This window comes from Taudactylus pleione, unplaced genomic scaffold, assembly GCF_031769625.1.
Source record: "Taudactylus pleione unplaced genomic scaffold, aTauple2 ptg000085l, whole genome shotgun sequence".
Classification (NCBI taxonomy): Eukaryota; Metazoa; Chordata; class Amphibia; order Anura; family Myobatrachidae; genus Taudactylus; species Taudactylus pleione.
In genome coordinates this window covers 1026749-1572673 of record NW_028284487.1, presented here as the reverse complement: position 1 = coordinate 1572673, position 545925 = coordinate 1026749, and the positions used below count along the sequence as shown (strand labels likewise).

The window sequence follows — 545925 nt, the reverse complement described above, 5'->3', positions numbered from 1 at the left end:
AACAGTAATTTTTAATTATCCAATATGTTAGTGCTGCACTCAAACACAGGAGACTCTGCTTTCAAGAAACTGTTTGTGTCTCTCGATGCTTTGCTCATAGAAAAGCTACACCACCCTGTCCTGGAAGGTGCAAATTAACCGGCAAGTATGGACAACTGCTTGTATTGGGAGGCATGAATACTTCGCCACGTTCCAAAATAGTTTTCACACACTAAGATCTGCAGAGCACCCAGCTCTGCAGGCCATAGGATAAGCAGAAGACAAAACTTCATTACCCTGCATCAATTAACTTATAGGTCAACTGATACAATTTTGTTTAAATACACTTAAACTGCTTTATCAAGTACAATACCATACTAACACCTGCAAAATGTAATTTAGTTTGATAAGATCCACCAGGAATCCAGACCAAGGCAACAGGATATTTTCCTTACTTACAACTAAATAATGGATGGTAAGGTAAGTAATGTTAGTGTCTAATAACAAAACTGTAATGAATCTCTCCTATATATGTATAACTCCCCTAGAGTCACTCTAAGGAGGGCTTCTGCCTATAACAACCACCTGTTCCCATAGAGTACGACACACTCGCCGACACTTAGGATGCCGCCAGGTCTTAACCTCCAGACAGTAGAGGCTTGTACAAACCGGGAGTTGGCAAGGTAAAACTAGTAGTACAAAGTTAATATTGACCATAGAGCAGCCTGCAGCCGTGGACACAAGCAAGATAGAATGCACAATAATAAACAGGTAGCATGAATATCATCAATACTAAGTAATAATATCGCAGGGTAATTACCACACAGCAGCGTGCACTGCGGACAATAAGAATATGATTGCATATAAACTGCATAAAATAGTGGCAATCACAAACAACAGATATATTGCAAGATGGTATAGCAGTAAACAAAGATATACATGCAGCTGGCAGTATGGAATTATAGCATATAATGCAGAATGGGATAGCAATATATTAATCACTGTGTTTTGCAGAGTATAATAGCAGCAAGAGATATGTACATATATTACAGGATGTAATAGCAACTGTACACAATACGAATGGCTTGCAGAGTGGATTTGCAGCATAATGAATGTTCCAGGTATACTTGCATTCTGAATGTCGACATGTGATGACAGTCACTGAGCATCTTCCTTGATGCAGCTTCAATAACACCTTTTCAGCATACTATTCTGATTCAGATTATCAATATTTTTTATTTTTAGGAAGTTATTAATGCTCTCTAATATTGGACTAGTAGTTTTGATCAGTTTTTCTGAAAACCAAGCACACCCGAACTTAGGGGTTCCAAGTGAATACAAGTCCAGGCTTGCCAAGTTTGTATCTCAGAACAAGTCAAAACATAATTTTCCCAGAAAATGTTGCATCTCGCAAGTTTTGGATTGCATATGAGTCCCTTCGCGATCAGGTGTCATTTCACACAGAAGAATGTAGACAGACAGCATGGGCTAGTAAATGATGTTGTACCGACTATCTACTTAACTACAGATGTGTGGACAAGTGGTACTGGCCAAGCTAAACATTACATGACTGACAGCCTACAGTAGGCTGTCACAGTCATGTAATCTTTAGCTTGACCAGTACCACTTGTCCACACATCTGTAGTTGCATCACCAACAGCACCAGTACCTAACACACAATGCAAACTCATTCACATACAGACTACTCTATATCAGGGGTCTTCAAACTTGGCCCTCCAGCTGCTGTGGAACTACACATCCCAGCATGCACTGCCACCTTTTTGATATAACAGCATGCTAAAACTATGTGCAGTGCATGCTGGGATGTGTAGTTCCACAGCATCTGGAGGGCCAAGTTTGAAGACCCCTGCTCTATATCATTGGCTTCACTAGGAGGCATACCAGTGTCAAACTGATGGAAAAACTCAGGGATTATGTAAAAAACTGGTTTACTCCACTTGGACTCTCCTCAGGATTTGTAATTTCCGATAACACAAGTAACATTGTATGAGCATTATAACTGGATGTTTTAAAACACATACCATGTTTTGTGCACACAATAAACTTGGTGGCTCAGTATCTGTAAAAATCACAGGCACGTGCAGGACATGATGGTTGTGGTCCGAAAACTGTCTGGACATTTTTGGCATTCAGCAACCGTATGTAGAAGATTGCCGTGACTACAGCAACAGTATCATTTGCCATGCCACCAACTGAAGCAAGAGGTGTAATTCCAGGTGTAATTCATCCCTTGCTTTAATGACTGGAGGAACAGCAACAAGTCACCCAAACGTACACAACAAACCAAGGAGGGCCATTGTACCTTAGTCCAGCACACTGGAGAATAGTCTCCGTCTTATGCAAACTTCTGAAACCATTTGAAATTGTAACCAATGAAGTGAGTTCAGATACTGCCAGTCAGGTGATTACTGTAATGAAACTAGTGGAAAAGCAGCTAATGAAGGTGAATGAGGAGATGAAACAAAGCGATTCCACTAAGTATGTTAGACTTGTAGATCAAGTTCTTTATTCGCTTCGCCAGGAACAAAGGGTTTGCAAAATCTTGCTATTGGATTACTACATTTTTAAACCTTCCTGGATCCCAGGTTTAAGTCCTACATAATGTCTTCCTTTCCAACTGACAGATCTTAAGAGATGCAAAGAGCTGCTGGCAAGCAAGTTGTTGGCTCAAGTGGCAGATGACATGATGACGTCTCCTGCTTCAGTTTCTCCTGGAAATGCTGCTGCTAGGAAATACTGACCTTTTCCAAGAGGTGATGATGATGAGTCAACTCAGCACACCAGAGTAAATGACATCTGGTCAGGCTTAAAAGAATTGGCCACAATTATGGATACCTCTACTGTTACTCAATCTGATACATTAAGCATCAATAGAATAGTATTTTAATCACAATGTACAAACTAGCATCTTACACAGTGTCAGGATCTGTGATTTGTGTGGACTCGAAACAGGACCCAGTGTCAAACGCAGGATTTTGAAAGGGGTTTTTTCAAATCCTTGGTTACCGAACAATGTGCTGTGGCTGCAGCTCTAGTAAGATATTATATACTACTGCTATTGTGGTTATGATTTAAGCTGCTAGTCCTTGTAAGGGTTTCCAGGCAACCTCCGCTGCCTCTGCCCCCCTCTGTGTGTCTATGCTCCCCCTTATAACTATAACCTGTCACAGCACTACACACTCTAGAATTGCTTTATGCTAGAACAGGTAGACCAACAAGCATCAGGTCACCCTCCTAGAGTGGAGCAATGACAGGCTGGGCCAGTTCTCATTAAAAACAAAGAAAGTTGTGTGAGGAAACCAGCCCTAGTCTGTTAGCAAAGGATTGAAATCTCCATGCAAATAAACTCATTGAAGAGACTGCCAGCCCTATGTTGTACAGTGCTGGAGCACCACGCTCATCATCTCAATAATGATGACTGCAGTTTTAAAAGTAGAATAATAAAAAAATATGTAAAATGCAAGTGTATTCCAGCCCCCTTTAAAATAAGTAACATCTGGACCCCTGTTCTAATGTGTTAATAGCACCAGCCTTTTCAGCACAAGACAAATTTCCCTTGGGTAATAGCATTTGCAAAAACTGAGTGATGATGCCCCATGGAAAAGCAGTCCTGAGCTAAAGAACACATAGTAGGTTAACGTGATCAAAGTATAAAGTGTGTTGTGTCTTTGTTTTAGTTATATATTTATACTATATTGGTATAGTGATCTAGGGTTTTATGGACCCTGTAATCATTTTGGTGGGACCACTGAGGCAAAGCTGCCATACAGGGACCAGATTACCTGCAGCCCATAAAGGAAGAATCCCGGCACTTTTCAGCAAAGTACTTGTAATGTTGGGGAGGAGGGGAAATGCTTTTTCTTCCCATTTTCTATACTCACGCAGTAAATATTTATTTATTGAGCCTTCAGTCTTGTGCAGATAAGGCTGTAGCCACTGTTACAGGAGCTTGGGGTGAGGAAGGGAGGCATTCTGGGATTTTTTAAATGTATTTATATATTCATTCATTCAATACATTTTATATTGATTCCATCAAAAAACATTATGCCTGGAGAAGAAGTACCCATTGCAAACACGCCAATCAAACCCCCCTATCCAATGTTGCAAAAAAAAACAACCTGCATCTGAATTTGGATGTGAATACAGTACACGATTCTTAACACTGATTATTGATGATTTCTGTACTCTGCAACTGATATGATTGCAAAATCTTTAAAGTTGCAATTTCCTTTATTCTTGGGTTCAGATTTATGCTTTGTACATATACTACTGAACTTGGAACTACATCGGAAATAGCAAATGAACATGTGGTTTAACCAAAATTGGACTTTAATACCTCCCAGCTTAGACTGACCAGCTACTATCAGTATCAACCTTCATGTGTTGTCTGGCATTGTTCCCTTGTTATATATTCTGCTGATCTGAATATTTAGCCAGACCTTACATAAATAGATTAAAAGATCTTTTCTAAGCCCTAAAAGCCTGTCTGTAGAATCAACTCCCTGGCAGTACTACTGACATTAGGATAAATAGCGGGACAAACCGTTCACACTCCAGTGCTCCTGTTTAATGAGAAGTCCCTGGCTGCATTCCCCCTCAACCCTGTGTTGTAGGATACAGATCTTTGTTATGACGGTGCAGCCATCTGGACTGTTTCAGATCATGCACTAAGCAGGGTGATTTAACAAACCTTTCAGGTGCATTAGACAAAACATCCCATTCATTTTCATTCCTTCTCCTAGCCCCTCCTAGTACTTCATGTAAATGCTTTTCACGAGTTTTGGATAGCCAATAAGATTCGGTAAAAAGAACCGAACGGAACCGAGCCTGCACATCCCTTATAACCCAACATATTTCTTTGATACAAACTCAATGTAGTGTTGCCATTTTCGATACTCACACTGAGAATGTATATACTTATTAAATTATGCTTACACTCCATAACTGCTAAGTGCTGTTACCACACCTCAGCCTACTTACCTACTTTTGAAAAAGCATTTCAGGGAGATTATGAAAGCAACACCTAAGAGCGTGGCATTAAAGGGGACGTGTACTGATACATTTGGGAGACGTGCCACAAAACTGACTTACATCCAAATGTAAATGATCCCCAAAGTAGTAAGTTCTACCTTGTTGATGAAAACACACTGATACATTTTTGAAAATGCATGGAGCCATGGGGATCAGTGTACCTTATAACCAGTGCAGGGACATGATACTAATGATCCCATTTGAATGTATATATCTCTGTTTTTATATATAACAGCTTTATAATAGAGGTAAGGTACAATCAGGGAGATTGCTAGACTCCTCAGGGAATCAGGGGGATTGCTACTATTTCAGGGAGTCTACCTGACAAACAGGGAGTGTTGGCAAGTATGCACCTCAGAAATCTGTTTTATCAGCATTCAATCTATAAATGTTTTTGCATTATAATTGACTTATAGGTTGAATACTGTAAGGGGTATATTTACTAAACTGACAGTTTTTAGATGTGGAGTTGTTGCCCATAGCAACCAATCAGATTCTAGCTATTATATTGTAGAAGGTGCTAGATAAATGTTAAGTAGAATCTGATTGGTTGCTATGGGCAACATCTCCACTTCCTAAAACCTGCACCTTAGTAAATATACCCCTTAGAGGAATGTAATAGTGTCTGAGTTTGAAAAATTGCAGATTTCTTTGTTGATTTTGCTGCATGATTTCAAATGTTTTTTATCCTATAACATTACCACAAGGATTATTGTTGAGGTACGCACATTGCTATTAATCTCTTGTATATATCTTTTTAAAATAAACCAATTTTCTTTGTAGGTAAATCCGTTCTTGTGGCAACGTAAGAAACAATGAATACATTTTGTGATTTTGGGTGTGATTCACACAAGCGGCTGAGAAATTCAGTCCATCAAAAATGCAAAGACTCAGGAGGTGTCTTTAGGAAACAGACACCTCTTGGTACTTGTGTCCAGAGTCATTCCCTACCATCCAAGTGGGCATAGAGGGGGCGAGTGTAGCGAGCCACTGAGCCCGAAGTGTGGCGAGCGCAGCGAGCCCGCGAGGGGACAACTTTCTTCTTTATGGGGGTACACAAGTACCATTTAAAACATTCATTGGGTTCTCTCTGCAATGAGTCCGTAAAGTACACAAGTACCTACCTCTTTGCTGCATTTGTGATCCCAGCACTGCGACTGAGGAGCAGCCTGGAATCACCATTGCGACCATCAGCAACCAACACAACCTGCGCATGTGCAGTCCTCTAACAATGGCAGATGTGCGCTAACCTTCGGGCCCATTGTGTGAAATCAACAAGATCAGTGTCCAATTTGGCCATAAAGCTAAACTGTACATGGGATGAAGAATCATACCAGAAATACCTCTTCCTCTGTCACTGGGACCTGTACATATAGGGCCTGATTCAGCTTAGGACAGAATTGCAAAGCTGCACACAAGCAGCTTTCCAATTCCATCCTTGCAATTATGGTAATACAGCAGGAGGCATCACGCCTCCTGCATGCATTCCTTATCCGAGCTGCATTGTAACCTAACCCTCCTTTACCGCACCCTAACTCTAACCTTTCCCTGCAGCCTAATCCTCCATCCCACTGCAGACACACCCTACCCCTAGTGCCTAACCCGCCCCCTACCCCTAATACTTACATTCGGGATGCTGGCAGTCAGGATTCTGCTATCAGGATTCTAGTGCTGGTACTCTGAGCGCTGGCAGTACGACCGCCAGGATGTCAACTACATCCAACTTCTATTTATCTACTTAAAGCACTTATTATCCAGCAGCAGAGGACAGCATCTTCTGCTCTGTCCACACAACTTCAAAAATGGAAAATAGATACTTTTAAAACCATAGAAAATGCATTTTTCCTGCGCAAAGCTTCTGTTACTGCCAACCCGAGATGGCGATAGCAATAGAAGAACAGCCATCAGTACGTGTACATATCTGTGCTATTCTTTTTAAATGGCATTCCCCATGCTTTCTTTGGGGAAGCTTTCTCCAACCGTATCTATTTACTATAGGTGACCCATTTTGTTGTCTCACCCAATATTTGTTGAAATGTGGAGTGCGCTACTGTGCGGTCTCCATATTTTTCCTATAAGTGCATGTATTCTTCTGCGCATACGCGGCTCCATTTTGTCACTGTGCTAGAGCACTGCAGTGGAACATGGATGTGTTCTACTTAGAGACCCGGAGTATATCCATCCCTCACCCCTGTGTTTCTTCCACAGTGACACTACAGCCTCCCCCCATGTATCACTCCTACTTGTGTTTCAGAGACCAGCCACCCATGTATCACTCCTGCTCCCACCTGTGTCACAGAGTCCAGCCCCCCCAGGTATCACTTCAGCTTCCACCTGTGTCAGAGTACAGCCCCCAATGTATCACTTCTGCACCCACCTGTGTCACCAGGTACAGCCCCCCGTGTATCACTCCTGCTCTCACCTGTGTCACAGAGTCCAGCCCCCCCAGGTATCACTCCAGCTTCCACCTGTGTCACAGAGTACAGCCCCCCATGTATCACTTCTGCTCCCACCTGTGTCACAGGGTCCAGCCCACCCCATGTATCATTCCTGCTCCCATCTGTGTCACAGGGTCCAGCTCCCCCCAATGTATCACTCCTGCTCCCGCCTGTGTCAGTACAGCCCCCCATGTATCACTTCTGCTCCCACCTGGGTCACAGGGTCCAGTCCCCCCATGTATCACTCCTGCTCCCACCTGTGTCAGAGTCCAATCAGTGCCCCTTCCATTAACACCCATAATGCTTACCACGCTGGCTTCATTCTCCCTGTCTGTAAGGTTTCACTCATGCTGGGAGAAAGGGAAAGAATACAAACTACATGACACTATACAAATGTATTCAACAGTGTTTGAATATACTTGTAAAGTAGCAAATAGTTTGAAGACTGTCCCTTACTCTCAGCGAGCTCTCACAGGCAGGGAGATCAGATTACACATTGGCACTGCAGAGAGAAAGCTGACAGGAAGCTGCTCAGCTGTCATCCACCCTGGCGGCTCCTGTTAAGTTTTACAGCACCAAGCCGCCACTGCACCGTGCACCCCCCCACATGTGCACCCTGCACACACACACCCTGACCCCACACCCCATTTTCTGCAGGAGAAGCACCTACCTGAGCATCTGCTGCTCTCTGTGCTCATCGCATGGCTGACGGCTGCAGCCAACATCTACACTGAGCAGGCTGCGCTTTTCCTGATCTCGACAGCTTGCTCCTCCACACTTGAAAGAAGCACGACATGACGTCACGTTTGTGCCTTAAGACGGAAGCAAGAGCCAAGCAGTGCACCGTAAGGTGGCTGCTCGGCTTCCCATGGGGTTGCGGTAAGGGATGGCCATCGACCATCGCTGATTCATAATCGTCAATGGTTTATGGCCTATGTCGAATGCTTTTGCCATCGATAGGGGAGAACCAGATGGTTTTCCTCCATTGATGTCTAAGCATAACCAAATGTTTTTTTTACAAGTGCCAGGATACAGAGCATAGCCCCCGGCACCCACGAAGCCCCATCCCCATGGGCTAGTCAGTCAACAAACAGGGATGACCATCGGTTGGTGAAACCATCCGGATAATGGGGGGGGGGGTGGTGGAAGCTTTTGGACCTTTGGGTGGAGGGGGGGTTATGCAATCCAGTAAAATATTTTTTTAGCTGAGGAGGGTGGGGTTATCTAAATAAAAAATGTATATACTGTGTATATATATGTATATATATATATACTCCTGACGGCTTGTAAATAAGTTCACTATATCACGGCATGTGATATTTCAGTGCTCTTTTATTCAGCACTTTCGTCAGGTTTATAAACAAACATAACAATATTCCTACCTTAAGTAGTCTTCACCCACCATGTGAAAACACCATAAGCCGGAAACATCACCCGTCCAGCCGGCGCATGAGATGACGTCATCACCATGAATACAATAAACACTAAACAGATACGACAGACAAAACACATTGTATCACTATACTAATTGGCCATAAGGACATAACATAGAATAAAGCACAGATAATAGACAATTAACATTTTAGAATATATTCACATAAATATAACAGTATTCAACCATATTTAGAAAAAAAAATGTGTTATTAGTTATGCACATAATAATGCTCACTGCATAACCCATATACATATTGATAACCACAGGTATTACATAACTACAGGTATTAAATGAGAGAGAAGTCCAGTCCATACAGAATACAGTAGAACCTTTAAAGAAAATGGATTAGACCCAACTGATCATTTAGCCCCTTAGGAGCAAGAGTGCCAAGAAGGTGTATCCAACGGGTCTCACATTGGAGTAATTTTAAGGATCTATTGCCACCTCTAACAAGTGGTGCCACCTGGTGGATCATTCTAAGTGAAGTTAAAGGATGATGTGCTACACTAAAGTGGCGGGCCACCGATTGATCGCTACTGCCACTTAATAAAGCTGCGCTGACCTGTGGACTGCCACACGTTCTTTAAACATATGTTCGGTTTTACCCATGTATGACAGTCCACAGGGGCAGATAAGTTGGTATACAACAAATTTCGAGCTACAAGTTAAATGTTTACGGATATACAGGGTACGGCCTGAATGAGGATGCTGAAAAGTATCACCCGGGATCAAGTATTGGCAGGTGGTACATGTACACTTTATACAGCCTTTTTTAATACCTAGAAAATTTTTATTAGAATCGATTTTCTTGGTTACATCAGACTTCACCAAGATGTCCCTTAAATGTCTGCCCCTAGTGTAGCATGACATTAGTTTGGTATCACCTAGTCATAGCTCCGGATCGGACTGGACTATATGCCATAATTTTTTTTGATGTATTGTTAATTGCTCTACTAGTAGGATTAAAATGACACACCCAAGGGAGCATAGGTGATTGCTTTCTCTTAATAGTGGAGTCTAGAAGTTTGTTACGATCCATACTCACCACTCTGTTTAGCCTGCTCTAAAAGCCTGGGATGGTAGCCTCTTTCTCTAAATTTGTTGATCATATTATCCATCTGGCGTAAGGCCACAATAGAATCTGAAGTGATCCTTTTGATTCTTAATAGCTGAGAAAAAGGCAAGCCGCGCTTTAAAGGTTTGGGATGAAAACTGGTATATTGTAATATATTGTTCCTATCCGTCGGTTTAGAATATAGAGCTGTAGATAACATGCCATCGCACAATGTTATTTCTACATAAAGAAAATTAATGACTGCGTCACTAAAAGTATAAGTAAGTTTGATAGGATGTAATTTCTTATTATGATTATCGATGGTCTCAATAAGGCTTTTGTTAGTGCCTTTCCAAAAAAGCAAGATATCATCTATATATCTGCAATAAAATGCGATTTTCACAGCTATAGATGTATTACTAAAGAAAATGTAATCTTCAACTTCGAACATAAAAATGAAAAACCAGGACATTATGAAACCAGAAAACCATTTTTCCATAGAAAATTCCGTAAGAAAAGAGAGTTAGATACATCGAATGATTACACATCTACTGCTAGTGAATCTGAAGTATCACAAACTAATTTTGGACAAGATCGCCCTTTAGGAGTAATCACCAGGGAAAGAATTGCAGGTGGAGGAAGCGCCCGTATACCAGACAGTGTAGGCAATGGCAGAGGCAGAATCCGAGTGGGTCGCCCACTGAAGGGTCTGAGACTGTAGTGATTATGATCTAGTGATCTGATTATGAATTGAATAAATAGGAAGTGCAAGTATTATCAAAAGGATTCTCCTTCGTCCCCACTTGTAAGCAAGACCTATTACAGTGGGAAATTGAAAAATATCGCCTTGATAGGCAACTTAAGTTGAAAGAACACTTTGCCAAAACTACTCCTTTGATACCAACATTGGATACGGTGCCCACACAAATCTCTTAATTATTACCAAACTCTATGTTTGAACTTCAATCATATAATCCATCTATTCGTACCTTTATGAGATTATTACAAAAAGAAACAGATTTGAATATTTCACAAGTACCAAGAATTAAGAACAATTTGACAATTCAGGTAGCTAAAGCTTTGGATGTCTTGTCGAATAATAATAACTTGATTTTTAGACCAGCGGATAAGGGTGGAGCTTTGGTCAACCAAAATAATAATGACTATAAAGGGGAAATTGAGCGTCAGTTAATGGATATTGACACTTAAATCGATTACCACGTGATCCTACAACTGTTTTTAAGCAGGAACTAATCGATGTTCTAGAGGCAGCAGTACAAAAAGGAATGATTACTAACAAATTGAGGGATGCACCAATTCCATCTAACCCAATAGTTCCTTTATTATATACAATACCAAAAATTCACAAGTCCCTTAATAAACCGCCTGGACGAACTATTATTGCTGTTAAAAATTCATTATTTCAGCCTACTTCATTGTTTTTAGATTCTGTTTTCCAGCCATGTATTCAATGTAACCCAAGATTTTTTGCTTGATACCACTAACTTATTGAGGAAACTTAATGAGCTGTCTAAATTTGATGGTGAGATATTCTTGTGCGGTATTGATGTTCAGAGCCTGTATATGGTGATACCGCATGATATGGGTCTGGCAGGCGGCTAGACGGTATCTAGCGGGACATCACCAGTATCAGGGCCCTGATGTTGAGCTGTGTTCCCCAGTATCAGGGCCCTGATGTTGAGCTGTGTATTGAATTATTGAATATGGTTCTAATGAAAAATTTATTTTATTATGATGGCCTCTATTATTTGCAAGTCAAGGGCTGTGCAATGGGCTCGAGTGTAGCCCCTGCGTACTCGAACATTTTTATATTCGAAGTTGAAGATTATATTTTCTTTAGTAATACATCTATAGCTGTGAAAATCGCATTTTATTGCAGTTATCCTATCAAACTTACTTATACAATTAGTGACAGGGTCATTCATTTTCTTGATGTAGAAATAACATTATGCGATGGCATGTTATCTACAGCTCTATATTCTAAACCGACGGATAGGAACATTACAATATACCAGTTTTCATACCAAACCTTTAAAGTGTGGCTTGCCTTTTTCTCAGCTATTAAGAATCAAAATGATCACTTCGGATCCTATTGTGGCCTTACGCCAGATGGATACTATGATCAACAAATTTAGAGAAAGAGGCTACCATCCCAGGCTTTTAGAGCAGGCTAAACAGAGAGTGTTGAGTATGGATCGTAACAAACTTCTAGACTCCACTATTAAGAGAAAGCAATCACCTATTCTCCCTTGGGTGTGCCATTTTAATCCTACTAGTAGAGCAATTAAAAAATTATGGCATATAGCCCAGTCCGATCCGGAGCTACGACTAGGTGATACCAAACTAATATCAAGCTACACTAGGGGCAGAAATTTAAGGGACATCTTTGTGCAGTCTGATGTAACCAAGAAAATCGATTCTAATAAAAAATTTCTAGGTATTAATAAAGGCTGTATAAAGTGTATACCACCTGCCAATACTTGATCCCGGGTGACACTTTTCAGCATCCTCATTCAGGTCATACCCTGTATATCCGTAAACGTTTAACTTGTAGCTCGAAAATTTATTGTATACCAACTTATCTGCCCCTGTGGACTGTCATACATGGGTAAAACCGAACTTATGTTTAAAGAAGTATGGCAGTACCGGTGCTGACTGGGGATGCTGGTGGAGGAGGCTCTGTAACGTAGAGCATGTAGTGGTTAGATTACCGGAACTGAGACAGGCAGAACACTGGCAGTGGCACTATGAATGGAGCAGACAGCAAACAAATTCTCAAACTTGGTACTGCTACTGGAACACGTACCAAAAATGAGACAAAGGAGCACAGATAACTAGCACACAGACCATACCTCCAGGCTCGGCGACGGGGAGGGACTAGGGGCACAGCCGGACCCGAGATTCTAGGGGCCCCGGGGTGGCCAGAGACAAACCCAGCTGTAACAGCTGCCTGCTCTGCTACAGGCATGTATGGGCCCAGTCACTAGGGTCAAAATGTTTTGAATGGGCCAAGGGGTACGTTTGCATCACACACCCTGCACTCATTATAGATACACACATATTTACATGGATTCCTTCTTCAGCACAAGGATCAATTAATCCATATATAAAGCTCACCAAGGACCTGATTTAGAGTTTATGTCAATTTAGCAGCCCGTACCAACCAACATCAACATATGTTCTAAGAACTTTATTTAGGGTTGAATGCATTTTGCACTCCTAAAGTAATCTCTACTTTAGTCGCATGTCATGGATACAAATGCGTATACTTACGCCGCACGATAGCATAGAGATACGGTTATGAAGTGTCTTTAATAAATGTCAACAATGCATTTTCCATATAAATGTAATTAAGCTCAAAGAACTACATGTCCATGGACTACTGCTCTAATTTTCTTTCCTGCAAGAGCACAAATGGAGCTGACAAATAATAAATCCAAACAGATAGCGCAACTTCATGTACTATAGCGGCAACACTAATGAGTGAAGTATTGTCTGCTGGCGGGGTCAATGCACAGTCAATCAAAAACAGCTAGATAATGCTGCTGGTGGCATTAGTATCATCAAATATTTATAGGCCAGCCCTCCATTACCTGTAAAATATGTCTCATTAGAAAATACTTACATAAGAACACACATACATACTCCTCATAAGAACATACACACTTTCACGAAATGTCTGGAAGACTCCTGAATTTTTGGGGAGACCCAACAGACTCCTAGCAGAGTAGGTGGCCCTCCCACATTCCCCCACTTCCTAGTGAAATGGGCAGGACAGGGAGCTTAATGCTGCTATTCACATCTCCATGATGGGGAAGGGGGTAATATGATGTGATGAGGGGTGGGCCTAATGACATAAAACGCACAGCATCAAACCCATCAGCGGTCAGCTGCATCTCCCCTCTCATTAAGTGGCATTTCCAGGTGGCACATACTAACACTTCCTGTACTTACTTACACTCCACAGTTCTGTCTATACAGGCATAAAGCCTCACAAGTCAATTTATGATCAATTCAAAATCTGGATGCATTTAAGTGTGTGCAGTACGGGAACATGTATACATCCACTATAAAAATGTTTGTATACTTAGTACTAAATGAATTGGCCAGAGTTAAGATTAAGGCTGTGTACACACGTAAAGATTTTCTGTCCAACCATCCAACTAGTTGATTGGTTGGAATGAAAATCTGGTAACGTATGGGAGTGTCTGATGATCAGCAATTTGCTCCTAAATGCCAGAAAACAGATGAAAATGGTCGTCAGACAAGTTTGTTAAATGTTTGATCTAAACAATTTGTTCAAACAACAGTTTTTGTCCATTTTCCAGCATTTGGGAGCAAATTGCTAATTGTCATTTGCTTTCATACCTTACTAGATTTTCATTCCAACCAATCAACTAGTTGGATGGTTGGACAGAAAATCTTTACGTGTGTATGCAGCATTAGCGTTCAAGACAGCCTTTGAAAAAGTGGGTGCTGTGAAAAATGAATTGCAGTGGGAGGAAATTAATTAGTTAACATTGTAATGTCGATCAAAGAATGCAGACACTGTAACAATGTTATATAATGCATTTTAACCATGTCACCATTATAATTTGAACCATGGTTAAGCATGTTTAAAGTTATAATGCTGACATGGTTAAAATGCTTTAAATAACATTATTATCGTGTCAGCACTCACTGGTTGACATTCTGACTGACAGATCATACCGTGCTCACTGCTTCCACCCCCTCTCATCAGCATTTTTGTGTCATCATCATGTAAATAGGTCACAACATAAAGAAACATTACAATTGTCGATGCCCACACAGATAAAGATCATATTTTTGTATTGCATGTCAACATGTCATTAAAAACAAAACAGGGTTGGAAACCCTGACCACATTTCTGATTAGCTGTCTAAAAGCTTTTTACCATAGTACAATTTCACTATAAGGATGACAGGTAATTACTATCCACATCACTAAGTTCATGTTGTTACATTTTCACTGAAATGTATTGTCCTTCATAACACCCCTGCATCATTAGATCTGGGACAAAGGGCAAAATAACATACAGTAGCACTTGACCATTCCATTTTATAGTAAAATTAAATGATGAAAAGTATTTAATACCACTTTCAGACAGAAAATGGCAAAAAAAAACAGCTTTTACCTGGCATTTTGCGTGCCAGGTTTTTTGCCATTATCTGTCTGATACCCCTTTCACACAGGAAAATGAAAATCCTTGGTAATTCACTTTTACCCGGTAATTTTCTAAAAAACCCAGGTTTTTTTCCCGGTGTGAAAGGGTCAACTGGGGACTTTATTCCCGGATCTGCGACCCAGCAAAAAACCAGGGTCGGGGACCCGGGAATTTAGTCCTGGGATGACCCTCTCACACACGGAAAAATCCCAGGTTGTTTAGCAAATTACCGGGTAAAAGTGAACTACCCAGGATTTTTATATCCAGTGTGAAAGGGGTATAAGGTATTACAGGTGACACAATGCAGTGCTAATCGCTTCATCGGCCACCCTGACAGCTCACTACACTACCGATTTTCAGGAGCTTCCCAGCTGTTCCAGGAGAGTAGGCAGATATGACCACAGAGGATCCATGGAGGCTGACAGTGTGATATATATACAAAGAGACTGGATTACATATAAATAGACTGAGCATCTGATTCGGGTGTGATATGTATTACCGCATGATGGCCGGCGGTTCAATTCCTGACAGCAGCTGCCCGACCAAGGAGGAAATCCCGATCGTCCTAAAGGTAAGTATTTACTAACCTAACCTAACCCCCCCTTCCCCGCTGCCTAAACCTAAGTCCCCTGGGGGGGTGCATAACCCTAACCCTCCCTCTCCCTAGCCTAACCCTAACCTCCCGGGGGGTGCCTAACCCTAAGTCCCCCCCGGGGGCCCTAAACCTAACCCTCCCCCCCCTGCGGCTGTCCGCTGCGGCGCCCGGCATCCACTCGATCGGGATGCCGGGCGCCGGTCTCCCGACGTCGGGCAAATTACAGGCGTCTACATTTAGACGCCAGTCATTCGACCCTAGTCGGGATAAAGCAGTCTGGAAGTCGGCGGTCGGCATTTAGACTGTCGGGTTCCAGACTACATCCCTCTGATTCAGCACAGGACGGAATTGAAAAGCTGCATGTAAGCAGATTTGCAATTCCATCCTTGCAATTATGGTAATGCAGCAGGAGGCATCATGTCTCCTATATGCATTACTTATCTGAGCTATGTCCAAGGATGCAGCATCGGATAATCTGTGATAACAGTTACAACAAAGAGGCCATGAAATCTCTGTCAGCCGACGGAGATCCTGGCCTCTTCCCTACCCCCAACTGCGGCGACACGCCACCCCCTCCGCCCGAAAATGACAGCAGACTGTCAATCACTGACATGCTGCTGCCGCTCTGCATTTGATCACGCAGGACGTGTACTGCACATGTGCAGTATGGGTCCGGCGCCAGTGCGGATTCCAGACCATCGGGAATCTGTGTTCAGCAATGCACATACATGCACTGTTGAATAATACCCGTTTTACACCAAAGCTAAAACCTGAGTTATTGCAGGGTTAACTCGGTTAGCTCCTTGGTGTAAAACGAGACGGTTGGATTCCTGGGTGGAATGATCCGGCAATATAACCCAGGTTACTTGCAGGGTTTAACACGGGAATGACCTGTGAAATCCTGCAGTGTAAACTGCGCGATCTGGGTCGCGATGACCTGGAGTGCACCGCATGCCAGCCGATTGGCCGGCTGCAGTGGCGCTTGAAGATGACATGATGTCCAAGCGTCCACTTCAATGCCGGAAAAGGCGGGTTACTGCAGAACCGGCTCCGGTATGAACGGCGACGACTCGGGAATATCCTGGGTCGGCGCAGGCTAAATTCCGGGTCTGATCCGGTTTGGAAGCCTGGGCCTGATTCAGACCTGCTCGCTAGGCTGCGTTCGCATGTAGCCTGCCAATGTTTGCAATGTGTGCATGCTTATGCATCGCAGTGCACGTGTGCAAACCGGTCCATGTGATCGTGAAGTGATCAACCCGTGTTCAAAGACGCCTCGCTAGATTGAGTGACATGACAAGCCGTTTGTGGGTGGTGACGGGTTGGTCGATGGAACTAGGGATGTGCACGGGACCATTTCTGCCGGATTTGGATTTGGTTCTAATACGTCGTCCAGCTTTGGATTTGGATTTGCCAAACTGCGGTGACTGGCTTTGGATTTGGATTTGGATTTTTTTTACAAAAAAAAGCTAAAAACACATAAACTGGTCCTTTTGTTCTTCTTAGAGTATCATTAACCTCAATAACATTAATTTCCAGTCATTTATAGTCAATTTAGACCACCTCACAGCTTATAGTATTGTTTTCACCATTATTGGCCAAAGGTTGCAGTGAGCTGACTGGTTACTAAGCGACAAAGCAGCGGCACAATGACACAGACACCACAGTTTAAAGCACATCTATGAAACATTGCCACACAGCAGTGGCAGAAATGAAAAGTAGTGCACCCACCCAGTGGGGTACGGGAAGCAGAATCACAGTACTTGTTTACATAGTGGGCTACGGCCCAAGGAGTCACAGTGCACAATCTTATTCACATTACACCGCACATAGGGCCTGATTCACATTACACCATAAAGTAGTGTCTCTTGTTTATGTTACGACACACAGTAGTGCCCCTTTTACACAATGCCCACAGTAGTGACCCTTATACACAAAGGCCCTCATTCAGAGCCGTACGCTCTGAGCAGAGCGCACGCTCTGAATGAGGGCCGGGCTCCATTTTCATGGAGCGTCCTCCTGGACGCTCGTATAGCTGTGGGTCACCACCCACAGGCTATACGAGCGTGCATTTTGATAGCCGCGATGGTCGAGACCATCGCGACCATCGAAATTGCGAGCCGGAGCCTGCGGTTGAGGTTTTCAACCGCAAGCTCCGGAGTGATTTTGGCTCTATCAGAGCCAAAATCACTCCCACTGACATCACTAGTGATGTCAGTGGGCTGGCTTCTGACGGGAGGCGTTCCCGTGGGAACGCCCCCGTCAGGGAGGCACGCCCCCGGCACGCCCACCAAAGGGGGCGTGCTGTCAATCAACATTGACAGCACGCCCCCTTTGATCGGACACAACGAGCGAAGGACTTTCCTTCGCTCGTCGCGTCTGGCGCATGCGCACGACGGAGCTCCCTCCGTCGTGCGCATGCTCAGTGCATAACATCGACCCACTTGCGAGCGGACAGCCGCTCGCGAGTGGGTCTGAATCAGGCCCAAAGCCCACAGTAGTAATGCCCCTTATACAATGCCCACAGAAGTAGTGCCACTTATACAATGCCCCCAGCAGTGGTGTCCCTTACACAATGGCCCCAATAGTGGTGCCCCCTATGCAGTCCCCTTAGTAGTAGGGCCCCCTATGCAGTCCCCTTAGTAGTAGGGCCCCCTATGCAGTGCCCCCAGTAGTAGTATGCCCCCCAGTAGTATGCCCCCAGTAGTATGCCCTCAGTCGCAGTGCCCCCATTAGCAGGCCCCCAGTAGTAGTGCCCCTATTAGCAGGCCCCCAGTAGTAGTGCCCCCATTAGCATGCCCCAAGTAGTATGCCCCCAGTAGTAGTGCCCCCATTAACATGCCCCCAGTATTAGTGCCCCCATTAACATGCCCCCAGTAGTAGTGACCCCATTAACATGCCCCCAGTAGTGGTATGCTCTCCGTTAACATGCCCCCCATTAGCAGGCCATCAGTAGTAGTAGTATGCCCCCCCATAGCAGGCCCCCAGTAGTAGTATGCCCCCCCTTAGCAGGCCCCCAGTAGTAGTATGCCCCCACTTAGCAGGCCCCCAGTAGTAGTATACCCCCCATTAATGCCCCCTTACACACACACATAAAAAAAAAGACTTACCTGAATCCCCTCTCCCGCCGTCGTCCGCACTGCTCTTCTGTCACGCGCTGAGGAGGGAGCCGGAAGACGGAGCTCATGAGTTAGCTCCAACCGGCTCCCTCCGTGCAGCAGCCAATGAGAGTCTGTGTGACTCTCATTGGCTGCTATTACAAACACACAGCTGCCGCTGGTGGCTGTGTGTTTGATCTGTGTAGGGCAGACTGCTATCACTGCTGTCGGCCCTACATTAGAGGAGCCCTGATGTCGGATTCTCTCTCGAGAATCCGACATAAGGAGGCTACGGCTCGGCCTCGAACGGGGATCCGAGTGAGGCAGGAAACACCCGAACAGCGTTCGGGTGGACTCGGATCCCCAATGTTCGGAGTGGTTCGGATTCCACAGAATCCGAACCGCACATCTCTAATGGAAACGGGGCTGTGGTGGTGCGAATGCAGGTGTGTCTGTGCGTCTTAACGCCGTTTCAGAGGTGTGCATAATTTAGACACAGCGTCATAGTACAGGTCACATGGTTGAATTACACACTTAAGCACTTGCAGTGTTTGCTGTAGGATATGATCAGCCACAAGTGCTGCATATGGGTCAGATGTTACTCAATGTTACCGATTGTTGCATACACTTCCTGGAGATGATGTGTATCACTAAGGGAAAGTGGGCGTCTTAAGACAGGCGTGGGCGTGCTAATGCCTTGGATTTGCATACTTTGGCAGCTGATGGTTGCGTGCGAATGCATCTAGTGAGCGGGTCTGAGTCGGGCCCCTTGTACCAACCTCCGGGTCAGACCCGGAATTTAGATATAACGCGGAGAGCTGGATAATAGTGTACATAGGACTGAGACATAAGTACTGCTAAGTTTTGAAAATAGTTGCATTCTTAAAACTGAGATATATAATTACTGGAGAGCTGAAGCTATTCCTTTTCTGAGAATCGTCCAGATTGGCCTGCATGTACGAACGATCATAGATATCATTATTGTTCATGCGGGAACGCGCGTCATTGGTCGTTCACTGCATAATAATTAACGATATATCGTTGAACTATATCTTTATTGTTAATATCTTTCATAATTATCGTACCATGTGTACGCACCTTTACATCCTGGGGTACACATGGTATTCAACTATAAAGTATGGGCCTGATTCGGAGGTAGATGCATATGTTGCTGCTGCTGCATCATTGTAAGCAGCAGCTGTGTGTCAATATGCAAATGCCAAATTAGGTGTCTTGTGTAAATTACGACATCCTGTTGGCTTCTCTAATCAGCTGCCTGCGTCCAAAGACGCAGCATCAGATCACCATTGTGAACATTGCGGCATATATCGGACATCTGGATAACCCATAAGTTATTCAGAATGTCCTCTGCAAGCAAGGTGCCGAAAGCCAGTGAGTCTGCAATGGAAGATGCAGTTGCTGGCTTGGGGACACTCCTAAAATGCCAGTGACATACCTGCGTGTCAGACGCTACTCCCCATCACTGCACCCTAACAGCAACAGCCTGTCAGTCAGGATGTGGCTTCCCTCATACTGGGACCGGAGCCACAACAGCATCACAGGACATGCACACTGTGACTCTGGCCAGCCCCAGGCATAGGCAAAGTAGGCAAGTGCCTAGGGGCATGCCTTCCAAGGGAGTCAGTGTGATTTACCGCCAGCCCCATGGCCAGCGGTTCTAATCCCGGCAGCGACAGCCCGACAGAGGAGGAACTCCAGATCGTCCCTAAGGTAAGTACAAATAATCTAATTCTACCCCCTAACCTTAACCCTCCCTTAGGGATGCCTAACCCTAACCTCCCCACCAAGTACCTAACTCTAACTCCCCTTTAAGTGCCTAAACCTAACCCCCCCTTCACTGCAGCCTAACCCTAAGTCTCCTGGGGGGGTGCCTAACCTCCCCTCGAGGGTGCCTAACCCTAACCAACCCTTCCCCTAGCCTGTCATTTGACACTTGCCAGGATTAGACAGTCAGGAAGTGGGCAGTCGGCATTGCTTCCGCTGGCTTCCCGACTGCTTCCCCCTCCAAGCCTAGGGCCGGCTTAGCTTGGCAGTGGTGGGATTGGGCTGGGGTGGACTGCGCCGGCAGCTCTGCTCTGGCTGCCCTACCACAATGAGTGCTCTCAGCTCCGATCGGGTGGCAGCTCATACAGCCAGCGGGAGTGGGGAGCAGAGACAGTGGGGACAGCGGGCAGTAACAAAAATGGCTGCTGGAGGACGGCTGCTGCTCCGCTCCTCCTCCCATGGGCCTTTGCAGAGTCCAGCAGGCTCAGCCTGTCTGCAGGGAGACACACAGTGCCAAGTTAAGCATAGAGTGAGGAGTGCAAGCATGGCGGCTTCTACATCTGCAGGCTGAGGTGACAAGGTTACAGTTTAATTGCCCGGGTCTGTGCTGTGCAGGGGGTATGGTGAGGTTGGGGTGTAATAATGTGTAATGGGCATTACTGTGTGGCATTCTGTGTATAAGGGCACAACTAATATGGGGCATAATGTGTAAGGGGCATTACTGTGTGGCATTATATGTACAAGGTGCACAACTGTGTGGCGTAACATGTATATTGGGCACTATTGTGTGGTGTAATGTGAATAAGGACCAATACAGTGTGGTGTAGTGTGAATAAGGAGCAATAAGGTGTGGTGCAATGTGAATAACGGACACTACTGTAAACTTAATTCACTAAGATTCGAGATTGTCCCGATTTTCAAAGTGATTTATCTCGCTGGTACTTGCCAAAATTCGGGTGATTTAAACCCTTTTTTTTTACCAAGTTTACCAACAGGCGATTTGAGGCTAAACAAGTTTGCCGATGGTGAAGCAGAACGAGATATCTCTCCCGAGTAACTCGTTTTGCAGATTATTCACCCGAGATTGCAGTGTTTTCTCTCTGCAAATCTCTCCCGAGCTAGCAGCCAGCACATATCAGTGAGATATGCGCTTGCTGCTTGTGTATTAAGACTTGTAAAAAATAGATAAATGTTTTTTTTTTTAAATTACATGAGGTCCCCCCCCAAAACACTAACCAGCCTTGGGCTTGCCAGCCTGACCTGGTTCTTAATTTACAGGGAAAAAAATGTGTAGAGTTCCACTGTAAGTTACGAACCAGCACCAGGCAGCAGGGACAGAGCTGGTTTTAAATATACAGAGAAAAAAAATGAGGTTCCCCTGTATATTTAAAACCAGGTCTGGACCCTTTCTAATGGGGACTGATGCCACAGCCAGGGGTGTCCTTTCATCGGGCCCCCCAGCCGCAGCATCAGCCCTGACAGTTAGTCAGCCCAGGCCAGGGATCCCTGGGGAGTTGCTCCCCCCCAATAAAGGGGTCACCCTCTCCAGGGCACCCCTGGCCTAGGCTGATAGTCCGGGGCTATCCCTGTCACCCCTGGGAGGTGGGTGGTGGGTTGATTGACTATTTTTACACAATACACTAACACAATCAACCCACCACCCACCGCCCAGGGGTGGTGGGGATAACCTCGGGCTATCAGCCTAGGCCAGGAGTGCCCTGGAGAGGGTGACCCCTTTATTGGGGGGGTCCCCAACTCCCCAGGGATCCCTGGTCTGGGCTGACTAATGGTCAGGGCTGAAGCTGCAGCTGGGGGGCCCAGTGAAAGGGCACCCCTGGCTGTGGCATCAGTCCCCCCATTAGAAAGGGTCCAGGGCTGGTTTTAAATATACGGGGGATCTCACGTCAATTGTTTTTCTCTGTATATTTAAAACAAGCTCTGTCCCTGTTGCCTGTTGCTGGTTCGTAATTTACAGTGGAACCCTACACATTTTTTTTCCCTGTAAATTAAGAACCAGGACAAGCTGGCCACCCCGAGGCTGGTTAGTCTTTTGGGGGGGGACCTCACATAATTTTTTTTTACAAATTAAACCTATTTTAACCATTTACAGAAAGAAACATACACAAATCACAATGATTTGTGTATGTTTCTGACCGTCTCGCAGCTCAGGGGGTTGAGAGTTTGAAAAGTGATTTAGAGAGTTTGCTCCTATCTCTCCTGAGCTTGTCATCCTGATTTTTGGTAAATTTGAGAGATGTATGTTTTAGGTGAAAAGTACTTCCGATTTGGCCCAATGGTGATTTGATTTGAGATTGCTATCTCACCCGAGTTTTACGAGTGAGATGAGAGAAATCTCTCTCTAACTCACCCGACTTTACCTTTAGTAAATTTGCAAGCAGGAAAAAAAATCAATAAATCACCCGAGATGGTCATCTCGACCTATCTCGATTCTTAGTAAATGTACCCCTTATATTCAAGTTCTTTAAACTGAGCAAGCAAAATGCCATTGAAAGATGGACCACTCATTCATTTCATTTATTTTCCCAAACTCTGACTCAAGCTCTTAGGAGACTTTGGCCTAAATGTAATAGCGCCCAAACTTTTGACGCTCCAGGGATTTATGTGACTCTCCCCAGAATTTTAAAGTAACAATCATTTTAAAGGTTAAACCAAGCTGGTTTAGCCTTTAAAATGATTGTCACTTTTAAAATCGCATAAATCCCCACAGCATCGAAAGTTCGGAGGCTATTACATTTAGCCCCCTATCTTTTAAGAAAATATATTTATTCCATCCTTCCCTTACTGAGGTCTTCAGATAATGTCTTTGAGTGGTCTTTACAATCTGGGGGTCTTATGTTACATATCTTTTCTGGTGAGCATCATACAAACCCTAGCTTTATCCTTAAACACGTATACATTTATCTACTGTCACAAGATTGTTTTCTGGGATAAACACTTCCTGCATGCAGCAGCCAACCAGTATTACACCAGTCCAGGGCCTTGGTACAAGTATCCGCAGTTAGTTTTATTTGTTTAGCAAAATAAATAAAATCCTAAAAATAAATCCTGGCCTATCCGGCTCTAACTAAACAGAAGTCTTCTTCTCTAAAGGTGAGAGGACCTAATGTTCAACTCACACAAGCATTTAAATACAGCACTTACATAAAGCCATACCAGTGTCTCTCAACAGGTCTGTCAGCCTGCTCCCCAGGTAGTAAGAGAATGCTCAGTGAGCTGACACACCTTTTATGAGCATCTCAAAGGTGGTCTGGCAATCAAGGCTGCTCCTTACCTGGATAATTATAACACAGATGTTAAGAAACTGGGCATATATATACCTCCCATTAACAGTTCCCCAGTGCTTTTGTCACACTACTTATAGACATCAGACATAGCTATAAAATATTGATCCATTAAGAGATATTAGAGTTTGTCGGGGTAGAGCAAGAATTCATATATATTTTTTTTCAATTATTAGCATGAGATTATGCAGCCAGTACAATAGAGTTTTACTACACACCAAATTAACTTGAAGGGGAAAATTATTACAGATCAGGAGGCCACATAGAAATCTAATGATAGCTGGATTGGCCAATGAAGGTGGCTCTGGGGGCTGCCTATTGTGAGCTTCTGTAGTATGTTTCTCAGTGAGATGGTGTAAAAGTCTGGCTTGAACTCACATACATACTTCTAACTCACCAAACTCATTGTATACATTATGAACTGCCTACTCCTTCACTCTAAGGCAGGCTACTAATTCATCTCTATAATATACTGGACCCAGTGGCCAGTGTTCTCTCTATTGTGCAGTCATGTTGCTCCCTACTTTGATAAGTAGACGAGTGTGCTTTGCTCTCTTGCTGTTTTCTAGATTATTGTAGTGAGACCAAATTCACATTAGGGGGTAAATTTATTAACATTCGTGTTGGTCCCGATTTGCATTTTCGGGTGATAATATAAATTTTTTTCAAATCGGGAATTTACTATCATAAAAGTTGGGTGATTTCTTCATTTTTTCAGGTTGTAATCGGGTGGTTTAATGCCGCAAATACGTCCGATTTGAACAATAGAAATGATATCACCATCAGCTCAATTCGGAAGTACTTTTCACTTATTTCATACAAATCGGGAATTTACCATCATTCGTCTTGCTAAAGTCGGGCATTTTAGACTCAAATCGGGGACTCAATAGAAGTTTTAAATGCACCACCTCCTGAGCTGCGAGTTGTCATTCAACATACACAAATCAGTGTGATTTGTCCATGTTTCTGAATAGAAAATGTGTTTTGTAAGGGTTAATTTAAAAAACGTGAGGTCCCGCTCCAAAAGGCTAATCAGCCCCGGACTTGCCAGACTGTCCTGGTGCCTAAAATTACGGGGAACAAAACGTGGAGGGTTCCACCGTAAATTAGGTACCAACACCAGGCTGCAGGGCCAGTCCTGGTTTTAATTATAGGGAGGAAAAAATTGTGTAGGAGTCCTCCTATCATTAAAACCAGCACTGGACCCTTTCTAGCAGGGGCTAAAGCCACAGCCAGGGGAGCCCTTTCACCGAGCCCCCAGCCGCAGCATCAGTCCTGACCACTAGTCAGCCCAGGCCAGGGATCCCTGGGGAGATGGGGACCCCCCCAATAAAGGGGTCCCCCTCTTTGGGGTCCCCCTCTTTGGGGCACCCCTGGCCTAGGCTGATAGCCCGGGGCTATCCCCACCACCCTAGGGCGGTGGGTGGTGGGTTGATGGTGTATGTAGTGTGTAAAAAATACAAATATCAACATTGTCTTTACAGTGGAACTACAGGTCCCAGCAAGCCTCCCCCACATGCTGGTACTTGGAGAACCACAAGTACCAGCATGCGGGGCAGTAAAGGCCTGCTGGTACCTGTAGTTCACCTGTAAAGGAATGTGAAAAAAAAAAACACAACACACACAACGTAAAAGTACAGTTTTATTACATAGATACACATACTCACCTACATTATCAGGAGTGGTGGTCTTCTTAAAACAAAAAAATTAAAATCGCGATCCACGCAACACATAACAACCAGGATGGAATCGAATCTTAGTCAATTTTCCCCTAGGTGTACCTACAGTAGACTGAGCACATAGCAGTGCTGGAATATAAGGCTGTATCGTTATTCCTGCATCCTATGCTTACCTGTGTTTCAGACGTCAGTTTGTTAGGACCATTATTCTGATTACTGATTTTATACTATGCTTTCTATACCAACCAGCCAGCTAAAACTAGGAAAGCTTTTGAAAAAGAGACATTCTTGAAACACGTTAAGCGGACACTGGGAAATCTGCAGTCACTGTGTATTCTGCCATATACCATCATCCGGAGGTGCATTTTGGAGAATTTAGGACCTGTACCTGGGATGTTTCTATCTTTCTTCATAGATGCTAGCCTCTTTATCAAGATTCCTTGATAAAGAGACTGAGGGCCTGATTCAGAGCTGAACGCTCTGACCAGAGCGCTCGCTCTGAATCAGGGCCCTCCTACCTGTTTTAGGAGTGTCCTCATGGACGCTCGCATAGCTGTGGGTTACCACCCACAGCTTATGCGAGCGTCCATGATGATGGTCGTGATGGTCAACACCATTGCGACCATCGGGCTTGCGGCGGAGACCCTGCGGTAGTGTCTCGCTGCCGCAACCCCTGGAGTGATTTTGGCTCTATCAGAGCCAAAATCACTCCCACTGACATCACTAGTGATGTCAGTGGGGCCGGCTTCAGACGGAAGGCGTTCCCATGGGAACGCCTCCGTCTGGCAGCCACGCCCCCGGCACGCCCACCAAAGGGGGCGTGCTGTCAATCAACATCGGCTGTCGCAGTCCGGGTCTCACGCATGCGCACGACGGAGCTCCTCCTTCGTGCGCATGCGCAGTGGGGCAACATCGACCCGTTTGCGAGCATCCTTTGCTCGCGAACGGGTCTGTATGACCCCCTAAGTTCTCAAAACGCATTGGCCTGGAAGGTGACATTCTCGAGGGGACCCCTGCATTGCTGAACATTTCTGAGGTAGGTGTGGTGACTTGTTTATTCTTTTATTTTAGTTTGGGAACCGGACCCATTGGTTTCCACACCTCTTACCTCAGTCTGTCCTAGTACAGGTTCATCCCCCTGAGAATGTTTTATATGCTTTTAAAGTGTATTATCACCAGGGCCGAAACTAGGATATCTGTCACCCAGTGCAAGGCAGCAATTTTGCGCCCCCTCCCTTCCTGTACCTGAAGTTTGTCCTTGCTCCTCCATAAGGCAGTGCACTACTCAGGCGTCCCTGGTATAGTTACTTACATTAGTCCACACACCATAATGCCCATTACACATTATGCCACACACTGTAATGCCTATTACCAAAGTGCCACTTACATATTTGCCTGACACCATTTTATACCCCACAGTAAGGCTTCTAATTACTTTAAAATTACCTGCTCATTGTCAGGGGTTACATGCTCATTGCCATGGGGTTACATGCTCGTTGCCAGGGGGTTTCATGCTCGTTGCCATGGGGTTTATGCTCGTTGCCAGGGGGTTTATGCTCGTTGCTAGGTTTATGCTCGTTGCCAGGGGTTACATGCTTGTTACCAGGGGTTACATGCTCATTGCCAGGGGTTACACGCTCGTTGCCATGGGGTTTATGCTCGTTGCCATGAGGTTTATGCTTCTTGCCATGGGGTTTCATGCTTATTGCCAGTGGGGTTTATGCTCATTGCCAGGGGATTTCACGGGAGAAGATACAGCTTTCAGTATCTTCTCCTGGCAGCACCAGAGTCCATGCTAGTCCTCATGGAATTTGCTGAAAACGGCCATCCAAAAATGGCCACCACCAAGGAGGAGACAGACACTAGAAGGCCAGTAAAGACCTCTAGCATTTGTCTCCTCTTTGGGGGCAGCCAGTGCACGTGCACTTCTAGCCCCCCCCCTAGTTGCAGCCTTGTTATCACGTGTATGATGTCTTATGTTTGACACCATTTTATTTTGCTTTATTAAAATTTATTGCATGAAAAATCCAATTATCATTAAATACAATGGGAAGAATGAAAGATACCGTCATATGCAAGACACCATCAAAAGCTGTGTGTGTACTGGTACGCAATCTGTACTCTAGTACGATTATTGTCTATGGTAAAGATACCTTTATATACCATGCTCCGCTTCATATGAGCGTAAGTCCAGATGTGCACATACATCTTTCTGACAGACTTCATGTTAAAGATACTGTTATAGATACGTACCCACCTTTGATTTAGTGAGTTGGGGTACGCCTCATTCTGTTGTTCATCACTTTTTAAGTGAACTTTATGTAACAATAGTTAAAGAACCTACTACACATTGCTGTTATATATACTCCTCTCCTCTATGTACATCGAATTCTACATGCCGGAGAGAAAGAGAGGAAATTCAAAGGGGCAAAAATAAATGTTCAACATATTACGGATAAGTATATTTTATTTTTGTCTCTGCCTCACCATCCATTTATGTGACACGGCGAGCAGCGCCATCTTTCAATTCTTTACTTATCAGACCAGATACCATTTTAGATCTTCAGGGAAAGATCTTTTTGAAAGGGCTGCAGCTTACCCTATTGAAGCGCCAGAATGTTTCTCCTACATTCCTTCTATGGCACTGTCTGATTGACAGGCAGAGGCATTTAAGAGGCGGTGCGGGTGTGGGGTCAGCCGACATCCTGGAAACGGGGGCATGTCCGCCCCGTTTTCTGGGAGTGGCAAGCCCAGGGACTGCGCTGACCGACGCAGTGTCCTGGGCACGCAAGCCGGCCAGCCTGAGTAAGCTAAGGCTTACTCAGCTGGCTGGTGGCCTGGCACCGTCCACCATCACAACCATCGACCACCGATGGTCGTGATGGTGATCCCAGCCTGCGACCTCCATCGCAGTGCTGGGATTACAAATGTAGCAGGGGTTGTCATACACCTCCTGCTGTATTTGCATAATAGCAAGGACGTAATTGCAAAGCTGCCTGCCTTACAGCTTTGCAATTGTGATCCTTGCTGACTCACCCCCTTTATCTGCAAAAATATACCGCACACTTGTGAGTGTATATGTGCATTTTTAAGGAATTAAAGGTGTTTTTCATGCTATAATCCTTTATTTCTCTCATGTATGCCTTGATGTGGAGCTTCATTAAAGAGAAAACCTTCTGCTGGGAAAATTGACTAATAGAAGGAAAGGATTCATGATATGCCTGTTTAGCGTTTAGCCTCAAATACCAGTAAGGGAGCATCTATAGGGGAAAGGAAACCTATCCCCTCCTTCATTGCTCCTTTTTGGTGTTTGGGACCTGAGACACTAACATTTCTATCCCTACACAAAAAGGTGTTTTTTTATCTTATATGTCAAAACTAGAGCATAGTTGCCGACATTCAGCTCCCTCCTTCCGGGAGGGAGCTGAATGCCTGCACACAGTGGGGAGCGTGGCCGGGCACTGACTCTGATCGTGTTGCACGATCACATCACCGTGGCCCCGCCCCCTCTTCACAATTTCGAAAATAAAGGCATTGTGAAGCAGGGGGCGGAGCTACGATGACGCGATTTAGCGCTAATCGCGTCATCGCCCCCCCCCCTGCGGGGGGTTTCTAGCTGTAGTCGGGGTGGTGAAATGGCAGCCGGGGGGCTTGCCTGCCTTTCCGGGGGGTTGGGAGCGGCACCCGATATTCGGGAGGGTAGGCAAAGCCTGAACTAGAGGTGTGCAGGTTCGGTTTCCTGAAATCCAAACACACCCAAACTTAGGGGTTACAAGTCAAACTGAGCTGGGGGTCGGATCTTCCCACTTTGTTTGGATCTCAAAACGATGCAAAATGCCATCTTCCCGGCGTCGGATCTCGTATGTTTTGGATTGCATATTAAAACCCCTCCCTAGTGATCGGGTGTCATTTCACACTGGAGGCTAAAAAGGGAGACGGTGTGGTAATAGGTTACTGTGTAGGGCACTTTGTAGACAAAAATAAAACGATTAGAAGCACTGTTAGTCAGGGTCACTGCGTACTGTGGGCTGGCTGCAGCACTCTCTGAGGTACAAAACAAATTGCCATAGGAGTGCACTGCAGCACTGTGTTGTTGTTTGTAACTAAGAAAAAAGCCTACTAGGACACATTTTTCCCCCAAAAAATAAAAAGATTAGGAGCACTGTGTTTAATTGGCATGATAGAGGTACTGTGTGCTGCTGTAGTACTGTGAGGTACAAAAAATGTCATAGGAGTGGACTGCAGCACTGTGTTACTTAAAAAGCCTACTGGAGCATATTTTTATAAAACTAAAAAATTATTATAAGTATACCGTCATCATTACTATTAAGGCGCCACCCAGCTTATGTTAGGGGCACTGTGAGGCAGTTTGTTGTGTGTTCAGAAGGCACTGTTAAAAACTTGTGTCTTAAAAAATAAAATGTTATTATTAGGGTGCCATCCAGATTATACTAGGAGTGCTCTGAGGCAGTTTGTTGTGTTTTCAGGGCCTTAAGGTACTGTTATAAATTTTTAATAATATAAAACTTGTATTAAAAAAATATAACATCATTATTAAGGTGCCACTCAGCTTATACTAGGGGCACTGTGAGGCAGTTTGTTGTATGTTCAGCGCCTCCAGCACTGTTAAAAAATGTATTAATATAAAACATGTGTTGAAAAATATAACATTATTAGGGTGTCACACTTTTGCTAGGAACTCTGTGAGTCGATATGGATCAGTCAATAGAAGAGCAGGAGCAGGAACCCAGTACTAGTGCTGTGGCTGCTGTCAGCAGTCATGGTAGCACTTCAACATCTACTAAAGGTGTTCCAGAGAAATAAAGTTTAAAAAAGGGTACCTGAAATCTAAACAATATTGCACAATGTTAAAGAAAATATCATCCCTAATAATAAAGGGAAAAATTACTGCCAAAAAACATAGAATTGCCAACATGCCATACACCACACGCAATGGCAAGGAAAGGCTCAGGCCATGGCCTTCCTTTGCGATTGGTTTTTCTGCTACTGATGTTTCCTACACTAGAATGCCTAGGAAGCTTGGGCCAAACATAGTGAGGCATCTTCTGAAAACTCACATGCAACATCTTCTCACTCTGCACGTGTCACCTTTAAAACAGGCAAATCAGTTCACCAAAACAAAACTAAGGCTATAGAACAAAATATGTGTTAACAAACTTCACAAATCCTTAAAGAGAATCTAATGGCTTGATTCAGAGATGGACAGAATTGCAGAGCCGCACAAAAGCAACAGTGCAATTCCATCCATCTTAAATGCTAATGAAGAAGTAGGTATCTGTAGGAAACAGACACTTCATTGCTGCATCTGTTATCCCAGTTCTGCGACCAAGGTTGCAGCCTGGGATAACCATCGCAAAAATCACAACCATCGGTTGCTCCTTTGGCCAGGCTGCAGTAAATGAAGCTTACTGCAACTTGACCCAGTACTGGTAGCTGCAAGGCCAGAATATCTGCATCCACCGGCGCAGACCCTGGCCTCATCCCTCCTGGAAAATGGGTAACACGCCACTGTTTCTGGGAATGCAGGCCATCCTGCCCCCCCCCACTGCATCCCAGATGCTTCTGCCTGTCAATCAGGCAGAGACTTAAGGGAATTTCATCCGGTGTCACAAGCACAGACCACTTATCATCGGAGATGTGCGCTAAACATCGGGCTAGGGTACATCTCTGAATTAGGCCCTAAGTGTGTCCACAAGTGCTATGTGTGAGTCTGACATTTCTGACACTGTACTCTTAGTGAAGCCTCCTCCCACCATTTCTGCACATTTGCAAATGTGGAGATGAGCAGCCCAAGTAAAGATGGTGACATAGAAATTGAGGATGCTACTGTGGAAGTGCAACAGGGTGAGGGAGATTGATGCTGATGAGGATGTTGATTATGAGGATGTTGTTTGTGTCAAAGTAAGTCATCCACCAGTGGCAGCAGATCTCACACTTGATAAAAAGAATGCCATTGTCATGTTTGGGCAAAAGACCAAAAAAGTCACCTCTTTTGTAAGGAATTATTTTATCCAAATCCTGACAACATTTGTCAAGCCATCTATATAATTTCTGAAGCCAAATTAAGTAGAGGTAGGGACATTAACCATCTAGGAACTTCCTCCCTTTTCCATCATTTACAGCGAGTACATGCAAAGTTTTGAAAAAAGCTGCAAAATCTGGTAAAATAATAACAAACAGTCCAGCATCAGCCAGCTCCCAGCTTTCAGTTAGATCCTAGCACATGCGGTCTTCACCACCAACACCTTTATCATCAATCTCCTCATTAATGATCAGTGGTAGTCCTCCTGCATCTAATTTGCGAAGCCAAACTGATTCCTTCCCTATTCAGGATTCCCCAGAAGATTCCTTGCATGCTGGGGCTGCTGCTACTGGGGTGAATCTTTAGCCCAGAAGGGGACCACGAAGACTAGTTTTCAACAACAATTGACTGTGAAACAGTCCTTTGCAAGAGGAAGCAAGTAAGAAAGCAGCCGTCCAGTTGCACAATGGATCACTGAAGCCATGATGGCTATGCTAGCATTAGATACAATTTCCTCCATCAATTCATGTGGTTTTAGACAGTTAATTGAGGTCCTGTTTCCCCACTACCAAATTCCATCTCATATCCAAAAACAGCAATTTCTTGCCTTTACCAGGACTATAAAGAAAGACTAGTTCTCGGCCTAGAAAATGCCATTGCACTCACTATCCACTTGACAGATATATGGCAAAGCAGTACTGGTCAAACAAAAGATTACATGACTGTGACAGCACACTGGATCGGTGTATCACCTGCAGCAGCAGTATCTAACACACAAGGCCAGCTCATTCACAGACAGGTTACTCTCTGTATCACAATAGCACAGGGCACCGCAGGGCAGGGAGCGCTGTTTGGGCCTGTCAATTTTCATGTTTATTATCATTCTCACTTGTAGCTTCCTCTTCTTTTATCCCCAGCATCTCCTGGCTGCCCAGGAGTGCCCCTATCTCTTCCTTGGCCCTTCCCCATGAGGCCATGGCCCTTTTTCAGGTGCACTATCTTATGTCCCTATCTAAAAAAATGACCAGAGGTGGGGGGACACCAATGCTCTCTCTGGCACAGGGCACCAAAAAGTCTACTTACAGCTCTGATCACTGGCTTCACTAAAAGGATACCCAGTGTCAACCTGTTATAAAAACTCAGAGATCTTATAGTAGTGATTCCCTACCTTGGTCCTCAAGGCACACTAACAGTCCTGGTTTTAGTGATATCCATGCTTGAGCACAGATGTTTAAATCAAAATAACTGAGATACTAATTAAGTCACCTGTGCTCAAGTATGGTTATCTTAAAAACCTGAACTGTTAGTGTGCCTTGAGGACCATGGTTGAGAACCCCTGTCTTATAGCAAAATAGCTTATCCCGCTAGGAATCTCCTCAAAAGTTTTCATTTCCGATAATGCATGTAACATTGTGAGAGCATTAGAACTAGGTGAATTTGAACATGTCCCATGTTTTGCTCATACAATAAACTTGGTAGTTCCAAATTTTTTTTCTAAAATGAAAGGGGCATGCAGGAGATACTGTGGCCAGTAAAATTTCTGGACATTTTCGGCATTCAGCAATCGCATGTAGAAGATTGCAGCAGCTGCAAGAACAGTTCTATTTTGCCATGTCACCAACTGAAGCAAGAGGTTGTGACCAGGTGGAATTCCACATTTTATATGATTCAGCTAATGGAGGAACAGCAACAAGCCATCCAAACCTACACAACAAGCCATGACATAGGGAGAGGAGGTGGAATGTATCTTAGTCCAGCACACTAGAGAATACTCTCTGTTTTTTTGTAAACTACTGAAACCATTCGAAGTACTAACTAATGAAGTGAGGGCCCATTTCAGACCCGGACGCTAAGCCACGGATGCTCGCTACGGGCGATTGTAGCCCGTCTGCAAATGCATCACAGTGTGCGTGCGCAAGCCAGTCATCCCGAATGGGAATCGTGTGCTCATTGTACACAGACTGAGCGCTACTTTGAGTGACAGATAGTGCCGTTTGTGGGTGGTAACAGGGGAAGGTGCTTGTGAATGGGGGAGTGGTGGTGCAAATGCAGGGGTGTCTGGGCATCAAAACGCAGTTTAATGGGCATCCATAATTAGCATGGAGGCGTCATTCTACACGTCACTTGGTTGCATTTTAGTCTGCAGTGATCGCAGTGCTTGCGGTGGGGTATAGTCTATCTCAAGCGCTGCGAGCAGCTCCGATGGCTCTCGATGTTACAGATTAATCATCCACTTCCTGGAGATAACGTGTGCTAAGAAAGAAAAGTGGGCGTCATTACACTGGCGTATGCTCACTCTGCCGTCGCTCTCTAAGACAGAGAGGGCATCCTTAAGCCAGACAGTGCAATCGCGGAATTTGCATACCCGGCCCCTGACAGCAGCGAGAGAGCGCAGCTTAGCGTCTGGGTCTGAATGAGGCACTGAGTTCAGACACTGCAAAGAAAAAAAGTTTGAGAAATTGAAGGAGGAGATGATACAAAGTGATTCTGCTGTTGGACTTGTAGATCAAGTTCTTTATTCGATTCGCAAGGACCAAAGGGTTATAAAGATCTTGGATCACTGCAAACCATGCTTGATCCTAGGTTTAAGTCATTTGTATTATCTTTCTTTCCAACTGATATTGGCCCTCATTCAGAGGCAGTCGCAAGAAGCGATCGCTCTCTATGCATGAGGGTGGCCGCTTCTTTTTTTTAGTGCGGCCTCCTGGTAGCTAGCTAAGCTGTGCAGCTGTACAGCTAAGCGACCGACCAGGGTGATGGTCGCGATGGTCAAGACCATCACGACCATCGGGGCTTGCGACAAGACCCTAAGGTTGGGTCTCGGCAACCGCAAGCCCCAGGGAGCTTCCTGCTCTGATCAAGCAGGAAGCTCCCCACTGACATCACTGCTGATGTCAGTGCGGCATCCACAAAACGGTAAGCATTACATCTGGAGCGCCTCCGTTTGTGTAGCCGCCCCGCCTACAAAACGGGCCGAGCTGTCGATCAACATCGACAGCCGGCCATTTTGTAGTGAGCTCCGGAGCGAGAGAGTTTCTCTCTCGCTCCGGGGCTTGCACACGCGCAGTGCTCCCGGACCAAAGCATCGACCCGGTTGCGAGCATGCGCAGGACCAAAGCATCGACGCGGTTGCGAGCGTGCAGCACTTGCAACCGGGTCTGAATGAGGTCCATAGATCTTAAAAGATGCAAAGAGCTCCTTGCCAGCAAGAAAATAGCACATGATACAACATTGTCTCCTGCTTCAGATTATCCTGCCAATGCTGCTGCCAGGAAAAATTTTTTTACCTTTTCCAAGAGACCCACTGGGGTGTCGATGAAGAGGCAACTCAGCGCACCAAAGTGAAACACTATTTTGACATCTGGTCAGGCCACAATTATTGACACCTCTACTGTGATTCAATCTAATACACTAAGGGCCTTGACAATATTGAAATTGAACCTCTATATACCCCTGCCTGTACCTTCTAAAATCCTACCTATAAACCTCTAAGGATGACGCTTAATTTGCGTACGCAGTCATACAGTAAATAGAGACTCCAGACTTAGAACATGTGGTTCCAAAGCACAAAGTATTATTCAAGTAAAAAGTACAGTCAGTTACACGCTATTGATCCAGACACAATTAGACGCAAAGGAATTATACAGACCCCAAGTACAGTATACATACGCAGCGCTATCTGGTCCAGATTTTAGGCATCAGCAAGAAACCCAGTCGTCATTCAGCATTCAGCAAGAAGACTAAAGACCCAGTGTTTGAGCACACATGTTTATACCCCCCCAGAATAGACAGGACAATAGAGAAGTTTCTTGCTTATGCCATTGGTTCCCATGGGGGAAGCATCTGTTACAGAGCGTTTAACAGGCTGGTTCAAATAGACTCAACCCAGCCTCCAACAACTGGGGGTCTCTGCCCTCCAGCCCCCATGCAATCATTCTAACAGTTGTTCATATTATATACATTTTGTTGCTTGAAGTCTCTGCGGTCCATAAGTTGAGAATGCATGATGCGATCTCCACACCGATAATACCGGAATTCTGTTGAAAGAGTATGCATCAGTACGAACCCAAACACAGCTTTCTTAGCATGTATAAAACCTTAGTTATCAAATATCTTTATTTCACAGAATTTATACTAACTGAACCAACTTAAATCTTATACTCTAAAGCTTATTACACCTTTTATGTGGATATGTAATGTGTGAGTATGCATTGTGTGATGTAAAGACGCTAGTTAACTTGGGGCAGATGCGTGCGCATGAAGCTAACAACCAGCGTTTTCATACAGGATCTTATGCATTCACTAATATGCGATTAGTTACCAGCGCAATTGTGCGTATTAATGTGTGTATGAGGAATGGTGCACTTAAATCTCACTAAGTGAACATCTAGCAGTGTGACATGCTGAGCCTGATAGTTCCACATGCCCCCTCTCTCAGCAGCCCCCCCACCTTTCCCAGGCGCAAAAGAAAAACTCTTTATTCTCCCAGTCTCTTGTGTGGATGCAAATTAACCCAGCTACAAGATACAAACCTAAGGTAACACTCTAGTCTTTGAAGTCATTTCATTGCAGGAAGCTTGCTAATGTAAGGTGTGTATTCTAGCCGGACCACCCGGAGTGAGAGCAGACACTATCCAGGAAGCTTATCTACACAAGCTAGTTGTCACGTGGCCATTTGCTCTATTCAGCTAATGCAATCCAATTTTGACATACTGTAAAGCCATTTCTGAAATATATCCTTTATAATACGTAAAGTCATGAAATAGGCTTTTGGTGAATCGCCGTAACTTATGGCGATGGTCACAGATGCATTTGCATGATGCTAATAGTATTATCGCCACATGTACTAAAGTGTGAGTTTATCTAAAATGGTGCTTAGGCGGCCATTTCGCAAAATGGCGTCGCTGCGATTCAATTTTAAACTGATCTTGTCTAAGCCAATAATCCAGTTTCGACAGCCTGATTCAGACCCGCTCGCAAGTTGCGATCGCTTGCTTGCAGAAATGGGCCGGATATGTAAATTAAGCGCTCGCAATGCATTGCGTAAGGACACCCACTGTGTGTTAACGAGCTACGGCAAAGTGCGCTCGCAAGTGTCTGAAGACGCCCCCTTGCCACTCGCAACACACTTCATCTCCAGGAAATGTTTGATTAATCGGGACCATCATGAGGCATCGGAGCTGCTCGCAGCCCTTGGGGTTGCCTTAACTTGCCGCAAGGACAGCGATCAGTGCGGGCTGAAATACATACAGGTGATGTGTACAATGACGCTAATTTGCTAATTATTCATGCCCTTTAAATGCCGTTTTGGCGGGCAGACACGCCTGCGTTCGCAACACCACTCCCCCGTTCACATGCACCTTCTACTGTTATCACCCACAAAAGGCATTATATGTCACTCAAAACAGCGACCTGATAGTGGCTTACGAGCTACCAAAAGCAGATCGCAGTGAATGGCTTGCGCACGCGCACTGCGAATTATACGCATGCTCAGATGGGGGAAAATCGCTCAGAGCGAGCGATTGCCCCTTAGCGAGCGGGTCTGAATCAAGCCCTAAGCATCAATATGATGGTTGAGGATTATTTTAATGACAATGTACAAATGAGCATGTCACACAGGGCCTGACTCAGCAAGGGATGCAATAGAGAGAACACAGGCACTCGGTTGCTGCCTGTACATGCTAATCAACGCATGTGCACGGCAACCGCAGCATAAGATGCAGACATCCAGCACTACACAATGCCGCCAATCTCCCTTTACTCAATGCTCAATCAGTATGCCGTATAATGCAAACATAAGTAACACTGAGAACCATCGGACCCAGGCGCACAATAGAGGGTAACCTGACTTGGCGCAGGATTTTGCCCATTTCCTGCGTGCATCTAGTCATCAGGCACATATGCCGCACTTCCTGTCAATCAATATCAGAAGGGTCTGCGTACACACTGCGTGTAGTCTGTGTACCCTTACCCGATCGCACTGGCTAGTTTGCGCACATGCAGTGCAATGCATGTGCAGTGCAAAATCATCGTCCGAGTGCATGCGTTCGCTCCCTTGCCAGCCTTGCTGAATCAGGCCCCCAGTCTTTTATATTACTGGGAGGAAAAAAAGGATTGTTTGATGCCTCTTGTACAAACTAGCTTTGGTGTACTTAAGCTGGGAAAGGGGATCCTAGACTGTACACCCTGAATATATATAATGGTAGGTGCTACCTGTTGAGACTGTTAATTCAGACGCAAAAAAAAAGACAAATCACAGATGCACAACTCCAAATCACTAATTATATATATATAAATACATTTTGCAATACAATTTTTGCAATAAATAGACGATTTTACCATAATCATGGCCAAGGTTATGGGCCTACCCACCATATCCAGATAACCTCTGTAGGGTAGGTCCCTATCATACAGGGGTTAAAATCCAGGGTGCAGGATACCCCCAAACCAGCTCAGCCAAGCCACCCCAGGGTATCACTCTAATGAGAAAAGTGAAGTGAAAAGTAAGATATATAAGAGCAGCTACAGCTGCATGTATAGAGTAGAAATGTGAAATTACATATATAATAAACAAATAGTAAAAGTGCGGCTGACGGCCGGATGCTTACGAGCCCGAAGACGCCATCGCAGACGTGAGTAATGGCTGATCCCAGGCTGCATCCTGACAGTATCCCCTTCTTTTAGGGTGGACTTTGAACACCTAGATGGTTATTGGGAAACTTCTTATAAAAGACTTGACTGAGCTGAGGAGCAAAGACTTCAGAGGCATAGACCAAGGAGCATTCTTCAGGGGCGTAGCCCTTCCAATCAATCAAATATTGGAGCTGTCCGAGATGAAGACAAGAATCCAGAACTTCCTTAACCATAAATTCAACTCCACGCTGAGTATGAACCTGAAGAGTTTTGGGTGGGAATTGTTGATAACGATTTAAGATTAGAGGTCCAAGCAAAGAAACTTGAAAAGAATTGGATAATTTCAAATGTGGAGGTAGACTCAATAATAAAATCCATCGATAGGTGGGACCAGGGTCGGGTGGGAATATGTAAAGTCCGAAGAAGTCCTTGCATTTTCCTCAGAGGTGTTTTATGTTGAGTACACTGAGCACAGGAAGCAATGAATTTCATCACATCAGAAGACATTAAAGGCCACCAATAAGAATGCTGAAGAAGTTTAAAGGTCTTGAGAGCCCCAGAATGACCTGCAAACAAAGAAGTATGGGCCCAAGTTAACAGTTGCTTACGAAGACTGGGAGTAACAAAAATCTTCCCTGGAGGTGGAGAGATGAGATGAGTCTGAGCAAAGACCGTGGGTTGCAGAATAGGTTGTGTTTTAGAATCCTTTTCGTCCTCTTCATGGGATAAAAATTAATGAGATAAGGCATTTGCCTTTTTATTAAGGTTACCTGGCCAGAAGACAACCTTAAAGTCAGATTGGGAAAAGAAAAAGTGACCAACAAGCATGTCTGGGGTTGAACCTTTGTGCTGTTTTCAAATATAATACATATTTTATGACCTGAAATTAAGGATGAATTTTAGTTTGGCCCCCTCAAGAAGGTGTATCCACTGCTCTAAAGCCAATTTCATGGCCAGCAGCTCCTGATCCCCAATAATGTAATTGTTTTCTGCAGGAGAGAATTTTTTCGAGAAGAAACCACAGGGATGATTCCGGCCGTCTGTGGCCAATTGGGAAAGGACTGCTCCAACACCAACAGAAGATGCATCAACCTCTACAGTAAAAGGCTTTTCCAAATCAGGTTGATTCAAGATGGGGTGGAAGAAAAGCCTCCTTAAGAGCCTGAAATGCTCTTATAGCAGAGGGAGGCCAAAGTGCAGGGCTAGCTCCTTTTCTCATAAGAGTAGAAATAGGGAAGACAACAGTCAAGAAATTAAAAAATAAACCTCCAATAATAATTGGAGAACCCTAAAAATCATTGTATCCCTTATAACGTAATTGGTTCAGGCCAGTCCCGAATGGCATTCAATTTCCCTGGATCCATCTGCAGCAATTCTCTGGAGATTATATGACCAAGAAAATGCACTGAGGGCTTCTCAAATATACACTTGGAAGCTTTCCCATATAAGTGATGTTCCCTGAGGTGAGAGAGGACTTCTCTAAGCTGTTGACAGTGTGTGTGTGTGTGGGTCTTTCGAAAATATTAAAATATCATCCAAGTATACAACAACAAAAGAGTAAAGGATGTCTTTAAAGATCTCATTAACAAACCCTTGGAAGACTGCTAGGGTGTTACACAAGCCAAAAGGCATCACAAGATATTCAAAGTGTCCATCTCTGGTATTGAAAGCAGACTTCCATTCATCCCCTTAACGTATGCGGATGAGGTTATATGCACAACGTAGATCAAGCTTAGTAAAAAATAGAGGCCCACCGAGCTCTATCAAATAACTCCGAGATGAGAGGGTGCAGGTATCTGTTCTTAATCGTAATATCATTGAGACCTCTATAGTCAATGCAGGGCCTAAGACCACCATCTTCATTTTTCATTGAAAAAAAACACTGCACCGGCCGGGGAAGAGGATGGTCTAATAAACCCCTACTTAAAGTTCTCTTGAAAATAGTCAGACATGGCTGAAATCTCTGGTACTGAAAGATAGTATATATGCGACCTCTCAGAAAGATTTTCCCAGGGATTAAATCTATGCTACAATCCCGTTTGCAGTGAGGCAGCATCTGGTCTGCAGCTTTTTCACAAAAAACATCGGAAAAATCCACATAGGGTTCAGGAATAAGGGTTGAATTAGAGACAGATATCAGGCAGGCAGGAGTTACTGCTGTAGCTTTACAAACTGGAAGAGACTAGATAGGAGTTACCTTGGAAACACATCTATTTTGACACTGTGATCCCCATGCCATTATTTGCATAGAAGGCCAGTCAATAGTGGGGTTGTGAATCTTTAAACAGGGTAACCCAAGAACAATATCATGACTACTACTAGATAGGATGAAAAATTCCATCTCCTCTCGGTGTAGGGCGCCTATCTGAAAACGTACCGGGGCAGACTTCAAAGAGACGGTACCAGTTTGAAGAGTACTACCATCCACGCCAGAGAGGATTAAATTGTTTGGAAGGGAACTGACTGGGATTCTCAGTTTTTAGATGACAGAACTGGATAAAAAATTCCCAGCAGCTCCTGCGTCAATCAGAGCTAGAATGTCTTCGGAATGAGATCCCACTGAAAACACAACTGGTAACAGTGGATCAATGAAATGAGAGAGTTTGGACACAACCCCTAACCAAATCCCTCCTGGTACGATTAAGGTTTGCCGTTTCCCGACAACAACGGGCAAGACTTCAGGAAATGACCAGATTTAACACAATAAAGGCAAAGTTGATTGAGCATGTGATGACTCCGTTCAGTTGGGGTTAAACGAGCCTTGTTAACCTGCATGGGTTCATCTTGTTGAGGAGCAGATTGACATCGACTGGTGGTAACAATGGCAGATCGAACATGAGCCAAAACTTCACGTCCCCGATTAGCCTGCCTTTCCTGGTGTCATAGGTTGATCTCAATACACAAAGAGATGAGATTAGCAAGAGTTTCTGGCAAGTTCTGGGAAGCTAGATCATCCTTCATTCTTTCCAAAAGCCTGTGTAAGAAAGCTTCCTTGAGAGCGGCATCGTTCCATTACAGTTCAGACGCTATCGTCTGAAATGAGACTACATATTGATCCACTGAATGAGAACCCTGCCAGAGTTGCAGAAGATCAGAAGATGCTGAAATGGTCCATGTTCACCAAAAATTTAACGGCTTTAATGAACTCATCATAATTAGCAACCAATGGGTCAGCTCATTCCCACAGGGGTGAGATCCAATCCATGGCGGTTCTAGACAGTAGAGAGATAACAAGTGCAACCCTGGATCTGGAGGTGGGAAATTTCTGGGGTAAACATTCAAAATTGATCTTGCATTGGTTGACAAAACCCCTACAATTTTTTGTGGTACCGCCGAAGCGGTTGAAAGGAACCAATTGGAGGCGAGACTTAGACACACCAGGGACCACTAGAGGACTTGTGAGTCCGTGTTCAGGCAGACCAAAAACAGACAGAACTGAGAGAATGGAAGAAAGTTGGTTAGAGACTTCCTGGAGATGTCATCTCGTGTTGCTGGGTGGTCTCTTGTGCCTCCAAGTGAGAGAGAACACTCTGAAGGCCTCCATCACCCTGAGACCCAGCGGCTTCCATTTGGCCTGTACAAACTGTCACGCTGGGATGTATATAGGCTACAATTGCTGGAACTTGGACCGGTGGGCTAAGGGTAGCGGGTGAGCGGAAATGGGAAGGCATTATATACATCCTCTTCATACATCTCTCCCAGGTGTTGGCAATACCTACTCCAGGGTACGGAGTCTAGTCCACTCGATGGTGTTCACCATTGACCCCTCCAAGCGGGATGTGGGTTTTGCTGCACCAAGTGAACAGGTTGTGGCCCCTGAGGCAGGCACCTGGAGAAAACACAGAGATAGATATGAGAGGACTATATAAGCACTGATGAGCAAGGATGATGCTCCAAAGACTGATATGTGAGTTGCACTGGTAATCAGCACCTGGTATGGGATGTTGAATAGTGATGGTAATCAGGACTTGCTGAGTGACGATAGTAATTGATAGTTGGTATGAGATGCTGAGAGGCAATGGTAATCGATAGTTGGTATAAGATGCTGAGTGGCGATGGTAGTCAGCACTTGGTATAAGACACTGAGAATCGATGGTGATAGAAAGTTGGTATGAGATGCTGAGTGGCTATGGTAGCCAGCACTTGATATGAAACACTGGGAATCAATGGTAGTCAGCACTTGGTTTGAAACACTGAGAATCGATGGTAGTCAGCAGTTGGTATGAATAGCTGAACAGTGGTGGTAGTCACGAGGAGGGTTCACTGGGAAGGAACACTGCAGAGCACAGTGGAAACCACTATAGGAGCAAAAATGTATGGCAACTTCCTGCTGCAGGAAATGCCCTATAATGTAGCTGGTCATTGGCTAGAGACATTAGCTGACCGGCTGCAGAACTACCATAGGAGGATACTGATCAGATGACATAACCAACACCTCTGAGCAGCATGCCATCCCTCAGTCAGCTCAGCTTTTAGTTTGTGGGCAGCACTGCAGGGCTGACTTCTGTGGGACAGCAGAAATGGACATGGGAGCATCTTGTGGCACCAGACAGTACTGCAGTCAGCAGTGACAGTGACAGCAGTTCTCTATTTTTGGTCCGGCCGGCTCATAAGAGCCATCCTCTGGTCGGAGCTGTCGATAGAGTGTCTGCCGGTCAGTTCTGATAAGGGGGCTTTCTGGGTACTCAGAAACCACCCCCTACATGCACTACTGTAGTGCATATTCTAAGGTCATTAAATACTTCAACCCATTGGCTTATCATTCTATCACTAAAATAACCTTATTTTAATAACACTCACTTAAACTCTAAAGCTTCATTAGTTTCACAGTAGATCTGCCTCTGCCCCCTGCAATCAAACACAACCAACCAAGGACTGGCAACTTGATGAAACAACCCTGTAAACCACTGATTAGCAGTGACATGCGGTGAGGTCAATGGCTGGGGAGGCACACATGGGGGTGGGACTGAGTTCCGGGAGCCTGTCTCACCCCCTACTCACTGTAACTCTCCCCTCACTACACTGTGTCTATTGATTCTCCTACCTGCATCACAAACTGTGTATTATATTTGTATTATTCTAATAATTTTTTATCAAAACTCTGGAGCATGACATGGAGTATGATAGGGGAGGGAGTATGACAGGGGAGGCTCTGCCTACCCTGATCGGATGTCCCTGCTGATTAGACAAATAGTAATATAGTAGGTATCGGCAAGATTCTGGCGAGTCTGCCTGATTTTTTAAAGTGGGAATCCTTTAAAAGGCAAAAGCAGGTTGCTTTTGCCTTTTAAATCCTTGCTACTTTAAAAAATTCAGGCAGCCTATTCGGAATCTCGACAATGCCTGCATGTCACTGGTATTACATTTCCCCATTACACAGCTCTGTGCAATTTGAAATAAAAATTGAGTGCCTCAATTATTAGCATGGAGCCACATTTATACTACTGTAATGTCTGGTAACATACCTGATCAATATAACAAGCTAAGGGCAAACCATAGCACATGACAAAACTACAGCATAACCTGGACATATTAATCCTATGGGGGGGATTGGCATTAAACACACAATTAGAATTCATCATGTTTTGTTCAGACATTGCTACTACATAAAAATGCTTATAATTTTACGAATGCTTCTGTTATACACATTGTATAGGATTGGTCATAAGAACTTCCTTTTATAGGACTGCATACACCACGGTTACCGGGAATTCTAATAGACATGATAAGTTGCACATTCCAAGGATGCTTACTTAAGCTTCTCTGAAAAACAGTGGAGCAATCCAGGCAAGCTTCCGGGGTTATTAGTAAGCAGACTTACAGATGTAAATCTCATAAGGAGAATTGTATATTTGAAAGACTGTTAAACAAAAAAAAAGTTGGATTAAAAAATTAGTGGAAGGTCTGGCGGGTATTTTTGATAATGCAGAACACCTCTGATATGGAAAGAAGTTAGGAAAAGAGAGCAGGACAATAATCTGCAGATGAACTGTAGAGGAGTTGTTATTCAAAGCAATGGTCAGAGAGGAGGGAAGGTTGTCAGGAATAGCCAAGGGCATACACTGGTTATTAAGACTGCTGGTTCAAGGTAGCAAAGCACAATGGTCTAGCAGTTTGTGTAACTAACCGCCAGACTTATAAACCCCCATCCAGGGCTACCCATAGCGGGGGAAAGGTGGAAACATATTGGGGGCTCTGCGAAGCCCAACCATTTTTTTAAATGTCATTCTTTGACCATTTATGCACAGATCAGGGCCGAAACTAGGATTTTTGTCACCAGGGGCAAGACAGTAATTTGGCGCCCCCCCTGATGATGGCCTTTTCTGACATAAATTAAATATTCATCCATCTATAACTATATATAAAAATGTATATATATATATGAATATGGATATAGATATATATATATATATATACATATATCTATATATATATATATATATATATTTATATATATATAGATATACATATCTATATATATATATGTATATATATAGATAGATCTCATATATATACATACATATATATAATTATATATATATATATATATATAGCGCCAGGTCCCCTGTACAAACAAGTTTGTACATAAATATAGATCTATTGATATCTCTAGGATAGAGGTGACAGGGACTAAACAAAGTGGACACGAACAGGATAGAGATGACAGGACCAGGGTATATGTGACAGAACCAGGACAGAGCTGACAGGGAAAGTATAAAGGTGACAGAGACAGGAAAAAGGGACAGAGCCAGGACAGAAGTGACAGGGACCTGGATATAGGGGCCAGGATAGAGGTGACAGGGCCAAGATACAACAGACGGGACAGCATAGAGGGGTAACAGGGAAAGGAAAGAGGGGATAGAGCCAGGGCAGAGGTGACAGGGACAGGACAGAAGTTACAAGGCAGGAAATAGGGGACAGGACAGAGGTGACAGAACAAAGAGGGCAGGGTAGGACAGAGGTGAAAGGTCCAGGACAGGGGAGACAGCAACAGAACCAAGATAGGACAGTGCCAGGACTGAACCCCTCACCTTATTGGGCTCACTTGACACCTTCCCTCATCTCCTGTTTACTGGGCAAATATAACAACCCCTCACTTAGTGGTCATACTTAGCACCCCCTCACTTCCCCTGCTAGGCAAACTTAGCCCCTGGGCACACATAGCAACCCATCTCTCAATGGCCACATTAAGCACCCCCTCCCCTTCCATTGGTATACTTAACTCCCCACCCTCTCCTCCATACAGTGCACTTAGAAACCCCCTCCCTCTTCCTGAACAAACTTAGAACCCCTCCACCCTTGCCAGAAGACTTACCTCCATTATTCTTATTCTTATTATTCTCGGCGCACTGAGAGCCACCGGGTGCAGCTGGCCGCATCTCTGGAGTCCCGCTGCCTGGCTGCCACCCGCTATCCACTCAGCACCTCTGCAGTCACTGGCACTCCAACTCCCGCTGATATGCGCTTAATGTCAAGGCCCTTCCAGCTAGGCTTCCAACAGGGGAGGAATGTCACTGTTCAAGTGCAGTGCAGCGGAGAAGCGGGAAGCAAAGGATGGTGGAGTAAGGAAGGGAGGAGGAAGTTAAAACAGCAGGGGACTGTGTGAAGAGCCTCTCAGGCAGGCTCAGCCGCACTTCTCTGCAGCAGGCTGCCCGCTGCATGTAATACAGCTTGACAGGTGCAGCGGCAGTCTGCAGCATCAATGGACTCGGCAGCAGCTACAGGGATATCACCTCTCCACTCTGGCATCTCCATGTAGGGCAGGTTTGCTCTGGTCCTGCGCGGATGTGTATAGCAGGTTTGGAGGCCACGGAGGTGACCGCTCATGCCGCCCGCCCATAATTTTTGCACCGGGCATCGGCACCTCAGTAACCGGCACCCGGTGCATGCGCACCTCCAGCCCCCCCCCTAGTTGCGGCCCTGCACAGATACAGCAGTCACAGCCTCTTGTGATGCACACATGCAGCTCCGCCTACACCTATACCTTCCCTATTATCTTCCCCACAGGCCTGCCTATTACTGTTCATCTAGTAGGGTTCAGCCTAGGATCGGCCGTTGCTCACCTCTTCGCCTGCTTCCCCAGACTTCTCGTGCGGTCAGATGTCAGGTGCGGTGGCAGGTGACATGCTGAGGATTCTACCGTAGGTGCTGGTGGACTTCAATGGGTGGCCTTGTGTCTTGGGTATTGTGGTTCCCGTCATGGGCGCCACCATGACAGTCCTTCTCATGTAACAGTGCCTCCAACCAATGTTAGTATGGTCTGGGTCAGCTGACGCTGTCCTCCTATCAACTGCTACCTCTGGGTATATAACCGGCCCCAGAACACCAGGAAGTTGCCTGAGCAATGTTTGTCATTTCTAGTGCATACTAGTCGTGTCCTCGTTCCATGTTTCCTTGTGATTACCCTCGAGTCTTTGCAAGTGCCACTTCTCAGTGCAACAGTGCACCATACCACCTCTGCCTGTGTGCATCTCTCTTTTTCGCTCTTTTTTTCCTTCTGAAGAAACCGCCACCCTACAAGGCAGAGAAACGCGTAAAGGACCAGGGACTATTCCACCAATGTGCAGCTGCTCCGTATCATATTTACACTTGCCGTTTGTCCACCAGCCGGAGAACTCCAGTACCCTGCATGCTGCTTCACCAGCCAGAGGTCCGTATAAGTGGATATAATTCCTCTCTCAGTGGAGTTACGGCGCCGTGTGCTATCAGTACCTGACACCCAGAAATCAAAGCCTGACCCCTGGGAGCGGTAAGAGCAGATTACAAAAGACATTGCTCTTGGACTGAAATTAACATATACCGCACAAATCGGGTGAGTTAAAAACTGAGATTGAGGGCTTTACATGTAAAAACAAAACTGGAGACAAAAGAACTAACCTGGCAATAAGTATTGTGGAGACAAAAGGCTAAAGTGATAGAGATTTTGCAACAATTACTGTGCATCAGCTGCATAATAATTTTTTTGAAAAGGTGGATTTTTTATCTAAATTTTTAGTATTCTTTCATAGTTTTTTTATGTTTTGTACTAATATTAAGTTCACTTTTATAGTATTACATTGAGTGTATATGTGTATATATAGAAATTAAAATACTGAATACAATCTATGTATGCGCTCCTTGTTGATATAATCAGCCGGTAAATATTTAAGGGAGTAAAACAGGATTATTCAGTATGAGCTGCAGTCACACTCATTGTATACATTTTATGTAGAGATATATATTCTCAGAAATAATTTTACATTGTTTAAGCACCTGAATATTGATAATTGAATAGTTTCTATCATACCACCTCTGCCTGTGTGCAACTCCATGCCACTTCTCGGTGCAACAGTGCGTCATCACCTCTGCCTATGTGCCACTTCTCGGTGCAACAGTGCCTCATACCACCTCTGCCTGTGTGCATCTACAAGTGTCATCTCTCTGTGCAACTGTGCATCCTAACACCTCCACCAGAGTACCACACCAGGTGCCCCCTCTCAGTACAACTGTGTGTCAGAACGCTACTATCAGTGTGGATAATACCTTCTTCCAGTGCAACAGAGTGCTAAACATCTCAAACCTGTGGGTACATCCAGTATCATCTTTTGCCTTTTTAGTGCCTCTTCTGAGGCATATTCCTAGGGCCATAGTCTATGTGAGTCTCTATTCCCATGAGTTTTGGATTCCTGATTAAAGGACCGCGACCTGCCTGCTGGGTGCAGCTTAAACCCATATCCCGATTGGTAAGGGTCACTGGAGAACACCTCCCAGCAGGTTAGACTCCGCACCTTTAATCATGTCTCGTCGACGTCCAATTCCTGTGGATGAGGAGATACATTCAGGCCCCTCACCTCCGATTTGTCCCACAACCTTGGACCTCAGCTTTCAATACTCCAGTGGCAAGCGTGACATCACTGTACGGTCCAAGACAATGTAAATAACTTCCTCTTAGTTGTATTGGGATCACTTTTGTGTAGTGCATAGAAACATCCTGCAACGGCTATTGTTCACTTCAATGCATGTACAGTACTTCAGTGCACAGGTCAGTGTAATGTGTTTTCCAGGCTGTTATGCACAGAGCCGTAACTAGGCTTTTTGGTGCTCTGTGCCAGAGAGAGCATTGGCGCCCCTCCCCCATTTTATCAATAGAGACATAAGATAGTGCACCTTAAAAAGGGCCATGACCTCATGGGGAAGGGCCAGGGAAGAGAAAGGGGAGCCAGAAGATGCTGGGGATAAAAGAAGAGAAAGCTACAAGTGAGAATGACAGGAAAATTGACAGGCCCCAACAGCGCTCCCTGTCCTGCGGTGCCATGTGCCATGGCACAGGTCTCACCAACCTAGTTATGGCCCTGGTTATGTATCATGTGTTCTGGGCATCTTCCCATCAAAGGGTTATTGATATTTAATCTTCTCATAGTTTTCTCTTACAACTTTAGCCAATTGAATATAGTTGTCTGTTCTAATGGCAGGGGATCTGCAATTAAAGTTGATGTGTTTTGAGGACATACTTCTAATCCGCTGCTGCTCTCCGTTGCTCTTTACCATCATATTTCTGCAGCAGTTTTTTTTTCTTTGTAAATACTCTCTTAGGGGCTGATCCCGAGTTGGACGCATTCACATAAACCCTGTACCAGCCCCTCTACCTCACTGCTCCTTTTATTCCCTCTGTCCAAGCATTCTGCAGCCACTAGCACACCACTTACTTCCTTCTGCCAAATAACTGTCCTCTGTCCCCTTCCTCTGCCTTTCCTCCGGAGCCTGGCCCATACCTTCCATCAGATCCCTGTTATCTGCTCCCCGATCTTTCTCCTGAGCCCTGTCCGTGGGTCCTGCCTTCCTTCTTAGCCCCATCCCATGTACTCCCCCCTGCCTTCCTCCTGAGCCCTCCCTCCATTCATGCAACCTGCCTTCTCTCTGTCCCCGCATTGTGCATTTCACCAAGCCTTGCCCCCTGAGTTCCACAGATAGGAAGTGTCACTGTGTATTTGCTGGCTGCAACTTCCCAGTGACTGTTAAGTGAGCGGGGCCAGTGGCAGTAACTAGCAGCAGCAGTGGGAGGACATTTCTGTGTCTGGCAGCAGCAGGTAATGAGATTTCTTTCCTTACTGTTACTGTGCTGCTGGGGGGGGGGGCACCACATGTCACCTCACTGTGCTGCTGGGGGGTCTCCTGATGTCACCTCACTGTGCTGTTGGGGGACCCTGATGTAACTTTACTGTGCTGCTGAGGGTGACTCTGATGGGTGGGGGTGGGGGCCACAAATTATTGCCTTGGCCCATGTGACAGAAATCCTAGTTTCAGCCCTGATGTAGCCATCATTATTAGTATCTGAATCTCAGTCCCATCCTTGCTGTAAACTATCAGTCTAAAAAGGAGTTGGATTACTTTGTGACCAGTACAAAGATGCAACCAAATTTTAGAACACAATCAATGCTAGTGTGTGCTGGGGTGTTACTGGCTTTAGTGGTGTGTGTTACTGGCTTTAGTGGTGTGTTGGGGGTGGTGATGTTGGGGGGTGAGCGAGGTATATATGGAAAGGGGGGTTAGAAGAAGAAATAAGAAGGGGCATGTGGGATAGGGGATGGAGTGTAAGTGGTGGGTGTATGCAGGGCTATTTTTATAAAAAAAAAAGGTTCAGGGACTGTGGGCTGAGCTACTGGGGTGGAGCTATATAGAAACAACTATATATTTATAAATAAATATATACTGTATAGACACACACATATATATATATATATATATATATATATATATATATATATTGTGACATGAGCGGGATAGGGGTCCAACTCCTGGGCTAGGTGGACACCTCCTTACAAACAGCATCCAGGAAACAGCAGTAGTCATGGATTTTCATGCAAGCTGGTCGGCACCAGTTTTTATTGTGTGACACCAATAATCAAACAAACAAAACATAAAAATAAACCCTAGCCTGTCCGGGCTCTAACTAGACAGGTAACTCCCTCTCTACATGTGGCAGGGCCTTCTGCCTTACCATAAACATAGGGCCTGATTCAGACCCGCTCACGAGCGGGTCGATGTTAGGTCACTGCGCATGCGCACGCCGGAGCCGGCTCCAACATGCGCATGCGCGAGACCCGGCTAGCGGCGGACACTCCGTCGCTCCGGGTCTCGCACCAAAAGGGGGCGGCTGTCGATTTTGATCGACAGCTCACACCGTTTTGGAGGCGTGGCGTGGGGGTAGCTTCACAAACGGAGGCGTTCCCATGTGAACACCTGCCGTTTGTGGGCGGCCCCACTGACATCACCAGTGATGTCAGTGAGAGAGCTTCCGGCTCTATTAGAGCCAGAAGCTCTCTGGGGCTTGCGGCCACGAGACCCTACCACAAGGGTCTCGTCGCAAGCCCGATGGTCGTGATAGTCTTGACCTTCGCGACCATCATCCTGGCCGCTCGCAATAGCTGTGGCTGGTCACCCACAGCTATTGCAAACGGTCAGGAGGCCGCTCCAAAAAAAAAAGCGCCCTGATTCAGAGTGAGCACTCTTTCAGCGCGTCCGGCTCTGAATCAGGAATACCAGTGTCACAGTGTCTCAGACCAAAACCACAGTGTCTGTTCTCCCCAGGGTGTGTGAGACACTGCATCAAAACTCTACACAGCTCTTATGAGCCACTTCCAGGTGTAATCATTAATTAGCCTGCTCTCAGGCTGAAAAGCCCAACACCTGAAGCGGCCCTATGGATGGAGCCCTCCCTTCTCTCTCACACCCACACCCCCAAGACCCATTCTTCTGGCTTTTACTAAAAACCTACACTCAGATCTGTTTGTAAAACAGACTCTTCCTGGGGGTTAAAACACATATTACAGGAATCTGGGACACAAATACACACAATCCCTAACTTCTCCAGTGCTTCTATCACATATCCCCCCCTTTGTTTCGACCTATGGGTGGAACAACTGCAGTCCCCAAACAATGGACACGTGACAAAGCATCTGTATTGGCCAGCTGGCTTCCTGGCCTGTGTTCTACTGCAAATTTGAAATTTTGTAATGCCAAGAACCACCTTGTTATTAAGCTGTGGCTTTGTTAAACCTCTGCCAATGGTGTAACCAAGATACTTTACTTCTTCCATCCCTAGGCAATATTTCTTTGGGTTGGCTGTCAATCCTGCCTGTACTCTGGGCAAATGAGACTGCTAATCAGGACTATGAATGACTACCTCACCTAGACAAGCAGCAGCATACCATCTATGGGGTCTTAGAATTCTGTCCATCATCCTTTGGAAAGTAGCTGGTGCCCCACGTTACCCAAAGGGCAACATCTTATATTGGAGCAACCCTTCTGGTGTCAGAAAAGCTGTTTTTTCTTTGGCATTTTCAGTTAACGGCACTTGCCAACACTCTTTGGATAAGTCTAGCGTTGTTAAATACCTGGCTGTTCCTAACCTGTCAAATAGCTCATCCACCCTTGGCATTGGGTAGGCATTGAACTTTGACACACTGTTCAATTTTCGGAAATCATTGCCGAAGCATACACTCCAGTCAGGCTTTGGAATAAGCACAATGGGACTTGACCACTCACTATGCAATTTTTCAATTACACCCAGTTCCAACATTTGTTTAATTTCTTTAGACACTGATTCTTTTTGGGCTTCTGGTAACCTACAGGGCTTTAGGTTAATCTTAACCCCTGGGTCAGTGACTATGTCATGTTTAATGACTGTGGTTTTGCCCGGTACATCTGAGAACAAATCCCTATTTCTGCTAAGAAACCTCTTAATTTCCTGCTGTTGAACGGTCGACAGGGTTTTAGCTGTTGTCACTTCAGGAACCAAAGGCCCTAAGTTTGCTGGAGTGGCCGAGATGGCTGACTGAGCTGCTCTATCCTTAATAATACTTCCCATCTCCGTATTCTCTGGTTCACCAATCTCGCTAGAAAAAGGGAACTTCTCAGACGCGGAAGAAGCTTTCCCTGCTACTGCATCAGGAACCTTCTCAAATGGGTCGGGATTATTTACTTCGGTAACAAATCGGCTTTCCCACAACTTCCAGAAGTGAGCAAAGTCTCTCCTCAACATTATATCATACTTTAAGCCAGGCACCAAACCCAGAGAGACTATAGCGGAACCACACTGAGGACCTCATTCAGAGTCGGTCGAAGCGGCCGCACGGTCGTACGGGAAAAGGGGCCAGATATGCAAATGATGCACTCGCATGTTGCGTCCCTAAGTTCGGATCGTTAGCTGCCCGACCAAGGGGAGGAAGCGGCCGGAAGATAAAAAATACGCCCACTTCTCGTACACATTACACGTCATCTCCGGCCATATAAGGATTAATCAAGACCATCGGGCACCATCGGAACGTATATATATATTGTGATAGGATCACTGGTAAAGTGGTCTGTGGCAGGTACATTTGTCCCAGATTCCTGTCATTATGTGTTTTAAATCCCCAGGAGAAAGTCTGCAGTGTAGCAGGCTTGAGTTTCGGTTTTTTGAAAAGCCGGTTTGGGACCTGGGGGTTGTGGGTGAGAGGAGAGGGAGGGCTCCACCCACGGCCACTACAGGTTTTGGTTCGCGCAGCCTGGTAACAGGATTGTTAGTTTTCCACCTGAGAGTGGCCAATATAAGCCTAGTTTGTTTAGGGCTGATTGTCTCACCTGGGAGAGCAGACAGGGAGTTTGCTCAGAGACACTTGAAAACCTAACTGTGAGTGTTGTGCTGTGCCTTGGTTGATGGTGAGGGCATTAGGCCCTGCCAGGTTCTGGTAGTGAGGGAACTACCTGTGAAGTTAGTGCCCCGACAGGGCTAGGATTATTGTTTATGTTTTCTTTATGTTATTTCTGACATTGTACAATAAAGACTGGCGCCGACCAGCTTGTACTTGCATCCAGACTAGTGTGCTGCTTCCCTGCTGCTGTGTGTGTATGTAAGGAAGGAGTCCTCTACCCAGGAGAGGGACCCCCTAACCTAACTGTGTCACAATATGGTGGAGAATGCGGGCACCCACACACACTGAAGTTGCAGCGAGAGGAAAACTTTCCGTTTAAAAATTAAAGGGACAGACACCCAATTTGTGAGTGTGGAAATAACATTGTGTCCTTGAAGTCCCATAGAGGAGGCGTCAGCCAATGCTCAGAGAGGCAAGGTTCAGCTTCCAACCTACACCCCAGAACAAAATGGAGGAAATTATTAAGGCCTTGCTCCAAGCTACAGGAGCTCAGCAGGAGACGAACAAACTTCAGCAGGAGACGAACCAACTTCAGCAGGAATCTACCAGGGCTCAGCAGGAATCCACCAGGGTGCAACTGTTGGCCTTGGAGACAGCCCAGAGGCAACAACAGGTCGCCATCGAGGAAACCCGCCAGGCCTTAAGAGAGGTGGTACAGCACCTGGTCGCCCTGCCCAGAGATGTTACTACTGGTCCTCCCACCACCACTCACTCCGTACGAGCCAGTCACTTCCTCCAAAAGATGACTTCGGGCGATGATGTGGAGGCCTATCTCGCCGCATTTGAAAGAACGGCCGAAAGGGAGAGTTGGCCCAAGGAGCAGTGGGCAAGTCTGGTGGCACCTTTTTTGTCTGGGGAGCCACAAAAAGCATATTTCGACTTATGCCTGGCTGATGCCAAGGACTTTAAAAAACTAAAACAGGAGATCCTAACTCGCTTGGGAGTCACCACCTTTGTTCGTGCCCAACGGGTCCACCGCTGGGAGTTCCATATGGACAAGCCTCCACATTCACAGATGCATGACCTCGTCCATCTGTCCTCAAAATGGCTACAGCCCGAGACGCTGACGGGACCACAGATCGTGGAAAGGGTCGTGATGGACCGGTACCTGCGATCATTACCCGCGACTCTGCGCAAGTGGGTGAGCCATGCAGACCCTAAGACCGAGGACCAGTTGGTCGAGCTAGTGGAGAGGTACGTGGCGGCTGAGGAGCTGAGGAGTATGCCCCACCAAGCCCCGATGGTGCACCGGTGAACTCCCACAGACACTGGTAAGACTGTTCCAGGGGAGAATGGTGCTGGGCGGTGGGATGTACCTAAGACTGAGGGTGTAGAACCTGGAGACAGGCCTGCCAGGCCAGGAAGGTTCTTGCCCCGTAAACGACTAGACATTAATATGATTCAGTGTTTCCGGTGTGGTGACTTTGGCCATATTTCCGCTAATTATTCACTTACAACTGAACCTATGCAATGTGATACTGCTCATGTCTACCGCAGGGGGTCTTTCTTTGCACAGACAGCCTGTACGGCTGACCGGCAGGCTGAGACTGATAAGCACATGTGTGTACTCACTGTAGATGGCAACCGAGTAGAGGCACTGTTAGACTCTGGTAGCTTGGTGACACTTATAAAAGCTGAGCTGGTGAACCCCTTGAGGCATAAGGGGAAAACTGTTGATGTGACCTGCATACATGGGGATAATCGATATTATGTTACTGCCGAGGTGAACATCGAGACACCATGTGGCTCTGCTATAGTTTCTGTGGGTTTGGTGCCTGGTCTGATGTACGATGCAATATTGGGGAGAGACTTTGCTCACTTCTGGAAATTGTGGGAAAGCCGTTTTGTTCCAGAAGTGAACAACCCCGGTCCACTTGAGAAGGTTGTCGATATAGTGGAGGAGGGAGTTTCTTCTGAGTCAGAGTTATTCCCATTTTCTACTATGATTGGCGAACTAGAGAATGCGGAGCGTGACGGTGGCCCGCCAACTGATGTGCCTCCCATTGAGGTGGGAAGTGTTGTTGGGCCAGTTGATTGTCTGCCTGATTTAGAGGTCAGAAGAGAGGTCTTTGCCGTGGAGCAGTTGAAAGACCCTACTTTGGTAAAAGCCAGGAAGAATGTAAAGGTAGTTGATGGTAAACCCGTAGACCCTGATAGTCCTTTGTCCTATCCCCACATGGCAATGTGTCAGGATTTATCCTGCCCTGAGTGTCAGTATCATGCTCCCAGACCACGTTTTAAGGGACCACTAGTTCCATTGCCTATTATAGAGGTGCTGATAGTGAGAGAGCACCTGAAACAGGCTCAACAGGCACAGCAGAGGGTATACAACCGCAATGCTCAGTTACGCAGCTTTGCTCCTGGGGACAGAGTGTTAGTGTTGGTTCCCACGGTGGAAAATAAACTTTTGGCTAAATGGCAAGGGCCCTTTGAAATCTTAGAAAGAGCGGGACAGGTCAATTACAAAGTTTACCAGCCGGGGAAAAGAAAGCCGGGACAGGTATACCATATAAATGTGTTAAAGCCCTGGAAAGATAGAACGGTACCGTCGGCCGTCCGAGCCCCTCCAGTAAATCCAGGGCCCTTAGTTCCCGAAGTGACAGTGGCAAAAACCCTGTCGGCAATTCAACAACGAGAGGTCAAGGAGTTTCTGGTTAGAAATAGGGTGTTGTTCTCTGACTTACCTGGGGAAACCTCGGTCGTTAAACATGACATCATCACTGACCCAGGGGTTAAAGTTAATCTAAAGCCCTATAGGTTACCAGAAGCACCAAGAGCATCGGTGTCGAAAGAAATTAAAAATATGCTAGAGTTAGGGGTTATTGAAGTATCACATAGTGAATGGTCAAGTCCCATTGTGTTGATTCCAAAGCCCGACGGGAGTGTGCGTTTCTGCAATGACTTCCGAAAGTTGAACAGTGTTTCAAAATTCGATGCCTACCCGGTGCCACAGTGGAAAAGGAGGCATTGGCCATAAAGTGGGCGTTACAAACTTTTAAATTTTCAGTGGAACACAGGCCAGGGGCCCTGTTGTTTAAAGCAGACGCGTTGTCACGCGTTCATTGTTTGGGGGCTTCAGTTGTTCCGCCCCATAGGTCGAAACAAAGGGGGGGGGATATGTGATAGGATCACTGGTAAAGTGGTCTGTGGCAGGTACATTTGTCCCAGATTCCTGTCATTATGTGTTTTAAACCCCCAGGAGAAAGTCTGCAGTGTAGCAGGCTTGAGTTTCAGTTTTTTGAAAAGCCCGTTTGGGACCTGGGGGTTGTGGGTGAGAGGAGAGGGAGGGCTCCACCCACGGCCACTACAGGTTTTGGTTCTCGCAGCCTGGTAACAGGATTGTTAGTTTTCCACCTGAGAGTGGCCAATATAAGCCTAGTTTGTTTAGGGCTGATTGTCTCACCTGGGAGAGCAGACAGGGAGTTTGCTCAGAGACACTTGAAAACCTAACTGTGAGTGTTGTGCTGTGCCTTGGTTGATGGTGAGGGCATTAGGCCCTGCCAGGTTCTGGTAGTGAGGGAACTACCTGTGAAGTTAGTGCCCCGACAGGGCTAGGATTATTGTTTATGTTTTCTTTATGTTATTTCTGACATTGTACAATAAAGACTGGCGCCGACCAGCTTGTACTTGCATCCAGACTAGTGTGCTGCTTCCCTGCTGCTGTGTGTGTATGTAAGGAAGGAGTCCTCTACCCAGGAGAGGGACCCCCTAACCTAACTGTGTCACAATATGGTGGAGAATGCGGGCACCCACACACACTGAAGTTGCAGCGAGAGGAAAACTTTCCGTTTAAAAATTAAAGGGACAGACACCCAATTTGTGAGTGTGGAAATAACATTGTGTCCTTGAAGTCCCATAGAGGAGGCGTCAGCCAATGCTCAGAGAGGCAAGGTTCAGCTTCCAACCTACACCCCAGAACAAAATGGAGGAAATTATTAAGGCCTTGCTCCAAGCTACAGGAGCTCAGCAGGAGACGAACAAACTTCAGCAGGAGACGAACCAACTTCAACAGGAATCTACCAGGGCTCAGCAGGAATCCACCAGGGTGCAACTGTTGGCCTTGGAGACAGCCCAGAGGCAACAACAGGTCGCCATCGAGGAAACCCGCCAGGCCTTAAGAGAGGTGGTACAGCACCTGGTCGCCCTGCCCAGAGATGTTACTACTGGTCCTCCCACCACCACTCACTCCGTACGAGCCAGTCACTTCGTCCAAAAGATGACTTCGGGCGATGATGTGGAGGCCTATCTCGCCGCATTTGAAAGAACGGCCGAAAGGGAGAGTTGGCCCAAGGAGCAGTGGGCAAGTCTGGTGGCACCTTTTTTGTCTGGGGAGCCACAAAAAGCATATTTCGACTTATGCCTGGCTGATGCCAAGGACTTTAAAAAACTAAAACAGGAGATCCTAACTCGCTTGGGAGTCACCACCTTTGTTCGTGCCCAACGGGTCCACCGCTGGGAGTTCCATATGGACAAGCCTCCACATTCACAGATGCATGACCTCGTCCATCTGTCCTCAAAATGGCTACAGCCCGAGACGCTGACGGGACCACAGATCGTGGAAAGGGTCGTGATGGACCGGTACCTGCGATCATTACCCGCGACTCTGCGCAAGTGGGTGAGCCATGCAGACCCTAAGACCGAGGACCAGTTGGTCGAGCTAGTGGAGAGGTACGTGGCGGCTGAGGAGCTGAGGAGTATGCCCCACCAAGCCCCGATGGTGCACCGGTGAACTCCCACAGACACTGGTAAGACTGTTCCAGGGGAGAATGGTGCTGGGCGGTGGGATGTACCTAAGACTGAGGGTGTAGAACCTGGAGACAGGCCTGCCAGGCCAGGAAGGTTCTTGCCCCGTAAACGACTAGACATTAATATGATTCAGTGTTTCCGGTGTGGTGACTTTGGCCATATTTCCGCTAATTATTCACTTACAACTGAACCTATGCAATGTGATACTGCTCATGTCTACCGCAGGGGGTCTTTCTTTGCACAGACAGCCTGTACGGCTGACCGGCAGGCTGAGACTGATAAGCACATGTGTGTACTCACTGTAGATGGCAACCGAGTAGAGGCACTGTTAGACTCTGGTAGCTTGGTGACACTTATAAAAGCTGAGCTGGTGAACCCCTTGAGGCATAAGGGGAAAACTGTTGATGTGACCTGCATACATGGGGATAATCGATATTATGTTACTGCCGAGGTGAACATCGAGACACCATGTGGCTCTGCTATAGTTTCTGTGGGTTTGGTGCCTGGTCTGATGTACGATGCAATATTGGGGAGAGACTTTGCTCACTTCTGGAAATTGTGGGAAAGCCGTTTTGTTCCAGAAGTGAACAACCCCGGTCCACTTGAGAAGGTTGTCGATATAGTGGAGGAGGGAGTTTCTTCTGAGTCAGAGTTATTCCCATTTTCTACTATGATTGGCGAACTAGAGAATGCGGAGCGTGACGGTGGCCCGCCAACTGATGTGCCTCCCATTGAGGTGGGAAGTGTTGTTGGGCCAGTTGATTGTCTGCCTGATTTAGAGGTCAGAAGAGAGGTCTTTGCCGTGGAGCAGTTGAAAGACCCTACTTTGGTAAAAGCCAGGAAGAATGTAAAGGTAGTTGATGGTAAACCCGTAGACCCTGATAGTCCTTTGTCCTATCCCCACATGGCAATGTGTCAGGATTTATCCTGCCCTGAGTGTCAGTATCATGCTCCCAGACCACGTTTTAAGGGACCACTAGTTCCATTGCCTATTATAGAGGTGCTGATAGTGAGAGAGCACCTGAAACAGGCTCAACAGGCACAGCAGAGGGTATACAACCGCAATGCTCAGTTACGCAGCTTTGCTCCTGGGGACAGAGTGTTAGTGTTGGTTCCCACGGTGGAAAATAAACTTTTGGCTAAATGGCAAGGGCCCTTTGAAATCTTAGAAAGAGCGGGACAGGTCAATTACAAAGTTTACCAGCCGGGGAAAAGAAAGCCGGGACAGGTATACCATATAAATGTGTTAAAGCCCTGGAAAGATAGAACGGTACCGTCGGCCGTCCGAGCCCCTCCAGTAAATCCAGGGCCCTTAGTTCCCGAAGTGACAGTGGCAAAAACCCTGTCGGCAATTCAACAACGAGAGGTCAAGGAGTTTCTGGTTAGAAATAGGGTGTTGTTCTCTGACTTACCTGGGGAAACCTCGGTCGTTAAACATGACATCATCACTGACCCAGGGGTTAAAGTTAATCTAAAGCCCTATAGGTTACCAGAAGCACCAAGAGCATCGGTGTCGAAAGAAATTAAAAATATGCTAGAGTTAGGGGTTATTGAAGTATCACATAGTGAATGGTCAAGTCCCATTGTGTTGATTCCAAAGCCCGACGGGAGTGTGCGTTTCTGCAATGACTTCCGAAAGTTGAACAGTGTTTCAAAATTCGATGCCTACCCGGTGCCACAGTGGAAAAGGAGGCATTGGCCATAAAGTGGGCGTTACAAACTTTTAAATTTTCAGTGGAACACAGGCCAGGGGCCCTGTTGTTTAAAGCAGACGCGTTGTCACGCGTTCATTGTTTGGGGGCTTCAGTTGTTCCGCCCCATAGGTCGAAACAAAGGGGGGGGGATATGTGATAGGATCACTGGTAAAGTGGTCTGTGGCAGGTACATTTGTCCCAGATTCCTGTCATTATGTGTTTTAAATCCCCAGGAGAAAGTCTGCAGTGTAGCAGGCTTGAGTTTCAGTTTTTTGAAAAGCCGGTTTGGGACCTGGGGGTTGTGGGTGAGAGGAGAGGGAGGGCTCCACCCACGGCCACTACAGGTTTTGGTTCTCGCAGCCTGGTAACAGGATTGTTAGTTTTCCACCTGAGAGTGGCCAATATAAGCCTAGTTTGTTTAGGGCTGATTGTCTCACCTGGGAGAGCAGACAGGGAGTTTGCTCAGAGACACTTGAAAACCTAACTGTGAGTGTTGTGCTGTGCCTTGGTTGCTGGTGAGGGCATTAGGCCCTGCCAGGTTCTGGTAGTGAGGGAACTACCTGTGAAGTTAGTGCCCCGACAGGGCTAGGATTATTGTTTATGTTTTCTTTATGTTATTTCTGACATTGTACAATAAAGACTGGCGCCGACCAGCTTGTACTTGCATCCAGACTGGCGTGCTGCTTCCCTGCTGCTGTGTGTGTGTGTGTAAGGAAGGAGTCCTCTACCCAGGAGAGGGACCCCCTAACCTAACTGTGTCACAATATATATATATATATATATATATATACACAATACATATATATATACTGGGCCGCAATATATATATATATATATATATATATATATATATATATAGAGTAAATACATTTTGGAACAGGACATTACGTGACAGTTAATGAGAGGTTCAGGAACTCATTCAGACTCGCTTGCTAGATGCGTAAGCGGCAGGCGATCGCACGGCAAGGCATAAGCACGCCCACTATGTCTTGGTGTGCGATCACTTTGTGTATGCAGATGCCCACCAGCCTGTCTCTTAAGATGTCTACTAGCGCATGTCATCTCCAGGAAGTGTATGCAGCCATCGGTACATCGGATAACATCTGAAGCGAACGCAGCGCTTGACGTTGACTATACCCTTCCTCAAGCACTGAGATTACTTGAGTGTATAAACAGCCAGGTGACGTGTACAATGACGCTGCTTCTTATTTATGCTCACCTCTGAAACGGTGTTGGGAAGATCAGGCACGCCTGCGTTCGCACCTCCACTCCCCCGATTCTAGTGGCCTGCCCCTGTCACTTCCCACAAAAAGGCTTCTCCTGTCACTCACTCTGCTGGGCAGTCTATGTGCAACGAGCGAACGCATCCTGATCTTTAGCACTGGTTCGTGGACGTGCACCGCGATGCATACGCATGCGCAGAATGCGAATATCAGCCAGCTACGAATGTACGCTTCTTAGCATCCTGGGTCTGATTTAGGTCCAGAGGTCCTTATTCAGGTTGGATCGCATAGCCGGTCGATGTTTGTGCTCTGTGCATGCATCGCAGTGCGCATGCGCGAACCGGTCGCTGCAGTCGGGAAGCTGTGGCAGTGAGCAATCAGTCCAATTGCATAGTGATAGATGGCGACAGGAAGTATAGCAGTTTGTGAGGTAGGGTCAGGTCAAACACAACTGTGCGAATTGTTCCGATGTTACTTGATGTTACCGATGTTTTTGCTGACTTGCGGATGCATGTCATGGGATATGGGCGGCTTTATACAGTGATGGGCGTCTTGGTATAGTGCTTGCTCTTGCCGTGTTATTGCATTCATTAGCATATGTTAACAGCTAGCAGGTGCGTGCAAACGCAGCCATGCAATCAGTGCTGGATCAGGCCCTGAGTTCCTGCTTATTCCTCCTGAAAAATAGAACTGGCTGTATGCCATGGTGATAAATGACTAGACTGAGTTAGTGTCGTTGGTTAGATGAAGTTTTATCAACAGAGAGAGAAAAATATGTGGGAACTCACACACTCTTAACCGGTACTTAAATAACGTAATTCACAAGGGACTAGGGACCTCATTCAGAGGCGGTCGCACTGAGCGATTGGTCGCAGCGAGCGATGTTTTTTTCAACTGCGCATGCGTGTACATGGCAGTGCGCGTGCGTAAGCCTGTCTTTCCGACCGCAATCCTCTTGCTTGTTAGTCACTACGAGGTCGTAGCTGAGATTGACATTTCATGCCGTTTATGGGTGGTTACAGGGGAAGGTGCTTGTGAACGGGGGTGTGGTGGTGCGGACGCAGGCGTGGTTGACCTTAAAAAGGGCGTTTTAAGGGCGTGCATATATTACTGAGCGAGTCATCACACACGTCATCTCGTTGCAATAACGATGCTACTGCTCGCAGTGCTAAAGGTAGCCCAGGGTCTACCTTAAGCATTGTGAGTGCAGGCGATGGTTTCTGCCTCAACCGATGTCTGTAGGCAATTAACACTGTAACAGGTGTTAATCATGCTGACGTAGGTTGCCACCTGCGACCGACTCTGAATTAGGGCGTAGAGATAGGAGGTGTGCTTTCATTGTTGTGGGTGTTTCCGTGCTTACGATGTGCGTTGCGATTGAACGCTCGTTTTGCATATTCTCGATCACTTTGGGTGCTACCGATCGCTCCCGAGCGACCGCCTCTGAATGAGGTCCTAGTTGTCACCAGCCAATAACAACAGCACCATATATATGAACAAATGAAATGACATTTCTTCACCTAATTCACTCATTAACAAAAAATTAAAATTTCTCAGTGATTTTTAGAAAAAAAAATTGTCAGTGAAGTGGTTAGAGACACTTTTAAAAAAAACCTTCAAAATATGCCTCTAACGCCCACCTGCAATCTTAAACACACATGTCCCACTCATATAGCACCCCCATATACCTGTCCCACATAAATTAACCCATTTCCTGCACTTTGCATTTGTTCACCCCGAAAATGACTTGTCCATTTTGCCCAAAATAAGCTAATTGAAATATTATTTTTGCCTAATTAGTCATTAAGGAGGATCCCTAGTGGTTCTGAACCAAGTGACAATATTTTTACCTTGAAATAGGGATTTTCCCCAACTTTTTACCTGCTCACTAGGTGGTGAAAACTAATTTGCGAATACTGTCAAAATTCACACCTGCAAAAACTGCGGACTAATAGGATTATTGAATTTCCCCTTAGTGTCTTTTCTATTTCCACATAACCACATGAACAAATTTGAAATATATTTATACCTACACAAATTCATGCACAAACTCACACTTAAAAAATACTTCATATCTAATTCTAACATACAACAGACACCACCCACACAAACAGATACATACAAAGGGCAAAATTTACTAAGCAGTGGTTTCTAAACCCCGGTGGTTTGGTGGCGGTTTGATGGTGGATTCTGAACCCCGGGAGTTTGGTGGCGATTTTGCGGCGGTTTCTAAATGACAGCCCTGTTCTATTCTATTCTTAAATGTGTTTTGACGGCGGTTTTACAGTGGTTTTGGCCTTAGAAAATCTGCAGATAGCAAAACCGCCATCAAACCGCCAGGGTTTAGAACCCGCTGCTTAGTAAATTTTGCCCAAACACTCAAATTTAAGACCCTCCTCACAATTCCATCCCAGTCACCTCAAAGGACACCTCATAGACACCTTTGAAACCTCAGTCATCGACGACATTAACGAATCACTGCATAAACAAAAACAAGACATGCAAGCTCACAAACACAGAAAAATCTCCACTACAGGAAAATAAGACCATAATCATCAAGCCAACCAACAATGAGGGAGGGGGACATTGCCATCCTGAATACAATAAATTACATCACAGAATCCAAACAAATACTACAAGACCAAGACACATTTGAAAGACTGACCCCACTGAACTCTTCTACAAGCAACTGACAACGATACTACAGAAAGGACTCCAGGAGGTATTCTATCCAAACATGGACACAAAACACATAGTCATTACAGTTTTCTATTATTTTCTAAAGATACATAAGGACCACATCACAAGCAAAAAAGAATCCATAGACTTCCCATTCATCACACAATATAACAAAAACTCCCATCATATCAAAAAGATCATAACCAAACACATGGGAGTTGGAATGGGAGCAAGGGGGCGGCTCCCCCCCAAAAAAACATTTAAAAGTAGCTGCGGCCACAGACTGTCATGTCTCTAAAGCTTTATAGTAATAGGCTGCACAGCCCATGCACATGGAGGAGGAGGTGTAATGTGCCGTCTTTAAGTTAATACACCGCACATTACACTTCTTCCTCCATGCGATGCAGAGGATGTGCAGCCTATTACTATAAAACACAGGCCATGGTCGCTGCTTAGTTAAACGGAGAGGAGGGTAGTGGAGGAGAGGGGGAGGGAGTAAGGCACCGGAATGATTTTATGTTACCCCCCCCAACATAAAATTGTTCCAATGCCCCTGACCAGTATGTAGTCAGGAAGCTGGCTGCCAAATCCCGGCATGGAGCTAATGATAGGCGTCGAAATTCTGATGCCTATCATTATCCACCCGCCGAAATCCCGATGCCCGGCATACTGAAAGAAGGTAACCCGGGTGTTGGGACCTCTTAGCAGCAAGAGGGGGAGGGTTAGATTTAGGGACTCCCGGGTGGACTTAGGGTTAGGCACCCATCTGGGAGGGTTAGGTTTAGGGTGCAGGAAGGGGGGGTTAGGTTTAGTCTTCCCTGCAGGGAAGGTTAGGGTTAGGCACTAGGGGGAAGGTCAGGGTTATGCACCCCTAAGGGAGGGTTAGGGTTAGAGGGGGAAACGGGTAGGTATAGCCTATTTACCTCCGCTGTCGGGATCTTCACCCATTGGGCTGCCGCCATCGGATTTCAACCACCGGCCTCATGTCCGGCAGTTATACATACCGATTCCCCCTGACCAAACATTCTACTGAAGGACTAAAAGCTTGCAGGCATACTTCCTGACAAACCTATAATGAATTACAGAAAGGTAAAAGACATTAGGAGTAAATTAGTCAAATTAACCACACTGACAAAATACACACATATAATAGGTTTTTTTCTACTGTGGGACTGGCAGCAACTGCAAAACCTTACACTACAGGAGCAAAAAGAATTCTAAACCACACAAACAGGACACAGATACAACATCAGAGAGAATAACCTGCCACACCAGTAGTGTGCTCTTCTGCCTCACCTGCCCCTGTAAGATACAATATGTATAGTTGAGCACATCAGGAAGGGCATTGAGCAACAAACAGTACCTCAACATTTCAGAAAAACACCACAGAAAGACACCACAGCACTACAATAAACTATTAAGGTGGATGTTCCCCTCAAAACCATGGCGCCTCATGGCATGAATCTGGATAACAATGTCATGTCCAACATCACCAACTAACTCACACCTGTAGCCACCACCCCGACCCCCCAATTTCCAGATTCGAATTAATGGTATTTTATCGGACCCTGTGATTGTTGCGAATGGCACTTGCCAGGGATTCCCCTCATCTCCGCTGATTTTTGTTCTTTGCATGGTTGCCCTGGCGAGGGCGATTTGAGCCAATCCCAATATCACAGGCCTTAAAGTAGGTTCATGCGATTACAGACTTTCCCTCTTTGCAGATGACTTGTTAGCAGTGATTACAAACCCTGTTACCTCATTCCCTAATCTGCTACAGAAGTTTCATAATTTTGGCCAGCTCTCAAACTTTAAAATTAATTATGGTATATCTGTCGCCCTTAACATCTCCGCTTCGTAGGATACGGTTTCTGCCCTACATGCCTCTTTTCCTTTTCAATGGCATCTGTCTCTTATCAAATACCTAGGCATACTTCTTCCTAGACGTCTGAGTGACTTCTTTTCTCTTAATCATATTCCTCTGCTGTGCTCACTCCGGAAGGAATTGGATCAATGGCTCTTACAGCATTTTTCTTGGCTGGGAAAAATGAATATCATTAAAATGAATGTCCTTCCTAGGCTTTTATGTTTAATGCAAATTACTCTGATAGGACTTCCTCATCGCTTTCTCTTTGAAATGCAAACTCTCCTCTGTAAATTCATATGGGGGGGAGGAAACCTAGGTTTAAACATGTAATTCTTTGCCAACAAAAAAGTAATGGGGGGAAACAAGTCCCCATGATCTCTACCTACTACCATGCTGGATGACAGCAATGGGTAGAATTAGAATCCACATCCTCCAACCTTCACATGGGGATGCTGTCGTGGTGCTCTTAAATAGTGTGTTCATATCACCCAACCGTTGGGCCTACGCTGGAGACATGGAGGAAGTTACAAGGTAAAAGTGATATCTCTCCTACACCATCGCCTCTCACACCTTTTCTATACAATTGTCAATTTCCTCCTGGAGTTTCGAGGAAGGCTATTTCCATGTGGTCAGAGGCTGGGCTCACTAGGGTATGCCATATATTATTATTATTATCCTTTATATGGTGCCACAAGTGTTCCACTCCGCCTTATGAAGTACATAAACAAATAGGTTGACCAGCAACTTACAGTACAATACAATCTAGGACAAGTACATGGATAATATACATTGCTACATTACATGTTACAACCATAACACCCAGACATACTAAGTTTCAGAAATCGTTGGGACATCCAGGAAGAGTTAGCAGAGAGACAGTTAGAGATATGAGTGAGGAGAGAGGGGGAGAGGTCAGGGGAGGAAAGGTAACTCTGAGTATAATCAGCATAGAGATGATAATGGAGGTCAAATGAGCTGATGAGTTCATATAGTATATATAGAGGACATATAGTAGAGGTTCGAGAACAGAACCTTGGGGAATCCCTACTATAAGAGGCTGTGGCGGGGAAGAGGAGTCACGAGAGGAGTCATAGAAGGATCAACCAGAGAGGTAGGAGGACAGCCAGGAAAGAGCAGTGTCATATAGACCAAGGAAGTGAAGGATTTGCAGCAGGAGAGGGTGGTCCACAGTGTCAAAGGCAGCAGAGAAGTCAAGGAGAATGGTGAGTAGTGGCCCTTGGATTTGGCAGCATTTTGCTGATTTTTGTGAGGGCAGTTTCAGTGGAGTGGAGCGAACAGGAGGCAGACTGAAAAGGATCAAGGAGGGTGTGGGAGGAAAAAAGGTGGTAAGGCAATTGTAAACAATACGCTCAAGGAGCTTGGAGGCAAAAGGGAGGAGAAAGATGGGACGGTAGTTAGAGAGAGTGTTAGGATCAAGGGTAGGTTTTTTAAGAATGGGGGAGACAAGGGCATGTTTGAATTCAGAAGGGACAGTGCCAGATGAGAGGGAGAGATTGAGGAGGTGGGCAAGATGAGAACAGGCACAAGGAGAGAGGTAGTGGAGGAGACATGAAGAGATAGGGTCAAAGGGGGAGGTGGAAGGGGGGGCCAAATGAGGGCCATGACTTCTTCTCCAGATACAGGTGAGAAGGATAAAATAAATAAAAAATTGTAGAGGTTGCGCTCGTTCTAACACATATATGGGAGTGTGCTGGAAGGTTGCTGCTATGGGAATGTAGATATAAGTGGGGACATTACAAACCCCAAAAACATGGAGGAGGTCAACAGGAAGTTATTCCTAGCGCATGTATCTCCCTTTTATTTGTGGCATGTATTGTCTATTGTGATATATGTTTGTATACCGGTATTAAGAACCACCACAGATAATTTTAGGTAATATACTACATATTAAGATAATCTTATCATACCCTAGTAGGGTATTTTTGTATATCTATCCTCTTATACTTATCTATTATTGGTGTTCCATAGAGACAGTCATTGCTCTAATAACTTATTTTTTACTTTAGATTCTTACCCAAAACTGGAATCCTGAAAATTATTATCATTAATTTATTGGCTTATGTATATTTATTTTATGCTATCTCTATTGACTGATGCTATAAATTATAGAACATTGAACCACGTCTCAGGAGCAATATGCCAGTAGGTGTGTGCTGGGAATAGGTTCCAGGTGAGAAGAATGTCAGAGTCGGGAAAATGGATGGGATGGGGTGGTCCGGGAAAGGAGGAGGTGTAGAGCAGGGGACTGGTGGGATATGATGTTCTGACATATTGAATCAATTTTAGATTTAAAGTAGGTAGCAGAGAGTGAGGAGGGGAGGCAAGGAGGGGTGGGCAGAGGAGGGAGTTGAAGGTGGTGAAGAGATGCTGGGGATCTGAGGACTGGGAGGAGATGAGGTTCTTGAAATATGACTGTTTAGAGAGGGAAAGGGCAGCACTGTAGGATGAGAGCACATATTTGAAACAGAAAATCTGCCTTAGAGCATGATATATACTCTCTAAGGGTTGGTTTCTTTCCTTTCAGGAGCTCTGTTCTGCTACTTCTTTGGATGAACGATGTTCTTGGTTTTACCTTCAGCTTTTACACTTTATTTTGTCCCTTGGGGGACTCTTGGCTCTAGCTAGAGACCTGACCCCCTATAAGTTGTTATGTGCTTACATCAAAAGACCCCTACGCATATTGTCTCTGGAACTTATAAGATTTTACTACATTCTCAATTCTTTGCAAACCCTACTTTTGCAGATGCTTGGGATTGAGATTTATCACTAAAAGGAATACATGTTAACTGGGAAAAAGTGTTTAAGATTTCCAGTGCTTGTTCTTCTAGCTTAGAGGTATTGGAGACTCAATACAAAGTTTTAACTAGATGGTATCGTTGCCCGATAATCCTTCCCAAATTCTTCCCCTCTGTGTCTCCTCTCTGCTGACATTGTCATAAGGAGCCAGGTACGTTGATTCATATATGGTGGGATTGCTCCCTATTGCCCTGTTTTGTCAGAAAATTATAGCCTTGGCCTCAGAAAGATTAGGTTATTCAGTACCCCAGGGCCCTGATTTTTGGTTACTCTCTCGTTCTAAGATCCCGGTATCACAGTACAAAAAATCCCTTCTCAAGCATATTAACAACACTGCTAAGGCAGTCCTCCCTGTACACTGGCGTTCACACGTCCCCTCTTCAGTGTGGGAATGGTGTCAATGCCTTGATTTTACATGTCCATGGAAGATATTTTTTATTCAGCTCCCGAGAAGCACTCATAGTTTATAGCACTGTGGTGGTGTCTCTGGATTGAATTCAAATCTACTCCCTCATATGAGGCTTTTCTTCCATGAGGGTGACCTTTTGAGCTACCCCCCTAGAAATGAGTCCTTTCAATTTCACTTTTTGGTCTGGTTACGTCACCTGATTGTCTCTGGATTTGACCTCTTCCCTCTCCCCCTCCAAATTTCTTTATCTTCTTCTCCTTTCCTTTCCCTATTTTTTCTTTCTCTTTCTTTCTTTTAAATTTGAGAAATGTTTCTTGAAGTATTTGTTCTACTTGTTTCTATATAGTAATCTATATCTGTTTCTACACTAAGGGGTAAATTTACTAAAGTGAGAGTTTTTAGAAGTGGAGATGATGCCCATAGCAACCAATCAGTTTCTACTTAACATTTATCTAGCACCTTCTAGAAAATAATAGCTAGAATGTGATTGGTTGTTATGGGCAACATCTCCACTTCTAAAAACCAGCACTTTAGTAAATATACCCCTAAATGGTGTTTTTTCGATATGTGATGCCTTTATAAGTGTCGTCAAGTATTATATTATATTACTTGGTTTCATCTGTCTACTATTTTTGATTTCTGTAAACTTCATAAATAGTTTTGAAAATAAAGAATTTTATGGAAAAAAAATTGTAAAGGGGAGCGCTTATAAAAATATAAAAGTATAAAAATTCTAAGAATGTCAGAATGTGTCAATACGATTTAAAACCAATGGTAAAAAATAAGATAAAAGACAAAATACAAAGGCAATGCTGAAATGAAAAAATAAAAGTAAAAGGTTTGTGATGACCCCACCAATGTTTATAGCTCCTTAGCGTGTAGTTATGGAGCCAGACAGCGGGGGCTGTAAATGGATCATGCTTTGAGGGTGGTGTCACATGCTCGATGTATGGAGACACTGGGAGCCTCTATCTAACTAGCACTACACCTACCTTGGTCTCCTGGCAGCAGTCAATCTTCTCTCCTGGCAGCCTGGCAGCGGTGTTGTTCATCAGTTGTTCTGCAGCAATGAAAAAGATGCTTGTCTGGTCCATGAAGCACCACCTGTGGACTACTGAAGACTGGAAGCAGCTTGGGCAAACATGGTAGACAGAATAGCATACTATTGGAGATGTAGACTTTCTGGGGTCAAATATTTCTCCTTAACAAAATGGACAATCACAGTGATGCTGTGGAGCATGGAACTAATGTAGCTGTGAGGGCCACGTAAGGAGAAACATTTGTGTAAATATCACAGTAATGGAAAATATCTATGTCACCTGAATTTCTTTGTCTGGAGTTTTTTTATTATTATTATTATTATTATTATTATTATTACTCGGTGTGACAGAGTGGGTCTCTCCCAAATTCTGAGGAAAGGGTTAACCTCCAGTAGCCAGGGAGGAACCACGCCCTTACCTTAATTAAGACCAGCTAAGGTATAAAAACCTGGTAAGTTGAGTTAGTTAGTAGAAATGTGAGGGAGAGGTTGCACCTTCAGCAGCTCTCTCTATGCTGGACAATCTGAACCATGACTTATTTTTGTATCTCCTCCTGTTGTGAAGTCAAAACATGTGTTATGGTGCATACACACGGTCAGACTTGCTAGATGAACGATTTGAATGATGAACGATTTAACCAACGATTTCATGAACGATGAATGATGAACGGTTTTAAATGAATGAAATCATCCAAATCTGACTGCAAACACAGTAGATGTCAGACATCGTTATCTGACATACGGGTACGCGCATCGTTGGTCGATGCATGCCCTACATGTCAAAGATATGAACGATTTTTACAATCATTATCGTTCATATCTGATAAGAAATCTGACCGTGTGTATGCAGCATAAGTCAATGAAGTACAAAGTATAAGGCTGATTTAATGTCAAACCTGTTAAACATTTGGCACATGCTTCTAGTGAAACAATGTTGGGTATACTTACCTAACTGAGGTTGTGAGAGAGGCTGTGTGTTATGGAAAAGTGTCTCACCAGATAAGGCATGAAAACTTGGTTTGTAGAGTAGCCTGCGAGGAGGGCCGGATAACTTGGTTAGATGAGTTGCCTTCGAGGAGGGCCGGATTTCTTGGCTAGATGAGTTGCCTGCCAGGAGGGCAGGATTTCTTGGCTAGATGAGTTGCCTGCCAGGAGGGCAGGATTTTTTGGCTAGATGAGTTGCCTGCCAGGAGGGCAGGATTTCTTGGCTAGATGAGTTGCCTGCCGGGAGGGCAGGATTTCTTGGCTAGATGAGTTGCCTGCCAGGAGGGCAGGATTTCTTGGCTAGATGAGTTGCCTGCCAGGAGGGCAGGATTTCTTGGCTAGATGAGTTGCCTGCCAGGAGGGCAGTATTTCTTGGCTAGATGAGTTGCCTGCCAGGAGGGCAGGATTTATTGGCTAGATGAGTTGCCTGCCAGGAGGGCAGGATAACACAGGCTGAATATAGTTCAAGTGTAAATGTACAGTTTGATTACACATAGTAGGGCTGAGAAAACTGTAGCTGCTGATTATACAGAGGAAGCACGGACCCAAAGTCTTGGGCCTGCATACACTGAGCACAGCATGTGGATGGTGAATAGTTCAGGTGTAAATGTACAGTTTGATTACACACAGTAGGGCTGAGAAACTGTAGCTGCTGATTATACAGAGGAAGCACGGACCCAAAGGCTTGGGCCTGCATACACTGAGCACAGCATGTGGATGGTGAAAACAGACAACAAGCTAACAGCATTCAGAGTAAAGTGGAACAACAGTCTTGAATAATTGAGCTACCTGCTGAAGCCTGGAAGGCAGCGTGGAGGGAGATGGAGAGTGGTAAATAGAAGCAGCAGCTGAAGTGTAGGCAATCAGGGAGGATAGCTGGAACAACCAGACCGAGCTGTAGGAGGAAACTCTATAACCGGCGAGGTGGAATGAATCTGGAAGCTACAAATAGGAGGAGCAGCCAATCAGCAGCATATGGAGTATGAGTCACTCTCTGCAGCATCCCTGGTGCTTGGTAATCAGCGGAACCAGATTCTGAGTCAGTGTAGGTCCCGAGCCGGTGGGAAACAAGCCGATGCCACAGCTTGTGACAGTAACCCCCCCTTGACGCGGGGTTGAAGAACCCCCAGAGCCTGGTTTAAAGGGAAATTCCTGAAAAAACATCCTCTTCAACCTGGGAGCATGTAAGGCATCTTCTAGAATACAGGAACGTTCTTCCGGACCATAGCCCTTCCAATGGACCAGAAACTGCAACCGACCTCTAGATACTGTAGAATCCAGCACTTTCTCAACTACAAACTCCTGTTGACCGTGGACCACCACCGGAGCAGGCCTGAAAGAACTCCAGTTCCCAAACCTATCTGACTTATGGACTGGCTTTAATAAAGAGGCATGAAAAGTGTTGTTAATCTTTAACGAATTTGGTAGTTGGAGTTTGAAAGCAACTGGGTTAACTTGAGAAATAATCCGGAAAAGACCAATAAACCGAGGACCCAATTTGTGAGTGGGTTGCCGGAGTTTGATATATCTAGTGGACAGCCACACTAAGGACCTCATTCAGAGTCGGTTGAAGCGGCTGCACGGTCGTACGGGAAAAGGGTCCGGATATGTAAATGATTCCATCGCAAGTTGCGTCCCTAAGATCGGATCGGTATGCGGCCGACCAAGGGGAGGAAGCGGCCGGAAGACAAAAAAATATGCCCCCTTCTCGTATGCATTACACGTCATCTCCGGGCATATAGGGATTAATCGTGACCATCGAGAACCATCGGAACTGGTCGTAGAGCTTAAGGTTGACCATACTCTCTCTTAAGCTCTACGATCAAGTCAGTGTAAAAACCTCCCATGTCACATGTGCCATGATGCTACTTTGTTAATTAAGCACTCCCATAAACCGTATGCACTCCCATAAAACGCCGTTCGCATAATTAGGCACGCCTGCGTTCGGATCTCCACTCCCCCGTTTTCAAGCACCTTCCCCTGTTACCACCCACAAACACCTCAATCTGTCACTCAAACTACCGACCTGGCTGTGTTCAAGGAGAGAGAAATTTCTGATCGTAGCGGCTAGTTTGCACACGCGCATTGCGACCTTTACGCATGCGCAGTATAGCGAACATCGGTGGCGTACGACTGTGCGGCCGCTTCGACCGACTCTGAATAAGATCCTAAGTCCCCCCTTTTGAACGTGCAAGGCCTCCGATGTCTATCTGCCAATTTCTTAGAATGGAAGGATGCCTTGAGGAGATTATGATGCACCTTGGCCCAAATACCACGGAGTCTGGAAACAGTCCCTGCATCACAGGATCTAGAGAATGATAAATCAAATGAATTGGCCCGAGGATGTAGGCCCGTCACACAATAGAAGGGTGAAACTGAAGATGCAGAGTGACAGGAATTGTTAAAAGCAAATTCAGCCATGGGAAAATGAGACACCCAATCATTCTGGAATTTTGAGACATAACACCGTAAATATTGCTCCAGGGTTTGATTAGCACGTTCTGTCTGCCCATTAGACTGTGGGTGATATCCTGAAGACAAGCTGAGACTGATACCCAGTGCAGTGCAGAAACATCTCCAAAACCATGCAACAAATTGTGTCCCACGGTCGGAAACAATGTCACAGGGAAGACCATGCAAACGAAAAATATGTTCCAAGAAGATGACAGAAAGTTCTTTGGCAGATGGCAATTTGGGCAGAGGAATAAAGTGCGTCATTTTGCTAAAGCGGTCCACGATAGTCCAAATAACTGAACAGCCAGCAGAGCGAGGAAGGTCCACAATGAAGTCCATCACAATGTGTGTCCAGGGTCTTTTTGGTGTGGAAAGAGGAAGCAGTAATCCTGATGGTGGGGTACGAGGAGTCTTGTTACGAGCACAAACCTCACATGCCACAACAAACTCCCGAACGTCCAAAGCCAAAGACGGCCACCAAACCGCACGCGACATTAATTCAATGGTCTTATTGATGCCTGGATGTCCGAAAGCCCGTCTCACATGGAAGTCCTGTAGGACAGCTTTTCTCAAATTTACAGGAACAAACAGGCGATTGGACGGTCTACCAGAAGGCGAATCCTCTTGAAACACAGACAGATCCTCAGCCAAATTTCGAGATAAAGCCACCTGGATACAAGATCTGGGAATGATGGATTCTTTGATCACAGTATCCTGTTGGACAGGAGTGAAACTCCTGGACAATGCATCAGCCTTGATGTTAGTAGATCCGGGTCGAAAAGAAATGAGAAAATTAAATCTGGTAAAAAATAGTGCCCATCGTGCTTGCCTGGAGTTAAGCCTCTTGGCCGATTCAATGTATGCCAAATTTTTGTGGTCGGTGAGGACAGAGATCCGGTGTTTGGCTCCTTCAAGCCAATGTCTCCAATCCTCAAAAGCTAACTTAATGGCCAGCAGCTCCCTATTCCCAACGTCATAATTACACTTGGCTGAAGAAAATTTACGTGAAAAAAATGCACATGGATGGAGTTTGCCATCCAACGGATTATTCTGAGGGAGAATAGCTTCTGCCCCAATCTCAGAGGCGTCCACCTCAACCACAAAAGGCAGATCTGGATCTGGATGTTTGAGAACAGGGGCGCTGGTGAAAGCAAGTTTGAGATGTTCAAAGGCCCGAACTGCCTGACTAGGTCAGTTAGAAGCATCCGCACCTTTCTTGGTTAACTCTACTATGGGTGCAACAATGGAGGAAAACGAGCCAATAAATCTCCGATAGTAATTGGAAAAACCAAGGAAACGTTGAATGCCTTTCAATGTAGTAGGCTGAACCCAGTGCAATACTGCTTTAACCTTTCCAGGATCCATGGAGAAGTCATGAGTAGAAATAATATATCCAAGAAAAGATACTTGCTCCACATGAAACTCACACTTCTCCAACTTGGCAAATAACGAATTCTCTCTCAATTTAGATAGGACCTGACTGACATGCTGGACATGCTGGTGCATGGAGTACATGAGGATGTCATCGAGATAAACAACCACAAAAATGCCAAGAAACTCCCGGAGTACATCGTTGATAAAGTCTTGAAAGACTGCTGGAGCATTAGCCAATCCAAACGACATAACTAAATTTTCATAGTGCCCCGTATGCATATTGAAGGCGGTTTTCCATTCATCTCCGGTCTTGATCCAGATCAAATTATAAGCTCCACGGCAGGGGCGGATTGGGCCGCCGGGACACCGGGCTAGTTCCTGCTGGGCCGGTGCCTTTGGGGGCCGGCGCTGGCGGCCACTCATCCCTTCCTTCACTCACTAACTGACTGTCCTGCCTCCTCCTGGCCTCCGCAGCCCCGGCCACGCGATCGTTTATCCGGCAGTTGCACAGTGCACACAATTAATTTAAAAAAATGGCCGATGGACGGGGGAGCTGCCCAGCCGCAGCAGCTCCTCCCATAAGCCTGGGGCCGTCAATCATTACTGATGGCTCCGCCTCCAGCCCTTCCCGCAGCCCTGCTCCACACTGCATGGTGTGATCGATGTCTGTGAGGAGGCTGGAGGAGGGCTGCGGAAGAGCTGGAGGCGGAGCCGTCAGTAGTGATTGACGGCCCCAGGCTCAGGCTGCCAGCAAAGCAAGGTGCCAGGCTCAGGCTGCCAGACAGTACACAACGGCGAGCTGCTAAACATGAGGAGGGTGGAGGCAGGTGCTGGCTGCCTGCCTAATTTCTCTGTGCTCAGTGTGCTGTGTCACCAGGTAGGCACCAACATTATATACAACATGATAAATAAAGTTCACTCTAGTATGTATTATTTATATATATATATATCATATATATATGTATATATGATATATCATATATGGTGTATATATATTATATATCACATATATATATATATATATATATATATTTATATATATATATATCTATATATATTACATTTCATATATTATATGTATAAATGTATACTTAATTATATTTACTTTATATACATACATATACATATGTATATATCTATATGTGTGTGTGAATATATAAATATGTGTGTGTGTGTGTGTATATATGTTTAGAATCGGTATGGTAAGCCAGTGACTGAATAGCCACCGGCTGAAATCCTGACAGTGGCAGCCTGGCCCTTTAACCCCCTAACCCCTTTAACCCCCTAACCCTTCCTTGGTGGTGCCTAACCCTAATCTACCCAGGGGATGCCTAACCCTAACCTCCCCACCAGTAGTGCCTAACCCTAACCCTCCCGGGGTTGCCTAACCCTAACCTCCCCCCGAGTGGTGCCTAAACCTAGCCCCCCCTCCCCGGGGACTTTGCCGATACTTACCTGTCTAGATGATCGGGATTGCGGAGCATTGAGATGCCGGCGTCGGTATCCTGTTCAGTGTCGGGATATCAATGCCCTGCATTCCGTCCGCCGGCAATGTGACTGCATACCATAGATATATATATACATATATATATATATATATATGTAGTGTGCGAGTAATAACGGACAGCGCTCAGGGACTTACAAAATGTCTTATGACACACTGAGGGGTCTATGTATTAATAATTGCAGTACTGCCATGATTAATAATGTTCCTACTCGCCAGAAATATTTTCATTTTTAATGAAAATATCCTGGCTATGTATTACTGGGAACTTACAGGGACAGCGGTTGCAGTAACCGCTGTCCCCACGAGTTATTTCCCCGTCATTTTGGAGAAGTCTTCCACTGAAATGAAAGACTTTCCCGGGGGAAGCTGACGCTGCACATGCGCACAGCGTCAGCTTACGGGGCCGGACAGGGGCTGCGAGAGAGAGATATTGTAGAAAGATCTCTCTCCTGCCCCTGGAGACCCCATAGACAAACAGTAGTTTACACCATCTGAAGATGGTGTAAACTACCGGTGCTAAACTCCAAAAAGCAAAGCTTTTTGGAGTTTAATACATTCTGTAGGGGTCAGATCATAGGCCCTCATTCAGAGCCGTACGCTCTGAGCAGAGCGCACGCTCTGAATGAGGTCCGGGCTCCATTTTCATGGAGCGTCCTCCTGGACGCTCGTATAGCTGTGGGTCACCACCCACAGGCTATACGAGCGTGCATTGTGATGGTCGCGATGGTCGAGACCATCGCGACCATCGAATTTGCGAGCCGGAGCCTGCGGTTGAGGTTTTCAACCGCAAGCTCCGGAGTGATTTTGGCTCTATCAGAGCCAAAATCACTCCCACTGACATCACTAGTGATGTCAGTGGGCCGGCTTTTGACGGGAGGCGTTCCCGTGGGAACGCCCCCGTCAGGGAGGCACGCCCCTGGCACGCCCACCAAAGGGGGCGTGCTGTCAATCAACATTGACAGCACGCCCCCTTTGATCGGACACAACGAGCGAAGGACTTTCCTTCGCTCGTCGCGTCTGGCGCATGCGCACGACGGAGCTCCCTCCGTCGTGCGCATGCTCAGTCCATAACATCGACCCACTTGCGAGCGGACAGCCGCTCGCGAGTGGGTCTGAATCAGGCCCATAGTCCCCATTGATACTAATGGGGATTGCGATCTGAAGTGCTAATTAGCACTTTGCAGGAGATTTCTGTGAAATTTCCTGCATAATGATATTAGTACATAAGATCAATACATAAAATGATGCATAAACTGCAGCTTCCACATAATTTTATGTAAAAAAGGGCTTAATACATAGGCTCCTGAGTCTGTTGTGAATTTTGTAAGTCACTGAGTGCTGTCCGTTATTACTTGAACTACAGTACATACCACCAGCAAAAGACACCAGGGCAAGGTGCAGAGCTATTAGGAGTGCTGGTTAACACATAATTTTAGATATATAACCCATCCTACCCCTGTCCTCCGGATCATACCCTACCCCTTGGCCCCCTAGGCATACAGTACCACCCAGCCCAGGGGCATATACTACCCACCAAACCCCTCCCGGACCCAGGGATGTACACTGTTCACCCTATTTGTATTCTTATGTAGGCCAATATGTTTTTATTTTTTTCCTGTAGGGTCCAATGTGTTTTTTTTTTTACCTTAATGTGTTTTATTAATTTTTGTAGGGGTCAATGTGTCTTTTTTTTTTTGCTGGGACCAATGTGTTTTACTTTTTCTGTGGGGGCCACTGTGTTTTATTTTTTCCTGTGGGGGCCACTTGTGTTTTATTTTTTTTCCTATGGGGGCCAATGTGTTTTATTTCTGTTGGAGCCAATATATGTGTTTTTTCCTGTTAGAGCCAGTATGTTTTCTTTTTCTCTTGTGCATTGTTTTTCATCTGTGCCTGCATCTCAGTTACACCACACATGCACCCCGATGGTGTTCTTACAGACTTGCCGTAAGGATTCAGATGCATGCACCAAGAAATGTACTAGAAATATGTTTTGGGAGATTCCTGGGCAGTTACAGGGGGTTGGCTATGGAGACACTGAATTGCTCACATTGGAGGCTGCACTTAGATGGATGATCTGTTCCTACAGTAGCATAGGGCTGGTAAAAATTCCAGTGGTGCGACCGATGGTGTCTGTCACTGACAGTGGGCATCTAGACCATTGTAGCGGCATTCGCCTAAAGTCGCAGACTCAACTCAGTGTTCGCCCCAGAAAATTTTTCCAGCCGGGTGGCACCAAGAAGTAGCCGGGTGGGGGCCTTCGCAATAATAAAATGTTTTAAACCCTGACCTCATAATGATTGAAACTTGAAATAACATTTTATTTATTAATTCTCCTCTTCTTATTAGAGGCCCAGTTGTCTGATTATGAAAAAGCTGCAAAGTCTTTATGATCTGGTCCTTTTTATACAGCTCCCAGATACTGGGCCTGATTCAGACCCGCTCGCAAGCAGGTCGATGGTTGTGCATTGCGCACGCGCGGCGTGTGCAATGCGCATGCGCGGCATGCGCAATGTGCTTGCGCAAGCCCCGTAGCGAGAGAGAAATTCTCTTGCTCCGGTGCTCGCTACAAACGGGGCAGCTGTCGATGTTGATCGACAGCTCGCCCTGTTTTGTAGGCGTGGTGGTGGCTGGATAAACGAAGGAACTCCTGCCATTTGTGGGCGGCCCTACTGACATCACACGTGATGTCAGTAGTGAGCTTCGAGCTCTATTAGAGCAGGGAGCTCACTGGGGCTTGCGGAAGATGAGACCCTACCACAAGGGTCTCGTCACAAGCCCGATGGTCGCGACCATTATCTGACCGCTCGCAAAAGCTGTGGGTGGTCATCCACAGCTTAGCGAGCGGCCAGGAGGCCGGGTAAAAAAAACAAAACAGCTGCCCTGATTCAGAGCAAGCGCTCGCTTTTGTGAGCGCCTCTGAATCAGGCCCACTGTCCCCACTTGCAGGTTTCCAAAGAGCCGGGTGGTGCACCTGCAAAAAACAGCCTGGGGAGAACACTGCAACTGCAACAAAAGATGCAAGGACAGCTGCAACTGTGTCCAACTCAGAATCAGGAGGGATCCCGCCCCCCTCAGCAGACCCCGCCCCCATTAGGGTTGCTTCCATAAATTTCCCGGGCTGGTTTTCCATCCCAATCCACCCCTGCTCCACGGAGATCAATCTTGGAAAAAATGGAAGCTTGCCGGAGCTGATCAAAAAGTACCGAGATCAAGGGCAAAGGGTACGAGTTTTTGATGGTGATTTCGTTCAATGTCCTAAAGTCAATGCAAGGACGTAATGACCCATCCTTCTTCTGGACGAAGAAGAAACCAGCCCCAACCGGAGATTTAGAAGGACGGATGAATCCTTTAGCCAAGGCATCCGCAATATACTCCTCCATGACCTTATTATCAGGTATAGAAAGAGAATAGAGACGACCCTTGGGTAACTTGGCTCCTGGTAACAGCTGTATGGCGCAATCATACGAACGATGAGGTGGTAGAGAATTGGCCTTTGATTTAGAAAAAACATCTGCAAAAAGATGGTATTGTGCAGGAAGTCCTGGAAGAGACTCTAAGACAGCAGAGATAGCCGTCCGGATGGGTGTAAACAGCAATTTTGACACGCTGGACTCCATTTGACAATATCCCCCGTAATCCAATCAATGACGGAATTATGGGTCATTAACCATGGAAACCCCAAAATGACGGGAGCAAAAGGACACTGGAGTAGCAAAAAAGAAATCATCTCCGAATGCAAAATTCCAACTGAGAGACGAAGAGGTGGTGTCTTGAATTTGATAAGACCATTAGCCACCAGACCACCATCTAACCCAGAAATAGGAACCTCTTGAGGTAAAGGAACTGCAGCTAAACCTAAGGAATGAAAAAATGATAAGTCCATGAAGTTCCTAATAGCACCGCTGTCCACAAACGCCGATACGGAATGGACGGATTGCGACAGATGTACCACCGCAGGAACTAGCAACAAATTTTTTGAGGAAACAGATGCCAGGCCTAAATGTAACTCCTGTTTTACATTCAGACCCGATCTTTTACTGGCCTATGTGGGCAAGATTTCAGTGGATGATCTCTAGCTCCACAATATAGGCAGAGGCCTTGAGATCATCATCTTTGTCTCTCTCTGGGCGATAGCCGGAAAGCTCCCAGTTGCATGGGTTCCTCAGAGTCCTGCGCCAGCAGCCAGGAAGGTGACTGAGGCGACTGTACAGAAAGACTGCATTCTCGTTTGCGTTCTCGGAGGCGACGGTCAATACGGATGGCTGAAGAGATTAAGTCATCAAGGGACTCAGGTGATGGATGTTGGACCAAAATGTCAATGATGGCATCCGAAAGACCCAAGCGGAATTGGCTACGCAATGCTGGGTCGTTCCATCCTTAATCCACTGCCCATCTCCGAAACTCTGAGGCATAATCCTCTGCGGGATTCTTTCCCTGCCGAAGAGCCCGCAGCATGGATTCGGCCGAAGAACTACGGTCAGGATCTGCATATAATAATCCAAGAGCATTAAAAAAGGCATCTACTGATAAAAGCGCAGAATGTGTTGATGCGAGAACAAATGCCCAAGTCTGTGGATCTCCTTGTAAGAGTGAGATCACTAATCCTACCCGCTTAGTCTCGGATCCAGAAGATAAAGGTCGGAGACGAAAATAGAGTTTACAACTCTCACGGAAGTTCAGGAACTGAGTACGGTCTCCAGAAAACCTATCAGGGAGATTCATTTTAGGTTCCTTGGGAACGGCTCCAGGAGTGGATGCCCGAACATCCTCAAGAATGCTCCTGAACTTTTTGGGTAAGCACTTGGATCTGTGCGGCAAGGATTTGTGCAGGGTTTTGAGTCTGCTCCATAATGAAGGACACGGAACGCACAGACTTAAATACAAAGTTGGCCGGTTATAATGTTATGGAAAAGTGTCTCACCAGATAAGGCAGGAAAACTTGGTTTGTAGAGTAGCCTGCGAGGAGGGCCGGATAACTTGGTTAGACGAGTTGCCTGCCAGGAGGGCAGGATTTCTTGGCTAGATGAGTTGCCTGCCAGGAGGGCAGGATTTCTTGGCTAGATGAGTTGCCTGCCAGGGGGGCAGGATTTCTTGGCTAGATGAGTTGCCTGCCAGGAGGGCAGGATTTATTGGCTAGATGAGTTGCCTGCCAGGAGGGCAGGATAACACAGGCTGAAAATAGTTCAGGTGTAAATGTACAGTTTGATTACACACAGTAGGGCTGAGAAACTGTAGCTGCTGATTATACAGAGGAAGCACGGACCCAAAGGCTTGGGCCTGCATACACTGAGCACAGCATGTGGATGGTGAAAACAGACAGCAAGCTAACAGCATTCAGAGCAGAGTGGAACAACAGTCTGGAATAATTGAGCTACCTGCTGAAGCCTGGAAGGCAGCGTGGAGGGAGACAGAGAGTGGTAAATAGAAGCAGCAGCTGAAGTGTAGACAATTACGGAGGATAGCTGGAACAACCAGACCGAGCTGTAGGAGGAAACTCTATAACCGGCGAGGAGGAATGAATCTGGAAGCTACAAATAGGAGGAGCAGCCAATCAGCAGCATATGGAGTATGAATCACTCTCTGCAGCATCCACGGTGCTTGGTACTCAGCGGAACCAGATTCTGAGTCAGTGTAGGTCCCGAGCCAGTGGGAAACAAGCCGCTGCCACAGCTTGTGACACCGTGCACATTAGGGTCATGATTCAGCGGTGGATGCAGTGTCAATGTTTATGCAGTTGTTCAATGCATCATGCATACTGCGCATGTGTCAGGTTGCGGCCTGGGATCGGCCATTACTCATCTCAGCGCCGGCTTCCCTCTCGTGCGGTCAGATGCCAGGTGCGGTGATGAGTGACGCCCTGTGAATTATTCCTGGGGTCTGCTAGGACATGTGTTGCTCCATGATTTGGTTCCTGCGGTTACTGTCATGGATGCAGCCATAACAGTCTATATCACCTGATTAGCCCTTTACCCAATGGTAGCATTGGTTGCTGTCAGCTGACACCATCCTTCAATGGATCGCTACCTTAGGGTACTGTATGTAGCTGGGCTTCGGGCAACAGGAAGTTGCCTGAACAACTTTGCTACATCCAGTGATTACTTGCTGTTGCAGTGAAGTCTAGATGGCGACAGGAGGTTTAGCAGTTTGTGCAGTAGGGTCAGGTCAACCACAACTGTGCAGATGGTTCCAATGTTACTCAATGTTACCGATGTTTTTGCTGACTTGCGGATGCATGTCATGGGAAGTGGTCGGCTTTATACAGTGGTGGGCATCTTGGTATAGAGCTGCGGTTGCCGTGTGATTGCATTCATTAGCATATTTGCGCAGAAAGCGGGCTACGTGTACTGACTCCTAGTGCCATTCTCTTATACCAGTCCTGCGTCTGGATCACCAGCGTGTATACTCAGTACAAACATCCATGTACTGACTCCTAGTGCCATTCTCTTCTACCAGTCCTGCTTCTGAATCACCAGCGTGGGTACTCAGTACAAACATCTGTGCATTGACTCCTAGTGCCATTCTCCTGTTCAATTCCTGCATCTGGATCACCAGCGTGTGAACTCAGGCCCTGATTCAGAGCCGGACGCTAAGCTGTGGGTGACCACCCATCGGGCTTGCGACAAGACCCTTGTGGTAGGGTCTCATTCCCACAAGCCCCAGTGAGCTTCCTGCTCTAATAGAGTAGGAAGCTCACCACTGACATCATGAGTGATGTCAGTAGGACCACCCACAAACGGTTTGTCCAGCCACGCTCCTTCCCCGCCTACAATACGGGGGCGAGCTGTCGATCAACATCGTCAACCGCCCCGTTTGTAGTGAGCCCCGGAGCGAGTGAATTTCTCACTCGCTACGGGGCTTGCGCACATGCGCGGCACGCTCTGCGCATGCACAGTGCCCCACCATCGACCCGCTAGCGAGCGCATAGCGCTTGCGATTGGGTCTGAATCAGGCCCTGAGTACAAACATCCATGTACTGACTCCTAGTGCCATTCTCCTGTTTCATTCCTGTACCTGGATCACCAGCTTGTGTACTTAGTACAGCATCTGTGTACTGACTCCTAGTACCATTCTCCTGTACCAGTTCTGCATCTGGATCACCAGCGTGTGTCCTTAAAACGGCATCTGTGTACTGATTCCTGGAGCCATTCTCATTTTCTCTTATTCTCTTCCTACGTTTGTGTTCTTCCATTCCTACTTGTGCCTGATACCTAACCAAAGGGCCGCAATCTGCTTGCTGGGTGCAGCTTAAGATGCCTATCCACTAGACTGTTAAAATGAGCAATTGAATGATAATCGTTATCGTTCGATCGTTCGATGATCGTTGGATAATCTTTTGATAATCATTCATAAATCGTTTGCAAACGGTTTGCAAAAATGTCTAAAACAACTAGCGATGCGCACTCCCCATGGTCGTTTAGACATCTATCATCGTGCAAACATGCTGGACAACCTGATGATAACGTCAGGTTCAGCATGTTTGCAGATGATTGATGTGCCTACACTGAACGACTGCTCGTTCAGTGTAGGCACATCACAGACTGACAAACGGCTGCACGATTACAATGTCGTAATTGTGCAGTCTTTTGCCTGTCTTCCAGTGGATAGGCACCATTAACCCAAATCCCGATTGGAAAGGTCACTGGTGAACACCTCCCAGCAAGTTAGACTCTGCGCCTTTGGTCATGTCTAGCCAACATCCGGTACTGGTAGATGAGGAAGTCATATATCCAGGCCCCTCATCTCTAGTTCTTTCCTCAACCTAAGACCCCAACTTCTAAACACCCTTTGGAAGATCTACGAAGCCCAAATGTGACAGCATGCATCTGAGTTGGACGGCACATGAGTCCTAATTGTTAGCGCTGGTGGACGTAGAATGAATTTAGATGCAGAGAGAGACAATTTCAGTGTGCCGTCCTGGGCAGTAACAGGGGGGTGGCTAGCTAGATGCAGTTGCACTGATTCCGGCAGCCATGTTTCAATGGCCATTCTGTGCAACCATAGGGCTACTCTAATGTCCGATGGTGCGACCGATGTGCGTCTGATGTTACCAATGGTGCAACTTGTCATGTAAAGTCACGAATTAGCGATGCAGCCAGTGGGCGTCTCTATATGACTTCCATTGGCTGCACCATTAGCATAAAGACACAGTCACACTGCGTAGAAAAATGGCTGCATTAGCGTCCACCTCTGAATCAGGCTCTACATCCTTCTAGTATCTAACAAATAGTATTTGCTTAATTCCTCCCTTAAGTTGGGTACACACTGACAGATATATTGGTCGATCAATTGATCGGCCAATATATCTGCTGCCCGTCGGGCAGTGTGTACCCGCGATATGTCGGTGAACATCGTCGTTCACCAACATATCGCATTGGCTGTGCTGCACAGCCGATGGACAGATATGTCTGCAGACATATCTGTCCATCAGCAGGTGTGCAGACCGCCCGTACACACACAGCAGCAGCCGCAGGGAGGGGGCCGAGACACGCCCCCGACCCGGCTGCCGGGACCCGCGGCCTGACACAGATGATGGCCGTTCAGTGTGTATGAACAACCATCATCTGAAAATATATCCATATAGTGTGTACCCACCATAGGAAGCTGGATATTCAATTACATAGGCCACCTCTTGTGCCAGAAGCTGCCACCTCTCCTCAGACATTTACTTTTGATATCTGAGAAGCAATTTCTGCAGTACCCACTGTATTTATAGCTCAACACACTCTTAGCCATGGCTGGCATTTTCTGACTACTGAAGTTTTGCCATCTAGGTTACCCAAAATTCACTCCAAATGCACTTATAGCACAATTTATTGCTTGAAACTAGAGCACACTTCTCCTAATTTCTGCCAATTTGTCTTAAAAAAAATAGTCATCTGACCAACCCTAACTCACCCTCCTCTGCTACTTGCTGTCCTAAGGGAATGTCTGCCTCCTTCTTACTGCTACTACAATAGCCATTCTAACAAATACAAACAAATAGTACAGGAAAGAAAGAAAAATTAACATCAACTTACATTTACAACACTCACACACAAATAAAGCAGAAAACCACTAAAGCAAAAAAAAACAATGACCAATAAATTGTAAACAGACAAAAATGAACTAGCAAGGACAAGTCACAAGTCCCATCATTCATTAATCAATAGGTAACTTACAGCAATCCACTAATCGGTCCTATCCTCTCCCTGCACTCAGTGCAACCACCAACTCTAAAAAACCATGGCCCTGATTCAGAAGTGCTCGCTGCTGCAGGCATCATTTTTTTTTCTCCTGCCACTCGCAAAGCTGTGGGAGACCTCCCACAGCTAGCGCGAGCGACCTGGAGACCGTTGCGATTATCGTGACCATTGGCCTTGCGATAATACCCTGTGGTAGGGTCTAGGCTTCCGCAAGGCCGAGAGGACTTCCTGCTCTAATAGAGCAGGAAGTCCACTGCTGACATCAGTAGTGATGTCAGTAGGTCCTCCCACAAACGCCAGGCGTTCCTAAGGGAACGCCTGCGTTTGTCCAGCCACCCCCCCACCCGCCTACAAAACGGTGCGAGCTGTCAATCACCATCGACAGCCGCCCCTTCTTGAAGCGAGCCCCATAGCGACTGAAGTTCAGTCGCTTGGCAAGGCTTGCGCACGCCGGATGCGGCGCATGCGCAGTGGCCAAACATTGAGCCGCTTGCTCTGAATCAGGCCCCATATCAGCTAAAAGAACGCAGGGGACAGCCTTATATAGTGCTGCTTATATAGTGCTGCTTGGGTAGAAATCGATTTTGAGAAGTTTAAAACTAGCCAATCAGAAAAAGGCAAATGTAAAGCTAGCAGATTTACCTTAAACATGCATGTGGTTTGGAGGGTTTGGCATGTTTGAAAACATCACACATCGCTGCCCATTGCCAGAAATTTGAGTTTAAACCGTTATAAAATAAACCCTGGGTTTTGGAGGGCAAGATAAACATCTGCTTGATAAACTTACCCCTAGAATGACAATGGCACTAGCAAATCAGTCTGGTCTTTTTCATTTGTGAATGTTGGAGTGCATTTAAGGTAAACATATTATATACAACTCTTCAGTTATCTATAGGATAAAGTGATGATGTAAAGTAATTAACGAGTCTGCTTTGTTCCCTGTCTCCCACAACTATAAATAATTAATGCTGTTTACAGGAAATGTCAAGTAGTATTCTATAGGGAATAATCATTGTGAAATTTGGATATATTCAATTTCTTATTAAAAAAAAAAATCTACAAATTTGGGAATGCTTTGTGCTAACAAAATCTATAAGAGCTAATGTACTTACTGTATCATTTATGTGGTATAGAATATCTTTAGTTGCACAACTGTGCTGAGAGTTATCGGTTTATATCACAGACATATATCCAGACTCATTACCACATTCATTGCTGTATCATATTACGGGACACTGTAGGAATTTAGTGAATGGTGCTTGCACTTTTGAGTGTGCATGACCCAGAGAAATGAACATCTATGATAATGTGATTGTTAATACCACCTGATTTTCAGGATTATACATTGGGACTATACACTCTGGGCCTGATATTGAGATGGACGTAGCTCCTTTTACGGCTGTAAATGATGAGTTTTACCATAATGTGCAAGTGCAGATGGGAATTTATGCATTTTTGTGTACCTCCGCGTGATCTTTGTCATGGAGATGTCATAGGAGTGTTGTGGGAGTGTCATGGGAGTATTGTGAAAGTGTCCTGGGAGTATCGTGGGATTGTTGTGGGAGTGTCCTGGGAATGTTGTTGGAATATCATGGTATTTTTGTGGGAGTATAATGGGAGTGTCATGGGACTCTCATAGGAGTGTTGTGGGAGTGTCGTGGGACTCTCATAGGAGTGTTGTGGGAGTGTCGTGGGACTCTCATAGGAGTGTTGTGGGAGTGTCGTGGGACTCTCATAGGAGTGTTGTGGGAGTGTCGTGGGACTCTCATAGGAGTGTTGTGGGAGTGTCATGGGACTCTCATAGGAGTGTTGTGGTAGTGTCGTGGAAGTGTTTGCTTAAAAAAAAATACTTTTGCTGGGGATGGGGGTGCTGTGAGATAGAAAACATGAGAGCAAGGCAAACCATCAAATATGACACAGATTTATAGCACTCACACTTGTAGAATGGAAATTTTAAGTGAACGGCCAAGGACCTCCTTTTGCAAGCCTGCAATGTAGAATTGGAGAAATGTGGGACAATCTGTGGAATACAGGAGGAGAGGGAGACAAACAGAGGTAGACGGGAGGAATGGGGACAAACAGTGGAAGACAGGAGGAGAGGGGAAAAACAGAGGTAGACGGGAGGAATGGGGGACAAACAGTGGAAGACAGGAGGAGAGGGGAAAAACAGAGGTAGATGGGAGTAAAGGGGGGACAAACAGAGGTAGACAGGAGGAATGGTGGACAAACAGGTAGATGGGAGTAAAGGGGGAACAAACAGAGGTAGACAGAAGGAATGGGGGACGAACAGAGGGAGACAGGAGGAGAGGGTTGTCAGGTTTCGGCCTAGGATTGGCCGCTACTCACCACAGCGCTGACTTCCCCTGACTTCTTATATGGTCAGATGTCAGGTGCAGCGCTGAGTGATGCGCTGAGAATTAAGCCTTCGGTGCACTTGGACATCCATGTGCTGCTCCGTGACTTGGTTACCGAGGTTGTCATCATGGGCACAGCCATGACAGTCTTCATCACGTGGCTGACCCTTCGTCCAATAGTAGCATGATTATTGTCAACTGATGCTGTCCTCCAATGGACTGCTACCTTGGGATATATTACTGGGCTCTGGACAACAGGAAGTTGCCTGTACAATGTAATTTCTACTAGTGTTTGCTTGCCGTCACTTTGTTCCAAGTCCCCTTGCTATACTGCTCTCGAGTCATTTCTAGTCTGTCTCCTGTGCCAGTGGTGCATCTGGATACCTTGCCTGCGTACTCTGTACATCCTCCGGGTACTACCACAGTGTCACTCTCCGGTACCAGCGGTGTGTCTAATACCTTGCCCGCGTACTCTGTACATCCTCCGAGTACAACCACAGTGTCACTCTCCTGTGCCAGCGGTGCAACTGGATACCTTGCCCGCGTGCTCAGTACAACATCCGAGTACAGCTACAGTGTCACTCTCTTGTGCCAGCAGTGCATCTGATACCTTCCCCGCACACTCAGTACAATATCCAAGTACAGAATCTTGCTAGTGCTTCTTTCAAGAGTACACTCTCCTGGGCCTCACCAGTGTTATCTCCCTCCATTTCCCACCTGTATTGGATATCTGACCAAAGGGCCGCGACCTGCTTGCTGGGTGCAGTTTAAACCCATATCCCACACTGAAAGTCATGGTACTCATAAGATTGGCGCTCTATAAACAATACATATATTTTAATACATATTAATACATCCCTTCTGTTGGTAGTCAAGGACGACATGTATATCACAAACGATCCTTCCTCTTATTCTTCTCCACTCAGGAACAAGAAGGTCATGAAAAAGAAACAAAATATATATATATATATATATATATATATATATATGTGTAGTACAGTTTTTCTTCTGTATTAATAGAGAAGTTCAGTTGTATTCTCCTTATCCACCCTGAACACCGGTGAGTAATAATCAGCATACCATAACTCACACTTCTACATGTAGTACACACCGTATCAAGGTATCTTTATCACTAGAAAAAGACCGCCACAAGTGACCCAAGTATAGAATGATCCAAAGAGGTAAGTATGACGTCATTTTTCAACACATCATGGTTTCTTTAAACCTGCATATAAAATCCAAAGATAGAGGGCGTACCCTACTCACGATCAATGTGGTGCTTTTGAAGTGTATCAGGGTATCTTTGTATACTTTCTTATTAGTCACCACCAGGGCTGGCGCTATGCTTTGCTGCGCCCAGCGCCATCCTGTGTTGCCGCACCTTCCCTCCTCCGCTCCCTCCCCCTAAGCCTACATATTATCAATAGCACCGGGAGGGAGGGTGGGCATTTCTTGTGCCCGCCAGATTTCACGGCACTCCGGGCGACGGCCTGGCTTGCCCGTACCTAGAGCCGCTCCTGGTCACCACTAAAGATTCTCCCCTCAATATATGGTCGGAATAAAAGCAGGGGCTAGCTGGCAACTTTTAGCCTGGGGGGCAAATGCATGCAGGCAGCCCTGGCAGAGGAGTAGCATGTAGCCAGGGTGCACGAAGAATGTACGTGCTATGGCGCCCCCCCTCAAGTGTTCCAGGGAGGAGGCGGGTCCATATGGGATTAATGTAAAGTAAAATTAAAGATTAGGGACAGCCCCGGCATGGTGCCCATATGCAGTGCCCCCCTGTGCCCCAGGAGAGGACCCCCTTATGCAGGCCTCCAGTAGTGCCTCCAGTAGTGATCCCTCCTATGCAGTGCCCCTTATACAGTGCCCCCAGTAGTGGTCCCCCCTGTGCAGTGCCCCTTGTGCCCCCAGTAGTAAGCCCCTTATATAGTGCCCCCAGTAGTGGTACTCCCTATGTAGTGCTCCTTATATAGTGCCCCCAGTAGCAGTCCACACCCCATGCAGTGCCCCCAATAGAGGTAACCCTTATGCAGTGCCCCTTAAATAGTGGCCCCAGTTGTAGTCTCCCCCCTATGCAGTACCCCAGTGTTGCCCTTTTTATAGTGCCCCCAGCAGTGGTCCCTCGATGCAGTGCCCCCAGTGATAGTCCCCTGCCCCCTATGTAGTGCCCCTAGTAGTAGTCCCCTTCCCCTATGCAGTGCCCCTAGTAGTTGTCCCCACCCCTTGTAGTGCCCCAGTAGTAGTCCACCTTGTAGTAGTAGTCCCCCCCTTGTAGCGCCCCAGTAGTAGTCCCCCCCAGTTGTAGTCCCCCCCCTTGAAGTGCCCCCAGTTATAATCCCCAGTAGTGGTCCCCCCTTGTAGTGCCCCACCCCTGTAGTGCCCCCAGTAGTGATCTCCCCTTTGTAGTACCCCCAGTAGTGGTCTCCCTCTTGTAGTGCCCCCAGTAGTAGTCCCTCCCTCTTGTAGTGCCCCCAGTAGTGGTTCCCCCTTTGTAGTGCCCCCAGTAGTCCCCCCCTTGTAGTGCCCCCAGTAGTAGTAGTCCCCCTCTTGTATTGCCCCCATTAGTAGTAGTCCCCCCTGGCAGTGCCTCCAGTAGTGGTTGCCCCCTTGTGGTGCCCCCAGTAGTGGTCTCCCCCTTGTAGTGCCAGCCCCCCCCCCCCCCAGTAGACACACGTAGTACGTAGTAAAAAAAAAAAAAACAGTTACCTGAATCCCCGCTCCCGCCGTCGCCATCTGCTCCTGCGTTTATCCTTCCCGGGCCGGGCCACTCTGCATTATGGGAGAGACATCATATGACGTTATGACGCCTCTCCCATTGCCCACTGCGGGAGCCGGAAGATGGAGCAGCTCCTGCAGTGGGCGCAGCAGCAGCTAATGAGAGTCTGACAGACTCTCATTGGCTGCTGATCAAAACAAACACACAGCTGCCAGTGCCGGCGGCTGTGTGTTTGTCACTTGTGTAGCGCTGACCGAACTCCGTCAGGTCAGCGCTACACACGCGGTGCAGTCTGTGTCACAGTGACACAGACTGCCCGTGGCCAGCATGACGCTGCAGCCCGGGGGGGCACATGGCACCCTGCCCCCCGGCCCAGCCCGCCACTGAATAAAAGGAAGACCCGGGTAGATAATCTAAGCAAAAAACTTTATTTAAAAAAATCCCAAACAAAACGGGATATCCGAAAAAGTTAAATAAGACCACTATGGATCTAATATGAGTTACAACATTCAATAGGAACATAGACACATGAATAAAAAAGGAAGACAGTTCCTATCATAGATGAAAATAAAAAAAAAAATACAAAAATCAATCCATATTACCTAAATTCCAAATGAAGTAAAAAAAGGCTGTTCACACTCTTAGCTGGTCGATGCGTTTGGCCCTGATTGGGCCTTTATCTTTGAAATGTCCCCATTATGGGAATGAGCAGACCCACTAGTGTCCAATTATGAGAACTTTTTACATTATCTTTCAGAAAAGATGAAAGATGAGTTAGCCTCTCGGGATTTTCCAGAGTCCTTCTCCGAAGTAATCTCTCTGTGTATTAAGATTGAGTTACACCATAGAGAACAATTGACGAGTAGAGGACGAGAGGATAATTTTTGGGATCGGTTGTTATTAGATGCACGATCCTCTTATCCGGCAATGAGTAAAGAAGAACCTATGCAGGTTAATAAATCCCGGCTAACCACGGCTGAGCGAACCCATTTGTTCCAGAATAAGCTCTGCTTCTACTGTGCAGCTCCGGACCACATTCTCTAGAATCATCCTCTTCTTGAGGGAAACACGAGACCCTAACTGGTTCAGGGAGCGTCTACTTGGGAGTAGTGATCAAGCCATCCCATTTAATGGATAGTCTGTTATTGGTGTCCCTTTCCCACAAGTCGAGGACAAAAGAGTTGAAAGCCTTGGTGGATTCCAGAGCCGCCGGAAATTTTATTTCAGAATCCTTGGCACATACCCTGGGTATACCAGTCACTCCTTTACCCAGCAAACTGACCCTATCGGGGGTAGATGGCAACGTCATTCTGGGAGATTCCATTTCTTCTGTTACCCACCCGGTGTCCCTCCAAGTAGGATTCCTTCATCAAGAAATGTTAGAATACTTAGTCCTACCTAAAACCTCCTACGAATTAGTATTAGGTCTGCCTAGGGTCATAACCCTATGCTGAATTGGTCTAATATGCAAATCCTTGCTTGGGGTCCGGGCTGTTTTCATCAATGTCTGTCTCGTGTGCTTCCTGTGTGTATCCATCAAGTTTCTACTGTACCTGCTTTTAAGCCTCCTACTCCTGATCAAATGAAAGTCCTCCTAGATCCCCGTCTGCTTAACCACATCAGGATTTTTCTGACGTTTTTAATGAACAGGCTACCAACAAATTACCTCCTCATCGCTCTTGGGACTGTGGCATTGATCTCATTCCTGGGAAAATGCCACCTCGTGGCCGAATTTACCTTCTTTCGGTTCCGGAAACAGCAGCCATGTCTGACTACATTAAAGAAAACCTAGCCAAAGGGTTTATCAGACCATCCTCTTCTCCTGCTGGGGCTGGATTCTTCTTTGTTGAGAAGAAGGATGGGGGACTCAGACCCTGCATCTAATTACTATCAAGAACCGATACCCGCTGCCACTCATCTCGGAACTTTTTGACAAGGTTCGTGGAGCTCACTTTTTCACAAAATTGGATCTTCACGGGCCTACAACTTGATCTGCATCAAGGCAGGGGATGAGTGGAAAACAACATGCAACACCCAAGATTACCACTTTGAATACTTGGTAATGCCTTTTGGGTTATGTAATGCACCAGCGGTGTTCCAAGGTTACGTGAATTCAATTTTCAGGGAGGTCCTTTACAAGTTCATTGTGGTCTATCTAGAAGACATTTTAATTTTGTCCAAGGATCTGCAGCCACACCGATTTCATGTACGTGAGGTTTTATCCCATCTCCGTGACTACTGTCTGTATGGAAAGATTTCCAAATGTCTCTTTGAGCAATCCTTCATGCCATTTCTGGGGCACATCATCTCTGGAGATTCTCTAGACAAACTGAGTACCATCAGGGACTGGCCTAAACCTAACTCCCTGAAAGCTACCCAGCAATTCTTAGGGTTTTATAATTATTATAGACAATTTATTTCGAACTTCTCCACTCTGGTTGCTCCCATCACAGCTCTCACCAAGAAGGGAGCCAATCCTTCGCGTTGGCCCCCTTCGGCAGTAACGGCATTTAAAAATCTAAAAACAGCATTTTCCATGGCACCAATCCTTCGCCATCCACAACGTGAAAAGCCCTTCATTCTGGAAGTTGATGCCTCTTCGGTGGGGGTGGGAGTTGTGCTGTCTCAAACTGCTGAGGATGGGAAGACTCACCCATGTGGGTTCTTCTCACAACAATTTTCTACGGCTGAGAAAAATTATGCCATCGGTGACCAGGAGTTACTAACTGTGCGCTTGGCATTGGAAGAGTGGCAACACCTTCTGGAGGTTGCAAGATTCCCTGTCACCATCGTTACAGATCATAAAAATTTGGTTTACCACCAAACAGCTCATCGATTAAATGCCAGACAAGCTCATTGGTCCCTCCTCTTCTCTAGGTTTGACTTCAAGCTTCAGTTCCACCATGGAGCCCTGAATAATAAAGGTGATACCCTGTCTCGGTCTTTTCTATCTGCACAAGAGGAAGAGGATCAACCTCAAGTTCGCCCAATCCTGGACCCTCTTATCTTTGCTCCCACTCAACTCCTGTCTCCCCCACCAGGCAATATCTTTGTTGATCTACAACTGCGTAAAAGCTTACTGACATGGGACCCTTTCTCCCTTTTTTCTGGACATTCAGGCATTCTTAAGACTTACAAATTTTTGCAGCGATCTTACTGGTGGCATACCATGAAGAAAGACATTCGAGAGTTCATCATGTCCTGTGTCAAGTGTTCTCAGCATAAAATCACTTGCAATAAAGTTGTGGGCCTATTATGTCCTTTGCCTGTTCCAGTTGTTCCATGGACATACCTCTCTATGGATTTTATTTCAGAATTACCACAGTCCAAAGGACATAACACCATTTGGGTGGTTGTGGATCGACTCTCAAAGATGGCCCATATTATTCACCTAGTCAGTCTTTCTTCTGCTCCACAATATGCAAAGATATTTATCTGAGACATCTTCAGGCTATATGGTTTGCCTAAAGAGATAGTATCTGATCAAGGGGTACAATTCATAGCCAATTTTCGAAGAGCACTGTGTGCGTCCTGTGGAATTAAGTTAAAGTTCTTTTCCGCCTATCACCCACAAACAAATGGTCAAACAGTGACATTGAATCAAGAGCTGGAAACATTTATCAGACTTTTTGTATAATCTTCACAGGGTGACTGGCTTGATCTATTTCCTTGGGCAGAGTTTTTGCATAACTTCAGGTATCATTCTTCTTCTGATTCCACTCCATTTTTTGCAGTCTATAGTAGACATCCATGAGTGCCTGATTTTCAAGAATTACCATCCATGGAAGCTCATTTACGGACTTATAGAAAAATATTCATTTCCTTGAAGAAAGCCTCAAGTAGTTACAAAAAATTTGCTGATAAAAAAACATCTTGTGGTTCCCCTTCTAAGAGTTGGTTATCATCTAAGAACATTCGTTTAAAAGTGCCAAGCATGAAGTTCGCTACACGCTTCATTGGCCCATATCGCATTCTTAAGGTAATAAATCCTGTGGTGTATAAAATAGACCTTCCACCCCAACTGATCTCCAATACCTTCCATATCTCTCTGTTACATCCTTCGATTCTTAATCAATTTCAACATTCTTCACCTCAAATGCCTCAACTGCAAACTCAAGAGGGTGTCGTGTTTGAGACTGAGAGAATCTTTGATTCTTGACATTGATCTAATTGTCTTCAGTATCTTATTGTCTGGAAAGGATACAGACCTGAATAACAAGCATGGATTAAGGCCTCTGACATCCATGCTCCTCAACTTGTTTGAGCTTTTCACAAATGATTTCCTGATAAGCCTTGTGGGTGTCTGAGTCCACCATGAAAGGTGGGGTACTGTCAGGTTTCGGCCTAGGATCGGCTATTACTCACTACAGTGCCAACTTCCCCTGACTTCTCATGTGGTCAGACGTCAGGTCCGGCGGTGAGTGATGCACTGGGGATTATGCCTTAGGTGCACTTGGACATCCATGTGCTGCTCCATAACTTGGTTACCAAGGTTGCCATCATGGGCACAGCCATGACAGTCTTCATCACCTGACTAACCCTTCGTCCAATGGTAGCATGGTTGTTGTCAGCTGATGCTGTCCTCCAATGGACTGCTACCTTGGGATATATTACTGGGCTCTGGACAACAGGAAGTTGCCTGTACAATGTTGTTTCTACTAGTGTTTGCTTGCTGTCACTTCATTCCAGGTTCCCTTGCTATTCTGCTCTCGAGTCATTTCTAGTTACTCTCCTGTGCCAGTGGTGCGTCTGGATACCTTGCCCGCGTACTCTGCACATCTTCCGAGTACTACCAGTGTCACTCTCCAGTGCCAGCGGTGCGTCTGATACCTTGCCCGTGTACTCTGTATATCCTCCGAGTACAACCACAGTGTCACTCTCCTGTGCCAGTGGTGTATCTGGATACCTTTCCCGCGTACTCAGTACAACATCTGAGTACAACTACAGTGTCACTCAATAAGCACACATAAATATCATATTAGATATTCTGTAATTGTGTATGAAATAATTACCTTGTGGTGATCATATTTAATCATTAACAATGTATCCCCTATGGGTAAAATAGGCAGGTTTAGCAGTTAGTACATTCACTCCCTTTCTTCATTAATTCATTTATGTAGTAAACTATATGCAACCAACATACACATAAATTAGAATTTAAAACACTATAATGCTTCTAAAAAATGTAATTTGATAAATGTTGCAGATATATTATATACATACAGGACAGATATATTCTCAATATACTTTTGTTATATGGGAGTTTGTTTAATCTCTGTCTTTCTCTCAACCATAAATGCCAGCAATTCAGTATGATGTATTAGAAACAAATAATAGAAAATAAATAAATTACACATCTAGTCATGTATACAATGTTGCAGCCCCTGTCTCCTGTGATTATTATTTATATTTCATGGAAAAAACAATTGGTGAAAATACATGAACGCTGCTATGCATAAATGAGCTGGCAGCAAGAACCAAGGAGGTTCAAAAAGGACAGATAAATGGTTATGTACGGTGTGATGGTCTGGTTCCTTCTGCTTTCCTTCTGTGCCCTTGTATGGTGTTAGGCGGGCCCTGTTACTTAAAGTATTGCAGGAGCCGGATGCGCCATCAGGGAAAGTCGCGACCCTCCTGAAAGAGAAATGCCTGAATTGAAGAGAATCCATCTCAAAGGAGCCTGTCGCCTGCTGCAAACACTCTCCCCCTGCAGCGGGTAAGTGTCAGAGAGACAGTACGCACGTTTCACCACAGTCGGGCTTGTTCACCTGTCAGCCTGACAGCATGTGTCCAGGGTGTGCCTTTTAAATGATAAAGCACCAATCCCTGTGGGTTAACAGGTTTTAAACACATGTGATATCTATTAGCATGCTAATAGAGGACTGAATATGTTAATATAGCCTCATTGCATAGATAAAGGATCCTGTTCCCCTTTGCTATAAAGAAGCATATAGGAATGGCCTACTACATTTTTACTTAAAATATCTGTAGATATGCCTTGACAATTCAAATATGTTCACTGATTATGATAACTCTGAAAGATTTATATTGAAAGATTGTGGAAACTGTACCACTACCTCTGTGATATATCCAGGGCTGTAGCTAGGGTAGTGCGGCCGATGCCATCGCACAGGGCACCACAGGTCAGGGGGCGCTGTTTGGGCCTGTCAAATTTCTGTTTATTATCATTCTTGCTTGTAGCTTCCTCTCATTTAATCCCCAGCATCTCCTGGCCTCTCCTATCTCTTCCCTGGCTCTTCCGCATGAAGCATTCTTTTGGGTGCATTATGTCCCTTTGAAAAATGAGGGGGGCACCAATGCTCTTTCTGGCACAGGGCACCAAAAAGTCTAGTTACAGCTCTGGATATGTCTCCTAGAATGCAGTGCACAGAGGTCAGTAGGACCAGGGGGCCTTAGCATACATTGCACCTGGAGTATACCTACCTGATGCAGGCAATCAGATCTGCCTTCCTCCACTCCACCATCTTACCAGTGACATCTTCGGAATGATTGTGGTGCACAGTGAAAGCAAAGCCTTTGCTATCTTGTGCACAAGCGCCATCTTCTCGAATATCACTGGGGAAATAGTGACGTGGAGGATGGGGGACCCCAATGCTGGCACAAGGTAATAAGTGGAGGGAGAGCTGCTGTTTAGAGGAGGGGGCCCGCTGAACATGGGCCCACTCGGGCATGATCCCAGTGGTGATCAATGGCAGAGCTCTCATCAGAGCATCTTGTTGATACAGCCATGCTCCTACCATCTTCTAAAGTTCCACTTGTAGCCTTTGTCTTGCTGCCTTTTGACTATTGCTGCCCAGAGGAGTGGTGCACTCATATCTCCTGTCCTCTTCTGCCTTGATCCCTGGAGTGGTTGTGGCTACTACTCTGAGCTCCGTCACATTCATTGCCTGTTATAAGCTTGCCTCCTGCCCCCAAGATTTGCCACCTGCTTGTTGCTACCAAATTGGATCCTATGGGGCCCTGCCGACCCTGCAACTCAAATGTTGTTCTTTTAAGCTCAACTTAGTTGCTTTATAGGTGTAAGTCCCATGCTCAAATTGCAATTACTTTTGGTGCTCCTTAACACCTTCCACCTTTGCTGGCCAATTGCAGCCTTCTACCTCTATTTCTTATTTTCTGTGTGCCCCATGACTATTGGTTGAATCTCAAACTGTACCCTTGTAACTTTTGTCCTCCCTACACCTGCTCTCTTATTGCCTAATGGATCTTGCAGTCTTCCCCTTCCTATTGTGTATCACTCCCAGGCTTTTGACTCCAACTTTGGAATTCTTCATCCCAATCCCTCACAATCACCTGGATACCCATCATTTTAGCAAAGCATATTTTGCCATCCCAACTGTTTTCCTATTTATTTTTGCAACATAGCATTAGTGTCCATGCTGTTTTGTTTTGTTGTAATTAACAATGTATAAGTTTTAGTCTCAACATTATTTGTCATAGCTGCCACCTGGTGGTCAAGTGTATACTGACTCACCTTCCACTGCCCCACATTACTATCTCCATGTAGTGTCCTATGGACATATCCATTGGTAGTGGCACACTGGAGCATGAAGGGCCCACAGGAGAATGCAATAAAAGAGGCCCACAAAGGGGTGTGGCCAGTCACCAGAGGGGGTGTATCTATAAATCCGTCCTTGGTCTGGAACTCCCAACAACAATGCTTAACTGCTGCCGGTGCCCTCACAAAAAAGCATGTATACTGTAAAGGTGTGGCACTCATGGCATCTTAAAATGAAAACTCAGAGATAGGCTAGTGTAGATAGGTAGTAGTGAGTATGGACTGGTCAGGAGGGTAGTGCAGATAGGTAGTGGCGAGTATGGAGGGATCAGGGAGATAGTGCAGATAGGTATTGGTGAGAATGCCGGGGTCGGGAGGGTAGTGCAGATAGGTAGTGGTGAGTATGGAGGAGTCAGGGATGTAGTACAGATAGGTAGTGGTGAGTATGGAGAAGTCAGGTAGGTAGTGCAGAGAGATAGTGTTTGGTAAGGAGGGGTCAGGTAGGTAATGCAGAGAGATAGTGTTTGGTATGGAGGAGTCAGGTAGGTAATGCAGAGAGATAGTGTTTGGTATGGAGGAGTCAGGTAGGTAGTGCAGAGAGATAGTGTTTGGTAAGGAGGGGCCAGGGAGTAATGCAGAGAGATAGTGTTTGGTATGGAGGAGTCAGGTAGGTAATGCAGAGAGATAGTGTTTGGTATGGAGGAGTCAGGTAGCTAGTGCAGAGAGATAGTGTTTGGTAAGGAGGGGTCAGGTAGGTAGTGCAGAGAGATAGTGTTTGGTATGGAGGGGTCAGGTAGGTAATGCAGAGAGATAGTGTTTGGTATGGAGGAGTCAGGTAGGTAGTGCAGAGAGATAGTGTTTGGTATGGAGGAGTCAGGTAGGTAGTGCAGAGAGATAGTGTTTGGTAAGGAGGGGCCAGGGGGTAATGTAGAGAGATAGTGTTTGGTATGGAGGAGTCAGGTAGGTAATGCAGAGAGATAGTGTTTGGTATGGAGGAGTCAGGTAGCTAGTGCAGAGAGATAGTGTTTGGTAAGGAGGGGTCAGGTAGGTAGTGCAGAGAGATAGTGTTTGGTATGGAGGGGTCAGGTAGGTAATGCAGAGTGATAGGGCCAAATGTAATAGGGTGAGATAAGAAAATGTGAGAGTTTAGCAGTAACTCTCACACTTTTTAAACTCCCTCAATGTAATAGAGTCTAAGAACATACAAACTCGCATGTTTTTAGACGTAAAAAACTCTCACAATTTAAACTCTAATCCAGATGTTTCCCATTTTGAAGATAAAACTCGACCAATGTGAGAGATTACTGCTAAACTCTCACATTTTCTAAACTCTCACCCTATTACATTTTCCCCTTATTGTTTTATGCCATGCACCTGTTTTCTACTCTTGCTTTACCTATTTAAAGCAATTCACTCTTTATTCATATTATTTGATCTAGTGCTACCATCTATTGGTAACTAGATCTTCAGTCCAGCTTTACATACCTGCGTACCTGTGAATATCATTGTATATCCCAGTTTACCTTATCACTATGGAAAAAGGAGGGGTTGGGTTGCATATCATAGTCTTAAACATAATAATAGGTGCTACCAGTGGTGGTCTGGGCCGAGGGGCAGGGTGCCATCTGCCCCCCGGGCCGGTACAATTCTAGTGTGTCAGGGCCGGCAGGCACTGGCAGGCAGGCAGAGGATGCGATGCTACGGCTGCCATGCTGCTGCCCAGAGAGAGAGAGAGAGCCGATTCAAGTAACAGGGGCTAACATAAAATGGCTGCCCCCATATCAGGCTACAAAAAGATGGCCGCTGTCGATCAATGGGGAGCCAGGTTTCCCTACCCACAATTCCAATAGGCTGGAGAATGAAAAAGGGGGCGTGGCCTATCGGGGGAGTGGGAAGAGCCTAAAGAGGAGCTGAATAAGAATGATAAAATAAATGTTTTATCACACCAATGGAGGAGAGAGGGCAGAGATGAGGAGTGCCTGCTTCCTGTCTTCTACACCCATACCAGGTAAGTGAAGGGTGTCACAGTGGCATAAACTTTGTGTTGTTTTATTATTTAAAATATGCGTGTGCTGACTAAGTGTGACTGTATGTGTGTGTGGTGACTAAGTGTGACTGAGTGTGTGTGCTGACTAAGTGTGACTGTATGTGGTGCTGACTAAGTGTGACTGTGTGTGTGCTGACTAAGGGGGTCATTCAGACCCGCTCGTGAGCGGCAGTAAGCGGGTTGATGTTCCCCCACTGCGCATGCGCACGATGGAGGGAGCTCCGTCGTGCGCATGCGCGAGACCTGGCGAGCGACGGGCTCTCCATTGCTCCGGGTCTCGCACCAAAGGGGGCGTGCTGTCGAAGTTGATTGACAGCACGCTCCCTTTGGTGGGCGTGCCGGGGGCGTGCCTGCCAGACGGAGGCATTCCCATGGGAACGCCTACCGTCTGAAGCCGGGCCCACTGACATCACTAGTGATGTCAGTGGGAGTGATTTTGGCTCTGATAGAGCCAAAATCACTCCAGGGCTTGCGGAAGCGAGACCCTATCGCAGGGTCTCCGTCGCAAGCCCGATGGTCGTGATGGTCTTGACCATCGCGACCATCATCATGGACGCTCGCATAAGCTGTGGGTGGTAACCCACAGCTATGCGAGCGTCCATGAGGACGCTCCTAAAACAGGTAGGAGGGCCCTGATTCAGAGCAAGCACTCTGGTCAGAGCGTTAAGCTCTGAATCAGGCCCTAAGTGTGACTGTGTGTGTGCTGACTAAGGCCCTCATTCAGAGCCGTACGCTCTGAGCAGAGCGCACGCTCTGAATGAGGGCCGGCCTCCATGAAAATGGAGCGTCCTCCTGGACGATCGTATAGCTGTGGGGCACCACCCACAGGCTATACGAGCGTGCATTTTGATGGCCGCGATGGTCGTGACCATCGCGACCATCGAAACTGCGAGCCGGAGCCTGCGGTTGAGGTTTTCAACCGCAAGCTCCGGAGTGATTTTGGCTCTATCAGAGCCAAAATCACTCCCACTGACATCACTAGTGATGTCAGTGGGCCGGCTTCTGACGGGAGGCGTTCCCGTGGGAACGCCCCCGTCAGGGTGGCACGCCCCCGGCACGCCTACCAAAGGGGGCGTGCTGTCAATCAACATCGACAGCACGCCCCCTTTGATCAGACACAACGAGCGAAGGACTTTACTTCGCTCGTCGCGTCTGGCGCATGCGCACGACGGAGCTCCCTCCGTCGTGCGCATGCTCAGTCCAGAACATCGACCCACTTGCGAGCGGACAGCCGCTCGCGAGTGGGTCTGAATCAGGCCCTAAGTGTGACTGAGTGTGTGTGCTGACTAAGGGCCTGATTCAGACCCACTCACGAGCGGCTGTCCGCTCGCAAGTGGGTCGATGTTCTGGACTGAGCATGCGCACGACGGAGGGAGCTCCGTCGTGCGCATGCGCCAGACGCGACGAGCGAAGGAAAGTCCTTCGCTCATTGTGTCTGATCAAAGGGGGTGTGCTGTCGATGTTGATTGACAGCACGCCCCCTTTGGTAGGCGTGCCGGGGGCATGCCACCCTGACGGGGGCGTTCCCACGGGAACGCCTCCCATCAGAAGCCGGCCCACTGACATCACTAGTGATGTCAGTGGGAGTGATTTTGGCTCTGAAAACCTCAACCGCAGGCTCCGGCTCGCAGTTTCGATAGTCGCGATGGTCACGACCATCGCGGCCATCAAAATGCACGCTCGTATAGCCTGTGGGTGGTGACCCACAGCTATACGAGCGTCCAGGAGGACGCTCCATTTTCATGGAGGCCGGCCCTCATTCAGAGCGTGCGCTCTGCTCAGAACGTACGGCTCTGAATGAGGGCCTAAGTGTGATTGTATGTGTGTGTACTAATTGTGACTGTGTGTGTGTGCTGACTAAGTGTGACTGTATGTGTGTGCTGACTAAGGCCCTGATTCAGAGCCGGACGCTCTGACCAGAGCGCTCGCTCTGAATCAGGGCCCACCTCCATTAATATGGAGCGTCCTCCTGGACGCTCGTATAACTGTGGGTCACCACCCACAACATATACGAGCGTGCAGGATGATGGTCGCGATGGTCTTGACCATCGCGACCATCGAAACTGCGAGCAAAAGCCTGCGGTTGAGTTTTTCAACCGCAAGGCCAGGAGTGATTTTGGCTCTATCAGAGCCCAAATCACTCCCACTGACATCACTAGTGATGTCAGTGGGGCCGGCTTCAGACGGTAGGCGTTCCCTTGGGAACGCCTCCGTCTGGCAGGCACGCCCCCGGCACGCCCACCAAAGGGGGCGTGCTGTCAGTCAACATTGACAGCACGCCCCATTTGATGAGACACTCCGAGCGAAGGAAAGTCCTTCGCTCGTCGGGTCTCGCGTATGCGCACGACGGTGCTCCCTCCGTCGTGCGCATGCGCAGTGCGGACCATCGACCCACTTGCGAGCGGACAGCCACTCGCGAGTGGGTCTGAATGAGGGCCTAAGTGTGATTGTATGTGTGTGCTGACTAAGTGTGACTGTGTGTGTGTGCTAAGTGTGACTGTATGTGTGCTGACTAAGTGTGACTGTATGTGTGTGTGTGTGTGTGCTAAGTGTGACTGTGTGTGTGTGTGCTGACTAAGGGCCTGATTCAGACCCGCTCGCGAGCGCTGAGCGCTTGCAAGCGGGTTGATGTTGGCCCAGTGCGTATGCGCACGACGGAGCCAGCTCCGTCGTGCGTATGCGTGAGACCCGGATAGTGACGGGCAAGCCGTCGCTCCGGGTCTCGTACCAAAGGGGGCGTGCTGTCGATGGTGAGTGACAACACGCCCCCTTTGGAGGGCGTGCTGGGGGGATGGCTGTCCAGATGGAGGCGGGGCGCCGGGCCCACTGACATCACAAGTTATGTCAGTGGGAGTGCTTTCGGCTCTGATAGAGCCGAAAGCACTCCAGGGCTTGTGGCAACGAAACACTACCACAAGGGTCTCGTCGCAAGCCCGATGGTCGCGATGGTCTTGACCATTGCGACCATCTTCCTGGCCACTTGCTATAGCTGTGGGTGGTCACCCACAGCTATACGAGCGGCCAGGAGGGCGCTCTAAAAATTAAGAAGGACGACCCTGATTCAGAGCGAGCGCTCTGTCAGAGCGTCAGGCTCTGAATCAGGGCCTAAGTGTGACTGTGTGCGTGCTAAGTGTGACTGTATGTGTGCTGACTAAATGCGACTGTGTGTGTGTGTGTGTGCTAAGTGTGACTGTGTGTGTGCGTGTGCTGACTAAGGGTCTCATTCAGACCGGCTCGCAAGCGCTTGAGCGCTCGCAAGCGGGTCAATGTTGTGCCCTGTGCACGTGCAGAAGCCGCACTGCGCGTGCGCAAGCCCCGGAGCGAGAGAGAGATTCTCTCGCTCTGGGGCTCGCTACAAACAGGGCGGCTGTCGATGGTGATCGACAGCTCGCCCCATTTGGTATGCGGGCTGGGGTGGTGTCTGGCCAAACGGAGGTGTTCCCATGACAACGCCTGCCGTTTGGGGGCGGCCCCACTGATATCATGAATGATGTCAGTGGAGAGCTTCCGTGCGGCAGAAGAGACCCTACCTCAAGGGTCTCGTCGCAAGCCCCAATGGTCGCGATGGTCTTGACCATCAAAACCATCTCCTGGTCACTTGCTAAAGCTGTGGGTGGCAATAGTGCTCGCATTTTGTGAGCGGCTCTGAAAAAGGTCCTAAGTGTGACTGTGGGCCTGATTCAGAGCCGGTCGCTCTGACAGAGCGCTCTCTCTGAATCAGGGCTGGTCTTTTTTTTTTTAGAACGGCCTCCTGGTCGCTCGCATAGCTGTGGGTGACTACCCACAGCTATAGTGAGCGGCTAGGAAGATGGTCGTGATGGTCAAGACCATCGCGACCATTGGGCTTACGACGAGACACTTGTGGTAGGGTCTCGTTGCCGCAAGCCCCAGAGAGCTTTCGGCTCAAACAGAGCCGAAAGCTCTCCTACTGACATCACTTGTGATGTCAGTGGGGCCGCCCCCAGATGGTATGCATTCTCATGGGAACGCCTCCATCTGGGCAGCCACCCCCCTGGCCCGCCCACCAAAGGGGACGTGCTGTCACTCAACATTGACAGCACGCACCCTTTGGTACGAGACCCGGAGCGACGGATTGCCTGTCGCTATCCGGATCTCGCGCATGCACATGACAGAGCCTGCTCCGTCGTGCGCCTGCGCTCTGGGCCACCAGCGACCCGGCTGAGAGCACTCAGCGCTTGCAACTGGGTCTGAATCAGGCCCTGTGTGTGTATGTGTGTGCTGACTAAGTGTGACTGGGGGCCTCATTCAGAGGCGGTCGGAGGATGCAAGCGGTCGCTCAGAAACTGGGCGGCCACTTGCATCCTGACCGCCCACCTCTGTTGTGGTCGTTAGGCTGTGGGTTAACACCCACAGCTCTAACGACCGCTCGGGTGATGGTCGCGATGGACCATCGGGGCTTACGACGAGACCCTAGGGTAGGGTCTCACTTGTCGTAAGCCCCGGATAGCTTCTGGCTCTGTCTGAGCCGGAAGCTCTCCACTGACATCACTAGTGATGTCAATGGGGCCTCCCCCAAACGGCAGGCGTTCCCATGGGAACACCTCCGTTTGGGCTGCCACCCCCCTGGCCTGCCTTCCAAACGGGGCGAGCTGTCAATCAACATCGACTGCTCGCCCCCTTTGGATCGAGACCCGCTACGACCGGCGCTGTTGGTTGTATCGGGTCTCACACATGCGCACGATGGAGCCGGCGCCGTCGTGCGCATGCTCTGTGGGGGGCCATCGACCCTGTCCGAGCGCATTGGCGCTAACGACCGGGTCTGAATGACCCCCTTTATGTGTGTGTGACTAAGTGTGACTGTGTGCTGACTAAGTGTGACTGTGTGTGTATGTGTGTGTTGACTAACTGTGACTATATGTGTGCTGACTAAGGGTCTCATTCAGACCTGCTTGCAAGCGCTTGAGCAATGTTGTGCCATTGCACGTGCGCAAGCCCCGGAGCAAGGGAGAAATTTTCTCGCTCCGGGGCTCGCTACAAACGGGGCAGCTGTCAATGGTGATCGACAGCTCGCCCTGTTGATAGGTGGCTGGCCAAACAGAGGCGTTCCCATGCGAACGCCTGCCGTTTGGGGGCGGCCCACTGACATCACGAGTGATATCACGAGTGATGTCAGCGGTGAGCTTCCGGCTCTGTTAGAGCCGAAAGCTCTCTGGGGCTTGCGGCAGACGAGACCTTACCCCGACCATCGTGACCATCTCCTGGTCACTTGCTAAAGCTGTGGGTGGTAACCCACAGCTTAGCGAGCGGCCAGGAGGCAGTCGGAAAAAAAAATGCGGCCGCCCTCATTCAGAGTGTGACTGTATGTGTGTGTGTATTGACTAAGGGTCTCATTCAGACCCGCTCATGAGCGCTTTTTTCTCGCAAGCGGGTCGACGGTGCCTAAGTGCGCATGCGCACGACGGAGGGAGCTCCGTCATGCGTATGCGCGAGACCCGGCGAGCGACGGGGAAGCCGTCGCTCCAGGTCTCGCACCAAAGGGGGCGTGCTGTCAATGGTGAGTGACAGCACGCCCCCTTTGGTGGGCGTGCCGGGGGCGTGGCTGCCCAGACGGAGGCGTTCCCATGATAGAGACAAAATCACTCCAGGGCTTGCGGCCACGAGACCCTACCGCAAGGGTCTCGTCGCAAGCCCGATGGTCGCGATGGTCAAGACCATCGCGACCATCATCATGGGCGCTCGCATAAGCTGTGGGTAGTAACCCACATCTATGCGAGCGTCCAAGAGGCCGCACTAATAAAAATAAAAACGCCCTGATTCAGAGCGGGCGCTCGTTCAGAGTGTCCGGCTCTGAATCAGGCCTTAAGTGTGACTGTGTGCTGACTAAGTGTAACTGTGTGTGTGCTAAGTGTGACTGTGTGTGTTGAGTGAGTGTGTGCGATTGTGTATGTGTGTCTATAAGACTCTATATATATATATATATATATATATCACCAGAGACAGCGGCACTCAGGTCAATAACAGATCCACAAGACCAGGTTGATATACCAACCTGGTCTTGTGGATCTGTTATTGACCTGAGTGCCGCTGTCTCTGGTGATGTACATGGGATACCTCATATGGGGGTTGTTCCTAAACAGAGGGCACCGGGGATTGTTTAATATATTTATTTGGAGTGCCATCCGTTGGAACTTTTGTATATATATATATATATATATATATATATATATATATATATATAAAAATGTATATTTATAATCTGTGCGTGGTCGAAGTAGACATTTTGAAGTGGGGGTATGGAAATATCAGGGGGGGCTTTACTTAGGCAGAAAAATCCTGAGCCCCCTGATATTTCCATACCCCCATGTCCTCTTAAACACCGCACACATTCCCTCACAGTTACAGCACACCACACACCATAGCTCATAGCATACTTCACACCACAGCACACTGCCCACTTCACCCTGCTCTGCTCTGGTGAACGCGGTCGCTGTGCTCCCTTCCCTGGGCCCATCCCCAATCTTTCTCCTTGGTGGTACTGGCAATTTGGGATTCAGCGCCAGCTGTGAGCAAATGACAGCTCGCGGACTGCTAGCCAATTGGGCAGCCACGTGGCCGCTCCTGATTGGCTGCCGGTCCGTTAACTGTGATTGGCTCGCGGCCGGAGCCAAATTTAAACATGCAGCTGCTTGGTGACCGGCGCTGAGACAGTGATAATCCCAGCTCCGGCCTCCCCTGATTGGCTGCTGCTCCGCGAGCCATGATTGATTCGTTGTCGGAGATAAATTTAAACAAGCAGAGAGCAGCCGCTTGTTGACTGGCACTGGGACAGTCCCAGTGCCGGTCGGGTGCCGAAGTGAAGTGACGGCATGACATACCATTTCATACCCACACATTTCAAGCAATGTGTATATATATGTATATATATATATATATATATATATATATATATATACTTTTTTTTGTCACAAGGTGAAAAACAAGCACCCTATAGTGTAATTTATTCAATGTCATTGAAGTAAATAAAGGTAATTATGATGTGTACCATATAGGTTCAAAAATCAGGCATGTAGTAGTTTACTGTGGTACACACCCCCAACATTACTGTCATGCCCGTTTTTAAAATTGCACTCACCGGTAGAAAAGCAGGGCCACTTGCTCTGGTTTGCCCCCCAGGTTGAAAGTTGCCAGCCAGCCCCTGGGTGCTACCATGCTGACACCTGTAGTTCTACATCAGAAAAAAAGGGGGTAGATGCAGGTGCATACTAAAAGCACTAAGAATTCTAATGATCAAAATATTTATAATAAACTCCAACAATTATAGTACATGTTTGGCCACCTTTTTCTGCTTATCTTACTGTGCCAAGGTTGAATTATTTTCTGGTATCTTGCATCTCGTTACATGTTCACACACAAACTGCACTAGTTTGAATACTACCTCCTTCATCCCCTGACCCTTTCTACTCAACAGGGTCAAGTGCTAACTGCACTTGACCCTGTCCTAGCCCCAACATATTGCCTATCCACATGTCCAGCTGCATCAACTCAGGGGCTAGGCAATTCCAGGGGTTTTGCTTTGCCCCTTCCTAATTCAGAATTTGACCCTGCAGTCTATGTGCAAGCTTGTACTGATGTCTTTCTCACAGTCTTGTCACCTCAGCACCGTCATGTTTTCCTCAGAGTTGGGGGGGAGGCACTTGTCTGTCCTGGGTCTTTGTTCCTACAATGTGGGTTGGGGACACTGCAGTTAGATGATGCCTATGGCGTGTACCAGTATTTAAGCATTTTACATAACTAATGGGATGCTGAAATTGTGTACTCAAAATAAAAGATTGCTCATCACAGAACACATGATTTATCATTTAAACCCTCCCAGGTATTGTCACTTAATACTGGATACTAAGTTTTTGACTGGTCATTGTTTGGGTATTTAATGCTGTTTTTCACTGGTCTACTTTTCATCCTGATTCTACTGTCTGCTGTATAATTTGTATCCCTAAGCAGGGTAAAGATGCCAAAGTTTGTTCCAACTATTTTCCCATTTCCCTGCACACCAATCTGAAACTGTTTGCCAAGATTTTGGCCAACTGATTAAATGGGGTTCAGGTCTCTCTAATCAACCCTGATCAAGTGGGAATAATCCCTACTAGATAAGCTTCAGGCAACACAAGACATGCTATTGACTTATTTCCTTGCGGCCATTCAAGCACTGTACCATAACCCCTCCTCCCCGGTTATGATGAATGCTATTCAGTCTGGCAGATTTCTCCTGGAAAATGGGACGTGCCAAGGCTGTCCACTTTCACACCTACTCATTTCTTTATGTATCAAGCCCTCGGCAGCCAGAATAAGAGCCAACCAGAATATATCCAGTATAGCTTTGGGAACTCAAAATGTAAATGTTTTGCTTACATTGTCACACCCTCTTCTCTCTCTTCCTAATCTACAAATGAAGATGGATGCCTATGGTTCCTTATAAGGCTACAAAATGAATTACTCCAAAATGGGGGCTCTCGTCTTGTGTGTCCCACGTGCAGACCTGTCTGTCTTAAATTTAATTTTCAATGGAGACCCTGTTACATTCATTATGTGAGTATACCTCACCAAAACATATCCCTTTAATTCAAACTTCAGGACCTAAAATGTTGATCACTACAATATATTTATTGGTATGAGAGAATTAATACCATCAAGATGAACCTACTTACCAGCTTTTTGTACTTCTTTTAAACTCTCTTAATACCAGTCCCCCTCTCAGAGCTGTCTTACAGTATTATTACTGTGCTGCGTAGTTAAATAATGTAATTTCTTGGCATTTTAAACCTGGGTTTTAATGGTGGGTATCAATGTAGGAGTCTTTGTTTCTCAATGGCCAGATTGACAATATTTGTTGGCTTCTAAGACGTTGTAGGCTGGCCTCGGCGTATCTAGTCCCTTACTCTGCCCTTTGCTCTGGGATAAGGTTAATAAATTATTCAGTCTTGCACCCTCCCGATCCCCCCTCACCCTGCTGTGGAATCATTTTCTCTTTCCTACAGGTTACTCCAGGTTAAAGGAATCTAGCGCTCTAGATCTCTATTTCTTTATGTCGTAGGCATATTTTCCTCAGCGTCCTTTCAGGTGGTTGGCAATAGATTTTGCTTTCCTAGTATGTACTACACCAATATTGCCAAATACTGAGCTTTGTCCACTCCCAGATAAAGATGGCGAATGCTCCCGCAGTCAAGCTCTGAAAATATAATATTTTCGGAGCTTGATGAATACTGTCCCTATACTAGTCTATGGGGCAGCAGGCCATTCCGCAAGAGGAAGGTAAGTAGGAGATATCTGTGATATCTCCTGCTTTACCTTTTTGATGAATGGCCCAAACACTTTATTATTACAATTGCAGGTGAATGTGCATTTTCACCTGCTTTTGTGAAAATTAAGTGATGATGAATAGGCCCCTGGGTCTTTCTACCATACATGGTGAGGGACACAATTGAAGTCTTGCACATAGCAGCACATGAAACCAGCACAGGCAATACAAAGACAGTGAGGGCAAGCAAGGACAGTGGGCGCTCATTGAAGGGGTAACGGTGCTATACCACTAGCTGCTCTCTCGGGAAGTATCCTCACTTCCTTAGATGGTTAGAAACAGATAGATAAAGTGCTCTGTGGTAGTAGAGCAAGTAAGATTAATGCTTAAGATCTGACTAGATGTTAATGCCCGTGTAGATCTATATGGAATCACAGGCTGCATTCCGCAATGGGGGGGAAAGGAGGGACACAGGCTGCATTCAACAACAGGGAGAAAAGGAGGGGCACAGGCTGCATTCAACAACGGGGGGGAAGAGGCATAGGCTGCATTCAACAATGGGGGGAGGGAGAGGCACAGGCTGCATTCAACAACGGGGGGGAGGGAGAGGCACAGACTACATTCAACAACGGGGGGTGGGGAGGGAGAGGCACAGGCTGCATTCAACAACGGGGGGTAGGGAGAGGCACAGGCTGCATTCAACAACGGGGGAGGGAGAGGCACAGGCTGCATTCAACAATGGGGGGAGGGAGAGGCACAGACTGCATTCAACAACGGGGGGAGGGAGAGGCACAGACTGCATTCAACAACGGGGGGGAGCATAACGGTCATCATTTTATTTATTATCCTGTCTGTTTTGACCCCCAGACATGAGTGCAAAAAGGAAGAGCTATACCGTTGAATACAGGAAAGCAATTGTGGAGGACTCACAGGGAATGAATCTTTCAGCTTTCTGTAAAGAAAAGATGTTCGATCTCAGAAAATGGCGAGCGGAGTACAATAACTTCAGTCAACAGGTGGATGAGGGAAAAGCTAAGAAGCGCAGGTCTGGATCAGGTCGGCAACGCTTATATCCTGAGCCGGAAGACATCATTGGTGAATGGATTGCTGACAGAAGAGCAAAGGCGTTGGTTGTGCGCAGGGCTTATATTCAAGCATTTGCCCTTGCAATGGCACCACAGTTCGAAATGGTCCCAGAAGGATTCAAAGAATCACAACACTGGTTGGACGGTTACCTTCAGCGATATGAACTGTCTCTAAGAAGATCAACAACACTGGTTAAGCTGGAAGATGTTGAAGTTATTAAACGTGCACTTGCATTCAAGTCCTTTGTTGATGGGATGGACTTGCTATGGATGAAACTGCAGTGTTTATGGGTCAAGGATCTCAAACGACAGTTCATCACAGGGGTGCCACGTCAATTTACATTCCCACCACTGGCTACGAAAGTGTACGGGTTACCTGTGTTTTGGCAATTCGTCTGGATGGAAAGAAAGCCACACCTCTAATCATCAGTAAGGGCAAGAAAGATAAGTTTGAACGTGTTTCAGGCATTTACGTTCTTGAAACCGAAAAAGCCTGGTGCACACAAGCAGTTATGAGGAAGTGGCTGGATTTAATGCTGCCACTTGTTTTGCGAGGTGACCAAAGAGGTCTGCTAGTCTGGGATTCAGCCAGCACTCACCGCGCTAAAGACATGAAGAACTTCCTTGCAGAGAGAAGAATAGATCAAGTAATAATTCCCGCAGGAATGACTGCCTATCTCCAGACACTTGAAATTGCAATAAACAAGCCATTCAAGGACCATTTGCGCATGGAAGTCAATGACTACATTGAAAATAGAATGGAAAGAAATCAGCGTGGAAACTTTGTGGAAACTTTGTGAAGCCCCGTCTGCAAAAGGTCGTGACTTGGGTAAAGAAGTCATGGGATAAAATTACTGACAGCTGTGTCGCCAATACACTACGAGCAGGCTACCTGGACAAGACATGCTCATTTAAGGAGAGCTATATTGCTGGACATGACCGATTCAGTCCACTTCTTCTGCAGGAAATGGAGGTGCAAGAAATCCAGGCCGGAATTTGGGGTATGGACACTTATGATGATGTTGTTGAAGAAGATGACATGACCATTTTTGAATAAAGGTAGATTTTTTTGTTCACACTTACCTATTTATTGAAATTGCTGTCAATGTTAATTAAAATAAGCCCTACCCCGAAAATAAGCCCTATGGAGTTTTTTTTACCCCCCAAAAAAATAAGACAGTGGCCCTGATTCAGAGCCGGACGCTATTAGCGCTCGCTCGTTCAGAAAAAGGGGGTGGCTATTCAAATGAACAGTTCGCTCTTTGCGGTCTGTTGCCGCCTCTATGTCTGAACGAGCCAACAAAACATTTTTTGTAAAAAACGCCCCCTGGCCGCTCGCATCATACGTCATGTCCGCTATTTAATAGATTAATCGAGTACATCGAACAGCGTATGAACTGCTCGCTATTCTTGTGGTTGGTTTTTTCCTACCGCTATATATTGAGAGCAGTTCTGACTATAAAACAACCAAGTGACGTGGGCAATGACGCTGCTGTATTAATTATGCACACCCATAAAACGCCCCGTTTTGACCTTTAAGCACGCCTGCATTCTGAATTCCACTCCCCATTTTCAAGCACCTTCCCCTGTTACCACCCACATACGCCTCCTCCTGTCACTCAAAATAGCAGGCATTCACTATATAGCGAACAAACGATTTTCGGCCGCACTGACTGGTTTGCGCATGCGTATTACAAACCGTACACATGCGCAGATGTGCGAACATCGCTCGGAATGAGCGAACGGCCGCTTACGAGCGGCTCTGAATGAGACCCAGTGTCTTATTATCGGGGGAACATGGTAGTCAGATCTTAAGCATTAATCTTATTTACTCTACTAGTCCATTACTATAACAGAGATGTGACAGCTGCAATGAATATTATCGTCCCTCTGGGTATACGACCCCCGCATACCACACCGTCAAGCCCCTTGGTTTGACAATAGTGTTAGTGAACTCAAGAAAAGGAGGCGTAGACTTGAAAGACGATGGAGGAAGACTAACCTGGTAAAGGATAAGTTAACACTAAATATTAGAGAATATCAATCAATAATCACCCGTATGAAAACAGAGTTCCTTTCAAATGAGATCAAGGCAGCAAACAATAGCCCAGCTCAGCTTTTCCGTAGAGTGGAGATGCTTTGCAAACCAGCATGCCTGCAGCTTGATGAAACCCTCTCCCAGTCCACATGCAATGAGTTTGCTAAATTCTTTGCAGATAAAGTATCCTCCATCCGGGCTGGAATCCCCACAGTGCCACCAAAGGATTGCAAAACTACCAAGCCTGCAAAGGTAAGCCACCTGTCTCCCTGGAACAGCTTTGACATAATGGATGTAAAAGACATTGCCAAAATTATCAGAATGTTGCGACCCACCACCTGTGATCTGGACCCTGCCTCAACTAAGTTTCTCTTAGGGTGTATGGACATGATTGGCCCTGTAATTGCAAAAATAGTTCAATTCTCTTTGCAAACATGCATTTTTCCAGAACCACTAAAGGAAGCAATTGTTAGACCACTTCTTAAAAAACCTAATTTAGACCACGACTGCATGACCAACTATAGACCAGTGTCAAACCTTCCTTTTCTAGGAAAGGTCATTGAGAAAGTAGTGGCAATGCAACTGGAAACCCGCCTGTCTACCCACGATATTTATGATCCATTCCAGTCAGGATTCAGGAGAAGACATAGCACTGAAACAGTTCTGGTATGTGTGCTTAATGATCTTCTGATGGCAAGAGACAGAGGTGATTGTTCAATCTTAATCCTTCTGGATCTTTCAGCAGCATTTGATACTGTGGACCATGGGATTCTAATTGAGCGCCTGAAAAATTTCTGTGGACTGAATGGCATAGTCCTTAGCTGGTTCAAATAATTTCTGACCGGCAGGTCACAGAGAGTTTCTTCTGGAGTAAACTCTTCATCACCAGTGCCACTTCCATGCGGTGTCCCACAGGGTTCTATACTATCTCCCATGCATTTTGCAGTATACATGCTACCATTGGGTGAAATAATCAGACGTCATGGCCTGGTGTACCACTGCTATGCAGATGATACACAACTGTACCTGTCCTTTGCTCCAGGTACAAAGGACCCCATAACAACCCTAAATGGCTGCCTAGCTGAGCTTCAGGAGTGGATGAGTGCCTGTTGGCTGCGACTGAACCCTGATAAAACAGAGGTCCTTATGATAGGTCACAAGTCAGGGCTACAGCATAGCCAACCAACAGGACTTACGCTTGGGGGATCAGAATTACAAAACACTGAACATGTGCGGAATATTGTTGTTGTCCTGGATAGTGGCTTGACACTTAAATATCAGGTATCAGCCACAATCAAATCCTCATTCTTTCATCTGAGGAACATTGCCAGAATCAAGCACTTAATTCTCTCAGAAGATCTGCCTAATGTCATACATGCATTTATATCATCACGCCTAGACTACTGCAACGCCCTCTACCTTGGACTCCCAGCAAAAGAATTGCACCGCTTGCAGATGGTACAAAACGCAGCTGCCAGGCTATTAACCAACCAGCCCCGTTTCAGCCACATAACACCCACTCTCTACTCCCTTCACTGGCTGCCTGTCAGATGGCGAATTGTTTTCAAGATTGGATTACTAACTTACAAAGCCCTACATGACCATGGCCCAAGGTACCTAAAGCAGCTTCTGATTCCGTACCGTCCCACACGAGTACTGCCATCCGTTCACGAAGGGCTATTAACAGTACCTAGAATCTCCCGGAATTCATCTGGGGATCAAGCTTTCAGTTTTGGGTCTTCAACCTTATGGCACTCACTTACCCGCAGAGTTCGAGAGGCCTCCACTCTAGAATCCTTCAAAAAATAGACTCAAGACTCACCTATTCACCCAAGCATTTCACTAATGTCCCTTGTTTAAGCTTATTTTGTGTTTTGTACTGTAAAGGCAAATGTAAAGCACTTTGAGACAAAAGCGCTATATAAATAAAATTATTATTATTATGATTATTATTATTACTACCACAGAGCGCTTTATCTATCTGTTTCTAATACAAAGACAGTAGCAAATAAGGAGAATGAGGCAATCATATCATGTAAAGCAGGGATGGGGAACCTCAGGCCCGGGGGCCGTATAAGGCCCCCGGAATCATTTGGTCTGGACCTCTGAGCTTTTTTCTGCTAGCCTAATCTGTAAAGCAGAGTGCCTAGAATGGCACCCTGCAGCCAGAATCTATGCAGCAGTGCCGCCAGGAGCGTCCTTAGGATGCTTCAGAAGGTCACACCGCTACCCTTACAGCTCCCCGTAGCTTCCTCAGGATGCTCCAGGCATTGTGGTAATCACCGGCGATTGTGGCCCCATCATCGTGTGACATCACATGGACGCGGCGTGACCTGCACCGGGCCTGCAAATAATTTTATATATATCAAAATGGCCCTCGGCAGAAAAAAGGTTCCCCACCCCTGATATAAAAATCCAAGAACTGCAGGATAAAACCACAGTCACATATACACCCAGGGCAGGACTGGCCATCTGGCAGTTCTGGCGGATGCCAGAAGAGCCGATAACCAGATGGGCCGGTCCGGTCGTCAGAATGCGTAGCTGAGCAGATATGCCTCCCGATGCTCTGCTCACTGCTCAGCGGCAGTGCTTTGCTTGCAGTCACTCCAATTGTGTTTAAATTATAAAACACAATCGGAATGGCTAGCCTCGGCCGTCAGTCATATACAGCTGCACTGTTGTTGGCCAGGTTTCTTCTTTTGAACCGCCCATTGTGGGCGGAGTCACTTTCCTACAGCACTTCTGCTCTGGCAAGGGGAGGACGGAGTACCTCCATCAATTGTCTAAATCCCACTGCACCAATGGCGGATATCGGACACGTCTAACACCAACATAGCAGTCAAGGCCTCAGTTATACGTTTTGCTTCAGGATGACTGCTGTCGTACTTCATCCTCCTCACTAAGGACTGTTGGAGGGTCAATTGTTTAGTAAAGGTAGTGGTGTTCCTACTTTCTCTCTGGGATGATGAACGACTCCCAGCAACAGCAGCAGCGGCAGCAGTAGGCGTAGCAATGCAGGATCCTCCGGAGGAATCCCAGATAGGAGAGTCAGTCATGCCAGTGACATGGCCAGCAGGAATACTTCTGATCCTGACTAAGGAAGAAATTGACGAGGAGGGAGTTGACAGTGTGGTCTGCAGGCGCTTGGATACAACAGGATAACGGGATTTTAGGTGTCCCTGGACTGCATACGGTCTTAGCCAAAGTTTCTGAACTTGACAGTAACTTTTTATGAACGCGCTGCAGGTGCCGTATAAGGGAGGATGTTCCTAGGTGGTTAACGTCCCTACCCCTACTTATTTCACCTTTACATTTGGTACATATGGCACGACAGTTGTTGTCCGGATTTGGATAGAAATATTGCCAGACCAAAGAGGTGGAATGTTTGGTCTTCTGCCCAGGCATGACCGTGATGGGCTTTTTCATCCCACGGACAACAACTGTTTCCACCGGAGCCTGATTTAAACAAACCACATCACCATCAGAATCCTCCTCGCCAACTTCCTCCTCAGCGCCAGCTACACCAGTATCCTCATCCTGTTGTACTTCAACAGTGACATCTTCAATTTGTATATCAGCAAGTGGACTGTGGGGGCTCCTTTCAGCACTTGCAGGGGGCATGCAAATGTTGGAAAGAGCCACCTCTTCCCGTCCAGTGCTGGGAAGGTCAGGCATCGCAACCGCCACCACACTTGGACTCTCCTTGGGGATTTGTGATATCTTCTTAGAACGCACAGTTCTTCGCTGTGCTTTTGCCAGATTAACTTGTTTGATTTTTTTAGCGGGAGGAGGGCTTCCATCGTCAAGCTGAACCACTAGTCATGAACATAGGGAAAGACCTTAGCCGTTCCTTGCCACTCCGTGTCGTAAATGGCATATTGGCAAGTTTACGTTTCTCCTCAGATGATTTAAATGTTTTTTTTTAAGGTAATTTTCCTGAACTTTGTCATTTGGGATTGTATGTGCTCTCTACTATGACATTGGGCATCAGCCTTGGCAGACGACGTTGATGGCATGTTATCGTCTATGCCATGAATAGTGGCAGCAGCTTCAGCACTAGGAGGAAGTGGTTCTTGATCTTTCCCTATTTTATTTTTATCGGAGAAAGTTTGGTCCTCCATTTATGTTATGCTAAGGCGCACACAAACACAGAAAATAATTTTTTATTTTTGTTGGAGACTAGTGCACTTTGTGGGTTACACCACCCTTTAAGAAATGAACCAGCCGGCTCTTTACTTATGGGACACAGGCGCACGCTTGGTGCTGCTCCTTTGTTGATGCAGCTACAGTGCACACAATTCACAAAGACAGAAAAAAAGAATTTTTTATTTTTTGTGGAGTTACCCCACCCTTTGACACACAGATGCACGCTTGGCGCTGCTGCTTTGAGGATGCACGTACAATGCAGACAATTCACAAACACAGAAGAAAATGTTTTATTTTTGTTGGAGTGCACATTGGGGGTTACACCACCCTTTAACAGACGAGCCAGCCGGCCCTTTACTTATGACACAGGCGCACGCTTGGCGCTACTTTGTTGATGCACGTGCGGCTACTGCGCACACAATTCACAAACACAAAAAAATATATTTTTTTATTTTTTTTGGAGTGCACTTTGGGGGTTACAGCACCCTTTAACGGACAAGCCAGTCGGCCCTTTACTTATGGGACACAGGCGCACGCTTGGCACTGCTCCTTTGTTGATGCACATGCAGCCACAGTGCACACAATTCACAAACACAGGAAATCATTTTTTATTTTGTTTGGAGTGCACTTTGGGGGTTACACCACCCTTTAACAGACGAGCCAGCCGGCCCTTTACTTATGACACAGGCGCACGCTTGGCGCTACTTTGTTGATGCACGTGCGGCTACTGCGCACACAATTCACAAACACAAAAAAATATATTTTTTTATTTTTTTGGGAGTGCATTTGAGGTTTACAGCACCCTTTAATGGACAAGCCAGCCGGCCCTTTACATATGGGACACAGGCGCACGCTTGGCGCTGCCCCTTTGTTGATGCACGTGCAGCCGCAGTGCACACAATTCACAAACACAGAAAATAATTTTTTATTTTGTTTGGAATGCACTTTGGGGGTTACACCACCCTTTAACAGATGAGCCAGCTGGCCCTTTACTTATGACACAGGCGCACGCTTGGCGCTACTTTGTTGATGCACGTGCTGCTACTGCGCACACAATTCACAAACACAAAAAAATATATATTTTTATTTTTTTTGGAGTGCACTTTGGGGGTTACAGCACCCTTTAAGGGACAAGCCAGCCGGCCCTTTACTTATGGGACACAGGCGCACGCTTGGCGCTGCCCCTTTGTTGATGCACGTGCAGCCGCAGTGCACACAATTCACAAACACAGAAAAAATGTTTTTATTTTGTTTGGAGTGCACTTTGGGGGTTACACCACCCTTTAACAGACGAGCCAGCCGGCCCTTTACTTATGACACAAGCGCACGCTTGGCGCTACTTTGTTGATGCACGTGCGGCTACTGCGCACACAATTCACAAACACAAAAAAAAAAAATTGTAAAATTTTTTTTGGAGTGCACTTTGGGGGTTACAGCACCCTTTAAGGGACAGGCCAGGTGGCCCTTTACTTATGGGACACAGGCGCACGCTTGGTGCTGCCCCTTTGTTGATGCACGTGCAGCCGCAGTGCACACAATTCACAAACACAGAAAATCATTTTTTATTTTGTTTGGAGTGCACTTTGGGGGTTACACCACCCTTTAACAGACGAGCCAGCCGGCCCTTTACTTATGACACAGGCGCACGCTTGGCGCTACTTTGTTGATGCACGTGCGGCTACTGCGCACACAATTCACAAACACAAAAAAAATATATTTTTAAATTTTTTTTGGAGTGCACTTTGGGGGGTTACAGCACCCTTTAACGGACAAGCCAGCCGACCCTTTACTTATGGGACACAGGCGCACGCTTGGCGCTACTTTGTTGATGCACGTGCGGCCACAGTGCACACAATTCACAAACACAGAAAATAATGTTTTATTTTATTTGGAGTGCACTTTAGGGGTTACAGCACCCTTTAACGGTCAAGCCAGTCGGCCCTTTACAAATGACACAGGGGCACGCTTGGCGCTACTTTGTTGATAACCGTGCGGCCACAGGGCCTGATTCAGAGCTGAACACTCTGACCAGAGCGCTCGCTCTGAATCAGTGCCCTCCTCTATGAAAATGGAGCGGCCTCCTGGCCGCTCTCATAGCTGTGGGTGACCACCCACAGCATATGCGAGCGGCCAAAAAGATGCTCGCGATGGTCAAGACCATCGCGACCATCGGACTTGCGATGGAGACCCTGCAGTAGGGTCTCCCTGCCACAAAGCCCTGGAGTGATTTTGGCTCTATCAGAGCCAAAATCACTCCCACTGACATCACTAGTGATGTCAGTGGGGCCGGCTTCAGACAGTAGGCGTTCCCATGGGAACGCCTCCGTCTGGCAGGCACGCCCCCAGCACGCTCACCAAAGGGGGCGTGCTGTCAATCAACATCGACAGCACGCCCCCTTTGGTGCGAGACCCGGAGCGATGGAAAGCCCGTCGCTCCCCGGGTCTCGCGCATGCGCACGACGGAGCTCCCTCCGTCATGCGCATGCGCAGTGGGGAACATCAAACCCGCTTGCGAGTGTACTGCCACTCGCGAGCGGGTCTGAATGACCCCCACAGTGCACACAATTCACAAACACAGAAAATATTTTTTTATTTTGTTTGGAGTGCACTTTGGGGGTTACAGCACCTTTTAACGGTCAAGCCAGCCGGCCCTTTACTTATGACACAGGCGCACGCTTGCCCCTACTTTGTTGATGCACGTGTGGCTACTGCGTACACAATTCTCAAACACAGAAAAAAAAAATATATTATAATTATTTGGAGTGCACTTTGGGGGTTACAGCACCCTTTAACGGACGAGCCAGCCGGCCCTTTAGTTATGACACAGGCGCACGCTTGGCGCTACTTTGTTGATGCACGTGCGGCTACTGCGCACACAATTCACAAACACAAAAAAAAAAAATTGTAAAATTTTTTTTGGAGTGCACTTTGGGGGTTACAGCACCCTTTAACGGACAAGCCAGTCGGCCCTTTACTTATGGGACACAGGCGCACGCTTGGCACTGCTCCTTTGTTGATGCACATGCAGCCACAGTGCACACAATTCACAAACACAGGAAATCATTTTTTATTTTGTTTGGAGTGCACTTTGGGGGTTACACCACCCTTTAACAGACGAGCCAGCCGGCCCTTTACTTATGACACAGGCGCACGCTTGGCGCTACTTTGTTGATGCACGTGCGGCTACTGCGCACACAATTCACAAACACAAAAAAATATATTTTTTTATTTTTTTGGGAGTGCATTTGAGGTTTACAGCACCCTTTAATGGACAAGCCAGCCGGCCCTTTACATATGGGACACAGGCGCACGCTTGGCGCTGCCCCTTTGTTGATGCACGTGCAGCCGCAGTGCACACAATTCACAAACACAGAAAATAATTTTTTATTTTGTTTGGAATGCACTTTGGGGGTTACACCACCCTTTAACAGATGAGCCAGCTGGCCCTTTACTTATGACACAGGCGCACGCTTGGCGCTACTTTGTTGATGCACGTGCTGCTACTGCGCACACAATTCACAAACACAAAAAAATATATATTTTTATTTTTTTTGGAGTGCACTTTGGGGGTTACAGCACCCTTTAAGGGACAAGCCAGCCGGCCCTTTACTTATGGGACACAGGCGCACGCTTGGCGCTGCCCCTTTGTTGATGCACGTGCAGCCGCAGTGCACACAATTCACAAACACAGAAAAAAAATTTTTATTTTGTTTGGAGTGCACTTTGGGGGTTACACCACCCTTTAACAGACGAGCCAGCCGGCCCTTTACTTATGACACAAGCGCACGCTTGGCGCTACTTTGTTGATGCACGTGCGGCTACTGCGCACACAATTCACAAACACAAAAAAAAAAAATTGTAAAATTTTTTTTGGAGTGCACTTTGGGGGTTACAGCACCCTTTAAGGGACAGGCCAGGTGGCCCTTTACTTATGGGACACAGGCGCACGCTTGGTGCTGCCCCTTTGTTGATGCACGTGCAGCCGCAGTGCACACAATTCACAAACACAGAAAATCATTTTTTATTTTGTTTGGAGTGCACTTTGGGGGTTACACCACCCTTTAACAGACGAGCCAGCCGGCCCTTTACTTATGACACAGGCGCACGCTTGGCGCTACTTTGTTGATGCACGTGCGGCTACTGCGCACACAATTCACAAACACAAAAAAAATATATTTTTAAATTTTTTTTGGAGTGCACTTTGGGGGGTTACAGCACCCTTTAACGGACAAGCCAGCCGACCCTTTACTTATGGGACACAGGCGCACGCTTGGCGCTACTTTGTTGATGCACGTGCGGCCACAGTGCACACAATTCACAAACACAGAAAATAATGTTTTATTTTATTTGGAGTGCACTTTAGGGGTTACAGCACCCTTTAACGGTCAAGCCAGTCGGCCCTTTACAAATGACACAGGGGCACGCTTGGCGCTACTTTGTTGATAACCGTGCGGCCACAGGGCCTGATTCAGAGCTGAACACTCTGACCAGAGCGCTCGCTCTGAATCAGTGCCCTCCTCTATGAAAATGGAGCGGCCTCCTGGCCGCTCTCATAGCTGTGGGTGACCACCCACAGCATATGCGAGCGGCCAAAAAGATGCTCGCGATGGTCAAGACCATCGCGACCATCGGACTTGCGATGGAGACCCTGCAGTAGGGTCTCCCTGCCACAAAGCCCTGGAGTGATTTTGGCTCTATCAGAGCCAAAATCACTCCCACTGACATCACTAGTGATGTCAGTGGGGCCGGCTTCAGACAGTAGGCGTTCCCATGGGAACGCCTCCGTCTGGCAGGCACGCCCCCAGCACGCTCACCAAAGGGGGCGTGCTGTCAATCAACATCGACAGCACGCCCCCTTTGGTGCGAGACCCGGAGCGATGGAAAGCCCGTCGCTCCCCGGGTCTCGCGCATGCGCACGACGGAGCTCCCTCCGTCATGCGCATGCGCAGTGGGGAACATCAAACCCGCTTGCGAGTGTACTGCCACTCGCGAGCGGGTCTGAATGACCCCCACAGTGCACACAATTCACAAACACAGAAAATATTTTTTTATTTTGTTTGGAGTGCACTTTGGGGGTTACAGCACCTTTTAACGGTCAAGCCAGCCGGCCCTTTACTTATGACACAGGCGCACGCTTGCCCCTACTTTGTTGATGCACGTGTGGCTACTGCGTACACAATTCTCAAACACAGAAAAAAAAAATATATTATAATTATTTGGAGTGCACTTTGGGGGTTACAGCACCCTTTAACGGACGAGCCAGCCGGCCCTTTAGTTATGACACAGGCGCACGCTTGGCGCTACTTTGTTGATGCACGTGCGGCTACTGCGCACACAATTCACAAACACAGAAAAAATATTTATTTTTTTTGCACTTGGGGGGATCACCCCTGATGGACAGAGCACCCCCTGGACAACACTACAGCACCCCTTTAGGACTGGTACACTGCACAGGACTTTGGCATGGACACAGCCCCTATGGACAACTGACTGCACAATACAGTCCAGCCAGCCCCTATGGACTTTGGAGGAGTGGACACAGCCCCTATGGACAATAGCAGCACAGCACAACACAGCCAGCCCCTATGGACTTTGGAGGAGTGGACACAGCCCCTATGTACAACAGCAGCCTCTATGGACTTTGGAAGAGTGGACACAGCCCCTATGGACAACAGCAGCGCAGCACAGCACAACACTACACTACACTACACAGCCCAGCCAGCCCTAACTCCCACCCTCCCTCTTCACTGTCCACAGCTGAGTGAGAAAATGGCGCCAACGCGGGTACCTTATATAGAATCCAAAACCCGCAAGACCCAGAAGGCGGGATGATGACGTTTTGCCTCGATTTCAGATCTGAGTCAGGCGGGAAGAGTCGAGCCTGACTCGGATCGGACTCGGATCGGGGGGGCTCGGGGGGGTTTGGATTTCAGAAATCCGGACCCGCTTACCCCTAATATATATATATATATATATACTGTATATATCTATCAAAGAGCAAGAGGCAGGCACTCAGAGACTAATACCAGCAGTATACCCTACAACAGGGTGTTTATTAAGTCAAGATTTTGGGGATCGAGTCCCCTTCCTCAGGACAACATGACATGTTTAGACTAAATGCCAGGGCCTATTTTTAGTCCCAGTCCGGCCCTGTACACACCACTCATGCCCAGTAGGGATAATAACCAAGAACACTCAGGTAACAAAACAAGGGCAAAAAGGCACCATTCAAGCCTGCACTATGCCAACTCAAGCAAATATTAGGATTATAAGGCCATAGTGTCAACTTAAAAATTAATCATAATATAATGGATTCCAGTAACCCACTATGGAGGACACAGGGCCTGATTCAGATAGGTAGGCTAATGCAATTGCAGCTGCGATCCCGTATGCAGCTGCTATGCAAAAATATGCTATTGCTATAACCGGCTGGAAAAGTATTGTGACGCCCACCAGGGCCATCGCAAATCCAAGCAACTGCACACATATACACAGCCGCCATCGCAGTTCGTTCGATAATCGGCCATCTGAGCAGCCCTATGGTCGTGTAGAATGGCCACCTGAACTGAGACGTCACAACCACTTTATCTGCATACGGGATCACAGTTGTTGGCTCAGATACGCCCCGAAAATGGTCATGATACATGCATTTTCCTTAATCGACCACAAACGGTCCCTAAATGTCAATCATTTTGCAAAGAAATCCCCACTGCGAGCGGCATTGCTAAGGTACTTTGGCGCATGCGCAGTTGGACAATAATCACTCAACTGCATAAATGTCGGCATTGTGTACATATCTAAATGAGGCCCACGGATCATCTACAGTGAGATTCCATCAGAATGATAAGCATATCCAATTTAAGAAAATCAGAATGCCATAAGAAAGGACTAATCGCACCAATGGAGAAAGCCAAGCACCAGCTACGTAATCAAGCCACCAAATATCAACTACATTCTACAATAACTATAGTAGATACTGTAACTATATTATAAAAGTAAGGAAAGTAAACATAAGAAAAATAAAACCCCAATAATAACCTCGTACCCAGCCATTTTGCCATTCCCAATTATGGTATAACTGGATCCCTGACTGCCAGTTACAGAATTAAACAGCAAGCAATCAATACAGTACTGCTCGGAGACTAGCAAGGGAAAATATAAATGGGAAATATAGATATGCAAAAAAAAAAGGGGTAAATGATAGGATAAATGGGAACCAAACTGTCCAGACAAGAACACATACATTTTCACATGCACCTTGAGTACCTGTTGTAGGGTAACTTCAGATGTGGGAAAAACAAATGGTATGTAGTGAAAATAATTATGGAGTACAGTATGGTATCATTATACACAAATGCAAGAGGTATAAAAATACCAAAGTGGCGCTACCACGGGATGGAGTTCTTGACCCTGTTGCGAGCAGCTGTATAGAAAGGAGGATAGTCATTCCTCACAAGCAAATATAGAAACAAGAGTAGATATATACTGCGCTCTGCTAAACGGGGTACAGTTATTCATGTAATCAGTTTATTCCATGTAAATAGTAGCAACACACACATGGATGAATATACACAGTAAAATACCATACAATAAAAAATAATGATAAATTTAAAATTATATAAATATCACTTAGTTCCACTTTAGAAACAAAGTTCCATATATATATATATATATATATATGTTAGGGAGCCTTAAATATGTGTCCTTGTGGAATACACTCTTGATGTTAGGCTTGAGTCAGCATGTCATAATTTTAAACCACATCCAGTGTAAGTATTGGAAATCCTTAGGCAGTGCTAGCAAGATATAAAAATCCAAAGTACCTCAAATATAAATAATGGGTGTAGAGATATCTCTTATTACCATAATTCCCGTGTATCGGGTTCAGTCAGCTGGCGGCGTATGGAATTGCCTCTCCTGCCGTCACAGCCTGTATCTCGAATCCAGTTGGCGTATTTCTATAGGATTTCAATTCAGTCAGCTGGTGACATATGGGAACATCTCCTTGATCATCAGTATGTGTCCCAAATCCAGTTGGCTGATGATATAGATGATATGAGGTATAATAATCTTGCAGCACCAATCTTCCATAAGTTGGTAATGAAATGGACAGATAATGGCTTTATCAAAACCTTTTGATAAAGCTGTGGCTCCACACAGCGAAACGCGTTAAGGGACTGCCACTTATCTTTTCCACAAACCCAGAACAACGGGAGCCATTATCTGTCCATTTCATTACCAACTTATGGAAGATTGGCGCTGCAAGATTATTATACCTCATATCATCTATATCATCATACTGACGATCAAGGAGATGTTCCCATATGTCGCCAGCTGACTGAATTGGAATCGTATAGAAATACGCCAACTGGATTCGAGATACAGGCTGTGACAGCAGGAGAGGCAATTCCATACGCCGCCAGCTGACTGAACCCGATACACGGGAATTATGGTAATAAGAGATATCTCTATACCCATTATTTATATTTGAGGTACTTTGGATTTTTATATCTTGCTATCACTGCCTAAGGACTACCAAACTTACACTGGATGTGGTTTAAAATTATGACTTGCTGACTCAAGCCTAACATCAAGAGTGTATTCCACAAGGACACATATTTAAGGCTCCCTAACATATATATATCTGGGACTTTGTTTCTAAAGTGGAACTAAGTGATATTTATATCATTTTAAATTTATCATTATTTTTTATTGTATGGTATTTTATTGTGTATATTCATCCTTGTGTGTGTTGCTAATATTTACATGGAATAAATTGATTACCTGAATAACTGTACCCCGTTTAGCAGAGCGCAGTATATATCTACTCTGGTATCATTATACAGAATGTAGAAATGACAAACAGCAGACCATATGGTAAACTGGTAATAAGCAGGAAAACATAATATATTAAATAACGTTTATTCTGATGATACACATAGAAGGGAACATGTACCACTAACGAGTATTAGAACAATGATTATTCTAAAGGGGTCAATTTTTAGTATGGAGAATTGTCATGTCTCAAATCCATGCACTTTAACAAGGAAGATGCCCCCCAAGATGTATCATAAAAGTGAGTCTGTCCATTAGGAACCGTGCTCAACCGGGCCAGGAATGACTGGCCATACCGGGACTGGAGGTCTCAGAGACACAGTTTAACTTTAATGAACCGAGGCCAAGATATTTGCACCATTATACTTTAAGAGGCCTTTGAGTCTAGCCAAGCGCAGAACAGTATCACAATCTGTGAAATGTGGAAGTTTTGCTTGAAATGTCTGGCACCCTGGAAGCAAGAACCAGCTGCATATTAAGGCTGTGAAGATGTGCCTAGGTGTAAATAAATGTTTGCTTTTATTTGGAAAGTTAGGGTAATGAACTGGTCATTACAGGAGCAATTGTATTGTCTAATGTAGATAGACCATTTCCCACCTCACCTATACATTCCGACAACTTTTGTATATCTTGTCGAATCAGTGACAGATCTAACTACACCTTCCCAATTTAATCAGTCACCTGTTTTATTGATGAGTTAATAGCCTTCAGAAGTTGCTGGAGGGTAATGTCAGGCTCATCAGTTGGAGGACCAGAAGCTTGAAAAACATATCCTGTGGTGAAGTGGCCAAGAAAGAGAGATCAGAAGTAGTAGCTGGAGGGTTGCAGGAGAATCTTTAAAGCCTCACATCCACAAAAGCACACAAGTGCCTGCCCATCACAAATCTGGAGAAAGGCAATAGTGAAAAGCTTAGGGACACACTGATATGGCAGGTACAGGCAGCAGACCCCACAGGACAGGGGAGATGTACTAAGCCCTGGAAAGTGATAAACTGGAGAGTGTAAACTACCAGCCACTCAGCTCTAACTGACATATTACAGGCTGTGTTTGAAAAATGACAGTTAGGAGCTGATTGGTTGGTAGTTTATCATTCTCCTGTTTATCACTTTCCAGAGCTTAGTACATCTGCCCCATAGAGAGGCAGGGAGATGCACACACAACCAATAGCCCATCAGAGCAAAAGAAGGATCCCCGTACCCTGTGAGAGATGTCTGGCAGAGAGAGAGCAGATTGCATTGGACATACAGCTCACCAGTGGAGACACTTCACAGAGACAGGACCTGCCATCAACGGAAGTCGACTCACCAGCACCCGCCTCTGCAATTGGAGACTTCAATGGTAAACTGAGAGATCTGAAGACAGAAGGCCAATAAGCAGTACCATCTTAGGTACATAGGGTGGGGGAGGGGGGGCAGAGGAGAGTTTAGGCTGGAGAAAGAAGGGACCGCATACCACATTATGGGGTCTATTTACTAAGTAGTGTTAGGAGATAGAGTGAAAAGTGATAAGAAAGTGATAAGGTGCCAGCCAATCAGCTCCCAACTGTCACTTTTCAAACACAGTCTGTGAGATGGCAGTTGGGAGCTGATTGGCTGGCACCTTATCACTTTCTTATCACTTTTCACTCTGTCTCCTAACACTGTTTAGTAAATAGACCCCTATGGCACATAAGCAGTAATTGGCAGGCATCAGTATATCCAGGAGCTGAGTGGGCTACAACCTCTAAGATGGCACTGCAAAATGAAAATAGGGGCTCCTCAGAACCATAAGCCCAGGAGGGAAGGTAATATACCAAGTAGAAGATAAAGGCTAATTCCCCTGTAGTAGAATAGAGAAAGATAATCAGGCTGGAGAGTACTCAGACTTGTATCTTACTTCATGCCTATCCAGGAACGCCCCATGACTCAGTTCTTTATTGTAGAAATGTACCTACCCTCCCATGGTTGGAGTTTACTACACAACTTCCCTCCAGTCCCGTGCCCATCCCCCCTTTAGCTTATTTATTACAAATTTGTATTTTTAGGTTATAATGGTGCACCAATATGTTAGTTTGATTGGTAGGAAAATTAGAAAAAATATTGTTCTGAAACCTTAGATACATAGAAACATTTGACAGCAGATAAGAACAACTTGGCCCATCTAGTCTGCCCCTTTTTCTTAACCATTTGGTAACCTTAACCCCTTTATGATCCTTAGTCCTTTATAAAGATATTCCTGTGCCTATCCCAAGCATGTTTAAATTGCTCTACTCTCTTAGCCTCTACCACCTCTGATGGGAGGCGATTCCATTTATCCACTACTCTTTCCGTGAAGTCAATTTTCCTCAAATGTCCTTTGAACCTACCTCCCTCCAGTATCAGTGCATGTCCTCATGTTCCAACACTTATCTTCTTTTGAAGAATGTTTTCCACCTGTACCTTAAGACCCTTGTTATATTTGAAAGTTTCTATCATGTCTCCTCTTTCCCTTCTCTGCTACAAACTATACATATTATGATATTTTAGTTTTTCCTGGTAAATTTTGTGATGTAGGCCATTCACCATTATAGTTGTCCTTCTTTGTACAGTCTGTAATGTATTTATTTCCTTCTGGAGATATGGCCTCCAGCACCAAATACACTATTATGTTTTAGCTTCAATCTGCTTGTTCTGCTTGTTATTGTGTCACTGCTCTATATGATTGTTGTTCACATGTTATATTGTTGTGTTTCGTGTACAATTCAAACTTTGGGCTAGAAGGTAACAGAGTCCAGATTTGTAGTTACTGGCCTCCAAGTCATGGAATGTAATAGTCCGCAATTTGGAGACTGAGTGGCTGCCAGCAATGTGCGGTGGGTTATGATCCCACACATTGCTGGCATTCCGGTATCTTATCAGCATTTTTTTTATTAAGTAAATAAATAAAAGAAAAAAAAGTGTAGGATCACCCTCCCCCCATCCCCCCAAGGCTGGTGGCAATATAGCAGGGTGTTCCCCCCACCATACTGCCAACAAACACAAGGGTGGAGTCCGTTGGGAACCGGGGTCCACAAAATAATAGGAACAATCTGCCCTGTGCTGATAACTCTAGGGTTATTCTCTGCAACCCGTGGGCACTGGGTGAGGAGTTAATAAATGTTTTTTTCTTTTTAAATAAATACATATTTCATATTGTTTTTTGTACTGACATACTACTTGTCCCAGCTAGCCCTGTTATTTCCACTTTAACATTATTTAACATACAGTGCTAAGCAAGATAGCTGCAATTTCAGCTTTCTCATTGGCTGGTGGGACCTCTTTTGTTTTGCAAATTCTTATGGTGCATTTCTGGTGAGTTGCAAACCCACTGCCTATGACATCTGGTGACTTCTATTTATAACTTTATAAAAATAAGAATAGCAAATTGCGTCCAGTTGAGATTGGTGGGTTTCTGTTGACTTTGCATCTGGTCACATTCTATTACATATGGTGACTTGAAACTCACTAGAAAATCACAGAATTGTACCAGTTTTGCCAAATCAGAGGCTTTTACATTCCCTCCTTGGTGTACTGTTTGTGCCTTTTGTATCTTATGCTGAGTTGTTGAAACCAATGACTGCTGTGTTATATATGTTTCAGAATTGGTAAATTGAGAAATAAAAGTGTTAAGAAATTCAGTATAAAAAGATTTTCTGAATAAACCTAAATCTGGTCCAAAGTTCCCATCTTTTAAAATTGTCAAATATGTCCAGTTAGTGTCCTGTTAGTGGAAGCAGCTTTTACAGAGAGAAATGTACTGGATTTTTACTTCGGACATCATAGCCACAAAAACGTAAATATGAGAGTAATGCTGCATACACACGGAAAGATTATCTGTCCAACCAGCCAACTAGTTGATTGGTTGGAATGAAAATCTGGTAATGTATAGGAGTAACTGATGATCAGCAATTTGCTCCTAAATGCCAGAAAACAAATGAAAATGGTCGGTCAGACAAGTTTGTTAAATGTTTGATCCAAATAATTTGTTCAAACAACAGTTTTTGTCCATTTTCCGGCGTTTGGGAGCAAATTGCTGATTGTCAGTTACTCCCATACGTTACCAGATTTTCATTCCAACCAACCAACTAGTTGGCTGGTTGGACAGATAATCCTTAGATGTGTGACCAGCTTTAGAAAGTGCCCCCTTTTTAATATATTTCCATCTTCTCTGTTATAAATTCTTTGTTTGTCACTTTCTTTATACAGTATATGTTTTTGTATTATTTGATTGATACGAAACTATTTACATTTTGTTGTATGACTTTTATACTGTCTTTTTAATGTGGATTTACAATATTCATTTTAGATCAATATATACACTTTTATTTAGTTACAAATAGTGTTTTAAGAAAGGTTTTCAATTTATATTTGTACTTATACAAGGCATAATTTTCTAGATATTTATGTTTCTTCTACATGAGTTTGCAGAAAATTCCTTATTCACTAGATATTAGTGCCCATGTTTTTATTTAATTAAAATATATGTATGCATTTATTTTGGCTACTCTACTGGAAAAGCCAGATTTAGAGTTGCACACACATGGTCTGCAGATGTGATTGCCATGCAATCAGGGAAATAAATGCAGATGTCTGTGTGTATTCGGAGTTGCACACATCTATGCAACCACGCCACCCCCATCCATTCACTTGTGAAAGTAGCTGTCATCATGGGTGAATACAATAAGATAAAAAAAAGTAAATATGACAGAACCTGGCGCTGCTGTGTATAATAGCTTTCTATGTATTTACTCAAGTTCAACCACAACAGAACAAAATAAACAGTACAGAGAAATAGAGTGAGAAATACCCCTGACATAAAGTGCAAATGAACAAAAGGTAACTTATCTGAATAAGTAGATAATGGTTTTCCAAAGGAAGGCCCAATTTTTTTCATATATGTCATAAAAATAAACACAACCTAGCATAATACATTAGTTATCAGACACCCAATAGTGCAAATAGAGAGGCACAGTGGGCCTAATTCAGACCCGCTCGCGAGCGCTCGCAAGCGGGTTGATGATGCCCAAGTGCGCATGCGCACGACGGAGGCAGCTCCGTCGTGCGCATGCGCGAGACCTGAATAACGACGGCCAAGCCGTCGTTATGGGTCTTGCACCAAAGGGGGCGTGCTGTCGATGGTGATTGACAGCACGCCCCCTTTGGTGGGCGTGCCAGGGGCATGGCTGCCCAGACGGAGGCGTTCCCATGGGAACGCCTACCGTCTGGGGCCGGCCCCACTGACATCACTAGTGATGTCAGTGGGAGTGCTTTTGGCTCTGATAGAGCCAAAACACTCCAGGGCTTGTGGCAGCGAGACCCTACCGCAGGGTCTCGTCGCAAGCCCGATGGTCGCGATGGTCAAGCTGCTCACCCACAGCTATGCAAGCGGCCAGGAGGCCGCTCCAAAAAGGAGAAGGGACGGCCCTGATTCAGAGCGAGCGCTCTGTCAGAGCGTCCGCCTCTGAATCAGGGCCAGTGTTTATTAGATCTCCAATTATTGTAAGATAGAAATTCTCCTCTTCCCGAATAGTGGGAGCACCCCCATAACACTGCGCTTACTTGAATGCAATGAACAAACAGCAAAGCAGAGGGTCTATTCACGTGAATCTTTTATTTATTGTGTATTGCTCTTTATGTATAAGCGCCTGCATCCCAGAGCGATTGTTTCTGACTGACAAATTCAGTTTGTTTGTAAATGTTGGAAGTCTTTGTGTAATAATTGAAATTTAAGCTCAAATTTTCTTTTCCACCTCTTCTGCACCCTGCTTGCTCCCACCTCGCTCACCTCTTTAACTTCTCTCTTTCCACTGACACTGTTCCTTCCTCCTTTAAACTAGGGATGTGCAGGCTCGGTTCTACTCGGTTCCGTTCGGTTCTTTTTACCGGATCTTATTGGGTTTCAGCTGTCACGAGTTTTGGATAGCCAATAAGATTCGGTAAAAAGAACCGAACAGAACCGAGTAGAACCGAGCCTGCACATCCCTACTTTAAACACACCTTCATCACTACCATTCTAAAAAAAAATCCTCTTGGTACTGAATCTCTAACTACCACCCCATCTTTATCCTCCTATTTGTCTTTAAACCCTTTGCTCAATCTTCTTATGTTTGACCACTTTCTGTCCTCCAACTCCATCAATCCACTTCAATCTGCTTTCTATTGCCTTTACTCCTCTGTAACTGTCCTTACCATCTTCATTAATGAGCTTCTCTCCACTAAATCTGAGGATCACTTTTCCATTCTGATCCTCACTGACCTGTCAGTTGCCTTTGACACAGTTGACCAAACTTTCCTACTTCAAACCCTCCACTCTCTTTGCTCCATGACACCTGGTTGTCCTCATATCGTTCTAACTGTTCCTTCTCCGCCTCTAATTCTTATCTCCCTCTACCTGGTGGCATTTCAAAAAGTTCTGTTTTTGCTCCCTTGGAGAACTCCTCTCCTTAGGCTACAATACCATCTTCATGCTGATGATACTCAAAACTGCCTCTTCTCCCTTGTCCTCTCCTCCACGCTATCTCTTATCTCCCACTCTCTCTTTTCCATCTGTTCCTGATTGTTCCAGTTATTCTTAAAATCAACATGTCTAAAAAGGGCTTATTGTCTTAACCTTTGCGGGACAGCTTTTCTATTCCACTTCTCTCTGTTGACAACACTGTCCTTTTTCCTGTCCCTCAAGACCACTGCCTGGTGATCATCCCCCATACACTGCCTGGTGATCATTCTTCACATACCACAATCATGCTATCCCAATCTTCCACATCAATTATATTATTCATGCCCTTGTCACCCTTTGTACCCAGGGAACTAAGATGCAAAATTCTTCAAGAAATCCACGACCACAAAAAAGCAGGCCGCCCTGGAATTAGTAAAACACTTCAATCTCAATCTCATTGGTGGCCAAAGCTCTGCAAAGAAGTTGAAAGCTTTGTCCAGTCAAGCCCAGTCTGTGCATTTTACAGGAAACCTATTCCTAAGGCTCCTCTTGTTAGTGTTGATGGGCATACTGAATTCCAAATAGAAAATATTTTGGATTTACATTGGGTCAGAAATCAGCCCCAATATCTTGTCCACTAGAAGGGTTACAGCCCAGAAGAAAGGTCCTGTGCCATTAAAAGATCATGCTGAGAGACTAAGGAAATTGTTCCATAAGAATATCCTCTTAAGCCATCCTGTTGAGGGTTCAGTGACCGCTTCTCAAGGAGGGGGGTAATGTCATGTTTGCTGGTCTGCTGTCTGTGTGCCGGAGGTTGCTAAGCAATTATACTCACCCTGCTTTCTGAGCTGCTAATGAGGATTTCACATTGCAGCTGAATTCTCAGCTCCTGAAAGACTCATCACCTAGCAGCTGATCAGTCAACACTGTTTAATCACATGATTTTTGCCCAGCAGCTGGTCAGTCAAGACTTTCTGATGACATGTTTTCTACTCAGCTGATTGGCCCGGGTTCTACTTAAATACACTCATTACCATTATTGCCTTGCTGGTGTTATGTTTACCTAGGCTAGCTCCATTACCTTTGTTCCAAAAAGTGTGGTATACTTCTACTGCTTTAGACAGTGTGCTTGACCTTAACGGTAAAAAAAAAACATCCCGCACCATAGGTTCAGATGTTGAGGGGTCAATTTACTAAAGTGAGAGTTTTTAGAAGTGGAGATGTTGCCCATAGCAACCAATCAGATTCTAGCTACAGTATTATCTTCTAGAACAGGGGCGGCCAACCAGTCAGAGGCAAAGAGACAAAAAATATCTGTAGCCAAGTTAAAGAGCCGATAGCATGCACGCCGAAGGAGAAGCTAGAGCAATATAGAAAACATTGAAAAAGCCACGTTCACATAAAATACACAGAAACAAGCCAGATCCACATAAAATAAATTTTAAAACCACATCCACATAAAATACATATTGAAATCCAGAACCACATAAAATACATTGAGAAAGCCAGATCCACATAAAACACGTTTAAAAACGATATCCACATAAAATACTTTGAAAAAGCAAGATTCACATAATACACACTTCAGCTCCTCCATATGTCTCCAACCTCCTCCCTTGCCATTCCAGCCCACATTCATGTATCATTGCAGCCCCCTCCCCATGCCACTGCCCCTCATGTGTCACCCTAACCCACCCCCCTTCCCCGGAGTTATCTCAACAGCCCCAAAAAGCATGAGGCATTATCCCCCCAGCTCTAAGGCTGCCCCCCTCACTGGCTCTCAGACAGTAGCACCCATTATGCTGTGCCCCCTGTAGTTGTGCCCTATATGCAGTGCCTCCCTGTAGTAGTGCCCATTATGTGGTGCCCCCTGTAGTTGTGCCCCATATGCAGTGCCCCCCTGTAGTTGTGCCCGTTCTGCAATGCCCCCAGTAGTTGTGCACCTTATGCAATGCCCCCTGTAGCCGTGCCTATTATGCAATACCCCCAGTAGTTATGGTCTTTATGCAATGCCCCCTGTAGCTGTGCCCATTATGCAATGCCCCCAGTGTGCCCTTTCTACAATGCCCCCTGTAGTTGTGCCCATTAAGCAATGCCCCCAGTAGTTGTGCCCATTATGCAATGTCCCCAGTAGTTGTGCCCCTTCTGCAATGCCCCCTGTAGTTGTACCTTTTAAGCAATGCCCCCAGTAGTTGTGCCCCTTATGCAATGCCCCCTGTAGCAGTGCCCATTATGCAATGCCCCCAGTAGTTGTGCTCCTTCTGCAATACTCCCTGTAGTCGTGCCCCCTAAAGTAGTACCCCCAGTACTAGCTCTCCCTCCCCGGCCACACCCCTGTGAAGAAACTTACCTGTCTTCATGCTGGCACTGCTCCACACCATCAGAGCTCCTGAGTCCCGCTGTTGCTGCTGCTGCTACCACTGCCTGCTGGATCTAACTGTATCCAACACGCAGGCAGGCTCCTCAAATCATCATGACATCACCCGCGCATTGCATCACTGGGAACGCTGGCCTTCTGATCGCTTCAGAGGCCAGCATTCACAGTACCGGTGGGAGTCTGCCGAGCTGCATCGGAAAATCAAAAGAGACGCGGGTTGGCCACCCCTGTTCTAGAAGGTGCTAGTTAAATGTTAAGTAGAATCTGATTGGTTGCTATGGGCAACATCTCCACTTCTAAAAACTTAAACTGTACCCACTTTAGTAAATTTACCCCAGAGAGTGGGTGTCATAACACTTCCAGTTATTCCATTTCCTTTTCTGAATCTGAATATACATATTGTGAGATTTGTGCCCAGCTTGTGACATACTGAAAAAGTTCTCCCAGATAACCTCTGTCTGCATATGTCGAACTACCTATTGCGATCGGGACTGCGATCACAGAGGCTACGCAGACCCCTTGCAGATTAATTGAAAGGAAGCACCATTTGTTGGTGGTAACGGGGTGGTTGGGGAAACGCAGGTGTGCCGTTGCAGGGGCGTGCATGAATTATCCACTGCGTCTGAGATCTCATAGCGTGCATGGTTGTTAGCAATTCCTGAGTAAGATCAGAGCTTGTGCAAGTATGCATGAGGCTGCGATGGTGCTCAATTGTACCGATGATTTGGCTATTCTGCTAAGTATTACGGATTTGTGCAATGTAAAGTGGGCGTCCTTATGTAGTGCTGAGTTTGCATTGCGATCACAATGGATTAGCATTCTATTGCCGTTGAACTGCGTGCGTATGCAATATTGCGTTCCGTTTTAACTACTTGCCTAGTATTTCTGATTCTTGTATTGAAGTCAGCTAATGGTTGGAGTGAGCCTAGGCCACAAGACATATTTTTTTGTTTTGCCTTGATCCTGTTTGTGTCATTTTATTTTCTTTCAATTTGAATTGTTGCTGCTAATAGTTTATAACTATTTTTGGAAGTGTTTTATTTGAGTACTGGTTGTCATGTAAAATAGTCTGCTATGTCTCCTAAAAGATGGCTTCAATTTGTTAATATCAACACAGTATCATAGACATCAATGAGGCATCATCATTATTATAGTAGGCAGCTTCTCAGTTGATAAAATAATATATATAATCTTTCATTTTGTACATATAATTTAGTGTATGTAGTATTTGGCACTGCCTTAGTCTTGAATTCACATGTAGTGCCGTATATGTGTTGAAGCAGTTGCGTGAGATAAATACTTTACAGGTTATAATTAAAGATTATATGAGGCATTTTTCACCTGTTTTTTCAAGGGACAGCTTGGAGTTATGTGGCCTATATAGAGACAGCCTTTAATTATTTATTTGAGGACTGGCATTAAATGTGTTAGGTTTCTGGTTGAAATATAAATTGTGGCAAGCATTCTAAGATGGTTTCTTTCTGTTCTCACCTTGTTCCCCAGGAAATTGTAGTTTCTGTCAGAGTTCAAAGGTGGAACTAGAAGCTTCTTAATTAAAGAGCGGGACATAACTATTCTCAGCATTTGCTGCCAACAAGCAGATGGGTGTGCCCACAAAACAGGACCATGAAGTGGAGATTCTGGTTCTATGAGGATCTGCTTCAGTTTAAATGTATAGACACGGCACATCATGGTACTGAGAAGTGAAGGTAACTTGCGCCAATGAAAAAAGGGGAAACAGAGGTTAGGAGCATGCATTTGATCCCTCATCGTGACTACTGCATTTGGTAATGTGGATTAGGGGTGTGCACCGGCCACTTTTCGTGTTTTGTGTTTTGGTTTTGGATCTGGATCTTTCTTCGTGTTTTGGATCTGGATTGGTTTTGCCAAAACCACCCTTCCGTGTTTTGGGTTCTGGGTTTTGTGTTTTGGATCTGTATTTTTTTTTAAAAAAGCATAAAAACAGCTAAAATCACAGAATTTGTTGGTTTCTCTGCTCCTATGCTATTATTAACCTCAATAACCTTAATTTCCACTCATTTCCAGTCTATTCTGAACACCTCACACCTCACAATAGTGTTTTCATGTCCAAAAGGTTGCACCGAGGTAGCTGGATGACTATGCTAAGCGACACGAGTGGGCGGCACAAACACGTGACCCATCTAGGAGTGACACTGCAGTGGCAGACAGGATGGCAGTTAGAAAAACTAGGCCCCAAACTGTACATAATGCAAAGAAAAAAAAGAAGTGCAAGATGGAATTGTCCTTGGGCCCTCCCACCCACCCTTATGTTGTATAAACAGGACATGCACACTTTAACAAATCAATCATTTCAGCGCCAGGGTCTGCCACACAACTGTGGCTGAAATGATTGGTTCGTTTGGGCCCCCACAAAACAAGCTGGCAATTAATGTGTCCCTGCACAAACTGGCTCTACGGAGGCAAGATGTCATCCTCATCCTCCTCATCCACCGATTCCTCACCCTCTTCAGTGTGTACATCCTCATCCTCACAGAGTATTAATTCGTCCCTGCTGGAACCACAGGTCCCTCTGTACGTTCTGGAGGCTGGTCTCCCTGGAAGAGTTGATAATTCATTTTATGAACATCATCTTCTCCACATTTTGTGGAAGCAACCTCATACGCCTTTCGCTGACAAGGTTCCCGGCTGCACTAAACACTCTTTCGGAGTACACACTGGAGGGGGGGCAACTCAGGTAAAATAGAGCCAGTTTGTACAGGGACCTCCAAATTGCTTCTTTTTCCTGCCAGTACAGGTACGAACTGTCTGACATGCCTACTTGGATGCTGTCACCGATGTAATCCTTTAACAGACAGACGCACGCTTGTCGCTGCTGCTTTGAGGATTCAAGTGCGGCTACAGCCCACACAATTCACAAAGACAGAAAGAAAAAAAGAATATTTTTATTGTTTGTGGAGCACACTTTGAGGGTTACACCACCCTTTAACAGACAGACGCACGCTTGTCGCTGCTGCTTTGAGGATGCAAGTGCGGCTACAGCCCACACAATTCACAAAGACAGAAAAAAGAAGAAGAATATTTTAATTGTTTGTGTAGAACACTTTGAGGTGTCACCACCCTTTAACAGACAGACGCACGCTTGTCGCTGCTGCTTTAAGGATGCAGGTGCGGCTACAGCCCACACATTTCACAAAGACCGAAAAAAAAAGAACAATATTTTAATTGTTTGTGTAGAACACTTTGAGGTGTCACCACCCTTTAACAGACAGACGCACGCTTGTCGCTGCTGCTTTAAGGATGCAGGTGCGGCTACAGCCCACACAATTCACATAGACAGAAAAAAAAAGAACAATATTTTAATTGTTTCTGTAGCACACTTTGAGGGTGTCACCACCCTTTAACAGACAGACGCACGCTTGTCGCTGCTGCTTTGAGGATGCAAGTGTGGCTACATCGCACACAAGTCACAAACACATTAAAAAAATAGTTTTTTATTTTTTGGAACACTTTGAGAGTTACACCACCCTTTAACAGACAGACGCACGCTTGTCGCTGCTGCTTTAAGGATGCAGGTGCGGCTACAGCCCACACATTTCACAAAGACCGAAAAAAAAAGAACAATATTTTAATTGTTTGTGTAGAACACTTTGAGGGTGTCACCACCCTTTAACAGACAGACGCACGCTTGTCGCTGCTGCTTTAAGGATGCAGGTGCGGCTACAGCCCACACATTTCACAAAGACCAAAAAAAAAAGAACAATATTTTAATTGTTTGTGTAGCACACTTTGAGGGTGTCACCACCCTTTAACAGACAGACGCACGCTTGTCGCTGCTGCTTTGAGGATGCAGGTGGAATCTAGACGGGATTTGGAACCGAGGACACACTACCTCCATCAATTGTCTAAATCCCACTGCACTAATGTCGGATACCGGACGCACGTCTAACACCAACATAGCAGTCAAGGCCTCAGTTATACGTTTTGCTTCAGGATGACTGCTGTCGTACTTCATCCTCATCGCTAGGGACTGTTGGAGGGTCAATTGTTTAGTAAAAGTAGTGATGTTCCTACTTCCTCTCTGGGATGATGAACAACTCCCAGCAGCAGCAACAGCACTAGGAGGAAGAGGTTCTTGATCTTTCCCTATTTTATTTTTATCGGAGAAAGTTTGGTCCTCCATTTATGTTATATTGATATATATACGTGCGGCTAAAGCGCACACAAACACAGAAAATATTATTTTATTTTTGCTGGAGAGTAGTGCACTTTGTGGGTTACACCACCCTTTAAGAAATGAGCCAGCCGGCTCTTTACTTATGGGACACAGGCGCACGCTTGGCACTGCTCCTTTGTTGATGCACGTGCAGCCACAGTGCACACAATTCACAAACACAGAAAATATTTTTTTTTTTGGTTTGGACTGGAGTGTACTTTCGGGTGTTACAGCACCCTTAACGGTCAAGCCAGCCGGCCCTTTACTTATGACACAGGCGCACGCTTGGCACTACTTTGTTGATGCATGTGCGGCTACTGCGCACACAATTCACAAACACAGAAAATAATTTTTTTTTTGGTTTGGACTGGAGTGTACTTTGGGGGCTACAGCACCCTTTAACGGTCAAGCCAGCCGGCCCTTTACTTATGACACAGGCGCACGCTTGGCACTACTTTGTTGATGCACGTGCGGCTACTGCGCACACAATTCACAAACACAGAAAATAATTTTTTTTTTGGTTTGGACTGGAGTGTACTTTCGGGGGTTACAGCACCCTTAACGGTCAAGCCAGCCGGCCCTTTACTTATGACACAGGCGCACGCTTGGCACTACTTTGTTGATGCACGTGCGGCTACTGCGCACACAATTCACAAACACAGAAAATAATTTTTTTTTTGGTTTGGACTGGAGTGTACTTTCGGGGGTTACAGCACCCTTAACGGTCAAGCCAGCCGGCCCTTTACTTATGACACAGGCGCACGCTTGGCACTACTTTGTTGATGCACGTGCGGCTACTGCGCACACAATTCACAAACACAGAAAATAATTTTTTTTTGGGTTTGGACTGGAGTGTACTTTCGGGGGTTACAGCACCCTTAACGGTCAAGCCAGCCGGCCCTTTACTTATGACACAGGCGCACGCTTGGCACTACTTTGTTGATGCACTTGCGGCTACTGCGCACACAATTCACAAACACAGAAAATAATTTTTTTTTGGTTTGGACTGGAGTGTACTTTCGGGGGTTACAGCACCCTTTAACGGTCAAGCCAGCCGGCCCTTTACTTATGACACAGGCGCACGCTTGGCACTACTTTGTTGATGCACGTGCGGCTACTGCGCACACAATTCACAAATACAGAAAATATATTATTTTTTTAGCACTTGGGGGGAGCACCCCTGATGGACAGAGCACCCCCTGGACAACACTACAGCACTCCTTTAGGACTGGGACACTGCACAGGACTTTGGAGTGGACACAGCCCCTATGGAGAACTGACTGCACAACACAGTCCAGCCAGCCCCTATGGACTTTGAAGTAGTGGACACAGCCCCTATTAACAACAGCAGCACAGCACAACACAGCCAGCCCCTATGGACTTTGAAGTAGTGGACAACAGCAGCACTACACTACACTACACTACACAGCCCTAACTCCCACCCTCCCTCTTCACTGTCCACAGCCGAGTGAGAAAATGGCGCCGACGCGGGTACCTTATATAGGATCCAAAACCCGCGAGACTCGGAAGGCGGGATGATGACGTTTTGCCTCGATTTCAGATCCGAGTCAGGCGGGAAAAGTCGAGCCTGACTCGGATCGGACTCGGATCGGGGGGGCTCGGGGGGGTTCGGATTTCAGAAATCCGAACCCGCTCACCCCTAATGTGGATACACCTGGTTAATCGCTCTCATCCAAATCAAGCAGAATACTTAGGTCTGTTATCAGTACTTAGGTCTGAGATCTTGGGTGGATACATAATAGATAGATAGATAGATAGATAGATAGATAGATAGATAGATAGATAGATAGATAGATAGATAGATAGATAGAATATTAGAAAATATATTTTTCTGTTCTCCTTGTACTTGTAAATGTTATAGATTGTAGCAATGTGAATGTTTATTATATTGGTTAGTGGTGATCCCAATGTAAGCTCAGTTAGTCTCATTACTCTGTTAGTAGGGGGACCCCATGGTCATTCAGGGGGAGGCAGCCAAACTGTGCAAATAAGAAGCTAGTAATGGTGTGTTATGATACTGTATGCGGATGAAGTGGGTATGCCGGCAGACAGTGTGCCGGCTGTCGATATACTGCCACAGGAATCCCGCCACCTGGCAAAGTGCCGATGCCGCTATCCCGAAGGGGATCAGGATACCGGATTGGGCATCTCGACCACTGGTATCTTGAACAATGGATCCGGGTAAGTATGCGCGGTTAGCCCAGGGAAGGGGAGGTCGGTTTAGGAGGTCGGGGAAATTAGGGTTGGGCAACCCCTGGGGAGGGTTAGGCTGAGGGGAGGGGGGGGGTTACTAGAATCTGATTGGTTGCTATGGGCAACATTTCCACTACTAAAAACCTGCACTTTGTTAAATATACCCCTGAGTCTGATCTGGAAATAGCAGGTGGCAAATACATGTATACAGTGGTGCTTGAAAGTTTGTGAACCCTTCAGAATTTTCTATATTTCTGCTGAAATTTGGCCTAAAACTACCTCAGATTTTCACACAAGTCCTAAAAGTAGGTATAGAGAACCAAATCAAGCAAATTAAACAAAAATATTAGACGTGCTAATTTTTCTTATTGAGGAAAATTATCCAATATCACATATATGTGAGTGTCAAAAGTATGTGAACCTTTGCTTTCAGTATCTGGTATGACCCCCTTGTGCAGCAATAACTGCTTCTAAACGTTCCCGGTAATTGTTTATTAGTCCTGAACATCGGCTTGGAGGCATTTTACCCCATTTCTCCATACTAAACAGCTTCAACTCTGTTATGTTGATGGGTTTCCTCCCATAAACTGCTCGCTACAGGTCCTTCCACAACATTTCAATTAAATTAAGGTCAGGACTTTGACTTGGCAGTTCCAAAACTTTAAATTTATTCTTCTTTAACCATACTTTGGTCGAATGACTTGTGAGCTTTGGGTCGTTGCCTTGCTGCATGACCCATTCTCTTGAGATGCAGCTCATGGACAGATGTCCTGACATTTACCTTTAGAATATTCTGATATAGGGGGTCATTCAGACCCACTCGCGAGCGGCAGTACGCTCGCAAGTGGGTCGATGTTCCCCACTGCGCATGCGCACGACGGAGGGAGCTCCGTCGTGCGCATGCGCGAGACCCGGCGAGCGAAGGACTTTCCTTCGCTCGGAGTCTCGCATCAAAGGGGGCGTGCTGTCGATGTTGATTGACAGCACGCCCCCTTTGGTGGGCGTGCCGGGGCGTGCCTGCCAGACGGAGGCGTTCCTATGGGAACGCCTACCGTCTGCAGCCGGCCCCACTGACATCACTAGTGATGTCAGTGGGAGTGATTTTGGCTCTGATAGAGCCAAAATCACTCCAGGGCTTGCGGTTGAGAAACCCGACCACAGGGTTTCACTCGCAAGTCCGATGGACGCGATGGTCAAGACCATCGCGACCATCTTGTTGGACGCTCGTATATGCTATGGGTGGTGACCCACAGCTATACGAGCGTCCAGGAGGACGCTCCATTTTAATGGAGGTGGGCCCTGATTCAGAGCGAGCGCTCTGGTCAGAGCATCCAGCTCTGAATCAGGGCCATAATTCAGAATTCATTGTCCCATCAATGATGGCAAGTCTTCCTGGGCCAGATGCAGGAAAACAGGCCAAACCATGATACCAACATCACAGTGTTTCACAGATGGTATGAGGTTTTTATGCTGGAATGCAGTGTCTTTCTTTCTCCAAATATAACGCTTCTCATTTAAACCGAAAAGCTCTATTTTGGACTTATCTGTCCACAAAACATTGTTCCAATAGTCTTCTTGCTTGTCCAGTTGATCTTTAGCAAACTGCAGACGGAAAGCAATGTTTTTTTTGGAGAGCAGCAGCTTTCTTCTTGCAATCCTGCCATGCACACCATTGTTGTTCAGTGTCCTCCTGATGGTAGACTCATGAACATTAACATTAGGTAATGTGAGAAAGGCCTTCATTTGCTTAGAGGTTACCTTGGATTCCTTTGTGACCTTGCAAACGACAGATGTACATTGTTGCCGTGATGCGTGCGCACAGGCACACGCATCGCGGCATAACGCAACATTTGCCAGGCCGCAACTTGGCTCGGACGGCGTTCTCCCCATTGAAGTCTGTGGCATGCGCATGCGTATGCACGCACATGCCACAGATGCAGGCACACTAGTCGCACCATCCATGCCACGATGCGCTCGCATCACGGCATAGATGAGCATGGCTACATCTGTATTAGATGCCTTGCTTTTGGCATGATTTTTGTTGGTCGACCACTCCTGGGGAGGGTAACAATGGTCTGGAATTTCTTCCATTTGTATACAATCTGGCCGACTGTTGATTGGTGGAGTCCAAACTCTTCTTCTGAGGTTCTCCTTAGTTAATGGCATGATACACTTCCACAAACGTGTTGTGAACATCAGAGTTTGATAGATCCCTGTTCTTTTAAAAAGACAGGTTGTCCACTCACACCTGATTGTCATCCCATAGATTGAAAATACCTGACTCTAATATCACCTTCAAAATATTTGCTAAGTTTAAAGGTTCACATACTTTTGCCACTCACAGATATGTGATATTGGATAATTTTCCTCCCAAAAATATGACCATGTCTATTTTTTTGTCTCATTTGTTTGATTTGGTTCCCTTTATCTACTTTTAGGATTTGTGTGAAAATCTGAGGTAGTTTTAGGTCAAATTTCAGCAGAAATATAGAAAATTCTGAAGGGTTCACACAAACTTTCGAGCACCACTGTAATAGCCAGCAAGTTATGAAGTATAGTAGGCTTCCACCCCAATGTCTCCTCTGCCGTAGCAGCTGCAAGACCCTTTTTAGCAATGTCCGCAACTGACACAAGTGGAAATATAAAAAATGTTGGAGTCTTCTGGTGCAATTTAGCATGGAGTCCTGGAGGAAGTTATGTTTCTGTTATACTGTGCTTTGTGCATTTAGTCATCATCAGTTGCTGTTCCAGACCCTGCAAGCAAGATTCACTGCTTCTGGGGCAATGCTGGTTAGAAGAGGGGCACCTGTGCAGAGGCATAAGGATTTCAGGCTGTTGGAATGCAGCAGACAGAAGTTTGGGCACCTGCCCAGTGGCACTGATGCAGCTCTAATTTTCAATACATCTGGCACTATTTATTAATGCCTTACCTAATGTTAATTGTTATTTGATTGATCTTTATTCAGCTGTTACCCCCTGACTCTGAACCTGCAAGCTTTGCCTTTTTTATTGGATACCTGTGCTTCCAGCTCTTCTAACCGGACTTTTACTGGCCTCCTGTATATTGGATACCTGTGCTGCCATACCTTAGAACTGGACTATGACCTGCCTCTGCCTTACCCCTGCATATTGGATATCTGTGCTGCCAGACCTTTTAATCGAACTTTGACCCCTGGTTATTGGATACATTGTTGCCAGCGCTCTAACTGAACCTCACCTGCTATTGCCTTTATCATTATAAGGTTACCCGTATTAAACAGGAATTATTATCCTGCACTCAAGAAAGACTACATTCATCTGCTGTGCAGGACTGCTCTGTCATTTGCACAGTTCGTCCTCATCTGTGGTGGTAGTGTACGCTGCACACAAAACTTCAAGAGCAGGTGAAAGATTTTAGATATTGTTTGCAGATATAAATTCTCTTAAACCCATTCTGCACATCAGAATCCAGACTTGTATATTTAAACTAGGGATGTGCAGGCTCGGATAGGTTCGAGTTTGCACGTGGAGTTCGGATTTTTCCCTCCAAAAAAACGGAACTCAGAAAGAGGCAAAACGTCATCTTGCATGGATGAACATCATCATTCCTGGGTCCAGGAATGATGATGTTCATCCATGCAAGATGACGTTTTGCCTCTTTCTGAGTTCCGTTTTTTTGGAGGGAAAAATCCGAACTCCACGTGCAAACTCGAACCTATCCGAGCCTGCACATCCCTAATTTAAACTAAATCTATATGACACATTTTGCTATAATATTTGAGAAGTAATACTAAGCACATTTACATCTCATGCTGGTGTATACATTATAATACTGTTTTGGAAGAAGGCATACTTCTAGCTATAATAAAGCATTGCTCAAAGTGGGAATTTAGAGGTGGGGGTATGAAGATTGAATTCTCCCCCCCCCCTTTGGCACACATCACCCCATTGTACTTCTCCCCCCCCCACACACTTCTCCCTGCCTGCTCCCCTCTCACACCCTGCCCTTTTCACTAATTCCCTCTCTTCCCTCACCCCCTACAATTCTAACTGCCTGCTTCCCTCTGTCTGCCCCTCTCTCACACCCTTCCCTCTCTCTTAATTCCCACTGACCTGCGCTGCTGGAATGGAGCCTCCAGGGCCCAGGAGCATTGTGTCTTCTTGGTTTCAGCTACTCCTGCGCTGCTGTGAGCCAATGAGACGCTGCCACTTGGCAACGTCTCATTAGCTGGTAGCCCGCGAGTCCCGTGACTGGCTGGCGGCCAGCGCGTGCACACGGGACTCAATGCTCTGTCCCGGCTACATGCTACCGCCGCCGCCGATCGAGATGTGTCCCCTGCGGAACACATCTCTACACATTGCCGCCGCTGTTTCAGCACTGGGATCCTATACTGGATCACAGTACTGGTACATTCTCTCTTCTGCGGCTAAAATTAAGTGGGTACAGGAAGTCGCGGTATGTCATTTCGCCGTATACCGCCCCACTTCGACCACTGGTTGTAGGAGACAAGACAGCTTAATTCAAAACTGTATCAAAACAGTTGGGTAATCCACTACTAAGTAATTGCTTACTATTTAAAACCATTGCAAAATAATCATCAGCACTCACTCAGCATGATCCGGTGTACGAAGCGCAATATACACTTCCATCCTACATTCACCTGCATGTGGTCGTCAGCAACGTCGTCCCATCTGGTGTGCAGCACATCAGATGAGACGACGTCGCTGGTAATGCACATGAACGCCCAATTGAGCATAGACACTGAGCGGTATGGACAATGTATCATTCCGAACTATGGGCCTGATTCAGAGCCGACGCTCTTTGAGAGCGCTTGCTCTGAATCAGGGCGTCCCTGTTTTTTTTTTAAAAACAGCCTCCTGGCCGCTCACTAAGCAGTGGGTGACCACCCACAGCTTTAGCGAGTGGCCAAGTGATGGTCGCGATGGTCACGACCATCGGGGCTTGCGACGAGACCCTTGTGGTAGGGTCTTGTTCCCGCAAGCCCCAGTGAGCTTTCGGCTCTAATAGAGCCGGAAGCTCACCACCGACATCACTCGTGATGTCAGTGGGGCCGCCCCCAAATGGCAGGTGTTCCTTCGGGAACGCCTCCGTTTGGCCAGCCACCCCCCCCGCCCGCCTCCAAAATGGGGCAAACTGTCAATCAAAATTGACAGCCACCCAGCTTTGGTGCAAGACCCGTAGCAATGGAGCACCCGTCGCTGGCCGGCTCCGGCGTACGCAGTGGGGGACCATCGACTCGCTTGCGACTGCTGTGCGCTTGTGAGCGGTTCTGAATCAGGCCCTGTGTCTGAATTATATATCTCCATTATATCGTCTAATGTGTACCCCAACAAAAGTAATCAGTTGAATTTCTAATGCTACTGTATAGTAAGGATTACTGACTTTGTTGCTCGTGTTATACTTATTTAATAAAATCTCCTGCACAAAAATAAGAGATATGGTAAGAACTTACCTTTGTTATCTCTATTTCTACAAAGTCCATAGGGTTCCACAGGATATCTTGGGGTATTGGTGATGACGTCAGGCATCGGACACCACAGAGTTAAATTTTCATCCTCCCAGGATGCACTGGGGTCCCTCTGCTATACCCCGCCCCTGAGCCAAGGCATCTCAGTTTCGTTGGTGTCCGGCCAGGAGTCGGATCACTTGCAAGAGGCCCATCCTCTTCCATCCATAATTTTGGCGATGGAGCCGGGGGATATTATGGTGTCGCTAGATATTCAGGATGCTTACCTGCATATTCCCATTGTCTCAGCACACCAGCATTTCCTCAGGTTTGCAGTAGGAGACCAACACTTACAATTTCAGGCACTGCCCTTTGCTCTGGCCACAGCGCCTCGAGTGTTTACCAAAGTAATGGCAGTCATGGCAGCCCACCTGCAGATGCAGGGGGTCCGCTTGTTGCCCTATCTAGATGACCTTCTGCTGTTGGCACTGTCTCCAGAGATCCTGCAGTGCCATCTGCAATTGACTCTGTGTTGCAGGCTCACGGCTGGCTGATAAACTGGAAGAAGTTATCCCTTGTGCCATCACAGAGGATGCTCCAACTCAGAGCCCTGTTGGACTCCCAACATCACCGGCCACACCCCTGTGAAGAAACTTACCTGTCTTCATGCTGGCACCGCTCCACACCATCAGAGCTCCTGAGTCCCGCTGTTGCTGCTGCTGCTACCACTGCCTGCTGGATCTAACTGTATCCAACACGCAGGCAGGCTCCTCAAATCATCATGACATCACCCGCGCATTGCATCACTGGGAACGCTGGCCTTCTGATCGCTTCAGAGGCCAGCATTCACAGTACCGGTGGGAGTCTGCCGAGCTGTATCGGAAAATCAAAAGAGACGCGGGTTGGCCACCCCTGTTCTAGAAGGTGCTAGTTAAATGTTAAGTAGAATCTGATTGGTTGCTATGGGCAACATCTCCACTTCTAAAAACTTAAACTGTACCCACTTTAGTAAATTTACCCCAGAGAGTGGGTGTCATAACACTTCCAGTTATTCCATTTCCTTTTCTGAATCTGAATATACATATTGTGAGATTTGTGCCCAGCTTGTGACATACTGAAAAAGTTCTCCCAGATAACCTCTGTCTGCATATGTCGAACTACCTATTGCGATCGGGACTGCGATCACAGAGGCTACGCAGCCCCTTGCAGATTAATTGAAAGGAAGCACCATTTGTTGGTGGTAACGGGGTGGTTGGGGAAACGCAGGTGTGCCGTTGCAGGGGCGTGCATGAATTATCCACTGCGTCTGAGATCTCATAGCGTGCATGGTTGTTAGCAATTCCTGAGTAAGGTCAGAGCTTGTGCAAGTGTGCGTGAGGCTGCGATGGTGCTCAATTGTACCGATGATTTGGCTATTCTGCTAAGTATTACGGATTTGTGCAATGTAAAGTGGGCGTCCTTATGTAGTGCTGAGTTTGCATTGCGATCACAATGGATTAGCATTCTATTGCCGTTGAACTGCGTGCGTATGCAATATTGCGTTCCGTTTTAACTACTTGCCTAGTATTTCTGATTCTTGTATTGAAGTCAGCTAATGGTTGGAGTGAGCCTAGGCCACAAGACATATTTTTTTGTTTTGCCTTGATCCTGTTTGTGTCATTTTATTTTCTTTCAATTTGAATTGTTGCTGCTAATAGTTTATAATTATTTTTGGAAGTGTTTTATTTGAGTACTGGTTGTCATGTAAAATAGTCTGCTATGTCTCCTAAAAGATGGCTTCAATTTGTTAATATCAACACAGTATCATAGACATCAATGAGGCATCATCATTATTATAGTAGGCAGCTTCTCAGTTGATAAAATAATATATATAATCTTTCATTTTGTACATATAATTTAGTGTATGTAGTATTTGGCACTGCCTTAGTCTTGAATTCACATGTAGTGCCGTATATGTGTTGAAGCAGTTGCGTGAGATAAATACTTTACAGGTTATAATTAAAGATTATATGAGGCATTTTTCACCTGTTTTTTCAAGGGACAGCTTGGAGTTATGTGGCCTATATAGAGACAGCCTTTAATTATTTATTTGAGGACTGGCATTAAATGTGTTAGGTTTCTGGTTGAAATATAAATTGTGGCAAGCATTCTAAGATGGTTTCTTTCTGTTCTCACCTTGTTCCCCAGGAAATTGTAGTTTCTGTCAGAGTTCAAAGGTGGAACTAGAAGCTTCTTAATTAAAGAGCGGGACATAACTATTCTCAGCATTTGCTGCCAACAAGCAGATGGGTGTGCCCACAAAACAGGACCATGAAGTGGAGATTCTGGTTCTATGAGGATCTGCTTCAGTTTAAATGTATAGACACGGCACATCATGGTACTGAGAAGTGAAGGTAACTTGCGCCAATGAAAAAAGGGGAAACAGAGGTTAGGAGCATGCATTTGATCCCTCATCGTGACTACTGCATTTGGTAATGTGGATTAGGGGTGTGCACCGGCCACTTTTCGTGTTTTGGTTTTGGATCTGGATCTTTCTTCGTGTTTTGGATCTGGATTGGTTTTGCCAAAACCACCCTTCCGTGTTTTGGGTTCTGGGTTTTGTGTTTTGGATCTGTATTTTTTTTTAAAAAAGCATAAAAACAGCTAAAATCACAGAATTTGTTGGTTTCTCTGCTCCTATGCTATTATTAACCTCAATAACCTTAATTTCCACTCATTTCCAGTCTATTCTGAACACCTCACACCTCACAATAGTGTTTTCATGTCCAAAAGGTTGCACCGAGGTAGCTGGATGACTATGCTAAGCGACACGAGTGGGCGGCACAAACACGTGACCCATCTAGGAGTGACACTGCAGTGGCAGACAGGATGGCAGTTAGAAAAACTAGGCCCCAAACTGTACATAATGCAAAGAAAAAAAAGAAGTGCAAGATGGAATTGTCCTTGGGCCCTCCCACCCACCCTTATGTTGTATAAACAGGACATGCACACTTTAACAAATCAATCATTTCAGCGCCAGGGTCTGCCACACAACTGTGGCTGAAATGATTGGTTCGTTTGGGCCCCCACAAAACAAGCTGGCAATTAATGTGTCCCTGCACAAACTGGCTCTACGGAGGCAAGATGTCATCCTCATCCTCCTCATCCACCGATTCCTCACCCTCTTCAGTGTGTACATCCTCATCCTCACAGAGTATTAATTCGTCCCTGCTGGAACCACAGGTCCCTCTGTACGTTCTGGAGGCTGGTCTCCCTGGAAGAGTTGATAATTCATTTTATGAACATCATCTTCTCCACATTTTGTGGAAGCAACCTCCTACGCCTTTCGCTGACAAGGTTCCCGGCTGCACTAAACACTCTTTCGGAGTACACACTGGAGGGGGGGCAACTCAGGTAAAATAGAGCCAGTTTGTACAGGGACCTCCAAATTGCTTCTTTTTCCTGCCAGTACAGGTACGGACTGTCTGACATGCCTACTTGGATGCTGTCACCGATGTAATCCTTTAACAGACAGACGCACGCTTGTCGCTGCTGCTTTGAGGATTCAAGTGCGGCTACAGCCCACACAATTCACAAAGACAGAAAAAAAAAAAGAATATTTTTATTGTTTGTGGAGCACACTTTGAGGGTTACACCACCCTTTAACAGACAGACGCACGCTTGTCGCTGCTGCTTTGAGGATGCAAGTGCGGCTACAGCCCACACAATTCACAAAGACAGAAAAAAGAAGAAGAATATTTTAATTGTTTGTGTAGAACACTTTGAGGTGTCACCACCCTTTAACAGACAGACGCACGCTTGTCGCTGCTGCTTTAAGGATGCAGGTGCGGCTACAGCCCACACATTTCACAAAGACCGAAAAAAAAAGAACAATATTTTAATTGTTTGTGTAGAACACTTTGAGGTGTCACCACCCTTTAACAGACAGACGCACGCTTGTCGCTGCTGCTTTAAGGATGCAGGTGCGGCTACAGCCCACACAATTCACATAGACAGAAAAAAAAAGAACAATATTTTAATTGTTTCTGTAGCACACTTTGAGGGTGTCACCACCCTTTAACAGACAGACGCACGCTTGTCGCTGCTGCTTTGAGGATGCAAGTGTGGCTACATCGCACACAAGTCACAAACACATTAAAAAAATAGTTTTTTATTTTTTGGAACACTTTGAGAGTTACACCACCCTTTAACAGACAGACGCACGCTTGTCGCTGCTGCTTTAAGGATGCAGGTGCGGCTACAGCCCACACATTTCACAAAGACCGAAAAAAAAAGAACAATATTTTAATTGTTTGTGTAGAACACTTTGAGGGTGTCACCACCCTTTAACAGACAGACGCACGCTTGTCGCTGCTGCTTTAAGGATGCAGGTGCGGCTACAGCCCACACATTTCACAAAGACCAAAAAAAAAAGAACAATATTTTAATTGTTTGTGTAGCACACTTTGAGGGTGTCACCACCCTTTAACAGACAGACGCACGCTTGTCGCTGCTGCTTTAAGGATGCAGGTGCAGCTACAGCCCACACAATTCACAAAGACAGAAAAAAAAAGAACAATATTTTAATTGTTTGTGTAGCACACTTTGAGGGTGTCACCACCCTTTAACAGACAGACGCACGCTTGTCGCTGCTGCTTTGAGGATGCAGGTGGAATCTAGACGGGATTTGGAACCGAGGACACACTACCTCCATCAATTGTCTAAATCCCACTGCACTAATGTCGGATACCGGACGCACGTCTAACACCAACATAGCAGTCAAGGCCTCAGTTATACGTTTTGCTTCAGGATGACTGCTGTCGTACTTCATCCTCATCGCTAGGGACTGTTGGAGGGTCAATTGTTTAGTAAAAGTAGTGATGTTCCTACTTCCTCTCTGGGATGATGAACAACTCCCAGCAGCAGCAACAGCACTAGGAGGAAGAGGTTCTTGATCTTTCCCTATTTTATTTTTATCGGAGAAAGTTTGGTCCTCCATTTATGTTATATTGATATATATACGTGCGGCTAAAGCGCACACAAACACAGAAAATATTATTTTATTTTTGCTGGAGAGTAGTGCACTTTGTGGGTTACACCACCCTTTAAGAAATGAGCCAGCCGGCTCTTTACTTATGGGACACAGGCGCACGCTTGGCGCTGCTCCTTTGTTGATGCACGTGCAGCCACAGTGCACACAATTCACAAACACAGAAAATAATTTTTTTTTTGGTTTGGACTGGAGTGTACTTTCGGGGGTTACAGCACCCTTAACGGTCAAGCCAGCCGGCCCTTTACTTATGACACAGGCGCACGCTTGGCACTACTTTGTTGATGCACGTGCGGCTACTGCGCACACAATTCACAAACACAGAAAATAATTTTTTTTTTGGTTTGGACTGGAGTGTACTTTGGGGGTTACAGCACCCTTTAACGGTCAAGCCAGCCAGCCCTTTACTTATGACACAGGCGCACGCTTGGCACTACTTTGTTGATGCACGTGCGGCTACTGCGCACACAATTCACAAACACAGAAAATAATTTTTTTTTTGGTTTGGACTGGAGTGTACTTTCGGGGGTTACAGCACCCTTAACGGTCAAGCCAGCCGGCCCTTTACTTATGACACAGGCGCACGCTTGGCACTACTTTGTTGATGCACGTGCGGCTACTGCGCACACAATTCACAAACACAGAAAATATTTTTTTTTTTGGTTTGGACTGGAGTGTACTTTCGGGGGTTACAGCACCCTTAACGGTCAAGCCAGCCGGCCCTTTACTTATGACACAGGCGCACGCTTGGCACTACTTTGTTGATGCACGTGCGGCTACTGCGCACACAATTCACAAATACAGAAAATATATTATTTTTTTAGCACTTGGGGGGAGCACCCCTGATGGACAGAGCACCCCCTGGACAACACTACAGCACTCCTTTAGGACTGGGACACTGCACAGGACTTTGGAGTGGACACAGCCCCTATGGAGAACTGACTGCACAACACAGTCCAGCCAGCCCCTATGGACTTTGAAGTAGTGGACACAGCCCCTATTAACAACAGCAGCACAGCACAACACAGCCAGCCCCTATGGACTTTGAAGTAGTGGACAACAGCAGCACTACACTACACTACACTACACAGCCCTAACTCCCACCCTCCCTCTTCACTGTCCACAGCCGAGTGAGAAAATGGCGCCGACGCGGGTACCTTATATAGGATCCAAAACCCGCGAGACTCGGAAGGCGGGATGATGACGTTTTGCCTCGATTTCAGATCCGAGTCAGGCGGGAAAAGTCGAGCCTGACTCGGATCGGACTCGGAACGGGGGGGCTCGGGGGGGTTCGGATTTCAGAAATCCGAACCCGCTCACCCCTAATGTGGATACACCTGGTTAATCGCTCTCATCCAAATCAAGCAGAATACTTAGGTCTGTTATCAGTACTTAGGTCTGAGATCTTGGGTGGATACATAATAGATAGATAGATAGATAGATAGATAGATAGATAGATAGATAGATAGATAGATAGATAGATAGATAGATAGATAGAATATTAGAAAATATATTTTTCTGTTCTCCTTGTACTTGTAAATGTTATAGATTGTAGCAATGTGAATGTTTATTATATTGGTTAGTGGTGATCCCAATGTAAGCTCAGTTAGTCTCATTACTCTGTTAGTAGGGGGACCCCATGGTCATTCAGGGGGAGGCAGCCAAACTGTGCAAATAAGAAGCTAGTAATGGTGTGTTATGATACTGTATGCGGATGAAGTGGGTATGCCGGCAGACAGTGTGCCGGCTGTCGATATACTGCCACAGGAATCCCGCCACCTGGCAAAGTGCCGATGCCGCTATCCCGAAGGGGATCAGGATACCGGATTGGGCATCTCGACCACTGGTATCTTGAACAATGGATCCGGGTAAGTATGCGCGGTTAGCCCAGGGAAGGGGAGGTCGGTTTAGGAGGTCGGGGAAATTAGGGTTGGGCAACCCCTGGGGAGGGTTAGGCTGAGGGGAGGGGGTTACTAGAATCTGATTGGTTGCTATGGGCAACATTTCCACTACTAAAAACCTGCACTTTGTTAAATATACCCCTGAGTCTGATCTGGAAATAGCAGGTGGCAAATACATGTATACAGTGGTGCTTGAAAGTTTGTGAACCCTTCAGAATTTTCTATATTTCTGCTGAAATTTGGCCTAAAACTACCTCAGATTTTCACACAAGTCCTAAAAGTAGGTATAGAGAACCAAATCAAGCAAATTAAACAAAAATATTAGACGTGCTAATTTTTCTTATTGAGGAAAATTATCCAATATCACATATATGTGAGTGTCAAAAGTATGTGAACCTTTGCTTTCAGTATCTGGTATGACCCCCTTGTGCAGCAATAACTGCTTCTAAACGTTCCCGGTAATTGTTTATTAGTCCTGAACATCGGCTTGGAGGCATTTTACCCCATTTCTCCATACTAAACAGCTTCAACTCTGTTATGTTGATGGGTTTCCTCCCATAAACTGCTCGCTACAGGTCCTTCCACAACATTTCAATTAAATTAAGGTCAGGACTTTGACTTGGCAGTTCCAAAACTTTAAATTTATTCTTCTTTAACCATACTTTGGTCGAATGACTTGTGAGCTTTGGGTCGTTGCCTTGCTGCATGACCCATTCTCTTGAGATGCAGCTCATGGACAGATGTCCTGACATTTACCTTTAGAATATTCTGATATAGGGGGTCATTCAGACCCACTCGCGAGCGGCAGTACGCTCGCAAGTGGGTCGATGTTCCCCACTGCGCATGCGCACGACGGAGGGAGCTCCGTCGTGCGCATGCGCGAGACCCGGCGAGCGAAGGACTTTCCTTCGCTCGGAGTCTCGCATCAAAGGGGGCGTGCTGTCGATGTTGATTGACAGCACGCCCCCTTTGGTGGGCGTGCCGGGGGCGTGCCTGCCAGACGGAGGCGTTCCTATGGGAACGCCTACCGTCTGCAGCCGGCCCCACTGACATCACTAGTGATGTCAGTGGGAGTGATTTTGGCTCTGATAGAGCCAAAATCACTCCAGGGCTTGCGGTTGAGAAACCCGACCACAGGGTTTCACTCGCAAGTCCGATGGACGCGATGGTCAAGACCATCGCGACCATCTTGTTGGACGCTCGTATATGCTATGGGTGGTGACCCACAGCTATACGAGCGTCCAGGAGGACGCTCCATTTTAATGGAGGTGGGCCCTGATTCAGAGCGAGCGCTCTGGTCAGAGCATCCAGCTCTGAATCAGGGCCATAATTCAGAATTCATTGTCCCATCAATGATGGCAAGTCTTCCTGGGCCAGATGCAGGAAAACAGGCCAAACCATGATACCAACATCACAGTGTTTCACAGATGGTATGAGGTTTTTATGCTGGAATGCAGTGTCTTTCTTTCTCCAAATATAACGCTTCTCATTTAAACCGAAAAGCTCTATTTTGGACTTATCTGTCCACAAAACATTGGCCCTCATTCAGAGCCGCTCGTTAGCGGCAGTACGCTCGTTCCGAGCGATGTTTGCACATCTGCGCATGCGTACGGTTTTTAGTACGCATGCGCGAACCAGTCAGTGCGGCCGAAAATCGTTTGTACGCTATATAGCGAGTGCCTGCTATTTTGAGTGACAGAATGAGGCGTATGTGGGTGGTAACAGGGGAAGGTGCTTGAAAATGGGGAGTGGAGATCCGAACGCAGGCGTGCTTAAAGGTCAAAACGGGCGTTTTATGGGTGTGTATATTTAAAACAGCAGCGTCATTGACCACGTCACTTGGTTATTTTAGAGCCAGAACTGCTCGCAAATTTGTGGTAGCAAACACCAACCACAAGAATAGCGAGCAGTTCATACGCTGGTCGATGTACTCGATTAATCTAATAAATAGCGGACATGACGTAGGATGCGAGCGGCCAGGGGGCGTTTTTAACAAATAAACGAGCGTATGTTTTGCTCGCTCGTTCAGACTTAGAGGTGTGAACAGACTGCAATGTGCGTACGGATCATTTGAATAGCCACCCCTTGTTTTTAAACGAACGACCGCAAATAGCGAACGGCTCTGAATCAGGCCCATTGTTCCAATAGTCTTCTTGCTTGTCCAGTTGATCTTTAGCAAACTGCAGACGGAAAGCAATGTTTTTTTTGGAGAGCAGCAGCTTTCTTCTTGCAATCCTGCCATGCACACCATTGTTGTTCAGTGTCCTCCTGATGGTAGACTCATGAACATTAACATTAGGTAATGTGAGAAAGGCCTTCATTTGCTTAGAGGTTACCTTGGATTCCTTTGTGACCTTGCAAACGACAGATGTACATTGTTGCCGTGATGCGTGCGCACAGGCACACGCATCGCGGCATAACGCAACATTTGCCAGGCCGCAACTTGGCTCGGACGGCGTTCTCCCCATTGAAGTCTGTGGCATGCGCATGCGTATGCACGCACATGCCACAGATGCAGGCACACTAGTCGCACCATCCATGCCACGATGCGCTCGCATCACGGCATAGATGAGCATGGCTACATCTGTATTAGATGCCTTGCTTTTGGCATGATTTTTGTTGGTCGACCACTCCTGGGGAGGGTAACAATGGTCTGGAATTTCTTCCATTTGTATACAATCTGGCCGACTGTTGATTGGTGGAGTCCAAACTCTTCTTCTGAGGTTCTCCTTAGTTAATGGCATGATACACTTCCACAAACGTGTTGTGAACATCAGAGTTTGATAGATCCCTGTTCTTTTAAAAAGACAGGTTGTCCACTCACACCTGATTGTCATCCCATAGATTGAAAATACCTGACTCTAATATCACCTTCAAAATATTTGCTAAGTTTAAAGGTTCACATACTTTTGCCACTCACAGATATGTGATATTGGATAATTTTCCTCCCAAAAATATGACCATGTCTATTTTTTTGTCTCATTTGTTTGATTTGGTTCCCTTTATCTACTTTTAGGATTTGTGTGAAAATCTGAGGTAGTTTTAGGTCAAATTTCAGCAGAAATATAGAAAATTCTGAAGGGTTCACACAAACTTTCGAGCACCACTGTAATAGCCAGCAAGTTATGAAGTATAGTAGGCTTCCACCCCAATGTCTCCTCTGCCGTAGCAGCTGCAAGACCCTTTTTAGCAATGTCCGCAACTGACACAAGTGGAAATATAAAAAATGTTGGAGTCTTCTGGTGCAATTTAGCATGGAGTCCTGGAGGAAGTTATGTTTCTGTTATACTGTGCTTTGTGCATTTAGTCATCATCAGTTGCTGTTCCAGACCCTGCAAGCAAGATTCACTGCTTCTGGGGCAATGCTGGTTAGAAGAGGGGCACCTGTGCAGAGGCATAAGGATTTCAGGCTGTTGGAATGCAGCAGACAGAAGTTTGGGCACCTGCCCAGTGGCACTGATGCAGCTCTAATTTTCAATACATCTGGCACTATTTATTAATGCCTTACCTAATGTTAATTGTTATTTGATTGATCTTTATTCAGCTGTTACCCCCTGACTCTGAACCTGCAAGCTTTGCCTTTTTTATTGGATACCTGTGCTTCCAGCTCTTCTAACCGGACTTTTACTGGCCTCCTGTATATTGGATACCTGTGCTGCCATACCTTAGAACTGGACTATGACCTGCCTCTGCCTTACCCCTGCATATTGGATATCTGTGCTGCCAGACCTTTTAATCGAACTTTGACCCCTGGTTATTGGATACATTGTTGCCAGCGCTCTAACTGAACCTCACCTGCTATTGCCTTTATCATTATAAGGTTACCCGTATTAAACAGGAATTATTATCCTGCACTCAAGAAAGACTACATTCATCTGCTGTGCAGGACTGCTCTGTCATTTGCACAGTTAGTCCTCATCTGTGGTGGTAGTGTACGCTGCACACAAAACTTCAAGAGCAGGTGAAAGATTTTAGATATTGTTTGCAGATATAAATTCTCTTAAACCCATTCTGCACATCAGAATCCAGACTTGTATATTTAAACTAGGGATGTGCAGGCTCGGATAGGTTCGAGTTTGCACGTGGAGTTCGGATTTTTCCCTCCAAAAAAACGGAACTCAGAAAGAGGCTAAACGTCATCTTGCATGGACGAACATCATCATTCCTGCTTCCCTCTGTCTGCCCCTCTCTCACACCCTTCCCTCTCTCTTAATTCCCACTGACCTGCGCTGCTGGAATGGAGCCTCCAGGGCCCAGGAGCATTGTGTCTTCTTGGTTTCAGCTACTCCTGCGCTGCTGTGAGCCAATGAGACGCTGCCACTTGGCAACGTCTCATTAGCTGGTAGCCCGCGAGTCCCGTGACTGGCTGGCGGCCAGCGCGTGCACACGGGACTCAATGCTCTGTCCCGGCTACATGCTACCGCCGCCGCCGATCGAGATGTGTCCCCTGCGGAACACATCTCTACACATTGCCGCCGCTGTTTCAGCACTGGGATCCTATACTGGATCACAGTACTGGTACATTCTCTCTTCTGCGGCTAAAATTAAGTGGGTACAGGAAGTCGCGGTATGTCATTTCGCCGTATACCGCCCCACTTCGACCACTGGTTGTAGGAGACAAGACAGCTTAATTCAAAACTGTATCAAAACAGTTGGGTAATCCACTACTAAGTAATTGCTTACTATTTAAAACCATTGCAAAATAATCATCAGCACTCACTCAGCATGATCCGGTGTACGAAGCGCAATATACACTTCCATCCTACATTCACCTGCATGCGGTCGTCAGCAACGTCGTCCCATCTGGTGTGCAGCACATCAGATGAGACGACGTCGCTGGTAATGCACATGAACGCCCAATTGAGCATAGACACTGAGCGGTATGGACAATGTATCATTCCGAACTATGGGCCTGATTCAGAGCCGACGCTCTTTGAGAGCGCTTGCTCTGAATCAGGGCGTCCCTGTTTTTTTTTTAAAAACAGCCTCCTGGCCGCTCACTAAGCAGTGGGTGACCACCCACAGCTTTAGCGAGTGGCCAAGTGATGGTCGCGATGGTCACGACCATCGGGGCTTGCGACGAGACCCTTGTGGTAGGGTCTTGTTCCCGCAAGCCCCAGTGAGCTTTCGGCTCTAATAGAGCCGGAAGCTCACCACCGACATCACTCGTGATGTCAGTGGGGCCGCCCCCAAATGGCAGGTGTTCCTTCGGGAACGCCTCCGTTTGGCCAGCCACCCCCCCCGCCCGCCTCCAAAATGGGGCAAACTGTCAATCAAAATTGACAGCCACCCAGCTTTGGTGCAAGACCCGTAGCAATGGAGCACCCGTCGCTGGCCGGCTCCGGCGTACGCAGTGGGGGACCATCGACTCGCTTGCGACTGCTGTGCGCTTGTGAGCGGTTCTGAATCAGGCCCTGTGTCTGAATTTTATATTTCCATTATATCGTCTAATGTGTACCCCAACAAAAGTAATCAGTTGAATTTCTAATGCTACTGTATAGTAAGGATTACTGACTTTGTTGCTCGTGTTATACTTATTTAATAAAATCTCCTGCACAAAAATAAGAGATATGGTAAGAACTTACCTTTGTTATCTCTATTTCTACAAAGTCCATAGGGTTCCACAGGATATCTTGGGGTATTGGTGATGACGTCAGGCATCGGACACCACAGAGTTAAATTTTCATCCTCCCAGGATGCACTGGGGTCCCTCTGCTATACCCCGCCCCTGAGCCAAGGCATCTCAGTTTCGTTGGTGTCCGGCCAGGCGTCGGATCACTTGCAAGAGGCCCATCCTCTTCCATCCATAATTTTGGCGATGGAGCCGGGGGATATTATGGTGTCGCTAGATATTCAGGATGCTTACCTGCATATTCCCATTGTCTCAGCACACCAGCATTTCCTCAGGTTTGCAGTAGGAGACCAACACTTACAATTTCAGGCACTGCCCTTTGCTCTGGCCACAGCGCCTCGAGTGTTTACCAAAGTAATGGCAGTCATGGCAGCCCACCTGCAGATGCAGGGGGTCCGCTTGTTGCCCTATCTAGATGACCTTCTGCTGTTGGCACTGTCTCCAGAGATCCTGCAGTGCCATCTGCAATTGACTCTGTGTTGCAGGCTCACGGCTGGCTGATAAACTGGAAGAAGTTATCCCTTGTGCCATCACAGAGGATGCTCCAACTCAGAGCCCTGTTGGACTCCCAACATCAGAGTATCTTTGTGATGGAGGTAAAGATCTCTGCATTACAGGCAAAAGTACGCAGTTGCCTGCAGAGTCGCCGGATATCTATTCACTCTGCAATGAGGTTACTGGGTTCCATGGTGTCGATGTTCAACATCGTGGAGTTTGCCCAGTTTCACTCCAGACCTCTGCAGAAGTTGATCCTCTCCAGATGGAATGGGTTGCCCCACCGGATAAAGACACAGACAATGGTGCTGTCACCGGAGGTACATCTGTCGTTAGCCTGGTGGCTGCAGACTACTCACCTGAACAGGGGGCGTCCCTTTTGGATTGCGGACTGGGTCCTTCTGGCGACGGACACCAGTCTTCGAGGTTGGGGAGCAGTGTTGGGTTCACACTTCTTCCAGGGAAGGTGGACGCCAGCAGAATCAGTGCTTCCAATCGACATCGTGGAACTAAGGGCAGTATTCAAAGCTCTCCAACAAGCAAGACATGTCCTCCACGGAAAACCCGTGCAGGTGCAGTCGGATAATGCCTATGGATCCTGATGTAGAAATACATTAATTTCAACTTTATAGTGGCGAATCTCCTATAATTTTAACTCTGTTCCTCATGACAGTGAGTGACACATACTGGTGGTGTAACTTCAATACATTGAGGCATACAGCATCTAGCAATCCTACATTCCCTACATGCATACTTACTGATATGCAGAATGGCACTGAGAAGGTCACGTCAGTGAGGATAGCTGGGTAATGTTTAGCTTTTCACTGCAATTCCTGAGGGCAGGGACCATGCTAAACTTTCTCCTGCTTTTTGGCCACAATAAAGTAAAGTCCCCTGAGGCTTTGATATTCACACATGTACGATCCTGGACCAGTCCAACAGTCAGTATTGTCCTGAAGTAAGAGACTTCACAATACACCTGCGGATAAACATTCACAATACTGTGTACTCTCCACCCCTTACAAGCAATGGAGAGATGCACCTTCTGCCCTGGGACTCAGCTCACTTGCAGTTACCTTGAGATATGCGGCTCCTGCATGTCTGCTAAAGCAGGACACATGATTGCTGCCTTCATAAAGACATAACAATCAGAAGGCATATAACAGTATACACACAAAGGACATGTTTACACAATTGTAGCTCTGTATGCAACCTCACCTGGCAACATTTAAGAATTGTACAAAAAATAGAAACATATATGCATGGATAGGAGAACACAAGCAATGTTAAAATCAGTCTGGATAAGTAGAAGCTAACCAACTATTTCCAAGGACTTCACACTAAAATCTCATCACAACACCTCCCAACAGTCCCGTTAGATCAGATAAAAATGCTGATTCTTGGTACAATTGGGACAAACTACTAAAACTGTGATTGTCCTACCTAAAGATGTGTAGTTTTCCCTTGTTACTGATTTTACTGGGAGACAGCATCCTCAGCTCTTGACATTTTTTAACACCCCACATTTTACAATATAGGTACTTCCATGCAATTTTTCAATTTTGTTTTTTCTATAACGTGAGCCCTAAAAATCATCACAGTTTGTCTCAAACTGTGTTAATGTATTGCTGTCTTTGTTTGTCTTTTCACCTATCTGGTATATGTTGGAGCTTTATAAAGGAAAGAAATAATAATATATACTGCACATGACTGACTAGATGCAAATTTGACTCATTTCATATAAATTGAATATTGATCATTTGCAAGGCCTGACTATGGACCTCATTCAGAGTCTCTCGCTAGATGAAATCGCTCGCCCCCAGCGCATGCAAATTTGTCAAAGTGACGCCATGGGAAGCGATCGCTCGCCAAGGCATAAGCACCCCCACCATGTCTTAGCGAGCGGCCAGCGTATGCCCAATCGCACAGGCAGAGCCGCCCACCAGCACACGTCATCTCCAGGAAGTGTATTAAAACATTGGTACATCGAGGACAATCGGAAGCGATCGCAGCGCTTGTGGTTGCCTTACCCTACCGCAAGTACTGCGAGGACTTCAGTGTAAAAAATAGGCATGTGACTTGTACTACGACGCAGCATGTTAATTATGCACGCCTCTAAAACGGCATTGAAACACTCAGGCATGCCTGCGTTCGCACCTCCACTCCCCCGTTATTAGTGTCCTGCCCATGTTACCACCCACAAACGGCCTCTACTGTCACTCATTTCACTGGGATGTCTTTGCTGAGCGAGCGAGCGGCCTGCGATCACAGAGAGTAGTTCGCGCATGCGCACAACGAAGCATGCGCATGCGCGTACGCAAACCATCGGGCCGCTTGCAAGCGCATATGAGGTCCTATGTCCATGGCCCAAATCAAGGTTCCACTAATAGTTTGTTTTGAATCAATGAAACCAACGATCGCTTTATTTAATGTGGAACAAAGTTTGATGGGGCTAGAGACAGATATTATATTAGCAGACCAAAATATACTAAATTAAGTGGTAACATTTGAACAATTTTCTATGGTTACATGAACTCAAATAAATACAAATAAAAAGGGTTTACTAACAAAGCAATGTGAGAATCAAATTATTTCAGATTCACATTTCTAATTAAAAGTTATGCCATATAGCAAGCTTAAACAGGTATCATTCAATTGTACTCAACAACAAAAATGTGGAGTCATGCTCCATAAAAAACAATGAGACCTATTTGTTGGCAACTAAAATTTGGACCTTTTGTAGTGCTGCAGCTTTCCTTGTTTCCAATGCTAAAGGATGCTAGGAGAGAGTGAATAATACATCTACTAGTCCACAGGTTCTCAAACTCTGGGGGCGATTCAGACCCGGACGCTAAGCCGCGCTCTCTCGCAGCCGTCAGGGGACTGGTATGCAAATTCCGCTATCGCATTGTCTGGCTTAAGGGCGCCCTCTATGGTTTAGAGAGCAACGGCAGAGTGAGCACACGCCGGTATAAAGACGCCAACTTTCTTTCATAGCACTCGTCATCTCCAGGAAGTGTATGATTAATCAGAACCATCAAGAGGCATCGGAGCTGCACGCAGAGCTTGAGGTTGACCCTACCCCACCACAAGCACTACGAACACTGCAGACTGAAATACAACCAAGTGACGTGTACAATGACGCTCCAATGCTAATTTTGCACACCAATATAACTCAGTTTTGACGCCCAGCACCACTCCCCCGTTCACAAGCTCCTTCCCCTGTTACCACCCACAAATGGCACTATCTGTCATTCAAAGTAGCGCGCAGTCTGTGTTCAACAACCGCACGATTCCTGATCGCAATGACTGGCTTGTGCACGCCCGCTGCGACTTATACGCATGCGCAGACGGGCGACAATCACCCATAGCGAGCATTCGCGGCTTAGCGTCTGAGTCTGAATCAGGCCCTCTGTCCTCAGGACCCAAACTGTTAAGAGCAGTAAATAAGACAAATAATCTCCATTCACTGATACCTACTTTGATTCGCACGCAGCCAGACAATGACTCTGAATCAGGGCCCACCTCCATTAATATGGAGCGTCCTCCTGGACGCTCGTATAGTTGTGGGTCACCACCCACAGCATATACGAGCGTGCAGGATGATGTTCGTGATGGTTTTGACCATCGCGACCATCGAAACTGTGAGCAAAAGCCTGCGGTTGGGTTTTTCAACCGCAAGGCCAGGAGTGATTTTGGCTCTATCAGAGCCAAAATCACTCCCACTGACATCACTAGTGACGTCAGTGGGGCCGGCTTCAGACGGTAGGCGTTCCCTTGGTAACGCCTACGTCTGGCAGGCACGCCCCCGGCACGCCCACCAAAGGGGGCGTGCTGTCAGTCACCATCGACAGCACGCCCCCTTTGATGAGACACTCCGAGCGAAGGAAAGTCCTTCGCTCGTCGGGTCTCGCGCATGCGCACGACGGAGCTCCCTCCGTCGTGCACATGCGCAGTGGGGACCATCGAGCCACTTGCGAGCGGACAGCCGCTCGCGAGTGGGTCTAAATGAGGGCCAATGTTTGCATTTTGTGCATGCAAATAAGTCGGTAAGCGATCGCAGTGAGCACGCAGAGTCTACACACAGTGATTGACAGGAAGTGACTGTTTGAGGGTGGGGACGGGGGTGGTCAGAGAAACGCAGGTGTGTCTGTGCGTTTAAACGCCGTTACAGGGGTGTGCATAATTAAGCCCCAGTGACGGCATACACAGCCAGAGCACTACATGGTGACAGGAAGCATCGCAGGTTGTGAGGCATGTCAAGCTCAAGTTCAACTCTGGGTATGGGTCCGATGTTACTCGATGTTACCGATGTTTTCTCTGACTTGCAGATGCATGTCATGGGAAGTGGGCTATAGATTGTAAGCTTGCAAGCAGGGCCCCCTTACCTCTATGTCTGTCTGTTATTACCCTGTTTTGTTTTATAAATGTTTCCAATTGTAAAGCGCAACGGAATATGCTGCGCTATATAAGAAACTGTTAATAAATAAATAAGTGGGCGGCTTTATACAGTAATGGGCGCCTTGGTATAGTGCAGCGGTTGCCTTGCGATTGCATTCATTAGCATATTTTTGCAGCTAACGGTGCGTGCGAACGCAGCCTCGCGATCCATGCTGAATCAGGCCCAGAGCCCAGTGAACAACTTCAAAATGCTTTTCTAATCTATCACAACTGTTTTGATATTCTAAGAAGTTAAATTAGTTTTAATGTACCTCTTCTAGAACATATAAAACATTGTAGGGTATATTAGTTCTAGAATAAGAAAAAGTCATTTGTACATTCTTGTAGCTTTTTGTAAAATAAAAATAAAAATGTTTGTAGTTTTTTCTTTACTACTGTGGAAGGAATTATTTAATTACCTTTACATCTTCTTATAAAATGGGATTTCAATATACGTTTATTATTTTGCCTTTGCAATGTGCTATGCCTTTATAAAAATATTAATGATACTTAGGATATAAGTAATAGACCAGCATACATGCCATGTATAGAATAATAATAATAATAATAATAGCAGCAACAGCTTCCAATGAAAGGTGACAGCCATAATGTAAAGCATCAGAATATGTTGGAGCTATACAGTAAGCAAATGTTAGTACATAAATAACATAGCCTTTTCTCTCCTGTATTTCATTTTCTGCCTTATCTTCTCCCTCACTTTTTCTTCACCTCTTTTTATCTCCCCGTCTGTCTCTCCTCCCTCTCTCTCCTCCTCCATCCACACAACAGCCCTGCCCCCCTCCATCCTTTCTCTACAGAAGCTATGACATCTGATTCATTCAATCCCTCCCTCTCCCTCGCTCCATAAACAGCTCTGCCTGCACGTTTCAAATTCTATTCTTTTATTTTTTATTATCTTGCAAATCCTGATGTTGCAGCCCGGTCCATGTAGGATGTATCGCCCTGATTGCCTTCCCTCCTTTTTATAAGCTTTCTACAGGCTAAAGGTATGTTACATCCTATTATTCCAGCCATTCTTTGATTAAAATTACAGCCATTGGCCTTGCTCACATATGTAGGGTTCGCATTATTCTGTGCAATTAAAATAATGTTTGTCAGTTCCCCTGCCAGACTTCTCATGCCTGCAGTCCTTGGTGCTAAATATACATAGATACAGGTTGATGTTATTGACAGCTTACATTACAAAGCAGGACTGCTTTTGTGTGAGTGTGTTCATTCATGTATTATTGATGAAAAAACAATAGGGTATATTCTGGATTAGATATTCACCTCATTGTATCCTCCTGCTCTCCCAGCCCTGTTTAGCTGTCAAACATACAATGAATTACATTACCCTAACCCATGTTCTGTATATGGATGTATCTTTTGTTGTTAGAAGACCAATGTAGGGGAAATGCATTCCAGAAGCCGCATCATTTTGGTTTCAATTGTAGTTAGAATTCACTAATTAAACATGCATAACTTTAAATCAGTATTTACATGATACATTGTGGACTATGTTTGCTTATATATTTTAAATAAATATTTTTTATAAATCCTAGTCACCGAAGCTTATATTGTTTTTATTTTTAAGTGATTTGTCTGTTTTTTTAATTATGATAAATATTTGAACCTATGCAGTTATTTATATGCAGTAAGTGATTTGTGGATCTGAGTTACCTTTGGATTTGTTTATGCTTGTAGGATATATGATTCAATTTACCTGCTAAACTGTTTCATTTATTTGTAATTAAATCATAAATCATGTATCAAGATGTTCAATAAGTACAGTTAAAAAACATATACTATAACTTCATCAAGTTCTACCTTTGTAACACCAGTGGGCCAGTCTAGATGTTTGTTTACATTGTCTGATATGTATCTACATGTGGAATATTGCATGGGTTCTCCATCTAGGTGTAAGTAATCATTGTAGGGATTCTACCATCTGTGCTGTAGATATGCACATGTAATGTAGTGAGTGTATAGACACATGGCTGAGTGATGGGGGCCTCACGTTATAACATTATGGAATAACTGATCTATGTAATAATAATCCAATTAATCTGTGGAGGGAGGGGGAACCCAGCTGGTCTGGGACCCCACAAGCATCAAAAGGGTTTAAATTGTTGCATTTAATCTTATTTAGTTAATTCTGACTGGCTGCTTTTACTCCTATAAATCCTTCAAAGATTTACTAATTCTTACTGTTAACAGAATTATGTATAAAACCTAAATAAAGCGGATTTTAAGTTAATGTAACCTTTTTTGGTGATTCGGCTTACTCCGAATAAGTCTTATCATCTCTTGTTACATTATAAATAAAATAAAGAGCAGAAGCCCAGCCAATTCAGTAGTAAACTGTTAGATCTTGGAACCGCTTAAAACGTTTTCCAGCTATACTTGTATATGGTGGCAACTGTCTCCTTCAACTGCAATTCCAGGTCTGCTTCTTTCCTTCTCACAAGAATGTGCTGGTGCTTTGAAGTAAGACCAGATGACAGATGATAATGTCAATGACAATGCATTATGAGTGTCCTGGTTTCACTTCAGTAGGAAATGGGTGTAAACTAAGGTATCAAACTTGTTTCAGATATTATGAGGTAAGACTGTAGGCAGATAGAAGGAAAGGCAGTATTTCTTTAGAATCATTTGCTTTTTTTATCTTATATTTACGTTTTCTGGCAGAATGTTCAGCTATATCTCAAACAGCGCTGAATTATTGGAACTACATTTCTTGCAGTAATTTTTCTGCTGCCAATAGTATACTTGATTTGCAGAATAGTTTGCATCAATAATAAAATTAATGTATATTATATACATTTAGCAGTTATATATACTATATGGACAAAAGTATTTGGCCACACCTGCTAATTTTTGAAAAGAGGTGTTTCAATCAGACCCGTTGCCACAGGTGTATAAAATCAAACACCTAGCCATGCAGTCTCCATTGGTGGTACTGTGATAGGAAGTGTAGTACTGTGATAGGAAGTGTAGTACTGTGATAGGAAGTGTAGTACTGTGATAGGATGCCACCCTTGTAATAAGACGGTTTGTGAAATTTCATCCCTGCAGGATATTCCACGGTCAACTGTAAGTGATATTATTAGAGAGTGGAAGTGTTTAGGAACAACAGCAACTCAGCCTCGTAGCGGAAGACCAGGTAAAATCACAGAGCGGGGTCAACGACTGCTAAGGAACATGGGCGCAGATGTATGAAGCTCTGGAAAGTGATAAATTAGAGTGTGTAATAAACGACCACCTGCTCCCAACTGTCATGTTACAGGCTGTGTTTGAAAAATGACAGTTAGGCACTGATTGGTCGGTTGTCTATTGGGGCGTACACACTAGACGATATGCTCCCTGAGCAATATCGTCTAGTGTGTCCCCGGCAGGGTGTGCTCAATGTCGTTCATGACATTGAGCACACCCGCTGAACGATATCATTAACGATATCGTTCAGTGCCGGGCTCTCTCCCCCATTCCATAACATGCAGCAACCTGACGACATCATCAGGTTGGCCTGCATGTTAACCCGATGAACGATGATGACGAACGATCCGCGGGAATGCGCGTCGTCGTTATCGTTCTTTGTTTTTGTGTTAAAAATGGACGATAAAGTGGACGACTGAACGAAATCGATATCGTTATCATTCAGTCATCCACTTTAATCGCCCAGTGTGTACGCACCATATCACTCTCCACTTTATCTCTTCCTAGAGCTTTATACATCCTCCCCATGGTGCGTAAAGGTCAGCAACGCTCTGCTGATTCCATAGCTGGAGAGTTCCAAACTTCCACTGGCATTAATGTAAGCACAAAAACTGTGCGGTTGGAGCTTAATGGAATGGGTTTCTATGGCCGAGCAGCTACATGCAAGCCTCACATCACCAAGTCCAATGCCAAGCGTCAGATGGAGTGGTGTAAAACACACCGACACTGGATTGTGGATTAGTGGAAACGTGTTCTGCGGAGTGACGAATCACACTTCTCTATTTGGCAGTCAGATGGGCAAGTCTGGGTTTGACAGATGCCGGGAGAACGTTACCTGCCTGACTGCATTGTGCCAACTGTGAAGTTTGGTGGAGGAAGGATAATGATATGGGGTTGTTTTTCAGGGTGTATCTCCAGTAAAGGGCAATCTTAATACTTCAGCATACCAAGACATTTTGGACAATTCTATGCTTCCAAGTTTGTAGCAACAATTTGGTGAAGGCCCTTTTCTATTCCAACATGACTGTGCCCCAGCGCACAAAGCAAGGTCTATAAAGACATGGTTTGATGAGTTTGGTGTGGAAGAACTTGACTGGCCCACACAGAGCCCTGACCTCAACCCTATCGAGCACCTTTGGGATGAATTAGAACGGAGATTGCGAGCCAGGCCTTCTCATTCAACATCAGTGCCTGTCTCATTCAACATCAGTGCCTGACCTCATAAATGCTCTACAGAATGAATGGGCACAAATTCCCATAGAAACACCCCAAAATCTTGTGGAAAGCCTTCCAAGAAGAGAGGAAACTGTTTTAGTTGCAAAAGGGGGATAAACTCCATATTAAAGTATACCGGGTCTCATTCAGACCCGCTCGTGAGCGCAGGACGCTCGCAAGCGGGTCGATGGTACCCAAATGCGCATGCGCACAACGGAGGGAGCTCCGTCATGCGCATGCGCAAGACCCGGCAAGCCTACCATCTGGGTCCGGCCCCACTGACATCACTAGTGATGTCAGTGGGAGTGATTTTGGCTCTGATAGAGCCAAAATCACTCCGGGCTTGCGCAAGGGTCTCATCGCAAGTCCGATGGTCGCAATGGTCTTGACCATCGCGACCATCATTATGGACGCTCGCATAAGCTGTGGGTGGTAACCCACAGCTATGCGAGCATCCAAGAGGCCGCTCCAATATTAGGTAGGAGGGCCCTGATTCAGAGCGAGCGCTGTGGTCAGAGCGTCCGGCTCTGAATCAGGCCCTCTGTGTGTATTTGAATACAATGTCATTACAGTCCCTGTTTGTGTAATGGTCAGGCATCTGAATACTTTTGTCCATATTGATGACGACTACATCCCCCCCATAGAATAGGCAACTATGACTTCTGCTTGCACAGCATCTCATTTGTTTTGACTTGTGAACTCCTTTTACACTGGTGGGGAGTGGTGTAGGTACTTACTGAACCTGTTACTTGCTCTGGCCTTGGGTTTTCTCAGGTTAGTCCTCGCTTCTCCTTTCTCAGGTTCTGTATGGTCATGGTATTAAAGGGCCCCTGCACATCTATGTTTGATAACCAGTTTTGTACTTGTGGTGACACAGACCTAGTACTGTTGTCAAAACACAAATTTTAGGGTGGGCACACATGGGGTGAGTGCCACTGTGCACCGTGGCCAGAGCACACTGCTGCACTGTGTACAGTCCCATAGTCAGGGCAGGCCACTCTGTCCAGAATTGCTCTGGCACTGCTGTAAAAAAAACTATTCTGCTTGTCTCCAACCTCCACCAGCAGCAGCGTGGCAACAATTGCTGTGCTGTTGCTGGCAGTGGAGGCTGGAGACGTGTAGAATCCGTCCACCAGACAGCAGCGCTGGAACTGGGGATGGAAGAAGGAGATCACTGCCGACCGAGAGGAGACTCTGGAGCAGTGGCGTAACTAGGGCAGGGCGAGCGGGGTGCGTGCCCTGGGCGCCGCCGGCCACGGTACCGGCCCGCCCGCCCTAGTTAGCCAGTGTAGCGCCGACCGCAATGAGTACTACACATATACACAGGACCGGCGCTAGGCTTCCAGCGCCGGTCCTGTGCTGCACGCCTGAGCCCGTTCCCTCCCCCTGAGCGCTTGCCCAATAGCGCCAGGAGGCGGGCTCAGGCTGTGCATAACACACGCATCGCCACCAGCGCTGGCGGCAATGCGTGTGTTAAAGAGCAGCCAATGAGAGTCAGATAGACTCTCATTGACTGCTGCAGAACCCACTGCAAGAGCCGGACTTCCGTCCGGCTCCCGCAGTGGGTAATGGGACTGACGTCATGACGTCTGTCCCATAATGCTGAGCGCGCCAGCCCGGGCGGGAGCGGCGTCGCGAGCAGGACCAGGAGCAGAGATTCAGGTAAGTATATTTTTATATATATATATATATATATATATATATATTTATTTTTTTTTTAACCTATCTGCACAACGGGGACCTCTACTGGGGGAGGGGTGGCTACTTCTGGGGGGACCTCTACTGGGGGAGGGGTGGCTACTACTGGGGGGACCTCTACTGGGGGAGGGGTGGCTACTACTGGGGGGACCTGTACTGGGGGAGGGGTGGCTACTACTGGGGGCGCCATTAGGAGGACCTACTCTACTGGGGACTACTACTTGGGGGGAACTACCACTGGGGGCATTATAAAAAGGGCCTACTACTAGAGGCACTGCACTCGGGGGACCACTACTGGGGGCAATAATAAGAAGGGCCACTACAGGGGGCACTGGATAGGGGGGATCACTACAGGGTGCCTGCATAAGGGGACCACTACTGGGAAAACTGCATGGGGGGCGACTACTGCTGGGGGCACTATATAAAGGGGGGGGACTACTACTGGGGGCACCATATAAAGGGCACTGCATAAGGGGATACCGCTACTGGGCGCACTGCATTGTGGGGACTGCTACTGGGGGCACTGCATAAGGGGGAACACTACGTGGGGCACTGCATTTGGGGGGGCACTACTGGGGGTACTGAGTAAGGGGAACTAATTGGGGGCTGTATAAGGGGGACCACTACTGGGGATACTGTATAAGGGGCACTACTATGGGCCTGCATAAGAGGGACCACAACTGCATACTGGGGGTACTGTATAAGGGGTATATGGATAGGAATGTTCAGCGTGAAAATAAAGGGGTGTGTCATGTTAACACGCCCCATTTTTAAGTGACCACGCCCATTTTTTTTTTCGCGCACGCCTTCGGCGCTAGCACATCTCGGGATGTTAGGGGGGTGGGGCTCCCTTTTCAAATTTGCCCTGGGCTCCAAATACCCTAGTTACACCACTGCTCTGGAGTCTGCCCCCGCTGTAGATCGGACCTGTACTGCTGCTGCCGCCTCATGAGGTGAGGGGGCACACAAGCACAGCCAAGAGAGTGGTGCTTACAAAAGGGGGTGGGCCAGAGAAGTGGGGATGGGCCCCTCTGTGTTAAGTGCTCCTCAGGCCCCCGTAGGCTTAATCCGGCCAGGGTGAGCAGAGCAGACTTTCACATTCATTGGGGACTGTCCCTCTGCCTTTCTACCCATGTGCTTTAAAGGTACCAATGCTCTTTTACATCTATTCTGGTATCTTGTCCCTGTGATCTCTCAGCAGCCAAACTGGCAGTTTCTGATTGGAGCATCTATCCAGCATGCAAGTCAATGGTTTCGGTATCCACACAGCTCCACGCAGTGCCGCTGACATTCTTCCTTTTAATCTCAGACTAGATTGTCTCTCATTCCACTATAGTCACAATGCAGGTTAGTGCCTGAAGGGACTGGAACTGGAAATCCCCAAAGTCACAAACAATAACATTCCATCAGGATGGACAACACATCATCCACCACTTTCTTCCCTGTCCCAGGCATGAGATCAGGTACTTACACACCAATCCAACCAGGGACAGTACGTTCTAGGGTGACAGTCTCAATTAGGCTCAACTCCAGGAAGATTAAATAGCAGTCGACCAGGAAATAATTCAAATGAGATTCAAACAATTTAGGTAGCAGCATAAACTACTGTGGTCCCAATGATAGACATTCATCCAGTGTAAACATTTGTAACTTTACAACTTGTATATGACAAGCTAAAGAAACACTGAACACCAGCCCATCAGTACAAATGTATTGATGTTTGCAGAACACGTGGCCAACAGGGAGGCAGACCACAATGACTGTTGAACTCACTGGGTCCAGAAACTGAATTAAGATGGCATTACAGGCAATCGTCACAAACCTGTCCTTGGTATGATGCCCCTCCTTGGCAGTGCTCTGAAACTTACCACTCCCTTCACAAACTGTAATGGTTATATTTGTGAGAATGTGATTATGAGTGCGGTAAGGCACAAAGCTGATGTAAAGTACTCTCACTTGTGTATGTATGCCACATTACTTCTCCTCTCCTTTCAATAGGATAGAATGCTCCCTTTCTGGTAGGGCATACACAGCTGTTGCTTTGCCCCAGGACTGCTGATTGATTTCTACTGTGAATCAGGCAGGATCCAGAAGTATTTCTCTCTAGAAGAGTTGCAGGCAGAATTATTCCACTCATTTTACTTTTCTCTGTTATTTACTGGTGCAATATTAGATCAGACGTTTTTTTCTTGTACAACTCATGTGATGTCAGGACCCGAGACATATAATGGCTCTTGCTCATTAGATTGTGAGACCAAGTTCAGAGGAGACTCACTTATTTGTACCCTTTGTTGGTTTGGTTTCTGCACCCATCCAATCTCTTTGGCTCTTTTCCTCTTTTGGCTGCCTATATGTGCAGTGCATGCTCATGTCATCTTCCTCCTACACCTCCTCTCTGAGACCAGTTTACTCAACTACTGGGATGGACACACTGCTGTGAATTGAAGATCTACGCTGAGTCTGTGTTTCCAGCAGCTCATGCAGTTTGCCTCATCCCTGCCTTTTTCCTGCCATTCTGCAAGCAGAACTGTTCAGCAAATTGGGACCATACAGCCGTTCTTTGAAGGACAGTACGGCAGTCTCACAATCCAATTACTAGTTCATACCCAAAACAGTGGGTCCAGCAAATTCCATACAGGCCCAACAGTGAACATGCATTTTATCACACCACTGCCTCCAGACCTCTACTAGCTCCACTAGAGTGCAATGGCAGTGAGGTCTGTAAAGCTGTATAATAACTTGCTCTATTTTATTGTATTGCGTAATACAGCAGTTCTGCTGCTATTACCTCAGATAAATTAAAAAAACAGGATATAAGTCTTTATAGTGAAGCGGAATAAAAGACCTTACGGCAGATTTGGAAATCCTAGATTAGGATGTGCTATAGGAAAACCAAATTTTGATCTTTCTATCATTAAGGTAGTTTATTTTAATTGTCCTGGGATTGTCAAGTATGTGAAAAGACCACAAATAGACTGATAAAGAAAATCTGCTGAATCCTATTGGTGACCTCATGCTGTAATATCATAGGTAATATCTGGCAGTCACCCAGAATTGTCACAGGTAAGGGCTTAGATCAAGCATGATGCCCTATATTAATTTTATTGCAATAGTTTCTATCTTCAAGGGATATGCATAAATATCCTTTTGGAAGTTGATGAGATTGGTGTTTGTCATCTTCCAACCACTTTTACAGGCCCCATGTTGCCAGGATTTGTTCTGCTAGTTTGGTCTGAACAGCAACAGAGGCCCTGATTCAGAGCCGGACGCTCTGACAGAGCGCTCGCTCTGAATCAGGGCCGGCCCTCTTACTTTTTGGAGCGGCCTCCTGGCCGCTCGCATAGCTGTGGGTAACCACCCACAGTTATAGCGAGCGGCCAAAATGATGGTCGCGATGGTCAAGACCATCGCGACCATCGGGCTTGCGACGAGACCCTTGTGGTAGGGTCTCATCTGCCGCAAGCCCTGGAGTGCTTTTGGCTCTATCAGAGCCAAAAGCACTCCCACTGACATCACTAGTGATGTCAGTGGGGCCGGCCCCAGACGGTAGGCGTTCCCATGGGAACCACGCCCCCGGCTTGGCCGTCGTTATTTGGGTCTCGCGCATGCGCACGACGGAGCCGCCTCCGTCGTGCGCATGCGCAGTTGGGCAACATCGACCCGCTTGCGAGCGCTCGCGAACGGGTCTGAATCAGGCCGAGAGATTGTAACTGTCACACTGCAGGTCTCCTCTAGCACAGCCCTACAATCTATAATTATTGCTGTGGGGTGATAATGTTTTGAATAAGAAGGGTTTCTCACTGTGCCCCACAAAGTGAGAGGCAGATCAAAGTTATATGGTCTATGGTGATATAGGAGTGTCTAAGAAAAATAATATATTTTTAAAGGATTTACTGTTCCTTTATACTAAAAGCTGTCTGATTAAATCTCTGCCATATGTAAATACATCAGTCATTGGCATATCCAAATAGGTGCGAGTTTACCAATACTCTCGCACCTACAGGTGCAAGATTTTTAGTATCCAACTGGGTGCAGGGTTTTTATTTTTTATTTTTTTTTATGAGTGCCACCAGAGCAGGTCTAATATTCCCTTTAAATCCTTACTTTAAGGAAAAATTGTCTGGACTTTCTTCTGGTCCCCTGTGCCGTGACCCCCCTGTAATATGCGTGACCCCACGACCTCTTCCAGTGTGTGTTGAGTGTGACCTCAGTGTACTGTGCAGCCATTTACGTGAAGAAGTACGTGCAGCAGCCAGTCCGGGATGTAGAAAAGCAGCAGTCGGGCACAGTAGAGACCGGAGTAGCCGGGACAGGTCATTCCACCCCCCCCCAACGTACGATTTTGTCTGCCAAAAAAATTGTAACCAATGGGATACCGTGGGTATTGGAAGCACGCATACCCATGGTAATCCAAAATTAGTTGTTAGGTCCATGTAATTTGTTTGGTATACGCCCACAATATAAATGTCAATGCACAGTTGACAGTAGAAAATAGTTTATATTAGGCCTTGTAAAATGTACTAAACAGAATCATAGCTCTGTTTCCCTGTGAACCACATGAGTATTTGGCAGTCTTAGCATAAAACGGCTGGACCTCTGTTATGCATTCGGACACCCCTGCACCGATTAGAATGAAACTAACGTGATGTGGTCCAGTTGGATCCTGGCCAGGTTTTAGGGGGGTTATGGTCCCAGTCGGACCTCCCGCTGGTGTATGCTGGTATCCGGTCTAAAGTTCTACAGTAAAAAAGTAGACAATGGCCCTCATTCAGAGCCGCTCGTTAGCGGCAGTACGCTCGTTCCGAGCGATGTTTGCACATCTGCGCATGCGTACGGTTTTTAGTACGCATGCGCGAACCAGTCAGTGCGGCCGAAAATCGTTGGTACGCAATATAGCGAGGGCCTGCTATTTTGAGTGACAGAATGAGGCGTATGTGGGTGGTAACAGGGGAAGGTGCTTGAAAATGGGGAGTGGAGATCCGAACGCAGGCGTGCTTAAAGGTCAAAACGGGCGTTTTATGGGTGTGCATATTTAAAACAGCAGCGTCATTGACCACGTCACTGGGTTATTTTATAGCCAGAACTGCTCGCAAATTTGTGGTAGCAAACACCAACCACAAGAATAGCGAGCAGTTCATACGCTGGTCGATGTACTCGATTAATCTAATAAATAGCGGACATGACGTCGGATGCGAGCGGCCAGGGGGCGTTTTTAACAAATAAACGAGCGTATGTTTTGCTCGCTCATTCAGACTTAGAGGTGTGAACAGACTGCAATGTGCGTACGGATCATTTGAATAGCCACCCCTTGTTTTTAAACGAGCGACCACAAATAGCGAACGGCTCTGAATGAGGGCCAATGTCTTGATAGACACAAGATGTTAAACAGGCAATAGATCGACAGGGACAAAAGGTCGACACACTAAAGGTTGACATGTAAGCAGATCGACAGGTACAAGTGGTCGACATGCAAATGGTCGACATGAAATGGACAACACATTATTTTTTGTTTTGTTTAGTGTTAGGTACTTACCGGAGAGTTAGGGTTAGGTACTTACCCCAACGGTTAGGATTAGGCACTTACCCCAACGGTTAGGGTTCGCCACCAGGAGGGAGGGTTAGGGCTAGGCACTTACCGGAGGGTTAGGGTTAGACACTAGAAGGGACAGTTAGGGTCAGGCACGTACCCCGACGGTTAGGGTTAGGGTGAAGATTAGGATTATAAAAAAAAACATGTGTCGACCATTTTCATGTCGACCATATGCGTGTCAACATTTTGACCCCGTCGACCTTCTTACATGTCGATCTTTAGTGTGTCGACTTTTTGTCCTGTCAACCTTTTGTCCCTATAGACTTATTGCCTGTCTAACATCTTATGTCTATCTAGACATTGTCTACCTTTTTACGGTAGACCTTTCAATCCATAACCAGAACTTTGACCCGGGGAGCCTGTTCTGAGCCTTCCACTGGATGGATTTGTACGAAAACTTCACAGAGTGGTAACATTGGATCCCAGAAGACATTCTAGGGAGTTAGGTTCCAGTCAGACCTCCCGTTGGTGTACACTGGGCAGAACTTTGACCCAGGAAGCCTGTTCTGTGCTTTTCACTGCATGGATTTGGATGAAAATTTCACAGAGGGGAGACACTTGGTCTGGGATGCCTAATGTGGTTTTGGTCGGACCTCCCATAGGGGTCTGCTGAGCAGAACTTTGACCCGGGGACCCTGTTCTGCGCCTTCCACTAGATGGATTTGGACAACATACGTAAGAAACTTAATAACTTGAAGATTTAAACCCGGGCAACGCCAGGTACTTCAGCTAGTACTTTATTTTGAAAACAAAATATATTTGTTTGATGGGTGTTGATTTGCAAAATATTTATATTATTATGTTTTTCACTTTAAAAGCAGTACTGCTACTGATAAAACTACTCATAAAACAGCTATCAGAACAGCATAGGCATATTTATAATGGGTGCAGGGTGTGCAGGGCACATGGGCCCAAGGGTCCATGGTTTCTCCGCACCCCAAACCCTGCACCCATAGCTGGTCCCTCCTCCTCTGCAGCGCCATCTTCCCAGTGACATCTTCAGAAAGATGGGGCCACACAGTGAAAGCAAAGAATTTTGCATTGTGCCAGAGCCTTTGCTCTCTTGTGCATATACGCCATTTTCCCAAATATCACTGGGAAGATGGCGCTGCAGAAGGTTTGGAGCCCACTAAACTTTACCAGCTTTCAACACTTTGTGGGATATTTTGCTAAAAGCAGAAAACGGGGGTAAAATAGTAATAATTATTATATTACCATTATTTTCTTAGTTTCCACAAAGGTTTCTTAGTTCTGTAAATAAGCACCAACATAAAGGATAACATGAGTATAGAGTCAAAGGTGCCAAGAGGTGGGTGGGAGATGGTACTAAAACCATGGGCATAACTACCATAGGTGCAAGGGGTGCAGCAGCTATTGGGCTCATCTTCCCATCTTCCTTGTCAAAGTTACATGTGTTATATACATTTTTCACCATTGGGTGGTACATAGGGGCCCTTAAAAACTTTTGCTATGGGGCCTTCAATTACCCAGTTAAGCCCCTGACTAAGACCCAGACCCGGGCTTGATGGAGGAGCCTAGCAGGGGCCTGGGTCTGCTGCTCACTGCCCTCCCTTACCTGTCACAGGCAGCAGCCTGTGTCTCCCCAGCCTAACATCGACTGCTGTGTGCAATGCTGCAGTGAGACCAGGGAGGTTGATTAGCAGCAGTCTTCTCTGGCTGTGCGGGAGGGGAGCGATCACACTGATCTGCCCCCCACCTGGATTTGCCCCTGGTTGAGGGGCACAAGGTGCCCCCTGTGGAGTGCACAAATACTATTTGTTTACATTATTTTTTTGTAAGGAGGTATGGCCACGCCTCCTTACATTAGGTCATGCCCCCCGAAAGTACCAGGGCCCGGCAAAATTCTCTACAGCCCTGAATAATACTAAACAAGTTGTCATAGGGGCTGATTCACTACCGTACGCAACTGTGATTACGCACGCAATCGGGTGATTGTGTCGTTCTGCAAATGCATCGCAGTGCGGGAACCAGCCGCTGTCATTGGGACTGCGATTGCAGTGTCTATGCATATCCATCACAGAGTGATTGACAGGAAGTGCCGTTTGTGGGTGGTTACAGGGGGGTTGTTCTGCGAAACGCAATCATCCCAGTGCGCTTGCACGCCGTTGCAGGGGCGTGCATAAATTAGCCACTGTGATGGCCTATGCAGTCTGAGGTCACATAGCATGCATGGAAGTTAGCAATTTCTGAGTAAGGTCAGAACTTGTGCAAGTGTGTGTGAGGCTGCGATGGTACTCGATGTTACCGATGGTTTTGCAGTCTTGCTAACAGTATGTATGTGTGCTAAGTAAAGTGGGCGTCCCTGTGTAGTGCTGCAACAGGATGGCGATCGCAATGTATTAGCATACTATAGCAGTTGAACTGCGTGCGTAATCACAATTGCATACACAGTTGCGATCCGTAGTGAATAAGGCCCATAGATACATAATTACTACTTACAGATACAGAATTCCTAATTACATAATAAGACATGAGGAGAGAGAGCTGGGCTAGCAATAACTCACATTCCAAAAGGGCAGTGCAGTGACAAAGAGTGGAAGCGGGGAACAAAGCAGTGGGGTTCACAATTTGGAGAATAAAATGTGGTGTGGTAGGCTTCAGTAAAAAGGTGATCTCCTAGGGCATATATAAAGGCTGGAAGACTAAGCAAAAGTCTGATTGAGGGAGAGCACTCCAAGGATGGGAGCAGTGCAGGAAGAGAAGACCTGAAGGTGGGAGTGAGAGAAAGTGATCAGGGACAAGGAGAGGTTGTAGGTGTGTTAACATTAAAACGTAAAAGTGAATGGAGTACTTTGGAGTACATTTACATTTATTTTTGGAGAATACACCCCATTATCCCATATTATTTCATCTTGAGTCAGTGTCATCAATCTTTAGGACACACAACGGCTATTATTGAGTCATCATAAGAGAAATTTTGGTACAGATGGTGAAGACTGCAAATATTAGTTATTATTTTCCATGTAGTTTTTAAGCTTACCATAACAGTGAGACACTTAGGGGTGGACTTTATCAATGGATGAAAGTCCGTATTGTCAGTAACAATGGGCGTTTTCGGAGATAAGGATTTTTTTGTTTCGCCAATACATGAAAGGTTTAGGTCACCAATAACACTTCTACCACAGGCAATAAACTCCCGTCGGCATAACTCTATTTCTGTCGATGGTTTCCACATGACTTTGCATAGGGAAGTCTAACAAGTACCTGAACAATAGCTCTTCTGTCTCATTTTAGGATGACTGTCACATACAGCGCTCGCTGCCTGTGTGACGTGTGTAACAAAGGGTTAATAACAACAAAACCACCCAGTTAGTCTAAACACAATTATTATCCCTCTTTAACTTTATTTCCCACAGCTACCACTAAGATTTGATTTTAAAGCTAACACTATGTGGAAGCTATTACAATTAAAAGATTGCCTGAGCCCTTTACAATCAAAACTTAAAATAAATAGAGTTATTGTAAACCAAGCAATTTCTTGTATTTAATTTATTTAGAATTAAAATAATCAAGCTACAGTATATACCAAGTAAATTGTTATGACCACAAAGACATAACATTATTACATTGAATTTAATATGACAAAATAGTCACAATGCTTAAGGTATACAAAAAAGAAGATTAATATATGATATACAATATTATACAATATTAAAATGCAAACAGTTTCTTTACTTAGTAACAATAAAAAGGAATAATAACACAAAACTAATGCTGGGTACACACTGGCCGATATATTGGCCGATCAGTTGATCGGCTAATATATCGTGCCCCCATCGGCCAGTGTGTACAGACGATATGTCTGTGAACAACGTCGTTCACAGACATATCGCATTGGCTGTGCTGCACAGCCAATGAACAGATATGTCTACAAGACATATCTGTCCATCGGCAAGTGTGTACGGGCGATCCGCCGATTACCCGTACACAGGAGTGCAGAGAGAGGGGGGGAGCCGTGAGCGGGTACTACTTGCCCGGGTCTGCCACAGCTCCCCATCCACAGCAGCCCAGCACACGCTGCTGTGTGCTGGACTACACTGGGAGACTGTCCGAGGCTCCTAAAGCAGCAGCCCGAGCAGTCTCCTATGCCAAAGGGGAGCAATCATGCTGATCGCGCCCCCCATTGGCTCTGCGCCGGGCTGAGGGGCACACAGCGCACCCCTACCCATCGCCGCAAATGTTTTTTTTTAAGGGGGCATGGCCACACCTCCCTCGGTTAGGCCACGCCCATCTGTCAGGTGTGTACCCACCTTTCCACTCACGTTTATTTAGGTAATCCGCTGGGATGGGGACAGCAAGAATATGAAAAGTTCCTCAATTAATTACCAGTTATTTATATAGCGTACACATATTCTGCAGCATTTACAGAGAATATTTGACCATTCATATCAGTCATAAAGTTGCAAAGAAGCAGAAGAACAAAAAAGTATTTTCTGGTGCACTCTTAGAAGTATCTAATAAATCATTAAATAAAGTGAAATAATGAAAATATCATATTTAACCTTTATTGATTAACCTTTTTAAAAAAGGAGTGTGTATAACCGCTGTATTTTACATACCACACATCAACATAAAAGTGGGTATCTATAACTCTTCCCTATTAAATTACCAATGCAATGACAAATGAGTATAATAGGGAATGTGTTAAAGAGTGACAAATTTTCGCCACAAATAGAACTATAGAACTATTTCAATGTGATACATCCATAAATACATCCAGTAAACCTAACCACTGGGATGTGCATTTAATTATTTTATACCAATTTTTTTATTTTGTTATCCTAGGTAACAAGGAGTGAATCTTTAATACATAGGCAAATACAGGGGGGTTTCCGTCTGCCTGGAAACCCCCCTCCCCAGCCCACACCATGACTACAATAGAAAGAGTAATATAATAGAATTTTACAATGCTGCATGTTATTCTCACTATCACAAATGAAATAATGAGCACTACCTATGGATCTTTTAACATGTATCAGCTAGTAATAAATAACCTGTGCATCAACTAGGAGTTCTGGAAAACATTCACTGTATTGGATGTGCTGCTATAAAGGCCCAAAATGTACATATATATCCAGGGCAGTGCTAGGTTGCTCCCAGACTTGCTCTAATACTCTAGAATGGTGCCCACATCTAAAATAAAAACATTCAGCTTAGGCAGGATAGCCACACTGCCGCATTTAGGGGTCTATTTACTAAGCAGTGTTAGGAGACAGAGTGAAAAGTGATAAGAAAGTGATAAGGTGCCAGCCAATCAGCTCCCAACTGTCATCTCACAGGCTGTGTTTGAAAAATGACAGTTGGGAGCTGATTGGCTGGTACCTTTTCACTTTCTTAGCACTTTTCACTCTGTCTCCTAACATTGCTTAGTAAATAGACCCCTTAATGGCTTATTGTGATCGCTGGTCCTGTACATCCTGCAATTATGACACACAATACACTTTGTATGACACATATTAAAGCTGGTTAAGTGCTAATTATGCCCTCTTCATGTACTGGCCACACTTACTCTAAAATCAATCGTTTGGAAACCCCCCTCAAGAAATCCTGCGTTTGCCACTGTAATACACTCTTTTTTTAAAAAGGTTAATCAATAAAGGTTAAATATGATGTTTTCATTATTTCACTTTATTTAATGATTTATTGGATACTTCTAAGAGTGCACCAGAAAATACTTTTTTGTTCTTCTGCTTCTTTGCAACTTTATGATTGTGTCTTTCACAAATTTTGTCTGGTAGCACCACCAACTAAGTGTCTTACAATAATTATAACAGTTAAGACCAAGACGTTTTTTTTTTTAATCATTCGTCTTTATTATTAATAATTTTTCTATGTTACTAGTGCGGACTCCATTAAACCCTTTTTTTACATTCACATCAGTCCCTGCCCCAGTGGAGCTTACACTATATATTCCCTACCTACCACACATACACACTAGGGTTCATTTTTGATGGGAGCCAGTTAACCTACCAGTATATTTTTGGGGTGTGGGAGGAAACCGGAGTACCCGGAGGAAACCCACGCAAGCACAGGGAGAATATACAAACTCCACACAGTGAGGGCCATAGTGGAATTGAAGCCACAGCCTAAGTGCTGTGAGGCAGTAATTGCTAAACATTACACTTTGGGGTCACTCTAACACAGACAAAGACTGACAAGCTATATAGTCATTAACATTTATTTGTATAGCACCAGCATATTCAGTTGTGAATTACTGTTGAGAACATAGTAATAAAACAATTCTGGATATTAACAGACATACAGAGAGTTAAGAGTGCTCTGTTGGTAACCTTACAATCTATAAGGAAATAGGAAAATGCATGAGGTTAAGAGCTACATATTGCATTCTAGCCCAACCATATTGCAAGGATAAAAAGTGCTTAGTGGACTATATGATCCAATAACGCAGCAAAGATGGCCAGGGATCAGAGGGTTGTTTGATTATAGAAAGAGAACACATGTAAATTTTGTATGAAATCTGTAGAAGTGTGTTAATCAGATGGTTCTGGAACATAATGAACTTGTCTAAAGAGGTAAGTTTTCAGGGGAAAGTAATTTATAATGCTTATCAAACAAATGTCTTTCTGCCAACTGCTCCTCTTTATGTGATGTCACTCAAGGAAGCCCAATAATTGTCTATTTGGTTAATGACCAGGGATACTTTTGTTGTAAGACCATTTCTAGATATGAATTCTGTAAATTATTATATATTTTCTCAAGAATATAGCAGCGTCATATTATTGCATCACTAAACAGAGTATATATTTACAAAGTGATGCATACCCACACCCCACGACCTGGGGGTCACCATGGTGGTGGTGTTGGGGTCCTTCTATCCCCTGGTTACTCATACCAACCCATTCCCTCTGAACCATCCCTCACATTCTCTTCATTTGAAATCCATGCTATACGCCTCTTCCACCCAGTACACCTCCAAGTAGCTGTCATTTACCGTCCCCCTGGCCCTCCCTCCAAGTTCCTTGACAACTTTGCTTCCTGGCTCCCTCACTTTCTCTCCTCAGACCTTCCCTCCATTATCCTAGGTGACTTCAATATTCCAATTGATATCCCCACAGAATCCTCTGCCTCCAAACTCCTCTCCCTCACATCGTCACTTGGTCTCTCCCAATGGACCTCCTCACCCTCCCATGTGAGTGGCCATGTGCTTGACCTGGTCTTCACACACCGTTGTGATATTTCTGACCACCTCAATTCCCCATTCCCTCTTTCTGACCATCACCTTCTCTCTTTTAACCTGTCCCTCTCTCCTTCCCCTCCTCTACCTCCAAAAGCCTCCATTACTAAGCGTAACATTGACTCTATCGACACAGGTTCCTTTTCTTCCCTGCTTGACTCACTTCTCTCCCCTATCCTCTCTCTCTCCTGCCCTGAACAAGCCACCTCCCTATACAATGCCTCCCTTACTTCTGCTCTGGACTCTGTTGCCCCAGCGATCACTATTCACACTCGCAGATCTACTCCTCAACCCTGGCATTCCAAATGCACCAGATACCTGCAAAAGTATTCTCGAACTGCCGAGCGACAGTGGAGAAGATCACGCTCTAAGGCAGATTTTCTCCATTTCAAATTTATGCTCTCATCCTATAGTGCTGCGCTCTCCCTCTCTAAACAGTCATACTTTAAGAAACTCATCTCCTCTCAGTCCTCTAATCCCCAGCGTCTCTTCACTACTTTCAACTCCCTCCTTCGCCCACCACCTCCTCGTCTCCCCTCCTTGCTCACTGCCCTTGACTTTGCTACCTACTTTACATCTAAAATTGATGCCATACGTCAGGACATCATATCCAACCAGTCCCCCAGCTCTCCACCTCCTCCTTTCCCTAGTCACCCCTCCCCATCAACTTTACCAACTCTAACATCCTTCTCCCCTGTATCTGGAGAGGAAGTCATGGCCCTCATCCGGTCCTCCCCCCCTTCCACCTCCCCCCTTGATCCCATCCCCTCCCGCCTCCTCCGCTTCCTCTCTCTCTCAGCCTGCTCCCATCTTGCCCACCTCATTAACCTCTCCCTCTCATCAGGCACTGTTCCTTCTGCATTCAAACATGCCCTTGTCTCCCCCATTCTTAAAAAACCTACCCTTGATCCTAACCTTCTTTCTAACTACCGTCCCATCTCTCTCCTCCCCTTTGCCTCCAAACTCCTTGAGCGGATTGTCTACAACCACCTTACCACTTTTCTTTCCTCCCACTCCCTCCTTGACCCTTTTCAGTCTGGCTTCCGTTCTCTCCACTCCACTGAAACTGCCCTCACAAAGTCAGCAATGACCTCCTTGCTGCCAAATCCCAAGGCCACTACTCTCTTCTCATTCTCCTTGATCTCTCTGCTGCTTTTGACACTGTGGACCACCCTCTCCTGCTGAATATCCTTCACTCCCTTGGTCTACGTGAAACTGCCCTCTCCTGGCTGTCATCCTACCTCTCTGACCGATCTTTTTCAGTTTCCTCTCACGACTCCTCTTCCCCCCCACAGCCTCTTACAGTAGGTGTTCCCCAAGGTTCTGTTCTTGGTCCTCTCCTATTCTCCCTCTATACTTCCTCTCTAGGTGAACTCATCAGCTCTTTTGACCTCCATTATCATCTCTATGCTGATGATACTCAAATCTACCTTTCCTCCCCTGATCTCTCCCCCTCTCTTCTGATTCGTATCTCCAACTGTCTCTCTGCTGTCTCTTCCTGGATGTCCCAGCGATTTCTTAAACTTAATATGTCTAAGACAGAGCTAATCATCTTCCCACCCTCCCACATCACCTCACTTCCCACTATTTCTTTATCAATTGATGGAATAACTATCTCATCTAGTCCCAAGGTGCGCTGTCTTGGAGTTATCCTGGACTCATCCCTCTCCTTCAAACCACATATCCAGAACCTTTCACAGTCCTGTCGTTTCCATCTCAAAAATATTTCTAAGATCAGACCCTATCTCACCCAGGATGCTACTAAAACCCTCATACACTCACTGGTCATCTCCAGATTGGACTATTGTAACCTCCTCCTATCTGGCCTCCCCAAATCCCATCTCTCTCCTCTCCAGTCTATCCTTAATGCTGCTGCTCGGCTCATCTTCCTCTCCAAACATTCTGCATCTGCCTCCCCTCTCCTACAAGCCCTACACTGGCTCCCCTTCCCTTTCAGAGTCCAATTTAAGGTTCTCACGCTCGCTCACAAAGCCCTCACCCAATCTTCTCCCATATACATCGCTGATCTCATCTCCCTTCACGCTCCTCTCCGCCCTCTTCGCTCAACTAATGCACGCCGCCTTTCATGCCAGCTGATTACTTCCTCCCACTCCCGCCTCCAAGATTTTGCCCACACTGCTCCCCACCTCTGGAACTCTCTCCCACTCCGCATCAGACTCTCCACCTGTTTGCAATCCTTCAAACGGGCTCTCAAGACCCACTACTTCATCAAAGCCTTCCAGCTATCATTCTAACTCCTTGCTACATGCTCCTTCGTCCCCATCTGTGTCAACCCAGTTTGTCTTCCCCCACCTTTTTAGAATGTAAGCTCTCACGAGCAGGGCCCTCTACCCTCTTGTGCTTCTCCTTACTATAGTGTCATTTACTTCTTACTCACCACTAGGGCACCTAACACTTGGTTGCTTATGCTCTGTTGCTTATCTGGGTGATATGGTCACTAATGTAGCAATATATATTATCCATGTCCTGTATTGTATTGTTCTGTAAGTCACTTGTATACAATTTGTTTTTGTACTATGTAAGGCGCTGCGGAACACTTGTGGCGCCATATAAATAAATGATAATAATAATAATAATAATACTGGAAATTAGTATGAAATATGTATTATTTGGCCAACACTCAATTTTTATGGCTTTGTTATTAAGGTGATCTCCAAAGTTGATAAATATCAATGGCCTAGTTATACTATTATTAAAGATGTATGGACACCTAGTTGGGTAATTATTTATTAACAGTTATTTATATAACGCACACATATTTTTCACCTTAAGAGTATTATTTCTCTAAGCACCCAGGAGTCTGTGGATTGATTCTATGCACTAATAGAGGTGCTTAACATTATATTCTGAGACTACTCGGAGGTTACCATTTTATGCTGCCTGCTACTCTGAACTACTTTATGTTACTAATACCATCTAATCTATACTAACCCATTGCCGGGGTCTGCTATCACACTCACTGGTTACTAACACTTGTGCTAACTATGGAAATTTGCTCATGATCTCTACTTGTCCTATTTTTGTGACCCTAACCATTTTCCATTGGAAGCATGCTATATATTTTTCATTTCATATATATTTTTTAATCATATTGCTGCTTGGTCTCATTTAAATATTTATCTGTGTGCACACTAGATTTTTGACTGTAGACTCCTTTGAGCTCAATGTCTATCCTGTAGGAGAGATTGTTGTTATTTTCATTTTTGTATTTATATATTGAATATATGTATCTGTTTTAATATTTCTATTAAATATACATGTGTATCATTGCCGCAGCGCTCCCCGTTTTCTTTGTTTATATTCTTCTTTGGAGGAACCAGCTCCTCCGTATTTGGGTCAGCTGCAGCGGCACTGATACTTTTACTTTCTGCTCATTTTTGGTTGGATATACTTATTACTCTTAGCGCCTGGTATTTTCCCTTTTTTTTTGTTTTTTTGCACACATATTCCGCAGCGCTTTACAGAGAATATTTGGCCATTCACATCAGTCCCTGCCCCAGTGGAGCTTACACTCTATATTCCCTATCACATGCTCACACACATACACACTAGGGTTAATCTTGTGCACTGAGACGTCCACGTCCAGCATCTCACATTTGCCGCCTCCATGCAAAAGCAAATGAGAAACATCAGTCACACGTGGAACATCTGAGTAAGCCTATGCTTTCTTAGAAGGAGTGTCTCACCTACAAATCCGGGGCCTCTCCAGCTGCATATAAATTTGCAGAGGCTCACTGGGGCACCCCCAGAAAATGGTTCCAACACTCCTGTAGCCACCCCCCTTTGTTACCTTCCCCAAACGCTGACTACCTGTCACTCACTTTGCAAATAAATCCTCACTGTGACAGCCGTCTGAAACCACCACGTGTGCAATGTGGCTTTGGCACATGCACAGTAGCCAAAAATCGCTCCACTGCATCCAACATCAACACTGTGCCCACTTCTTAATTCGAGCCCTGAGGTTTTCCCTGTCCACATACTTACACCTTAATATAGTAATTTGGTGAATCAAGTATCCAGAACTGTAGGCAGCATATTAAAGGGTCCATTCATCATGTTAATTATCCTGGCTCGGGCAGCCCCCCAATAAGTGCGAGTAGCAGTGGAGGATACATATTCACTGGAGCAAATCAACATTGCTCTGGTGCGGAGACAGCTCATCCGAAAATCAGCTGTCTCCACAATCCCCTTCACTGCTGCTTTCGGACACTTAGTACTGCTGAGACGGACTCGGCAGTGCTAGTGCGCCTGTGTGAAGTGGGCCACTGAGTGGGTGTAACCCAGAGATTGGGAGTACATTACAAAATTCGTCACTCTACAAGAAATTATGGGAGAGTAGACAAGTATGATGAAACGCAAGTTTTCAACAGGAAAGATCACGTGTCTAGAGCTGAAAGGGGTTGAAATATCGGCGGCGGACGCCCGACGGATGAAGATCCTGACTGGGGCAGGTAAGTACCCTAACCCTCCCCTGTCCCCCTCTAACCCTAACCTTCCCTTAGTGGTGCCTAGCACTAACCTCCCCCCGGGGTTGCCTAACCCTAACACCCTCTTACCGCTTCCTAAACCTAACCCTCCTGGGGGGGTGCCTAACCCTAATCTCTCCCTGAGGGTGCCTAACCCTAACACTCCCCCCTATGGGGTGTTTTAACCTAATCTTCCCCCCAAACCTAACCCCGCTAGACTCCCTAATCCTAACCCTCCCCCCCGCGGCTAACGCTAAGGACGCCCCGGATTCACCTTCATTCGGGCTGGCATCCTTGGTGTTCTGGCGTCGGGATTAACATAGGTGTTGCCTATGTTAAATCCCTTGCCGGGATTGAGTCCAGCGGCCATGCTTCCTCCAGTCTCATAACTACATCCCGTCTATAGCACATATAACACATAATGCTTTGCAAACAGGTGAGAGTAGTAATATCATCACTAAATGTACACAATTGTTAATTTATTTATTACCAGTTATTTATATAGCGCACACATATTGTCCAGCGCTTTACAGAGAATATTTGACCATTTACATCAATCCTTGCCCCACTGGAGCTTACAATCCATATTAATGTAATAAACTGTCATTATTATCCCTTTAACAATATATTAAGATAAGCTTCTTCTCTTTAGAAAATAATTGTTTCAATCTGCACAGTAAAAGAATGACTCTACAAATTTAGAAGAATATATTGCGGTTAACTTTTCACCTTTACTAGAGGGTCATTGCTGTAATATGTATAACATGGTTTCAGGGAAATCTTCTTTGTCCCAAACCATGTTGCAATATGCTTCCTAATGCAGCAATTTGTTATGTGAATTTGCCTCTTCCAGTTTATTTTATATATTTTTGCCTTTACATTTTGTTGTTGTCCTTTGTGTGATCCCCATAGTCAGAGATAGTGACCAGATTCATGCTGTCTGTCAAGAATCGGTGGGGGGGCTCCTGCTTTCTTTTTGTCACTAAGTAACTCAGCAATGCAGACTGATGAGGTCCCTTCAGCTATATGTGACCTGCCAACCTCTGTCTGTCTGAGGCTTTGCCTAATTGGATTAATGAATGTGACAAGTTTATAAAGATAGTGGGATTTTCTTTGAGTACTCAATGCCATATCAGTGAGTGACTGATCAGCTAAGAAACAGCTACATTTAGACAGTAATCATTTTATCTTTAGATTGAACATATCATTGGAGATTATACGGTGATATGTATATTTCAAAATATTATGCAACTTTTGAATCCAGGATTATTGGTAGTATGTACAAATATTATGCAATTGTGTAAAAAAAAAAAATTCACCTGGTAGTGAGGCCAAATTTTGATCAATACACTTTCTGTTACTCTCTCGTTAAAACACCAGGCTGCCTGACTTTACACAGGTAAAGGTGCAAATCCACTACACGAGTGTAGAACGACTGTACGATTGCAACATCGTAATCGTTCATCATACTGTGCAGTGGATAATGTGCCCACAGTGAACGATATGTTATTCAGTGCAGGCACTCTCCCTCATCCCCGAACATGCACAACCTGACGATCTCTTCAGGTTGGGCAGTATGTTCTGGCGATGACAGCGGGAGCGTTCATCACTGGTCATTGCCGGCATAATTACTGCATGATTAATGAACGATAACGATGTTCATTTTAATCGTGTAGTGGATATGCACCTTTAGTTTTGAAACAGACACTGACTGCTTTGTCTCAAGACATGTGGGTGTATTACTACTGTCAGTCATAGTCTCCTCTGGCAAAGAGACTAGCCACCCATCTCTGGGGGACAATTCTTCACCTATTTACAAGAATTTCAGGATTGTGATAGCAGGAGATATTCATAGAAACTATTTATAATTATATAGTATATTGGCAGAACCTATGGTGTTGATAGGTGTCAGCGGTGTACGATGGAGGTCAGTCCACATGGCAGACAACTTAACCAGGCTTGTTGGTTTATTAACCAGCAGATACAGGGTAACACAGGGTTAATGCAAGCATGCACATATAACAGTAATACAGATCCAGCCAGGAGCTTTAGAGTTAATGGAGGTGGTGTACATAGACAGAGTAGCACACACCTGTATATACATATATTAGTGTCAGTGGCCCTTTAACATTGTAGTACCTCCAATTTACTGTATATAGCATAGTTCCTGGCACACAGCACAGTTTCTGATGTTCTGGGGAACAATCTCTTATTATGCAGGACAGGCTAAAAAGATGCGCAGAGATGCCGTGAACGTGCAGTAGCGCAGTTAGGACTCCCTTCCAATAAAGTAATGCATTTTTTTCTAATCAGAAGGTCCCAAAGCAATTAGTATGTTTTCAATGTTGTTATTAATTTTTTTACTATTTTTTGTAAGCAAATCGAACTTGAAACCCAACATCCACAGGCCTGGACTTGCCAGAGACAGCATTGGATGGCCCCTATTGGCCAGCCGTATTTCCCTTGGGACCCAACTGAGCCCAACCAAGGTCTTGGCAGCCCTGATGATATTTTATTAGTAATTTAGATCATTAATCATAACTACATACCTCCCAACTGTCCTGCTTTCCGGGGACTCTCCCGTTGTCCACCTGTCCACCCAGTGTCCCATGCAGACGAGGAAGGGGGTTGGAGGGTAGCACTTTCACTGCTGCTCTGCATAACAGGGCATCAGGTGAACAGATGTCAAGTGCACAGTGTGGGGGCAGCATCTCTGGGAGGGGATACGGTTACAATCCCGACAACCGGGATGCCGTCTGCCAGAACCCTGTCACCGGAATCCCGTTCGCCGAGACAACACCAGCACTGAAATCCCGACATGACTCAGGATACCGAGGCCGGGATCCTTTCAGACGGCATCCCGATCGTAAGGACACCGGGGACAGGTAAGTATCAGCTGTGGGAGGAGAGTTAGGTTTAGGCAGCCCAGGGGGACTTAGGGTTAGGCTGTGGGAGGGGGGAGGTTAGGGTTAGGCTTCAGGCAGGGGGGGTTAGGTTCAGGCACCAGCGGGGGGGTTTAGGGTTAGCCACTAAGGGGGAGGGTTATGTTTAGACACTTACCAGGAGGGTTAGGGTGCGGAGTAGGGAAGGTTAGTATGAGGGTGCAGGAAAGGAGGGTTAGGGGGTAAGTAGGACAGGGGAACATTACTTACCGTTCCCCTGTTGGGATTTGAACCATCGGGATGCCGCTGTCAGTGTACTGACAGCCAGCATCCCATCTATCGGTATTTCATACCGATTCCACTGGGAGTGCTGGGCATGTCCCCAGAGTGATAAAAATGGGGGCATGTCACGAGGCCTATAAAATTTTGGGAGGTATGTAATTATCTTATAATAATTGTTTTTAATTGAATAGGCTGATTACAGAGCACACGTGGGGGTAAATTTAAGTGCTTCACAAATTACCAGGAAGTAATTGTAAAGCTTCACGCCTCCTGCATGCATTACTTATCCGAGCTGCGTTGTACAATGCAACATCGGATAATCTGTGAGAACATCGGCCGGCTAAGTGACCCATAGGCTCAGCTTGCAAATACGCGGGATCCGTACTGCACATGCGCAGTACGGGTCAGACGCTTGCGCAGATTCCCGAACATCGGGAATCTGTGTTCACCAGTGCACTAGCGTGCATTGCTGAATCAGGCCCATTGTCAGCAGTTTTCAGCCCCAAACCACAGAAAGGTGAAAACTCAACCTTGTTAAATTATAATAATATAATATTTTAGATGATTGTCAGAGCCAAGAGAATGGAACTACTGATCCTTGAGGTGATCTTGTGTCTACAGGAATTGATGGAGGTACAGTGGTGCATGTAGGATGGTACAGGGGGGTACGGCGTACCATTAAGAAATTAGTGGCTGGTATGCCGTACTGACGTTGCACCGCTGGGCACTGAAGAGGAGCCAAGCTGTCCGCGAAGATGGAGCAGCAAACAGCATGAGGCTGAGCATCCTCATCATTCAGCAAGAGCTAAGTGTGGGCTGGGCAGGCTGGATATGAAGACACTGGCTGGGGAGGATGAAGGGGCCAGGTGAGATATATGGGGGGTAATGATGCTGAGAGACACAGAGGGTGAGGCTGAGACACAGAAGGGGAGTCTGAAAGACTGAGAATGAGGCTGAGAGACACAGAGTGAGGGAAAGGCTGAGATATACAGAGTAAGGGGGAGGCTGAGAGACACAATGTGAGGGGGAAGCTCAGGGACACAGGGTGAGGGGGAAGCTGAGGGACACAGAGGGGAGGCTGAGGAACACAGAAGGGTTAGGCTGAGAGACAATGTGGGAGTTGACACTGAGAGACATGGGGAAGGAGGCTGGAAAGACAGGAGGCTGGAGTGACAGGGCAGGATGCTGAAGAGACACAAGGGGACACTAGGCTGGAGACTTAAGGGGCCAAAAAGCTTAAGACACAAGGAAACAGAGGCTGGAGACACGGGGGCAGGAGGCTGGAGTGACAGGACAGGATGCTGAAGAGACACAAGGGGACAGGAGGCTGGAGACACGGGGGACAGAAGGATGGAAAGACAAGACAGGAGGCTGGAAAGGCAGGAGGCTGGAGTGATGGTGCAGGAGGCTGGAGTAATGGACGGGGCAGGTAGCTGGAAAGATGGATCAGTAGGCTCTAAAGACAGGAAGCTGTAGAGACACACAGGGCAGTAGGCTGAAGGGGATACAGGTGGCACGAGTCTGGTTGAACCTCTGGTGTATGATGATATTGGTTATACTCCAACACAAACAAGCATCTTCTGACTTATGTAATCTCTTACATGAACAGTAAATACTGACTGGACACTGGGCCTGATTCAGAGCCGGACGCTATTTGCGCTCGCTCGTTCAGAAAAAGGGGCCGGCTATTTAAATTGAGCGCTCGCTCTTTGCGGTCTGTTGACGCCTCTATGTCTGAGCGAGCGAACGAAATATGCGTTCGCTATTTTGTAAAGACGCCCCCTGGCCGCTCGCATCATACGTCATATCCGCTATTTATTTGATTAATCGAGTACATCGTAAGGCGTCTGAACTGCTCGCAGTGCTTGTGGTTGGATTTTCCTACCGCAATCATGCGAACAGTTCAGGCTAAGAAACAACCAAGTGACGTGGTCGATGACGCTGCTTTGTTAATTATGCACACCCTTAAAACGCCCATTTTGACCTTTTGGCACGCCTGCGTTCGGATCACCACTCCCCATTTTCAAGCACCTTCCCCTGTTACCACCCACAAACGCCTCATTCTGTCACTCAAATTAGCAGGCATTCCCTATTTTGCGAGCACACAATTTCTGACCGCAATGAATGGTTCGCGCATGCGTATTACAACCCATACGCATGCGCAGTTGTGCGAACATCGCTCGGAGCGAACGAGCGGCCGCTTACGAGCGGCTCTGAATCAGGCCCACTGTCTGCTCAGGGAGGTTTCAGTTTACTCAGAGGTTCCCTGTTGCAGAGAAACCTCCATATACTATAGGTAAGGTGTATTTGGAATGGAAAGGCGAGGCATGCTGACACGCCCCCGTTTTGAGTGGCCATGCCTCTTGTGACGCGTGGCCACGCCCATGTTTTGTGCGCGAGCCATCAGTGTGCTCACAGAGGGCCTGATTCAGACCCGCTCGCGAACGCTGAGCGCTCGCAAGCGGGTCGATGGTGCCCTAGTGCACATGCGCACAACAGAGGGAGCCAAAATCACTTCAGGGCTTGCGGTCACCAAGACCCTACCGCAGGGTCTCGTCGCAAGTCCGATGGTCGCGATGGTCTTGACCATCGCGACCATCATCATGGACGCTCGCATAAGCTGTGGGTGGTAACCCACAGCTATGCGAGCGTCCAGGAGGACGCTCCAAAAAAAACAAAAAAACGCCCTGATTCAGAGCGGGCGCTCGTTCAGAGCGTCCGGCTCTGAATCAGGCCCAGAGTTCCACTAAAGAATTTTCTCTACTTGCACCACTGTGTACATATCACTTCAGCTAATCCTAATCTTGTTTTCTCAACTAAATGGATAATTGCACATCATGTCATATATATAATAGATGTTTAGTAGGGTTATATTGTATCCTGAGGACCATGCAGAACTGATAGACATGACCGAAGCCATCCTAGCTATGCAGCGGTTGACGGTGATGTTTTTGGTACAGGATCATTTATATTTCTGAAACTCAAACATTAGGCATTGGACTTATTCATGCCAATGCATCTATTAGTCAAGTTATCAAATAATATGAATTTGTCTCAGGGACTATAATGGGGAATAAAATATATATTTGACAATTATTTCAAAAATTATTACATTGATTTAACCCATCCCCTTGTCTGCAAATACAAAACATATATTCCTAACTCACTGACACTTTTAACATACCCTTGTGTTCTATAATTTCTGTCTTCTTGTGCCGCTTCCTGCCACAAAACCACAGACAGAGCATTACATGCCCACCCCCATGCCTGACGGTTGGCATAGCTTTCTTGTCTGCAAATGTTTAACCTGTTTTTCTCCAAATGTATATTTTGTTGTGGTGACCAAAGAGTTACATAATATTTCATCATCCCACAGCACTTTGTTCCACTTTGTATTGTTTGAGGCTCCATAGCCATGGCCAGCAATGTACTGGATACTGGATTATGAGATATTGCAGGGAAAATATTAATAAAAAAGAAGGAACTGAAACAGTTAAATGGGACTTGAGATGGGCATAAGAAAGAGTTTGGCTAGAAGAGGGAAAAAGGCATATGATAGGGATTCTAGTGTAATTAATAGTACTCACCATGGGCTTGATTCAGAGTTGCACACGAGTCAGTGACAAGTGCAGCTGTATCGCATGCATAGAAATAAATGCAAATATTTTCCCATATGCAGAATAGCCTGCATCTATACAGCTGCACCTGTCATATAGTATCTGTCATCACTATGACTCACCAGGGCCGTAACTAGGGTGGTGCGACCATGGCACAGGGCACCACAGGGCAGGGGGCGCTGTTTGGGCCTGTCAGTTTTCCTGTCTATTATCATTCTCACTTGTAGCTTCCTCTTCTTTTATCCCCAGCATCTCCTGGCCTCCCCTATATCTTCCCTGGCCCTTCCCCATGAGGCCATGGTCCTTTTCCAGGTGCACTATCTTATGTCTCTATTTGAAAAAATGGGAGGGGGGGCGCCAATGCTCTTTCTGGCACAGGGCACCAAAAAGTCTAGTTACAGCTCTGGTACACACTAAACGATATCCTCACTGAGCGATATCGTTTAGTGTTTTCCCGGCAGTGGTGTGCTCGATGTCGTTAACGATATCGTTCAGTGCCGGCACCCTTCCTCATACCCGAACCTGCACAGGTTGGACTGCAGGCGATGAACAATGGTGTCAACGACTAGTGTTAGCGCGCATCGCTGGTCGTTGACGGCATACACACTGGCCGATATTATGAACGATAATGATATTGTTATCGTTCATTTTCTAATAATATCGGCTAGTGTGTACACGGCTTTAGTCTGCATTTGCATTGGCCCTATACAGTACCTGGCACATGTGAAATCAGACTTTATCTCTGCATAGCCTGCAATTTTGCCTACATGCCCACGGGGGTTTATCTAGGGGTCCAAGCGCCCCTGGCAACGTAATGGACTGGTGCCTCCCCTCACCCCATAGTTTCTGAAAACTTAAACTGTACAATAAATAAGTACTTATAATGTGACCCCAGCAAGTCTTCCCAGCCAGTCCCCGGGATTTGACAGTTGGGAAGCTGGCGGTCGGCATTTCGACCTTCGGCTTCCTGACTGCATCCCGTTTCTCCAGCTACCCCCATTCTGTCTCACAAGCCAGCCACCCGTATATACCATATATATATTAACAAAGTGGCACTCTCAGTCCGTTTTTAGTGAAAAAAATTCATACTTTACTGTATCAGTGCATCAACATTTCGGGGTCCAACTCCCGTCTTCCTGCCTATACCTTCTAATATCCTGCCTATAAACCTCTAAGGATGACGCTAATTTGCGTACGCAGTCATACAGTAAATAAAGACTCCAGACCTAGAACCTGTGGTTCTAAAGCACAAAGCATTATTCAAGTAAAAGTACAGCAGTTACACGCTATGATCCTCATATAATCTTAGCGCAAAGAGATTATACAGACCCAAGTACAATTATACATATGCAGCGCTCTCTGGTCCAGATGTTAGGCATCAGCAAGAAACCCCTCGTCAATCGGCATTCAGCACAAAGACTAGGAACCCAGGGTCAGCACACATATTTATACCCCCCACAAATAAACAACACAATAGGGAAGTTTGTTGCTAATACCATTGGTCCTAAAAGAGAGGGCATATGTTACAAGGCATTTAACAGGTTGATTCAAATAGACACAACCCAGCCTCTAACAACTGGGGGTCTCTGGTTTCCTGCCTCAGACATCATCCTAACAGTTGTTCATATAATGTACATTTTGTTGCTTGAAGTCTCTGCGGTCCATAAGTTGAGAATGCATGATGCGATCTCCACACCGATGGTACCGGAATACTGTTGAAAGAGTACGCATCAGTACAATACCAATCACGGCTTACTTATGTATAAAACCTTAGTTACCAAATAATCTTTATTTCACAGCATCTACGCTAAATGAACAAACTTAAATCTTATACTTTAAAGCTTATTAAACCTTTTATGTGAATATGTAATGTGTAAGTATGCGGGGTGTGATGTTAAGACGCTAGTTAACTTGGGGCAGATGCGTGCACATAAAGCTAATAAACAGCGTTTTCATACAGGATCTTATGCATTCGCTAATATGTGACAAATTAACAGCGCAATTATGAGTATTAATGTGTGTATGAGAAATGGTGCACTTAAATCTCACTTAAACTAAGTGAACACCTAGCAGTGTGGAATGCTGAGCATTATAGTTCCACATGCCCCCCTCTCTCAGCAGCTCCCACCCTTCCCAGGCTCAAAAGTATAGTCCTTTGTTCTCCCAGGTTCTTGTGTAAATGCAAATTAGCACAGCTACAAGACCCAAACCTCAGATAACACTCTTGGCTTTGAAGGTATTTTATTGTAGGAAGCCTGCTAATGTAAGGTGCTACAAACGACCCTCTTGCTGTATTCGAGCAGGGCCACCTGGAGTGAGAGCAGACGTTATGTCCAGGAAGCTTGTCTACACAGGCTAGTTGTCACATGGCCATTTGCTCTGTTTAGTTAATGCAATCCAATTTTGACATACTGTACAGCCATTTCTGAAATATATCCTTTAGGGGAATTATAATAATATACACTTTATCCACAGCACCCAAACTACGTAAAGTCATGAAATGGGCTTTTGATGAATCGCTGTAACTTATGGCGATGGTCACAGATGCAATCGCATGATACTAATAGTAATATTGCCACATGTACTAAAGTGTGAGTTTATCTAAAATGGCGCTTAGGCGGTCATTTGCAAAATGGCGTCTTGCGATCTCATTTCCAAGATGGCGTCTTGCGGCCAGTCGCAAGATGGTGTCGCTGCGTTTCAATTTTTAACTGATCTTGTCTCAGCCAATAATCCAGCTTCGACAGTCCACCCTTTGATAGCGAACAACATGCTATCACAATCTGATTTTAAAATATAATTTAGGCTTACATTTATATACTATTTAGTGTTATTATGGGATGGCACAAGGTGGTTCTTAATCCATCAATAATGTGTCTCTGAGTGGGGACATAAAACTACTATTATACGCACACTGCGGATCTTGGAAGATCATGTGAAAGGTGTGGGGATACACCAGTCCTATAAAGGCAGTCTTGAAGGGGAATTGAGACTTTACATTATCTGAGGTGTTTTTAAAAATAACATTTCAATAATACATTCTATGCATGTCTAAATATAATACAATAAATGATGGTATTTCCTAGTTCAGGGTTGTAATGCAGTTCTGTATTTACCTCGGTATTCATACTGACCACCATCATAATTTCGTTCTTTAGTTTTACTCTATTTTTACATTTTCCACACTTCAACACAATAGGAACACACCGGACACATATGTCAATTATTATTATGATGACAATTAGTATAAGGATTAAGAATTTGCCTATGCTGGCGATCACTTCCTGGACCCATTCCCCTAGACCTGAGAACCATTTCACTGGGTTCAGCCATGAAACCCATCCTTCTATCTTCTCCCATACTTCAGCCACTTGAAGCATTATGGCTCTTACGAAATTCCCATTTTAGCTGCAGAATTCCATCCATCTTCCGGTCTATCACCTCCTTAGGGTCGCCGGTATCATTGGTGACATAGGTGCAACATTTTACTCCAAATTGGGTGGCCAACATTACGCAATACCCTCCAGTAACAGCAGTTAAATAATTTAACACTAGCCTGTGTTGCACCAGTTCTTTCTTGTACGCTTGCAATTCTCTGCCTGTATACCTGAATGTGTCATCGTACATCTCGGTGATATTATCTATCAATTTAGCAAGTTCCTGAATATATCTAAAGTTTAATGTACCCCGAGCGATCCTGGTGGGATCCAATGTGACTAAAACTTGAAAGCCAGTTGTCTCACTAATTAACTGAGTGGGTTTGTGCACGTCACCAGGTATTATATTTAGTTTGCCTCTGTGTCCATATTGTGTGTGAAGATATGGTGACGGTGTGTTTTTATGTATACCAAGCATTTCAACATGTGTGAGGATCATAACTTCTGGGACTACTCTTCCCAGGTAACACAAACCTTCAGAACTCGGGGAGAGCCACTTATACGCTTTTCTTCCACATATAAAATATACATTATCAGGGAGAACATAAGGAATGGTATGCATCATTATCATTAAGCACATTTCCCTTGCAAACAATCCTATTTCTGAGTCTTCCATCTGGTACATGCAAGTTTCTGGCTGTATTATTTTAGCACAATAACCATCCGGCACCTTACCAATAATTTCTTTGGTGGAACTCAATGTATACCAATACCTAAAATGTTTTCCACTAGATTTAATTGAGCGTAACAGATCATGGTTTATGGACTCATTATCAGCTCTTTGTGAGAAGGTCATCGTCTAATTATTCCCCGTCACTTCCCAACTCCCGGGTTTATTGGAGTTGGTTATGTTTAAACACAAAAGTGATCTGTCTACTTGGAATTGATATAGTTTGAAATGAGGTGGTTGAATGAGAGAAATTTTCCATCCAATGTTTTCCCTTTTTGTAATTCTAAAATTTCAGTGATATTCAGCGGAAATGGCACCAACCCTACATTATGCTGTCCCTGTGGCATATGTGAACACACCCAGCAATCAGTTTGATTTAACACTTTGCCCTCCATGCTATGCTAATCCTCTAAAGGATATCTACCCCAGTACGGGTTATATTTAGGTTGGCACCGTTGGATACAGTTCTCATCAACTAGGGACCCACAAAGCTCACAAATACAGGAATCTTCAGACGATAAACCTCCACACCGTCCCCGAGTATCTGGAATGACAGCTCTCTTAACAATAACAGTACTAAGATTGGTCAGACACTCCCCTGATTGGCATTGCACTCCTCCTGACTCCACTCCATCAGCACTGCCATCAGCTCCCATTTCCTCAATCGGTCTCCCATCACAGAAACTGGATATTCCCGAACCGACCAGGATAGTGAACACTCTAAAAGAGAATATGAAAATGAACACAGCAGGCCCGTCCATTGTCACAACAAGACCTGCAAATTTCTCTTAGTTCAGGTATCTCACTACGACCTTTTCAATCCTCCCGGAACAAGCTCGCGAGCGACAGGTCCACGCTATCAGCCTGGTCTCCGACTTGTGTCTCCACCGGTTGATTGACCTTTTTGCAGTGAGTGGAATGGACCCAGGTATCTCTCTCAGCCAACTTCAAAAATGTAGTACTTGTCAGCAGCACCTGGTACGGACATTCCTACCGATCAGTCAAACAACCTGAACACAAGAAATTTCTGATCATAACATATTCTCCTGGTTCAACATCATGACAGTTCGTGTCAGGCATATCATGGGACAACAATTTCAGTTTCTGCTGCTGTTGCTTTAACTGCTTACTCATTGATATAAGATACTTTACAGTTACCTCGTTGTTACCCTTCAAGTCTTCCTGTGGACTTATAATCAAATGAGGTTGTCTACCGAACAGTATTTCAAATGGGGACAGATTTAGAGGGGGTCTAGGAGTGGTCCTTATGCTATGTAGGACCAAAGATAACGCTTCTGGCCATCCTAGTCCAGTCTCTGCCATGATTTTACTTAACTTATTTTTAATAGTCCCGTTCATCCTCTCTACCTTGGCACTGGCTTGCGGTCGGTATGGGGTGTGAAGTCGGCTATTAATGCCCATCAGCTTACACATATTTTGAAAAACATCACCTGTGGAATGAGTACCCCTATCACTCTCAATGATTTTAGGGATACCGTACCTGCATACAAATTCCTGAACTATTTTCTTGGCAGTAAACGCAGCAGTATTAGTGGCCGCTGGGTAAGCCTCAACCCAATTAGAAAATACATCAGTGCACACTAATACATACTTAAGATTCCTGCAGGGTGGTAATTAGATGAAATCAATTTGTATCACCTGGAAAGGTCCATCAGTCGGTGGAATGTGGGACGGTTCGGTAGGGATCGATTTCCCTATGTTCTTCCTCAAGCAGGTCAGACAGGACATTGGCCCTCATTCAGAGCCGTTCGCTATTTGCGGTCGTTCGTTTAAAAACAAGGGGTGGCTATTCAAATGATCCGTACGCACATTGCAGTCTGTTCACACCTCTAAGTCTGAACGAACGAGCAAAACATACGCTCGTTTATTTGTTAAAAATGCCCCCTGGCCGCTCGCACCATACGTCATGTCCGCTATTTATTAGATTAATCGAGTACATCGACCAGCGTATGAACTGCTCGCTATTCTTGTGGTTGGTGTTTGCTACCACAAATTTGCGAGCAGTTCTGGCTCTAAAATAACCCAGTGACGTGGTCATTGACGCTGCTGTTTTAAATATACACACCCATAAAACGCCCGTTTTGACCTTTAAGCACGCCTGCGTTCGGATCTCCACTCCCCATTTTCAAGCACCTTCCCCTGTTACCACCCACATACGCCTCATTCTGTCACTCAAAATAGCAGGCACTCGCTATATAGCGTACAAACGATTTTCGGCCGCACTGACTGGTTCGCGCATGCGCACTAAAAAGCGTACGCATGCGCAGATGTGCAAACATCGCTCGGAACGAGCGTACTGCCGCTAACGAGCGGCTCTGAATGAGGGCCATTGCTATCTTTTATGTTGTAAAGAAAAACCTGGTGCGCACCAGTATGCTCTCACCAACGTGCACATACCTTGTTTTCCCAGATGAGTCAGACCGTGTGCTGCCTCAGCCAGGCTGGGGTAATATGCCTTGGGTGCTACTGGTTTACCTTGTCCGTCCCTCCAGAGCCCGGAGGACTCTTGCCCACATCCCTTGGACTTCCAAATGGACTTTTCCTGAATTGAACACAAATTTTGCATCTCAATTAATTTCAGCATATCAATTGTTTGGAAAGACATAATTTTTTCAGTGGGAGAAAACATTTTTAACCCTGCTGCCCATTTTGCAGCTTCATCAGCTCTGTTGTTGCCCAGTGACACTGGATCATCCTCACATGTATGGGCTTTACATTTAATTACTGCCACCACTTTGGGCAGTTGGATTGCTTCTAAAAGATGTTTTATGTGTCGGGAATGTGCAACTGGTGTGCCTGCTGCTGTCATAAAATTTCTCAGACGCCATAGAGCACCAAAATCGTGCACCACCCCGAACGCGTACCTCGAGTCAGTGTAAATGTTAGCAGATTTGCCTGCTGCCAGTTCACACGCTCTAGTTAGTGCTACTAACTCTGCCACCTGGGCTGAGTGAGGAGGACCAAGAGGTTTAGCTTCTATGATGTCTGTGTCATTTACAACAGCATAACCTGTACATAATTCACCTGTGTCTGCTTGTCTATGACAACTCCCATCCGTATAAAAAGTTACATCCACATTCTCTAAAGGTTTGTCGTGTATGTCAGGTCTAGCAGTAAAGGTCTGATTCATATATTCCATACAATCGTGCGTATCATTATGTCCGCTGAACTCACCTCCCGCCAGCAACTCGCCTCCTTCCACCCTTTGTACATCATGTTGTACATATGGTAAATACGTTGCTGGATTCAGCGTGCTGCAACGTTTAACAGTGATGTTCGCGGTGCGATTAGAGCTAGTTCCCATTTGGTAAACCTAGCCGAAGAGACGTGTCTGGTTTGAGCTGAGTTCAACAGAGCGGATACAGCATGGGGAGTGTAGACAATCATATCATGACCCAATACTATGTCCTCACTTTTACTCACCAATAAAGCGGTAGCTGCTACACTTCTCAAACAAGTGGGGAGTGATCTTGCCACAGTGTCCAATTTGGCACTGTAGTATGCTACGGGCCTACTGGCATCACCATGTTTTTGTGTAAGGACACCTGCAGCACAACTATCTCGGCTTCCGTACAATACAAATCAAAAGGTTTTTCATAATCAGGTATTCTCAATGCAGGAGCTTTTGTCAGACTATCCTTAAGATTAAGAAAAGCCTGCTCTGTTTCCTCTGTGTGTATGACACGATCGGGCTTTGAGGAAGAGACTAATTAATGTAAAGGCAAGGCCAAAATAGAAAAACCTGGGATCCATATTCTACAGTATCCACACATTCCCAAGAAGGTACGAGTTTGCTGTTGATTCTGTGGCAGTGTCATGTTCTGTATGGCCTGGATTCTATCATTTGTAAGATGTCGTAACCCCTGGATTAGGCAGTGTCCCAAATATTTTAGTCTGGATTGGCACGGCTGTAGTTTGTCCTTAGCCACCTTGTGTCCTGTATGTGAGAGATGAAGCAACAAAAGTTTAGTATCATTCAAACATGACATAAATGAGTCAGAACATAGCAATAAATCATCCACATATTGAATTAGAACAGATCCATTGGCAGGTTGAAAAGATTGTAAACAGTCGTGCAATGCCTTGGAGAAGATACTGGGGCTGTCTATAAAACCTTGGGGTAACCGTGTCCATGTGTATTGTACACCTCTGTATGTAAATGCGAATAGATACTGACAGTCAGGGTGGAGAGGCACAGAGAAGAAAGCAGAACAGAGGTCAATGACAGTGAAATGGGTTGCATTTGGTGGGATCTGCATCAGGATGACAGCTGGATTTGGCACTACAGGGAATTGGCTCTCTACTACCTTATTAACACCTCTAAGGTCTTGGACCAGCCTATAACTCCTCCCACCACTCTTCTTCACTGGGAAGATGGGACTGTTGGCTACACTAGCTGTACAAACTAAAATTCCCTGTTGCAATAATCGCTCAATTATTGGAAAAACCCCTAATTCTACCTCCTGTTTTAGTGGGTACTGGGGAATTTTTGGAGCTTGCCTACCGCTTTTTACATTTACCATTACAGGGCTTACGTTTGCCATTAATCCAGTGTCCTGTCCATCCTTAGTCCAAAGGGAATCTGGAATTTGGGACAACATTTCATCTACCTGAGATGGATTTTCATTTAAACTTGTAGAGTGATACATTATCCTTTGGGGAGTGTCCAACATATCCCGCACCTCGTGTGCAACTCTCTCTGGGATATCTAAAAATACACCATCAGGGGAGCAATATATAACACATCCCATCTTACATAACAAGTCTCTACCCAGCAGGTTAGTAGGAGTCGCAGCAGCCAGAAGGAAAGGATGCCTGGTATGCAACGGCCCAATAGTAACCTCTGTGGACTTTGTTAAAGGATAATGTTCCACTTTACCTGTTACACCCATTGTTGGTACTGTCTCGTTGGTCACCTGTAAATTAACGGGAGATTTTATCACTGACCTGGTCGCCCCTGTGTCTACAAGAACTATCTGTAGACTACAGGTATGACCTGACCCCTAGCGTTGGCTACAATTTTCCAATAAAGCATTTACGGCCACAATTGGAGCTGGTGCCTGCTGGACATTTGCTGGTCTCTGTGCATATCCCTTATAGGGATGTCCAGGTCTTCCCTGATTTGGAGTTCCTACTCTTTTTACTGTACAGTTTCTACTTAAGTGTCCTGTTTGTTTACAATTAAAACATGTTCGTGGATCGGGTGAAGACACGTGTTGTTGTGAGGTTTGAGCAGAGGGTAAAGGTGGTGGATATGGGTAAGGATAGAGGGTAAGGGTATTGTGGGGGATATGAGGTTTGTGAGTAGTATGGGACCTGTGGTTGTATAGGGTTTGTGGAATAGAGCTGTGTTTGTTGTTGCCTGGGGTTAGTGAGGGTATATAACTGTTCAGGTGTAAGTGTGTGTGCAGATGCGAGTGTGTCTGTTGGCTGTGATGTTACCGTCATTCCCTCCAGAGCTTGTATACTGACAGCCATTAGTTTTTCGCTCTGGGTCTCTCTCTTCTTTGAGATGTTTTTATCATGTTCTATGGCAGATTCTATGAGGGTATCTATTGTGACTCCCCTCCAGCCAGGTTGTGAGGTCTGAACCCGAGTCTTTAAATTCTCTTTCAGACCGTCCATGAGTACTGTCACTATCATTCCCCTGTGGTGAGTGCAATCTTTAATATCTTCTAACCCAGTGTACTGGGTGATAGCATGCAGAGGCCGGTCGCAATAATCTTCTGCAGATTAACTCTTCTTTTGCTTAATGTTGAAAATTTAATTCCAGTTAACTACTACCGGAAAATATATACCCAATTGAGTTACAATGCGGGAAATGTTACCTTTTTTTACTTGGTCTGTTAAGAGAACGTCACCATCCAAAACACAATCCGTGATAAATTTTGTCACGTCGGTATTGCGTGGTAGACAGGCCCTTAACAGCACACGCCAATCTTTTTTAGTTGGCTCATGAGAACTACCCAAATTTCTCAAAAATCTTTGACATTTGACTAGTTCCTTTTTGGGATCGGGAAATCATTTATGATGGAATTTAGGCCCTCATTCAGAGCCGTTCGCTATTTGCGTTCGTTTGTTCAAAAACAAGGGGTGGCTATTCAAATGATCCGTTCGCACATTGCAGTCTGTTCACACCTCTAAGTCTGAACGAGCGAGCAAAACATACGCTCATTTATTTGTTACAAACGCCCCCTGGCCGCTCGCACGATACGTCATGTCCGCTATTTATTAGATTAATCGAGTACATCGAACAGGATATGAACTGCTCGCTATTCTTGTGGTTGGTTTTTTCAACCGCTATTTTGCGAGCAGTTCTGAGTTAAAAAAACCAAGTGACGTGGTCAATGACGCTGCTATATTAATTATGCACACCCATAAAACGCCCGTTTTGACCTTTAAGCACGCCTGCGTTCTGATCTCCACTCCCCGTTTTCAAGCACCTTCCCCTGTTACCACCCACATACGCCTCATTCTGTCACTCAAAATAGCAGGTACTCGCTATATTGCGTACAAACGATTTTCGCCCGCACTGACTGGTTCGCGCATGCGTACTAAAAACCGTACGCATGCGCAGATGTGCGAACATCGCTCGGAACGAGCGTACTGCCACTAGCGAGTGGCTCTGAATGAGGGCCTTAGTTCTGCTCTTGTCCAGGGACAATGCATTACTACTTCCCTCGTGGGCACTAAACCGTTCGCATCTGCATTTCCATTCGGAACGGTTATTGTCCGAATGGGATGCAGACCGGCAGCGCTGCTACCTTTGACCTTGTTACCTGGCTGGGGGTTTAATCTGCTGCTGCTACGTATGGTATTAAAAACTTCCTCTACGGGTGCAGATGGTGTTAGCACTTCCCTTGCTGTTACCGATGGAGATGGCAGCACCACTCGTGATTGTGGTGATGCAGCATCTATCATTTGCACAGCATGGGAAATAGCAGACATTACAATAGGCTCATCATCCACATCATAAACATTTTCTTTATGGTTGCTTAAGAGAGGGTACAAATTGCTTGTTACATTTTTATGGGTATTTTTGGTAACTGTACTTGCACCTCCATCCACATAAGGTGGGGGTGGTGAGCGTGAACTGCTGGCAATACTCTCCACAACGCTACCTTACTGCAGTGCGCGCCATTTTGCGGCTCGCCCGTATTGCAATTGAGCGTCGCAGATGTATTCTCTGGCAATGCGCTCGCAACGCTAGTTTGCGTCACTTGCACATTTTTAAGCCACGCGTCCCCTTCATTCTGCCACAACTTTAAACATTCATAATATTTGACCTTTTTCTCTCGGGAGCGCATCAGACTGATGTGATCTCGGACATTATCTAGTACATTTTTATCAAAACTACCAATTCTGGGAAATGGTCTAACATTCTTCATCGTCATTTTAAACCATACATCACAAAACCTTATCGCATAAGTACCGTACTTAGTATGCATAATACAACGGGCCGATCCAAACGGCGCTTCCATTAGCAGCACATCATTGTCTAACATCTCTATTGTTTGCGCGGCTCCCATTCTGAGACTAATCCTATGCTTTTCAATAAAGATTTAAACTGGTGAAAGACAATCAAGATACTTTCATTTACCTGTGGACGATTTAAACGGCAGCGCCCACACACCTGGATAAGAATTGAAAAAGGCAACTTCCACACCCGGATAAGATTTAGTAAGGCAACTTCCACACCTATGGAAGTTTAAGTAGGCTACTTCCACGCACCTCTCTACAACAAAGAGAACATGTACACCTGCTATTGTGTATAGAACGGTAAGCTGCTTACCGAGCGACTAGCACGTAGCCCTTAAAGGTCATACGGTACCTCTATCTGTAGGAAACAAGTTACCCCTACCAACAAATACTCACTGTTACACACTTTTTCCTGCGCAGAAAAATACAAGTTAACCCAGATATTGATAACAATTGAAAAATGTAAACCTCAACGGCTTTATTTAAACACGTGGCAGCACAACCGGAAGTACGTATACGCTATTGTGCGACCAGTCACATACACTATAATGCGACTACCACACAACCGTATGACAACTTTTTAGCTGCATACGCAAAAGTGCGTCTTTACTGTGCGCAAAACTGTGACTCAGCCGCGTGCTCAATACTGCGGCACCCCTTTAAACGTTAGGCTCTATCAACAAAGGAAAACAAACTTTTTCCTCTCTTGTCCCTGGATTCTAGTCAGCTTCCTTGGCTCACACGAAAACGGATAGCGATCTTTCAGCACAAAGCGGTTGCAGGTAAACCCTGCATGTGGCCACTCCACCCTTTGCTGAGATATCGATAACCGTATGTGCCGTGTGAGTAGGTAAGTGACTTCACTATGAGCCCCCAACTAAGGATACTGCCTTTGAACCTCTATATACCCCTGCCTATACCTTCTAATATCCTGCCTATAAACCTCTAAGGATGACGCTAATTTGCGTACGCAGTCATACAGTAAATAAAGACTCCAGACCTAGAACCTGTGGTTCTAAAGCACTAAGTATTATTCAAGTAAAAGTACAGCAGTTACACGCTATGATCCTCATATAATCTTAGTGCAAAGAGATTATACAGACCCAAGTACAATTATACATACGCAGCGCTCTCTGGTCCAGATGTTAGGCATCAGCAAGAAACCCCTCGTCAATCGGCATTCAGCACAAAGACTAGGAACCCAGGGTCAGAGCACACATATTTATACCCCCCACAAATAAACAACACAATAAAGAAGTTTGTTGCTAATGCCATTGGTCCTAAAGGAGAGGGCATATGTTACAAGGCATTTAACAGGTTGATTCAAATAGAGACAACCCAGCCTCTAACAACTGGGGGTCTCTGGTTTCCTGCCTCATACATCATCCTAACAGTTGTTCATATAATGTACATTTTGTTGCTTGAAGTCTCTGCGGTCCATAAGTTGAGAATGCATGATGCGATCTCCACACCGATGGTACCAGAATACTGTTGAAAGAGTACGCTTCAGTACAATACCAATCACGGCTTACTTATCATGTATAAAACCTTAGTTACCAAATAATCTTTATTTCACAGCATCTATGCTAAATGAACAAACTTAAATCTTATACTTTAAAGCTTATTAAACCTTTTATGTGAATATGTAATGTGTAAGTATGCGGGGTGTGATGTAAAGACGCTAGTTAACTTGGGGCAGATGCGTGTGCATAAAGCTAATAAACAGCGTTTTCATACAGGATCTTATGCATTCGCTAATATGTGACTAGTTAACAGAGCAATTGTGAGTATTAATGTGTGTATGAGAAATGGTGCACTTAAATCTCACTTAAACTAAGTGAACACCTAGCAGTGTGGAATGCTGAGCATTATAGTTCCACACTCCCCCCTCTCTCATCAGCCCCCACCCTTCCCAGGCTCAAAAGTACAGTCCTTTGTTCTCCCAGGTTCTTGTGTAAATGCAAATTAGCACAGCTACAAGACCCAAACTTCAGATAACACTCTTGGCTTTGAAGGTATTTTATTGTAGGAAGCCTGCTAATGTAAGGTGCTACAAACGACCCTCTTGCTGTATTCGAGCAGGGCCACCTGGAGTGAGAGCAGACGTTATGTCCAGGAAGCTTGTCTACACAGGCTAGTTGTCACGTGGCCATTTGCTCTGTTTAGCTAATGCAATCCAATTTTTACATACTGTACAGCCATTTCTGAAATATATCCTTTAGGGGAATTATAATAATATACACTTTATCCAGAGCACCCAAACTACGTAAAGTCATGAAATGGGCTTTTGATGAATCGCCGTAACTTATGGCGATGGTCACAGATGCAATCGCATGATACTAATAGTAATATCGCCACATGTACTAAAGTGTGAGTTTATCTAAAATGGCGCTTAGGCGGCCATTCGCAAAATGGCGTCTTGCGATCTCATTTCCAAGATGGCGTCTTGCGGCCAGTTGCAAGATGGTGTCGCTGCGATTCAATTTTAAACTGATCTTGTCTCAGCCAATAATCCAGCTTCGACAACTGATACAGTAAAGTATGAATTTTTTTCACTAAAAACGGACTGAGAGTGCCACTTTGTTATTTGGATTTATGTGGAGGGGTTCATAGCCCCAGGGTGAGCACCTCAGCAGGATATATTTTGCTCGTTTACTTATGAGTGCCGGTATTTTTGAAAGATATATATACATATATATATATATACAGTCAGGTCTATAAATATTGGGACATTGACAGAATTTTCATATTTTGTCCTCTATTCACCACCACAATGGCTTTGAAATGAAACAAACAAGATGTGATTTAACTGCAGACTTTCAGCTTTAATTTGAGGGTAATTATATCCAAATCATGTGAACGGAGTAGGAATGACAACGGTTTCTATATGTGCCTCCCACTTTTTAAGGGGCCAAAAGTAATGGGACAAACTAAACAATCCTAAATCTAACTTTGTTGCAAATCCTTTGCAGGCAATTACAGCCTGAAGTCTGGAATGCATAGACATCACCAGACGCTGGGTTTCATCCCTGGTGATGCTCTGCCCAGCCTCTACTGCAAATGTCTTCAGTTCCTGCTTGTTCTTGGGGCATTTTCCCTTCAGTTTTGTCTCAATCGGATTCAGTTTTGCTCAGTCGGATTCAGGTCAGGGGATTGACTTGGCCATTGCATAACATTCCACTTTTTAGCCTTAAAAAACTCTTTGGTTGCTTTTGCAGTATGCTTCGGGTCATTGTCCATCTGCACTGTGAAGCGCCGTCCAATGAGTTCTGAAGCATTTGACTGAATATGAGCATATAATATTGCCCGAAAACACTTCAGAATTCATTCTGCTTTTGTCAGCAGTCACATCATCAATAAATACAAAGGAACCAGTTCCATTGGCAGCCATACATGCCCACGCCATGACACTACCACCACCATGCTTCACTGATGAGGTGGTATGTTTTGGATCATGAGCAGTTCCTTTCCTTCTCCGTACTCTTCTCTTCCTATCACTCTGGTACAAGTTGATCTTTGTCTCATCTGTCCATAGGATGTTGTTCCAGAACTGTAATGGCTTTTTTAGATTTTGTTTGGCAAACTCTAATCTGGTCTTCCTGTTTTTGTGGCTCACCAATGGTTTGCATCTTGTGGTGAACCCTCTATATTCACTCTTGTGAAGTCTTCTCTTGATTGTTGACTTTGACACATATACATCTACCTCCTGGAGAGTGTTCTTGATTTGGCCAACTGTTCTGAAGGGGTTTTTCTTCACCAGGGAAATAATTCTTCTGTCATCCACCACAGTTGTTTTCCGTGGTCTTCCGGGTCTTTTGGTGTTGCTGAGCTCTCCGGTGCGTTCTTTCTTTTTAAGAATGTTCCAAACAGTTGATTTGGCCACACCTAATGTTTTTGCTATCTCTCTGATGGGTTTGTTTTGATTTTTTAGCCTAATGATGGCTTGCTTCACTGATAGTGACAGCTCTTTGGATCTCATATTGAGAGTCGACATCAACTGATTCCAAATGCAAATGTCACACCTAGAATCAACTCCAGACCTTTTACCTGCTTAATTGATAATGAAATAACGAGAGAATAGCCCACACCTGTCCATGAAATAGCTTTTGAGTTGATAGTCCCATTACTTTTGGCCCCTTAAAAAGTGGGAGGTACATATTGAAACCGTTGTAATTCCTACACCATTCACCCGATTTGGATGTAATTACCCTCAAATTAAATCTGAAAGTCTGCAGTTAAAGCACATCTTGTTTGTTTCATTTCAAAGCCATTGTGGTGGTGAATAGAGGCCAAAATCTGAAAATTCTGTCAATGTCCCAATATTTATGGACCTGACTGTATATATTGAATTTAAGTAACCCCGGGACACAGGCACTTCCACTACATGCCTAGAAGAAGACCCCACGTGGGTTGAAACGCGTTGGCCATTTCAACACAGCCATAGAGTGAGGACCTGAATATCTGCATCAGCGCAAAGTGTACAGCCACATTATTCGCCCGAGGACACGGAAGAACAGCACCACAGGGGAAGGAGAGGATCATCATCCAGCTGGCTAGGGGTAAGAGTGGACCCTGTTGAGTCCAGAGGAGGTGAGTTCCACACAGGAGGGGAAACGGTGTCTGGTTCACCGAGCCACTACCGTTTCTTCCCTCCTCTGTCACCGAGCGGCCGGTCCGGCGGTGTGCGCCAGAGACTGCCAGGTAGCCCGGGCGATCTCCGGCGTTATCCGCCTGAGACAGACACAGGTTGGAGCCACACCTCCCAGTGCACTCCAGACACAGTCCGTACTGCTCACCCCAGAAACATCTCCCTGATTCCCCATGACGACACACACACGTCCACAGCATCCATCAATACTACCAGCATTTTGACTCACATCATTGCCTCACTAAACTATATATGAGCTCAAGGGTTTTCCAGGCCTCACTCTTAGATTGATATATTCATTTGAACATTCTGTTGACTTTGAGCGTTTTGATTTATCCCCTTTTTGATTTATCCCCCTTTTTGGTTTTCATATTGATTATTGATTTGTGTATTTTGATTTTGATTTATTTTTGATTTGTTTCTGAGTTTATTGTGATTTTCTTTATACATGGTCCTACTCTTACTCTCAGTTATTTTTCACTTTTATTGTTGTTTGCCATACACTGGAGCCCATGTTCCAGTTCTTAGCAGGTTCAATACCATTTATTCATTTCTCGAGTGATCGCAGTATCACCCCACTGTATTCTTTGGTCTGTTTAGTTTTATCCCTTTTAAACCCCATATGTTAAGATTTGTATATTATTCATGCAGATCTGATTTTTGAGAAAAATTCTTTACGATACTTATCCACTGATTTATTTGTACACTTCTAGATGTTGTCTAGAGGACATATACTTACATTGGGTACACACCATCACCAATAGGGGTTTTAGAGCGCATTTTATCTTATTGGATCCACAATATTGATTTTATATATATATATATATATATATATATATATATATATGACAGTACGGAATGCACACAATACTGAAATGAATTAGTCCGGGTGCAAGGATACCAACAATTGTTATAGCCAGGTCCACATGAGACAATGATCCAGCACACCATTTAGAAAACAAGTTCCCAGAATTAAATGAAAAAGTACCATAAGGGTAAAATAAGCCATCTTATAAATGTATAAAAATACATAAAAATACTCAGCACAAATTATGCATATATTCAGGCCTGTAGCAGAGTGTGGGGAGCCATGCTCAAAAAACCCACTTGGTCCCGACAGCTGTTTCATGACACCTTCTTCGTGAGACTGTCATATATATATATATATATATATATATATATATATATATTTGCACTGGACTATCTAACATTAGTCACCCAGTCTGCACCCATGCCTTTTGCAAAGGCAGTGCGATGCCAGTAGTGAGGTCTCCATGAGTAGGAGTCCCTCCCGGGCTGCCTTCACGGAACTCAGCTCTAGCTTCTCACTGAATCTGCGGGCGCCGGACGGGTAGCAGCCGGCAGCATACCTTACCCTGTAGGTGACGTCACCTGGAGGAGACACTGAGACCCTATGCGGCGCGGGAAGGGCTTGTGAAGCCATTCACTGCGCCGCCATTTTCCCAGGTTTCCCTGACTGACCCCCTGCTCCTCCAGTAGGAGACGGGCAGGAGTGTGTGTGGTGGTGACCCGGCAGGGTTTAATGGGCGGGATTTTGCTCGGACAGGCTGTTTGAGGAAAAAAATGCTCCTTTCACCAGCGGTTTCTGAGGGAGCGGCCGGCCAATTTTCATTGGAAGAATTTCTAACCCTTGGCCGCGGGTGGAACAGCCGAATGGTGCCCCCCCTAGGGCGGCACCCCTGGCGAGTGCAATCCTGGCCAATAGGTAGATACGCCTCTACATTCCCATAACACGCCCTCACAATACACCCAATTACACCAGTGAAGATGTGACAGAAGTATGTACGACTTGGAATTGCTCTTAGTTGCCAATGCACAGTGATGGAGCAAGTGCAGTGCTATAAATCGTAAGATCTGTTCAAACGGACAATACGTTTAGCCCCCTGTAACTACGCGTATACTTATTTTGCAAGGTGAATGTGCAGAGTTTCACAACACAGAGTGTCTGGATAGCATTCTGGTAATTGCTTTTCCTGCCCTAGTCTGACAGAACAGGATACAAATCCCAGATGGGATAAACTGACAGGCATTATATGTGACCCTATAAACCATGCCACCTTATATGGTGGTGGAAAAAATGGCGTGATGTTCCTCTTAATTCCCAGGCAATATATATGGTGACATGGTTGTTTAAAAGAGGGTTTTCACTAGAGCCGTAATTACACTACCAAGCTGGATTTATAGTGTAAACATGAGTAAGCTGTTAAAGAAATAGCTAGTCTGATGTGCTAACAACACAACTGTGACCTAAGCTCCTTTTCAGTACTTTTATGCAGAGAGATACAGTAGATAGCGACACAGTGTTGAAATTTACATAGAGAAACAGTAATATTTAAAAAGTATATGGGAATATTGGGAATAGATACTGTATAATTAGATATTATAGAATAAGTATAATTTCCTTTAGTTGAAGCTGCAGCACATTGAATTGGGATATAGCTTTTTAAGTAAAGAAGCAGTACTATTTTGAGGGGGCCCATGTGCAGTCTTTATGTGAGCCCCCTCTCAGGCTGGCACATACATCGAGTAGACTTTGGCACTGTGACAGAGTCTACAGCTACTGAGAAATGGCTCTGGCACCATTTTCCTGGTGATTTCTGCAGCGTTGACGGAAAGGTAAGTATAGTTTATAGATACAGGGTGAGCAGTGATGGCTTCCCTGACGGTATCCGGTCTAAAAATCTACAGTAAAAAGGTAGACAATGGGGTAAATGTACTAAGATGGAAATTCTATTAAGAAGTGATGTTGCCCATAGCAACCAATCAGATTCTACTTCTCATTTATCTAGCACCTTCTAGAAGATAATACCTGGAATCTGATTGGTTGCTATGGGCAACATCACTTCTTAATAGAAATCCCATCTTAGTAAATTTACCCCAATGTCTTGATAGACACCAGATGTTAGACAGGCAATAGGTCGACAGGGACAAAAGGTCGACACGCTAAATGTCGACATGTAAGAAGGTCGGCAGGTACAAATAGTTGACGGGTTCAAAAGGTCGGCATGCAAATGGTCGATATTAAAATGGTTGACACATTATTATTATTTTGTTAGGGTTAGGCACTTACTGGAGGGTCAGGGTTAGGCACACCCCAACTGTTAGGGTTAGGCACACCCCAACGGCTAGGGTTAGGCACCAGGAGGGAGGTAACAATACTGGATCAGAACCTCTATATACCTCTGCCTGTACCTTCTAAAACCCTTCCTATAAACCTCTAAGGATGACGCTAATTTGCGTACGCAGTCATACCATAAGTAAAGACTTAGACGTGGAATCTGTGGTTCCAAAGCACAAGTGTTATTCAGGTAAAAGTTCAGACAGTTACAGCAATTGATCAAGACACAATTTAGGCGCAAAAGGAAAATTATACAGACCCAAGTACAGTATACATACGCAGGCGCTTCCGGACCCGGAGATAGGCATCAGCAAGAGACCCCTAGTAATACACCGTTCAGCATGAAGACTGAGAACCAGCGTTCGTGCACACATATTTATACCCCCCCAGAATAAACACAATAGGGAAGTTTGTTGCTGGTGTCATTGGTTCCCAGGGGAGAAGCATCTGTTACAGCACATTTAACAGGCTAGTTCAAATAGACTCTCCCTGCCTCTAACAGCTGGGGATCTTCCTCTTCACGCCCCCTGCAACATCCTAACAGTTGTTCCTAAAATATACATTTTGTTGCTTGTAGGCTCTGCGATCCATAACTCAAGAATGCATGATGCGATCTCCCCACCGATAACACCGGAATACTGTAAAAAGAGTACGCATCAGTACAACTCCAAATACGACTTGTTTAGCATGTATAATACCTTAGTTATCAAATATCTTTATTTCTCAGCATTTAAACTAACTGAACCAACTTAAATCATACACTTTAAAGCATATTGAACCTTATGTGTGAATATGTAATGTGTGGGTATTCAGGGTTTGATATAAGGACGCTAGTTAACTTGGGGCAGATGCGTGCGCATAAAGCTAATAAAACAGCGGTTTCATACAAAGTCCTATGCATTCGCTAATATCCGACTAGTTAACAGCGCAATTGTGTGTATTAATGTGTGTATGAGAAATGGTGAAAGATGCAAACGCATGGTGCTATTAGTATTATCGCCACATGTACTAAAATGTGAGTTTATCTAAAATGGCGCTTAGGCGGCCATTCGCAAAATGGCGTCTTGCGATCTCATTTTCAAGATGGCGTCTTGCGGCCATTCGCAAGATGGCGTCGCCGCGATTAAATTTTAAATTGAACTTGTCTCAGCCAATTATTCAGCTTCGACAGAGGGTTAGGGATAGGCACTTACCGGAGGGTTAGGCTCTATAAGGGATGGTTAGGTTCAGGCACCTACCCCGATGGTTAGGGGTGGGCACCAGGAGGGAGGGTGGTACAAATGGTTGACAGGGTCAAAAGGTCAACGTGAAAATAGCCGCCACGCAAATGGTCAACACATTATTTACATTTTTTATGGTTAGGCACTTACCGGAGGGTTAGGGTTAGGCACCCCGATGTTTAGGGTTAGGCACTTATGCATGATGACCTTTTTACCCTGTCGACCATTTGTACCTGTCGACCATCTTACACGTCTACATTTAGTGTGTCGACTATTGTCCCTGTCGACATTTTGTCCCTGTTGACCTATTGCCTGTCTAACATCTGGTGTCTATCTAGACATTGTCTATCTTTTTACTGTAGATCTTTCAATCCATAACCTTGACTCAGGGGCCTGTCTGCACTGGACACCCTGCACCTATTATAGATACACATCAATACACATCTGTAAAAAAAAAGGCATATGCAACTTGTGGTCCTCTACTGTTGTTGAACAACTAAGCCTTGTAAGTCAGACATGCTACAATCACAACAAAAGCAGTATCTTTGCTGTCTGAGCTCACTCTTACAGGAGCCTTGACCCTATTTAGCTAATACTTGACTACTCTCCCGCAATGGCCCGGGAGACTCCCAAAAATCGGGTGGCGCTCCTAGCCACCCAGAAAAATGGGCAAGTATCCCGTAGCCAGACGTCACCTGCCCCCAGCCAGACGGCAGGTGTTGCGATTCGTGGTGAATCGCGTCATAGCAACACCACCTGTGCTGATGATCTATGCATTGTACCACCATGCCCCCCACATCGCCTGCTATGTTGCGCCCCATGACGCCCCCTATGTTGCACCACCACCACCCCTTCCCCCCACACCTTTGCATCTTTCCCTGTTGTACTGACCTGGCTGCCTCCTCCCGAATGCTCCGAGATTTCTTCAAAAAGATGTTTTATCGGTATGCAGTCGGAAAGCCGGCGGACGTAATCCCGACAGCCGGCTTCCCGACTGCTTTATCCGGGAGAGGGTTAAATGACAGGCATCTAACTCTAGACACCTGTCATTTTACTGATGCCGGGACACCGGCGCCCGGCATCCCGATCGAAGTGATGCCGGGCGCCGCTGCGGACAGCCGCTGGGGGGAAGAGTTAGGTTTAGGGCTCCCGGGGGGGGACTTAGGGTTAGGCCCCCCCGGGAGTTTAGGGTTAGGCTAGGGAAGGGAGGGTTAGGGTTAGGCGCCCCGGGGGGGACTTAGGGTTAGGCACTCCCATGGGGGACTTAGGTTTAGGCTGCGGGGAAGGGGGGGTTAGGTTTAGACACTTAGAGGAGGGATTAGGGTTAGGCACTGAGGGGACGGTTAGGGTTAGGCACCCCTAAGGAGGGTTAGGGTTGGGGGGGGAGTTAGGCTAGTTAATACTTACCTTGGGACAATTGGGATTTTCAGCCATGTCGGCCAGCCGCTGTCGGGATTTGAACCGGCTGTAATTCTTACCGATTCCGTTTTATCACAAGACTCAATTTACATCATATTTAACAGCAATTTCTCTCATTTCCAATCTATTGAAAAACAAACCTTGGTGCAGGATGCATTTAGTATACATTTATAGGTTATGCCTCATTTTACATTCATACCCCTTTTACACCAGAGCTAAAACCCGGGTTATTGCAGGGTTAACCTGAGTAGCTACTTGGTGTAAAAGGGGACAGGGTTGGATTCCTGGGTCGAGTGACCCGGCAATCCAACCCAGGTAACTTGCAGGGTTTTACATGGGAATGACCCGTGAAACCCTGCAGTGTAAATGGCGAGATCCGTGTCACGATGACGTGAAGCGCGTCGCATGCCGGCCGATTGGCCGGCTTCAGTGGCGCTTGGAGATGACATCATCTCCAAGCGTCCACTTCCAGGCCTGAATAGCCGGGTTACTGCAGAACGGGCTCTGGTGTGAACGGCATCGACTCGGGAATATCCTGGGTCGGCGCCGGCTAAATTCCGGGTCTGATCCAGTTTGGAACCCTGTTCCAACATCCGGGTCAGACCCGGAATTTAGTTATAAAAGCGGTATCAGTGTGTGATAAGAGGGCTTGTCAACAAAATTTTGGCCTGAGCCCTCTAGTACCTTGGTATAGGTCAAAATTAACTCACCAAACACATTACAGAGCTTCCTCCTATACATCCCACACATTCCTATTGTTTTGATTGATGTCTTTTTTTTCACATGGAAAGTTTGTTTGTTACTAACAGAGCCTTGAATCCTTCTGGATAATAGTGCTACATAAATAAAATTATTATTAATAATATATAGGAGTCTATTTACTAAGCAGTGTTAGGAGACAGAGTGAAAAGTGATGTCAGTAATAAGGTGCCAGCCAATCAGCTTCCAACTGTCATCTCACAGGCTGTGTTTGAAAAATGGCAGTTGGGAGCTGATTGGCTGGCACCTTATCACTGACATCATTTTTCACTCTGTCTCCTAACACTGCTTAGTAAATAGACCCCCTAATTTTTTAAACTTTATGCATTAAAATGTCTTTGTATGGGAATGTAGTTATGAGACCAGCGGTCACAATGCCGCCGGTCTCAATTCCGATGCTGAAAGTCCGACACGGGACTTAAAATAAGTGTCAACTTACCAACGCCTATCTTAATCCCGACGCCGGAATCCAGGTCAGCCCGAACGAGATAAGTGACAATTACATTTTTAATGTAATTATGATCACCTATTATACAATTTTTCCCTCATGCTTTCTTATTGCAACCTCTTGACTTAATAACTTGTATTTCTTCTTTGGTGCGAGGATAGCATATACTGTATATGCACATGGGAGGTGTGGGAGCGGGATGTATGTGGCATCCTGACGTGCAGGATGCCGACGGTCCAAATACCGGCGCCAACACCCCGACAGGACAGGAACCCGGCACCAGTATCTTGGCCATCGGCATCCCGAAGGTAAGTATGGGGGTGTTAGGAGGAGGCAGATGATAGCACCACAACAGTCCTGGCCTCGTGGCCTAATGCAGCTAAATGTGCCATTACTACGTGGCAGCAGCAGGGAAATGCTGATGACGTGATTCATACACATTGAATCACATCATTACAGTCAGCCCGGCCCACTTCACTGGAGGGTTGTCAGCTGTCCAAGAGCCCAGGAGAAGGGAACTCAAGGACATTCCAATAGAGTAGGAACGTATGGCTACATTGGGATAGCTCAGTATAGTACTAGGCAGCCGTTGTAATATTACCCTATATTAGATAGACATTTAGGACTAAGGCTAGAGTTATAAAATGGGGTTATGATGTCACTTTATATTCGATACTGATCCAAAAATGTTATTTGAATCCGTCTGTGGTAGTTTTTTCTCATGAGGTGCCTTCTTCCATTATACAGAAACACACATCTATCTTGGTCTGTGATAACCTGTACTCAATAGTCTTACACAATTCCATATCACAAACAGTGGAAAGACAGCAGAATTAATGGGGAAAATAGCATAATGGTATCCTGGGCTTATTTCCAGGGCTGTGTGACAATCTCACTTATATAAACCTCAAGACATAAGGGAATGTAGAACAGCAACAGGTATCTGGCAGCAGAATTTCTAGAATGTTACACTGTTTATACTGTACAATTGCACAGTTTACCATTACACAGTAATGATTATATAGTAGAGAAATGTAAATTTACAAAGTTAGGAAACATACTCATCACTGCATAACATAAAGCAGTAATACGTGTCTAGCTCGCATGCTCCCTGTCACACAATGTTGAAAGTGCATGTTAAGTGTTGTAGTCACAAGGGCACTTGGTCAGAGCATGATAAAAAAAAGCTGTCAGACACAAATGATATTAGGGTCCAATCGTGTTTAATCAAAAGACAGGTTACTGTTTTCATGTGATAGAGCATACTAATATTTGCAGGGTGTGTACAAGGCTGCGTAGTTGCAGGCAGAGACGGATGAAGGCTTTTGGGGGACCCGGGTACTTAAGACATGGGGGAGGGGGGTGTACTAAACCTTGGAGAGAGATAAAGTTCAGAGAGATAAAGTAACAACTCATTCCTACCTGTCATTTTTCAAACACTGCTTGTAAAGTGACAGTTAGGAGCTGATTGGTTGGTACTTTTTTTCAATCCACTTTATCTCTCTACAAGGCTTAGTACATAGACCACTTTATCTCTCTTCACTTTATCACTCTCCAAGGCTTAGTGCATACACCCCAAAGTACGGTACAAACTAATCAATTCTTAACTGTCATTTTTCAATCACAGCCTGTAAAGTGACCGTTAGGAGCTGATTGGTTGGTACTTTATCTCTATCCACTTTATCGCTCTCCAAGGCTTAAAGTTATATTTACTAAGCCTTGGATGGAGATAAAGTGAACGGAGATAAAGTACCAGCCAATCAGCTCCTAACTGTTGTTTATCACTAACACTGATACATAACACACCTTATATACAACAATCATTATACACAGGTCACACCAATATCACACACCTGATGCACTGGTCGCCAGTATCACACACCAGATATACCAACCAACCACACAAACATCAAACACCTGATACACTGACCACTATATACAGGTCACTCCAATATCACACACCTGATACACCAATCACAATATACAGGTCTCACTAATATCATGCACATAATACACCAATCACAATTTGTAGGTCACACTAATTGTCACGATCAGGCTAGGGCAGTGGTTCCCAAACTTTTTCGAATCACGACGTCCTAGAGCATAAACATTTTTTTCACGGCACCCTGGGCCAAAAGTTTCTCATTGAGAAATTTAGCAAAAATGTAATGAAGTAAATTGTGCTTATATGTCACCCTTAGGTTCAGTTATGTGGTGGCTGACAGGGCTATGCTTATTTTTGTCCACATATTGTTTGATTTGCAGCCATTAGCACTGGTTTTGCCTATCACACTTACTAAAAATAATTTTATTTGGTACTGGACCAGCAACCCGAGGCACCCCTGCAACTGCCCTGAGGCACCCCAGGGTGCCACAGCACACCGTTTGGGAACCACTGGGCTAGGGTGTTTCTCCGCCACGGAGTTGGAAGATGTGGATCCAGCTTGAGGAAGGAACAGGAGGCGAGGGGCCTGGATCAGGGTCTTCCTCATCCACTAGTACCGGATGTTGGTGAGACCTGACCAAAGGCACGGAGTCTAGCTTACTGGGAGGTGTTCACCGGTGACCCCTCCAAGTGGGATTTGCGCTTAAGCTGCACCCAGTAAGCAGGTCATTGCCCTTTGGTCAGGTATCCGATACAAGTGGGAACAAATGAAAGAACACTATTACAGGGAAACATAGGGGATAGATATTGGATGTTTAGAATAAAGTGATGTACGGAATAGACACTTAGGGGCCTGTTCATCATCACTTAATTCGGGGGGTGCCTAACCCTAAGTCCCCCTGTGGGTGCCTAAACCTAACCCCCACCCCCTCCCCGCAGCTACAACCTAACTATCCCCAGCTTACCTCATTTGGGATGCTGCGCGTCGTGATTTTACCGTGGAGTTAAAGATAGGTGTCTGCATTTCAATGACTATCTTTAGTCCCGGGTCGGCCTTCCGCCATCGGGATGCCGCCGGTCGGCATCCTGGGCAGCGGTAAGTTAACCGCCTCCCCCATCACACACCTGATACACGTATCATTACCTGCCTACCCTCCCGCATTCTGCGGGAGCCTCCCGCTATGAGCTGGGAGCTCTCGCTACCCCGGAAAGAATGAAGAAACCCCCGGATTTTCATACTGCACAGTTTAACTGCATACTGCGCATGTACACGTCTGCTGTGGCGGGGACAGATCCCAGGCGTGAAGACGTCACAACGTGTAACATCATTTCATGTAATACGATGGGCCGGCCACCGCGGGATTGCAAGTAGCAGTGGCCGACTAGCCCTGCCTCTGTGACTTAAGCTGGACATACACTATACAATTATCTGTCAGATATCTGTCCAATCTGGCTGGTCGATCATATGGTCTTAAACACTGGAAAACGAATAAAGAAACAATTGTTCAAATTGGTAAAATTTGTGTGTTTTAACCAATTTGTCTGAACAACCATTTTTGTCTGTTTACCAATGTTTGTGATCAAATGGACGATTGTCATATGCTCCCATACATTGCCAGATTTTCATTCCAACCAGCCAGATTAGACAGATATCTGACAGATAATTGTATAGTGGATTCCCAGCTTTACTGTTATTAATTGAGTCACTGCCCTCCGAATCTGCATGATGGCAGCGGCGGTAGCGTCTCTCCTCCCCGGCAGCTGGCCCAAGCCCCTCCTGCCCACCATCTTATTAAAAATAAATGTAAGTAGAGAGCGTGCTGGGCAGGAGTATATATTTCCCACTGGCCGGTACACTGTGAAGGATTTGGGGCTGCGGCTATGAATCAGGCAGAGAACGGTCCCCAACCGCGATTGCAGCAGCCAAACAACATTCTCTGTCTGCCTCCCAGGGTCCTGCCATTTCCACAGTCCTCCTGACATGCAGCATTTCAGGGCCAGGCTGCTAGCATATAGAGTGGTGGATGGCGCTGGGCGCTGGCCATCCACCAATCACAGTGATAGGAGCATCTAAACGCTGATTGGTGGATAGCTATCCACCATTTAGTGAAAGCTGCAGTGCAAGCGGCCACATTGATTGGATGAGAGCCAGAATCAGAGAGAGATAGGAGGGAGGAGTCAGACCACAGCAGCAGCAGATTGATGGTGAGTACTGAGGTCTCATTTAAAATGTAATTTTAAATCAGATTTAAAGCACTTGTAACATGATTTTAATTGAGGGTGAAAGGGGATGTGTGGCAGGTAAGGGAAGGACACTGCTGGGACATGCTTTTAGTTGAGGGAGAAGGGGGGTTTGTCAGGTATGAGGGGGGACACTGCTGGGACATGCTATTAGTTGAGGGAGAAGGGGGGGTTGTCAGATATGAGGGAGGACACTGCTGTGACATGCAATTAGTTGGGGGGGTTGTCAGGTATGAGGGAGGACACTGCTGTGACATGCAATTAGTTGGGGGGGTTGTCAGGTATGAGGGAGGACACTGCTGGGACATGCTATTAGTTGGGGGGGTTGTCAGGTATGAGAGTGGGCACTGTTGGGACATGCTATTAGTTGAGGGAGAAGGGTTTGTCAGGTATGAGGGGGGAACACTGCTGGGACATGCTATTAGTTGGGGGGTTGTCAGGTATGAGGGGAGGGACACTGCTGGGACATGCTATTAGTTGGGGGGTTGTCAGGTATGAGGGGAGGGACACTGCTGGGACATGCTATTAGTTGAGGGAGAAGGGGGGTTGTCAGGTATTGGGGGGCACTGATGGGACATGCTATTAGTTGAGGGAGAAGGGGGGTTTGTTAGGTATGAGGGGGGAACACTGCTGGGACATGCTATTAGTTGGGGGGTTGTCAGGTATGAGGGGAGGGACACTGCTGGGACATGCTATTAGTTGAGGGAGAAGGGGGGTTGTCAGGTATGAGGGGAGGGGCACTGCTGGGACATGCTATTAGTTGAGGGAGAAGGGGTTGTTAGGTCTGGGGGCAGTTCTGTGATCTGTTTTTAATTGAGGGAGTTGTCAGGTTTGAGCTGATTGTAGAGTACATTGAGTAAGGAGGGGGTGATTGTGAGGACTAGGGTATGTTTCCAGTTGAAGGATGGGGTTTGTCAAGTGTGGGGTATGATCATAATTGAGGGAGGCTGATGTGGGGTCTGATTTCAAACTGAGTAGAAAGGGGATGTCAGATCTGGAAACTGATTTTTAATGAGATGGGGAGGGGGCATGTGTCAGGTTTGAGATTACCACAGTTCCAATGACTTAAGCTGGCCACACACTAGACCAACTTACATCCAACCATCCAACTAGTTGATTGGTTGGAATGAAAATCTGGTAAAGTATGAAAGCTAATGACAATCTGTAATTTGCTCCCAAATGCCAGAAAATGGACAAAAACTGTTGTTTGAACAAATAGTTTAGATCAAACATTTAACAAACTTGTCTGAACGACCTTTTTCATCTGTTTTCTTGCATTTAGGAGCAAATTGCTGATCATCATTTACACCAGATTTTCATTAAAAACCAATCAACTAGTTGGCTGGTTGGACAGATAATCTTTAGATGTGTGGCCAGCTTTAGGCGAGACTTCCATTCCCCAGGAACCCTTTTCATATGCTGTTATTCTGCTGACTTTGGGCAGTTACACACGGGTTACTGGTTGTGTAAAAACTGCTGTTAGATCACAGGTGTAAAGCTGGGTACACACTAGACGATTTTTAAAATTATTTTTCTGACAGATCAGGACGCCAAATTGTTCAACTCGTTTATGCACTATGCGCACTCCGCACTCCAGTGTCATCCTTCGCATCTTCAGATATGCGGTACATTCGTCAACTATTTCTCGCAAATCGTGCAGTGTGTACACTTTACCGGACAGCCAGGAAATATGTTAACTTTATATACTGTAGTTAACAATTTAAAGACCAAACAATGCAAGATATATTGTTTGGTCGTTTTGAAGATGGCTCAGTGTGTATGCACTATTGTTTGTCTCTCAGAACTCTCAGTTCAAGGGAAATTGGGAAGTCCATCACATTGTTTGCACATCGTTTAATGTGTACCCAGCTGTTTTTATTGTTGAGCACTTGAAGAAAACCAGAGCCACTTGCTTGTATGGGAGATACAGGCTTTTCGTCCACATATCAGACTATAGGCTTATATGATTTGATACCAGTTGATGTATATACTCAGGGCCGGATTAAGGCTTGCGGGGGTCCAAGGGCAAATGAGTTGTAGGGACCCCATCAATAAAATTGCCTCATGCAGCGACTACTATTCCCCTTAAGCCGGGTACACGCTAGACGATATGACGTTCAGTCCGACGGATTGGACAACATATCATCCACAACGGCAAGTGTGTACCCACTATGTCGCTGACATCGCCCGTTGGACCTGCAAGCAGGTCCAACGAGCAATATCATCAGTGGGGCCATGCTGTTGCACTGTCGCTTCCAACATGGGCACGTGTGTATGCACTTGCCAATGCCGGGACCCGCTGCACGAGACATTGCGCTGGGTACACATAATTTAATGTGTACCCAGCCTTACTTTCTCTGGACTCTCCACTGACTGGCAAAGTCGCAGCCTACTACATCATGTCCGTGACACTGCTGGGAACTGACTCCAGCAGCATAGCGGCCATGATCTAATATACTGCCAGGGAGAAATGCAGGATTTTGAGTGGGGAATATAAATATATAGATAGGATAGCTATATATAGAGATCATTTTATAGATAGATAGATAGATAGATAGATAGATAGATAGATAGATAGATATGAGATAGATAGATAGATTTATAGATAGGTAGATAGATAGATATGAGATAGATAGATATGAGATAGACAGACAGACAGATAGATAGATAGATAGATAGATAGAAAGATAGATAGATAGATAGATAGATAGATAGATAGATAGGAGAGGCCATTTGTGGGTGGTAACAGGGGCAGGGCAGTAGTAACGGGGGAGTGGAGATGCGAACGCAGGCGTGCCTGAGTTTCTTAACACCATTTCAGAGGCATGCATAATTAACAGGCAGCATCATAGTACACGTCACCTGGTTCAATTATACACTGAAGTGCTCGCAGTGCTTGTGGTAGGGTACAGTGAACCGTAAGCACTGCGGTCAGATCTGATAGAACCCGATGTACCGATGGTTGTATATACTTCCTGGAGATGACGTTCGCTAGTGGGAAGCTAAAGACAGGCTGGTGGGTGTCTATAAACACAAAGTGATCGCACGCCAAGACATAGTGGGCGTGCTTATGCCTTGCCGTGCGATCGCCTGCCTTCACGTCACTTAGCTGAATTTCCAAACGCTGGGAGCGAGCGGCTGCATCTAGCGACTGGGTCTGAATTATGGGCCTGATTCAGACCCACTCGCGAGCGGCTGTCCGCTCGCAAGTGGGTCGATGGTCTGCACTGAGCATGCGCACGACGGAGGGAGCTCCGTCGTGCGCATGCGCCAGACACGACGAGCGAAGGACTTTCCTTCGCTCGTTGTGTCCGATCAAAGGGGGCGTGCTGTCAATGTTGATTGACAGCACGCCCCCTTTGGTGGGCGTGCCGGGGGCGTGCCTCCCTGACGGGGGCGCCCCCACGGGAACGCCTCCCGTCAGAAGCCGGCCCACTGACATCACTAGTGATGTCAGTGGGAGTGATTTTGGCTCTGATAGAGCCAAAATCACTCCGGAGCTTGCGGTTGAAAACCTCAACCGCAGGCTCCGGCTCGCAATTTCGATGGTCGCGATGGTCACGACCATCGCGGCCATCAAAATGCACGCTCGTATAGCCTGTGGGTGGTGACCCACAGCTATACGAGCGTCCAGGAGGACGCTCCATGAAAATGGAGCCCGGCCCTCATTCAGAGCGTGCGCTCTGCTCAGAGCGTACGGCTCTGAATGAGGGCCTATGTCCTTAGGCACATGGTAATAGAGTCATAACTACCGTGGATCCCCTTGGCACAACATTCAGAGATGTACGCTAATCAGGGCCGGTTCTAGACCTTGTGGAGCTCAGGGCGAAAGTTCCCTTTGGTGCCCCCCCCCAAAATAAATCATGCAGAAATAAAAGAGGGTGTTTTTCTGCGTGCGTCTATGCTCCCGAATATGGGGTGTGGCTTTGTGACACGCTCCCTGTTCATCACTCTAGGAAACACGCCCAACAGAAAGTGGATGCACTGCTGCTCCATTTCCTCCCACGGCCGCTCCCGGAATGCCATGTGCAATGGCGTCATGCCTAGCACCACCGTCATTCTGTGAGACTGGGAGGGATTGGAACAGCAGCACAGTTTGTGAATATGGCGCTGCCAGAGTTTGTATGTCATGCCACACAGAGCCCATTCACATTATGCCACATAGTAGTACTCCGTATACACATTATGCCACAGTGTAGTTGTGCCCCTTATAACACATTATGCAATGCAGTAATGCCCCTTACACATTATGCCACACACAGTAATGTCCCTTACACAGTATGCTACACACAGTAATGCCCCTTACACAGTATCCAGCACACAGTAATGCCCCATAATCAGTATGCCACACACGGTAATGACCCTTACACATTATGCCGCACACAGTAATGCCCCTTACACATTATGCCGCACATGGTAATGCCCCTTACTTATGCTGCACATGCTAATGCCCCTTACTTATGCTGCACACAGTAATGCCCCTTACACATTATGCCGCAGACCGTAATGCCCCTTCACATTATGCCACATACGGTAATGCGCTTTACACATTTTGCCACAAATGGTAATGCCCCATGCACATGCCACACACAGTAATGTCCTTTATAACAAATTATGCCACACATAACAATGCCCTTTATAATACATTATGCCACACACAGTAATGCCCCTTACACAATATGCCACACAGAGTAATGTCCCTTACACAATATGTCACACAGAGTAATACCCCTTACACATTATGCCACACTGTAATGCCCTTTAAGAATTATGGCACACTCTAATGCCCCTTACAATGTGATATGACTGATCAGGTATACATAAATTTTCCACACAGTCTCTCAGCAGAGGCCAGAGATCAAAGTCAGGCACAGGCATGGCCAGGGGCTACAGCAGTAATCATAACCCAGCCTGTTGAACAACAAGCAGGAACTGGAGGGAGCTGATGAGTGAGTGGTGGTGCGAGTACCACACACGCTGCCACAACCAATGCCAAGCTGCTGCTACCTTCCGTGTCCCGGTGGGTTGCCTCTCCCCTGCACGCTCAGTGATGTCGTCTCGGACGCGCCAGGCATTCTGGCACTCCCACAATGCCACGGGGGTGCTGCACTGTGGGAGGTTAGTGGCGGCGCCGCGGTGGGCTCAGGTGGCGGGCATGCGCGAGCAGACACTGTTTAATTAGACAGAGCTGGCGGGGACACCTCAGCTGTGCCCTTCGGCTGCAGCGCCCCAGGCAATAGCCCTGCTTGCCTACCCCTAGAACTGCCACTGACGCTAATGCCACCACTGTTGCGAATTTGTAGCTGCAGCTCTGTGAAAATATGCAAATGTCGCAGCCACCAGTATTTGTATTTATTTGTATAGAGACCCCACTGGCAGCTTCACAAATCCAAGCGACTGCATACAAAGATAATTATCTGCAGATCAGTCGATTAGCAGAGTTCCTATGGTTACCCAGAATGGCTGCAGGAGCCATTTTTCCTGCGTACGGGATCGCAGTCACAGGTTAAAACATGTCCTGAAAAACACGCCTGCATTTAAGTTGCCACCCCCTGTTGCCGCCCACAAACAGACCCTGTCTGTCAATCACTTTGCGAATAAATCCTTACTGCGAGCGACAACGGTAATTAAAGTTGACGCATTCGCGCTGTGCGAGTCATATGCATGCACAGATCACAGATAATTGCTCAACTGCGTAAACATCGGTATTTCGTCCATCTCTGAATCAGACCCTTACTGTATAAATTGGAGACAAAAGGTAATGAAATACTGTATAATGAAAGAGATACAGCAGCCTGGGCACAGGGTATCGGTAGAATATAGGATGCCACACTTCATCTGAGGTCTGGATAAACAAAGTAGGAAAACCAAGCACCAGGTAGACATGAGTGGCTAGAAAGTCTAGTCAGATCCAGGCAAAGGGTCAGTGGTAGCTGACAATGAAAGAGGGTAGTCAGACCACACACAGGGCTGGTGGCTGAAGTAAATCAGGAAGAGTAAACAGATCCAGGTACAGAGTAGAGAGGGTAGTCAGATCCAGACACAGGGTCAGTGGCTGACAGCAATCACAGGGTAGTTAGATCCAGGTCAGGGTGGTTAGATACAATGTCAGTAACTAGCAGTAGGGCAGTCAGATATAGATACTGGGTCAATAGCTTGCAGCAGTCAGAGAGTGCAGTCAATTTCAGGTGTGACACCACACTAGGGACCTCATTCAGAGCTGCTCGCAAAATGCGAGCACTCACTCTGAATGAGGGCGGCCGCATCTAAAAAAAATGATCCGGCCTCCTGGCCGCTCGCTAGACTGTGGGTTACCACCCACAGCCTTAACGAGCGACCAGGATGGGGGGACCCTTGCGACGAGACCCTTGTAGTAGGGTCTCGTCTGCCGCAAGCCCCAGAGAGCTTTCGGCTCTAATAGAGCCGGAAGCTCTCACACTGACATCACTGGTGATGTCAGTGGGGCCGCCCACAAACGGCAAGCATTCGCTTGGGAATGCCTAAGTTTGTGAAATCACCCCCCCGCCATGCCTACAAAACGGGGCGATCTGTCGATCAACATCGACAGCTGCCCCTTTTGTAGTGAGCCCGGAGTGAGAGAATTTCTCTCTCGCTCCGGGGCTTGCACATGTGCAGTGCGGCTGCTGCACGTGCGCACAGCCAAACATCGACCAGCTTGCGAGCGCTCAGGCGCTTGCGAGCGGGTCTGAATGAGACCCTAGGTGAGTATGGACTCAGAGTAAATCACCCTTGTTCAGCATCTGTGGTCTTCTCCGATCCCTTGTCCAGTGGAGGCTCAACCTTGGAGAGGGCTGAATGTTTGAATGTGAGAGTTCCCCTTCCCCACAGACAGTAAAATTACACAACCAGAGCAGTAAGGATCTGTTTTTATTTCTCAGGAATGGTGTGCTGTAGATCTTAAAATGATGCTGCAAATCTTTTATATAAATCATTACAATCCCAATTATGTTTCTGCAAGAGTGATGTCATTTAAACACTTAACAGTTTAAAACTGGGTTGTCCTGAATTACACTTTTTCTCTAACGTTTGAATATTACTTTTTCTTGACAAGACAATGTTACCTAGACACAATACAATCAACATCAATACAAGTTATAATAATCATAAAAATTAAATCCGACAATATATATTGCAAGTTGCGCTTAAGTTGCGCTTACTCTCACTAGAAATATGTCGCTATATGTGTTGCAGCTGTGTTGGTGCACTTTCTTTCTATTTCTGGTTTGATACTTTGATTACAGATGTGTTGCAATGTTTCCACTGTTCCAAAAAAAACAGAGATTATAATTGAGGGTCAGAGTTCTGGAAACTGCTACATGTTAATAATGTTCGCCAAACTATTCACTGTACATGAACTTTGTAGTGTAGACTTACTGAATATAAACACTGACTAATAAAGCTGAATTTGAGGTAAAATAGTCTTTTCTTATACTTATGGCCACATTTAACAAGTTATAAGTGATTTATCACTCTTTTGTAATGATAAGCACCTTTCTGATAGCTATTAAGCCAGATACCTCAGTATGGCTAATTGTATTGAGCAGCGCTCAGCTGCTTTCTTCTGCCCATACAAACTGTATGGACTTTGTATTTAACGAGTGGTGTCTGAGACTTACCGCTCTTTGCAAAGAATCAAACTCTCCAGGTAATCCTGGCGTCCAGCTGCAACACCGAATGTCAATGTCCCGGCAGGTAGTCGGAATCCGGGACATTATCCACAATGCAGTGCTACAGCTCTGCTTCCTGGCCCTGCTCTCCACTCTAGTCCCCATAGAATGTGTTGCGATATGACGGTGAGCAACTCCATCTATATGGGCTTCTTGATGCAGAGTTCCCCTGAGAGGGATAAGACCCTGCCCCCCTATGGAAGTGATAGCTGAGTCCACTCAGACCACAAAGAAATAGATCTTAAGGATCTGTCTGAATCTGAATCTTTCATGAAAATAAACTTGAATCATGGACACGTTACCTAGTTACAAGCATGGCAAACCATTTTCAGGTATATGGTATTAGTCAAGGTATGGCCTAGTACTTGGAAAAAGTGGGCACTACAGCAAAAGGTATTAGCCCATATAGGAGAGGGTGCCAGAACCAAATTAGCATAATATAACAACAGGAAAAGAACATCACTCCAATATTATCAATTGTATAAACACTCAGGTTTATTTGCAGAACCAGCAAAGAAGGATTTATATAGCAGAGATAAGCAGTGATGGAATACCACTTACATGGTACATAGATCTGCATAAATCCACAATGTGAATGTACACATACAGTACAGTGTAGACTAGCATTCTGTGAAATACTGAAGTAAAAGCGCTATGCACAGATTGTATCACTGAAATGTTGCACTCCTGCTGCAAAAACTGACTTTCAAAAATTTCGGCAGGGATTTCATTCATCTCTAATTTTTCCCTGCACTTTAAATACTGTGTTGGCAGACATATTTCATACACTTATTATGTGTATCTGACATTTATATATCTGTGTGTATTATAAATGTACTAAAGTACATATAAAACATTTAATATGGCATATGTCAAAAAGTAAGTTTAATGCTCTGCCCTCAGAAATCATGTGCTTACATTTATAGTGTTTTGCCTACAATGGCCTGTTTGTAACATGATGAAAGGCTTGCAGGATCATTAGTAACAAAGTGCTACAGACACCTAAACGTCATCATACCACTTGCAGCCCTCCATCTTTCACTACCCAGCTGCTGTCTGCAGGGAACTAACCACAGGCCTGAACTTATTGTTTAAAAAAATGATAGTGGGAGATAGAATTTCATCCCCACCCCTAATATGTGGTGTAATCATCATACTCACTTTAAAGAAATGTGCACAGCATTAGAAGACCATGATACATGCAGCATTTCTCACAGCCAATCTAGTAACTTCAGAGTTTTTACTAATATATGCATGCCTTGGGATCCAAGTGCTGAGCAGATGGTACTGTCAGATTTGGCTGCAGACATGTGTAGGCATATTGGTCATTCTCCTGGTCACAACGCGTTTGGCCTCTGTCTGTGGGGCAGATGTACTAAGCTCTGGAAAGTGATAAACTGAGTGCTAAAACTAACAGCCAATCAGCTCCTAACTGTCATTTTTCAAACACAGCCTGCAACATGACAGTTAGGAGCCGTGTGGCTGGTAGTTCATCACTTTCCAGAGCTTAGTACATCTCCCCCTGTATCTTTTTTTTATTCTATTTTTTTTGCCAGTTGTTTTTTTTTTTTACTAGAAAAGCACAAATGAAAGAACCTTATAAATGATAATGGGCTCTATTTACTACAATCCGCATATTGAATGCAGATTGTAGTGTGATATTAACAATATCACAGGGATTTACTACAAATCCCTTGCAGGGACAGAGCTTACGATAAAGCTCTGCCCCTGCGAATCCCCTTCGGAGCCTTATCACGGTATTTTCGGAAAAAATACCGGTATTAAGTGCCCGCGCATCCGCGCCAACCGGTCGCCGCTGCTACCCTCCGGCGCTAAGCCCCACCCCCCGCGATCGTGGACCCCCCGCGACCCATTCCCCCCCCCCCCGCAACCCCCCTCTTCCTTAATTACACTTACCTGCATGCTCCAGGCCTCCGGTGATATTCTCCATTCCTCCGGTCAGGTGATCATGTGGGGCTGCTTGCTGGGACCTGTAGTTACACGGCAAAAGACAATATTTTTACTACTATCAATTGCACCACACTTTACATAATCAACCCTGCACCCACCGCTCCAGGGGTGCCAGGGATAGCCCCGGGCTATCAGCCTAGTAGGCCTGGGGTTCCCTGGAGAGGGGAACCCCTTTATTGGAGGGTCCCCAGGGATCCCCCGCCTGGGCTGACTAGCGGTCAGGGGTAAAGCTTTGGCTGGGAGTTCCAGTGAAATGGTTCCCCTGGCTGTGGCATTACCCCCGCCCCGCTAGAAACAGTTCAGTACTGGTTCTGGAATTTACAGGGGAACGATATGCATTTTTTCCCCTGTATTTCCAGAACCAGGACTGGCTCAGAGACCAGTGCTGGTTACATTAAATACAGGGGACCCCTACGTCTTTTGTCCTCTGTATTTTGGCAACCAGGACTCGTTCTGAATAGCCTGGTGCTGCAGTGGCAAACGCACGATTTCTAGAAGGGGGTTTCCAAATGCTTGATTTTAGAGTGAGTGTGACCAGACCATGAAGAGGGCAGAATTAGTACTTAACCACCTTTTATATATGCATCATACAAAGGGACTTGTGTGTCATAATCCCAGCATATACAGGACCAGCGATCACAGTAAGTCATTAGATGCGGCAGTAGGGCCATCCTGCCAGAGCTGAGCGTTTTTATTTTAGATGTGGGCACAATCACAGACTATTGGAGCAAGTCCAGGAGCCATGAGGAGCAGCAGAAGAATCTAGCACTGTCATGGACATATATGTACATTTTGGGCTCTATAGCAGTGCATCCCTAACAGTGCATGTTTTCCAGATCTCCTAGTTGGTGCACAGGTTATTTGTCACTGGCTGATACATGTTAAAAGATCCACAGGTGGTGCTAATTATTTCATTTGTGATACTGAGAAGAACCTGCAGCACTAGTAAGATTCTATTATATTACTATTTCTATTGTGATCATGGTGTGGGCTGGGGAGGGGGGTTTCCAGGCAGACGGAACCCCTCTCTGCGTTTGCCTATGTGCTGGTTGTGTTTAATACAGGGGACCCTTACGCCATTTGTCCCCTGTATTTAGCACAACCAGCACTGGGTCTCCAAAGCCCGGGGCTGGTTGTTGTTTTGGGAAGAGGGGCCTTGACGTTTTTTTTTTTATTTTTGCACAGGTTTTAATTTTTTTAAACACAGAAGCACGGACGGATCTCACTGATCTGTCCTTGTGTCTGTATCATTGACACACAGATGCATGCAGCACGGATCTCCCTGATCCGTCCTTGCATCTGTGTCATTGACCCACAGATGCATGTAGCACCGATCTCCCTGATCCGTGCGTGCATCTTTGTCCTCCATGACATCGTTCAGCATGCATACACACGGAAGGATGTCATGCAAATCGTGAACGACAGATCTTTCTGAATGTTGAAGAGATCAGCGACCACGACGAACGACCCGTGGGAGTGTGCATCGCATCGTTTTCATGCCCAGACACAGCACTTTTTTAACAATTTGGTTGCTATGTGCAAAAACCCGCACTTTAGTATATGTTCCCCTAAATGTCCATACTCACCATGTGCCAGCTGTCATTAATTCTCAAAAAAACACAACCAGGGCCGATGAACTAGTAACTCCTGTCCCATTTATCTACTGGACCCAAAGCCACCCTAGTTCTGTCATTTATTCTTATACTATTGTAATTTCAGAATAAATATGTACAGTAGCTTTAAAAAAAAAACTTTAAAACTAATATTTGTAACAAATTTCAAGCAAAACAAAGAAGGAAAACAAACCAACTACAACAAAAGGTAACTTCTGTAACAGAATCCAGGACTTGGATTAAGTGCTCAGTGGAACTCCTGTAGAATAGAAAAATAATAGATAACAATATATGCTTATTCACCTCCACAGCTCAATTACTTGCACTGGCAATAATGTAAAAGATATATACTCATATGAGAAGAGTCCCTGAATGACATGATGGCGGGCCCGGCTACCAACATCACTTATCTCAGTTGCCAAATCCAGGGTGATCCAGATTATGATAAATGCCAGTATCCACCTGAACGTCTAAGCAGTTATTGGCACAAATGTTGAGCAAAATAGATAATCCAACAATTGTGTCATGACAACAGACACAGCTTTTAAGGAAGGTGTGTTCTATACCTGCTGTGGCAGTGAAGTGCACCGGTGGTATCTATGTTCAGCAGCAGTAACTGATTTGTGAGTTGTGTTAGCTGCCTGTAACAGTTAACAAAAACCAAAAGAATAGCAAACCAGGGGCGGGATGCAGCAATGCAGATTTTGTGGTCAAACCTTCACAAATGAAGTTTTTGGAGGTTTGGCCGCTTACTGCATATTCACCAAACTCCAGAATGGCATACATTCTGGGGCTTGGATGCGGGAGGCAGCGCCATCTTTAGATGGTGTTGCCCAATAGAAGACTTTGGGCTTCTATTTGCAACGCCTCGAGAGGGAACCAATCAATCATATACCTCCCAGCACCCCCTGCAGCATGTGCAATGGGTCGCAGAATGCATTGCATTCAAAATTCGATATGTCATGCATCCCGCCCTATGTATTTTGTTTATTTGGAAAATAAAAAACAAAGGATTAAGGCAACGTGCTGCAGGGTACAGGAGTCATGAGAAGATCCAGGGAAGAGTGTCACAGCGCTCAGTATGTTCTGTATCACATAAAACCTGCACATTTATGGATGGAAATTTGGGTGATTACGAAAAATGTATTCAACTCTGCAATGCATTGTGAGGACCAGCATCCGGTCAAAAGGTCGACCATAACTACGTCGACATTCATAATGTAGACACCACAGTGTCGACAGCAGAACTGTCGTCATGTGAAATTTTGACATGCTGAGGCTGCCGACAATTAGGGTCAGGCCAGGAGGGTAAGGGTTAGGCTGCAGGGGGAGGTGGGGGTGGTTAGGGTTAGACACTGGGAGGAGGGTTAGGGATAAAAGGAGAAATACTCACCGGAACACTTCAGCATCGGAAGTGACTTTCACATGGCTGGCAGGTCCTGGGAGAAGACGCTGGAGCCATCACTACCACCAGGAGAAGGTTAGTAACCACAGGGCCACCAGGGGTGGTTTGTCGACAGTTAATAATGCAGACATATCATCATTGTAAACATGAATCATGAATGCCGACATGTTCAGTCAACAGTTCAACCATGTCAACATGCTGCATGTTGACAGTTCGACCGGGTCAACATTCTCATGTCGACCAGATGACTGTGGACATAATAACTGTTGACAAATCATACCACACCCGTGAGTGCCACCGGAGCGTCAACCATAGTGCCCAGGGGATTTGGTATTCTGTTGCAAGAGTGGAGCCTATTTTTCAAATATGACAGTAGTACATACTTGCCTACTTTTGTAAAAGCATTTCAGGGAGATTGTGAAAGTAGCACCTATGAGCGTGGCGGTAAAGTGGGCGTGTACTGCTACATCTTAGAGGCGTGCTATAATATAGACTTACATCCAAATGTAATACCCCTTTTCCACCCAAATTCCGGGTCTGACCCGGAGTTGGAACAGGGTTCCTGTCCGGATCAGACCCGGAATTTTGCCGGCGCCGACTCGGGATATTCCCGAGTTGGCGCCGCTCACGCCGGAGTCGGGTCTGCATAGACCCGGCTTTTCCGGCATGTAAGTGGTCGCTTGGATATGATGTCATCTCTGAGCGCCACTGAAGCCGGACCAATCGGCCGGCTTGCAGCGCACTCCAGCTCATCGTGACCCGGAGTACGCTGTTCTCACAGCAGGGTTTCACGGGCTACGCCCGTGTTACACCGTGCTATTTACCTGGGTTGGATTGCCGGGTCACTCGACCCGGCGATCCAACCCTCTCCCCTTTTACACCAGGGAGCTGCCCGAGTTAACCCTTCAATAACCCGGGTTTTAGCGCCGGTGTAAAAGGGGTAATAAGTAAGCAACAAAGCAGTTAGTAAGATCTACTTGTTGATGAAAACACACTGATACTTCTCAGAAAATACATGTAGCCAATACATGTAGGTCATTGTGCCTTATAACCAATGCAGGGAAATTATACTAATGATCCCATTTGAATGTATATATCTCTGTTTTTTCTTTTATATAACAGTGTCATAATGGGGGTAATGTGCAATCAGGGAGATTATTAGACTCTTCAGGGAGACAGGGAGTCTCCCTGACAATGAGGGAGAGTTGGCACGTATGCAGTAGTACCGTACATGTAAAACTGCACTACATGTTCTTTTACCCCATCTCTGTATGTAAATTGAAAAATATTATTCATTGCTACAATAAGTTACTAAAAGTTGTATGTGGCTGTTGCCGAGGTCCCAGAAAATGTATATTAATATCTGGGGAAAGGGGTAGAAATAATATGACATTTATATTATATTATATTATACCTTATTTTGCATATCTTATATGTAAGATTTTATTACTTTTATTTTTTTTTTCTTTCATTTAAACAGAACTATAAGCTGAAACTGTGCTTCCAGTTACACTCATGCTTTGGCCGCCTCGCATTTTCAGTACAGCTGAATGGGAACCTCCAGAGTGAATATTAGTGTCGCAATAAATGTGTTCTGTATAACAATAGTAAATATAATAGTCGTATCCCCGCAATGATTATACCAGCAGTGTTGCCATACATCCCCACTGCCATTCACTTGTCTTTCTTTGATAAGCTCTGCTGCCTTACACTGGACTCGGGACAGAGTTCAGTTCTATACAATCCAACAGCTGTTCCAGAGTGCAAGAAGTACATTGTATGTTAATATGAGCAGCTGCAGCAGGTGCTGCTGGGGCGTGTAATCACATATGGGGAGAGGGGGATGATGGTGTGGGAGGTGAATGCAAAATACATGCACAATTACTTGGAAGGAAAAATAGAAAAAGGGAGGGCTGATTGCTACAATTTCATTTGGGACATCACTAGAGGGCCCCATTACTCTCATTATTGATGACCAGCCTGCAGGACACAACGATATACATATATATATATATGTATATATAAACTTCCACTCTACACAGTTAAATGCAGCTGCATTTGACGCTGTGTTGAGTGGAAGTTATTTTGGAGTGCTGCCTACCCATATATTAATGTAGGAACTCCTAAACAGGCGGCACTCTGGCGTCTTAAGAAAATACACTGGACCATGCAACTGAAGTCAGACTTCAGTTGCGGGATCTAGTGTATTTTCTTAAGATGCCAGAGTGCCGCCTGTTTAGGGTTCTTATTAAAGTCAGAGGACTTATTACAGAGAATGATAACAGCCTGATTCAGAGGTTCACATAATGTTGATGCGATGCTGCACGTAAGCGGCTGCTGTTTTCAGTCTGCACATACATCCAAGTTGCACTGCGCATGCGTCCCAATGGTTACCACAAAAAGACGCAGATCAATGCAATTTGGGTGGGTGTTTCTGGGTGGTAACAGGGGAGGTGGCTAGCCAGTTGCAAGTCAGCCAAAGATACTGACCTTGGTAGCCATGTTCAGATGGTGAAATTGCACCTGCCATAGGGTAAGTGCAGTCTCTGATGTGCAACTTAATACATACATGCCTACCCTCCCGGTTTTCGCGGGAGGCTCCCGATTTTTTGGGTAACCCCCCGCACCCCCGGAAGGTAGACATTTCTACCGCATTCTGCCCACTTCCTAGTGAAGTGGGCAGAAATAGTAAAATTTCCGCGGCAATCGCGGGTGTCCATGCAGGGGGCGGGGCTTAATGACGCGATTCGTGTCATTTGACTCCACCCCCTATTTAAATTAAAGCCAATCGCGGGCATTTTACCGTGAGGGGGCAGGTCTTAATAAAGCTATTTGGCCCCACCCCCGTCGCAACCCACCTTCCTCTTCTCCCAGGGCTTCTCCCGGGAAAGAGACAGCAAAGGTAGGCAACTATGACTTAATATGGAGCCGGTGAGCACCTCAGAAGGATGCCAATTGGCCATGGCATTAGCATAAAGACGCACCTCCTCAGGTCCTATATGCAGGGGCATATTAATAGAGAAGGGGGCTCATGTGCATTCCCCGACCAGGGCCCCCTCCTCTCTCCCTGGCAGCTGGCAGCAGACTGACCGGTGACCGCAGCATCAGTAGATTCTGGGCACTAGTCTGATCTCCTCACTGCGCAAGCGCAAAATGCAGAGAAAATTTCCTGCCATTTGTGCATGGCTGAGACACCCGACGCGGGACCTCGGAGAGGTGAGTATTAGATACTATGGGTGTACACCCTGCACCTATTATAGATATGCCCCTGCCTATACACATTGTTTAATTGAGGTTTGTACGCAGTAGCACCAATTAACCTCAATAACATTTAGTAATTTCCAGTCAATTTTGACCACCTCACAGCTCACAATATTAACTAGGTCATAGGAGTTGGAATATGTTTATGGACTGATGACAGGGAATGGACGGAAGGAATGATTCGTTTTTAATTTATTTATTTTAATGGTTTGAGTGTTAAAAAAAATTATGAGGGAAGATCAATCCAGGATCAAGTTCTTCAGTTCCTAAAAGACATCTTTGATCTGGAAGAGGTTTTTTAATCTTTTATAATCTAATAGAAATGAGGTGGCCTTGCTTGTGGAGGTGCTGCTAGAACCTACTGTAAACAGACATTTACTTTGTAGTCAAGGAGGTTGTTAGGGATAATGGGACCAAGACTTGCTGTTTGCCTCAGAGGAAAGCAGCCTGTATTTCTCTGGCTGAACTAGAACTCCCAGCATCTGTGATGTTTCCTGGGCCTACTGGAAGTTATTTGTCAACAACAGGTGGCATGCTTCAGGTTACCTCAGCCTGCTTTACACACTGTATGTACCATGTAAATATGTATGTATGTGACCAATATATACAACTAATTTTTGTATTAAACGTATTTGCACTTTATTGCACACATCCTGGCAGGAAGATGCTCTGTGCTGCTGCTCATAGTTGAACCACCCCATCAATGCTGTCTGTGGCCATTACAATTTCTGGACATTCATAAACCATAAAATTAAAAATGTCATTCAGCAATGCCCCAAACAGTACATAACGCAAAGAAAAGAGATGCAAGATGGAATTATCCTTGGGCCCTCCCACCCACTCTTATGTTGTGCTGTGTTTCCCCGATAATAAGACACTGGCTTATTTTTTTTTTTGGTCCAAAAAACTCTATAGGGCTTATTTTTGGGGTAGGGCTTATTTTAAATAACATTGACAGCAATTTCAATAATTCAATACAATTCTTTAGTTACCTTTATTTTTTTTCCTCTTTTTCTCTCCTCTCCTCCGCAGCGCTGCTGTAATTGACGCTGCCAAGCACGCCAGCTGCCGTGCGCTCACTGTGAGAGAGTGAGACGCTGCAGCTGTGATTGTATGCCACTGTTAAATCTTTAACAGCGGCATCCATTTCATTCGGGGGGCGGAGCTGGGGGCATTTTAGTGTAGCGCAGGCAGGGTCCGGGCAAAATGGGGATTTGGTTAGGGCTTATTTTCGGGGTAGGGCTTATTTTGGACCGTTTTCCAAAAGTAAGGGAAGGGCTTATTTTCGGGGTAGGTCTTATTATCTGGGAAACACGGTATATATGAAACAGGACATTCACAGTTTAACAAACCAATCACTTCAGCAACAGGGACTGCCACTTGTGGCTGAAATGATTGGTTTGTTTGGGCCCTCACAAAACAAGCTGGCAATGTGCAGTGGACATTGGTGGCAATAATCCCATACACTAACTGGCTTTACAACATAGGTAAGATTAGATGTCGTCATCGTCATCATCCACATCAGTGTGTACATCCTCTTCTTCACACAATATGAATTTGTCTCCTCTGGAATCCACCATTACAAGCGCCTCTGTATTTTATTTACTTAATTGCTGGTAAAGGCCTACCTCGTGGAAGTTGTCATTCATTTTGATGAACATCATCTTTTCCACATTTTAGGGAAGTAAAGAATCACTGACAAGGTTCCCGGCTGCGCTGAAAACTCTTTCAGAGTACACACTGAAGGGTGGGCAACTTAAGTAAAGCAAGGCCAGTTTGTGTAAGGGACTCCAAATTGTCTCTTTCCTGCCAATAGTGAAATGGACTGTCTGACATGCCTAGTTGGATGCTATCCTTAAAATAATCATCCACCATTCTCTGAATGGTGACCGTATAAGACAAAGGACCTGATTCAGACCCGCTCACTAAGGTGCGATCGCTCGCTCTGAGTAATTTTTTGCCCACCTGCGCATGCATATAATTTGCAGTGCGCGTGCGCAAGCCAATCGCTGCGATCTGATTTTGGTTGCTCATAAACCACTATCAGGTCGCTGCTTTGAGTGTCAAATAGTGCCGTTTGTGGGAGGTAACAGGCGAAGGTGCTTGTCAAAGGGGGAGTGGATGTGCGAACGCAGGCGTGTCAGGCCGCCAAAACGCTGTTTAAAGAGCGTGCATAATTAGCAAAGTAGCGTCATTGTACATGTCACCTGCATGTATTTCATCCAGCATTGATCGCTGTGCTTGCAGCAGGTTAAGGCAACCCCAAGGGCTGCGAGCAGCTCCGATGGCTCACTATGGTCCTGATTAATCCTTAATTTCCCAGAGATGACGTGTGTTGCGAGTGGCAAGGGGGCGTCTTTATACACTTGCGAGCGCACTTTGCCGTAGCTTGCTAAAACATAGTGGGAGTCCTTACGCGACGCAGTGCGAGCACTTCATTTAATATCCAGCCCCTTTTTGCAAGCGAGTGACCGCAATTTGCGAGCGGGTCTGAATGAGCTCCAAAGTCCTGGTAGACATGTCACTAATTATAGGCAGTTCTTTTAGACCCAACCAGATGTCATTAGGTTTTGCTGACTGATCTGCATCACCAGCAGTGGGTCTCTTAGGAAAATTATTTTTCTTCCTGGCAGCCGCAGAAACTGGAGGAGATGCTGCCGTGTCACGTGCCACTTGAGCTGACAATTTTTTTACCAACAGCTCTTTACATCTCTTCAGATTTATGTCTGTCGGAAAGAAAGACACAAGGTACAGTATGACTTAAACCTAGGATAAAGTATGGTCGCCAAAATATAATGATCTGATTTCAAGAGATTGATGACCCTTGGATCCTGGCGAAGCAAATGAAGGGCTTGATCTACAAGTCCGACATACTTAGCGGAATCACTCCGTTTCAGCTCCTCCTTCAGTTTCTCCAGCTGCTTTTGCAAAAGTCTGATTAGGGGAATGACCTGACAAGCTGGCAGTGTCTGAACTAACTTCACATGTGGCAAGTTCAAAGGGTTTGAGAACATTGCACAACACAGAAATTATTCTCTACTGCACTTCACTAAGGTGCATTCCCACTCCTTTCCCTATGTCATAGGGCATTGTGTAGCCTTGGGTGGCCTTTTGCTGCTCCTCCATCCGCTGAAGCATATAGAGGGTAGAATTCTACCTAATTACTTGCTGGTCACGCAGTTGCTGAATGTTGAAAAAATGTCCCTAAATCTTTCGGGCCACTGAGAGCAACTCCTGCGTGCCCCTGTCATTTAAAAAAAAAAAAGTTGCACCTCCTAATTAATTGTGTGAACAAAACATGGGATGTGTTCGAATTTGCCCAGATGTAATGCTCGCACAATATTTGTGCATTATCAGAAATCACAAATCCCGAGGAGAGTCCAAGCAGGGTAAGCCATTTTGCAATGATATCCCTGAGTTCTCAGCGGTATGCCTCTTAGTGAAACCGATGATACACAGGGTAGCATGCCTCTGAATGAGCTGGCATTTGTTAGATGCTCCTGCTGCTGTTTGCACTGTTGGAGGCAATACACCTACCCAGTGGGCTGTCACAGTCATGTAATCTTTAGTTTGCCCAGTCCCGCTTGTCCACATATCTGTGGTTAAGTGGACAGTGGGCACACTGGGATTTCAGAGGAAACTAATAAGGTTTTTTTAAATGTCCTTGTACAGACTGGGAATTGCTGTTCCCATGAAGTGGAATCTAGAAGGGACATGGTAGTGGGGACACAGGACTTCAATTAACTGTCTAAAACCCACTGCATTAATGGCGGAAACTGGACGCACATCTAATACCAGCATAGTTGTTATGGCGTCAGTTATCCGCTGTGCAACTAGGTGACTGCTGTCATACTTGTTCCCCATTGCAAAGGATTGTTTGACAGTCAATTGTTTTGTTAAACTTCTAAAAGTAGTCTTCTTCCTGGTCCTCTTCTGGGATGACGTTCCACTCACAGCAGCAGCAGCAACAGGCGTAGCACTCAAGGATCCTTCTGAGGAATCATGGATAGGAGAGGAGTCAGTCATTGTTATGAAATTGGATGCAGGACTACTTACGATCATGATTGAGGATGTTGATAATGATGCAGGTGTTGGTGGTGGAGATTGCAGGTGCTGGGATATAACAGAGAGAAGGGAGCAGCTAGGTGACACTGGACTGATTGTTAAGTTTTCAGCCAAAGTTTCTGAATTTGAAAAACACTTTCAAATTTTATGAATGTGCTGCAAGTGTCGTAACAGGGAGGAGGTTCCTAGATAGTTAAGGTCCTTACCTCTACTCACTTTTGCTTGGCAAAGGTTACAGATGGCTTAACAACTGTTGTCCGGATTTGGGTGGAAATAATTCCACACATGAGAAGTGGATTTTTTTGTCTTTTGCCCCGACATGACAATGGGCTTTTTCATACCATGGGCAACAACTGTTGCCTGATTTACACAAACAACGTCCTCGGCATCAACATCCTCATCATCCTTGTTAGCGCCAACTACAGAAATATCATCCTCATCCTCCTGGTGCAATTCCACAGAAGCACCCTCGATTCTACGTCAGCATGTTGACTTGTGATGCTCATCCCCACATTTGCAGGGGGCACACAAATGGTGAAAGGTGGATCCTCTTCCAGTACAGTATTAGAAAGGTCAGGCCCACACATGGCAACCGTGGACACACTTTGACTCACCTCGGGGATTTGTGACTTTTCTGAGCACAAAGTTGGTTCATGTGCCTTAGCGATTTTAATTTTTTTTACATTTCTACAGGGAGAAGGGCTTACATCATCATAAGATGCAAAACCACCAGTCATAAATAAAGGCCAAGGCCTTATCCTTTCCTTGCCACTTCGTGTAGTAAATGGCATATTGCCAATTCTTTGTTTCTCTGCAGCTACCTTAGCTTTTAATTAATTTTTCCTTAACACTGTAAAACATTGCTTGTTTGATTTTGACTTAAGCCCTTGCGCATCAGCCTTCATAGATGACGTTGACGGTCTTGCATCGTCATCATGACTGCTGGCAGCAGCTTCAAGATTGGTATGCGGTTCCTGCTCTCTCTCATTTGATTGTCCTCCATATCAACAAACTTACACTGCGGTCTGACCAGCAGTGTCACCGAAGAATATTTTTTTTTGAAGAGCACCCCTAATTGACAGAGCACCGCCCCTGGACAACACAGCTCCCCTTTATGGACTGCAGCCCTAGCCTGATGGACTGGACAACAACACAGCAGCAGCCACAGTTAATTGACAGGACAAGTGACACAGCAGCTGCAGCACCCACTGAAGGAAGCCCTCCTTTATATACTGCAGCCTAAGCCCCTTTATGGACAACACCGCAGCAGCCTTCAGCCCAAGACCCCGACTGGACACACGCACACTGAATGACTGACAGTGACTGACTATACGTTTGCTAGCTTCTCTCTCCACAACCGGAGTGAAATTGGCGCCGATCGCGGAGACCTTTTTATAATCCAAAACTTGCGAGAATCCGATAGCAGCAGAATGACATTTTGCTTTGTTTTGAGATCCGAGTCACGTGGGAAACCTCGAGTCGCATTCGGATCACGGTCCGGATCTCAAAGTTCATGTGGAACCGGACCCGCTCATCTCTAATACATATTTAGGGGTGTATTAAGAGAGGAGGGGCCACTATGCTGCACGCTCTGTTCTGGCCTCCTCCTCTCTAGCCGGGGGCACACGGAGTAGACTTTGGCACTGCGCCAGAGTCTACTGCGCATGCGCAGGTCGCCAGGAAAATGGAGTGACAGAGATTTTTTGTCCAAGAAATTTTTTGAATGCGCCTCATATACAAATTGCTGGGAATATGGCCACCGCATAATTTTGCCCGTGATTTATGCTGACAATGCGAGACTCCAGAGAGGCAAGTATTAAAGAAAATGGATACATGGTGTGGGGTGTGAGCCTCCCTGGACCCAGGGGCCATGTGCACCCACTATAGATGTGCAACTGTACATACTGTAGTTATGGGCACATGAAATTGATATCAGCCATGTGATGACTTAGTGTGATATCTAGAGCAGAATGTTAAAGATCAAAGACAACGAATGTTATCTGCCAAAAATAACATTATATAATATACTAAATATACCCCACAGCTGTTCTAATGTTCATATTCAAAAATAAAAAAAGGGAATACTTCTTGTCAGAGATGAACAGTAACCTCCCAAAACCAAGGCAGGCAAAGCTATATGCATATCTGTCAGATTGTCTAACTGCTCTGATAATGGAATTATAATAATAGTTTATATCACAAGGTAAACATATTTGATTGTTATACTAAATATATCACAAGGTAAACATATTTGATTGTTATACTAAATATATCACAAGGTAAACATATTTGATTGTTATACTAAATATATCACAAGGTAAACATATTTGATTGTTATACTAAATATAGTAAGGCTACAACCATTTTAGGTAGCCATGTCCTCATATCTTCCTTTAACTCTCACTCCTTTTACAGATGAAATAATTGAAGAGTTGCTAATTAGGTCACATGGCAGGAAAAGCTAATTAGGGTAGTCAAAAATAGGATGTTAATTAGAGTGGAAATGAACAACTTGTGACAGCTGAGGTCATTGTCACACAGAGGCACAGGGGACATGTAGCTGCCTCCCCATGTACTTCTTGTTTCTTAATATATAGAATTTTGGGATTATTACTTCTGCTGAACATACAGACACCAGAACATGGAACTCTAGTGTAACGTTCTATCACACCGACATTGCAATACACAGAACTGTCCCTCTTCATGGCACTTAACTATCAGAATTAAAACTTCCCACCTCCTAACACACAGCCATCAGAATGCAAACCTTTATACACAGGCAACGCTATATACTGACCTTTCATTTTCTGCTAACAAGGGCCCTCATTCAGAGCCGTACGCTCTGAGCAGAGCGCACGCTCTGAATGAGGGCCGCCCTCCATAAAAATGGAGCGTCCTCCTGGACGCTCGTATAGCTGTGGGTCACCACCCACAGCCTATACGAGCGTGCAGTTTGATGGCCGCGATGGTCGTGACCATTGCGACCATCGAAACTGCGAGCCGGAGCCTGCGGTTGAGGTTTTCAACCGCAAGCCCCGGAGTGATTTTGGCTCTATCAGAGCCAAAATCACTCCCACTGACATCACTAGTGATGTCAGTGGGCCGGCTTCTGACGGGAGGCGTTCCCGTGGGAACGCCCCCGTCAGGGAGGCACGCCCACCAAAGGGGGTGTGCTGTCAATCAACATCGACAGCACGCCCCCTTTGATCAGACACAACGAGCGAAGGACTTTCCTTCGCTCGTCGCATCTGGCGCATTCGCACGACGGAGCTCCCTCCGTCGTGCGCATGCTCAGTGCAGAACATCGACCCACTTGCGAGCGGACAGCCGCTCGCGAGTGGGTCTGAATCAGGGCCAAAGACCTTTAATATTTTCATAACGCACAGCCACTGCGATATACACACCACTCACCTCCTCCTATTACTGACAAATTGAAATATTATTATTATTACTTGTATGTATATGATGCTACTAAGGTTCTACCATTTGTGCCTACTTTTGAAAACCAGTTACTTTCAGGGTGATAATAGCTGTTTAGAGAAGGTCCAGCATGCCATTGAGGAGGAGGTGTTATGCTCCGCCCAAAGGATGTGTCTAGAATCATATATGGGCGTATCTGTGCTTAAATGTTTGTTGCAAGACACTTCTATATAACATTAGTAAAAATATATTTTGGGAGCGCTCGCAAGCGGGTCGATGTTTAGGCCTTGCGCACGCGCAGAGGCCGCACTGCGCGAGCGCAAGCCCCGGAGCGACAGAGAAATTCTCTCGCTCCGGAGCTCACTAGAAAAGGGGCGGTTGTCGATGGTGATCGACAGCTCGACCCGTTTTGTAGGCATCAGCAGTGATGTCAGTGGGTAGCTTCCTGCTCGATCAGAGCAGGTAGCTCCCTGGGGCTTGCGTTTGCTGATACCCAACCTTAGGGTCTCGTCTTGACCATCGCGACCATCAACCTGGTCGTTCGCTAAAGCTGTGGGTGGTAGCCCACAGCTTAGCTAGCGACCAGGAGGCCGCACTTCTAAAACCAAGCGGCCACCCTCATTCAGAGTGACCGCTCGCATTTTGCGAGCGTCTCGGAATGAGGACCAATGTCCTGTTTACAACTATTCGCTGTAATATTTCTTCTCACTCAGCACAATATACATGATAAATGCGATGCCTATGCATTAACTTCCAAATGCAATTTGACCTTGTGTGAATTCATCCCCAAGCAGGAATTGTGATTGGGATCCTGACAGAATTTAAACAGGCTGCTTATTGTACTCTACAAATACAATGGGGAACAAGGGAACATAGTTGAGGAGTGCAGAGGCTGGGGATTAGCAGGACGGGTGGCAGGCTTCAATGAAGATATGAGTTTTAAGGTCACTTTTCTTGTAGACTGGATTGAGAGGTGGTAATCAAGGAGGAGAAGAGGCAGACACTGGTAGAACAAAGTGGGCGAAAGGGTGTGATTTGGAAATGGGGCAGGCAATGTATTGAGGCTGCGTTGTAAGAGGGCTTAATAGCGCCCTGTGCCAGCCTGCCAGGGGTGTATCTAGGGATCCGAGTGCCCCTGGCAATGTAATGGACTGGCGCCCCCTCCCCCCATAATTTCCAGTAGTAGTCCCCCCTATGCATTGCCCCCAGTAGTCCCCCCTATGCATTACCCCCAGTAGTAGTCCCAGTATGCAGTTCCCCCAGTAGTAGTCCCCCCTATACAGTGGCCCCAGTAGCAGCCACCACTCCCATACAGTGTCCCCAGTAGTAGTCCCCCCTATGCAGTGCTACCAGTAGTAGTCCCCACTATATAGTGCCTCCAGTAGCGGCCACCCCCTATACAGTGCCCCCTAGTAGCCACACTCCTCCCCCCCATGTGGTGTCCCCCCCAAAAAAAAACCCGGGAAAAAAAAAACTTACATAAATCCCAGCTCATAACGCGACCGCCGCTGTCCGCTCCTCCCAGCCCGCTCTCGCTCTGCACTATGGGATGGGAGAGACATCATTTACATCTCTCCCATCACCCGCTGCGGGGGGAGCTGGAAGGCGGAGCTCATGAGTGAGTTCCAGCCAGCACCCTCCATGGACGCAGCAGCCAATGAGAGTCTGTCTGACTCTCACTGGCTGGCTGCTGCTATAACAAACACACAGCCGCCGCTGTGTAGGGCAGACCACTCTCACTGCTGTCTGTCCTACACTTGTGGGTCCCGGGGGAGTACCAGAACACCTGGTACTAGTCCCGGCCTGATTCCAACTCTTGGCTGCTGGTGGCACTACCGGACGGCGCTCCGCTTTGGCCAGCGCCCCTGGCGAGTGCCATCCTGCCCAATGGGTAGATACGCCCCTGCAACCTGCCCCCTTAGTGCCTGGCCTCATGAAGTCGTCAGCCTGACATATATTCACGTCGCACAGACGGGGTGTGGCCGGTAGCAACGTTAATTGCATCGCTGATTGGAGCATCCTAAAGACACTGTAATTATTGCCACATATTGCAGGGTTCCTGCAAGGCATAGTTGCTTAACTTTGCTGTCTCTTCCCAGGGAGAAGCCCTGGGAGGAGAGGCAGGTAGGTGGCGACGGGGGGACGGGGCCTGCTGAATCGCTTCATTAAGACCTGCTCTCTCATGGTAAAATGTCCATGATTGGCTTCAATTTAAATAGGGGCAGAGCCAAATGATGCGAATAGCGTCATTAAGCCCCGCCCCCTGCAGGGACACCCGCGATCGCTGCGGAAATTCTCCTAATTCTGCCCACTTCACTAGGAAGTGGACAGAGGGCCTGATTCAGAGCCGGACGCAATTTGCGCTCGCTCGTTCAGAAAAAGGGGCCGGCTATTTAAATTGAGTGCTCGCTCTTTGCAGTCTGTTGACGCCTCTATGTCTGAGCGAGCGAACGAAACATGCGCTCGCTATTTTGTAAAGACGCCCCCTGACCGCTCGCATCATACGTCATCTCCGCTATTTATTAGATTAATCGAGTACATCGAAAGGCGTCTGAACTGCTCGCAGTGCTTGTGGTTGGATTTTCCTACCGCAATCATGCGAACAGTTCAGGCTAAGAAACAACCAAGTGACGTGGTCGATGACGCTGCTTTGTTAATTATGCACACCCTTAAAACGCCTGTTTTGACCGTTTGGCACGCCTGCGTTTGGATGTCCACTCCCCGTTTTCAAGCACCTTCCCCTGTTACCACCCACAAACGCCTCATCCTGTCACTCAAATTAGCAGGCACACGTTTTCCGACCGCACTGACTGGTTGGCGCATGCGCAGATGTGTGAACATCGCTCGGAGCGAACGAGTGGCCACTTACGAGCGGCTCTGAATCAGGCCCAGAATGCGGGAGAAATGCCTACCCTTCTGGGGGTGCGTGGGGTTACCCGAAAAATCGGGAGCCTCCCGCGAAAACCGGGAGGGTAGGCATGTATGCTGCAAGGAGCCTCTCAAGGATGCTCCGGTGGCACCACAGCAGTGGTCCTAGCTTCAGAGTGCCATTCCAGGCACCCTGCTTGCCAGAAGCAAGTGCCATGTGGCCGCAACAGTGCCACCCACAGATCCCTGCACTCTGTGTGGCGGCACCAGATGCACACCCCCAGTTAGGGCCCAGTATAGAAGGTACGAATAGTTGAGGGCTTTGTAGGTGAGAGTGAGAAGTTTGACTTTGATTCTGAGAGGGATAGGGAGCAAATTAAGTGACTAGCAGAAGGGGATAGCAGAGGTACAGTGATGAGTCAAATAAATTAGGCTGGCAGCAGAGTTAAGTATACACAGAGCTTTTATACATTTCTAATACACATCCATGAGCATATAGATCTCGATCCTCCTTCCTTCTAATGGGCAGTAAGCTATACAGACCACCTTCTCCTGACATACATACAAAGCAATATAGATGCCTCTCATCTCTACTTAGTACACAAATAATCCATGGCACAGACTAGTCTGCTCTTCTTTTAAATAGACATCAGTACACCTCGCCAGTCCCATTTATGGGGAAAAGTCACACAGAACCGATGCTCAGGCAGCAGGCTGCCTACTGTTTTCATCATCTAACCAGATTTATTTTTCTTATGTATGACTTCAAGTTTCAAAACATAATCATTTTCATATACTGGTAGAATAAACTTATTGATGCAGATAAAGATAATACGTGGGGGAGGTTGGGCATATGGTGGTCTATGATGTTAGTAGGAAAGCAGAAGAAGCACTAAGACAGTCAACAAATGTGAATAAATAATTTTTATTGCAATGAAATGGGGTTGCACCTAATTCTAGCGCACCTGAGTGAAAGCAGTCTAAAATACACAGGGTTCTATCACCAACACAGAACCAAGAACAACATAAATGAACAAGTGGGAATGGATATTGCGCTCATTTGTGCATGGGTGATCTTATTTTTGCAGATGGCAGCCTCTCTGATGCTTGCAGGGCCCTAGCAGTGAATGGAATTTTCCCTCTCTAGTAAAGTCGCATCCCTATGTGGATAATGAAGAGCTGAATCTGAAGATTATCCACATAGGGATGCGACTTTACTAGAGATGGAAATTTCCAATTTAATTCTGGGGCCACTGCAAGCGTCAGAGAGGCTGCCATCTGCAAAAATAAGATCACCCATGCACAAGTGAGCGCCATTGCCATATCCCTTCCCACTTGTTTGTTTAATATTTATTGAATGAGAACATAGAGGGGCATATTTAATTAGATGCAGGAGTTATTATGGGCCTTTAGCTCCTGGGTTAATCAATTATATCTCGCAGTAAGCCCCATATTCCACAGTAAGTCCCACAGCTAATGCGCAGTAAGGCATAGGTTCAGGGTTAAGTGTCTGGAGCTATGCCGTTACCACACTCAGGGCCTGATTCAGCAAGGAACGCACGCTAGCAGACACACGCACGCCTCCGCTGCGAGAATATGCTAATCAATGCATAAGCATGGAGGCTGCAAAATGCAGACGCCCAACACCATATTAAATTGCCTATTTCCCTTTACTCACAGCCTGATCAGTACGCAAGATAACGTAAACATCGGTAACATCGAGAACCATCGGACTCATACGCACAATCATGGTTGACCTGATTTGCCGCAGGATTTTGGCCGCTTCCTATGTACAGCTTACGGTATGGCTGCATATGCCGCTGCACTGCCTATAACGGCGTTATAACGCCTGCTTTCGCCTCTCCACCCCCCGTCACCACCCACAAACAGCACTTCCTGTCAATCAATTTTGGAAGGGTCTGTGTACACACTGCGTGTAGTCTGCATACCATAACCCGAGCGCACTGGTGGGTAGGCCCATAACCTTGGCCATGATTATGCTAAAAACCTCTATTTATTGCAAAATTGTATTGCAAAATTGTATTTATATATATATTTCGTAATTGGAGTTGTGCATCTGTGATTTTTCTTTTTGTGTCTGAATTAACAGTCTCAACAGGTAGCACATCCCATTATATATATTCAGGGTGTGCAGTCTTGGATCCCCTTTCCCATACAATCGCACTGGCTAGTTTGCGCACGTGCAGTATGCTGCTTACGCAGGCGCAGAGTATAAACATCGGCCAAGTGCGTGCGTTCTCTCCTTTGCATTCCTTGCTGAATCAGGGCCTCAGTACACCCGAGGTAGGCACTCTTAACGTGGATTTATGTTTGTACCCTCCAGAGATAAGAGCAGAAATCCACGTAAAGTGCACTCTCAGGGCGTATCGTGGGCAATAACTGAAGTGCTGCAGGCTCTTAACCTAGGAGCTAAAAGCCTGCGATACAGTACATCCTGTGGCTAATTGGATATGCCCCAAAAAACAACACATAGGTATAATATATTTATAAGGTGCCACAAATTTTTACAGCACTACAAGGCAAAGATACAAAACAGGGTAAACAAAATTAGACTGCTGCAGTGTATCTTGGGCTGGGGAGAGAGGCTGCTGCAGCGTATGCTGGGCTGGGGAGAGAGGCTGCTGCAGCGTATGCTGGGCTGGGGAGAGAGGCTGCTGCAGCAGGTGACACCGCGGGGAGGGACGCCACTGTGTGTGTGCATGTATGTATGTGATATTGTGCATGTGTTAGTGTGCATACTGTGTATATATGTGTTAGTGTTGGTATACTGCATACATGCTGACATTTCACTCCCTCCTTCCGGGAGGGAGCTGTCGGGCTTTCTCGGCAGGGGGGCAGGCCGCGGCGGAAAGGGGGTGTGGCCCGGCGGTGACGAGCATTTGGGGACGGAGCATGGGGTGTGGCATCGCGAACGCATCATCGCGGCTCCGCCTCCTCTTCACACCCCCAAAGCTTTGTGTGCAGAGTTAATATTATTAATATAGCATAATTAGTATTGTTCTTTACAGGTGGACTACAGATCCCAGCAAGCCTTCCCTGGCATGATGGCACTTGGTAAACCACAAACCCCGGCATGCCTGGACATTAAAAAATATTAAATAAAAGACAATACTCAGACATCGACTATTGTAATATATTACTGAAAAAAAAACAAAAAACGACACAGTAAAACTACCCCAGAAAGTGCTGAATAAAGTGCAGATGTGATCATAACAAATAAATAATATTTAAAACCTATCTGTGTTAATCGATTACATAAAATACAGGAAAATACATAGATAGGGGCTGATTTTGGGTTGGGAGCAAAGCACAAAGAATCAAGTATATTTGCACCGTTGTAAAATCATGTTGAACTGCAGGTGGAGCAGATGTAAAATGTGCAGAGAGATTTAGATTTGAAAGGGGCCTGTCCAAAATCATATCTAAATTGCAGTATAAAAATAAAGCTGTCCAGCATTTGTAGACTACATGCAAAAGCAGCCAGTACCCTGCATGCAAAAATAAAAATAATTGTATTGGCACTCCTTGCATTGGTACCTGGTTTGTTACAGTTACAAAGTTACTTACTTTCTTTGCTCCCAACTCTCATAATTATAATCAGCCCCAAAGGGGGGTTCCATTAGCCGTTGGGTCTACCCCGCAGCTAATTGATCTCGCTGCGTGGGGAAAAGCTACAGTATTCAATTAATTAGCTCCTGAGGCTGCAAGGAAAAATCCTGCCGCTGGTAACTAACGCGTGGGGTTCTCGTAGCTAGTTGAATCTCCCCCATAGTGCAGTATTTATGACAACTATAATTGAGAAATATAAAAGATTACAAGGGCTTCAAAAATAAAATGTAAAGCTTATCTTAAAATCTTTTGAAAATTCACCAGTCGGGAATGTAATGTTCAAAGTCCTCAGTTATTCAAAGCAGGAAACAGGAAATGAGAGCCTCTAATGGCAATCAATGTAAAAAAAAGCATAGTTCCTAACAAGGGCGTAACCAGTTATGGGGGCCCCATAGCACAATTTCCTCGGGGCCCCCATAGGTCTACCTATACAGTGCCCCTGTAGTTGTGCTCATTATTGAATGCCCCCTGTAGTCTTACCCATGATGCAATGCCCCCTGTAGTTGTGCCCATTATGCAATGCCCCCTGTATTAGAGCCCCTTATGCAATGCCCCTGTATTAAAGCCCCTTAATGCAGTGCTCCCAGTAGTGTCCCTTATACAGTGCCCCCAGTAGTACCCCTCTACAGTGCCCCCAGTAGTGCTCCTTAAACAGTGCTCATATGCCGTGCCCCCTGTAATGCCCCTATGCTGTGCCCCCCGGTAATGCCACTTATGCTGTGCCCCTGGTAATGCCCCTTATGCTGTGCCTCCGGTAATGCCCCTTATGCTGTGCCCCAGGTAATGCTGCTTATTATGCTGTGCCCCCTCTGCCGTGCAGTACTTACCTGTCTTCCTGCTTCTAACCCGATCCAGCAGGCATGCAGGCTCCACACATATCAGGTGATGCGAGTGACATCATCACGTCACTCGCACACCCACGCACTGCATCACTGGCGTCTGAAGCGATCAGAGGTGTCTTTAGTCTCTGATTGCTTCAGAGGCCAACGTTCCCAGTTGCACCAGCTACAGAGGGTGCAGGGGGACGCTTGCTGGGCTGGCGGGCCCCCTAAGCAGCCGGGCCCCATAGCAAGTGCACCCCCTGCACCCTCTGTAGTTACGCCACTGGTTCATAAGCATTTCATCACTTGGGGTAATTTACTAAAGGTCTATTTTGATCAAATAGTTTTTTTCACTGATTTTCTGGCGATTTTACAAGTCTGAAGTCTACTAAAGTCAAAACCAACTTAAAAACGACCCAAAAAGCCGACTTTTGACCAAAATCGAACATCGGTCCAACATCACTACTTTTACATAGCCAACTGAAAAATACCAGATTTACTAATGGTCGGTTTAATTAACCAGTGATCAGCCACAAAATCGATTGTCAAACCAATCAAAAAATAGACTAATAAGTGACAGGCATTTTTCACTTCTAAAACACTTTCTCTTAGATAGACCTTCATTATGATCCTTATAATAATAAGGGACCCAGCCATGTGGTGCACTGTGCCTGTAAGAATTATGCCAATTCAAGGCTATGCAAAACTGGGCACTTTTCTGTCGTATGCAAATCACTGTCACGATCCGTGGTACTGAAGTCTCCTTCTTACCTCTCTGGTGCCTATCTAGGTTGGCACAGAGGGTGCTCCGGGTCGCGTGCCACGCCCATATGGTGTCAGGATATGCACTTGGTGCTCCGCGGCCTTCTACTACAAGCAGGCTTCTCCAGGTTGTTGACATATAGGTCGCACGTTGGGTTCCCTTCCAGAATGGAGACATGAACGCAGCCATCTTGGACTCTGTCACATGACACTAAGGACCTCATTCAGAGGCGCTTGCAAAATGCGAGCGCTCGCTCTGAATGAGGGCGGCCACATCTATTTTCCGGCCCGGCCTCCTGGCCGTTCGCCAGGCTGTGGGTGACCACCCACAGCTTTAGCGAGCGGCCAGGTTGATGGTCAAGACCATCGCGACCATCGGGGCTTGCGACGAGACCCTTGTGGTAGTGTCTCATCTGCCGCAAGCCCCAGTGAGCTTTCGGCTCTATTAGAGCCGGAAGCTCACCACTGATCTCACGAGTGACGTCAGTGGGGCCGCCCCCAAACGGCAGGCGTTCCTTCGGGAACGCCTCCGTTTGGCAAGCCACCCCCCGCCCCGCCTACAAAACGGTGCAAGCTATCGATCACCATCGACAGCCGCCCCTTTTGTAGTAAGCCCCGGAGCAAGAGAATTTCTCTCTCGCTACGGGGCTTGCGCACATGCAGTGCGGCCGCTGTGCTTGCGCAGGGCCTCTACATCGACCCGCTTGCGAGCGCATCGGTGCTTGCGAGAGGGTCTGAATTAGACCCTAAGCTTCCACTCAGTGCACGGCCTGCTGAACTGCTGACTGCACTGTTCAATCATCCAGGATCCAGTCCTATAAATTCCTATCACTCTGTTACCAGTACAACGTCCCTACCTACTGAAGTTACAGCTCTAGTGCTGAGCTCCCTCAATTGCTGTTTCTGAAGGCGCAGTCCATCCTATGCGATTGTCTTCATCTTCTATCAAGACTACTTTATCATTTGCTTCAGTCAGGACTTGCCACTGGGAATTCCTCTCATATCATCTGCCGCAGTCTGAATTTGCTATTGGGTATTATTTCTCGGTTATCATCTGCTGGAGTCTGGAAATTATCATTGGTAATTAACATCAAATCATCATCGGTTCATACTGATCATCTCTGATAAAGTTTCACCATCGGTTCCTATCGATCATATCTAATAAAGTATCACCATTGGTTCCTACCGATCATCTCAAATAAAGTATCGCTATCGGTTCCTACCAAGTGTAATCATCGGTTCCTATCGATCATCTCTAATAAAGTGTCACCATCGGTTTCCACCGATCTTCAAATATCAAATCCTCATCAAAGCAATTATCATTCTTCAAACATCAGATCCTCATCAAATCCATTATCATTCTTCAAACATCGAATCCTCATCAAATCAATTATCATTCTTCAAACATCGGATCAACAACAAATCAAATATCAGTCTGCATTAATGGACATTCCATTAACTCTTATCAAGATGCTCAGGCTGCTCCAGGCATTGCTGTAATCACTGGCGATTGTGGCCCCGTCCCTGTGTGACATCACATGGAGGGGGTGTGGCTTGCACCGGGCCCGCAAATGATGTTATATATACCAAAATGGCCTTTGGCAGAAAAAAGGTTCCCCACCCATTTTAGAAGGTGCTGGATAAATGTTTATTAGAATCTGATTGGTTGCTATGGGTAACATCTCCATTTCTAAAAATCCACACTTTAGTAAATATACCCCTATATGTCCACCACAGTACTTTTACCGTTTTTCTTTATTGCAACTTCATATTACAAAAAGTAGGCAGCACGTTTGTACATACTTACATATCTAGGAAAGTGCTATTGTTTAGCACCTTTTCTTATAATTTGTTTAGGTACTGCATAAAAAAATTAGTGATATTGATGTTGGAATGTGACAAATATGACAAAAATTGCCCCAGCACATTGCAAAAAAAACTATAGTCTCCATGCGTTTTATCAATTGAACTTCCCCATTGGGGATCATATTTATAAAATAAATGTATATAAGTGTGTATATTGTAAAGAAAAATAAGTGATGGGCTATCTATAATATCTCCTTAATGTTCATCTAGCAGCTGTGACTATAGATGAATGGAGCAACCCCCCCCCCCCTCCGAAGCTCTCAGTGCCTTCTAGGGTCGGAGTAAGGCCCCCCGCTCACATGCACCCTAACACAATACTTCTGGTTTGCGGCCAGTGGAGACCTTAGCCAACATAAAGTATCCCTCTGGTGCGTAAATAAGTCCTTCAAGTTATTGTGAGAGACTTGACCAGCATTAGAGCTCTCCAGTTCTTACTTGAAACGGTCCCCGGGAACTGTGAGGTAAAGGACATGCATGGTAGAAGGGAATAGATTTAGGAGGGAGGATGGTATGCTTTGATGAACAGATGACTTTTGATTAAACGTTTGAAGCTTGCAAAACTAGGAGAGAGTCTGACTTGGCGAGGAAGTGAGTTCAAGTGGAGGGCAGCAGAATGGGAAATATGGTGGCAAGCAAGAGAGGTAACCAATGTGGCGTAAAAGGCGCCAAATGAAGGAAGAGGAAAGGAATTAGACTATGAACAGAATGAGATGAATGAATTTGGGCCAAATGATTGAGTGCAATGTAAGTGAGGGTCAGGAGTTTGAAGAGGATAGGGAGCCAGTGAAGCAAGTTGCAGAGGGGGGGTGGGGGCGGGGGCTACTAAATCAGTGGTTCAATAAGCAAATGAGACAGGGAGCAGCATTTATGATGGATTGAAGTGGGTTACTGTATGTGAGTAAGGGGGAGGACAGAGAAAATATGGTTGAGGTGGGAGATGATGAGTAAATGGATAAGGCTTTTGGTGGCAACAGTGATCAGAAGGGACCTGATCTTAGTGATATTGGAGATGGAAATGGCAAGACTGGGATATAGATTGAATGTGCGGGCTGAAGGATGGCACCCAAGCAGCGGACTTGGGGGACAGCCGGGGAGGGAGATGTCAACAAAGAGAGGGGGCATGGGCCTTGAAAGGGGGGTAGACAATAAATTCTGTTTGTAATTTGCTGTGTGTCTCCAAAAACGTATACACAGAGGCTAGCGTAGTAAAGATTCATTTATATACTTTTTAATATTCAACCATATTGCACTTAAAAGAATGAAAATAAACAGACTTGTCTGAATATCATTGGAGCCCTGAATGTGTTAAAGCTTGTGGCAGGCACCGTATCTCTCAGGGCCAATGCTTAGCAACGGTGTTGGGGTCATGTATGCAGTGCTGCTGCTTTTCCAGCCTTCCATCCAATGTTAGGCAACACTGAAGCTTCACTCTTCCTGGACCCTTAAGATGTTGCTGCTCGTTTCAGATTAGTCAACTGATTATGAGGTGTGCTGAACCTGTGAACTTGTGCAAACTTATTTGTTGTTACCTGGACTGCCTTTGGATTCAGCTTCAGTCTCCTGTTAACTGGACTTTACTCTTACTCACTGCCTATTCCTGACATCAACCAGATTCTGGACATTGCCATGTACCACTGCCAACTCTTGTACATTGTCTGATTTCAGTGCTTGGTGTATCCTTACAGATACCATGTAGCTACCTAATTATCTGTAAATCAATTTCACTCTGCAATATCCAGAGTTAGCAAATCCCTACTATCTGGAGCTTGATGATGTGGTTGCGTCCAATTACCTGTGAACATAGTGCTCTACGGGAAAGGTGCAAATCTCATGAAGAGGTTCTAGGGATCTCATTATCTAAACGGATATTGGCTCTGATTCAGACCCGGACGCAAGTGGGCGTACGTACGTTCAGCGTACGTAAAAAAATATTTAAATTCAAGCACTCGCTCGTATTTTCGTACGCAGATAAAAATCCGCCCCAAACTCAACAGACCCCTCCTCTAACTAACGAACGTGCCAAATAGCGAGCGTACATCCCCGAAATGGCTTGAAGGGAACGCACGCACAAGTACAAACCGGAAGTGGGCCTGTCCGATTCCGATTACCTGCTCGTTTATTCTGCCTACCTCCCTCAATCGTATCCTGCCAATCAATGTATCAATTAGCTTAATTGTTTTTTTTTTTTTCAACACAATGCAATAAACTTTAATCTTGTCCGTGTTTGTGTTTACCCGCAGAATACGTACGGCTTAAACATTCGCTTTTATTGGTCAAAATACATGTTAGCCCCAATTAAAAAATAGTTCTATTTGTTTGGATCCCCGCATATTTTCCGGGGTTCATTTCTTTATTTAAATTTGCTTACGCATGTCACTGCATCAAGCCTATCATAACTCTCAAGAGATTTCTGGCCCTGTCGAACACATGACTCATACACTAACCAATAGAATTGGTCCTGTTAATTTCCAAAATACATTAGCCAATCAAATTTTTTTTTGGTGCTTTATTAAAATTAATTTTTAAAAAATACACCATTGCCATCATGAGAGCCGCCGCGTTCACCAGGCGCGAGCTGCTGGTGCTCACGGAGGTGATGGACAGGCGGATCACCAGGCAGCCTCCACCCATCACAAATCGCAGAAAGCGTTCCGCATATGCGGAGGTACGTCGCCGCCTGCGCTCCTTCGGCTCACGCCGACATATCGGCCAGCTGGAGCGCAGGTGATCGGACCTGCACCGGCGGACGCCCCGCTTGCTGGCATGCTTTCGCATGCAGATCGCGGAAAGTAAGTTTTATGGGCTGTGGTTTTCATGTTTATCTTGTGGGCCCTAACTGCGTGTGCATGTTTTCATGTCTGTCCTATTTATTCATTGTACTCATATCTGCGTGTGCATGTTTTCATGTCTGTCCTATTTATTCATTGTACTCATATCTGCGTGTGCATGTTTTCATGTCTGTCCTATTTATTCATTGTACTCATATCTGCATGGCCATGTTTTCCTATTTGTGTTGTCTTAAAAAATTTTATTTTTTGGATTCATGTTGAAACTAACCACAATTTTTTTCACATCTTTTAGGGGCACAGCAAAGACTACGGCGTCATCGGCAGACAAGACGCCGGTCACGGCCCCTCTCGCCAACCCCCAATTCCTCAATTACCCCCTCCTCCCCAGACCCTGTGGCCGAGATTTCGGGGCTCCTTCCCCTCCAGCCCAATTCCCCCTCTCCTCCAACCGCCCCTCCTCCAAATACCCCCTCCCCGGATTCAGCCAACACCCTGCCCCTAGGTTTGGGGAATGTAGCCACCTCCGAGGAGGTCGAGGGAGTGGCTTCTCGCTCTGGCGTTTTGCAGAACGGTATGTTTTTGTTTTTTGTTTTTTGGCACCACAAACTGTTTGTATGTAATCATGTGTCGTCCCCTTTTTTGTGGGCTTTTTGTCGCCTTTTTGTTTTTTTTGGGGTTGTCTTTACCTGTTCCTGCTGATTTCACCATACACATATCACACCTGTGGGCATTTTTTTTTGGCCCTTGTATTTTTGGCCTACAACATTTTGGGGTGCTGGGTTTTATCCGTGTAATGATGTTTTTTTTCACAAGCTTTTAAGTTTTGGGTTGCTTGTTTTGTGTTGTTTTTGAATGTGGCTTCATTATTGATGTATTAATCCCCAAACTTTTGTCACCCACAGAGGAACAGAGGTGTCGGGCTGAAATATGTCAGTGTGTGGCCCGTATGCAAGAGCAAGTCACCGGGCTGCTGCAGGGCCTTGACCATCTGGCGGTCCTCCTTAGGAATTAGTTTATTTTTTATTTTTTTTACAAATTGTTTAAAAATAAATCCGTTATAATTAACGCTCTGTCTCATGCGTTTTTTGTAAATCAAAGATTCTTTACACTGACATAAGTAGACTCTTCAAGCAAGGATTGCCAATTATTCTCACTAAAGATTGTGTGTTGTATTTTGAAGGCAAACAGGCACAAGAAACACCTACCAGTACTAATGTCATTTTCCTTTTTTGGGGTGGGCAACATTATAGTTTACAACATTTTACAGGTTCCTATTTGGTGGGCAAGCTGCTTAGGCCGATCTTACGAAGCCAACTGATTGAACAGGATTCCTTGGTGTGTTGGTTTGTACCCCGAAAACATATTATTTTTAGCTCAAATATGGCGTTGCAATATGGGTTACATAATATATTCCACAAGTTTCCACATAAAGGTTTTTGAAGGGTAGCAGGAAGTAGTCATTGTGGGAGTGCCAAAGATTATGCAAACAAACAGAAGATGGGGAAAAAATTAATAAAAAAAAAGATGAACGCAAACAAACCGTAACACATTGGGTATAAACACTGTTGTTTGGTCAATAATTACCTAAAATATCTGGCCACCACATCATCGCGTATGGCCCCCCCACATAGTGACCTCCGACCAACCTCGGGGGGGCCATCCTCAGGTAAGGCATCCTCTGGCTGCATTGGGACACCACTCCTTATGGCGATGTTGTGAAATATCCCACACAGGACCACAATTTTCGAAACCATATCCGGCAAATACATGAGCTCGCCACCAGAGCGGTGGAGGCATCTGAATCGGCCTTTTAAAAGGCCGATACAGCGCTCCACCACTTGCCTGGTGGCTGTAAGTGCGGTATTAAACTCACTTTGTGGGCCTGGTGTGGGAGCCAAATAAGGAGTGAGCAGCCAGGGTATGCAAGGGTAGCCACTGTCTCCTGTGAAAAAGAATAGACAACATCAGGATCACTGTGTATCAAGCTTAACATTGTTATGTACTAATGGTCTCCACTTACCCAGAAGCCACGCATCACCAGCTTGTAGGTTGGTTAATTTGTGCCATATCCCTGATTGCCGGATGACGAAGGAGTCATGTGCACTTCCTGGTAATTTTGCATTCAGGGACAGGATCTGGAGGGAGGCATCACATACCTCCATTACATTCAGGGAGTGATAGTGTTTACGGTTGCGAAATATGGCCTCCAGCCGTGCTGGAGGCTGAAGTGGTATGTGAGTACCATCCACAACCCCTATGATGTGTGGGAAGCCAGCTATTTGGTAAAAATTGGCCTTGGCCACACTAAGGGCACCCATATCCAAAGGCATTTTAATAAAATGATGGAGGTGCTTGAAAAGTGCCTCCATCACTGCCCTCAGGATCCTGGAAAAGGAGGATTGTGAGATGCCCGCCACTATTCTCACCGTTGTTTGAAACGATCCTGAGGCACAGACATGTAACACCGCCATAAATTGCGTAAGTGGTGGTATTGCTGTAGGACTGTCAATTTGCCGCTCAAGATCACTTTCTATTAATGAGAGAGTGTCTATGATGATTTTGGGAGAAAGACGGTAGCGTCTTAAAACCTCATCATCGGGCATTCCAAAAAGGGTGACACGTGTTCGAAATATCTGGGGCCTTGCACGCCTACGATGCCTACACCTGGGACGAGATTGAGGTTGGTCGGCTTCCGGGAGCATGGCCAGAACAATCCGACCCAGATCAACCTGAAATGGCAAGATTTGAATGTAAGGCTTTTTACCCACCCCAAAATAAAATTAAAACAACTTAGCTTGATGATACCATCCATTGCTGCTTACATGCCGGGGTATTGTCATGATACGTCCAAACTGTAAATATTCCCAATATTAAAAAAAGTCTGTTTAGTCTGTGCATTTATGTTTGTAAATTTGGTGCAAGACAAAACATAAAATAGGCGAAACACACATTTGGCCAACGAGCAAAACGACATTGCACACAGTACGTCAAATTGGGGTCAAATGTAAGCAAAAAATGCTAAAGGGAATACACAAACAATTTTACAGGATGAATAAGCATTTAAAATTGTGCTAATTAGTTCGCAAATACAAGTCACTATACAAACAGATAAAAATGCGCTAATTAGTTCGCAAATACAAGTCACTATACAAACAGATAAAAATGCGCTAATTAGTTCGCAAATACAAGTCACTATACAAACAGATAAAAATGCGCTAATTAGTTCGCAAATACAAGTTAAAAAATGGACTTACCAAGAGCTAATATATAAGATTCCCGATCAAAAGGTCTTTGGGGCCGAGACAAATAAAAACCTAACAGAGATGAAATTAGGAAAAAAAACTTTAGAAAAATATGAAAAAGAAGGAGACACAAATTGAACCAAAGTTAGACTTCCCAAAACTTACCAAATCAAGAAACGAGGCCAAAAAAAACAACAACAAAAAAGCGTCCGGAAAATAAAAACGCAAATATAGCAAACAAAATAAACTCCCAACAACGCCAACTCCAAAATCCGCAAACAAGAAACTCCGACCAAGGTAACCTCCAACAATCCAAAAACGCCACCTCGACTCGAGACACACCAAGCCATAAATAGTGTTTAGTTTCCCGCACAAATTAAGGAGGGATCATAGGAACGCACAATCAATGATGCGGCCGCAAAATAAGGACGCATGTATAAATACGTCACGAAACACAATTAAAATTCTGGTGTATTTCTTGTTTGGAGCTCAGACATGGCTACAGACCAGGGAAACAATGGACAACAGTCAGGCGGTAAGTATTTCATGCATTTTGTCTCAATGATTAATTAGAAACATAATATTGGGCAAGTTGTGAAGTTGAGAATTCTGCATATTTACACAAATAGGTGAGGAGGATGACATGGAAGAGGCTGCTGGGCCCAGTATTCCGGGCAAAGCTGCCAAAAAGAAAAGGCAGCCACAATTCACAAGAAAGGAGATGGAGGTTTTGATTCAGAAGTGTGTGGACATCCTGCCACAGGCAGACAGGAATATGAGTGCAAGCCAGAAGTGGAGAATGTGGGAAGAGGTAGCCGTTGCTGTCAATAGGGTGGGTGATTATGTCCGTCTAGCCCGGGATGTCAAACGGCGGTAAGTAAACACTTGCCCCCCCTAAAAACAAACCCCATTTTAAACAAAAGGATAATGGTTCCAATTTTATCCCACAGATGGGCCGACTTCAAATATCGCCTAAAGCAAAAACTGGCGGACAGGGCTAGGCATGCAAGGGGGACAGGTGGGGGTCCCACCCCTGTGTCATTGGAGTTGACGGATTTAGAAGAGCTGGCACAGAGGTGTGTGCAGCCTGTGGAGGTGTTTGGCGTGTCCAACATGGATACGGACATGCCAGACTTTGCGGCTCCTCATGTTGTCCCAGGTAAATATTGTGATGTCACCAACTCTGAAATGTTATTGTGCCAATATGTAGATTCTAATGTGAGTCTTTTCTCATTTTTCCAACAGAGACACAGGCGGATGAGTCTGCTCCAGAGGGGAGCCTTGCCCGCAGAATTTCTGCTGGCTCTGCAGGGGAGGAACCAGTACATCCGGCTGAGGACCCTGCAGAAGCCAGTCCAGGGCAATCCCCCTCGCAGGCAGTGGCCCTCCTCACAGAACTCAATTTCAAATCGGATTTCCATACGGAGATTCTGCAGAGGATGGACGCCAGTCTGATACGGGTGGCTGAGGCCCTGGAGCAAAATGCTGCAGCCAACGTGACCATTGGTCAGGCCCTGGCGGAAAATACCAGGGCCAACATCCGCATCGCCAATGCCCTGGAGCAGCTCGTTCGCCAGCACATGGTGGAGCCGACCTCCCTTCCTGCCGGAACATCAGGATCCTCCACCTCTTGCACAACATCAGCCAATCCTCCAAATGTGCCTAGCCCTGTGCCTAGTCCAGAGGCCACAACATCTGCCTCTGGACAGGCCAGCCCGATGACATCCCGGACCCGGTCTGGCGCCCTCCCTCCCCCAGCCAAACGGGTGAAAAAACGGTGACAGCAATGGCTACTTTTCCCACACTCCTTCTGTGCTTGCCTCATATTCCTTTCTGGACAAAACTTCCCTCTCATTTCTTGTGAATTGTTTTTAATTTTGTGTTTTACGTTTCATAAATCTTTTATGTTGGCCCAATTATTTTAACTTTGGGAATGAACCCTGCAAAAAATCTTTTTCTACAATCTGTTTTTTATTTTAGTTTTTGTTTGAGCAATAAAATTTAAAAAAAAGTTTGAAACTGTATTCTCACATTATTGTCAAAATGGGTTACATTTAATCCTGGGCCAAAAGGCAAAAACGTGCAAAAACCACATTTTACATGAATTAAAAAAAAGGGCTCTTTAAGGAACGTTTAAAAATTTACATAACGATGCAAATTCACCAGGCCAAAAGAAAAAGGGAAAAACAAAAAAAACATGATGACATTATTGTTACAATAGGCCAAAACCAACAAATTGAGGCCAAAATAAACCCCCACAAATGTACGCAAATTGATTGTGTAATCCTGACATTAGTAGCTATGATTTCCACCTGCGTACGCTTTTGTGCTAACCCAAAAAACTGATTTCAAAACACATACCAAGCCGGTTTACAATCCAACACTAATTGCTGTTCTGACCACCCGCGATTAATCGCTGCAACATCGTGGAGTGCCGGGACGGAGGAGAAGGCCATCGCCAATGTGGTCGAGTGATCCAGACCCTAAGCTGTGCGAGCATTTTGAAGGGAAAGAGGATCATCCAGTGACGTATGAGTCGGTACGAACAAATTTTACGTTCGCATCTGCTAATGTATGTACGCCCCAAAAACGCCTCGCCAAGCCTGCGTTTTTCCATCTCCACCCCCGTCAACACCCAAAAACGCCCTGTTCTGTCAATCACATTTGACATGTCACTTCCTGTACGCTATTTTACGAACGAGTCAAAATAAGCTCGCAATCTGCCGTACGCACATGCGCAGTGTAACACCGACGCATGCGCGGTTAGTCAACATCGGAACGCAACGAGCGTACTGCTGTTAACGAGCGGCTCTGAATGAGGGCCATTGTCCTAACAGAATGTAAATAGATGTAGTCCTTTTGGCACCTATGGCAGCGCTAAGTGTCCCAGCTGTTACTACACAGAAATGTCACTTACCATTGGCTGTCTACTCCAGTGCCGGCTTCATCACCTCCAGCTGCGGAATATCTCGTTCTCATCAGTGTAGAAGCAGGTTTCAATAAAGTTTGTTTAAAGGAAAAAGTCACTGCTGCAGTTCAACGGGAGAGAGGTGAGATTACACAGTCTCTGCTCAGCTGCCTGACACCGCCAAGGGGTGATGTACCGATCACTCTCCTCGCCAGGTCTATTTTTAGTACACAGTGTGGTAGCCGTCTCCTGCTTCGCAGCGCTAGTAGGCAAAGCAGGAGGCTTTAAAATCACAGTAAGTGTACTAATAGTACATATACCCGATAGCAACGTGACTCATGAATGGTGATTCCGTTACTGACTTCAACAAATAGGTTATGTAAACGCAGCTAAGATAAGACTATGGCATTGTATATGGAGAGTAAGTCATAGAGCTCAGGGCCTGATTCAGACCCATTCACTAAGCTGTGAATGCACGCTATGGGCGATTATCGCATGTTTGCGCATGCGTATGCGTCAAAGTACGCATGCGCGAACCAGTCACTGACTGACAAGTGTCTGTATCTTAACCCTGACGGGATGCCTGCATTGGCATTCTGAACAGGGGATCCCGAGTGCAGGCATCCCGTTCCCCACATGTGACGAGATAAATAAATAAAATTTATTTATTTATTAACAGTTTCTTATATAGCGCAGCATATTCCGTTGCACTTTACAATTGTAAACATTAATAGGACAAAACTGGGTAATAACAGACAGATATATAGGTAGGAATGCCCTGCTCGCAAGCTAACAATCTATAGGGAAATAGGCATTGCTACACAAGGATAGGTGCTATATATTGCATTTTGGTCCAGCCAGAATGCACAGTTTCTATGCGAGCTAAATAATCCATTCACACCGGAATGACGGCCAAATGTCATGAGGATGTGAAAGAAAGACGATGTGTGAGGTTGTGTATTGGACTGTGAAGGGGATGTAATTAGATATGGAAGCTATGATGCTATGGGCGGTTCTGGGATCTGATAAGCTTGCCTGAAGAGGTGAGTTTTCAAGGATCGCTTGAAGGATTGGAGACTAGAGGAAAGTAGTATTGTGCGTGGTAAGGCATTCCATAGAGTGGGTGCAGCCCGAAGAAAGTCCTGTAACCGTGAGTGGGAGCAAGTAATGCGTGGGGATGAGAGACGCAGATCTTGTGCTGAGCGGAGAGGTCGGGTAGGGAGATATTTTGAGATGAGTGAAGAGATGTATGTTGGTGTGGTTTGGTTAATAGCCTTATGTGTAAGTAAGAGTATATTGTATTGAATACGGTAGAAAACCGGCAACCAATGGAGGGACTGACAGAGCGGGGCAGCAAACGATGAACGTTTGGCAAGGAAGATAAGCCTTGCAGCTGCACTCATAATTGATTGTAATGGTGATAGCCTGTTTTTGGGAAGACCAGTAAGGAGGCTATTGCAATAGTCAATGCGGGAAATAATAAGTGCATGGATTAGAGTTTTTGCAGTGTCTTATGTGAGATATGGTCGAATTTTGGATATGTTTTTTAGATGTATGTAACATGATTTTGAGACAGATTTAATGTGGGGAACAAAGGACAGTTCAGAGTCAAGGATGACACCGAGGCAGCAGGCTTGTGGGGCAGGGTGGATTGTCGAGTTATCAACAGTGATAGAGAGATCAGGTTGGTAACTGTTATTTGCCGGTGGAAATATAATTAATTCTGTTTTAGAAATATTAAGTTTCAGGTGGCGAGATGACATCCAAGATGAAATTGCAGAAAGACATTCAGTGACACGGACCAGTACAGGTGGTGGTAAATCTGGGGAAGATAGGTAGATTTGAGTATCATCCACATACAGATGGTACTGAAATCCAAAAGAGCTGATTAGTTTGCCAAAAGAGGAGGTATAGATTGAGAACAACAGAGGACCTAAGACAGAGCCTTGCAGTACTCCAACTGATAGAGGTAGCGAAGAGGAGGCAGAATCAGAAAAACGAACAGTAAAAGAGCGATCAGATAGGTAGGAAGAGAACCAAGAAAGCTGTGTCCTTAAGACCTAGGGATTGTAGTGTTTGTATGAGAAGAGAGTGGTCGACGGTGTCAAAAGCAGCAGAGAGATCTAGAAGAATTAGGAGTGAGTAATGGCCTTTAGCCTTGGCAGTGACCAGATCATTTACTACCTTAGTCAGTGCTGTCTCTGTGGAATGTTGGGAACGGAAGCCAGACTGAAGTGGGTCCAATAAGTTGTGTGAGTTAAGAGTGTGTGAGGAGGGTGTAGACAAGTCTCTCAAGTAGATTGGAGGGGCATGGGAGCTGGGAGATAGGACGGTAATTTGAGAGAGTGTTGGGGTCAGAATTTTGTTTTTTTCAGAATAGGAGTAATCACTGCATGCTTGAACAGTGATGGAGAGTTGCCAGTAGTGAGAGAGAGAGATTACAGATTTTAGTTAGGGTTGGGATAAGCACAGGAGACAGAGTTTTACTGATTTGTGAGGGTATAGGATCTAGAGGAGAGGTAATAGAGTAGGAGGATGAAAAGAGTGTAGATACTTCACCTTCATTTTTGAGATCAAATGAGGAGAATGTGCCAGAGGATTCAGGTAGGGAATAGAGCAGGTCACCAGCTGAGCAAGAGCATACCATTTCTTTTCGGATCTCATCAGATACATCCTTGTATAAACTCTATCTTAAGATACAGAATACAGAATATGAACATAATGTGACTGTAACTTTAGATAATGAATTAACAAAGAAATTGCCCCTTTCTACTAATATCTCCCTAATAAACTTGACATTTGAATATATAAAAACAAAAAATATTAAGAATTAGGTTGATATCTTTATGGGAGTTAAACTAACAGTTGCAGTAATATAGTGGCAGGTGTTCTGTCACACACCGTTTTTTTTTTTATCACATTTACCTTCACTTTTTATATTGTTTTTAATTATTTGCTGACTACATTTAAAGAATATTTAAGAAATGTTATGTTTTAGAAACAGCATGCACCCATAATACCTATTCCTCTTTCTAGTTGTCTTAGAATTATTATCTGGGTCTCATTTGAAAATTAAACCCCTCTTTGTCTTGTGTGACTCATTCTCCTCTGACGTACGCCTGGGCCCATCTGATTTTGGATGGATCTTTTGAACTAAGAATGGGGCTGATACAAATGCACGCTCATGATGGCTACTTTCACAAGCGAATGTATAGGGGTGGTACAGCTGCAGAGAAAACCGCATTTATTTTCGAGCAGATGCAGCAACATTGCGCACGACTCTGAATTAGCCCCAGCTGATTCTTAGCTTCTGTTTTTATCCTGTAAAAGATATGGAAGATTGCACAGTACTACTTCTGTGCATAGCTTCCAGCTTCTGGTTTTGTTCTGCAAAAATAATATTTCAGTTATGAACTGTATGATGACTGAATGACATTTTCCATACCCGTTCTCTTTCTGTAATTGTTAATATTTGCATATAATTGTCAGGGGCACTTTGCTACAGGGCAGTTGCAGCTAAAGACATCACATGCAGTCCTATTGAGAACCATGATGCAGTACAACTGGCAAAACGACATGTTCACTGAAAATTATAATAATGTCAAGGGTGTTTGACTAGGTACTATGCACCTTACTGTATTCAACCTTCAACTGCTGCTTGTCCGAGATGACCTCTGTATAGAGGTGGGCTGTGATGGAGCAACCTGTAGTCAATCCGGTCATTGAAATGTTCATAGAGCAGGAGATTAGAGTGCTGATCTTATGGGAGGCTATGACCTGTCTGGCTATGCTATTAAAGTTAGGACTGGGCTGCATGTTACACAGGCTTGTCAATCATGATGTGAGGAGGGGTATGGACACGAGTGGGAAGTCACAGATGGAGAAGGGTACAACAACAGCACTGATGAGTGATAGAAGGCTCAAGTGAAACTTCTGCAGATATCTGTGGTATCAAACACACCTCTGTATGAAACAAAGGGCCTGATTCAGAGCCGGACACTCTGACAGAACGCTTGCTCTGAATCAGGGCCGGCCTTCTGTTTTTTTTGAACGATCTCCTGGCCGCTCGCATAGCTGTGGGTGACCACCCACAGCTATAGCGAGCGGCCATGATGATGGTCACGATGGTCAAGACCATCACGACCATCGGGCTTGCGACGAGACCCTTGTGGTAGGGTCTCGTTGCCGCAAGCCCCAGAGTGCTTTCGGCTATAACAGAGCCAAAAGCACTCCCGCTGACATCACTTGTGATGTCAGTGGGGCCGGCCCCAGACGGTAGGCGTTCCCTTGGGAACGCCTCCATCTGGGCAGCCATGTCCCCAGCCCGCCAATCAAAGGGGGCGTGCTGTCACTCAACATCGACAGCACGCCCCCTTTGGTACGAGACCCGGAGCGACGGTTTGCCGTGCGCATGCGCACTGGGCCACCATCGACCCGCTTGCGAGCGCATAGTGCTCGCGAGCAGGTCTGAATCAGGCCCAAACTTCATTCATTCAACTTGATTTGCTTAAAGCCTGATGAGTACAAACAGAAGCAAATTTGATTCAATACATACATACATATATACCTTTTCCTGTCATGCAGTGATATTACTGACATAATATAAAGTGCTTAGAATTTAAGTAGGGCCATAAACCTGCAGCCCTCAAGTTAATAATGAACTACAACTTCTAACATGATTTTCCAGCTTCTACAGTAACTGTCACCGTAATGTAGTTACTCGTGCTATAACAGGACAGACATAATATGTTTTTTTACTTGACATATATAGCACTCCTGAAAGTCTTGCTCAGTTTTATGCAGGCTTTGGAACATCAGCAATGTTAACATATTTTTAGCTTTTTTCAGTCATTCACAATCCTTAGTGTACAGTAGGTTTCAAGCATGGCCGGGAATTTAGTAAGATCAGCCTGAGATGATGCCTTAAAGTATAATGAACTTTTAGAAGGTACATTGCAAATTGCATGTACCTGCGCACATTATCATACTTTTTATATTTTATTTTTAAATATATGCTATTGTCCAGTAATCAATGTTAGAGAAGTACTATTTCAGTCAGACCGATAGTGATGCCAAAAGAAGGGAGAAAACCCAACAACCTGTGCTGGGATATGACAGTCGGGAAACCGGCGGTCGGCATTTCAACCGTAGGCTTATCTGACTACATACCGTGCTGACTATAGTCATATACTGCTGTTACATAGACATAAAAATGTATACCAAATCCTTGATTGAACCAGTATTACCCTAATTAGTTGTCTAGTTGGATTCATATTGAGGATAGATGATCAACCTTATTCACACTATCAAAATACGGTTCCAGCATTTTTGTTTTCTCTGGATGCAAATAAAGCATTTCATGTTATAGACCCTTCACCAATTTCATGTTGGGTGCAATTTTCTCTCAGTCTTACAACCCTTGTATTGTATCCCTTAGCACAAGGGTTTCTTATATTTCCCTTAGACTAGAGTTTCTTATATCCTTTAGTGCTAGAGTACAGTGAATGGCATGTTTTTACAATTACTCAACCTAATCAATGGCACCAAACCTGCTTCCACCGTGCTCTTCATACTGGTTATGAAGCACAGGGTAGCAGGGTATCTCTCTACAGACACTAAGGGGATTTCGGTCAGCTTGGGTAATAACAAAATATCTCTGTTGCCCATTACATTGTGCTTACTTTGTCAGTCCCCCACATTGTGCCTGATTCAGATGTGAAAAGTATTGCACAGTCCCAAGGAAGCAAATATTTAATGCTGCAGGAGTTGTCTATAGAAAGCAGACACAACCTGACAGTGATTGCGATCTGAGTCTGTAGATGCTACATCGGATCACCGTCATGACCATCGGTTGTGATGGTGACAGTATCAGCCAGTCTGAGTAAGTTTCAGCTTGCAAGGCCAGAAAATCTGCGTCCACTGACACATCCTGACTCGGACAATCCCGAAAAATGGGGTTGACCAGGGCCGTATAGAGCCGGCCCGAGACCCATTACTAATGGGGGTTGGCCTAATCGCGGCACTAATCCAGGGGGGCGCAATCAGTGTGATCGCTTCCCCCCTCCACAGGCAGAGAAGAGGAGACTGCTGCTGCTGCTTAGCGGCAGCAGTCTCCCTGGTTTCCCACTGCAGCCCAGCACACAGCAGTGTGTGCTGGACTGCTGAAAGGTAATAGATGGGGAGGGGGGCGTCGGGCCCCTCCAACAAGCACCGGGCCTGGGTAATTGGATCATTCCCCTATTCATATTTTTTGCTATAACCAAGAACCACGAACGCCTGCTTACTTCATCCTGGAATACCCCCCTTTTCACACGTGGGCAGAGGAACCATCTATTTCCACACGGTCGCGTGACACATCCAGCGACGTCACAGGAAGCACTGACCGGTCATCACGCAGAACAACAGCCGGCAGGGGCAGGAACGGTGCCCTCGAAGTGTTAGAGGTAAGTTCCCCCCTCTCTGGAGGAGACACACGGCACGCGGCTCCAGCAGAGCGGTCTTTGCCGTGACATCACCTCCTGTCAGACAGTAGCGCTCGCATCAGCACGTGCTGCCGGAGTTTGCCTGTTCACTCAGGCACACGACCGGCACTGCGGCTGCAGGCGACACACGCACTGTCAGGAGCATACCTCCACTGCATCGGGTTCACCCAATCCTAGCCCCAAAAAGAAACTCCCGGGCATCTCTACATAGCGCATCATCCCAGCACATCAACGCTAGTGGGACGCCACTGATATTAACTATTTTTTCATCAAGACTTTATCCTCTGCATTGAGACTTATTCACAACATCTATTCTGACCCTTGGACTATACATATCATAGTTTTTGAACCAAGCTCCCTTCCACCTAACATTGGATCTCACCCATCCCCATCAACCTGTTACTATTATTCTACACACTGGCTCACACAAGCTCTGATCATTCACATTGATCAAGTTAGTGCATGTGCATGTTTTCATTCCATCGAGGTTTGAGCACACATCTTGTGCAGGTTTTCCAGTTGTTCTATGGTTTAGCATTTTTTTAAATAAATATTTTCTTTACCTTTACTTCTGTTTATGTTTTGGTACAATTCATACATGGTTACCATTGACAATTATCATTTGGTACAAGGCTTTCTGTTTGCTATATTTTACAATTTTTTAATATAATATTTTATTATATCTACCATTTAGATCCCATTTGTAGACCAGCTTTTCCTTCCCCCCAGGTGTATTCTTCATCAGCCAATACTCACACCATTTGTAATTAGCTTATCTGGTCTTAAACGGTACACATATCAGCTGAGCGCAGTATAATTTATTCCTTTGTTGCATTTCATCCAGATCACTGAGCACGCACACACATATTTTTTCACTCTCTTTGTCCTATTTTGAACTAAACACAGCGGTTCAGCACATACAGAGAGTTCGTTTTAAGCGCAGACCTTCTGCATATGTTTACATATGCACCTCTTTCAAACTGGGTAATTAGTACCCGCTCCCCCCCCCCCTTAGCTACACTGGGGGTTACATGCACCCATTTTTGGGAACGCAGCCCAGGCATGCCCCCGCTCCGCCCCCAAATGCTGCAGAATGTCAATCATGCTGCGACTTGGGGGATCTGCAAGCTAGATCGCAGAACCCATCCTGTGCATGTGCAGACTCCAAACAATTGGATTAGTACAAAAACCATCGGGTCTACGTACTAATCTGAATCAGGCCCATTACTACCAAATATCCATAAAACATACGAGGCAATCACTGGCTACAAATGAATTACTCTACGATGGATCCTTTCCCTTTCCATGTTTTATTATCTCATCTGGAACTTCTGAAATCCAAATATAAATTTGTCTGGAAAGCCAAAAAGCAAAGTATTTGAGAGTATTTTTCACTGACAATTATGGGCAGGTTCAATTAGCCTCAGGACTTACCGCACGGCTAACGCCAGGAGCTATTCAATTACTGCCCAATTTCTATGCATGGTAAGCCCGTGGCTAATGCATGCTAACCCATAGCTCCAGATTTAAATGCCCGAAGCTATAGAGTTACCCGTGAGGCAAACACCAGAGGATGCATATAACGTTAAGTGCACCTTCTGGGTCTTATGGCGCGGAGTAGAAATTGCAGTAATTGAATAGCTCCAGGCAGAGCTTTAACCATGCGGTTAGCTCTGTGGCTAATTGAATCTGCCCCTATTGCTCATTTTCCCCAAATTCTTCTAAACATAAATGCATAATTGTTTATCTGGCAAAAACAAATTTATCTTGGTTGGGGAGAATTGTGGTGATCAAAATGAACCTACTGCCAATACTCCTTTACCCATTCCAAGCAATGAAAGTTAGGGTGACAAAAGAAACTTTGAGCCTTCTACATAAATGCATGGTCAGTGTGGCCTGCAGAATAAAGCCTCAACAAAAGGCCTCCCTACCTAAAGATGACCAATGACAAACAGATAAACCCACCAGTAACCCATCCCAATAGCGGATCAGTCCAGCTCACACTGCTGATCAGTAATGCCTAGCGCCCGAGTAATGTGAAGTTAGAGGAAAGGCATCAAATATAAACTTAGCAGCCTGAGTCTTCCACTATTCTTGAGTCTGCCTCTGTCCACATTCCTCACAGCCACTGGAACATCAAGATGCTCCATTCTTGCAATTGGTCATCAGCAATATTTGACACCAAGCTGCAATGGTACAAATTACATCCTACATCGAAAATAAATCTCAAAAATTCTTTCATATTATTCTTGGTGTCCTCAATACTCCCAGTGGCTCCAACACCAATCCTCACCCCACTTGTCCTCAGATACCTCCGCCCACTCCATAAACATAATTTACATTCTGGTAACATCACTGCCTGACATTGATAATACGTATAATAAGTCTGCCATTAAAGGTTTCCAAACAGTTCAGCTGTATTTGTTTTGCATTCTTCTGCTATATACCCATTAAAATACCACTGCACTGGCGCTTGATACAGTATGTTAGTATTGTTACATACAAAAGGAAAAATAATTGATGCAATGGGGCAAGTTCCTAATGTTTTCAGACTGCGCATGCGTCCTGATTGTTGCTACACAAAGAAGCAGACTGATATTGTTGGACTTACATTGCTGTGCTATTATAATAGATAGACAGTTAAATTGTCGACAATAGACATCATGTTGGACAGACAATAGGTCGACAGGGAAAAAAGGTTGGCACACTAAAGGTCAACATGGAAGAAGGTCGACAGGTACAGATGGTTGACAGGGTCAAATGGTTGACATGAAAATGGTTGACATACAAATGGTCAACATTTTTTTTCTAACCCTAATCTTTACCCTAACCCTCCCCTTGGTGCCTGACCCCAACCTTCCCTTCTAGTGCCTAACCCTCCTTCCTGGTGCCTAACCTTAACCGCCGGGGTAAGTGCCTAACCCTAAACATCGGGGTGCCTAACCCTAACCCTCCGGTAAGTGCCTAACCATAAAAAATTTAAATAATGTGTTGACCATTTGCGTGGCGGCTATTTTCACGTTGACCTTTTGACCCTGTCAACCATTTGTACCTGTCGACATTCTTCCATATCGACCTTTAGTGTGTCGACCTTTTGACCCTGTTGACCTATTGTCTGTCTAACATCTAGTGTTTATCTACACATTCTTGATCTTTTTAATGTAGATCTATAGTCTGGATACCAATTGTCATACCTACATGTCTACACCCTATATGAAGCAGTGATAAATCCTTTGTCAGTTAATTAATATACTTCAATGAATGACCTGCACTTTAGCCTGCTGGTGAGGTGTAGAACTGCTTAGTAGCAGGGAATTTGGCAATTTGCTAACAAAACACTCCATATAGCCGCATTCTATGGAAACATCGTAATCATTAATAAATAGGCCACATAATTTGAAAGATATGGCTATTTGGCACTCCGACAAGCCACTATTAGACCACAATAATGGTCAGAAATGGTCATTATCTGTCATACACAATTATGCACAAACCCACCATTATGGCTGTCAGAATTGCAGTGTGTATTGGATACGCACCTTAAAAGATAAATATTACAGTGTACTGTATACAATACTTTTTTTGGAATAATATACAAGAACAGGGCAATGTTTTACACATCGTGACACCTCACAGTCTGCAAAATGTTAACACAAAGTGGATATTCAGCATTAGGAGGAAGTATGAGGTTTTGGGCCTGATTGCGAGTTGCACGGAAAGGAACTCTTTTCTGTGTTCGGAAATAAACATGATTTTCCGTCTGCATTCAGAGTCGGAAGCATCTATAACGCCTCCTATCCATCCGCTGGTGAAAGTAGCTGTCTTCATCATGAGTATGCAATTGTACCAGCCCTATCCTTACTGCATGTGCCACTACTGAATAGCTTGCAATTCCGTGTACAATTCTGTGTACATGCTGACAATATGCCCTTGGAACATTTATCCTATATGAACTCCCAGGGTTTAATGTATCATGCAGTGAAAAGAGTAGAGATATGGACCAGTCGAGAAGTTTCCCATAGCAGCCAATCAGCTTTGAGGTAGCATTTATCGAGTACATTTTATAAAATGATAGGTAAAAGCTGATTGTTTGCTATGGTCAGAGGGATCACCTCTAAGCCCATCTCATGCAGAAGATATGTGCACTCTAAAGGGGGTGTGGCCTCGTGCCTGTGAGGCTACACTCCTTGGTTTGTCCCATTTCGTCAGTTGTTGTCGCAGTGGGGGTTGCCCAGCATTCCAGGAGCTGCTGGGAAGCCCCACGCCTCTCCAGACTCACAGGGGTGTGTGGAATGGACAACACGCACATGTGGCCGTCATCCACTACCACTGCTTGCCGCTCGGTGACCCCATATTTTGGTGTCACACCCTCGGATGGTGTCATCCGGTGTCACCTGCGCACCCACCCTCCTAGTGACACCACTGGCTATGGGTAACTTCACTAGTCCACTTCCCCACTATTTTCACTGATTGATACATCAACCCCTGTAGTGCCAGTAAATGCAGCTGAGATACTTACAACTCTGAATCACCTATAATTGCTCTAGCTTGTATATACAGGCCCAGATGCATGTGCAGTTTGTCTCAAACAAATGTACAGGTCAAAAAGACTTATTTTTGCAAAAGTCTATTTTCATCAGTGCTAATTTTCTATACCAGTATTGTAAATACCCCGTTTACCATATTTCTTATATCTTTCCAGGTTGATGCATCATTATCATCGATAAGGGCCTCCATTTTGAGTGGACGGCATTCATTTTGCATTCTCTTTTTGATATTGACACCGCAACCATGAGCAGCCCACTGTCACCAACGGATTATGATAGTTTAGAGATTCAACAGCAATATAATGATATCAATAACCGCTGGGATCTGGCCAATGATGATGACTGGGACAATGAAAATAGCTCTGCACGTCTGTTTGAGAGATCCAGAATCAAGGCACTTGCAGGTGAGCACATAATAAGCATAATTACAATGGTTAAAATTTCTACAGAAGTCTAGACTATAAATGTCTTTGGTGTTTATATTTGTAACCATGCTGTTATTACTTATTACATTGATTGTGATTGCCCATCTGGATCAATCTGTAAAAATCAGAAAATAGCCAGTCATGAATAGAGGTATGCAGTCGGGAACCCGGCGGACCTAATCCCGACAGCCGGCTCCCCGACTGCTTAATCCCGGCGAGGGTTAAATGACAGGCGTCTAAATCTAGATGCCTGTCATTTTACCGGTGCAGGGAGACCGGCGCCCGGCATCCTGGTCGAAAGGACGCCGGGAGGGTTAGGTTTAGGGCTCCCGGGGGGTCTTATGGTTAGGTACTCCCCCGGGAGGTTAGGTTTAGGCTAGGGGAAGGAGGGGTTAGGGTTAGGCACCCCCGGGGAGGACTTAGGGTTAGGCACCCCCCCCCGGGGGACTTAGGGTTAGGCGGCGGGGAAGGGGGGTTAGGTTTAGGCACTTAGAGGGAGGATTAGGGTTAGACACTGGGGGGAAAGGTTAGGGTTAGGCACCCCTAAGGGAGGGTTAGGGGAGGGAATTAGATTAGTCAAAACTTACCTTAGGGATGATCGGGATTGTCACCCATGTCGGGCAGCCGTTGTCGGGATTTCAATTGGGATTAAATCATACCGATTCCTGAATAGATACTCTATAATACAATTACTATCTAAAATGCAAACAATGCAAGATGTGTGTTACTCTGATACCTTATTTATAATGAATAGCAAATCCAGCTGGGGGCGCAGATATGCACCAGGATAAACCATGTTGCGATGTAAGGGCTGTAAATAATTCTGCCTTCTTTTGCATGTAACACCACAAATAATGCGTAGCTTCACGATTCAGGACAGTCTCATGCCCTTCCATCTTCCCTCCTTCAACACAGCTTGGTTTTGCTAAATTGTATTTTTTAACTGGATTACAGCACCATACATGAGACCCAAACTTATTTGTTTCTAGTAATGTATTTTATGCAGTGATTTTTGTTTTTTAATATGTATCACTGTTGGAACAATTTAACTTTAGTTAAATCTAACAGTAGAAATGCTTGTGGTTATTTAAGTTTATGCACGTTTTTTTTTTAACCAAAGGAATAATATGTCTAGCCAATATAGTTATATAACAGTGTGTTACCTGTTGGCCAATACTGAATGTGTGATAATTCTGACAGTATATTAACACTGCCTTTGGTCAATCCTGCTTGAACTATACCTTCAAATTATTGTATCTGGTGCAGCATCACGCACTGTCACTGACAAATGACACAGACCTTTAGATGGAGACTGTGTATAAGACAAATGAGCATACAGAAGAAATTCCAAAGACCAACTGAGTGAAATGTTTGCATATTACATTGTTGTGCATAGGGAATGTAGTCAATAGGTCGACAATGACAATGTCGAGATTCATAATGTTCATAATTCATTCATAATCCGCAATGTCGCGACAGTTATGATGTCGATATTCTTAAAAGGTTGACAATGTGTCAACATTCTCAGAATGTCGACAGGTGAAATGTTGACATTGTCAGAATGTCGCCATCAACTGACAATGTAAACATTAGGGTTAGGCTGCGGGTGGGATGGTTTGGGGTAGACTGCGGGGTGAGGTTAGGGTTAGGTTGTGGGGGGAGGCTAGGGATAGGCACTAGAGTGAGGGTTAGGGATAGATGATATATACTTATCTAAATCAGGATAAGGGGTCTGACCCAGAAGTCACAGTTACATGACTACCAGGACCTGGGGGATGCCGCTGCAGCTGTGGGAAGCAGATAAGTGACCTCTCTGCCAGCAGAGATGATATGTCAACATTCTAACATGTCAACATTTCACCACTGTTTACATGATGAATGTTGACATTATAACTGTCGACATATACCTATATTTCAGTGGATATAGGTGATAGAAGATTAACAGCAGTCAAAATGATAAGGTATCAATCCCTCTTAGGCTAAGTACTGTACAGCCGTACAGCACTGTGATGCTCCAATAACACAATGACCGGCTTGGGCACATGCAGACCCTGTCACAGAGCCAAATAAACAAGTCTTGCTTTTGCAGTATTAATTGGCCTGACCTTTAAATCTGGTGACTCAGGCATGTGACAAGTCATTCACAATAGACATGTAATGTTATTGTGTCTGGTGAGTCATATAGTTAAGAGACAGTTTGTAGCATTTAACTACATGTCAACATTTGGTAGTATTGGTAGGCTAAATAATTTGGATTGGATACACAATATATTTGTCAGTTAGATTAGAGACCAACATATACTTCTTTATTTCTAAAATGATTACCCTATTTCTGTGCTGTTTTCCCGTATTTATAATGGGCGCAGGGTGTGCTCTGCACACAGGACCCTGCACCCAGATTATAATTATCTTGTGCCATAAAGCGAGCTTCCTAATCCGTGGCGCCATCTTCCCAGTGAAGTCTTAGGGGTGATGGTGCCGCACAGTGAAGACAAAGAAGCTTTCACTGTGCCAGAGCCTATATTCTCTTGTGTGCTTGTGCCATCTTCCTGAAGGAATCGGTATGAACTACCGCCGGCCGACATCAGCAGAGTTCCGAGCAGCGGAAGCCCGACAGCGCTGGAAATCCCGATCGTGGATAGGTGAGTATCTACTAACCTAACCCCCCTAACCCTCCTTAGGGGTGCCTAACCCTAACCTCCCCCCCAAGTGCTTAACCCTAATCCCCCCTCTAAGTGCCTAACCCTAACCACCCCCTTCCCCGCTGCCTAAACCTAAGTCCCCCGGGGGGGTGCCTAACCCTAAGTCCCCCCCCGGGGGTGCCTAACCCTAACCCTCCCTCCCCCTAGCCTAACCCTAACCCTCCCGGGGGGGTGCGTAACCCTAAGTCCCCCCCGGGAGCCCTAAACCTAACCCTTCCCCCCCCGCGGCTGTCCGCTCGTGGCGCCCGGCATCACTACAATCGGGATGCTGGGCGCCGGTCTCCCGGCGTTGGGGAAATGCGGGCGTCTACATCTAGACGCCCGGCATTTCACCCTTGCCGGGATATGACAGTCGGGAAGCCGGCTGCCGGTATTTAGGCAGTCGGCTTCCCGATTGCTTCCCCTTATTTATTTATTATTATTACCAGTTATTTTATATAGCGCACACATATTCCGCAGCGCTTTACAGAGAGAATATTTGGCCATTCACATCTGTCCCTGCCCCAGTGGAGCTTACAATCTATATTCCCTAACACATGCTTACACACATACACACTTATGGTCAATTTTGAGGGGAGCCAATTAACCTACCAGTATATTTTTTGGAGTGTGGGAGGAAACCGGAGTACCCGGAGGAAACCCACGCAAGCACAGGGAGAATATACAAACTCCACACAGTTAGGGCCATGGTGGGAATTGAACCCATGACCTCATTGCTGTGAGGCAGTAACGCTAACCATTACATCGTCTGTGCTGCCCTACCTTCCTGAATATCACTGGGAAAATGGTGCTGCTGCGGAGGAGGGACCCGCTTTCCACCCTGCACAAAAGGTAAGATGTGCGGCTGAGGAGGAGAGGGCCTGCTGCACACGGGCCTCTTCAGGCGTTAATATGATCTTGCAGTGAGGAGGTAACAGGGGGGTAGCTAGACGAAAGCAGACACGTCCCGACTGTTTCGTGGGCATGCTGTTACCAGCAGCTGCATCTATATACGCAGTTGCATTGGCTCAGGCGACTTTCTTCTTGCAGACATTCTGAGCAAGCATAGGGTTGCTCAGATGTTTAATGGTGCGACCGATGACGCGTATTTGTAAACAAGCATCGGATCAGAGACGCCGCCGGTGCAGCATTTGCACATTTTTTGCATACCGCTGCATACGGATACGCTGTGGCATCGGGAGTAGCATACACCTCTAAATCCGACCTACTGACTCATGTGAACTGTCATATAGCAGATTTAATTAGAAAGCTTCAGGAGAGGAAATTGTTAGAACGGCCATGCAGCTGCTGATTCTTTATGGCTTGTTACCTCTGCATGATGTGGTTTAAACAAAAGAGCTAGCCCTACAGGATGGTATTATTACCAGTGTTCTGACATCATAAAAACAAACAATCACAGGTCTAACATGGGATACAAAGCTCATAAACAGCATATCACCTGATTTGTACAACAGCCCATATTATATCACATAAAAACTTTTAATAAAACTCTAAAGATGCGTACATACGGGAGGAATTTCTCCCCGAACGAAATTGTCCTGTGTGTCCTCGGCAGGGGTGTGCTCAGTGTTGTTAAATCAATAATGATTTTGTTCAGTGCCGGGCTCCCTCCCTCATCCCCGAACATGTTCAACCTGACATTATCGTCAGGTTGGACAGGAGATGAACGAAAACCACAAACTGCAAACGGGAGCACGCATTTGTGATTTTCGTTCATCGTTATACCTCAGATACTAAATGATTTTTGAACGATTTAACGATAACGACGTCGTTAACGACAAATCATTCATAAAATCGCCCCGTGTGTATGCACCTTAAGGGGTAAATTTACTAAAGTGAGAGTTTTTTGAAGTGAGTTTTAGAAGACATGTTGCCCATAGCAACCAATCAGATTCTACTTAACATTTAACTAGCACCTTCTAGAAAATAATAGCTAGAATCTGATTGGTTTCTATGGGCAACATCTCTTCTAAAACTCACTTCTAAAAATTCTCACTTTAGTAAATTTACCCCTAAAGGTGCCTACACACGAGACGATATTTTACACTATTCCCCCAAATTTGACGCATTGGAACGATAAATCGTGTAAAATATGTCCAAATCATGTCCACTCTCGATGCAGGTGCGCGTACCCACTGGTCGTACATCGCATCTTCAGATCTTGCCAGCTGCAGGTAAGATTTGCCAATCTCATACAGGATTTGGTGCAATAGATAGATTTTGTGCACGATAGATCTTTAGTCAGATTGGACACTTTTTAGCACCATATCGTATCCTGGAGAGCCTGGGAGCTGCCGGGGAGAGTTTAAGAGAAATTGGTTGCGATATTGCATCGTGAGCACATCGTCTAGTATGTAGGCACCTTAACTTAATAGAAAATGGCATAAGAGACTGTAAGTGGCGGAAAGAGGTCACAGCTGTAATTGACCATATCATGGTGGTAACAAAAGTAAGTAATCAGCTCTAGCCCAAAATAAACATTAACAAATAGGAGCAGATATATGCCCCCTGCACTTCACATTCAAGGAGAAACCATCCCCCCCTTTCTGTGGCTCAGTATCAGGTCATTGTCAAGGATGTGACCATACTCTCATACTCTTCCGGAACGGGCGAGGGACTCCCAAAAAAAATGGGTGGCGCTCCTGGCCACCTGGAAGAGTGGACAAGTTTCCCGAAGTCAGACACCACTTGCCTACAGCCGCCCACACCTCCCCCGCAGCCGCCCAAACCTTCCTCCCCCCCGCAGACGCCCACTAAGCAAAAGTTGCTGGTCCATACGGGGGGAGGGGCTGATTGGGCAATCATCACTGAATCACTTTATTGTAGTCCCGACTCTGATATACAATGCCTGTAATCTCGGCACTGTTAGAGGGGGATGCGGCCACGATCAGGGGCGCCGAAAGTGGGGGGGGGGGGAGTGGGTACAGATTACACCGGCCCGGGCTTCCTGAGGGGCCCGGCGGGGGCCCAGGTCCGGCGCCGCTCCCCCCTCACAGCAGCCCAGCACACAGCGTGTGCTGAGCTGCAGTTGGAGACTGCTCGTGGCTGCTGAGCAGCAGCCACAGCAGTCTCCTATGCCTGGCGGGGGAGCGATCACACTGATCACGCCCCCCCTGGCTTTGCGCCAGGCTGAGGGGGCTCAGAGCGCCCCCCCTCCCCAGCGCGCAGCGCCGCTGCAAATCTTTTTTTTCCCTTGGCTAGGTGGCATGGCCACGCCTTCCCGATTATACCACGCCCCCTATTACCGGGGCCCGCCACAGCTCTTGGCGGGCCTGGCCACGATGACACAATTGAACCCCTCGTACCACCTACTTATGCTTCTGCCGTGCCCCCTGCTGTGCTGACCTGGCTACCCCCCCCCAGAAAGTCACCAAGTATGGTGTGGCGTGATTCCTCACTGTCGCACTCAGTGGCAAAAGTTCATCCCAGACACCCGGAGGCAAGTTATAATGTGGTGCCCCCCTTCCCCCCCGTCACAACCGCTGACACTGTAATGTAGCAATTCACATGCAGACAGGCAGTAGATAGACGAAGGCAGCAGCTGATGGTCTGACATGGAGCTCTCCACTAGTGTATGGTGGCTTCTCAGGTGCTGGAAAGGGGTACCATGTATTGGGGGGCCATTACGGTACACTCCGGGTACATAGTTACAGCCCTAAGTGGGGTGAATATGTTGTGGACAATGGAGGAGGTGCCCCTTCAGAGCTGGAGCCCAGCAGAAGGCGCCTTCAGTGTCTCCCACAGTTCTATCCCTGGTCGCTCTCAGGGTGTGATATGTATTACCGCCGGGCGCATGGTCGGCGGTTCAATTCCCGACAGCGGCTGCCCGACAAGGGAGGAAATCCCGATCGTCCTAAAGGTAAGTATTTACTAACCTAACCCTAACCCTTCTTAGGGGTGCATAACCCTAACCTCCCCCTTGTGCCTAACCCTAACTCCCCCTCTAAATGCCTAAACCTAACCCCCCCTTCCCCGCTGCCTAATCCAAGTCCCCCGGGGGGGTGCCTAACTCTAACCTCACCCCGGTGGTGCCTAACCCTAACCCTCCCTTCCCCTAGCCTAACCCTAACCTCCCGGGGGGTGCCTAACCTTAAGTCCCCCCCGGGAGCCCTAAACCTAACTCTCCCCCCCACCGCAGGCTGTCCGCTGCGGCACCCAGCATCCGCTCGATCGGGATGCCGGGCGCCGGACTCCCGCCGTCAGGCAAATTACAGGCGTCTACATTTAGACGCCTGTCATTCGTCCCTAGTCGGGATAAAGCAGTCTGGAAGCCGGCGGTTGGCATTTAGACCGTCGGGTTCCAGACTACATCCCCGCACTCAAATGGTAGTAATCCCATCCATCTATTTTGCCTCATTACGACTGCTGGCTGCTGTGCTTTACCACCGGCTATGCGTCGTCTGCAAATCAAAAAGGATTAGCGAACAAAATGATACACAAAACTTATGAGGGTGGGTACATGGACCAAAGAGAGACATTTCCAGAAGGCTGCAATAAAAACATTTCTAGCACATAAAAACTTCACCCCTTTCCATCCCCATAGGCACCCGCAACAATAATACTAAACAAGCCACCCAACAACAAATATTTAAGCTTTGCAATTCCAATAAATCTACTATGGGCATCCATGTCAAATATATAACAGCCTGCAGCAATAATCGAATAGCTTTTGCCTCTTAAATTATTGGCACTTTAAAAATACAGGATAACTTGACGGAATTGCGCGTGTGCCTCCATATTGCAGGCTTTTACATAAGGCCCAATGCATTTATAAACATTTGAGCTTATACAGCCCTCAGACACAAGCCTAAGGGCCTGATTCAGAGGCGCACGCTATTTGCTCTGAATCAGGCGTTTTTTTGGGTTTGTTTCGGCCTCCAGGCCGCTCACATAGCTGTTGGTGACCACTCACAGCTTTTACGAGCAGCCTGGCGATGGTCGCGATTATCACAACCATCGGGCTTGCGAGGAGACCCTGTGGTACGGTCTCAGGTCTCGCAAGCCCGAGTGGACTTCCTGCTCTAATAGAGCAGGAAGTCTACTACTGACATCACAACTGTTCCTAAGGGAACGCCTGTGTTTGTGCAGCCATCCCCCCTCCCCGTCTACAAAACGGGGCGAGCTGTCAATCAACACCGACAGCCGCCCCGTATTGTAGTGAGCCCCAGAGTGACGGAGCTGCCGTCACTCGCTGGGGCTCGCACATGCATCCAGGGGCCAAACATCAACCCGCTTGCGAGTGCTATGCGCTTGCGAGCGGGTCTGAATCGGGCCCTAAGTCCCATTCCAATTTAGCTGGTATCTATTTTCCTTTAAACTTGTATGATGAATATGTTACTGCTTCTGATCTTTAAGACAGGGCTGGTTTGAGGTCTGTTGGGGCCTCTGGGCAAGAAACATGTGGGGGCCCCTATTAAATGTGAACGAACTGGGGGTATGCGCAATGGGGACTTTATGCAGAGCTCTCAGTAGTGGTGCCCCTTATGCAGTGCCCCCAGTAGTATCAGTGCCCACAGTATTGGTGCCCTTTATGTAGTGCACCCCATACTTACTGACTTTTAGTTCCCTCCCGGGAGGGAGCCATTGGTCTTTCTCAGTGGGGGGCGTGTCGCAACAAAAATGGGCGATTATCGGCACTGTGAAGCTGGGGGCGGGGCCACGTTGACATGATTCAACGCGAATCGCGTCATGGGCCCCCGTGCTTCCACGGTTTATCATGGAACTGTGGGGGGTTTGCCGGGGGTCGGGAGGCTTGCCTACCTTTCTGGGGGGCAGGGAGCAGTACCCAATTTTCAGGAGGCTCCCGGACGAATTGGGAGGTTAGGCAAGTATGATGAACCCAGTAGTAGTGCCCCTTATGCAGTACCCCCTATGAAATACCCCCATTAGTAGTGCCCTCAGTAGTCATGTCCCCTGTAGTCATGCCCCAGTAGTAATGCCTCCTGTTGTAGTGCCCCAATAGTAATGCCCCAGTAGTAATGTTCCTGTAGTATTGCCCCCAATAGTAATGCCCCCAGTACTAGTGCCCCCAATAGTAATGCCCCTCGAGTATTGCCCCAGTAATAAAGCCGCTTGCACAATAAAAAAAAAAAAAAAACCTAATACTTAAGCCCCGCTCTTGCGTCCGCTGCCGTCCGGTCCGCTTGGCTGCTCCTCTGCACTATGGGAGAGACGTAATGAAGTCTCTCCCATAGTGCACTGCGGGAGCCGGAAGCAGGAGCTCACGAGTGAGCTCCAGCCTCCGGCTGCAGCTGCAGGGAGGGAGTCGGACGACCGCAAGTTACAAAATCTCAGCGGGCGCCCATCAAATAGTGCCTCCCTGCAGCGCCTGGGCTGAGGTGGTCCGGAGGAGGCTGAACTGTTTCCATCTCCTCCGGCCCACTTTAACCCCGATGGGTGTTGGGGCCCTTCACGTGTAGGCAGGGGCGCCGAGAGGGGGGGGAGCGGGTACAGTTTACCCGGGCCCGGGCATGGCAGGGGGCCCGGGCCGCCCGCAGCACACCATTCTTTTTTTTAATCTATTTTTTTCAATTCATCCTTACAAAACCACCGCGATGGGCAGCGGGTTGCAGTTAGGGTGGGGGGGGGAGCGGAGGGGTCTCTGTCACCGGCCGTAGTCTGTCTGTGTGTCAGTGTCACACAGTTACAGATTCCAGCCGCGCCGCTGCGGAGCTGATGCTCTCGCGAGATGACGTCATCATCTCACGAGGGCTCTCTCCCATCACCAGCTGGCAACAATTCCAGGCACCGGCTGGCGGGTGGGGACTGGGAGGGAAAGGCAGGTGACCGTGGGCACGCCGCGCGGGAGTCCTGTTTGTGTGGAGCAGACCGTGTGAGTGTAGGTGTTAGACTGCACTGTGAAGGAAGGACCTCGAGCGCCATTGGCACTGACTACTGTACTGTGAGTCTGTCTCTGTGTGAGTGACGTGGTTGTCTTATATAGGATATACTGTATATCACATATGTATATTCATATAAAATGTATATATATCGAAACATGTGTAATATATATGTACGTACGTGTGTGCATATATACAGTCAGGTGCATAAATATTGGGACATTGACAGAATTTTCATATTTTGGCCTCTATTCACCACCACAATGGCTTTGAAATGAAACAAACAAGATGTGCTTTAACTGCAGACTTTCAGATTTAATTTGAGGGTAATTACATCCAAATCAGGTGAATGGTGCTGATATAGATAAATACAGTACAGTGTGATGGCGGCACTCCGGATTAGATTAGTAATGCTGTGCCTGACAGACGCGCAATCAAGCACTGAAACGTTGAAATCTTGTAACGCTGCAATGAGTCTTTATTCTAATCTGGAGTGCCGCCATCCTACTGTATTTAATGTATTTATATTATTGTTATATATTATCCTTTATTTCACATGCTAGACCCACCCACAAAGAGAAGCCGCCATGCTGTGGCCACGCCTCTTCCAGGGATGAGGGGTGGGAGGGGGGGCCCGGGAAGTTGCTGTACCCGGGCCCAGGATTTCTCTTGGCAGCCCTGCGTGTAGGGTCCCAGGGATGACCGACCTGTCGACCCTCCCATTAATACGGCCCTGCTTTAGGACAGAGGGCAGAATTTACGAAGCAGTGGCTTCTGTAAGCCGCTGCTTCCTGGTGGGTTGCAGGTACATATTTATAATGGCACGCGGAATCAGTGTAAAGCCCGACGTACTTTACACTGACTCCGAGTGCCGTTTAAAATATTCACCTGCATGCCACCGGGAAGCAGCGGCTTACAGAAGCCGCTGCTTCGTAAATTCTGCCCATTGAATGTTTAATGTGTGTGGTAGTGAGTATTGAGACTTGCAATAAGCTATTAAGTGTGAATTAATGGAGAATAATACATAGTTAAACTCTGGACCAAGCTGCACGTGCGCCTCCTGATTTCACAGTTTAATTAAATGTGTTTGCTAAGTATTCCAATAATAGAACTTTTCTTTGACAAATTCCAACAATGTTTCCATGGATACCCATTCAAATTGTACCCTGTTCCTTAGTAAACATCCCCCTCAATATAATCTTTAACACCTTATTACCTAAGCACAGTATTTTTGTTATTTAAAATAAACAATATGCATACATTATATACCGCATTAGTCAAAATGCATTAATAGCATATATTTAAAATGCTAATAAACTATAATAGGATAGCCTATGTCCATTGGTTATGTGTACGTGTCCACATAGGGCTCGATTCAATTCAATGCGGATTGAATAGCGCCGGGTGGGAGCGCTGTTAACCCCCAACTAAGGATTTCTTCTCGCATTCCTCCTGGGGTGCGAGCAGAAATCTAACAAAACTCCTGGCGCGATGATGTTTTCTGCCCTTAGCACTGCAGAAACAGCATCGCGCCGAGCAGTTTAGTTGAGAATGCCTGTTCTCGCGACTAAACACCATGTTTAAGGCCCTCGGAGCTTGAGAACCACCATTTCTGACAAAACAGCAAGCAGAATTTAACAGCTCCGGGAGCTCCTTCCAGGCGCTATTCGATTTGCGTTGAATTGAATCGAGCCCATAGAATGTTGTAAGTCTATATAATGGTAATTTTTGCAGTGGTCATGTTGGGTAGGTATTGTATCACCAGAATTCATGATAGCTAGTGCCAATTTAATTTGTATCTGCCATGCAGGGATGAAGCTAGCCTTTCTTCCACCCAAGGCAACAACTTATCCCCCTCCCCCCTGAGGTTACTATTATTTATCTCCTATATTTGCCATTACTGTGATATATATGTTTAGTGCTGTTATATGATAGTGCTGGTACTGCAGGCATTGTTTAGTGCCTGCAGTACCATGTCTCTCCACTGTGTTATTTTACAGTATTGCTTTACAGCCGCTGAAAAATGTGTTGTTTTATGTTTGTCTTCAGTTCAGTAAAGATGTTGAAAGCATGCTGAGTACAGCTCATGACCTCCTTGTATGTCTGTATGAATGAGCACATGCACATACACTACATTACAGTGCAAAGCTTTTAATAATAAAAAATGGTTTGATATTGTTTCCTATCTAACCTTTTAAAAGTACTGGATGTTAGTAAATTACTGCAGCAACATTGAAAGCAGTTATCATGGTACTGCATTTTTAATCCCAGCCAGTGATGTGGGTGTATAACTTGTCACATAAATCCAGCATATTTCCCTCAGCTCTTAAATACTTCATTTTTTTTCCTGAAAGTCAATAAAAAACAAGATATCAAAACCAGGGCCAGATTGGGTCTGCACTGAAAATAATCAAGGGCCTATTGTGAGAAGCAGAGGAAGTGTGACCAGTGCTGTGTTGGCGTCGCCAGTGCTGTGTGTGTGTGTATGGCCAGAGCTATGTGGGCATATACAACCCCTACACCAGGGGTGGCCAGACTTTTGGATACTGTGAACTATTTTTAAAGCTAAAAATCTTTTGTGATCTGCTGATTTTCTACATCTGCTTTCGACATAAGCACGTGTGCAAAAAAGGGGGCGTGACCTCGCAGACTGTACTGCCAAAATTACACATTGGCCCCCACAAGAAAAAAAACACATTGGCCCCCAAAGGAAAAAAAAAAACACACATTGGCTCTCACAGCAAAAAACCTAAACACATTGACTCTCATATAAAATTTAAAACATACATTATATTGCCCCAGCCCCCCACAGAATACTGACCGTCTGAGAGAGAGGAGCTCCAAGTCCCTCTCTGCCCTCAGCCGTGGGCGACACCAGCAGTCCACTCCAGGGTGCAGTACTGTGCCCCCTTTTGGGTTTGGCACCTTTGAGTCAGCCCTGCACCTGTGCCCCCCCTTAGCCCAACTCTGCTCTACCCTGTCACTACCCTCCCTCTGTAGAAAATCTATTGTCCCTGACCAAGGCTTTGTCCCACTCCCCTCACCTCGAGTTTCCACCCCCTCCTATCCTCTACCGATTCTTATTGGCTATTGCTGTCACAGTGACAGACGCGTGAGACAGACGTGGCTGCGGCTTCAGTTCGGTGCGGCAGCCAATAAGAATCACATTGATTCTTATTGGATGATGCTAACTGACTGGGTCAACGCGATTGACACTTTGGCCATCCCTTCTCTACACTATCAGTCCCAATGTCTCCCTAAATATCTAAAAATAGAAACAGTGCATTGTCATCATCCGAAAAAATATAACTCTTAATATGTATGATTTATGTCTAAAGCTGGCCACACATCTAAAGATTATCTGTCCAACCAGCCAACTAGTTGATTGGTTGGAATGAAAATCTGGTAAGGAATACAATCAGCAATTTGTTCCCAAACGCTGGAAAATGGACAAAAACTGTTGTTTGAACAAATAGTTTAGATCAAACATTTAACAAACTTGTCTGATGACCATTTTCATCTGTTTTCTGGCATTTAGGAGCAAATTGCTGATCATCAGTTACTCCCATACGTTACCAGATTTTCATTCCAACCAATCAACAAGTTGGCTGGTTGGATGTAAGTTGGTCTAGTGTGTGGCCAGCTTAACCTGTGTGACAGCTGGGTGTTGTCATCACCATGCTGACATGATAATGGGCCTATTCTTATGTGGGGGCCTGTAGCTGTAGTCCCATCTGCCTCATTGTTAATCTGGCCCTAGTAAAAAATTTGAGGGCTTTTATTTTTCACTTTCATTTTCAGATAAATCACTGTTGTATTAAGATGCATCTAATGCTTTAGTTCTTCATCCCAATGACGGTGCAGCATGAGATCTCTGTCACACAGACGTCACCAGTGCTGGAATAGCCACCAAGTCAGACTGAAAAGCTCCAGCTGGAGTATTTCATCACTTGTGTCTATGCTTGTGAAATAATGAACCTTGACACTTTCAGTGGCAGCAGTATCTTCTTACATTGTGATAGGTAAAAACCACAACACATTAAAAATGAAACAAGAATACTTTAGTCAAACAACATTTGAGGTAATGAAGAGTAGGGGGGAGTTAAGGAAATAGCTTTATGAAGCCTTCATTTGCATTGCAAAGTTATAGGTGGTTAAGAAGGTCATATTCATTTCTCATGGACGTGTTCATTTAGCAATGTACAGCCAGCACATCACACTGTACATGAGGTCAGCTTATGCTAATAGCATGGAAGTGTTCATTTAGCAGTGTACAGCCAGCACATCACACTGTACATGAGGTCAGCTTATGCTAATAGCATGGAAGTGTTCATTTAGCAGTGTACAGCCAGCACATCACACTGTACATGAGGTCAGCTTATGCCAATAGCATGGAAGTGTTCATTTAGCAGTGTACAGCCAGCACATCATACTGTACATGAGATCACCTTATGCCAATAGCATGGAAGTGTTCATTTAGCAGTGTACAGCCAGCACATCACACTGTACATGAGATCACCTTATGCCAATAGCATGGAAGTGTTCATTTAGCAGTGTACAGCCAGCACATCACACTGTACATGAGGTCACCTTATGCCAATAGCATGGAAGTGTTCATTTAGCAGTGTACAGCCAGCACATCACACTGTACATGAGATCACCTTATGCCAATAGCATGGAAGTGTTCATTTAGCAGTGTACAGCCAGCACATCACACTGTACATGAGATCACCTTATGCCAATAGCATGGAAGTGTTCATTTAGCAGTGTACAGCCAGCACATCACACTGTACAGGAGATCAGCTTATGCCAATAGCATGGAAGTGTTCATTTAGCAGTGTACAGCCAGCACATCACACTGTACAGGAGATCAGCTTATGCTAATAGCATGGAAGTGTTCATTTAGCAGTGTACAGCCAGCACATCACACTGTACATGAGATCACCTTATGCTAATAGCATGGAAGTGTTCATTTAGAAGTGTACAGCCAGCACATCACACTCTATGGGGGTCATTCAGACCCACTCGCGAGCGGCAGTACGCTCGCAAGTGGGTCGATGGTCCCCACTGCGCATGCGTACGACGGAGGGAGCTCCGTCGTGCGCATGCGCGAGACCCGGCGAGCGAAGGACTTTCCATCGCTCCGGGTCTCGCACCAAAGAGGGGGCGTGCTGTCGATGTTGATTGACAGCACGCCCCCTTTGGTGGGCGTTCCGGGGGCGTGCCTGCCAGACGGAGGCATTCCCATGGGAACGCCTACCGTCTGAAGCCGGCTCCACTGACATCACTAGTGATGTCAGTGGGAGTGATTTTGGCTCTGATAGAGCCAAAATCACTCCTGGCCTTGCGGCAGGGAAACCCGACCGCAGGGTTTCCCTCGCAATTCCGATGACCCACAGCTATACGAGCGTCCAGGAGGACGCTCCATATTAATGGATGGGGCCCTGATTCAGAGCGAGCGCTCTGGTCAGAGTGTCCGGCTCTGAATCAGGGCCTATATGTGCATACTTGCCAACTTTGTAAATCTTCTCTCCTATGTCACATGCTTGCCGACATCCTGGTTGTCCCCTCCATGTCGGCATCATGGAGGGATGTGGTGCGACATAAGGGGGCATGGGGGGGAAGTCGTGCTTTATTAGGGGCGGAACAGGGGCATGGCCGCGCAATCGCATCATCATGGCCCTGCCCCCCATACACAATGCCGAGATTACCAGCATTGTGAAGCAGGGGGCGGGGTCATGATGACGTGATTCAGCGCGGATTGCATAATTGCCCCCCCCCCCGCTGCAGGGGTGTTTGTGTTATGTTGCTGGGGAGTCCGATGATTATATTTATATGGCGCCCACATATTCCGCAGCGCTTTTACAGAGAGAATATTTAGCCATTCACATCAGTCTCTGCCAGAGCCGGCCCTAGGCATAGACAAACTAAGCAAATGCCTAAGGCTTTTGGAATGCCTTGGGGCATCCAAGCCCACAAAGGGCCGGTGGAAGTTTGGTGCAGGCACGGTTGGTGCACCTGCTGCCGGCTGAGTAGAGACTCTGGCAGCTGCTACTTCCGCTGCGCAGCATCCACAATCGGAGCTCACTTGACAGTTCCAATCGGGACTGGTAGCAGGCAGCAGCGGAACAGCCGGTGGCAGTTTGTGGGGGCGGGGCATGGGCAGAGGCTCATTCAGGACTATAAGCAAATAATCGCAGGAGGGCTGCTGCAGCTGCACTATGGGCCTTTGCGGAGCTCGGAGTAGTGAGTCTCACCTCCTGCCCATTTCACTTCCCCATTTCCAGTGGGTGCAGAGGGCTAACCCAAAAATTTGTGAGCCTCCCGCAACTTCCGGGAGTAGGAAAGTAGGTGTATATGAGATCAGCTTATGCTAAAAGCATGGATCCAAAGTGCCCAAAAATGTTATGTTTTGTCTGTAGACACTGTTTCAGGAGAAATGAATTAAAGGCATACTTCCGGGAGGGAGCTGAATGCCTGCAAACAGTGGGGGGCATGGCCGGGCAATATGTCCGTGTTGGGGGCAGAGCCACACGATCACGTCATTGTGGCCCTGAACAATTCTGAAAATAAAGGCATAGTGAAGCAGGGGGCAGAGACATGATGACGCGATTCAACGCGAATCGCATCATTGCCCCCCCTGTGTACTAGGTAGTCGGGGGGGGGGGCAGGCGGCAGCTGGGAGGCTTGACTGCCTTTCCGGGGTTCGGGAGCGGCACCCGATATTCGGGAGGCTCCCGACCCAATCGGGAGGGTAGGCAAGCCTGATTAAAGGTTTGAGCAAATTTGGCTATTTGCAGCACTTATATACAGTATGCAACTTGGTATGTAATGTACTAACACATTTATGTTCTAAAATTACCTTTTCATATAAGTTTAGCAATGGCCAAGCAGTTTTGGGCAGTGTGTATCAGGAATTGAAATGACATTTATATAAGCAGTGTTTCTCTTTATTTTTAATGGATGGATTATACGGCATCAGTATGAATGACCGCCGGACGTCAGTCCGGTTGTTCAAATCCCAACGCTGGCAGCCCGATGGGTGAAAATCCCAACAGCGCAGGTAAGTATACTATCCCCACCCCTCTCCCCCCCTAACCCTCCCTTAGGGGTGCCTATCCCTAACCTCCCCCCCTCGTGCCTAACCCTAACCTCCCCTCGTTAGTGCCTAAACCTAACCCCCCCTCCCCGCACCCTAAACCTAACCCTCCCGTGGGGGTGCCGAACCCTAACCCTCCCTTCCCCTAGCCTAACCCTAACCTTCCCCAGGGGGTGCCTAACCCTAAGTCCCTCTGGGGGTCCCTAACCCACCCCATCCCCAGCTAAGTGTATACCCCTGGCAGAGGACGATTGGTCCAACTTCCTCTAGGCGTTCCCGCGTCGGGATTAACATGTGCATCGGTATTTCGACGCCTATGTTAAATCCCTTGCCGGGATTACAGTGTCGGAATTGAGACTGTCTCATAACTACATCCCGATTATACAAGTCAACCCATTGGTTAGTATCCAAGTTCAATAAAATAGCAGCGCAGCCACTTATGAATTTAGTGTATATAGATCAAAATTGTTACATGACACGTCATGCCCTTTCTCTGTCTATCTTACTGCAGTACAACTGTAGTACCTAGGGTAGCATGGTTTATGTAGTGGCTAGTATTATTGCGGTCCGATTGGCTGACCCGCCGACCTATCGGACGATTGGAAAAGCATTTTATTCTGTATGTACTCCATTGTTACAGGAAGCAGTGAAAAGAGTGAAGTGGGTCATAGCAACCAGTCAGCTTGTACCCATTCTTTTATAGAATATACTGGATAAATGCTACCCCAAAGCTGATTGGTTGCTATGGGCAATTTCTAGACTATTTTTCACTGCTTGATCCATAAAACCCTTAGTGCTCTTTGAATGTGCACTAAGCAGTAAAGAGGCTAAAGCTGGGTACAGTCTAGGTCGACCCTCCGGCCTATCTGACGATTGGTAAGTGTATACACACTTACCAATTTGTCTGCCCGATGTGCCGGGCTAGACAGCTCAAATCGCCCGCCTAGTTGAGCTGTCAATCACCGCCGAGTCCCGCAGCATGTATAGGGACGATCGGCGGGTCGCCCGTACACACTAGCAGATTACATATATATCTTATAGATATATCGGCCATCTGTTGTGCTGCACAGGAGAATGGATATGTCTGTGAGTGACGTTGTTCACACCTGGCGATGCACTATAGATGTACACACCCGGCGATGCCTGTTCAAACGAATGGGCGATATATCTATCAGTGTGTACCCTGCTTAACTTATTATGTAAGATATGGCATTATGTTAGATTATACTTTTTACTGTGTAGTGAGCAGGAAACAAAGAGTGTTCCAGGCTCGTTTCATAAGAGCAAGAAAACAATTCTGAAAGGAGAGATACTACTTTATGTTTCCCCATTCTCTTTAGATGGCGTTAGCCATTGTAGCCTAAGGGGTACATTTACTAATTATTTTTTGGTTAGAGATACTTCTCCATTAACTGGCTTTGTTACTTTTCTGGTCCTCACAGTAAAAAAATAATAAATAGGCCCCTAGGTTTAGGCTCTTTTGTACGATAAGGAGACACTTAAAGCTAGGAACATACAGTAGACTACATGCAGGCACTTCCCCACCCCGGTAGCACTGTGTCACCACAGCCCAGCACATGCTGCTGTGAGCTGTGCTACGGTGGGACCAAGGACACTGTAGCAGCTGATCAGCCGCAGCAGTCTCCTCTGGCTGTGCAGTGTGGGGGATCACACGGATTGCCCCCCTCCCCCCTGGATTCGCAGCGCAGCAAATGCTATTTTTTTTTAAGGAGGCATAACCACACCTACTTACATTAAGCCATGCCCCCTAAAATTACTGGGACTGGCATGGCTGTTTATTACTTACAGGTGGGAAGACAGGAGTACATCAAGGGTTTGTAACCATTTTGTCTACCAATACAAGTGTTCCCACATTTTAAAATGCAGGTTTTTATGGATAAGAATACAGCGGTACCAAGTTGTGATGATTACCTGGCACCATGTTCTCCTCTATGATAATCACACCTCTTTTAGGGCTCTATTTACTACAATCCGCATATTGAATGCAGATTGTAGTGTGATATTACCGAGTGAATTCGCATTGCGAATTCAGGCAATATCACGGGGATTTACTACAAATCCCTTACAGGGACAGAGCTTGCGATAAAGCTCTGTCCCTGCAAATCCCCTTCGGAGCCTTATCACGGTATTTTCGCAAAAAATACAGTGATTAAGTGCCTGCGCATGCGCCGAACGGTCGCCGCTGCTACCCCCCGGCGCTAAGCACCGCCCCAGTGATCACGGACCCCCCCGCGACCCCCCCTCTCCCTTAATTACACTTACCTGCATGCTCAGGGCCTCCGGTGATGTTCTCCATTCCTCCGGTCAGGTGATCTCCCATACTGCACTGGGGCCCGATCACCGGATGACCGGGCAGCAGTGCACTATGGGAGACCAGCTGACCAAAGGGGAGTCATCACCGGAGGCCCGATCACCGGTCCCTGGAGTCAGGTAAGTACATTTTTTTTACTAATTTTTTTTCTTTTTTTTACAGTAATCAGCTTGCGGTCTGTTTAGACCACACAGCTGATTACTGGCACCGACTCCCGGCTCTGCTCTCCCCGTTAGAGCAGGGCAGGAGTCCGGTAAACGGGGGAGACCCTGGATAACGCCACCTCCAGGTGGCGTTAGTATCACAGGGCTTTCACCGATATTTTTTCACATTTTATTTTTAGTAACTCTGGTCGGATCACATTTCCCATTACAATTATGGGAAATGCGATCTGCTTTACTAAAAATAAGTGATACTTAGGGGTTGGAGTAGAAATTTACGAATTCTACTCCAATTGCCCTGTAATAACTATAGGTGATACTAAAATAATGTGAAACGGGTGTGAAAACACCCTTTTTCACTTTATTTTAGTCAAAATAATGTTAATAAATAGAGCCCATTGGCTCTTTATAGGGAACACTTTGTGTATGCTTGTATGTTCCAGTATATTATATTAGAAGAAACAAGTGTCTATTCCGTGACTGCACGCTGCTTAGTGCACTAATTTAATTACAAAAAAGCTGCTCATATTAGAAGGCATGCCACCTAAGACAGACGTTAGACCTTGATTCTGTAATCTGACACAGTACATTCTGCTGAAATCTTCTTATAAGTCTAATTAATGCCCCAAATAGCTGAAATATTTTCTGTTGCAGCTTAGAACACTGAAATCTCTCTTAATCATGAGAAATGAATTCTCATTAAACTTGTCTTGCATTTCTGTTCTTGTATAAATTGACATAGTCACATCCATACTAACTGCGTGTCTTTCATTAGCAGAAATTGGCAGTTGGGGTCACAAGTTGCCCAATTTGCAGGAGAGCACAGATACACCTGTACACGTCTTTATTTTGAGTTACGTGCTTAAGATGGGATGTAGTAAGGATTCCGGCGGTGACCACCACGGCGGTCACAATACCAGCAGCAGAAACCCAACTGTCAAAATACAGACAAATCCCAACAGTGGGTATTAGGGTTAGGCACTAGGCGGTGGGTTAAGGTTAGGCTGTGGTAGGGGACGGCTAGGATGAGGCTGCCAAAGGGGACAGTTAGGGTTAGGCTGCTAAAGGGGACGGTTAGGGTTAGGCTGCTAAAGGGGACGGTTAGGGTTAGACTGCAGGTGGGATGGGTTAGAGTTAGAATCAGAATACTCAATAAAATTCCTCTGGTTTTTGATCATCGGGATTCCGCTGCTGGTATTGTGACCGTAAGGATGGTCACCGCCTGGATATTGTACCCAACCCACTTAAGATATGCGCATAATAAGATATGTGCAACCTTAAATCTAGCATAGATTTCCAACCGGAGCAAATATGGCTCAATCATCATCATCATCACCTCTTGCTGTTACTATTCGCAGAGTAATCTGTTACAACACTCTGGCCCCATAACCTATTGGCAGAGTATAGTATTAACACAATGCTGGACATTTGGGAACTAAGGAGTGTATTCATGAAGATCTGTGATGCAAAATTGCTACTTTTCACTATAGATCACATCAGTTCGATGCAATCTATAGCTTAGCTAAGTAGCAATTCATGTACCCTTGTTTTGCAAACCGATGCAGTAAAACGTTGTCTGGTGGTCTGGTCTTCTCATTGTTATCAGTGAATTATCAAGTTTTTTGTCTTTCCTTTCAAGTCTGCATTGTGGCAGCGACAGTGGCGGGGGGGTAGGTAGGGGCAGAACGAAGGGGAATTGGCTTGGGCAGTGGACAGTCAGGTGGGGGTGACCTGACATATGTATATGCTGGATCACCTTACTATAGCAGCGGTGTGTCCTGGGGGCACTGGGGCAGAGCGGGGTGCCGGGCAGTTCCACTGAGAGACACAGTGATGCACGTAGGAGAATGAATGGTACCTGAAGCTTAGTGTAGTGAGGGGAGAGTTACAGTGAGTATTGGGTGAGACAGGCTCCCAGCACTCAGACCCATCTCCATGTGTGCCTCCCCACCCATTGACCTCACAGCACGTTACTGCCCCATACTAGTGTATGGTGAAGCGATCCTGACACAGAGCTGGGGAACCGCTGGAGAAATCTGAGAGTTCTCTACGGTAACCCCTTCTGTGGATAGGAGGAAGCAGTGAAAAGCCCTGTTATCACTGATAAAGGTCTTTTCACTGCTCCATGAATAGACCCCTAAGCCTATAACCTGTCAACGGAGTGTGAAGTGCGAGCAGACATGCTGGATACAGTAGTCCTCCAGACAGATTGCTATGCCAGAACACAATATATTTGGCCAAGGTATATATGTGGTGTTGAACATGTAACGCAGTTGTGGGTGCTGGTGGTGGTTAGTCCACATGTGGTACAGCTTAAATAGTTCTTAGATTTATTGAATCATGTAGAAGAACAAGTAGCATAAGACACAGGGATGTCACAGGTGTAACATCAGTATACAGATATATATAAGAGCAGCCTGGAGCTTGGGGTGTTTCTGGGTGTTCTAGTGCGTCGGCGTGATAGCGTTATATACACCGGCGGATGGTAGCACTATTGCCCTCCCCCCCTTACAGTGGTGACACAGTGTACTTGCAGTGTCCAGTATGGGATCTGAATGGGTCTGCGGCTGTGAGTCTCCTGAGTTTGTCCATTCTCATGGAACGCCACGTTGGAAAGAAACCGGGAGACGGCGTGCATGTGCAGTAGCGCATCTCAGAGGTCGGGCCTGTCTGGCTGAGCTCCGGCAGGTCTTAGTGACTACTGAGTCAGCTTACCTTTCAGGGTACTAGATAGGAGGCAGCACAGGAGCGCATGTCAGAGGTAGGACCTTGCAGGGTACTGGATAGGAGGCAGCACAGGAGCGCATGTCAGAGGTAGGACCTTGCAGGGTACTGGATAGGAGGCAGCACAGGAGCGCATGTCAGAGGTCAGGCCTTGCAGGGTACTGGATAGAAGGCAGCGCAGGAGCGCATGTCAGAGGTCAGGCCTTGCAGGGTACTGGATAGGTGGCAGCGCAGGAGCGCATGTGAGGGGTCGGACCTTGCAGGGTACTGGATAGGAGGCAGCACAGGAGCGCATGTCAGAGGTCAGGCCTTGCAGGGTACTGGATAGGAGGCAGCACAGGAGCGCATGTCAGAGGTCAGGCCTTGCAGGGTACTGGATAGGAGGCAGCACAGGAGCGCATGTCAGAGGTCGGACCTTGCAGGGTACTGGATAGGAGGCAGCACAGGAGCGCATGTCAGAGGTCTGACCTTGCAGGGAACTGGATAGGAGGCAGCACAGGAGCGCATGTCAGAGGTCGGGCCTTGCAGGGTACTGGATAGAAGGCAGCGCAGGAGCGCATGTCAGAGGTCAGGGCTTGCAGGGTACTGGATAGAAAGCAGCGCAGGAGAGCATGTCAGAGATCGGACCTTGCAGGGAACTGGATAGGAGGCAGCACAGGAGCACATGTCAGAGGTCGGACCTTGCAGGGTACTGGATAGGAGGCAGCACAGGACCGCATGTCAGAGGTCTGACCTTGCAGGGAACTGGATAGGAGGCAGCACAGGAGCGCATGTCAGAGGTCGGGCCTTGCAGGGTACTGGATAGAAGGCAGCGCAGGGGCGCATGTCAGAGGTCAGGGCTTGCAGGGTACTGGATAGAAGGCAGCGCAGGAGAGCATGTCAGAGGTCTGACCTTGCAGGGCACTGGATAGGAGGCAGTGCAGGAGCGCATGTCAAAGGTCAGGCCTTGCAGGGTACTGGATAAGAGGCAGCACAGGAGCGCATGTCAGAGGTCAGGCCTTGCAGGGTACTGGATAGGAGGCAGCACAGGAGCGCATGTCAGAGGTCGGGCCTTGCACGGTACTGGATAGGAGGCAGCACAGGAGCGCATGTCAGTGGTCAGGCCTTGCAGGGTACTGGATAGGAGGCAGCACAGGAGCGCATGTCAGAGGTCGGACCTTGCAGGGAACTGCATAGGAGGCAGCGCAGGAGCGCATGTCAGAGGTTAGGCCTTGCAGGGTACAGGATAGGAGGCAGCTCAGGAGCGCATGTCAGAGGTCAGGCCTTGCAGGGTACTGGATAGGAGGCAGCACAGGAGAGCATGTCAGAGGTCGGACCTTGCAGGGTACTGGATAGGAGGCAGCACAGGAGAGCATGTCAGAGGTCGGGTCTTGCAGAGTACTGGATAGGAGGCAGCACAGGAGCGCATGTCAGAGGTCTGACCTTGCAGGGTACTGGATAGGAGGCAGCACAGGAGCGAATGTCAGAGGTCAGGTCTTGCAGAGTACTGGATAGGAGGCAGCACAGGAGCGCATGTCAGAGGTCGGGCCTTGCAGAGTACTGGATAGGAGGCAGCACAGGAGCGAATGTCAGAGGTCGGGCCTTGCAGAGTACTGGATAGGAGGCAGCACAGGAGCGCATGTCAGAGATCGGGCCTTGCAGAGTACTGGATAGGAGGCAGCACAGGAGCGCATGTCAGAGGTCGGGCCTTGCAGAGTACTGCATAGGAGGCAGCGCAGGAGCGCATGTCAGAGGTTAGGCCTTGCAGGGTTCTGGATAGGAGGCAGCTCAGGAGCGCATGTCAGAGGTCAGGCCTTGCAGGGTACTGGATAGGAGGCAGCGCAGGAGCGCATGTCAGAGATCAGGCCTTGCAGGGTACTGGATAGGAGGCAGCACAGGAGCGCATGTCAGAGGTCGGGCCTTGCAGGGTACTGGATAGAAGGCAGCGCAGGAGCGCATGTCAGAGGTCAGGGCTTGCAGGGTACTGGATAGAAAGCAGCGCAGGAGAGCATGTCAGAGATCGGACCTTGCAGGGAACTGGATAGGAGGCAGCACAGGAGCACATGTCAGAGGTCGGACCTTGCAGGGTACTGGATAGGAGGCAGCACAGGACCGCATGTCAGAGGTCTGACCTTGCAGGGAACTGGATAGGAGGCAGCACAGGAGCGCATGTCAGAGGTCGGGCCTTGCAGGGTACTGGATAGAAGGCAGCGCAGGGGCGCATGTCAGAGGTCAGGGCTTGCAGGGTACTGGATAGAAGGCAGCGCAGGAGAGCATGTCAGAGGTCTGACCTTGCAGGGCACTGGATAGGAGGCAGTGCAGGAGCGCATGTCAAAGGTCAGGCCTTGCAGGGTACTGGATAAGAGGCAGCACAGGAGCGCATGTCAGAGGTCAGGCCTTGCAGGGTACTGGATAGGAGGCAGCACAGGAGCGCATGTCAGAGGTCGGGCCTTGCACGGTACTGGATAGGAGGCAGCACAGGAGCGCATGTCAGTGGTCAGGCCTTGCAGGGTACTGGATAGGAGGCAGCACAGGAGCGCATGTCAGAGGTCGGACCTTGCAGGGAACTGCATAGGAGGCAGCGCAGGAGCGCATGTCAGAGGTTAGGCCTTGCAGGGTACAGGATAGGAGGCAGCTCAGGAGCGCATGTCAGAGGTCAGGCCTTGCAGGGTACTGGATAGGAGGCAGCACAGGAGAGCATGTCAGAGGTCGGACCTTGCAGGGTACTGGATAGGAGGCAGCACAGGAGAGCATGTCAGAGGTCGGGTCTTGCAGAGTACTGGATAGGAGGCAGCACAGGAGCGCATGTCAGAGGTCTGACCTTGCAGGGTACTGGATAGGAGGCAGCACAGGAGCGAATGTCAGAGGTCAGGTCTTGCAGAGTACTGGATAGGAGGCAGCACAGGAGCGCATGTCAGAGGTCGGGCCTTGCAGAGTACTGGATAGGAGGCAGCACAGGAGCGAATGTCAGAGGTCGGGCCTTGCAGAGTACTGGATAGGAGGCAGCACAGGAGCGCATGTCAGAGATCGGGCCTTGCAGAGTACTGGATAGGAGGCAGCACAGGAGCGCATGTCAGAGGTCGGGCCTTGCAGAGTACTGCATAGGAGGCAGCGCAGGAGCGCATGTCAGAGGTTAGGCCTTGCAGGGTTCTGGATAGGAGGCAGCTCAGGAGCGCATGTCAGAGGTCAGGCCTTGCAGGGTACTGGATAGGAGGCAGCGCAGGAGCGCATGTCAGAGATCAGGCCTTGCAGGGTACTGGATAGGAGGCAGCGCAGGAGCGCATGTCAGAGGTTAGGCCTTGCAGGGTTCTGGATAGGAGGCAGCTCAGGAGCGCATGTCAGAGGTCGGGCCTTGCAGAGTACTGCATAGGAGGCAGCGCAGGAGCGCATGTCAGAGGTTAGGCCTTGCAGGGTTCTGGATAGGAGGCAGCTCAGGAGCGCATGTCAGAGGTCAGGCCTTGCAGGGTACTGGATAGGAGGCAGCGCAGGAGCGCATGTCAGAGATCAGGCCTTGCAGGGTACTGGATAGGAGGCAGCAAAGGAGCGCATGTCAGAGGTCGGGTCTTGCAGAGTACTGGATAGGAGGCAGCACAGGAGCGCATGTCAGAGGTCTGACCTTGCAGGGTACTGGATAGGAGGCAGCACAGGAGCGAATGTCAGAGGTCGGGTCTTGCAGAGTACTGGATAGGAGGCAGCACAGGAGCGCATGTCAGAGGTCGGGCCTTGCAGAGTACTGGATAGGAGGCAGCACAGGAGCGAATGTCAGAGGTCGGGCCTTGCAGAGTACTGGATAGGAGGCAGCACAGGAGCGCATGTCAGAGGTCAGGCCTTGCAGAGTACTGGATAGGAGGCAGCACAGGAGCGCATGTCAGAGGTCGGGCCTTGCAGAGTACTGGATAGGAGGCAGCACAGGAGCGCATGTCAGAGGTCGGGCCTTGCAGAGTACTGGATAGGAGGCAGCACAGGAGCGCATGTCAGAGGTCGGGCCTTGCAGAGTACTGGATAGGAGGCAGCACAGGAGCGAATGTCAGAGGTCGGGCCTTGCAGAGTACTGGATAGGAGGCAGCACAGGAGCGCATGTCAGAGGTCGGGCCTTGCAGAGTACTGGATAGGAGGCAGCACAGGAGCGCATCTCAGAGGTCGGGCCTTGCAGGGTACTGGATAGGAGGCAGCACAGGAGCGCATGTCAGAGGTCGGACCTTGCAGGGTACTGGATAGGTGGCAGCGCTGTAGCGCATGTCAGAGATCAGGCCTTGCAGGGTACTGGATAGGAGGCAGCACAGGAGCGCATGTCAGAGGTCGTGCCTTGCACGGTACTGGATAGGAGGCAGCACAGGAGCGCATGTCAGAGGTCAGGCCTTGCAGGGTACTGGATAGGTGGCAGCGCAGGAGCGCATGTCAGAGGTCAGGCCTTGCACGGTACTGGATAGGAGGCAGCACAGGAGAGCATGTCAGGGGTCGGACCTTGCAGGGTACTGGATAGGAGGCAGCGCAGGAGCGCATGTCAGAGGTCAGGCCTTGCAGGGTACTGGATAGGAGGCAGCACAGGAGCGTATGTCAGAGGTCAGGCTTTGCAGGGTACTGGATAGGAGGCAGCGCATGAGCGCATGTCAGGGGTCTGACCTTGCAGGGTACTGGATAGAAGGCAGCACAGGAGCGCATGTCAGAGGTCAGGCCTTGCAGGGTACTGGATAGAAGGCAGCACAGGAGCGCATGTCAGAGGTTAGGCCTTGCAGGGTACTGGATAGAAGGCAGTGCAGGAGAGCATGTCAGAGGTCTGACCTTGCAGGGTACTGGATAGGAGGCAGCACAGGAGCGCATGTCAGAGGTCGGGTCTTGCAGGGTACTGCATAGAAGGCAGCACAGGAGCACATGTCAGAGGTCTGACCTTGCAGGGTACTGGATAGGAGGCAGCACAGGAGCGCATGTCAGAGGTCGGGTCTTGCAGGGTACTGCATAGGAGGCAGCACAGGAGAGCATGTCAGGGGTCGGACCTTGCAGGGTACTGGATAGGAGGCAGCGCAGGAGCGCATGTCAGAGGTCAGGCCTTGCAGGGTACTGGATAGGAGGCAGCACAGGAGCACATGTCAGAGGTCAGGCCTTGCAGGGTACTGGATAGGTGGCAGCACAGGAGCACATGTCAGAGGTCAGGCCTTGCAGGGTACTGGATAGGTGGCAGCGCAGGAGCGCATGTCAGAGGTCGGACCTTGCAGGGAACTGGATAGGAGGCAGCGCAGGAGCGCATGTCAGAGGTCGGGTCTTGCAGGGTACTGCATAGAAGGCAGCACAGGAGCGAATGTCAGAGGTCAGGCCTTGCAGGGTACTGGATAGGACGCAGCACAGGAGAGCATGTCAGAGGTCGGGCCTTGCAGGGTACTGGATAGGAGGTAGCACAGGAGCGCATGTCAGAGGTCGGGTCTTGCCGGGTACTGCATAGAAGGCAGCACAGGAGCGAATGTCAGAGGTCGGGCCTTGCAGGGTACTGGATAGGAGGCAGCACAGGAGCGAATGTCAGAGGTCGGTCTTGTAGAGTACTGGATAGGAGGCAGCACAGGAGCGCATGTCAGAGGTCAGGCCTTGCAGAGTAGTGGATAGGAGGCAGCACAGGAGCACATGTCAGAGGTCTGACCTTGCAGGTTTCTGGATAGGAGGCAGCACAGGAGCGAATGTCAGAGGTCGGGTCTTGCAGAGTAGTGGATAGGAGGCAGCACAGGAGCACACGCCTTTCAACAGTTACAATAGTTATATCTCATACTATTCACTTACAGATTTCAAGATCTATGTAAACCATAATACGACATGTCACAAGAAGATACTTAACTTGCATCTATATGATCAGTTTCTCAAAACACTAGGGGGCCACAAGTGCAAGATACTGTAGATGCAGACACAAGTTTTGTACAGTACATAATTTTTGCACCAAGACACATTATGTCATGCAAATGTTAATCAGGCCCTGTTATCTGTTGTCTGAAAATGTAGCTAGGTTCTCGTTAATATGCATACCTGTATGTGACCGTCTGTTTTATCTTGTATCTGTTTTATCGGTGCAATAAACACCGGTAATTTCATATTAGGTATTCACTTGTTTATCTGATAACACTGATCGCCCATATACGACAGAACTTACAGAAAGACTAATATAATTGTTCTATTAGATAATCTATTCAAAACCAAACAAAATAGTCTTTGGAAGAATTAAGTGAGGTTAGATTACATTTAAATCATACTTATGTCTATACAGTCCTCTCTCCTGCTCAGACAGACTTTTTCAAGCTGACTTAAGGTGGGTACACACCTGACAGATATATCTGCAGATGATGGTCGTTCATACACACTGAACGGCCATCATCTGTGTCTTGCTGCGGGTCCCGGCAACCAAGGGGCGTGTCGGGGGCATGTCCCGGTGGGTGGGGGCGTGTCCCGCCCCCCTCCTCGCGGCTGCCGCTGTGTGTATGGGCGGTCTGCAGAACGCCAGTACACACCAGCCGATGGACAGATATGTCTGCAGACATATCTGTCCACCGGCTGTCCAATGGCTGGCCAATGCGATATGTCGGTGACCGTCGACGTTCGCTGACATATCGCGGGTACACACTTCCATCAGTTGATCGGCCAATGTATCTGTTAGTGTGTACCCATCTTTACACTTTTAGATATGGTTGGATGCTCACATGTGCACAATGCACAGTGACAAAGAAGGGTTACATTATTGTGGCATACACGTTAATCTGGGTACACACTATACGATTGTATTCCCAGCCTACGGGACGATGCAATGTAATGATACACGTCACCATTAGTATACCCTGCGCGATGCGGTGTACGGCAGCGCGATGTGTCGTTCCATGCTGCATTTAGCAGCATATCGTTGTTCATCGTAACTTCCCATCAGCAGATGGGACGATGCAATGAACAACCAGTTGCACAGTATACGACCTGCACAATATATTGTTCTTATCCGCGTCGGAACGATATATCGCATATTGTGTACCCAGAATTAGAATGCTGTGTACAGCAGGAAGAGCTACAGTATAAAGAATATACCTAATGGACCTGATTGATCACTAAAATAAAAATCATAGATTTCCAGCAGATCCAGGATTGGAGGTCCAGGCAGCAAGTGAGGGGGGCATGGCCATGAAAATCACTGCATTGTGCAGTAAGGGATTAGGCAATGGAATGCAGCTGTGAAAATATAAAGATTACCAGAGCATAAGGACGCCCTCCGAGGCCTTCTCATCTTCGCAAAATGTCAATTACCTGCGTAAATATCAGTAACATCAGGTAGCCATCTTGGCCTTGCAGCAGGTCTGACCAGCCGCACAGCTCTCCTGACACGCACAGGGGTCTCATGCTGAGTATGTAATCACAATGGCCAATTTCCTTATCCCTGTTATCTGAGAACACCCACCAAAAAAACATGGACTCATTGTTACATAAAATACTGAATACAGGGCCTGAATCAGCAAGGATCACTATTCTGCTAGAACGCACGCACCGCAATTGCTAGTATTAGCAGTGAAATGTAAATGTTTGTATTTGCATTGCGATCACAGCTTACCATAAGGACTCCCACTCCCCCTTACACACATCCATATACTTGGACAACATAGAGAAATAATCTGTAACATCGAGTAACATCGGACCCTACGCACAGTTAAGGCAGGTCAGACCTCACTCAGGAATCACTACCTTCATCACACGCTATGAGGCCTCAGGCTGCGTATGGTATTGCAGTGGATAATTTATACACACCCCTGCAACGCCGTCCCAGCGCACTGGCACGCCTGCGTTCGCCCGACCCCCCCCCCCCCCCGTCACCATTCACAAACAGCACCTCCTGTCAATCACTGTGCTCGGGGACTGTGTAGCCTCTGCAAATGCATTTCCCATCACAATTGCTAGTTCGTGCATGTGCCCTGTGATGCATGCGCAATGCGAATGAATCGACGGATAGCATGCGTCTTTGCAACTGCGATCCTTGCTGAATCAGGCCCACAGTCTCTATACAGGACAGCTCCCGGCCGATACAGGAGGGTAGGCAAGTATGCTCTCATGATTAGGCTAAACCTTAGTATTTTAGGAGAAAAAATGAAATGTTTTCTTTAATAAAAAGGAATGGATCGGAAGTGATGGGAGGTTGGACATTGGTGCAATATTTACATTTTCATATAATGCACCTCTTAAGATTCTTCCATCTTCCCTTATGTGCCTCTCCTTTCCCTTCCTTACATTATCATATTCCCTACAATGGCACCTAACCTTTGGTTGCTGCCGCCCTGCTGCTTATTTGAGTGTTATGACCGCGGATGCAGCAATGTATATTAACCATGTCCATGTCCTGCATTGTTTTGAACTGTAAAGCTGGGTACACACCAGAGGGCTGTGTCCCCAGGATGATCCCACTGTCAGCCAGGGCCGACGAGAGCCGCGCCGGGCTCAGGTGACAGGGGGCGTGGCCTAATTGTGGGCGACGAGGCTACGCCCCCTTAGGAAAAACTAAAAATATTATTTCAGTGCTGGGGAGGGGGGCGCTATGTGCCACCTCAGCACGGAGCACAGCCAATGGGGGGCGCGATCAGCGTAATCGCTCCCCCCATAGATATAGGAGACTGCTCCGTGCTTTAGCAGCCATGAGCAGTCTCCCAGTGCAGCCCAGCACCTAGCTGCTGGGACTTAAGAGTTGCCGTGCCCCTGCAGCAAGCCTGGGATCGGGCAATATGTATCCGCCCCCCTCTCTCGGCGCCCCTGCTGATAGCTGCCGCAGAGCACCGTGCAGACATAGGTCAGTGTGTATGGGCTTCTATGGGATCGGGAGGTCGGACTGACAAATATTAAACAATACATAAATTACGGTTGCAGGAGCACTATATGCTGTATATCTGCTCACGCTCCTGCAACGGTACAGCATACACACCTATACAATTGTTGACCCGATCATCCAATATCAGGTGATCGGGCCAAGTATTGTATAGGTGTGTACACAGCTTAAGTCACTGTTTTCTTGTTTTGCTCATTTGTTAAGGTACTTTAGAACCATTGTGGTGCCATAAAAATAAAGGATAATAATAATCTCCCTAATTTCATGTACATGGATGTGCACAGACTGGACCGGTATCTAGATGAAAGGTCTACAGTGTCTAGATATACAGTTAATAAGGGTCAAAAGGTAGCACAGCTCCATTTTGGTTAAGATTTTTTTTTGCACATGTGTAGCCTAATAGCAGGTTTGGATTGTGGCATGGGCACAAAGAGGGAATGCAGCATTAGGGGCCCACAAAGTAGTGTGTTAATCTCCCTGTAAGCCACCATAAAAGGAGTGGCCAGCCAACATAAAAGCGTGTCAGTCCATGGAGGACATGACTAATGTAGTAATGTAGCATATAAGGCAGTAATATAGCATCTTCAGCCTTTGGCTGTGGATACTGAAGATATTCGGATTCTTTTTCTGAAGATGTCCATATCAGTATTTGTTATTCAAAGCCCCTTAAATAAAGCAGGAACTACTACGAGAGTATCAATGTAGGACAGAATGTCACCACAAAATGGCTGCCAGTTGCTGGGCATCCTTTGTGCATTGTGATATCATATTGCACGCAGGCAGCAGGTAGAGATGGCTGTAGCATAGATCAGTTCTGTGCCCAGATGCCCTGCAGTAGCACTCTGGTGAGGATAGAAAAGTCAGGGCTCCGGAGATGGCAGTGTAACTCAGTGCAGAAAAAGGATCGGGCCCCAGAGGCAGCCTAGGTCCCGTAGCAGACCCATTCTCTTTACCCTACTGTAGCTACATCCTTGCTTGTGAGTGGCAGCTGGTCTGACAAAGATTGGAAGTGTGTACGATGACACAATCCTTTCATTAAATCAGATCTGAGATCTGCTGCAAAATTGGACAGGTGTGGAGGCATATATTGGGTGTTGAAACTGCATCCAGGTCTCCAGTAGGATTGTGTCAACAGTCTGGTCTGGACTTGGATCACCAGAGGATTGGACAAGTGTGTACCCATATTAAGTCATGCAGCGTCATATCAGATGAATAGTTTACTTTATCCATTGTTTCTAAATTACAGATAAAATGTATGGAGGTGCCTGAAGGAATAAGAGTGACCAAAATTTGTTATATAGTCCTTACCTGAAGACATGGGCGTAACTACCATAGGTGCAAGGGGTGCAGCTACTATGGGGCCCAGAGCTGAAGAGGGCATCTTCCTTATCAAAGTTACATGTGTTATATACATTTTTCACCATTTAGTGGTACATAGGGGCCCTTGCAAACTTTTGCTATGGGTAATTTAAATACCTAGTTACGCCCCTATATCCTATTACTGTATATCTTAATCATCAGTAATAACGTTGTTCCTACTTTGATAAAGCTGTCTTTATGCACATGCAAATCCTTGACAAGCAGTGTTTCAAAACCACATTTGCTAATGGGGTTTTGACCTTGATTAACAGACTCCATAATGTATCAAAATATACAGTTGCATAGCAAAAACTATTAAAATCAGTAGAACGTGCCTTCCTGGTATCCTCAGATTCAGTTATGTGGTGTTGGACATGGTTGTGCTTTCGTTTGTCCAAGTTGCTTCTGATAGGCTACCACCAGGATTGCATTGACTTCAGCAGACGAGAAGGAGAAGGGTAAGTAACAAAGAAGGGAGAAGTGGAAGAAGAAGAGGGAGGCAGGAGAGGTGCAGTGTGCAAGAGGACAAGTATGAGGGACATAGGAGAAAAATGGGTGGTGGGGGCAAATGGCAGAAGATGGTGAGGGGTGAGATATAATAAGGGAATAACCCGATCCACCAATCTCTCTACCCCTTCATAGCAAAGGACTTGTTCCACTTTATTCTTTACTAACCATTGACTTTTTATTACTAGGTGGGGAGGGGGAATAAGGGAAAGAAGAGAACTCTTTTATTTTCTCTATCTTGTTTGATAATATGCAAATTGTTCTAGGACATTATGGTTCTGCTTTTGTTTAGTAGTTTACCTATGTAGGCAATAACGCTTGTTATATGTATTATTTGTTCTAGACAGGAGCATTTCATCCTCATTGTTTTCTCTTCCCCCCCCCCCCCATACCTCCCCTCTGTCCCTTCCCCTTCCCCTTATATTTTATCTATACTGATGTTTATAGGTGACACATTTTGATTCTCTGTATTAAGGGAATGTTTTTGATATGGGAAAGATTTCTGGACTGCACAACCTGACTATATATATAATGGGAGGTGCTACCTGGTGAGACTAATTGCAGGCACAGAAACAGACAAATCTCAGGTGCACAACTCCAAATTATTAATAATATATATAAATGCAATACAATTTTGCAATCAATAGAGGTTTATGTATTATTAAAAATTTGGAGTTGTGCACCTGAGATTTGTCTGTTTCAATGTTTTTGATATATCAGATTAATCCGACTAGTTGGGGACTGGGCTATCCTGGTCATGTGTTTTCTTACCATTGCCCCCATATACCCTATTTTAACTGCTACTGATGTTTGTTTATTTGTATTTGCAGCGATCCTTGATAAGGACCCTCATTTGCAGGGTTTTTGCCATTTTGGGCATCTGCTTCTCTTCTACTTACTTTTCCTATTTTTCCTAGATGTATTTCTTCTTTACTGTTACTCTATTTCTTTTTCCTCTCCCTGGGGTGGGCCTCTGATGGCCTTTCTGCAAGTTTAGGGCTGTTTTACACTTTGTTATTATGGAATTTTGTTAATACTCTGCTAGAAAACATACTGTGTCCTGGATGCCTGCAGGAGAGAGAAAGCAGATATAGTTTTCCTACAGGAGACTAATTTTACCGAATTCCATTCTCAGCTTCCAGGTAAGCAATTTACCCAGACCTTCTTTGCATCTGCAGATTGTAATAAACGGGGGTTGCTTTTCTGATCCACCGTAATATCCCATTTGTGCACATTAAAACAATAGTTGATACAGAGGGACGTTATGTAATAGTGATTGGCTCCATACGTACAGAGGTTCTCACTCTTGTTTCTACATATGCCCCTAATCAGGACCAACCAAAGTTTTTCCAATCTATATTCCAACATCTAAGCAGAGTTGTGCAGGGTCATATAATTTTGGGAGGGGACTTTAACACTGTCCTCGACCCTTTTTTAGATAGATCCGGTTCCCCTAAAATGAAGAAAGAAGCGACACCATCCAGCGCCTCCCTCTCTCTTACATCTTCGATCAAACAGCTTAATTTATGTGACTCTTGGGGCCTCTGCCACTCTTCCGCTAGGGACTATACCCATTTCTCCGCGCCACATCAACTTTACTCCCGTATTGACATGGTTCACATTTCTCAATCACTTTCGTCACTAATTTCTGATGCTGGAATTACACCATTCACATGGACTGACCATGCGGGGGTTTATAGTTTGCTTGATTTATATAGGGCTCCACGGGGGGCTCGTAAATGGCGTTTAGACGATTCTCTTTTATTAAATCCCTCTATGGTTCTGGAAACCAAAAATGCTTTGTCAAACTACTTTAAAGAAAATATGTCCCCTGACATTTCTTCTGGAATCATTTGGGAGGCTCATAAGGCCACCATCCGAAGCCATCTAATTGCAAAGGTTTCTGCAGTCCGCAAAAAAGCAGCGCAAGAAATTATTTCTTTAGAGTCTCAAATCTCTGCTCTTTTGAATCAACACAAATGCTCCCCTAGGGCTTCTCTCCTTTCCCAGATTGAATGCCTGAAAGGGCAACTGAATACCCTTTTCGTCCAACCGGGCTGCCGCTATTTTGCAGAAACTACATCAATGGTTTTATGACAAAGCTGATAAAATTGATACTTTTCTAGCAAATAAGCTGAGGCGTAAGCAAGCCTTGAATACAATAGATAAATAGTTTTCTCACAAATTAGGTGCCCTTACATATGACCCTGCGGTGATGGTGGAGGAGTTTAGGGACTTTTATAGTTCTCTGTATAATTTAACAGACCCTCCCCTTTTTTCTTCCACTGGTCCTGAGGGAGTGCGCTCATATCTGTCCAATATTCCTTTACCGAGTGTGTCGGAATCTCAGCTTTCTGAACGTAATACAGAAATTTAATTAGAGGAGATGATAGCTGCTATCAAATCCATGAGGTCCTCAGCTGTCCCAGGTCCTGACGGCTTTACAGCTCAGTATAATAAGTAATTTGTGAAGGAGCTTGCCCCCACCCTACCTCCCTTTTCAATAACATTCTGGATGGTGCATCGTTTGTATCTGCCTCCACATTGGCTGATATCGTGGTAATTCCAAAACCTGATAGAGACCCTACACAGTGCTCTAACTATAGACCAATTTCACTGCTTAATGTAGATATAAAAATATATGCAAAATTCTAGCCAACCGCCTAGCCCCACTTCTTGCCCATCTAATACACCCAGATCAGGTAGGCTTTATCCCAGGACGTCAAGCATCTGACAATACTAGAAAAGCCATAGATTTAATTAATTCTATCCACACTCAAAAATTGCCCTCAATAATCATGGCACTAGATGCTGAGAAGGCATCCGACCGTATTTCTTGGAATTTTGTCTTTGGGGTACATCAGAAAATGGGGTTTTCTGGAAATTATCTCGATGGTATTCTAGCCCTATACCGATCCCCTACTGCTACGGTCTCTGTCAATCGCATTATTTTGCTCCCTTTTGGAATTGCAAACGGTACCAGGCAGGGATGCCCGCTTTCTCCTATGATCTTTGCCCTGTTCATGGAACCCCTGGCGGCAAAGATTCACCACAATTCTGACATTATAAGAATAAAAGCTGGTTCCCCCGAACATAAAATTGCACTATACGCAGATGACATTATTATATCCCTTGGGAACCCTGCTCATTCCCTGCAGCCACTCCTCTCTGAAATTGACCTTTATTCCGGTTACTCGGGCTACAAAATTAATATGAGTAAAATAGAAGTGCTTGTTCCTGGGCCAACAAAACTTGTTTTGGAAGCATCTTTTCCATTTAACTGGCATAAACAAAAAATTAAATATCTAGGTATTTTCCTAACACATCACCATCACCAGTTATTTCAGGCAAATTTTCCCTGTATTTTAGATAAAATAAAGTCGGTTCTGAATTCTTGGTCTGGTTACTTTATATTTTGGATAGGCAGAGTAAACTCTGTTAAAATGAGCGTGCTCCCTCGGATACTTTACCTTTTTCAGACTCTCCCGATTTTTATTCCTCCCTATGTTTTTACATTTTTACAGTTTCATACTTCACGATTTACATGGGCAAATAGACATCCCCAGACACGTTTAAAAGTGTTGCAACGTCCTACACATAGTGAAGGGTTGGGTATCCCTGACTTTAAAAGATACTATTTAGCTGCACAACTTGCTCACTGTATGCAGTGGTGTAATATTGATGCTGGGAAGGTCTGGGTCGCTATTGAGGCTGCTGAGTTGGGTTTCTCTACGGTTTTCTCTCTTCTCTGGCTTCCGAGATCCCACAGACCTAAAAATGTAATTTCTCACCCAATTCTTTCCCGCTCATTATTGATATGGGATTATACTAATAGAAAATTTGGGCTAGCTCCTAGTCCTTCTCCCGTTATTCCGATTTTTCATAACCCTAGCTTCTCTCCAGGCAAAAATAAAACTTTTTTCTTCCCATGGAGAAAAGGGAACATTTTTACTTAAACGATATCACTAAAGATTCGAGTTTTACCCAATTTTCTCAGTTTCATTAGACTATTGTTCTTCCCTCTAATACTTTTTTCCAATATTTGCAACTTTCCACTCTAAAATGAATCACCTTTTAACTAATAGACCCTTTTCCAGTTTCGAGGCTTTATGTTTAAGACGCTCCCCAACCAGAGGTTTAATTTCTTCTCTCTATACAATGCTCGTTGAGGGGTTGTATCCGCAACGTGATTTTTATGAAAAAGGCCTGGGAGGTAGATTTGGGTACCTCTTTAGATGATGAGGAATGGACAGAGATTGGGATAATGCAGCCTCTACCTCAATCTGTGTTAAGATTAAAGAAAAGACATACAAGCTACTATATAGGTGGTATTATGTTCCTTCTCGATTGAGTAAAATGTATCCTGGCACATCTGACAGGTGTTGGAGAGGTTGTACAGATGAGGGCACCTTTCTTCACACATGGTGGACTTGTCCTAAGATAGTAGTTCTCTGGAAATAAGTTATTGGCCTGGTACACCGTCTACTCAATATACGTACCTATCCCTTATGATCTTAAATATATTCTTCTCCCCTTAGACCTCCCTACGCTAACTAGGCACCAAAACAAATTGATGTGCCATATTGTTAATGCAATGAAATGTCAGATAGCTTCGGACTGGAAGAAGTTTGATTCTTCCTCCATGCAGTCTATCCTATTTGGTATATTTATCGTATGGAATATATGACTAGCATTATTAATCATTCTTCTAAATCTTTTGATAAAGTATGGAGCCCGTGGTTAGTCTTTCAATCTGCCCCTTCTCCTGTTGCTTTTTAAAAATGATATTTATTTGTATATGTATGTTTGCAGTCTATGTATGCGTATATACGTAGTCATTTGTTTATTACTACTCCTTTATCTTTTTTTTTACCTCTTTTCTCCTTTTTCTCTTTTTCTACTCAGCCTATTTTGTTGCTGAATACATTTTTTTTTTCTCTCTCTTTTTTAGGTTTGATTATTTGTGTTAAATATAGAAATGGATCACAATTTACAGCTCTTTTTTGTATTACAGGATTCAGACCTTGTCTTTTTGACAACTATTTGTATAAGTGTATTTTTGATTACCTTGGTCTGTGTTAATCAAATTATCCGTCTAATAAAAAGTGTTTAAAAAATAAAAAATAAGGGAATAACCCGGGTTGAAGGTGCAGTGTGAAAGAGGTGTGAGTAGCATTGACATGGCTTGAAACTGTGTTAAAAAACCCAGGTCAGAAAATAGTATCTTCACTGTGTTGGCCTTCGAGTCGTTGTGGAGGGGAGGAGGAAAGCTTCTTCTTGGAAGCCAGCCCAGCGGAGGAGGAGTAGAGGTGAAGTCAGGGGCAGGCAGCAAATTATGTGATCCCTTTTTAAAGAAATGCCCTTGGAATGTGTTGCCGCCACAAATCTCGGCAAGGCCGTGCCGGCACTTTGTTTTATTATGAACTTATTGTAAAAAAAAAAAAAGAAGCATAATGTTCACTAAGTTAGTGGTAGCTTGTGCCTTGGCCATCACTGAAGAGTGGGCAAACCCATGGGCAGTGGGGTCCCACAGAGAACCTCCACAGCTTTGTGTTGAGCCAGTTCATCACTGCCTAACAGGTATGCCTGCACAGTAGATGAGCCAGGAGGGAATCTGGAGATATAGTGATAGCTAACATTATCACTACACTGAAAAACATTTGTCAGCACAGCTGTCCTGGCAGGAGGTTCTTGTTAAATTACTGCAGTAATTCATCTATTCTCATTGCGTATAGTGGTGATAATAGATGTAAATTGCCGGGCAAAAAATTATAATAATTTAAATGAATAAATAGACCCCATATATTCTGATTTATGAGTAAGGTTTGGAGATCATCAGTGTCATATTGTACAGTATCATTTTGTAGGATAAAAGGTACTAAAAGTATTCTATTTGGGTGCTACAACAGTAGAAAAAAATGTGGACCTTCGGATGCTATTGTCCCTGAAATACACATAATTAGAAGTACATCCTGAAAATCTAGTTGAAAGCTATGACTGGTATGTGAAATACTACAAATACGCTACCCTGACCCATAGTCTACTCAGCCAGAGATGGTTGAACCAAAGCCTGTTATGTCAGGTTTGTGGCATTTGCAACACATACTTAACTATGTTAACAGAAAAAAATCCCAAGGACATACCTCACGTATACTAAAAGCTTAAGTGAGTTCAAGCCTGCAGATATGAGGGTGCTGTCTCAGGGTAACAAAGCAGAGATTACACCTTAGGTGTCATGACATGTGGGTGAGTAACTTTTGTTAGCCAATAAGAAGGGGGTAGTTTAAGGAAATTTATATTTCACTTTATCTGCAGTTAATAGTAATTTGTTACTAGTGCATACTACTAAAATGACTGAAAGCAAACCAGGCAGGACAACAATGGAGAGCAAATCAGACAGGGCCAGACTATTTGCCTAATTAGGCCCCACCCGATCGCTGCAAAGTGCTGTGAATTTTGCATAATTGAATAGGGGGTGGGGTCAAATGATGAAATTATATTAATTATGCCATTTGGCCCCACCCCTTCAGCGTGGATCTGTGGATTCCCGGTAAGATTCTCCATATTCTGGCCACTTCACTGGGAAGTAGGTGGGATGCGGGAGAAGTGCCTACACTTCTGGGGGTGCGGGAGGCTACCCAAAAAATCTGTAGCCTCCCACAGGTTTTGGGAGAGTAGGCAAGTGTAATAAACCAATATTTAAAAATTACTATGTTTGTTAATCTCATAAATATTTACCTAAAACTTAATAGGCCTATATAAAAAACAACATCAATAAACAGCATGAACCTTCAAAAAACTGAATCAGTGCAAATGACATATTGAACACTTTACAGAAAAGTCAATAAATAAAACATCCCTGCATTTTATATAAATTCCTGCGGATATGTTTAAAATTTAATTTTAATTTGACTGCATAAAAGGGTTTTGTGTTTTTGTTTTGTTTATGGTCTACAGTGGAAATCAGCTACTGTACTGTCCTGCGAACTATTAAACTAACAGTTTTGCTGTTAATAGTCTAGCTAAAAATTTACACTGCTGGGTTCCCTCCATACTTGCCGACTATATGTATCACCTCTGCGGGAGAAGCCCGGAGAAGAGATGCAGCTAACCATTTTGGGGGTGACAGGGCCAGGCTCTCACGTCATAAAGCCGCACCTGTCAGAGCAAAATGCTGGAATTCGCGGGGTAGAGGGGGAAGGGGTTGGGTTAAAACAATGCTATTTGCTGAATTTTAGCCCAACACCCTCCCTAGGGACCCACAATTCTTCTCTAGGAGGTGAGTGGGATGCGTGAGATCCAGCCACTCTTCCGTGAGTCTGGAGGACTACCCGAAACATTGTGAGTCTCCCGTAACCTTCCGGGAGAGTAGGTAAGTATGGTTCCATCCCGGCAGTGTTATTGCGATGATGCACAACCTATATGCACTCTAGACCCTCTTCCTATAGGAGGGAGTGGTATAAAATCTCAAGGTGGCGTTAATTCCCGTAATGGAGCCCCAAAAACACTTAGGGCCTGATTCAGAGCCGGACGCTCTGACCAGAGCGCTCGCTCTGAATCAGGGCCCTCCTCCATTAAAATGGAGCGTCCTCCTGGACACTCGTATAGCTGTGGGTGACCACCCACAGCATATACGAGCGTCCAAAAAGATGGTCGCGATGGTCTTGACCATCGGGACCATCGGACTTGCGACGGAAACCCTGCGGTAGGGTTTCCCAGCCACAAGTCCTGGAGTGATTATGGCTCTATCAGAGCCAAAATCACTCCCACTGACATCACTAGTGATGTCAGTGGGGCCGGCTTCAGACGTCATGGGAACGCCTCCGTCTGGCAGGCACGCCCCCGGCACGCCCACCAAAGGGGGCGTGCTGTCAGTCACCATCGACAGCACGCCCCCTTTGGTGCGAGACCCGGAGCGACAGCTTGGCTGTCGTAGTCCGGGTCTCGCACATGCGCACGACGGAGCTCCCTCCATCGTGCGCATGCGCAGTGGGGAACATCGACCCACTTGCGAGCGTACTGCTGCTCGCGAGTGGGTCTGAATGACCCCCTTAGTTTTTGGAGCATGATAAATAGAACCTTTAACGTCTCTTTGCATTGTATGGGGACTGCCATTGTACTATAGCCTAAAGCATCAGAAATTCTTTATTCATTCATGAACTGTCATACTGCAGTACACTCTGTTAAGCTGGATACACACTAGGTCAACGGGCCGACCCGCCGACATATCTGATGATTAGTAAGTGATTGAAGAAGGCTGTGATTAGCTGAAACGCGTCAACACGTGACCACTACACAGAGAGACAGACACTGCAGGTGAATCACCCTACGTGTACTCACGCTGAAACAGTTTGTCCTCCCACTCCAGCGACAGAAACCGCCATCAATCACAGCAGCCAGGACCCTGAACAGTCTTACCCAATTTAACCTCCTAGGTATCTGTACACTCTAAGGACCGCCTGTCTGAAGAATCCACTGACTTCTTCCATCCTCCTGTATTACGCTCTATGAAGCGAAGCAGTAAGGGGATCCCTGCATCTTGAGCACTGGTAAGTCCATACGCGGGATGCCGCAGCTGCATAGTTCTCACTGTTCCAAAGACATTGACTTTACAGACATGTATGAACAGTAAGGGTGATGACGTATGCCACATTTTTTAACATACGTAAGGTGCCACTATCGCATTGAGGTCTTCTTACATCCAACCCGTTTGCAGCATACGGGGAGTTTGCACACAGTAGTAGTGCCCCTAATACACATACTGCCCACAGTAGTAGTGCCCCTTATGTAATGCCCACTGTAGTGGTGCCCCTTATGCAGTGCCCACTGTAGTGGTGCCGCTTATGCAGTGCCCCCAGTAGTGGTGCTGCTTATGCAGTGCCCACAGTGGTAGTACCCCTTATGCAGAGCCCATAGTGCCCCCAGGAGTGGTGCCCCTTATGCAGTGTCCCCAAGAGTGGTGCCCCTTATGCAGTGCCCCCTATGCAATGCCCCCAGTAGTAATGTCCCTGTAGTAATTCTCCCAATAGAAATGTCCCCTGCAGTAATGCCCTCTGTAGTAGTACCCCAAGTGGTAATGTCCCCTGCAGTAATGCCCCTTTTAGTGGTATTGCCCCCTGTAGTAATGCCCCATGCAGGAATGCCCCCTGTAGAAGTAATGCCCCCTGTTGTAATGCTCTCAATAGAAAAGTTCCCTGCAGTAATTCTCCCTGTAGTAGTGCCCCCAGTGGTAATGCACCCTATAGTAATGTCCCCAATAGTAATGCCCTCTTTAGTAGTAATGCACTATGTAGTAATACCCCAAATAGTAATGCCCCATGTAGTAGTGCCCCCTGTAGTAGTGCCACGCACACACACAAAAAAACAACAATATTTACCTTAAGCCCCGCTCCTGTGTCCGCTGCCGTCCGGTCCGCCTGGCTGATCCTCGGAACTATGAGAGAGATGTCATGACGTCTCTCCCATAGTGCTCACTGAGGGAGTTGGAAGCCGGAGCTCAGGAGTAAACTCCAGCCTCCGGCTGCCGCTGGCACTGCGGGGAAAGAGCCGGGCGCCCGCAGGTAACAAAATCTCAGCGGGCACCTAGCAAATGGAGCCTCCCTGCGGTTCCGGGCTGAGGTGGGCCGGAGGAGGCGGAGCTAGTTCCGTCTCCAAATAGAAGTGACGGAACACAGTTCTGCCCCGTTCTGGCCCACTTTAACCCCTGATTACCGCCATCTCGACTCTTTCACCATATAAGCCAGGTTGCCACACCATAGTGTAACGTAATATTTTTGACATTACAGATAGAGCACTCTAAAAGGAGCCGGCTAACTTCCCTGACAACCTTTCCCTTTCCCACAATTGGGATTTTAACATTGAGTTGTTTTGATCGCTAGAGCATTGTGTCCCTAGGCCAAAAAACCACGATTGACATACTTATTTTGTCATCCTTCATTACCTTACAGATCTTAGGTCCACATTTAGACACACTGACCGACAAATAAGTGAGCGATATATGCAAAAATCCAATTATACCTATCCATAATGGAGCTAGGACATCTCCAGTATATAGCTGCTCCCGTCTTTTGGGGTAACCCAGCTGAGCGCAGATCACCGCATATATATGATCTATAGTTCCCTTCTGCAGGGACTGATGTTAATAATTCAATATTCTCTGAAAAGTTCTGCATCATATGACGGCTCTATACAAACAACAATAAAATAAAAAATAATATAAATAATAGTATTTGCCCTACATGCCAACAAATGTATGTATTTGTATCTCTGGCAGTGTAACATGATTTGTTCACCCTCAGATTGTGCATCTTTGCAAAATTTGTACTAAAAATGTTTTAATAAAGATCCTCCTTTTGCATTGGTTAATGAAGGTGTGAAGTCGGCATGCCATTGTACTATAGCCTAAAGCATCAGAAAATCTGTATACACTTATCAACTGGCATACTGCAGTTCACTCCACGGTTTACTGTAAAGAGACCATGTGCAAAATGCTAATATTGACATTATTTTGTTGTTATGTTTTAGATTTTGGTAGTAGTATAAGGAAAACACTATAATACAACACAGCATAATGTATTTGTAAATGAATAGTAATATAAGTACGTTGTATAATACATGTTATTAGAGGAAAAAAAAATATTTTTATTAAAGCTATTAAATTACCACAGTGGGGAATGTATGCAATCGGGAAGCCAGCGTACGTAAGCCCGACAGCCGGCTTCTCGACTGCTTTATCCCGGCAAGGGTTAAATGACAGGCGTCTAATTCTAGACGCCTGTCATTTTACCGACGCCGGGAGACCGGCGCCTGGCATCCCGATCGAAGTGATGCCGGGCACTGCTGCGGACAGCCTCGGGGGGAGGGGGCTTAGGTTTAGGCACTTAGAGGGGGGATTAGGGTTAGGCACTGGGGGGAAGGCTAGGGTTAGGCACCCCTAAGGAGGTTTAGGGTTAGGGGGGGTTAGGTTAGAACATACTTACCTGCGGACAATTGGGATTTTCAGCTGTGTCGGCCTGCCGCTGCCGGGATTTGAACAATCTCTACTCAATGTCATCTCGCACAGGCCTTGAACAAGATCTATAACCGACCAATAAAGATTATATACAGACTTAGCCTGCCTTGTGTTTAGCGTAATTTCAAAACTTGTGTTCTGCTGCCATTTTACTTTGAGGTAATTTGTATGTATTCCAGTGGGGAATAGAGTAAGAAAAAGCAAGTAACTGTGCACATTGGTAACACCATGTTGCACTGCAGGTGGGGCAGATTTAAAATGTGCAGATAGATTTAGATTTAGGAAGTAATGTGTCCAAACTGAAATCTAAATTGCAGTGTATAAATAAAGCTTGCCAGCACAGAAGGGAAATAAGAAGGAGTTGTAGAGTGATAATATTAAGGAAGAGGAATGGCAAGAAATGGTAGACTGGAAGTATTATAGGGGCCTATTGAATTACAATTGAAGTACCTGGTGTTGCCTGGGTTTAAATCTTCAAGTTATTAAGTTTTATTATGTGATGTCATCCAAATCCATCCAATGGAAGGGCCGGAACAGGCTTCCTGGGTCAAAGTTCTGCCCAGTGTCCCTGGGTCAAAGTTCTGCCCAGTGTACACCTATGGGAGGTCCGACCGGGACCTCAAGCCCCTAGTATGCCTTCTGGTATCCGATGTTACCACTCTGTGAAGTTTTCATCCATATCCATCCAGTGGAAGGCTCAGACCAGGCTCCCCAGCATACACTAACGGGAGGCCCCACTGGGACCTAAACCCTGCTAAAATCTGTCCAGGATCCAACTGGACCAACTTGCATTAATTTCATCCAAATCAGTGCAGACAAACAAACAGACCAATTAATTTTATATATAAGATTTGCCACTCTGTCGTGTTGTCGCTATGTGGCCTAATAACTTTCTTTTTTGATACTAAATAACAAAGTAAGTTTTGGCAGCTTTACCTTGAGAGCTGTGGAAGATATTCGCCAACATACAAACAAAATTCTTATATCTAAAATCGACCAGCCGAGTAACCTTATGGTCTTGCAGAATAGCCGCAGGAGCTGAGACAGTGGCCCTAAGTCACAAAATTAGCCGTGGCACGTCTGCTTTTATGCCGCCACTCCCCGAAACCGCCCCAATTTGTCCCTGAATGTCAATCACTTTGCAAAGAAATCCTCACTGCAAGCGGCATTGGTAAGGTAGCATGGCGTATGTGCAGTGCAACCACAATGCGTGCAATAATCGCTCAACTGCATCAATAACAACATTGTGTTCACACCTCAATCAGGCCCATAGGACACTGAAGGTGCATGAACTCTGAATGCTATAGTCAATGGGCTCTGTATTGTACACCTCAAGAAATTATTATTATTTGTTTTTGGTTACATCTCCATGCATAAACCACACCCCTGAACCAATGACAACACACCCATTTACTGCTACAGCACACCACACCTGCTGGAGCATGTGCCTTCATGACTGGCATGGAATGTTGGCATATCTGCCACAAGTAAAGTACCAGTGCTTCCTGTGAAGTGGATATACCTGTATGAATGCAGGATTATAATACATATATGGGGGTGTAGTGTTCACTCTAGCTCCGGCCGCAGGCAGGGCGCCGGAGCTAGAGAGGGCACTTCAGTGCACTCCCGAAAAGGGGCGTGGCCATTGAAAGGGGGCACGTCTATAAGACGCGTCCCCTTTTCGTCACACTTGGGGGCGTGCCTGGCCCTTACGGACACGCCGGGCAGCCCCCAAGTACTGCTGAAAAGAAGAATAGATGCCGGGTGCATGCACCCGGCGTCTATTCACCGGCGGTGATCGGTTCACCACACATTTACCCACCCGCGGGACACTGCGACCCGCGTGTGGAGATGCCTGTTTTAGCGGGGCACTGCACGGTAAGGGCAGGGCGATTGGGCGCTCCAGAAGGAGGCAGGGCGCTGCGCCCTGCTAAAACAGCCTAATGGGAACGCTAGGGGTGTGAAACCCTTCCCCGCTATAGGGTGACACTCCCAATGATGTCCGGTGGATTGGGTAGGTTCTGAGAATCAGGTACACTGCAACAGGGATGTTTTGTCTTTCTTCCTTGGCAGAGAGGTGAAGACAAACCAACCCCAGACCCAAGAATTACACACGGTTAGAAAATCTCAGTTTACTTAACAGGTCGCGGTTCTGACTTTAGATGATGGAAAATTAAGTTAAATTTAAACAGTAAAATGCGTAACATCAATACTATAGCATTTCCATAGGTAAATAAGATAATTTACATATAACACATAACCATGTAATTGCAAATCCTTAAATAAGCATTCCTTTTATACTAGTAACACTTAAGCAAATTAATATATATTAATCTCACTCTGCCTTAGATACTGTAGGACTCACATGTCCTGACTTAAACCTAGTTGTTTCAATATTGGTGTCGCTCATAAATTGTTCCTGTGAATCTGCCCCCGGATCCATAACAGATTATACTCCTGTTTTGAGTTCACTTGTAAATAACAGTCTTAAAAGGTAGTCCTTGGTGAATTGCAAGTTTACAAATATATATATATATATATATATATATATATATATCTATATCCATGCAGATAATAACTTTCTGGGCCAGATGTAATCCTCAACTATAGCTGCTAATTAGGTTTGTAGTTGTAATACTGTATTTGGTATCATCTCCACAGAATACTAATCTGCTGGCAAAGCTGGCACTGTAGTTTATGTATGTAGAGTTCTCTGATAAGTTTAGGGTGCAGGTGCCATTTACAGTCAGTGGAGCAGAACTCAATCACCTCTCCTGAGGTAAATTACTACGGCATAGTTACCAAACTCCCAAGGTTACTGAGGGGGATTATTAGTTGGTAGTCAGTAATGGCTGTAGCAGTGGTGAAATTCTATTTTTCCTGTCTGATTTGTGTCTGACTATTCACTGTTACAAGTACAGACCTCTCTAGATGGCTTCACATCAGCATCAGATCAAAGTGGAGAGTCTCAGCTGCTCTTCTCTGTCTCTTTTCTCTGTGCTGTCACATCCCAGTCTCTTAGCACTGGTTTCCCTGCACAGCCTACTACCTCTGGCTGCTGCACTGCTCTCCTTCACACAGCATGGACAGTCACAGCACCCCCTTCTAAAAAGATTTGCCAAGGTGAAAGGTGGATTGTCCTACTGAACTGGGCCTACTATGAATATTATCATCATTTATTTATATGGCGCCACAAGTGTTCCGCAGCACCTTACAAAGTACATAAACAAATAATAACCAGCGATTTACAATGCAGGACACGGACATGGATAATAAACATAGCTATATATTAGCAACCTTTACACCCACATAAGCAGCCAAGTGTTAGTTGCCCTGGTGGGGAGTAAGAGATAAATGAAAATACAGTAGGAAGAAGCACAAGAGGGTAGAGGGCAATAAAGAGTGTTTTCCCATCTACAACACCTCTTTAAATTATTAATACGCAGTCCCAAAATATAAAAGCTAGGTAAACACTATAAGATTATCTGTCCAATCTGCCTGGTTGGAATGAAAATCTGGTAATGGTAGGGAGAAAATTACAATTTGTTCCCAAACGCTGGAAAACAGACAGAAATGGTTGTTCAGATAAATTGGTTAAATCGTTTTATTTAACCAATTAATTATCATTTTATCCCATACTTTCCCAGATTTTTGCTCCAACCAACCAGATTGGACAGATCATTTATAGTGTATACCTAGTTTAAGTTCATGCCTACACAAATAGATAACTATTAAAATGTTAAATCATAACAGCAATATCTGATACAGAAAACCAGATACAAAAAAAGCTCAACCCCCAAATGAATTCAGGGATATTCTAGGTACTGCCATTAGTCCTACATCTACAGATCAAAGTCAGCCAGCAGGGCAGGAAGGAATCAGAAGCTGCTTCAGGTACCCTGGACTCTGGTTATGTAGGGCTTTGAAAGTCGGTAAACCAATCTTGAAATAGGTTCTCCATCTTACAGATAGCCAGTGAAGGGAGTAGAGAAAGGGTGTTATGTGACTGAGACGGGGTTGGTTGATTAATAGCCTGGCAGCTGCATTTGGTATTAGCTGCAAGTGGTGCAATCGTTTTGCTGGGAGACCCATGTATGGGGCATTGCAGTAGTCTAAAGGGGGGTATCCACTAGACGATAAAGTTGAATGATTGAACGATAAAATGGTTCGATAATCGTTTGAAAATTTGGTCTTTTAGACATCTATCATCGTTCAAACATGCTGGTCAACCTGACGATATCGTCAGGTTCAGCATGTTTGCAGATGATTGATTGTGCCTGCACTGAACGACATATCGTTCAGTGTGGGCACCCTGTAGTGTAGTGAACGACTGAGCGATAACGATATCGTTATCGTTCAGTCTTTTCACTGTCGGGTAGTGGATACCCTCCTTAGGTGTGGTGATACAAATGCATATATAAACATAGGCAGAACCTCTCAGGGAATTAAGTGCTTGACTCTGGCTATGTTCCTCAGATGAAAGAATGAGGACTTGATCATGGCTGACAACTGATGTGTAAGTGTTAAGCCACTGTCCAGTAAAATACTAAGATTCCACTCATAGGGTCTGATTCAGCTTTGGAAATAGAATGAGATTTAGCACTTAACTGACCATCTTGGTGAAACCATGCTGCACTGCAGGTGGGGCAGATTTAAAATGTGCAGAGAGATTTAGATTTGGGAGGGAGGTGTCCAAACTGACATCTAAAGTGCAGTGTAATAATAATAAAGCTGTGCAGTATATGTGGGCTACATACAAAAGCAGCCAGTATTTACCCAGCATGCAATTTTTTTTTATGTATTTACACCCCTTGCATCGCAACATGGTTTGTCCAGGTACACAGTTAAGTGCCAATTCTCACTCTATTCCCAAAGCTGAATCAGGCCCATATTCAGTATTTTGTAATTCTGAACCCCCAAGCATAAGTCCATTTGGTTTGCTATGCTGGATTCTTGTCCTTTGAAGGTGAGCTCCTATGATAAGGACCTCTGTTTTATTAGGATTCAGTCACAGCCAACTGGCACTCTGTCACTCCTGGAGCTCAGCTACACAACCATTTAGGGTTGTTATTGGGTTTGCAGTACCGAGAGCAAAGGACAGGTACAGTTGTTTGCAGATATATCTGCAGATGATGGTTGCTCATACACACTGAACAACCATCATCTGTCTTCTGCAGCGGGTCCTGCTGGCCAGGGTTAATCTCGCACCCCACTCCCTGCAGCAAGTGGATGAGTGATCGCCCGTACACACACCATGATGGACAGAAATATTTGCAGATATATATCTGCCATCGGCTGTGCTGCACAGCCAACGCGATATGTCTCTGAACAACGTCGTTCACAGATATCGTCTGTACACACTGGCCGACGCACCCAAAATATATTGATATATCGGCCAGTGTGTACCCAGCATTAGTTGTCGCACCCCCTGTCATGCATTACATGTGAAACACACAATACTTAACTGCAAGATAACTTACAGTGGTAGAAACACAATTTACATCTACAAAGACAATCAGTGTTAACATGGCAGTGTAAAGTGATTCTGTAGAATTAATTCTTTGCAACTTGTAATTGCTACAAGAGTCACTTTTTCTGACAGCCCTGCACATGACTTACAACCCAGAGGACAAACATAGGTGATAAAATAACTAGATGAGTACCTCTGATATGATTTCTGCACAAATATGTAGCATTCCAGGAAAGCACAGCGTAACTTAAATATACTCTCATGCTTTTCTCCTATCAGGGGATAGGTCTGCTGTGTGTCACTGGTTATTGAATGGCCATCACTCAGTTGGATTTTAAAGCTTTACATTTAAATAGACATCACAGGTCTGGTAACTGTGAAATCAATTAAGTGTTGCAATCACACAACCAATGGCCATAGAACATTGCTGCCCCTCACCCTTTGTGTTTGTGAAATGCTTGTTTGAGACATGTTAAATTGCTCAACAATTACAGGACAAAAGGTCTGTTTACTTTTGGATGTGGGATGAGGTGTGAGGAGGAGAGTCACTGTTTGGGGGTCTGATTGCAGAGGGGGAAGGGATAGCTCACATGCTAGATACCCTGTTTTATGAAGAGCGTAAGTAAATAAGCATATAGAACATACAACAATCTGATGTTAATAAATGGGTACAGTGCTGTAAATGATATCTGTCATTGCTTATCGCGGAAATAAAAATTATTATACGGGTGGATTTATCTATGGCAGATGACACTGGCTGGCAGCGGTAAGAGTATTTGCCAGGCCAGTTAGGCGTCAAGAAGCGCATGCGCTAACTGCCTTACCAACTCCCACCTGCGCACTTGAACTGTACTCAGACTTCTAATTCTAGATTCTAAAATAAATAAATAAAAAAGTGGGTCAACAAAAGAAAAAAAATATAAAAGAAAAACAAAATGAAACAAATGCTTTATTTTAATAATAAATCATCTTATTCTGTATGTACTCCATTGTTACAGGAAGCAGTGAAAGTGAAGAGGACCATAGCAACCAGTCAGCTTGTACCCTTTATTTTATAGAATTTAGTTAATAAATGCTACCCCAAAGCTGATTGGTTGCTATGGGCAATTTCTCCACTATTTTTTACTGCTTGATTCATCAACCCCTTAGTGCTTTTTGAATGTGCACGAAGCAGTAAAGAGGCTAAAGCTGGGTTCACACTTAGCAATTTTTTTAAATGATTTGCCAAATTCCAAAGGATCGGAATGACAAATCGTTAAAATCGCTAAGTGTGTACGCACTACGTGCAGTGTGCGGTCCAATGGGATTGTCAGCCGCATCGTCAGGTCGGTCGTATATGCAGCTCAACCTGACAATGCGGCTGACAACCCCATAAGGTGGGATGCGGCAGGGGCCAATATATAAGGCACCGTATTGTCTAGTGTGTTCTGGACGCCCGATATGTCGGCCCGTCAGCATGGGGGTTCGCCGATTGCAACACTGGGTACACACGTCGCACAGTGTATACCGTGCTATACAAATAGATAGTGTATGTGCTGTTATACATTATGGAGCCAGTAGAGGTACAGTTGGGAGATATGCACAAGATTCACAGCAGATTGTGTTGCTGATTTAAAAAAAAAAAAATAAAATAAAATATATATATAATATATATATATACAGTATATACCATTATTAGTGCAATGGAGAATATTGTTTAAAAACAATTCTACAGGGGCTTGTGTTCTATCACTTGCAGTATTACCATATTAGCCAACTATACAATTATTTGCAATACACAATTCCTATAGCATATAGGAATTCTGTTGGGCTATACATTATTTCTCACATGTAAATGTATACATCCCAACATATAAAAACAACGTACATAGATCTTATTCTGAGCTCTACCAGTTTGTCCATTACTTTTCCATGCTCCCCTCTGTACCTAATTTGCATTGGAAGTGTATTTTTACATAACACACCTTGTGCAACATGAAACAACGAGTCAGCATCACATTAAAGGGCTGCTTTCACTTTTATTGCAGTGAGCTCTGTAACCAGGACTGTACCACCTCCACTCTTCCCCCGTCACACCTTTCTAAGTGGTTCCACCCAACCTGCCTCTTCCAATGCTAATCCCCACCCTACCAGCCTTCATTTTAACCTGTTGGGGATTTTTTTTTTCTAGTAAGATCAAGGTACAGGAAGAGTAGCAGCGGGAAAATATATCTCCCCAAGTGCCAGGAATCCCAGGAATTCCTGAAATCTGATCTTTTCTTCTTTTTTTTTTTAAGATCCTGCACTGGGAAAAGGTGCATTTTTAGGGAGTTCAACTTCACAAAACTTTTTTTTAATCTCTTTCAACAGCAGAAACTATCTGCAATTTTAATCCAAACTGTATGCAAGACAAATCCGCTTTTACAGAGGAAAATCTGAGTTTTAGGAGCTTTCCCAAGAGAAGCTGACTTTGGGCTGAATAGGAGGCTACACAGACAGAACTGGGATTTTTACATTACATTTGAATTAACTTTTTACTTTTGGCGTTTCTATTTGTTCATTTGCTTCTTGCTCTGCGGAACCTAACTGGAGTGAATGCTTTCAACACCTGGCTGTCTTTGGGATTGTAGAGATCGTCTCACATCCGATCTGACATTGAATTGAATGCTGCCAACACATTGCTACTATAGCCTCTGCTGCTGCTGATGGATATTACACTACTTTGCTGATTTCTTATCTCCTGCTGTTGGAAATCTCAGTGTATTTGGGAAGCAGAGAGTAGTGATAGGGATCCTGAAAAATGTTCCAGTATGACCCCGGGTATATGGAGGTCCCCAGGGCCAGCTCCCCTCCTCTCTCCCCTGCAGCCTTCGTTAATTCGGTGCAATATGCCAACGTCCTGGAAGGGAGATTCAAACAGCTTCAAGGTGAGACGACGTGTGCGTGCTTATATGCAGGTTGCTCCATGTATATGGCCTCTTCCGGCACAGCTCCACTGCATTCAGCAGCAACGTGTGTGCTAAAAGCTTATTTATTTTCCCCCAGTTATGTATGTATCGCACACATAATCCGCAGCGCTGTACGGAAAATATGGTTTCTCACATCAGTTCCTGCCCAGGTGGAGTTTACAATCTATTATGATCCCTAACACATGGACACATACACACTAGGGTTATTAGTTTATTATTATTTATTTGTGAGAAGTCCTTTAACCTACCAGTATGTTTTTAGAGTATGGGAAGAAACCTGGACACCCGGTGGAAACCCATGCATACATGGAGAGAACATATAAACTTCACACATGAGTTGAGCTTGGGAACTAATATTATAAAGAAAATGTTTACCTTACGGCAGTAGTATATTGTGCCTGTATGGTTTATTCAATTAAATATAAACATTGTCACAAATCAGCAGAACAAGGATACAGTACATACAGGATGTTATGGATATATGCGCTAAGTCTGCACTAAAAACTATTCAAGTTAAACTTTGACCCATTTTAAAAGCCTATTCAATATACTATAGACCTATGTATACTGTAGGTCTCCTATATGTTAACTAAATCTGTAAAGTGGAATTATTTTTCTAGAATTCAAAATGAAGCACTTGGACTTGTAAGCATAGATTCTTTCCATAGGTTCCATGCGTATAACATCCAATAGGGTAGTCTTAAAGTCGTGTTTGAACAGGTTTGCCCTACTTCTGGCATAATGTGGTACAGCCAATACTACATACTGCCAGCCATACACGGGGCGATTTGAAAACGTACGACTCCTCGGTACGTTTTCAAATTCATCCCGATGCATCGCATGCTGTTGTGAATGGTAAATGATGTATCTTACAAGATGCTTCATTTAACTATTTAACAGCATGACGGATCGCAGATCTTATGGTTTTTCCATAAGATTTATGATGCCGATGTATGACGGCGGGGACGCGAATCGCCATCGTACAGCATGCCAAAACACACACGATATGCATGATTGATCGTTCGAAATCGTGCATAAAATCTTACCGTGTATGGGGGCCATTAGGCTACACACAAATGTAGGTTTTGTCAGTTATTATTACCAGTTATTTATATAGCGTACACATATTCCGCAGCGCTTTACAGAGAATATTCGGCCATCCCTACCGCAATGGAGCTTACAATCTATATTCCCTAACACATGCACACACACTAGGGGTAATTTTGTTAGCAGTCAATTAACCTACCAGTATATTTTTGGAGTGTGGTTGGAAACCGGAGTACCAGGAGGAAACCCATGCAAGCACAGGGAGAATATACAAACTCCACACAGGGCTGTAGTGGGTATCGAACCAAAGACCTCAGTGCTGTGAGGCAGTAACGCTAACCATTACACCATCTGTGCTGCCCACAGTTGCTTTATACTCTAAGAAAATTGTGTCTGCCAGACTCCGTTGGGGGGGGGGGGGGGGTGTGTGTGTGTGTGTGTGCCATCGTGGGCTAACTAAAGGCCTTAATTAAGCTGGCCATACACCAAACCAACTTTCTTCCAACCATCCAACTAGATTGTTGGTTGGAAAATCTGGTAACGCATGTTCCCAAACGCCGGAAAGCAGATGAAAGCTGTTGTCCAGACACATGTTTTTTTTAAATCAAACAGATTTAACCAACTTGCCTGAATGACCTTTTTTGTGTTTTCTGGTGCTTGGGAGTAAATTGCTGATAGACATTTGCTCCTATGTATTACCGGATTTTCATTCCAACCAACTAATTGAATGGTTGGAGGAAAGTTGGTCTGGTGTATGGCCAGTTTTACAGCTTGGTTGTTCTCCTTACTCATAACTCCATCAAGTTCACTGAATTGTTAAAGGTTCAGTTGAACAGATTCAGAGTCTCTATGGGCCGAATGTTGAATAGTCGCGGGAGGGAGCTCCCACAGTTATTCAATACACAACGCTGTTTGGGCGGCTAAAGGATTCCTTCTCGCACCTCCCTGGGGATACGAGAAGTCCGCCAAAAGTGCCACACACGCAGCTGTTTGCTGGCTTAGCACGGCGCTAACAGCCGCGCACCCGGCACTTTAGTTGGAGAATGCCGGTCACCGCGCCTTAACACCCAGGTTAAGTCACGAGAACTGGCATTCTCAGACTTACCTGCTTCCCGACCAGGAAAACAGCGCGTTGAATTTAATAGCTGCCGGAGCTCCCTCCCGCCGGCTATTCAACATCGCACTGAATTGAATTCGGCCCTATGTGTGTTGCTGCTTATTTTCTTTTTTTTGTAACTCTTGCATGTAAATATTTTATAAAGAGGTATTATACAATCTGGGAACCCTTTCTTAGCTAGAGAACTCATTTGATATATCTGTATTTCTGTTGTTGAGGTTTGAAAGTACTGTATAAGCTCATTACCTCACTTCTTGCTGTTGGCCTGTTTGTTATGCCACTTTGTTCTTTAATCCTATTTATAGTATATAATCTTTTATACAGGGATTTTAATGAAACACCAATATCGGAGGGAAGAGGGGGAGATGGGTGTACCCTTTTTATCATGTGTTCTTTTGGAGTGCAGAGTGACGTTCATTGACTTTAAACCAGTTTTACTCAAAACTGTATTTTGTACAGCTAGGTCAACAAGTGTTGATGTGCCATGTATCTTGGTGTCCTGATCCACTTGTTGCCTACTGTCCCTATCGTGCACCTGGACCCATACAGATAAAGTTCCTTGTGACTTACAGTGCTTTGTGACATTTTCCATAATATATTAAGATGTGTTTTTAGACTTAAGTTGTAGCTGAAATCACACTGTATGTGTGTGTGTACATGTCCGTAAGTAGATACAAAATTAATCTTTGTTTCTTCTAGCTGAAGTGTTGGCACGATTGGAAGGTTTTTGTTTTACTCCTGCTCTATTGGAAGCGAGACAATAGCAGAGGTCTTTCTAGATTGATTAGTTGCGGATTACTGAAGTCTATTGTTTAGAATGTAAATAGAAAAACAATGACTAGTATAAGACACAGAGAGAGCTGGATTCTTGGTAATTAATAGACTATATAATCAGTAACTATTTCAAGGCTGACAGGATTATAATTCAATGCGCATACACGTCGGTGGCCAAGTTAGACGACATGTGGATGTCTACGTTGACCTGTACGGAATATCCACCATGACCAATAGTGATCTTTATTTCAAGAGGATCATTATTGCAAATAAGCCAGGGTGTGTACAGGCCGCACAAATTATTACAGCATGTATGATCTCACTGTATACTGGCATGAAATTGCAGTGTGTATGGAAATAAAATGGTTTGCTGAGTAATAATAATCCTACATTTATTGGATCACTATTGAAGATGTTAGGTGCAATTGGAAGATGGCCACTATTAGTCTGTATGTGAGTGTGGTCCTCTTCCGATTGTACTAACAGGCCCCAATGATGCTGGAAAAGACCCATATGAATAAAATACTTCTCCAATCCTATTGCTTTACCCACAGTATGTACTCACATGTGATAGATTACTATCTTTAAAAGCTAGTGACGGGTTAACTTGGACTTTAGTGAAGAACATCTTTACTGCTGCATGATCGTTGTCCATTCCAATGACTGTAAAAACGACTGTGTGTGCTGTTGAAGGGCTTGTCGGAGTGATCAGTGGATCACCACATGGATGAGAGCTGAGACGGTGTACAAATCTGAGAAAAGAGGCGCAAGGACATTCCCCATAAGCAGGTTTAGCTGTGGGGTTCTTGTGTAAGCCTTTGTTTATCACTGATGACCTCTAAATAGTTTAGACATTTGCAGGTAACCACAGGGTACCTATTGCTCCTGGAAATATTATGTCTTAAATGGAATGTAGATGGTATTGTAAAAATGTTACATTAAAGCTAACTAAGGTCAATTTGCATTTATGCCGAGTACACACTTGGCTGACGGATCAGCAGACCTACAGTATTTGATGTGTATGCAGGTGTGCATACACTCTTACCAACTAATATGTCTGGCCACATGAACCGGTAGTGATGTCTTTGTCGGCGGTTCCTGCGGCCGGCATATGGGTCTGTCAGTCTGCCATCCATGCACACAGGGAGATGTGCACGATATAATTTAAATTTATATATCCTTGGCCGTTCTGGTTGGCCGACACGATATATTTGTGAATGGCAACGTTCACAGATATATCTGGTGTAAACACTGGTTGATGGTCGGGAAGATCTATCATTCGTCACTGTGTGACTGATATATAGGCCTGTGTGTATCCAGCATTACTCAAAGGGAACCAATAAAATCTTCTTTAAAAGGTAGTTTTAATATTCTATCTACCTTTATGACATCATGTTGCATATTTGGCCAATCATTGTTAATAAGAAATTTCCACTTACTGGATTAAAATCTGCTAAAGGAAAACTTCATAAAGTTGTCATGTAATGCTGGGCACACACTAGTTTGACCCGCCGATCTATTTGACGATTGGTAAGTGCATATACACTTAACAATCATCTGCGTAATTTGTCAGGCCTGACGTCACAACTTGGCGGGCATTTAAGTTGTGTTGTCAGTCTCCGCCGGGTCCTTGCAGCATGTGTACGGGCAATCGGCAGGTCGTCCGTGCACACCAGCAGATGCACCAATATATTTGTAGCTATATCGGCCATCTTGATATGTCTGTGAACGATGTCGCTCACAATATATCGGCCAGTTGCTCTCTGCTCTGGTACTTCTAGCACATTCTGGTTTGTATCTCAGCAGTTTGTTGCATCAGCTGAGCTAGTAGCACCAGAGCAGAGGTTGACACCCCAGGCAGGAAAGAGGAACTGCACGGGTTGTGATTGGTGCAGGGGCGTATCTATTATGGGTGCAGGGTGTGCGGTGCACACCGGCCCCCGGGTCCAGGGGGGGATCGCACCGCACACCCTGTACCCATATTATCTAAAACTTACTTCTCCGAAGTCCCACATCGGGTGTCTCAGCCACCATGGACATTTTTCCAGCGTTTTGCGCATGTGCAGTGAGGAAATCGTCGAGAAAATAGCCGTGCCATTTCGCCAGCGATCTGCGTATGCACAGTAGACTCTGGGCACAGTCCAGCCACGTCAGTCGGCCGCCAGGGAGAGAGGAGGAGGCCCCCATACAGAGAATGCACACGGGCCCCCTCCTCTCTGAAGATGTCCCTGGCAGGGTGCTAGAAGGAACACTAAAGATTACAATGGTAATGGATGTAGAAAAAATTTAGCCTATTTGTAATTTGACACAATTTTTTCCTGTCATGGAATCATTATGGATGTCTTTGTTAATTCTTAACATGTAGTCGCAATCTATTTTGTAATGTCAATAACAAATCCTCTAAGGCTTTTTTTTTTTTTTTTGTAATAAAATAAGACAATTAGATTTTTTTTTGTGTGTGTTATTATTTTATATAAAGGCCTACTTTGGTAGGAGGACCTTTAGATGCAGGTAAAGCTCTGAGTTTATGGGCCTGGTTCAGAGTTAGGAGCAAATCAGAAAGGAGCGATTGGCTCAAGGAACAAACCATGTTGCAATGAATAAGGTGCAGATGCATTTATTCTGTTTTATGCGAGGAAGTTATTGGCTGCGTGTAGTGAACAAGTATTGAGTAGCTATGTTTATACACTAAATTGTGATGTGAGCTAGGAAACACCCCTTACCACCTGTAAATCCCTCTGCACATTTTACATTTGTCATACCTAGAGTGCAAATTATTCCCTTTATTTATGTTTCTGACCCTGAATAAGTATGTATATATATGTATATATATGTGTGTGTGTGTATATATATATATAATATATATATATATATATATATATATATATATATATATAAAAATCTCATTCCAGTAGGCGGCACTCCGTAGATAAAGCAACACACAAGTCAGTGCATAAATAGCAGCAACGTTTCAGCGCTTTAATTCGCGCTTTTGTGAAGCCAAAATAACATACAGAAATATATTGCACTTACCAAGTATAAATACTAAACAGCCCCATCGACGACGCCAGATCGCGGCCCCGAAACCGGAAGTGTCGGAGACCGGAAGTGACATCACCTCACCTCAATTACTATGGAAACCCACAGTATACACAAACAACAATAAAGACAACGGACAACACAAATAACACAATAAATAAATACAGTGTGACTGCATAGAATCATCAAAAACAATAAAACCATCTTAGTCGTCGATGGAGCTGTTTAGTATTTATACTTGGTAAGTGCAATATGTTTCTGTATGTTATTTTGGCTTGACAAATGCGCGAATTAAAGCGCTGAAACGTTGCTGCTATTTATGCACTGACTTGTGTGTTGCTTTATCTATGGAGTGCCGCCTACTGGAATGATATGTACAGCTTCCCTTATTTCCATGAGGCAAGACTGAGGAGGGCACCCGACAATTATACAGTTGTACGATTTGAGTGCCGGATTTTGGATAGATATATATTTTTTCCTATTAACCGCTATACCCTAAAGTCGCTTTCCAGACTTTGTGTGGTTCCATAGCACAAAAGTTATTATTCACATAAAAAAAACATATAGTTACACGCCTTGATCTATAATACAATTAGCGCAAAGGTTATACAAAGTACAAGGTACAGTCGATACATACGCATGCGCTCTGGATCCAGATTTCCCGGCATCAACTATGAAACCTCCGCCAACAGAAAAAGAAAGATGACTAACTACCAGATCTAGAGTGCCTGCATATGTACCCTTGCAGAGATAGGCAATACAATAGAACGAGTTGGCATAATCCCATTGGTTCTTCCTCCTGGTTCTTCTGTTACGATGCAGTTCATAGGTCAGTTTGTATTGTAATAGTTGAGCCCTCCAACAGCTCTTTGTGTGCGTTTTCCCTTCCGAAGAACAAGTCTAAACTGGCTAATTTACATTACAGAGTACATTACAATGCCCATCTCTCTGAGCCATAATTCGCAGACGCATGTTGCGATCTCCTTGCCGATGGAACCGGAGATCTGTAAATAAACAGTGGTTTAGAATAGCACCAAACACTGTCTGCTTATCATGTACTAAACCCTAGATATCAAATACCTGCATTTCACAATAGATTTGATAACATATAAAACCTTTAATATTAACCTTAATGCTATAGGGAACCTTTTTGTGTAAGTATGCAATGTGTCAGTTTGGGGATATTACGTATAGTCGCTACTATGCGTGGTGCATTTTATGTGAAGAGTCCTTTGATAAACAGCGCAACTGTGCGCTGTGCGTCTTGTATATTATATGTATGATTTAATGTGTGTATGGGGTATGGTAGGACTTTTAACAATATACGGTAGCAATGTAGTCGCACGATGCTAATAATAGGATATTAGCATCGCACACAATGGGTTCAGGCTGACGATGCAAGATGGCGTAGTCAGGGACAACATAAAATGGCGTCGCCCGATATTAACTTGAGATCTGGTCTCAGCCAATCATCCGGCTTAGGCAATATTTATTTATTTTATATATGTGTGTGGGAGTTTCTACCAGCTATGCACATCTGGACATTGCAATTTACACTCATTCATTCCAATATTGCTCGAGTCTAGTGACTGTTGATGAACCACTCATATCTTTATTGCCCTCACAGCAATATGTACCCACGACCATGCTTTATGGTGGGAAATACATTCTTTCAATGATCTATATGTTGGGCTTACCCAAAATGTAGCACCTGGTGTTAAAGCTAAAAAGTTCAGTCTTGGTCTCGTCAGACAGCAGACTCTCCATTTGGTACTTGGAAATCTCTAGATCCCATGATAGTTGTTTTTTGGTTTTTTTTTGCCGCCATCCAATAAAGTGCAAGTTTGTATCCAAGCTGTTCCTCCCATCTGTGCCGTGGGTGACTGTAACTCTAACAGGGTTGTCATAGGCCTCTTTATGGCCTTCCTAACAAGTGGTGGTTTCATGTAGGGGCTCCATTTGTAGAGGATGTCCTCTTATAAATGCATTAAAAGGCTTTCCATGTTCTCTCTGCTATTTCAGCAGGGAATGTACAGTGCTCTGATAGATATTAAGTTGTTGAAAACTTTTGCCTCCCTTTTTCTTGTTTAGTGCATTTCAGGAATTTTTCCTCTCATTTACTTATATTTTGTTTGGAAATGCACAAACTAACAGACCTCACAGACCAGTATCTGTACTTTACATTAGATGGAAACGCACTAACTCAAGTAAACTCAAATTTATTATGAGACCTCCAAAGACAGCTAATTGTGATATTGCTTGTTTTAAGTGTAATCAATTGTCTCTTAGTGAATAAAGAAAACTAGTGCTTTTTATCTCCCCATTTCTCACAATGATAAACCGTCTATATTTTTTGGAGTAAACATTTACTGTAAAACTTTTTATCAAATACATGTGTTTTTAAATGCAAAAAAACTGAACTCTGGGGGGCATTCAGACCCAATCTCGAGCAAAGGACGCTCGCAAGCGGGTCGATGTTGTGCGAATGCGCATGCGCACGACGGAGGGAGCTCCATCGTGCGCATGCTCGAGACCCGGCGAGCGACGAGGAATACGTCGCTCGGGGTCTCGCACCAAAGGGGGCGTGCTGCCCTTTGGTGGGCGTGCCGGGGCGTGGCTGCCAGACGGAGGCGTTCCCATGGGAACGCCTACTGTCTGAAGCCGGCCCCACTAACATCAGTAATGATGTCAGTGGGAGTGATTTTGGCTCTGATAGAGCCAAAATCACTCCTGGGCTTGCGGCAGCGAGACCCTACCGCAGGGTCTCGTAGCAAGCCCCATCTTTTTGGCCGCTCGCATATGCTGTGGGTGGTCAAACACAGCTATGCGAGCAGCCAGGAGGCCGCTCCATTTTCAGGTAGGAGGGCACTGATTCAGAGCGAGCGCTCTGGTCAGACCGTTCGGCTCTGAATCAGGCCCTCTGTGTACATGGAAGCCCGCATTTTATCTATTGATTTATTCTTGACGATTTTTTCCTTTTTTCTTTCGGCATTATTTGAAAGCACTACATAACTACATCGTACCCAGCGCTTGGCACTCTGTTAGGTGCTTCTATGCCCTGATTTTGCCTGAACAGGTCAGGTTTTAAATTGGGGGAAATAAATCTGCAAATAATGCTTATTTTGGTTGAATGCAAAAGAATCCTAGATTTGGCACAGAAACTCAAGTTCATTTTATTTCCTAATGGATCCCATTTGTCGCAATAAAGTAATGGAATCCCTACATACACTTAGTTTATTTTAAAAGCCGCTATGTAACCAAACAAATTGATTAAACTGCGCTTACAAGGAATGTATATATGATGTAACACTTGTTGCAATATGGTAGCACCTGTCTAATGTAACAAGAACAAGGCTTCTCTAAAAAATTCACAGTTTATTACATTTAATCAGGGCCGTAGCTAGGGTAGTGCAACCAGTGCCATCGCACAGGGCACCACAGGGCAGGGCGCGCTGTTTGGGTCTGTCAATATTTTGTTTATTATCATTCTCACTTGTAGCTTCCTCTTATTTCATCCCCAGCATCTCCTGGTCTCCCCTATCTCTTCCCTGGCCCTTCCCCATGAAGCCATTCCCCTTTTTTGGGTGCATTATGTCCCTTTGAAAAATGAGGGGGGCACCAATGTTCTTTCTGGCACAGGGCACCAAAGAGTCTAGTTACGGCTCTGCATTTAATACATATATCTCACTAACATGACACACAACACTAAATAAGTATATTGCACAAAAGCTGACTCTAAATAGCCCAGTTAATTTGCTGGTAAAGTATGAGAATCAATTTGTTAAGGTGCGTACACACTGGGCGATATTTTGGACGACAGACCGATAATGATATCGTTATCGCTCAGTCGTCCAAAATATTGTTAATTTTTTTAGCAAAAACGATGAACGATAACTACCAGCGATTCGCGCTCCCGCTGGTCATTTGTCTTTGTCGTTCATCGCCCGAACATGCAGGCCAACCTGACGATATTGTCAGGTGTTGCATGTTCGGGAATAAGGGAGGGAGCCCGGCACTGAACGATATCGTTCATGAATTTGTTCAGTGTTTGTGCTCAGTGTTGTTAACGACACTGAGCACACCCCTGCCTAGGACACACTAGACAATGTCGCTCATGGAGCAAATCGTCTAGTGCAGTGGTTTCCAAACTTTTTTGAACCATGGCACACTAGAGTATCAGCATTGATTTCATGGCACCTCTAAGCCAAAAGTTTGTCATTGAGAAATGTAGTAAAGTAGTAAAATGAAGTAAATTGTGTTTACCTGTAATCCTTAAGTTCAGTTATGTGGTGGTGGACAGGTTTTACGCTTCTGTATGTCCACATATTTAAATTACTGACCATATATAATTTGATTTGATGCTGGACCACCAACTTGAGGCACCCCTGCAAGTGTCCCACGGCACACAGTTTGGGAACCACTGGTCTAGTGTGTACGCACCTTTAGTTTGTGCTTGTAATGGACCAGATGGTACTGGTCGTTGAACTAGCTGCATAAAGGGGGAATTTTTCCACATCCATATTTAATATTTACTCCTCTTCTAGTGAAGCGCAAGGAGACTGAATGCTAAGTAATTAGTATCCAGAAATGATCTGATTTTGCTGCTTTTCTGCTTTTAGAATAACACTACTCCTGTAAAGCTGGGTACATTCTAAACGATGTGCCCCCCCGCACATCACTGCATGGGATCGTCGGCAGCATCGCCTGATCTTACATGCTGCACATAAGGTCAGGCGATGAGGCTGATGACCCCACAGGAGCACGAACTGAGTGCATACACACTACCCATTTGAACGATTCATCGTCCGATGTGTCGGAATCTGCCAAATCGTTAAAGATATTGTGTAGTGTGTACCCAGCATAAGCAACTTGTTTCACATAGGCATGCAATGTCATCCTGTGCAATAGATTTATTCCCCCCCCCCCCTTTTCCGTGTTTGTGTATGTGTGTGTATGTATATATATATATGTGTATATATATATATATATATATATATATATAATACATTTAAATTTTTACAGTTTATTTGCTAGAAGCCACTATTCCTAACTTAAAGTAACTGTTAAACCTCCAAAGATCTTTATCAGTTAAGACAAAGATAAGACCCAGTTTTACTGGGTGAGTCCTTTTGAAGTCATGTTTGGTGCCTGGTAACAGGAGTCTTGCAGAAAGCATATCATTGTGGTCCTTTAATTGTAACAAAGATCAGGTCACCCATTGCTATAAAATAGTTGCTTTCATGTATTATGTAAAATTATTATTGTACACAATTCCCTGGCATCCTTCTTCCTGATGTTTAATGTTGTAAACGTCAGATTGCTTGCTATATACTAGGGGTGTGCACCGGCCACTTTCCGTGTTTTGTGTTTTTGTTTTGGATCTGGATCTTTCTTCGTGTTTTGGATCTGGATTGGTTTTGCCAAAACCACCCTTCCGTGTTTTGGGTTCTGGGTTTTGTGTTTTGGATCTGTATTTTTTTTTAAAAAAGCATAAAAACAGCTAAAATCACAGAATGTGTAGGTTTTTCTGCTCCTATGCTATTATTAACCTCAATAACCTTAATTTCCACTCATTTCCAGTCTATTCTGAACACCTCACAATAGTGTTTTTATGTCCAAAAGGTTGCATCGAGGTAGCTGGATGACTATGCTAAGAGATACGAGTGGGCGGCACAAACACGTGGTCCATCTAGGAGTGACACTGCAGTGGCAGACAGGATGGCAGTTTGAAAAACTAAGCCCCAAACAGTACATAATTCAAAGAAAAAAAAAGAGGTGCAAGATGGAATTATCCTTGAGCCCTCCCACCCACCCTTATGTTGTATAAACAGGACATGCACACTTTAACAAACCAAACATTTCAGCGCCAGGGTCTGCCACACGACTGTGGCTGAAATGATTGGTTCGTTTGGGCCCCCACAAAACAAGCTGGCAATTAATCTGTCCCTGCACAAACTGGCTCTACAGAGGCAAGATGTCGTCCTCATCCTCCTCATCCACCGATTCCTCACCCTCTTCAGTGTTGTGTACATCCTCATCCTCACAGAGTATTAATTCGTCCCCGCTGGAATCCACAACCACAGGTCCCTCTGTACGTTCTGGAGGCTGGTCTCCCTGGAAGAGTTGATAATTCATTTTATGAACATCATCTTCTCCACATTTTGTGGAAGCAACCTCCTACGCCTTTCGCTGACAAGGTTCCCGGCTGCACTAAACACTCTTTCGGAGTACACACTGGAGGGGGGGCAACTCAGGTAAAATAGAGTCACTTTGTACAGGGACCTCCAAATTGCTTCTTTTTCCTGCCAGTACAGGTACGGACTGTCTGACATGCCTACTTGGATGCTGTCACCGATGTAATCCTTTAACAGACAGACGCACGCTTGTCGCTGCTGCTTTAAGGATGCAGGTGCGGCTACAGCCCACACATTTCACAAAGACAGAAAAAAAAAGAATATTTTTATTGTTTGTGGAGCGCACTTTGAGGGTTACACCACCCTTTAACAGACAGACGCACGCTTGTCGCTGCTGCTTTGAGGATGCAGGTGGAATCTAGATGGGATTTGGAACCGGGGACACACTACCTCCATCAATTGTCTAAATCCCACTGCACTAATGGCGGATACCAGACGCACGTCTAACACCAACATAGCAGTCAAGGCCTCAGTTATACGTTTTGCTTCAGGATGACTGCTGTCGTACTTCATCCTCATCGCTAGGGACTGTTGGAGGGTCAATTGTTTAGTAAAAGTAGTGGTGTTCCTACTTCCTCTCTGGGATGATGAACAACTCCCAGCAGCAGCAACAGCACTAGGAGGAAGTGGTTCTTGATCTTTCCCTATTTTATTTTTATCGGAGAAAGTTTGGTCCTCCATTTATGTTATATTGATATATACGTGCGGCTAAGGCGCACACAAACACAGAAAATATTTTTTTATTTTTGCTGGAGAGTAGTGCACTTTGTGGGTTACACCACCCTTTAAGAAATGAGCCAGCCGGCTCTTTACTTATGGGACACAGGCGCACGCTTGGCGCTGCTCCTTTGTTGATGCACGTGCAGCCACAGTGCACACAATTCACAAACACAGAAAATATTTTTTTATTTGGTTTGGAGTGTACTTTGGGGGTTACAGCACCCTTTAACGGTCAAGCCAGCCGGCCCTTTACTTATGACACAGGCGCACGCTTGGCACTACTTTGTTGATGCACGTGCGGCTACTGCGCACACAATTCACAAACATAGAAAATATTTTTTTATTTGGTTTGGAGTGTACTTTGGGGGTTACAGCACCCTTTAACGGTCAAGCCATCCGGCCCTTTACTTATGACACAGGCGCACGCTTGGCACTACTTTTGTTGATGCACGTGCGGCTACTGCGCACACAATTCACAAACACAGACATTTTTATTTTTTTTAGCACTTGGGGGGAGCACCCCTGACGGACAGAGCACCCCCTGGACAACACTACAGCACCCCTTTAGGACTGGGACACTGCACAGGACTTTGGAGTGGACACAGCTCCTATGCGCAGCACAGCACAACACAGCCAGCCCCTATGGACTTTGAAGTAGTGGACACAGCCCCTATGGACAACAGCAGCGCAGCACAGCACAACACTACTCTGCACTACACTACACAGCCCAGCCAGCCCTAACTCCCACCCTCCCTCTTCACTGTCCACAGCCGAGTGAGAAAATGGCGCCGACGCGGGTACCTTATATAGGATCCAAAACCCGCGAGACCCGGAAGGCGGGATGATGACGTTTTGCCTCGATTTCAGATCCGAGTCAGGTGGGAAAAGTCGAGCCTGACTCGGATCGGCCTCGGATCGGGGGGGTTCGGATTTCAGAAATCCGAACCCGCTCACCCCTACTATATACATTACTTTTTGAAAGGATTGTACATAAATTTGCATGATAATTGATTGTATTTTTTCTTGGCTAAGCATTATTTTTATGGGGAAATCAATTCTATTGTGTTTAGACATGGCTTGCATGTCTTGTGACAAAGTGGTGTATGTAAAACCAAATGTAGTGGTGTTTATAATAAATATACATTTTCTTTGATTCTGCACAATATCTTATTTATTAAAATAAAAATTTCATGTTTTCCCCAACAAAACTGTGTTGAAATTACAATGTTCTCTTCAGACTTTCAACTGTAAGTTACATGCACAGTAGTTACAGCCTTTACATCCTTGCTGAGTGATCTGGGAGTTGGCAATGGATGAAAGGTGAAGTTTTATTGTCCTTTCTGTCCCCCTCCCCTCGGCCACACCCTGTGTCTTCTTTACTATCACCTGGTACAAACAAGAGAGATTATTTGGTCCTGGACATCACAGTGAATTATTATTGTATACCTACAAAAGAGTACATACATGTTCCTATATTTAAATATACATTGTATTTTCTAAAGATTATTATTGTAGCTATTATATATCACTTGTATTCCATACGCTTAACTATAGAATTCAGAGATTATGCAATAAAGTTAAGCTGCCAATACACCAGACCAACTTTCCTCCAACCATCCAACTAGTTGGATGGTTGGAGGAAAGTTGGTCTGGTGTATGAGCAGCTAAATCGTAGTCAAAGAAATCTAGTGGTTGCAAATGGTAAATGTCTGCTGTTGGGTAACTCTTTCAGACTATGGTTGACTCATTCCTGTAGTACCTAGTTCTTAAATGAGGCTTCCCGTTATTTTCATACTTTGTCTGTGCTTGGGTGAACCAAGTGATATGATTTTCTATCTGCAAAGCTTTTGCCACACATGGAAAATACTAAGGTTCTCAGGGGGCTTTCATATTGGGTTTGAACGAAGAGCTGATTGATGCTTGTTCTCACGCAACCATATAGCGTCAGTGGTATACAACTTGGGGATCCCCTTTGGATACGGGATCCTGACTCTTTCTCTATCACCCTTTAATTTGAGTTGTTAAGAGGTAATCTCTCCAGATGTGCCATAACTGCATCGCACCCAGCGCTTTGCACGGGATAAATTGCTTAACGTGGCTAATCTCATGCGTTCTTGCACAAATAGTGGCCCTTTCAGGAACTAATTGTATAGCACCCTGTTCTTTGCCTGGGAGCTAAATTCCCGTGTTGGAATTTAATCTCTCCCATAACTTTTATATTTAAAAATATCAACTCAGTATCTTTATTTCTGGTTAGATTTATAATCCATTTATGGTAAATAAAAGCATGCACTAACACTAATTTACACACTTTAGTCGAAAACTGTGCTTCTACTAATGTGTTTGGTAATAGTCTATTGGTGGCAGTGTCCCCTTCCTTCCACCTGCCAATGGGATTGTACATGAACACTGCCTACTCTGATATATTTGTTGCTAACTCTGACCCCCATCCCAATGACTGCAAGTGTCCGTCACACACACCCCAGTGATAGTGTATGCTAGTTTGGATGGACTACCATTCATTAAGAGTGACAGATTCTAAGGGACTAGAGTTTACTAATGTTGGATTGTTGGTGCTGATGTTTACTTTAAACTATGGCAACCAGTCCCAGAAATTTACTTTCATTGCCTAATTTTCACGAGACAGAATAAAAGTGAATTGGTTAATGAATTGGATTTAATACAGAAAATAATGATGTTAAAGCACGATATAAGGGAGAGTTGTGAAGCCTTGGAGAGAGTTGAGATAACAGTTAGAATCTGGTTGCTTTGGGCGACATCTCCACTTATATTTTTATCTATCTCCAAAACTTGATCCATCTCCCCCTTTTTTATATAAATGTTTTATTTGGATGCTTGTCAAGACAAAATAAGAATAAACAAATGCCAATTGTTACAATAAGTAGTAGTGGGCAACTGACCTTGAGAGAATCTGCCATGAAAGAGAAATCTCATTGGTCTCATCTATCTAACCAAAGAGAATCCCAAAACTGTAATCTTTAGAATTTTATGACCCCAGGGGTCTAGGGAAAGACTGAGGGATTTGAATCTGCTATTTTGAAAAATAGCACAACACCCGTTAATAAGGGACATCATTTTGTAACACCTCCTAAATGGCGTTAAATAGGAGAGGATTGTCTATTTTTACGGCAGCCGGTATCTTGTTTAATTGTAACTTTATTCCCTTGAGACAAACCATGGGGATGACAAGAGGAGAAGGAGCCCCAGAGAGCCCACTCTGAGGTAACAGCAAATTAAATTCCCAGGACACACGTGAGACATTTTTTCATACTTGCCAACTCTCCCTCATTGTCAATCTCCCTTTCTCCCTGAAGAGTCTAGCAATATCCCTGATTGCACCAATCCCCCATTATGAAGCTGTTATAGTAAAAAAAAAAAAAAAAAAAAAAGAGATGAATACATTCAAATGGGATCATTAGTCTAATTTCCCTTCATTGTTTATAAGGCACAATGATCCCTATGGCTACATAAATTTTCTGAGAAGCATCAGTGTGTTTTTATCAACAAGTCTATCTTACTAACTGCGATGGGGCTCATGTACATTTGGATGTAAGTAAATTTTATGACACGCCCCTCAGGTGTAGCAGTACAGTCCTCTTGACCACTGCGCTCATAGGTGCTGCTTTCACAATCTCCCTGAAATGCTGTGTCAAAAGTAGGCAAGTATGTATTGTTGCACCTCCTTCCAGAAGCTAAAAGACCATAGTCAGGACTTTGGACTCCTGCATTTATAATAATTTGGGCGGAAATCAATTGTTTTCGCGGCCCGGTTCTCCTGTCTAAAGTGACGGGAGATCGCAGGCCGCTATTCAATTGTTCCAGCTTTTCGCGCTGATCGCGCCCAAAGTGGTAGGGTTTAGCTGCGTAACCCCAACCAAGGTGCTGGGCTCGATCGCGAAAAGTGCCGTTTTGGCGCCCAAACAGGTCACTTTTTGACGATTTCAGCTTGCACCCCTCTGGGGCTGCGAGCTGAAATGGAGCGCTGGCAGCTGATCGCACCCGACAGGAGCAACAATTGAATAGCTCCATCGGGCGCGATGGGGGCTGGAAACAATTGAATTCCGCCCTCAGAGTTCTAGAATCTCTTAACATAAATTTTAGTTTTTGGGTAAAATCTGTCCCATTAATTTTGTATTTGATTTCTGCATATGAATTGAAAATTAGTTATTTATTGATTGTCACACACACCCTCAGAATAGCAAACAAATCCATAATAGGGAACTCCAAGGTCCATTTAGTAAGACCTCCCGTCAGTGTCTAAGAGGTGAATGTAATTGCCTGCACAATGCAGGCATCGGCGGGTTCCAGGCAAGTCGGCCCAGTGTTTTAGAGGGATTATCATTTGACAGACATAACCAGGTTGGTTTTACCTTTTTAAATTATTGCCCCTTTAAAACCTTTACCACTAAATCTAAAGTTCCTCGTATTAGAAGAACTTTTCATCCCTTACCTTTGTCCCAAATGAGAATTTCTGTATTTTTCACATATATTTTCTTTTCTCTGTGTTCTTGGTGGCAACTGTTTGTGACCCAAATACTTCAATTACTTCCTCTTAATTTAATAATTTATTTTGCATAGACTATATAACATATATGTTTGTTTAATAACCCTAGCTATTTTGCCATATATGAAGTATTTTATCTGAAGAAGCAATAAACCTTCTAGTTTATTCTGGTTGCCTTTGGAGATAAAAGGGACATCTGTCTGTAACCTTGCAGGGTGTTTATAGTAAACATGGACTCTGTGTCTCATAAAGGCATCAGAGAGAGTCCTTGTTCTATAAATTATAGTCTATGCCTCCAAGGCAGGGCCTCTGTACATTTAGCAACTGTTGTGCTTGGTATTGTCATGTGATGATTGGATGTGGCTGCCTCCTTAAAGGAATCCCACTCCAACCCCTTTTATTTAGTTTTCCTGTTTTGTTGTCCTCTTATTCAGACAAAATATGTACTTACAATGTATTTGGCAAAGGCTTTAGCTGCCTTTTTTAAGCATAGGTATGTTCCTTACATAATTTCTGTAGCAAAGGCGTAGTTAGGGGGGTCATCATGTGTGTGACACTGCTGGGAGCCGGTGCAGAATATGGCAGTAGGGCCATGTCCAGCCCATCCCTAAGCGCAAGCCTCTGTACTGGCTCCCTCACCATGCCCGGCCCAGTACGCACAGTTACCCTACCCCTGCTATGCCACTGCATTAAAGTAATGGTTTGTTTGTACTTTCAATAAATCAAATCCCAGGATTCTTTTAGATCTGTTTTAAATCAGCATTCCCAGAAGCAAAAGGAAAAATAGGGCTCGATTCAAGTGACCACAAATTAAATAGCGCCGGAAGGGAGCTCCCGGAGCTATTTAATTCATCACTCTTTCAAGGATTTCTTCTCGCACCCCTCCAGGGGTGCGAGCAGAAATCCGACAAAAGTACAGGCGTGATGCTGTGTTCTGTCCATTGCACCGGGAACTTTAGTCGGAGAATGCCCGTTCTCGCGACTGAACACCCTGTTTAAGTCGCGGGAGAATGGGCATTTCCCGACCTAACTGCGCGCAGAATTAAATAGTTCTCTGAGCTCCCTCCCGGCGCTATTTCATTCTCGGTCAATTGAATCGAACCCATAGTCTCCGTTACTACTTTTTGCTCCTCTAAATCTGTAGTGTCACTGCTTACGGAGCTTTAATATGACAGACAGAGCCAGGAAAGCCACTTTCTCACATCCGTAAGACATCGCAGTCCTGCATGTACATCGGTAACATCGGACCCTCACGCAGAATTACAGCAGCTCTGATCTGTCTAAGAAATTGTAAGTCTCGTCCCACGCAGTGAGTACTGAAGCTGCATATGCCCTCGCAGTGTAACGGTGTTAAAATGAACTAGCACACCTGCGTTTCTCCGTCCACTCTCCTGTCACCACCCCCAAATGCTGACGTCCCGTCACTCACTCTGTGATGGCTTTCTATTTGCGTGCGTGATCGCAGTGTTAACCTGCGCAGTACGCACCATCGGCCGATATGCATGCGGGGTTGCAATTGGGATCCATGCCGAATCAGGCCCTGAGTCTGGCAGGGCTGTAGAGAGGGAGCATGGCCTAATCGCGGGAGGCGTGGCCACGCCCCCTTGAAAAGGAATAAAAAAAAACCCACTTTTGCGGCGCTGCTCACCAGGGAGGGGATGCTGTGAGCCCCTCAGTCCAGTGCAAAGCCAGAGGGCGGGGCGCGATCAGTGTGATCGCTCCCCCCCCCTAAGGCAGAGGAGATTGCTGTGGCTGCTGCTTAGCAGCCGCATGCAATCTCCCACCTGCCGGGCTGCTGCGAGGGAGGGAGGCGCCGGACCCGGGCCCCCTCTGGAAGCCCGGGTAAAGTGTACCCGCTCCAAAATCCAATACCCCTCCCCCGCCCCCCTTGGGGCCCCTGGAGTCTGGGAAACTCTGCCTTATAGGAAAAATATTTTTAATTTTTACACTTTTCTCCCAGTAGGACTCCTAATGCTTTCCATTTGCAGCATTAAAAATACATGATACAAAGTAAACCTATAATAGATTAACAAAGGTTAGGACAAAAAAAAAAAAGCTAAGCCTAAGGTAAAAAAGGGGGGGGGGGGAGGAGGGGTTCTGGCCCTGGGCCCAATATTGCTTTTCTACGATTATGTAGGGCTTTGAACATCTGTAAGCCAATCTTAGAACCAATTTGCCATCTGAAAGCCCATGAGGCGAATGATGCAGTGTAGCAGCAACAGGGCTGGATAGTTAGCCTGACTCCAACATTTTGTAACCCAGGTACAGTACATGCAACAGTCCAAGCATGATGATACAAATGCATATCGGAGTGTGTCTACTGGGGGATTTAAATTCTTGCTTCGATCTATGTTCCTGCAATGAAAGAATGAAGATTTTATGTTGGCCGAAACCTGATGTTTAAGGACCTGATTCTTATTCGGCAGTATACACAGATACAGACTCCTCTCAGCATATAGTGCATGCACCAAGGGAAGAAATCTGCTGCTGCGTATGTGCAGGATCAGCCATTTGCTTGCTGATGGAGATCACTACTGAGAACAAATTGAATGGACCACACTTATAATAGGTGTTGCTGGGTGGTGACCCAGCCAACGTGTAAGATAACTTCCTTGCTCGATCATAGCGTGTAGACTGAGATTGGACACCTGTTTCTGACTGATATTTGGGGTAGACACAAGTCCATATACTAGTTACAATGGTTACAGCTTAAAAACAGTGGGCGTAATGGGCTTCTACATGCAGTCGTACTGATTTTCAGTAGACACGGGCAAATTTTGGCATTAGCATGACAAAGTTAATGGGATGCCAAGATTCCCTACATTGTTGTGCAACCCACCAGGTATAAGTCTTGTTGATTGGTCCAGCGGCCTGTCCCTTATTAAAGAAATGTAGCGTTTTTTTTGTTTTGTTTATCCTTTACATTATAAATCAAGATAAGACCAATTCAGCAAAATCATATCACACATATATTAATCATTTTACTGTTCTGTGGTGCTTGTAACTTTGGCATAAAACGCAGAAGGCATGACAATAGTTTTGGAAGCCTACCAACTAGTGTGCATGTGTCAGTGTATATAGCTCTAAGCAAACCGTGTATATAGCTCTAAGCAAACAGTGTATGCTCGTCCAGAAAATAGGGGTGGCTATTCAAATCAACCGTTCGCTCTTTGTGGTCTGTTCACGCCTCTAGGTCTGAACAAGCGAACAAAACTTGCGTTCATTTTTAAAAAAAATACGCCCCCTGGCCGCTCGCATCCTACGTCATGTCCGCTATTTATTAGATTAATCGAGTACATCGACCAGGGTATGAAGTGCTCGCTATTCTTGGGGTTGGTTTTTGCTACCACAATTTTGCGAGCAGTTCTGGCTATAAAATAACCCAGTGACGTAGTCAATGACGCTGCTGTTTTAATTATGCACACCCATAAAACGCCCGTTTTGACCTTTAAGCACGCCTGCGTTCGGATCTCCACTGCCCGTTTTCAAGCACCTTCCCCCGCTACCATCCACATACGCCTACTCCTGTCACTCAAATTATCAGGCATTCGCTATTTTGCGAGCACATGAATTTCGACCACACTGACTGGTTCGCACATGCGTATAACGATCCGTACGCATGCGCAGTTGGGCAAACATCGGTCGGAACGAACAAGCGGCCGCTTACGAGCGGCTCTGAATCAGGCCCATAGCTCTAAGCAAACAAAAACAACTTTTTTTATTTTTGATAATCTTAACAAGCCGCAAAGTCTTTAAATACTAATTCAATCTAATGTGAAAAGACAGCTTGTAACATTCACAAATATAGACCCTTTGGTACCATTAAAGGATTTGGGAACTAGGTGCCATATATAACGGATTATATGACTAATTATTGTGCTCTGTTTGTACAGTCGCCTTGATTCAGAGATGGACGCTTATGCGACCGCAGCTGTGATTTCCTATGCAACGCAGCAGAGAAAATATGCTAATGTTGGCACAGATCACCCGAGCATAAAGACGCCCACTGCTGCCTTCTTACCTGCGTGCGATAACGCATACCTGCGTAAATATCCATAGCAATTGGCAGCCATCTTACTCTTGCAGCAGGTTTGACCTGCCGCAGCCTTGGGAGCTCGTCTGACACGCAGAGCTGCGCATGCACTCGCAGTGGCTAATTTATGCACGCCCATGTAACAGCATTTAAACGGACACCTGCATTTTTCTGACCACTCCCCGTTATCGCCCCCAAACGCTGACAACCTGTCAGTCACTGCGTCAGTGTGATGAGATCCTCTGTGCATCCGTAATCGCAATGCAATGGATGCGCAGGCGCAGTGCGGCTTATATGCATGTGCGATGGCAAACAATCGCTCTATCTGCGTGAAAATCACATTAGTGCCCATCTCTGAAGCTAGGTACACACTGGCAGATGCATTGGCCGATCAATTGATCGGCCAATGTATCTGCTGCCCGTCGGCCAGTGTGTACTCGCGATATGTCTGTGAACGTTGGCGTTCACCGACATATCTCATTGGCTGTGCTGCACAGCCGATGGACAGATATGTCTGCAGACATATCTGTCCATCAGCAGGTGTGTATGGGTGGTCTGCAGACCACCCGTACACACACAGCGACGCCCCCTGGCCGCCGGGACCCGCAGCAAGACACAGATGATGGCCATTCAGTGTGTATGAACGACCACCATCTACAGGTCACTCAATCTGCAGATATATCTGTCAGGTGTGTACCCACCTTTAATCAGACCCAGTGTTCTGGGATCAACAATCTTGGACTCTGGAAGGCTCTCTGTATTGTCCTGTAGTAGGATTATTGATAGTGACTGGTATGCATACAAACCCCCTCTTGATAGAATTATTATCAGATAAGCTCCTGGAGCATTTACCTGCTTAACACTGAATGTTATCCATTAACTATATGAAATGTTTTACAATATACAGCTTTAGCAACTGTTCACTATAATAAAGGACTCTTTTCTGTATGTCCTTGTATGAGTCTACTGCAGAGAAATATATTAAATGTTTTTCTGCATTATGTACAGTTCCGCTCTTAGCTGTGACCACCCATAGATTGTTACATATAGATTTGTCCATGATGTAGACTGGTATATACACAGAATGACTATGTGGGAATATGAATCAAACCTTCAAGAGAGATAAAGTGAAGAAGTTGAGCATAGCAACCAATCGGCTTCTAACAGTCATTTTATAGACTGTGCTAGATAAATGATTGCCAGAAGCTGGTTGGTTGCTCTGGGAAATCTCTCCACTTTATTTCTCTGTTTGATACATCATAAGCTCCGTACACATGGAGCGATTTAACTATCAGACAATGATCAGATGATCGTTGTCTGATTGTCCTGCACATGCAGCAGCCCCCGAAATACCATCGCCCTTGCATGCAGGCCAACATGGTCGATATCGACCATGTTAGCCTGTTTACTATAGGGATCGCGGGTCGTTGGTCCCTATGGTAAACAGGCTAACATGGTCGATATCGACCATGTTGGCCTGCATGCACGGGCGATGGTCGATATCTATATTGACCATTCGTGCCCGCACATCGACCAGAAACATCACGATATTAATGATAACTATATAACGTTATTGTTCATATCGTCCTGTTTATTTGTACTGTGTATGGAGCAATACCTTAGATGAGATAGCAATGAAGGATCAGAGAGGCTGTTTCCATGATGCTGTTGATAAATAATAATAACTATATTCTAGTCATCTGAATTGTAATTGAGTAGTACTGGATACATCTTGCTTTCTGGGTGTAGCCTATTTTTTTGCCATAGGGAAATTAGGGTTTTCTGCCCTGACATGCACCTGAAGAAAAATGTGTTAAATTATTGGGTATGTCTTGTAAGTTAAAATAAGAGAAGAAATGTAATTTCTTTTGAGGCCGTGTCCCCAGAAAAGGGAATGTATGTTACCTGCCTATACAGATCTCTGCATGCCTAATACCAGGCTTTATAGGTGTTTTGATATTAATTTGAGTTCTATATTATACACGTCCGTTGTGAGCATTGACTAACGAGAGGATTCTAGCATACGTGTCAATATTTGCAAACCATATCCAGAGACACTTTGATGTTCAGTAGGGGAAGCTGCATATGTTGTACGAAGCGCCATATACAGACACTTAACCTACCCAAAGTCATTTAACCACTGGTCATGATGCTAAAACAACTTATGCTGGGTGCACATTAAATTCTGCCGATCCGATAAACTCTACGATCCGACAGAGCGATTATCGAATTGGTTGCACACTGACCACTTAAGGTGCGTACACACACCGATTTTTTTTTTTTTTCCTCAACGATTTACCTGTAACGACGTTATCGTTAAATTGTTTATTAAGTCGTTCATCTTTTTAAGCTGAACGATAATCGTTCATGCGCGTTCATGTTTGTAGTTCATCGTCCATTCTGACTATCCAACAAACTATTTTTCATTCAAAAAATCGTTCATGTTGTGCAGAATGAACCATTTCCATTCACTGTATGCATGATTAAAAAATCGTTCATCGTTCTTGAAAATCGTTCATTATTTTAGTAACCAACGATTTTTAGTGAATGTTTTTCGTTCTTTTTCAAGGGAAAAAATCTGACCATTGCAGGAGTGTTTGAAGCTGGTTATCAGCTAACGCTCCTGCATACACACCTTACAATAATCGGCTGATCCGCCCAATAATTGTGTGTGTGTGTGTGTGTGTGTACCCGGCTTTAGTACCATTTTGAATATACACTTAAATGTATTTTCACTTGCACCACCCACAGTTTAAACTCAGATGAAGCGAAAATTATTAATCCAAGCATGTTTCCAATTATTATAAATACGAAAACTAAAACTGTTCTGCTGTCATGAGATCTATAATATTGCCATATTAGAATAGTATTTACGGCAGAATGTATTATCGTATGCAAATAAGATATAGCATTGACCTCTTTATTATTACACATATTACAGAAACCTTTTTACATGCCTTGCCTATTAGTAGCGTACGCTATTCTCATTACTGTTTTAGCATTTAGAGCAATGGTAATATTTATTGTTTATGACCCATTGCCTGCATTCTGTCTGTTTTGCATTCACATGGCTTGTAAAAATGAAGGCTATATGATTAACGGAAATGCCTTCCAGCCTTAAGTAGCATGAGAAAAAAAAATATTTAACAAAGAATATAAAACACATTAAAACGTGCTATGCGGGCTGTTATTTATGATGCCCCAATTCCCCTCCCCCCCCCATCCCTGCTGTTTGGAAAGGTTAATAGAGCTAATCATTCATAATATGTCGCCATTTCTAGGATTCAGACACCTCATGGGGCTCGATTCAGTTCAGTGCGAAGCTGAATAACCCTGGGAGCTATTCCATTCACCGCGCTGTTTGGTCTGATTAAAGTATTTCTTCTCGCACATCCCCTGAGGGTGCGAGGTGAAATACGAGAAAAGTGCTGGCCGAGCTCCTATTTTCCTGCTCGGCGCAACGCTAACGGCCGCGCGGCCGGAAAATGCCAGTTCTTGCAACTAAACACCCATGTTAAGTCGCGAGAACCGGAATTCTCCAACTTAACTGGCAACTGTCAGACCAAGCAGCGTGCTATTCCGCATCGTGCTGAATTGAATCGAGCCCATGGACACTGATTAACAGTTAATGGGCATTCAATCCAAAAACAGTCTCCTGTAATTGGCTCTCTAAACCAATGGACTGGTTTTGTGGGTTTGGGAAAATGATGCAAACCTTTGTTTCTCTTCTACTCTCCACGCTCCCTACAGTACATACTGTTTCCTTTAGATGACCTGTAGAGCTGGCAATAAGAGGTGGGGTCAGTTTGGTATTTATGGGGAAGATGTATCAAATCTTTGATAGCTAGCAGCTGATTGGTTGCCTGGCAACTTCTCCACTTTATCTGTCTCAAAGGTTTGATACATCTTGTCCCCCAACTTCTTGTGTTTCAGTTTCTAAAAATATAGGGGGCGATTCAATTGTTTTATAGGGCGCCTAAACTAATGGGTGCCGGATGGAGTAATGAAATTGTTGCTCCGTTCAGGGGTGCATAGCCGTGGTTAGTCACATTTCGGTTCGCGGCCTCCTGACGTGGCAGGCAGAAATGTGCGATAGTTCGGCTGTTTGGGCGCCAAAAGCAGGACTTTAGACTGGGTTAGCTGCTATACACTAAACCCCGTGCTTTTGAGTGCGCACACCAAAAAAACGATTGAATGACCCTTATTGACTTGAGTAGACTTCTACATTTAATTTAAGTGTATGCATTAAATAGCGATTTGTATCCTCATTTTTATTCCATTGCCAAAGGCAGCTGAAATGATAGATATTTTAGCTTTGAGGGTCTCTTCCTACAGAAACTCTGACATTTGAAACATGATCACATAGCATAGTGCTAGTAATGCAAAGTTATTTTTATTAATAAGCTGGAGAAACATAAGAAATGTTTTGGTTAGATGTGATCATGTGACAGTTTCTGTATTAGATGAGGCTTCCCGGAGATGGCTTGTACAAACCGTTTTGCTACCTAGTGAAGTCTGGCGTGTATATCACGCTACACGAGGCTTGGCCAACCTGTGGCTCTCCAGCTGTTGTGAAACTGCAAGTCCCAGCATGCTCTGCCATCTGATTGGTTGGAGAGCCACAGGTTGGCTAGGCCTGATTTACACCAACGGATGATTTGCTCATATTTGTTTTGATGCAGAAACAGTATATGCAAGGTCCTACTGTAATATGCCCCTCCTGTCCATCATGACCCCTTCCACCAGTTACAAAATGCTCTGCTCTTGGACCTTCCCATTCATTTATGATTGCCGTCACCTGTGTTGAATTAGTTTAATGATGTGAACTGTGTTTTAAGCATAGATGACTTAAATAATAAATTGTGAGGTAAGTCCTGGAGAACATCACTTTGTGCATGGTGGAATGGGTCATGTTAAAGTGTATGATATTTTTGTCCTCACGTTTAATAACTGGGATATTCCTACAACAGCTCATGTGGCAGCTGTTACTCAACATATGCAGAGATTGTTCCATTAGCATAAATCAATGTATGATTATTTCCCATTCTGTCAAATGCAACATTCTAATCCATACTAAATGCTCACAACTGTTGATGCTATTGTACCCTCTCTCATCCAATACTAGCTAAACCCCTGCAGCATATGTTACCATTGATTAAAGGGGGAATTTGAAATTCTGTTAAATGTATGCACCTACCTGATGCACCTGCTGTTCTCGGCAGTAACATATCTGTCTGCTGACTTGTTTGAAAATGGCAGGCTCTTCTATAGGTGAGCAGATAAAGTGATTTGGTCTTTATTTGTGAATGTGAACTGCTCTCCTATCACAGGCAGCCAGCCTTGGCAGTCGTGCACAAGGGGCACTCAGGGCTGTTTTGAGTGGTTATTCCCTCTCCTCCTACATGGGCCATGCTGCTGCTCCCCTCCTGCTCCTCCACTCACAGAGAAAAACTTGTTGGCACTAAAGGGCTCGATTCAGAGCCGCTCGCTAGATGCGTAAGCTCGCACCCAGAGTATCCAAATCTGGCTAAGTCACGGCATGGCAGGCGAACGCACGGAAAGACATAAGCACACCCACTATGTCTTGGCGTGCGATCACTTTGTGTATGTAGACGCCCACCATCCTGTCTTAAGACGCCCACTTGCACACGTCATCTCCAGGAAGTGTATGCAACCATTGGTACATCGGGTACCATCTGAAGCGAACGCAGGGCTTGCGGTTGACTGTACCCTACCACAAGCACTGCGAGCACTTCAGTGTGAAATACAACCAGGTGATGTGTACTATGACGCTGCCTGTTAACTATGCACGTCTCTGAAACGGCGTTAAGACGCACGCCTGCGTTCGCACCTCCACTCCCCCGTTTTTAATGGCCAGCCCCTGTCACCACCCACAAACTGCTTGTCCTGTCACTCACTCTGCTGGGTAGTCTATACACAGTGAGCGACCGCTTCCCAATGCAGAATGCGAACATCGGCCAGCTACAAGCGAACGCTTCTTAGCGTCCGGGTCTGAATCAGGTCCTAAGCCCTCTTCAAACTCCGTTTAATAATCGTACAAAATTATAAAGCATTTCTTCATCTCCAGACTACAAGTTATCAGCTTAACATGAGCAAACTAGCTTAAAAAAAATTAAGGACATGGAAGGTGTGTGCCTAAAGGTGCGTAAACACTTGCCGATATTCTGGACGGCTTAACGATATCATTATCTTTCAGTCGTTCACTATACCGGCCAAATTGTAGCAAAAACGATGAACGATAACGCCCAAGATGTGCGCTCCCGCAGGTCGTTGGTCTTTGACGTACATGCAGGCCAACCTGACGATTTTGTCAGGCTGTTGCATGCTCAGGGATGAGGGAGGGTGCCCGGCACTGAACGATATCATTCATGATATCGTTCACTGTGTGTGCTCAATGTCGTTTGCGACACTGAGCACACCCCTGCCGGGGACACACTAAACAATGTCGCTCATGGAGTGAATAGTCTAGTGTGTACGCCCCTTAAAGCTGGGTACACACTATACGATATGTATACCCAGCAACTGTGAGATGCAATGTAACGATACAACAATATGGATAATGTTTCATTTTATGTCAGCTGGAAAAAAAAAAACAGTATGGCAGCTCCTATATATAGGCATTACATAATCAGTGCTGTATAACACACACAGCCTGATTCAGACCCGCTCGCGAGCTCTATGCGCTCGCAAGCGGGTCGATGGTGGCCCAGTGCGTATGTGCACGACGGAGCCAGCTCCGTCGTGCGCATGCGTGAGACCCGGATAGCGACGGGCAAACCGTCGCTCCGGGTCTCGTACCAAAGTGGGCGTGCTGTCGATGTTGAGTGACAACACGCCCCCTTTGGTGGGCGGGCCGAGGGAGTGGCTGCCCAAATGGAGGCGTTCCCATGTGAATGCCTCCGTTTGGGGGTGGCCCCACTGACATCACGAGTGATGTCAGTGGGAGAGATTTCGGCTTTGTGAGAGCCGAAATCTCTCTGGGGCTTGCGGCAACGAGACCCTACCACAAGGGTCTACCGCAAGCCATCTTCCTGGCCGCTCGCTATAGCTGTGGATGGTCACACACAGCTATACGAGCAGCCAGGAGGCCGCTCTAAAAAATAAGAAGGCCGGCCCTGATTCAGAGCGAGCGCTCTGTCAGAGCGTCAGGCTCTGAATCAGGGCCACAGTTCAATCACCTGTTTCCCTTAATTTCCCAATGAATATTATTATTGTTTTTTTAAATCAATGAATTTTGGTCAGATGTTGCTTATTTTGGGCTCACACAGTGACCATGTCTGAACCGTAGTCTGGTCAGCTGAGTTGCCACACAAGATCTGCTTAAGTCATTTACTACTGGATGTCATCTCATTTAGCATAGGAAGGACAGAGCTGCTAATTCCCAAATGTTAATAAATAACAAAGTGTTGAGGACGGGTTGTATGATATCCCAGCTGTCGGGATGCCGCTGTTCAGAATACGGACAACGGCATCTCGACAGCAAGAATCCCGACACCCATAGGAACGCAAGGTACGTATTTTCCCTACCCTAACCCCCTCCCTCCGGTGCCTAAACCTAACCTCCCCCTCCCCGCATCCTAAACCTAAGACTCCCTCCCCGGTGCCTAACCCTAACCCTGCTACCTAACGCTAAGCCCCTACATCCCGATACTTGCTCTTCGGGATACCGCCGGTCGGGATTTTGGTACCGGTATTTAGACTGTCGCCATCCCGCACACCGGGATGCCGACTACATCTCGTGAGGACAATACAAAAATGTAAGACCTTCAGTGCTAAGTTGCATTGATTTTTTTTTTCCATTTTTTTTTTATAAATAAAGCTTCATATTTTGGGTTTTCTCCCACATAGGTCCGTATTCAATTGGAAGCTGCTTTTCGCGTGGTCGGAACTTATCTCCAAATTCAATTCCAGACGGTTTTCGTCTACGCAATGTAATAGGCGAAAAAGATTTGCCTAAGAATAGCAGGAGAAAAGAAGTGCAACATTTTTATTTTGGGGTGCAAATGTGGGGAAATTATTCCATTGGTACAGGCCCCCAAAAGACAACTGTGTCAAAAAATCCGGAGAAAAAAACATAAGAACATCCCAAAAAAATACTTTCATTTTGAGGGTGAAAAAGTACAAAGTAGGGGGACAAGCATAAAAACTAGCGAAATAGCCTTCTTAGGGGTCTGCAAGTATGGGTCAGGTGTTTTTAGGATTGCAGGTGCATGTAGCAGGTGTGTTTTTTACGTTTTTTTAAAACTTCACTTTAGAGACATAAAAATAAGCTAGTACCCATTTGCATGTACCCAAAATTTGACTGGACTACTTATTTTCACCAAAAAAATACTGCTTAATGCCATTCTTCACCACTTTTACAAGGACACTAATAACAAAGATTTAAAACCACTTCAGTACCCCAAATAGTTTTATCAGGGCTATTGGAAGACTTCTACATTGATCCCCAATGTCAGTGCATCTTTTTGGGGGTTCAGACTCATCTCCTCTATTCTGACAGTATTTTCCACCTGCATTCGCCGCTTGCCGCTTTCGCCTGGTTTGTAATTGAATACGCTGAATAGCGGGGACGCACATTAAGTTTTTTTGCGTCCAAAATACGCGATGTAGGCGAAAAGTCCGGCAGGCGGAACTTTTTGGATACTGCCCTTAGTCAGTCATTCTGAAATGCTTTACTGCTACTTGCTCATTTGGAAGAAGTAAACCACATAATCTAAATGGAATTCTTGGGTAGTGTATCTAATCTTGATTATTGTAAAACTAGGAAATGTGGTTTTCCAGCTAGTAGTCTGTCTTCTGTTCAGTCATGATTGGCCGCCAAAACAATGAATAAAAATATAATTAAATTTCGTATTTTGGACCCATCATTTGCTGGGTTGTTAGTTATTGTGCCTAAAGCTGTTTTTATACTCCCCCCTGTCTCCCATCTCTGTCCTCCTCATTTCTGGCACCCTATCCCCCTTCCATCTCTGTCCTCCTCATTTCTGGCACCCTATCCACCTCCCATCTCTGCTGGCACCCTATCCTCCTCCTCCGATCTCTGCCTTCCTCATTTCTGGCACTCTGTCCTCCTCATTTCTGGCACCCTATCCTCCTCCCATCTCTGTCCTTCTCATTTCTGGCACCCTATCCTCCTCCCATCTCTGTCCTCATTTCTGGCACCCTATCCTCCTCCCATCTCTGTCCTCCTCATTTCTGGCACCCTATCCACCTCCCATCTCTGCTGGCACCCTATCCTCCTCCTCCCATCTCTGCCTTCCTCATTTCTGGCATTCTGTCCTCCTCATTTCTGGCACCCTATCCCCCTCCCATCTCTGTCCTCCTCATTTCTGGCACCCTTGGGTCATTTCAGTAAGTCTCTGCTACGTTTCCTGTCTTGTGTGAGACAAACTTTGTACTGACGGCGCATTCCTCTACCCTGCAACAGCCATGTTTTATCTTGTTTAACATCCCATGTTAACTCATCCAACATACAGGGCACTGCCATGTTTTCATACACAAATGAACAAATTATCTTGTTTCCTATGATTACCTTAACTAACAGGAAGAGCATGTTGAGAGTTATAGTGCAGCAACCTGGTTGGTAAGAATGTCCGGCAAAGGGGAATCTTTATACAGGCACTATGGGGGTCTATGTACTAAGCAGTGATAAGGTGCCAGGCAATCAGCTACCAACTGCCATCTCACAGGCTGTGTTTGAAAAATGACAGTTGGGAGCTGATTGGCTGGCACCTTATCATTATCTTATCACTTTTCACTCTGTCTCTTATCACTGCCTAGTAAATAGAACCCTATATATTATAAAGGAAATGGTGTGAAGGTTTGCGAAAATATCTAGATTATGTTATGGAACATACACGGTCAGATTTGTCAGATGAACGATTGAACGATTTTTGACTGCATTAAAATGAATGGAATCGTCCAAGTCTGACTGCAAACACATCAGATGTCAGATATCGTTATCTGACAAATGGGAACGTGCATCGTTCATCGTTCATCGTCCATCGTTCAGGCATGTCAGATATGTCAGATTTTCCTTCAGATATGAATGACTGAACGATTTTTAAATCGTTATCGTTCAGATCTGAAGGAAAAATCTGACCGTGTGTATGCACCATTAATGGGTTTATATTTGTTGTAAAAAAAACTGTTTGCAGATGAGCATGTAAGCATGTTGTGTGCAGTACATATGATCTGGACCTACAATCCCCATAATAGGTTATCTCAACTTAGTAATCGTGTATTTATTTGCTTTTCATGTACTCTTTGTTAGTATTAGAAAGCCCAGGAAATAAGATTGGATAGTAAGAATAACATTTCATATACATAATTACAGGGACTGAATTGTGCAGCTTCAGTATTGAAAAATAGGCATAATTACAAGGACATTTAGTGATGGTTAACAAGTATGATGGATATTATTTAGCTTTATTTGAATTATGTTGTTGTCCTTCTCATCAGTTTAGTCTCTTTGCCCATAGTAAATGATTGTTGCTGCTACATTTCAAGCAAATACTATGTTTCCCTGCTTTATAGATCTGTCTGAATACTTGGTCACCTCCTTTCCATGTTGTATATGTCTATCATGTCTTTAGAATAATTCCTTATCTATCTAATCCCTTTATCTGTGTTTCCAACTATACCCATAACCGCCTATATCCACCCATTCAGGTATGTGCCTCTCGTTTTCTCCCTGTTGTTGTTGTTGTTTATATGCAACTGTATTAATACAGGGTGTAACAGTGTGTTTGAGATGTCACATTTGATTATGACTACATTTTTATGCCACCCTATGTGATTTCTCTCACTGCTGTCACCATAAACAGTTTGTTACCTAACAAGTTTAGATGCACAGTGTCTCTTTCCCCTTATCCCCCCTCCTCCCCTATGACCGCTCCCTGTGAAATGAGACATGTGATTCTCCGTGGAACCTGTATTTCTGGTTCTTGAAGTAACATGTCTGATGCAATTTGATTTGCTTTTCGTGGTGATGTTACACATGGCTAGTTTCTACTACCGTCAAATTGTAATGACATCAGTGTCCTGTTCAGCGATAGGTGGTGTCTATTCGCTCATATCGTAAGATGGGTACAAGTTTTTCCTGTAGGTACTGTAGTCATTTGTGAACAAAATATGTTCAGCAACAGCCTGTTACCCATTCCTCACACAAAATGGGGCAATGGCCATGACACACTTCATACATTTTATTTTTTTTCTTTGACAGAATTTAGCCAACTTTCTTAGCACCGGTCCTAATGCAGTGGTAAATTTCCCATACGGGTACTCTAGGAACGTGCCTAGGGGTGCCACTCACTGGGGGGGTGCTACTGGGATACTTGTTTTATTACTATCAATCTGAATTGACCAATAACTTCAAAATATGTCCACTGTACCATATGCCATCTTGAGTGGAGTGTGGACAAGTAGGACATGTGCAAACTGTCCTAATCAGTAAATATACATATATAAATAAAATGAAAACAAAAGCTCATGGCTTATTTTATTATTAAATTATACTAATTATCGCCAAAGTAGGGCTTATACCAAGCAATGCAAATATTAAAATTGGGGGGCGGCCGTCATTAGTCACAGATTGGAGAAGGAGAGGGCTGTTCCCTAAAGCAGGGACCAAGAGAAAGATCTCAGAAGGAGGTAGAATTTGGTCCTGAATGGTCCTCCTCCCCAATCTTGAAAATCTAAGGCGCTCTGGCTGGACCCTGGACAGGAGTGTAAATGGAGGTGGGAACGATGACTAAAGAGGCCGTTGACTGTGCAAAGTGACCGCACACCAATTTTAAGGTAACAGGCAGTGTGCACCTCAGCTCAGATGCCGGCCCAAATCAGCAAATGTGTTTGGCCCAGGGGCTGCCATGTCCTGTTGAGGATGGGGGTTTCACGGCTGCCATTTTGGCATAATCACATTTTCCACACTACTATATTTTCTTAGATCAGCCTTGTAGAGAAGTAATTGGCCTTATCTTACCGGCTGCACAAGCACCTGGCTGATGAAGGGCTTCCTTGTCACGGGTGATGACATGCATATTTATGGACACTATTCTGGATGTAAATATTGCGTCTTAATTATGTCCATAATCTATAAAAGTAATTTTGTTAGAAGAGAGTAAAACGGGATATACACAGTGCGATAAAGCAACAGATTGATCCGATTTGACTGCTATATGGGCATGGTGTCGGACCGAGCTCGCACCTGTGGGGTTTTACATCGCACCCCCTAATCTTACTGCGGGATCAGTCGATCATGCCGGTGGGGGAGAGGGGAGCCGGCATATCGGGCGTTCGGATTTTGGTAATCCCAGTGGGGGCAGCTCAATTGTATTGGGGAATGTTTAAAGGCTAGTAGAAAGTCTTGGGAGGGAATTGCATGGGGTGGCTGCAGCCCCCTAAAGAGTCCTGGTAATGGGAAGTGCAAGTAATAAGTAAGATCTTGGGCAAGAGTGTATTGTTGAGTTAGGAAATTATGAAACAATTGAGGGAGGTGCATTTGTTAATTGGTTTATTACAAGGCATATTTTTCTGTGCTCTACAGGCAACCAAGGACTAGTTAGTGAAGCAGCAGTAGAGGTATATTTAGTCAGGAGGATTAGTATAGTTGCTGCATTCAGAATAGATTGTAGGGATAAAAGTCTAGTAAGGGGAAGACCAGTAAAATGGAAATTGAAATGGACACTACAGGAGATGAGTTCATGAACTTGGTCTGCAGGTTCTTGTGTGTGATACATGTATATGCGGGAAATGTTTTTTATACTGTAACAGGATTTGATATATATTTTACAACTGCTTTGTCCTAAAAGTTTGGATCCATATCTTTTGCTCTCCACTCTATAATACCCCTTTTACACCGGAGCTAAAACCCGGGTTTTTGAAGGGTTAACCCGGGCAGCTCCCTGGTGTAAAAGGGGAGAGAGTTGGATCGCCGGGTGCAATCCAACCCAGGTAACTAGCAGGGTTTAAAACTGGCGTGGCCCGTGAAACCCTGCTATGAGAACAGCGCACTCCGGGTCACGATGACCTGGAGTGCGCTGCTAGCCGGCCGCTTGGTCCGGCTTCAGTGGCGCTTGGAGATGGCGTCATCTCCAAGCGACCACTTTCACTTCGCAAAAGCCGGGTCTATGCAGACCCGACTGCGGTGTGAGCGGCGCTGACTCAGGAATATCCAGAGTCGGCGCCGGCAAAATTCCGGGTCTGATCCGGATAGGATCTTTGGGCCTGATTCAAAGCTGAACGCTCTGACCAGAGTGCTCGCTCTGAATCAGGGCCCTCCTACCTTTTTTTGGAGCGTCCTCATGGATGCTCGCATAGCTATGGGTTACCACCCACAGCTATAGCGAGCGTCCATGATGATGGTCGCGATGGTCTTGACCATCGCGACCATCGGGCTTGCGACGGAGACCCTGCGGTAGGGTCTCGCTGCCGCAAGCCCTGGAGTGATTTTGGCTCTATCAGAGCCAAAATCGCTCCCACTGACATCACTAGTGATGTCAGTGGGGCCGGACCCAGACGGTAGGCATTCCCATGGGAACGCCTCCGTCTGGCAGCCACGCCCCTGGCACGCCCACCAAAGGGGGCGTGCTGTCAGTCACCATCGACAGCACGCCCCCTTTGGTGCGAGACCCGGAGCGACAGCTTGGCTGTCGCTATCTGGGTCTCGCGCATGCGCACGACGGAGCTCCCTCCCTCATGCGCATTAGGGCACAATCGACACGCTTGCGAGCGTCCTACGCTCGCGGGTGGGTCTGAATTAGGCCCTGAGGCTGTACAGTTGTAAAACATCCATAAAGATTTTTTTTATTACTATTATGTTTTTTAAAGATTAGTGTTTTGGGTTGAAAATCTATCTACTGAACATTGTGTTTAAAAAAAAAAAAAATTCTATGTGAAATGGATACATTTCCACCAAAGGGGGCGTGCTGTCAATCAACATCGACAGCATGCCCCCTTTGGTGCGAGACCCGGAGCAATGGTGAGCCCGTCGCTCGCCGGGTCTCGCGCATGCGCACGACGGAGCTCCCTCCGTCGTGCGCATGCGCAGTGGAGAACATCGACCCGCTTGCGAGCGTCCTGCCGCTCGCGAGCGGGTCTGAATGACCCCCTTTGTTCCAACTCCGGGTCAGACCCGGAATTTAGGTGGAAAAGGGGTATTAGATTGCAGTGTATGGAAATAGGCCATGTTCTTTCCTCACAAATCTGTTCACATTCAAGTCCTCAATCCAAATTTGCTTCCTGCATATGATAGCATGAATCTGGGGTTTACAAAGCATTTGGAATTATTTCAATGGCTTTTTTTGTTTTTTTTGTTTCTGTATTCTACATATAAAGCTTTTATTGTTCTTTACACTGCTAAAATGTTTTTCATTATCTTATGAATTAAATTCTTTACATCAGCCGGCCGCTTTAGAGCCAATAAGCTATAGTGTTGTCACCGATTACCATCATTTGAAGCAAGTGAATTAAGTAGCAAGTGAATTAAGCTTGGTCACACATGGGCTGATCACTGTCTAATTTGGCCACACGCATGGTTGGCCAAATTGAATTAGATTGAGCTGCTCAGCTCTTGTTGAGCAACCTATTGACCTTTGACTTACACTAGGGTTGCTTAGTGCTGTCAGACCATGAACGTAGACAAAGACCAATAACAGTAATCTTCCAGCTGCCTGATAATGATCTGATTAATCATGCTGATTTTGGGGCGACACACACTGCAATATTGGGTTAATTGCCAGGGTGATTGTAACATACAGTATACAGCTTTTTGTGACTTCATAAAATAGTTTACCTAGATGAAATAGGAATGTAAGACCTTTGCTGGCATTTTTTTTATATATGTGATATTTTTTCTCTCACAATTCCGTAGATGAGCGTGAAGCTGTCCAAAAGAAAACCTTCACAAAATGGGTGAATTCACACCTGGCACGGGTCACTTGTAGGATTTCTGATCTGTACAGCGACCTGCGAGATGGGAGGATGCTAATGCGGCTGCTGGAAGTGCTCTCCGGAGAACAGCTGGTGAGTACAGTACTTGGAAGCAACCAAAATACGTATAGATTGTGGTTATTTTCTGTTAAGGTTGTTTCCCTAATGGTGCAGTGTTGTTTTGGAAAGATTAAAGTGTGGTTGTTTTTTTTTGCTGTTGGTTGTTTTGGTTTTTGTTTACATTTTTTCCCTTTAATAGATCAGGATGAGAATATTATGAGAGAAATTTATTAGGGAGAGTTTTATAGATACTTTCTACTGCTATGCGTTCTCAAATCCATAATAGTTTACAGAACTCCCATTAGCTGAAAAATTAATAAAAAAATAAGAATTTAAAAAAAATTAGAACAAATTTCAACCATGCCCTTAGAGCACTCATCCAATTTTATAATCTACCCAAATATGCCCACCATTTCCTTAAATTCTATCCATAATTCACAAAATACCACCCATTTAGGGGTAGCTCTAGATATGGTGACTGATCTCCGGGTAGGGGGGATGCGCGAGTTCTAACTATGATGACTATGGGCTCAGGTGAGTGTCGCTCTAGATACAGTGACTATGGGCTCCAGTTGGGGTAGCCCTAGATAGTGATTGTGGGGTTCGGTGGGGGAATCTGTAGATAGTGATTGTGAGCTCCCTATATACGGTGATTGTGGGCTCCGGTGGGGGAAACACTAGAAAAAATACTGAGGTTGCCTGTACACAGGGGTACTAGTCTAATGATGCGGGGTGTGCTGCTGATAGTAGATGTAGCCCAACCTCATAATGGATAGATAGGTGGGTTTTTCTATTGCACTCAGAGCCTGATTCAGCAGTGGACACAATTCTGTGATTTACACAGATCGGGTGGTTATTTGCCATTGCGCATACATGTAAGTCGCACTGCGCATGCATCGCGATCGCTTTGTGATTACGTACGCACATAGGAATCATTCACAAATTAAAAGTTGTGGTCAGCATTTGGGGGAGGTAACTGGGGATTATTAGGTGAACGCAGGCTTGTCTGAGTGTTTAAACGCCATTCCATGGGCGTGCATAAATTAGCCATTGCGATTGCTATAGTATCCTGAGACCTCAGGTCAGACTGGCCGCATGGCTGTCCGATCTGCGTCAATGTTACAGATGTTTATGCAGGTACGTGATGTCGGACGCAGATGAGAAGGCAGTAGTGGGTGTCCCTATCCCCGGGTAAGCTTTTCAACTATTGCCATATTTTTGCAGCTGCATTCCATGCGAAATCGCAGATGAGATCTTATTAGCGTCCTCTGCTGAATCAGGCCCTCAGCCCCTCTGTTGTTGTGTGTTCTATATAAATAATGCAGATGACCATGTTCTATTCATGTTCCAACTGATGCCTCTGTGATAGAAGTTTCTGTATTAGCAGCAGTGATGTTTGCACATGTGATAGTATCGATGGTATCACATACTTTGGTGCTGTTCGATTTTGGGGTGGAGTGTACAGAGAGCAGCATTCCGTGTCTGTCTTTTGTGTCTTAACCTAGTGTGTCTTGCTGTAGATGTTATAGTTGGTTGTGTCCAGACGTCTTGTGTAGTAGATTGTTGTGGCCGGAAGTCTTGGTGTGATATAGCTGTCTGCAGCAAGGTGGGTCTGCACGAGACGCTCACTGGGTCTCTGGGTTGACTAACCTTGCCTTGTAAGAGATGCTGCCAACAGTGTGCCTGTGTGGACACACCGTGGCGCATCGATCTTATCCGTGGTGGCTGCTTCTTTGTTGGAGGTGATGCTGTCAACAGTGATTCGTGTGTAAACACACTTTGGGGCATCAATCCTCCTGCCAGAGTCTACTTGGTGGCGCTCTATTATGCAGACACCCTGTTTCCGGTTGTTAAAGATGCCGGGCGCTGTTTCTGCTGTCTGGCGGAGGATGCTATGGAGTTTCTGTTTCAGGACAGTGAAGTGTGTGGGGTTAGTCTGTACCACAATGTGTTTCAACCACTGTGGCCTTCCTCTGGGGTCTAGAAAGTGATTGTGGGCTCTGGTGGGGGAAGCATTAAAAAGTAATTGTGGACTCTGGTGGGGGTAGTTCTATATATGGTAACTGTGGGCACTGGTGGAGGTGGCCATAGATAGTGATTGTGGACTGCAGTGAGGGATGCACTAGAAAGTGATTGTGGGCTCTGGTGGGGAAAGCACTAGATAGTGATTGTGGGCTCTGGTTGGGAAAGCACTAGATAGTGATTGTGGGTTCTGGTGGGGAAAGCGCTAGATAGTGATTGTGGGCTCTGGTGGGGAAAGCACTAGATAGTGGTTTTATTTACATTACAGTCTATCTTTTTCACTAACCCAATAAATTTTGCAAAAAATAATGAACTTCAGTTAATTATGATTATTAAGACAGAATATTGTTAGCTTTGTATTTACTTGGATTATTTGTCTTTAATAAGTAATAAAAAGATAAATGCTGGTGCACTAACAGATGGAAAAAGCGTACAATTTATTTGGTTAGTTAGCATTTTGTTTTACTCTTTTCATGATTACAACAACATTTTCAGTTATATTGTTTCAAAGCATCACTGTTAACCAGTTTACCTTCTGCTTATATAAAGGTGCTCTAAGTAATGTATTATAAGACTTTCATGTACAATAAATTGTTCATCTGACTTTCTTGTAGCCCAAGCCTACAAAGGGTCGCATGCGTATTCATTGTCTTGAAAATGTTGACAAAGCCCTACAGTTTTTGAAGGAGCAGAAAGTCCATTTGGAGAACATGGGTTCACATGACATTGTGGATGGGAATCACAGACTGACACTTGGACTTATTTGGACTATCATCCTACGGTTCCAGGTAATATTGTGTTGCTGAAACATACAGGAGTTTGTGCTGCTTTTAGGAACATTACATTTTGCAATGGACAATATTCTGCATTAGGAGGAGACAAGCCCTAATTGGCAGAATTAAGCAAAATAATTATATTGAGGGTAGGATGTACTAACACTAAAATGCGTTCAGACCTCCAAACCGCAGTTTTCAGGAATTACCACATTTTCCAATGACCGTGCATTCACAGAAGGTCTCCTGGGTCATATTGAGGGCGGGATGTCTAACGCTAAAATGCGTTCAGACCTCCAAAAACATAAAGTCAGAAGTCTTCACACTGCAAAAGACAGCTCTTATCAGAAGAACTGTCCTTTGCGGTTTTAAACACAGTTGTACATGCATATGGCGTTAATAAAAGCCGTTATGCATGCGGTAAGTGGCATGATGTATTAAATTCAAAATGCGATGCTTGATACACCCTGCCCTATATCGCTTACTTTTTATACCGAAATTAGAGTTCCTACTATATATAATATAATAATATACTGTATAGATTGGCTAAGTGTTACAGAAATAACCAATGCTGGTTAAAGGGGCAGATGAAGCTTTGCACTTTTGTCCTTGATTTTAACAGATCACTTAAAGCCTCCTAACAGCATGCCTACTAGTGTTCTGTGCCTTGGGGCCAGATGTATCAATAATCCGCATTTTATATGCCACATCGCAGAAACCTATAGGGCTTGCTGTGTTGCGGGACTGAAGCAGTTATCTCTGATATCTGCTGTGGACCCTTTTGATGCATGCGGCAATTCATATGTATTGAGGTAAACCCCCCCAAAACAGCAGTTTCCTCTTTGGTACAGCTTGCCCTTAAAGAGCAGCACTATAGACCTGTTGTATTGTATTAGCATTTATATTTTACGACACTTAATGCTGCAGGCCGTATTAAAATGTATTTATTATCCTTTAATATACTGTACCATATTACATGTTGCTTTACAAAGAATATTTAATCAGTCCCTGCCCAAGAGGAGCTTACAAAGTGGACACAATATAGAGTGAACACTTAATAGTGTGTGTGTGTGTGCGTGAGAGAGAGAGAGAGAGAGAGAATGAGCCTGGTACATACAGTACCCCCAAAACAACCTTTGACACATCAGTTGTCTCTCTTTATCTTCACCTCTCTGATAAAGAAAGACTTACAAAAGCTTCGGGAAGATCAGTTTTCGAGGATGTGCAGTTGTTTTTTTTGTTTTTTTTCCCTGCACTAACTTCCCTACTCGCAAATATCACGTCATTGCAAATATATTCCAACACTGCTGTTCATTTAGCTAATGCACAATGAGGTTGGAATTCTTTGGGGTTACACTATAAACCCCTGTAATTCTGCAAGGTTACAGACAAGGTACACACACTCTAACCATCCGCTTTGTTGAGTGCACTGATGAGACTATTAATGTATCGGCAGATAAGAACTGTTGAGAATCTGAAATGCTCAAATTCATGTAAAAGTATATTTGCCTTACAGATCCAAGATATTAGTGTTGAGACAGAAGATAATAAAGAAAAGAAATCTGCTAAGGATGCCTTGTTGCTCTGGTGTCAAATGAAGACTGCTGGGTAAGCAATAAAAGACTGAAGAAAGGGAAATGTAATTGTGTTTGTCATTTTAATGTAAACCATCCTGTTAAGCGTTAATGCACTGTGGGCCACTGCATTGTTTGTTGAGTAAGTACCCAGACAGCTCATTTCACTGAGTCGTTTCTACTTTTAAATATAATAAGCATTTACTGCCTTTTGCTTGGAATCACTCTTGTTGCAGTTATCTTTTAGTTACTGGTGACATTATATTTTGTTATGTCTTAAAACCAAGTCATTTATTGTGCAGATGAACAGGTTCCTTTAGCTGACGGCTGTCAACTTTTCATAAAGTTCTCCTGTGATCATTGGAATCTTCCAACTATCATTAATGTTCATTTTGTGTTTCTCTTGTTTTCCAGGTATCCAAATGTCAATGTTCACAACTTCACAACAAGTTGGCGTGATGGTCTAGCATTTAATGCCATTGTACACAAACACAGGTCAGCACCTGCAATGTAGTAGGTACCTAGATAATATATAGGCAGTGTTGTTCTGGAGAGACCATAAAATATGTTGTATGGTTTATTATTTTTACATGTGTTCTAAATTGAGTTGTTATAAGGGAGTTGACCATTAATACAACCGTAACACAGCTGTGAGATGTAATTTGTAATATACTGTATGTTTTATATGACAATACGTAGGTAACAATTTAGAAGTGTTACAGTAAACGTGGAAGATCATAACTGGTTCTTGTCTGAGTTATAAAAGATTACTGCTGTATCCACTTATATGAAAAATGTTAACCAGAAGGCCCTTCTCTCTTCCAACCTAGGCCAGACGTCATTGACTTTGACACACTGAAAAAATCCAATGCTCACCACAACTTGCAAAATGCATTCAACACCGCTGAGAGAGAGTTGGGGCTCACTAAACTCCTGGATCCCGAAGGTATAAGACGTTTCATAGTTGCCTCTCAAAAACAAGTTTTATAACCCAAGTAATCGTGATGATCATTTCCTCCTAGTGCATATTAAACCTGGGGCCGATAGAGTTGAACATAGCGTTTGCCGAGTGTATCTTGCGTCTACCAAGCGTGCGCAAGTACAGGTGATACTGAGATGTACCTCAGTCACATCTCTACTGAAGGGGCATAACTGGGTAGTAATGGGGGAGTTTTTCCATAAGCAACGTTCAGTGAGGGAGTGTCTGCAAAATTGTGGGCTACGCAGATCTGTGTGTATGTGTAGATACACCTGTTTTTCTATACGTCTTTTACAGCAATGTTAGGGGTTGTGTAAGTGTGCACTAATAATGATGATGGCTACAGGTTGGGGCAGTCATGCCACATACTGTAGATGAGTATTTTACAGTGGGCGAATAGACGCATTTGGTTCTGTGCCAGCTTGCGTTTATTCCTGCATAAACCCCCCTTGGGTCGTCTGTTGTAACACAATTTAGAAGTAACCAAATAAACGCTGTTTGATTTTGAAGTAAAAACTGTTAGGATTTAGAAATAACTGTTACTAGAACATTTTAAAGGGTTGATATTGTTTTTGTATAAGTGTGTTAGTTTTATTCAGTCACTGACACATAAGGTGTGTTGCTAGCGTACAAGTTTAATTAAAATCTTGACCTTTTTTGTTTCTTTAGATGTAAATGTGGATCAACCAGATGAGAAATCCATCATAACTTATGTGGCAACATTTTATCATTATTTTTCAAAGATGAAGGCGCTGGCAGTGGAGGGGAAGCGTATTGGCAAGGTGTGTCTCTGTACCTGTGCTAAAATACTAATGAATGTTTGTCCTGACCGACTGTCATTTGAGGAATTATGTTATTTGTATCTTGAGAGAAACCTTTTGTCATGTGGGCGTACATTGCTAGTAATAGTGTAATAGGCATGGGGTGTGAATTGTCATGTTTTGGGCATGTCCTTTATCATGCTAAGCAATTGTATCAACTGGGGTGATTCAGTCTTCATTAAAATATGGGAAGAAGTGAGAGGATAGTTTCTGGGGAATGATGTCACCTGTGTTGAAATGACGGATTCATTTTCCTTGTACCCTGTCTCTCCGGGGAATGTGGCTTATCTTGTGCACAGAATGACCTGAGTGTGTTCATATGTACAGACGTGTCCTCATACATCTAGCCTCAATATGCCACACAGCGCTACTTGCCTGGCGTGAGTGAGCCGCCAGGTCCTGTGCTACTCTGCTGGTACTGGGGGTCTTTCTTGCTGAAAATGCGTCTAAGTCGCAATGCAATGCAACTAGGGCGCACCAGCAGACTGTGCTGAGTAATTGATATGTGACACTTGTATATCTGTGCGCACCGGAGTCTGTATATGAAGCACAATGGAACTTGGAATGAAAAAAGCTGCCGGCTGCCACATTGTAGCATTTCGTATTGTATTCACAAACAGATATACAAGTGCTGCATAGCAAATTAATAAGCGCAGTCTGCTGGTGCGACTTAAATGCATTTTTGGTAAAAAAAAAAAAAAAAACACACACACTAGCGCAAGCAGAGACTAACGGGACTTGGTGCTCCTGTGAGGGGCTTTTTAGTGCGACGTATAAGAACACATCTATACAGGTTGAGTCTCCCATATCCAAATATTCCGAAATACGGAATCATTTTGGCATGACTGAGATAATGAAACCTTTGATTTTTGCTGGTTCAATGTACACAAACTTTGTCTGAGGCACAAATTATTAAAAATATTGTATAAAATTACCTTCAGGCTGTGTGTATAGGGTGTATATGAAACATAAATGAATTTCATGTATGTACACAAACTTTGCTTGAGCCACAATAATATTGAAAATATTGTCTAAAATTACCTGCAGGCTGTGTGTATATGGTGTATATAACACATAAATTCATTCTGTGTGTATATTGTAGATATTTCATTATGATATGCAATTATTCCAAAATATGGAATATTCTGTTATCCAAAATACCCCTGGTCCCAAGCATTTTGGATATGGGAGACTCAAATGTTTACTAGCACAGCCACATTTAAACCTATAAACTGTGCATGTAATTGACTGGATCACATCTTCATTATATTCCATGCCTTAGCCTAATTCTTTTTATGTTCTCAAAGCATAGTTATTGTTGGGGGAAGTGTACATGTGAAACGTATCAAGTGGCCTCAATTCAAGTGGTCACCATGTTGACTGGCACATCACAAGTGCTATACACTGCATGGTGAGCTCTTTTTGCCTTTTCATCTGATCTCAACTCGCTGAAACTTTCTGTAGGCGAGGCAGAACCATGGAAATCGTTCTGCCAGACACCAGTTGCTGTTACGCTGCTGACCACTTCTCAATTATGCTTTTGTCCTTATGTGCACTTGACTTTTTTCATCCCATCACAGGTGTTGGACCATGCAATTGAAGCAGACCAGCTAATTGAGAATTATGAACGCCTGGCATCTGATCTTCTGCAGTGGATTGAGCAGATGATTATTACACTCAATGATCGAAAGTTGGCCAACTCCTTGAATGGTGTTCAAAACCAGCTGCAAGCCTTCAACACCTACCGAACAGTGGAAAAGCCTCCCAAGTGAGTTATTTTACTGGGGCCCTTAGACTGGCTCATTCAGTCGCTGTTTACAGAGCAGCACATGCTGGAGGTAATAGAGGTGTGGTATATTTTGTCAACAATAGGATTTCCTGATCAAGGTTAGTCTAAGCCTAACCCTGATTGCAGCCTAACCACAAAATGGTGTGTCAACATTCACAATGTCAACATTGTCATTGTCGACATTGTGAATGACTATTCAATCCATGTTGACATTCTGAATGCCGACAAACTGACTACATACCGTTGGTAGTTCATTAGCTGTGTGGATGGCGTAGATAATATTGCAGTATATATTGTCCCCTATGGTGTAAATGACTTCACAGCAAATGCTGTTCTACATTACAAAAGTGATTAAAGATTTTTTCAGTTGGTGCTATTTGGTAACTGAGGGGTTTATGCATCAAGCATAGAAAAGCATGGAGAAGTTGCCCATAGCAAACAGTCAGCTCCTACCTATTATTTTATAGACTGTACTTGATATATGTTACTTCAAAGCTGATTGGTTGCTGGTCCACTTTTTCACTGCTTGATACATAAACCCCTGAGTGAGTTATATGTTCTCCATGTTTCCAGTCTTCTCTTCAGTCTTCAGCTTGGATACCTGGGTTGAAGACTGGACCCAGAAGTACACCTGCAGCCTTCATTTTTTTTTACATTGTTCTTGCCTATAACCTGGATAACTTTGCAAATTAGGAGTAAATGACAGTGCAGGCAGCGTACTCTCATACCGTGTGGAATGGATTATATCGGGAGCATACTGACTTACAGAACAGAAATCAGTATAGCTTTCCGAACTCACTTCAGTTTCCTATATCACTGCAGAATAGAGGGGGTGATCCAGCTGCAGATGGATATGCTATCACAGCTGCTAACATGTTAGTTGCTGCGATCTCTGTAACATGGTAATGCATTACTGATCCGGGTTGCTCCATGGATGCAGCATCGGATCATCTGCAATCCCTTCAGCCGGCTGAGTGACCATGGGGACATGCAAGCCGGCTGCTGTAAGTTAGTAAAATAGGCCAGGAATTCACCGTCAATCCTGGCCTCTCCACCCCCCCATCCAACGGTGCTGACAAGTCTCTCTTTTGGGAAACAGAGGCCATCTCCGCCCCTCCCCGCCCAGAAATGGCAGCAGGCTGCTGCCGGACTGCATGCCTGTTTGCAGACTTGCAATACACAGGTACAGGTCATGCGTACATTTCCGATAATCTGGAATCTCTGATCCCTGTCACTACGTTCGCAACTGGATCAACCCCTGAAATCACTCTGCAGACCAACATTGAAGACCATACCTATAAGCGCTGCCATCGGGGGGGGGGTGCTGGGATTGGGGGGGCTGTTGTAAGATTAAGCACTGAGTGAAATGCTAATGCACACTGTTTAATGTCAAAGTTTATCATGCAAACACAGATGGCTGACTAACTCTGTATTTCATGTATGCGGCTGTTGGAAAGTGATCTAACACAACACTTTTGAAGAGATGAGAATGTAAGTGTGTATGTATCAAGCCAGCCCATCAGCCCCAAAACCTGTGTAATTTAAGAGTGTACTGATTTTACGAGAGTGTGTGTGAGTGTATGGCCCTGATGCAGTTCAAACCTAGGCAGAAATCTAATCCTGGTCAAACTACACCACCATGCCAAATTTGGTGCAGCAAGGTGCAAAACTCTGGCCGTGCATTAAAGACAGACACACACACACACACACACACACACACACACACACACACACACACACACACACACACACACACACTTTTGTCTGATAAACAGCAAGAAAAGTTTAGCATAATAGGGAGTAGCCCAAGTTGTAAGCTGCAACTAAACTGTACAAAAGCTGCCGACAAATTCATATGACGTTAAGCAACTAAAGTGATCATTGATATATTTATGCTGGTAGGCACACATTATGGTGCATACACACGGGAAGATCATCGGCGATAACGATATCTCTGAACGATCTCCCTGCACCTTCTCGGAGTGCTGGATGATCGATATTGATCATTCTGCACACCACAAACGACAGGCCAGCATCCCGCGATCAACGATCGTGGGTCCATATGTAACCTGGTCGATACCGACCAGGTTGGCCTGCATTCACGGACGATGGTCGATTATCGTTATTGTCTATACGTGCCCGCGCATCGCTGGTTGGTTATGGGTTGGGAGGCACCAAACAATGGCCCTCATTCAGAGCCAATCGCTAGCGGCAGTACGCTCCTTCCGCGCATCTGCGCATGCGTACGGTTTTTAGTACGCATGCGCGAACCAGTCAGTGCGGCCGAAAAACATTTGTACGCAATATAGCGAGTGCCTGCTATTTTGAGTGACAGAATGAGGCGTATGTGGGTGGTAACAGGGGAAGGTGCTTGAAAACGGGGAGTGGAGATCCGTTCGCAGGCGTGCTTAAAGGTCAAAACGGGCGTTTTATGGGTGTGCATAATTAATATAGCAGCGTCAATGACCACGTCACTTGGTTTTTTTGAACTCAGAACTGCTCGCAAAATAGCGGTTGAAAAAACCAACCACAAGAATAGCGAGCAGTTCATATCCTGTTCGATGTACTCGATTAATCTAATAAATAGCGGACATGACGTATGGTGCGAGCGGCCAGGGGGCGTTTTTAAGAAATAAAAGAGCGTATGTTTTGCTCGCTCGTTCAGACTTAGAGGTGTGAACAGACTGCAATGTGCGAACGGATCATTTGCATAGCCACCCCTTGTTTTTGAACGAACGAACGCAAATAACGAACGGCTCTGAATGAGGGCCATTGCACAATATTAACGATATGATTGATATCGTTCAGATTGTGCATTTTTATTGTACCATGTGTATGCACCGTAAGACAGAAAATCATATGACAACATTGTGAAAAAGGGGGTGTAATATGAAAAGTCGACAACCAGAATGTCGACATGGGCTTTGGGTCGACAACTGATATGTCAACATGTTCATAATGTGGACATTAATATGTCGAACTCAAAACTGTATTTAGTCATTCTGGTGTTTACATGTTAAATGTCAACATTTTCACCATGTCCACATTTTTAATGTAGATATATTGGTTATCGACATTAAGTCCATGTCAACATTCAGAACCGGTCAGCATTCTGACCAGATCCCTAGAAAAGGGATCCCTACAACACATGCAATGAATGTCTGTGTGACCTCATCACAAATCCAGGCCTGTTGAAAGGTTAACGTAACCGTTGCAGGAACTGAGGGCCTGATTCAGAGCCGGAGGGCCCTCCTACCTAAAAATGGAGCGGCCTCTTGGACGCTCGCATAGCTGTGGGTTACCACCCACAGCTTATGCGAGTGTCCATGATGATGGTCGCGATGGTCAAGACCATCGCGACCATCGGGCTTGCGACGAGACCCTGCGGTAAGGTCTCGTGGCCGCAAGCCCTGGAGTGATTTTGGCTCTATCAGAGCCAAAATCACTCCCACTGACATCACTAGTGATGTCAGTGGGGCCGGACCCAGACGGTAGGCATTCCCATGGGAAAGCCTCCGTCTGGCAGCCACGCCCCTGGCACGCCCACCAAAGGGGGCGTGCTGTCAGTCACCATCGACAGCACGCCCCCTTTGGTGCGAGACCCGGAGCGACAGCTTGGCTGTCGCTATCTGGGTCTCGCGCATGCGCACGACGGAGCTCCCTCCCTCATGCGCATTAGGGCACAATCGTCCCGCTTGCGAGCGTCCTACGCTCGCGGGCGGGTCTGAATTAGGCCCTGAGGCTGTACAGTTGTAAAACATCCATAAAGATTTTTTTTATTATTATTATGTTTTTTAAAGATTAGTGTTTTGGGTTGAAAATCTATCTACCGAACATTGTGTTTAAAAAAAAAAAAAAAAATTCTATGTGAAATGGATACATTCAGATTAGCTGGTTTGTTCACATCATTAGACCTACAAGATGATTATGTCACAGCTAAAACATTCCCATCGTAATAAAAACTTGTTGGAACATTGTTGAACTATCTAGAAAGACATATACAATCACAATTGAATAATTTCTAAGATACTTCTAAGGGGGAATTTATCTGACTTCATATGTTGGCTTTCTGCCCAAGTCAACATCCTACCTGTGTTTAAGTGAATTGTCATAAACGTGTAGCTCCATCTGTTCTTAATCCTGCACTGTCTGCTGTGCCAAAAAACTTTTGAAGATAACAAAAGCATTTCCGTATTATTGTAATCTTCCTGCAACTTTTTCACATTCTCGCTAGTTCCAGACAGACTCTTTTTTTTTTTTTTTTTTATCTTGTTTCTTTTTTTTGAAATCTTGTATAAGGTGCTGAATCAAAGATTGCCAAATTGCATACATTAGGCTGCATCTGTCATGTAGGTTTAAAAAATTGAGCAGTATTATTAAAAACTGAGGCGTGACACCCTGCTTGCTTTGTTTGTTATTTTAAGGCTTAAAAAGTTTTTTATATTGCTTGATGGTTTTTATTATTTAAATTGTGTAATCATGCAACCAGTCTTACAGCTTATAGCAGTGGAAGCAGCAGTAATAGTAATGACAACTAGAATGCAAACTATGGTAATATATTCCAAATCCAACATCTGTAGTAATGGACATTATTTTTTCAGTACCAGTTGTGATGCTCTGTAAAATACAAATCTCTAGTAACGGCCAGAAAGATGCTGAACTGAAGTAATGGTGATAAGAGACTAGGGAGAGATGTATCAAACCTTCAAGAGAGATAAAGGAAGTAAGTTGACCACAGCAACCAATCAGCTTCTAGTTATCATTTATCTCACACTATACAATTATCTGTCAGATATCCGTCCAATCTGGCTGGTTGGAATGAACACCTGGTAATGTATGGGAGCAAATGACAATCGACCATTTGCTCACAAACCCTGGAAAACAGACAAAAATGGTCGTTCAGACAAACTAGTTAAAACGCACAAATTTGAACAATTGTTTTTTTGTCCGCTTTACAGTGTTTAAAACCATATGATCGACTGTCATTTGCTTCCACACGTTACCAGGTTTTCATTCCAACCAGCCAGATTGGACAGATATCTGGCAGATAATTGTATAGTGTATGCCCGGCATTAGTTTATAAAATGACATTTAGAAACTGATTGGTTGTTAAGGGCAAATTATCTCACTCGAAGGTTTGATACAAAAAGAATAATAAAAATCAAAATCCAGGGATTCCAGTTGTTAGTCCAGTACACAATGATCATCATCAGCACATGTATGTCAGCAGGAGACATGCACTCACAAAACTTACTCTTCCTGACAGGTATTTCTTTGGCATTCCTTTTAAATATGCTGCATTTCCGTTGACAATTGACATGCCTATTCTGTACTTGTTCCTATAATTGCCTGTCCCTCCTCTCGAAGCGTAAAGTGTATACAGTATATACCGTACAGAAATGTGTATTTAGCAAGAAAAAAAAATGCACATCCAACTGTACATGAATCCTATAACCATGGAGCAGTTACAATCGCAATCATGGTCTGTTAGTGGGTGTAGGAGAAAATGTTAGCAAGCTCCTCTCTGGAGGACAATAAACAATTACGGCATACTGCTGTGATAGGCATAAATACCGCATGGTAACTTCTGCAATTACCCAAGTAGTGTAAGGGTTCTAGAAGCAGCTGTGCAACACTTAGTCACCGCAGTATGTTCTTCTTACCATTCTCCACTGGTTCCGCTGATCAGCGGAACCAGACTGCCAGCAGGTCCATGGCATAGTGGACAGAGAAGCCTTGACGTGGCCCGTCGCTTGACAATGTATTTGCAAATATATGCAACAAAGATCTCTGAATATCTATTATTTTGTAGTAGTCCAGTCTTTTGCTGGTTTTTGTGCAGTGTGCTGGAGGAAACATTTTTTTCTAGCCTAGGGTAAACCCCTCTCTTTGCAAAGCACCTGTGAAAAACTTAAGTTGATCATGAGCAACCACGATTTTGTATTGCCATGGTATAGTGTGCCAGATCAAGAGGAATATTTACTAAACAGTAGGTGTTCAAAGCTGACAATTCTCTGTCGCATTGACCGCTGAATTCAAAACTGCAATAGTAATAAATGTTAATTCAGGTTTGTTTTACATTGCATGCTATTGCCGTTTTTAAATCCAGGAGTCAAATCTGGCAATATTCTCCGTCTTTCAAATCCCGCTCTTTCATAGTTATACGTGTAAGTACCATCGATGTCTGGAGCAGTAGGCAGGATATATGTAGTAAGGAGGGTAGAGCTCCAGCTTGTCTATAACAGGACTCTTCTTTCCCAGCTGCTTTGCTTTAGTATTTGTTTTGTCACACATACTACTTCTGAATATGACCTACAAACTTTACTGACCACCCTGCAGTATTCATCCATATATGTTGGTTCTATCAGCCAATGGAACTGTAGGATTATGCTTACTTGGGATTTATCTTGAAAGTAATAGATCCAATAATGTTTCCCCTGCTCTGTGGCTCCTGCGTGTGTTCCATAGGTTAAAGCCTGGGCAATTTGGGTCATTAGACTTCTACCTGAATGCTGCTTTTAGAGCCTCCGTACCAATACTGTTCATTCAGAATTCTCTTCAGATCCTTTACCCTATAACTTTATTCCTTTGTGATCTGCTTTCTTTACACATTGTATAATAATCTTATTGCTTACTTTTTAGGTTCACAGAAAAAGGAAATTTAGAAGTTCTTCTCTTTACCATCCAGAGTAAAATGAGAGCAAATAATCAGAAAGTATATATTCCGAGAGAAGGAAAGCTTATATCTGATATAAACAAGGTAAAATTGTCATTGCCTGTTATTTTTGTTTTAGATTTGTAAATACAATTTCTATCTGCACTTATTGAGATGATGGAATGTAATTTTTTCCATTAGGCCTGGGAGCGCCTAGAGAAGGCAGAACATGAACGAGAACTTGCACTTCGCAATGAGCTGATTCGCCAGGAGAAATTAGAGCAGCTGGCAGCTAGATTTGATCGTAAGGCAGCCATGAGAGAAACCTGGCTGAGTGAGAACCAGCGCCTAGTCTCCCAGGTACTTAACACCTTCACCTAATTTTTTTATGAGCTTTGTTCACAGGGCCGGATTAAGACTTGTGAGGGCCCTGGGGCAACTAAATTGTGAGGGGCCCCCTCCAAGCCACATGGAGCATGCCCCATGTTACGTGATGCTGATGAGGGGACTCAGGAGCCGCTCTGCGCTATATGCAGCAGCACTGACTGTGGAGCTGCATGCAGAAAGAATACAGAGCCACGGCAGCTGAGCTCCCATCTGGGAAAAGGTGCCGCTAGACACTTGCTCCTGGCAGGTTCACACTGACCCTATGTGGGGGCCAAGGGACAACCGCCCCTGTCACCCTCCCCTTAATCCAGCCCTTGTATCACATAGGAAAGAGATTTGTGTTAATTGTCTGACTGTTTCTTGGCTGTGTAGAGGTAATGTGTGAGAATCATGGAATTGATCTTTTTCTTTTTTTTTAAAGATATATTTGTTACTCACCTTATGGTAGCTCTTTGAGTAAACTTTTTAGCATAACATTATTTCACATCAAACATGGCTGCTTTCATCTGGGTTATTTATATGCATTTAAATACAGAGGCCAAAGCTCTTAATTTAGTGTTGTTAGGAACTATAACCCCATACTGTCTGTCTTTCTCCCCTCTTGCCTGATAGGATAACTTTGGGGTGGACCTAGCTGCAGTTGAAGCTGCCGTGCGGAAACACGAAGCCATCGAGACCGACATTGTTGCGTACAGTGAGCGGGTACAAGCTGTAAATGCAGTGGCAGATGAACTAGAGGCAGAGAATTATCATGACATTCGAAGGATTTTGGCCCGCAAGAGTAATGTTACCCGTTTATGGGATTATCTAAAGGAGCTGGTAGCAGCCAGACGTCATAGGCTTTTAATGAACCTCGAGCTTCAGAGAATGTTCCAAGACCTGCTTTACCTCATGGACTGGACGGATGATATGAAGGTATGAGATCAAATGGTGGAGACACTAAAAGCCTTTGTTGTGCACCGTGTATGGCTTGGGTATATGTTGGAAATTCATAACTGAACACATTTGTCTCCAATAACAGGGCCGCCTGCAGTCTGAAGATTATGGCAAACACCTTCATGGTGTGGAAGATCTTCTCCAAACTCACATGCTAGTGGAGGCCGACATCGCTGTTCAAGCAGAGCGTGTTAAATCCGTTGGGGCAGTAGCTCAGAAATTCATGGCAGATGATGAAGGTATGTAGAAAACAGTAGAGACACACTCCAGAAAGGGCAGCAATAAACGAAAAAGCTAAGGAAGTGAAATAGACAAAAAGGTATGATGTTGAAATGTGCAATGAAAACTCTATAGGAACTTTTTTTTCTTTTTTTTTTATTGGGATCTAGGTTACAAACCATGTGACCCTGAGTTGGTGAGAAAGCGTGTACATCTATTGGATCAGCGCTATGCAGAGCTCTGCAATCTCTCTGCAGCCCGGAGGTCCAAATTAGAGGAGTCTCGGCGGCTCTGGAAATTCTTCTGGGAGATGGGTGAGGAGGAGGCCTGGATACGTGAACAAAGTCGCCTTTTGCTGTCTGATGACTATGGCAAAGACCTCACCAGCTCACTAAGACTAATCAGCAAACATAATGCTTTCCGAGATGAAATGAGTGGACGTTATGGGCCCTTGCAGCAGACTATGGCTGAAGGGGAAGAACTGGTGGCACAAGGTCACTTTGGAGCAGGCGAGATTGAAGAAAAGATGGTGGAAGTTAGAGGACAGTGGAAGGAGTTAGAAGCTCTGGCTGAAGACAGAGAGCATAAACTGAGAGAAGCTTATAGTTATTACCAGTTCCAAGCAGATGCCAATGATGCTAAAGTCTGGATTCTAGACACATTGCGGCTAGTTTCTACCAATGATGTAGGTCATGATGAGTATTCCACACAAACGTTAATTAAGAAACACAAGGATGTGGAAGAAGAGATCCTTAACCACCGACCTGCTATTGATGCCTTGCATGAACAGGCTCGTGGTCTGCCATCAGTTTACGCTCATTCTCCTGAGGTAGATGGAAAACTCCCGGCATTGGAACAGCAGTATGAAGAGTTGGTGACCTTGGCTGCACACCGCAAACAGGCTCTTCAAGACTCCCTGGCGTTTCATAAAATGTTCAGTGAGGCTGATGCTTGCATTCTCTGGATAGACGAGAAAGAGCAGTGGCTAAATGTGATGGAGATCCCAGAAAAGCTTGAAGATCTTGAAGTGGTCCAGCAAAGGTAATTTGATATATGTGTGTGTATATGTATGTATGTGTGTATATATATATTATATATAAATAAAATTATAGCACAAGTTCCGTGCAAGACTGCTGCCCGATGTTTGGTTTTGCCTATTAGATGGCTGCTACTTTAAAACATTGTCCAGTCTTCCACGGTACTCGCCAATGCCTGCAGGCTATTACATTTACCCCATTGTGTTTATTTTGGCTATTCTAGTAGCTAGATTGGTCAGTGATCTATTTCTTGTCTTCTCAATGCAGAGAAGATATTCGCATTAGGCTAGTACTGCGAGCTGGGAAATCCAGAAATGCTACAGATACTCCTCTGCTTAACTATTAATTGATGCAAAGTAGTAGATTTACTAAACCAGTTTCTGTCCAAAATGACAATATTTATTGGCTTTGACTGATGGATTTTAAGCGGCAACAGAAATAATTGCTAAACCAGTCTGGCGTTTGTCAGCAGCTTTGACAAAACTCTGGTTAGTAAATCTACCTTTAAATTGGTGAAATTGGATGGAACAGGATAGTTTGCAGTTTAAAAATGTATAACCTACAATATTTTCTGTTGAAATAGTTTTCTTTCAATTATTGATGGTTAAACTTTACCTGTTTTATTTGTAGGTTTGAGACCCTGGAGGCAGAGATGAACAATCTGGCTTCCAGAATAGCATCTGTAAATGAAGTGGCTGGACAGCTGCTGAGCACCGACCAGAGAAATGAGGAAAGCATCCGGGACATGCAGGATCAGTTAAATGCACGGTGAGGATTTGTGTATAATCTAACAAATTTAATAGTGACGGTTTGCGAAATAGCACATACTGCCTAGTTTGTATAGTTGGTTAAGTAACCTCTTAGCAGGGAAAGGAACATTTACATGTCTGTGCATAGTTTCTGAATTGAGATTTCCCTTCTGTAGTCTAATAGAAAGTATATAGACAGTCCATCGGTTTGTCTTCTATAACTTGCCCCTCCACACTTCTGGTTATTAAAGTTTTCTAATACAAGCACATTTTCTTGGGTAAAATGCAGCAAAAATGGAAGAATCCGAAAATTATTTTTTTAAATGTCTTAGAACAATATTTTTACATATATTTGGGACTATTATGAGTTCAAAGCAGGCTATTCCCAAAAGATAAAGCAATATTTAGCTTTCTCCATGTGTATAGAACACCCACCTTGCCATGTCACATTAGATAGCCAATTTTGTTTTCTAACCCTCTTTACACTATTTGCATGGCCTTATTAAACTCCTACTATATTACATACACTTTCCATTTTTATTTTGCAGTTTATAATCTGTTCAACCATGAATAGAGATTCTTAATTTGAGAATACATATTTGTTCCCCTTAACAATTGTACCAATTTTAATTGTTTATGTTTTTGGAAAAACTATTTGTCTTAAATTGAGTGAACATTTTATAAAATATTTAACTGACAATAAACTATGGTTTAAATAATCCATTTTAAATCTTTGCAGTTGGAATCACTTCCGTCAGCTTGTTGGACAGAAGAGAAATGCCCTGGATTCTGCACTTGATATTCAGAATTATCACCTGGAATGTAATGAGACGGTGTGTTGGATGCGAGAAAAGACCAAGGTCATTGAATCCACACAGAGCCTTGGAAATGACTTGGCAGGAGTTACTGCTCTTCAGCGAAAGCTTACAGGCATGGAGCGTGATTTGGAGGCCATACAAAGTAAAGTTGATGACCTCCGTGCAGAATCAGAAAAGCTTGCTTCAGGACACCCAGACAAGGCCTCTGACATTACTGGTCGTTTAGCTAAGATAGATGAAACATGGGGTGAATTAAAGGATACAATGAAAAAAAGAGAAGAAACATTAGGGGAAGCTAGCAAGCTGCAAGGCTTTTTGCGTGATCTGGATGACTTCCAGAGCTGGCTATCCCGAGCACAGACAGCAGTTGCATCTGAGGATGTCCCAGCTGACCTGGTGGAGGCAGAACGCTTGCTTGCGCAACATCAAAGCATAAAAAATGATATTGATCGCAATGGAGCTGACTACAAGAGAGTGGGAGATGTTGGTGAGGAAGTGACTCTTGGTCAGACAGATGCCCAATACATGTTTCTTCAGCAAAGGCTGAAGGCTCTGGACACTGGCTGGAATGAGCTAGGACAAATGTGGGAGAACAGGCACCAGCTGCTATCTCAGGGATACAGCTTCCAAGTGTTCCTGAGAGATACAAAGCAAGTGGAGGGATTCCTAAATAACCAGGTGAGTCAAAACATGTTTTGAGTTTAGTGGCTATGCGCAGTAGTACATGACTTATTGTTTTCAAACCTCCTGTTTACTCTACCTTCTTTTAGGAGTATGTCCTTTCCCACACGGAAATGCCCACCACTCTTCAGGCGGCTGAAGCAGCTATCAAACGTCATGAGGACTTCATGACAACCATGGATGCCAATGATGAGAAGATCCGTGGTCTGGTAGAATCAGGGAAGAAGCTCATTCAAGAGCAAAATGTCAACTCTGACAAGATTCAGGAGAAGGTCACTTCCATTGATGAAAGGTACTTACCTCCAGTTCCATTACAACAACCAGTATTAGCCTTGAACTTCGCTTTTGTGTTAACTAAACAATATCAAGGGTTTTTTGTTTTTTTTTATGGAGGAGGGATTAAGGATTTTAAGATTCCTGGATTCCTTACCTTAGTATGTATTTTGGGACTTTGTCTGGCTCACTGTCCTCCAAGAATCTTTTTTTTTTTTTATTTTTTTTATTGAATCATTTATTTGTGGTGGTGGGGGTTTAATTGTGCACGTTATTTTCTTTTTTTTTTAACTTTAAATGTTATTCTCCTTTTTATTTCCTAGGCACAAGAAAAACAGGGCAAACGCTAATAATGTTTTAACTCGTTTGAAGGACAATCGTGATCTCCAACATTTTCTTCAGGACTGTCAAGAGGTGAGAAATATGCATGTATATAATTATACACAAATCCATGCATATATATACACTCACAATTCAAAACAATTCCCAGTCCAGAGCCAGTTGGGTTGAAGAAGTCTACATAATAATAATACACTGGGGGGTGCTCATAGTGCAGTAACAAAAATATATCGAATGCATGATCCCATTTAGTGATTTTAACTATTAATATCTTCGCTATTAATGCACTATGAATGATTCCCCCCCACACACACACACACTATATATATATATATATATATATATATATATATATATATATATATATATATATATATATATTAGTGTGTGTGTAAATATATATTCAGATTAATTCTATATTTGGCTGATGACTTTCATATACTTCTGAAAAGTTGAACTGATTTGTCAGGTGTATTGCTAAAGGCTAGTATTTGCATATGTCACTGTTGTATCTTTCTTACAGCTAACTCTGTGGATCAATGAGAAGATGTTGACTGCTCAAGATGTCTCTTATGATGAAGCCCGTAACCTGCACAGCAAGTGGCAAAAGCACCAAGCTTTCATGGCTGAGCTGGCATCAAATAAAGACTGGCTGGACAAAATAGACGCGGTAAATTAACCATAAAATCAAGAGAGGAGTGAACATCCCCCCCCATAATAGTGCATCAGTGCCTCATTTTTACATTGCTACATCCATTTTCTTCTTCCTGTGCTTTTTTATGCTGGTGCCTGTAGTCTTCCACATTTTACTGACCTATAGTAGAGACTCAACCAGAAAATTACCTGGATGGTAAAAACTAGGATGACAGGAGTTGGCAATTGTAGCCAAGCTGTGCACATTTTGGCCTGCAAGTTGTAGGCAGCTGCAAGACTTTGACAATTTAGCTATTCGTTTAAAGCAGTAATTATTTTAAAGGCTAATCATCCTGGGTTGTTTTTTTTTCTCTTTTTTTTTGAAATTGCAGGTTTAGATCTAGTGGCTACATCGCCAAAATAGCTGCTGCCAGCTACTCAGTCTGTTACATTTGGGCCTTTGGCTCACACTCTCACACCTTACATTCTCTCCTAAATTTGAGTTTCTTTCTGCTCTGATTTTATATATTTTATTATTCATTAGGAAGGAAAACAGCTTATTGCAGAAAAACCAGAACTGGAAACAGTGGTGAGAGAGAAACTAGATTCACTCCACAGCCTCTGGAATGACCTGGAGTCTACCACCAAAAGTAAAGCACGGTGCCTTTTCGATGCCAATAGGGCAGAGCTGTTCACACAAAGCTGCTCTGCTTTGGAAAGTTGGTTGCAAAATCTTGAGGGGCAACTTCAGTCTGATGACTATGGGAAAGATCTCACCAGTGTGAATATCCTACTAAATAAGCAACAGGTACTGAGAGAATGAAATCTCCGTGATCTTCCCGATTTAGAAGCTGGAGTGTCAGAAACCGTAATTTCTGTACATTTATATAAATAATAAATATTTGCAGATGCTGGAGAACCAGATGGAAGTCCGAGAGAAGGAGTTGGAGGCTATACAGAGTCAAGCTCAGGAGCTGGGTCAGGAAGATTCCAACATTGTAGAAGTTGACTCTAAGCACAAGACAGTTGCATCTAAATTCTCAACACTACACGCCCCCCTCAATGAGCGGAGAAATTTGTTGCTGGCATCCAAGGAGGGGCATCAGTTTAATAGAGATCTGGAAGATGAAATAGTAAGAAATGGCTGTGTTATTTTACAACCATCCCTTTTTGTATTTAGAATATTAATATATGTGACATCCTACAATCTGCCCACTGTGTGCTCGGAATTTGATCTTTGTCATTTGTGCCTTTCTATCTAAGCTTTGGGTGAAGGAGAGAATGCCGATAGCCCTCTCTACGGAGCACGGAAAGGATCTCCCAACTGTACAACTGCTCATCAAGAAGAACCAGGTGAGCAGCAGCCTGGAAATATTATTCTTGTGATGGATGTATGGGGCATGAACACAGACTAGATCAGGCGTGTCACGATATTACTATGTCCTATCACAGATTTATTTTACATTGTTTAACTATATACTAGGGGTGTGAATCGGAGGTACACACTGTTGCAGTAGCTTCTGCAAGTTTTGTCTTAGCAGCTACTGCATCTTTATTTTAATGCTGTGGCCAATGGGCACCCTATTGAGACTCCCAACAGTTGCCGTGCAAATCCACGATGTGTGTGCAAAGACACAACAGCGACTCTTAGCCCCCCTGTTACCTCCCAGAAATGTCCATCAAATAGTGCACGGATCTCCATGCAATTTTGGTCTGCATCTCCCTATACTAAACATTGGGATGCATGTCTCTGTTAAACATAGTCTTAGGTAAGACATTGGGCCTGATTCAGACCCACTCGCAAGCGGCTGTCCGCTCGCAAGTGGGTCGATGTTGTGCACTGCGCACGACGGCGGGAGCTCCGTCGTGCGCATGCGCCAGACGCGACGAGCGAAGGACTTTCCTTCGCTCGTTGTGTCTGATCAAAGGGGGCGTGCTGTCGATGTTGATTGACAGCACGCCCCCTTTGGTGGGCGTGCCGGGGGCGTGCCTCCCTGACGGGGGCGTTCCCAAGGGAACGCCTACCGTCAGAAGCCGGCCCACTGACATCACTAGTGATGTCAGTGGGAGTGATTTTGGCTCTGATAGAGCCAAAATCACTCCGGGCCTTGCAGGCTCCGGCTCGCAGTGGCGATGGTCAAGACCATCGCGGCCATCAAACTGCACGCTCGTATAGGCTGTGGGTGGTGACCCACAGCTATAAGAGCGTCCAGGAGGACGCTCCATAATTATGGAGGGCGGCCCTCATTCAGAGCGTGCGCTCTGCTCAGAGCGTACGGCTCTGAATGAGGGCCATTGTGCACTTGTGTCCAATGCTTTACCTGCATCCACCTCTGAAACTCCCCCTTGAGGATTCTCTAATAAAATTGTTTAGGGGCTATGCTTGAGTTTTATTGATACCGAGTTGAAGCAGGGAGAACAAAATAGCATCTCCTCTGTGTTACTGCTGTAACCGCAAGAGTCTTTATAATTGATAATTAGTGTTCAGTCCCGCCAGGAAGTGGCCAATACCCTACAGTCTTTATAAAAAATATAATTTTGTAGTTGTCTGTGACAGTACAGTTGCACAAATATAATATTGCAATAAAATAAAAATCCATGATCGAGAAGTTAAATAAGAAAACAACACTTTTAAGTTTCTTTAAGAAAAATTAAAGTACGAATCCAACAAGGAGAATTTTCCCCAAGGAGATTGGCCCCACCGGCCTCCGCAAGATGACATTGCGAAGGCTGGTCCATCTCCTGAAACACAGACCGTCTAAGAACAAAAATGTATCTCTAAGCACGCTCATCAGGTGTAAAAGTGACAGGTTTAAAACATTAAAATGATTGGTGTTAAAATATAATGAATAATAATATATAATATGTTGATCTGCAGTTCAAATCACTATAAGAATTTTAAAATGTTTCACTATTATTGTATTACACTGAAAACATGTTGTAGGGAGAACACGGAACTTCCTTATATGCAACACAAAACCATTCTAATATACCTACCTCACAACTCAAGTAATTGTAATACATGATAAATGACCCTGTAGTCTTGTCTTATAACTACATTCTCTTATTCGAGTCATGTTACATTTAATTTTAGGCATTGCCCAATAACTATGTTTAATACCTTGAATAAATTCTGAAAAGGTTAATAAATGCACAGTGTATTCCCAAAAAACATTGTTTATTTATGCCACTGGCATGTCTGGAGACTCAGCCCTGTACATATAAGTAAGCAGGGCCTGATTAGTGATGGTGGATCCAGGTGTATGGGGGACTGTAAGAATAAGGGGATGTTGGATGTCTGTAAACTCACCCTGTTAATCACAACGTGCTACTCAATAACCCACATAGTAAGCATGCTCAAAGGCTGGGTACACATAGGTCAGCCCTATCTGTTTTACCTTTCAATGCCTATAGAACAGCAGTGTCATGTTTAAAATAAATATTTCACTACGGAAAACGCACCTGCTCCTACAAAGCACCTGTCCAATATTTGGCCCAAGGACTTCCCTGAAGCTTGTGCTTGTAGCATAACAGCAGAACAGGTGTATACTAAATAATCACATAAAGCATTCACTCAAGTATTTTCTAAGATAAACAACACAAGTCATGTGGCTGTATGGCATAGTGCAGTAATGGTACAATAGGGTACACACGTGTCATTTTACAGGTAACCTTTGTTAAAACTAAGATAGGTTATTGGTGAATAGTCCCTTTTAGGCTCAGCTCCTTTGCATCATTTATATGTGTAAAATGATAACTGTTTTTTGTAACCTTTTGAATAGAGGGCAAATGTATAGTTTGGCAAAACCAGGATTTTCTTTTGCAGGGTTGTGCAGTTTTACAGAATAGGAGGCAAGCAGTGTGACAGTCAGAAGGAATTGTGTCACTCCAAGATCTCTCTCTGTGCAGATGATATCCTGCTTTCCCTAACTCAGACGTTGATTTCTATTCCCAACCTTTTCATTGTCCTGCGGTCCTACAGTGCCATTTCTAATTATAAGATTAATTTAATTTCAAATTGAAATGGCAACCCAAACTGATTCGATATCTGGGGATTTATCTCACTTCCCGCTATGACCTCCTTTATCGCAAAAACTTCTCACCTCTTTTCTTCAAAATGCAGGCTGACGTGACCTCCTGGAACTGCCTCATCATTTTCTGGCTGGATAGGATCATATCGGTTAAAATTAATATTATACCCAAGTGGCTTTACCTGTTTCAAACACTTCCTGTGGCTGTACCTGCCACCTTCCTTCGTGACATCCAAAAAGCTCTGGTCCATTTTATTTGGAACCACAGACCCCCCCCAGATCTCTGCCACTGTTTTGAAAAGACCAGGAGTTAGATGCAGGTGATAGGGGCCTCCCAGATATCAAACTTTATTACCTAGCTTCCCACTTTTCGCAAATGTCTCGCCCCAAGGGTCCACTTCCTTGCTAGATCTAGAAGCTGCCTATGTTACCCTTCCTGTCCTAACCCCCATTTCTACTTCAGGGTCCATAGGGGGTCCACAGGGTTGACCTTGGGGTATAGGTTGGGAACCAAATCCGGGCACCACGCAGTTAAAGCTTTTAGCTCCCAGGATGCACTTGGGTCCACTCTCCCTATAACCCCTCCCCCCAGCCAGAGGCACCTCAGTTTAAGTTCGTGCCCGGCCGGAGTCGGGTCACCGTTACTGCAGGGGGGCTGCTTAGCCCCTAAGCTTATAATTTATTTTAAAGAGTTTTATTTTATTATTTTTTACTACTCTTCAGAGCGGCAGCATCAGACTGTCCAATGGACGTCTAAGCTGCCGCTCCTACACCCCGCCGGCGCTGCGACGCCAGTACAGATCTGGGGTTCGCAGCGGGACCCCAGAGTCTGTACTAGCCGGGCTCTGGAGGACTCCCTGGGCTGCTGCCGGATCGACGGGGACAGGTAAGGTGCGTGGTCACCGCTTGCGGTGACCCGCGTGTACATGCATCCTTATGCTTCCGGTCTCTGGGGACAGACCGGAGGCGCTAGCGGTGGTGGCGGGCTCCCCCTCCATGGAGGCATACCCCGCGTGTCCACAGCCCACCAGGGATTATAGCTGCAGCGGGAGCCGGCATCCCGGGGGGTTAATTGCTAGCCAGGGGAGGAAGCCTTCCCTGTCTAGCGGCTCCTCCCCTCAGCTCAGCGCGCCTTTCAATACTACAGTCTGGCGTCGCTGAGCTGCTTCTTCCTTGGGCCACGCTTCTTCTGAGGTCTCCAGCGGCCATTATCTCTCGGTGGTGCTGCAGAGCTCCTAGGATGACAGTGAGCCCAGTCCCCTTGCGTACCTGGCCATTTTGGGTGAGTGTACACAGCGCTATAGCCTTCCCAGACACTGAATCTGGGCAGTTGAATGTAGCGACATTGTGCAGTATATTATATGTCATGCTTATGTATGTACAGTATATATGTCTGCATTGTATGTGACTTATGCTAGTGCTGACTGTCTGCTTTTTCTCTCACCTGTCAGTGTATATCTATCCCTTTTCTTTATCTGCCCTAATACAGGTGTACCTGGGGTGGTTCTGAGACGTCACATATATATACTTGTTAATATTTGTGAGGTTTATCACATACTGTTGCGTGCTGCACGTTGCCATATTTTAGATGGAACTGTGTGTTGCATACGCTGATAATGGGTCCCTGCAGCTACTCTTAGCGTTAGTCAGGACGGTATGGCGCTGCTTAATATTTCCGTCAAGATAGTCAAATATATCTGACCAGGAGATTGCACACGATACTGCACCCATTATTGCTATCCTGCAAGTCATAGCCTGCAGGAATTAGTGCGGAGGATTTTAACTCAGAAAGGTTTATGTATGCGGCGCCATCTGGTGCCGGGCCCCTTGCACGACCCCCTTAAAGGGCGGTTTATTTCTCAGGATCCTCTCCTTTGAGGATCGCCGGGCGGGCCCCATTGTCGTCACTCGCTTGGAGTTACTTCACCATACTGCCCTTTTCAACTCGGGATATCTTGCAATTTCTTGCAGTTTACCCCTGTGTCACAGACTATCGCTCCCTGCCGGGGTTTTTCACAGTACATGAATTACCTCCGATACCACATCGGTCTGTCATTCCCCTTGCAGGGATTACCACAACGGCCACCCTGGTGGATGTCGTTTTCTACGAAATACTAAATGGCGTGATATACGCCCTGTGGTTACTTCCCAGTGGCTCTGCCGTGAACTGGATGGTGTATTTGGCTCTTTCCCTCTCACATGGGGGGAGCCGATTTCAAGTATTATTATTCCTGCTTTGGGGCTGGTAGCCAGGTTCATTGTGGATATAGAGAATGTCGATTCTGCACCTGTATCATACATTTCCCGTTTCTGCCCAGCGGGTGGATCTCATGGCGGGAGTCTGGCTGTCGCCAGATACGAGGAGTCACAAAGGCCTCCTGTTTCCCATTCCCTGAGGGCCCTCACAAGTAATGGAATCTCCTTCTGGGGTGGATTTGTATGTTCATCATCGGACATCCCAGCCTGGACGGATTTTACGGATCCGTAGGTGGTAGCTTTGCCTGAAATAAATGTACTCGTTTTCAGGGCCTGTTGCCCGTCCTACCATGGCCATCGCATGGTGATGCTTTTGTAACGTTTTTCCCCTCCAACACGTCTGGGGTTCAAATGTCTTTTGCCGCTCACATAAAATATGCAGTGGTCGTGTGGGATTACCTACATAGGATGCCGGTCTTCTAACTTTCAGGGTTTCGGCTGCGACTGTATCCGCCGCAATACCCTATGGCTACTTTATGGGAAAGCAGAGGTGCAGACTCCTTCCATGGGGACGATCTTGTTTGGTCCTGACCTTGACAAGATTGTTGCATCATTGGCAGTATCACTAATGGAGAGATACTGTCTTTAGCTACTCCCACTACATTCGGACTAACTCTGTTAAGTCTTTTTGTCCTCAGGGTCAGCCTAAAGGCCTGTTTTTTCCTAGGCTGTCGGCCTCCACGGGGGCCGCCATATCCAGTACCGAGCAGTCCTGGACTTACGGACGACCCTGCTTCTACGCCTGAGGATAAACCTTCAGCCTGACGGGACAGGTCTACATCTGGGGAATTCCAGAGTGAGGTACTGACACTCAACGGCCTCTCATTGCTCAGGCGGCCTCCTCACAGGCGTTGTTCCACGGGCCCTTCTTCAGATGATCAGGGCCTTACATTCCCAGAAAGCTATAGTGTCTTGGCGGTAAGCAGAGCTATTTCGGCCAGCCTCACTATCTCAGCGAGGGACTAGTTGTTCTACTTTCTTTCTGGGGCAGTGACCGATTGGTCCTCATTTGCCTATACTCTGTCTCAAATCCCTGAATCAGATTCCAAAGGTGCCTGGACTCAGGTGGAATCCGACATTTGGAACCTGGGGATTTTACGGTATATTTGAGTATTCAGGATACGTACCTACGGGGTACATACAGAGCCCTCTCATCAGCATGGGTTCAGGTTTGCTGTGCCACAGCAACATTTGCAAGTTTCGGGCTCTGTCTGTTGGGACTGTCCTCAACTCCACCGGGGTTTACAAGCTTTATGGATTTTCTGACAGTTCACCTGTTCAGTGTATCCGAATGCTCCTTTATCTGGGCGGCCTCCTGCTTTTAGCAGGATCACCGAGGTACTTTACCGCTAGGTCAGGCTAACCGTGGCTTCTTCTCGGCACAGATAAGTAGTCAACGGAGAAAAAGTCCTCCCTGCATCCCTCACAGGGTATTCTTCATCTGGGAGCACTGCTGGATTCTCAGAATCTTAGAATTTTTCTGGCTTAAGACAAGATCTCAGCTCTTCAACTTGGAGTGTGCGGATGTCTACGCAGTTGACATATGTCATTAGTCTTGGTGATGCGCGGTTTACCAGAGTGTCTACCTTTTGGTAGGGTGGAATGTGCTCAGTTACATTCCAGGCCTTGCCATAATTGACTCCTCTCCGGATGGATCGAGTTTTTTCCATCGGATCGCTGTTCGCACGATGATGCTCTCTCTGGAGGCGAGTCGGTCTCTGTCCGGGTGGCTATGGCCATCTCGTCCAGGGTATTCTTTGCTACAGACGGTGTCTGGCCCGCACTCGTTTTGGGGCAGCTGGACGTCTGTCGCTTCCGCCCTGTCACTTAACTTGTTGGAACTTTAGGCTGTCTTGGGCCTTCACTCTGGCCTAACCCATATGTCACGGTGAACCTGAATAGGTTCAGTCCGACAGTGTCACAACAGTGGCTTCCATCTAGGCAACACTGGTAGTTGGGTGGCAATGACAGGAATGTCATACATTCTGACATAGTCCAAGGGTCTTCTCCTGGCCGACTCTGCAGTGTTTATTCCGGGAGCTCTCCGTTGGGAAGCGGGCTTCCTCAGCCATCACGACGTGCATTCCGGGGACTAGTCTCTTCTCCAAGACAGGTTTCAACTCCTGGTGAGCAGAGGGGGCCTCCCTGAGGTGATTGATCCTTATGGCCTTCTGACTCTATCACACATTGCCGGTGTTCCAGTCCAGCTCTAGGAGTACTGAAGCTACCTTCAGTGACTCTGTCAGTGAAGTGGTCCTTCCACTTTGTACCTGTGTCCTCCGGTCTCCCTTCTTCCTCGAGGTCTTCGGAAATTTAATTAGAGACGGAAGGGCTTTCCTTCTGGGGGCTCCAGTTTGTCCCAGACATCACTGGTACTAAGATTTTCGGAGTCTCCTCATCGATGCTCCGTTCCTACTGCTTCACTATCTGGACCTGTTGTCTCAGGGTCCTTGTTTTTGCCTAGATCTGGATCGTTTGTCTTTGACTGCGCCCCTACTGTGGTCCTAGGGCTTCCCTGGCTCTGTCTTCATTGAGATGTTTAGAGCAGATAGGCCAGACTTTGCTGGCATCTGCCACGGACTGTGGCATACATAATTCTTATGGTATCGTACCTGTCGATACGATCCTCCGGTGTCCAGGATTTCCAGATATTCTGGCATTCCTTCCGGCTGGCTTGGGTTTCACCCTCGGCATGGCCTTCCTGACAGTGCGGATCTCTACACTGTCAGTATGGTTAAGATGTGGAATTGCTCCACTCTGGTATCCAGTTCATCCTTTGGAGTGTTTTTCTGGATTATGCTTCCATTTATCCTCCCTAGGGGCTCCTTGGGAGTTAGTAGTGGTTCTTCGTTCCCTCCGGGGACAGTCAATGGAACCGCTGGTTGTGATAGCCATTACATGGTCTATTGCTTTGGCTCTCTCTTTCTCTCAGGGTGTTTATATCGACCAGGTGAGTGTCGGAATTGGGAGCGTTCTCATGTGGCTCCCTCTTCTGGAGGTCATCATGTCAGGGTGTGAGTTGCTCTCGGCCTGTGTTTCTTCTTAGTGATTTTTAGATTCCATATTATTCTGGAACTTATGGTACGGCCATTCAGTCCCCAGTCCTCTCGGCTGGTGTGGCCTCATTGACTGTGGTCCAGCCTCTGTGGGTTTATGTGATCCGTTCAAGTTCCTTACGGAAATCGGACTCCTTATTGGTGGTCTGAGATTTCTGGTTTTAACAGGAAAGGATGGCCGGCCTATGGCCAAATGTTGGCTGGATGGCCTTGTATGTCTTCTTCAGGGGCCTACACATGGGTAGGCCTTTCTGTTGTTGATGCTTGTTTTTTCTCGGGCCATGTAACCCTTGTGGACGGCTCGCTGTGGCGCCTTGGCTGTTTTGCCTTGCTAGGTGGCCACGTGGTCTTCTGTCCACACCTTTTTTTTAAGGTTCTAGGCATTGGTTTCCTTTGCCTCTCAGGATGCTTCCTTTTTGGCGGTGGATTCTCCTCTCAGCACAGGAGCGTCCCCACCCTTGGTTGAACTGCTTTGGGACATCCCCAAGGTCAACCCTGTGGACCCCCTATGGACCCTGAAGTAGAAAACAAGAGATATGGTAAGAACTTACCTTTGTTATCTCTGTTTCTACGAAGTCCATAGGGTCCACAGGGCGCCCGCCCTGACGCACCTGGCTTCATATGGGCTGTGTTACTGGTCACCGGTTTCCCGTCTCCTTTTCTGTGAGAATGGTTCTTGAGTGTTCCAGTTTTCTCTCTCTTTTTCTCTCCTCCTCCGGCCTTTGGCTACTTACAAACTGAGGTGCCTCTGGCTGGGGGGAGGGGTTATAAGGAGAGTGGACCCAAGTGCATCCTGGGAGCTAAAAGCTTTAACTGCGTGGTGCCCGGATTTGGTTCCCAACCTATACCCCAAGGTCAACCCTGTGGACCCTATGGACTTCGTAGAAACAGAGATAACAAAGGTAAGTTCTTACCATATCTCTTGTTATAGAGCTTATCCCCTGCAAAACGCCCTATCGCCTCTAAACTGCTTCCTACCCTTACATTCAAAATCTCCCTTTGGGATCGGCACTCACTTAAACTGAACCTTACCTCCCCAATTTTTCCCCTGACTCCTATTTGGTTCAATCCCATGTTTCCCCCTGGGTCCTCCACTAAGGGAGCATATTCATGGTCTAAGGCAGACCTTAAATTCCCTGTAAATTTTTCCAGACTGGGCCAATGGTAGTCCTTGTCAAAACTTCAACAAGAATGCCCATCTCAAGTACTAAGCCCTTTCAAATCTTTTCAAATTCGCCATTTCTTACGCTCCACCCCCTACATCCGTACTTAGGGACCTTTACGCCTTTTGAACACCTGTACAAATATTGTCCCCCTAACTAAAGGCCTGATCTCCCAACTTTATTCTATTTTCCTTGATATAACCCTCCCCTCCCCGAGACTTCCTGAGGCTGAATGGGAGAAAGATCTTGGGTCACCTCCGGATGAGGCGACATGGAAGGACGTGAGACAAGGGATTGCTAAATGCTCCATATCTACTAAAATTAAAGGAACTGATGAGGCGACATGGAAGGACGTGAGACAAGGGATTGCTAAATGCTCCATATCTACTAAAATTAAAGGAACTTCATATAAATTGTGTTATCGTTGGTACTATACCCCCGTGAGACTCCACAAAATGTTCCCCTCCTCATCACATGTTGGTGGGGCTGCGGCCACAGGGGCACTATGCTACACATCTGGTGAACATGCCCCAATATTATCCCCTTCTGGGATTCTGTTCATGGTTTTATGAGCTCCCTTTAGGAATCTCCGGTAACAAAGGACCCCTGGGCATTTTTGTTATGCTACCCACCATGATATTTGTTGTCTTGCTGTTTGTGACACGGCCTTAATGTTTATCCTTCTGGTTTTTTTTTTGATTGAACGTTTAAAATAAAGAATAAAAAAAAAAAAAAAAAAGGAATGGTGTCAGATTATAGAGTATAAGATTATAGAGTGCTGGACACTGAAAGACCAGCTAGATATGATGGACCTTAAGGTTTTGCTAGATTAGTTCCACCAGCTTTTCTACAACAAACAAGCATATACTACAGTTGACTAAAATCATATTCATATGCCTTCTATATAGTCATATGATTACTGTTCATTTCAATTGTAATACTCCATGGGAGCCATACCAAATGAGTTAACACTTTAGTCATCCGAGTAGAGGCAAATGTTGAAACTCTGCCTAAAGGTCTATAATATGACCATTTTGGTTTTGACTGAAACCTATTTGCTGCAACGTAAAGAATCCAAGACTTCAGTGAGGCAGTAATGGTAACTGTTACACCAATTGTGCTGACCATAGGTTGATGGAGTCCAAACTTGTATACTCTATTTTTGCACCTGGGGAAGGAGGAGACTCCGAAACAGTTGTGCTTAGGTGTATTTCAGCTTCTGCTGATGCTGTGTTTTTATCAATAAATATTGTGGTGTACCTGGTGTTCCACTGCTCCCCTTAGCAATAAGACTTTAGCCTCTTGAGAAGAGTGCTGGTGATATGGATACTTGGTGTTTATGCATTAAGAATTCCATTCACTGGAACTAGGTCAGGAATCCAGATGAAAGGTCGACAGTCAGTACATCAACAGCAGATGGTCAACATGCTAAATGTTGACAGTTACAAAAGGTCGACTGACAAAAGATCGACAGTTACAGAAAGTTGACTGACAAGAGGTCGACACAAATGGTCGGCACAAAAATGGATGACAAATTTTTATGGGTCTTTTTCAAAATTTTTCGGGTTAGGGGGAGGGTTAGGCTGCAGGACTGGATAGTTAATGTTAGGCACTAGGGGGATTGTTAGGCTATGGTTGGGGTTTAGGCACCAGGGGGAGGGGGAATCAGTATGAATGACCATCGGCCGTATGTCCCTCTAACCCTTAGGGGTGCCTATCCCTAACCCCCATGTGCCTAAACCTAACCACCCCGTCCCTGCAGCCTAACCCTAACACCCCCTTCCCCTAGCCTAACCCTCCCGGGGGCTGCCTAACTCTAATCCCCCCCCGGGAGCCCCTAACCCTACCCTCCCGCGTCTGTCTGCGCCCGCCGCCCGGCTTAACTTCGTTCGGTATGCTGGGCGTTGGGCTCCCGATGTAGGGATAATGATAGGCATTGGGCTTTCGATGCCTATCATTAGACACCTGCCGGGATTAGACAGTCGGGAAGCCGGCGGTCGCCATTTCGACCGTCGGCTTCCTGACTGTATCCCGGGGGAGAGTAAGGGTTAGGCACTATGAGGAAGGTTAGTTTAGGATTAGGGTTACGATACAAAAAAAAAGGTGACCATGTTTGTGTCGACATTATGTTTGTCGACCATTTGAACCTATTGATCTTTTTGTCAGTCGACCTTTTGTCCATATTGACATATTGCATGTCATTGTCGACCAACTAGTGTTGACCTATTGACTGTCTATCTTTATCTTTATACTACACCTGTCCAGGTAAAACCATAAAAAACGCTCCAAACTAAGGTTTGCCCTAAGCAATCATACAGGAAGAGCTCTTCTGGCTTTTGATAAACCCAGAATTATCCGCCAGACTGCCAGATGATATGTGATTTGATAATGTTTCCACTGCTCCAGTGTCCACTGTTGGTGTGTTGGTAGTCTTTTCACCATAGCCGATGTTTTGGCATTGTGCGTGTTGATGTGAGGCTTGTGTATGGCTGCTTCTCCTTATCCCCTTATTGCAGCTGGTGTTTGGTCCTCCTGCTCATTTTACACAATGTAGACCTCCATAAATCCCTGATTTTCTGCTTGGGCTGAGAAACTGACCACAGAGCCCATACAAGTCTACTATGTGGAGCAACTGGGGCTGCAGGAAGGGGTACAAACTTTTTTGTAAAAAGTGGCAATGGGGCATTAAATTCTGAATTGCCACTAATCATTGGATGGTTTGTTTTTTTTATAAATTTATATTTACACAATATTACATGTTTGGGAATAAAACTTTTTCCATAAGAAATTTTAAAAAATGTGCATACCTCCTTTAAAACACACATTTTTGTTTGTTGTCCCACAGACACTGCAGAAGGAGATTCAAGGGCACCAGCCCCGAATTGATGATATTTTAGAAAAGGGAAAGTCTATGGTGAAAAACAGTTCACTGGATGCTCAAGAAATAGGAGAGCGACTAGAATTGCTGCGGAGCACCTGGGAGGAGCTTTCCACTGAGGCAGGAAAGCGGCATGACCGTCTCGAGGAGTCTCAGGCTGCACAGCAGTTTTATGCTGATGCTGCAGAGGCTGAAGCCTGGATGGGTGAACAGGAGCTGCACATGATGTCTGAAGAGAAAGCCAAGGTTGGTTAGCAACTTCTGGCAGCAAACTACTTCTTGCCAGGACAAAACCAAGAAACCTGGGATCTTATTCAGACCTGCTCGCAAGTGGCCGCTCGCTCGTACGCGGCCGATGTTGTCAGACCGCGCATGCGTATTCTTCGTTGTGCGCGAACTACTCGGAGTGATCGGATTCCGCTCGCTCGCCCAGCAAAGACAGCCCAGTGTAATGAGTGACAGGAGATTCCATTTGTGGGTTGTAACAGTGGCAGGACACTAGTAACGGGGGAGTGGAGGTACGAACGCAGGCATGCCTGAGTGAGCAACGCCGTTTCAGAGGCGTACATAATTATCAGCCAGCATCATAGTACACGTCACCTGCCTGTTTTTTATACTGAAGTCCTCGCAGTGCTTGCGGTAAGGTAAGGCAACCACAAGCGCGGCGAGCCCTTCCGATGGTCCTCGATGTACTAATGTTTTATTACACTTCCTGGAGATGACGTGCGCTAGTGGGTATCTCTACATACGCTAATGGGCAACTTAAGACACAAAGTGATCGCTCGCCAACACAAAGTAGGCGTGCTTATGCCTTTCCGAGCGAGCGCCTGCCATGCCGTCACTTAGACGAATTTGCATACGCTGGATGCGAGCAGCTCTGAATGAACTCCCTGGTGTGATTAAGATATGTATTACATTGGAGGATAAGTGAGGTACTCAGGACCTCACATTCTACACTCTGTTTAATCCCTCAGGATGAGATTGGGGCTCAGGCTATGCTGAAGAAACACTTGGTGATGGAGCAAGCTCTAGATGATTATGCTGAAACCATTCACCAGCTAGCCAACTCCAGCAGAGACATGGTCTCCAGAGGCCACCCAGAGAGGTGAGTAGGACACATGAGATTTTTTTATTTTTATTTACAGGGTTATTTTTATTATATTTTATAAAAGGCAATGCAGCAAATCTAGTACATCTGACAGTACTACCTTCTATAAAGCACCTACTAATAATAATTAAAAATATGTTAAGAACTTACAAGAACTGGAATGTAATAAAATTATAGTTTATGGGGAATTAAGTTTTATCCTATGCCCAGGTTACTTCCTGCATAACACTGCAGCCAGCCTCTGAGTGTGAAATGGCTGATAGCTGAGAACAATTTACTGTATAGTAAATGGAAACAAAATATCAAATATATCAGAATATATATTATCTGTGAATGGTAGTAGTAGTGGCTCTTTTATGTGAGCAAATGTAAATTTTATTCCTAGTAGTCTGAGAAGATCCAATTGTAAAAAAAAAAAAAAAAAAGTCTGTAACTCATTGCCAAGGTGAGGCTGTCCCTCCACAGTTGATAAGAAAACAAGGGGAAAAGTCATTAGGCTCCCAGGAGGCTTATGGCAACATTAATGGATCTGCAGGAACTGGCATCTACCTCCCATAGTCTGCACGTCTCGGCTGTGAGATGAGGGGCAAGACTAAGTCACTTCTCACAAAAAAATAACATCCAAGCCTATCTGATTTATAAAAAGAAAAATGAATCTCTCCATCTCCTGTGGAAAGGTCTTTTGATGAGATGAAGGTTGAGCTTTGGCTGTAATTCTAAAAAGTTTGTGCTTGGTGCAAAAACAAGCATAGAGGGCATAATGAATAGCTCCTAATGGCAAGATATTTTGACATGAGACTTGCTGGCCTCTGTCAGAAAACTGTTAATGAAGGAGAATTTTACTTTCCAACATAATAATGATCCTAAGCACACACTGAAGTCAACCAAGGAATGTCTTCATAAAAGGAAGATAAGTCTTTGAATGTCCCAGCCAGAGCCCAACCTCATTGTTGCAGGGTAGAGTAAGAGCAGGGTTGCCTCCAGTTGTGCAAAAAAAATAAATAAATCCTGCAGTATTAAAAACAAAAGGTGTTTCCACAAAGTATTGGTTTAGGGGTGTGGACACACATGTAAACAGGGTATTGTAGTTTTACTTTTTCACTTTTTTCTATACATTGTCTATTTGTTTATCATTTGCATTCTGTTAGTTCCATGCTCACATTAATGGTGGGAACAGGTCTGACAAGATGTATCTTGAGTTCTGGCTTTACATCACAAAACCTGCAATTTCAAAAGGGTGTGTAGTCTATTTTATCCATTGCAGGCTTCCAGGTTGAGTAAACATACATATGAAAAGATGAGGCCGGAATGTGTATTTTTGGACTTGTCATTAAATGCCTTTAATCAGTTCTGTAGAAGGGACAGATCAGCCTGTCCAGGCATAGGCATCTCCTTTTTATTTCTGAAGTTTCTGATCTTTTTGCTTGACTACTTCAAAACTAAAGATGGGTACACACTAAACGACTGTGTACCAGCAATGCGACCTATGACCCCAGCGCCGACGGGCCAACATATTGGGCAGTCGGTACACACTGGGCAATCTGGTGCCTGATATCCAGGCACCCGCCACATAGCGCTGCATGGGATAGTCAGCCGCATCGCCTGATCTTCCTGCATGTACATCAGGTGATTTAGCATACAACCCCACAGGAGCGCAACACTACACGATGTAGTGCATACACACTGCATGCTAGTGACGATTTGTTGTTCCGATGCGTCAGAATTCGGCAAATCGTTAACAGTATTGTGTAGTGTTTACCCAGCTTAAAAAAGGTAGCAGGGATGTGTTTAAACTCCACCCCACCACAAAAAAACCCCCCTTATTTTTAATTCTTTCCTCTACAGTGATCGCATCACCTTGCGTCAAGGGCAGGTTGACAAGTTATATGCTAGTTTAAAGGACTTGGCAGAAGAGAGACAAGGGAAGCTGCAAGAACACCAGAGACTCTGCCAGCTAAAGAGAGACGTGGAAGATTTGGAGCACTGGATCTCTGAGCGTGAAGTGGTGGCAGCTTCCCATGAGTTGGGACAGGACTATGAGCATGTGACGGTATGTAGAGCCTTCAGTACTCTGTGATGTCACCAGTCAGGAGATTACACTTGTAATTTTTTGCTTTTCCCATCTGGTACTGGCATATTTGTTTTCTTTATTCTTATACTTAAGATCTATAGTTTCAATATTTTAATATGTATTTTCCTTTCTTCCTTTTTTCTCATCAAGATGCTGAGAGATAAGTTTCGTGAATTTTCGCGTGATACCAGTAACATTGGCCAGGAACGCGTGGATGCAGTCAACCTCATGGCTGATGAACTCATTTCTTCTGGACATTCGGAAAATGCCACTGTGGCTGAGTGGAAGGATGGACTTAATGAGGCCTGGGCTGACCTTCTTGAAATGATTGACACCCGAAGTCAGATGTTGGCGGCCTCCTATGAGCTCCACCGTTTTTACCAGGATGCAAGAGAAACTCTGGGCCAGATACAGGACAAGCAAAAGCAGCTGCCGGAAGAGGCTGGAAGAGACCTCAACACTGCTGAAGCTATGCAGCGCATGCACACTACATTTGAACATGATATACAAGCCCTCAGTGCACAAGTAAGGCGTGCGATATCTGCCCTTTAATGAACATCTAAAATGGTACACACAAATACTTGATATACATGGGCAGAAATCTCCGTAAAACAAAGCTCCAAGTTCTTATGGCCATGACCTGGGAAGTCTATTTAGGCATTGGCGCTAGTTGGAGTTTAATGGACAGTGCAGGCTATAATATATTATACTTGGAGTGTGAAGTATCAAATGCAAATTTACAACATCTGCCATGCTTAGACCAGTCAGTCAAATAATGTATATGCTATAATGGAAAAGACAAACTAGATTGTGATCCTAATTATTGATTTCGGATGTTTGCACCTTTCCAGGTGAAGCAGGTTCAGGAGGATGCTGCTCGTCTCCAGAAAGCTTATGCAGGTGAAAAGGCTGCTGACATTCACAGGCATGAACAGGCAGTGACAGAGGCCTGGGGAGAGCTCCAGGATGCCAGTATTATTCGTCGCCAGCATCTCCTGGACACAGTGGAGAAATTCCGCTTTTTCAGGATGGTTAGAGATCTTATGCTATGGATGGATGATATCAACCTGCAGATTGATGCTCAAGAGAAACCACGGTAAGACTGGAAATTACTTCTTTTGGGGTTTTGCTGCTTGCTTGAACTTTGAATTTTTTTCCAAACTTATTGTCACTAATACTGTTCTCTGCTTAAATAGAGATGTCTCCTCAGCTGATTTGGTAATTAAAAATCACCAGAGTATCAAAGCAGAAGTAGATGCCCGAGCAGACAGCTTCACTACCTGCATAGACCTTGGGAACTCTCTCCTAGAGAAGAATCACTACGCCTCTGACAAGGTATTTTCCTGATCTACATTGCAGTTTAAAATATATTAGACTTTTCAAGGTGTTTCAAAAAAATAATCTACTATATAAAAGCGAAAATTTGTCCTTCTGACTTTCTATACAAATCCACAGTTTACAAGCCAAGATCGTGAAATTTTACATACGAGCGTATTAAATCACGGCCAAGGCAACTAAAAAAATTGAACTTGAAATTAATTACTGTTAATTTTTAATTAATTAAAAATCTTATTTTTTACTGTACGCTCATTGTGGGGTCTTGCACTCAGTACTGCTGTCTGCTGCCTCCAGTGGTGATCATTAAGAACTTTGTTATCTCTACTATTTTACTATATAAAAGCGAAAATGTTTCCTTCTTTCCTTCTGTCTTTCTATACAAACCCACAGTTTACAAGCCAAGATCATGAAATTTTACATACGAGCGTATTAAAACACGGCCGAGGCAACGAAAAATTTTGAAATTGGAATTAATTACTGTTAATTTTTAATTAATTAAAAAACAAAATTTTTGCTGTATGCTCATTGTGTGGCCTCACGGCATATGGGTAGGGCCTCCGAACCTGCGTTTTGTATGGTCATGTTTTGTCATGATCTTAATGTTTATTATCGAAGAGAGCTTTAGCAGGCATTCTCGGCTCTCTGACTATACCAAATGACACAACATCATTGACTTCTTTCTTCGAACTGTGTCAAAATAATGACTTTGCAAGGACCCTGCTGTACTGTGAGCTGCCAAAATATTACACATGGTATCAGAGCAACAGAAGCTCTTGGCCGTGTTTACACTGTACATCCGACAAATTTTGAATGCTTCTATCTCCGAAGTTTGCTTTGCACCGTTACAGGTCCTACTTTCTTCAATGACCTTAGGACTGTTAATGGGGAAGTTTGTCACACTTTTCGTGAGACCTGTCTAAGGACAGGTTTGTTGGAGGATGATGTGCAAACAAACATTCTTAAAATCCTGGGCAACGCCGGGTACTCCAGCTAGTAACACATAAAGGCACAATTTAATGAAAATATCACTTTCCGTCCACAACTATGCTGTACGACCCTGTGTGTGACAGTGACAGTCAGTCATCCCGACACAGTGGTTAGTTCTGCTGTTAAAAAAACAGATTAGTTAAATGCAAACAAATAGTATGGATACTATGCTCATGATTTTTACATCTATGTTTTATGAAACATGTTTATCCCAACATCTAATTGTGCCAACCTGATGGTATAGAGGTCCAGAAGACGATAGATATTACACAGTGATGGAATATCAATGGAGTGGTGGCTCCAGGGCTCCACAAATAGGGTCTCTGTTATTGGGACACAACAATATGCACCCCACGCCTGGCTCCAAGTGCCTGCACTTCAGGATCATGGCATCAACTAATAATGACGCAGTGCGACTGTGCAGTATAGAAGGAAGCAGCCACTGTGTCGGGATGACTGACGGTCACTGTCACACAGGGTCGTACAGCATAGTAGTGGATGGAAAGTGATATTTTTTTAAACTGTGCTTTTATGTGTTATTATTTTGTTGAAACACCTTGAAAAGAAATTTGTGTCATATTTAAATTATTTAATCATTTAGATTATTGAAAACGACATTTGTTTAGTGATTTAAATGGTTACATATTTCCCTCTCCATGTTGACTACAACTCTCCAACAATTGAGATCTGCACCCTGACAAAATGCAGAAATGGTGGCTTTACTAGGAGCTGACTGTAACGCCCTCTTACACATGTAGAAGTTAGTTTAGCTCTGTTAGTTATTGTGCTTGTAAGCCACATGTTTACATTTCTGTTAATGTACCCTGTTCAGGGAGAGGGTGATTTGTAAGTGCATTCTACGTACACTGGTGTGCTAGGCTGCTGAAGTGATCTCTGGAACCACCGTTTATATTAATCATTCGGACAGCAGCATCCCAGTTGAAGTCTTGATGGGCAGGGCCGGTGCTACCATTAGGCAGCTGTCTAAGGGCGCCGGCTCCTGAGGGGCGAGCCATTCAGGTGACTGAGGTCGCCTGCACAAACTTCAAGAAGTCTCTGAAAGAGACATCCTTTTGCTACTTAGTACTGACAGCAGAAGCGGATAGACAGTTGCTGCCTCCGTACTTTTCCCCTGCTCTTCTATTCATGTATAGCATGCCTAGTTGGATCAGCATTGCAGGATGTAGCTAGCATTGTCCGTCCTCTTCCCCTCTTTGAAAGTACACAGGTGACCTGAGGTATTTATATACATTTGTGGTATATTCAGCACTAACTACAGTCAGACATTTTCTGAGGCAGCTCACACTTCATGTGGAATAGTATTATTACAGAAGTTGCATTGAACATTGGATAGATCATAACTTCATGAGCCATCTAATATACAGTATGAGCTATGGTGCTGATGCGGTGTTGAATGTACAGCTGGTTATCTAGCATATGTTATAAGAATTTACACTGTGTATGCTCAGAAAATGAGCATTTGCTAAAAGCGTCTGTGCACAGTTCATGTGCACTTCGGACCCTTATGACTAAAGAGGTGGGAGTGTGTGTGTGGGGGCGCTAGGCTTAAGCTATGCCTAGGGTGCCAAGAAACCTTGTTGATGGGGTATTTCCTATTTGGAAAAGTCAAGTTATTTAGTTAGAAAATATGGCTGACATGCTGGAGGTAAGTAGAATCAAAAATGTGAATAAAATACTAAGGGGTCTATTTACTAAGCAGTGTTAGGAGCTGATTGGCTGGCACCTTATCACTTTCCACCTAACTGCCATCTCTCAGGCTGTGTTTGAAAAATGACAGGAGCTGATTGGCTGGCACCTTTTCACTCTTCACTTCTCCTAACACTGCTTAGTAAATAGACCCCTAAGAAAATAAAAACAAATGGAGGAATCTACAGAAACATTACAACAGAAAGCTAAAGCACATATCTGACAGGGAAGGAAGAAAGACTGAGTGGGGAGATGTCTCAAACATTAGAGCGAGATAAAGTGGAGAAGTTGCCCATCAGATTCTGTCATTTTATAGACTGTTCTAGAGGAATGAGAGCTGAAAGATGATTGGTTGCTATGGGCAACTTGTCCACTTTCTCTCTCAGGTTTGATACATCTCCCCCTCAATCTTTGTCTAAGGTTTAATACATCTCCCCTAAGCCTGAAGGAAAAAAATAATAAAGGTTTCATAAGCTCAAATGGAATTGAAGTACAATTCCTGTTGCTGGGTACATTTACCAACATGTGTCCTCGGGAAGATCCTAGGGGGCAGTTTCTAGTGGTGATGTTTCAGGGGCGTAGTGCCATGAATTGTGTCATGACAGCCCTGTGATATACAGCAATGTGCTACGGGGTGCAGGGCTATGATGAATCATTCTTCATGCACTGAGACCACCCTAAATATGTGAGTTTCCCGGGTAAGTATAATGCTGGGGCATGATAGGGGCGAGTTCAGTAAGCCTGTTTTATAGGGCAATCCATGATTCATTTGCTAAATTGTTCTTCCATGGATTTTTTTGTTGAATATACTCCACAATTGCTGAAATCATGAGATAATCCTGAGATACTCGGTGATGTCAGTCTGGTAATTCTTCTTTTTATGTTTTTACTTCCCCAGAGGTCTGACAAGCTCATGGTTTACAAGCTGATTTTGCCTTTTAAATAGTTTAGTTTATTATGAAATCATCATATAACTCAGTAAAAAAAATTCTATCAGTCTTCAACTGTCAGTAAATGACTGGCCTGCTGCTGCAGCACTTCCAATTCACCTCACAAGGTGCCATATGCTGATATTATTGTTTTATTTATAGATCTCTGAGAAACTAGAGCAGCTACAGGAAAGGCGGCAGGAGACTGAGAACAAATGGAAAGATAAAATGGAATGGTTACAAATTGGTAAGTCTTAATATCATATTTTCCCTCATGAACCTCAGTTAATGATAATCTATTTTATTTAATAATAGTGAAAGTTGCTGGATCTTACTGTGACCATATTGGGTTTTACTGTTTTTCTTTTGCACAGTTTACAACATTCTTTTGTGACCATTTGAAATAATACTACAGAGCAAAACACATTTCCTGTGACATAATTGGGGTTCCAATCACATTTTTTGCCCATTAGCCAAATAGTTAATGGTTCCAAACTCTACTACATCCTATCGGTTTATGGATGCACGTTGGTTCAATAGTTAACTTTACTATCTCTCAGCTTCAATTCCTGCCAAGGCTCTTATCGGTGTGTAGAGTTTATACGTGTTCGCTCTGTGTTTGCATGAGTTTCTTCTGGGTACTTCAGTTTTCTCTCACAGTCCAAAAACATACTAGTAGGTTAATTGGCTTCTAATGAAAACTGAACACTAGTGTGTATGTGTGTGTGTCTGGGCATATGGTAGCGAATGTAGATTGAGACAAAACTAAAGTGATCCTGAACAGGATGGAAATTTCAACAGCAATACATATTAAACCAACTTTTGTTCATGTAATAGATACAGTATCAGCTTGTAATCAATCGTTGGCGGTGCACCAAGGAATAAAGTAGTATATACTCAAACACAAGATCTTCAGCAAGAGCTAAAGTAAAAGTAATTCCTTTTTGTTGGTGCACTCATTACTTAAATCTTAATTAGTTCATGGTGTAGCATGTGTGAAAATTGATACATATTAAAAGTTTACCTTTTATTGTTATCCAACTGAAAATGAAAGGGTATTATGTCTCCTGACAATTTTTGTGTCCCACCCTACATGTAATAATCAAGTCACAAATGTGTATGCCAAAATTGGCACAACAGACAGTAATACAATAAACAGACAAAATAAGACTGCGGCATAAAATATTCAAACACCATCAACCAGTTCATGTGGCCGGCAAAAATGGAGACGTCATAATCACATGTAATTCAACTGTGTTTGAGGGAATGTAGATTGTAAGCTCCATTCAGGGAGAGACTGAGTATTATATGTGCATTAAATAAATAACTTCAGAAATAAGATTTAATGTATTCTGTCAAATGCTCATACCCATATAATGTCCTCTGCTAATTATAGCTACAGATAGAGAACCCTTCACATACTTATGTTTATTTCTTTTTAAATTTGCATTGAGTGATCTTTTGTCTTGTTTGTTAAAGTCCTGTGATGTTGTGGAAAGTTGTAGACTACATAAGGGCTCTGTGTGGGCCACATGGCTTCATAAAGTCTGTCTGCTTCCACTGGTGCCCAGATATCATGTTCTATAAAATAGTTGTCTTCATGGCTAACGCTGATCAGAGAACTCCTCAAACTGGTCTTTGTCTTTGAATGTTTTGTCTCCTTTACCTTTTGTATGAATTTATTTTTCAATAACACAACCTTATTCTATTTAGTACTTGAGGTGCTGATGTTTGGAAGAGATGCTAATGTAGCTGAGGCATGGCTCTCCAGTCAGGAACCTATTGTCCGGTCTTCAGAACTTGGTGGTAATGTAGATGAGGTGGAGAACCTGATCAAGAGGCACGAAGCTTTCCAAAAAGCCGTGTACACTTGGGATGAAAGATTCTTGCTTTTGGAAAAACTGACCACGGTGAGCAAACATTAATGACCTGATGTCTGCATGATATAAGGCGCTACTATTATTTTGTGGGGATCTATACTGAAACAGGCAATGGCATTCTATTGACTATAAACCTTTGAAAGCACTTGCACATAATTCACCCCTGAATTTGTTTAATTAATTCTGTTGCATTCTAGCTGGAAGAGATTGAGATGAGGAGGAGACGGGAGGAAGAGGAGAGGAGGAGAAGACCTCCAACTCCACCTCCACCTGAGCCAAAAGAAGAAGAGGTTCCACAGACACAGAATCACCAGCTTATAGAAGATCATTCAATTCCTGCCAGTGTTCTGCAAGAAAGGTCAGTTTGCTCATACTGTTTACTACATCTTTTCAAAGCCTGAACTAGATAGAGCGTTATCTGCCACAGCCACAATCAAAACCGTGGCGTAGCCTTGGCTATAAAACCGAAACAGCTTTTCTTGTCATGGCTTGTCCTCACTTTCATTTCATAAGATATAAAGAAATTTGCGAAAGTACAATGTATTGATTTGCATTATTATCAAAATTATTTAAGCTTCCAGCCCACGTCAACAGTCCTCAAATTCTGTTCTTACATTAATATCATGCTTACATAATAACCTCACTCGTGGAGCCTGAAATGCAACAAGGCTGGCTTTCCAGCCACCGCCAATAAGCCTTGTGCATGTCTGGTCTATGACCGTATCTGTACTGCTTGCTCTTCACACTCTGGTACCAAGACCCCTTTCCTTTGCCTTTACTGGTATGGAAGCAGGACCTGATGGTGGCTACACTACCAGCTTAGAGTGTGGTAATTACACTTCTGTAATATAAAATCTCAGGTTATATACATGTGAACGTCTCACTCTTGTCATCGAGCCAAACTTCATTTTTTTTTTTATTGTTCCCAAAACTATTGTGATTTTCCTTTGTATCCTCAAGTTCCAGGGAAACTAGTAAGTTAATTACCATTGGATTGGAATAGTCATGTGTTTCTTAAGAGATTGGGAAATGATTTGCCCTTTGGTTTTGAAAATGATATTAAGCTGAAGTGACCTGAAGTTTTTTTGGGGTAATGTTAGCTTAGTTATGTATGTTTCATGTAGCTGCTTTTATTTGTGAGCAGCTTTTTCTTGTTAACTATAATGGCTTGAAAGATGATCCTTTTCCTAAATGGGGGGTATGAGTTTAGCTTTAGAAAAATATGCAGTCGCAGACACTTGACCTACTTTTTTACACTTCTGTAAACAAAATCCATTATCTACAATATGAATTATGTTTCTTTTTTTTAAGGCTACAAAGCTTGCAAACTGAGCAGGTTTCCGTTAATGGACTATATACAGACTCCGATTCGCCTCAGGTATGCATGATGGCTTTTCCTCTGAGCAAATTGTGTAAGAAGTAATGTAAAATCTACAATAGACAGTAGCAACTTAACATAATATAGCAGCAACTTTAATGAATGTAGTACTATCAGCTGGGGGGTCAATACACTAACAGCCAATCTGAAGAGGTTAAATAGTGCTTTGATGTAGTCATCCTCATTTCTAGTATCTTTACACAAGGCCTCCAGTATGCCCAAAAAATAGCCTCATATGAGGGGTACCTGGGGAAGCAGAGCCTAATGTTCAATTCTGCTCCTGCCTCCCAGCAGCCCCAGCGCTCCCAGAAAGAGGCTGGTGGCCATTTTATAGTAAAAGCTGCTGCTGAACGTGGAGACTGTCCTGCCTACCGGGTCTGTGAGTGCACAGTGGGGTCAGGCTATACTTGTATGTACAGCTAATATATCACACAGTGATATTGTGTGTACCAGCACTGAGATAGTGTGTGAGATAAAAGCATATCTCCCTATATGCCCTTTTTCTATTGTGTGTGTGTGTGTGTGTGTGTGTGTGTGTGTACCAGTGGATTAATAGCAATGTCTTCTAAGGGGTCAAAAGCTGCACAGAAGTCTTTCTCCTGCAAAAAGTGTGCAGAGAAATTTACGCAGGGACAGTCAAATACTTCCCTACTGTGTGATAAGTCTGTTTCAGAGTCACAGACTACTGTCTCACCACCGCAGCCTACCTGGACTGATCAATTCGCATCAGTCATGTCTCATCTGTCTGCAGAGCCGGAAGCTTCTTGCAGAGACAGAGAGGTGGCCAGATCTCAGATATCTGCCATCTCAGAACCAGACTGGGCTTGTTCATTAGCCAGATCTGTAGAGGGACTCACAAGAGTTATGTCGAGCCAGGTACCCCGTGCAGCCTAGTCATCTGAAGTCCCTACGAAGAGACTGATTCCTAATCCCCTTAGGTGGGATGAGACTGAGGAAGAGGAGATACAGGAGACAGAGGAACAGACTCCACAGGAGTCGGAACCTGTATCTCAGGATGTAGAGGCGCTGATCGCGGCAGTATGCCAGGTATTATATGTTGCATTGATTCAGTGGCTGCTAGGCAGTCTATATTTAATAAAAGACAAAGACAGGCCACCACTTTTCCAGCATCTGAGAAACTGGATGAGATCCTAACCTCAGCATGGAAACACCCAGATAAAAAGTTTAAAATATCACGTAAACTTTTATCTTATTACCCATTTCCTGCAGAAAGCAGAAAAGTATGTGAAACTCCTCCTACAGTGGACCCTTCAGTATCCCGTCTGTCTAAGAAGACGGTACTCCCTGTTCCAGGAGCAGTCTCCCTAATATAATCTTCCGACAGGAAGTTACAAAACACCTTAAAATCTGTTTATACAGTGGCAGATGTGTCCCTTCGTCCCGCGCTAGTCAGCTGCTGGGTCAACAAGGCGTAGAAGCATGGGCTACGCAGCTTTCAGAGGGCCTTAAGACAGGGGTCCAAGCGGACAAGCTGATTCAGTTGGCAGGTCAGATTGCAGAATCGGCCACTTTCCTAGTGGAAGCTGCAAAGGACATGTGTAACCTTTCCGCTAGATCCTCGGCCTTGGCTATCTTAGCCAGAAGGGCTCTTTGGCTACGACAGTGGCAGGCTGATGCTGAGTCTATGAGAGAAGTGGAGGGTCTTCCTTACACAGGAGATGTTCTGTTTGGTTCCGAGTTAGATAGGTGGATTTCACTGGCCACAGGTGTAAGTCCCCTTATCTTCCATCAGCTGCTCCGTCTCCTAGAAAACCAGTTGCAGGACCATCCTTTTGTGTTCCAGGGAGATTTAGAGGCCTTTACAGAGGAGCTCCGGCTAACTCCCGTGGTTCTAGAGGCCGAGGAAGAGTCACTGCATCCTCGTCCCAGCAGGACAAACCGCCATGAAGCACTACCTTCTCACTTGGGGGATCCCAAGGTGGGAGCTCGACTGCAGAACTTCAAATAAGTATGGATCCGGTCTTGCCAGGACGCCTGGGTTTGGGACATCATTACTCAGGGTTTGAAGTTGGATTTCAAGATCCAACCTCCTCCTCGCTTTTTCACAATCGGGTTACCACTGTCGGCAGAAAAACAGGTTGTGATTTAGGGGGCAATAGACAAGCTTCTGTTGTCTCGAGTGGTAGTGAATGTTTAAACTATCAGCGGGGTCAGGGTTTTAACTCCAGCTTGTTTGTGGTTCCCAAGCCGGACGGGTCGGTGATGCCCATTCTGAACCTGAAGGATCTCAATCCTTATCTGTGTGCTTTCAAGTTCAAAATGGAGGCTTTACAGTCGGTCATTGCTGGCCTCGAGAAAGAAGAGTTTCTCATGTCCTTGGACATAAAAGATGCCTACCTTCACATTCCCATCTGGCCGCCTCATCAGGCATCCTTCGGTTTGCATTAAAAGACTCATTTTCAATTTCAGGCCTTACCTTTCGGTCCTTCCTCAGCACCAAGAGTTTTCACGAAAGTCATGGCTGATGATGGCCCTGCTTCGGATGCAGGGTGTGGCTATCGTTCCGTATTTGGATGATCTTATCAAGGCACCGTCTGCAGCTCAATTATTACAAGACATACAGGTAACTCAAGAGTCTGCTCTTACAACACGGTTGGATCCTCAAGTTCCAAAAGTCATGTCTACAACCTACACAGCTCCTGCTATCTTTGGGGATGATTTTGGACATGGTGGAACAGAAGGTGTTCCTTCCTCAGGACAAGGTCTTCTCCATTCAGCACATGGTGCGGATGATACTGCGTCATCTAAGAGTATCAGTACATCTGTGTATTCGCTTACTAGGGAAGATGGTGGTGACTTTTCGAGTCCATCCAGTACGGTAGATTTCATGCCTGTCCATTTCAATTGGCTCTACTTTCCCAGTGGTTGGGGTCCCATCTCTTTCTTCACAAACGAGTGCTATTGTCCCCCAGGACTCGAACATCTCTACTTTGGTGGCTGAATGCCTCTCACCTGTTAGCAGGAAAGTGGTTGGATTCTCCTCACCATGGACGCAAGTCTGAGAGAGTGGGGGGCAGTGACTCTGGGGAGACACTTCCAGGGCTGCTAGACTCAGCGGGAGGCAGTACTGCCAACAAACATTCTAAAATTAAGGGCAGTGTTCTATGTCTTTCAGCTTGCACATCCTCTGTTGCAGAGTCGAGCAGTCAGACAATGCTACGGCTGTGGCATATATAAACTGACAGGGCGGCACCAAGAGTCGGGCCGCCATGAGGGAGGTAAGACTCATTCTGCTTTGGGCAAAGGAATTTGCAGCGGTGATCTCAGCAATTTTCATCCCAGGGATAGAAAATTGGGAGGCAGACTACCTCAGTCGACAGGACATTCATCCGGGGGAATGGGCGCTCAATCCGCATGTGTTTCAACAGCTGATTCAGCGTTGGGGTCAACCTCAGGCAGATCTCATGGCGTCGAGGTTGAACCATCAATTGCCGCTGTACGGCTCATGAACAAGGGATCCACAGGCAGTGGCAGTGGATGCACTGACAGCGCCTTGGCAGTTTCAGTACGTGCACCTGTTCCCTCCAATTATACTCAAGCCTACGGCATCTGTTGATAGACGATCCGTGGACTCTACCTCTGCAAGACTACCTACTTCTACAGGGTCCGTTTATCTATCAGGACTTAAAGCGACTTCGTTTGACAGCGTGGCTTTTGAAAGGGCCATCCTAAGAAATAAGGGTATTCCTTCCAGTGTGATTCCTACCATGATTAGGGCTCGGAAGGAAGTCACATCAAAACTTTTTATTATCGTATCTGGAAGACATACTGTACGTATCTTTGTGTGGACGCCGCAGTTCACCCCCGTCTGATTTCAAGGTATCCCATCTTCTTCTTTTTCTGCAGGCCGGTTTATCAGCAGGCCGCCTTCTATGATCTTTGAAGGTTCAGGTGTCGGCGCTGTCCATTTGCTTTCAGAGAAAACTAGCATTATTGCCAGATGTCCAGACCTTTCTCCAGGGAGTAATCAGACTACAACCTCCATTTGTGCCTCCTACGGCCACATGGGACTTGGACTCTTTTTTTTCTTCAGTCTGCTCTGTTTGAGCCTCTACAGACGTTGGAGATTAAGTTTTTAATTTGGAAGGTGGTTCTTCTTTTGGCGCTCGCCTCAGCTAGGCGTGTGTTGGAACTTGGGGCTCTATCCTGCCGCCCGCCTTACCTCACTTTCCATGACGATAGGGCTGAGCTTCATACGCAAATGTCCTTCCTTCCTCAGGTGGTGTCTGCGTTTCACATAAACCAGCCAATTGTGGTTCCAGTGTTAAAGGAAGATTCTCCGGGCTCCAAATCTTTTAGATGTTGTTAGAACTCTTTGGATTTATGTTGAGAGGACAGCATCTATCCAGAAGTCGGATGTGCTCTTTGTTTGTTTTGATATGGCGCGGCCAGGTTGGCCGGCTTCAAAACAAACTATTTCTCGTTGGATTCATCTGACAATCAGACAGGCTTATCTGGCCGCTTCTAAACAGCCGCCTGTTTCTATTATGGCGCATTCAACGCGCTCGGTAGGACCTTCATGGGCGGCTGCCCGGGGTGCTTCTTTGACTAATCTTTGTCGAGCGGCCACTTGGTCAGGCAGGCATACTTTTATTAAGTGTTACCGTTTTTACACTTTTGTGGCCTCTGCTTCGCAGTTTGGCTGTGCTGTTTTGCAGGGTTCTCAGCGCTCTCCCGCCCAGGATGGGAGCTCTGGGACGTCCCCATTGTTCTGAGACTCCAGTGTCCCCTAGTAGATGAAGGAAAAATCAGGATTTTGGTTACTTACCCATAAATCCCTTTCTCGGATTCCACAGGGGACACTGGACGCCCGCCTGGCGCTATTCCACCTGCATAAGTTGTTGTTTTACAGGTTCAGACAGTTGTTTGTCTCTATGGTCTGCTGGGTTTTTTGTGTTTTATTTCATAAAATTTGTCTTGTTTGTTAACGTCTATGTAGCTTTCTTCTCCCTTCTCCTTATTTTCCAGCTCTCCTTGGGCACAGTTTTTTTTTTTGACTGACCTGTTGGGGGGTTTAGAGGGGGAGGAGCTAGCTACCATACAAATTTATTAAAGTGCCAACTCCCGGTTAACCCACTTCTATACACCACTGTTCTGAGACTCCAGTGTCCCCTGTGGAAACTGAGAAAGGGATTTATCGGTAAGTAACCAAAATCCTGATTTGGCTACCCTTATTATAAGGGTCCAAAAGTCTAAGCTATGCACATTTCTATACATAGATGCATTTTGGCGCATATGTCTGGTATGGAAATACATACAATTAGACCACATAAATGGACATATATGTACAACTCTAGATGAGGCTTATAGTATGTAATTTATGATAGAATATAAAAAATGTGATGCCCCTCTGTTATTTTAATTGGAATAACACTAAATGTTCTGTCTTTGATAGCCATTTACAGATACTAGACAGTTAGATGACAGCTTGTTTGAAAATCAGGTAAGTGTTTTTTTTATGTAACATCCAACTTATCCATTTCAATGTTCCTTATGGTTTATGCAAAAACATCAGATCTGGATCAGTTACTCAGTGAGGCACTTAAGCTGCATACACACGTAAAGATTTTCTGTCCAACCATCCAACTAGTTGATTGGTTGGAATGAAAATCTGGTAAGGTATGAAAGCAAATGACAATCAGCAATTTGCTCCCAAACGCCGGAAAATGGACAAAAACTTGTTTGAACAAATTGTTTAGATCAAACATTTAACAAACTTGTCTGACAACCATTTTCATCTGTTTACTGGCATTTAGGAGCAAATTGCTGATCATCATTTACTCCCATGATAATGATGATAATTTCCCCAGTCACTCAGTATCTCACTCCATATTTCCTTTCCCAGTCCAGTGTAGCTTCATCTCCCTGAACCACCTCTCCCTCAGCCTCCTTCATGGGATGAGATGAAGCAGCTAGTGAGAGTTTTCCCTTTGTGCAGGCTGTGTGTTTGTCATGAACATGTGCCTCCTGCTGAGGTGTCTCCTAAATCTGTCCAGGAAAATAGACATTCCTTAGTTTGCTCCATTAGGGAATACATTAATTTCACTTGATGGCACAGCAGACACGAAACCGGAGACACAACCTACTTAACATGGTCTTAGTCTGTTTCCCCTAACTGGCATTGGAGAAAAATAATTTATCATTAAATATAAATGCCATTTTTACATTGACAGAAGGATCTGGCTTTGATTGCGCTGAGTGGTTATGAGAAATAAACTTCCTAAATAATAATAATAATTTTCATATTACAGGCATGGGTACACCTATAAATAATTTGCTAATGCAATTCAAACTTTAAATGATCTTTTGAGTATTTTGTTTTAAAACCGTTTTTCTACAGGACCTCAATGACAAACTGCCCTATCATATTACAGATCATTCTAAATCCATCTCCTTTGCTGTGATGGATGAGTTGTTTCTGTGTTCAGCTAGAATGCAGGGTTATTATGTCTTGGTGTATAGGGTGCTGTACAATTTCTTTGCATGAAAGATGTTTACAGTGGTGCATAATTTGATTACAGTTCTACAACTTTTATTTCAAAGGGTTTTTTTTTATTGCTATCGACCCCAGGGTTCTCCATTATGTCACTGTGGCAATCACAATTGTTTAACCTACTTCATAAGAATGAAAACAAAACCATCATACTTTCTACAGCTATACGCATTGGGAATACTGCGGGTCATACATCTACGGCCCAATTCCCCAGTCCGGTGATCAAAATTGGAGATTGTCAAACATCGATTATTGGCGATCCGTCAGGAATATACAACATGTTACAAATCCCTGACTTTCCTCTTCCGGCCATTTTCGAGGCCTAACATGTTTGATTTCATCGATGCCCCACTGTCAGCAGAATGGGTAATTGCCCAGATACAGGCTAGCTGTGTGGGCTTCATAAGTTAATCTTATTCAGTTATTTAAATCTACTTTAAAGAGAACTTGTCTGCTTCAGATACAATGATTTATCATACAGGGCACATGTGCACCACCATGCATGTTTTGTAAAGGAAAGAAAACCTGAAGTTCATATCTCTGTCCATCTGGGAGAGCATTAGATCTGTGTCCAGCATGCTTCCTTCATACATTCCCCTGACTCGCCGCTCACTTCTTTACCTTGCATAGTGCACAATATCACTGTAAGAAGCACCTTTACCCAAAGCGAGCAGGTTCTCTTCAATAGATTTAATCCATTGTGAGATGTAGATTGTATTTAGTATATTTTATATATGAACAACTAGTGTTCTTATATATTTCTTTATGTCTAGGGGTACGATACTTCAGATGCTACCAATGGAGCAAAGACCGACTTGATTCCTAAGGATGGGAGCCCACCCCCCTCACCACAGCTCCACCCTCGACCAACTTTCTCCCCAATGAGCTTTCAGACTTTGCCATTAAGCATTCCAGAGCCTTTGGCCTCAGAGCAAATGGAGGGAATGTTGCATCGCAAGCATGAGATGGAATCCCACTCAAAGAAAGCCGCCAACCGGTGAGACAATTCGTTTGTGGGCCTCCTCATCTAAAGAGAAAATGCTGCCTGTCCCATTGTCACAATTCCAATAATAATCTATTTAATTATGGAGTTTGTAAGTGAGCCCAGTCTGCAAAGTGACTATCTTCCTTATCTACATACAGGTCCTGGCAGAATGTTTACTGCGTTTTAAAAAAAGGTAGTTTGGGATTCTACAAAGATTCAAAGAGTGCGGGCAGCGGCATCCCTTATCACGGTGAGGTCCCTGTCCAACTTGTCGGTGCCCAATGTAGTGTGGCCCATGAATACAAGAAGCGCAAGAATGTCTTCAAGCTCGGGTAAGAAACCGTAACGATAAGGTGCTAAGAGGTATTACATTAATAGGGTTGTATATTTAAATATTGCTTATTTTATAATACATTTAAAATTGACTTAGGTCGCTGTTGCCGGGTAAAATATGCATTTTCTTTCAACAATATTACATAGTAACTTATGATAGCTTGATGGCTAGGTGGTATTGTTTTGATAAAGTCTATGAATTATACTTCTTTATCTACTTTGTTACAGAGAGCATTGTGATAGCCCCCACTTATGCTGTGTGCAGACTGGTTAAGAAATGTGGAAATAGGATGCATAGGTGGGGACTTGGTGCTTATATAAAGATCACACCATGAACCCTCAACTGTAGAGATGTGCTGCCATATAAAAGCATGTGCCTGTGGTCCAAGTGCTTTATATAGATAGCAATGTATCGTATTCTAATAATGTATAGTAGGTGGTACATTATTCTCTATACTACACATCAGCACCATTTTTTTTAAATTCCCACCCACTACCTGAAATAAATGTTAAAATGACATTGGCTGTTTTTCTAACCAGATACCACTGTAGAATACCCCAACTGAGCTCTTTTTATGTTCAATCTCTCTCTCTAATATTTTCTACCGACAAAATATGGTGTAACTGCACAAAGCACCAACAACTGTGGTCTGACTTTTTTTTTTTTTTTGTTTCTTTCATTATGCCACAGTTTATTGGATGGGAAGGAATATCTTTTCCAAGCAAAAGACGAGGTATGTGTGTTTTTGGCACTTATTAAACTAGCAGGCAGAGGGAGCAGGAGGGACTCGGGAAGTGTGTGTTTATGCATTCAGGCATCTGGACTAACGTCAGTTAAGGGGCCTTTAAATCCCAAAATGAGAAGAAGGAGGTTAAATAGTATCACTATTATTTTACTGAAAACCTGTTCTAGTCACACCATGATCCATCAGGGAAACAGAATAAGGTTTAGAATGTTTCTTCCGAATCATTACAGATAGCCCAAATGTGATGTTGAGCTATTTCATTAACAATAGGTCAATGACAAAAATAGGTTTACCATATTATTATTATTAACAACTGACAGTATCTGTATAGGCTTCTTATACAGAAGGAAAGTTGCTTGATATATGGAGAATCAGCAGAAGCTATGTTAGAGGGGGCCTTTTTCAAAATGGAAATGAGCAGAATTCCCCAGACTGCTTCTAACCAACACAAAAAAAGAACACTTCTAAATTTGTAATGTAAATTTCTAGATTTGTAATGTAAAAAAATGTCCAGTTTCATAGGTTTGCAAATCTAGATTCACCATTTTCAGGGTGCTTCCACTACTAGTAGTGTCCTAATGCTCAACAGTGAACGTGCTCACATTGGGTCATATTAATGTATTTCTAATTTGACAGCAAAGCTTACTGAAAGGTGCTCGGGATCCTCCAGCAGGCATCAGAAGGAACAAGACACAAAAAAGCAGCTGCAAACCTCCAATAATTGCCCAAATAAACAATAATATATATGCAATGCAAGTTGCTTGATCAGTTTATAAATCACAAAATATGCTTACAAAATGGAAAGGAACAGAATTCCCCAGCACTCAACTGCTAAATTACATTTTTGTGAAACCTCAATGAATCACTGTTTTAGTGACAATTCAGCAGGGGATGTGGTCAAAATACTGACCGTCAGGACGCCGGCACCAAGGGGGAAGGTTAGGTTTAGGCAACAGGGAGGGAGGATTAGGGGTAGGGACAGGTGGAGGGTTAGAATACTGTCTGTATTCTAACCCTGTCGAGGTGTCGGGATCCTGACTGATGGCATCCCATACCCAACCCTCCAGTAGTGCTGTAGTATTATCTACATCAGGGAAGTTAGTTGTGGGCCTTTATCTGCTGAGAGTCTTATAATAATAAAAATCACTATAAACCTGGTCTTTCTCCCTTTTCCCCCAGGCTGAAATGAGCAGTTGGATGAGAGTGATCAATGCCTCACTGCCTTCCTCCCCTGGTGACACATCCGACCATTCTCCAGGTGTCCCCAAGGGTATGACACGGGCTATGACCATGCCACCTGTGTCCCCCAATAGTGCCACAGAGGGCACAGTGACACTGCGGAGCAAGGAAGGCAAAGAAAAGGACAGAGAAAAGCGGTTTAGTTTCTTTAAGAAGAAATAAATATGCTGATTGTCATCGGTACAGGTTGCTCTGTTCAGATCATCACTGCTAATGTGGCCCTGTCAAGCCAACAGCATGGGACCTTTGGGAGAGGGTGGGGCTTGGGTGGTTGTGTGGGTAAATAAAGACCACAGCATTTTATATATAATTATTATATATGCATAACATGCACCTCCAATGATGAATTGACTTTGAGGCCCTTAAAATGCAACGCAAATTGTGGAATCCCAGCCGGAAGCTTCTCCACTGAATCAAATCAAGACGTCTTTCAGGATCCTCATTATGCGGCATAGGAGCAGTTCGTGAGGGGTCATTAATCCATCATCTTTAAATTCTTTTGTCTCAGTGGGGTCTTTCATTGTCTCTATGCGCATGTCCAGCCATAGTCTCTAACATGACATCAGGCGTTGGAGATGCACATTTAGCAGCGTATAATGGGGATGCAATAAACTGAAAGAACTCAGTTGTGTTATGCCTCTCACTGACAAGTCTAATGTTTCTAATGTCAGGCCTATTTTTTACAGGCTATTGAGTGTATAAACCTTGTTAAGTACTGCAAAGTGTAACCTTGCACACACACTATTGCTGCCTGATTAACACAAACAAACTGTATCTGCTACTTAATAAACGTGATCTCTGCAACTACATGCACAATATTGCACATCTATAATGAAGAACATACAAACACTAAATACAACTCCTGTATCTAAGCTTGTTATTATACCGAACAGTACAGCATGCAGGAACTCTGTGAGAAATAAGTGGCTTTATATCTCCTAGCAAATATTATACAAGGTTTCAGATAACTCACTAAAGGTACATATTCATATTTTTTGACGCAAGCTTGGAACCTCCAGAAATCGGAGCTTCCGTTTTATACCTTTATTGAGATTTGTGTAGTGCTGCTTAATTTCTGTATTTTTTAAAGTTAGCAAACGATTGCAGGTCTAGAGCAGCATGTAGTCAGTGATGGCATTGGTACTCTCACAACAATTAAAGTATAACTCCATCTATGGCCAATAACTCAGGTTTGGACATATTATATTAAGTACAACCTGGTCCCAAAAGGTTTCTTGGCCTGAGTACCAGATGCCAGGTATTTAGCAGGCACCAGTTGTCTGGCTAACATGCAATAAGTGAATACACTCAGGCAAGGTCCCACTGGCAGCACGGCTGCCTGATTCCAAAAAAAGGGTTCATTGCACACCTCTTACTCCTGCCAGATACCATAGTTTCATTGAGACATCTGTTCAGGAGCATGCGGAACCCGCCAGTTAGTCTGAATACCAACTTTTGGGATTTAATATATCCCACCCAAACCAGAGCTTTCAGTTTCCACTGGAATTCTCTTTTAAGAGATCCGAACAACAACATTATATTAGTGTACCAAAGCTGGGTGGTTTCATGTGCATGTTTTCCATCTGTTCCATCACATCCATCTCTGTGCATCCTTGCTGGTTCATGTATTGTGTAAATTATTAATGTGCCACATAGTTTCCACGGCACAGTACAGAGGACATACAAAAGCAGAGAAACTGACAATAATGGCACAATGACTATAAACTGACATAACTATGGTACACTACAGTGTAAAAACCGATGAACTAGGTATGATGCAGACAAAGGCTATGGTAGAGTGACTCCCTGTGTCTTGACAGCAAGTAAAAAGGAGTGGGGAGGATGGGCGGGGGGTGCAGTTTAGCATTCAGTGAGAGGAGAGCACTAAGTCACTAAAAGGGACAATGAGCACTGGTAGTAAGGAGAGTGCAGGGGATGAAACGTGGAAGGCAGGCCCTGTCTGTGAGAGCTTACATGCTAAGAGGAAGGGTAAATAGGTAAGTTTATGTGTATACTATTAACATCTGTGTGAAGCAGATATATTAATCTAATTTTCAGTCAGTACCCCTGGCTACAACTCAGTCTCCTAATGGAATGTATCTGCAACCATAAACTACATACAGTACATCACATAATCCAACATCTACACCTGTGTTTGGATCAAGCTCTCTTTACTAGGCCATGTTTTCTGATAATCCAGCAGCCAGAAAAACAGAAGAGGGAATGTAATAGGGTCAGAGTTTGCCGCAGGATTTATAGCGGCAATTTTTTTTTTTTAATTGGAAAAACCCCTTCAAATCCCATGTAAAAATTGTCCTTTTTTGTAAACTGAATTCTCCCACAGAGACTTTATGGACGTGTTCCCTCTTTCAACATTTTCTTAAGTGGATGCAAGAAAAACAATTGAACAAGAGAAAACAGTGTGAAATCTTTCCAGCAACAAGTTCCTTGGTCCCAGGTTCCTGCATGCATCTTCTGCTCAGCCGTATGTCAGGAAATTGTGCATGCACCATGTTTCAGTGGTTTGCGCTGACTCTTGCTTTATATTAACACTTTTATAAACATTATATGCCTTCAGACGTCCGGATCAATGATCATAGAGTCTGCAGTATTTATAAAGGGTTTTGTTCATCACTTGTCAAAGTTCCAAATGGAAAGTGATGTTACAAATTGCTTATACTGGAAATACCCTCTTACTAAGGGGCATATTTATCAAAGCATGGAGAAGAGATAAAGTACCAACCAATCAGCTTCTAAATGACAATTTTCAACGCAGTCTGTAACATGAGAGAGTTAGAAACTGTTTTGGTTAGTGCTTTCTCTCTCCAAGCTTTGATAAATAGACCTCCTAAATGTGTGTTGCACACAAAACACTAGAAATACTTTTTATTTTGTAGTAGCAGAAATCTAAAGTTTTTATTTTGCCAAAGTACGTACATGTGTAGTAAAATATACCTAACAATCTAATGGAATATTGTTTCCTTCCAGTACCATTTTAAAACCGCTATAAGTAAATGTTAATAGTAAACCATTAACCACAAAGCAGCTCTGATTGTGACTGCCCAATCCTTCTGTAACTAATGGTAAACTGACTCAATGGTATTTTATTTGTGGTTATAACTCTACATCTAGTCATTATCAACATACAACATCTTTGCTACTGCCAGGGTTTGGATTAGAAATGGATTATATATTAGAACTTTTTTTATTTGCTATTAAAAAAAAAAAAAAAAAAATTCAACGCCATGACAGTGATAATGTATGAGTTAACGCCTTAATCTGTGGCCAGAAGTCTATAACGTGACTACTTCTTTGGTGTCTATTCCTGTTGCTTAAGTGTGAGCCAAAAGTGTAGAGCAGGGGTTCCCAACCACGGTCTTCAAGGCACACTAACAGCCCAGGGTCCAAGGATAGCCATACTTGAGCACAGGTGTCTTAATTAGTACTTCAGTTATTTTGATTTAACCATCTGTGCTTAAGCATGGATATCACTAAAACCTGGACTGTTGGTGTGCCTTGAGGTTGGGAAACACTGGTGTAGTATCCATTATTTCTAGATAAGTGGCTTACCTGTTCCTTATAAAGCTGGATTATACGCCCCTAGGTGAGCAAGTAGGGACAGTGGTGACTCCCTAGGGACACAGGGGTCTATGTACTAAGCAGTGATAAGTGACAGAGTGAAAAGTGATGTCTGTGATAAGTGCCAGCCAATCAGCTTCCAACTCATCTCACAGGCTGTGTTTGAAAAATTACAGTTGGGAGCTGATTGACTGGCACTTATCACAGACTTAGACCCCACAATCTTCTACTTAATGGGGATGTAGATTAGAGCTAATGAGAACTAATGTGTTAGTGCACCTTAGGTGTGACCGATGCAATATGACTCCACTTCAGGTCTGCTCTGTGCTGACTTGCAGGGAAGCTGTACAGCCTGAGCCCAACCTAAAAAGCAGAAAAGCATACTTCTAACTAAGGCAGGCTTCTGTTGGAAACCTTTAGATTAGCTTAGCTAGTTAGTAACCCTTTCCTCCTCCTCCGTAGTCTTTCTGAGCCGCTGATGGAGGGAAAAAAACCCACACATGTCACATTGTGCTTGTGGAGTATGTGGTAAGCCTTTATGCCAGAGTTTCCCAAGTTATACCGTTACAGTCCAGGCTTTAAGGATATCCATGCTTGAGTCCAGATGGTTGAATCAAATTGACCGAGGTACTAATTAAGTCACCTGTGCCCAATCATGGATATTCTTAAAACCTGGACTGCAATGGCGGAGTTTGGGAAACTGCATAAGGGGTTCTAAAATGTGGATCATATCCTCCAGCTAAAATACACTCCGTCTCATGATGATATGGTATTAATCGGCATCCTTCTAACTGTTTGGAGTACAGAGGCTATATTTTTGTTTTTCATAGGAGGGCAGAGTTAAACATTAAAGAAGTCTTTTGTTTGTTTTTGGGGGTTTTCTTTGGAGGTGGGGAATTCTTATAAGCAAATTGTCAATTGTTTGAAGTTTTGAAGAAAGTGTTAGCGATTTTTTTTTTTATTATTGCTAAAATACAACCCTGTGCGAAGATTTCTCGCCACATCCTAAGAACATTGTACATTGTGTATGCTGTGTGAGATTAATATTTTCCCAATAAATCCTAGTGTTTTCGATCTAAGAGCTCATGGCATTTCTTTAAATGCACTTATATCGTATAAATTCACATACACAGTTACCACAGAACATACATTTCCACTGTAACTTTCCATGATGTATTTGCATGACTTCAGCTTTTAGCCAGAGCATCTTGTGTGTAAAGCTGTTAGACTGTACACAGCACTTTTCGCTTCACAATCCGTGCAGTCCACATATGTGTCTCAGCCAGTCTCTTGTTCATTGAGTCTCAACTACTGTTAATTTTTTCATGTAGGTTACATGTAGAACAAAAAGGAATCTCTGAAAACAACTCCTCAGCATCTTATGTGAAAGCAAAACCTTGTCAATAGGTCGATCATCTGCCGCCCACATTGCTTGGGGTTGAAGTTGTACAAATACTGGTGCTTGTCCCTCACTTCCTAGAATCAGTCATCTTTCATGTCTGTTTGGGGGAATTCACTTCTAAATGATGTGTCACCGGCTATCACCCCGATGTCCGTCTCTGCACATGACGGCTTAATATGAAAGGCAAACTTCACTGACCTTCCTGCGCACCTCTATGGGGTGTGAGGCAAAAATGAGAATCTATTGTTTGTGGGTCCACTATTCAATTGATCCAGGATGTAAATTATAAACCTGTTACATTATGTTAATTTCCATTTCAATAATGCACATTTAAAGGTAGAAATGTACACTAAGCGCATAGAAGGCGATCAGTAAATAGATTGTATCTGCCAAGTAGCATTGTATAGAATGACAGCAGCCGTGCATGTTTGCACCTTTTATCATTGTGGATAAGTAACCCTCATTGTGATTCGATTTGTATACTTCAAAACTATTGACAGAGCTTACGGTGGGAGTAGGTGGCAGCGATGTACGATGGAGGTCAGTCCACATGGCAGATCAGCTTAACCAGGGAATGGTTTAGTAACCGCTAGACGTAGGATAACACAGGTTTACCAGTAATATGCAGCAGGTACAGATTGCAGAGAGATTCAGTTGTAACCAGGAGCAGTTAACTGTTGTGCTGGAGTTTGTGGTGCGCCTAGTATGCACACGCTATGGGCCTGATTCAGAGGTGGACGCTTATGCAGCCGGGACTGTGTCTATTTACGCAGTGCGACTGCACCTTAATGCTGCAGCTGATGGGATTCCTACAGAGATGCCCACTGACTGCCCCCCCCCCCTCTGCCCCTTTACTGCCTAGGAATATCCACTGAAATTGTCTCTATCTTCGTCCACATTTGTTTAGCTGCTTTCTACAGTAACCATTGGCTGCTTGTCTCTGACATCGACACCAGGCCCAGCTCTGAATCGGGCCCTGTAAGCGCTTATGCACAGAGGTGGCAGCGGCATAAGAGTAATACTCAGCAGTGGTGGCACAATGAAAATGGTGTTTGCATTTGGCGGTATACAGTCTCCCTGGGAAGGAGACACTCAGAAGCACGTCCATTAGGAGAAAAACACAGTGGGGAGCCACACAGTAGCGAGGTCGCACCTCCAGCTGCTGTGGCATCTCCGGGTTCCAGTGCCCAGCGGCTGGTAAGAAAGACAGTGCAGAGAGCTTCACTCCAGCATCATTGCTAATTGTTACTTGTCCACTGTATTGTACTGCACTGGTTTACCCTGTACTGTCTAACCATGTGTGGCTCCCTATAAATAACGTTTCTTAATAATAACAACATCAGCCCCTTGCTCAAGGCTTTAGTTACATAACAACAATATCGGCATTCCACGCTTCGAGGTTTCACATGTGACCAAAAACACGGGTGTTATGTAAACCAAATATATCAAATCAATTTCAAATGTATTCTAGTCTACACTTTTGTAAGAAGACATTCAGTACGTCAGCAATATTTTCTTCACTGGTCACATGAAACACACTGACTGCAATGTTGATGGTGTCATCTAAACTAAGAAGACTGAACTAACACAAAAGTCTCATTCAGCCACAAGGCTTTTTTTTTTGCCTGTTTATGTAAGAGCCATATACTGCTCCTCAGTAGTGCATAAAGTATATTTGCCTACTTTTTTCATCTTCTCTGCTGGAGAAGACTGGAGAGAAGAGGCAGCTGGCTACTCCAGGGGTAGGGTCTGGACACTCATCATTAGGTCCTCTTGGGTTTGTGTGGAAGGGGTGTGGCTAAAATGACTAGTTTTCACATCACTTTTACCCCATCCCCTTAATAAGGATCGCGATTCTCATCTTTATCTCCCCCACTCTGCCCATGTCATTAGGTAGCTGAAGATCCAGTCACTCTTCCTTGAAAAATCAGTAGAATCCCACAACTTCCAGTAGAGTAGGTAAGAATGTATGGGATAAGGGAATGGTTGGGCTGACAGCTGCACCTACCAAAGAAAATAGGTAGCCTGCTTAGGAATGCCTGTCTTCATATGTTCCTTAATAGGCATCACAGAATGTTTGTAACTAAAGTTCAGTTTTCATGGACTTTAAGGAGCTTGTCCCTTTCAAGTATCTTAGGATGAGTTTGGCAGCTGTCCAGTGTGCTCTACCTGGACTGTTTGCGAATTAGCACATATGGCTGCCCGTGTAGGTGATGTCTGGTCGCTGGGTGCCATATATTAAAGTTCCAATAGCACTTTGGTAGGAAACTTTTTGCATTTCCTCAATTTCTACCTCTGTTTTAGGACAAATCTTTTGAGATTTTAACACATTTGTCATTTGGTGTGCTGACTGCTTTAACATCTGTCATCCCAAACTTGCTGAGCATTGCCTCAGTGTAGCCTTGTTGGTCTATGGTAACAGTCCCAGCAGTTTTTGAATGATCCTGACACCCATTCGGCAGGCCACATCACCAAAAATGATGGTAGCCCAACATTGCTGAATTTTACCCTTACACAGACTCCCCAATACATTTTTCTATGTAATGTACAGTTCATTAATACATTATGAAAAGTGGTTAAATATGTTTTGTTTTGTTTTTGGTTTCCCTTTGAGACTCATGGTTAAGTTATTGTTTCACAACGAGCAAGCCGGAAGGCTCTGGGACAAAGACAAAGCGACTGAGCTTGAGCTATTACTCTTTTTAGTAAGAGTACATCTGCACTTTTTTAAGAGCACTAAATATATTGCTAGAAAGCTGGATTAACAGCTGTCTTTCTTATTGTTACAGATATCATATCAACAGAGCCCAAAAACAACCAGCACACCTCTATTATGAAAGGCAAATAATGTACATACAAGTTTATCAGAAACAACTGGACCTAAAAAGTACAAGCAAAATTCCACCATCGTGTTATATGTTATAGTTACTGTAGGTTTGATCTATATGGGACACTGTAGTACACAGGTTCTCAAACTCAGTCCTCAGGACCCCACACAGTGCATGTTTTCCAGGTCTACGCACAGAATCACAAATGAAATAATTAGCTCCACCTGTGGATCTTTTAAAATGTGTCAGTGAGTAATGAATACACCTGTGCACCTGCTGGGTGACCTGGTAAATGTGACCTGTGTGGGGTCCTGAGGACCGAGTTTGAGAACCACTGCTGTAGTACATTCCACACAGCTGGTTGCATGGTGATGTTACTGGCATTGCTGGAAGCCATTAGATAAGGGAAATAGAGGAAGAGATGGAAGATAACAATAAATAAGAGGGGGAAGAATAAAGTTAGAGTGGTGGGGAAATAGGAGATACAAGTAAGTAGAAGAGGTTATACAGTGGAGCATACTGGCTAACTTCTGACACTTCCTCCCCAGTAGAAAGCTGGGGAGGAGAAGCAGGTGGTCTGTTTTGGGGGCGGGACCAGACAATTGCATCATTAAACTCCACCCACTCGCATTAAAATGCTGCTTCTCCCGCATATTTAAATAGGGGGCGGGGCTAAATGACACAATTATCAAAGAATAGCGTCATTAGGCTCTGCCCCCTACTCGCGGACCTGCCGATCCACGAGTAAATGTTCCCCATTCTGCCCACTTCACTAGGAATTGGGTAGAATGCGGGAGAAGTGTCTACTTTCCCGTGACTTCCGGGAGAGGGGGCATGTATGCAGTGGAAGTAACATTGAAAAAAAATTAATACTCAGTTACAGTCATTGCAGAAAATCTTAATGTATTTTTTCTATGGCAGAAAAATAAAACTATATTTCATATTATATTGTTAAAGAGAAGAGCAGAGGCATTTAACTCTATGCATACCTTCCATCATATTTCTATGCAGAGCAGTGGTGTGAGGGTGCTCCCTCATCTTCCCCAACGGGACACTGCAACACGGCACAGTCGCAGAAAATCAGGACCGTCCCGCCCAAAGCAGGACAGTTGGGGAGTATGCTTTATGTACACAAAAAAGGCATTTCATACTGATATATTTTGTTTGATGCACTGAAAGCAGTTCATGAAGAGTTAATATTTTGTTTAATTACAAATCTAAAGCGGGTACACACTTAAGCATCCGACCACCCGTCCTGCTGACTAAGCGGCCGGTTTGGTAAGCTATACACAATTACCAATCGGCTGCTCGATATGTCACAACTGGGTGGGCAAGTTTACCATCCCGGTTGTGAGGTCAGTGTCGGGTCCTATGGCTAGTCTACAGCATACTTGCCTACTCTCCTGGAATGGCCAGGAGGCTCCTGAAAACTGGGTGGCACTCCTGGCTGCCTGGAAAATTGGCAAGTCTCCCGGCCTCCCCCTCCCCCCATCCTTATCACACACACACATGCAATTCATAGTAATCTTTGCATTGAGTAGCGGGGCGGCCACGATGACACAATCATGCGTTACGCCCATGCCAAGCCCCCAATGCCACGTCAAGTCCCCACTGCTGTGCCATGCCCCCCCACTGTGCCAGAATGCCAGCAGATATGGTCAACATGTGGTCAGCAGGTCACCCGTATGCAGGGCCGTTTCTAGGGGCAGGCGACCCGTGCAATCGCACGGGGCGCGCTGCCTCCTACCCCTGCTGTAGAAACAGCATGTTAACTGCCGGGCGCCCGGCAGAGCAGAGCAGCCGGAGATGGAGACGGAGGCTCCTGCTTCCGGCTTCCGGCTCCCACAATGTGCACTATTCGAGGACATCATGACGTCTTTCCCATAGTGCAGAGAGAGGAGCAGCGGAGCGGACGCCAGAGCGGGGCTGAAGGTAAGTGTTGCTGGTTTTTTTTTTTTTTTTTCTGTGTGCAGGCAGCCTGGACAATACTTGGGGGGAGGCACTGCTACTGGGGGCACTTCTGCTGGGGGAGCCACAACTACTGGGGGCACCTGGGCACAGCTACTGGGGACATTACTCTGGGAGCACTTCTACTGGGGCAGACACCACTACTGGGGGCACCCGGGCACTACTACTGGGGACATTACTCGGGGGGCACTTCTACTGGGGTTATTGCTTAGGAGGCACCACTACTGGGTGCATTACTCAGGGGCCAGGGACACTTCTACTGGGGCACTACTACTTGGGGCTTTTCTACTTGGGGCACTACTACAAAGGGAGCATTACTATTGGGGGCACTAATACAGGGGCATTAATACTGGGGAATTTATAAAGGGGACACTACTATTGGGGGCAATACAACTGGGGACACTACTACTGGGGCACTACAACAGGGACCATTACTATTGGGGGCATTACTGATGGGGGCATGACTACAGGGGACATGACTACAGGGGGCACTACTAATGGGGGCTCTGCATAAGTTACACTACCACTGTGGGCACTGCATAAGGGGCATAAATACAGGGGACACTGCATATGGGGACAACTACAGGGTGCACTGCATAATGGGCACTTTTGCCTGAGAGCCAGTGGGGGGGAAGCCTAAGACCTGTCGGGATGGAATGGCAAGGGAGGGGGCTGGAATGAAGTGTGTATTATGTGAATCATGTTTTTTCAATGTGTTTTATGTGGTTCTGGATTTAATAATGTATTTGAGGTGGATGTGGTTTTAAAACTTAGTTTATGTGCCTCTGGCTTTTCCAATATATTTTATGTGGAAGTGGTTTGTTGCAGTGTATTTTATGTAGATCTGGCTGGGCTCGCTCCCAACGCAACTAAAACCGGGTGTGATGCAAGGTCATACTTCTGCAAAAGTCACACCACAGGCATGCACACAGAAATGCGGCGTGGGCTTGCGACAGCTAGGCCACACCCCATTTTTTGAGCGCGCGCCTCCGGCGCGCGCATGCTATATATCTTTTGTTTAGCTACATATATTTTTCAGCGCTTTGCCTCTGACAGGTTAGACACCCCTGTACTCAGTAGTCACGGTGGCTGTCATTCTGTGGTCTTTCTAGATCACGCTCCCTTACTGTGATACCACACCCCCTCACGATGATGCCACGCCCACTCCACAATATTACTGCTTCGAGGGGGGGGGGCGCATTTTGACTGCTCGCACTGGGAGCCTCAGACCCTAGAAACTGCCCTGCCCGTATGCACAGGTAGATGTACTGATATATCTGTAAGATAAATCAGCATCAACTGTGCGTAGGGCCGACCTGATATGTGTGTGAATAATGGTGTCCATAGCCATATCGTCTGTACACACCCGCCGATGCACTATGCAGCTGTACGAACGACACATCGCATAGAGGCCCTGATTCAGAGCCGGACACTCTGACAGAGCGCTGGCTCTGAATCAGGGCCGTCACTTCTCCTTTTTGGACCACCCACAGCTATAGCGAGCAGCCAAAATGATGGTCGCGATGGTCAAGACCATCGCGACCATCGGGCTTGCGACGAGACCCTGTGGTAGGGTCTCGCTGCCGCAAGCCCTGGAGTGCTTTTGGCTCTATCAGAGCCAAAAGCACTCCCACTGATATCACTAGTGATGTCAGTGGGGCCGGCCCCAGACGGTAGGCGTTCCCAAACGGGGCGTGCTGTCAATCACCATCGCCAGCACGCCCCCTTTGGTGCGAGACCCATAACGACGGCTTGGCCGTCGTTATACGGGTCTCGTGCATGCGCACTTGGGCAACATCGACCCGCTTGCGAGCGCTCAGCGCTCGTAAGCGTGTCTGAATCAGGCCCAGTGTGTGTACCCAGCATTAGAACAGAAAGGAGAAAGACAATCCCAGCAGATGTTCCCAGGAGTCTTATTCTCAGAGCGAATTATAATAGCCAAATATCACTCATTTTCCTGAGCACCTTTGTGGACTGCAAGGGAAACTTGGCATTGATGCATATTTGCCAACTCTCCCTGATTGTCAGGTAGACTCCCTGAAACAGTAGCAATCTCCCTGATTGGACTTTACCCCATTATGTAACTGTTATGAACTAGGAAAAAAAAGAAATCAGAGATATATATACCTTCAAGTGGTATAATTAGTGCCAATTCCCTGCATTGATTATAAGGCACAATGATCCCTATGGCTACATGCAATTTCATATAAGGTTTCTCTTGGCCACTTACATAGAACCACTTGTAAAATACAATATATGAGCAAGCCCTGAAAAGCATCAGTGTGTGTGCAGCAACCAATAGATCTTACTAACAGCTTTGGGGCTCGTTTACATTTCGATGTAAGTCAACTTAGCAGTACACGTACCACTCTGCGCTTATAGGTGCTGCTTTCACAATCTCCCTGAAAAGCCTTTACAATAGCAGGCAAGTATGTATGATGGTGTCTGTGAGGTGCTGGTGTTCCGATGTCACTTCTTGGCATACTTGCCTACCCTCCCGGGACCTGGGGGAAGCTCACGATTTTTCAGGTAACCCCCCGCACCCTTGGGAAAGTAGACACTTCTTCAACATTCTGCCCACTTCCTAGTGAAGTGGGCAGAATGGGGAAAATGTGTGGGTCCGCGAGTAAGAGACGGGGACTAATGACGTAATTCTATTATAATCGTGTCATTTAGCTCCACCCCTATTCAAATATGTGGAATTATTAGCATTTTACCGAGAGGGGGTGGGGCTTAATGACGCAGATCGTCTGGCCCCGCCTCCAGTGCCGCCCACCTGCTTCTCCTGGGGAGTAACTTTTAGAAGCCGGCAAGTACTGTATGTTTCTTGGGCATCGCTAAACATTTAATTCTCCTTTTAATTTCTTTCACTTAAAATATAAATTTTCCATGAATTAGGTTACATTATAATAAACTCTTAACCAGCAGATAAGAAGAGTCTGACCTCTGAACCAGCTTAATTGAATTGAGTCAGCTGAGGTAAGTGACAGACGTAAGAAAACATCATGTTAGGCACATCCAAGGAAAATTCTGGGCACAGCACAGGGCATCTTGCCGTGTTTATGACCTAAAACTTGTATAGTTCCCTTTCTCTATCCAAATAGGTAATGTTGTCAGATATGCAGTATGCTATTGGCAGCTAAAAATTAAATTAAAAAAATAGGTTCAGGAACTGTGGGTAGAGCTACTGGGGGTGGAGCTATAGAAAAACAATTTAATATATATATAGTATTTAGAAAAGAAGGCACTCAAAAGGGACTTTAAAATAAAACTTCTTATGAGAAATATATTTTGACCCAGGACATCACGTCATAGTTAATGAGAGCTTCAGGAACTGCGTTCTGCTGAAAAATAGCAGTGCAAGTCATACCTCCTTCCGGGAGGGAGCTGAATGTCTGCATTCTGTGGGGGGCGTGGCCGGACTGTGATGCCGTTTTGGAAGCGGGGCTGGGGGCGTGACCGCCCGATCGCGTCATCGTGGCCCCACCCCCTCCTCACAATGCCGAAAAAAGGCATTGTAAAGCGGGGGGCGGAGCCTCGATGACGCGATTCAGCGCGAATTGCGTCATCGGGCCCCCCGGCAGCGGGGGTTTTTACTAGTAGTCTGGGGGGGTAGGCGGCAGCCGGGAGGCTTGCCTGCCTTTCCGGGGGGTCGGGAGCGGCACCCAATATTCGGGAGGCTCCCGACCAAATCGGGAGGGTAGGCAAGCCTGGTATACACACACCATATAGACATTATTATATCACCAAATATATATTATATTATTATATCACCAAAATATACCGTATACACACACATTCAAAACTATTATATACTATACTACTACACGCACACCCATATATACTGTATACACCATATAAACTCATTGATATACTGTACACCCATATGTTTCATATACACCCTCAAAAATACAGGCAAATATACTATGCATACACACTGACACTCATAACTACTGTGCATGAGTCATAAATAGTATATACATACATACATGGAACCCTTCTGTAGTAAGGATGAGCAGTCTGACTCAACTTTAGCATGTGCACTAATAATGCTGAAGCCGAGTCCACTCATTCTTAGCACTTAGGCCCTCATTCAGACCCACTCGTTAACAGCAGTACGCTCGTTGCGTTCCGATGTTGAATAACCGCGCATGCGTCGGTGTAACACTGCGCATGTGCGTACTGCAGATTGCGAGTTTTTTTGGACTCGTTCCTAAAATAGCGTACAGGAAGTGACATGTCAAATGTGATTGACAGAACAGGCCGTTTTAGGGTGTTGACGAGGGTGGAGATGGAAAAACGCAGGCGTGGCGAGGCGTTTTTGGGGCGTACATACATTAGCAGATGCGAGCGTAAAATGTGTACGGACCGACTCCTACGTCACTGGATGATCCTCTTTCCCTTCCAAATGCTCGCACAGCTTAGGGTCTGGATTACTCGACCACATTGGCGATGGCCTTCTCCTCCGTCCCGGGACTCCACGATGTTGTTGCGATTAATCGCGGGAGGGCAGAAAAGCAATTAGTGTTGGATTGAGAACCGGCTTGGTATGTGTTTTGAAATCAGTTTTTTGGGATAGCACAAAACCGTACGCAGGTGGAACTCAGAGCTGCTAATGTCAGGATGACACAATCAATTTGCGTACATTTGGGGGGGTTTATTTGGGCAGCAATTTGGTGGTTAGGGCCTATTGTAACAATAATGTCATCATGTTTTCAGTTTCGCACCATTTTATTTGTGCCTCTTGAATTTGCCGAATTATATGAATTTTTAAACGTTCCTTAAAGAGCCCTTTTTTTTTTTGTTTGTTTTGGCCGAGTTTTTGTCTTTTGGCCCAGGATTAAATGTAACCCATTTGTACAATAATTTCACAATCCAATGTCATTGTTTAATTTCCAATTTATTGCTCAAACAAAAAAACTTATTTTTAAAATTTTGGGGACATCTTTTTTGCCCAAAGATATGTTCCCAAATCAAACAAATTGGCCCAACATAACTGTTGACATAAACATACAACAAAAAAATAAAAACATTTCACAAGAAAGGAGAGGGAAGTTTTGACCAGAAAGGAATATGAGCCAAGCACAGAAGGATTGTGGGAAAAGTCACCATTGCTGTCACCGTTTTTTCACCCGTTTGGATGGGGGAGGGAGGGCGCCAGACCGGGTCCGGGATGTCATCGGGCTGGCCTGTCCAGAGGCAGATGTTGTGGCCTCTGGACTAGGCACAGGGCTAGGCACATTTGGAGGATTGGCTGATGTTGTGCCAGAGGTGGAGGATCCTGATGTTCCGGCAGGAAGGGAGGTCGGCTCCACCATGTGCTGGCGAACGAGCTGCTCCAGGGCATTGGCGATGCGGATGTTGGCCCTGGTATTTTCCGCCAGGGCCTGACCAATGGTCACGTTGGCTGCAGCATTTTGCTCCAGGGCCTCAGCCACCCGTAGCAGACTGGCGTCCATCCTCTGCAGAATCTCCGTATGGGAATCCGATTTGAAATTGAGTTCTGTGAGGAGGGCCACTGCCTGCGAGGGGGATTGTCCTGGACTGGCTTCTGCAGGGTCCTCAGCCGGATGTACTGGTTCCTCCCCTGCAGAGCCAGCAGAAATTCGGCGCCCAAGGCTCCCCTCTGGAGCAGACTCATCCGCCTGTGTCTCTGTTAGGAAAAAAGAGAAAAGCCTCACATTACAATCTACATATTGGCACAATAACATTTCAGAGTTGATGACATCCAAAGATTTACCTGGGACAACATGAGGAGCCGCAAAGTCTGGCATGTCCGTATCCATGTTGGACACGCCAAACACCTCCACAGGCTGCACACACCCCTGTGCCAGCTCTTCTAAATCCGTCAACTCCAATGACACAGGGGTGGGACCCCCACCTGTCCCCCTTGCATGCCTAGCCCTGTCCGCGAGTTTTTGCTTTAGGCGATATTTGAAGTCGCCCCATCTGTGGGGAAAAATGGAAGCCATTATCCTTTGGTTTAAAATGGGGTTTGTTTTTAGGGGGGGCAAGGGTTTACTTACCGCCGTTTGACATCCCGGGCTAGACGGACATAATAACCCACCCTATTGACAGCAACGGCTACCTCTTCCCACATTCTCCACTTCTGGCTTAGACTCATATTCCTGTCTGCCTGTGGCAGGATGTCCACACACTTCTGGATCAAAACCTCCATCTCCTTTCTTGTGAAATGTGGCTGCCTTTTTTTTTGGGCCGCTTTGGCCGGAATACTGGGCCCAGCAGCCTCTTCCATGTCATCCTCCTCACCTATTTGTGTAAATTTACAGAATTCACAAAATCACAACTTGCCTAATCTTATGTTTCAAATTAATCATTGATACAAAATGCATGAAAGACTTACCGCCTGACTCTTGGGCATTTTTTCCCTGGTCTGTCGCCATGTCTGAGGTCCAAACAAGAAATACACCAGAATTTGAATGTGTTTTCGTGAGTATTTATACATGCGTCCTTATTTTGCGGCCGCATCATTGATTGTGCGGCCCTATGATCCCTCCTTAATTTGTGCGGGAAACGAAACACTATTTATGGCTTGGTGTGTCTCAAGTCGAGGTGGCGTTTTTGGATTGTTGGAGGTTATCTTGGCTGGAGTTTATTGATTGCGTAGAAAGGAGTTGGCGGTTGGAGATTCGTTTGTTGGTTAGATTTGCGTTTTTTTTAAACCGTTATCTTTGTTGGTTTATATTTTTGGGACCTCGTTTCTTGATTTGGTAAGTTTTGTGAAGTCTAACTTTTGTTCAATTGTTGTTTCATTGTGTTTCTTATTTTTTGTAATTTTTGGATCCATAATTTCTTCTATTTTAGATTTTGTTTATTTTCGACCCAAAAGACCTTTTGATTTTGACTCATATATTTGCTCTTGGTAAGTCCATTTTTTATCTTGTATTTGCAAACTAATTAGCGCATTTTTAGTAGTTACTCTTGTGACTTGTATTAGCGAACTAATTAGCGCATTTTTAGTAGTTACTCTTGTGACTTGTATTAGCGAACTAATTAGCGCATTTTTAGTAGTTACTCTTGTGACTTGTATTAGCGAACTAATTTGCGCATTTTTAACAGCTTAATAATCATTCTAACTTTTTGGTGGTTTCTCTTTCGCTTTTTGTGCCAACATTTCGACCCATTTTGATGTACTGTGTTAAATGTCGCTTTGCTGTTTTGCTAAATGGGTGTTTGGCATATTTTAACTTTGGTCTAGCACAAAATTTTTAAACAAAAATGCACAGAGTGAAATGTGTCAAGTAATTTTGGTGTTTATTTTCAGTTTGGACGTATCATGACAATACCCCGGCATGTAAGCAGCAATGGATGGTATCATCAAGCTAAGTTGTTTTAATATAGTTTTGGGGTGGGTCAAAAGCCTTACTTTGAAATCTTTGAATTTCAGGTTGATCTGGGGCGGATTGTTCTGGCCATGCTCCCGGAAGCCGACCAACCTCAATCTCGTCCCAGGCGTAGGCATCATAGGCATGCAAGGCCCCAGATATTTCGAACACGTGTCACCCTTTTTGGAATGCCCGATGATGAGGTTTTAAGACGCTACCGTCTACTTCCCAAAATCATCATAGACACTCTCTCATTAATAGAAAGTGATCTTGAGCGGCAAATTGACAGTCCAACAGCAATACCACCACTTACGCAATTTATGGCGGTGTTACATTTCTGTGCCTCAGGATCGTTTCAAACAACGGTGGGAATAGTGGCGGGCATCTCCCAATCCTCCTTTTCCCGGATCCTGAGGGCAGTGATGGAGGCACTTTTCAAGCACCTCCATCATTTTATTCAAATGCCTTTGGATATGGGTGCCCTTAATGTGGCCAAGGCCAATTTTTACCAAATAGCTGCCTTCCCACACATCATAGGGGTTGTGGATGGTACTCACATACCACTTCAGCCTCCAGCATGGCTGGAGGCCATATTTCGAAACAGGAAACACTATCACTCCCTGAATGTAATGGTGGTATGTGATGCCTCCCTCCAGATCCTGTCCCTGAATGCTAAATTACCCGGAAGTGCACATGACTCCTTCGTCATCCGGCAATCAGGGATATGGCACAAATTAACCAACCTACAAGCTGGTGATGCGTGGCTTCTGGGTAAGTGGAGAGCTTTAGTACATAACAATGTTCAGCTTGATACACAGTGTTCCTGATGTTGTCAATTCTTTTCCATAGGAGACAGTGGATATCCTTGCATGTCCTGGCTGCTCACTCCTTATTTGGCTCCCACACCAGGCCCACAAAGTGCGGTTAATTCTGCACTTACAGCCACCAGGCAAGTGGTGGAGCGCTGTATCGGCCTTTTAAAAGGCCGATTCAGATGCCTCCACCGCTCTGGTGGCGAGCTCATGTATTTGCCGGATATGGTGTCGAAAATTGTGGTCCTGTGTGGGATATTTCACAACATCGCCATAAGGAGTGGTGTCCCAATGCAGCCAGAGGATGCCTTACCTGAGGATGGCCCCCCCGAGGTTGGTCGGAGGTCAGTATGTGGGGGGGCCATACGCGATGATGTGGTGGCCAGATTTTTTAGGTAAGTTTTAACAAAACAGTGTTTAAACCTAATGTGTTTGTGTTTGTTTGCGAACATCTAATTTTGTTTTCTTTTTTTCACCATCTTCGGTTTGTTCACATAATCTTTGGCACTACAACGCTCACTACTTCATGCTACCCTTACCAAACCTGGATCTGGTCATTTTGGGAATATATTCTGGAACCCATATCGCAACGCCATGTTTGTGGAATCATTTTGGCATGGTCCTTCCTCAACCAGTTCTTGATTTGTTTTTTTTTTGTTTTTTTTTATTGGTATGTGTTGTATTTGAGATTATCACTGTGTGTTTTTTTTGTGAGTGACCACTTTGATTTCTCAGTTATGTTGTGAATAAATGTTTGGAGAGTTAAATGTTCTTCCTTTTTTTGGACGTTACCAGCAAGTTTAACCAGGTTAACACACCTTACATTTGACTAAGGGGTAATCCAGTACTGACGCCAGTTGAGCAAAAATGAAATATGTTTTCAGGTTCCCAACCCACACCAAAAGGAAGCCTGTCCAATCATTTGGCTTTGTAAGATTCGCCTAAGCAGCTTGCCCACCAACTAGGAACCTGTAAAATGTAGAAATATCTAATTGACACTACACAAAAAAAGGGAAATGACATTGTTACTGTTATGTGTTTCTTGAGGGTGTTTTACATACAAATACAAAACCCAATCTAATTTAAAAAAAATGCAAAACCTTGCAGGAACAGTCTACTTATGTCAGGGTTAACTATCTTTGGTTTTGAAAAAACGAATGAGGCAGAACGTATATTAGAAATAAACAATTTATTTTGAAAAAGATAAAAACAAAAAAAAACTACTGCCGAAGGATGCCAGACAGCCGGTCAAGGGCCACAAGCACCCCATTTACATTTTGGCGCATGTGTGCCACACAATCTTCGACCTCTTGCCGACGCCTCTGTTCCTCTTTGGGTGAGAAACGTGTGTGGATTAATCAAACAATAGGGAATCCACATTAAAAAACAAAAACACAACGAAATCACTCCAAAACCAAAATTAAAAAAAAAAGGGGTGCTGCAAAAATTACAAGGCCTATGTAGAAATACCCACAGGTGTGATATGTGTATGTTGAAATCAGCAGGAAGAGGTAAAGGCAAACTGCTAAATCACCAAAAAACAACCCAAAAATCACGAATAAAGGAACGACACATGATTACATACAAACAGTTTGTGGTTAAAAAAAAACACGAAAGAAAAACATACCGGTAGCCAAAACGGCAGATCCCGAAGTCCCTCCATCTTCATCCTCGGAGGAGCCTTCATTCCCCAAAGAACGGGGCAGGGTTATCACGGACTCCGGGGAGGGGGTAATTGGAAGAGGGGTGGTTGGAGGAGAGGGGGAAGGGGGACGGAGGGGAAGGAGGCCCGACAGTTCCGGGAGAGGGTCTTGGAAGGCTTGGGAGGAGGGGGGAATAGGGGAATTATTTGGGGTGGAGTGTTGGCTGGGGGTGGGTGAGAGTGGGCGGGACCGCCGTCTGGCCGGACGGTGACGGCATAGTCTTGCCTGTCCCCCTAAAAGATGTCAAACAAATTGTGGTTAGTTTCTGGCCAAATCCTGGCCAAATAACATTTTAAAATCACCCACCACCAACAAAAAACATGCAAATATGAGTAGAATGAATATGTCAGAAATAGAGGGAAAACATGGCCATGCAGATATGAGGAGAATGAATAAATAGGACAGACATAAAAACATGCACACGCAGATATGATGAGAATGAAAAAATAGGACAGACATGAAAACATGCACACGCAGTTTGCCCCACAAAGACAAACATGAAAACCACAATACATAACACTTACTTTCCACTATCTGCATGCGAAAGCATGCCAGCAAGCGGGGTGTTCGCCGTTGCAGGTCAGACCACCTGCGCTCCAGCTGGCCGATGTTGCGGCGTGAGCCGAAGGAGCGCAGGCGGGCCCGTGCCTCCGCATGCGCGGAACGCTTCTGCCGGTTGGTGATGGGTGGAGGCTGGCTGGTGATACGCCGATCCATCACCTCCGTTAGCACCAGCAGCTCGCGCCTGGTGAATGCGGAGGCTCTCATGATGGCAATGGTGTTTTTCTTAAAATTCATTTTTGATAAAGTGTGCCAAAAATTTCTGATTGGCTAATGTATCTTGGAAATTAACAGGAGCAATTTTATTGGTTAGTGTATGAGTCATGTGTTCGACAGGGCCAGAAATCTCTGGAGAGTTATGATAGGCTTGATGCAGTGACATGCGTAAGCAAATTTAAATAAAGAAATGAATCCCGGGAAATATGCGGGGATCCACAGCAATAGAACAATTGTTTCATTGTGGCTAACATGTTTTTTGAGCAATAAAAGCGAATGTTTAAGCCGTACGTATTCTGCGGGTAAACACAAACACGGACAAGAGTAAAGTTTCTTGCATTGTGTTGAAAAAAAAAAACCAATTAAGCTAATTGATACATTGATTGGCATGATACGATTGATGGAGGTAGGCAGAATAAAGGAGCAGGTAATCGACATCTGACATGGCCACTTCCGGTTTATACTTGTGCGTGCATTCCCTTCAAGCCATTTCGGGGATGTACGCTCGCTATTTCGCACGCTCGTTAGTTAGAGGAGGGGTCGTCTGAGTTTGGGGAGGATTTTTAGATGCGATCGAAAATACGAGCGAGCCCTTGAATTTAAATATTTTTGTACGTACGCCTAACGTACGTGCGCCCGCTTGCGAGTGGGTCTGAATGAGGGCCTTAATCACTTCAAAACAGTAAAAACATAACTAGCCCCTACCAGTAATTACTACCATGTGTGTATATCGATCCCCTTCAGTAGATGTACCTGGAAGTGACGTGGAGTGGGGGCGGAAGTGCGGTTCCATGTTCTCTATTTGTAAAACGCAAAGGAATATGCTGCGCTATATAAGAAACTGTTAATAATAATGTCCACGTGGATAGTAACTGATAACATCAGGGTACATCTACTGAAGGGGATATATCCGCAACAACTAGTGTTATGTATAGATCCCCTTCAGTTAATGTACTTGTGTGTCACCTGTCGGTCGGTATCCTAACCCTCTCCCTACCCTAACCCTCCCTCCCTGGTGCCTGAACCTAACCTCCCCCTCCCCACACCCAAAACTAAACCCTCCTCACTTACTGCCTAACCAGTATCTCCAACGCTAACCCTGCTACTTACCTTCGGGATTCCAGCAGTCTAGATGCCGGTGCTGGGATTCTGACAGGTGTCGGGATTCCGGCACCAGCATTCTGAGCGCCAGAATCCCCGCAGTCAGGATTATGACCACATCCCGTCTATGCGAGGGTGCGTAGTATGTGGTGGGAGGAGAATGTTATGGATCCACCAGATCTAAGTGTTTAGAAAGAAATATAACACTAGTAGGTGCAGTGCGATGGGTTAACCGTTTCCTAATGTGTTTTATTTTTATTGAGGGGAGAATGTAAGGGCTGGTGTCTCCTTCCTTCTCAGTAATTGGAGTGAAATGGTCCTGCAATCGTTTGTTTCCACAGTGCCCAGACCGCGGCCCGCAGTGCCATTGGGCCGTGGTCTGGGACACGGGTGGTCAGTGTAGTGCAGACCGCACAGAGTGCAGTTCGCACTACACAGTAACAAACGCCGCCGCCGGCTAGCACACTCGTACTACCTGGCACAAGTGTGTGTTTTGTGTCAGACAGACTCTCATTGACTGCTGCGCTGCACCCACTGCCGGAGCCAGGCTGGAGCTCACTCATGAGCTCCATCTTCCGGCTCCCCCGCAGTGGGTGATGGGAGAGACGTCATGACGTCTCTTCCATAATACAGAGTGGGCTGGCCCGTGAGGACAGAGGAGCGGGTGGTGGCGGAGGCAGGAGCAGGAGCTGGGATTCAGGTAAGTGTTTATTTTATTTATTTTACGTGTGTGTCTTTGGCACTGCTGGGGGGGACTACTGGGGGCCCTAATGGAGGCACTGCATTGTGGGAACAGCTACTGGGGGCACTGCATAGGGGGGGCTACTACTGGGGGCATTATATAAGGGGCACTGCAGAGGGGGGGACTACTACTGGGGGCACTGCATAGGGGGGACCACTACTGGGGGCACAATATAAAGGGCACTGCATAGGGGGGGACTACTACTGGGGGCACTGCATTGGGGCGACTGGGGGAACTATATAAGAGGCTCTTCTGGGGGCACTATATAATGGGCACTGCATAGGGGGGACCACTACTGGGAGCACTGCATAGGGGGCACTGCATAGGGGGGAGCACTCCTTGGGGTACTGCATAGGGGGGACTACTACTGGGAGCACTGCATAGGGGGGACTGGGGGCACTATATAAAGGGCACTGCACAGGTAGGACTACTACTGGGGGCACTATATAAGGGGCACTGCATAGGGAGGATCACTACTGGGGGAACTGCATAGGAGGGACTACCACTGGGGCACTGTATAAGGGGCACAGCATAGGGGGGTCACTACTGGGGGCCTGCATAAGGGGGACCACTACTGGGTTTACTGTATAAGGGGCACTACTATAAGTGGTAATGCATAGTATAAGGGTACACTACTGGGGGCACTGTATAAAGGGCACTACTACATGGGGCACTGCTACTGGGGACATAGCATAAGGGGCACTACTACAGTGGGCATTCCAAGAGGGACACTACTGCTCGGGGCATTAAGGTGCATATTTAATGGAAAGGAATGTTCCCAGAGTGACGAGAAAGTGGTGTGTGTCATGTTGACACGCCCCATTTTTCAGTGACCACGCTTCTTGTGGCATGTGACCACACCCATTTTTTGGCACATGCTCATGGGGGGGGGGGCGCTCCGTTTTTAATTTTGCCCTGGGCACCATATACCCTAGTTACGCCACTGGTAACGATAGGCAAACAAACAATAATGAACAAGGAGCTGAACTGGAATATTTAATTTGATGTCAAAGATGCCAACATGTGGGCCAACCATGCTGAAGAATAATATACAACATCGATGGCATCCACTTCTAATGTAGTAGCGACTAATGCATGATTTTCTGTAGGGAGTTTCTATATACTGTATATGTATACACAGTGTGTGTTTATATATTAAACACACACACACAGATATAGCAAACATATATTATATATAACACACACAATAACACATACATGTTAAGACATACATACTTCAAAAAGTAAAGTTGGTTCTGGCCAATTTTGCACTTCTAAGCAGCTAAAAGGGTGTATGGGCCTGATTCAGAGCCACTCGTAAGCGGCAGCTCGTTCGCTCTGAGCGATGTTTGCCCAACTGCGCATGCGTACGGATGTTATACGCATGCGCGAACCAGTCAGTGCGGCCGAAATTCATTTGCTCACAAAATAGCGAATGCCTGCTAATTTGAGTGACAGGATGAGGCATATGTGGGTGGTAACAGGGGAAGGTGCTTGAAAACGGGGAGTGGAGATCCGATCGCAGGCGTGCTTAAAGGTCAAAACGGGCGTTTTATGGGTGTGCATAATTAATACAGCAGCGTCATTGACCACGTCACTGGGTTAATTTAGAGCCAGAACTGCTCGCAAAATTGTGGTAGCAAAAACCAACCACAAGAATAGCGAGCAGCTCATACCCTGGTCGATGTACTCGATTAATCTAATAAATAGCGGACATGACGTAGGATGCGAGCGGCCAGGGGCGTAGTTTCCCAAAAAACGCCCGCAAGTTTTGTTCGCTCGTTCAGACCTAGAGGCGTGAACAGACCGCAAACAGCGAACGGTTGATTTGAATAGCCACCCCTATTTTCTGGACGAGCGAGCGCTAATTGCGTCCGGCTCTGAATCAGGCCCTATGTCCACCTGGTATTATCCTCACCAAGACAAATGCACACATGTAATATATCTGTCCACCTGGTATTATCCTCACCAAGACAAATGCACACATGTAATATATCTGTCCACCTGGTATTATCCTCACCAAGACAAATGCACACATGTAATATATCTGTCCACCTGGTATTATCCTCACCAAGACAAATGCACACATGTAATATATCTGTCCACCTGGTATTATCCTCACCAAGACAAATGCACACATGTAATATATCTTGATAACACCCCTCTGCGCTTTAATAACAGACAATAGCACTTATCTTAATACTATGAAAGCTTGATCTCTTTAGAACAAGATTCTTCGCAATATGTTTGTAAAAAATGAAAGATGTACATTCCAATGGTCAAACATGTAAAGATACAAACACAGAAAATCTAGTGCAGACAATTCGTAACAAATGTCAAATTATAAATTCAATATTATATCAGCACAATTTGCATAGCAGTATACTGTATATCTCTATTATATGGTAATAGATCAACTCCAAGGGATGAAGTAATATTGTAACATCCTTCTATGATTATAGTAAGGAGAAATTCCAATGTGATAAAATTAGAAAGTATTAATAAGGTGAGATCCAAATAACAAAATCTATATTAAGGTAAAATCAGACGTTCACAGCTGATACATCCAAACAACATTGATGAGGGTGGCTTCCTACCATAATCAGGTAAAAATGGTACATGTAGAAAGTAACCAAGTAGATGTTCTAATTTCCACAAGTTGCTTGTTCAGGTATCTTTCCATGTACAAAATATCGGACGTTGCCTCCTGATTGCTGGTTGGTAGAAGGAGGAAATCTGAGGATTACAATTTGTCAGTAAGAAAGGAAGCAGTTCTTAAGTATGCAGTGTGAAAGGTGATGAGCTTGGCCTGAGATTTGAATCTTAGACTTGTGGTGGCATCACTGTGCCAGGTTACAAGGCTGTTGTTGAAATGCATCACAGTACTGAGAACACCCCGGGGTCTTCAACCTTTGGCCCTCCAGCTGCTGTTTAACTACACATCACAGCATTTTGATATAACATCAGCCTAAAACTGTGGCAGGGCATCCTGGGAACTGTAGTTCCACAGCAGCTGGAGGGCCAAAGGTTGAAGACACATGCTAGAAGCAATTTCACATGGACATAATGCAGTCTAGGTTTTAACCACACAGTGGCAGCAAAGTTCTCAGTAACAGTTGAATGTACTTAAGACTGATAGACTTTGGTAGGAAGGCAGCTGTACTGTAATGCTGCATACACACGTAAAGATTTTCTGTCCAACCATCCAACCAGTTGATTGGTTGGAATAAAATCTGGTAACGTATGGGAGAAACTGATGATCAGCAATTTGCTCCTAAATGCCAGAAAACAGATGAAAATGGTCGTCAGACAAGTTTGTTAAATGTTTGATCTAAACAGTTTTTGTCCATTTTCCAGCATTTGGGAGCAAATTGCTGATTGTCATTTGCTTTCATATCTTACCAGATTTTCATTCCAACCAATCAACTAGTTGGATGGATGGACAGAAAATGTTTACGTGTGTATGCAGCTTTACTTGCAGCCTATGGCGAGCCTGCTGGAACTGTAATGACACAATGTCCAAGTGTCCACTGTAATGAAGCCTCCAGGCCTAAAATTGTATTCAAGGTAGGGATGTGCAGGCTCGGATAGGTTCGAGTTTGCACGTTGAGTTCGGATTTTTCCCTCCAAAAAAACGGAACTCAGAAAGAGGCTAAACGTCATCTTACATGGACGAACATCATCATTCCTGGACCCAGGAATGATGATGTTCGTCCATGTAAGATGACGTTTAGCCTCTTTCTGAGTTCCGTTTTTTTGGAGGGAAAAATCCGAACTCAACTTGCAAACTCGAACCTATCCGAGCCTGCACATCCCTAATTCAAGGTATCAAGAAAGAAGGCTATTTTTCGGGAAAAATAGGTTCAGGAACTGTGGGTAGAGCTACTGGGGGTAGAGAAAAACAATTTTAGATATATATTATATACATCCACACAAAAAGTCCGGCACTCCACTGGTCACAACGGACCATTACCTTGCTCCGGGTGCCCTCCTCTGAGGATATGTGTACAAGCAAAGATATAAGCGGCACTCCGGAGACTTCTTAGAGTAGGTGAAAAAAACGGTGTGTTTATTATCGACGTTTCGGGGTACAGCAACCCCTTCTTCAGGATACACAACTAACAGTGATATACAAAAAAAAGTGCATTACATATCTTACCCCATCAGTGCCCTCAAGCAGCATCCAACAGCACTACTGCCCGGCGTCCGGACTATCCACTTCCGGTTGCGGCATCTCCGATACCCGGAAGTGACGTCATCCGGCCCCAGACGGCTGCCATGGAAGTGCTGTAAACAAACAGTGCATAGACAATAAATACATCAATTAAATACACGGAGAAGTGCTTGTGCTTTGTGCTAAGCATATAACAAGAGCCAGATTTAAGATTACTTACTACAAGTAAAATAAGAGTGTATATAAAAAAGATAAAACATAGGGCTTCATTCAGAGCCGCTCGTAAGCGGCCGCTCGTTCGTTCTGACCGATGTTCGCACATCTGCGCATGCGCACGGATTGTAATACGCATGCGTGAACCAGTCAGTGCGGCCGAAAATCGTTTGTTCGCTATATGGCTAATGCCTGCTACTTTGAGTGACAGAAGGAGGCGTATGTGGGTGGTAACAGGGGAAGGTGCTTGAAAACAGGGAGTGGAATTGTGAATGCAGGCGTGCTTAAAGGTCAAAACGGGCGTTTTAAGGGAGTGCATAATTAATCCACCAGCGTCATTGACCACGTCACTTGGTTTTTTTTAACTCAGAACTGCTCGCAAAATAGCGGTTGAAAAAACCAACCACAAGAATAGCGAGCAGTTCATACGCTATTCGATGTACTCGATTAATCTAAAAAATAGCGGACATGACGTATGGTGCGAGCGGCAAGGGGGCGTATTTTTCAAAATTACAACCGCAAGTTTTGCTCGCTCGTTCAGACTTAGAGGCGTGAACAGACCGCAATGAGCGAACGGATCATTTGAATAGCCACCCCTTGTTTTTGAACGAACGACCGCAAATAGCGAGCGGCTCTGAATGAGGGCCATAGTGTATATGGACACCATGGTCAGTGCATAATTAATAAAGTAGCGCCATCTTTTGGTAAAATTCTAAAAAGACAAGTGCATGAAAACTGGTACAATAAATGTATATTAATAATAAAAATGTGCTTAAGCAAAGTATAACAAATATATTAAAAATGTATATGTGCATAAATCCATTAAAAGAATGGCGATTTTGGTCATCGATCATATTGAATCTCATATTGCTTTTAAATTTAAATAATTATACCTCAAAGTATGTGTATCATTGGGAAAACATTCTGGTTACTAGGATATTTACTGATCTGGGGATAACTATAATACATGATTATATAAAACACGGATTTAAAAAACATGATTATAGAAAACATGATTGTAAAAACCAAGGTTATAAAAAAACAACTAAGCCCCAATGATTCATTTAAGCCTTTAGGGCAGGGGTGGGGAATCTTTTATCTGCCAAGGGCCATTTGGATATATATAACATTATTCGCAGGCCTGGTGGAGGCCATGTGACATTAGCTGTAGGACAGGGCCATAATCGCCGGTGATTACAACAATACCCGGAGCATCCTCAACAGGGCCGCCATCAGGGGGGGACTGCCGGGACTGGAGTCCCGGACCCGGCCTCTGGCTGAACAGGAGGGGGCCCGCCCGGCGCCCGCTACTACCACCTAACCTTTGCAGAGCCTGCAGCCTGAACTACCCACTTGAAGAGAGCCTGAGGAAAGGGGGCCCGGCTGCCGCTGGCGCCCGCCGACCCGTTCCCCGTTACTAAATGATGGAGCTGGAGGAGGCTGCCTGGCCACTCGGGACACTCATCCACCAGCTTACAGTGCGACAGACTCCAAAACAAGCTTTCAATAAACCTTGTTTTGGAGTCAGCGCGCCACTGAAGGGCGAGGTCGACATCGGAGGAGCCGCGGATCAAGAGGAGCTGTAGTGAATAGACCGTGGAGGAAGTAGCCGGATCCTTCTCATAAGGTAAGTGGCGCACAACAACCGGGGGGGAGAGGGAGTTAATAAAATTTAAAAAAAGGCATGTGCCGGGGGAGGTTGGCTTTTGGGAGTGAGGTGGGTGATTAAAAAAAAAAAATGTAAGGGCACAGACTGGCTGCATTCAATAATGGGGGAAGGGGGGGATGAGGGATTTAAAAAAAAAAAAGGAAGGGCACGGACTGGCTGCATTCAATAACTCGGCCTGCTTATTCTGTCAGTCCCGGGCCCCACAATTTCTGATGGCAGTTCTGATCCTCAGGATGCTTTGAGAGCTGTAAGGGCAGCAATGTGACCATCTGAAGTGTCCTACGAACGCTCCAGACAGCACTGCTGCATAGATTCTAATTGCAGTGTGCCATTCTAGACACCCTGCTAGCAATTTGAAGCTAGCAGAAAAAAGCTCAGAGGGCCAGACCAAATGATTCCGCGGGCCTTATACACAGGGCCGGCGCTTCCACTAGGCAAGCTTAGGCAGCTTCCTAGGGGCGCTGGCCACTGGAGGGCGCTTCTGAGTCCGCCCTAACTACGGAGGGTGCAGGGGGTGCGATTGCTATGGCGCGATCGCACCCCCTGCACCCTCCATTTGCCGGGCTCCCGCTTAGATTGTGTTACCAGAGTGCGCCCCACTCCTCTCTAAATCCCCCCACCCCCCTGGCGGCAGAGGCATCCGGAGGATGGAGCTCACTCCTGAGCTCCTGGTTCCGGGTCCCGCAGTGCACTATGGGAGTGACGTCATGACGTCACTCCCATAGTTCCAAGGAGCAGGCGCCGGCTACGGATGGCAGCAGGCACTGGAGCAGGGTTTAGTATTTTTTTTTTGTGTGTGTGTGTGCGCGGGGGGGGGGGCTTACTACAGGGGGCACTACTGGGGGCATCATATGGGGATACTACAGCGGGCTTACTACTGGGGGTATCATATGGGGACACTACAGTGGACTTACTACTGGGGGCATCATATGGTGGCACTACAGGGGCCTTACTACTGGGGGCACTATTGGGAGCACTACAACTGGGGGCACTACAGGGGCCCTTACTACTGGGGGCACTTCAAGGGGCATTACTACTGGGGACATTGCAGGGAGCATTACTACTGGGGGCACTACAAGGGCATTACTATTGGAGGCACTGCAGGGGCCCTTACTACTGGGGGCACTGCAGGGAACATTACTACTGGGGGCACTGCAGCGAGCATTACTACTGGGGGCACTACAAGGGCATTACAACTGGGGGCACTACAGGGGCCCTTACTACTGGGGGCACTGCAGGGGGAATCGCCCCTTTAATACGGGTCATGTGAATATTATTGGGGTGCTGTGTATGTGTCTGTGAGCTGGGCGGAGGGTTTGGGGGAAAACAGGGGCGGCATTGTGAACCTTTGCCTAGTGCACCATGAAACCTTGCACCGGCCCTGCTTATACGGCCCCCGGGCCTGAGGTTCCCCATCCCTGCTTTAGGGCACAGGGTATCCAAATGATGTATCCATGTCACAAGCCGTGGCAGCGGCTTGTTTCCCCTTGGCTCAGGACCTACACTGACTCAGAATCCAGTTCCGCTGATTACCAAGCATCAGGGATGCTGCTGAGAGTGACTCATACTCCATATGCTGCTGATTGGCTGCTCCTCCTATTTGTAGCTTCCAGATTCATTCCCCCTCACCGGTTATAGAGTTTCCTCCTACAGCTCGGTCTGGTTGTTCCAGCTATCCTCCGTGATTGACTACACTTCAGCCGCTGCTTCTATTCACCACTCTCCGTCTCCCTCCACGCTGCCTTCCAGGCTTCAGCAGGTAGCTCAATTATTCAAGACTGTTGTTCCACTCTATTCTGATTGCTGTTGCTTGCTGTCTGTTTTCACCATCCACATGCTGTGCTCAGTGTATGCAGGCCCAAGCCTTTGGATCCATGCTTCCTCTGTATAATCAGCAGCTACAGCTTTCTCAGCCCTACTGTGTGTAATCAAACTGTACATTTACACCTGAACTATTCACCATCCACATGCTGTGCTCAGTGTATGCAGGCCCAAGCCTTTGGGTCCATGCTTCCTCTGTATAATCAGCAGCTACAGTTTTCTCAGCCCTACTGTGTGTAATCAAACTGTACATTTACACCTGAACTATTTCCAGCCTGTGTTATCCTGCCCTCCTGGCAGGTAACTCATCTAGCCAAGTTATCCTGCCCTCCCGGCAGGCAACTCATCTAGCCAAGAAATCCTGCCCTCCCGGCAGGCAACTCATCTAGCCAAGAAATCCTGCCCTCCTGGCAGGCAACTCATCTAGCCAAGAAATCCTGCCCTCCTGGCAGGCTACTCTGCAACCCAAGTTTTCCTGCCTTGTCTGGTGAGACACTTTGCCATAACATTATAACCGGCCAACTTTGTATTTAAGTCTGTGCGTTCGGTGTCCTTCATTATGGAGCAGGCTCAAAACCCTGCACAAATCCTTGCCGCACAGATCCAAGTGCTTACCCAAAAAGTTCAGGAGCTCTCTATAAGATTTGAGGATGTTCGGGCATCCACTCCTGGAGCCGTTCCCAAGGAACCTAAAATGAATCTCCCTGATAGGTTTTCTGGAGACCGTACTCTGGGTCTCATTCAGACCCGCTCCCAAATGCGCATGCGCATGACGGAGGCGCCTCCGTCGTGCGCATGCGCGAGACCCGAATAACGACGGGGTAGCCGTCATTATGGGTCTCGCACCAAAGGGGGCGTGCTGTCGATGGTGATTGACAGCACGCCCCCTTTGGTGGGCGTGCAGGGGGCGTGGTTGCCCAGATGGAGGCGTTCCCATGGGAACGCCTACCATCTGGGTCCGGCCCCACTGACATCACTAGTAATGTCAGTGGGAGTGATTTTGGCTCTGATAGAGCCAAAATCACTCCAGGGCTTGCAGCAACGAGACCCTACCGCAGGGTCTCGTCGCAAGCCCGATGGTCGCGCTGGTCTTAACCATCATCATGGACGCTCGCATAAGCTGTGGGTGGTAACCCACAGCTATGCGAGCGTCCAAGAGGCCACCTCGCAAAAAAAAAAACATGCCCTGATTCAGAGCGGGCGCTCTTTCAGTGCGTCCGGCTCTGAATCAGGCCCTCAGTTCCTGAACTTCCGTGACAGGTGTAAACTCTATTTTTGTCTCCGACCTTTATCTTCTGGATCCGAGACTCAACGGGTAGGATTAGTGATCTCGCTCTTACAAGGAGATCCACAGACTTGGGCATTTGGTCTCGCTTCAACACATTCTGCGCTTTTAACAGTAGATGCCTTTTTTTAATGCTCTTGGATTATTATATGCAGATCCTGACCGTAGTTATTTGGCCGAATCCAAGCTGCGGGATCTTCGGCATTGAAAGAATCCCGCAGAGGATTATTCCTCAGAGTTTCGGAGATGTGCAGTGGATTCAGGATGGAACGACCCGGCATTGCGTAGCCAATTCCGCTTGGGTCTTTCAGATGCCATCAAGGACATTTTGGTCCAACATCCATCACCTGAGTCCATTGACGACTTAATTTCTTCAGCCATCCGTATTGACCATCGCCTCAGAGAACGCAAACGAGAACGCAGTCTTTCTGTACAGTCGCCTCAGTCACCTTCCTGGCTGCTGGTGGAGGACTCTGAGTAACCCATGCAACTGGGAGCTTTGCGGCTATCGCCCAGGGAGAGACAAAGACGACAATCTCAAGGCCTCTGCCTATATTGTAGAGCTAGAGGTCATCCGCTGAAATCTTGCCCACATAGGCCAGTAAAAGATTGGGTCTGAATGTAAAAGAGGAGTTACATTTAGGCCTGGCATCTGTTTCCTCAAAATATTTGTTGCTAGTTCCTGCGGTGGTACATCTGTCGCAATCCGTCCATTCCGTATCGGCGTTTGTCGACAGCAGTGCTGCTGGGAACTTCATGGACTTATCATTTTTTCATTCCTTAGGTTTAGCTGCAGTTCCTTTACCTCAAGAGGTTCCTATTTGTAGGTTAGATGGTGGTCTGGTGGCTAATGGTCTTATCAAATTCAAGACACCACCTCTTCCTCTCTCAGTTGGAATTTTGCATTCGGAGATGATTTCTTTTTTGCTACTCCAGTGTCCTTTTGCTCCCGTCATTTTGGGGTTTCCATGGTTAACGACCCATAATCCCGTCATTGATTGGATTATGGGGGATATTGTCAAATGGAGTCCAGCGTGTCAAAATTGCTGTTTATCTACACCCATCCGGATGGCTATCTCTGCTGTCTCAGAGTCTCTTCCAGGATTTCCTGCTCAATACCATCTTTTTGCAGATGTTTTTTCTAAATCAAAGGCCAATTCTCTACCACCTCATCGTCCGTATGATTGCGCCATACAGCTGTTACCAGGAGCCAAGTTACCCAAGGGTCGTCTCTATTCTCTTTCTATACCTGAGAATAAGGCCATGGAGGAGTATATTGCGGATGCCATGGCTAAAGGATTCATCCATCTTTCTAAATCTCCAGTTGGGGCTGGTTTCTTCTTCATCCAGAAGAAGGATAGGTCATTACGTCCTTGCATTGACTTTAGGGCATTGAACGAAATCACCATCAAAAACTCGTACCCTTTGCCCTTGATCTCGGTACTTTTTGATCAGCTCCGGCAAGCTTCCATTTTTTCCAAGATTGATCTCCGTGGAGCTTATAATTTGATCCGGATCAAGACCGGAGATGAATGGAAAACGGCGTTCAATACGCATACGGGGCACTATGAAAATTTAGTTATGCCGTTTGGATTGGCTAATACTCCAGCAGTCTTTCAAGACTTTATCAATGATGTACTCCGGGAGTTTCTTGGCATTTTTGTGGTTGTTTATCTCGATGACATCCTCATTTACTCTCACTCCATGCACCAGCATGTCAGTCAGGTCCTATCTAAATTGAGAGAGAATTCGTTATTTGCCAAGTTGGAGAAGTGTGAGTTTCATGTGGAGCAAGTATCTTTTCTTGGATATATTATTTCTCCTCATGGCTTCTCCATGGATCCTGGAAAGGTTAAAGCAGTATTGGACTGGGTTCAGCCTACTACATTGAAAGGCATTCAACGTTTCCTTGGTTTTTCCAATTACTATCGGAGATTTATTGGCTCGTTTTCCTCCATAGTTGCCCCCATAGTAGAGTTAACCAAGAAAGGTGCGGATGCTTCTAACTGGCCTAGTCAGGCAGTTCGGGCCTTTGGACATATCAAACTTGCTTTCACCAGCGCCCCTGTTCTCAAACATCCGGATCCAGATCTGCCTTTTGTGGTTGAGGTGGACGCCTCTGAGATTGGGGCAGGAGCTATTCTCTCTCAGAATAATCCGTTGGATGGCAAACTCCATCCATGTGCATTTTTTTCACGTAAATTTTCTTCAGCCGAGTGTAATTACGACGTTGAGAACAGGGAGCTGCTTGCCATTAAGTTAGCTTTTGAGGATTGGAGAAATTGGCTTGAAGGAGCCAAACACCGGATCTCTATCCTCACCGACCACAAAAATTTGGCATACATTGAATCGGCCAAGAGGCTTTACTCCAGGCAAGCACGATGGGCACTATTTTTACCAGATTTAATTTTCTAATTTCTTTTCGACCCGGATCTACTAACATCAAGGCTGATGCATTGTCCACGAGTTTCACTCCTTTCCAACAGGTTACTGTGATCAAAGAATCCATAATTCCCAGATCTTGTATCCAGGTGGCTTTATCTCGAAATTTGGCTGAGGATCTGTCTGTGCTTCAAAGAGGATTCGCCTCCTGGTAGACCGTCCAATCTCCTGTTTGTTCCTGTAAATTTGAGAAAAGCTGTCCTACAGGACTTCCATGTGAGACGGGCTTTCGGACATCCAGGCAACAATAAGACCATTGAATTAATGTCTCGTGCGGTTTGGTGGCCGTCTTTGGCTTTGGACATTCAGGAGTTTGTTTTGGCATGTGAGGTTTATGCTCATAACAAGACTCCTCGTACCCCACCATCAGGATTACTGCTTCCTCTTACCACTCCAAAATGACCCTGGACACACATTGCGATGGACTTCATTGTGGACCGTCCTCGCTCTGCTGGCTGTTCAGTTATTTGGCCTATCGTGGACCGCTTTAGCAAAATGATGCACTTTATTCCTCTGCCCAAATTGCCATCTGCCAAAGAACTCTCTGTCCTCTTCTTGGAACATACTTTTCGTTTGCATGGTCTTCCCTGTGACATTGTTTCCGACCGTGGGACGCAATTTGTTGCACGGTTTTGGAGATGTTTCTGCACTGCACTGGGTATCAGTCTCAGCTTCTCTTCAGGATATCACACACAGTCTAATGGGCAGACAGAACGTGCTAATCAAACCCTGGAGCAATATTTACGGTGTTACGTCTCAAAATTCCAGAATGATTGGGTGTCTCATCTTCCCATGGCTGAATTTGCTTTTAACAATTCCTGTCACTCTGCATCTTCAGTTTCACCCTACTATTGTGTGACGGGCCAACATCCTCGGGCCAATTCATTTGATTTATCATTCTCCAGATCCTCTGATGCAGGGACTGTTTCCAGACTCCGTGGTATTTGGGCCAAGGTGCATCATAATCTCCTCAAGGCATCTCTCCATTCTAAGAAATTGGCAGATAGACATCGGAGGCCTTGCACATTCAAAAGGGGGGACTTAGTGTGGCTGTCCACTAGAAATATCAAACTCCGGCAACCCTCTCACAAATTGGGTCCTTGAGAAATGATCCGGAAAGGACCAATAAACCAAGTTAACCCAGTTGCTTTCAAACTCCAACTACCAAATTCGTTAAACACTAACAACACTTTTCATGCCTCTTTATTAAAGCCAGTCCATAAGTCAGATAGATTTGGGAACTGGAGTTCTTTCAGGCCTGCTCCGGTGGTGGTCCATGGTCAGCAGGAGTTTTTGGTTGAGAAAGTGCTGGATTCTAGAGTATCTAGAGGTCGGTTGCAGTTTCTGGTCCATTGGAAGGGCTATGGTCCGGAAGAACGTTCCTGGATTCCAGAAGATGCCTTACATGCTCCCAGGTTGAAGAGGATGTTTTTTCAGGAATTTCCCTTTAAACCAGTCTCTGGGGGTTCTTCAACCCCGCGTCAAGGGGGGTACTGTCACAAGCCGTGGCAGCGGCTTGTTTCCCACCGGCTCGGGACCTACACTGACTCAGAATCCGGTTCCGCTGATTACCAAGCATCGGGGATGCTGCTGAGAGTGACTCATACTCCATATGCTGCTGATTGGCTGCTCCTCCTATTTGTAGCTTCCAGATTCATCCCCCCTCACCGGTTATAGAGTTTCCTCCTACAGCTCGGTCTGGTTGTTCCAGCTATCCTCCGTGATTGTCTACACTTCAGCCGCTGCTTCTATTCACCACTCTCTGTCTCCCTCCACACTGCCTACCAGGCTTCAGCAGGTAGGTCAATTATTCAAGACTGTTGTTCCACTCTGTTCTGATTGCTGTTGCTTGCTGTCTGTTTTCACCATCCACATGCTGTGCTCAGTGTATGCAGGCCCAAGCCTTTGGGTCCATGCTTCCTCTGTATAATCAGCAGCTACAGCTTTCTCAGCCCTACTGTGTGTAATCAAACTATACATTTACACCTGAAATATTCACCATCCACATGCTGTGCTCAGTGTATGCAGGCCCAAGCCTTTGGGTCCGTGCTTCCTCTGTATAATCAGCAGCTACAGCTTTCTCAGCCCTACTGTGTGTAATCAAACTGTACATTTACACCTGAACTATTTCCAGCCTGTGTTATCCTGCCCTCCTGGCAGGCAACTCATCTAGCCAAGAAATTCTGCCCTCCCGGCAGGCAACTCATCTAGCCAAGAAATTCTGCCCTCCCGGCAGGCAACTCATCTAGCCAAGAAATCCTGCCCTCCCGGCAGGCAACTCATCTAGCCAAGAAATCCTGCCCTCCCGGCAGGCAACTCATCTAGCCAAGAAATCCTGCCCTCCCGGCAGGCAACTCATCTAGCCAAGAAATCCTGCCCTCCCGGCAGGCAACTCATCTAGCCAAGAAATCCTGCCCTCCCGGCAGGCAACTCATCTAGCCAAGAAATCCTGCCCTCCCGGCAGGCAACTCATCTAGCCAAGAAATCCTGCCCTCCCGGCAGGCAACTCATCTAGCCAAGAAATCCTGCCTTCCCGGCAGGCAACTCATCTAGCCAAGAAATCCTGCCCTCCCGGCAGGCAACTCATCTAGCCAAGAAATCTTGCCCTCCCGGCAGGCAACTCATCTAGCCAAGAAATCCTGCCCTCCTGGCAGGCTACTCTGCAACCCAAGTTTTCCTGCCTTATCTGGTGAGACACTTTGCCATAACAATCCACCTAGATTCCATCTGCATGAGTTTTTAGAACAATTTCCCCCTCTTAGGGAAACTGGAACATGGTCCACTATTTGATACCTAAGGGTGGCCATGCTATGTTTTTGTTGGGCGAAGTGGCGTGTGACCGGCTGTTCGCTACTTCCATTCTGTAACGCTGCCCTAATGGCCGACCTGTGTTGGGCCATGAGTTCCTTGAACTGCCGCTCTGTCTTGCCCACATAATGTAGCCCACATTGGCAAGACAGAATGTAAACCACAAACTTGGAGCTACAGGTTTCTTCTCCATATAGGGATTCATGATCATATCTCCTGTTATCATATAATTGCAAGTTGTACAGCCCAGACAAAACATCCTCTCTTTCATTGCAAAACAGTAGAGGGTTTATCAGGTATGGGTTTTAATCCTGTTATGGGCTGTATTCAATTTGAAGCGAAAGGCAGTTTTCACGTGTTTTGGCGAAAACTTTTCGCCGATGATGTAATTTTCACCTGTTTTGGTTTTACTCCGTATTCAACTTGGAAGCAATGTAATGGCGAAAAAGTTTAGCCTATGAATACCAGGCGTAAAAAAGTGCAGAATTGGGGTTTTGGGGTGCAACATTGCGGGACCCCCCGTGCAACCTTCAGACTGTCCCCCAAAGGTAAACTGTCAAAAAATAAAAAAAAAACACTTAAGGACACCCCAAAAAAATAACTTTGAATTTGGGGGAGTAAAAAAAAATGTTGGGGGACAAAGTTAAAAACTAGCAACCTTGACTCTGGGGGGGTCCCCAAGTATGCCCCCGGTGTTTTTTTGATTGCAGGTGTTTGCGGCAGGTGGATTTTTCATGATTTTTTCAACTTAACTTTAGCAACTTTAAATATGCTGTCCCCCATTTTCAAATACCCCAAAATGCTGGGATAAGTTATTTTCTGCAGAAAATACTCCTGAACACTATTCTGCACCACGTATAGAAAAATGCTATTTAGCAGCTATTGAGCCCGTTTAAAAACACCAAATACTTTCAGTGAGCCAAATTGGGGGGTACCATAGCTAACCCCCATGTCAGAGCATCTTTTGAGGGGTGTCAGGCTGATTTCCCCAAATCTGACAGGACTTTCCGCCTGTTCAAGTTTCGCCGGGTCCCGTTGTCGCGTACTTCCATATTGAATACGGGGTAAAGCGGGGACAGCCGTGATACTTTTCCGCCTACAAAAGAAGCGATGTGGGCGAAAAGTCTGGAGGCGAAAAAGTATTGCGGATCCGCTCTAATTGAATACGGCCTTATATCGGTTTTAACCACCCAGTCTCGTATGCTATGGGTGTAACTATACATGATTCTTGATTTCTGTAACAGAGGGAGTTCTGGATCTGTGGAAACAAGGGGCCACAGTTGTTTAGCCCTTTTATTAGTATATTCACTAGCGGTATTGCATTGGTTAACCCAAGTAACCACCCTCTCCCTATTTTTTAATTTGGTGGGTTGTAGAATATCCTCTTCTACGGGTTAGCACCTTCATTTTTGCTGCTTGTAACTCATGTAATGGATATCGTCCTCTTTGAACAAATTTTTCCAACATTACATTTAACTGTCGCTCAGTTTCCTCCCTCTTATTGTTTACTCTACACACTTGCAGGAATTTAGAATAGGGCAAACCCTTAACAGATGATCTACAATGGAAGCTGTCATGTTTTAAGAGTGTTTCTGTCTGTAAATTTTGTGTACAAAGATATTTGTATTTCATTGCCATTAACCTCAATGCTAAAGTCCAGAAAATTTATTTTATTATTACTCTTGGTCATAGTAAATTTAATGGGACTAGAAGAATTGTTATAGGCCTCAATTAAAGTGTCAAGTGCTTCTTCAGGACCTGTCCAAAAGATTAGGAGGTCGTCTATATATCTATAATATAGATGTATATAGATGTATATGTTCTGAGATCTGTGGATTTTCAAAAAATAGACTTTTTTCAACCTCCCACATATCTGAATTAGCAAATGACGGGCCACGGCCGAGCCCATTGCACATCCCGTTGTTTGTTGATAAAATTGACCATTAAAAATGAAATAATTGTGGTTCATAGTGTAATTTAAAGTGTTAAATAGAACTCCACATCTGGACCTGCATACCTAGGGTTACCAAAAATCAATCTCCTTGCTGCCTGTAAGCCAGCCTCTTGCGGAATATGTAGAGGCTTGACACATCCAGTGTAATAAGAACAGTATTATCCTGCACTACCTTCATAGTATTCAATTTCCTAAGAAGAGTGCTGGAATCTTTTATATGGGAGAAAGTGTTCTGTATACAAGCCTTTAAATACACATCCAAGAACACAGAAATAAATTAGCATAGAGCACCCCTGGCCAAAATAATAGGACGGCCAGGGGGGCTCTGTGCATTCTTGTGTATCTTAGGTTTAACATAAAAAGCAGGAACTATGGGGTAATCATTTAACTAATTTTCCATGTACTTCATTAGAAATAGTATCTGCACTGAACACATCATTAAGCATCTTATCTAGACCATCTTTAAGTGCAACAGTGGGGTCTCCCTCTAAATGTCGATACATAGATTCATCAGCTTAAAGGCGATAACACTCAGACTTATGGTCCTCAACGTCCCATATGACAATGGACCCCCTCTGTCCGCTGCACGGATAATGATGTCACTTCTTTTGCTCAGTGCTGTAAAATTGTGAATTTCGATTTCTTTCCCATTTTTTGTAATTGTGTAGGTAACGGAATCCTCTCCGTGTCCACTGGGTTCTTACCAAAATATTATTTTAGCTTCAAAGATCTATGCAGTTTGAAGTTGTCCGCCTTCCATTGGAAATGATCCAGTGTATGCGTGGGCACAAAGGATAATCCCTTACTTAGAACCAGAGTTTCTACTGGGGATAACTCCTTTGATGATAAATTAAATATTAGATCCGGTTGCCATTTGGGGGTCTGGCTCCGCGCCTTTTGCCTCGTTTGACCACCCCTCCTTGTAAGTTTTCTACCCGGCCAGCTGCTCCTGCCCGGGTATTGACCCCTAAAGGGATCTCTCTTGTATATGTAATTTGGGTGCATCCTGAGGTTTTTTCCGATTCACTTGCTGAAGTATTCGACTGTATAGGATGATCTTTACGTCTTCTATAAACAGGGATCCTCCCGTGGCCCTTAGATGTAGTGGCCACTGTGATGTTCAGCCATGAGTACACTCGGTGATGTTCATAATCTTGTTGGACTTTCTTAAGTTTTTCCTTCTTGTATTTGAATTGTTTTTGTATGTTTCTAATTGCGCGTTTAGCTTATCCAACCAGTTTACTGCTTTATCCTCAGTTAATTTCCTCCTGCCTCGAACTTAGACATTTTTTCTTTTGTCAAATTTAGCTCCCTCATGGATTCCTCAATTATGAGTAACATGAGGTCCATAGAACATTTATTTAGAACTGCTATCCACCTCTTACAAAAAGGAATACTATAGCGTCCTATAGTAGGAATGTTGTGAACTCTAAATCCTCGAGGAATTTGCTTATTCCTATAGTAATCCGATAGTGTTCTTCCATGATATGTAAAATCGTTTTCTCGCTTATGCAGTTTAAACAGTTCTTTGTAAATATCGTCACATGAAGTTTCTGGATTCAAATCAAATACATGTTCCTTGTACAAACTATTCTCTGCTTCGATGTCCAAGAAAATGAGGGTGTCATAATTATCACATTGTAGCATACATACTGCCCCCTCAGTTTCCTCCAAATCTTTTGACACCATATCCATTATTTAAACATAAACACAAAGTGCTGATGCAAATTCCGTGCTAGTGCAAAAAGCAGTGCTTATAAAAAAATGGTATGTAAACTCCTGGAAAGGTAAACATTAGTGGGTGCCTAGGCTCATTACCAATGCCTAAAAACGTCCCTGGATAATACAAATATCCACACAAACAGTCCAGCATTCCACTGGTCACAATGGACCATTACCTTGCTCCGGGTGCCCTCCTCTGGGGATATGTATCCCCCGGGATACAAGCAAAGATATAAGCGGCACTCTGGAGACTTTAGAGTTGGTGAAAAACGTTTCGGGGTACAGCAACCCCTTCTTCAGGATACACAACAAACAGTGATATACAAAAAACGTGCATTAAATGTCTTACCCCATCAGTGCCCTCAAGCAGCGTCCAACAGCACCACCACCCGGCGTCCGGACTATCCACTTCCGGTTGCGGCATCCTCCGATACCCAGAAGTGACGTCATCCGGCCCCAGTCGGCTGCCATAAATACATCAATTAAATACACAGAGAAGTGCTTGTGCTTTGTGCTAAGCATATAACAAGAGCCAGATTTAAGATAACTTACTACAAGCAAAATAAGAGTGTATATAAAAAATATCAAACATCGTGTATATGGACACCATTAAGTTCAGTGCATAAATAATAAAGTAGCGCCATCTTGTGATCAAATTCTAAAAATACAAGTGCATGAAAACTGGTACAATAAATGTATATTAATAATACAAATGTGCTTCAGCAAAGTTTTAGAATTTGACCACAAGATGGCGCTATTTTATTATTTATGCACTGAACTTTATGGTGTCCATATACATGATGTTTTACCTTTTTTATATACACTCTTATTTTACTTGTAGTAAGTAATCTTAAATCTGGTTCTTGTTACAGTGCATCCGGAAAGTATTCACAGCGCATCACTTTTTCCACATTTTGTTATGTTACAGCCTTATTCCAAAATGGAATAAATTCATTTTTGTCCTCAAAATTCTACACACAATACCCCATAATGGCAACGTGTACATAGTTTTTTTTAGATTTTTGCAAATTTAATAAAAAAAAACCAATTAAGATAACACATGTACATAAGTAGTCACAGCCTTTGCCATGAAACTTAAAATTGAGCTCAGGTGCATCCTGTTTCCACTGATCATCCTTGAGATGTTCCTACAGGTTAATTGGAGTCCACCTGTGATAATTTCAGTTGATTGGACATGATTTTGAAAAGCATACACCCGTCTATAGAAGGTCCCACACTTGACAGTGCATATCACAGCACAAACTAAGCATGAAGTCCAAGGAATTGTCTGCAGACCTCCAAGACAGGATTGTCTCGAGACACAAATCTGGGGAAGGGTACAGAAAAATATCTGCTGCTTTAAAAGTCAGAATGAGCACAGTGGCCTCCATCATCTGTAAATGAAAGAAGTTCGGAACCACCAGGACTCTTCCTAGAGTTGGCCAGCCATCTAAACTGAGTGATCGGGGGAGAAGGGCAAAGAGTGGAGTGGTATTAGAAGAAGAATGGTACCTGAAGTTGTGAGTAAATTCTGCCCAGGGTAAGAAATTGATCCAATCATCTTGTGAAGAAGACACAAAGAGTCTGATGAATGTCTCCAGCTCTTGATTCACCCTTTCTGTTTGACCATTGGTTTGAGGGTGATAGGCAGACCAGAATTTCAGCTTAATTCTGCAAGAAGCACAGAGAGCCCTCCAAAATTTCACCACAAACTGTACACCACAATCAGACACAATCTCCTTAGGCAAGCCATGAAGCCGGAAGATTTCTTGAAAGAACACTTTTGCCAGTTGAGGAGCAGAAGGAAGGTCGGTTAACGGAATGAAGTGGGTCGTTTTTGAAACTGGTTGACTACCACCCAAATGGTATTGTGTCTCTCAGAAATAAAATCCATTGAAATGTGGGTCCAAGGGGCGTCCGGCAATGGTAGAGGTCGCAGGGGAACAACAACTGGACTTGTGTCTTGTGGCAAATGTGCCTAACATAACAAAACTTCAAACATCCTCCCTCATAGTAGGCCACCAGTAAGATCATTGTAAGAATTTAAATGTCGTGAGAATACCTGAGTAACCAGCAAAAAGAGAGGCATTGGCCCAAGTCAATAATTTATCCCGTAGTTGAGGAACCACAAACATTTTGCCAGGAGGAGGAGACAGAACTTGAGTTGAAGCAAAGACAAGAGGATCCAATATCGTCTGGACTAGTGGTTGGTCATCCTCTTCCAAAGGAGACAGAAAGGATCCTAAAAGAGCATCAGCCTTTTTATTCAAGATCCCAGGATGAAATTGAAGCTTGAAATCAAATTGAGAGAAAAAGAGAGACCAGCGAGCCTGTCTGGCATTTAGACAATGAGCAGTCTGAAGATATACAAGATTTTTGTGATCAGTGAAAATGGTAAATGGAAATTTTGCACTTTCCAAAAGGTGTCTCCATTATTCCAAGGCTAGTCATATGGCCAACTGCTCCTGATCTCCAATGGCATATTTTTTTTCTGCCGGAGAGAATTTGCAAAAGAAGAACCCACATGGATGGTTATTCCCGTCATCAGCAGCTTGCGATAGAACCACTCCAACTCCTACCAAAGAGCCGTCTACCTCCAAAATAATAGGTTTATCCAAGTGTGGCTGGCACAGAATCGGAGCTGTGGAAAAATCTGATTTAAGGTTTTGAAAAGCTGCTATAGCTGTGGGTGACCAATGGGATGGATTCAAACCTTTCTTAGTGAAAGCTATGATAGGTGCAACTACCGTAGAGAAGTTCAAAATAAATCTTGTGTACATTGGATGGCTTTTAAAGAGATCATCTGGGGCCATTCTTGAATAGCTTTTAGCTTGTCCGGGTCCATTTGTAAAGAACTCCCAGAAATTATTTGCCCCAGGAATGGCATAGATGACTACTCAAAGAGTCACTTGGAAATTTTCCCATAAAGACTGTGGTCGCAAAGGCGAGACAGAACTTCTCTGACATGACGTTGGTGACACTGTAATTCCTTAGAAAAAATTAATATGTGATCAAGATAGACTTCCACGAATTTGTAGAGGATGTCTCTAAAAATATCATTGACATATCCCTGAAAGACTGCTGGAGCATTACATAAGCCAAATGTTATCACCAAATATTCAAAATGTCCATCACGCATATTGAACGCAGTTTTCCATTCATCTCCAGGTTTAATGCGGATCAAATTATAAGCCCCACGGAGATCCAACTTAGTGAAAATGCAGGCTTTATCAAAAAGTTCGGAGATGAGGGGTAATGGATACCGGTTCTTAATGGTAATAGCATTGAGTCCTCTGTAATCTATGCAGGGTCTGAGCCCACCGTCCTTCTTTTCAACAAAGAAAAAACTGTCTCCTGCCGGAGAAGATGGTCTGATGGGTCCCATGAGAGATTTTTCTTAATGTACTTCGACATGGCTGCCGTCTCTGGCACAGAAAGGGGGTAGATATGACCTCGAGGAGGCATCTTTCCCAGGATGAGGTCAATGCCGCAATCCGAAGAGCGATGGGGAGGCAATTTATCCACAGAATGCTCATTAAACACATCAGCAGATATGTTTCTGGTAAACGAGGATCAGGAGGAACTTCCAATAGACTGAAGACTGGAGAAGATTTTGCAGAAATTTGATGGGTATGTACAGGTACCACACAAGATAGACACTGGTGGAAGCAGTTTTGACTCCAAGCGAGGGCTTGCATGGTAGACCAGTTCAACCTATTGATTGTTGTATTTTTTAAGCCAGGGTAAACCAGTGACCAATTCATAAGAGGATCTGGGTAGGATTATGAATTCCAGCTTGTCTTGATGAAGGCAGTCAATCTGAAGAGTCACTGAGTGTGTAAGAAACTAAATTGGATTCCCCAAAATTATACTGCGGTCCACTCCTGAGAGAGCAAGTTTGCTGGGAAGAGTATTGACTGGTATACCCAGAGAATGTGCCAAAGACTCTCAAATAAAATTCCCAGCTGCTCCAGAATCAACTAAGGCCTTCAGTTCTTTTGTCTTCGCCTTGTAGGAAAGAGACACTGTTAATAGACTATCCATTAAATGGGATGGCTTGATCAGCAGAGGCGTCACTAGGGTTGGTGTCACCCGGTGCTGTAACTCATGGTGACACCCCCCCTCCACCAAAAAAAAAGATCAGGACCAAGGTGCTGTTCTGCACTCACACTACAGTGCTCTTCCTAGAATGCCCTGCATTCTGGGTCCTGGGCAGATAAGAGAGGATGGACTGGACCAAAATACTGTTGTCACCACTCTGCCCGCACCTCGCCCCAGGGCTACTATCAGGAATAATGGGGCCCAGTACAAGTGGATCATGCAGGGCCCCACCCCTTGATCCCCTCAAGCACCCTTTCCAAGGCCTGGTGAGTGCAAAGGTTTAGTTTGGAGTGCTGTGTGATTTAATAAAGGAGAATTGTGCTTACCTGCCATCCTTAGGTTCAATTATGTGGCATTGATCATGGTTGTGTTTGCGTTCTTCCATGCCTCTTCTGATCAGCAGATAACAGCCATGGTTCTGTGTACAACATTCAGAAGATGAGGATGGAAACACATAAAGAGGGGAAAAGTGGAACACAAGTTGTAGTCTGGTGGAATAATAGCAAAGTGGATGGTGGGAGCAGATAGGAGAAGTGGGTTGGGGAACAGATGGGATAATGTGAAAATAATAAGAAAAACTTACAGGAGCAGAGACACACATGTGGAGTGGAGGAGGGGCAGGTGGTACAGAAGGGCATAGGCACACATGGGAAACGGAGTGTCAGGTAGACACACATGGGTGGGTAAAAGAAAGCAGAGGGACCCCTTGAGGTGTGGAGTGTGTGACAGAGGCACTCATGGGGAGAGGAAGGGGTAAAGGAACTATCACCCATGTGGAAGGGAGGGAAACAGAGGCACACATACTAAGCTACACAGTGTAGAGACAAAGGGCCTGATTCACAGTGCACTTGCTGATCGCAGATTCCCGATAATCAAATGCAGGACCCATTCTGCAGGTGCGTAGATTGGGTCCTGCGTAGTCGCATGCACACCCTTGAATGCCTCTACCTGATTGACAGGCAGAGACTTTTAAGGAGCAGTATGGGGTGGCCAGCGTTCCTGGAATCGTGGGCATGTCCGCCCCATTTCCTGGGATTGGCCAGCCCAGGATCTGTGTTGTTGATCAACGCAGTGTCCTGGGCTCGCAAGCCAGCCAGCCTGAGGCTTACTCAGCTGGCTGGAGGCCTGGTGCTGTCCACCATCGCGACCATCGACCACGACGGTCGCGATGGTGATCCCAGCCTGCATCCTCCGTCGCAGTGCTGGGATCGCAAATGCAGCACGGGGTGTCATACACTTCCTGCTGCATTTGCATCATAGCAAGGACGGAATTGCAAAGCTGTCTGTGTGCAACTTTGCAATTGCGATCCTTGCTGAATCAGGCCCAAACACAGAACTGCAGACATAGGGGGGGAGATAACTGCACTAATTACTATGCTGCACTTGCAGTATTCTTCCTGGGCTGTGTGCCTGTGTGGTTCACACAAGTCCCCTTCTGGCCAGTAAGGAAGCAGAGAGAGACAGAGAGGAGGAATTATAGTGGAGGGGTGAACTCCCGAGGCAGAGGCATAGTGAACAGGGAAGATTATATAGTTCTCGAAGCACACTGAGAGCATTCCTGGTCCCTAAATGAGGGTAGATCAGTGGATGTGACCAGGAAGTGTGTGCCTGCAGCAGCGCTCTCTAATGGTCCCCAGCCCACACTCTCACCTGCTGTGACAGCGATGCAGGCGTCACCCACTCCTCCCCCTTCATCTCAGGATAGACAAAAGCTGGCTCCTTCTTGTTAGGGCTGGGAGAGAGATCGACAATGCTGGGGGGAGGAGCAATGGGCAGGGCTGAGTGACAGACCATTTTCCTGCTGCCCTGGTCCTCGCTGTAGTCTGACCGAGAGCCCGCAGCGAACAAATGATCCACCACCCTGATTGCGCCCTGCTCCCCCCCACAGCAGGGATGTTAGCGGGGAGCGGACAGCTGTGAAGGTGGCAGTGCATGCAGGGGGAGTGCCGGCAGGAGTGTGGCGGCCCGGCGGGGGTGGGCTGCGGGCATTATTGAAGCTTTTGGTGTCACCCCCTTGGAGGGTGACACCCGATGCGGGCCACACCCCCCGCACCCCCCTTGTGACGCCACTGTTGATCAGTACCCCTAACTGGATGCTCCCAGAACCAGTTAGGGTCTTGCATTTCCTAAAAGGAGAGGACATGATCCGGGACGGCACAATAGAGACAAAGCCTGTTTTGGAACCGACGGGTTCATTCAGCAGTGGTTAATTGAGATCTATTGACCTGCATAGGTTCTTCTCTACTGGTAGCGGGAGAAGAAGGATGAACATCCAGGGATGGTTGATCTTGAAAACAGTCCCCTCGACCCCTGCTGGCCAAACACTCCCTGTGCTGTAGGTCAGTTTTTATGCATAGCGAGACTACCTCAGAGAAGGACTCTGGGAGGTCCCAAGAGGCTAGTTAATTTTAAATTTTTTTGGAAAGTCCATGAAGAAAAGCTGCCTTAAGGACCTCCTCATTCCACTTTAATTCAAAAGAAATGGTTTGAAATTGAACCACGTACTGTCATACAGTACAGGTTCCTTGACTGACTCGAAGGAGATCAGAAGAAGCTGAAGTGGTATGACCAGGCTCATCAAAAATTCTTTTGAAGGTAGAAATGAAAGTGTCATAGTTGGATACTAGCGGATCTGTTTTTCTCACAGTGGAGAAACCCAGTCAAAAGGAGTTCCAAACAACAGGGAAATAATGTACGCCACCTTCGACCTAGGTGTAGAGAAGTTCTGCGGCAGACATTCGAAATTAATTTCGCACTGGTTGATGAACCCAAAGCATTGTCGAGGGTTCCCATCAAAGCTTTCAGGAGATGCCAGCTGAAGACGAGACTTCAAGCCGCCAGAAACTGGAGGTTGAGCTGGAGGATTAGACGGTGCAACCACAGCGGGAGGAGGAAGGAGCGTAGCCAGTGTCGCCTGTATAGACAGTAACTGTGTGGAGAGTTCTTGCAGGTATCGACCCACCTGATGTTGAGCCGCCTCCTGATTATCCATGCGCGAGGCAAGGTCTTGTAATGCCCCTGCCACCTGGGAATCATTAGCTTCCATTGGGCTTGTGCAAACTGTCATGTTTGACTTTGGGAAATCCCCTACTGGGGGGGTGAAAGCTGAGGTCCCGGGTTGAGGGAGAAATCGGAGGCATGGGGCCTGTATATATGATCTCCTCATCCATGAATGTTGGCGAGACCTGACCAAAGGCGTGGAGTCTAACCTGCTGGGAGTCACCAGTGACCCCTCCAAGCGGGATATGGGTTTAAGTTGCACCCAGCAGGCAGGTTGCGGTCCATTGGTCAGGTATCCAATACCCACGGGAATAGAGAGAATATAATGATGGCCCAAGAGAAATACTTCAGGAAGAAGTACAGCTGCAGAAGGAGTTGGTATTTGTAATTGTACACAGGTAAAGGGTTTTAGATGCACAGCTGCACCAAGAGGTGGCACTTGTAACTGCACGCAGACACTGTGCTTTTAGATGCACTGCTGCACCAAGAGATGGCACTTGTAACTGTACACAGGCAAGGTGTTTTGAAGCACTGCTGCACAAGGAGGCTGGTACTTGTATGGCACACAGGCAAGGTGTTCGGACGCACTGTTGCACAAGGAGATGGCACTTGTATGGCACACAGGCAAGGTGTTCGGACGCACTGTTGCACAAGGAGATGGCACTTGTATGGCATACAGGCAAGGTGTTCAGACACACTGTTGCACAAGGAGATGGACACGTAGGGACTCGAGAGTATCACGTTAAGGGAACCTGGAAAAGGGTTCTGTATGTATTTTAGAAAATTTTTAGACATGCAAAATGGCGAAAATGAGAACAGGGACAGTGAGCACGGCATACCTACATGGTAATAATGCGATTTCAAGCATTCTAAAGCTTGGTACATACTATGCTCAATTCTAAATAAAATATATTATTAATAATAAATGAATAATACTAATAATCTACATAATAATTGTGTAAATTCTATCCTGACTCTTCAATGCCCATGTAGTGAAAGCCTGGGTGCGCATCCCAACAGCTCCTACTGTGAGGGAGATGGGACAGACTTCAGAGAGGAGGACAGGCCACTGGGGAAGTACGAGAATGATGGGGGGGGGAGTGATGGGGGTTGTCAGAATGGAGCTGCAGTATAGTGGTGGCGGAGAACAGGAGAGAGGGGGTGGGGACACTGCAGAAGGCAGAGATTGAGGTGACCTGAGTTCGTTATTACTAGTAATAATAATAATGATCCTAAGAAATTGGATTCCTGCTGTAACTAGAGGCCTCGTTTTGATGTTCCTTAGTTAGTATAGGCTCAGCGACTCACTATATAAGGGTAGAGAGAATCATTGTCCACTTCCAGTGATAAGCAACTTTTTTAGAAGAAAAGAAAGATCCATGGAACATCAATTGCGTAGGATAAATTTGGGTTTGGCCATCACCCCTTGTGTTGAGCTAGCATTGAATTTATGTGTATTTGTGTGTATTGTCATATTTGCATATAAACCAATGCAGCAAGTCTCTTGTGAGCTAAGCCTGATTATGACATCACATTTCTAAGCAAAGCTGAAAACTACAGTATGCTTACATAGTGTAGACTGAGTGACACGTGTGTTATCCTATGGCGTGAGGTTTGTATTGTTCGATGACCCCTTCCACCAGGTACAAAATGTTCTGCGCCTGGGCTTTCCTATTTATTTACCATTGCAATCAATTGTGTTTAAATAGTTAATTGATGAGAAGGGTGTTTTTAAATATAAATGAGTGGTTTGGTTTTGACTTGGTTCTTTTCACCAAATTAGCACAAGTTTCGACTTATCTTATTGGCTATCCAATACATGTGAGAGCTAGATAGCCAATAAGATGCCGTTTTTGAGTTCTGAACATAACAATAAAACCAAACTGCTCATCTCTATTTTTGATACAGATGACTCAACCATAAATAAGAGGGGAGTCCAGGAGCAGAGCATTTTGTATGTGGAAGGGGTCATGTTTGAGGGTAGGCTTACAGTCTAAATTCTCTACCACAGAAATACTACCATTAGTTTTGTCATTAACCACCACATACCCAAATACATATCTACTCTCTAGGAGGGGGAGCAGAGATGGAAAAAAATAGGTCCCCCAGGCCCAGCTGTTTCAAAAGTATACAGTATGTGTATTAACTGGGCACATTATAAGTATTGGGTTGACTATTAAACTACAATATGAACATCCTAATTTGCTAAAACACATTAGGTGTATATTTTTATTCACAATGTGGTCCATGCATGGCACTTACATAATAATATACACCATAGGTATAATATGCAGCAGACTGACCCTTCTCCCCCACTGTTCTGTCTTCTGCAGCAGCACACACACTAACCTGCAGGCTGCAGTATTTTATTTAGGGGTCTATGTACTAAGCCTTGGAGAGATATAAAGTGGATGTAGGTAAAGTATCAACCAGTCAGCTCCTAACTGTCACATTACAGATTGTATTTGAAAAATGGCAGTAGCGGATTGATTGGTACTTTGGAGCTGATTCGGACCCAGACGCTAAGAAGCATTCGTTCGTAGCTGGCCGAAGTTCGCATTCTGCGCATGCATATGCGTCGCAGTGTGCAAACCAGTGCGAAAGCTCGGGAATCGGTTGCTCGCTGCGCATAGACTGCCCAGCAGAGTGAGTGACAGGAGAAGCCGTTTGTGGGTGGTAACAGGGGCTGGCTACTAGAAACGGGGGAGTGGAGGTGCGAATGCAGGCGTGACTGAGTGTTTCAACGCCATTGTAGAGACGTGCATAAGTAACAGGCAGCGTCATTGTACACGTCACCTGGTTGTATTTCACACTGAAGTGATCGCAGTGCTTGCGGCAAGGTATAGTCAACCTCAAGTGCTGCGAATGCAACCAATGGTACCCGATGTACCAATGGTTGCATACACTTCCTGGAGATGATGTGCGCAAGTGGGCATATTAAGACAGGCTGATGGGCGTCTGTATACACAAAGTGATCGCACGTCAAGACATACTGGGCATGCTAATTCCTTGCCGTGCGCTCGCCTGCCTTGCTGGGCGTGCGCTGGATTTGCATACACTGGGTGCGAGCGAACGCATCTAGCGAGTGGATCTGAAAGAGCTCCTTTATCTCTGTCCACTTTTATGGCTATACCTATAAATATATAGTATTTCTAAGAAAATAGTAACATCTATAATAATTATTATGGTTTAAGGGACCTATCCATTAGCAGATAAATTGAACAATAGAACGATATATCGTTCAATCGTTCAATTTATCTGCTAATGGATAGGCCCTGAGCGATGACAGATGCGCACTCCCGCGGCCGATAAATTGAATCTTTCATCTCTCCAACATGTTGGTCAATTATCGCATATCGCTACCAGATATTAGAAATATCTGGATACAGGTTGGATGGTGTAGGCACTGGCATCACTAGGGGTGTGTGGGCCGCACTGGGTGACACCATCCGAGGGGGTGACACCAAAATAGTAGAGCTGCTCTGCTATTTTGGTGTCACCCCATCGGATGGTGTCACCGTGACATGGAGACAGGCAGGGAGAGATTGTGGGCTTCCCCAGCAGCTGCAGGAGCCCACTGTGTGCAGAGAACGGGAGGCGGTAATGCCCCCAATATCTGCACACATACGGGGCGTGGCTTCGCGGGTTGTGGCTACGCCCCTTTCCACAAAGCCACACCCCCTTTTGAGAGTGCGCGCCTACAGCGCTCACAGCAATTAAGCCTTGCCGCACCAGGTGTCACAAAGGTAAGTGATGCCTCTGGGTGTAGGTGCGCTACTCAGGAGTGGGGGTGCGAGATGGAGTGGGCTGATGTTTCAGCTTAAGACACTGGTGGTATCTCCAAAATCACCGTATGGAGTACAGTCAATTAGAAATGATGATGTGTCTTATTGATAGCGCAACAAGGTATAAGTATGTAAAATTGGACAATTTATTCTTAATTAAAACAAGGATCAAAAAATGGCATAAATAAATGTATGGAATTAAAATGCAAATAAAATTGGATTACAAATATTATGAAAAATTACATATGAAAAAACAATACAGTATAATTAAAACGGTACTACAATGTAACCAATAGTGGATACAGCTGATTCTTGTACAGACAATGTATGTGTCAATAGAGACAATTGTAACAATTTGTTTTGGAATGTCTTGTCTGGTAGAGCAAAGTCCTGATGCAATGCTGCATAGGGTGCTATAATTGTTGTTTAAAGTTGGTAGCGGTGGCTACTAGATGCTGCATATGGTGCAGTATTGCAGGTGTCTGTACGTGGCTGCATGCACCCCCTAACTCATCCTGTAATGCCGTTTGGTAGTTTGCTTCTGGTGTGGCACAAACGTGTGCCGTGATGTGAAGGAGGCCTCCTTGTACTGTCTATGTGCCGGGTCCATGTCTGTGGTGCTGCCTGGAATGGGTGGCGGCGGCTGCTGATTGCGGCGCTCCGATGGTGAGTGTGCACTGTACCTCACTGCCGGTATGGTGGTTACTGGGGTCCATCCGGCAGTTCCAGATTGTAGAAGGGGGCGTTAATTTCTTAATTTCTTAATGGAGTTTGATTGTAGTAATTTGTGTCTTTTGCAATTCCTTTTGTTTGGATAATGGTGTTTCCATCCATAATTGTATACAGTTAATGGTATTGATATAGTTTATATATTATATTACAAATGTGCCTATGATAATCATTCTGTCAATCTATATACAAATGGTTACATGACTGATAGTTTGGTTACTTGCCTGCATGACCTGGAATAAATGAATTCAGGCCAGGTGGCATTAGTATGGGTCATGTAGTTAATTAGGTACATATGTGTATGCATATCTTCATGTATATATATATTAGGTGGCTAATATATGTTAATTTGGGGTTACCGCTGTCAAAATTTGATCTGGTGTAAATTATGGAAGTAGGGTAAAGTTTTGGTATGAATTAGTAGATGGCTGGTAAGTGATTAGTTGATAGATGGAATTGCAAAGGGTTACGTATAGTGAGTTTGTGGGCAATGTATTGGTTCTGTGGTGATGTTTGAGTGTATTTTGATGATACTAGTATATTGTTGTGGTTATAAGGGGACTGGGAAGTTGGAAGAAATGGTTTTTGATGATGGAATTTTTCCATTTATATTTGTCATGTTGGTTTGGTGGATATCGGTCTTTTCTTGCTTTGTTTGCCATTTTTCAGTGGCCCCGCCCCTTGGGGGGGCAACATATTTCATATTAATCTGGGCGCCCTAGTTATGCTACTGTAGTGGTCATAAGTAAAGTAGTAGAAGATGTCAAATTGCTGATTTGTAAGTTTTTTAGTATTGATAGAAAAATTATAGCCATGTGTTTTGTGTTGTCTGTAAAACATACTTGATGATTTTCTGGAGGGGCAGCCAGGTTGGCACAGTGGAGTGTGGAGGGCGGCATGTGGAGGGTGTGGTGCAGTATTGGTGGGCAGTTTGGGGGTGTGATGGTGCGATTGCATTATCGTGACTCCGACCCTGCTATACATTGTTGAGATTATCATCATTGTAAAGCGGCGGCCGTGGCTATACCGGACCACCTACTTTACTTTGGAAGTGGGCGGTGCTGGACAGACTTGGATTTGGAAGGGTGTACCAGAGGTTCTGCAACGTGCCTCTACGTTTTTTACCTTAAAATAAAGATTTTTCCCTACTTTTTCACCTACTCAGGGAGGAGCGCATAAAAAACTTGAAATTTCTTGGAAAATGTATATTGCCAATTTCAACTGGCTGTGTGGCTTTGCCGTGAAAATGTCTCTTAAGACCCAACTTGCTCCTAATTGAATTGACCCTTTTATGTTTAATTGGCATTTTTGTATTATTTTGATGTATATTTGTGATATTCTTAGCTGCAAACAATCTTGTGTCATTTACATAGAAAAAAAAAGTATAGCATGCAGTACAAAGTTATGGAAACAAATGTTTAAGTCTAAAGGATGTATGCCTTTAGAAACATATAGTTTGGGATGGCTGCAAAGTATATTAGACTTGAAAAATATGTTTTGTTTATGCAGAAATTTGAAAACCGACCTGCCTAAGGACCCGATTCAGAGTTACACACTAAGGACCTGATTCAGAGGTACACATTAAAGGCCCGATTCAGAGGTGCTTACTAAGGGCCCGATTTAGAGGTACACACAAGGGCCCGATTTAGAGGTACACACTACAGGCCCGAATCAGAGGTAAACCGTAAAGGCCCGATTCAGAGGTACTCACTAAGGGCCCGATTCAGAGTTACACACTAAGGGCCTGATTCAGAGTTACACACTAATGGCCTGATTCAGAGTTACACACTAAGGGCCTGATTCAGAGGTACACACTAAGGGCCCAATTCAGAGGTACACACTAAGGAACCGATTCAGAGGTACATACTAAGGGCCTGATTCAGAGGTAAACACTAAGGGCCTGATTCAGAGGCATACACTAAAGGCCTCCTGATTCAGAGGTAAACACTAAGGGCCTGATTCAGAGGTAAACACTAAGGGCCTGATTCAGAGGCATACACTAAGGGCCTCCTGATTCAGAGGCATACACTAAGGGCCTCCTGATTCAGAGGTATACACTAAGGGCCTCCTGATTCAGAGATACACACTAAGGGCCCTATTCAGAGTTACACACTAAGGGCCCGATTCAGAGATACACACTAAGGGACCGATTCAGAGGTACACACTAAGGAACCGATTCAGAGGTACACACTAAGGGACCGATTCAGAGGTACACACTAAGGGCCCAATTCAGAGGTACACACTAAGGGCCCAATTCAGAGGTACATACTAAGGGCCCAATTCAGAGGTACACACTAAGGGACCGATTCAGAGGTACACACTAAGGGGCCTATTCATCATCACTTTTTTTTCACAAAAGCATGTGAAAATTAACATTTTCACATACTTTTGTAAAAAATAAGTGTCAGGGCTATTCATCAAGTTTTTCGGAATTTGATGGTGTTAACGATTGCCATTCTGAGATTGTATTCAGCTCCCGATAATCTTCACAGGCTGCTGTTTACACGACAGCCTGTAAGGATTTACATGGCAGCCACAGCATTCAGACCCCTCCCTGCTGTGCCTGCACTGCCAAGCTCAGGGGCACTGCAGATAGCTTGTGCAGCCTGCTGTTTACTTACCAGCGGAGCCATAGCAGCTGTCCGCAACTGTGTACACATATGCAGCATTGTACACAGATCAATCAAACATCAACTTCTGTAGTGAGTCTATGGTCACTCAGAATGGCCATCGTAACTGAGAAGCCGCAACCATGTTAACTGCATATGGTATTGCAGATGCAGGATGAGACCCCCCCCCGAGACACTCCTGCGTTTTCTTACAACACTCCCCGTTACCACCCCCAAATGTTCCCTGCATGTCAATCACACTGTGATTAAAGACTCGCAGCATGCGACTACAGTAAAGTACTCCTTGACGCATGTGTAGTGTGACTCAGACGCCTGCGCAGTGGCACAAAATGCTCCTTTGGCGAAAACATCATCATAGTGTATAACTGTGAATCAGGCCCTTAGTACACGCAATGCCGATGTTTTCCTAGCTGAGCGATTTTTTGCTACTGCGCATGCACAATATATTTTGAAAACCGCTACAGCACATGCATTACAATAAGTGTACACAAAAATGCGCTGTTGCCAGTGACATCACTGGGATTGGTGACAAAAGTGTGCCCAATAGACCCTCCGCACAAAAAGGGGGCGTGGTTTTGCAGGGAATGGGCAAGGCTGCACTGCACATCCCCCCCCCCCCGGTTACATAACTCTGGGGGCATACCTGGCACTCCTGGAGATGCCAGGCTGCCCCCAGAGACTCTCCCTGCACTACCGACTCCTCCTCAGTGACCAGAAGCCACACACTGCACAATAACATCACAGTGCAGAGCCCTACCCCTTGATAGTAACAGTAATGGTGAGGGAAAACCATGGCAGTTCCTGGGTGGTGACTGGGAGGTGGCCTGAAGAGAACACATGTGGGCGTGTTATGGGAGTGTCATGTGCATGTCATTGAAAATGGCTGCGTTCTCAGACGCTGTGCCACCGCCGCAGAGGCCATGTCCAGACAGAGACTCTGTGCCTGCCATAGGACCAGGGGAGTAGCGAGGGTGCATGAGCTCCGGGCGCCAAAATGGACAGAGGGCACCATCCAGAGTTCCAGAATTCATGGGGTGCTCCATAGTTTGACGGCCGCCTATTAGTTTTATCACGGTTAGTTTGCTCTATATCCTAAATAAGTTACGGATTTTTAAAAAATATTATTAGGAGACCTGAAATAATAATAATGATTGTAGACAGAACATGACATGGTTAGTAGTACTCTCATTAATATAGGTGCAATGTATATTGCCATAGGCGTCCCCACTCCAGTGATAGCTGCTTGTGGCCGTAATTGCAGTCACAAGCTGTGCAACCTGTGGAATTTCACTGTAGCACATTTATTCTGTCAATTTAAGTAAAATGATCAGAATATATAATAAAATCTCCTCTATTGACTGATAATGATTCAAAGGAGATAACAGTCAGATCCTAGGTGTTATACATAAATAGTGCCTCACTAAAGCTTTCTATTCCCCCAATAGGACCTCAAAACCCAGCGTGATACTGCCACTGTTTGCTGTTTTTCTCTTCACTTCAGTATTCCCCCGCAGGTTGGCCATACTCCACTGGCACAGTTCAGTACAGGGAGGGCTGGGGGGTGCTATGACATGCACTTTCTCCGGGCGCCATGGTTCCACAATATTCCTCTGCATAGGACTGATGCAAGTGTTGATTGTTGCACATGATGGCGGATTGCCCAGGGCCACCGATGGTGTTGCAGTGTACATGGGCACTGAAAGAGAATTTCTCAGTGCTGGCAAAATCCAGCGCACGCTAACACACAAGATGGAAGCAGAAACTAGCATTGCATATTATCGCAGCTACGGCTCTGCAAAAAGGCGAGGCTATTGCGACGACTGCGTCCACCACTGAATCAGATCTTCAATGAGGTGTAAAAACTCATAAATCCCCTCTGGCAGCCAAACGTTTGGAAAAGTCTATGGACCAACTTTTTCCAACTACAATATACAGTAAATAAAGTAGCATTTGCTGAAAAAACTTAGAAAAAGTGCTAAGTACACTACAAACGTACAAATAAATCATATATTAAACACATTTAGGGAAAATAAAATATATGGCAGGTGAAACATTTTAGAAATACATAATTTTATTGCGTACATTTTTCAAGTGTTATTGTACTATAGGCTTTCTCAGACTATCATAAGTAAAATTACATTTCAGCAGGAAAGGATAATGACACTCCAGCAGTTTCTAATAATGTGAAATAAGCCAGGGGTTTGTAGTGAGGGATGAATGCTAATATGAAATATAAAATCCGGCCAGTCTAGAATTTGGAAATATGATTACACTGAGCTGGGATCAAATATATACACATTTTCTATGTGGTTTTATGTCAAAATATCCATTATGTTATCAGCATACAAAAGAGAATTTATATTTATCAGAACCTGATGTGAAGTACAGAAACTACCAACTCATATTAAAACGTGCATATACAAAGCTTAATCTTTTAATGCCTGCTATACAGATAGTTACAGATAGATAGAAAGATTGAACAACATTGGTCAAGTTTAGTTTCCACACCCCGTACATTTCTATACTTTGTTTCTTCATACTGCTATTAATGAGTTACAGCGTTCTGCTATTCAACTATCATGTCAACACAGTCACATGAGATATGGGGGCATACCTTTCCCTCTGGAAATGCATTTACATTGTGATGTCCTGGTAGCTCCATATAAATCTCCTCTGTACCTTGCAACAGATGAGAAGATATCCTAGTAGTCAATGCCTGATCTCTAGGCGTAACCTTTGGCAACAATTCAGGCTTTGTAACAAGCAAGATTTCCATTGGTCAACAATATTACGGTTAGTCTGCGCGTCTGTATTGGGTAAAAGGATAATTTCTCCAAAAGTTCATTTACTTGATGAACTAGGTCAGATGTCCCACCTGTGGATCTACTCTTCTTCTCCTTAGTTCTTAAACTAAACAAAAAGAAACAAGATTGTATAGATCACCAAATACAAAAGGATATTATCTCTATATTAGCTTGGTCCTTCTTACAAATAGGATGACTTGCCAGTTTGCATGTAATAAATCTCTACTCTATTTCCCAAGAAGTACCTCAAATAATGTAGAAGTCTTATATAGTGCATTACCTTTACTACATAATGAAACCACAAACAAGTGAGTTAACTATTATGCGTAACAAATGTAAAATGATAAACTGGTTATCTGATAACCATGGCCTGGATCAAGGTCCTGGGAATCTTCAAAACAGACTTCTAGATCTTAAGTTTCAGATTGGGTAATACTGATAGGCAATTCAAATCCCTCACATCTTCCGTGGGGTGTTGTTACTATCTGGCACCATTACCTCCTAAATACCCCCGTAGCCACTCCTCATTGGGGTAATGCTTTTTTAAGTACACTTTAATACTTGTGAAAAATGATATGCGTATCCTGGGGGGTGATACGCATATCATTTTTCACAAGTATTAAAGCTCATATATGTGAGCGCGGTCCAATCCATTAAAGGTTAGATTGCATTCAAAACATATGTGCCAGAAAGGGCTGTTATAAGTCCCATGTCTGGTGTAGACTTATAGCCATATAGATATACTTGCCAACTCTTCCTGATTGTCAGGGAGTCTCCCTGAAATAGTAGCAATCTCCTTGACTCCTGAAGATACTAGCTATCTCCCTGATTCCACCTTATGTAGCTGTTGTATATGTGGGAAAAAAGTAAATAGGAGATATATACATTCTGATGGGATCATCAGTGCCATTTCCCTACATTGGTTATAAGGCACAATGATCCCTATAGCGGCATGCATTTTCATATAAGATTTCTCATAGCCACTTATATGGAGGCACTTGTAAAACACAATACATGAGCAAGCCCTGAAAAGTAACAAGTAGATCTTACTAAGGGGCTCATTTACATTTGGATGTGAGTACATTTTATGACACGTCTCTCAGATGTAGCAGCACACGTCCACTTACCAATCTGCTCATAGGTGCTGCTTTCACAATCTCCCTGAAATGCTTTTTCAAAAGTAGGCAAGTATGCATTATAGATGCTTTGCATGGGTCTTTGATTATATGTTCGTAGGCTCTTAGTCTCAGAAAAGTATAAGGATTCTGGTGCGTGCACCGCCTACTTTTGAATGCATCTTGCTTGTATAGTAAATGATTCAGAAGGAGGTGTGTCTCCTCTCTTGGTCCACGTCACATGGTCATAAAAGTGTTTCACCCTTGTCTTGGCAATTTTACCTTTAATGCATTTGACTGCGCTCACGTATATGCTTCAGTTGTGATGTTTTTTATTGCATTTTATGATCTGTAAACTACGGCAATAATTTTTATGTCATATGGTTGGTTTATTATCTTCTATAACAGAATGGTTGTTAATATGTGCTATTACCAATAAAGTTTTCACTTGGTATCTATAAACCCACAGACTTTTCTATACTTGGTATACAGTACATTATTCTTACATACTCTTGATTTATTTGTGCCACCCAGGATACGCATATCATTTTTTACATTTTCTCTAGTGGCTAGGAGAGGACCATAGATATCAGAGGCAGCACTAAATAATTACATTTAGACTGTTTAGATAGATAGTCAGACACAGGAGCGCAGAAACAACATATTCTGCACCAGAGCCGTAACTAGACTTTTTGGGGCCCTGTGCCAAAAAGAGCAATGGCGCCCTCCCACTCCCCTATTTTTCAAATAGGGACATAAGATGCGTATCCGAAAAAGGGCCATGGCCTCATGGAGAAGGCCAAGGAAGAGATAGGAGAGGCTAGGAGATGCTGAGGATAAAAGAAGAGGAATCTACAAGTGAGAATGATAGTAAACAGAAAATTGACTGGCCCAAACAGCGCCCCCTGCTCTGCAGTGCCCTGTTCGGTGGCACAGGTGGCACTACCCTAGTTACGGCCCTGTTCTGCACAACACTTTAATACTTACATTTTCTGCTTCTATAATCAAAATAAAATCCATATATTGAAACTTATATTAAGTTTATGAATTTTGCTTTTAATAGCCCTTAGATAACCTTAAAACATGCTAATTGTTAAAAACATTTGCAATGCCACTTCTGGTTCCGGGTTTAATATTGATTGCCATGGGGACGTTTATAGCCAACCAGAAAGCTCTTATCATCTTACTGCTCGTAACTGAAAGTACCTTCTTCGCTTTTCACTTGGAAGACACAGCACTTAGAGGAAAGCAGCTCCATGCTCCTATCCGACCTTGGAGCTGGAAGTGTCTAGACTTCCGGTTCCACTTGTCTTCCTCGTTGGAATGTCGTCCTCCATATAACTTATTCTCCGGTGAGGATCAAATAAACTTCTAGATGCGTTCCACCCTGGAATACACAACTTGCATCGCATATATTGAAGTACAGTACATAAATAAATATTTTCATTATCACAATATAAATATACAGTACATATATAAATTATAAAACATATAAATTGGGTGCATATAGTTTCTAGTTAATTTGATGTCATATTAAAGTAACCATTTAATTTTGATGTTGGCATTTAAACCAAAAGGAATATTTTAGGTCAAAATACTTTCTGTACTTTTTTTTTTCTCCAGTTGCCCTCTATTTTTTTTTATCCCTATTACTTGATTAATGGAATTTACAGAACATTGATGCATCTCTTTAAAATGGTTAGATAGTGTACTGTATGTTTGTCAAAATTTTTATTTTTTTTGTTATATTTCTGGCATGTTCTGCTCACCTTTCCTTTAGGGTCTTTGACATTCAATAAAATAAATACAAATGTTGCTATTACAGGTGATGAACTTCCAAATTTTTAAAATGTTATGATTAGAATTAAATGTAAACTCTTCCACTTTCTTACTAGTGCTACAGTGAGCCCTAAACATAGGGCACATACCCCCAACAATGGAAGCTAGGGGGTATATTTACTAAAGTGTGGGTTTTTAGAAGTGGAAATGTTGCCCATAGCAACAAATCAGATTCTGCTTAAAATTTATATAGCACAATCTAGAAGATAATAGTTATAATCTGACTGGTTGCTATGGGCAACAACTCAACTTCTAAAATCCTGCACTCTAGTAAATATACCCCTAGTTGTTTTAATTCCCTCGAGTTATTTTCTTAGGAAGGGCACTTTTTAACAAATCTAGTTTTCTAATTGTTCACCTATCTATACATGAAAGCTGTTTTTCTTTTGCTGTTTTTATAATTTCTTTAAGTATCTGGTCTTTGTTTAAAACAGTGGTTCCCATGGTGAAGGGGGAGTGGCCTAATCATGGGAAGTGTGGCCACGACCCCTTAGGATAAAAAAATGAGATTTTTGCAGTACCGCGTAGTGACTGGGGGGGGGGTGGTGCTGTGAGCCCCTCAGCCCAGCGCAAAGCTGCTCGGGGGGGGGCGCGATCAGCATGATCGCTCCCCCCACAGGCATAGGAGACTGTTGCAGCTGCTGCAGCGTGTGCCGGGCTGCTGTGATTTAGGAGGGAGGGGGGTGGTGCCGGACCCGGGCCCCACGTCAGGCCCCTCCAGCAGCACGGTCCCGGGTAGTTAGTACCCGCCCCTCCTCTAAGCGCCCCTGCTTGTGGCTGCCAGTCAAAAAATAAGTGGACAAACAGAATCACAACTCTGTCCACTACCACATAATTGAACCTAAGGATGACATATTGTATAGGCACAATTTACTTAATTTCAGAATTTTTTCAGAATATCACAATAAGAAACTTTTGGCCTAAGGATGCCATGAAAAATATGCTGATACTGTAAGGCGCCATGATTCAAAAAAGTTGGGGAACCACAGGGATACACTAAGTACCAATGTTTACATATAATTTTCTACATTTGTTTATATTGACCATTATATTTCATAATAAATGGTAATTTCACATGTTTTTATTCTTTTTAATTCATATAAGGTGGTTCCTATAAATTTTTGTCATTTATCCAATATTTTGCATCAGTGAACATAAGATATACCCTTTCCTCAAATTTGAGTTCAATTTCTTTCACCTGTTCCTCAACACCTGTAGTGCCACACTAGTGTGGTTTGTTTGTGGATCCGAGCTGTGGACTCTGGAAGGTGAGGGTTCAGGAGTACGGACAGATAAACTGGATGGTTTGATATGATTCCGACTCATGGAATGTATTCAGACTTGGTGGAGACTGCCCAGTATCAGAGAAGTTGGCTGGCACCCAAGTCAGAGGTGCAGAGTCTAGCATGCGGGTGGTCTTCACCAGTGACCAGAGCAAGAAGATTTGGGCTTAGCTGTGCCCCACGCACAGGTCGCGGTCCCCTGGTTGGGTTTCCCTATACTGGTAGCTGACTGACACATATGAGGAATACTCAGGAAAGAATGAACAAGTCTGGACCAGGAACGGAACAGATGGGATTTGCCAGAATGGAACTGGAAAGGATTCAGCGGAATGGGACCGGACAGGATTCACCGGGATGGGACCGGACAGGATTCATCAGAATGGAAACGGGCTTAAAAACTGGAGCCAGTGGTGCAGCGAGATGGGAATCTGCACTGAGAATAACAGAGGACACTGCAAGAGCTCAAATGGTAGGCTGAAGACAACATTGTGAATAAAAGAAAATTATTACGTTCCTTGAAAGAAAATAGTGTCCGTGATGGAGGTCCGGAGGGTTCTTCCTTCTTTATCCTCCAACATATACGTGGTATCATAAAAATGATAAAAAATATATATGTGTAATACAGTTATGATATAAATAAATTGTATATAGACAATTCTTTATGGTAAAGATGATTCATTCAAATGGGTGCAGGCATACCCCAACTCACACTCAGTGGTGTAATTACATGCATCAAAATGTTTCTTTTAATTTCACCTCTTTGAAAGAGAGATATATAGCCCCTACCGGAAAGGAAGAAGAAAATGGCGTACCCCACTCACTGTAAGAGTTTAGGGATCAAATACATCAAGATATCTTTATAGACCTCCACAAATGAGAAGCGTACCCCACTCACGGTAAGTATGGAAGACTTCAAATGTGTAGCAGTTTCTTTATCAAAATTTTTATGGTTTTTCTTCATGTACAGACCCTCTCTCCTTAAGATTTTAATCCCCAGAAAAATATTGAAACATTCCAAGTGAGTATAAAATATCCAGTTTTCATTACAACAGATCACTCATAGCAGCAACAAGTGATCATGAATTAATAAGTATAATGACCTACAAAATGGTCAATCAAACATAAAAAAATACAAAAATAATTATAAGTTCATAGAAAATGATACAAATCCATAAAAAGCATGAAAAATAAGAATAAAGCTGAAAAAATCCAAGATGAATAAAAAAATAAAAAATGGATGCAAACCGGATGTATCAGGACAAAAAGACTGTTCACACTCGTGGTGTTGTCGACGTGTTTCAGCCTGTAGTGGGCCTTTATCAAGAGATGTCCAGAGTGTGAATCAGCCCAGTATTTAAGCCATGAACAGCCAATCATAAGCATCTAGGAAATGACATCAGTCGTTATAATTCAATTGGTACAAAAAAGGCAAAAAACACATCAACCTCCATGTATACATAAATACAGATGTAATAATCTCATCAAGATGGTCATATGGTGATTACAATATGTATAATGGTTAATCAATCCACTAAATTCCATGTGTTGCCATGACAGCAGCCTATGTACTACATGTGTTGCTAAGGCAACTGTGATATGTTGCAGGAAGTGTTTTAATCTCCCCTCGCTGTAACTAAGTATATGGGGCAATATAGCCACTAAATGTGTATAAACCCAAAGATCTAACAAATCATCCCACTCGGCGAATGTTTATATTTACCGATTGCAGGGAAAAGAGAATAGCAGATAACTCCTTATACGCACACCATGGATCTTGGGAGATCATGGGAAAGATGTGGGGATGCACCAATCCTATAAAGGAAGTCTTGAGGGGGAATAGGGACTTACATTATTTGAGATGTTTTTAAATAACATTATAATAATACATTTTATGCATGTCTAAATCTTATATATTATATGTAAACAGAAAGGTACAGTGGACAACTGCGCACAAGGGTTCTGCTAAGAAGAATTGACCGTGGGGGGATCACCAACCCCCAATAGATAAGTCACAAACCAAAAAAATGGGCAACCCTAAAGCTCTGCACACTACTTATAAAGTAGCACACATCATTCAACAAAGAAACCGATACAATACTATAAGTATTATCTTACTGCCCAAGGGAAATGTTCAATGTGATGGATACAGTTGCAGTTCTTCTTGTACGGAATCTTGCCAGAAATGGAAAAAGAGAACAAACAAGAAGAAAATAATATATAGTGTAGTAGTTCGTAACGAAAAAGTCTCTCAAATAACACAAATAAGTGGTGATCCCTTGGGCAGTAAGATAATACTTATAGTATTGTAACGGTTTCTTTGTTGAATGATGTGTGCTACTTTATAAGGAGTGCACAGAGCTTTAGGGTTGCCCATTTTTTTTTTGTTTGTGACTTATATATTATTTGATGGTACCTTCTAGTTCAGAGTTGTAATGCAGTTCTACATTTACCTCAGTATTCATATTGTTACCACTGACCACCATCATAATTTAATTCTTCCGGTTTACCTTATCTTTATATTTTCCACATTTCAACACAGTAGGAACACACCTGAAACATATGCCAATTATTATGATGACAACCAGTATGAAGATCAGGAGTTTACCTATGCTTGCGATCATTTCCTGGACCCACTCTCCTAGACATGAGAACCATTTCACTGGGTTCAACCATGAAACCCATTCCTCTACCTTCTTCTCTACTTCAGCCACTGAAGCATTATGGTTCTTTCAAAATTCCCATTTCAGCTGCAGAATTTCATCCATCTTTCGGTCTATTACCTCCTTGGGATCACTGGTATCGTTTGTAATGTAAGTGCAACACTTTACTCCAAATTGGGTGGCCAAAGTTATGCAATACCCTCCGGTGACAGCTGTTAAATAATTTAACACTAGCCTATGTTGCACCAGTTCTTTCTTGTATGCTTGCAATTCCCTACCTGTATACCTGAATGTGTCATCATACATCTCGGTGATATTGTCTATCAATTTAGCAAGGTCTTGGATATACCTGAAATTTAGTGTACCCCAAGCGATCCTGGTGGGATCCATTGATACCAAAACTTGAAAGCCAGCTGTCTCACTAATTAACTGAGTGCTTTATGCACATCACCAGGTATCATATTTCTTTTGTCTCTGTGTTCATACTGTGTGTGAAGATATGGTGATGGTGTGTCTTTATGAACACTAAGCATTTCACCATGTGTAAGGGTCATAACTTCTGTAATTACTCTTCCCAAATAACACAAACCTTCGGAACTCGGAGAGAGCCACTTATACGCTTTCCTTCCACATATAAAATATACATCATTGGGGAGAACATAAGGAATAGAATGCAACATAATCATCCAACACATTTCCCTAACAAATGATCCTAACTCAAGTTCTCCCATCTGGTTAATACATGTTTCTGGTTGTATAACTCTGGCACAATACCCTTCTGATACTCTGCCAACCATTTCTTTGGTGTTACTCAGTGTATATTTATACTGGTATTGTCTTCCACCTGACCTAATTGTGCGTAACAGTTCATAATTCATAGGCTCACGGTCAGCTCTTTGTGAGAAGGTCATCGTCTGGTTATTCCCAGTCACCTCCCAACTTTCTGCTTCATTGGAGTTGGTGATGTTTAAACATATAAGTGATTTATCTGCCTGGTACTGCTGGAGCTTAAAATGGGGTGGTTTGGTATTAAGAAATTTTTTTCATCCAGTGTCTTCCCTTTTTGCAATTCTAAAATCTCTGAGATATTTAATGGGAATGGCACTAATCCTACATTATGCTGTCCTTGGGGTACGTGAGAACACACCCAACAATCACTTTGATTTAAAATTTTGCCCACTATGGTGTGATAGTCCTCTAAAGGATACCCACCCCAATACTGATTATACTTAGGTTGACAACATTGGATGCAATTTCCATCAATTACAGACCCACAGAACTCACACATACAATAATCCTCAGACGATTGACCTTCACACTGTCTCCGAGTATCCAAAATAGCAGATCTCTTAACGATTACAGTACTAAAATTGGTCAGACACTCCTCTGATTGACATAGCACTCCTCCTCTCGACTCCCCTCCATCAATACTGCCATTAGCTCCCATCTCCTCTATCGGTCCCCTGTCACAGAAACCAGAAATCCCTGAACAAACCAGGATGATGGAAACTCTGGACGAGAATAAAAAAAATGAACACAGCAGACCAGTCCATTGCCGTAGCAAGGACCTACAAATTTCTTTAGTTCAGATATCTCACTGCAACCTTTTAACCCTCCCTGAACAAGCTCGCGATCGACAGGTCCTCGTTATCAGCCTCGTCTCCACCTTGTTTCTCCACTGGTTGGTTGACCTTCTTGCAGTGAGTGGAATGGACCCAGGTATCTCTCTCGGCCACCTTCAAAGATGTGATACTCATCAGCAACACCTGATACGGACCCTCCCAACGATCAGTCAAACAACCTGAATGCAAGAAATTTCTGATCATAACATATTCTCCAGGTTCAACATCATGACAGTTCGTTTCAGGCATATCATGGGACAACAATTTCAGTTTCTGCTGTTGCTGTTTTTTTTTTTTAAATCATGTAGATTTTTATTAGAAAATTTTCTACATATTATAAACAAAACAAAAAACAGATAAACAAGTAAATAAGTGTTGCCAATAAAAAAGGAAAGTACAGTGGTACAATTAAATACCAAAATATACAATCAAAGAAGAATCAGCAGTAAACCGAACCTGAGATCACAAATATGACATATAAACAGCTCGCGCATGGAAGTAAAATAAAATAATCGTACAATAAGGAAGCAAACAAAACAAAGAACGGGGCAAAAACAAAAAAGGGAAAGAAAAAGGAGAATAGAAGACGCTAGATTACACGGAAGGATCCCCAATTGGTCTACGAAGGCCCAAAAAAGAAAGAGCCCATCTATCCCATAATTTGTGAAATTTAGAAAGGGCTTTACGACTAGTATAGACATACCTTTCATGATCAATGGTATCATTAACAAGTGCCCTCCATTTGTGTATATCAGGAGAATCTGGAGCACTCCAAGAATTACTTTTGCTAAAGTGGATAAGCCTAAAACATAACGATAAATATTTGAATTAAACAATTCCTCAATATCCAATGCGAATAAATAAAGTTTTGCCTCTAAGGGAGGTAATGAGGGGAAAGTAAATTGTATATCAGACCATACCAAGGTCCAAAAATCATTAACTCTAGGGCAATCCCATAACAAATGCCAAAAATCGCAACCAAGAGCATGACATTTGGGGCAATTAGTTGGAGCATTAATATCAATACGTGCAATAGAAACAGGGGACCGGTAAGACCTGTGCAAAATAAAATAATGGATTTGTTGGAAACAAACACAAGGGGAAGTGTATCTTATAGAGCCCAACAACTGAGACCATTGTTCATTCTGAAGAGAACCCAAATCTAGTTCCCATTTATTCCTAAGGGGGAGAAGGGCATCCGGCAAATTACGAGAGGTAAGATCACTAGAAAGACAGGAGACTGTCTTACGAACAGGTAATTTGATAAGTGCAAGTTTAAGAAGAGAAGGTGATAATAAAACAGGGTCAGATCCAGACTAGGAGTGCAGGGCATGACGAAGTTTAAGGTATCTATAAAATGCCGTACGGGGAAGGCCAAACTCCATGCACAAATGATCAAAGGAGTGAAGCACCCCATTATGAAACAAATGGCCAAGGGATTTGATACCATATGAAATTCAGAAGGACTCCGATGCCAGCATTCCCAGCTCAGAAAAACCACCATTATACCACAGGGGGATCCCCGGATCCACACCCTCATCCCCAAATAATCCCTGAGAAGTAAGGGGGGAGATCTACCCGGCAATTTTACACATAACAAAATTTGTAGAGGAGCTAAAGGGAAGCCTGTTTGCACACTAAGAAATCCCGCCAAAGCGGTATCAGTACCAACAGATAACAGGGCACCAATTGTGACAGCTGTGAAGCCATATAATAAATACGTAAATTAGAAAGGGCCAGTCCACCTGAAGATTTAGATCTACAAAGTGTACGGAGAGCAATCCGTGGTCTCTTATCCCCCCACACAAAAGAAGATAAAATAGAATCAATATGAGAAAAAACTTTTTTGGGAATATATACAGGGGAATGCTGTAAAACATACAAGTATTTAGGTTGAATGGACATCTTAAATAAGTTAATACGACCTGTCACTGTAAGCGGAAGTTTCTTCCACACATGAATCTTTTGTTTAAAAGCTGAGGTAATGGGCAGCACATTTAATTCTACAAAGTCAGCAGGGATAGGTGAAATGGAGACACCCAAATACCGAAAGGAGAGAGTCCATTGTAAAGGTCAGGAGAGAGAGGGGGATAGAGGCAGGGAGCCATTCAAAGGAAAAATATTAGATTTGGACCAATTAATCAGCAACCCCGAAAAAAAACAAAATCCTTAATAACGTCCATCAAACGATCCAAAGCTGGGCCCGCGTCTACCAGAAACAGGAGCATATCGTTCGCCAGGAGCTCTATAGCCAGTGCAAACAATGCAGGGGATAAAGAGCACCCCTGGCACGTGCCACGCCCAAGTTGAAAAGAAGAGGAGACACAACCATTCACCGACACTCTGGCTGCCGGGGAAGAGTACAAAAGACGGACCCAGCCAATAAAACGAGGACCCAAACCAAATTTAGACAAGACCTCCCATAACTACTCCCATTCCACAGAATCGAAGACCTTGGCTGCATCTAAGGAGACCACCACCGCATCAGAGGTATCCCCATGGGACATTTGCATATGGTAAAATAATCGCCTAATATTTTGAGTAGTAGATTTACCAGGCATGAAGTCAGTCTGGTCAGGATGTATAATAGAAGTAATAACAGAATTAAGACGAATAGCCAGCAGTTTAGCCAATATTTTAATTTCAGTGGTAAGAAGGGAAATAGGTCTATAAGAGTCTGGATAGAGGGGGTCCTTCCCAGGTTTTGGGAGCACAACAACCAAGGCCTCCGACATGGATGGCGGGAGACAACCAGCATTCAAAAAAGCATCAATTGTCTCAATGAGGCACGGAATAAAGAAGTTTTTAAATTTCTGATACACCTCTATCGGGACACCATCAACTCCGGGAGCTTTACAGTGTGGAAAGGAGGAGATAGCAACCTCCAATTCCTCCTCTGTAAAAGGAGCATCTAATAAATTCACTACCTCAATCTCAAGATGGGGCAGACGGACTGCCTCTAAATAAGCACAAAGCTGGGAGGGAGAATATGATACCCTAGTAGCATAAAGAGAGGAGTAATATTGCAAAAATACATCTGTTATAGATGGAGCAGAGGTATGCAACGTTCCAGAAGAATCAAGGATACCAGAGACCGTTCTGGAAGCACCATCCTCTTTTGCCAAAAAGGCTAAATAACTCCCCCCAACATCCGCCTGTGAATATTGCTTATGACGTGAAAACAACAGTTTACGCTTGGATTTATCAAACAGGTGATTCGACCACTCCCGCTGGGCACGAAGCATAGTCTCCCTATCTGAGATCACTCTGGACAAGAGGTACCGAGCCTCAGCATCCCTATAAGCAGTTTCCAGAATAGTTTCCCGCTGCCTATGATATAGTTTAATGTTAGCAATACGCTTAATAAAGGTGCCCCTTAAAAAAGCCTTAAAGGAATCCCAAAGGAGAGAAACCTCAGTACCTGCATTATCTTCAAAATAGGACACCCAAGCAGCCTCCAACTCAGAGCCAGCACCTATTAGGTCCAGCCAGAATGGGTTAAGCTTCCAAAAACGGGCACACTCCGAAAGGGAGGAACCAACAGTAATACACAATGCAGAGTGGTCGGAGACACCCCTCGACAAATAATCAACTGCAGAAACTCTGGAAACCAAAATAGGTGATAGAAAAACCATATCAATACGGGAAAAAGTACGATAAGTAGAGGACTGACAGGAGAAAGCAGAGACAGCAGGATATCAGACACGCCAGACATCCAACCAGCCCAATTCAGCAATCAATTTAGAAAAGGGAGATGGGGAAGGAGGTAGGGAAGAAATGGACTCTCGCCAACGGTCCAGGGATGGATCCATTACGTTGTTAAAATCACCCAAGCAGATAACAGGGGTAGAGGGAGAAAGTGCAATAAAAGCAGCAGCCTTACCCAAAACATCATTAGAATATGGTGGGGGGATATAGACCGCAAGTATATGCACAAACAGAGAATTAACAAATGCTCTCAGGAAAACATATCTACCCATGGGATCAATTTGGACTGTATCAAGACTAAAATGAAGACGCTTGTGAATCAAAACAGAAACGCCTCTATAATTATGAGAGAAAGTGGAATGGTACATCCATCCCACCCAGGGCTTTTTCAAAGCCATTATACGGCTACCAAAGAGATGAGTCTCCTGAAGACAAACAATATCCACATTTAATTTTTTAACCTGTGACAGAACTAGGGCTTTTTTAACCTTATCACTAAGGCCCCGAACATTCCAGGTGAGCAAACGAATGCACCCAGAATTATCCCCAGCAGCCATAATAATAATAAATCACATTAGAGAGCAAAAAGGATATAAAAAAAAACAGACAGAAAGACAATAAAGACACCCCCATGCGCAAGCAATATACAGGTCAGCTCATATACCATCATATCAGAATAGCAAAAAAAACTGCAACACATATAAAAATAATTCAAATAAAAACAACATAAGAAAAATAACAAACTAACCCACATCCAAAACCCATCCTGCATACCCTGCCAAACTTAAGGTATACCTAATCCCGAAAAAAAAAAAAAGAGAAAAATTCCCTAGTCTAAATTAACAAACATAGACTAAATAAGCAAACAGTAACCTACGTATCTAGGGCTGGTAGACAAAGCTATTGCTAGCAAGGCCCTCTAAATAGCTATAGAGGAGCGGTAGCCCCTCAGAACAAACTAGAGTCCACTAAACTGTCCCAACTTCCCCCGTTACCAGAGAATAAATGAAAAAATCACGACAAAACAGCAGATGAACCACAATATACAATAAAAATACATTAAATGATCAAACAAAATAGGGGAAGCACTTAAAAACGGGGAAACCAGTAACGGACTCACGAAACCCCCAGATCGGCATCAGGAAACAGCAAGGAGTCCAAGGCAAAAAAGTCAACGTGGAGGCCGCGGACATCCAGCCAGCCAGGCCTCAGCATATGCAGGTGTATTGAAAAAATTAGTGATTCCATCAGCCACCACACGCAGACGAGAAGGAAAAAGCATGGAATATTGGAGTTGGAGCTCCTGTAGCTTGCGTTTAACAGGCATAAACTGAGAACAGCTTTTTTGTACTTCAACAGCAAAATCTGGAAACACTGAAATAGAGTGATTATCCAACTTGAGAGGACCATGGAGACGGACCAGCTGCAAGACTGTGTCACGGTCTTTGTAATGAAGCATGCGGGCAATAAATATCCTCGGCGGGGCTCCCGAAGGCGGCGGCCTAGCAGGCACGCGGTGAGCCCGTTCAACGGAAAGCTGCGAAGAGAAGGCATCTTTACCAAAGAGTTTCACCAACCACTCATCCAGGAACTTCTCAGGAGCAGAACCTTCAGCCCGCTCCGGCAGACCTACAAAGCGCAGGTTGTTTCTTCGGAGGCGTCCCTCCAAATCGGATAGCTTGGAACGACAGGCAGCCACTTCAGTGGAGAGGGCCGCAATCTGCCCAGGTATTGGCGCCATAAGATCCTTCACAGCAGACATACGATGTTCAGCCTCCCCAACTCGTTCCCTTATTTTCTGAAGATCATGACGGATCAGGGAGATATCAATCTGTACTTCGCCTATCTTGTCAGTGATCCTCTTTTCTGACTCCGCAATAGCATGTAAGATATGTGAAAGATGAGAGTCACTTGCAGAATCAGACAAAGTAGTAGGAGGAGGAGGTGGCGGAATGACAGGAGTAGGTTCAACCAGTGGCGTAGGGGTATGGGCAAAGTGCTCCAATTTAGCGGCAACCCCAGAGGAATGGCCAGTTTTCCCCATTATATAGCAAAGGGATCACCAGAGGATACTTGAAAGTAGAATTTTAATGCAGACAGAAACTCCAGGAATTGTAGAATAATCAAACTGCAGCCCAGCAATAAATCAGGAGATACAGACCACACAGCAGGAATCCAGAAGGTTGAACTACAGGTCCCAGCCAGTCACCCACAGAAATTAATTAAAATCCAGCAAGTCTACACCACTAGAAAGTAGACACCTCTGCAGGTAGATCAGGCAGCAAGAGAGAATAAAAGGCACAGGTTGTTCAGGAAGTCACTGACCCTTAAACTGGCAGCAGCACTGCTGTGTGCCCAAATCCAAAATGGCCGCCGTCAACAGGAGACACTAGGAACCAGCACCACAGCCTGCAGGAGGGAGAAGCAATCCGGTCACCAGTCCACCCAGCAGGAGAGGAGAACCGTGTCCCCAGAGGATCAGAGAGCCAGGAGGAGATACTGCAGTTAGCAACCGCCGGGGAGAGACAGCGGGAGCCGCGACTGCTCACGTGACCAGCCGAGGAGGAACACACTGCCAGTCAGCAGCACCAGCATGCATCCACAAGCCAGCGCCGGGGAGAAGAGGAGAAATGCTCCAGCGCCGATCCAGGGGCAGCAGCAGACACTCACCCACAAGGCAGGTAAGTGAAAAGCCCGGGGCACCGCTCCTGCAGGATTATTGAAGGATAGATAGTAGGAGAGCACGCAGGTTGCTGTTTTAACTGTTTACTCATTGATGTAAGATACCTTACAGTTACCTCGTTGTTACCTTTCAAATCTTCCTGCGGACTTATAATCAAATGAGGTTGTCTACCAAACAGTATTTCAAAGGGGGACAGATTTAGAGGGGGTCTAGGAGTGGTCCTTATGCTATGTAGGACCAATCGTAATGCTTCTGGTGATCCAAGTCCAGTCTCTGCCATGATCTTACTTATTTTATTTTAAAAAGTACCGTTCATCCTCTCCACCCTTGGCACTGGCTTGCGGTCGGTAGGGGGTATGAAGTCGACTATTAATACCCATCAGTTTACACATATTTTGAAAAACATCACCTGTGAAATGAGTACCCCTGTCACTCTCGATAATTTTAGGGATACTGTATCTGCACACAAACTCCTGAACAATTTTCTTGGCAGTGAATGCAGCAGTGTTAGTGGCAGCTGGGTATGCCTCAACCCAATTGGAAAACACGTCAGTGCACATTAATACATACTTGAGATTCCTGCAGGGTGGTAATTGGATGAAATATTTTTGTATTACCTGGAAAGGTCCGTCAGTCGGAGGAATGTGAGATGGTTCGGTAGGGATTGTTTTCCCAATGTTTTTCCTTAAGCAGGTCAGACAGGACATTGCTCTCTTTTCCGCTTGAGAAGAGAAACCCAGTGCGTACCAGTATGCTCTCACCAATTTGCACATACCTTGCTTTCCCAAATGAGTCAGACCGTGCGCTGCCTCAGCCAGGCTGGGGTAATATGCCTTGGGAGCTACTGGCTTACCTTGTCCGTCCCTCCAGAGTCCAGAGGACTCTTGCCCACATCCCTTGGACCTCCAGACTGACTTTTTCTGGATAGAACCCAAATTTTGCATCTCAATTAATTTCAGCATATCAATTGTTTGAAAAGTCATGATTTGTTCAGTTGGTACCGTAATTTTTAACCCTGCTGCCCTTTTTGCAGCTTCGTCTGCCCTGTTGTTGCCCAGTGACATCGGATCATCCTCACATGTATGGGCTTTACACTTAATTACTGCCACTGCCTTTGGCAATTGGATTGCTGTTAATAGTCCTTTTATATGTTTGGAATGTGCAATTGGTGTGCCTGCTGCTGTCATACATTTTCTCAGATGCCATAAGGCACTGAAATCGTGTACTATCCCGAAGGCATACTTGGAGTCAGTGTAGATATTAGCAGATTTACCTTCCACTAATTCACACACTCTCTTTAGTGCCACCAGTTCCGCCACTTGGGCCGAGTGTGGTGGTCCTAAAGGTTTGGCTTCTATGGTGTCTTCATCATTTACAACAGCATAACCTGTACTTAACTCTCCAGTGTCAGTTTGTCTATGACAACTCCCATCCATGTAAAATGTCACATCTACATTTTCTAAGGGTGTATCCCGTATGTCAGGTCTTGCAGTAAAGGTTTGATTCAGATATTCCATACAATCATGTGCATCAATATACCTGCAGAACTCACCTTCCGCCAGTGGCTCACCTCTGTCCACCCTTTGTGCATCATGTTGCACATATGGTAAATACGTAGCTGGGTTTAATGTACTGCACCTTTTGATGGTGATGTTTGCAGGTGCTATTAAGGCTAGTTCCCATTTTATGAACCTAGCTGAGGAGATATGTCTGGTTTGGGCAGAGTTTAGCAAAATAGATACAGCATGGGGGGTATAGACAATCATATCATGGCCTAGTACCACATCCTCACTCTTACTGACCAATAGAGCAGTTGCTGCTACACTTCTGAAGCATGTTGGGAGTGATCTTGCCACAGTGTCCAATTGTGCACTGTAGTATGCTATGGGCCTACTGGCATCACCATATTTTTTTGTGAGGACACCTGCTGCACAACCATCAGCTTCCGTACAATACCAATCAAAGGGTTTTTCATAATCAGGTATTCCCAATGCAGGTGCTCTTGTCAGACTATCCTTAAGATTAAGGAAAGCCTGCTCTTATTCCTCTGTGTGTATGACATGATCCAGCTTTGAGGAAGAGACTAAGTCCTGTAATGGCAAGGCCAAAATATAAAAACCTGGGATCCACATTCTGCAGTATTCACACATTCCCAAGAAGGTACGAATTTGCTGTTGATTCTGTGGCAGTCATGTTCTCTATGGCCTGGATTCTGTCATCTGTGAGATGTCGTAACCCCTGAGTTAGGCAGTGTCCCAAATATTTAACCTTGGACTGGCATGACTGTAGTTTGTCCTTAGCAACCTTGTGTCCTGTTTGCGAGAGATGAAGCAACAAAAGTTTAGTATCATTTAAACATGACATAAATGAATCAGAACATAACAATAAATCATCCACATATTGTATTAGAACAGATCCATGGCAGGTTGAAAAGATTGTAAACAGTCGTGTAAGGCTTGGGAGAAGATACTGGGGCTGTCTATGAAACCGTGGGGCAATCGTGTCCATGTGTATTGTACACCCCTGTATGTAAAGGTGAATAGGTACTGACAGTCAGGATGAAGAGGCACAGAGAACAAAGCAGAACAGAGGTCAATGACAGTAAAATGGGTTGCATTGGGTGGGATCTGCATAAGAATGACAGCTGGATTTTGCACTACGGGAAATTGGCTCTCTACCACCTTATTAACCCCTCTAAGGTCTTGTACCAGCCTATAACCCCTCCCACCACTCTTCTTTACAGGAAAGATGGGACTGTTGGCTACACTAGCTGTATGAACTAAAATCCCTGCTGTAACAATCGCTCGATTATGGGATGAACCCCTAATTCTACCTCCTGTTTTAATGGGTACTGGGGAATTTTTGGATCTTGCCTACCGCTTTTTAGATTTACCATTACGGGACTTACGTTTGCCATTAATCCAGTGTCCTGTTCATCCTTGGTCCAAAGTGAATCCGGAATTTGGGATAACATTTGATCTACCTGAGATGGATTTTTACTTAAACCAGTAGAGTGATACATTATCCTTTGGGGAGTGTCCAATATATCCCTCACCTCATGCGCAACTCTCTCTGGGATATCTAGAAATACACCATCAGGGGTTCAATATATGACACATCCCATCTTACATAACAAATCCCTTCCCAGTACGTTAGTAGGAGCTGCTGCTGCCAGGAGAAAAGAATGCCTAGTATGCAATGGCCCGATAGTGACCTCTGTGGATTTTGTTAAAGGATAAGGTTGCACTTTACCCATTACACCCATTGCTGGTACTGTCTCGCTGGTTACCTGTAAGTTAATGGGAGATTTTATCACTGACCTGGTCGCCCCTGTGTCTACAAGAAAAGGATATTTAGTACCAGCTACATCAACCATCATCACCGATTCTTCCCTAGTACTTCCCATTAACCTGACTATCTGTAGACTACAGGTATGACCTGACCCCTAGCATTGACTCGCACTCTCCAATACAGCATTTATGGCCCGTATAGGGATATCCAGGTACTCCCTGGTTAGGGGGCCTTACCCTCTGCACCTTACAGTTCCTACTTACATGTCCCAGTTGGTTGCAGTTAAAGCACTTTCGTGAGTGGGGTGGATGAAAGGATTGCTGTGTGGGTTGAGCAGACGGGAAAGATGGTGTGTGTGGGTAAGGATATTGAAGGAAATATGGTGGTTGTAGATAGTATGGGTGAGTGTGATAAGTGGGGTAGGGCTGTGTTTGCGGTGGTGTAGGATTGGTGAGGATGTGTAGCTGTGCAGGTGCAGGTGTGTCTGCTGGCTGTGATGTTACATTCATTCCTTCTAGAGCTTGAATACTAACAGCCATTAGTTTCTCGCTCTGGGTCTCTCTCTTTCTAGAGATGTTCTTATCGTGTTCAATAGCGGATTCTATGAGGGTGTCTACAGTGACTCCTCTCCAGCCACTTTGTGAGGTCTGAACTCGGGTCTTTAGGTTCTCTTTTAGACCATCCATAAGTACATTGACGATCATTCCCCTGTGATGAGTGCTATCTTTAATATCCTCTAACCCAGTGTACTAGGTGATAGCCTGCAGAGCTCGGTTACAATAATCCTCTGCAGATTCACTCTCTTTTTGTTTTATTGTGAAAATTTTGCTCCAGTTTACTACTACTGGAAAATATACACCCAATTGAGTTATAATACGGGAAATGTTACCTTGGTTAACTTCGTCCGTTAAGGGAACATCTCCATCCAATACACAATCCGTGATAAATTTTGTCACGTCGGTATTGCGTGGAAGACAAGCCCTTAACACCACTCGCCAATCTTTATTGGTTGGCTCGTGAGAACTACCCAAATTTTTAAAAAATCTTTGGCATTTGGCTAATTCCTTTTTAGGATCGGGGAAATCATTCATTATGGAATTTAGCTCCGCTCTTGTCCAAGGACAATGCATTGCTACCTCCCTTGTGGGCACTACACCATTCGCATCCGCATTCCCATTCAGAACAGTTATTGTTTGGATGGGATGCAGACCGGACGCACTGCTACTTTTGACCTTGTTACCTGTCTGGGGATTTAGTCTATTACTGCTATGTATAGAGTTAACAAATTCCTCTACGGGTGCAGTGGATGTTAACACTTCCTGTACTATCACTGATGAAGATGGCGGCACCACTTGTGCTTGTCCTGGTGGAGCATCTAACATGTGTACAGCATGGGAAATGGCAGACATAACAATAGGCTCATCATCCGTATCATAAACATTTTCCTTATGATTACTTAAGAGAGGGTACAAATTACTTGTTACATTTTTATGGGTTTTTTCAACAACTGTACCTGCACCCCCATCCGCATAGGGTGGCGGTGTTGCACGTGAACCACTGGCAATACCTTCCACAATGCTACCTTGCTGCACGTGCACGCTATCTCGCGGTGCACACGCACCGCAGTTTAGCGCTGCATGTGTACTCTCCGGTAACGTGCTCACGACACTAGTTTGTGTTGCGTGCACACCTTTAAGCCACGCCTCCCCCTCATGCTGCCATAATTTTAAACCTTTTTCATTCGAGAGCACACCATACAGATGCTATCTCGGACATTGTTCAATAACTCCTTATCTAAGCTGCCAATTCTGGGAAACGGTCTAACACTCTTCATCGTCATTTTAAACCATACATCACAGTACCTAATTGCATAAGCACCATACTTAGTATGCATAATATGGCGTGCCGACCCAAACGGCGCTTCCAACAGCAGCACGTCATCTAACATCTCTACCGTTTGCTTGGCCACCATCTGGGAGAACCCTAAGCTTTTCAATAGAGATTTAAACAGGTGAAAGACAATCAAGATAATTTCACTTACCTGCGGACACACCTATGGAAGAATAACCAGGCTGCTTCCACGCACCTAATCCCTTTTTGACTACCTTTCAACTGCTAGCATGTAAATATTCCAATAATACTTACCCTTTTCAGAGATTTCATCCACCCTCTACCCAGTTCACAATCACAATTTAGCCAAAACTGTGCGGTCCAATTACAATGCTCAAACAACCCTAACTGATCACTGAATACTGTAATCACACTGGGAGCCGAACCTACAACAAAGACAACAGATACACCTGCTTATGTGTTAGAATGGTATCTACTACCGAGCTACTAGGCCAACCCTTGTGCATAGTATTTAAGGGTCCTACGATACCTTTAACCATTTAGGAACTATGTTACACCCTAAACCAATAAATGCTCACTACACACTTTTTTCCTGCGCAGAAAAATATACGTTTTCCCAGATTATGGCAACACTGATCAATGTATTTACAACAATGCTATCTATCAATATCACCGTGCACTCTCAACGGCTTTTGGCAGCAATACAGGAAATACGGATACGCTATTGTGCGACTAGTCGCATACACAATAATGCGACTACTACACAACACGTATTATGACTTTTACGCTATAGTGCGACTTGGTCTCATACACAATAATGGGACTTCCCCTTTTTAACACACAAAAACTATCGATGACGGAAAACAAACTTTTTCCTCCCTCGTCCCTGGATTCTCAATCAGCGCTCCTAAAGCCACAATAACAGGTAGCGGACTCTCAGCAACAACAGTCGTAGCAGATTTTGAAAGCACAATGCGTTCTTCTGCTAGGTGCCTCCACCCTTTTGCTGAGAGATCGGTACCGAGTGTTACCAAGTGACCAGTAGCGTGATTAACACTGCGAGCCCCTATCTATTGATACCTAATTTAAACCTCTATGCAATCCTACCTATACCTTCTAGATCCTGCCTATACCTTCTAAAATTGTCGCAATTTAGCGTAATGAGTCGCACAGTAAATAAATGCCTTCAGACTTTGAATGTGGTTCCAAAGCACAAAAAGTTATTATTCAATATAAAACAGATGGTTACACGCTGTGATCTAAAGACAATTAGCGCAAATAAATCATACAGACCCAAGGTACAGTTGTTATATATGCACGTGCTCTGGACCCAGATACCGGCATCAGCATTAGAAACCTCCGTCAACAGCACAGTAAGAAGACTTTCGATTGGGGTCAGAGAGCGCACATATATACTCTTTCAGGAACAGACAATTCAATAGGCAAGTTTGACATGATTCCATTGGTTCTTCTTAAAGGTGTTTCTGTTACAGGATAGTTCATTGGACAATTCAAATGGACACAAACAGCCTCCAACCGCCCTTTGTGTCCTCTTTCCCGCTGCATGCTAATCTAAGCTGCTAACATTACAGAGTACATTTTAATGTTTTAACTCTCTATATTCCATAGTTTGCAGACGCATGTTCCGATCTTCTCACCGATGATACCGGAAATCTGTGGAGACACAGTGGATCAGTACAACACCAAACACGGTCTGCTTACCATGTACTAAACCTTAGATATCAAATAACCTTTATTACACAACATTAATAATCACTGAATAAACCTTGAATATTACACTTTAATACTAGGGAACCTCTTATGTAAGTGTGCAGTGTGTAAGTATTGGGGAATTGGGAAAAGACGCTAGTTAGCATTGTGCGACTATATGTTTTGTGGAGTACATTATGGTGCGTGTTTTAAAGGGATAATTATTTTATATGTTTAAGTGCCTGTCTGTATTTACATGGTGATGACTTTTAACTTCTTTCTATTGCGTGGGAATCGCATGACGCTAAATAATAGCATCGCCGTATGTGCTCATAATGGCGAGTTTCACTAAAATGGCGCTGGGCGTCCAGTCACAAAATGGCGTCTCAAGACAATTCGCAAAATGGCGTCACGCAGATCTAATTTTAAACAGATCCTGTCTCAGCCAATTATCCGGCTTCGACAGCCTGCACCCATTTGAATGAATCATCTTTACCATAAAGAATTGTCTATATACAAATTATTTATATCAAAACTGTATTACACATATATATATATTTTCATCATTTTTATGATACCACGTATTTGTTGGAGGATAAAGAAGGAAGAACCCTCTGGACCTCCATCACGGACACTATTTTCTTTCAAGGAACGTAATCATTTTGTTTTATTCACTAGCACCTTTCCTTTTGAGTCACATAATTTTTGTTTTATTTACTTGTATTGAAATTTGGTGAGATTTTATATGTTTGAATCATTGTTTAGGCTGCTTTTTTGTTGCGCCACTCACTAGAGGTTCATCCCATTGCACAACATTGCACTGGCAAGTGGCTCAGTGCTTGGAGCTTCGTTAAATATCCCTGGTTAGCCAGTTGACAGCAAATAGGGATTCTGTTGGCTGCAAGGAAGTCACCTGATTAGAAGCAACATGGCTGCACCCAGCAAGTGGAGCTGGCGAGAGAGTACCCACGTGGGATGCTGGGCAAACAGTGACACAGCTGCCTGTAGAGAGAAGCACGATGCTGTCATTGGAAAGACAGTTCAGTCCTGTCAGCGCACTTGCTAGCTGCTGCCGAAGAGTCAGGACATTGGGACCCTCTGTGGCCGCAGTTGAGAGAGGACACCAAGATACCCTGGCATGCCAGAACATCCTCCTAACAGGCAAGTGGTGTGGTCTGATACTGGGTTCTCAGGCTAGGGTTATGACATTTAGCTCTGAACAAATCCTTCTGATTCTTTTGTATCTGCTCTTGGGTAAACTTTTCACCCACTGGCGGTGATGATTACTCAATATTTGAATATAGGTGTTACTGTCTGTTGGCTTGGAGTAATTCTTATTGCGCATATCTACTACATAATAAATTGGCAGATTTGAATGATAACGATATCGGTATCGTTCATCATCCACAATGGATCAGTATATATGTCATCAACTACCAGCAATGTTTTGTCGTTGATAGCATCTTTCATTGCCTGTACTTACAGGACAACCTAACGATATTGTCAGGTTCTGCAAGTACGGGGATGAGGAAGGGTGATGTCACTTTACTATATATTGTTCAGTGTTGGTGCTCAATGTCATTAATGGCATTGAGCATATCACTGCCAGGAAAACACTAGATGATATCTTTCATGAAGCATATCGTCTAGTGGATACCGGCCATTAGTTTCTATTGTTCCGACCTTTATATATATCAATAGATCCAAAAAGTGAACCTCCTTTTCACGTACATTGTACGTTAATTGAATATTGTATTAATTCTTATTAAAAAAAACCAGAAAAACAGTTTACATGTTTCATACTTCCACACCAAATAAAATTAATCTACTTGCAAATTTTCTTTATATATACATTATTCCCCCACACATGCTTATCTTTCCGATAGCCCATAAACATGTTAGCAGATGCAGGGGCAAATCATGTCACCATTTTGGATCCTCTATTATGGTTATATTACCTCTCCTTGAACCAAAATAAATAATCCATAAGAATTAATTTAATAGCTTCATTAAGAAATTAAAATGTTCATGTTTCAACATTGCATTTCTCCAAAAGAATATTTATTAGTGGATTCATTTTATTGACAGTAACCTGTTTGTTTGGCATGGAAGTATAAAGATTTAACTGTTTTTGCAGTTATCTAAATGATAATTTATACAATAGTCAATAAATGTACAATATAAGTGAAAAGCAGGTACACTTTTTGGATCTATTGATCTATATAAAGGATGAAACAATAGAAACAAGAAACTACTCCAACTACTACTCCAAGGCAGTAACACCTATATTTAGATATTGAGTAATCATCACCTTCAGTGTTTTACACAAAGAATTAGAAAGATTATTTCAGAGTTATAGATCTTTGTGCAACAGGTGAAAGAAAGTAAACTCAAATTTAAAAAAATGCGTCCAATAATGAAAATATTGGAGAAATGACAAAAATTGATAGAAACCACCTTATATCCTAAAAGAAGGAATATAATTAAGGAAGCCAATCTCGCCCCAGTTTTGTAATCCCAGGATTCAGTATTGAAAAAATCTATTATTATTCTGTCCGTTTTCTAAGGTGATACTGAGTGACTAGTACAAATAAAAGTTTGAATATGACTTTTTTATTAACATTTTGTAAACCGCAATTGTTAAGGTGAACTTAAAAAGTAATTTAAATAACTGATTAATGAGAATGTCCATGATATCGGATTATGAATTTCTGACATCATCACAAATTCTTATTTACTGTATTGCCCAAGTCCTTGTAATATGACAGAACATGTCAATAGTTTCAACTCCCAGGCATCAGCATACTTTGGTGCAGATGATGCCAGCTGCTGCAAATGCATGCTCTGCATCAACAGATTTAACTAGATTTGGCATTATAAATTCTGAAGACACAAGCTGCGCTTTCTATTGCATTCAAACAACATCATCTCAGTTTTAATGGCTTTCGTCATGTCCTTTTCCTCATCGGGCTCACTGTTGGAAAGAAGGTTGTGTCAACTAATCTTTCATTGCCAGTTCCAGTTGCTCTTATTGGCTTAGTTCACATTCTCCATTTTCCGATTGGTTGTTCATTAAACTACAAGATTCAGTAACTTGCTCACATGAGTCACCACTAAATCCGGACGTAGGTGGATGGGAAGAATTGAAACGCATCAACCTAGCTACCACAGTTTTTCTGACCGCCACTATTTTTGCAATTGCGAATGTGGTGTCATTTGATATGGCCCTTGGCTTGCCTGCAAATTAATTTCTACATTCACTAATCTATGTTCAAATAGAAACAGCAAGGGTGTTCGCTATTTTCAAATGCAATTTTTTCAATTGTAGAAGAGCAAATTTATTAGCAGCTTTAGCTGTGATGAGGTTGAACTCTTGATGACATAGTTTCTCTGGCTGCAATGCTCACATAATTTCCTGCACATTTTCGAAGTCAGCATCTGTTCAGTGGACTTGAGACTTGACATCGATTATCGCCTTCAGGATACAGCTCTTCAAATGTCCATTTCAAAAAGGCTATTCCACCATTTCAGTCAGTATCAAGTTCAGCTTGTGTCAGCTCTTCTGCAGCACATCATCGTTTCTCGTTGGCGACTGTCTTAAGATTTTACTGACAGTCCTAACCTTCTGAACTGGGTGCTGGTAATTGTGTGAAAGTTTGGCAATGAGGTAAACATTGTCAGTGACTTTAAATTCATCCTCCTCATCTTTATCATCTGATTCATCATTGGATTTGATGTCTGCTGTTGGATGACTTTCAGTGTGCTTGTACAATACATCCATAACAGCTAACTTAATGCCATGAGCATCCCACAGCTGTTGTTTGGCACATATGAGCTGGCCCACTTTTTCTTATTACCGTGGCGCCATCACTACAAATAGCTATGATATCATCTTGGAGTGAAAATCGAAATTACCAGGAAGTCCACGCATTTTTCAGCTGGCATTGCTCCACAGACTCAAACCATACCCATGCTCCAGAACTGAGAATGCCTGACATTGATATTCATGTACCATCTGTTACGAGTCCACTCATAGAAGCTTAAACTGAAGTGTTTTCCACCTGCTTTTAGCTTTGTTGTCAATATCCAAGCATAATGCATGAGACAGACTTAGGATCTAACTTGCATTTATAAAATGATTTGTGCAACTTCCATTATGTGTATCACTTTCTGTGAGGTATGTATGGGATCAGTGGCTTGGGGGTATGCTGTTCTTTGTAGTGCCATTTTGGAGGATCTTCGGATGCCTCCAGGTAAGTAAGCTCTTAATTTAGAAATACATAAATATATGACCCCCAATAATGGTGCTATTATCATGTATTGTAGGGACCATCAGAACAGAGACTCCTTGCCATGGCTGGTGGCTTACCATATCTTTGCAAATGTACTGTATAAGGGGCAGTGGCAGATTTTGCTTAGGGGCTGCGAGGCTGCAGCCACCCCAGTAAAATCCACCACCTCAGTGTAGTCGGTGTAGTCCGTCACTGCACTGGCTACACTTAGTGACTGGCAGTGGCTTCCTAATGGAACCGCTACCTGCCAGTCACATACACAACAGACAGTTCCAGAGAGAGGTTTTTCCTCCCCCTGGAACTGCCAGTCCAGGCTGCTATTAGCAAAGAGCGGCTTCCAGGAGGTGCCTTTCCACCAACCCTAACCGGCTTCCTAGGGGCTGCAGAAAATGCAGCCCTTTGGATGCGGCTCCCGCCGCTAGTGCGCATGCGCAGCTCCAGCCACTGTGCGCATGCACCGGTCCCGGCGCCTGATAGATCGATTGTGCAGGCACAGGGTCTAGGCCAGGAGTTGCGGGTGAGTAATTGCACACTCCCTCCCATTTTCAGTGACAGCAGCCACCCTCATCTAAGAGGGCAGGAGCCGCCACTGATAAGGGGCACTGTATAAGGGGCACTGCATAAGGGCCACTACTACTGGGGTGGGGGCATTAAGGTGCATATGGAATGGAAAGTAATATTTCCAGAGTGATGAGAAACGGTGGCACACCACCATTTTTCAGTGGCTATGCCCTTTGTTGCATGTAACCACGACTATTTTTTGGGATGGTGGGCGACATTTTTAATTTTGCCCTGGGCACCAAAGACCCTAGCTATGCCACAGTCCATCCATGTGCTTATGTCTGATTTGGTGCAGTAACCTGGAATCCACGAGAACCGGCTTCATTTTTGCTTGTTTCCTGCACAGAATAAGCCCCATGATGAAATAAGCAGAGATACTTTATAACGTCCCTCTTATTATCTTATTCCCACACAAACTCTACTTCCTCTACCATCGTAATTTGAGGGAAGGCTCTGACTCAGAGATTAGGTAACTCTCATCCTAGAACATGCCAACTCTCCCTCATTGTCAGGGAGACTCCCTGAAATAGCAGCAATCTCCCTGTCTCCCTGAAAAGTTTAGCAATCTCCCTGACTCCCTGATTGCACCTTTCCCCCATTATGTAGCTGTTATATTTAAAAAAAACCCCAGATATATATACATTCATTAGTATCATTTCCCTGCATTGGTTATAAGGTACAATGATCCCTATGGCACATACATTTTTTGAAAAGTATCAGTGTGTTTTCATCAACAAATAGATCTTACTAACTGCTTTTGGGTTCATTTACATTTGGATGTAAGTCAGTTATATGACACACCTCTCAGATGTAGCAGTACACGCCCTCTTTACCATCACGCTCATAGGTGTTACTTTCACAATCTCCCTGAAATGCTTTTACAAATGTAGGCAAGTATGTCCTAGAAACATACTTCAGTGCTGACATACAAGAATGCATTCCATCTCAGAAATTGTCACATAACACCCATGCAGGCGGAATGCGTCCCAAAGTTAGTTTGTAAACACGTGCTTGCCCCTAAAGGCATTATGTCAACATTGAGACCCTATCAATATTCACAATGTCAACAACATAGTTAAATTCGAGCTTGTTTACCACACACTAATTTTGTTCACTCAGTTGTATATACTTACAGTTGTATATACTTACAGTATGGTTTCTAAGCAAACTTTCCTATTGTAATAGAAATGTAATAGAAAGCCTTTATGCAGTAAGAAAAGTTTGCTGCACCATAATTCCAGCCCAACTTCAGCTGCAAATACATTGAGGTGCTGGTGCAGGTCATTGTGGAAACCGCCTACACCAAACAAGTAGACATTTTATGGCTGGAGCTAAATCTGCATAATAATCTATTATGACATGTCCTGAGATCGTCAGTAGGAGCGTGTGCACTAATGGCTCCCATTGCTGGGAAATGTGTGGCCGAGTGAATGTATAGGTGATGGGGAGAGGAAAGACCCCTCGGAACCTGCATCTGCCAGGTCCAGTATAACAGCAGACATATGGGAGAACATCACCCAGCAGATGAACACCGTGGTCCCCATTAGCTGTAGCATCACAGTGATCAAGAAGGCATTTTAGTGAATTACAAACAAATATCCATTCTGGTAAGCATCAGTCATTCTACATTTTTATACAGTATTAGAGTTTTATAGTTAGTTATTTACAAAAATGTGGATTTGAGAATTAAATGTTATATATGTTTTCTAATAAAATTACATATGACTTCCTTACATGTGTTGTTTAAAAACATGTAATTTATTCAGCAAAGAAACAACCATTCAGTGTAATAAACTTGTGAATAAATACCCCTTTAATAACATGTAAATACAATTAGTTTGGGAGTGAGTCCACTTAAACTTCTATATTTTTCATATGAGAGCAGTAAATAAGTTTTTCTGTTCCCTTGATACCTTGGGGTATATTTACTAAAGTGAGAGTTTTTAGAAGTGGAGATGTTGCCCATAGCAACCAATCAGATTCTACTTAACATTTATCTAGCAGCTTCTAGAAGATAATAGCTAGAATCTGATTGGTTGCTATGGGAAACGTCTCCACTTATAAAAACTCTCATTTCAGTAAATATACCCCCAGGTGTTTACAATTTCAAGAGGTGTCTGATAGAAAATCTTAAATTGCCGCACTTCATGCCAGGGGGCCAGTGGTGGTGTGCCCCTTTGGGCCTGTAACCAATTGAGCAGACTACGTTTACCGATATTGATGACAAGGAGGTTTGAGGGGGACGGTGCATCAACAGCGACAGGGGTCACTCTGAATTTCCTTGCCAGCCAGATGAAGGCAAACAGCATTATGTACAACTGATTTTCACTAACATATAATACTAGTGTTTTTTATTTTCAGATAAATACGTCTGTCTCTATATTATGTTTTGCATGACCAACCATTTTCTGCAATTATTTTAAACATTCTCGATGTCGGGACAGTAGTTTCTAGAGTGAGAGAAAGGGCATAATAAAGTAGAATATTTGAAAAGAGGAAGGAATGCCTATGGGAGAAAAATGACAGAAACCAAAAAAACCTAATTACATAAAATTAACACAAGCACTGGAGTTTCAGGAGAGGGGGAATGACTAGGCAAACACATCAAAATCCTCACCACCCACTGTTCAGACACACATGCCAACTAGATAACTCCTGGCGGTAGTAACAGAAAAAATGCACATCTCAAATGAAAGACTGGAAAACAACAATACCATCATAGCAAACATGAACAGCAACCTACAAATCCTTAATCACCACCATGGGAAAAGTCAAGTGCAACCTCCAGGAGATGAAGGAGTAGCAGGCCAACATGACCAACTGTGTGAGGCAGCAGTAGCATCACTAGGGTTTTGTGGGCCGCATTTGGTTAAACCATCCCAGGGGGTGACATCAAAATAGCAGATGGTATTACTGAGCAGCGGTGCAGTGGTTGAGCTGAGCAAGCCCACAGGATGATGAGAATGGGGGCATAACACACGGTCACATCCCCAAAACATCACACATCAGGGGACGTGGCCTCATGTGCATGCAGCTGCTCCCCCTTTTGCATAGATCTATCGAATCCCTAGAGAGCGGCACTGGGTGTCACCACCCTTAGTGACGCCTCTGTGAAGAAGGTTGATGTGACTCATACTTGCCAATATTTCACTATGGCCCTCTGGAAGATCCGGAAAGGCAGGCATGAGTAAACTATGATTGCTGCATGGTGCGGTAAATCGCATCATTGAAATCTCACCGCCCCCTTCCCCAATCAATGCAGTGATTTTCAGTAGCACCATCAAGTTATTGAACTGTCAACTTCACTGGCTAGTCTACACTCGAGAGTTTCCTGGGCATTGGCGTAACTGCCATAGGTGCATGTGCCCAGAGTTTCCTTGTCAAAGTTACATGTGTTATATACATTTTTCACCATTGGGTGCTACATAGGGACCCTTACAAACTTTGCGTGGGGCCTTCAAATACCTAATTACGCCTCTGCTCCTGGACACTCTGGCAGATTCTGCAACTATGGCATGGCCTTGGTAGTCATATTCAATAGGCTGGTTTCCACAGATTCTAGGGCCTATCCCTCCATTTGTTCCTGAGGAGTTTGGGAGCAGAGGCTACACCATCTGCCTCTATATATACAGTCCCCAGTCCTTGGGCCCTTTGGTGACAAGACGGAGAGACAAAACTAACTTTGTCTCTTGTGTAAAAATATCTTAAAAATACGTATAAGGATGTTTGAGGTTTTGTTATTCTCTCAATGCTTTTTTGATATTGGTCTTCCTATATAATTTATTATTGCATGTGGCTTTAAGTCAATAATTTGTTCTACCAAAATGTGTTCACAAGTTTTAACACATTTAACACATTATTTTAACCAAACTGGTTTGTTGGCCAAAAGAGCAAGTCTCATTTACACATATAGTAAAGTTTGCACTTTAATTCCTATACTGTGGATTGTGAGTGGGACTCTTCTTCCACAAATACATTCAAACTTTGAACAAAGAGTTCCCTCTTTCATATGAGGCAGACCTTTAGTAGCTATTGTCTGGTGATCACTTGACAATATTACAATGGACTACAAAATACAAACGTCTTACCATGATGGGGAGAATTCACTAAATGTACCCTATCTCCCCTATACTGTCCTGAACACACATAGGGGACTGCCAGAGAAAATTATACTTTGATAAATTGATGATAATAATTAACATATACTAAAACACATTGGATGGTTTGATGCCTGTGGATTGAGACTAATTTAGAATTCTTTCCACTTTCAGAGGGTCCATCTGGAGACCAGACCCAGAAACGATGTATCCCAGTAGGTTATCTGATATTTCTTAAATGTGCATTTTTGAAGTATACTATACTGATGATGAGCTCAAAAGCATTGTAACAGTTCTGCCCTGTGCGTATTGAAGTCGTCAGACAAGATTAATTTATTGATAAAATAGTCTACAAAAAATTGGTGTAGGATGACCTGGAAGATCTCATTAAAGATATTTTGAAAGACAGCTGGTGCATTACATAGGCCATATGGAATAATGGGGTACTCTTGATCCCTGTCTCTGGTGTTGAAAGCATGCTTCCATATGTCCTCTTCCCTTATACATGTAAGATCATAGGCGCTTCGTTAAGATTGACGCAACTTTGATGTGATCCATTAACTGAAAGTGAGTGAAAGAGGATATTGATTTTTAACGATGATGGTGTTTAAGCTTCTATAACGTCCTTATTTTTGATAAAGCCCATGGTTCGGAGAAAATGTATACCTACCGACAACTTACAGTGCACTCACTTGCCCTATAGTATTGCTTTAACACCTGTTAATATAGAAGGGGGTAAATATAATAGGCTGCAGCTTTGATTTTGCCTACTAAAAGACTGCTACTTTAAAACATTGGGCAGTCTCGCACAGGACTCGCTGATGTCTCAAAGCCACAGACAATTACATTTACCCCCAAATCTTCAATATTTAAATGCTTAAATGGTTCTTCAATCTGTCAGGTATCTTCTGACTGCTAGTTTTCCTTTACTCCTATCCTTTCCTTTAAATTCTGTAGGAAGGGAATGGTATCTTCCTCTACAATAGTGTGCCTGCTGTCTTATTTCAACCGTTCAAAGGCTTTGCTAAAATAAATCTCTGAGAATAACATAAAGTACTAGAGTGCACAAGTCCTAACAGAAATAATGAACATACTGAATATTTGAATAAGTGGATCACTGTATGTTTTCTCATTTAACTACCTAACTGGCACGGTTACTTCCCATACGACCATACCGTCCTGTTTCCACTCAACTTTTAAAAATGAAATCTGTTCTGCACATGTACAGAATGGATTTCCTCTGGCTCTCCAGCTCCACAGGCAGTGATATAGCAGAACTGACCGCTGACGTAACCACCGAAACTATTAACCAGAATGTCGTGCGCACTAGACCTCATGTGCTGGGGACAACCGTGCAAGGAAGGATCTTAGTTCTTTATGAGCACTATTTGGTTAATTTCTGCAAGTGCAGAGATCAGCTATAGCAGGGGGGACTGATCATCAGTCCCCCAGACAGGAGGCAGTCAGGATGCCGGCGAACGGGATGCCGGACGTCAATATACCAACGCCGGAATCCCGATGCCCATTAGAATGCCTATGCCACCATTTCTGAAGAGATCAAGATAACAATGTCAGCATCCTGATGGTAAGTATGCGGGTTAGGGTTAGGCCGGGGATGGGGCGATTAGGTTTAAGGAATTCCCAGGATGGGTTAGGGACCGACCAGGGACGGTTAGGGTTAGGCTTCGGGGAGGGGTGGTTGAGGTTAGGCACCATCGGGGGAGGTCAGGTTTAGGTTGCAGGAAGGGGGGGATGGTTAGGTTTAGGCACCATCGGGGGGAGGTTAGGGACCACTGGGAGGAGGTTAGGGTTATGCACCAACCGGGGAGGGTTAGGGGGTTAGAGGGGGAGGGTTAGGCTACTTACCGTCCCCTGTTGGGATCCTGAACATCAGGATGCTGCTGTCGGTCTACTGACTGCTGGTCAATTGTATATATCCCCCCTAGACACATGCTTGGCTGCGTTCTGCATGTGGTGGAGGGGGGGAAATAGTGCCACATGAGGATGGTGGCAGAGTAATACCTACAGGGGGCTCTATTGGCACTAGGGGTGGGGGTGAGTAATGTCCCATTAAATAACTTTGGCACTGGGGCTTGCAGATACAGTACATGTACAAAATCCAATATAAAACCTGCATTTGCTTCACAACAGTCATTACTAATGAGTAAAACAAAACTTTAGTCTCTATTAAATGTTACAAATACACTGTAATTTAACTCCATTTTAACTCCATTCATTTACAAAATGCAGGCTGGTTCAGTTGCATTGTATAACAGCTTTGATTAGTCTGATCATGTCAGTGACCTACCTCAAAGCTTCTGAGAGGTCACTCAGCTTGGGTATAGAATGTTAGTGCTTGGACAATCCACTATCAGATGCCGTGAGCATTTGACATGATATGCTAGTCTAAGCTGTAAGTCTAAGGTAAGGTAAGCTTATTTTTTTACAAAAAATGTTAATAACAATAAAGTGATCTCCATTTTCTATATTTGAAAATCACAAACTGTCATCACTAAAGCATTTAGGATACGTATTAATTTCCCAATTGTAAATTTTCATGCATTTCATCAGATATTATAAAGTTTTCTATAGTTTGTGATGTGCATAATAAGAAACTATTTTTCCTAAAATAATTTAATCATTTATTTTTATCTTTGTAACTATTTGTAGAGCTGTATCTCTAAAACAGATTATAACACCAGTAAAGGTAGAAATAACATTTCCACAATGTGTAGATTGGGCATTCTGTTAGCACTTGCATTGGTTTAATCTGGCAAATTTCTGGCTTATCCTCCCACTTAGCATCACTGAAAATTTGCCAAACTATTCTAGGACATGTTAATGCATTAAGAATGGTGCTATGGTGCTATGGGGTCCACTCATTATGTCACCGGAGCAATTCATCACTGCTCCAGTGCAGAGACAGCTGGTCTGAAAATCAGCTGTTTCCACAATCCCCTTCACTGCTACTTCGGAACAGTTAAAGTTAGCACTGCCAAGACTGACTCAGCAGTGCTAGTGCGCCTGCATAAACTGGCCTTCACGCATATGAAAAAAGCCCTGGCGTCCAGCGTAAGGAGCCAGACAGGGACGGAGGGATCTGAAAGATGCTGAGTTGGCTGCAAATGGAGTGTAATTTTATATAATAAAGACTCACAGAAAAATACCACATTTACTCTGATCTGCTGAATCTATGTACTAACAAATGCTTACAAATAGTTTTCAGTTGTTTGCAGATAATTTTCAGCAAATAACAGATCATCCGCCAATCATGAAAGGCTCATCATTTCACTAGTAACAGCCAGCAAATGGGCTGATAGTTACCTACAATAGCAATCTACAGACTCCATTGGTCGGTAAAATCCAACATATTGGACAACCTGATTTACTGATTCCGATCACATTTTGGTCGGAATCAGCAATCAGTGAACCCCATACATTACAGATATTGTTACAAAATCATCTGCAAAACAGGGAATTGCCCCAAATGATTGCTGATGCCTGGACCCATATACTGTATTCCTGTTTGTGTTCCTACCCAGATGTGAGGTTATGGCATTGCCTTATAAAATGAAACAATCTTTGGTCTGATATTTAGTAGAAAAATTATCTCCAAAGTGTGACACCACACATGAATTTTTTAATGAATCTAACTTCAGCCCCTATTGTGGGACACTGTGGGGTTCTACATTTTTGCATACATTTACATTATACTCTGTTAATTCCTCTTTCTTTCTTTTTTAAAAAATCCCCAATATTACAGTAATCCTCTGGTCATTTAAGCTGTGGGGCAGATAAATGCCGCTTATTTAAGTATGTTTTATAATTGCTTTTGTACTATCCATTTGAGTGCTATCACTGTGTGTGTGTTAGTTGAGTTGCCAATGCCATCCTGTCGGCTTGAACCAGTCTGGCCATTTTCCTGACACCTTCGTTGTGGCTCATAGAACTGCGGCTCATGCGAGGGGTTTTTATGTGCATCATTCTCTGCAAGCTGTAGAGACTGCTGTATGTGAAAATAGCAGGAGATCAGCAATTTCTTAGATACTCAAACCACACCATCTGGCACCAGCAGTTATTCCTTGGTCATGGTCACTTAGATTACATTATAATCAGTGGTCAAAGTTGGAATTTTGAAGTGGGGGTATGGAAAATCTAAGGTTGCCCTTACAAATGCCAGAAAAGTGGGCATAGTCACTCAAAAGGGGAATACCCTTAAGATATGCCCCTTTTTCATCAATGTAGTGTACCACACTATAGTACCCTTTATACACATTATGCCACACAATAGTAGTGCCCCTAACACGATGCCCACAGTAGTAGTGCTCCTCATGCAATGCCCACAGTAGTAGTGCCCCTTATACAAAGCCCACAGTAGTAGTTCCCAATACAATGCCCACAGTAGTATTATTGCCTATACAATGCCCACAGTAGTAGTACCCCTTATACACATTATACCACACAGTAGTAGTGCCCCTAATACAGTGCCCACAGCAGTAGTGTCCCTTATACAATGCCCACAGTAGTAGTGCCCCTATGCAATGCCCACAGTAGTAGTGCCCCCTATACATTGCCCACAGTAGTAGCACCCTATACAATGCCCACAATAGTAGTGCCCCCATACAATGCCCACAGTAGTAGTGCCTCCTATACATTGCCCACAGTAGTAGTGCACCTTGTAGTAGTGCCTCTTACACATTGCCCACAGTAGTAGTGCCCCTTATAGTGGTGTCCCCTATCTAATGCCCACAGTAATAGTGCCCCTTGTAGTAGTGTCCTCTATACATTGCCCACAGTAGTAGTGCCCCTATACAATGCCCACAATAGTAGTGCTCAATAGTAGTGCTCCCCATACAATGCCCACTGTAGTAGTGCCTCCTATACATTGCCCACAGTAGTAATGCCCCTTATACATTGCACACAGTAGTAGTGTCCCTTGTAGTGGTGTCAAGTAACCATTGCCCACAGTAATAGTGCTCCTTGTAGTAGTGTCCCCTATACATTGCCCACAGTAGTAATGCCCCTTGTACTAGTGCCCCTTACACATAAAGACACATAGACAGACACACACACAAACAAACAGTACTTACCTGAAGCCCTCTTCCTGCACCTGCCACCATCCAACCACTCCTCACGCTCGGTACTATGGGAAAAATGTCATGACATCTCTGCCAACACACACTGTGGGAGCTGGAAGACAAAGCTCAGGAGTGAGCTCCATCCTCCGGCTGCAGTTTGGGAGACGTTGGGTGCCCGCTGGTAACAAAATCTAAGTGGGCGCGCAGCGTATGGAGAAGGCAGCGGTGACGCCTCTCCAGCCCGGCAGTGTGCCGGGCAGCTCTGTGATTGTAGTGCCGGTACACCATACCGTTGTATACCTGCACACTTCGAGCACTGATTAGAATGCATTTTTGTGTATGGCTTAATATACAGTAGTTACAAGAACCAGTGTCCTTATCATACTATATTTGTACCTGCACTGTAGCTGGTGCAAATCGTACACTTCCTTTGGTGCGTACATCTGCAAATCTTCTAGTTAACAGTGGCAGGATGATGCTGCACTCTCCTCTCTCTCCTTGCATGATGTGACCTTGTGCTGCTATACAGCAACCAGCAATATTGAACAGGTGAAAAGTGTGTCCGGGGGATAACACTGATCCCCCTCCTCCCTCCCCCCCAGATCCGCCACTGGTTATTGCTCATTCTGCATCAGCACCCAAGAATACAGTCTACTATACCTGTGACAATCTATTCTGTGCACCACTTGTCCCTCACCATTATTGCCTGTTTGTGAACATAAAAGGCAGAATCCAGGCTCAGATAGTAGTAGTGCCCCATTCTGCATCTTGATTAGGCATTATAGGTTGATCTTTTGTGTTCAGGCTCAGCTGTTCTGTACATGTCTTGTTTATGGTTGGAACATTTAGAAGAAAATTTCCTTCTGCTCATCTTCAATCTGTCTTTTTCCACTCACATTTCTTATTTATTTATGTTCCTTTCATATGTGTGCCTTTATTTGTATTTCAATATATTTATATTATAATTCACATGAATTATTGTTAACTAGCTGGGATACCCGGGTTGAAGACTGGACCCGGAAGTACACCTACAGCCTTCATTTTCTTACATTGTTGTCACCTATAACCTGGATAACTATGCAAATTAGGAGTAAGTGACAGTGCAGGCATTGTATTCTCATATTGTTTGAAATGGGGTATATCAGGAGCAGACTAACTTACAGAACAGACATCCATATAGCTTCCAAAATCACTTCAGTTTCAGAAATCACAGCAGAATAGAGGGGGTGATTTAGCTGCGGACAGATATGCTATTGCAACTGCTAACATGTTAGCAGCTGCGATAGGACGCCTGCATGCATTACTGATATGAGCTGCATCCAAGGATGCAGCATTGGATCATCTGCAAGCCCTTCAGCCATCTGCATGTCCATAGGGTCACGCAAGCTGACCACCGCAGATGAGTAAAAGAGGCCAGGAAATCTCTGACAATCGACATAGATCCAGGCCTCTCCACTCGCCCTCAAAGGCGGCGCCTCCGGTGTGGGAAACAGAGGCCGTCGCCGCCTGCTGCCCGCAAAAAATGGTAGGAGACTGTCAATCACTGGAAACGTTGCATGATACCTGTCACTGCGTACGTAGCTGAATCACCCTCTGAAATCGCTCTGCAGACCAACATTGAAGACCATGTCTAGGAGGGCTGCCTTCAGGAGGATAATGCTGGGATTGAAGTCCCACTCCCGGACAGAAGGGTGTCCACCCGCAGTGGCACTGTGTGGCTGCGATCAATCTCCCCTGCTATTTGAAATCTCCATATGCTAAACTTTGCCAGGTTGAAAGATTGTGGATTGATTATGCTGTCTGCCTCTGAATGTATCGAGTGCTGAGCTGCTCATGAGCCTGCCCAAGTGTGACAGTGTCTGTATGAAGCCAGCCCCTTAACCCTTAGAATCTGTGTAATTTATGAATGTCTCAGTTTTATGGGATGACATAACACTCACACTTTCTCGCTTAATATTAATGACTACTGTAACTTTAAGAGTGGTTCCTTTTTCTGAATTATACTGGCAAAAGTGCTTAATGCTTCTTCAGGGTCATGGTTGGCATGTCTACCCACTGTTTGCTGTACTGGATTCTGTAATGGCTGCTCAGGTAAGTGCTGTTTAAGTTTCTTTCAGTAGATCACCATTGTATCAGTCCTCTTTGATGAGAACTGATGTCAGGTCCTTTGAGTTATGTAGTAATTTTGATTTCTGTCAATGAGCCAGTGATGTGCTGCTTTTCTGTGAGCAGTGTCTCTGTGACAGACATGGGTGTAACTACCATAGGTGCATGGGGTACAGCTGGAATGGGGCCCAGAGCTTTTTTCCATTGAGTGGTACATAGATTGCCTTACTAACTTTTGCTCTGGAGCCTTCAAGTACCTAGTTGCACCCCTGTGAGAGATGTTATTGTTTACACTTGTGGAGTGATACAGTTGTGGTTTTGTGATGACATCTAAACAATTTATGACCCCATTCAGATGTTAATAGTTTTGGGGCCATACATGCTGCAATTTCTGGCCAAGTAGATCTAAAAATGACTTAATTGGCCAGTAACATTGCAACATATATGGAAACACATTATGCTCTGATTATTCAAGCTGTTTATTTTTGTTAAATTGTAAAAAGTTGGGTCTGGGTTCTAAGCCGGAAACATATAAAAAGTTGACACATGATTGGCTTTACAGTAGATTGAAAAATAGATTAATATAATTCAAGCATGGTGGGGGGCGATTCAATTCAGTGGGAGTTGAATAGCGCTGGGGATCTCCCGGAGCTATTCAATTCAGCGCATTGTTAAGTCCAACTAGAAGCTGTTAAGTTGGAGAATGCTGGTCATCGCGACTTAACCTGGGTGTTTACTCGCGAGAACCGGCATTCTCCGACTAAAGTGCCGACCACGAGGCTGTTGGCGTTGCGATAGCCAGAAAACAGCCTCGCAGCCGGCACATTAGTTGGATTTCTTCTCGCACCCTCAGGAGGGTGCGAGAAGAAATCATTAGTCAGACTAAACAGTGCACTGAATTGAATAGCTTGGGAGCTTCCTTCTGATGCTATTCAAGTCCAGCTGATTTGAATAGCCCTCATGGAAAATGAGTTTATTGTGTATTATATCATTCTTAAAATCCAATGATCTTGCAGTTACCCTGCATTGCACATGAACTGCAAATATCTTTTTGTGAGATAAAAATTAAAGTGCTTAAAGCAAACAACAGAACTTTGATGTGCAGGACTGCCATCAGAAATTGTGGAGCCCAGTACAGATAAAATGGGTTCCAGTCAATAGATAGCCAGTAATTAGATAGACAATGCCTAGGTAGACAACAGATGTTAGACAGGCAGTAGGTTGACAGGGACAAAAGGTTCGACGGACAAAATATAGAGCAGCAATCAATATTATCGGCGGTATGTACCCGATAATTGGTGGTATGTGCCGCATTGCGGATGCGATGCTTAGTACATCCCGCCCCTAAATGTTATATGGGACCTCTGTAACATCTTTTAACTGGCTTGATAGGTTTGTTCCCATTAATTCTTGACATCAGTGTTTATTAGGTCTTTATATAAATTAATTAGTTGACAGAAAATGTGGTGCAGGAATAATATAGGCATTTAAATAATACGTTGGAGATAACTTCTTTAGGTATGAGTGACTTACGTAGAAATGGAAGAGCTGCCATAGGTAAGGGGAAAAAGTTAATATTCAAGATGATCTTATGCAAGCAGCCAATTGGAGATATGTTGTATATAAGTAGTATGAGGAAATGCTGTTATATTAGGTAGTCATATTCCCCTATACCTTTACTTGGTTGTAGTTTAGTCTAAGCAATTCTTGATCTGTTTTGTCTTCCATAGAAATTTTATTATCCATTTTCTGGCTTAGTGTCATTGGTGTATATATAATGTGTGCAGGTTGTACATTGCACACAGGCCCCTGAGACCAGGGGGGCCCACACCGCACACCCTGCACCCATATATTATGCTTACCTTTTCAGAGGCGAGAGTCGACGCTGCAGACAGAAATCACCTGGAAAATGGCGCGGCAGCCATTTTCCCAGTGGTGTGTGCATGCGCAATAGAGAAGTCTACAGAAACATAGCATGGGCACCATGTTCCTGGAGACCTGCACATGCACAGTAGAATTTTGGAACAAAGACAGAATCTACTGCACACGGGCCCCCTTCTCTCTTAAACTGCCCCTGCTTCATGAGATGAATGAGATAAATTTGGATCAATAATTTGAGGAGTACAGCCAGCTTAAGTAGTACATTACTGGCTACTAAATAGAGCTGAAAAACAGAAAGGGGAGTATCCCCTAGAGTTCCCCCAGCACACTAAATTGTACTGGCAACAATACATGAAGACTATATGGTAATAAAAATTCAGAGATATTTGTTACATGCATTTATAAGTACATGGTAAGCTACCAGGCCACTTCATGGCTTCTCTGATACTGGCAGTCCCTACTCTGCATTGTAAACAGTGCCCACTCTGGGCCATGTAATCATCTTTTGTAAGGACACATGATAAAGGCACATACTAAAATACATCCAAATTGAGAGCCAGCTTACCTTGGAGTCACCCCTGGGAACTCCATCTAGCACTACAAGAGCCAGCATGCCCTCCAAATGCTGGTTCATTCATGCCTCTCAAAACAGCAAACATAAAATGGAAGCTGCTCAAATCAATTTGGCAATACTCTTCAGGTGCATGAAAGGGGAGGGTCATACTAAACAGAAAAACAGAAAGGGGAGTATCCCCTAGAGTTCCACCAGCACACTAAATTGTACCTGCAACAATACATGAAAACTATATGGTAATAGAAATTCAGAGATATTTGTTGCATGCATTTATAAGTACATGGTAAGCTGCCAGGTCACTTCACGGCTTCTCTGATACTGGCAGTCCCTACTCTGCGTGATAACAGTGCCCACTCTGGGCCATGTAATTATCTGTTGTAAGGCCTCATGATGAAGGCACATACAGAAATACATCCAAATTGAGAGCCAGCTTACCTGGGAGTCACCCCTGGGAACTCCAACTAGCACTACAAGAGCAAGTATCAGAGAAGCTGTGAAGTAGCCTGGCAGCTTACCATGCACTTATAAATGCATGCAACAAACATCTCTGAATTTCTCTTACCATATGGTTTTCATGTATTGCTGCAGGTACAATTTAGTGTGCTGGAGGATATCTAGGGGATACTCCCCTTTCTGTTTAGTATGACCCTTCTCTTTCATGCACCTATTGCCAAATTGATTTGAGCAGCGTCCATTTTATGTTTACTAAATAGAGCTTTAAGCCCTCTCTCTCATTGAGTCAGTGTGATGTTTTTTATTTTAGGTTTCATTTTATATGTCCTCCAAGTAGGGAAAAGCATGTATCTATAGACCTCTATTGTCATTTGATTGCCTCTGTAACATATTTAGAGGCAGATTTCCTCTGGGAATTATTAAAACATGTACTCACATTCAGTAGGAGGGCCTGATTCGGTACCGATCGCAACTGCGATTACGCATGCAATCGACCGATTGTTGTGTGCTGCGCATGCGTATTCATAACAGTGCGCAAACAGGCAACTGCGATCGGGACTGTGATCGCAGTGACTATGCAGAGCCATCGCAGAGTGATTGACAGGAAGTGCCGCTTGTGGGTAGTAATGGGGGGGTGGTCGGGGAAACCAGGCGTGCCAGTGCATTTGAACGCTGTTGCATGGGCGTGCATAAATTATCCACTGCGATGCCTTACGCAGCCTGAGACCTCATAGTGTGAAATTAGCAATTCCTGAGCAAGGTCGGAGCTTGTGCAAGTGGCGTGAGTTTGCGATGGTACTTGATTGTACCCATGGTCTTGCAGTCTTGCTAAACATTACAATGGATTAGCATACTATTGCAGTGAGACTGCATGTATAATCGTTATTGCATTCGCAGTTGCGATCAATAGTGAATCAGGCTAAGAGTCAGCAATTAAAATTAATCTTATATCCAGATAAAATGCTAAAATGTTAATTGCTTGCCTCATCCCTCTCTGAATCTGAATAGGGGCTGGCCATTACTCTATGAAGTTGATTATTTTATATGGAATCGGGAGTGGGTTGGGAAGGGGGCCATATGCCCCCCAGGCTGATCCCTTATTGAATGCTCTGGGTCTATATTTGACGAGCCTGTTACTTATTCATACTATTGCATGTCTTCCGGGCATGAAAGGATTAAACTCCCTTTGCTGTTCATTTCTTCTGCTCCTCCTTCTTGTCTCATATCAGGTTAGAAATCCCGCTGACTTTAAAGAAGCTTAAAAGAGATGCAGCTTCCAATTGCTTAGTAGTTTATGGAGCAGCTTCTATGAGCAGGTGTATAAAATAGGTAAGTGTTTGTGTATTTTCATGTAGGTACTTGTTTGTATGCTAATAGACGTATAGGTGATTACATATATTTAAACAAACTTGTCATCATGAACCATGTTATCAAGGAGACATGTGTCTGGACCAATATTTCCTACTCACTATTTGTCTGAATTCATTTGGGTGCATTTAATAAGCTCTTATAAAACCAACATTTCACATCAATCAATTGAACAGTTTAATGAATTCGGAAAGTAATAGGAAAATCAGTAACAGACAAAGCTCTCGCTCATAAAATGGACCATGCTGAATTTTTATTTATTACATTTAATAATCTCAGCGCATATCTATATCAGATCTCTAATCATAAGACATTTGTCTGGTTCCTTTAATGTTTGATCTAATTGCTCTGAGCTCAACTAATTTATTGATGTAATATTTGTTTTATAAACATTTATTGATCCTAGATTACTTTAATCAAAGATTAATTAGGAAATATGAGTCCAGGTATGTCTCCATGTCAAAATAGGTCGTATTGCCGTATCGCTACCAAGAGGGTCTCTTTCAAACAAACTGACCCTTTTTCTTTAAAAAATGCTGTCATTTATACATAGATGCACCTTTTTTATGTACTTTTACTAGCTCAATGTAAATATATCCAATTTGTCTTGATGTTTGAGGTTATAGAATATAAAGTACTTTATGCTAATTTGTTCTGTCTGTCTGTTCCTGTGTACATGTATACCTGTGGTTAGATGTTTCTCTTGTTACATTAATAACTGCGAATGTCCTTGAAGTGTTTTGCTTAGCTAATTTGTTCTGTCTGTCTGTTCCTGTGTACATGTATACCTGTGGTTAGATGTTTCTCTTGTTACATTAATAACTGCAAATGTCCTTGAAGTGTTTTGCTTAGCTAATTTGTTCTGTCTGTCTGTTCCTGTGTGCATGTATACCTGTGGTTAAATGTCTCTCTTGTTACATTAATAACCGCAAATGTCCTTGAAGTGTTTCACTTAGCTAATTTGTTGAGAAATTTTTAAAAACGTACTGTAATCATTGTGATCTGCATTCGGCAATATTTCTCCTTTAGAGAATTTGCAATTTATTGAAGCCCTAACATACATTACAACTAATTTACTTCTATTTAGAATGTAAGCTTATATGGACAGGTATGTCTATATCTCTTCAATATGTTTGTGTATCCTTTTCATGTTTGTTTTAAATTCTTATTGTAAAGCACTGAAGAATATATTTTTGCTGGTTCAGCCTTATAACTGATTGGTTCTTTAAATTTAGCCACAATCTCTCAAAAAAACAACGACAGACAGCTCCGTGAAATCGGAACCTATTACATAACCCCAAAAAAGTTAGATGCACACAAAAATCTGGAAGTATGCATAATTCACACACACAGAAAGCCAGATCCACACTAAATTTACACAAAAATCTGGATACATACAAAAGCCAACTGCACACTACACTCACACAAAATGTCGGATCCACAATACATTCATACAATCGGTTCCACAGTAAATGGACTTAACACTCTCAAATCTTGCCAGTTCCAGACAAATTTTGCCACCCTGATCCAAAATTTTAATTTAGTGTGGATTCAGGAGGCTTTGTGCGGCTGTGGTGTGGATCCGGCATGATACAGTTGTGTTTTAGTGAATTGAGTGTGAAGGTCAAAGATAAATGAAGAACTTCACAAGAGATTTCTAGAATAAGTGCTCATTAGAATAAGTTGTTCATGTCTGAAGGGAGAAATAACTGTTGGCCATTACTTAACGTTTGTAAGATTTCACAAATGTTCGTCATATGATCTGGATTGTTGGCTTCCATATTCTATATATGTTTTACTGTTACCCATTATTGATATTTCTATTCACAGTGTACTACTCTGTGATTATTAATTGATATGGTAAACTTCAATAAAATAAAAATGTTGAAAACAAAAGAAAAAACAGGAAGTATTCTATTGTGGGATACAGATTCCACAGCAAAACATAAAATATACCTTTTATTTATAATATAGGAAATATACAACTTAACATGATGAACAATAATGAAAGGTGAAAATGAATGAGTCTCATGGCTGTATGTAGTAATGGTATAAGATACCAGGTCTTAGCTTCTGGTGACCAGATGAGAGAGGAGAAAGATTCTTTTTTTATTCTGACTGCTGTTGTAGTAGTTACAATGCTCACAGCTAGTGATCTATGGGCCTGATTCAGATTTGGGAATAGAGTAAGATAGAGCAAATAACTGTACCTGCACAAACCATGTAGCAATGCAAATGGTGCAAATACATACATTATTTTGCATGCAGGGTAAATACTGGCTGCTTTTGCATGTAGGCCACAAATGCTGGACAGCTTTGTATTTACACTGCAATTTAGATATCAGTTTGGACACACCCCTCCCAAATCTAATCTCTCTGCACATCTTATAACTGCCCCCCATGCAGTGCAGCATGGTGTTGCCAAGATGTACTGTTACTCTATTCCCAAATCGGAATCAGGCTCTATGTCCATATATTAGCTTTATACAATTGTCCATATGTTGTATAGGATACTATTATATCAAAGTGTCTCCATTTTATGTTATAAAGCTTATCAAAATCAAAAGTTGTTAATCATGTACACATGTTTCCAACTTACTGAATGTTACAATGCTTCTAAAAATCTAAATTGTTGATACAGTATTAAGTTATGCATGGTAGCTAAGCTGAACTACTAAGGTATTTTTTTAATTTGTGGTGTTAGAACAATTAATAATACTGATGTCCACTATATGTTTAATACAGGGATATTTATCGTTAGTAGCATCTAGTAGGATATATGGTGTTATATAATATTTTTTACATTCAGAATTTATAACAAAGTGCACTGCGGACACTGTATAGTTAGTAATCACATACAGTAATTGCTCATGTGTTACTGTGAAGACTTTGTTGCTATAATTTTGCAGCAAAATATATAATTGAAGTTGTAACAATTCTAGCTAACAATTCCAAGTCTTAAGAGGCCTATCCATTAGGCGACCTGAAACACTGAATGACTAGCATTCAGTCCTTCAGGTTGCTGGGTGCGGTGCCCGCACTGAACGGCGTTCACTGAACGTCATTCAGTGCAGGATCCTGACCTCCTATCTGGGAACATGTGGAACCTGACGATTGTCTTCAGGTTGACGGGCATGTTCCACAGATAGTCGGGTTCGGCAAGGACCCAGCGTGCACGCGCATCGCTGGTCCTTGCCGGCTATCCATTACACGACTTTGTGAACAATGCGACCAAAACTTCCTGGTTTTGGTCGGATCGTTCCAAAAGTCGTGTAATGGATAGGCCCCTTTAAGCTGGGTACACACATGACAGATATAATAGGATTGCAGATCGAGTGATCTGCATATATATCTGCAGATGATGGTTGTTCATACACACGGAACAACCATCGTCTGTCTTCTGGCTGCGGGTCCCACTGGCAAGGGGGGGGATTGCGCTCCCCTCCCCGCAGCCTCTGCAGAAAGTGTACGGGGGCGGTCAGCTGACCGCCCGTACACACAGCACGATGCCCCAATATATCTGCAGATATATTGGGCGTCGGCTGTGCAGCAGAGCTGAAGCGATATGTCTATGAATAACGTCGTTCACAGACATATTGCTGGCACACACTGGCCACTGCACACAAGATTTATTGGACGATCAATTGATTGACCTATATATCTGCCAGTGTGTACCCAGCTAGTACAATGATGCTGTGCTTACACTGACAGATAAAATGTGTGTCAGACTGACATACATAAAATCTGGCAGCCTGACACCCAGCAGATGTCACGAGTATAGACTGTGAGATATATCACAGTGTATCGCCCCCGATATCTACATTCATATGCTGGAGAGGGGATATTTCCCCATTCCTCCCCTGTGAAGGAACAGGGGAAATGTCAGTCAACTGGCCACAGCAGTGCATACATTGCCCGATGCGGCCGACTTTTAACTTCAAAACATTATGCATACAAAGGAGTAAATTCATCTGCACACATTTATTGATTGGAAATAATGAAAGCCTCAAAATGTTATCCAATAACAATTTGAGGCTTTCATTATTTTCAATCAATAAATGTGTGCACATTAGGGGTGAGCGGGTTCGGATTTCTGAAATCCGAACCCCCCCCCGAGCCCTTCCGATCCGAGTCCGATCCGAGTCCGATCCGAGTCAGGCTCAAGTTTTCCCGCCTGACTCGGATCTGAAATCGAGGCAAAACTTCATCATCCCGCTGTCGGATCTCGCAGGTTTTGGATCCTATAAAAGGTGCCCGCGTCGGCGCCATTTTCTCACTCGGCTGTGGACAGTGAAGAGGGAGGGTGGGAGTTAGGGCTGGCTGGGCTGTATAGTGTAGTGTTGTGCTGTGCTGCGCAGTGCTGCTGTTGTCCATAGGGGCTGTGTCCACTCCTCCAAAGTCCATAGGGGCTGGCTGTGTTGTGCTGTGCTGCTGTTTTCCATAGGGGCTGTGTCCACTCCTCCAAAGTCCATAGGTGCTGGCTGTGTTGTGCTGTGCTGCTGTTGTCCGTAGGGGCTGTGTCCACTCCTCCAAAGTCCATAGGGGCTGGCTGGGCTGTGTTGTGCAGTTTGTTGTCCATAGGAGCTGGCTGGGTTCTGTTGTGCAGTCAATTGTCCCTAGGGGCTGTGTCCACTCCAAAGTCTATAGGGGCTGGCTGGGCTGTGTTGTGCAGTGTCCCATAAAGGCTGCAGTCCTAAAGGGGTGCTGTAGTGTTGTCCAGGGGGTGACCTGTCCATCAGGGGTGCTCCTCCCAAGTGCAAAAAAACCCCATAGTGCACGCCAAAAAAATATAATAAAATATTTTTCTGTCTTTGTGAATTGAGTGCGCAGTAGCCGCACGTGCATCAGCGTGCGACTGTCATAAATCAAGGGCCGGCTGGCTCGTCTGTTATAGGGTGGTGTAACCCATAGTGCATGCCAAAAAAATATAATAAAATATTTTCTGTCTTTGTGAATTGAGTGCGCAGTAGCCGCACGTGCATCAGCGTGCACCTGTCATAAATCACGGGCCGGCTGGCTCGTCTGTTAAAGGGTGGTGTAACACCCCAAAGTGCGCTCCACAAAAAACAAACTATTCTTTTTTTCTGTGTTTGTGAATTGTGTGCACTGTGGCTGCACGTGCATCAACAAAGGAGCAGCGCCAGGCGTGCGCCTGTGTCCCATAAGTAAAGGGCCGGCTGGCTCATTTCTTAAAAGGTGGTGTAACCCCTTAAGTGCATTCCAACAAAAATAAAAAATAATTTTCTGTGTTTGTGAATTGTGTGGTCTGTAGCCGCACTTGCATCCACAAAGGAGCAGCGCCAAGCGTGCGCCTATCTGTTAAAGGGTGGTTTGTGTGCTCCTTAGCAGCACGTATATATCAATATAACATAAATGGAGGACAAACTTTCTCCGATAAAAATAAAATAGGGAAAGATCAAGAACCACTTCCTCCTAGTGCTGAAGCTGCTGCCACTAGTCAGACGATAACATGCCATCAACGTCGTCTGCCAAGGTCGATGCCCAATGTCATAGTAGAGGGCATATAAAATGCCAAATGACAAAGTTCAGGAAAATGACCTTAAGAAAACCATTTAAATCACCTGAGGAGAAACGCAAACTTGCCAATATGCCATTTACAACACAGAGTGGGAAGGAACGGCTAAGGTCTTCCCCTATGTTCATGACTAGTGGTTCAGCTTCACATGATGATGGAAGCCCTCCTCCCGCTACAAAAATCAAACGAGTTAAGCTGCCAAAAGCACAGCGAAGAACTGTGCATTCTAAGAAGATATCACAAATCTCCAAGGAGAGTCCAAGTGTGGCGGCGGTTGTGATGCCTGACCTTCCTAACACTGGAGGGGAAGAGGTGGCTCTTTCCACCATTTGCACGCCCTCTGCAAGTGCTGGAAGGAGCACCCACAGTCCACTTGCTGATATTCAAATTGAAGATGTCACTGTTGAAGTACAACAGGATGAGGATACTGGTGTAGCTGGCGCTGAGGAGGAAGTTGACGAGGAGGATTCTGATGGTGATGTGGTTTGTTTAAATCAGGCTCCGTGGGAGACAGTTGTTGTCCGTGGGATGAAAAAGTCCATCACGGTCATGCCTGGGCAGAAGACCAAACATTCCACCTCTTTGGTCTGGCAATATTTCCAAATCCGGACAACAACTGTCTTGCCATATGTACCATATGTAAAGGTGAAATAAGTAGGGGTAGGGACATTAACCACCTAGGAACATCCTCCCTTATACGTCACCTGCAGCGTGTTCATAAAAAGTTAATGTCAAGTTCAGAAACTTTGGGTAAGACCGTAAGCAGTCCAGGGACACCTAAATCCCCTTTTCCTGTTGTATCCAAGCACCTGCAAACCACACCGTCAACTCCCTCCTCGTCAATTTCCTCCTTAGTCAGGATCGGAAGTAGTCCTGCAGGCCATGTCACTGGCATGACTGACTCTCCTATCCGGGATTCCTCCAGAGAATCCTGCATTGCTACGCCTACTGCTGCCACTGCTGCTGTTGCTGCTGGGAGTCGTTCATCATCCCAGAGAGGAAGTAGGAACACCACTACTCTTACTAAACAATTGACCCTCAAACAGTCCTTAGCGAGGAGGATGAAGTACGACAGCAGTCATCCTGAAGCAAAACGGATAACTGAGGCCTTGACTGCTATGTTGGTGTTAGACATGCGTCCGGTATCCGCCATTAGTGCAGTGGGATTTAGACAATTGATGGGGGTAGTGTGTCCCCGGTTCCAAATCCCGCCTAGATTCCACTTCACTAGGCAGGGGATATCGAGACTGTACAGAAACGTCAGAAAAAGTGTCCTCAGTGTCCTGAAAAATGCAGTTGTACCCAATGTCCACTTAACCACGGACATGTGTACAAGTGGAACAGGGCAAACTAAGGACTATATGACTGTGACAGCCCACTGGGTAGATGTATAACCTTACGCAGCAACAACAGCAGCGTCACCAGTAGCAGCATCTCAGAAATGCCAGCTCATTCCAAGGCAGGCTATGCTGTGTATCACCGGTTTCAGTAAGAGGCACACCGCCGACAATATCTTAGAGAAACTGAGGGAAATCATCACCCAGTGGCTTACACCACTTAGAATCTCCTGGGGATTTGTGATATCTGACAACACCAATATTGTGCGGGCATTACATCTGGGCAAATTCCAGCAAGTCCCATGTTTTGCTCACACAATAAATTTGGTGGTGCAGAATTTTCTGAAAAGCGACAGGGGCGTGCAGGAGACGCTTTGGGTGGCCAGAAAAATTTCTGCCTACTTTCGCCATTCAGCGACTGCGTGCCGAAGACTGGAGCGCCAGCAAACACTCTTGAACCTGCCCCACCATCACCTGAAGCAAGAGGTTGTGACGCGGTGGAACTCAACCCTCTATATGCTTCAGAGGATGGAGGAGCAGCAAAAGGCCATTCAAGCCTATACATCCACCTATGACATAGGCAAAGGAGGGGGTATGCACCTGACTCAAGCGCAGTGGAGAATGATTTCTGTGTTGTGCAAGGTTCTCCAGCCCTTCGAAATTGCCACACGTGAAGTCAGTTCAGACACTGCAAGCTTGAGTCAGGTCATTCCCCTCATCAGGTTTTTGCAGAAGCAGCTGGAGAAAGTGAAGGAGGAGCTAAGATGGAGCGATTCCGCTCGGCATGTGGGACTTGTGGATAAAGCCCTTTATTCGCTTTGCCAGGATTCCAGAGTGGTCAATCTGTTGAAATCAGACCACTACATTTTGGCCAGCGTGCTCGATCCTAGGTTTAAAGCCTATGTGGTGTCTCTCTTTCCGGCCGACACAAGCCTGCAGAGGTGTAAAGACCTGCTGGTGAAAACACTGTCAGCTGAAGTGGAACGTGACACATCAACAGCTCCTTCTTCATTTTCTCCCGCAACTGGGGCTGCCAGGAAACAACTTAGGTATCCTAAGCAACCCACTGGCGGTGATGCAGGGCAGGCAGGACCAAGTTTGGACATCTGGTCCGGACTGAAGTACCTGGCAACAATTTCTGACATGTCTACTGTCACTGCATATGATACTGTCACCATTGACAGAATGGTGGAGGATTACATCGGTGACAGCATCCAAGTAGGCATGTCAGACAGTCCGTACCTGTACTGGCAGGAAAAAGAGGCAATTTTGAGGCCCCTGTACAAACTGGCTCTATTTTACCTGAGTTGCCCCCCTCCAGTGTGTACTTCGAAAGTGTTTAGTGCAGCCGGGAACCTTGTCAGCGAAAGGCGTAGAAGGTTGCTTCCACAAAATGTGGAGATGATGTTCATAAAAATGAATTATCAACTCTTCCAGGGAGACCAGCCTCCAGAACGTACAGAGGGACCTGTGGTGGTGGATTCCAGTGGGGACGAATTAATACTCTGTGAGGATGAGGATGTACACAACACTGAAGAGGGTGAGGAATCGGTGGATGAGGAGGATGAGGACGGCATCTTGCCTCCGCAGAGCCAGTTTGTGCAGGGACAGATTAATTGCCAGCTTGTTTTGTGGGGGCCCAAACGAACCAATCATTTCAGCCACAGTCTTGTGTCAGACCCTGGTGCTGAAATGATTGGCTTGTTAAAGTGTGCATGTCCTGTTTATACAACATAAGGGTGGGTGGGAATGCCCAAGGACAATTCCATTTTGCACCTCTTTTTTTTCTTTGCATTATGTACTGTTTGTGGCCTAGTTTTTCAAACTGCCATCCTATCTGCCACTGCAGTGTCACTCCTAGATGGGCCAAGTGTTTGTGCCACCCACTTGTGTTGCTTAGCATAGTCATCCAGCTACCTCGGTGCAACCTTTTGGACATAAAAACACTATTGTGAGGTGTGAGGTGTTCAGAATAGACTAGAAATGAGTGGAAATTAAGGTTATTGAGGTTAATAATAGCATAGGAGCAGAAAAAACCCCAAATTCTGTGATTTTAGCTGTTTTTATGCTTTTTTCAAAAAAATACAGATCCAACACACAAAACCCATAACCCAAAACACGGAACGGTGGTTTTGGCAAAACCAATCCAGATCCAAACCACGAAGAAAGATCCAGATCCAAAACCAAAACACAAAGAGTGGCCGGTGCACACCCCTAATTAATATGTGAGTACCCTTGCAGGTATCAACACTACTGATAAGAAACAATAAGATGGATCACTCTAATGTACTCAAATATTCTCGCTAATCCAATGGAGATACAGTAGTACGACTACATTGCGTACATTTAAGTCAATTGAATTGAAGAACTGAAATAATTCCCTTCATGTCAGCGCTGACAGCAATATATGAAAAGAATATAAACTGAGGCCACTGCTCAGCAATAACATATACATTCGGCAGAACTGATGAGATATCTGCGCACTGTCAGAAGTCAATAGGAATCAGTGCTAGATACTGATATCATACATAATAATTCTATAGGGAATCTTTGCCTTTATATCAATTGGCAAAGTAATTTATGAAACATATTAATATGTCAGGACATCTGCATATAGCAATATGGCTAATAAAACAAGATAAGACAAGTTTGATATATCTGGTAACATCTACAAACCCAAAGGAAAACAGTATTAAATAACTGCTCATAATAACAATTGATACATTTGTTATGGCTGTATGAATTACCTTGTATTCATACTTACAGTAAAGGTGCCTATCCACTAGAAGACAGACAAAAGACTGCACAATTACGACATTGTAATCGTGTAGTTATTTGTCAGTCTGTGATGTGCCTACACTGAACGAGCAGTCGTTCAGTGTAGGCACAATCAACCATCTGCAAACATGCTGAACCTGACGTTATCGTCAGGTTGACCAGCATGTTTGCACGATGATAGATGTCTAAAAAAACAATTTTTTAAACAATCTTGCAAATGATTTTCAAGCGATTATCGAACGATCGAACAATATCGATATCATTATCGTTCAATAGCTCATTTTAATCTTCTAGTGTAGCTTTATTCAACTAGTGTGCCACGAGCGGTTGTCAAGTGTGCCGTGGCGGTCAGTTCAGGGAACTTGAACTGTAGTGTTTTATTCCTGTGTAGGCCAGTGTAGTGAGTTTTATTCCTGTGGAGGCCAATGTAGTGTGTTTTATACCTGTGGAGGCCAATGTGTGTGTATTTTTTTATGTGTTGAGCCAATGTGGAGGTTTTTTTTATTGGTCACGAATGCGCATCGCCGGATGGTGTGCCTTGGCAGTTTTAAAATCTCGTGTAGTGTGCCTCAAGTTGAAAAAGTTTGAAAATCAGTGGTCTAGTGGATAGGCACCTTAACCGAGCATCAATTCTGTAGTATAAATCCATACTTGCCAACTTTCCCTGATTGTCAGGGAGACTCCCTGTAATAGTAGCAATCGTTCTGTCTCCCCCAAGAGTCTAGGACAGGGGTTCCCAACCACGGTCCTCAAGGCACACTATGAGCTATTTCACACATGCCGGTTTTGACCGGGCGGCAAAAAGCCGCCCGGTATTTAACCGGCTGTGAAATGTAGTACTGCAGGGAAAGGACAGGCTCCTTTCACACAGCACGGTCACGGCACGGTCGCCGTGATATAGCCGGAAAAAACTACTATGCAGGACGATGCCATGCCGTCCCTGCACGCCAGTAGTGTGAAGGAAACAATGTTTTCTTTCACACACACTGGCTTCTGCCAGCCGGGCATGTGCAGCAGCAGCTGCTGCTGCGCATGCCCAATAAGAAAAAAAAAAAACCTGACACAAAAAGCGGCCCAAAGCCACTGCTTATGAAAGGCACAGAGTGCCAGAAAAAAGCCGGACGGCTACCCAGCGGTTCTTGCCTGACCGGCCAAGACCGGATAATGTGAAATAGCTCTAACAATCCATGTTTTAAGGATAGCCGACTTGAGCACAGGTGACTTAATTAGTACCTCAGTTATTTTAATTTAACCACCTGTGCTGAAACATGGATATCACTAAAACTAGGACTGTTAGTGGTAAATTTACTAAAGGTCCTTTTGGCATTTTGAGTGATTTGAGGTGCGATTTTCATTCGATTTGGATTTTGAGTATATTCTAAAGGCCAAATCGCATGTAAAATCGGACTTCAAATCAACCATTGGAAAAACATTGGTACTTTTACATAGCCCATCACACAAAACCCTTATTTACTATCATTCGATTTGAAATCGTCCTCAAAATCGGACTTCAAATCACTCTCCAGGGCACCCCTAGCCTGGTCTGATAGCCCGGGGCTATCCCTGCCACCCTTGGGCGCTGGGTGGCGGGTTGATTGTGTTGGTGTGGTGTAAAAAGAGATATAAATAAACATTGGGCCTGATTCAGACCCACTCGCGAGCGGCTGTCCGCTCGCAAGTGGGTCAATGTTCTTCACTGAGCATGCGCACTACGGAGGGAGCTCCGTCGTGCGCATGCGCCAGACGCGACGAGCGAAGGAAAGTCCTTCGCTCGTTGTGTCTGATCAAAGGGTGCGTGCTGTCGATGTTGATTGACAGCACGCCCCCTTTGGTGGGCGTGCCTCCCTGACGGGGGCGTTCCTACGGGAACGCCTCCCGTCAGAAGCCGGCCCACTGACATCACTAGTGATGTCAGTGGGAGTGATTTTGGCTCTGATAGAGCCAAAATCACTCTGGAGCTTGCGGTTGAAAACCTCAACCGCAGGCTCCAGCTCGCAGTTTCGATGGTCGCGATGGTCACGACCATCAAAATGCACGCTCGTATAGGCTGTGGGTGGTGACCCACAGCTATACGAGCGTCCAGGAGGACGCTCCATTTTCATGGAGGGCGGACCTCATTCAGAGCGTGCGCTCTGCTCAGAGCGTACGGCTCTGAATGAGGGCCATTGTCTTTCCAGTAGAACTGCAGGTCCCAGCAAGCCTCCCCTGCATGCTGGTACTTGGAGAACCGCAAGTACCAGCATGCGGGCATTAAGGGCCCACTGGGACTTGTAGTTCACCTTTAAAGAAATGTTCCAAGAAACACACACACCTTACAAAGTATATATTTAATACATACATACATACACACACTCACACAATACTCACCTATCTTACCTCCAGTGGCCCCTTCTCTTAAAATAAAAAAACGAAAACCCGACCATGGCTTTAAGGAATAATCATTCTAACCAGATACGCGGCTTCATCCTTTGAAGCTCCGTGTCTGTGCGTTCATTGGCTGAGAGAGGTCAGTCCCCGCCTCTCAGCCAATTAATGGCTCCCTCCATTGAAGTCAACGGTGGGAGCCGCAGGATAAACTTTAGTAACCCTGTAGCTCCCACCATTGAGTACAATGGAGGAGCCGTTCATTGGCTGAGAGACCATTAAGTATACATGCAGAAACATAAACAAATCACACTGATCTGTGTATGTTTCTGGCAAACTCGCAGCTCAGGAGGTGGAGTGTTTGAAACTTCTATTTCTCTGCGCGTTTGCTCTAATCTCACCTGAGATTGTAATCTCGAATCTTAGTAAATTTGCAAGATGCATCTTTTTCATCACAAGTTCTTTCGAGTTTGCTCGATGGTGAGTTGATTCGAGTTTGCGATCTCACCCGAGTGAGAAGAGAGAACTCTCTCCCAAACTCACCAGTGTTTGCCTTTAGTAAATTTGCAAGATGAACTCACCTGAGATTGTCATCTCGACCACACTCGAATCTTAGTAAATTTACCCCTCGCAATCGCCATGATTGCACCTTGCCTCCATTATATGCTGTTATATTAAAAAAAAAAAATATATATATATATATATATGTGATACCCCTAAAGTGATGCAGTCCAATTCATAATTATATATGTAGGTACATTGCACTTTATGGTTTAAAGAATGCTAGTTGAAATATATACATTTATTTGTATGTAAATACAGTATCTTCAGTTTATTTATACATGTTAACCCCTTCCTGGGGAACATTGGAGCAGATTACCCCCTCAAGGGGAGCAAATGGCGCCGGCTGCCCTCACTGGACTGGTAGAGCCTGGCTGGACCAAACTAAGCTGCCAGTATATATATATATATATATATATATATATATATATATATATATGGAACTTGGACTGGGCCTCTCACGCTGGGCTATGGACAACAGGGGGCACGTGGCCAGGGACAGTACATTCGAGCCATAGTATAGGGGAAACTGTCCCCATACATAATATAGATGGCCAGAGAGGAGACAGTTTCCCCTATACTATGGCTGGAATGTTCTGTCCCTGGCCGCGTGGCCGCTACTATAAAAGAAACTCCCGCGGGTGCTGCTGGGAGAAGGGGCCTGAGGCAGTCAGCTGGTAGGAGTTCTCTGCGTGAGGGGATTTTGACCTCAGAGCCCGGTGGTGGTCGGAGTCGCGGCGGATCCCCGGCTGATCCCCGGCTGTGATATCCGGCGCTCGGGACATCACCAGAGCAGAGCACAGCATCACCTGATCCCCTGCTTCCTGTAATCAGCGCATATAGGTGCAGAGCAGTGGAGCATCATTCGGGTGGAGCGTCTCCACGGACTGTCCGGCCCCTCATTAAGACAAGCCGGAGGAAGTCAAGGACAGAGGCAGGGCCCCTACAGTTAAGGGCTGGCCCGGGGCGACTTTGAGAGGCAGATCCGGGCTGAGCTGCTGCGGAGGCTGGATGATCACTTCAATGATCAGCCGGGGGAGTCAGAGACCAGAGGCGTGGCTACCTCAGTCGGGGGTTGACCCGGAGGCGGACTTGTGAGTAATACAGCCAGCCTTGTTAATATCACACAAACCTCACCACCACGGTGCCAGGGTTTGGCAGGACTTAATAGTGAGGTGCAACATTTGACCCACCCCATAGTTATAGTCAGCAGAGGCTTCGCTATCAATTGTAGGGGAAACTAATTAATCTCAACAATTTACTGGAGCTGACAGTTTATATGCAGGGTATAACACTATATGCCTGTCTCTGTTATTTTCACTTGAGGAGATAGTTGAGATCTTGAACATCATCCTGCAGCTATTGAAAGGGATTGATTTAATTAAAATTTCATATAAATTAAGGATACTGGATTTAAACCTCTATACGCACCTACCTATACCTTCTAAAACCTGTCTATAAACCTCTAAAATTGACGCTATTTGCGTACGCAGTCATACAGTAAAATAAAGACTTTAGACATTGAACATGTGTTTCCAAAGCACAAAGTATTATTCAAGTAAAGTACAGTCAGTTACACGCTGTGATCTAAGTACAATTTAGCGCAAAGAATTATACAGACCCAAGATACAGTTATACATACGCACGCGCTCTGTACCAGATACCGGCATCAGCAAGAAACCTCCGTCAATCAGCAAGAAGACTCCAGACTGGGGTCACAACACACACATTAATACCCTTACAGAAACAGACAACACAATAGAGAAGTTTGTTGCTGATCCCATTGGTTCCCCATCACGGTGCGTTTGTTACAGGGCATTTAACAGGTTGATTCAAATGGACAGAGAACAGCCTCTAACAGCTTGTTGCCTCCATCTTCCCGCCTCATGCAAATCTAGGCTGTTGGTTTCACAATGTACATTTTGGTGCTTTAAGTCTCTACGGTCCATAAGTTGAGAATGCATGTTGCGATCTTCACACCGATGATACCGGGAAGCTGTTGAGAAAGTGCAGATCAGTATAATACCAAAAATGGCTTACTTATCACGTATTAAACCTTAGATACCAAAATAGCCTTTATTTCATAGCATTTGTAATAAATGAATAAAACTTGGATCTTATACTTTATAGCTATGGAACCTTTTGTGTGAGTGTGCATAATGTAAGTATTAGGGGTTTGGGAAAAGATGCTAGTTAGGTTTATTTGATTTGGGGCAGATGTGTACGCATGCAGCTAATAAACAGCATTCGCATGCGGGTTATTATACATTCGCTAATGTGTGACATGGTAACAGTGCAACTGTGTGTATTAATGTGTGTAAGTGGTATGATAAAAGATGCGATCGCCTGATGCTAATAATAGCATCGCCATATGTACTTAAGTGTGATTTTAGCTAAAATGGCGCTGAGCGGCCATTCGCAAAATGGCGTCTTGCAGATCTCATTTCCAAAATGGTGTCTTGCGGCTATTCGCAAGATGGCGTCGTTTCGATCTTATTTTAAGCTGATCTTGTCTCAGCCAATTATCCAGCTTCGACAGTCCATCCTTTGATAGCGAACAACATGCTATCACATTCTGGTGTTAGAATTAATTTAGGCATACATTTAGATATTAGTTTATGTTATTATGGGATGGCATAAGGTGGTTCTTAATCCATAAATAATGTGTCTCTAGGAGGGGACATAAAACTACCATTATACGCACACCGCGGACCTTAGGAGATCATGTGAAAGATGTGGGGATGCACCAGTAGTATAAAGGAAGTTTTGATGGGGAATAGAGACATCATCTAAGATGTTTGAATGAGAAAAATAACATTTCAATAATACTTTTATGCACATCTAAATACAATACATTATATGATGGTATTTCCAAGTTCGGGGTTGTAATGCAGTTCTATATTTACCTCAGTATTCATATTGTTATTACTGACCACCATCATAATTTCGTTCCTTCGTTTTACCTTATTCTTACATTTTCCACACTTCAACACAGTAGGAGCACACCGGACACATATGCCAATTACTATGATGATGACCAGTATAAGGATCAGGAAGTTACCTATGCTTGCGATAATTTCCTGGGCCCATTTCCCTAGACCTGAGAACCATTTCACGTGGTTCAACCATGACACCCATTCCTCTACCTTCTCCTCTACTTCAGCCACTGAAGCGTTATGGTTCTTTCAAAATTCCCATTTCAGCTACAGAATTTCATCCACCTTTCGGTCTATTACCTCCTTGGGATCGCTGGTATCATTGGTGACATAGGTGCAACACTTCACTCCAAATTGGCTGGCCAAAGTTACACAATATCCTCCAGTGACAGCGGTTACATAATTTAACACTAGTCTGTGTTGCACCAGTTCTTTCTTGTACGCTTGCAATTCCCTACCTGTATACCTGAAGGTGTCATCATACATCTTGATGATATTATCTATCAATTTGGCAAGATCCTGAATATATCTAAAATTTAGTGTACCCCGAGCGATCCTGGTGGGATCCAATGCTACTAAAACTTTGAAAGCCAGTTGTCTCACTAATTAATTGAGTGGCTTTATGCAAATCACCAGGTATCATGTTTCTTTTGTCTCTGTGTTCATACTGTGTGTAAAGATATGGTGATGGTGTGCTTTTATGAATACCGAGCATTTCAACATGTGTGAGGGTCATAATCTCTGGGACTACTCTTCCCAGGTAACACAAACCTTCGGAACTCGGGGAGAGCCACTTATACGCTTTTCTTCCACATATAAAATATACATTATCAGGGAGAACATAAGGAATAGAATGCATCATTAACATTAAACACATTTCCCTTGCAAATAACCCTATTTCAAGTTCTTCCATCTGGTACATGCAAGTTTCTGGTTGTATTATCTTAGCACAATATCCATCTGGTACCTTACCAATAATTTCTTTGGTGGAACTTAATGTATAACGATACCTAAAGTTTCTCCCATTAGATTTAATTGAGCATAACAGATCATGATTCATAGACTCATTATCAGCTCTCAGTGAAAAGATCATCATCTGATTATTCCCCGTCACTTAACAATTCCCTGGTTTATTGGGGTTGGTTATGTTTAAACACAAAAGTGATCTATCTGCTTGGCATTGATATAGTTTGATATGAGCTGGTTTGGATGAGAGGAATTTTCCATCCAAGGTTTTCCCTTTTTGCTAAAATTTCCGTGATATTCAGCGGAAATGGCCCCAACCCTACATTATATTGACCCTGTGGCACACCCAACAATCAGTTTGATTTAAAACTTTGCCTACCATGCTATGATAATCCTCTGAAGGATACCCACCCCAATACGGGTTATATTTAGGTTGGCACCATTGGATACAGTTCTCATCAACTAGGGACCCACAAAACTCACAAATACAGGAATCTTCAGACGATAAACCTCCACACCATTCCCGAGTATCCGGAATAACATCTCTTAACAATTACAGTACTAAGATTGGTCAAACAGTCCCCTGATTGGCATAGCCCTCCTCCTGACTCTACTCCATCAGCACTGCCATCAGCTCGCATCTCCTCTATCGGTCCCCCGACACAGAAACCGGACATTCCCGAACCAACCAAGATGGTCAACACTCTAGAAGAGAATATGAAAATGAACACAGCAGGCCAGTCCATTGCCACGACAAAGACCTGCAAATTTCTTTTAGTTCAGGTATCTCACTACAACCTTTTCAATCCTCCCGGAACAAGCTCGCGATCGACAGGTCCACGTTATCAGCCTTGTCTCCACCTTGTTTCTCCACCGGTTGTTTGACCTTTTTGCAGTTAGTGGAATGGACCCAGGTCTCTCTCTCCACCTTCAAAGATGTAGTACTTGTCAGCAGCACCTGGTACGGACCTTCCCACCGATCAGTCAAACAACCTGAACGCAAGAAATTTCTGATCATAACATATTCTCCTGGTTCAACATCATGACAGTTAGTTTCAGGCATATCATGGGACAACAATTTCAGTTTCTGCTGTTGCTGTTTTAACTGTTTACTCATTGATATAAGATACTTTACAGTTACCTCGTTGTTACCCTTCAAGTCTTCCTGTGGACTTATAATCAAATGAGGTTGACTACCAAACAGTGTTTCAAAGGGGGACAGATTTAGAGGGGGTCTAGGAGTGGTCCTTATGCTATGCAGGACCAACGGTAATGCTTCTTGCCATCCTAGTCCAGTCTCTGCCATGATTTTACTTAACTTATTTTTAATAGTCCCGTTCATCCTCTCTACCTTGGCGCTGCCCTGCGGTCGGTAGGGGGTGTGAAGTCAACTATTGATACTCACCAGTTTACATATATTTTGAAAAACATCACCTGTGAAATGGGTACCCCTGTCACTCTCGATAATTTTAGGGATACCATATCTGCATACAAACTCCTGTACTATTTTCTTGGCAGTAAACGCAGCAGTATTAGTGGCTTCTGGGTAGGCCTCAACCCAGTTGGAAAATACGTCAGTGCACACTAATACATACTTCAGATTCCTGCAGGGTGTTAATTGGATGAAATCAATTAGTATCACCTGGAAAGGTCCGTCAGTTGGTGGAATGTGGGATGGTTCGGTAGGGATCGCTTTCCCTATGTTCTTCCTCAAACAGGTCAGACAGGACATTGCTCTCTTTTCTGCTTGTGCAGAAAAACCCGGTGCGCACCAGTATGCTCTCACCAATTTGCACATACCTTGCTTTCCCAGATGAGTCAGACCATGTACTGCCTCAGCCAGGCTGGGGTAATATGCTTTGGGGGCTACTGGCTTACCTTGTCCATCCCTCCAGAGCCCGGAGGACTCTTGCCCACATCCCTTGGACTTCCAGATGGACTTTTCGTGGATTGAACACAAATTTTGCATCTCAATTAATTTCAGAATATCAATTGTTTGGAAAGACATAGGGCCTGATTCAGAGCCGGACGCTATTTGCGCTCGCTCGTCCAGAAAAAGGGGCTGGCTATTTAAATTAACCGTTCGCTCTTTGCGGTCTGTTCACACCTCTATATCTGAACGAGCGAACGAAACATGCGAACGTAATTTTGAAAAAAACGCCCCCTGGCCGCTCGCATCATACGTCATGTCCGCTATTTATTAGATTAATCGAGTACATCGGACGGCGTATGAACTGCTCGCTATTCTTGTGGTTGGTTTTTCCTACCACAATCATGCGAGTAGTTCTAACTATAAAACAACCAAGTGACGTGGGCAATGACGCTGCTTTGTTTATTATGCACACCCTTAAAACGCCTGTTTTGACCTTTTGGCACGCCTGCGTTCGGATCTCCACTCCCCGTTTTCAAGCACCTTCCCCTGTTACCACCCACAAACGCCTCATTCTGTCACTCAAATTATCAGGCATTCGCTATTTAGCGAGCACACGAATTTTGGCCGCACTGACTGGTTCGCGCATGCGTATTAAAATCCGTACGCATGCGCAGTTGTGCGAACATCGGTCGGAACGAACGAGCGGCCGCTTACGTGCGGCTCTGAATCAGGCCCATAATTTGTTCCATATTTTCAACCCTGCTGCCCATTTTGCAGCTTCATCTGCTCTGTTGTTGCCCAGTGACACCGGGTCATTCTCACATGTATGGGCTTTACACTTAATTACTGCCACCGTTTTGGGCAGTTGGATTGCTTTTAGTAATTGTTTTATGTGTCTGGAATGTGCAACTGGTGTGCCTGCTGCTGTCATAAAATTTCTCAGAAATCATGCACAACTCCGAACGTGTACTTTGAGTCAGTGTAAATGTTAGCAGATTTGCCTGCTGCCAATTCACACGCTCTTTTTAGTGCTACTAACTCTGCCACCTGGGCTGAGTGAGGAGGATCAAGGGGTTCAACTTCTATGATGTCTGTGTCATTTACAACAGCATAACCTGTACATAATTCACCTGTGTCTGTTTGTCTATGACAACTCCCATCCATGTAAAATGTCACATCCACATTCTCTAAAGGTGTGTCACGTATGTTAGGTCTAGCAGTAAAGGTCTGATTCAGATATTCCATACAATAGTGTGTATCATTATGTTCGCTGAACTCACTCCCGCCAGCAACCCGTCTCCTTCCACCCTTTGTACATCATGTTGTACATATGGTAAATACGTTGCTGGATTCAGCGTACTACATTGCTTAACAGTGATGTTTGTAGGTGCAATTAGAGCTAGTTCCCATTTGGTAAACCTAGCTGAAGAAACATGTCTGGTTTGGGCAGAGTTCAGCAGAGCAGATACAGCGTGGGGAGTGTAGACAATCATATCGTGGCCCAATACTACGTCCTCACTTTTACTCACCAATAGAGCCATTGCTGCCACACTTCTTAAACACGTTGGGAGTGATCTTGCCACAGTGTCCAATTGGGCACTGTAGTATGCTACTGGCCTACTGGCATCACCATGTTTTTGTGTGAGGACACCTGCAGCACAACAATACAATACAAATCAAAAGGTTTTTCATAATCAGGTATTCCCAATGCAGGTGCTTTTGTCAGACTATCCTTAAGATTAAGGAAAGCCTGCTCTGTTTCCTCTGTGTGTATGACACGATCAGGCTTTGAGGAAGTAACTAATTCCTGTAATGGCAAGGCCAAAATAGAAAAACCTGGGATCCACTTTCTACAGTATCCACACATTCCCAAGAAGTTACAAATTTGCTGTTGGTTCTGCGGCAGTGTCATATTCTGTATGGCCTGGATTCTGTCATTTGTGAGATGTCGTAACCCCTGGGTTAGGCAGTGTCCCAAATATTTTACTCTGGATTGGCACGGCTGTAGTTTGTCCTTGGCAACCTTGTGTCCTGTGTGCGAGAGGTGAAGCAAAAAAAGTTTAGTATCATTTAAACATGACATAAACGAATCAGAACATAGCAATAAATCGTCCACATATTGAATTAGAACAGACCTATTGGCAGGTTGAAAAGATTGTAAACAGTCTTGCAGGGCCTGGGAGAAGATACTGGGGCTGTCTATGAAACCTTGGGGCAATCGTGTCCATGTGTATTGTACCCCCCTGTATGTGAAAGCGAATAGGTACTGACAGTCAGGATGAAGAGGCACAGAGAAGAAAGCAGAACAGAGGTCAATGACAGTGAAAGGGGTTGCATTTGGTGGGATCTGCATAAGAATGACAGCTGGATTTGGCATTATGGGAAATTGGCTCTCTACTACCTAATTAACACCTCTAAGGTCTTGTACCAGCCTATAACCCCTCCCACCACTCTTCTTTACCGGAAAGATGGGACTGTTGGCTACACTAGCTGTACGAACTAAAATTCCCTGTTGTAATAATCGCTCAATTATTGGATAAACCCCTAATTCTACCTCCTGTTTTAGTGGGTACTGGGGAATTTTTGGAGCTTGCCTACCGCCTTTTAAAGTTACCATTACAGGGCTTACGTTTGCCATTAATCCAGTGTCCTGTCCATCTTTGGTCCAAAGTGAATCTGGAATTTGGGATAACATTTGATCTACCTGAGATGGATTTTCATTTACATTGGTAGAGTGATACATTATCCTTTGGGGAGTGTCCAACATATCCCTCACCTCGTGCGCAACTCTCTCTGGGATATCTAGAAATACGCCATCAGGGGTGCAATATATGACACATCCCATCTTACATAACAAATCTCTCCCCAGTAAGTTAGTAGGAGCCGCAGCAGCCAGAAGGAAAGAATGCCTGGTATGCAACGGCCCGATAGTAACCTCTGTGGAATTTGTTAAAGGATAATGTTGCATTTTACCCGTTACGCCCATTGCTGGTAATGTCTCATTGGTTACCTGTAAAATGACGGGCGATATTATCACTGACCTGGTCGCCCCTGTGTCTACAAGAAAAGGATATTTAGTACCAGCTACATCAACCATCATGACTGGTTCTTCCCTAGTACCTCCTGTTAACCTGACTATCTGTAGACTACAGGTATGACCTGACTCCTAGCGTTGGCTCCCACTCTCCATTAAAGCATTAATGGCCACAATTGGAGCTGGTGCCTGTTGGACATTTGCTGGTCTCTGTGCATATCCCTTATGGGGATATCCATGTTTTCCCTGATTTGGGGGTCCTACCCTTTTTGCCGTACAGTTTCTACTTAAATGTCCTGGCTGGTTACAATTAAAACACATTTGTGGATTGGATGAAGAAAAGGATTGTTGTGTGGGTTGAGCATGAGGGAGAGGTGGTGGGTATGGGTAAGGATATTGAGGGAAAGGATATGGAGGAGGATATGAAGTTTGTGGGTAGTATGGGACTTGTGGTTGTGTAGGATAAGTGGGATAGGGCTGTGTTTGCTGTGGTGTAGGATTAGTGAGGGCGTATAACTGTTCAGGCGCAGGTGTGTCTGCTGGCTGTGATGTTACCGTCATTCCTTCCAGGGCTTGAATACTGACAGCCATTAGTTTCTCACTCTGGGTCTCTCTCTTCTTTGAGATGTTTTTGTCATGTTCTATGGCAGATTCTATAAGGGTATCTATTGTGACTCCCCTCCAGCCAGGCTGTGAGGTCTGAACCCAGGTTTTTAGGTTTTCTTTAAGGCCATCCATGAGTATGGTGACAATCATTCCCCTGTGGTGAGTGCTATCTTTAATATACTCTAACCCAGTGTACTGGGTGATAGCCTGCAGAGCCCGGTCGCAATAATCTTCTGCAGATTCACTCTCCTTTTGCTTTATGGTGAAAATTTTGTTCCAGTTAACTACTACTGGAAAATATACATCCAATTGAGTTATAATACGGGTAATGTTACCTTGGTTTACTTGGTCTGTTAAGGCAATGTCACCATCCAATACACAATCCGTGATAAATTTTGTCATGTTGATATTGCGTGGTAGACAGGCCCTTAACACCACCCGCCAATCTTTATTGGTTGGCTCGTGAGAACTACCCAAATTTCTCAAAAATCTTTGACATTTGGCTAATTCCTTCTTGGGATCGGGGAAATCATTTATGATGGAATTTAGCTCCGCTCTTGTCCAAGGACAATGCATTACCACTTCCCTTGTAGGTACAACTCCGCTCGCATCTGCATTCCCATTTGGAACAGTTATTGTCCGGATGGGATGCAGACCGGCCGCATTGCTACCTTTGACCTTATTACCTGGCTGGGGGTTTAGTCTGTTGCTGCAATGTATAGTATTAACAACTTCCTCCACAGGTGCAGAGGAGTTTAACACTTCCCGTGCTGTTACTGATGGAGATGGTGGCACCACTTGGGCTTGTCGTGGTGCCGCATCTAACATGTGTACAGCATGGGAAATGGCAGACATGACAATAGGCTCATCATCCACATCATAAACATTTTCCTTATGGTTACTTAAGAGATGGTACAAATTGTTTGTTACATTTTTATGGTTTTTTTCAATAACTGTACCTGCACCCCCATCTACATAAGGTGGTGGTGGCGCGCGTGAACTACTGGTAATACCTTCCGCAACGCTACCTTGCTGCACGTGCGCACCATTTTGCGGCTCGCACGGGTGTATTTGCTGGCAATGCATTCGCAACGCTAGTTTGCGTCGCTTGCACATTTTTAAGCCATGCATCTCCTTCATGCTGCCACAATTTTAAACATTCATAATATTTTACCTTTTTCCCTCGAGAACGCATCAGACTGATGTGATCCCGGACATTGGCCCTCATTCAGAGCCGCTCGTAAGCGGTCGTACGCTCGTAGCGGCCGATGTTCTCCAACCACGCATGTGTCGGTGTAACAGTGTGCATGTGCGTACGGCTGATTGCGATCATTTTTTCAGTCGTTCGTCGAATAGCGAACAGGAAGTGACATGTCAAATGTGATTGACAGAACTGTCCGTTTTGGGGCGGTGACGGGGCTGGAGATGGGAAAACGCAGGCGTGGCGAGGCGTTTTTTGGGTGTACATAAATTATCTGATACAAACGGCCAATGTGAACGGAAAAAGTGTTACATCACTGTCTGATCAACTTTCCATTCAAACTGCTCGCTCAGCTTGTGGTCTGGTATTCTCTACCACAATGACGATGGTCTCTTCGTTCCTCCCGTGGCTCATCGATGGTTTCCTGATTTATCAATTGAGGGCTCAAAAACAATCAGTTTTGAATTGCAAAAATGCTTGTAAGGTGTTAAGCAAATAGCCTTTTTTTAGTAGCAAAAAACCGTACGCAAGTGAACTACTCAGCTGCTAATTTCTGGGATAGACAATCAATTAGCTTAAAAATGTATTTTAAATTTGCGTGTTTTTCCAAAATTAGTTTATTACTTTTTTTCGGCCAACAATATTGTAGTCATGTTTGTTATTTTTCTTCTTTTTTGGGGGGCCAAGAAAACAATCGTCCTTTTGTTTTTTGCTGAGTGTTAATTTAAACTCTTAAATGGTTTTTAACCCTTGGTTTTTTAAAAAAAAAATAATGTTTACATTTCCATTGTATTGTTTGTAATTTTGTGTGTGGGATTACCTTTTAACCAGTTTTTGAATAAAATAACAATACAATTGTTCAGATTTTCAATATTTTTTATTTTTTTTACACAATTTTTTTTTGGGGTGTTTTTTCCAAATTAAAATATGGATAACTTAAAATAAAAAAAGAGATGTTTTGAGAAATGCGGAAACAAAAAAAGTGGCTTTTTTAAACCACTATCAACCAAACAAAATTTAAAAACAATTCACAAGAAAGAAGAGGGAGGTTTTGGGCATTAAGGAATATGGGGCAAACACAGATAAGGAATGTGGGAAAATTAGCCAGTGCTGTCATCGCCTTTTGGCCCGTTTGGCCGGGGTAGGGAGGGAGCCTGAACGGGTCCGGGAGGTCCTTCGGCTGGCCTGGCCAGAGGCAGATGTTGGGGCCTCTGGACTAGGCATAGGGCTAGGCACATTTGGAGGGATGGCTGCAGGAAGGGAGGCCGGCTCCAACATCTGCTGGCGACCAAGCTGCTCCAGGGCATTTGCAATATGGACGTTGGCCCCAGTATTTTCCGCTAGGGCCTGAGCAATGGTCACGTTGGCCGCAGCACTTTGCTCCAGGGCCTCCGCCACCCGTAGCAGAGTGGCGTCCAGCCTCACCAGAATCTCAGTGTGCTGATCCATTTTAAGATTGAGCTCAGTGAGGAGGGCCACTGCCTGCGAGGGGGATTGCCCTGGACTGTCTGCCTCAGGGTCCCCAGCCGTATCTACTGGTTCCTCCCCTGCAGAGCCAGCAGAAGTTCTGCGGCCAAAGCTCCCCTCTGGAGCAGACTCATCCGCCTGTGTCTCTGTGAATAAAACGAGAAAAGAGTAACATTATAATCTAGATATTGTCCCAAACACATTTCTGAGTTATTAACATTACTACATTTATCTGAGGCAACATGAGGATCCGCAAAGTCTGGCATGTCGGTATCCATGTTCGACACGCAAAACACCTCCTCATCCTGCACACACCCCTGGGCCTGCTCCTCCAAATCGTTCAGCTCCAGTGACACAGGGGTGGGACCCCCACCTGTCCCCCCTGCATACCTAGCCCTATCGGCCAGTTTTTGCTTCAGCCGATATTTGAAGTCGCTCCATCTGTGGGTTAAAAAGTTGGCATTATTCCTGCAGTATTTGGGCCTGTAAACACTTTTCAATAAAATGTAGCTTGTACGTACCGGCGTTTGACCTCCCGGGTTGAACGTTCAAAGTCACCCACCCTATTGACAGCACTGGCTATGTCATCCCACATTTTCCATTTCTGGCTTGCACCCATATTCCTTGGTGCCTGGGGCAGGTTGTCAACACACATTTGGACCAAAACCTCCATCTCCTTTCTTGTGAATTGTGGCTGCCTTTTTTTTAGTTTGTTTAGTGGAGATACTAGGGCCAGCAGCCTCTTCCATTACATCCTCAACACCTTTTTGTAAATTGGAAATAAAATTTATAATGTAAAATGTACCTAAAATGTTGGTTCCACATAATCCTTTAGGCCCAAAAAGACAAATACTTACCTGGCGCCTCTTGGCCAGTGCTTTGCTGCTCTGTAGCCATTTTTGACTTTCAGGTCTCACTACAGCAGACCGATTGGGGTTTTCAGTGACGTTTTTATACATGCGTCAGCATTATTCGGCCGCATCATTGATTGTGCGCTCCTATTGTCCGTCCGTAATTTGAGCGGGAAAATAAAGACTATTTATGGCTTGGTGTGACTCGAGTCGAGGTGGCGAGTGATAATGTTGGAGGTTTGCAAAGGAGTTGTTTGTTGGCGGTTTTTGGAGTTTGGAGTTTTCTAGTGTGATCGTTTGTTTTGTTTTCTTACTTATTTTTTTTCCGTTCGCTTTTTTTTTATTGTTTAGCTTTTTTTTGGAGTTTTTGAGTAAGTCTTTTTAAAAACCACCGTAAACAATAATAGTAAATAGTTAAAAAATGTTAGTACTTATGTGTTATTTTTTTATTTTTACAGTTATTTTGGCCTTGCCCCATTGATGTTTTTGGACTTTGGGTTATTTGTCTGTTTTTGGTAAGTGTTTTTAGTTTCATGAAGTTACAATTTCGATGTATTGGTCTTCGCATATGTTTCGCTAAGTAATCTTTTTTTTTTTCTAGGACCAATCATGTCTTACCACTAAATATAGCGTACTCTTTTGCGAAATAATGTTTGAGTTGTTTTTAATTTAAAATGAACGTACTATTTAGCACACTAATGTCTCCTTATTGAACTGTAAAAGTAGCGTAATATTTAGCGAACTAATTTGTCTTGTTTTAACTGTAAAAAATGCGTACTATTTAGCGAACTAATGTGTTTTTATTATTTCAGTGTAAAATCATGTGTTACCACTAAATGTAGCGTGCGATTTTCCGAACTAATGTGTGCTCCCTTCTCTTTTTTTTAACCCTTTAAAAATGTGTTTACAATCCAAGTTTTCTCAATAATAAATACATATATTTTCTACTTTTGAAATGTAGGTTGTTCTACTCATGATAAGACCCCGGCCTGTAAGCATCTTTGGATTTCTTTAAAAAGATAAGTATATTTTTCTTTACACAATTGTGTCTAAAACAATAACTACCTGGCTTACCATTTCAGGTTGATGTTGGTCGTATTATCTTGGCCATGGTTCCAGAACCCGACCAACCTCAACTTCATCCCAGGCGTAGGCCTCGTAGGCGTGCAAGGCCCCAGATATATAGAACACGTGTCACCCTTTTTGGAATGCCAGATGATGAGGTATTAAGACGATACCGTCTTCCTCCACAAATCATCCTAGACACTCTCTCATTAATAGAGAGTGATCTTGAACGGAAAATTGACAGTCCTACAGCAATACCACCACTTACGCAATTAATGTCGGTGTTACATTTTTGTGCCTCAGGATCCTTTCAAACCACTGTGGGAATAGTTGCCGGAATCTCCCAATCCTCCTTTTCAAGGATCCTGAGGGCAGTGATGGAGGCTCTTTTTAAACACCTCCATCATTTTATTCAAATGCCAGTGGATATGGGTTCCCTTAGTGTGGTGAAGGCCACTTTTTCCCACACATCATAGGGGTTGTGGATGGCACTCACATACCACTTCAGCCTCCAGCAAGGCTGGAGGCTATTTTTAGGAACTGCAAACACTTTCATTCACTGAATGTAATGGTGGTATGTGATGCCTCCCTCCAGATCCTGTCCCTGAATGCCAAATTCCCTGGGAGTGCACATGATTCCTTCGTCATCCGGCAATCAGGGATTTTGCAGAAATTAGACAACCTACAAGCTGGTGATGCGTGGCTTCTGGGTAAGTTGACACCTTCCGTTGCAACCACTGCAAAGCTTGTAACACAATGGTCCTGATGTTTGTTTTTGTTTTTTCACAGGAGACAGTGGTTACCCTTGCACGCCCTGGCTGCTCACTCCTTATTTGGCTCCCACACCAGGGCCACAAAGTGAGTATAATTCCGCACTTACAGCCACCAGGCAGGTGGTGGAGTGCTGTATAGGCCTTTTAAAAGGCCGATTCAGATGCCTCCACCGCTCTGGTGGTGAACTCATGTATTTGCCGGATATGGTTTCGAAAATTGTGGTCCTGTGTGGGATATTTCACAACATCACCATAAGGAGTGGTGTCCCAATGCAGCCAGAGGATGCCTTGCCTGAGGATGGCCCTCCGAGGTTGGTCGGAGGTCAGTATGTGGGGGAGCCATACACGATGATGTGGTGGCCAGATTTTTTAGGTAATTATTGTAAAACATTTAGTTAATTGACACAATGTAGACATGTAAGATTTTAATGGCCAATTTTAATATATATATATTTTTTTTATCTTTTATTCCCTAAAATTACCCGAAAAAACAATGCCTACTACCTGATCAAAAAATTGTCTTCATGTGGCCACATTGGATATAACTTCGGGAACATTATGTCTTCGCCTCATTTGTGGATTCATGTTGGCCTGCTACTTCTTCAAACAGTTCCTGATTGTTTTTTTTGTTTTTTTTTAGGTGTTGGTTGTTTTTTGGAGTGTGTTTTCACTGTGTGAATTGATTGTCACAATTCACTTTCTGTTTATTATTTGTGTGTATTAAATTTTTGCTTGACGTTAAAAAGACTTTTCCTTGGTAAATTACAAGCAAGTGTAACCTGGTCCAAAAAAGGCAAACTTTCTTAATGGCTAATCCTGTAATGTGTTAAATTGTAAAGTATTTTAACATGCTTTGTGGCTAAAAACAAACACCAAAGG

General features: G+C 44.8%; 1 protein-coding gene across 2 annotated transcripts; it reads left to right on the top strand.

Annotated features, from left to right (window-relative positions):
* The first annotated feature begins 163982 nt into the window (after positions 1-163982).
* Positions 163983-422784, top strand: SPTBN2 (spectrin beta, non-erythrocytic 2). Of its 2 annotated transcripts, XM_088468300.1 has the most exons (37): positions 163983-164109; positions 274162-274410; positions 362729-362880; positions 365484-365657; positions 367159-367250; positions 367631-367711; positions 368047-368162; positions 368865-368977; positions 370597-370784; positions 377448-377565; positions 377662-377820; positions 378460-378762; positions 378869-379022; positions 379173-380043; positions 380670-380807; positions 381528-382284; positions 382377-382579; positions 382884-382974; positions 383423-383569; positions 384077-384340; positions 384441-384665; positions 384796-384885; positions 396884-397162; positions 397891-398021; positions 399870-400074; positions 400246-400620; positions 400947-401191; positions 401292-401430; positions 405219-405303; positions 406770-406966; positions 407134-407294; positions 408248-408314; positions 413731-413778; positions 415602-415825; positions 415972-416145; positions 416838-416880; positions 418072-422784. In XM_088468300.1, the coding sequence occupies exons 2-37, from the start codon at positions 274251-274253 to the stop codon at positions 418291-418293; spliced, it is 7191 nt and encodes a 2396-aa protein (XP_088324426.1). In that variant the 5' UTR covers positions 163983-164109; positions 274162-274250; the 3' UTR covers positions 418294-422784. The 2 variants fall into 2 exon arrangements, with proteins under 2 accessions (XP_088324426.1, XP_088324427.1); XM_088468301.1 differs by lacking the exons at positions 163983-164109; positions 274162-274410 and adding an exon at positions 325619-326344.
* The last annotated feature ends 123141 nt before the right edge of the window (positions 422785-545925 follow it).

Bases quoted from the DNA above. Each gene is read 5' to 3' on its own strand.
- SPTBN2 (XM_088468300.1), top strand. From the start codon at position 274,251: ATGAGCAGCCCACTGTCACCAACGGATTATGATAGTTTAGAGATTCAA. The intron at 382,285-382,376 runs GTGAGTCAAAAC...ACCTTCTTTTAG, and splicing joins AGGGATTCCTAAATAACCAG to GAGTATGTCCTTTCCCACAC. The intron at 401,192-401,291 runs GTAAGACTGGAA...CTGCTTAAATAG, and splicing joins GATGCTCAAGAGAAACCACG to AGATGTCTCCTCAGCTGATT.